Source organism: Arvicanthis niloticus, chromosome 17, assembly GCF_011762505.2.
Source record: "Arvicanthis niloticus isolate mArvNil1 chromosome 17, mArvNil1.pat.X, whole genome shotgun sequence".
Classification (NCBI taxonomy): Eukaryota; Metazoa; Chordata; class Mammalia; order Rodentia; family Muridae; genus Arvicanthis; species Arvicanthis niloticus.
In genome coordinates, this window is record NC_047674.1 from 45252798 (window position 1) to 45829513 (window position 576716).

Below are 576716 nucleotides of genomic sequence, written 5' to 3' on the forward strand. Positions count from 1 at the left end.
CAGTGGAGCACTGGAAAGGACTCATGCTAGCCAGTAGGCCCATGGCAACCTGTGAATTCTTCCCAAAGAATCTCTAAATAGAAAGCGGGGTGTGAAATTATCTGGATGTAATCAAGATCCTGTAGACTTCTGTGGAGAATTGACTGAGCCCAGGAAAAGAATTAAGAGTGAAATCTAATGAAATTTCAACCCCCAACGTGACAATCAGAATGCATTTTGAAAAGGTCACAGTGTTACAGCCTTTAAGTTAGATAAGCGGGGGGGGGGGGGGGGGGGGGGCGGGGGTTCTTTTATGTTGGAGGAAAATATAAGGAGTACCTTAAAAGACAAAGTCCAAGTTGGAAGAAAAGTCTTAGCCAAGTACATGTTACCAAAGTGTAGTAATTATCTACGATAGAGTTATATCGAGTGTTCCTTCAATCTGATAAGTTATTAAATGAAATTACAATATATAAACCCATAAAAGTAACTGTACCAGAGAAGTCCCAACAGGAAACAAAGGTTTCCTCAGGGGATTTCTGTAGTAATGGCATAAATATCATGGGAGAAATCAACTCCTTTATGATTGTATTTAAGTTCTCTGTAAGTTGGAACTCACACCTGGTTCCAATATTAAGACCAAAACCCTGTCTCTCTGAAAAGATCACAGTTACTAGGGAAGGACCTAATACTATTTCTCTGCTAAATGGACATGATATTAAACATATTCTTACTGACTTATCATTACACCATAGATTAATATATCTTTAAATTTTCATCAGAGAAGCTTCTTTTTGCAGTAGATTATGATTAACACAAAAACGCAACCAAGTAAGCCAAGATTGGAGAATAAGAGATTGCAGAATGCTTAGACATCTATACCACACCCCTCCCTCCCTCCCTCCCTCTCTTCCTTCTTTCTGTCCTTCCTTCCATCCTTCCTTCCTTCCTTCCTTCCTTCCTTCCTTCCTTCCTTCCTTCTTTCCTTCCTTCCTTTCAAGGTTCAGAGATCATTGTGGAAGATGGGGGAGAAAGACTGAAAGAGCCTGTGATGGTTTATATATACCCTGGGAGTGGCACTATTAGAAGGTGTGACCCTGTTGAAGTAGGTGTGTCACAGTGGGTGTGCCCTTTAAGACCACATCCTAGCTGATTGGGAGCCAGTGTTCTGCTAGCAGCCTTCAGATGAAGATGTAGAACTCTCAGTTCTTCCTGCACCATGCCTGCCTGGATGCTGCTATGTTCCTGCCTTGATGATACTGGACTGAATACTTGGTACTTGATGATACTGATACCTGTAAGCCAGCCCTAATTCAATGTTGTCCTTATAAGAGTTGCCTTGATCATGGTGTCTATTCACAGCAGTAAAACCCTAACTAAGACAAAGCCAGAGGCAGTGGATGGCTACAGGAAAGTAGTTTTTCTGGGTCAACAGGGCAGTTGCACATATGCATTCACAGTAATAGATATGCCATACACAAAACCTGTGCAAGATCAAGCCAGGCAAAAGAGGGAGGTAGGGACAAAGCTCCACGTCTACCTAAGGAACTGTTGGCAATTAATATCTCCTGGGAGACAAAGAGTCATTTTAAGGGTATGTTTCCATATTTAAGATTATATGGGCAGTAAAACTTGGACTCCATGTGTTAGGAGACAGGGGACACAGAGTTGAGTGAGTTATCAATCGAGGGTGAATATGTTAAAAATACATTGTATGAAATTCTCAAAGAACCAATAAAAATCAACATTTAAAACATCAAAAGTTTCTCAGCCTCATTCATAGTGAAACTTAATTTTTAAAAATTCGATAGTATTGCCTCACCACAAACTGGTAAAGCTGGAAAAAATTTAAATTAGTAGTATATAGAATGAGAAGTCAACATTCCCAGATATTAGCAGTAGTATGAATGAAATATTCCCTAACATTTACCACCAACTCTCTAATTAATAAATGCTTTTGGAAAATCAAGTGTTCAACCCTATATAGGACATCTATATTAACTTCATCACTACCAAGGCCCAGAGAACATCCAAGAAGCAGATGAGGAGGTAGAAAAGATTTCAGAAGAACTGGAAGGTGGATAGCATTGCTCTGAAACAGTGTTTTCTGGACATGGCATGGCCATCTCAATCATGAACTTACAGTACCCACGGCAACAGGAATAAGATCTGAACAAGAGCAGACCAGGCAGAATCCTTGTATAGAAGGGGTAGATGATGCTCAGTCCCCACCCCATTCTGAAGGAGACATTTTCCATGAATAGTTGCTAGGGGGTGGGGGAGAGCACCATTTTAAGGATGTGGCCCCTAGTATGTTTTCCATGCTTAGATGGTGTCACAAATGTGGCTATATGTGTAGCACTAATTGGGTTTAGTGGGTTATTAAACAACAAAAATAACATGAAGTTGGAAGAGGGGGTATACTGGGAGAAATATGGGAGGAAGAAATGGGATAAATATGATGCTATTTCATTGTATTTATATATGAAATTCTCAAAAATAAGGAAAAATTAAAAGCATTTTCACCAAGAGGAGATATAGCTCCCAAGTATAGTGCTTGCCTTTTGTAGACAAACTATCTTTTCAAGCTTTAGAACTGAATTAAAAATATCCTTTGGAGCCTGGTGTGGCAGCACATGACTGTAATTCCTTGGACTTGGGAACCAGAGACAGGCAGATTTCTGTGAGTTCAAGGCTAGCTTGGTCTACATAGCAGGTTCCAGGCTAGTCTAACATGAGACATTTCTTCCCTCTACACACACTCTGGTAGTTTGAATAGAAATGGCCCCCAGAGACTCATGTGTTTGAATGGCTGGCCAATAGTGAGTGGCACAATTAGGTGGTGTGGCCTTGTTGAAGTAGGTGTAGCCTTGTTGGAGAAAGTGTGTTGCTGAGGAGGGGTGGGCTCTGAGATGTGCCCATGGAGACACACAGTCTCCTGTGGACTGCTGATTAATATGTAGAAAGAGCTCTTAGCTCCTTCTCCAGCACCATGCCTGCCTGCACGCCATCATGCTTCTCTCTATGATGGTGATAGACTAAACCTCTGAATCTGTAAACCAGACTCATTTAATGTTTTCTTTTTAAGAGTTGCCATGGTCATGGTGTCTCTTTACAGCAATAGAAACGTTAACCAACTCTCTCTCTCTCTCTCTCTCTCTCTCTCTCTCTCTCTCTCTCTCACACACACACACACACACACACACACACATACACACACACACACACACATACACACGTGCACATATCATACTTTGACCCAGGAATACAGCCTGTAGAAACTTCTTATTTCATTAAGCAGTAATGGAATTAAATGAGTTAATTGATTGTTGTTTTCAGAAGGAAAAAAGCATTCAGCCCATCAACAGGTCATGTTTGTAAGGAAAGACCATCATTGTTGGGAATCTGTGCCTGAAAGGTATAGATCAACAAGTGTTTATGGACTGACTGTTGAATGGTGAGGTCTTCACTGGGTATTAAGCAGTAAAGTGTGGCTCTTCTCTTTGAGGTTTTATAGTCTAAACAGAAAAATGTAATACAAAAAAGTAAAGGGGGAACACCACTCACATTTACAGAATGCTATTGGCTTGGAATACAGATGTCCTTAGAAAAGTGAATATTCAAGTTGGACTTTGAGAGATAATCAAGAATTACTGCAGAAAGCATGGAGGAATGTGTACTTTAAATAAAGGAAGCAACATGAACAAATCCCCAAAGCAGGAAACAAAGGCATATTGGGGAGAAATAAAATGCAACTTATTCACGAATTACTTTTGTTGACTAAACCAACAGAAAAGCACAGAAAACAGGGCAAAATGTGGTTTCTGAGACACTGGACATTAGTAACTGGGTAGTGGTCTGGAAGAGACAAAACACAGGCAGGGTTCTTGGATATTTGTACCTTACTGCTTTAATAAGTCTCCAGGCTCTCTCTCTCTCTCTCTCTCTCTCTCTCTCTCTCTCTCTGATGGTGGTTTGGGCAGGGAGCAAATGGAGTCTACTGGCCACCCTACATTGAGGGGACAGACCTAAGAGTTTTGAGGGATTAAAATATTTTCCTGCAAATTATAGATTACAAGACACTGCTGAGAGAAACTACAGATTCAAGAGTGGAGAACTATACCCTGCTTGTGATTTGAACCAGTTATAAACTATTATATTTTGCCAAATTGATGTCTTCTTATCTTTACATGCTCTCTCACATGTGTCAGTTCATACATATGTACACTCACACACACACATACACACATACACACAAGTAAAATGTAACTTAAATAGAAGGACAAAGTAACAAAATAGAGAGTATAGAAATAAACCCACACAGAGACAAAATTACTCTTTTGTTTTTAATTTAACAAAGGTAAAAAGCAGATTTGGGGGGCAAGGGGTAGTTTTTCAGCAAGAGGTATCAGAATTATTGGACATTCAAACACTTTAAGGGATACCTTTGATCCAAAAACCTAACCATACAAATGTGTAAACTTTTGTATATTTATATACATAAATTGTGTTTTTATATAATTAATGCTACCATGGCAGTAGTTTCATGAATGCACACACATGTAAGAAGTTATCAACTGTATGTCTTAATTTAGTCTGTAATATGTCAGTTGTACATCAATAAAACTCTTTAAAATTTTTCTAGCAAACACTTTTATTAGTTTAAATATTAAGTAGGGCTTTAAAAAGTAACAATTCACTACAAATTTCATTTTAAAATAATACACATTGTCCTTGGTCAAGCACATTGTAACTGGGCTCCCTGCTCATAATCAAGCAAGACGTCACCAGCTCTGTATGTTCATCCACAGATCCGAGAACAATCTGTCTCAAGGTTCGTTCAGAGGTTTGGCAATATTAATTTCATTTTAATTGTATGTTTGAGAGTTTTGGCTTCTTGACTGTCCTCAGGAGTCCTCCATCCCTTCTTAGAGTTTACCCATGGCTCTACATAGCCACCAGAGGCTGCTCCTAGCAGAACAATTCGCTTTTTCCTATCATCAGGAAGTTCCCAGCCTACGTGGATTTTATGCAAGGCAGAGTAATCATGGCAGGGACATGCTATCATCTTGGCTACAAATCTTTGGCCAAACACAAACATGGTTTCCATGTGCACACAAGAAAAAGCGTTGCAAATGCATGTGCTTTGGGATTAGCCTGGATTACCTTTCCATTGGACTGAGATATGAAGAGAATTCCACCCCTTGAGAAGACAAGTCAAGAAATGGAGGTAGTGATTTGGGGAAATGATTCTGGAGTTTCAGCAAGAGTAATGGCCATGGGAAGAAGGGAGGGAGGCAGGCAGGCTGGGAGGGTACTTACTGGGTTTGAGAGATAAGAAGAAGACTCCATTGTCTGAGGAGGCTAGAGGGGGAGAAATGTTTATTTGGCAGGGGCAAGATGAATATAGAATGTGTTTGGTTGGGGCATGTTGTGATGAAATCCAGAGGATAGGTACTTGATTAAGGTGAAGGTTTGAGCATCGGTGATGCCTTTTCTTTTCCGAAGGCTGGTTTTCCCTTCTAGTTTGTACCATGGAATTTGTACTGTGGAATGAACAAACCTGTAAGAAAGACTAGATAATATTCTAAGTGACTTAAGTTCATTTTACTTAGCTTAATTTTGGCCACATTTGCAGAATGTTGGAGTGAATACTATTTTGCTGTTTGGGTAGAATAGTGAGGGTAGTATTGGTGCTGTGAGGTATCTACTCTGACGACTGCCTGGACTTGAGTTCAAACCAATAAGAAGCCTTTCTTAGCCATCTGACAACTACAATGTGTGTTCAGGAGCATTTCTCAGGGTGTGCTTTTAAGCACAAAAACCACAACCTGGGTTGATGCACCTCAGTTAAGCAAAAACAGTTACCCAGAAGCAGAAATACAGAAGCTAAACAGGAAGGTTAGTACATTCAGAGACTTGCCCAGACTTTGATGGATTAGGTCTCTGTTCTAGTGTTCCAAGGTATCATGGCATCAGTTATGCTAAGGTCTGGGGACCTACTAAAGTCTAGGGGCTTGTTATACTGTCAGGGCATCCTCTGTCTCAGAACATCCACTATCCCCATGGTAGAAGTGGCTTGTAGCATGCCTACTAAATGCTGAGAAATTTAAAAGCACCTTGAAAGCAGTCAGCCATAGCCTGGTGCACCTAACCTTGATGATGTCGCCAACACATCCTCTTTGTGGTCTGCATGGATAGTTCTTTCTTACTTGCTCCACTGCATTTGATTTGACCTAGCCACACTTTATTGTCTAGTCCCCTGGTAACATGACAATTTTCTTTCATAGCTGAAACCACAATCTTTGGCTCTAGACTACAGGACAGTCAATGGGAAGGCAGCTCTGGGAATTTGGAATTAATTAGTGAAAAATCTGAACAAGACACTGTGCTGCTACTTGAGATTTAATTTGCCACTCTCTTGGAACTTTTCCATTGCCATACAAACATGGTCTGAGAGTGCTGTTGAGATCATCACCAGCAATCCCACCATCCCCACCACCATCCTCCCATCTCTACCACTACACTGTCATAGCAAAATGTTTAGAAAAGAATTGTCTGTTATTTCTGCAACTGTGTTTCCATCTCTTATTCTCTCTTTGCAATGGAAGTGCTCCTGCAATGTCACTGACGGCTTCCACATAACCATGGTCACTGTAGTTGCACCAGCCCTGTGATAGCATTGCAGAAGCATGCAAGTCCCTTGCTGCATCTTCTTTGTTATACTTCCTTGGCCATTTCTCTCTTGCTTGGCCTGTAGATATTAAAGTGCACCAATACCCTTAGACTGCTGGCTAGTTGTGATTTCTCTCTAGGCGATCCTATATTGTCCCAAGTCTTCAGATGCATATGACCTTACATTAATTCCCACCCATATTTACCCTTGGTTTTAAAATTTATTTGGTGTTTCTGCTTAGAAGACTAAGATGTAACCTCAGATTATCCTGGCCAAACCATAGCTCTAATCTTATTTCCAATCTCTGGTCCTGCCCATCCTCCACATTTCAAAACGGGGGAATTCAGTGGCTCAGGACCAAAACCTAGGCTTGGATTTATCTTGTGGTAGTATTCCAATACAGTCTTTTAGCAATTTGTTCAAATTATTCTGCCTGTATGTTCTTCCAATCCGAGCTACCAGTTTTCCTTGTCTGATTTAACCTTATTGGCTTCTTCTCAATTTGTTCCTAATTAACCATACAGTATTAAAATTATAAATTGTATTATTTTATGGCGTTGAGTTCTTCCTCTAAATCTTCTAATCAAATCATTTTACTTAAAATAAAATCTAAAAGCTCGTCATGACTCACTCTGTAAGTTATGACAAGTTCCTCTTACATCAGCCCTTGTTGCTTCTCACAGTGTTCTTCATCTAAACTGGCTTCTCTTGTATTCCACGGAGGCTGCAGACCCTATCTTCTGTAGCCCCCAGATTTTTCATAAGGCCATCTTCTACCTGATATTTTTGTCTCTGAACATATTACTGTTTTAAAATGGCTGCTTCTGAACATCTGAAGATGGCAAGTGGCTGTATTTATATAGCACGTCACCGAGTTTTACTCTTATTATGTTTTTATAAATGGAGACCAGCTCATTTGCCTGTTACTCTGCATGGACCGTCTTCGCCCAGTAGCATGCACCTTTGCAAGTGTACTGACCTCATGCAATACTTCACTCTCAGTGCTCGCAGCCATTTCTCAGAACACCCTGTGACTCTGACTGTGCCTCGGTTACCCCTCTCCTTATGACTCCTCAGTTTCTTCTATTTCATCTTGAATAACGTTTTGTCTTGTTCTTTTTTAAATAATCTAATATGAGCTCTATAGGAGCTGCAATGTCTACCTGGTGCCTCTTCCTCCCTTCTACCCTCTCTGAGCTCTTTTTCCCTTCTGGTCACACTGATCTCACTAAATGTTGTCCATGTTGAGCAGCATCCTTCTTGGGGCTCTGTGCTTTCTTCTGCCAAGAGCCTTCTTTCACTTGAGGCAGCTATGGGCTTTCTTCTTCATCCTTGCATGCTTCTATCCCAGAGATCTTCTGTTTATTCTGCTGTTTCCTTCCTCCATGTTTTTCTCTTTATGGAAGTCTAAACTGTTACAATTTTACTTCTCTTGTATGTTTTCTGTCTCTACCACTTAGCCTGCAAGTTTCTTGGAGGTTGTGATTTCCATTCATTCTATTCCTTGTTGAAATTTAGAGCTTGAACACCGCTTGGGGCACATGGTAGTCTTTGGTAGATATTTGTTGAATGAATGAGATGTTAGACAGAGCCATTACAAATTCTTTATTAGAAACCCATCTGATCATTTTAAGGAGAAAAGTATCAATTGACTTAGACTATTTGATGGATTTGGGAAACAAACCAATTTAGAGACTTGGACAAATAGATTGGAAAAGGGATGGAGGATACGAGGTGACAAGTTAGGAGGATCTCACAGGAGTTTGGGGACATTAATCCCTTGCCAAGGTGCGTGGCACTGGGGATGCTAAAGGTCAGTGGATCTGAAAGAGTTAAAGAGATTGAATTTGTAAGCCTCGGTGACTGATTAGAAGTAGAAAGCTCAACTGTCAAGGACTGAATCAAAGGTTTCTAGTGTGGGCTCCCATGGGAATGACTGAGCTATTTCTGGAGACAGAGGACACTGAAGGAGTAAGAGATTGCAAGCTGAAGATCAAGGGCTCAGAATCTGTGGGCTTGCTGAGTTTCGAGTGTCTGAGAGCCAGCTGAGTGGAAATACTGTGCTGGCAGTCGGTCATTCAGGTCAGGAGCTCAGAATATCTGAGTCATCTGCACATATATAGCACATGAAGCCATGGAAGTGGATGATGAACAAAAATCCAGATTAGGTTGCACTTGTGAGACCCGGACTCGTTAAATGTGCTTGGAGTTCCAGGGAGGCTGTTTTTCTCTCAGAAGACTTGGCTTGTCTGTTATATTGACTGTCATGTCTCCAGTCTCTGCTTCTTGCTGGCTCCTACCTGTGATCCTCCTCCACGACACTGGGCATGATAACTCTATATGTACCCGATCCACAAGCATAGATTCAGTAGGAGAGAAAATATTTGGAGAAAAGTTGGATCTCTACCAAAACTGTACAAATCTTTATTTTATTGATATTAGTCTCTAAATGATAGATCATATTTAAATGACATTCACACACATGTATCTATGTTTAATCTAATCTATATCTATATATCTATCACTCATATGGAGATGATTTAAAGTATTCTGGGGAATGTTCAAAGGTTAATGAAAACACTATCATTCTATATAAAAGACTTAATAAAGCATGAAGACCTTGGCAATCTCAGAGAGTCCTGAGATATACTCTATAAGGACCCTGGAGAGTGAGTACAACTTCAGTCCTGTCTAAATTCAGTTCTGTTTTCAGGTTTCCTTTCCACATCACCCCAGAGTTTGCTCCATCAGCCAACTAACTGGCTGTGAAGAAGGGATGAAGAGATGGAGACAGAAACCCAGCCCAGCTTAGGATGAGAGCATTTTGTTTGTCTTGGAACCTCGGCACGTATATGTACTCAGATGACTGTTATTCTGTGATACCCAGGATCATGCCTGGATGACTCAAGATATCAGGAGGATGGAATTCTCCAAAGATCTCAAATTGGGAGAGAGCTTGGAATGCATCCATGAACACTCTGATATATCTGCTTTATCTGGAATCAGTTGTAGGAGAGTATGTGCTTATTTTCATTCTTGTATATTTAAAGTGGTACTAAAAACTGTGTACTTATCATAAAATTTCAATATATAAATATATATGGGAAAAATATAACTATTTCTTCCCTCCCCTCCGCTTTTTACTCTGTTAAAACTGGCTCGGTTGCTTATCCGATTAAGTTTTATTTTAAATTTAAATTTCTTGGGTTCAGCAAGTTAGTATGATTCATTCCAGTCCCACTCTGGTTTCCGAGGAGCAGCTGTTTGCCTGAATGAATATGTCGCTTATGCTGGGGTCTTCTGTGTGGCTTCTCCCGGCAGCTTTGACTCAAGGGCACCTGGGAGTATAGTCAGATCTTTTAATGCTTGGACAGGAGATGGCATGCACCGAGGACAGGCAGCTGTCTCCCCTCGGGAGGAGAGAGGGCAGGTGGAGCCACCAAATCCCTTGCAGATTTCCCCTTTCCTCAGCAGATACTGCCAAACAGGCTGAATAACACAGGGACATTTTTTCCACCATGAACAACTGTGCCTGGGACAGCAGGACCTCGATGTGAGGATCACATTTCAGGAATCTTATGTGGCTCTTCAGAAGCTGCACTGATGTCCGTCAAGTGTGTGCAGGGGATTAGAAGGCTCCTGAGAGAGAAGAGGAGCATGAGGCACCCACTGAAGCCAGGGATGTAGTTAGGTTGTAGAGCACTTACCTGGCACATGAATCATAATTTCCTAAGTGCTGTACAAACAGGAAGTTCCAAGCAAATGCATTAGTGTATGATGAAATTAATATTTGGGAAATACTTACTTGAAGTGTTTGAATTTTCATGGGTTATCTTTCTGAATTACTAAGTTTTAGGTTTTTGAAAGCTACAGCAAATGAAAAAGTTAGTGTAATGCTACCATGTAACGTTGACTGATGTCAAGATACTCTGGACAAGGTTGGGTATTGAGATTTTATACTTGTGTGTCTACTATTTCTGCATTTGTATGTGCTTATAGGAGTCTGGTTCTATGTTCTATGTTCAAAATTCAATATGGAAACTTAGCAAATTTTCTATATCATTTAAGTATCAAGTTCTTCATAGAAAGTGCCTTGGCAATTTCCCCCAACATTTCCTCCTTAAAACAATCAAAGATATACTGTTGTTGCACATGATATCACTTCAAACTTTTTGATGCACATAGCATGTGCTTATTTTCATAAGGAGAATAAAGGCAAACACAATGCAGAAAAGGAAATACCCCGTGCTCTCACTGTGCAGTGACTGTCATTACTGTGACACACTCTTGATCTGCACATGCACAGAATTCATATTTCTTTGCCTTCCACACTGAAATTAAATTAGCCTTGACATTTTGGGGGTATGTTTAATTTTATCCCCAAGTTAACCTACTTCTTGAACATTTGTGGCTTTTCATTTTGAAAAGCAGGTAAAGGTATCTCGAGTCATGTTCCCATTATTTGAAGAGCAGGTAAAGGTATCTCGAGTCATGTTCCCATTATCTTATTCCACCAGTGCTTTCTAAGGGGAATATACAAACCTCTTCATTTCCTGAGACCACACCTGGCTATCTATGCTAAGCTGACCTTCAACTTCTGACCTCCAATCTCTGCCTCCTGAACGCTGTAATTACAGGCAAGCACCACCATACATGGCATATGTGTCATGGCAGTAAATGACAGTTGTTCCTGGTTCTGTGATTTTTTTTCCTTGACTACTGCCACCAATTACTGCAAATTCAAGGGATTAAAATAACACAGATTTATTTCCACATATTTCTGCTGATAGAAGTCTGATGCTTTTCTGTCCAGACTGCAATGAAAGTGTTTTAAAGACTGATTTCTTCCGAAGGAGCTGAGAGAGGATCTGTTTATTTGTTCTTGCCCCTGAATTCTGTATATGTGGCCCTCTTTCACTACACATCAAGCTCTGGTTCCACAGTATTTTTTCCCACTGGTCCTGATTCTCCTATATCTCTCTTAGAATGACTCTTGAAATATACTGGGCCCAAATGGACAGTCCAGGACTACATTCCGATCTTAATATCTTTAAGAATCCCCATTACTATGTGAAGTACCACAGTCACAGGTTCTGGGGATGTCAGAGACTTGGTGGGAAGGTAGTTATAATTCAGGTTTCTATATTGCCCTTCATTTGTTTCATATCATTTTATTTTTTTCTTTTATTGAAAATAGTTTTCTTTTATGTAGTATATCCGGATTATGATTTCTTCTCCCTCTGCTTCTCTCAGGTCCTCCCTACTCCACCCCATTCAGATCCACCAGCTTTCTGTCTCTCATTAGAAAACAAATAGGCCTCTAAGAGAAGATAACAATAAGATAAAATAATTTAAAACAAAGGCTGGCACATCGGGGCAGGACAAGACAAACCAACAGAAGAAAAAGATCCCAAGAGAAGGCACAAGAAAAAGAGACCCGCTCATTCACACACTCAGGAATCCTATAAGAACTAACCTGGAAATCACAATACATACACAAAAAACCTTAGAGTAAAGAAAAAATGTAAATAAATAAAAAATAAGATAATATTTTAAAAAGTAAAAGCTCTGACAGGACACCATGAGTTAAGAAACCTCCCAAGATGATGTTGAGTTTATTTTCTGTTGGCCATTTATTGCTAGGCATGTGGCCTACGTTTCAGAGTAATTTGTGTCCCCCAGTGAGATTCCTTTGGAGGAAACTAAAATTTCATTTGAAAGTGGCTATCAATTGGAATAACTTCTGGGTTAAGGATGGGGGCATGTGTCCATTTCTCCTTTCAGCTCCAGGACCCCATCTGGTGCAGACCAAGGCAGGTCCTGTGTGTCCTGCTTCAGTCTGTATGAGCTCATATGTGTGTTGATCATATCGATGGAGAAAGCCTTGTTTTCTTGGTGTCCTCCATCCCTTCTGGCTCTTACACTTTTTCTGTCTTCCCTTTTGTGGGGGTTTCCTGAACCTTGAGGGAAGGGACTTGATGGAGACAGTCCGTTTAAGACTGATTGTTCCAAGACATTTCATTCCCTATAGAATGTCTGGTTATTGTCTTTGACTTTATTCCTGCTGCATGAGAAAGTTCTCTGGTGATGATCAAGCCAGGCACTGAACTTTCAGTATAGCAGATTGCTACCCAGAGTCATTTTACTGCTACTTTTTTCTTTATAACAGTAGTATTTGGTTTTACCATAGGGTCCTGTGCTATCTAGGGTTTTTGATTACCCAAGCAGCATCAGTAATGGGTTCCATCTCCTGGGGTGGACCTTTTGTCAAGTCAGATCCTGGTTGGTTACTCCCACAATCTTTGTGCCATCACTGCACTAGCATACCATCCAAGCAGGACACCATTGTAGATCAAAGGGTTTGCGGCCAGGTTGATGTTTACATTTGTCCTTTAGTAGCATGCCAGAGTACCTTCCTAAATCAAAGGGGTGAAGGCTCTTTGTAGGCTTAAGCTCAACATCTCCATTCAATGAGTTGTGTAGGTGTTATCTTCAGCAATGGGCTTCGCCATCAGTTTTTGGAGAGCAACATATAGTCTTCTCAATAGCTTGGGCTGCCTGGCCATTTCCATGAGACCCTTTTAGACAACATCTTAATTAGATAGCTATATCCCAAGTAGATGGAAGAAGGGAAGAGGGGGGGCTAAAGAATACAGGGAGAGGCAGCTAAAATTAGGGTAAGATTTATTTGGTGACAAGTGATGTCTAGTTAAGCCTTGTCTCCCCTGTTTTTTGGTTATTTCATTTAGATTGCCTTCATATATGTGTATATTTAGGAAACTTCTACTGTATTAGGTTTCCACACTATCCCTGAAATGACCCTAATTTTAGTTGCCTCTCCCTGTACTCTTTAGTCCCCCTCTTCCCTTCCTCTATTTGATCCTCCTGTTCCACCACAGATAACTATTGATTCTATTTCCCTTTCCCAATGAGATCTGTCTGCCCCCACTTGATTCATTGCTCTGTATCTAAGTTCTGATATTCTATGGATTATAGCTTGGTTATCATTGACTCAACAGCTGTATTCTCACAGAAGTGAATGTATATCATATTTGTCTTTCTGGGTTTAGGTTACCTCACTTAAGATGAGTTTTTTTCTAGTTCCATTTACTCACAAATTTTATGATGTCATTTTTTTTTCTAAAGAGCCAAGTAATACTCCATTGTGTAAATGTATCATATTTAAAAAAATCTGTTCATCTGTTGAGGGACACTTAGGTCGTTTCCAACTTCTGGCCATTATGAGTGAGCAAATTTATACGGTTGAGCATGCATCTCTGTGGGAGGATCACACACCTTTGGGTATATGCCCAAGTGTAGTATAGCTGGAACTTGGGGTAGACTGATTTCCATCCAGTTGTTTTATTGATCTTAGCCATTCTGATGGGCATAAGATGAAATCTCAAAGTAGTGTTAATTTGCATTTCCTGCCTGGATGACTAAGGATGTTGAAGATTTCTCAGTCATCCTTGATTCCTCTTTAAAAAATGTTTAGTTCCATATCCCATTTAGTTGTATTATTTAGTTTGTTGATAGTTTTTGAGTTCTTTATATATTTTGAATATTAAACATCTATCAGATATGGAGTTGGTTAAAAAACAACCTTTTCCTATTTTGTAGGCTGCTTCTTTGTCTGAGTGATGGTGTCCTTTGCTGTGCAGAAGCTTTTCAGTTTCATGAGGTCCTATTAATTGTTGATCTTAGTGCCTGTACTAATGGTATTCAGTTAAGAGAGTCCTTTCCTGTGCCATTGAATTAAAAGCTTTTCCCCCACTTTATCTTCTATCAGATTCAATGCATCTGGTTTCACTTTGAGGCCTTTGATCCACTTGGATTTGACTTTTGTGCAGGGTGGTAAGTATGGATCTATTTTTATTCTTTTACATGCAGACATCCAGTTTGACCAGCACCATTGGTTGGAGATTCTACCTTTTGTTTTTCCCAGTGTGTGTTTCTGGATTCTTTATGAAAAACCAAGGGTCTATCTAATTATGTGGGTTTATGTTTGACTCTTCAAATCCACTGGTTAACATGTCTGTCTGTTTTGGTGTCAATACCATGCTGTTTTTATTATTGTAGCTCTGCAGTACAATTTGAAATTAAGGATACCTGGTGATATATCCAGCAGTTCTTTTATTTTTCAGAATTGTTTTTAGTTACCTTGTTTTTTTTTTTTTTTTGTTCTCTCTCTCTCTCTCTCTCTCTCTCTCTCTCTCTCTCTGTGTGTGTGTTTTCATATGAAGAAAATTAAGTATCCCTTTTCTGAAAGACAGTATCTGATGGCCATGCATTTGTTTGGTAAATATGAGAATTTGTCTCAATGTGGCAGAAAGTCAAGTAAAGCCCATGGTGCCACCTGCCTCGGATAACAGCTGCACTTCTAGGAGGGACATAAAGGATTTTGATCATGTACCACACTATGGGGACAAATGGACATTCTTGGCATGGTTTACAGTTGGGTCTCCAGAGCTGTTGTGTACTTTGCTGAATTGAGAATTTAGCACTTCAAAGTGTTCCCTTCACATGTCGACCTTGGGTATGTGCCCCCTTTGAAGTTAGGTACCAGTTGCTGTCTATAAATAAGGCATGCCCAGTGCCATCAAAGTGCTGAGCCATGCCATCAAAGGGAACGGCTCATTTACTTATGGGAATCCTGCAAGTTCAGCACCATGTTAGGGAGTGGTCTTGGTTTCATCCTTCTTACTCAGCCTGGTTTCTGCCCATTGGACCTTCAGCTTGGAGTAAAACATACATGTTGTTTCAGAGAGAAAAAAAATCAAAGCTTTCAGTTGGCAGACTCTTTCTTTCATCTTTTTAACAAGGAAGAAGAAAAAGAAGGAAAAGGAGGAGGAGGAGGAGGAGGAGGAGGAGGAGGAAGAAGAGGAGGATATAGATAATAGATAGATAGATAGATAGATAGATAGATAGATAAACAAACAGATTGATAGAGAGTTTGGCTTAGAGCCCAGTAGCCTACATCAGTTTAGATTTTGCCTGTGCAGAGGAAATGCCAGGAGTCCTACAGGGGGCAGCATTAATGGTGTCACTGATGGGGCTTCTTATCCTAACCTTTACCATGTTACCTTATCTTGTGAACAGAGCTGAAGAATAAGGATTTCTATTTTGCCCATATGGAAACTAGAGTTCCAGAGAGTTTTAACCAGTGTATCCCTGAATGTTTTAGTTCCAGGCACACACAGAATTGATAATGTATGAACTTGATGACAGAATTGCTTAAGGTGAAGGTAACTGGCCTTGGACTCCAGTTGCTTCAGGTGTCATCTAGAAACAGTATTGAAAATGTCAAGACCTAGGCACTTCTGGGACGCATCCATAGTTAAGTATCTTGTCTGAGACTACAAGATGAGGAAGTTGTAGCCATGAAACCTTGCTTATGTGGTACCTAATTCCATATTAAATAAGTACCACATTAATCATTCATTGCCTCAGAGAAACCTTTTCCTAATGGTCTTACTCCTTGTTGTAGTTTGGTTTTCTGAGCCCTGAGACAGAGCTCTGTGACAAATGTTGGGCAAGGTATTTACTGAGGAAGTGGACTCAGGAGATACTTTGTAGAGTCTGAGCAGGAGTGGCAGGCTGACAACGAATTAGCCTGATCTTAAGGAGCTTCAAAGACTGAGGGGTGCTGGACATGCTGTTCTGTGAAGAAAGAGGCCTTGCCTTCCACATTCTGCATCAGCTAGTCAAGGAACCTGAGCACTTGAGGGAAGTATATAATTTTTTTTCAATTGGTTTTTCGAAACAGGGCTTCTCTATGTAGCTCTGGCTGTCCTGGAACTCACTCTGTAAATCAGGCTGGCCTCAAACTCAGAGATTCACCTGCCTTGGCCTCCCAAGTGCTTGGATTAAAGGCATGTCCCATCCCCCCAGCAGAATTATATAATCTTGTAGGAATTCTATGGCAAGATGCCTCCTACAGCTTGAGGCACCCTCTCCAGAGGGTTCAGCTATAAAGGAAGCACAAGCAATGGATTGGTGTACTAGCCTAGCAACGGGGCAGAAACTGTGTGCCAACACTATGTCCCATGACTTCACTCACCACTTCTGTTTTTTTTTTTTTTTTTATAACTGTCCAAACTAGAAACCGCACTCATCATTGCTGTCCCATTAAGTTGTGTTATGATACTAATCAAATTCTCTTTATCCATCTGTGATATTCATATAGATATTGTTCTGTCTTCTCTGAGCTCTGCCTGCTGCTAGACTTGGATCTGCTATTAGTAGTATTAGCGTAGACGTAGCCAACCCCTTTATATTTATTCTTCTTTTCTATAGGATAGCTAATGAAATTTCATTGTTTATTTTAATGTATATCCCTCCCTACCATTCTATAGCCTTCAGTTATCTCTCAGTGAATTTTAATATCATTGGATGACATAAAAATATGGACAGCCTTCCCAACTCTACACGGTAGAACACTGTTTCTGAGATATGGCCGAAATGCTCTTCATGAGATGGATGGCCTATGCCACCAAGCTTCTAGTGCTTCTCCCAGTCACAAAGAGGTACTTACCTGTCTTAGACGCACACTGTGATGATTAACATGGATTGCCAACCTTGCTGGATCTTTGTGTGAGGAGCACAAAGCTCTGAGCATGCCTCTGGTGGAGCTTCTAAATTCAGTCAGTTCATTGAGGTGGGAAGACTTTCTCTAAAAGCTTGGTGATACCATTTTATGGACTAAGATCCTGGGCTGTGTAAAGAGAAGAAGGTGGGTTGAGGATCAGCATTCACCTCTGCTTTCTGATTGTGAATGTAATGCGAGATCTTGTTACTGTGCCTTTCCCCACCATGATAGATGGGTCCCTCAAAGCATGAGTCCAAATAAACATGGTGGGGCCTTTCTGATGTGTAAGTGAAATGATAAGAAAGTTAGCAGAGAACTCCGTAAAACTAATTATTAACTATTGGCAGACACTTGATAAATTTTACATTGTTCATGCGTATGTCTAACAGATGTCTCCTGAGTATCTACTATGTTGAGCTTCTGTGAGCCACATGGATACAGCTTTAAGCTGTTGGAGTCTTTTCAGTTCTACCCAACTAACCCTCAGAGATATATGACCCAATTTGACAGTGGCGGGAGAGCAGACACCTCTTTGAAATGCTGAGTATCTAAAGCCCAGCTTAGCAGTATAGACCTGTAACTCTGGAGGCCAAGGCAGGCGAATTTCAAGACCTGTCCAGACTACAGAAAGGAGTTCAAGGTCAGCTTCAGCAACTTAGTAAGATTTTTGTCCCAAAATAAAAATTCAGAAGAGGGCTTGGGATAAGCTCAGTGAAAGAGTATTTGCCTAATACGTTCGAGGCCCCAAGTTCAGTTCACTGTATTCGAAAAAATGTTGAGTATCTGACACATGCGTGTCTTTGGTTTTTAGTTACAGTGGTCAAATGTGGGATTGCTGCTGCCTTCTGTTGTTAAGTGAGAGAGTTCAAAGACCTATTCAGATTTATAAGGTAAGAAATGTGGTCCCTACATTTAAAAATAAAATTGGCAAAGAATTTGTGACTAGGTTCTAAAACTCTGCCATGCAACTTAGCTTCCGTTTTTTTTTTTTTTTTTTTTTTATTTTGAAAATTATTTAAGATACAAAAAACTTGAGAGTATTATAACATTCTGCCAACATAGCAAGCATTCTACTGGGCTACAGAAATGCATGATTCACCATTTTAAAACCAAGTGTGAGAGACACTTCTGAAAGCTAAGTTGGGCTTCTGGACCTCAGTAGCAAGGTATAAAATGGGAAAAAAAAAATAATTGCTTTAATGTTGTCGCTCCCTGCTGGTGTGGTTTATTTTAAATTCTGCTGAACATGGGGAGAAAGAAATGGCCTTAATTTAGAAACTGACATGCAGTGACATGCTGCTATCCTTAGGTCTCTTAGAGACATGCTCCAAAATCAAAGAGAGGAATGTCTTTTTGATTTAGGAAACACTGATGATTGCAACATCTGTCTAGTGTGACATAGTAGGAACCAAACTGAGAGAGCAGCTAAAGTCTACCCGGTCCAAGTGCCAAGTTATAGAAAGTGTCTTTTTTTTTTTTCCCCCTTGGAATAAAATGAGTCTAAAATTATCACATATCTTACATTCATTTCTTCAAGTCCCTGAACGTTTATTTTTAAATTTTGAGATTTCAGGGTGTCAGTCATCTTGATTAATGTGGGATGTTCTTTGCTTCAAAACCGGAGGAACCCTTATGCACTGAGAAAACTCCAAAGCCCATGCAAATCGCATGATGTTATGGTTTTCTGATGACTCTGTATCAGCAGTGTGAACTGGCTTCCTGGTGTACTGCAGGGCAGTGATGTCCTCAGGATAACCGAGGTAGAAAGTATCCCATGTCCCCAGACACCAGGCTGTAAAACATCTGGACATCTCAGTGTATCGTCTAGGTCCACAGGCTGTACAAGCTAGTTCTACCTTTGACACCCCATGGCCTCAATGGCCCTGTGATTCTCATTTAGGAAGGTGTAGGTCACCCCAGTATATCTTCTGGGCAAGTAGCATTACTATTATTAAAATAAGCCACAGAGCCCAAAGGACTTAGGTAGAAGCAATAAGGACAAGTTATCTCTGAGTAATCTGTTTGATGGGAAAGTGCCATTAACCAGCTTTGGTGTCAATGGGGTGGGTAAACTGAATCAGGAAGCCAATGGGGGTCAAGGCTTATAGCCACTGTGAAGGTTGGTCTGGATACTGTTGGGGACTGCTGCCTCTCTCTAGTATCTAGTGATTAGAGAAATTACTCAGCAGACTTTTCTGAGTGAACGAAGTATAATTTACTGGCACTCCCTGTGGCCGGTGAAAAATTCTGAACTCTTTTAATTCCTTGGGGTCAGTGAGAAAGAGAAGGAAAGAGAGAAAATTTATACACACATACTGAGTTGATGAAACAAAAGTTAGAGTGCAATAACTTTATATATACAAATACGTACATACATGCACATAGGCATGCGTGTATATATATGTGTGTGTGTGTGTGTGTGTGTATTCACATGTAGAATGGATGAAGCAAAACTCCAAGCAGGTTCCAAGCATTTCACACATACACATGTACATATATAGACATGCACACATACACATATGGGTGAATGGAACAAAGTTGTAACACACTCTCACACAAACTATACACACACACACACACACACACACACACACACATGTATATATACACACACACATATATATGTATATATACACACACATATATATGTATTTATATACACACGTATTTATATACACACAATACCTATATACATACATATACATAGTAAATTCTTGGAAGATGGACAGGACAAAGTTTGAACATATTCTCATAAACTTTACATAAATACATACACAAAGCTGATGGGTGGAAGGAACAATGTTCCAACAACTTTATTTTTTCTCCTATGGCTTTTATATGCCATCAAAATCTTTCAAGCCCTATAAAGTTACAACATAATTTTATTCTAGTTTCTTCTAGTGAATGGCTATGAAAAACCAGTATGTTCCCAAACCTTTACATGATATAACATTACATAGTACAGGTAAAGAAAACAAGTTATTCCCAAGAACCCACATAGATTCATAACTAAACAACTTGTTATAGATTAACAAAGTGTGAGCAAGCAAGCTCGTTTTCTTAGCCAGTTTCTCTTACGGGCGGGCAGCAATTTATGGTTATAGAGAAAGGATTAATTATTTTATTATTTATTTTTTAAAAGAAATCTTATAAGACTACTATAAATGAACCACAAATCTAAACTATTATATAAAACAATTAGTCATTTTTACTTTAAATCCTCAGAATGCATACCTACTCGTCAGCAATTCTTAATAAAACATATCCGGAATCTAAGGGCAAAAGTGGGTATAAGAAATCAATCATTACCAGTCCAGTCTCAGTGAGAGACACATCAGCCAGTGCTGCCATTGTTCTTGTTCCCTGACTATAAAAGGTCCCAAGCTTAACTACTAAGAGTGTGCCTTTCTGAACTTCAAATTGTTCCCTAAGATTTTCTACATCAGAGTCAGTAGCAAGAACATCATAACCTAGCTTCACTAACAACTTAATTTTTGCAAATGCTTTCTAAGTGTGGTGTCATAGATGACTATCTATAATGCTAAATTCTTTCCTAGGGTGGTGACTGAATCATTAATCTGCTCCAGAAGCAATGCCTGGAAGAGATTAAGCACTGTTACTGTGAGTGTCAGAGATACTGCCAGTAATGGGCTGGAAGCCCCCTTAGAGTTTTCTTACAATTCTTAGATTAAGAGGGATGTGAAGGCAGCAAGCAGAGCAGAACTCCATAGAGCATGAAGTTCTCAAAACACATGGCCCTCGGGGTCATGTCTCAACCAAGGCTCACCCACCCATCATAGCTGTGCTAAGCGGTGGGCTGCATTCCATGAGTTCTAAAACCATTTGTCATTCCTCCTGCATGGCCTTTGGCAGGAAAGAAAGTTAATGAAAGTCTGATATTAATGTTTTACCCATAGGTTAGGCCCTGGGTAAAGAGTCACACTGCCTCAAAATTTGAGCCTACAATACTGATGTAATAGAAACCCGGAGGTATATGATTTTCTTTATTTTGTATCTTCATGAAGAAAAGAGGGCTGAAGAAAAGCAAGGAAGACAAACTAGGCCAATCCTAGAGAGGAAAAGGGTGACCTTTTTTTTTTCCAGGGAGGTTCTGATAGTGCAATACTTCTGAGGTGAAGTATCTCAAGAGTTGACCGTGGAAGACAGAAGAGCTTGCTCTGAGGCTCTAATGAAACTCTTCAGTGGAAAATCATGCTCGTGTCCCACTCACTTGATAATCTGCTCTCTTTCTATCAGAAATGTGCATGGAAGTTGAAGACAATATAATAATTTTTTTTAAAGTAAAGAAAGGGGAAAAAGCCCAAACCAAAAACGACATCAAGTATTCGTAGTTGTCAATATTTTGCTTTCATTGCCCGTATCTACTTCAGAGTGGTTTTCTTCAAATATATTCCTAATATAATCCACTTTATGCATGAGTCTGCTCTATATTAAGCACAGTGCAATCTATTTTGATTTATAGAAGAATAAACATAGTAATTTTCCCTAAATAATGTACACACATAGTTTTGGGAATAGCTTATGTAAGTCAGATACTATTGAGAAGCTCAAGCCTGCTGGGTGATTTAGCAAGTTGCACCCAAGTTTTGATGACTGTGAACTGTATATTGCCAATATGGGAACTTAGTTATCTCTTAGAGTATATACAACCTTACAGTCCTATTTATTCTAGAAGGGATTATTTCTAGAAGGGTTAGACAACATTTAGAAAAGGCATCAAGGAGTGGTACAAATAAATACTCACATGCTAGCAATAGTATGAGCTGTTGGTAGCCTTAGCCTGAAGATGCCAACAAAGGAAATACATCTGAACCTGCAGAAAAAGCAAGCACAAGACAGCAACAGTACTCCATGAAGGAAATCATCTACTCTGGTGACCTTTGAATCCTAGGCTGTGCCCTATTTGTGAAACCAATAAGACGTCAAGTATAGTGAACCACCACTGAGAGCCCATAGCACAGGGCACAGGATCAGGTAGAGACCACTCATGAACCATGTAATCCTCCTCAGAAGTTCCTGCTGGGCTCTCTCTGCTCACTGGCTGTCTTTCTGGCACTTCCTTTCAATCACTGAGTGCCCGTTGGCCACACTATTTTTTTGTTTTGTTTTTGTTTTTTAAATCCTCGTCTGAAACACATGCAGTAAGTGGAAAAAATGTAAGCAGCCCTTTCTTTGGGTCTCTAAGTGGCTCACGTTAATTATTAAGCTTGCCCTGTGGTCATTTGTGAACTTTCACTCTGGTGCACGTTTAGCCAGGACAGAAACTAGTTAGGTGAGTTACAGTCCAACATGAAGTGAGCTACCTGCATGTAGCTAGCTGCAGGCTGGCCAGTCACCAGACAACGCGACGTCATTTGGAGACGCACGGTTTCTCTTGTTTGAAGCACAAGGCAGACACAGAATCAGGTACTGTTTGATTCGGAAAAGATTTCCTTTTCTAATGCTGCATCTCCCGCTGACATTGCACTAAGCAAAAGGAAGTGGTAGATCCATAGTAAGAACACAAAAACTGTCTTTCAGGCTCCCAGAGGAGGGGGGCGCCAAGAGAAGAGGGGCTGGGGAGGGGGCAGAAGAAAGAGAAGACGGGGCAGGAAGAGGACTTAAATGGATGTACAGCACACTTCTCTGTGGCTGAAACATTCTCCTTAAAAGAAATAGAGACACTGAGTTTATCATCAGGAAGGATGAGCAGACTTGAATGAATCCCCACCCAGCAAAGTGACATTTATGGTTGATGTGACTGTTTTGTTTCGGGGGTGGGGGAAGAAATAGGTATTTCTGAACTTAGAGTTTATTGGAACTCATTGTGGGGGTGTTGATTTCAGTTGTTCTAAGCATGGGACCGGGCATTAAGATGAAATATTATAAAATAATGTGCCCAGATTGGGCAAGCAAGCTGGACCCTGTGCCTTTGGGCTAGGTAGCAAGTCCTCTGTCCTGCCATGCTTCTGTAGGAGATGCATTACTGAAAGCGAGATGTTTGTCAATTCAATTCAATTCAAAATCGACTGAGGAGTGTAGGAAATTTGGCAGTGGTGTGAAAGGACACTTGGAAATGTCAACACTCCTTCCAAACCTCAAAAGACCCCATGTCTCCCCTTAGCTGGGTGACTAAGGACAGACACACAGACTTTTATTTTTCTGACTTCCAGTGCAATGTGCAGCATCTTTTGGATATGTAATAAACCTTCCCAGGCCAGAAATAAATGTAAGTTATTAATCTCTTTTTTGGGCCAGCTTAAACAGGACCCACCTTTGTGATAAATTCATTTGGGAAGGCAGGGGAAGGGTGCCACCAGCCATTCTTGTTGTGAAACTATCGAGGGGTTCTGAAATGGTTGTAACTACTACTGAATTGAGTGTTTTCTTAGAAATTGGTGTTAATATATACTTAATGATATGGGCTTTTTTTTGGTTTCGTTTGTTTTTTGTTTTGTTTTGTTTTTGTTGTTGTTGTTTTCAAGCTTTCAGAGATCCTCAGGAGCCAGTGTTTTAGGAATATTTGTCCAGTCACTTCTGACTGGTGTTAGAGAGGAACTCTCAGCCTTCAGAGGGTCAGGCTGTGTGAATTATGGTTTGTTTGTTTGTTTGTTTTTTGTTTGTTTGTATTTTTCTTGTTTTTTGTTTGTTTGTTTGTTTTGGAGAAAAAGCCATTGATTCCAGATCTGTAAAATCAGATGTGTGGTATTTAAAAATGTATGAATGTATTTAAGTCTTTGAGTAGTAAATCAGGACTGTGACCCTTATGGAAATTGATCCCTGGTCTCCGGACCTTGTCAGTGTGCTCTCTAGAGGCAAGGCCAGCATGGCAGCAAACAGACAGAATCTGGCTCCAGCTCCCAGGATATGAACTGGAAATTTGAGAGAGACTACTGAGGAAAGATTTACTGGAGAATGAAGCCAGTAGCTCATAAAGCCATGGGAGATTAATGGCTGAGGTAGAAGTTGACAGAGGGAAGCCTTGGTTGATTGCTAACAAGAAATATAGTGTATCTATCATGTAGGGTTCAGCTCTGACCGTTGTAGGAGGGGAAGTTGGGGTATGAGAAAGCAACACGGAACCCTGGCTGATTACTAGTGATCAGATAACTAGAAGCTATTTCTGTGATTCCAGGTTTGCACAATAGTGATTTAATGAACGGTTTGAACACTCATTAAATAGCTATTGAGACAAGATGAGCTGTGTGGTGATGTTCTATAATGTTTCTCGTGGAAAGACAGTAGGTCCCTCTAGAGGAGATGGTACTACCTTGTTTACTTATATATGTATTTAATTGTTTTAAATTTAATTACATCTCTCTTTTTCTCCTACTCTCTCCCAGACCATCCCCTCCCCTGTTCTCTAAACTCACAGCTTCTTATTCTTTAATTATTATTGTTACATATGGACGTGGATAAATATGTAACTACAATATAAAGAGCTCAGCAGTTTTTCATTGCCAGTAGCTCTCCATCTAGGAGAGGCCCCCATGTGCTTTCCCCGATCCACATTGGCATGTCAACTGGTTGTCATTGACCAGGACTTGTTGAAGCAGCCGCACTGTCAAGATTTCATAAGTGTAGCTTTCCTGTTGTATCTAGAAGATGCTACCTTGTAGCAGACTTCTCGGTTCTCTTGGTCTTACAATCTTTCTGCCCCTTCTTTCTCCATGTTCTCAGAGGATTATGTGTAGGGGTTTCGTTGTAGATGTATCACCATTTGTGGCTTTCTGTAATGGCCTCCATATGCCGTTACAGAATACGTTGTATGTGTGTGGGGGGAGGAGGGAGTATTTTTCAACGAATGAGAACCACACTTGTTGAGCGAGCACTACATTTAAATCACCTCTTTAATTTTCCACTTCAATATAACTCATCAACAGTATAAAGGCCAAACAAAATTTTTTTCCATGTTATGTTTTATAAGGCACAAAAGCTACATGGCACCAATCAACCCTAAAAAATGCTTCTAGTATATGAGAAGTCCCAAGGGAGCTGAGCTAACTGGACGTGATGCCTGCCTGGCTGATATCTCTGCTGAGTATGGAAGTACTACTGTTAGCAAGTAAGTAGAAAGTAAACAGAGTTCAGAGCAGACCACTAGGTTACCTTGAGAACTCCTATTAGTAAAGGAAATGTTACCTTGCTTTTATACTGTGGACGTACAGAAGTCTTACTTGCTCACTTAAAATGTGAACGAAACCATCATTTTAGAAGGTAGCATTGAACTATCTGCTCTGGGATCTAAAATAATAATTGTTTTTTTCCCCGATGAGTATCTGAGGCAATTTATTAAATTTTTCTGAATAGATATGTCAACTTTTAATGCCCAGTAGGGGTTACTGTTTCAATTCAAATATTTTAATAATAATTTTTTCTATAATCCCTTTTTTGGGCTAGTAGATATAATGTTCATTAGGTTTCATTGTTCTATCTTCCCTAAGGGATTGTGTCTTGGTGACAAATGACTGCTTTTATTACAATCACCCTTTCTCTCTGATCATGCTTCTGGTTTCTTTCTGAGTTTGGTAATCCTCTGTGTTTTCTTATGATATTTTTTGTCTTTCTTGGACAAAAGTATGTAATCATCTCTGGGGGCTGAGGATGGTGTGATCTGCCTGATGTGTTGATGTGAATAGGTTTCCATTATTCTTAGGTGTGCAGTGAGATACCTACATGTTGTTTATACATAATGTCCCGGGCTGGTCCACAGGCCATGCCTGGTTTACCCTTGCAGTTTCTTGACGTGGAAATGAATCTTTTTTTCTTTTTTTTACTATTATTTTTTATTGGATTCTTTTTATTTATATTTCAGATGTTATCCCCTTTCCCTCTCTCTCCCCTGCCCAGAAATCCCATATTCCATTCCCCCTCCCTCTGCTTTTATGAGGGTGCTCCCCCACCCATCCACTCCTGTCTCCCTGCCCTGGCATTCCTCTACACTGGGTCATTGAGCCTTCGCAGGACCAAGGGCCTCTCCTCCTGTTGATGCCCAACAAGGCCATCCTCTGCTACATATGTGGCTGGGGCCATGGGTTACTCCATGTGTATGCTTAGATTGATGGTCCAGTCCTTGGGAGCTCGGGGGGGGGGCGGTCTGGTTGGTTGACATTTTTGTTCTTCTTATGGGGTTCCAAACTCCTTCAGCTCCTTCAGTCCTTCCCCTAATTCCTCCATTGTGTTCCCCGTGATGAAGCAGGTTTCTACAGACAGCACGTAACACTTTATCTGCTTATTATTATATGGAGATGCTGAGCGGTTTTTGCTAGCCTCCTTGAAGTGGCTTTTCCTTGACCAAGACTGGGGATATTTTCAAATATCTGGGGATATTTTCAAAGATGTTACTAAACCCAATGTAGTCTAGTATTTAAAGTTCATACTGCTTTTGTCTCCTAAAGGAAGTTCTACAATGCTCTCGCTTTAGTCTGTTTATGATCATTCAAGGCAAAAATCATGAATGCCTTGGGTGCATTTGGGGAGTTATTCTGATTATGTGATCAAAAGAGCTCAACACAGAAAATTAGAGGGGGAGGAGGAGGGAGAGAAGGAGGAGGACAAGGAGGAGGAGGAGGAGAGGAAGAAGGAGGAGGAGGAGGAGGAAGAAGGAGGAGGAGGAATAGGAAGAAGGAGGAGGAGGAATAGGAAGAAGGAGGAGGAAGAAGGAGGAGGAAGAAGGAGGAGGAGGAGGAGGAGGAGGAGGAAGAAGGAGGAGGAGGAAGGAGGAGGAGGAGGAAGGAGGAGGAGGAGGAGAAAGGAGGAGGAGGAGGAAGGAAGAGGAAGAGGAGGAAGGAAGAGGAGGATGAGGAAGAAGGAGGAAGGAAGAGGAGGAGGAAGGAGGAGGAGGAGGAAGAAGGAGGAAGGAGGAGGAGGAGGAAGGAGGGGGAGGAGGAAGGAGGAGGAGGAAGGAGGAGAGGAAGAAGGAGGAAGGAGGAGGAGGAGGAAGAAGAAGGAGGAAGGAGGAGGAGGAGGAAGGAGGAAGGAGGAGGAGGAAGAAGAAGGAGGAAGGAGGAGGAGGAGGAAGAAGGAGGAAGGAGGAGGAAGAAGAAGGAGGAAGGAGGAGGAGGAGGAAGAAGGAGGAAGGAGGAGGAGGAAGAAGGAGGAAGGAGGAGGAGGAGGAAGAAGGAGGAAGAAGAAGGAGGAAGGAGGAGGAGGAGGAAGAAGGAGGAGGAGGAAGGAGGAGGAAGAAGGAGGAAGGAGGAGGAGGAGGAAGGAGGAAGGAGGAGGAGGAGGAAGAAGGAGGAAGGAGGAGGAGGAGGAAGGAGGAGGAGGAAGGAGGAGGAAGAAGGAGGAAGGAGGAGGAGGAGGAAGGAGGAAGGAGGAGGAGGAGGAAGGAGGAGGAGGAGGAAGGAGGAAGGAGGAGGAGGAGGAGGAAGGAGGAAGGAGGAGGAGGAGGAAGAAGGAGGAAGGAGGAGGAGGAGGAAGGAGGAGGAGGAGGAAGGAGGAGGAAGAAGGAGGAAGGAGGAGGAGGAGGAAGGAGGAAGGAGGAGGAGGAGGAAGGAGGAGGAAGGAGGAGGAGGAGGAAGAAGGAGGAAGGAGGAGGAGGAGGAAGAAGGAAGAAGGAGGAGGAGGAGGAAGAAGGAGGAAGGAGGAGGAGGAGGAAGGAGGAGGAGGAAGGAGGAGGAGGAAGAAGGAGGGAGGAGGAGGAAGAAGGAGGAGGAGGAAGGAGGAGGAGGAAGGAGGAGGAGGAAGGAGGAGAAGGAAGAAGGAGGAAGGAGGAGGAGGAGGAGGAAGAAGAAGGAGGAGGAGGAAGGAGGAGGAGGAAGGAGGAGAAGGAAGAAGGAGGAAGGAGGAGGAGGAGGAGGAAGAAGAAGGAGGAGGAGGAAGGAGGAGGAGGAAGGAGGAGAAGGAAGAAGGAGGAAGGAGGAGGAGGAGGAGGAAGAAGAAGGAGGAAGGAGGAGGAGGAAGGAGGAAGGAGGAGGAGGAGGAAGGAAGAGGAGGAGGAAGGAGGAGGAGGAGGAAGAAGGAGGAAGGAGGAGGAGGAAGAAGGAGGAAGGAGGAGGAGGAGGAAGGAAGAGGAGGAGGAAGGAGGAGGAGGAGGAGGAAGAAGGAGGAAGGAGGAGGAGGAGGAAGGAGGAGGAGGAGGAAGGAGGAGGAGGAGGAGGAGAAGGAGGAGGAAGGAGGAGGAGGAAGGAGGAAGAGGAAGGAGGAAGAAGAAGAGGAAGAGGAGGAGAAGGGAGCCAGGCATATCTTAAGAAGATTTTTATTCTCCCAGGAAGTAGGAATATATGATATAAATAGTAACCTTTACATTTAAATGTGGCCATCTGAATAAAGAGTATAAAAGTAAAGAGAGACATTGTGGATTCCAGAGAACCAAGCTTGTCTTTGAGACTATTTCTAAGGGAAGCAGAAATTCAGGACTGTCCTGATAACTGAATTGCTATTATGAGAGCGATCCATTTTCCTTAAAGTAGAACTCTGAAGGTATGTTCTCTGGACCTGAATAGAAGTGGACACCCTAAACCAGAAACTCTGGTAATAGGGCCGTTTGATCCGTGCTTCATCTGCCCACTGGATGGCATATACATGCTAAAGTCTGTTTTAAAACACTGGAGTTGTTAGTAGATTGTACATAACCTTCACAGACAGCATTTTCTCTTATTGACAGACCCTTACTCAAGTTTCCAGTTTGAACCGGCACAAGGTAGCCTTGCAGGGGGAACCTGGATCACAGTTGTTTTTGACGGTAGGTTTGGGCTTTTCCGAATTTGAGTGTTGAATTTATTCATCTAAAATCCAAAGAATTATGAATCCTCTTGTTTAAGGACCTCTTGTTGAAGCAGGGCCTGAGCAGGGTAAACAGAAGAGAGGGAAAATTTTTATAGGCTCACAAAACTTTTGTAAAACAGTGTAATTGCTTTTGGAAACAAGCGTTAATTTTATCCTCAGGCAAACGCAATGTCTTACATTGCCCTCTTGTGGCCAACGTTTGCATTGCCCTGCATTGTCTTCTCAGGCTGAGGTTTCTCCTTGTGTTTAGGTTTGGAAAGAAGTATTCTGTACTCCAACAATGACTCTCAGCTGGAGATAGATCTGGTGAATGTGGCAAAACCTGCCTTGAGGATCCCCTGCGATGTCTCTCCCATCTTCACGGATTTGCCTGTGGTGACGTGTCAGACAAGGTAATTTGAAATACAAAAACAAAATTTAAAAAAAAGGTAACTTGAAATACAAAACTTGGCAGGATGGACAGGCAGGCTTTGCTTTTCTCAGTAGTTCTGGGTGATATGTTAGACAACTCTTGCAGTCACTACAATTATCAGGTGTGACTGTAAAACCATTCTCTGCAATATGCTCCTATGCTTAAAAAAAAAAAAATTTCTTCCCTCTAATCTCTTTCAGAGGAGAAAACAGATACAAAGATCTGGCAGAAAGGACAAATGAAAGAAAATGAAAAGTCGCAGTGTCACAAGCAAAAGCCCCCACCCACCAATGGCCCTGTCTTCTGTAGAACTCTAAATTTCTGTTTTACTTTTTAATTTTAGTTTTGGGGTCATAATATAATCACATCATTTTTCTGGTCTCTCTCCCGCCTCTGAACCCTCTCACAATACCTTTCTTTGCTCTCTTTCAAATTTATGCCCCTCTTTCCCCATTAATTATCGTTATTTGCACACACACACACACACACACACACACACACCTAAATATAATCTGCTTGGGCTGTAGTTACTCGTATGCAGGTTTTTAGGGCTGACTGTTTGTTACTAGACAAGCAGATGCTGTGCTCTTTCCTGGAAGACTGCCTCTCCCACTCTCAGTGTTCTTCAGGTGCCTGTAGTTCTTTGTGTAGGGTTGAGACCTCCTGGGCTTTTACCCATTCGCTTTGACATGCTTATTGTCTGTCCAGCTCAGTTTGGGTAGTCATGTTGGTGAGACTTTATGGGTGCAGCTTCTGACATTACTAGTAGACACAATCCCATAGCAGACTCTGACAATCGTTCTTTTTTTAAAAAAAAAAATTTAGTGGTTATTTTATTTATTTACATTTCAAAGGTTATCCGTCTTCCCACTTTCTCCTCTACAACCCCCCACCCCTCCCCCTGACTCTATGAAGGTGCTCCCCCACCCACTCACTCCCACCTCAGCGCCCTAGCATCCCCTTATGCTGGGTCTTGGTCTTCCAGGACTAAGAGGCTCCCCTCCCAGGGATGCCCTACAATGCCATCCTCTGTTACACATGCAGCTCCTTCAGTCCTTTAACTCCTCCGTTGGGGTTGCTGCGCTCAGTCCGATAAAGACCTCGGCATGAACAATCAATAAATGAGAAGCGTCATCCTTTACCTTGTCACAGGGGGAACCATGCATACATTTTCACCTTTCCTTTTTGTATTTGTGGTGCTATGAAGTCAGGAACTAATCCCAACCAAAAGGAAGATGGCTGTATATGGGAGAGGGGGTCAGGGAATAGAGTCAAATCAATCAAGAGAAAGGAGGGAAAGGGATCTATTCATACACAAATAATTAATTATTAACTCCTCTGTGACTTAAAAAAAAGGATTCTATTTATTTCTTGCCGTCTACTCTTTTTGGGTGTCGTTTTTTTCCCTTCTGTCCTAGAACTTTCAGATGTGCTAGTAAGTTACTAACATGAGATCTCTCCAATATTTAAATGTAAGCTCTCAGTGCTCTGTGCACTTGCCTCTTAGCATGCCTTTTCATTGTGTCCCATAGGTTTAGGTATGTTGTGTTTTGGCTCCTGGTCAATTCTAAAAAGTTCTGAATTTCCTTCTTGATTTCTAGCTTGGCCCATTTTCAATCAGTAGTGAGTTACTCAGTTTCTGTAGATTCGTATACACTCTTTCGGTTGTTGTTGATATTCAGCTTTAATTCATGGTCGTCATACGGGAATGCAGGATATAATTTGAATTTTCTTATAACTGTTGAGTCATGCTTTGTGTGCAAGTACGTAGTCAGCATTGAAGAAACAATCCATGAGCTGCTGAGAAGAAAGTATATTCTTCTGTGTTTGGGCGAAATGTTCTGTAAATAGGTGCTAGGTCCGTTTGTTTTATGATGTTATTTAACTCTAGCGTTTTCTTTGTTAAGGTTTTGTCTAGATGAACTGTCTATGGGTCAGAGTCTGGTCTCTCTGTTGGATGAGTCAGGATGTCTATTGGCGAGAGTGGGGTATTGAAGTCTCTCACTACCACCGTCATTTTAGCTGTCATATAATTTCTTTTATGAACCTGAGTACCACTGTGTTTGGTGCATAACAATTTAGAGTTACAATATCCTCTTGGTGAATTTTCCCTTTGACAGGTGTGTATTATTCTTTCCTCTCTCTTCTAATCTCTTCTAACTAGCTTTGGTTTGAAACCTACTCTGTCAAATATTACTGTGGCCACACCTGTGCTTCTTGGGTCTATTTGCTTCTTTTATCTTTTTACTCTGAGGTGATGTCTATCTTCAACAATAAGGTACGTTTCTTGGATGCAGCAGAAAGGTGGATTCGGTTTTCTAATCCAGTACATTAGTCTGTGTCTTTTTCTTGGAAACTTGAGACCATAAATACGGAGCGTTATCAATGAGCAGCATTTATTGATTCTTGAAATTGGTTATATTCTAAGTTTCTTCCCATCATTTGAAATACTATTCTGGGATTACTTATTCCATGTGTTTTCTTGGGTGGAGTTGACATCTTCAGACTGAAAGTTTCCTTCTAGTCACATTGTAGGGCTGGACTGAAAATTTCATTTTATTGTTGAGTGTTTTTCTTCCTCTGTCTATTGTGATTGGTAGTTTTGCTCGGTATAGTAGTCTGGACTGTCATCTGTCATGTCTAAGAGTTTTTTGAATATATGTCCAGGCCCTTCTGGCTTTCAGAGTCTCCACTGGGAAGTCAGGTGCTATTCTAATAGTTCTGCTTTTATATGCGACTAGGTTTCCTTTCCAGTTTTCTTTCAGTTTGGGTTTTCCTTAGTAATTCTGTTTCTACTTTCACATCTTGAACTGTTGTCATTACTCCAGTCCACAGGTTCTTTGAATTTTCATAGACTCCATTAAGAGATTTGTTTATCTCCTCTTTAAGGTCCTTGAGTGTATTCATATTTGCTTTTTTAAAGTGCTAGTCTTATGCTCTTCAAGTCCTATGAGTCTATAATTCTGAGAAGTAGGACATTTTAAATTAAGTTTAAAGGACTTACAAGAAGGAGAAGGAGGAGAAGGAGGAGATAAAGATGAAGATGTGAAGATGAAGAAGAAGATGAAGATGATGAAGAAGAGGTGGTACTAGTAGTGGTAGCAGCAGTACAATCTCTCCTGGGGAGGACTCAGCTTTAAAGTGGAGTTATTGTGAGCAGGAGATTTAGGTGGTGAAGGGTGAACTATAGAGATGTTTACTCAGCTCCACGTTACAAACACAGGCAGGAAGTGTGAAGTGGTCAAGTGGGAACTCTATAACTCTCACCTCCTGTGTCGCCCCACGCCCGTGGAAGAGAAACACGAGAGACAGTATTCGGGTAGTTACTGCAAAACGAGGCTTTACTCTGTATCAGCAAACGTGGAAAACGCGGAAGGACTGAGACGTGGAAGGGGCCTAGCTTAAATACAGCCTAGAGTGATGTATTCACTTCTGATTGGCTGTTCGCTCACCACCCAATATTATACCTCGGGATTGGCCAGTGACTTTGGCGCACCTTTTGCCTTTTGCAACTGCGCAGTTAATTGTTTACTTCTGGAGAAGACACGAGGCCAGCGCCATCTTGGGATGGCAGATTATACCACTGTTAACAGAGGCTTCCTACATCTCTCCCTGTTTAAATTATTAATATGAAACAGCCTTTTGCCTATCAAACGCAGTACCAATCAAGATTTGAACTCAAACCCGATCAAGCAAACTCCATCTTGGGGGAATAAGCGATCAAGAGCTTATAGCCCGAAGATTTTCCCTTACCCTTCCAGGTGCGATGGAAACAAGTCCTCTGGGTGCAAGGGCTAAGGGGATGTAAAGAGGAATTGACACCCGTCCCTGTGCAATGGAGTATAGCTCCCAGGAGTGCAAGGGCTGTCAACCTACTATTTAGGTACCACAGCTATTTAGGCAAGGGCTGGCTGGACTTAGACCTCTCATCGACCCAGTGCAATGGGCTGAACCCTTGGGGTGCATCAACTGAGGGTCTCAGTCATCGGCTACTTTCTTAGCCTAGATAGTCAAATTTCAGGGAGAGATGCTTGCTCCAAGGCTGCGAGTGCTTGGGCTTAAAGCGGCCTTGTCACGTTTTTGTTGGGCTCTGAGCTTACAGACCAACCCTCCATGAACACGAATCCACATCATAGGGCTGTATCAAAACAGGCCTACCTTCCCTTTTAGAAAGAAAGAAAGAAAAGGCAGAAGAAATTCAAGAAGTAAAATCTCCAGGGGAAACAGGTTTCACTCGTGTTCCAACAAGGCTCGAAATCTGGATCTGCAATTGGTGTTGCACCTGGTCCAACTTCCCATTCCACTTTCCTTTTAAATAAGCAGAAAGATTATGGCTTTGAGTAAATGTATCATTCACAAATCTCAGAGGTGTAATACCTGGATGTGGGGTTGCTGACACTCAGCTTATTTGAACCACATCCATGAGCTGCTCCACATGGGCTTGGAGCCAATCAACTCTCTGATTGACCAAAGTCTCTTTTAAGTCTCAATAATGATGTACTGGGATGGGCACAAAGGTAGGCACATGCACAACCAATGCTAGGTCTAGTGATCCATTCTAGCCTTGTGCTAAAAAGCATGTAACATTCTTACAATCCAAGACATCAGAATTATTCTGAAAGTTGGATAACATAAAGAAAAATGGAGGGTCTACACACACTGACACTGGTTGTGCAGATGCATTCCTAAACACTTTACTAATTTTAATGTTATTCAAATGGCTAGAGATATTAAATCTTGTAGCGGAAACATTCTGCACTTTATGAAATATATCATTCAATAAGACAAAGGCAGATACACCCTTTTTTAACATTTTAAACAGTGGCTACAACACATAATTTAATTGTGTTGAAGCAGGGTAAATTCAAGAAAATATATATATGATTTAATTTAGGACTTACATCCCTTTGAAAACATTAAACAGAGGTTTAAATCCTCTTATGGTAAGCTTAAAATGAGGTTTTAGCCAAATAATATCTCTTAACAACTTTTAAAAATCACTAAGAGCAAATCAAGATTAAAAGTAAACCATTTTCTTTTGCATGTACACTCACAAGCCAGAAGATGGCGCTAGATCCCCACCACAAATGGTTGTGAGCTACCATGTGGTTGCTGGGAGTTCAGCCTTTATATTTTAAATTAAGTCCAGCCTTTAATGGCTGAGCTCTTTTTCTAGCCCCAGCTTGTCTCCAATATTGAAAGACACTGTCTTTGAATCTTTTTTGAAGTAACAAGTACCCTAAAAAAATTTTAAAGCTCGTTATATTGGAGCAATAGCTTGCAGAAAAAATTTCCTTAGAGAAATCCACTAATAAAGTATCACACAATGAATAATACACACCAAAAGATTTAACCTCTTCCTTTTTTGTATTAAAGCAATAACAATATTTATATATATATAATGTAAAACAATTAACCATTTTCTGAAGCAATTATTTCTAACAAATATCGCTCTTAAAAATTATGAATAAATTTACTAATTGTAAATCTCTCACCTTTATCAGAAATGTAAAGGGATGGTATAAAACATCTTTTATATAAGCATTTATTGAAATGGCAGCTGGAGAAGGCAAGTTAGGCTGTATAAATCTTAAATTTGAACTTTATTTTGGATTAATTTAATAACCAATCTTTTTAGTCCCATGAGAATATCGGATAAAAGCCAATCTTATTCTCTAACAATTGTTATACACATTAAAGGAATCCAAAGCATCTCATCCTCAACAACTCCAAATACAGAGGAAATAAAACAACCTGAACCATACTCTATCAGCAGACACAGCTATATTCATGGAGGGAAGCAGGCATAATTTTAATTTCTGCAGCACAATCATAACCTTTAGCCCACAGACTGTTGTAAAATCTTTGAGTCTTAGATTTATCTCTCTTCTCACAAGAAACACAGAAATCTCCGTAAGCACATTACTAGGATCTGGTCTGAAGACTGAGAACAAAAGGAGCTTAGCACCTGGGCTTCTGTAGTTCAGTCTGCTTTTCTTAATTCAAATGTAAATGCACTTAACCTCCCTCTGCCTGCTCTGAGGCTTGGCTACGCCAAATTGTGTGGTTTTGGTTTTAGCTTAAAACCTTAAATTTAAACTGTAAACCTTAAAAGACACGTGTTGTATCTTTTTTCTATAAACATAGGCAAACCAAAAAACCAATCTTTAGTGATGTAAGCAATCTATTTTTTCTCAAATTAACACCAAGTGGATTACCTTTATGTTATAAAGTTTGCTGCCACAAAACAAAGTGTAAAATCTAATGGAAAGCTTGTAGCATTTATGACCTAGGCTTTCGGCAGATGCGCCTGAGGCCAGGGCAACCAAGTAACTCTCTATAGCTTTGAACTAGGCAGTACTTCAGCATTTGAATACACTGGCAAGAGAACAGTTCAAGATCTGACTATGGCCCACAGCGGTATACTTATCGCCAAATGGAACTTCAGTATCAGGAGACTCAGAGCTGTAATCTTGCAACCTAGCTTCATTCTTCACAATCTGCACCAGCTGCGTAGGGATCCAAATTAAATTGTTTTCACCTGTGGAATAAGCACAAACAGCCCCCCTCCCCGGGCCACAGCAAGCCCCCAGCCAATCCCGCAGCCTCCCGTTCCCAAGAGGGACAACGGCTGCATGGCATTCAGCCGCGGCATCCTCAAAAATCATCTGTTCCATCACTGGCATTGCCTGCTCTAAGCCTCGGGGCACTCCCCGTGTGTCCGCCGCGCTTTCCAGGGCAGACTATCTCTCTCCTCTGTCTGCCTTTCGCACCACGCTCCCTTGTTCTGCCTCTGCCTTGTTGCAAGCTGCCACAGGTAGCAGAGTGCAGACACTTCCCCAAAGATTCTGTCATAAAGGAGGATCTTTTTTTCCTCCGATCTCCCTCCACCCGCCCGTGGAGGTTTCTCAAGCTTAATGGACTCTGCAGCAGTCCTTGCTCCCTTTGAACACCCTATTCTATGACCAGGCCTTTTTGCCTGTTGCCGGCTAACACACCCTGGTTCTGGTATGCTAGAGTGGCCCCTTTTCTCACAACACACATAAGTTAAAAACAAATGCAATGCAAGCAAGAGGCTAGCTAGTGGAGCGGCAGCGGTGAGTTTAAATCCGCTTGCCACAAACGCCACCCCAGGCATATCTTCCAAAGGTATACCTCGAAACCTGCAGTCTTTTAACCCTCTTCAAGTCTCCGGGGCCTTCCGCACGCCTTGAAATTCCCGGGTTCTCGGCGCCAGATATAACACGCGCCTCCTGTGTTGCCCCACGCCCGTGGAAGAGAAACACGAGAGACAGTATTCGGGTAGTTACTGCAAAACGAGGCTTTACTCTGTATCAGCAAATGTGGAAAACGCGGAAGGGCTGAGACGCGGAAGGGGCCTAGCTTAAATACAGCCTAGAGTGACGTATTCACTTCTGATTGGCTGTTTGCTCACCACCCAATATTATGCCTCGGGATTGGCCAGTGACTTTGGCGCGCCTTTTGCCTTTTGCAACTGCGCAGTTAATTGTTTACTTCTGGAGAAGACACGAGGCCAGCGCCATCTTGGGATGGCAGATTATACCACCGTTAACAGCGGCTTCCTACAGAACTCCTGGTTTTTTATTCATAAATATTTCCGCTTTCTGTCCCCAGGTCTCTTCCATCAGAAGCACACGCAGGTCTGTACTCTCTGGAGATCCGCTCTGGGGAACAAATGCTAGGCAGCCCTTGTCTGAAATCACTAGACAGCTGTACTTTCAAGGTGGGTTCTCAGGATAGAGGAATGTGTGTTTAACTGGTCAGAGAGTATGCTGTGTTACAAATAGCAAGTTATGAGTCAACCCATGTTTTCTTTAATAAGGAGAAAGAGTTATGGAGAGAATGCTGGGGCTCCTCTCTCTAAGGGGTTTACCTATGAAAGATAAACACTGAGTCCTTGTATATTAGGCTTAGCCAAGTGTCTTATGTATATTGTGAAGTACAATACTCCCAAAGCCATCTAGTCTGCTTGCCACATCACCCAGGCAATAAGTGACAGAGTCAGGATTTGAACCCTCATGTGACTGTGAAACCTCAGGGAACCTGAAGCTCACAGAGGAGCCACAGACATCACTTTTGTGGACAAGTGTCAGGAAAGTCAGGACTGGAACTCAAGCAGGTCAGGAAGCATGAGATGATGCAGAGGTCATGGAGGGATGTTATTTACTGGCTTGTTTCCCCTGGCTTGCTCAGTTTGCTTTCTTATAGAACCCAGGACTACCAGCCCAGGGATGGCATCACCCAAAGTGGGCCCTCCCACCCTTGATCACTAATTGAGAAAAATGCCTTCCAGCTGGATCTTACCAAGGCATTTCCTTAGCTGGAGCTCCTTTCTCTGTGATAACTCCAGCTTGTGTTTGCTGCCCTTTCTGACACTTGTCTGGAAGCATGTTTGTTGCTGGAATTCTCTTTTGAGGTCAGATAGAACAAGAAGGAGAGATGGCAAGACTGAGAACAGTTTCCTTTAGGGTAATATCTGATCTTATTTAATTTAGACTCTTAACCCTTAGACTGGGCTTATTTTTATGTTGGGTTCAGCCTAAGATTCATTTAGCTTTATGGCAAAATGATCTGTAAAAGAGAAATCCCTTCTGCCAGGCTCTCATGAAATGTGGTGCTCCAGGAGTGATCCTGGTGGAAAAGACCTCAGAGCTATATACAATAGAACTGAGTCATTAACTAAGGCAGTTTTTAGACTTAAGACACCACCACCCTAAACTCAACTTCAATACCATTATATAGGCACTGATTTTTTGAATCTGGTGATTTGTTGTCCAATCACAAATAATATTTTGCTGCTCAGTCTGAGAGAATATTATTGTCTGAAATTTTGTCTCTGTATGTAGGTAGCAAAAAAAAAAAAGCAACAAATTCTTTCTTGTTAAGAGGCGTATCACAGCTCTGCCCTGGCTCAGGGACCATTACAGATGGAAAATATCTGAGTACCCCTGAATCACCAAGCTCCCTTCACCCAGGGAGTAAGTTTCCTACTTATTATAAAGATCAGTGAGGACAGAGGTTGGGGGGGGTTCCACTTTCTGCAATTGCACATTAAAGGAAACAAGTCCATGAATGGCTCCACTAACTTGGTGAGTTGATGAACTATCACCAGGGGATGCAGTTAATGAGAGGCATTCAAGTGAAGGAAAATACAGCATGCTTTTCTGCTCTGCAACTGGGACTAAGGGAACCATGGGTATTAAAAATTAATTCCATCTTGCTGGCCCACTCCAAAGAGCCTGCTGTGGGCACTGACAAGTCTGAAGAACTCACAGAAGGTTTATCAAGCAGCTGGCGGCTATGACTTTATCATTCTAATCCGATGTTTTATGCCACTCTCTCTGGCCCACCTACCTTCCCATCTTGCTATTGCTAACCCCACGGGGGTCAAGGACCAGCATGTAGGAACCCTGCTTTGGAAGCTCATTAATTTCTCACTATTCTGTCTCCAGCCTGGTGGGTGACCAGAGGCCTGTTTCTCTTAGAAAAAGTACCATTTTATGTTATATGAATACAGAAAGATTCACAAGTGAAGACTTTAACCCCGAGTATACCCCAGCGCTCTTTGAGGAGTATGTGTCAGGGAGAAGCAATAAATAAATCTATATATCTCCACTAGCTTCTTAAAGAGTGGCAGATGGCACAATAGAGCTTATATTTCAAGTTGGAAACCTAGAGGTATGCTACACTATATGCTTTGAAGTTGATTGTTCCATCTGCCTCAGTTTTTAATGAGTGCAAGAGAGGGCAATAACCACTTCTCTAAGATTCCAGTGGAAGTCACTTTTGTCAGAAGGGCCTCCCCGTGGGAGATGAAAAGCAGATTACAGTCATTGGGTTGGAGGCCAGAGCTGGGACTGAATTGTTCGGCATTATGTGTGGAACTGCATTAATCTTTATCTTCTGTGGAGATCACAGCCAGCTCTTAATCTATGAAGCACAGTAGTCATATCTGGACCTCCTCCCCAACTGTGCATATTTTCTGTGAACTAGTTTCTAACTTTTTCCTGGAGAGAATGAAGAAAATGGCCTTGATGACAGAAAGTACTGCTGTGTGCATCAATACTTAAACTCCACACCCAACAGGCCACTATCAGCTTGGCTAAAAAGCCTGTTCATTCTCAATGCCTGATTAGGGCTGTTGATTAACCATGGTTATTTTCTGGTAATAGTCTCCTTGGGAATTTGGACTCCCGGGGAGCTGGATGTAGCTCAAACAAAATAGTTTGCTGCAGTTTGTTTTGTAAAAGGGAAGCAGCATAGTAGATTGTTGAGAAATGGAGCCGTCTAGGCACCTAGTAAGACCAGAAGTGACTAAGTCTTCTGGACGAGACATTAACTCATGGGTCAAACCTTGGCCTGGTCAGTCCACCCCAGTTTTTATGTATCTCCATTTTCTCATGTAGCCTGATATGATGTCCTAGTGAAGACATCGACTCTTACCATTACCGAGATGCCTGTAGGTGAGATGGGCTTTCTGAATCATCTCATTCTCCCTTCCCTTCTCATCAGTACACCAGTTGTCTTAGTTAGGGTTTTACTGCTGTGAACAGACACCATGACCATCATCAAGGTGGGAACATGGCGCCATCCAGGCAGGCATGATGCAGGAGGAGCTGAGAGTTCTACATCTTCATCTGAAGGATGCTAGCAGAATACTGACTTACAGGCAGCTAGGATGAGGGTCTTTAAGCCCACACCCACAGTGACAGACCTATTCCAACAAGGCCACACCTCCAAATAGTGCCACTCCCTGGGCCAAGCATGACACCAGTCATGAATGGGCTATTACCCAGGCAGTGGTGTCGCATGCTTTTAATCCCAGCACTTGGGAGGTAGAGACAGGTGGATTTCTACAGAGTGAGTTTCAGGACAGCCAGGCTTACACAGAGAAACCCTGTCTCGAAAAACCAAAAAAAAAAAAAAAAAAAAAAAAAAAAAAGGCTATTAGATGTATAGACAGGAATTCAAATGTCTCTGACATTTCAGGCTAGGCAGAGGAAAGCATGTGCACTGGCAGTAGGCACTGTTTCTTCTTTGTGAAGGCTGAAGCTAATGTGTATTGTGCTTTAAGAAGGGCCATAGTGCTGTCTTCCAAGAGGCCCAACAAGCAGCCGACTGAGACAGCTGCAAATATTTACACCCAATCAATGGACAGAAGTCAGGAACCTCTGTGGTTGAGTTAGAGAAAGGCCAGAAGAAGGTAAGGAGGAAGGCTACCTCATGAGAGGACCAGCAGTTTCAACTAACCTGGACCCCAAGGTCTCTCAGACACTGAGCCACCAGCCAGGCAGCATACATGAGCTGGTCTGAGGCTCCAGACACATACACAGCAGAGTCTGCCTGATCTTGCCTCAGTGAGAGAAGGCATACCTAATCCTTGAGAGACTTGAGACCCCAGAATATGAGAGACTTGGTGGTGTGGTGTTGTGTGAAGGGGGAATGGGGGACATCCTTTTGGAGACAGGGGGAGGAGGAATGGGATGAGGAACTGTCAGAGGGCATACCAGGAGGGGGATAATGATTGGACTGTAAAAAAAAGATTAGAGATAATTAAAAAAAAAAAAAAGAAAGGCCATAGTAGGTTGTTTTCTGGTTCTATGAGTAGGTTCAGCACGTTCCCACTTCTCCATCAATGGTGTTCACTGTGTGTGTGTGTGTGTGTGTGTGTGTGTGTGTGCATGTGCACATGCTCACAAATGGCCTTGGTGAACATGTGGGGGTCAAAGGAGAACCTTGGGTTTCTCTCTTGTTTGAATCAGGGTCTCTTTGTTGTTTGTTCAGGAACTTTCAGAAATTCTCATGTCCACACCTCCCATCTCACTGTAGGAACACTGGGATGACAACAGATGCATTTGACTTTATGTGGGTTGTGGAGATTCAAACTCTGGTCCTCATCCTTGCATGGCAAATGCTTTATTTACTAAGCCATGGTCATAGCCATGACCTCCTTCTTGAAGAACAATACTCCTTCCCATTTTTTTTGGAATGCTTTCCCACAAAGGAGGCACCTTCTGTTTTTCTTTTAGCTGTACTCACGTATATCCAACTTCTTATTTTATATATAGTTGCTACTTGACAATAATTTAAACTACACTCCTTCCAGCTTAAAAATATTAATTCATTCCTAGGTAAATGTGAATCTTTAAGATTCACATTAAATTTTAACAATGGAATCAAAAGACTGAGGTTCTAGATGGTGCCCTGTCTACTTTTGTTTCTGGTAAAATATGTCCCTGGGAGTGGCAGGCAGGTAAGTAGGGAATAGCCTTGCAAGATTTGAACAGTATGTTACAGAGTAGTGAGTTGTGGCCTCTATCAGGTCCCTCATAGAGGAACACAATAATGCCTGTCCCTCCTGTTTTATGGAAACAGTATGAGGATAAGATGTAGGTGTCCAGTCTTTAGGGACACACATTCTGCTTCCCACTAATGCTTTACAGGAAATAGTTATGGCTGTTGTGGTCATTTATAATGAAATGCTAACGTGTGATAATACTTTCTAAACAGTTTTCCAAGGAGCAGACACCTATTTTATATCATGTTAACCCAGCAAGTGGAGTTCCAGGTAAGAAATCTTCTATTAAATATAAATAATCGTGGATCTCTTTACCAAGCCCATTGTAGACACTTCTACCAATGTGTGCTTTCTATAAGCAGTCTGATTTAACTTCCTATCTGATGTTGTTTTGAAAATAAGTTTCAGCTTCTAGTTTCTTTTTAAATTGGTTTGTTTTCCCCTTTAGATACCTTTGTTCTTTGGCTTTACTGATAACAACAACAAAAAAATTAAAACATTGTAGCATGTGGTTTCTACTACCGGCATGCTACCAGCTACTGCCCTGGTTTCCTTGGATCCATGGATAAAAGACACACACACACACACACACACACACACACACACACACACACCCCTCAGTTTTAACTCAGCAGCTGGCCTTGTCTAAGCCTCCCAGGGCTAGCGTGCCTTTTCCTTTACTTGTTGCTCAACACTATAAATCTGCCCTTAGCTTAGTTGTCCAGTTATCTTCTCCTTGCTCAACACCCTGTATCTGCCCTCAGCTTAGTTGTGTTTCTAATCTTCTACCTGGGGAGGTGTCCAATGGCCACTCCACCCAAGATCTCAACATGGCTGGCGACTCTCTCTCCCTTTGAAGCACAGCTGATTCCTTTTCCTCCTTCTGTGTCTCCTTGCCTGCCTGCTGGAACCTGAAAGCCCCGCCTCTTCCTTCCAGCCATTAGCCGCTGGCACCTTTTTGATCGATCAAGAACCAACTGGGGAACAGGACCTTCAGCGTTCATGCCACAGATTGCGGATCAGAGCATCAGACACCCCCCCCCCCCCCCAGAAGATGATTTTTTTAAAAGTCTAACAAAACCCAAAGGAGTTGAGACAGGAGACTGGCGGAGATAGAAATCACCACCACTTGGTTTATTCTTAGCTCAGTCATACCAGGAAGTACTTATTGAGCCCCTAATGTGTGTCTACTTATATTCTTAATTCTTCCTATGTGTTATCTGAGGATCACAAAAAGGTGAAGCAACAGGAACTATTCATATTATTTTCATTCTGAGGAGAAAAAAAAAAAACCCGAAGTATTGGGGATCAAAGTATTTGTTTAAATCAGTGGTTCTCAACTTTGCTAATGCCCCAACCCTTTAATACAAGTTCCTCATGTTGTGGTGGACCCCAACCATGAAATCATGCCATTGCTACTACATAACTATAATTTTGCTACTGTTGTGAATTGTAATGTAATAAGGTATACAGGATATCTGACGTGAATCTCCCAAAGGAGTCACTACCCACAGGTTGAGAAGCACTGCTGTAAAGTCATATCAATAAAAGGCAGTGTGGTTGAGGTCTGAACTTAGATAAACCTGCATATGTAACTATTTTGCAGTGTGTAAACTGGTACTGGATACAATGCGGAATACTATTAGCCCTGATGCTTATTGAGAGGATTTGTTCATGAGTTAAAAAATACGTGGACATGTGTACTTGGTCTTAGTCAAAAGGGTCAGAAAGGATGAAACACTGGCTCATTAGAGCCTGGAGGGTGGAAGAGGAGGTGGCTGGGTAAGGTTAGGGGATTTACATAGAAAAAGAGGATGCTCTGAGGAATAGGTCCAGTAGCTTTGTCAGCCTTCTTTAGGACAAAATAATAAACACAGATTTTAAAAGATGTATTTTGCTATCTTTTTATTAGCAAATCTCTCTCTCTATACACACACACACACACACACACACACACACACATACATATATCAGATATTTCATTTGTTCTATATTTCTTGTATGGTAGACATATATGAACATAGTTGCTAATTTAAAAAATTATTACGTTTACCCCTTTACTTATTATTAGTTTGTGTATGTATGTGTGCTGTGTAGTGTATATACCATGTACATATGTATACGTGCCACATAGCTTGTGTTTAGTGATCAGGGAACAACTTTCAGGAGTTGGTTCAGGGATGAAACTCAGGTCATCATGCTCAACGGAGAGCACTTTTTTGTTTTTTACTCACGGAATCTTTCCCGGACCAAGGTGCTAGGTTTTTAGGTATGATTCTGTCAGAATGCATAACCCGATTTAATTGTCTTGATGTGATCGACTGGTTAATGTAATCAGAATGAATATCTATGTTACAGACAGTGTTGGTATGTTGAAGTATGTGTGTGTGTGTAGACAGAATGTATTTCATGTGTATGTGTGTATTTCAATGATCTTCTAAAGAACAAGAATTTGTCACTGTCTTATTGACATGAGGCTTTCACAAATACAACCCATTTCATTAGTTCGAGTAACTGAGACACTATCATGTTTTATGAAAAAGAATACACACTGTGGAAATTACACACGGACATCTGGGCTCCTGCTGCTGTGTGCAGAAAGCTCCAGTTTAGGTGGCAGAGAACTTATTGTGGTGAGGGATGAATAAGGAGCTGTGGGAGATGTGAATGGGATGTCAGATGCTCTCCAGGTCTGTCAAACTGGTTTGTCTCGATGAGGTGGAGTTCTGCACTATCTCTTCTACCTTGAGGGTCGGGGGGATGAGATTGGTGGCAGGCCCTGTCGGATTGGTCCCTCGAGGCAGGATGCACACGGCTGCATCTCCACAATCACTTTCTGGACAATTACTCTCATTTCATTTGGAAAGCTTGCCCAGAGTAGCAGCTAGGGACATGGGAGGAGGTGGCTACAGAAGAGATGGTGTGTTATTTTATGGGTAGTTGGATTTCTGTATGTGCTTAACAGCCCTTCACTGTGACGCAGAATCCCCTGGCACTGTGTTCTACTTTGCCCATTTGTCAGCCTCTGGTCGGCTTCTTTGTTTAGAAACAAACAACCAAAGAGCCCACAGGACCTTCTCATTTCTGTAATCGAGTGTCACATAACAAAGCTTGAGTCTCTACAGCTGGGAAGCCAGTAGGGTGGCTTTGTCAACACCAGATAGATATTTTTTTTTTAGCGGCAACAGAAAATTTGAGGTTCCAGCCTTCTGAAAAATCTACGATCTTTATCTCAGTCCTTAAGATGGTACAGTGTCTCTCTCCATCCACCAGAAAGGGTCAGTGCTAGGCATGCAGTGACTGCAGATGAAAGTCTCCTCTTACTAATGACACACAGAACAGCATGCAAAAACATATAGATGATGATGATGATGATAAGGAGGAGGAGGAGGAGGAGGAACAGCTTTAACTGCTTATGGAAAAACTCAAAAGTTTTCTGGATGCAGTGACCACAAGTACCCTGGAGGCATCCTTTTTTAAGTTTTGTGGTTTTACTAGATTAACAAATAGCTCTCTCATCTGTAAAGCTAGTTTATAATATTACTGCCTGAACATTGTGAGTAGCTGGGGTTATAGGTATATGACACTGTATGTGGATTGCCCTGTCTTTGCTCAGTGAACAATATATGTCAAATATCCAGAATTTAGCCCCAACTCTCTTGCTTGTTTTTAGTTCCTGTCCATTTGGCTCACAAGGGACTTTTATCTTTTGTACTTAAGAGTTACAGAAACTACTTAGGATCCCAGAAGACGAATCAGAATGTGTGACATGGCCTCTTCATATGGCTTTTATTTTTTCTCATTTTTATTAGTTCTTTGAGACTCTCATACAATATATTTTGGTCACATTTACCCTCTAGTCCCGCTCTTTCCAGATCCACTTCCTCCTTCCCTACCTATGCAATTTTGTGTTCTCTTTTTATTTCTCTCTCTCTCTCTCTCTCTCTCTCTCTCTCTCTCTCTCTCTCTCTCACACACACACACACACACACACACACACACACACACACACACACACACCAAATCCAATTTGTGATGCCCATATACCCTTAGTTGTGTGGCCTTCCTTCCATTGGAGTATGATTGATTTACTGGGAGCCATGCTTTTAAAAAAAATTGACTCGCCCATCCCAGCAGCTGTCAATTGCTAATAGCTCTGTATCTAGGGGTAGAGTTTCATGCTAAAACCTCCCTTACTCCATGCTGGCATTTGTCTGCTTTGAGCTTGCACAGGTTTTGTGCGTGTGGCCACCACAAGCACTGTGAGCTTGTTTGTGCAGCTGCCCTGGTGTGTCTGGAAAATGGTGTTTCCTACTCATCATCCCTGTCTCTCACTCTTACTCGATGACTCTAGAGTCGGGGGGCGCGGGGAGGGGGTGTGACATGGATATCCCCCCCAAAAGAGCTAAGCACTCCATAACTCTTACCCTTTGCAAGTTGTCCAGTTGTGAATCTCTGGGCTAATCCCCATCTACTATCAAAAGAAGTTTCTCTGATGAGTGTTGAGATATGACACATAAAACACACACATATTAGATATAGGATGCCACATGGTGTTTAATGTGTGCATACACTGTATAACATTCATATTGAAAGATGTATATGTCTCCTTGAATATATCCCTTATTTTTTTTTGAAGATACTCAGAATCCTTTCTTCTTGATTTTAAAACATGGTACATTGACATCTGAAGTCAGTTAACTGTGAAATAGAATGCCAGGACTTATTTTCCTGATCTAACTAGAACATAGTTGTCATTGATCAACCTGGTCTTAGCCCTCTCTGTCACTGGTTCTTTCCAGCCTACGGCAAGTACTATTGTATTCTTGAGTTGTGTGCAATCAATGCTTTTAGGTATTATATTATCTTAGCTTTTTTAGTGTACAACCCTGGTCACTGGTTTCTAGCACTTATTTTACATTAATATCATTTATTAAACATGTTAACTTTATGTACCTGTGCCTTGTTGGGTATATGTAACAAGTCAAACACAAACAGAATTTGTTATACATTTGGAGTTTGAGCTGAGCACATTACATTTTGGATTCTTCTTAAAACAGGAGAAGTAGTGCACGTGTATGGCTGGGTCATCACTGACCAGCTGGAAACTTTTGATCCTGATGTGAACTACATGGAGAGGTAAGCATGTTTGTTCCTGTGTTACCTATGTGCTAGATGGCATCCTGGGGCCAGCTTCCTCTTCAGTAGCAAATTGTAAGCTCTTGACACAGAACTGCTATTTTTCTCTATGCAGTTTATGGTCCCTGGTGCACCAGATTTCAGCTTTTACTTTGTGAATGTGATTACAACTGGCAGATTGCTTCCTTCCTTCCTTCCTTCCTTCCTTCCTTCCTTCCTTCCTTCCTTTTTTCCTTCCTTCCTTTCTCCCTCCCTTTCTCATCCTTCCTCTTTCTTTCTTTCTTTCTTTCTTTCTTTCTTTCTTTCTTTCTTTCTTTCCCATCTTTCCTTTCTTTCTTCCTTCTGCTTCTTTCCTCTCTTTCCTTCCTTCCTTCCTTCCTTCCTTCCTTCCTTCCTTCCTTCCTTCCTTTCTTCCTTCCTTCCTTCCTCCCTCCTTTCCTCATCCTTTCTTTCTTTCTTTCTTTCTTTCTTTCTTTCTTTCTTTCCCATCTTTCCTTTCTTTCTTCCTTCTGCTTCTTTCCTCTCTTTCCTTCCTCCCTCCCTTCCTCCCTTCCTTCCTTCCTTCCTTCCTTCCTTCCTTCCTTCCTTCCTTCCTTCCTTCCTTCTTTCCTTCCTTGCTTTCTCTGACAAGTAGAGACTGGGCCCTGTGTGAACTGTACTGTAACTACACCCATGGGCTTTTCCTATTTGGTTCTTACCCTTCCCTCTCTCCACCCTGAGGGTGAATTCTTTCTTAAGTGATGCATAAACACAAAAGTCCACTAACCTCTCTTTAGTTCTTTTTAGTTCCCACCTGCTCATTCCTAAATTCTATTGGTGGGATGAGAGGGAACCATGGGCTCAGTCACCAAACAGGGAACGATACATAAGCTCAGGAATTGAAAGCTGTGCAGCTTGTAATGTTTTCTGGAGTGATTAGATGTGAACATGATACATTGGAAGTATAAAATGTTACTATAAAATCATCCATGCTGACGAGAGGAAGACCAGAGTTCAAGGGAAGCCATAGCAGCTACTATCTCCCAACAAGTCCAGTAACTATAGTGAGGATTTTTAAGGCAGAAGAAGCAGTATCTCACTATCTAACCAATTGCATAGTGTCTATATACAGTGTTTAAATTTTCTTCACCCTTGAGCAAATGTCTTAGGGGCATTTCCTATAGCTTCTCCATTTTTTAAAATTCTTCCCTCTATTTCTACCATTAGAAATTATCTACTTCTTTTTCTTCTTAAATTAAAAATAGACTTCTACTGGAGGTCGAAAGTCCAAGTACGTCATTAGCCAACGTGCCATCATCACTATACAGACCTATCAACCTCAGCCTGGCATCCAACTTTTAAAAGGGGCAGTGAAGGTACAAACTGTACAATAACTGTGCAGACCAAGCATGGCCAATATGGGGACGGGTTTATAAAAGCTCCATGTGCATGGAGAAGCATGAGTCACGAAGGTGACTCTGTTCTCTGGCAGAAAAGTTATAGTCTTCACTGACCTCTGCAGCGGTACCCTGTAGGGCCAGAGGAGAAAGTTCATAACACTCTGACTCTTGGCAGCCATGTTTACTGGGAACCCACACTATTGCTTCTTGTCTTTGTTTCTGGTTTTTTTTCTCTCTCCAATCCAGCCCATTGATCCTGGAAGCTGGAGCAGACAAATGGCTTACTCCTTGTTCTCTTATAAACAGGCATACAGGAAGCTGGTGAGTATTTCTGTTGTGGTTGTTGTTGTTGTTATTGTTTTCTTGTGAATGTTTGTGCTTTCAGTTTCTTCCACATGACAACCACATATACATACATTCATCATTTCAAAAACAGAAATCATGGCTAGCAGTTTTCTCTCTTTAGGCTTATTGGAAAAGATGAAAGGCTTGGTTATCAGTGGAAGATAAAAAGTAAAGGAGGATCTGAAACCTTCTGAGAAAATAAGTAGGCACTACTTAACTAAAGGTGAACACTACACCAAGGCTTGCCCAATAGGCTACATTGAAGTTAGTCAGTAAGAGTGATATGTGTGGTTATTACTCTTTCTTTGTAGATGAGACAAGGTTTCTCAGAGAGCAAACAGGAGACTTGGGCCTGTAATTCTGTATGATCAAAAAATCTTCAGAACCCAAGTAGTAACCACTGCAACTATAATGACCAGGAAAGCAAACAATGCTTGAAACATTTTTTCTTTCTCTTTTTAATGTGTTTCTGGTATTTATGTTTGCATGTGCATGCTTATAGGTGGGCATGCATGTGTGAGGTTTTACATGTACATGCAGGTATGCTCAAATTTGATGTGTTGAAGTCATATTAAATCTCTTTCTAACCCTATTCAAAGAGACAGGCCCTCTTAATCAAGAACTAGCTATGAGTAGTCTTGCCCACACCAAGTCACCCCCTGAAATGTTTTGAAATAAGTGTATACATGCTCTAGGTCATATTGTCAAAATTTGGCTGGATTCTTAATTCACTTTCAACTAGGTGGATTAACTTTGCTTTGAGGCTAAACAAGAATTGTGTGCTATGGCCTGGCTTCTTTAGATGAGTTTTTAGTGGAGCCAAATTCTGTGCTATAGTTTCTTTCTAGTGTCTTCCTGTAGTTCACCTGAGATTGTCTGTTTTTAGGTCATGTCTCTTGATACATTTTATTATACTTGTCATAAAATAGAGTTTTGGGAAGAGAAAACTAAATAGAAACTAGGAGTAAGTTAAATTTTCTTTGCCACACCATATATTTGCCATGGGGCTTGTGTATTGACAACTTCAGTTAGTGTTATTCTGAGGATAACCTTACTATAGATACCGTCAGTATGTATCAGTTTCCTCTGGCTAATTTGACTTTTATGCATTACTTTCTTCAATGAGCTGGGAATTGTAAGTAGTTGTTTGGTTATTCTTACTTTGGTATCTTTTTCCCACAGGTTTCCCATCCAGGAGGAACATGGCCTTGGGACTGTGCAGTGTCGTGTGGAAGGCGATTATATTGGTCTGTTTTAGGACTGTCATTTAAAAGAAAATAATTTCTTTTATGGTATCCAGAAAGGAAGACAAAACCACATTTCTTATAAGGTTTCATGTGAATAATAATAACCGTTACCAAAATAACTTCTAAAAACACAGCACAACCTGAGTATTAGAAAATCTTGATTTGCAGGGCAGTGGTGGTGCACGCCTTTAATCCCAGCACTTGGGAGGCAAAGGCCGGCAGATTTCTGAGTTTGATGCCAGCCTGGTCTACAGAGTGAGTTCCAGGACAGCCAAGGCTACACAGAGAAACCCTATCTCGAAAAACCAGAAAAAAAAAAATCTTGATTCACTGAAAAAAGCTTGAAAGTGCTGGAAGAAGTGAGTTAGGCTTTAAGCAGAAGCAAGAGGGTAGCAAGGTTGATTATTGCTGGTATAACAGCTTTAATTCCATTAATTGTTAGCACCACTGCTTCTGCAATAGCATTGACACAAGGAGTTAAGACAACTATTTTTGTTAACCATCTAGCAAAAAAAAATGTTACTAATATATTGAGTATACAAAAGGATTTATATAGGTATCTAGAACAACGGATGATGCTCTATGACCCATTTGAATCATCTGAAGGAGGTTCAGGGTTCAAGAGTTAGGAGCCATCCCAAGTGTCATGACAAATATCATACTTTTGAAATTCACAATGATTGTCATTATAATTAGAAAAAAGTTTAAAGACACCTGTAGGATATTTGGCATAATTCTAACACCTCTCTGGGTGTGTTAACTTTGCAAAGTGAGATTATAAATTTAAAGAATGCTGCTCTGTTGAGCTTTGATACTGCAAATAATGCTGATAAAATTATCCATGGTCTGAGGTCAGTATTTCCATTTTGGTCAAACCTCAAGAATGGCATATGTAGCTTGATCAAGGTAGCCCTTCTTGTCCTGGGAATACTTTTATTCCTGCCCATCGTGGTAAAGCGTATTTTTAACAACATCAACATGTTGGCAGTACATGGCTTGAACCTGAAAATGGACATACAGAGTTATTAAATTAACAGGCTGGCAAAGCCAAAGACAGGTAAGATTCTGCACAGAGCCTTACCAACCTAAGACATCATAAGTGCATTGCTTTTGATAATGCATATTCCATGACAGGTAAGAAAGGCATTCTTGTCAGAATGACCTAAGACAGCCTCAGTCTTGTTAACAAAATACAAAAGGGAGAAAGGTGGAGAGCCTTTGGGGCTGCTTGGCAAGAAACTGACATGGGCCAAGGACAAGGAAATGGGCTGCTTGGCAGGAATATGGCATTGGCCAAGGACAAGGAAGTAGGCTTCAAGCAGGAATCTAATATTAGACTAGAACAAAGAAGTAATTTCAGGTAGGAATCTAAATCATAGGCTATAACAAAGAAGTAATCTCAGACAGGAATCTAAATATTAGGCTAGAACAAAAAAGTAATTTCAGACAGGAATCTAAATTTTAGGCTAGAACAAGGAAGTAGGCTTCAGACATAAAAATGACTTTGGGCTAAGACAGAGAAGTAGGCTCAGATACTTTGGTCATCCTGATAAGCCTTTAGAAACAGTGATCACGGGAGTGTTCGCGTAATTGGGTTAATGCCTTGCTTTTTCTTTGACTATCTGTGTTTATTGTATTGCTTGTTCCTTGACTATTTGCATCTATTGTATTTCTAGACCCTCAACCTAGAACTCACCTTAATACATGCATGTAATCAAAATGGTATAAAAACATAAAGGAAGAGGGAGTATCAGATAGGGGGTTATACGGAGGGGAAATGGGGAAAGGGGATGACATCTGTAATGTTAATAAATAAAATATCCAATAAAAATGAGAATGGAAAAAGAAAAAAACCACCATACAAACAACTTCCATGAAAACTAACATAATTATTATAATCAGTAATTTTACTTTACAAGTGATTGTACTGATAATATCAACCAGTGTGTTAGGATTGAAATCATGCTTTATCTAAATCTAAGCCCAGCATTTTACTTTCCATACATGTGTCCATGTCCATTTCTTCATAAAAGTCATGGTATTAATTCCCTGAAATATTTACCTGGGTAACATGAAAGAAATTCCAGGATTGAACAGTAATGATGGTACTGGAGTTTTGGGCCTAGGGTAGCAATATCCTGACCCAGGAGAGTTCTGCACAGTCTTAGATTACTGTGTGTTTCTTTGTGTTTCAGGTTCCCAGAATGTTAGTTTCTCAGTATTTAACAAAGGGAGGTGAGTAACTGGGGTAGACAAATCTGCCTTGTATTGTCTATAATATCTGGTGTACGTCCTAAAACCTTTGTAATGTCAACTATACCCCAGTAGGATATAGCAAACTTCTCATACCTCCTGGATTTCTTTCACTTGAGAGAACATTGTCTTCTGACTGACCTATGGGTATCAGATGTTTCAACATTGGAATGATGCAGAATTTTAAGAACTAGTCCTTCCGTTAAAGCGCAGTGACCCTGCAGCTGTCATGAGTGTGTTGTGGGTAACAGTTTCCAGAGACCTGTTGTGTCTTTATAAGAATTGCCCTTTTCAAGAGAGAAAGAATTCATATTTCACCATTTTTTTGAGACACAGATAAATTAAGATTCTGGATTTCTGTATGTGCCTTACTTATTTTTCTGGTAGATGTTTTGGTCCTTCAAAGTACGTTCATTGTTTTATATTAATTTCATTGTGATTATATCAACACATTACATATGACTATATAGCTCAAAGTATATATTTGTTTTCTCTTTCTCTATTCTCAAGAACCAAACTCATCTACTCTATTGTAGTAATGTATTTTATCTATCTATTGTAGGAATACACTGTGTCCATTTATCTATTGTAGGAATCTATCTTATCTGTCTAGTGTACATTAGCTCAGTATTAGGCATATTTCCTTTTCCTGCTGTATTTAACACTTCTGACATCCCACAAAATAGAGATTATTCCAATACAATCATTTTTTTTTTCTATGAGAAAACAAGCTTGTATTTATTGATATTGCTTTTTGGTTATCAAAAGGATCTGGCATCCAAATTATTAAATTTAGAGGTTATTCTATGAACTCCTTTTCGAGAAGGTGATTTATATAAAAAATGCATTTGTAGGGACATTTTATCAGAAGCCTTTGTTTTCCTTTGGAGGTCAATGGTGCATAAGGAAGCCTGGCTGATCAGTGCTAAGCAGGAACTGTTCCTGTACCAGACATTCCCAGGTAATCTTTCCCTTCATCCTGTCTTCTTCATCCCGTCCCTCACAGTGCACTCAAAGTTAGACTTTTCTTCTGGCAGTTTTTCTATGACCATTAACACGGCCTCTTCGTTCTGGTTAAAGGAAAACGGCTTGTATCTGTATTAGCCCTGGTGCTTAAAATCCTGCACTGATTACTGATGTTCTGAGAAATTAGATGCTATAGTTCTTACACCCTCCTCACAGTTTGCATGCACACAAATGTAGATGCTGCAGCTCAATCATGCATTGTGGCCTCTTGATGCAAGTAAGAGATGAGGTAAGCATGGCATACATGGAACTGGCGTCAGTGTAACATAGCACACTTGTTTTACAGTGAACCTTTTATTTTGTAAACAAGAGTAGACATTATAAAATAACAGAAAAAGCATAGGAATAGTGTAATATAATAAGCAGATAAAGTTAATTTAAATGAATTATTATTAAATATAGATGGTACATATTTATGTTATACTTTTTATTGATTTTTTTATGCTTTATTATCATTTGGCTATTTCACAATTATTGTTATTTTGTTTCCCATTCCTTTCTTTCTCCAATGGGAGTATAGTGAATTTATATGCACTGCATCACCATAAATATGTGTGGTGTGTATTGTATATGTCCTTATAGCAGCCTTGCTGATGTTACTACATGATAAGGTTTCAGCACCAGTACCTTCTTATGGCACTATTGATACAGATGTGATCTATTGTCTGTCTATGCACTGTCTAGCAGCTTTTGACTATACTCAATGAGGCTCAATTGTAGATAAAAAGAAATAGCTATAGAGTAAATGAAACAAAGAGGACTTATGCCTTCCTGTGTGTTCTGAAAATTAACAGAAGGAAGGTGGCACTTAAAAATATAATAGGACTTCTTTCTGGTTATTTTCACACCATAAGTCATAGTCTGGTTTATGACTTGCCTATTCTGATGGTAAGCTATGGTCTTTCCCTCTGATGGGTAAACTCTGGTACCAAAAGACAAACACTGAAAATTGCAAAGTCACATGAAATTGTGAGTTTAGTTCACTAGCAGGCGGTTGGCTATTTAAAGAGAGCACCCAGTATCTAGGTTGGGATACAATCACAAAGATACCAAAAACAAGTCTGTGAGGTAGGTTCAGATCTCAGTGAAAATCTCCCTTTCCAAAAGAGAAAGCTATCATCTCCTAGATCATGGGACAAATGCCATTTGTTCTCTAGACAGCCCATCCTGCTGGAGCTGAATTCAGACCCTTGTCTTTCTTATCTTTAAAAAGTTACCTGGTGTTTTTGAGAGTAAGTGGAATGAAGCATCCATACTGATGGATACAACTATAGACAGTACATCCAACAAGACAGTAACATCCTTGTTGGGTCTTTGGCATATAATCCTAATATTCACCTCTTTGAGCTAAAGAATAGGAAATATTGCCCTTGTGTTACTATTGAGAAAAGTGAGTCAAGAGGGGGTGCAACTTATCCAAAGATCCTGGCAAATGGAACACCTCATGCACCTAACTAACAATGTTCAGGAAGCAACCTGCCTCTGGTACCCTGCCTCAGGCTTTTATAATACTGCTATAATTTGGACCTTGGATGGGCTTGATAAGTAGGCTGACTGTATCTATGGACACACATTTCTTGGGATGGAGACTCACAGGCATGAGCATTTTCATAGCAGAGGGATCCTTAGAGATATGGAAAATCTGTAAGAGTCTGGGGCTTAGCCCCTTAAGGCTGTCATGCAGCAAGTAGTCCAGTGTGGTTAAGCCTCTAAGCCTTTCTGAGCACCTACTCTAAAGCAGTGGTTCTCAACTTTCCTGATGCTGTGACCCTTTAATACAGTTCCTCATATGATCCCCATCATAAAATTATGTCCGATGCTACTTTGTAACTGTAAATTTGCTACTGCCACGATTCATGATGCAAACATCTGATATGCAGGACAGTCTTAGGCTACCCCTGTGAAAGAATCATTGGAACCCCAAATAGGTCTCAACTCACAGGTTGAGAACTGTTGCTCTAAAGGAGTCACATCTTCTGTGAGAAATACCTAAGTGTTTATCTCCTTTTTATGTGCTTCTATGCTCCCTTCTTCCTACCTCTCCTCTCTCCCTGTCTCTCTTCCCCATTTCTTTGCATATTCTAGTGAAGACCCCATACTCGGGAGACCATTTCTCAAGCCTCAGGAAATCATGACCACCCGAAGATCACAAGAAACCATACCTGGATGCAATCAGCAGAGGTTTATTAGGGAAAAGAGCTGGCAGCCAGCTGATCACGTACTTGCGCAAGAGTAGGGTCCAACCCCAACATCCAGTCCCTGGAGCGTTTTAAAGAGAAAAACCACAAACCAGGGGAGTCGGGCAGGGGTGAGGGGTTGCCAAGGATACATAACATAAGAATAGCAAAACATTCCAGAGAAACCCACCCTGAATGGTTTGCCATGTCACTGTGTCCCACCCTGTCATTGATCAACTATTTCAGATTAACTATCTTTACTTCTTCCTGCTATAGCCCCACCTAGGTGGCTTGCATCTTTTATCTGTGGTCAGGAATGCCTTCCTGCCTTGGGCCTCTCCCACCTATAGGTGGGCCTATTGTTTGAGGCTTGATTCAGGGGCAGAGTGTCCTTCACCTGGAATGTGTCCTGGGGTGGTGAAAATCTTACATTCAGTTCCTCGTTCTGGAATCTGCACTTCTGCCTAGGTCTAAGGGCAAAGAAAAAGTCTACATATTTCATAAAATGGCCTTTATAATTTTTCACTCTACACTAGCAACACTAATATGCATTTTGTAACCTTTCCCTATTCTCCCTAGTATTTGCTTTCAACATCCCCTTTGCCTTTTATGTGGTCAGTTTTTGTTATTTTTTTCAATTTTCTTCCTGAAACTGTCTTGCTCAAGCTAGCCTTGAACTTGTTATACTGTTGCTGTAACCTTCCCAGTGCTGGGACTCTCGATAGGTGTACACCTTCATGTTCAGCTTTCCTTGGTCAGTTTAAATTCACCCTTTAGGAATCAGTTCAGATATTATAACCAGAAAGTGTTTTTTTTTTTTCCTACTCTGCACCCCCACCTACTCCTAAGCCTTTGTCTACTTCATAGCCTCTTTAATTTTGCTGACCTGTATGTAATTATCTACTATAATTATACTCCTGTATACATATACTTCCTCACCATTGTCATGTGCTTGAAGGGAGGGGCTGCTCTGAATTCCTCCTTATCTTCCTAATGTAATAGAGTAGGTCTGATGTGGATGTTGGAAAAAGATTGTGCTACCTACAGCTGTTCTAAAAAGCTAGGAAGCCTCTCTTCCTAGTGAACAATAGTGAATGCAGAGACCCACGGCTGCTCCAGATGTTGCCGATAAGTGATGACTGAGTGCTTGGCTTTAGATAAGACACACTTAAACTACGTTCTCTAAGGCTCAGGAAACATCTTGGAAGAGTGCAGAAGAAATATAAGACCTAGAGACAGGAAGAAGGGGTCTAAAATGCCAACTTCTGACCATGGTATAGTCACCGCCATCTTACACTCACACTAGACCTGCATGAGACTTGCCTGCAGACATGGAATTTAATTACTGGATACTGAAAGATTCTGGAAGCCTGGGAGCCATTGTGGCCGTGCCTGTGGATAGTACTAAATGCCTGGTCAAACAGATGACCTTGGTTAAGATCAGTGGGTCACTATGTTGGACTGTAAAATCCAAAACCAGGGCATGTGCCCCCCCAGAATCACACACGGACAGAGGATTTGCTGCAACAACATGAGGTTTAATGATACTGGCGCACCGGGGCTCTCTCACATGCCAGCAAGAGAACCCCCGAACAAAAACTGGTAGTGGTTTTTATAGAGTACATGAGGGCAACCACAAAGGACCCCAAGGGTTGACCTTCTCAGGTCTGGTCTATAGATGACTCAGATTCACACATTACTTTCTTCCTGACCACCTCCCATCCTGGAATATGTCTCTGTACTCTGGGCCTTCCCCACCCGCAGGTGGGTTCTCTTCTTTGTAGTCTAAGGAATGTAAATCAGCCTCTCCCTTTCTCTTCTGGATGTTAATCCAGCAAGTGTCCTCTGACTCAGGAGTAGTGTACTTCTCCCGGAATGCAGAATACATCCCAGGGCAGTGAATTCCGAGACCTAAAAATCTCACATTTAGTTCTTATAAGAACACACTTCCAAAGTTGCCCTCTGACTTCTACATGCATCCTGTGGCACACAGTTGCCCACATACACATACATTTGAAGACCCCCATACTCAGGAGACCCTTCCTCAAGCCTCCGAAATCTCAACCACCCCAAAATCACAAGAAACCATACCTGGATGCAATCAGCAGAGGTTTATTAGGGGAGGAGCCGGCGGTCAAAAAACGACAAGCTCTTTAGCTCCAAGAGCAGGGTTTTTGGCCCCGTGTGGTGGGTTAAAGGGTCTTTTATAGCAGGGGTGGGGGGAGGAAGGCATTTTCCCGCACTTACACATGAATGGTTGCATTTTCGCGCGCTTACAAGTGATTGGTTGTTTTACAAATTTTGAACATAGCACTGGGAAGACCAAGGGAGGGGTAACCAAGAACAGTGGAACATTTCAGAGAATGTAGCCCAAATGATAGCATCTTTATCTTTAGTCAGGAATGCCTTCCTGCCTTGGGCGAGGCTTGGGGAATGTAATCCAGCAAGTGTCCTTCACCTGGAATGTGAAGGCCTGAAATTTTATTTTCAGTTCCGAGTTCTGTAAGGCAAAAAAATCTACACATATTTCATAAAATGGCCTTTATAATTTTTCACTCTACACATTCACATACACAATAAAGTGAAATTGCAAAAGGAGCAAATCTATACAACTCTAGATTCACATGTAGTTCTTACAGCTAAACAAAGGGAGATTTGAATATGCAGGAAGGATTTGTAGGGAGGGAAGAGTGTTGAGAGGGTGAGAGTAATTCAAATGCATTTTATTCATGTATGAAGATGTCTAGGAGCAAAGCAAGTTTGAAAACAATGATTCCTACTTTGTTGTAACTATTCATGACCAGCCCCTGTGGAAATACATTTAGTTTATGCCATGTCTGAGTATATGTCTACTATACATTACACTAGGAATACATTTAAGTTTAAGTTTTCACTTAGTTTATCATTCCTTCATTATTATCATTTATTATTCCTTCCTCTGGAAGGAATCAGACTTTAAACTGTCAATATCTGAAAAAAAAAAAAAAAGGATGAGGGGCTGGAGAGATGTCTTGGTGGCTACGAGAACATACTGATCTTGCAGAAGACCTGAGTTCAATTCCTAGCACCCATGGGAGCGAGCTCAGAAAGACCTATAACTTCAGCTCCAAGATAATCTGATGTCATCCTCTAGCCTCTGTAAGCACTGCATCCCCCAACTCCATATACACATAATTAAAAAAAAAATCTTGAGGGTGTGTTTCACATTGCTATAGGAAATTCAACTTGAAGGAAGTGTGGGTAAAATATTGCATGCACCTGGGGAAGAAGCCTGCGGCATGAGGAAGAACAAAGGACTGGGTAACAAAGCCCCAGCTAGTGCATTCATTGTTGAGTCTTCCATGTTAAGTTAAATCCTTACTGTGAAGAGACATACTTCATAAGAAAGCGTAAGAGATGGAGAGACCTTTGCTTATACCGTGAGTGACCTTCCCTGTACTTACTGATCATGTATAATATATATTTATCGTCCTTTTGTTATTATGTGCATTAAGAATGACTGTTAGAAAAACTTCAACTGTTGCTTCACTTGAAGGGTCAGAATTAAGTGGTGGTGGTTTCTCTGGGCCACATCACATTATATATTTAGAAGCTTCCATTTTTATAAACTCTTGCAGAAATCTTATCTGTGTCTCCAAAAGTTGGAAGCCTTGGGGGAAGAACAGACATCATCATTACAGGAGATTTCTTTGACCCTTCTGCCCGGGTTACCATTGCAGGTAATTACGCTAAAATGGCTGAAAATGGTTCAATTTTGAATGCTGCAGGGGTTTTTATATTTTATAGCTCATGGCTGTGAGGGGAAGTTGTCTTACATTTGAAACAGACATGTATGTGTGTTTCTATGTATGTATGTATGTATGTATGTATGTATGTATGTATGTATGTAAGTGTATAGATGTGGATGCAAATGTCTTTATGTTTCTGTGTCTGTGGTATGTGTAGTGTGTATGTGTATGAGTTTGTATGTGTGTGTGTGTATGTGAACGTGTGCCATAGCGTACTTGTGGAGGTCAGAGGGCAGCTCTCCTGAGCCCTGTCATTGGTTCCTTTGTCTTGAAACAGTGGTGCTCCTGACATACTTGCGCTGTACTTACTCGCCCCACAGAGCAAGAGGGTCAGCACCTCCCTGTGGAATGGAATTGCTTTGTGTGACTTGCTTGCTCACTACCACAGGCTACTCCACACTCACCCTCTGCGGCACTACACAGTCCCTTTCCTGACCTCCTTCTGTCAAGAGTGACAACTTTTGCTACTCTCTAGACCCCACCCTTAACATCAATAAGATCCTGTTCAGCCTTTTCCACCTGCGCATGCGTGAGTGCGTGCGTGGCGTGGCGTGTGTTTGTGTGTGTCTGTCTCTCTGTGTGTGTGTGTTTATTTACAGGTGTATTTATGAGTTTTAAAAATTCTCCTTAGGCATCCCATGTGATATTAGACATGTGTCTCCCAGGAAGATTGAGTGCACCACCAGGGCTCCAGGAAACGGAGCAAGGCTCACTACTCCTCAGGCAGGTAAGGAAATCACCAGGGCTGCTCAGTAAACTCTCCACTGCCATGCTTTGTCTCAAGGATCCAGGGAGTAGAAGGAAACATGCTTGAATTCTGGCTCAGCAGTGTGACTAATTGGATCCCTCATGCCGTGGTCAAGCCTATCATATCACGGAATATCTTAGCTTCATTCCATTCCCGACTGGCACTACATTCCTAGCCCCCGCCATATGTCTAAGTAATAGACTTCAGGCAGAGTCTAACTGCCACCAAGACACCGTGGCTACTGAATTGAATCCCCAAACTGCCTCTCTGCATTTGGTAGGGTGGTTGTATGTTTACTGACCGAGGAGACGGGAGCAGTGGAGCATGATCTTCTGTGCTCATAGCTGCAGCAGTAGACAGGTCAGAGAGTAAGATGCGACTGAGTATATTTAAATACTGTTCATTCCCCCTGTGGGCATTTTTCTGTTGATATCGCGAATGGCTATGTGCGGTGACATGGCCACCAGCATCTGCCTCCAGTAGACAGCGACGGAGGAGGTGAGGCAGCAGCTTCCACCTGTCCTCATTTGTTTGACGCTCCCACATTATCTGTTAGGTATTAGCACAAGAGGCTCCAGTGCTGTGAAGGATAAGGAAGGTTGGCATGTTGCTCTGTCAAGAACCGTGGGTTGCTGTTCTGTGCATGCGGCGCTGACCTAATGCTCAAAGATGTAGCTAGTCAAGTCTAAAGGCTCAGCCCCTATAGGCAAAATTGCCCTGCAGGAGGGAAACCTTCCTAAACACAGTCCTTTGCTGTGTAGAGAGAAATGCAAAGGGTCTGTCTTGAGAATTTCGGAGCTCCCAGATCACCAGTCTTTACGTAAGGAGAGCGCCCATCCAAGGAGCCCAAAGTACTGAAATAGATAATGCAGAGAAAGTGTGTTTCCTGCATCAGGAAGCAGAAGGTGGTTCCCTTGTTGAGTGTTTCCTGCTTTAGATGCTCTGTTCATGGTAGAATCATTTCCTGAAAGTAGCTATTTGAGTAAGTGATGCCCTTTTTGAAAGGCTGTTGAAGTTTGTCCTGTGGAAGTAGGGCAAAAAAAACCCCACGCAAAGTGGGGCTTCTCCAATGTGGCTGATTCTTGTCCTCAGGGAACAAGATGAGTTCAAACCAGGGATGCAGTTCATCCTGCAGTGTACAGCACAGCCCAACAACAGAGCTCCTCAGACTAAAACAGCAACAGGGCAGAGGATGGGGATCTCAGAGTTAAAGCGATTTTCTTAGCATGCTTCGAATTCTCTGCTTATCCCATATTTACAGTCCATCTTAGGGGCTAATGAGTAGTGTTACAATAACAGTTGTATATAGTTTATAATAATAGTTGTATTAGATATCCTTTATTGAGTCATTATTTCCAGATCCTATAGTCTTTGAATATTGTTTCCAGTTCTTACCAGCCCTGTTTTGATACATGCATGAATGGAGACTCAGGGAGCTGAGGAATGCCTCCAAACTTCACACCTTGTAAATGATAGACCTCCAATCTGAATACACAGTCAAATACATCTAGAGCTTTAATGCCCATCCAGCATGACTGCCCAATATTAATCAAGATAGGTATCCAATATTGATGCCCAGGGCCTTTTGCCTCAAGGTTTGCTTAACATAAAGTATAAATGTATAAGCACAACATCAATTAAAATACCATATAATGAAAGTATGCTACAACTGGCCTTGTGTGGGGGTCCACACGTTGAGGTCATGATACTTGAAAACTTGAGGGACTGGCAATTTTTTCTGGGAAAAGGGAGTTTTATGAAACCAGACATGTAGGCTGAATCAAGCCTTCACGTTCATGTCCAGCTTCAGAAGGCGCAAAGCCAGACAATGACACTCATTACCACCACACAGGCCACCTTTCTGAACAGCAGCGTTTGTTTCTTCATGCCCTCTTCAGGACGTGGTCTTCTTCTGTGGAATGGCAGCCAAAACGTCTTCCTCCTCTCCTCTTTCCTCCCTCTGAGAAAAAACAAAACAAAACAAAAAAAAAACCTCTCCTTAATGTTTCTCATTAAGTTGGTCTTTCCAAGAGTCTACCTTCTACCCAGGGACTTGTTCTTTCTTTCTAGATAGTTAGTTCCTAGTCTCTACAGAGTCTCTCACAGGACCACGCCATCTTGGTCTCTGGCGACACACCATCCCAGAAATCATCTGCAGTGCCGTTCACCCTGCAATTTGAGTGGGGTCTTGGTTGTGAGGAGGAGCCCTGTCTGGTGGTTACGGGATGTGTGTGTCTTGCAGGCAATCGAGGGCTCCTTTTTGAAGTTGGAGATGCTGCTAAAGGTGTGGAGCTGACTGAAGCCACCCCGGGGTACAGGTGGCAGATAGTTCCTAATGCCAGCTCTCCATCTGGCTTTTGGTCAAAGGAAGGAAGACCTTTCAGGTATGTTGTAGATTGGGAACCCATAGCAAGAGTGTATTGACTAATTCAGGCCAGCTAGGACACAGGGAAGAAAGTGATGGTCTTTCTAGGGGGTCATTTGTCACCTGGGCCAGTTCAACATGAGGAGTATTTGACAACATTCTCAGCCAGTGTTGGCCATTCTGCTGAGCATATGACCTTTTGTAGCTATACAGCCAAATACAGAACAAAGTGTAAAACCCCTATTTCCTGTAAGTCTAAATCTGCTTTGGAGATAAGTGTTCTTCTCAGCCAAAGCCCCACATTGTCCTGTGCTATGGTCATGCTTGTCTGAGAGATGATACAACTACAGAGGGCTGTGTGCAAACTGCAAAGTAGGTGTATGGAGACTGGAGACTGGAGACTGAGAGATGCTGAGACCAGACAGGTGTGCTTGCTTTTTCTAGAAATTTCAGAATAATCCTGTCGTATAAGAGTCAGGTGTTTTTTTCCTTGTCATTTCCTTAATGAAGAGCCAGGTGCGAGAGTTGCTATATGCTGGCTCAGTGACCCAGGCCTTGTTTAGTCTCAGCTGATTCTGTGTTCTTCTATGTTATAGAGCACGGCTCAGTGGGTTCTTCGTGGCTCCAGAAACAAACAATTATACATTCTGGATCCAGGCAGACAGCCAAGCTTCCTTGCTTTTCAGTTCTTCAGAGGAGCCAAGAACTAAGGTATTTACCTTCTCTGGGTTGCCTTCCCTTAGCTCATGATCCTTCACCCTTGAAAGAAGAAAGAATCAAAGATAAAACTTTCCTGTTCTATAATTGTAAAGAACCCATGGTTGACCATGGATATTAATTACTGCAAAGCAATTTGTATGACTGTAATGGTATTGTAAGCCCAGTATCATGCTACTTTTTTTTTAACAGTCTTGCTAGTAACATTTATCTCTGTGAAATATGCATATCTCTACTTTCTAGATGAGAAAATGAGGTTTTGGAGAATTGTATGGACTGTTCAGGACCACATGAATAATAAGGGAAGAGTTCACAATTCAAAATCAAATTGGTTTGACTCTAAAACTTGTGCTTCCCCACTGTTTGGGTTAGCATCCTATAGGAATCTTCTATCAGCCTCATGCCTTTAGAAAGCTGCCAGCATCTCCTTATGCCTTTGACAGAGACCCACAATGTCCTTAGTCTGTTCTCTGAGATTGGCTTACTGGAGAAAGTCATGGCTTTTGATGAGCTAGTACCATTCAAGGTCTTTCAAGAATTTAATACTATCTTTTTACAGCATCACAGACAGAGTATAAGGTCAGGGACTGTTCCTAAACATAACTTATAAGTTCTAACTCAAATACAATGTACTTGAGAGAGAGGGAGAAAGGAAGCATAGTAAAGAAGCAAACACAACCACAGAGCCAAAGTGAGCAGGCTAAGTTGTTGGAAAAGCAATGATTACTTAAAAATGTCATATTGGTAGCTTTTCAAATGTGCATCATTTGACAGTAAAACGCATGGAAGATTCATAATGTTGACCTGATTGGCTTATTTGGGCACAGGTTGAAGTGGCCTCTGTTGGGGTTGGCACTACTGACTGGTTTGACTCCTGGGAGCAGAACGGGAATGAAGGGAGCTGGCAACAGAAGACAACCAAGCTAGAACTGCGGGGCGGAGCCAAATACTACTTGGAAGCAGAGCAGCATGGGATAGCTCCCAGCAGGGGAATGAGAATTGGTGTCCAGATGCACAACACCTGGCTGAATCCAGATGTGGTCAACACTTACCTTTTGGAGAAACACCAGATCCGAGCCCGAGCCCAGAGACTTCCAGAAATACAGGTTTATGTGTCTTTCCAGTCCCATAGGAAAGCAAGCCACTCGAAGAGTGGAGCCTTCTCCAGTAGGTCAGCTGGCAAGAATACGGAAACCTGGGGCATAATTGCAGTTCCTCTGCCACAGATATAGGATATAGGGTTGTAAAGACTAAAATTCCATTTTAAGAAAAAATTTTTAAACATTATTTATGTGTATGCATGTTCTAAGGTTTAATGTGTTGAAGCCAGAGGACAACTTGCAGGGGTTGGTTCCCTCTGTCAACCATGTGGGTCGCTGATATCCAACACGGGTGCCCAGGCTTAGCAGCATGTGCTCGAACACACTGAACCATCTTGCTGGCCGCATGAATACATTTCTTAAATGTATTTTTATTATTGAGATTATCTTTCTTGCTGGCTTATTTTTGAAATATTTGAATTCTAGGAAAGTCCTTAACATTTTTTTAGATTTATTTATTTATTTATGTGTGATTATTTTGTCTGTGCACTGTGTGTGTGTGTGTGTGTGTGTGTGTGTGTGTGTGTGGCTGCTGCCTGTGGAGACCAGAAGAACGTATGGGATTCTCTGGAACTGGAGACAGATTCTCTGACTGAAGTCCCTGCGCATCAGTAAACGTTGTCTCTCTTGACTTCTTAGGTGTTGAACATGTCAGGTAAAGGAAACTTTTTCCTTACTTGGGGGAATGTCTCCAGCCAGCTACTTCCTGCAAATGCCACAGCCCAACAGGTGAGGCTCTTCTTCCATTAATGAAGGTAAATATAACAATTTTAGGGGTGGCCCTTAGGCCTGGCCTTTGAATGACTGCATTTTTATTTATCTTGATAGGTCCAAACCACCATCGAGGAGTTGCTTGTGGTGAAATGCAATCTGGCACCCCGTTCAGCTCGTGTTCTCCTCCGGCTTGGATTTGAGCAAGGTGGCTCCTGCGTTGACCCTTTCTTGTCCTGTCTATCACCATCTTCCCTTTCTTATAGCATAGGAACAATCTCTATTTCTTGACCAAAGTGCTAATAGAGCCAAATGAAAATGTGGTCCCTGGATCTGGATGGAATAGAGTGTCCGAGAGAGAGTACCTTGCATGAGGGAGGGAGAGGCTTGGGATGGTTTTTCCTGGCAGTTCAATGGTGACAAACACCATCTAAAGAGTTTACTCTAAACAGGGAGAAGAAATAGGGTATGTTAAAAAAAAAAAAGAAAGAAATAGGGTATGTATGGCAGTAGCAACTGGTTTTTTTTTTCTTCAAAAATCCTGTTTAGTTCAAAACTGACATGCATGTGATTTTTGTTGGTGTGCCGATGGAGATCAAACTCCAAGGCTTTGCAAATGCTTCACACAAGCTCTTCCATTGAGCCATGCTAACACCCTGTTAATTTTTAAAAAAGTTTTGATACAAGATCTCAAACTTGTTCACATCAGCCTTGAACTTGTGATCCTTTTCCCTCAGCTTCCCGAGTGGCTGGGGCTACAAGCGTGCACCACCATTTCTAGCTGATACAAGAGACTTATTATATAAAAATACAGACAAAAAAAAAATCTTAAAATATGCTAAAAGTCCTTTAGTATCCCCCCCGCCCCCCATCACTGGCCAATGCATTCTAAAAACTATTCTTAAAGTGAACTAAAGTTTTATTGAGGGGCAAGGGAAATGGATCAGTGGTTAAGAACATTTACCCCTCTTGCAGAGGACACAGGTTCTATTCCCAGCATGCACTTCAGTTCCAGGCGATCCCATACCCTCTTTCACTGACATCTATTGATTACTACATGTACAGGGTACATGTATGTATACTCATACAATATAAGTATGTATACTTATACAATACATATAAAATACATTGATAAATAAGTATTTCTCTATTGCTATTTCCCTTTCTCTTGCTTCTCAATAGTTTCTCATAACTTGGCACACAGAGAAAATGGTATTAGTATTCCAAATTCTGTGGAAGCCAGAAAGGATATCTCATAGCTACCACCACCCAGTTGGGGGTTGCAAGGCCTGTGAATTCTTTCCATTTCTCCCTAGGCTTCAGGGACCAACGTTACTGTTCATTTCTTGTGCATATACTGTTGTGTTTCATAGCTTTGCCTGTGTTCCTATACATTTGAATTATATACAGGCTTAGAAGGCTCCAGGTCTGATGGGGTCCTCACCAGTTCAACTGAACCCTTCTGTGGCAGATTCAGCCTTGGTCAACTTCGACATCTTATCCTAAGCCCTAAGTCTGCCAACAAGGGCTATCAGCTGGATCGGTACCCGTATGTAAGTGCCCATCCTCATGGCTTGGCAGGTTGGGATTATTCCTTGGGCTTGAGACCAAAATAACAGAAGCACAAGGGAATGACTTTGCTGATTTATACAGTGTATTTTGAGCTGATATTTTGAATTTCTTAGCTACATCTCTAGGCTCCTACTTTTGCATTGATACCTGAGAAGGTTACTGTTAGCTAGAAGGCCTATGGAGGTTTTTATTTGGTTAGATGTTTTCTTTGCTGTCTAAGTTTGAGAAACAGTGCAGATATTACAGATAGACTCTGATTTGTAAACCTAACTCTATATCCTGTGTGCTCTTAATGTCTTACTAAAGTACAATATGTCTTAACTTACTCATCTCTAAAATGGTTACTGTTGTGGTCCAGCTCTCAGGAATGTGGTGAAGATCAATACAATAATATAGTAAAATATTTTGCAGCAGAGAGGACTCAGTCATAGGTAGTTATTGTCGTTATTGCAATTAACGTAAGTAACTAGTGGATTGATGGATATGCCTGCCCCCTTTTCTATTTATTTAATTAAAAACAATCATATGTTAAGTACTGTATTTACATACATTTCACTCTACCATCTCCACATTCCAACTCTTCTTGTGTTCCCTTATGCCATCTCAAATTCATAACCTGTTCTGTTAATTATTACACACATGCACACGCACACACACACACACTTCCTTCAGAGTCCATTTAGTATTTCCTATGTGTATATGTATTTGGAGCTAAATACCTAGGATTGAATAACCTATCAGTAGGCAGGTCCTTGAAGAAGATGGATTCTCCCCCTCTCAGCAGCCCTTAATTGCCTGTGAGTTCTCGCTCATCCACATTTGGGAACCTGGTTTTGTCGTCATTCAGGCCTTTTTCAGGCGACTGTATTGGGATTGTGTGAGTGTAGCTTCCCTGTCATATATAAAAGATACCATCTTGTAGCTGATGTTCTGGTCCTCTGGCTCTTAACATCTTTCTGTCCCCTGTTCCAAAATGTTTCTTGAGCCTTAGGTGTAGGGGTTATATCGCGTTGTAGATCCCAGGCTGGGAATTCCAAGGTCAGTTTTCTGCATTTTTGACTAGTTGTGGATTTCTGTGGTGGTCTCTGTCTGCAGCAGGAAGATGCTTCTTTGATTTGGGATGGGACCTATCTGTGATATAAGGATAATTATTTAAAATGCATAATTATAAATAAATGATAATTATTTATAATTATTAGATAATAATTATACTGGTTTAGGAAAGGGTGTCAGCTTCCTTGGAACTGGATTTACAAATGATTGTGAGCCACCATGAGAATGCTGGGAATTGGACCCGTGTCCCCTGGGAGAACTGCCATTGCTCTTAACTGCTAAGCCATCTCTCCAGACCCTCTTGAGCGCTTCTTACATTCTTAGTTTGGCACCTCTTTTATCTTCATAAACAGGTGCATCTCATTGGTTCTGAAACCAGAGTCAGTGTTTATAAGATAGCAGAGTTCATGATAATCTGCATTCTTCCTAGTCCAGCTGCAATGGGAGTTGGGCTAACCAGCTCAGGCCAGCGACCATCCATCTCTTCTCTATTGTTGATGGGTACATTTGCTCTTTAGGGGAAGAATTAAAAATGCAGAGAAATATTTTTGCTTGCCATAATGGAAGAATTGTTATTGGCATTTAGTAAGCAGAGTCCAGGGATGCTGTTAAATGTCTCATACTGTAAAAGACAGCTTTCTCGATGGTTACCCTGCTCTCTCAAAGGCAAGAATGTGGAGGTTAAAAATTCTTCCGCCAAAGCCCTCTCACACCAAATACTTTTAGTTTTGTATTGAGTTTAGAAATCAGGTACGCTGGGAATGAAAGTAGAAGAAATTCTAGGACAGGATTAGTGACTTGCTGAAGGCCCACAGGTGCCTGGGTTAAAGCAGGGATTTTAAAATCGATGACTTTAACGTACTGAACTTTGAAAAAGCTCTCTGTTGATTATCATTTTCTTTTGTCCTCTGAGAAAGTAGTTAGTGTATTATTTTCTGGCTTCATTGATGAAGTCAAGAACAATGCTTTATGCTCCCTGCTAGACTGGAAGCGGAAGAAGACAGCACCTAGACACTTGCATAGCATGTAGTAAGCTCTCCTCATGTTGTGTCTGAATTGAAGCTTCTGGCAGTGTATACTGATGGGCATATTTGATATCCACAGCTGTGCCTTGCATACAGAGGCCACGTGAACAGGATCCTGGATATGACTGTTTCTCTCCTATTTGGCTTCCAAACTATCATGAAGAATATCACCTGTGACTGGAGTCTTACAGAACCCCACCCTGAAAGGTAACCATGGGGGGAAGGTGTGGGTGGATTCTGCCTCCTAGGGTCTGGATCAGCTGTCTTGGAGATGATGGTCCGCCTGAGATACTGAGTATTCCATTTGGGCTTTAGATACTAACTCGGGGCTTTGAAATTATTCTACCTGACAAAGAAACTGTCATGAATATAGAAGGAGTCTGAAAGAATTCTAGCATCACATTTGGGACAGAATGTTCAAGACATTCTTTGACATGAGAGATGAGGCAATTGAGGTCCTGAGAATCTGTACTTCGCTGAAATGCATCCTGCTAGCAGGTCTGTAATAAAATTAAGGCACCCTGCTCCATTGACTCTGTTCTCTATCCAGAAGTTCATCACGGGTCTTGAAGTTGTTTTAAACTTCAATGAGCCAGTAATACCCGGATGGTCCTCTGATTACAGTGTGGCATGTAATCTGTTTAAGATGCATAATTACATTGTTACTTGAAAGTGCTGCTGATGCCTAGTGTCAGACTGACTGACTGACTGACTGACTGACTGACTGACTTTGTATCAACTGATTTTGTAGATGAAGGTGGGCTGAGCCCAGGGTATAGGGGGCTGTCGGGCTCAGGTCTTAAGGAGGAGTCCTGAAAGCCTTACCCATTGGCCCCTCCCATTCTGCTTTGTCAGCTGGCAGTTCACTTGCATTAACCTCTGGCACACATGTGTACGTCACTCTGAGGATCTCCAGTCTTCTCTGGCAAATACCCCATTGCTGGTTCATCGGATTGACATCCTCCCCATGGTTCCGGAGGCAGGCCTGCTCTATGTGGATGAAATTATTCTTGCAGATACCAATGTAACAGGTGATCCCCGCATCTACTGTTCTCTTGGGCCTGCCTGTCAAATGCCTATCTCAAACTTTCACTCTAGTGATTGCTTTCCTTCCTCCCCCAAAGGAGAGAATAGGTGATTCTTCAACTCGCCTGCCTTGGTTTGAAGGCAGATGGGGTTGGGAGGGTGTGCCCTTACTTCTATGTCTCTCTCAGTCTCTGTTTCTTTCTGCCTTCGGTTTATCTCACAATTTCATCTTGCTTTTTTTTTGTGCTTGTACTCCTACTCCCCATGTTACTACTTTCTGGCTTGAAAGATTTATGCTCCTCATCTGTAAAATGGGTACAATAAAGATTATACCAATAAAGGCATGGATAATCGCCAATGATTAATATAAAGTTTCCTTTCATGTCTCCTGACTAAGGAAGTACTTTAAAAATATAAAAATCATGATTATTATTTTGTTCGTCCAGCAGGGTCTTTCCCTCTCCTTTGGCCACAGTATCTGTCATACACAGTGCTAGAAGCAATATTCAATATTTGCTTTTATATATGGGCTAAAGGTGTGATTCATGACTTTTTGGATAGATAGTCGGTGCTGCAGGGACCAAACTGTCCTTTCTGTCCTCCCAGACTCCTTCCACAGAGTCTGAGTTCAGTTCTGATTGTTTCTCCACCGAGTCTCCTCCAGCCTCTCTTGGGGATAGTGTTCTTTCCTGGTAGTGCTGGCCACTGCTCCTCAGGATGCAGAGGTCACCCTGATGGGTCTCACTAACGTTGGCCATGCATGAGCACTGATGGCCAAGGCTGATGGTCCAGGTTCTCTTGGAGCCACCAGCCTCCCAACCTGTGTTCCCTTTTCTATTCTGTCAAGTTTGTTTCTTATGACTTTGGCCTCAGTTATTTCATATTTCCTAGCTTTCCAGTCTATGGAAAGAGATGATGAAACTGTCTCTTATAATTTTATTTACAAAGAGTGCAACTTTTGAGCCTTTCTACTAGAAGTTGCAGCCCCAAGGGTAAGAGAGATTGTGGCTGGCTCATAGCAGATGGTCAGCTTTGCAGTCTTATCATCTTTTTAAATTTAAATTTTATTATTTTTATCTATTATTTGTGTGTGTGTGTGTGTGTGTGTGTGTGTGTGTGCATGCCATGGTGTACTTGTGGAGGCCAGAGGACACCTTTGTGAGCTCTTTCTCTCTATCCACCTTTGAATTGTTTCTGTGGTTTGAACTCAGGTCCCCAGGCTTGCATGGCAGGTGACTCTACCTAATGCTAAGTCATCTTGGGATTCCCTCTTGAAACTATTTTATATCATCTTTGATGTGCATGAAAACCCCATCTTTTGCTTATTCTGTTGGTTTAAGTGTTCTTTGAACATTTGGGGTGCACAGAGCCATTGCTAGCTGCTCAAACTTTGCTTTGACACACTGAAAATGATGATGCTATTTAGATGCAGGTTGAGATGATGAAACATATTTGCTGGTGTCTTAACTGGCTGGAGGGCTTTTGTCATCCTAGTACTGCACAGAGTTTTCAGAGGGCCAAGCCAGTCAGTGTTTCACAATTTAAACCTGTTTGGGAAGCTCTAGACTAGATAGCAGGTGCCAGTTTGCTCCCTCCCCTCTCCATTGCATGTCACTCTGTCACATGAAACCAGTAGTTCTCAACCTTTGGATAGTGACTGCATTGAGGCCGCATGTCAGATATCCCGCCTATCAGATATTTATAGTATGAGTCATAACAGAAACAAACTTACGGTTATAAACTAGCAATGAAATAATTTTATGGTTAGGAGTCACCACAGCATGAGGAACTGTATTAAAGGGTCTCAGCATTCAGAAGGTTTAGGACCACTGCTTGATGTCAAGGACCTAGTGCCCTTTCACTGCCCTTGCCTTTTTTACCACGAAAGCTCTTGCGTGAACTCTTTGTAATCTGAACTGTGGCCCGTGAAAGCTATCTTTTACCCAATGCCCAGCAGGAAGGCAAAGGATACTGAAATAGTTTGTGGCCATTCAGTTCTGCAATCTTTCCGAACTACCTGTCATGAAGATTTTCCTCAGTCACACAGGCCATGCTCCTTGATTTAGAAATGTGAGCACTGGGGAGCCTGTGTTGTTTAGCAGAGTGGGGAATGCAGGATTTGAATTTGTGTGTTTGTGCGCACACAACACTTCACACTATGAACAGACACTTGGGTAGCACTTAGTACATCCCTCAGGGGCGTGGCATTCCTAGGGAGGATCATCTGTCTGTGCATCACTAAAGTTTCCAAGGCCTTGGAAGGAAGGGATAGCTATTACGTGCCCGGTAGAACATAGGAATGTTCTACGAGGTGTTTGACTGGCAGGATCTTATTTTTATTTTATTTTATTTTTTACTATGGAGTTGATCTTCATCTTCCTATATGATCTTTGTATTTCCCTCTTGGTAATAAGCCCCAACCCCCACGTGCTTCTCTGATGGTAGTTGGTGGGGAGAGATCTCGGCTTTATGTGTGCCTGGAGATCTGAGTGACTTAACCATTTCCAGCCAGAATTCTCCATGTCCGGAGTCTCTGTCTTGAGTTATATGGTACTAATTGCATCCTTGGTTTCTAGTTTCTCAAGCCGACTCTGGAACAGCCGGCCCAGGTGGGAATGTGGTGGAGTCAGTATCCGTGGCGGGAGCCCCTCCAGTCTACAGCATAGCCTCCTGGTTGGCAGGATGTGGCTCAGAGCTCCCTCTCATCACTGCGTGGTAAGGAGTGGTTTTCCTACATGGGTCCCTCTTCGGTAGCCACAGCGGGCTCTGTGCATGTAGGCACAGCTTTTATCAGGGTGGGAAAACTCCCTAGCTTGCTGTTTAAGGCACTGGTCTCATCTCGAGTATGATACATTGAACACAGATGGGGATTTTGTTTAGACAAATTGCTGAGACCTGGTAGGTTTGGGGTAGGGTCTTCGGAAAATTTGCATTTTCAGTGACCTAGTGGTGCTGATTTATTTAGGCCAGAGCTAAAGATACGAACCTATTTATATTGAATTTATCATAGTTATCAGAGTAAACACCATTTTCCCTTGACGCCCCTAATTGCAGTATTTGAACTTGTTAGAATTCTTTCAAGCAGCCAAGGAGCAAAAGTAGGCATTTCTGAGAGTGCACCAGCAGATGGCACTAGAGCACCACAACCCTGGCTTCCCAGGCTGCTGTAGATTACAAAACAGCAACTAAGGATTGATCTCCTTGATGTTCCAGGATTACATTTGTGTTATTCTTTTAATTTTCACTTAAAACTCAGCAGGATCAGGAGAATCAAAGTTCCCTGCTCTGGATGTGTACTGTACATACATGTGTGTATAAATACACATGCACACACGTGTACATGCATACACACATGCACGTGCATATTTATTAACTATGAAATGACAAGAACCAATCTGTGTTACTGTGTACAGGTTCACACTCAGAGTGTACCTGATGACCTTCCACTCTGAGTTTTCCTTGAGTCCCTGGGCTCCTCTGGAAGCCTGTGGCCATGATGGAAAAAAGGACAGTCTGTCTGGGATCTACCTTACAAAGAACACCAATCCTATTCATGATCTAAAACCCTCCTCAGAAGTCTAATGTTCTAAAGCCATGTCCCTGGGGTGTGGGCTTCAACATGTGACTTTGGTGTTTGAGGGGGATACAACTAGTCAGCTCAAGGCAGTGACTGGGGAGACTCCCTCTTAGGTCATGATGCAGGATGCAGTTATTTGGATACATTTGCTTATCAAAAGCAAAGCTGCCCTGGCAGTGAGTTTGCATATAGAAAGTTAGTGAGGTGAAGTAGATGCTTCAGCAGGGAGTACTGGGGGGCACTAGACTCTGGTATCAAAATGAGGCTCTACATCTTTGGAGTTACTCCAGTTGTGGTGAGTGAGACAGCCACTAGACAAGAATTGCCTCTTTCCTTCTACAGACAAATTACTGTCCAGAAAAGGACACACTTGCAGAATAGTCAACTGATTATATCTGCCTAGACAGAGTAATCAGCCCTTAATAATTCTGCAGCACTAAGGTCTGTCAGAAGATCCTGGGCCAGAAGGCTGAAGAACAGATGCTTCAACGTTTTGTAGTAGAGGGAGTGTCCAGGTGTTCAGAGGTCTCTATAAATTGGCTAAGTTTTAGAAGCTATGCTTTGTGCTTCCCACAATTATAGTTAACTCAGTCATTCTGGATTTCTGACGGGGTTGAAAACTGATAGCCTCATAGCCAATCCTGGCTATTTACATTGAGAGAATTGATTTGAGTGGATGGTCGTCAGCTGACATTCATCCTAAAGCCAGGTTCAGAACTAAATGTTTTAGTTAGGATAGACGACAGAGGTGCTGGTTAGTCAACAAAATGATGGACTGGGTATTAGGACTATCTTGTACCTCACTGGTACAAATTGGCATAATTATGCTCTAATTGTATTTTGAGAGAAAAGTTTCATTTTAACAGGAAGGGTGATGTGTAGGAGGAGCTAAGGTAGGAGGAGTACTGAGAGGAAGAGAAGGAGTAAGAAGAGGAGGAGAAGGAGAGGAGAAGCTAGGTGATGAAAGAGAGAAAAAGGGGGGAGACATGGAGGCAGATGTTGACGTATCTCCACCAGTCAAAGATAGTTGATATATCTAGGTTGGGTAGTGGGTTACACCTCTGATTGAGCATTACCAAACTTATAAAGCCTTTGATTAACATTTAAAAAAATGTATAAGTGCAAAAAGGAAAAGGGGGCATTGGATAGGGGTTTTTTAAGGGGGGGGGAATGGGGAAAGGGGATGGCATCTGAAGTGTAAATAAAATATCCAATAAAAAAATGGGGGAAAAAAAGAAAATGAGGCTCTAGAAAGCCAGGTCCTTTGTGAACCAGAGGTGGGGTGGCAGGGGGTGCAAGAGTTGCTTGTTGCTCTGGATCCCTATGCTCATAGGATCAGTGTTGGTGGTATGTCCTTAAAAAGCCAGGTATCTATCACGGTTCCTGCTATGGGAAAGGAACACCCGATGTCTGGGAGCTGAAACTCATAGCCTAGAATCAAGGGTATGGAATAATCTTCGTAAAGAGCTGGGTTTGGTTTGCATGCCACACCCTGAGGCTGCTGTGGCTAATGTTTAGCTTTTGCTATGCTACAGCAATGTGCCAGATGAGGAAACCGGAGAAGGATCTGAACTGACTGAGGTGACAGTGACAGCGCAAAGACTCCAGAGGACAAGCCCACCTTTGGGAGGACACTTCTCTCTCCACCTCTCTGATACAGTGATACACGGTAAAGGGGTAATCAGGGTACAGTGTTCGTCATGCACATACTGGGGTACATAAGGTAAACAGTAGCCTGTAAGTTTGGCAGTTAGGATGCTGGGTCTGATGGGTCTGAAGTGGCTGTTTTAACGTGAAAGACCTGGGAAAGGACAAACTGTACAGTCCCGACCTTTTTATTCTGTAGAAGGGAAAGTGAGTGAGTTGGCTCTCTGAGGCTGTTATAATAATTTACCACAACCTTGGAGACTTAGAACTACAGAAGTTTATTCTTAGTTCTGGAGTTGGAAGCCCCCACATGAAGGTGTGCGTAGGACCCCACCTGTCCCTGCTCTAGGGGATGATGTGCTGGCCGCCCCTTTCAACCCTGGTGGATGCTGCCACTGCTTGGATGAATCTGCTTTAATTTCTGCCTGCTTCCTTTGTCTCAGAGCTTCCTCTGCCTTGGTCTTGAAGGACAAACAAGATTTTATTTTATTACACAATTCACGATAAGCCCCTCCTCTCAAACCTTATATCTTCCATTACGTGAGATAATATTAATTTTTTTTGGGCTTCCAAACGATTAGGACACTGTCATATTTTGGGGGTGTAAGGGTGGGGTTGGAGGTGAGGGATGGGGTGAGGTGGAGTGGAATTCAGCCAGCCACACTGACGCTTCCCTGAAGGTCTTAAAACTAACGGATGATGGGTAGATGCATACCTGGGTATTTTAAGTTCTGATTCACGTCTCTCCAATTTCCTAGGCCAAAGCCCGTTGTTCCCACCCATGTCCTTTAGAGTTAAATGCAGTGGTTCTGCCTTGTACTATTTAGCGGTCACCCAAGTTTGAAAGAGATTAAAACACAAGGTTAGCGTGGTGTGTTAAGAGCTTTGATAATATACACTCTTCACAAGGCATAGGATATTAGAACTGATTCCATTATCGTTCAATAGTCTTATCGATACATATGGATAGAAATGTGGGTCTTCAGAAGGGAGGCTAAGGGGCATTCAGGAAGGCTCTATGTGGAGCTGGTACATGCCCCCACATCCTAGTTCCTGAGAAAAGGTCTCCCTGGGTGGGAGGTACACAGTGTATCTTTACTATAATGGGACAACATAGGAAAAGCTGAAGGCACCTTGTTTTTTTAGAGTCAGATAAATGGGTCAGTATCCACAGGGCTCTTTGTCTCTATGGTATGAACCACTAGGGTAATTGTACTTCTTACAAATAAAAGATTATCTGCAGACACCTTTCTGGTGTCACATTACTGCCTCGCAGAGCCAAGGAGGAAAGCCAGCCTTAGCCCAACATTCTGGAATGAGGACAGACCCAAAATTATGTGCAAATGTAGAGAAATGCATTTTAATGGAGGGACTGCTGTTGGCCTTGTAGAAACAGAGTGGAATGTTGTTAACCCTTCAGGGTACTGTGCCATTCAAGAGGAAGGCTCTTGAGCAGGTGAAAAGCAGCCTGAATTTTAATTTAAACCTGCCACAGCACTGGCTTGGCAAGCTTTTGAATATCATTAGGTTTTATTTTCTTCATCCCTCAGGTAGGCACGAAGGTGCCCACATGGCCCACCTCACAGGGCTGTTGGGGACTGGCTAATGAAATGGAAACTTTTGGTAAAGTACAGAGCACAGAGATTTGTTATTTCTCTGTGGGGATGCGGAACGGGAAAGCAGGTGGTCGGACTTAGAGGAGCTTCTAATAGAGAAAGCAAAGCAAAGTGCCAGCATTCCTCAGCTGGGGTGGCTAAATTTTATGGGTGTCAGCTGCTGTATGCCACCCCTACTTTCTGTGAAAAGTGGCCAAGTTTTCTCAATTCACAGGACCAGCTAAATTTTTCCAAGGAAAAGCCAACATTTAATTAGACTCTCAGCATTACAAAGGTGTGTGCGGAGCTTTGTTTCAAGTTGATAGTTGAGACAGGTTTTTTTTTTTTTTTTTTTTTTTTTTTTCCTGACACAGCATGTTCACTGTTTGCCATGTGGTATAGCTCTGTTGGAAGTATCTCACTGTAAAAAGTGAGCATCTCCTTCTGGGGACAGACATGATTTTTAACTAGGGTAGAAGGTTCTCTTGTAGGATATTTTTGACTCTGAAGGTCTCCTGCACATTTAGCGTGCACATCCGGGTATTTATTTTCTTTTATCCTTGATGCTGACACCTGCAATGTGCATTCATTAGCATCATGCTTTCTGCACCAAACACTGGCCTCACAGATGTTCCGGTGCGCATGTCTGCCAGACAGCTTCATAAGCTACTGCAGGACAATGCTGATGAGTCCACATCTGGGTATCTCAATGCCAATGACTTCACTGTGACGGAGGATCTAAATTCCTGCTATGAACATGTGTGGACTCTTTCTTGGACCACTCAGATTGGGGATTTACCCAATTTTATCAGGGTAGGTATAACCAACTTTTGTTTGTTTGTTTGTTTGTGGTATAGATTTGGTACCCCGGAGAAATTTTGTAAAACGAAGAAATTCAGGACTGTATGAGTGAAAAAAAAGTCATTGGTTATTATTGTCATTTGTTGGAATATTCTAGGAATGAGCAAGCATCCCTATCCTTCTTCCATGGTTTCAGCATACATTTTACATCTCAGATCTCATTGCATTAAACCCGGGGTTGACTTTTCTAAAAGCACAGGCAGAGGAGCTGTCGGTCAGTGTCCACCATACAGAGTTCCACATCTGTTATTGGATAATTTAGGCAGATGTGATAGAGTTGGAACATCATGAGGCAGATGGCATGGCAGAAGGGAGTTTAGGAAAGGATTTGCTGTCCTTGGGTAATGACAAAGGCAGATGCTCTTGCATATTTAACATTTAAAGAAATAATTTAACAATCATCTAGTACTTGCTTATTTTAAAAATGACGCCCAAGATGAAATTTTACCCGAGCTATATGGCACTGTGAGATATATGGTTTTTCAGTCAGAATCCTGGATCGCGATGGAAGAATGGTAATCTTGGCTCTGATCTCAAAGGACCATTTTCTTATGTTTTATTTAATATATTAAGTTGTAAACTAATAAGACAGGCACATAAGAGCAACATAGCTCAGTACTTAACATACTGGTTTTTGTGCCTCTTTTTAGTTTATAAAATTTATTTTATTATTATTATTATTCTTTAATCATTTTACATCTAGACTTTATCCCCCTCCTGGTCCACCCTCTGACTATTCCACATCTCACACCTCCTCCCCGCTCCCTCAATCTCCAAGAGGATGTCCCCACCTCCCATCCCCATCCCACCATACCTCCCCATTCCCTGGGGTCTCAAGTCTCTTGAGAGTTAGGTGCATCTTCTCTCACCGAGGTCAGACCTGACAGTCCTCTGCTGTGTTGTGTTGGAGGCCTCATCAGCTGGTGTGTGCTGCCTGGTTGGTGGTTCAGTGTCTGAGAGATCTCGGGGATCCACATTAGTTGAGTCTGCTGGTCTTAAAATTTATTTATTGTTTTTTTTCAATTCATTTTATGTCCTGATCACAGGACCCCTCTCTCCTGTCTTCTCAGTCCCACCTGTACAAATACCTTACCCCCATTACCTCCTCCCCTCCTCAGAGAAGGGGATCCTTCTCTTGGGTATCATTCCACCATTTTGATAACTCTTGCAAATCAACTTATTTACTGAAGCTTTCATTAGCCATCTTTTGCTTAATAGTTTACTTATTAAGTTTCTGGACTAAAATTCCTTATCGATGCAAGCTATGGGATTATTTCAAATGTTATGGGCATAAAAACTCATCTTTTGTTTTCATCAAGATGAGATTTCTTTTCCATGGCAGAATTGATAAAAAAAAAATGTAACTATCTCAGGTCTCTGATCAAAGTCTTACTGGGGTGAATCCCTCTGTAACTGCTCGTGTGGTATATGACGGTGGAGTTTTTCTTGGACCCATCTTCGGAGACATGTTGGCTACTGCCAACCAGCAACCTCAGGTGAGCATGGCAGCTGTCTCCAAATGTATTTCAAGTTCTTCACCTGCTTTCAGTGTGAGCCAATTGATTCAACTTCTGTGACTCCTTTTTTTCTAAAAAATAATTTGGTTTGCTTCCACAGTATTTACAAAATACTATGAAAACATAATGTATTTGAAAGCACCATAACTTCTATAAATATGGGTGCTATTATTATGATACAAAAGAGAGGACCTATATAGCTGAATATATATAACCAATTATTAAGCATCCAAACTGAATGGATAATTATAATAATTCTAAATTTATTGTCATCAGCTGTGTCGGTGTGCGTGTGGAGTCCAGAGGAGAACTTTGGGGAGTTGGTTCTTTCCTTTCATCTTTACATGGGTTTCAGGGAATGACTCAGGTCCTCAGGTCCTTGGGTCCTCGGGTCCTCGAGAGCCATCTTACTCATGCTGATTGTCGTTATTTTTTATCTTTTGAAAATAAAGCATCACAAATAAAGTTGAAGGGCTTTTTGTCTCCTATGTCACTCAAGTATGCCTTTCCTTCTTACAGAACTGTTATAAAATGTGAGCGTGCCTTCGGCCCATTTTAAAACACACGCAGAATCAGTCAAGTCATATCTTGTTACCTTTCTCGTCTCTAAACATTCTTTGATTGGGCGGGCGTTGGTTGCGCTGAAAAGGAGAGATGTAGAGGCTTTACTTAAGGACTCACCACGTGCTAGGGCAAAAACAACTTTGAGCCAAATCCGAGAATACGTGTTGCTCTGTGTTGCTCTGCTCGGCTGGTGGAAGGACAGTGCTTATCTGAATAGTCTGTGATTGTCAAAGAGATAAAGGTAGTTCTCATGAAGTGTGAGCCTCGAGATTAAAACATCCTTGTGTATTCTCAGCTTGGGAAATTATTGCCAGATGACAGAGAGGACACTTTTGAAAGACAATTTATCATACACCTATACTGTTCATGACTGGATACAATAGGACAAGGTCAGACTGGGAATCACAAAAAGGACCCTATTTCAGAAGGGCATTATATTTAGCGTATTTATTTGCTTGACTGGATCTGAGCATTTCCTCTACTTTGTGAAGATTTACTACATTTTGAACGGTTCATTTTTACATAAGAACTTTTCACTGAGAAAATAGAAAAAAAAGGAAATGAGAGTATATGAATCATAGAGACATTTTAATTTAGGAAATGCCCGCAAATATTTCATGGCTGCCCTTGCGGACACGTAGTCCAGACATCTGCTTTTCATTCTCTTACCTCTGTCCCCAGGTGGCAGTACGAGTGAATGACATACCAGCCCATTGTTCAGGCTCCTGTTCCTTCCAGTATCAGCAAGAGTCAACTCCCAGAGTGGATTATGTGTGGTATTCTCTTGGTATGATTTAGATATGAAACTTAGACTCACTGATTTTGCGAGAGGCCATGTAGTGAGTACAGTCAGCATCTTCAGTAGAGAGAGATAGGATGGGGTTGCATTTTAGTTGATGTAAAGGAAAGGACTTCCTTCCTTCCTTCCTTCCTTCCTTCCTTCTTTCCTTCCTTCCTTCCTTCTTTCCTTCCTTTCTTCTTTCCTTCTTTCCTTCCTTCTTTCATTCCTTCCCTTCTTCCCTTCTTCCCTCCCTCCCTCCCTCCCTCCCTCCCTCCCTCCCTCCCTCCCTCCTTCCTTCCTTCCTTCCTTTTACTTTTGTGTACATTGGCGTTTTGCCTGAATGTGTGAGGGAATCGGATCCCTTGGAACAGAAGTTATTATAGACAGTTGTGAGCTGCCATGTGGGTTCTGGGAATTGAACCTGGGTCATCTGGAGGAACAGCTAGTGCTCTTACCTGTTGAGCCATCTCTCCAGCCTGGACATTGTTTCTTCCTTGAAATGTGTGTGGTTATTATTATTATTTTTTTCATTTTGATCTTCCCTTATTATTATTATTGACTAATTTATTTTTATTAAGTTATGGCATTTCATTGCCAGTTTGAGAAAATTGAAGGTGGGGACTGTGTATCAGAATAATAAATGCAGTTGTCTGAATCAGCAGGAGATTTCTTCAGTTTTGGGAGAGGAAACCAAAAGCACTTAAGCATCTGATAGTGGAGTGAGATCTCCTAAATGGAATGTTAGCACCGATTTGGGGCTTGACACTTTCTCTCCCTCTCCACTTTTAGGTAGTGATGTCAGCCTGCTGGTCCATTTTACTGGAACTGGTTTCCCTAGAGATGCCCAGTTCTTACAGGTCATGGTGAACAAAGCAAGCTGTGAAGTTATTTTCTCAAACGAAACCAACGTGGCCTGTGAGCTGGCCCTCCTACCAGTTGGAGTGTACCGGATTTTTATGCTGGTGAGACCGTTAGGCCTTGCTGTTAATGCCAGTGGAGAAGGCCTCTTCCTGAGCGTGGAACCCAGGCTGGATGCTGTGGAGCCTTCTACAGCCGCAGAGATTGGTAATGTGGGCGGGGCTACACTGCATACCTGCTCTCCGAAGCTAGAGTTCTTGTTGATAGGCAGAAATCTAGGCCTATAGCAAGGTGAATTCCATTTGTAGTGTGATTTACAGCTTTTTGTTTCCTAAGCATTTCTTCTACGAAAGAACACTTTTAAGCCCTGATACGGACATTTGTGGCACATTAAGACTAGAGTTTGGCTAGTGATGTCATGTATAATGGGAACAGGGAGTCGCTTTGGTGGATATTTACCCTAAAATCTCAAAGATACTAAGTGAGTCAGTGCTAGTTTTAGGAGTAAGGTAACTTGCCTGAGCATCACAGGGAGGGAGGTGGAGCTAAATTACAAAACCGCTGTTAGAGCTTTTAGGTTCGCTCTGCTGTTTTGCCTTAGAATGGCCCCATGATGCATTGCGTGATGTAGCCTTCTGTGAAGTAAATGAGTCAACAGATGGCAACACACCTTTAAAAGTAACAGCACGTGGCAAGTGAGGAGTGCAGACCACGCCCCCCCCCAACCTAGTTTGTTTTTTTTTTCCCACAGTCCTCTTCAGTATTGTTAGGTACTTGGCTAGCATGCAAAGCCAACTACTGTTTTCGTAGTGCAAATCCAGAGGACAACGAGTCTTACCAATATCAGGCCTGAGGATTGGATCTTAGGTCCATGGGAAAGTAAAGATCTTTCCAAATCTTGTTCCTTTCAGAAGAGCGCTGTTAGTTTAGAAAGACTACAGTTGGGCTATAACAGTCTCAGAAACACTCAGGCCCATGCTTGCTACTGTTATTAACTATAGAACACAATGCATATTCCTTTCCTTAGTCATTTGGATTTTTGTCATTGTTGGCTCTGGTGGCCAGAAGCCTGTAGCTCAGAATACATTTTACCATTAATTAATTAATTAATTAATTTTACATCTCAATGGCAGCCCCTTCCCAGTCCCCTCCCACAGTCCCTCCCTCTCCCCTTCACATCTGAGAAGAGTGAAGTCCCCCCTAGGCACCAACCCACTTTGGTACCTTAAGTCACTGCAGGACTATGTACATCCTCTTCCACTGAAACCAGACAAGGCATCCTAGTTAGGGTAACAGGATCTACAGACAGGCAATGGATTTGGGGTAAGTCCCCAGTCCAGTTGTTGAGGGACCCACATGAAGACCAAGCTGCACATCTGCTACATATGTGTAGGGAGCCTAGGTCCAGCCCTTGTATGCTATTTGTTTGGTGGTTCAGTCTCTGGGAGTCCTCAAGGGTGCAGGTTAGTTGACTCTGTTGGTCTTCCTGTGGAGTTTCTGTCTTCTCCAGGGCCCTCAATCCTTCCCTCCCAACTCTTCCATAAGACTCCCTGAGGTCTGTTCAATGTTTGGTTGTTGGCCTCTGCATCTGTTTCAATGAACTGCTGGGTGGAGCCTCAGAGGACAGTTATGCTAGACTTTTGTCTGCAAGCATAAGAGTATCATTAATAGTGTCAGGGTTTGGTGCTCGCCCTTGGGATGGGTTTCAAGTTGGGCCTGTTATTGGTTGCCCGTTTTCTCAGTCTCTGCTCTATCTTTGTCCCTGCATGTCTTGCAGACAAGACAAATTTTGGGTCAAAAGTTTTGTGGGTGGGTTGGTGTCCTTATCCCTCCAGGCAAGGGGGGTCCTGCCTGGCTACAGGAGGTGGCCTCTTTAAGTTCCAAATCTCCCCCTGCTCCAAGTCACTCTCATAGACTCCCTGGATCCTCCCCTATTTCAGTTAGAATACAATGTAAAGTGGTGTGTTCTAGCGAGAGTCAGTGTTCAGAGGAAAAGTTTGATTTTGATTCTGCTTTGCCTTGGGAGAGAGAATCAGCAGGCCCGCCCCTTTTCATCTCCACACAGAATAACAATCTTTTTCAGTGATGTTGGGAAGGAAAAAGGAGACATGCTTTGCTCAGAGTGAAAGACCATATTCTTCATTATCCGGTGAATTATTGGCTTGAGAGATGGACTTATTGCAGACTTCTGACTATATTTGTTAGAGGTTTGATCTCACAGAGTTCCTTGCCCAGCTCAGGCCTCACTGCAAGATGGTAGACATCTTTCAGGCAAGCAGGTGACTCAGTCAGTTGCTTACCCTACATAGAGTGATGGAGCTCACTGGCCCAGTTTGTCTGGGATTGACAGTGCTCTCAGGATGAAAGATTTATGGTTTTAAAAACTGAAGAACTTTCAGTGCAAAGTATCAGTCCCAGGAGGATTGGAATGTTCCAAACAGCCCTGTCAGGAAATGGATCAGCAAGAAACGGGGAAGAGACCAAAAAGCTTGAAGACTCACACATCACCCTCTCACACTGTAGTCAAAGGAGTGAATCTCTGAGAAGGGATGATTTCAGATGCACACGAAGTGACTTTTATTAAGATTCAGGTGGTGGGATCTGGGAGAGGCTCTTGGTGCTGCTTTCCTCTTTATTGCACTGAGATTTTCCCAGTGAACCCATTTCCTGCCCTGCCATCTGGACAGTGGCAGTGGTCATTGATGCTTGCACATGGCACCATATTGGGTGCTGATGACCTTTAGTGTTTCAAGTGTGGCCCTGGGTGAGTACTATCTATATCACCTGGGAGCTTGTTAGAAGTACAGAGTCTTCTAGAGCTACCGAGTCAATCTGTATTTTATCACAATCCTCAAAACGACTCTATGAATAGTCTAGTGTGTGAAACTCTGCTTTGGGGATTTAAAGAGAAGCAGGAGAGGCTTGTCAAAAAGAAATTTAAATAACATCGGAGTACAGAATGAACAAGTATAAAAATGAGGTCTGCAATACTCAAAGTTACCACTTATCTTTGTCCTTGAGCATCTTCAAAAGAGGTTTTTGAGGACACAGGCTGTTAGTCCACTTCTCCTTAGGCAGGAACTCTTGTGAAGCACACAATTTCAAATGTGAATGATAAAGTCTCACCACCTCTGTAGTTTCTCACACCTACCCTTGACAAAATCGGGATCTCCAGAATGTGTTTAGGTCTCATGATGCATCAGAAACTCTCAGTGCTGTGGCATGGTGAGTCAAAGTGGTTATGCTCTTGGATAGGTGGCGGTAACGGTGTTGAACAGAAATAGTAAGGGGAGGATATGACGAGGGGAGGACAGTGTTGGGATAAGATGCTCATCAGGGTATGACATAAAGGACACTGGATGAACAGAGGCCATGAGGAAGTGAAGGAGCAAGCCCGAGGGAGACCTTGTGAAAGAGAACGTGACCCGGAAGAATATCATGGTGTCTTGATTCAGAAGCAGCTTGGCTTGTTCAGAAACATTCAGGACATTGCTGTAGCTGGAGGGAATCTCAGTGTACTTTTGATTTACATCTAACTCATAGTCAAAGATGGTGAACTTACTCTTCACCTGCTTATTGACTATTTTTGTTATTATCTGTTCATGTAACCACTTAACCTTTGCATTATTTCTTTTTCTGTGATCATTTTTTTTTTTAAAAAAAAATTATGTATTTTGGGTATTTCTCTGTTGTCACTTTGTATTCTCTTTTGTAACCTGTCTTTTTATTTATTTTTCCTTTTGCTATGGAACCTTTTAGTTTGATGTGATCCCGTCTCTATTCTCATTATGTTTTTTGAGCTTTTGGAATCCTATAGACAGAGCCATCACTATGCTTATACATATATTTAGATTATAATTGAATTACATCTCTTCCTCTTCCGTTTCCTTCTTCCCAACTTCCTCATACACACCCCTTGAACTCTTTCAAATTCATGGTCTCTTCTTTTTCATTAATTGTTAAATGCTTGTACTTGAAGTGTTTCCCCTATGTTTTCCTTTAGTCGTTTCACAATGTTAGGTCTTACATTAGTGTTTTTATTTATTTTGAATTGGTTTTTATATCAGGTGAAACATAGGGATAGAAATCATTAATGCTGGTGATAGAGTGAAAAAAAAGGAGACTATGTTCTTGAGTGGGTGACGATAAATGTATAGTATATACATTATATAAAGATGGGAAGGACATGAAGAGGAATGAAGGAGTTTCATTCTTATATGTGTGAATATATAATTTTCATAACACCACTTGTTAAAGAAGATTTTCCCCCAATGTGTTATTATTTGTATTTTTATCAAGAATCAGATAACTATAGCTGTGTGAGTTTATTTTGGGATTCTCTAGTCTGTTTTACTGGTCGACCTGTCTAGTTTTCTCTCAGTACCATGTTGTCATCACTATGGCAACTTTAATCTTGTATTTGGACCATTTTACCATCTGTGGGAAAATATTAGCAACATACTTAACTAGAAATGAAATTTCAGGGTCAAGGGCTTATATACACTTGAAAATTTGATAAAGGGTATTAGAAAGATTTCTCAGTGGTTAAAGTACTTGCTATACAGAGTTTGAATCCCAGGAAGCCAATGGAAATACCAGGTGAGCATGTGTCCTGGATATAAACCCAACCCAGAAGACAGAGACTGAATTCCTAGAACAAGCTGGGTAATAAAGCTGTCCACATCAGTGAGCTCTGAGTTTGATTGGGAGAACTTGCTTCGGTGACTAAGGCAAGAGAGTTACAGAGGAGGACTCCTCACATCAACCTGTGCACATACATGTATGTGTATCCATACACATAAACATGTACCAACACATGCAAAACACTCACATAGACACATGCACACCACACACACACATACACACAAACACTGCCAAGTAAGTATGAAAATATTCTTTTTAAAGTTTGTATAATTTTTATTCATATAGGTATGGATATCGTTTACTTACATCTTACTAATACATTTTTGAAACATTTTTGATGTTTAATCTTACAGATGAAAAGTAGAATTTCCATGTTAGGAAGGATCTATCAGTTTCCTTTCTGTGATGTTTGTTCATCTCAGTCTTTCCTTCCAAATTTGATTCTTGTTCTTTCTTATTTATTTGAAGACCTTTTAAATACTTTTAGATTTATTTAACTATTTTCATATTTTATAATTTACAAATAGTTTTACGTAATTAAGTGTGTTTGGCCTTTATAGCTTTAGAGATTGTTAAATACTCAGAGTACCTATTCTATCTCTGAGATCATATGAAAATAAATTTCTACTTTTCTTCTATTTTTTCCACTTAATCTCATTTTGAAATTTATTTCTTTATTCACTTTACAACCCAATATCAGCCCTTCCTCTCCTCATACTACCCAGTCATGCAACTCCTCCCCTCATTCCCCCTTCTCTTTTGAGAAGAAGCCCCCCTTGGGGTGTCACCCTCCCTACTAACCTCTCACCCCCCCCCCCAGACTTGCACATCAATTTGCTGTGGGTCTAGGTAAAACCTCTTCCACTGAGTTCAGACAAATACATCCATTAAGGAGTTCAGGATAGACTTAATCTCTTTTATGTCCAAATATTTTACTTAAAATTTGCTTTGGATGAAAGATGGGAGTCCCAAATTCAGGTTTTATCTTTTATCATACTATTCTCTTCATTCTATTTACTCAATAAATTATTTACTTATTAAGTATGTGTGGTTATAGTGGAGCCACATGCTCGTCACATCCTGTAGACTTGTGTATTGGCGTTGCCTTCTGGATTGCCCATTCTGCCTGCTCTGTCTGAGCAGGTGCTATCATCACATTTGCATTATTATTTGATACCTCTTTACTCTTATTTCTGAATTTTTATTTTTTTGCTGATCACTTTTTAATGAACTTTAGAGTCATCTCACTTAATTTACATACAAGATCCACCATGTTTAATTGGAATCATATGTATGCTTTTTATGTTTAGTTCAGAGAAATTATAATACTTACTCTTTTTCCTATTTATGTTCATTTTTTTATACTTTCAATCTAATCAATTAAGGTCTTCAGCAGCATTTTAAAATTTCCTCCAATGTGTTTTCTATCAAGTTTATAGATGATATACTCTTATTGAAAGGACGATAGAACAATCATGTTCTCTTTTCTGCTTTTCCTCCTTCTGTTTCCCCAGTTGGGAACACTTTTAATTCTTTGTATTCAATAATGAGGAAATGAAGACCGGTGAGCTTGGGGCCAGTGCTAAAACTGAGCTGCTTCAGGTAGCAGCATGTCCGGAGGCCCTGGCTCTGGCCCCATGGCTCCTCTGAAACATCATGCTGTTGCACATTGTTTCTTGGGAAAGAGCATGTTTTCTAGGGCTGGCAAGAATGTAATCTTGAAGCTAAGGCAGAAAATGTTTTTAGAAACTACCTGCTTCTTTGACTCCTGTCTGTATCCTTATATTTTATTCATAAAGGTCTCCAGAAAGGCTCACTCCGCTTTCTCCCCTCTAATGACTACTTCTTCCTTTATGTGAGGTAATTTCTACATTTCAATTCAGGCTTTTCCCACAGTTTGAGCATTGCTCTGCATTTTTGACTTAAGGCTTTTCTATTTTAATTTCATTTTAATTTTTCCTGTAATTAACTTTTACCGGCTTATATGTTCTACATACCCGTGAAGATGCTGTTTTTGTTACAGGAGGACTCTGGGTTACCCTCCGAGGCTCTAGTTTGGAAGGTGTTAGCCTGGTGTTATTTGGAACTCAGCCGTGTGTCATTGATGTCATTAGAAGCAATTCGCAACAAATTCAATGCAAAGTCCCACCTAGGGTAAGAAGACTCTTTGCTATTGTGACCGCCCAATATTAACCTATAAGCCCCACCCACCCAAGGACCAGGTAACTTTCTGGGATGCTGGGAGTTGTAGTTCTGGGAATATAACAGAAGCCCCATAAGAAAGTATGGTGGCCTATAAGTTTGTCTTTATAAACCCCTGTAACAAGTGTCTCAGGGCTGGGAACTATCAGAGAGTGATCCATCTCCTGGTAAATGTTTAATATTTAATTAAGCATGCTTCAAATTTGGACCAAAATGGTGGAATCGGTTTTACTCTGGTGAATTTCAGAATTAACACTAGCTCCTTGTGTCTGGTTGGTGGCCATAATTAATTAGCAAACAGATTTTTAACACATCCTGTCTGAGAACTAAGGTGACTAATCCAAACTTGTCATCATAACGATGTGCTTGTTTTATTTTTCTATTGTTTGTTTTGCTATAAAAAAAAAACTGAGTCCTGTATTATAATTAATTTCAGTTAATTCCTTAAAGAACAAGGCAACTCAGACATCATACTCTGTGCTTTTAATGAATATTGGTACTATAGAATAAGCAAAAGCAGCAACACATATATTATGTTGTCTTTTTTGTTTATTGAGCAAAAAAGTTGCATACTTTAGCGGCTTTATTTTCTGGCATACTTGTGGAACATAGAAAATTCTAGAATGCTTGATTTTTACGAACTATCTCCTTAGTTACTCACTACTATTTTATTTGTACTGTGAAAGCAGATCCCCTGGGCTGAAGAGATAGCTCTGTTGTTAAAGTGCTTGCCTTGCAAGTAGGAGGACTTAATTTTGATCCCCAGCACATAAGAAGATCAGAGTGCTGTCATATGCCCGTAATTCCAGAGCTGGGAAAGCAGAGACAGGCAGATCCTCAGGGCTATCTGACTAACCAGAATCCTAATCAGAAAGTCCCATGTCACAGTGCAACACCCTGTCTCATAAAAGAAGGTGAATAGCTTGTGAGGAGTGACACCCACTCCTGATCTCTGACCTCCATGGGGACACATACATGTTTGCATATGCAACCTCTCTCTTTCTATGAATATATACACAACCTTGCATACAAGCCCCTGCTTACACATACACCTTCACACACAAAACAAGCAACATGAATATGGTCTCAAGTTCCCATTTCCTTCTTATGAGTTCTATCTAGTGTCCATTGTCTAGGGTCTTGCTCTTCCCTTCCCTGAAGTGATTGGCAAGGGTCACATTCACTGCTACACTCAAACTAATTTAGGACAGCCTTGGTGTCATCATTATTCTTAGCAGCTCCATGCCCTAGAGGATGACTAGTTACTGAACAAACATATCTTGTGAGAGAGAGTTCAGAATCCCAGACGATCATAGGCTCTACAACTTTAGGTCATCCAGTTCCTCAAATACCATGAAAAGATAGCGTTTACATGAAAATAATATGTGATTATAGTATATAACTGTACTGTAATTGTTTGACTGCTCCCTCTTAACAGGTGTAAGATAAGATTGATTTTATATTATAGATAAATCTTTTGTAGATTTTAGATGATTTTTAAATCGACCCTATTATAAGCAAAGGCTTTAGACCATCCTAAAAATTATATTTTGTAGATATTTATATTTTTCTGGACACATTAATCTAAGTTTTAAAGTAGATATAAAGGTATGTTTTCTACAGTTCTTTTCTGGTTTATGTGCTCGGTATTACAGTGTGTTTGATTTCTGGCACTTTGGTCAACTGTGGGCCTTATATTTTTGGTGTAATCTCCATTAAATGAGTGAAATTTGAACTCTTTGGGTTTCTTTTACTACGGAGAATAAACATTAGAGAACAAACTTTAAATTTTAAACAAAGTTAAAATATGGAAGTATACAATGGAAAACAGAAGAAAAATCATGTTCTCTTTCTGCTTTCCTTCTTCTGTCTCCCTGTTGGAACCACTTTTAATTCTTTGAACTCAAATTGCAATAATATTTTTGGCAAATCAACAAAATGTGTTTACATTATTAAAGTTTTTAAATAATGTTGGTAGAAACAAAGGGTATAATTTTTTCTTTTAAGAGTTCTTTGATTCTCCCTCTCCAGTTTCTTTTTTCCTTATAATAGAAGCCCACCATGTTTTAAACAAATATCCTCTTGTTCTCACTCTGTTTACTGAAGCTCTTTGTCTTGCTTTGATCTAAGTTGGATGTATCTAGGCTTTTATTTTGTTAGTTCCTTTTTTCTCTTACTAGTGGACTCAGTGTTTTCTAGAATTTATATTTTCTCTTTAGACTTTAAAAACTCTTTGACAGTTCTATCTATATATTTAATGTATTTTGACGACATTTACCCACTACTACTTTCCCTTGGCTCCATTCTATTTCCTTTGGATTTATTCTCTTCTAGTTCCATCCGTTTTTTTTTTTTCAGGATTCACTGAGTTTAATTAGGGTTTCTTAATGAGCATAGGATGGGGAGTTACTTAGTAGAGCATGAGAAACTTACTAGTGACTACACCACAGAAGAAAATGACTACCACATTCCCCAGCAGCCATTAACCACCAGTATGTCCTCTACTGGGATAGAGTCCTTCTGAACCATGTCCCACATCTCTGCTGGAGTGTTGATGTACTCTGTCTTATATATGCCTTGTGCAGGTAACCGAAGCTTCTGTGAGTTTTCAGGAATGTGATGATCATATCATGTCTAGACATATCATTTCATAGCTTACCTCTTCATCCTTTGTTTTTACATTCTTTCCATGACACTTTTCTCCATATTTCTGGGGTAAAGAGTGATGTCTTTTTATTTTTATTATTATTTATCTGTGAGACAAATGCATTACAAAACACAACAGAGAAGGAAATTTTCTGAATATTTCCACTTCTGAAACTAATCTCACATATAATGGATAGTTTAGCTAGGTATAAACACCACTGAAAACACCTTTCTGCCCAGAAACAGTTACTGTGTTAAGTGTACATTACTCTTTCTTACCTTTCAAGGCACAGATAATATTCTTCAATGCTGAATTTGTCTAAGTTCTTGCCTTCCTGCAGGGGCTGAGGAAATATATTAAAACATATATTCTATGATAAACAACATTTTTTTTTTGGCTGATATATGTTTACTCTCAAATCCAACTAAGATTTGAATTTTAAAATTGATTTTCAGGGGAAAGAGGCATACACTGTGAATGTGACTGTAATCAATGGGGACCACACCACAGTTCTTGCCAGAGCATTTACTTACGTCTCCTCTTTAAATCCAGTGATTGTATCTTTGAGCAGAAACAGAAGCAGCATAGCAGGTAAGATACATGTTACTTCAAGCCCATTTTCACTTTAGAGCTTTGATCCCACTAAAAATCAATTAATGGACTATGGATTTTGATTTACTCTTTTCTTTATTTATTTGAGACAGGGTCTCACTGTATAGTCCAGCTATCCTGAAACTCTATTTGATAGTGACCTTGAACTCACAACAGTTGTTTCACTTTTCTATGAGTTAAGGTTATAGGCATGCAAACTGGTATCAGCTTATTGTATTATAGATGAATAAAATTTCAAGTTACCTTATATCTTATTTCTTCTGTGTGAAAATGTGGCTATTTCCTCAGGAAAATGATATGCATATTGAATTAGTATTCAATAAATATTTGTTGAGCAGGTAACTTGTATTGCTACTGCCAATTGTATGGATACATAATAGACTTCAAGTTTTAGCAGTAATTTATGGCTTTAGTTTATAGACAAGGAAACTAAGGAATAGAGTCTACATAACCTATGCATACCTTTAGCAAGTAATGAAGCTGAGATTTAAACACCAATAGTCTAAAGATACTAAGCATTCAGCTACTTACAGTTGAATATAGGTTTTGGCAGTAGGTTCAATTGTGGCAGTTTAGTAGTTATAGAATAGGTACCCTGAGTAGCCAAATATTCTTGTTTTTGGAGACTTACTGTGTATAAAAAGGATTTAAAAAGCACTATGCACATGAAATAGTTTAACCTTTATTTGAGACTCATGATGGAACAGAATTATAATTATTTCTTGTTATGTTTTAAAAATGTAGACGAGGTATTGTAGCTGGTGATGGCTCTTTCTCATTAATTGAATGCCAGATGGCAGAGTTTATGGTTTATTATAAAAACATCATCATGTTTCCTGATGAAAAAGTGTGAACTCAGTTTTCCTGGAACTTCTCTCATTTTCTGAAGCTTGAGGGTACATGGATAGAGTGATCTACCCCTTATCAATATTATTCAACTCAGGTAACACTGAAGAATTATCTTCCTCTAGTGACTAAGTATCTAAAATGGTACAGATTATTTCCAATGAGGTAGAAAAGGGGCTGACAGAGACTGAGCCATCCACTAGAGAACATGGATGGGGGTGGAACTAGACCCTCTATGCATATGTAACTGATGTGCATCTTGGTCCTCATCTGAGTCTCCTAACAGTAGGAGCAGAGGCTGTGTCTGACTACATTGCCTGCCTTTGGATCTCTTACCCTAACTAGGCTCCCTTTTCTAGCTTCAATAGAAAATCTGCCTAATCCTATTGCAATTTGATAAGCCAAGGGGGTTCATATCCATGGGAGGCCTCTCCTTCTTTGAGAAGAAAGGGAGTAGGGTTAAAATGAAGGGAGGTGAGAGGGAAGAACTTCAAGGAGAGGAAGGAGGGGAAGATGAGATTGAGATGTAAAGTAAACAAATGAGTTAATTTTTTAAAAAATTAGTATGTGTGCATGCATGCATTTGTGTGTATGTGTAGGTCAGAGAATAACTTCTGGGAGTCAGTTCTCTCCTACCATGTGGCTCCCAGGGATCATACTCAGGTTGTCTGGTTGGGTGCAAGTACATTTACTCCCCCCACCCCCCGCCAAAGCCACCTCACCTCCTCCTACTGACATGATTTTGACAGCTCCTTTACTACCTTTGACAATTCTTTGAGGGCAAGGGCTGTTTATGTGTCTTTTAACCTCTAGTGTCTTTGTCATGGACTTAATACATATTTCAATCAGAAAGAGTTGAGGGAAAGTATTTAAGATATGCACACCCTTTCAGCAGAGTTACTGGTTCTACCAAAAAGGCCATTGAAATAGAAAGCAGAGGGGGGAGCTTGGCCTTGCTTTTTCCAGTACTTAGTTATGACACCTTGGTGGTTGAGGGTTCCTCAACTTCAAAGTGCCCACTGTACTTCATCAGGGCAGTAGATGACAATCAGCTTCATCTGCATGCTTGACACAAACCTAAGATCACCTGGAAGGTCACTGCAGATGAAGAATTGCCTAGATCAGATTGCCCTGTGGGCAGGTGCGTGAGATATTTTATTTTCTTTAAACTTTTTATTTTCTATTTTGCCTGTATGTATTTATGGGTACCACATGTGTCCGTATTACCCATGGAGGTAAGGAACAGGTATCAGATTTTCTGTAACTGGAGTTATGGATGGTTCTAAATCACCATATAGGTGCTGGTAACCAAACCTAGGTCCTCTGTAAGAGCAGCAAGTGCTCTGAACCACTGAGCCCTCCCTCTAGTTTGCTGGGAGGCTTTTTCTTGATAAATACTTGATACATCAAAGCTCCGCTAGTTGTGGGTGGCAGCATCCTTACGGTGGGCCTGGGGTAAACAGGAAAGAAATAAGCCAGGGAGGGCAAATAAATCAGCAGTGTTCCATGGTCTCTGCTTCAGTTCCTGTCTTAGGAGCTATCACTTCAGCTTCCCTTGATGATGGTCTGTAATCATAAGCCCAAGAAATCCTCTCCTCTCAAAGTTGATTTTGGTTGGTATTTTATTACAGGAACATAGAGCAAACTAGGACCCAGTGGGAAGATCAAATGGGGTGATGGTGCTCTGTAGGTGAGGAACTATTGGAATTGTACAGCACATTCTGGAATGTAGATGTTTGCTTTTATCAGCACAAACGTAGAGGCTGAAGAAAAGAACACAGGACCCTGTTTTCGGGTTAGGAAGACAAACCTCCAAACTACTTAATTTACCTTTACAGGAATAAAAGTTAGCAAAATTGTCTCAGCAATTTTGCATTGTTGATGACCTTGAAGTTTTAGGCTGTATCTCTGTTAAAAGAATTGTTAGAAACTTCATGAAAAAAAAATGGATGGCTGTTAAGATTCTTAGAGAATTATGTACAGGGCTGACTTCATTTAAAGATGTAGTGGCTGAAGCCAAAAGTCGAGAAGTAAATATATTCTTCTTGACGCAGGAGGTGAGATTCTGTTCCTTGGGATGGCACTGCTGGTGAACTACACAGATCTGGATGTGCAAATCCACGTGCAGGACACTTCTGCTCAGGTCCTTGCACAGACAGCATGGGGACTGGAGGTGCTGTTGCCTCCACTACCGCCCGGCATCCATGTGATTTCAGTGTTCATCAATGGAGTCGGCATTAGATCACAGGGGTAAGGTGGCTACTGCAGTTGAATTTGGGTCTGTTTGATGGAATAGCAACTCATCTGGGAAATTCTACTTTGACTTCAGTGTTTTCTCTTTTCCATCTAAAGTGAGGTTATAAAGATATGAGAATTACCAACATAAGAATGAGTCTTGAAGCCTTGTGGACAATTCACTCCTTAGACTATTGGGGGGGGGGGGCGACTGTTGGGTTACTTGTTGGAGAAAAGGGAAATCTCTGGAAGTGGGTTGAGGTGGGAATAGGGTGGACATCTGTGTTTAAAGAAGGAAAGCCTTTGGTGGAACATTTTAATAAGATGGTGTCTGAGGTTTCGGATAAATGGTTTACTATAGCTGTATAAGCCCTGTCTCCTGCCTCACCTTCACCTCTGTACCTTGAAATCCCTCTAGATTTTCCTCAAGAAATTCTCTCTCACTAATCTAGGAAGTATCTAACCTGTATGAGACTGAGACTGATGAAGCCGCATGAGACTGGTCCAGAACAACACCCTGCCCTTCTCTCGGCTGTTTCTTCTCTATGAGCAAGACCACTGATACTTTCTCTCCATCATTGTTCCCCTATTTACAAGCATGTCTCCATCTGTTTTTACTCATCTCCATGATATTTTCTAATACCACCCATCTTCTCTAGGGTTGATCTCTACATCCAGTACCTCACTGAAGTTTTCAGCATGGAACCTTGTTCTGGGTCTCTCTTGGGTGAGTGATTCTGACATCACCCATAATTTATCCAGCTAGTTGTTTTTCCAAATAGTCAGGCTTCATTCCTGGACTAGTGATCATGTGAGGTCAAGGCTGCAGGGGCCAGGGAAAGAAATTTCCTTTGGTTCTCAGATGAACAATTAGTCTTATGTGAAGTGAAGAGAGTTGTGGGACTTCAGCTCTGTGAGTTCCAGAAATTAAAGAGTATAAAAAGGAGAGATACACTCTTTTGTTTTCTACTAGAAATGTTGAAACATCCAATGGGCAGCACACTCAGGTATCCAGTGGACAGTACACTCAACCATCCAGTAGATAGCACACTCAAGCATCTAGCAAACACCATACTTTATCATCCAATGGACATCACATTCTGTCATCCAATGGACACTACACTTAAGCAATCAATGGACACCACACTCAAACAGCCAATGGACACCACACTTAAACATCCAGTGGACACCACACTCAAAAATCCAGTGGACACCATACTCAATCAGGTATATTAGGAAGAGGAGGGCAAGCCTCCTGCAACAATTATTTTTGACATTATATGTGCAAGGAGATGAGGGAGGAGTCTTCAGTGTCTCCACTTTCCTCTAAGGGTTAAAGACAAGGGCAAAAAAATAGAAACTCAAATTCAGAGTGGGAAATGTAAGAACTACGTGGAATGTTACATCCGATAATATAGCAGATAGCAAGAAAATGAAAAAATTTAATTTTTCACTCACATATAAGTTGACGGTAGTATAGCATATAGTATAAATATATTCTAAAATTTGGTCTTAAATATTAAAAAAAATACCAGTTTTAGGGTTTGTAGAGATGGCCAGTGATTATGATCACTTGTCACTCTTACAGAGGATGGAGTCCAGTTCCCAGCACCCACATGGTGGCTCACATTGGTCTGTAACTCCAGTTTCAGAGCATCTGTCATATCCTCTTATGGCTTCCATGGGCACAGTATACAGTGGTACACGGACATTCATGCAGGCAAAATACCCATACACATAAAAAACATCTTAAAAAGCATTCTTATAAGACAATTTGAATCACTGTACTGCTATGTGAATTTTGTCATACCTGAATACTGGCCTAATGATCACAAATTTAGCCATGATAAGGATGAAATTTGTGCACCCTACTTTTGACTCCATTGCAGTAGACCTGTACAAGTGATGCAGTTATTATTTGAAATATTAGCATTTACATTTATAAGTATGCGTGTGTCTAACTGTATATAAGCACACCCCCAGTGGGCATGTAGAGGTCAGAGGTCACCTTCCTTTTTTCACCATGTGGGTCCTCAGGAATTATACCCTGGTTGGCTATGCCAGAGGCCTTTAGCTGCTGAGCCTTTTGGCTAGCCAGAATATTAGCTTTTAATTTGTGTCTTTTATGTTTACACTTTAGGTGGAACTATTCTTAGTCTCTCAGGAATAGGACTGGGCAGAGACCCAGCTCTGATTCAGGTGCTTGTGGACAATCGGCCCTGTGATATTGTGAACTTAATGGAAGTGAACATTTGGTGTGAGACTCCCCCAGCTGTACCACCACCCAGGGCAGATGTTCTCACTGTCCCAGCATCTGTGGAGATCTGGGCTGGCAACATTTCTTTCTTCCATGAACCAATCTTGGTGGGGAAGGCCTTTACCTTCACATATGAAGGAGTAGCAACACCAGTGGTCACTGCTATGTGGGGAGAACTCATGAACAACAGTGTGAGGTTTTTTGTGGAAGGAAATAACCTCTCCGACTCACTTATTCTTTTGGGATCCTTGAAATGTGACCTTGAAGTGCAATTTTTTGGTGATAGCAAGAACCTGTCTGGGTGCTCCTTTCCTCTCCACAGTTTGGAAGCCGGGGTCTATAGTCTTCAAGTTCGTCACAAGAGGATGGGGTTTGCCAATATGTCTGCAGTGCCTCAGAAATTTGAGTTGTCACCTCAGATTATTGATATCGTCCCAACACATGGTTCCATATGTGGTGGGACAGTACTTACTGTGAAGGGCATGGCGTTCAGTTCCAGAAGGAGGTCAGTTCATGTTGACCTTTCAGGTCCTTTTGCTTGCGTGATTTTGAGTTTGGGAGACCACACAGTCCTCTGCCAGACCAACTTTGCGGGTGACCAGTTTTCTGAACCATCGTTGCCTCTAAACATCACAGTTCTGGTCAATGGGATGACCAGCAAGTGTGAGGGGAACTGTACACTCTTCATGGAGGAAGCAACAACTCCTATTGTGGATGCTTTGACTATAAGCATCAGTGGGTCTCTAACCACGGTGCTGATGAGAGGCCAGAGGTTAGGTACCACTGCTGACAAGCCAATAGCATTTGTGGATGATCAACTTCCTTGCCATACAACTTTCTTCAATACCAGCCATGTGTCATGCCAGATGAGAAATTTGGCCCCAGGGTTCCACTACCTGTCAGCCGTTCATACAAGTGCTGGATATGCTTGCCTCAATAGTGTTTCTAGAAACTTCTTCATTGTGCCTCAGGTGTTTGATTATTTTCCTAAGGATTTTAGCATCCATGGTGGAAGTCTCTTGACTATAAAAGGCATAGCCCTGCGAGGATGGAAAGCTACGTTTGTCTATGTTGGCCAGCAGGCTTGTCTAACAGTGAACATCAGTTCTGAGTTCATCCAGTGTATTGTTCCTTCAGGCAATGGCTCTGTTGCTCTGGAAATAGACGTGGATGGAGTTTTATACCACATGGGATTTGTTGATTACAGCAGCATCTTTACCCCAGAATTGCTTTCTGTTTCACGAAGTCATGACATCTTGACCTTTACAGTGGCCCGGATCTCAGGGGCTGCAAATGTTGATATTCTTATAGGGACGTCACCGTGTCTGGGTGTTGCAGGTAACCGTACGGTTCTCCAGTGTGTGGTCCCTTTGCTTCCTGCTGGGGAGTATCTTGTTACAGGTTATGATCATAGCAGAGGATGGGCCTCTTCTGCTCTCATTCTTGTGCTGAAAGCCACTGTGACCTCAGTGACAGAGAACTATGGTAAGTAGACAATATAAGACAGAATATTTTCTCTATAAAGTGAATAAATTGTTACTCTCAGTTTTTGACCTCTTGATCTCATAGTCACAGGGTCTTCCTCAGGCCCATCTTTGTGGGGTTTCATTTATTTGTCTTCATTTTTCATCAAAGAAATTTCACATATTCCCAAAGTATTTGATTTTATTTTAATTTCAGGGGCATCCACTTCATCGGACAAGTGTTTTAAATTTAATATCAGTTGCTAAAGCTCATTATTTAATTGTATAAGAATATCAATGTGTTTACCTACTTTAGACATATGCCGATTTGTATTATTCAAAACACATTCAATAGGAGCATTAATCTTTGCCAGTTTGTAATGGTTCACAGTTGAATTCATATTCCACCAATAATACGCCAGTGTCATAATACAAGTGTACTGGCTCGTTTTTTTTAAATTATTGATTTTCTGTTTTGTGGATATGTATGTGCGTCTTGAGTGTATATATGTGCATCCCATGTACTGAAGGTACCCATGGAGGCTGGAAAATAACATCGGATCTCTAGGCACCAGCATTACAGGTAGTTGTGAGCTGCCCATTGTGGGTGCTGTAACTAAACTCCAGTCTTCTGGAAGGGGACTGAGTGCTCTTAACCTGTGAGTCATCTCTATGGGTTCCAACTTGATTTTCTTTCTTTTAGATACACTGACATTTGTTTAGCTTTTTTCCCCCCAATAGTCTTTGTTCACTTACTTTGCTGAACTAGCTCATTTATGATTGTTGGGGTAATAGCCATACTATTTCTTAGACCCTTGGCTTTTGCTGAGTGGGATTCTTTTGGGACCAGGATTGAAGGCAGTAGTGGTTAATGTAGTTAATATAACCTTGCTTTTTCTAAGATTTGGCTTCCTTATTTAGTAAAGGACTTTGGACTAGACAGTCCATAAATTCTTCTCCCTATTCCTCAAGAAACCATAATTTTTATGGTGAAAGAGTACCATAAAATGGACCTATAGCCAGAAACATTACCCTTGAGTGGTCAAGAGCCTGTGGAAAGAACTCCATTCCTCTAATGCAGTGGTTCTCAACCTTCCCAATGCTGCGACTGACCCTTTAATACACTTCCTCATGTTATGGTGATGCGCCTCCCAACCAAAATCTTATTTTTGTTATTGCATTATAACTGTAGTTTTGCTACTGTTATGAATTGTAATACAAATATCTGATATGCAGGGCCATCTTAGGCATCCCCTGTGAAAGGGTCATTTGACCCCAAAAGGGGTCTCAACTCACGGGTTGAGAATTACTGCTCTAGTGGAAATGGAAGCTCTGCATCTCTGAGTGACCCAGTAGTCTGGACTAACTTTGCTTATCTAAGAACCTTAAAATATGTTTTTAGTGTGGTGCTTATTGACAGTGGTGGAAGTGGAGCAATATTTGGAGGTATTGAATATTAAACTCTTGATTGAGGAAATTTGTATAATGAGATTCTAGTTATCTATCAAAATGAAACAGAATCTATGAAGGTCTGGAAAAATATATATGCAGTCATTTTAAGTAAATGAAAGAGCTTCAGGATAATATGTACATAATGATTCCTTTGTATATAGTGTATATATAATATATACACATATACATACACATATGCACACACATATAAATATGTTATATATATACATGTTATATATACATACTTTGTATATATGATATATATGTGCATTTGGAAGCAGTGGTTAAAATAGCTAATATTGCCTTGCTTGCAATATAATATAACATATATATGTATATGTATATACATATATATACATATATATATACACATATATGTTATATAAAATGTATGATTGTGATTTAAAAACATGGAGGGAATCATCCAACTCATATATATCCATATATATCCACACATATATATCTATACATGTATATAACACACACACACACATACATATATGTATATACACACACACATATATGATGTTTGTTAAAGAGTCATAGATGGTTAGGAGAACTTAAACATTTTTTTCTATTTTATGCTTTTTTGTATGGAAATAAATTTGTGTAGAGAAAAACTCAAAGCTTAAACTAGTAATTTATACAATGTGATTACATTTTTTAATCATTGCCCAACACACACAGAGAAAGCTGCAGGTCAGAGTCAAGCAGAGAGGATCATGGAGATGCTGGGATCAGCTGTACACATTCTGTGGGGGTTGAGAAGGCTGCACAGTGAGGGAGTGATGGTTGAACTTTGTGTGCAATAAGCCAAGATTTGCCTCATGAATGATGAGCCTGGGATTTGTCTCTGAAGGCTGCCTGAGTGGAAGGCTTTTGCATGTGCTCGGAGCAGGATTTTCTCCAGGGAACATCTCAGTTGCTGTATGTGGTGCTCCGTGCCAAGTCTTGGCTAATGCGACAGTGTCTGCCTTCAGCTGCTTGGTTCTGCCCCTGGATGGTAAGAAAAAAAATCACACATAGACATTTATGTAAAGATCATATCCTTTGGCCCTTTCTGTTTCTGTTTTGCTACTGTACTGACTACCACTGGGAGTAGAATTTTCTCTTTTCCATCAAAGATGGTAGACCCTGGGGCCTGAGGAGGTGGCTCAGTGGGTAAATGGCTGGCTTTGTTAGAATGATGACTTGAGTTTAGAAACTCTGCACCAATGTTAAAGCTTATTCTAATGGTATATGACTATAACCTAGGAGTGGATGAAGCTGCAGAGACAGGCGAATTCCCAGAACTTGCTGGGTAGGCACTCTAGCTGAAAGGTGACCTCTGGGTTCAATAAATCTGTCTCAAAATAAGGTGAAGAGAAATAGAGAAGACACTTGAAGCCAAGTTCTGGACTCACATGCACACACCTTGATAAGTGTATCACCCTACACACGTGTAAATCCTTCCTTCCTTAACCATGTACACCTTATATGCATATAACACACACATAGACAAAAAGAATATCATTAGGAATCATTTCATTGATTTATTTTTTGGCCAGTCATGTTTGGTCTACCCTAGGTCTCTGGGCTAGCCAGATTCTGGTTCCTAGCCATACAGGAAGTGTTGGGCTGGGCTGCCTCTTGTTACTTGGGTTTCAAGTTGAACCAGACATTGGTTGGCCACTCCCACATTTTCTACAAACACTATTGTCCCAGCACACGCTGCAGGCAGGACAGAGTGTAGGTTAAGAGTTTTGTTGCTGGATTGGTGTCCAGGTTTCTCCTTCCATAGTCTTCAGCAGTTCTGTGTTCAGGATTATTTTAGCTATTGTGGAACTTTTGTTTTCCATGTGAAGTTGAGAATTGTACTTTTAAGGTTTGTAAAGAATTGTGTTGGGTTTTTGGATGGGTATTGTGTTGAATCGGTAGATAGCTTTTGGTCGGATGGTCATTAAAAATTATTATTATATCAGTTCTATTGATTCATGAGTATAGGAGATCTTTCCATCTTCTAATATCTTCTTCAATTTCTTTCTCCAAAGACTTGAAGATTTTATCATACAAGTCTTCAAACCACTTGGTTAAAGTTATCCCAAGATATTTTATATTATTTGGGCCTACTGTGAAGGGTGTTGTTTCCCAGATTTCTTTCTGAGTCCATTTGTTGTTGGTATATAGAAGTATACTAGTATTGAGTTAATCTTATATCCAACCACTTTGTTGAAATTGTTTATCAACTGTAGGAGTTTCCTAGTAGAATTTTTGGGGTTACTTATGTGATATTATCATATCATCTGCAAACAGCAATATTTTGGCTTCTTCCTTTCTAATTTGTATCACCTTAATCTCCTTTAGTTGCTTTATTGCTCTAGCTAAAATGTCAAATACTATATTGAATAGATATGGAGAGAGCAGACAATCTTACATTGTTTCTGATCATAGTGGAATTATGTCGAGTTTCTTTCCATTTAATTTGTTGTTGGCTATAGGCTTGTTGTAAATTGCTTTTATGTTTAGGTATGTTCCTTGAATCCCTAATCTCTCCAGGACTTTTATGAAGGGGTGTTGGATTTTGTCAAAGTTGAGTTTATGTGTGTGTGTGTGTGTGTGTGTGTGTGTGTGTGAAAGAATCATTATTGAGATAGTCATATGGTTTTATCCTTTCAGTTTATTTATGTGGTAGACTTCAATGACTGATTTTCATATGTTGGACCATCCCTACATCTCTGAGATAAAGCCTACTAGATCATAGTAGATGATTTTTTTATGTGTTCTTAGATTCAGTTTGAAAGCATTTTATTGAGTATTGTTTTCATCTATGTTCATAAGGGAAATTGGTGTGTAATTCTCTTTGAGTCTTTATGTGGTTTGGGTATCAGGGTAACTATGGACTCATCAAATACATTTGGCGATGTTCCTTCTGTTTCCATTTTGTGAAAAAAAAATTGACTAGTATTGGCATTAACTCTTCTTTGAAAGTCCAGTAGAAGACTACTCTAAAATCATCTGGCCCTTGGCTTTTTCAGTGGCTGAGGGGAGACTTTTAATGACTGCTTCTATATCCATAAGGGTTTTTGATATATTTAAGTTGTTTATCTGATCTCGTTTAACTTTGGTAGGTGGTATGTATCAAGAAAATTACCCATTTCTTTATATTTTTCAATTTCATAGAGTACAGGTTTTGAAAATATGTCCTTATGATCCTTTCTATCACCTGAGGGTCTGTTGCTATTGCCCCTCCTTTTATTTCTTATTTTGCTAATTTGGATGTTCTCTTCACACTGTCTTAGTTTGGATAAAAATCTATCTTGTTAATTTTTTTTCAAAGAATCAACTTGTTGATTCATTGATTTTTTTTTTTTGTATTCTCTTTGTTTCTATTTTATTGATTTCATTCCTGAGTTTGATTATTTCCTGCCACTCTTGGGTGTGTTTGCTTCTTTTTGTTCTAAAGCTTTCAGATACTGTTAAGTTGCTAGTGTGATCTCTCTCTCTCTAATTTCTTTATGAAGGCACTTAGTGTTATGAACTTTCTTCTTAGCACAGTTTCATTGTGTTCTATAAGTTTGGTTACATTTTGTATTAATTTTTATTGAATTCTAGGAAGTCCTTAATTTTTTTTATTTCCACCTTGACTCTTTTTTTTCATTCAGCAGAGAGTTGTCCAATTTCCAAGAGTTTGTACATGTTATGTTATTTCTCTTGTTGATAGCCAGCTTTAATCCATGGCAGTTGGACAGAATGTAGAGAATTGTTTCAATTTTCTTGTATCTGTTGAGACATTGTATCTGAATATTGGAGAAATTCTCATGAAGTGAGAGAAATATTCATCAATATTGGAGAAATTCTCATGAAGTGCTGAAAAGAAGGTGTATTCTTTTGTGTTTGGCTGAAATTTTTTGTAAATATCTGTTAGATATATTTGGTTTATAATGTCTGTTAGTTCCAGTGTATCATCTATCTATCTATCTATCTATCTATCTATCTATCTATCTATCTATCTATCTATCTATCTATCTATCTATCTATCTATCTATCCATCCATCTATCTATCTATCTATCTATCTATCTATCTTGTTTAGTTTTTGCCTCAATGACTATTGGTGGGAATGGGGTAATGAATTCTTTCAGTATCAGTGTGTGAGGGTAAGTAGTGTTTGTTTGCTCATTTGTTTGTTTGTTTGCTTGTTTTTTTTTTTTTTTTTTTTTTTTTTTTTACAAACCTGGGTGTCCTTGTGTTTGAGGAATAGATGTTAAGAATTGGAATGTCATTTTGGTGGATGTAATGTTTTCTCCCATCTCATTTGTTTAATTTGGTGTGAAGTTTAATTTGTTAAATATTAAAATTAAAATGGCTATACGCAGCTTGCCTCTTGTGTCCATTTGCTTGAGATGTTATTTTTCAACCGTTGACCCTGAGGTAATATTTATCCTTGGTGTTGAGGCATGTTTCTTGTACGCAGCATAAGGATAGATCTTGTTTTCACATCCATTCTGTTAATCTGTTTTTTTAAATTGGGGAATTAAGACCATTGATATTAAGAGATATCAATAGCAGTGACTGTTACTCCCTCTCATTTTGGTAGTGATGGTAATGATGTATGTGCTTGTGCACATCTGCATGTATGCTTCCCTTCTTTTGGTTTTGCTGGTGTGAAATTATTTATTTATGTTTGTATGGATATAATTAACATCCTTGGGTTGGAATTTTTCTTCTAGTACCTTCAGTTAGACCATATTTGTAGATAGTTTATTTTTGACTTTATCATGGAATTGTCTCATTTCTCCATCTATGGTGATTGAAAGTTTTGCTGGGTATAGTAGTCTGGGCTTGTATCTGTGGTCTCTTAGAGTCTGCAGCACATCTGTCTAAGCTGTTCTGGGTTTTAGTATCTCTATTGAGAAGTCAGGTGTAATTCAGTTAGTTTTGTTTTTATATGGCATGTGGTATTTTCCCCTTGCAGCTTTAAATAGGTTTTCTTTGTTCATAATGTTCTTTGATCATTATGTGGTGAGAGGACTTTCTTTTCTGGTCCAATCTATTTGGTGTTCTATAATATTTTTCTACCTTTATAAGCAGGTTAGGAAAATTTTCTTCTCTGATTTTGTTGAAAATATTTCTGGGCCTTTGAAGTGGGAATCTTCTATTTCTATTCCCATTTTTCTTAAGTTTGCTCTCTTCATAGTGTCCCAGATTTCCTGGATTTTTCATGTTAGAACATTTTAGATTTAACATATTTCTTTATCAATGTATCCATTTCTTCAATTGTGTCTCTAATACCTAAGATTTTCTCTCTCATCTCCTGTATTTTCTTGGTGATGCTTGCATCTGTAGTTCAGCATAGGGTGTCTGCCTGAGTTGGAGGTAGAAGGGAAGCTGGGGCAGTGGGAGGTAGAAGGTCTGTGGGGTCTACAGGAGGCAGAGGGAAGGCCACAGCAGGTGTTCTTTTGCAGTTCTAGGCATGACCCTGAAGATCAGGTCTAGGTGAACAGAGGTTTGTAAAAAGCTTCTCATATTTATCACATGAATTAAGACACTTTAAAACAGTATTATTTTAAAACACTAACCAGAAGTACAAAGGGAAAAATGAAGTGTTTAGTCTCAGGTAAATTTTGTTACTGTAGGTTTAAAAACTCATATGGGAGAAATTAAATTAGCATATTATAAAGGATCTGATTAAGGATTAGAAACAGAATTAGCTATTTGGGTTTTGAAAGGAGTAAGGCTGGAATTAAAGGCTGTAACTCTTGCCGTGGCCACAAGATGTCACCAAAGACTCATCAATAGCACCAGCACACATTTTCATTAAAACTGCCTTTGAAAATATGCTTATGGTCTCGTGAGGTTCCTTATGTAAGGAACTCTAGGTTCCTTATGTAAGATCCAGGTGGAGGTTTGGGGATTCTTTGAACCTTCTGAAACTAAGTGAAATGCTCCATGTCCGACTGTGTTCTCATTCTTCTTGTGAAAGTACGCGGTGTAATAGACAACAAATGGTTAAGAGGCTGCACATGAGAAACTGTTAAAAAATCACTAGTAATTCTCCTGCTGCATAGGACTGCATAGAACCGGCAGCACGGGGAATCTGTTTAGTCCAGAGATGATGTTAGAGGAAAATCAACAGCTGTCCTCACACCTGTATTCCAGTTGCCACTTGCGGGGGATCCATCTGTATTGCTAGTACTGCCCTCCTGAACCGTCTCAAGTGTTGGTTAGCCAGTGGCCTTTGGAAAGCATGCTCTTCAGCTACACCAGCGTAGTGTGCCTGCGCCCCGGAGCTAGCTTTGCAGCACTGTCTGGGAATCTGTTAGAGATGTTGATTCTCAGGACTCACGTTAGCTGAAACTTTCTACACGAACATTTTGATATTTCTTCCCTGATTTCCTACATAGTTGCCTGATTTAAAGCTCAAAACCAGGTAGTTTAATAAGCAAGTTCTAGACATGTCTGGGAGCATCACAGATGTTTGCCTATAGTTTGGTCCTAGATTTGTTATTAACAATAGTGCTGTTTTCTGGTTTATGATTCTCCTGCTAAATACTATCACCTCCTCTTTCTCTCTTTTTCTTTCTCCCTCTCTGTGCAAACATGTTGTATACGCGCATGCTTGTGGTATGTGTGCACGTGTTGTGTGACACTGTTCCTAGGGAGACATGAACAAGTATCTCCTCACCCCAGTTCTGGAGTTGATAACACACCAAAGTTAGGATACTGTCAAAGTTGAGTTTGGTGAACCAAATAGTCTTATTGGGGTTACCCACAGTAGTATGGGCAAGGGGTTACTTATAGGAGCTGGGTCTCTTCAGGCAGCTCAGCTGCTCTCCTCTGCTTCTTCCATGCTGCATAGCTGATATGCCTCTTTCAGGGAGCTCAGTGTATTTGGAAGTGTGTCATACACTACTTAAGTATGTTCAGGGAAAGAGGGACCTAGTAAATCTGGCCAGTTTCAGGAACTTCCTAAGTTTTTGAGTTGTTTACTTCCTGAGTTAATGAACCCATCATCCAGGATGAACTATTTTATCTCAGAGAAAATTTTTACACAACATTAATATGTGCTCATGTATACAAAGTATGTGCCTATGTGTGTATTTGCATAAGGGCATATATGCAGTATGTATGCATGCATTCGTGTGTGTGCATTGCTTCTTTATTTTGTTTTGTTTGTTTTCATGGCAGAGTTTCTCTGTGTAGCCTTGTATGTCTTAGAACTGCTGTGTAGACCACGCTGGCCTCAAACTTGTAGAGATCTGCCTGTCTCTGCCTCCCAAGTGCTGGAATTAAAGGCATGCACTACTACCACCCAGTACATTGTTTTTTTTTTTATATATATACATGCACATGGCATGTGTATGCATTTGGTGTGCATATCTATGCATATGCCAAGTATGTGTCTGTGTTTCTAAAATGACTGCACAGAGTCTGACCCTCTTCCAGTTTATATGGCTTCTTTTCCCTTCCACAGTTCACTGCTCCCCTCTTCTCCTTTGGTCTTTTGTTTGTTTATTTTTTTGTTAACTTCTCAAGTTTAACAAGGTTGCTTTGAATTCTGACCCTTGGTTTGGAATATTTTCAGTTTGATTTTACACGATAGAGGGATGTTTCCTGCCCCAGATTGAAGATAAATGTCTAAAGATGCGAGCTTTCCTAATTACAGTCTGCTTGTTCCGATGCCATGTACTAATGTGTTTCCCTTTTAGGGAAGAATGAGGAATTAAAGATGGAGAAGAGAAAAAGTTCCTTGGCTGCTTTTGGGGTCAACTATCTTCAGCCCCCCCACCTCAGATTACACTTCTAGCAAAGGAATATTTTTTCTATACAGTGGGTGCTAAAACACCCGGTTAGATGAAATTCATATTTCACTTTTGTTTAAAAAATGCTCAAGATCTTTGATCTTCAGGATTTTTGTTTTTTCATTTCCTTGGATTATACCAAATGACTTTTTCATGGAAACTTTAACTTTTCCATGAGGCATGAAGAGCTAAAGCGATTAAGGTCACAGAGCTATTTAGTATCTGAACTTTGAATAAAACCCATGGATTTTGATCCCTGGCCTTGGGTGCTTTTCATAATCCACCCTGTCAATTTGCATCCACTTAATCACCTATAATGAATTCATTATTTTATAGGTGTTGAGCCTGTTTTTATTTGCCTTAGGGCTCAGGAGCTAGAAAGTTCTCATGTTTTTGTCTACCCACAAGGGAGCCCTGCCTTCAGCTGTGGTTTTATTTTTTCCTGCAACTATTCATTCAAAACATTCCTAGAGAATGTCCTAGGTATCAGGTGCTTTGGAAAGCAAAAGCAGCCATGATAGCATTCAGGTGTGACTGCATAAGTACAAACCCTGCTGCTTGTGTTTACCTTGTGAAGTCCTGGATGGCGGTGCTGGGTTGAGGTCGCGCTCATGGATTCATGCCTGAAGATACAGATGATGTTTGTTGCACCCGTGAGGATGGGCTAGCTGCAGATGGAGAAGGCTAGAGCCCCCTTTCCTCTCCTGTTCACTTGAGGATTTTTAGACAGTTCCTGTTAAAATGCCTCAGCAGACATCTGTTCTTATTCCCATACTGACACTTTGTATTAGTTTTGTTCTTTTGTTGGAGCCAGAGTTTGACTATGTAACTCTGGTTGGCTTGCAACCAACTCACTATGTAGACCAGGTTGGCCTCATAATCACAGATCTACTGGATGCCTCTGTCTCTTAGATGCTGGGATCGTGCTTGCCTTATTGTTACTTTTACGTCTCTTCCTTGTCCTAGAGAGAATGGGACAAATAGTTGCTTTCCACTTTATGAAATATTACTGGTCATTATAATACATAGAGAAGTTCTGTTAACCAAGGAGTTTCCTAAAGACTGAGAAGCCTACCCAGCAACTTGGAAGAAGTAATAGTAACTTCCAGAGGACCTCAGCATAACAGATAAATAAGAAAAAGATAAATAAATATTCCATGTAGAAAAATAGCCACAAGGCAAGAGCAGAAACTTCACAGAGTCATGAATTACAATTAAACATAAACTTTCTCAATTTAATATGTAATGATAAAAATGGAAATGTAATCTGAAAAGTCAAGATTAAAAATAATGTCGGTTAAAGCCACAGTGTGACACTGTGTTCTTCACCACAGGGCAACGTCAGGGTCTGATAATTTCAAGTGCCTACAACTCCATGGAGTTGTTGAGTAAGAACACAATATAGACAGTAGGAATACAAACATTTCAGGGAAAACAAGGTATTGGTTTCTCTTAAAGTTGTCCTTACACCTGCAAGTCTTTTTCTTCATAGACATTCATCCTAGAGAAACTCTGCTCATATCTGTGGCAGCAAATATTTGGAAATATCCAAAAGGCCACCGGGGAAGCCAAAGACTCATTACAGTCATGGCAGGCAGCGCACAGAGGGGACATAACACAGCATCTCCCTGCAGTGACATCATGCAGAAACTTAAGGATTGTACATTACGTAGAAAAAACAGGGTCACGAATATTTCATTCTTTCTTATGTTTATTAATGTTCAAACATAAAAGTTGGTAGCCTCTTGTTTAGAAATATAAATCTGTTTAACATATTTAAGCATAGTTTTTATTTTATATGCATGTGAGTCTTCCCTGCATATTTGTCTGTGCACTATATATGTGCCTGTAAAGGCCATGAGAGGGTGTCTGTGGTTATAGGTGGTTGTGAGCTATCCTGCTGATTTTGGGAACCAAACCCAGGTCCTCTGGGAAAAGAGTGCCCTCTCTCCAGCACCTCACATTTCTTCTTTAAACGCCAAGTGGTTATGTCTGAGAATGAGGAAGAAAATGAGTCTAGAGCAGCAGATAAATTCACAAGTATTATAGCTGTTTCAGTCTCTTGCTGTCTGAATAGTCACATGCATTTTATTTATGAGGATTATTTATGCTTAATAACCATTTCTTATATTCATCTTCCTTATAACATGTATATATATAATACTTTAATGATTATGTGTATGTATTTATATGGTTGTGTGTACGAGTGAATGTGTTTCCATATATGTGAAGGACAGATAATTTCAGGTGTCATTCATAAAGAGTACCCCCTACTTTATTTTGAGACAGTGTTCCACATTGGCTGGCCATAATTCTTTTTGGAAAAATGAACAAATAATTTAATTTTCCTTGGTCAAAGAAAACTTCGTTCCTGAAGTGACACAAGACTTTGAGTTCTTTCCACAGGTTTATCTAAACTCATGGTGGCTTTTCCAGTGTCTTTGGCTTTCCTGTGTGACCTGAGGCATGCAGAAGACAGCTGTGAAGTCAGCAGCCCCGCCTACTTGCAATGTGATTTGACTGTCTCCATGGGGACAGAGAGACTGCCTGGATCTTGGCCTTATATCTACCTTTGTGAAGAGAGTTCCCAGTGCCTCTTCGGACCAGATCACTGGGCAGAGCCAGTCTTTCCATCGTTCTCAGGCCTCTTCTTCAGGTAGCTCCATCTTTCCAAGTCCTCTTTGACTTTCCTACCAGTGCAAGGCCAGTGGGCTCCACAGAGCTGTCAGAACGCACAGGCAGGGTGGTTATGGCCTACGGGCCTCCAACTCTTTCAGAGGGGCTGTTCCACCATGGATTCCAGCCAGCCTACATATCAAAGCATCACTGTCTTTTTCAAGTATTCAAGAGAACATCTGAAAAATATGCCCAGTAAACAGCTCACTTTGTTCTTGCTTAGATTTTAATATTTATCTTCCGATCCAAAGCAACATCTGGTGAATGCCAATGGGGAGAAAGATTAGACATTATGAAAAACAGAAGCCTTCCCCCTGCTTCCCTTTTTTCTTTTCTTTCCAAACAGATTCACAAGTATGAAAAAAAATCACAGAGAAATCCAGCAGATTGCACAATGTTTATTCAAACGAAGGGGGGTTATGCCCTAGAATTACTGTAGAACTGGGGTTTAGATGCCATAAACTCATAGGGACTCTGAGTTTTTAAAAAGAAAATAAATCTAACAAGTAATACTGTGACTTTCTAGATCCAACTTGTTTTGTAAGACAATTTTTAAAAGGTGGACCTATTGGTAACTTTGCATGGCTTTAATTCCTGCTGGCCGTTCAGTTCCTAAGCAGGCTGATACCTCAGCAGCGACCACTGCCTTTTGTTTTTATTGCTCATCTGGATAGAACAGCCACAACTGACTTTTTCATGAAGACCGATTTCCTCATTAAGATATAAAACCAAGCAAGACCAGTCGCCTGTGGTAGAGGAAATAACTAGTCTTTTCCATGGCTGTCTGACTTTGTGATGGCCTGAGTGATCGGTCTTGGTAGGAAGTTGCCATCAGAGATTTGTGCTCAGCCAGAGGAAAAGAAGCACTTCCTCAGCTGCTGCTGCCCTGTAGGGTATGATATGCCTTTGGAAAGGTATCATGGGAAATGAGAGACTGGAGGGTGTCCTGGGGTGAAGCAAGGTCTCAGAACTCACCATGTCAACAGATCCTGTTCCATTGATTCGGGGGAGTTTATGTGGACATCCTAAATGGGTTCTTCCATGTTCTTCTTCCTCACTGTCAGAGGTGGTTGAAGCGGCTGTTTCTCAGAACCCATTACAGGGTGTCCCCTTACCCATCAGTATGCTTTCAGCAAACTGAGCATCTTGCCATTCTGGTACTGCAGCATGCCAAAGTGGATGTGAGTTACTGAGCTAGAATTCAGAGCTTCTTGACTTAAACACAGTTTACATTTCATGTTGAGGATGAAAGTGGGAAACACAGGGCTATCAGGAGGCAGGTCCAATCTTTGGAATACAGTTTGATAAACCATTATTCAAGACTACCTACTCTATGTCCCAGAAATTCCGCTTCTAGGACTTTATTTTAAGAAAGCAGACAGCAGTGTGTGATGTGTACAAACAGTGATATTCTTTGAAGCTAATATTTGAAAAAAGTTTAACAATATATCCAAAAGGCACGGCACTAAAAGACTTAAAACCATGCTGTAGAGTGTTTAAGGAAATGCTTCAAAAAAAAATGCTCCAAAATCACAGACCCCAAAGCAGGGCTGTAGTTGACTCCTTCTGTTGTACGCACTGTGTTTGTACTCAGCTGACTGGAAAAGCAAAGCTGGAAGGATGCCTTCAGAAAGGTCCACAGTGTGCCGCTGGGTGGCTAGGCGGTTGATCGTATTTTCTTCTTCATTTTGTTTTTATGTATTTTTTTTCCCCTGTGGAACATGTGCTGATTTCACAATTAGAAGACACACAATCAATTCTGCCAAGAGCATAAAGGAGATCCTGCAGCATACAGCTTGTCCACTTCCTGAAAGGTTCTGTTTGTGACTCTAGAGTACTATTTTCCAGGATAGTTTTACAGAACCCACTTCCATTACAAGATGCTGTTTCTCCTTGGTAGAACTAATATTGGGTTTTATGTCAGTTGGCAAAGGCAGACAGATGTATCTGTGGCAAAACTGTGCCCTGTGCATCCATCCATCTACCCATTCCTTTCCCTCCCTGACCACCACCCGCCATTCATCTTTTAGAGAGTACAGCTATGGTGTAGGCGTTGTCCCAGGTCTAGTGGGTGACTCGGTGGTGATAGAACACGAAAGTCAACAACCTTAAGAAGGTAAAATAAAACAGCAGACATGAAGTCATGAGCTATATGTGCTAAACACCTACAAATTTCCAAACTCTTTAGACATGAGCATGTCTCAAAAGAGAAGGCATCACTATGTAAATCCAGGTAACGAAAGCAGCAAGAACAAAGTCACCATAGATTTTTTATGACCTTCTCAAAGGTCAGCTAAGCAGGAGCAGAGTGAAAAAACAGTGATCCCAGGAAGGAAAGGAAACCTCTCTAGGGGGTATGGGAAGTTCTTGAAGGACTCTTTATTAAGTGAATATGAAGTCCCTTTTCAAAGTCTATAGTGAAATCAGGGCGGTATTGGGAGTGGAACCAGAGTCTCTTGGCTCACCGTGCACTTCATACAATGTTGTCTGTCAGCGTCTATGATAAAAGTCTTGGAGAGAAGGAAAGCCAGAGGCTATGCGAAACAAATTCTGCTGAAGTGGGAAAGGAGAATTCCTGTGAAGCTTTTATGACTCGTGCAAAGAGCACAGAACTTTATCACCTGTTTTCATCAGAATCTGATGACGTCAACTGAAGGAGCAATAGACCGAGAGTCTAGAATCTTAGGTCCTAGAACAATTATTAGCACTGTTTGAATAAAACATTTTCACCACATTCTCTTAAATATGCATGCATTTGCTTCTGTATTTGTAATCATATCACTAGCTATGCCTTTATGGATATCTCAGTTTATTTAGATATTTCAATTTCTTTATGAATCCAGTCAACTCTTATCTCCTCATTCATAACATTCCTGTAAAAGAAAACAGAATAATAGTGTTTTGCAAACTTTGAAATTTTATAAGTGTAAACTTAGGGTTTTTTTTTTTTTTTTTTTTTTTTTTTTTACAGGAGCTTACTTTGTAGCACTGGGTGGCCATCTGATCTGCTTGCCTTGAATGTCTATTTCAGATATTATGGCTTCCCTGCCAGTTTTTCTAATAGCTTTTAAACGATACACTTTTCTACTGAGGCAATCAGAGACAGATTAAAAAAAGTATGAAACACCAGGAAGGGGTTAACCTTCTAGAACAGAAGAACCTAGATAGAGAAGACAATAGGTTGAGAACAGGCAAAACCAAAGCAGGCAGGGCACCCTGTATCACCTACTCCAATTTTTGCTGTAGAGGCCAATGACAGAGAGGGATAATGGGCAAATACTTTCCTACTTAATTGTGGGAAAAATGGAGAATTATGGGAGTTTAGACAACCCAGCTTGACATTATCCCTGACAAAATTGTGGGAGGAATTATTAATCAGATCGTTGTGATCCTTCAGAATTAAAAGTAGCTGTCTGGGGGCCAACTAACATGGAATGTGGTTTGTGCAATACACGAACCTCATTTCTTTCACATAGGCTCATAAGTGATTTATGATGTAAACTCAGAATGAGCCCTTCACAAACTAGTCTAAGAATCTCCTCCAACCCAGCAGCAGAAAAGTAAATCGAAGCAGAGAAGGAGAGAACAACTTTTGGTTGCCAAGCCCCACCCAGAGTGGATCGCCCTGCCTCAAATTGCTTTGAAGTCAGGTATTTGGAGAATTCATCTTGGTTTTGCATTTGTTTTTATTTTCATACTTTCAACCATCACACAGCATTTTAGTTTTCTCTCTTTTATTTTATTTTTTTTTTATAATTGTAAAATTTATTCTTCAGAAACTTCATAAACGTGAACAGTGTGTTCTGGTCAAATCTACCCCAGCTCATTCCTCCAGGTCCCCCAGGAACACACTTAATACATCTCTGTCCCAAACTCATGCACTCTTTTTCCTTTTAAAATAAATAAATCACCTAAGTCCAGTTGGTGAGGCCCATACAAGCAGAGGTGTGGGGCCACCATAGAAATGTAGGCAGTTCACCTATAGCCACGCTTTCTGCAGTGAGCAACTGCCCATAGCTTCTCAGATGGGGGTGGGGGCCTAGGAGCCCTTTCCCTAACCCTGCTGGAATGTGGACTGGCTCTATCTTGTGTGCATAGCCACATTTCCCATAAGTTCTTATGGGCAGTGTCCATGTCAAGTCCAGAAGAAAGCACTCCACAGGTTTCTTCCTTACTCTCTGGTTCTTAAACTCTTTCTCTCCCTGCTCCTCACTTCTGAGATGTTCCCTGAACCATGGGTGGAGCAGTGTTGCTACAAATGACCCACCTGTAGCTGAGTATCGAGACTCATCCATTCTCAGTGCTTTGACCAGTTATGAACCTCTGAATCATCCACTCACTACCCTTTGCAAAAGGAAGCTTCTCTGGCCATTGTTGACAGTAGCACAAACCAGTCTACAAAGAAATATTTAGAAGGTAGTTGGACAACTGAACCATTTTCGAAATAACAGTATATTCGCCACTAAGACCTATGGCCTCCCCAGACATAGGCTTTTGATCAGGTTTAATTTTTGTTATTTTAGAACTGAAGCTATTCTACTTTTCTTCTCTGAATCCTGCAGCATGATTGGCATTTCAGGAGCGAACACAATCTATTTATCCCAGGGCTCCATTTGCCTTCAGGATTACAGTTTAACTAGGTAGACGATTGCACCTGATTTAAATTGTATTCTAACTATGGGCTCAAATGAGGTGAAGTATTTTAGAGTTGAACATGGATTCTGACATCTCTTCAGTGATGTGACTCACACCACTGCTACCCAAACTGGAGCAAGCTTTGGATTTATTGGGCACTTACTGTATGCTAGGTTCTGTTCTAGCCATTTTATATGCATTATTGTATTCAATTCTCTGGCACCTCTACAAAGACAGGTGCTAGATTATTAGTAACTATTTTATAAAAGGGGAGTGAAAACAAAGTTTGGCAAGTGCTATCTTAAGTGTCATATCGATGGTAAGGATTTTTTACTGGCATCCCATTATAACTCACCAGCTTCCACACCTGACCTTTGTATTCTGATGCTGCCCCATGCCTCTATTGAATACATACAGTACAGTGAAACCTCCACACTGAGGAGTGCTGAGCCTTTGAGATTTTTGGCATCTTCAAGTAAACACGAGGCAAACAAAAGAACAGCGTGCTAGGTGCCATGGGCAGTAAGCTTCTAATGAAAAGAGAACAGAGCTTCAATGTCCAGAGCTATGGGTTAGCTCTGGGTTAGCTCTGGGTTAGCTCTGGGTTAGCTCTGGGTAGTGTGAAGTTAAAATGCACTGATGCTCCATAGGTCTAGGACATGATGGTTATGAAGTCATGTCTGGATACAACTGAGGATATTTTAACACGAGGAAACAAAGATTAAGTGCTGAGACGGGATAGTAAATATAGTCATTATTTCTAGCAAATTGTCTGAGAAACCATTTTGACACTGATTTCAAGAAAGATGCTACAGCTTGACATGATTTATAGTCTCTGTGTCGGTGACCTTTGTCCTTCCTGCTGCTCCCGTGGGATCTGCTACCTTCTTTGCTGATACTCAGTTAAACCCTGCACATCCGAGGGCCCAGCTTAGGACGTGTGCCACCCAAGTTCTCATCTTGACAGTGAATAAATTTGTGTTTGGCTTTATGCAAATCTCCCTGATCTCTTTGGGTTACCTACTTCTTACTTCCACCTAATTTACAGGCTGGAACGAGACCTTGCATATAAAATTGTAGGAACGTGGGAAACAGCACATATTATTACTAATAATCTTTGAGTTAGTTGTAACAATGCCTAAAGCCAGGATTATTCCTGAATAAATATCACACCTGTTGGGGACACTACTCTTTAATATCCAGACTGTCGCCTCCTCTGACTGCATAGTTTTAGACTCTCTCTAACGGTGGGTGTGCTGCTGTTTTTCATTTGAAACCCAGTCTGCCTTCTCTCCTTAAAGCAAAAGGACTTTTAAAAGTGAATGTCTGGGATATAACTGGTACATATATCGAATCTCCTTAGTCTGGGCTGTTAAGTAAGTTTAATTAATTTACTAACTTAATGTTCTACTGCTAGCAACAGAGCCTCATTGCCATCAGCTGGGGAGAGGGAATTGAAAGCCTAAATGGGCTCATTTCTTCACAGTTGGAATTAGGGACCAGTTAGCCAGTTGTGAGGGTTTTCCAATTTCTCCATCTGCCCTGGGGGGGATGCAGGCAATTCAGTCCCCCCCCCCCCCCCCCCCCAACACTAAGTGTGAATAAGATCAGGAAGAGGTACAGGGATAAGAAAAAGAAAAAAACAACTCTAAACAAAATAAAGAAAGTAACCTCAGGTTTTACTTCCAGTTTTAGAACCGAAAGTGCTGACTGGGAGCTGCTTCTTGGGTGGGGCTTGAGGAACGTCTGCCCCTGCGCCTAATTTGGAAACAAGAAAAAGGCCTGAGCGAAGGATATTTAACTGTGTGTGTTTCTGTCCTTGGGTGAAGCAGATAAAGGAAAAACAAATAAACAATAAAAGAATGGAAACAAAATTACAGAAATTTGCAAAATTTGACAAATGGTGGCCTGTAGTTGCCACAAGCTAATGGCTCCCAATGATTAATAAGAGTAAAAATAATTGCATTTCATTAAGATTGATGACACCCCATTTAACCTCCCCTCTTGTTTCAGCCCTAAAGTGGAAAGAGATGAAGTTCTCATCTATAATAGCTCCTGTAACATTACCATGGAAACTGAGGCAGAGATGGAGTGTGAGACGCCTAATCAGCCAATTACCGCCAAGATTACTGAAATACAGAAAAGCTGGGGCCAGAACACTCAGGTATAATCAAATCTTTTTTACAGACTGATTCAAACAGCTCAAATTAAATTTGTAATATTGTGTACATTAAAAAAAAAACAATTTAATCCAAATGGCAGCAATACATAATATTAAATGCTCTCAATCTTTGAGGGGGCAGAGCCAGTGCCTAGCATCTGAATTCATTGTTAACTATGGTTAATCATATATTTTCTAAAAAAAAAAAAAAAGAGTACTGTCTGACTTCTGTGAGGGTGAATTCTGACCAGATAACCTCTGAAGCATTTTTGTCCCGATTTCTGCATACATGTTAGAAAGGAAGCCCCCAGTACTTTATTTCTTGATGAAATAAATAGTCTACCATTTAACCAAGCCCTTCTGGAAGCCTTCCAGATCCATCAGCCATCTTCATCTTGCGGGATAACAATGTTGCTGGTCTATCCAGTTCAGTTCTGTTCCGTGGGTGGGGGTGGGGGTGGGGAGTGTAAGCGTCAACCTTAGAGGAGATTCCTGGGAAGTTAGAAATAAGAAGGGCCAGAGGCCATTTTGTCCAGCCTCACATTCTCAATGCATCCCATTTAAACCACTGTCTCCAAGTGACTCTTCTAATAATACTGTGTTCTTTAAGTCCCCAGTGAGAAATTCCACAACCTCCCAAGGGAGTTTGTGAGAATTGAAATCAGAGGCTAAGAGTTCTTTGGAAATCTATCGGATAATCTCTTACAACTCCCCAGGCTTCTCACTGTACACAGAGCAAAAAATAATATTTATTGAGCACCTACTCCCTTCGGTGCCTTTCTTTCTTCATGAAAGCAATCCTGAGGTCATCTTGTCTTTGTCTCTTTTACTTGGTACAAACATTTATTAAGTGCCTATTATATGCCACTCGGCATTCCAGGTTCTTTTGTGTATGCCGTTTGATTCAGTCCACTCTGAACCAAATTCACCCACCTTTGGTTTGTGGTACATATTTTTGTGTGTAAGTTTTATCTTTCTGCTGAAAACTGTGTGTGGTTTTGAAAAGTCTGTCTTTCTGTCCTCCCAAAACTGTTCCCTGTCTGTCCCCACACCCAGGACTCTCTAAGTTCATTTTGTCCTGTCCCCAGGTTTCTCACTTCTAGCTTCACAGTCTCCTCTCAGACACCTCTTCCTTTCAGTCCACGGCTCACACTGGCTTCTCATTTCCAGGTCCACTGTCCTGTAATTGCAGGCCACACCCCACTCTTTGCTTCTTACCCAGCTGTCAGTGGGAACTCTCTGGGACACGGAGCAATCTTAAGACTCTCAATCTTACTTTTAAAATTATTTTTCCAAGGGTCTCATATGTGTACACATGCATGTAAGTCATTTTCATGCCCTTTGCCCTCTCTCATGTCACCTCCTCTCCTGATGAAAGCTTTTCTCTTTCCAACAAAGTTCCCCCTCCTCTTTCATGCCATTTCTTTGGCATGTGACCATTGAGTTCAGTTTGTGTTTTATTCATGACCACAGGTAGGATGTTATTTACTGGAACTGGAACAATTCAGTGGCATCGCCACTGAAGAATAGGACATACTCCACCCCAAACCATTAACTACCCACAGTCTTTTATGGAGGAAAAGGGTCCCATGAGATGTCCCTCAACCATCATGAAATGTTGAGGGGCTCCATCTGATGCAGGTAGCCATAGTTTCAGTGAGTCCGTGAGTGCAAGAGCCATGTCATGTCCATGAGATGTCATTTTGTGATGCCACCCTGTCCTCTGCCTTTTAAATTCCACCCTGCCTCTACAAAGGTCCCTGAGCCTTGATATTGAGGTCTTTAGTGCTGAACACCTCACCAGGTCCTATTGTCAGCTCTAGTTATAAGTCTTTGTTTAAAGCACCTAGGCACCATTCTTTCTGAATGGGTAACAGTCTATCTAGTGTTTTTGAAATGTTAACATAAGCAAATTCCCAGTAAAGCATCCCAGAGGAACATTGCTTAAGTGTCTGAGCTTAGGAGCTCTATTATCAGATTTGAATACACTGCTCACCTCAAGGGAATTATTTAACCTACTTGTGACTCAGTTTTCTCATCTGTGCAGTGGGGATAACAATAATAGTAACTTCCTCCTCAGGTCCTTTTGAGCTTCACTATATATAAGGCACCGAAAACTGCATTACATGTACAGCAAACGTCCAGTGTTAGCCAGTGACCGTGCAAGAAAATGGTGTCAGTTGTTTATCATGGTGCTTGCTGCTTTGACCAGATAACTTCACTTCTTAGATTTCATTAATTTTTTTTTAACAATTCAGAGTGTAATTTTGAGATTTGAAGGATCTTTACACGCTTCCCTTATTTTTAAATTCTTAAACAATGCGTATGTATTAAATTCTAAACATGTTCAAGTTTCTCTGCTGTGTCCTTTTTTTGTTGCTTTTTAAATTAATGATTTTTATTTGTTTACATTTTAAATGCTATTCCCCTCCTTCACAAACCTCCCCATCCCATCCTTCCTCCCCTTTGCCTCTATGAGGGTGCTCCTCCTCCCACTCACCCACTCCCACCTCACCCCTCTGGCCTCTCCTACACTGGGGCATCTAAAACAATATGGAACGATGTCTTCACCGTTAAAGGCTAGCTGCATAGTGAGGTAAGAGAAGAAAGTAAGGTTTACAAGAGGGTTTACAACCTAGAGTCGGTCTGATGGGTGTCACCGAGACTAGTGTTTCAGTGTGACTAAGATTCCTGAGGACAGATGACTTGGTATGGATCATCATTGACATCATTGTCACTGGGGAGAAAGTAAGTCTTCTGCTCTTTAGGAACCGGACTGTGGGAGAATGAGGGCGTGTCTCAAAAACATACTGTGATAAAGCAACGTATAAGAAACTCCATTTCTTACCAATGAGGACAATGTGTACCACAATTGTGGCTGCAGCCTGTGGTAATGGTGACGGTGACGTCACAGTTTTAAGCAGTCTATTACCAAAGCCCTTTCAAGAAGCTAGGAAACACGTGGGAACAGTGGAAAAGAGCAGAATCACCAGAATTTGAGATCTGTGTTAGCCTTAGCAGGTTCCTAACTAATCAAACAAGGGTCGGGGACACAATTTTAACATATCGGCTATATTATTGATTGTATTTACATATAGAGAGAGCTGGGGATATCTGTGTGGCTTAAGTGGGCACACAGTTGTCTAGGGCCCAGTAAAATATAGTTCTAGGCAATGGAAAATTTGTCAATTCTCGATTCTGTTTGCTGGTCTCAGAGAAGTTCGCTTTGTTTTGGGAAATGGACATCATGAAGTCCGTAATTAACTAAGTGGATATAGAGTTGATTTATAACCCAGGCCAGTATGATCTGAGAGTAATGAGTCCCTGGTGATTTTTCTATCCATGTTTGAATGTGTGCTTTCTGTACTGCAGCCTTGGGAATCTTCGCTAGCATGCAGACTAACTTTGTCTCAGTCCAGATAAGGAAAAGTACAGCGCTGACAGGCACTTAACTGAGACAAGTAGAAGGGCCCCAAAGTCAGATGAATTTGTGAATGTCAGTTCTCTTCTTGCTGTGTGTGTGTAGGGTAGATATGAACATACTTACATGTTTATGAATATATCTCTTTGTCAAGGATATTTAGGGGCATTTGATACATGATTCAGCATGTAAATTTGAAGACCCGTGGTAATTAGCAGAACTCGTCTTTGGAACATTTTAATCTAGTATTTTCTCAAGGGACTGATACCTCTCCTCATGGCCTTGCTCTGGAAAAGAGTTGTCTGTGTCACCCAGTGTTGTTTAGTTCTGTGGTTGTCAAGATGAGGTCTTAAGAACATAAAGCAAAGCAGGATTGCTTGTCTGGGGACAGCAGATGGATTTGGTTCATTGTATATAGCAGGGCTTGTGTTCAACTTGAGCACGCCTGAGGCAACTGTGGAACTCTATGACAATCGTGCAGAAGGGAAGGCTGAGGAAAGCAGCTTTCTCTTCGTTTCTGCCTCCGGGATATTCCGCCAAGTTCACCCCACTTGTTTACTTGTTTGTCTCAGCGGTTTTCGGGGGGGAAGCTACTTGAAACAGCCTTTCTAAGGGAAGTTGTTTTTAATATTGAATCTAGAAACTTGTATCTACTACAATATTATGTGGTATGAGAATAAAATAAAGATATGTAATTTGATATAGTAATGAGAAAAGCATGTGAAATTCAGAAAGTTTACTCCACCCTGTGCATACTCTGAATGATGATTTGAGAAACTGTAAAATGTGACATGGGACTCAGAAAACAACAGTGAACTGAAAGCCAGAAACATAGCAAGAGCAACACAAAGGTTGTTTGTGGTATGCCTCTGAACTTAATATAGTTTTGTGCTGTGTGTGTGTGTGTGTGTGTGTGTGCGCGCGCGCGCGTGTGTATGTGTGCTTGTATGTATGCATATGTGCATGTACACTAAGAAGGCTCTGCTGGCTGGCCAGAAAGCCCAGAAGATCACTTGAAGTTGGATTTCAAACCCTTGCTACCGTTTTGTTGTTGTTGTTGTAGCAGGGTTTGTCTGTGTAGCTTTGGCCATCCTAGAACTTACTTTGTAGATAAGGCTGGCTTCCAGCTCAGTGATCTGCCTACCTCTGCCTCTTGAGTGGAGTAAAAGTCTGCGCCACCATTGCCTGGTATCCTACCTTTGTTTATAAACATGGGTTTTGGTGATCAAACTTAGATCCTCCTGCTTGTATGTCAAGAACTTTATTCACTAAGCTATTTCTCCATCCCTTGCCATAGTTTCCAAGAATGTATTTCTAACCCAAAGAAATGGTGACATCTTTCAAGTAGATATAATGACAAAAAAAAAATGAAAAAAGAAAAGAGGAAGAAGAGAGGAAAATGAAGAAGATAAAGAAGAAGAAGAAGAGGAAGCGGAAGAGGAAAAGAAGAAGAAGAAGAGGAAGAAGAAGAGGAAGAAGGAGGAGGAGGAGGAGGAGGAGGAGGAGGAGGAGGAGGAGGAAGAGCACATGTTTCTTTTTTGAAGAAATGAAGAATCGCAGAGACAAACCTCAGTACAAAGCAGTGGAAAGTAACTGGGAGAGTAGCAGATGGTGTAGCAAAGTGGAGGAAATATTCTCAACAGAGAATTGAGATAAAGAGGGAAAAGACCAGTCACTCTTTAGACCCCTAAAACATTGAATTTAGAGACAGTGAGATACCAGAAATTGAGCACAAGATAGCCCACTATTAGTTACTTCACTCAATGCTGTGCCCAAATACCTGAAGCTACTTAAATTGGTAAATTTAATACTTATTCTTGGCTTACAGCCTGAGGGGATACAGTCCGTCATAGTGGGTAGTGGTGGTGGCAGCAGTGTGGCAGCTTATGAACAGTGTGTAAGAAAGCAGAGTGCACAGAACAGCCAGGTTATAAGACCTCCCAGCCTACCCCTAGCCATCAGTCTCCTATAATCTAATCTCGACAGGTTTCCAAATAGCATCTCTACTCCTGGAACACGTGTTTGAACACAGGAGCCTGTGGGGACCTATCACATTCTAACCATAACAGGCATATACAAGGGTTGCCTGATGTCTACAGAGGGAAGTCATAGTCCCGAGAAGTACCATTCCTATTCCTACTTAACTAATCCCTATTCCTACTTATCCCTATTCCCACTGAAATGGCATAACAGCCACTCAAATATCACCTTCCAGGAAGCACACACATGATTTCAGGAGAAACTACACTAGCCAGGCGTTGTGTTTTCAGACATAATTGAAATGTGAGCAGATAGGTTATCTGCTTTCTCTTTAAGGAAAAGTCAATATAGACATTCCCCATTAAATTCAGTCCTCCAGCCAAACCTGGAGATTTAGATCTTTTGCAAATCCAGTTTTACTTCTCCCAGAAAGGCTATTGAGTGATGTGTCCTTGGAGAGATTAAAACAGAGTGAAGATTCCCAGGTACCACATCTGAAAATTTCATGACATCTACTTCACACGAATTGTTCTCAGGTTATTTTTTAAATTTTAGATTTATTTTTATTATTTTATATGTATGAGTATTTTGCCTGCATGTACATCTGCATACGTACGTCATGTATGCCTTCAGCTTGAGGAGTGGTGAGCCTATCTCCATGTGTCCACCTGGAATCAAACCTACCTGGGTCCTTTGCAACACGTGATCTTATCCACTGAGCCAATTAATGTGTCACTGTTAATGTGTCATGATTTGGCAGACTTATGATTTGGACCAAAAACGTACTAAGTTTCAGATTTACCTCCATGCTACGTACAAGTATAAAGCGAGCCAAAATACACTTCAGGAATAGGTTAAAGTAAGACAGCAGAATAATGAGAGAGGCAACATGCAAGGACCACGATTTTCTCATCAGAAACACAGTACAGGGTATGGGTATTCTCAGAGATGCCGTATCACTGGGTGGAATGTTGCAAAATTGGAGTCTGAGGTTGCTGAGGATGGGGTAGATTCTAGGGAGGGTATCAGCATGCAGGGGCAAGTGCCAAAATGGAGCTCTGAAAATCTGTATGGTCTTTTTAATCTTTGTTGCTCAGATCATGAGATCTGGCCAACAACATCTGCTAAGCTGTCTGGAGTGAGCCAAAGGCCCACAAAGACCAAGAGCAACAAAACGCTGGGTGATTTCAAATGGCAACCAGGAAGACTGGAGAGACGCCACTCAGCTTTCTCTTAGTGACTACAAAATGACTCATAGACGTTTGATGCTTGGCTGGTTAAATCACTACCACATCCCTCAACTTTGTGTGTATATATGTGTTTGTGTATATGTGTGTAGTATGTATGTGTGTGTATATGTGTGTGTATGTGTGTATATGTGTGTGTATATGTGTATATGTATGTATATGTGTGTGTATGTTGTGTATGTGTATATATGTGTGTGTATGTGTGTATATGTGTGTGTATGTGTGTGTATGTGTGTATATGTGTGTGTATGTTTGTATATGTGTATAGTATATATGTATGTGTGTATATGTGTGCATACATGTGCATATGTGTATATATGTGTGTGTGTAGTATATGTGTATGTGCGTATATGTGTGTATGCGTGTAGGTGTGTAGTATATATGTATGTGTGTATATGTGTGTATATGTGTATATGTGTATGTATGTGTGTATATGTGTACATTGTGTATATGTGTGTATGTGTGTGTATGTATGTGTCTGTCTATATATATGTTGTCTGTCTCTATATATGTGTGTGTTTATGTGTGAGTTGAGTGTATGTTTGCTTGTATGTCCATATATGGATGTGTGGATATGCTTGCATGTGAAAATGAGTGCTTATGCATGTGGAGACCTGAAGTGGATGTCAAGTGTCTACCTCAGTCACTGCGCTTTACTTTCTTTACTGAGCATCTGTCTCTCATTGACTCTGGAAGTCACCAGTTCCAGCCAGCTTGAGCTAGTCAGCTTGTCTTTAGGGTTCCCTGTCTTTGTCTCCTGAGTGCTGGGACTACAGGTGGCTACCATGCCTACCCAGCTTTTCAGTCTGTTCTTGGGTCTGAGCTCTCATTCACACACAGGGCTCTACCCACCGAGCCATGTCCCAGCCCCAAACTATTGACATTTTTAAGTTCATTTGGGCTTCTCAGTACATTTCTAGCTCAGGATATTTATTTCCTTAAAACTAAAAGTTTTTTTTTTTTCTCTTGTGATAGCCCATAGTACTTTATCATACTTGTCTCGTGGAATTTATCTCTTTTGTGTATTTAAATTATAGGTATTGATTTCAATAGTCTATGTCCCAACTAGACAATGAAACTCATTGAAGGTGAGATCCATTTAAGATTCCTCATTGAGGAATGAATACATGAAGGGGAATACCCAGCTTGGACTACTGGTCAAAAACCAACCACGCTGCTTAAATTGGAACCCTACTTGTTTGAGGAGAATGTCCTAGAAAATTTCCACAAGTCAGTAGTGACAGCATTCAGTGTTTCCTTTACAATATGTTTAGGTATCCAGAAACAGATTTGAAAAGTGTGTAATTAATTTTGTGTCTCCTATTACAGAAATCCAAAAACAGTTTCCCCTTTATTCTGTTTTATGGCCCCATTTTTATTTTATTTTGTTTTATTCTCTTTTATATTTTCCTTTCATCTCTTTTCTCTTTTATTTTCTCCTCTCCCTTCCCCCTCTCCCACTCTCCCATGCCATCCCTCACCAAGTTTTGCCCTCCTCCTCTCCTCTCCTCCCTTCCCTTCCTTCCTTTCTCTCCCACTTCTCTCTGTCTCTTGGATCTACCTCTCTCCCCTGGCGTGATGGCGATGTGCTTGCAGACAGAAAGTATGCCATGCAGGGCTGAACTAGTTCTTAGAACAGGGACATAGAAGGCAGGAGCTTGAAGGTTCCCTAGCTGACCTGCAGGAAAACCGAGTCCCTTATATCTGCATTTCCTCTGTGAAATGAAGGTCCTAATGCTTTAACAACTGTCTACTGCCAGGAGAGAAGGATCTGCAGAGCAGACATTTCATCTCAGAAGGGGCTTATCTCTTTAGGATAATTAGGTAGGCAGCAGAGGCAAGCGAGCTGCACAGCGAACAGGACTCTTGGGGCCTGACTTCTAATTCTAGAACTGTCTGTCTGTGACTTCGAGGCAGCTCACTTAACCTTTCAGTCAATTAGCACTACCTGACACTCAAGTTTGGAGGAAGACAGTACATACAAAATGGAATAGTCAGAGAATCCTAAAAGTTCAATGGTGTCATCATGATACAGTGCCTGTGACCTTGGACTCCAGGAGAAAACTAGATTTACTTATTATATAGATTTGCCTTGTTTCTTTCACTTCACCAAGTATCTTGTTTTCTGTTTCCCAAGGTTGGCAGGATATAGCAAGAGTGAGGAACAGCTGTCCCTCATTCATAGGTAGCCTCTGAATATGCTATTTTTTATTGTCTGTAAAACACATATTGAGACACACACCTGAAAAGGAATAGATCTGGACAAGCTTTTTTTTTTTTCTTTTTTTTTTTTTTTTTTTTTTTTGCAAATTGTTGTGCAAGGTCAAAGTGTTGTTTTATTGTTTAAGGTGGTGACATCGCACTCATAACCTGCAGTACTAAAGACACTTTGTGTTTGTCATTGATTCAAACCTAAGGTCTTGTATGCTTCTTTATTGTTCCTTCTTTTTGAAGGAACAAATTGGGGAATATATAGCCTGATTTCAGTGTTTAACTTACCTTTATAAGCTTATTGCATGTCTCTCCCTCCACAGAGAATTTTACTATTGTTTGAGTTTGTGACATCAGCCTGCTCTGAAAGTTAGGGTTACATTTCATGTTAAGGCTGCATCACACGTTAGGGTTCCATGTAACATACATTATCAGTGAATGGGGTGTCAGTTTCAATGGCTATTTGCTATTCCACAGACACAAATGTCCTCATTATTTCCAGTTATGATATACCACTGAGTAATTATTACATCATAATACGGGAGTTTGAATTATCCCAGGAAAACTGCTCCTCGTCGTTAACCTTAAAATCAAGTTTCTGCCCTCAGTGAAAAACAAAGCTAGACAAGTCTGTGAAAACAGCCCTGTGAATAACAGGCAGGGGCAGTGTCCCTGTTGGAGGAGTAAGTAGAATTAAGAATATTGAACTAGTTTCTATAAAACCTGTTAAACAGAGGTTACCAGTAAGATAGACTCATTCATGATGTTGGCTATGAATTTGTTTCCATATGATTTGGAGACTTTCTAATTCTTTGGTATAATCCAGTCTCATGGGGACTGGACTAATCTAAGTTAAGGTCCTATCTCATTGCATTCTACTGTAAGCTCCTTTAGTCACTGTCTTCCTGATAGTGTCTGAGAGTGTTGACCACACAGGTAGGAGGGCCAGACAGAACCTCTTCAGACCCCCCCGGCTGTACACAGCTACATAGTAAGATCATAGCAGGGAAGCTGGTGGCAAAAGAACTGATTAAACTCTAGTGCAGAACTTCTCTCTGGTTGCCTTTCTCTATAAAGCTAATTGGAAGTATAAATCAGGCAAAGTTTTCACAGAAGGAAAGGTGTCTTTCCCAAGGGAGGAGAGAGAAAAGCAGCCTGTAGAAGCAACCATTTAATAAGGAAATAACATGTACAGTTTATGTATTAAAACATAGAACAAAACCAAGAATAATATGCAATGAGACAAGAAAGGTGTGACTCAATCCTGTTGGTTTTCCCAAGGGAATATCTGGCATTTCTGAAGTGTGATGATCCCTCAGTGGGTATCCTGAGGTTCCTCTCTTGATGAAAGGTTCATAAAACAGTAACCTTCCCTGGGCTCCACTTGATGCTGGAAGCTTCCTCAGATCACAGGATGCTTACCTGACTTTCTTGGCTCCTGTCTTAAGTCACTAGTTCTCACTGGTTCTCAATCAGTAAGACTTGACCCCTTTGAACGTCAAATGACTCAGGGGGTTTCACAGGGGGTTACCTAAGGCCACCAGAAATCATGGATATTTACACTATGATTCATACTGGTGGCAAAATTACAGTTATGAAATAGCAAACAAAATAATTTTATGGTTGGGGGTCACCACAATATGGGGAATTGTATTAAAGGGTTGTAGCATTAGGAAGGTTGAAAGGTACTGACTTAAGAGAATAGCAGAGAGAGAGATAGAGACAGAGGCAGAGACAGAGAGAAAGAGGGAGGGAGTAGGAGGGAGAGAGAGAGAATATGAATGTGTAACAATTTCCAATTATTTCTTCAGTGATAGTGTCTCCAAATCCTATTTCTATTTTAAGAGCTAGGGAGCACTGTACTTGCCTAGCCTTTTGGGCTTTGATGGGTACATCTCATTTGAATAGAATGTGGATAGTAGCGTTGCATGTTAGGACCCTCCTGTCATTTATTTACAATGTTAGCTCATTATAGTAACTATTATTAATGTTATTATTTGTGTGTGTGTGTGTGTTTGTGAATGTATGCTGGTTTTTAGATGTTGGAGCATCCGTGTGTAGGTAAATGGAAAGATCTCAGGGGTTGGTGCTTATTTTCTACTTCAGCTGCTGGGTACATAGGATAGCCTATCCCCAAGCACTGGGGATTTCCACTTTGGTATCTGTCTCCCATCTCCTGTAGGAGTGCCGGGGTTCCAGACACACATTGTTGCGTGCAGCTTCCTGTGGTTTCTGAGGATTAGAAGTCAGTTCCTTATGCTTGCATGACAAATACTTTACCTGCTCAGCCACCTCCTCAGTGCGCACGTTTTAAAATTAAATGATAGAATGGGCTTAATATATATTAACGTATTGATTGTCCTGACCCAGAGAATGGGTATGGACATAGACAGAAAAATAATCTTGTTAACTTTGTATGGACAAGGTTGGGAGTAGGAAGATAGCCTATCAGTAAGGTGTATTTACTGCTCTCATAGAGGACCAGGTGTTTGTTCTTAGCACCCACACAGCAAACTTACAACTGCCTGTTAATTCTCCTTCCATGGGATCCAATGACCTCTTCTGGCTTCCACAGTCTCCTGCACTTTCATGGTACATACACATGAAACTCACTCAAACTCATATACAAATATACATACATACATACATACATACATACATAAAATGCAACAAATACATTAATCTTTAAGAAATAAAAAGATTATGCCATTGAAGTCGTGGGGTCATTTCTTACTATACATGACCTACTGAATGTGCCATATTTCACAAGTGGCTTTTGTAGCCTAATGGCCTCCTAGGTTTTATATGCTACCTCTAATTTCTCTTTCTGAGCCTACCCTGAGTCTCAAAACTTAATGATTTTTGGTGGCAAATATAACAGGTGACACCATAAGAAGGGAGCATTAGGTGGTATGATGGGCTGATGTGCTTTGCTGGAGTAAGCTGGAGTAAGCTGGAGTAAGTTGGAGTAAGTTGGAGTAAGCTGGAGTAAGCTGGAGTAAGCTGGAGTAAGCTGGAGTAAGCTGGAGTAAGCTGGAGTAAACTGAAGTAAGCTGGAGTAAGCTGGAGTAAGCTGGAGTAAGCTGGAGTAAGCTGGAGTAAGCTGGAGTAAGCTGGAGTAAGCTGGAGTAAGCTGGAGTAAGCTGGAGTAAGCTGGAGTAAGCAAGCTTCCCTTCCATGGGCACTGTGTTTCTGTTCTCATCTGCAGTTCCCATCTTCTGAAAATCATCAGCAGAGTTTTCAGTACTGAGACTTATTCACCCTTCACAATACTGTTACAAACTGTAGGAATAAGTGGGGGTTTGTGACTCTCCTGACATCTGTCTTAGGTCTCTTTTTATTTCCTCAGAATATTAAGCTTTAAGAAAATTTATTCAAATGTAGTATATGTCTATATCTACAATTTATACTATATTCATGTCAATACCCACAGCTCATTATAATCCATAGGCATTTTCTGTACATTCTTGCTTTCTATTTTTTTCTCATTTAATTTTACATTAAAAATATTAATGGAAAAAGAAGCTATGAATTTCAAAGAAAGCAGGAAACGGTATATAAGAAATTTGGAGAGAGGAAAGAGAAGGGAGGAATGTTATGATGATATTATCATCTCAAACATTAAAGTATTTATTACTGCACAGAGATGGAGAGATGGCTTAGTAAAGTGCTTGTCCTGCAGACACTAGTGTTAAGTACAATGTGAGAGCCTGCGTAAAAAAATGAGTGTGGTAGTGAGTGCTTGTAATCCCAGTCCTAAGGATAGGGAGACCAGTAGATCCCTGAGGAAATCACTGGCTAGCCAGCCGTGCCTACTTGTTGAGCTGTGTGCAAGTGAAAGTCTCTGTCTCAAACTAACAAGGTGAAAGGTTTCCCAAAAAACGACACTGCAGTTGTCTTCTGCCCCCTCTGACCATGTGCATGCTATGAATGTGTGACTACATGTGTGCTGAATACAAGAACATGTAAACATACAAATATTATTATTAAGACTTTGAAAACAGATGGACAAAAATTTAAATGGACTTAAATGACAGGGAGATTCTATTACCTCACTGAATGGGAGAGTTTGGTGTCCTAGGAATAGGAATGGCATAATTCAGCAGCTTGGGTGTCTGCAGAATTTAGTCTAAACCTAAGTCTGTCTCTTGTGGCTACAGATGGCTTTTATGGTTACTGGACTACTTGCTTTCCTACTCACATGACATGGGAATTGGAGAGTCTGTTTTGCACAGTTAGAGAGGAAGGGACATTCTTTTCCATATATATTATTACATCTATTCAAGATTGCTCTTCACTAAGTTTTTGGATTGCAGTACTCTGTGCTCAGGGTTTGGCTTTCTTGTTTGGTTTTAGCCAGTGTGTGTTCACTGTGAACCTTGACCTAAGCCTAATCTCATCTCGACTATCTGACCAGGAAAATGGAATCACTGTTGTCTGGAAGGGAAATCTTGAGGGTGTTGTTGAATGAGAAGCTTGGAAATGAAGTGTGCTTGTCTGCATCGTGTCCATGTAGCTTTCTTGTAAGTCTTTGTCCTCTGGTCCTTCTTACTGAAAGCTTTTGATAACTAGGGCACTGGGTATATGTGGGCTTTTAACAGATTTCTGGTGCGAACCAGAAATCTGTTCTGTATAATTGGAAGAGTTTGGTAAACATCCCTTAGAATTTAGTAGAGGTGTTTACTTTCAACAAACTGAGAAAGCATAGCATAATGACTTATATAAAGCATGCCTAGTCTAGTAACCTGCAGGACCTCAAAATCAGTTGATGATATACACCTTCCTGATTCAAAATGAGAGGAGGGTTTTTGTTTGTTTGTTTGTTTTTATGATACACCAACTCCCAATGAGATGACTCATTACTTAGTTCTGTGCAAGGCAACTTCTCTTTAACAAAAACAAGACCAATAATCTTTTGGAAAGAAATGCCCCATTCTAAGGTTTTGCTTCCAAATGGTGCCTTTTCAGGCATGTCACAAAAACTAATTAAATTTCTCAGCCCTTCTGTGTAATAAGCAAAGAGGAGTAGATCCAAGACCCTCCATAGTCATTTAACTTCTTTCCCTTCCCACAGGGGACAGTATGCATAGCCAAGCAGGAACAAATGTATTTTGTTTGGTTTTGCCTGGCATTGGCTCTGGGTAGTCTGCAGGACAGTACCTGATAGCTTTGTTAGCATGTGGGACATGCAGGGACTATGACTAACAGGTGGGCGCCTGGCATCCCTGCACTGGGAAATTGAAATTGTTTAATTTTTAACTCTCAAACATCAGAGGACTCAGAGGATTCCAGTCACTGGTTAGCCATGCTATGGGGCCCTTTAGGATTAATTTGAAAGAGAAGCAAAGACTATGAGATGGTGTTAAGTGTTTGGGATGAAATGGCTAGCCCAATCTACCGGATTTTGTAAGGGTTTTGGTCACTCTAAAGATGAAAATAGAAAGTCTTGATCAATAACTAAGACACAAGCACAGTATAATGATGTGATGAAACTATGTATCTTAATTTAAAATATAAACAAAGGCAAAGAAATCTTCTGGCTGAAAAGAGTCAGCTGGAAATTCCCTAGAGGGTATGACATTTAAACTTAAGCTCAGAAGAATGACCTGGATTTGGATGAGGGGATAGAGGTCACAGAACAATGACTAGTCTTATAGAGTCTACATTGTGGGGGGGAAGAAATACATAAATAATTAGAGTGGGAGGTGAGGTTTGAAAGAATATCACTGGGGTGGGAGTTCCAGGGAGGAGCATAGAGAATACTATGTCTTGAGCATCCCTTGAGGTGTATGTCTTTAATCCAGGAGGAAATGTAAGACTCTGAGGGAATTTATCTTACAGTCATGGATCACTCTCTCATAAAAAAGTATCCTTTAGAGCTCATACTGGAGGCAGAGAACTAGAATTATTGAATGAGGCTGGGTTACAAGTTAGTTCTGACTGGCACAGCTGCTGTTTCCCCGAAGCTCAGATACATGTACACGAAGAAAAAACACTGGCCACCATGCCAAATGGTAGGCCTCAGGCATCTTAAAGCTGCAGCCCAGAGAGAAGGGTGTCTTACACAGGTATTCTGGAAAGTAACATTGAGGAGCCTGGAATGGCTTTTTGAATAGCAGCAGAACTGGTCAATTGTCTCTGGCTTTAGACTTCTGGTGAATCAGAGAGACAGTGTGGTTTAGTGCTCTAACAGTAACCTGGGTACTGCCTCCTAGGCTAGCATTATCCCCAGACTGCAGGCAAGTTCTTGAGAAAGTCTACAGGAAGGAAGTGAGCTTTATTCTGTTGAAGGTGGCCTTCTTCAGCATTGCTGGGTGTGTAGACTCATCCATCTCCCCCCATGTGACACTTTTTGGCTTTATGTGAGATAGTTTGAGAAGTTTGGGACCAGATCCCAAACTATGCAGGTCCCACTCTATGTTACGTCCAAAGACATTTAACCACAGATTTTTTTTTAAAAATATTTTTTAATTTAAAAACTATTTATTATTCTTTACTGCCATATATTGTTATTTTTCACCTTCTTTCCTCTCTTCCAACACCTCCCCACTTCCCTACCTACCTAGCTTCATATTCTGTCTCTGTCTCTCTCAAAGATAAAACAAACAAACAACAACAACAACAAAATGAAAATCAAAGAAACAAACTCCATCACCAAACCAAACCAAACCAAACCAAACCAACCCAACCCAACCCAACCCAACCCAACCCAACCCAACCCCAAAACTGTACAAACCCCACAGAGTTGGAAGCAGGTGAAGTGAGCAGGACAGGACAGAGCAGCAAGTAACTCAGATCTGGGATCATGAGCACCATGGTTTTACAGCTCTAGGTACTGAAGAAACATTTCAAGGTGGCCCCCATCCTAACCAGGAGTCTGGGAGGTCTTGGCGGACAGACTCAACCTGAAGGAGGTATAAGTTGAGACTTGGTTGGGTTGGTGCCTGAATAAGCATCATCATCATCATCATCATCATCCGCTGACTAGAGCTTACTACCTCCTTTATCTTGCAGATGCTCTCCTTACACCACAAGCAGAAGGGCAAAGCCTAGGTACAAAGAGCCACAGTGCCCGGCATGGCCTCATCTGACTCTCTAATCTGAAGGTGCTTGGCTGTCACCTTCACTTGTCTTTTCTGAGCTGGCTCATGTGACCCAGCTTGGCCCCCTGAGGCATGACAACCATCCCTCTGCCTCCACCATGCCCATGTTGGGTTGTTGTTGTATTTTGTGATGGTTTTGTTCCCAGCCTGGATTTGGAGCCTCCTAACCTCGTAAGTGACAGACACTGCCTAACTAGTGCTGTGAGACTTCTTTTAACATCATAGTTTCGGGATTTTGCTTTGTCTCCCCCAGTCCTCCATTTTGAGACAGTTTCATTACTAACTTAACCTAAAGTTAGCTGCTTCTGTTAATGCTTTTCAACGTCCTTGTCAAGGACCTGCTGGGTTTTCATTTCTGTCAATGGCAAATTGATGATAAAATTATTCACAGACACTAAAAGTTCAACGCCCCCCCAAAAAAAAAAAAAACACACCAAAAACCACACCTCTGCCCCCAAATCCAAAACCTATGGAATTTGTTTTATTGGCCAACTACTCCTGGCACGGGGCCTGCCCTAGAGTGGCTAATGTACCCAGTGACTGTCCATTGGAGAAAACCGATTTTCTGTTTCCCAATTGCAGATAGCAATTGCAGATGGCTGCTTGACTAGGTTCTTTGAGACCTTTGTGACAACTTCCCTTTTTCCCTCTGGAATGGTTTGAACTTGTGTGAATACAAAGGGAGTTTGCTTCTCCAGAATCTTTGAAGAACTTTCCCATTTATAAAGCGGGACTGCCCCACCCCAATCAGTGCTGTTTCAGAGTTGAGGCAAAGATTTTTTTTTTTTTTTTTTTGAGCTTGGAGATCCTCTGAGGTCGGCTGTCTCTGGTGGCATTGTCATATGACTTCATTAGACACCCTTGTGTGCTCAGGAGCCATCAGCTTCACCTTCGCGTTTGGAATCGTCATTTTTCTAACTTACTCTATTAATCGGGAAAGAGCTGGGGATTTTTTCTCCTCCTTCTTTGCATCTGTATATAATGTAATTTAACCCAGCCAAAAAAGACACTGATTGTCCCACAGGACTTAATTAACTCTCAGCTTCGCTGTGCACCGTGGAAATAATAAGAAAAGTAAAAGTTCCGGTGTTCCGTACCTGTCCACTTCCACCTCTGCTGCATAATGAGATGCGGGCCACGGTGACACTGATGAGCTGTGTAAGAGATACTGATTACAGCAGGCGGAGAGCTGCCTGCTCAGCTCCCTCCAAATCTGGTTGGGCTGCAAGATCTGCAGACCCAGGGAACAGCTTTTGCCTTCACATTCCAATTCAGAACATCTTCCTCACTCACCTTGCTGCCGCTGCTCAGCTGCTCAGCCTGCCGGAGCAGTGCCTTTGTTAACCTTTAGCATTGCCTTCTGCACCCGGGGTGGATGTGATGTCAGCTGTCACAGGGCAGGTGCCATGTTTATCTGCTCTGCCGGTAGCAAATCCGGCCTGAAGGAGCAGGATTCTCCCAGCTAGCCCTCAGGGGAGCCCATTAAGAAATTGCAAGGCTAATAAAAATCATGGCGGATGAAATTGCAATCCTCTGGTGCCACTCCATGATGGGGTTGACTCTGGTTTTACATTTTAATGGGGGCAGGGATTGAAGGTTTGAAAGAGAACTCATGTTCCGGCAGTACTGGGAGTCGCACCTTCCGGACTCAGAGATGGAAGGGGCAGCTAGAAGACAGGCTTCCTTCCTTCTTTGTGGGAGGCTTCAGCGTATTTGAGACAGGGATTTATTAATGCGTCTGATATGCTAACGATCCCCTGCTCCTGGAGAAAAGCCTCACCCTGCCATAGGGCATGAAATGTGGGGCACAGTTAGAGATTTCTAGCCCTTCAGTGAAACCCAGTGCCCATTCTTAGGGGAGTCTAGAGAATTCATGAGGTCTACTTGTGTGTCTCAGTACAATTGTTTAAAACATTTTTATACCAATGGCCCCTCCAAAAAAAAAAAAAAAAAGCTGTGTGGAATAGAATTGTTTTAAACCATGTCCTGTCTTGCATTTCCTGGATTGTCCCTTCTTTTCAAGGAATTTATAACTTTGTTTAAACAGATTGAGAGTTTTAAATGTAAAAATGAGACAGGCAGCTGCTGATGAGATGGCTCAGTGGGTAAAGGTACTTGCCAATAGGACCCAAACCTGACATCAGTCCTCAGGACCCACATGGTGCCTAGAAAAATTAAATTTTCCTTTTCTGACCTCCACATGAGTGTTATGGAATACTTCTCTCTCTCTCTCTCTCTCTCTCTCTCTCTCTCTCTCTCTCTCTCTCTAGCTCTCTGTCTCTCTCTTTCTCTCTCTCTCCTTCCCTCCCTCCCTCCCTCCCTCCCTCCCTCCCTCCCCCCCTCTCTGAATGTGTTTGTGTGTGTGTGTGAGAGAAAGAGAGACAGAGACAGAAACAGAGAGACAAAGACAGAGACAAAGTAAGACAGGTTAGAGACAGAGAGAAAAAGGAGTTGGTGGGTATTTTTTATTTTATATATATATATTATATGCAACCACTATAATAGTACAAATAATTTTTGCCTCAACGAACATGATTAAAATGAATGTTCCTTACATGTGTGTGTAGTTCAATCATTCTGAAGGCAAAGGCAGCACGATCATGTGAAAGAAAGCCTGAGCGACGTGAAGAGATGCTGTCTCAAAACAGTGAAACAGACTCCTATTCCCCAGACCCAGGCAATTTCTGACAACATTTGCAGTGAAAATTTAGAAACCTTTGCAGAGACTTTGGATGGCAAGAAATAAAGAGGAATCCCATGTTGACCAGAGACAGGAGTTACACACCCCATGTGGCTTTCCCCTGAAACACTTGACCTCTTAGAGGAAGATGCCCAGCTTCTGAAGCCCTATGGCTTCTCCTGTCTGCTGCTCTGTAGAGTTCTGCATAGGTCTCAGCCACAGATACCTAATGTATGCTTTTGAACTATTTTAATCTCAAAACTGTAAATAATATTCAGCAGAAAATTTCTTATAAGAATCTCATTTTTTAATACTTTTTGCTGTCTGCTTTTTGTATAAAAACAGGTGATCTCATCTGTAATTCAAGGACGTTTGTTTTGTTAAGTTTGCTTGTTAGTTAGATAGTACATTTCGAAAGGGAGGGATGAGGGGATGCTTGTGTGAAAGATTCAGAAGTTTCATCATTTTTAAAGGTGTGTGCCAATGATCATAATTATGGCATAATAACAAAGAAGATTTTTAACCGTGTTGGCTTCTCCAGAATACCACTTCAATATACAATGAAATAAAACACAGTTTCGTCTTATTTTAAAAGATACATGTTTAGTAAAATCTTGAAAGGTAATCATGGGATTAGAAAAAAAAAATATTTTAGTATAGTTTTTAGCATTCACTTGGTTTGACTCTGGCCTGGAAAATGTCAGCGACTGTGTCCTTAGTCCCCAAAGGCTTGTCCTCTTTGTCCTGCTGGCTACAAGGTTCAGTGTAAAGGGTGAAAGTCTTGACTTCATTTTCTGTAAGCTTCATTGAGAGGTGTTCTCTGTACAGTCGGTGAATCTGGGCCAGTCTCCCGTTGACTGCTGGTGCTGGCATGCTTCTCTGTGTGTGTCTGTGATTGTGTGCCTCTACATGAAGTTCACCAGCAGGACAACTTTTAAGGTTTCTCTGTTTCATCTTTAGAAATCATTCTTTTCTGTGTCATGGGAAATTGACCCTATCCTTTACCAGACTGCTTGTGGTATAATTGTGAGATACAAACGGAAGGCCATCATAACTGGTCTACTTAAGGCAATGTGTATTTTTAACTTTCTAAATTTACAACTTCAAATATGAAAATTAAAAGGATATTATGATCAGCTTTAAACACTTATTACTTACAGTTGCTTATTTATTACTTTTTTGCTTTTTTTTTTAAAATAAATATTTAGCTGTGTACCATTTGCTAGATTGTCCTTTAAAGGGTGGGAGATAGCTCAAACTGTCTTGTAAGTAGGAAGACCTAACTATATCCCTAGCACTCATGTGAAGAAAGCCGGGCATGGAGGAGGTCTGTATCCAGGGAAGTGGAGACAAGTAGCTCCTTGGGGCTCACTGTGAGCCCACCTAGCCTAATCACCACATTCCAGCCCAGTGAAAGATCCTGTTTCAGAAATCCATAGTGGACAGCATCTAAGAAACAGCAGAGGTTGACCTCTGGCCACCACACACATGAACTTACCCCACATACACCTGTGTGTACACAATGCGCGCGCGTGTGTGCGCGCTTGCACACACACACACACACACACACACACACACACACACACACACACACACGGTTATCATTTTAAAAGGGTAATTTACTAATCAAAATTTAAGAATGTACGCCAACACGTTTTCATCTGGAGATCTCTTACTACTTAGTATGGGAGGATAGAATACATTTTATATGTTTTTAAATTTACCAAATCACAAACTACTTCGCCTTTAGATGTAAAAAAAAAATGGGGCAAAAATCACACAGATACAGAATTTCTCAGGAGCTTCTTTGCTTTCTCTTAAATTTTCTTTTTCTTAAGCTTCTTTCCCCTATTCGGGTCCTAGTTAGAGTTTAAACTCAGAAAGCCTAAAATTTGCCTGGTGCATTTGTATTTCTAAACAGATTTCTTGAGGATTCAAATAAGTGACATTAAAGCGAAAGAAAAATTAGCACCAAAGATGCTATTTTCATCAAGTTCTATTGTCCACACAATAAACTCTTCTCTAACTTTGTGGGAACAAACCGAGCTGCTCAGCACTGGCTATGTATCCATAACAGCATGGCACAGAAACATTCTTTCTCTGTTAATTTTACAGCACTATAGAGAAGATATTGTTGCACAGAGCTGAATACTTCGAAACATTGAGACTTGCTCAAGGCCCCAGGGCTTACTGTGCTTGAGTTGAGACTTTGTAGTCTGCTTAACATTAAACCTCCTTTTAAGCATAGTGTTATCTGCCGACTAAATGATAGGGTTAGGATGGAGGGATATTATGGGAAAAGGATGGTATAGGATGCAAAATGAATTTGTGACAATCAAAAGATGACTCTTTGATAGAAATCTCATATCCAGTGAAAAGACCGAGATGCTACAGTACTTCAGTTGAACGTGAGGTATGTCACCATATTTACTAAGCAGGAACAGAATTTCAATGTTATTTTGAAAACTTTGGCCCACAGGACAAGATTATCTTTAGAGCCCATAGCGGTATGCTTGATGTTGGAATATGGAGGTCTCTGAAAGATGGGAGTGGCTTCACATCCTCCTGTCTTCAGCTAGTAAGAAAGTGATGCTCACCCAAATGGAAACAAAGAAATATGCCAAACAAGGAAAGTGAAAGGAAAGAGGCAGCTGACTTCATCTGGGCTGGGACAAGCCACTTCTGCACAAGGTTGTAGGGCTGTCGCAAAGGCAAGCAGGTCTCTCAGTAACCACAGGCTATGCAAAGAGATAAATGGTTGACCCTGGCCCGTGTCAGCCTACGATTGATGCTACTATCAGCCCTAGTGCCTTCCTAGTGATTTTTTTTTTAAATCTTTGATAGAGTGTGTTATCTAGTTACTGGCATGAGGGCAATAGCCTGGAGGGGTGAAGGAAAAAGAAAGAATAAAAGGTCACTCCAGTAGGACATTCTCTGTCCCACTAAATGAGAAAAAAAAAAAAAAAAAAAAAAAAAAAAGGTCTGTTTCAAAAGGGAGGAAATAAATAACTAACCATAAAAGCGACTGCTGGATGCATGGATTGGATAAGCAACTGCCCCTCCTCTCTTTGTGAGCCCCCTCCGTTCTTCCTCTGTCCCCTTTCTCTTCCCTCCCTCTTTCCTTTCCTTTCCGCCTCCTTTTTTCCTTCCCTCTTTCTAAAAAGATAAATGGAGACAGACCTGGAGCTACTGAGCTATTGTGAAGGGCAATACATGAGGAAGTGGGGAGTGGACAGAGGGGGGTGTGGTGGGGGCTGTATTTTATTTTCAATGGAACTTTCATAATGGCATTTTGAGGAACTGAAAGAATATGCTTTGCTTTCGTAGAATTTTTCTTTTTCATATCACCCCCCCAAAAAACGCAGGGTCTCCCCCCATGGAACTTTTTGCATAAGGTAAAATGCTGACCCACAGTACAAATGCTCTCTCTGGTGAAGAACCATAGTGGGTCTGACCCCCAGGTCAGCTATGAAAGCAGCTCTGTAACGAGGAGAGAAATTTTAGTGGCCGAAGCTCATCATTTGAAAAGCCACGGCCTTGGCTGTGTGTATTTTTCACCTTACACCGTTGGTTCTTGGCAGCAGATTCTGTCCAAGGCGACCGTGGCACAAGTCCAGCTGTCTGCCTTACATTCTTCTATCAGAGACCTCCTAACAGTAGATAAAGAAGAGAACTTGCTGCTGGGACACATGTATTCGAGTCCCACAAGCCTTCTAAGATCCTGGGTCCTTGACCTAGAGTCAGACTTCACCTTAATGAAGGAGTAATGTGCTTACCCATGTCCTCCTGTGTAGTTTCTCAGGCTTAAATTGGTCAACAGGTATAAGAAGCCCCAGAAAGCGATAAAACCCTATTCAGTTCAGGATTCCTGTACTAGTAGCATGGGGTTGTGGTGACTGACAGCACTGTGGCCAAAATATCTGCAGAGAAAGCTTCCAAGGCCACATGGAAAAGAACCATGAAACAGTGGTTCTTGGAAGTTTACTTAGGAACATTTAAAGGGAGCACAAAGTAGGAGAGCAATGTCAGGACTGGATGAAGAGTGCATTGCATGTACTCTTGTTCCTTTCATAGTTTCTTAGTTCACAACATAAAATGTATGCTGCATAATTGAATTTACTAATACAGTTAAACTATGTGACACACTAAGTTTGAAATGAGAGTGTATTTTGTAAAGGATTTGTCTCAGGGCTGTGGATATAGCTTAGTCAGAAAAGCATGTACCGGCAAGTATATCCATATCATCCGTGTAATAACCTGGCCATAGTGTCCTAAGTCTAATTGCAGTAGTGGGGAAGGAGAGATAGGTAGGTAGGTAGGTAGGTAGGTAGATAGATGATAGATAGATAATAGGATAGATGATAAATAGTTAGATGATAGATTGATAGATAATAGAAGATAGATAGATAGATAGATAGATAGATAGATAGATAGATAGATAGAAAGAATATCCCTGAGTTTCACTGGCTAGTCATCGTAGCTTAAAAACAGCAAACTCAAGGTCTCAGCAAGAGCTTTTATATTAGAATATACATGAATGGCTCCTGAGAAATACCACTTGAGGTTGATTGCTGGCTTTCATAGAGGTGTATCCATGGGAATAAACACAAACACTCATACACACATACACATACACAAACACATACACACACACACACACACACATACACACACACATACACACACACACACACACACATATATATGCACACACACACACACACACACATATACACACAGTAAAATAAATTTTTTTTATCAAGCATAAATTCGATATAGCAGACTGTCCTGACCTGAAATGCTCAGTTCATTAATGTGTATGTGGTGTGAAGCCCAGTTTATTAATGTGTGTGTGGTGTGAAGCCCAGTTCAACGTGAAGACATAAGGCATTTAACCAAAGTAGCTGATTTTACTTTTCCTTAAATGGTGATGCTAACAACTGAATCTTCAGAAAATATATTTTCCTTGATTTTGGTTGTGTAAAGCACAGGGAAGGTGGGAATGACCACTAATATTAAGCACCTGTTATATGTTAGGTGTTGAGTTAATCATCAGATACATTAATTGACTCAATGAGAGAGCCCTTTGGAAAAACCTTTGCATTTCTTGTATGAAGAGTTGAGACTCCTCTGTGAGTCACATATCAGGAATTTACATTAAGATCCATAATACTAGCAAAATCACAGTTATGATGTAGCAACAAAATAATTTTATGGTTGCAGTCATCACAACATGAAGAATTGTATTAAGGGTCACAACATTGGGAAGGTTGATGTCATGGTTTGACTATGCTTGGCTCAGGGAGTGGCACTATTTGAGGGTGTGGCCTTGTTGGTGTAGGTGTGTCACTGAGGGTGTGGGCTTTCATCCTAGCTGCCTGGATGTCAGTTTTCCACTTGCAGCCTTCAGATGAAGATGCAGAACTCTCAGCTCCTCCTGCACCATGCCTGCCCAGATGCTGCCATGCTCTTGCCTTGACAATAATGGACAGAACCTCTGAACCTGTAAGGCAGCCCCAATTAAATGTTGTCTTTTTAAAAGTTGCCACGGTCATGGTGTCTGTTCACAATAGTAAAACCCTAACTAAGACAGTTGAGAACCACTGTTGCCTAGCGGCTACCAGGCAGTACTGGGAAGGGATTCAAACTTTCATGGCCACCTCTAGAGCCTGATTTCTACAATTCAAATAAAATGTTTGTTGTGATTTGGGGACTTCTATGAAAGCAGTCAGATACCTAGAGTTCACATTTTCAGCTCAAAACACCTCAGGGAAAAGAACTTCTTTTCCACAAGAGGAGAAAACTGGCGGTAGTCAGATCAAGACTCACGCTGATTTGATCAACTTCCCATCTGGGAGGCCAGATTCATTGGTATCATTTCAGATTTATGGAAGCTTTACTGTTTGTTGACACATATCTCCTCACTGCTCAGAGCCGTAGCTTCACAAGCCTGCCTGCACTGCCTGTCAAAGTTTTCCTGTTGAACATGCTGCTTGGCTTCTGTGGGTCTCCGTTTTATCATGTGTAAATAAGGCTGATAGTAGATGACCTCACAGCGTTGTGGGATGCGGTGGCTGAAGTCCACTGAATTCTCAGTGAGTGTGCATCACCATTATTATCTCTCCGTTCACTGGCCTTTACCCTCAGCCTCGGCTAGTTCTATATTGTTGCTCTGATTTTCGTTTTAATAGTTTCTCAGGCCAGATGCGTCCACTTTATGTGCTAACAAAAATGAGATTCTCTGGCTACTCTCAGCCTGAGTCATGTGCATATATACCTGGCCTCAAAGTACAATGCTTACTGAGACTTGCTGGCCATCGGTCGATCTCGCTGGCCTCATTTCTTCTCTGTAGACTGGTATTCTTGTAGCCGACATCACAATAGCTTCCCACTGGCTTACGCATGCATCTCACGAGTAGCTCAAGCTGCTTGTTCAGGGCTGGGTGTTTAGGAGAGTCTGCAGCAGCATGTGTTATATGAATACATCTCCAAATTACATTCCGGGACCAACCTTCTGATGGCACCCTATGTTTTGACAATCTTAAACTTTTGTGAAGTCTTGTATTGTTCTCTTTTTTTTTTCATTTTTATTAGATATTTTATTTACACTTCAGATGCCATCCCCTTTCCCCATTCCCCCCCCCTTAGAAAATCCCTATCCCATGCCCCCTTTTCCTTTTTGCATTTATACATTTTTTTAAAAATGTTAATCATAGGCTTTATAAGTTTGGTATTGTTCAATCAGAGGTGTAACCCGCTACCCAACCTAGATATAAGAACTATCTTTGACTGGTGGAGATACATGAACATCTGCCTCCCTGTTTCCCCCCTCTTTCTCTCTTTCATCACCTAGCTTCTCCTCTTCTTCTTCTCCTCCTCTTCTTACTCCTCCTCTTCTCCTTACTCCTCCCACCTTAGCTCCTCCTACATATCACCCTTCCTGTTAAAATGAAACTTTTCTCTCAAAATACAATTAGAGCATAAATATGCCGATTTGTACCAGTGAGGTATAAGATGGTCCTAATACCCAGTCCATCGTTTTGTTGACTAACCAGCACCTCTGTATTGTTCTTAAGGGATGAGGAATGTGAGAAAAATGAATTTCCTTCAGAGAGATCAATTTTTTAAGTGAAGCTGTTTATTTTGAATATTATTTTCTAAAACATATTGACGATCTTTGTGCCCTGTTTGCCTGATTGAAGGCAAATATTCTTTGATATTTCTGCATCATCATCATCATCAAAACTTTTTTTTTTAAATTCCAAAATAATACCCCAGGATGGGGATTTAACTCAATAGTGGAGCCTTTGCCTGGTGTGCTCAAGGTCCTTGGGCCACACCTAATACTAAAAAAAATAAGGGTAAAGGAATCTGTTTATATTAGTCTAATAGAGACTTTTCCCATGCACTGGCAAAATATCTGACTGCAGCAAGTTAAGGGAGGAATCTATTTTGGCAGTCCATCATGGTGTGGAAGGCCCAGTAGCTAGAGCTGGTTACATGACATCTGCCATCAAGAATGGAGGCCAGTGTTCAGCTCAGGTTCCTCCTTTCAGCCAGCCTAGGACGCCAGCTATGGCATTACGAAGCCCACGTGTTGGGTTGGGCTTCCTACCTTAATTAATCTAATCTAGGAACTCTCTCAGAAATGCTCAAAGGTTTGGCCAATTCAAGTTGGTGACTGCTGTTAACTACCATATCCAGGGGTAGGACTCAAGTTTCATGAGGGTGCCTGCTTGTCACTGAATGGCCTCTGACTATACCAACAGATGTCAGTCTTCCCTTTGCTCCGAAGACTGTAAAGTTCACAGCGGATGCTTTCATCAGTCCCTGCTTCCTCCAGATGATGCCCTGTTTACACAAACTACTGACAAAATCCCCCAGAGACCTGCAAGCAAAATCACAATAAAAAGGACTGAGAGAGTGTGAAGAAGTCTGCAAGGTCAGGTGTGAGATCCTGAGACACGGCTCACTGTTCTCATTTCCCGTCATCATGACTAGGATTGCAAGACTTCAGCTTTGTGCCTTTCTACCCTCATGGAGTAATGTGTCCATCTTATCAATGTCCATTTCTGCAGTGTCTCCTTAATAGTTAGAACTACATAGAGTTTCATTTATTGATTCGATTTATTTATTAAAATTTATTTATCTTTATGTGCATTGATGTTTTGCCTGCATCTATGTATATGTGAGGCTAACAGATCCTCTAGAACTGGAGTGACAGACAGTTGTGAGCTGCCATGTGGGTGCTGGGAATTGAACCTGTGTCCTCTGGAAGAGCAGCCAGTGTTCATAACCCCTGAGCCATCTCTCAAGCTTTCCATTTTTACTAATTACATTACGTTTTTATTTCTGCTTTTTGTTTTTTATATCTCAAGTATGCCGACTAAAAAAAAAAGAATTGTTAGCATGACCCATGATGTTAGCTGCTAAAAAACTTCAAACAAGAAGTTCTGTGAGTTCTGTGAGTTCACGTTGGCTAAAAAATTAAATATCAAAAGCGCACTATGCTTTATTAATGAATACTGTCAATCATTTTAAAAATACTACTTACACCTTTTAGAAATAATATAGCAGTTACATAGCAAGTGGAAATACAGGAACATATAAAGATTTTACTGGATACTTTAAAAGAGATTCTTGATTTTTCTGTGGGATAAATATCTATTAACAACAATATCTTTGGACAGAGTTCAACTTCCTGGCTCTCTTCTCTAGGAAGAGAATTTTTCTAAGTCATTGCCTCTGACTTGCAACAGCCCTGGTGCAAGGACTTTGTCCTTATCATTTGTTAAGTGTAGCCCATCATTGGTCTGGTGAATGCAAACTTGAAATGCTATGTTATTTGGAGTTCACAGATTGTGAATTTCCTTTTCTTTGTAACTGAGATTTCCTCTCCATTCCTCAGAGGCATTCCTGATTAGGTTATAATTTCTGCTTTTCCTTTACTCGGTCCAAAATTGCCTCAGGCAAAGGAAACGCCTACATTCCCCAGCATAACTCTGGCTTCAGGGAAAGGGTAGCAGTTACTGAATTTCATACTGATAGTGGCATGCAGAGAGGTTCAAGGCTGAGAGTCCGTGCAAGGTCAGGATACGTAGGGCACTTCTGGCAAGACCTTCCCATGAGCAAGAACGATGTTCCCAATGTAGAGGACCAACTGGCACTGTGAGATTCTGCACAAGCTGGGCATGCTTTTATTTCAAGCTCATTCCCCACTTTCTCATTTTATTCTGTCCTCAAGTCAGAAAGCCTTAAGCCTTCCTTCTTCAGGAGTGAAGTAGAGAGCTTCCTCCTAGGCTTTCCTCTTGAGAGATCAACTTAATTAATAATGGATTCACTTTCATTGAGAGCTCTTGAACTTTAGTCCAGAAGAATCCACAGCATCTTCACAATATCATCGATCTATTTAGTTTTTACACCCTCTCTGGGAAAGGATCATTTTAATGGCATTACTAATAAAGTGTAAGTATTTTCATGACTTCCTAAGGAGTAATGGCTTGTCTGAGGTCCCCATAGACTTGCTCCTTTTTTAACCTTATGGTTTCTCTTTGTGGTCATATGGTAAGTTTGATAAATTTGCCCTTTATAATCCAGGTTGCTACAAAGTGATAAAGTTCATTAATGTTTTCCAGCCAGACTTGAAGAGAATTAGAGCAGGGATTACAAAGGGTTAAAGCCCCACCTCTCTCCAGCATGCTGACTTAACAGTACAGGGATAGCAGCTAAAGTGGACGCTGTAAACACTTTCTCTTGAAAGCTGTGTCTTTTCAATAAACACACTGTTAGGAGCTAGCAAAAATATTTCCAGTTGCCTTCATGGGTGGCACGGTGCTGGAAGCGGTTAACTCGAGTTCAGTTAAATTTCAAATGTCAAAGCTCATTAATAGTGAGTTTAACCAAAGACGGCTCTTAAGGAGCTATGCAAACCGAACTTCCTCAAATAAAAAAGAGAAGAAAGATGACCATTTAACATTGCCATTCCTCCCCCGGCTTTCTTCACCTCCGCTTCAAGTTGGTTTTAGGTTTTATTGACAGTAGGTTTCAAGTTTATATTCAACATTTCCCTTAATTTGCCTGGTCCCTTTATTCTCTCCTTCCCCCTCCCCTGGGACATGGGGCCTATTACAAAGGTGTTGAGATGTCTCTTTGAGTTTTAGAGGAGTGTTTTGTGTGTTTGAAGCAGGCCTGGAGGAGTCTGTGGAAGTGTTAAAGCAGAAGGTTCAGCTTTTGAGAGAGAAACATACTGTGATAGGATGTTCCTCTCAGATGCTGCTCCTAGCCTGGGCTGAATACAAATGTACAGGAAGATTCTGTTTATATACGAATGAAGTTTCGAGTTAAAAATATCAGTACAGCAGGCACCTCCACTATTTGTAATGTGTCCAGTTCCTATCACTGTAGTAACTGAAGTAAATATAAACAACAACAACAACAACAACAACAACAGCAACAGCAGCAACAGCAGCAACAGATTCAGTTTTTCTTCTGTCTAGTTTAAATTTACTTGAACAGTTACCACTATGGCCACCATGGTTGATTAACTACTGTGCTAAATTCTATGATAAGCTAAGAAAAAAATAATGAATTACTAATTATAAACTCTGTGTTAGCCTGGCCTCCCCTGTAATTCTGACTTTCATTAGCAGTGGCTCTAAATTTGCAAAGACTTCCTATGCACAGAAGAGGCAATGGGCATCTTCTGCATTTGGTGTGGGATGCCCAAGGAGCCAGGACAAAGCAAGGCAGAGTATAATGGAAACAGGTTGAGGGTGAATGTGTGGTCCAGGTATATCATAGGTTCTTCTGGGAATGTACCACACATTTCTTTTGGGAGCAAACAGAAGTCCAAATAGAGGTATAAACTCTGGCTCTCTCAGCCTTTTTATTCAAATAATATAATCTTGCTCTATTCCCAGTGGTTTGTATAGATTTAAGAAGTTGGCTAATCTGGATACATCTATGTATCTATCTATCTATCTATCTATCTATCTATCTATCTATCTATCTATCTATCTATCTATCTATCTATCTATCTATTCACATATCCATCCATCTATCTATCTATCTATCTATCTATCTATCTATCTATCTATCCATTCATTTATCTATCCCCGAAAGTCATTTGTTGTGAACACTTCTGTACCTCAAAACCTAAAGGAATCAAGTTATTGGACTATATTTAGTTATTGTCTATGGATTTCAATGTTGTTTAATTCACCGTAAAGGTTTCGATGTTAAAAGATCATGTTGAGTGGCCTGTAAATGTTCAGGGAATTAAATGTTTGTGTGGTTTCTTTTAAAAGCCTTATATATTATTGAGCTATTTCTGCATATGAGAGTACAGTCTGAGAGGTTTTTAAAAATACTACCTTTCAGTTGTTTTTCTTTTCTCCTTCTTCCACCAGCACCCTGGTTTTGCTCTTCGAGGAAACAAACCTCCCTTATTGTCATGATGTGCTTCCTGATAGTTTTTTTTCTTGACAATGAGCTTCTTGAGAGAAGGGCATTATATTTATCATCTTGTCCTCAGGGTCTCCATGGGAACTGGCTCAGTGTTTATTAGTTAGATTTAGTAAAGCTTCACAAATTGATACCCCAACAACACTGTACTTGAAATATGTAACATAAGAGAAAAAAATGATTTTATGGTCTCTCACACATTAATTATCTGCATGCACATAGGAGCTGCAAATTACAAGTCACTGCCATCAAGTTACTGAGGTGGATCTGGAAGGGTTCTGGTGGAAGACACAGGCCAGCGATTTGAGTTGTACCTGGATGAATATATATATATATATATATTTGCAATCTTAAAAAAATTAATTTTAAGAGAGGACAAATCAATTGTAAAATTTCTGGTCACTGTAATTCACCATGTTATTTTTGGTCACCCATTCTATAAATTCCTAGGCTTATATAGTTACAAATTTAGTTGAACTGCCTGGTAAGTGCATCTGTGCACCGAGTACACGTTATGGATATGGAAAGCACAGGGCCCAAACCTGATGGAACTCAGTGTTTAGCAAGATGAAACTTTGACATGATACAGAGCATAAACACAGTACGAGCAGAGTACAGGCAAGCACAACGGATAGGGGAAACTTTAAAGGACCCCAGATATCTTAACAGGCAGATTGGAACTGGAACCAGGCCTTGCAAGAAACAGTCAGGAGAGATGTGGCCCAGTCATGTATAAGTGCAGTCATGATGTGTTAGGAGGCTGTGTGTCTCCTGGTACAGTCTGAGGAGTAATGGAATTTGGTGGAAGCTGAGAGAGAAGGAATGGGGAGGAGTCAGGGATGAGGCTGGAGTCCTAGTTTGGCGGCTCAGAGTTACATTATTTGAATTTGGAGGGTTTTTTTTTTTTTTTTTTTTTCCCCTTTAGGTACCGAGACTCAGTTCTCATTTAGACTCCATATCAACAAAATCTCAATGTTGAGGCTGGAGAATATAGGCCAGCTATATGACACATATCCTCTGTCTGTCTGTCTCTGTCAGTCTGTATATCTCTCTTTCTTTGTCTCTCTGTCTCTCTCTGTGTACATGAAAAGCATGAATACATGCTTTGGAAACTGGGCTATTTTGTTGAGATGTAGAAAGTCTTCATGTATTTTGGATATTGATCCTGTATCAGATACACCCTTCACAAATATTCCCCCACCCTCTTTCTTGTGGGCTACCTTTTAATAGTATTGGTAGTTTATTCATGTGGACAAAGATTTTTAATTTTGATAAAGTCTAATTTAGCTATGTCTTGTTTGTTGCTCTGTTTTTGGTGTCATATCAAACAAACCATCATTTAATACAATGTCATGAAATTACTCTTATGTATAAACAAGCCCTTAACTTTCTGTATAAATTGCAGTAGCCTAACTTCTATCATTAAAACTCAAATCTGTTTATGTAATGAAACTTAATTTATTTTCCCATGTTTTACCCTATATCTTGTAAACCTTTCTGTGTGCCTTATCATCATTTTTTTGAGGAAAATTATTATTATCATCATAATTTTTATTAGGATTTTTGTGGTTTTCTTTTTTTTCTTCTCTTACATATTACACCCAGTCTGCAGCTTCTCCTTTCCCCGCTTCTGAGTCTGACTCCTCCAGATCCATCCTTCCTTCTTTTCCATTCAGCAAAGAGCACACTTCCCAGGGATATCCACGATAACATGGCCTAACAAGTTACAATAAAACTAGGCACAAACCCTCATATCAAGGCTGGATGAGACAACCCAGTAGGAGGAAAAGTGTCCCAGAATAGGAAGAAGAGTCAGAGACAGCCCCAATTCCTACTATTGGGAGTCCTACAAGAACATCGAGATATACAACCACCAGGCAAAGCTTCCATGGTTCCTTCTTTGTATTGTCTTCAAAGGTTTTCAAGTCTGTCAAGAGTTTGAAAACACTATTCGAAGCTAAGGAAGATTTGATTTTGATTTGATCAGTTACACGGCAATTTGAAAGACTCGACAGTTAGTTGAATGCCACAGGAAGAAGGAGAATAGGGAGAAAGTTTGTTTTGGGTTTACGTGATTAGCGGTGTAACAAAGTAGTCCTCCGCTTCCCACCTGTTCATCCGTTTTCTGAAGCAAACCCAAGGTGTGCTTTGTGGACAGGCCAGTCAAGGGAAATGTTATCTTGAGGGGGAGATATCAGAGAGTGTCAATCATTTAGAATTGGGGAGCAAGGGAACTGGTAGAATGTTTTCCACAGAATCTGTTAAAGTAGGGTTTATCTGCAGGACAAAGCTATGTGCCACCAAGAAAAAATTTCAAAAAACAACATCTATTTTGATTTGGCTCTTTTCCTGGCTCTACCCCTACTCAGTTCATTGGGTAACCCTGTAGTCATGACTTAGCCCCGAATTTATAAAATGAGGTATTGATACAGATAGCTAAACTTTCATTAAGCCCTGCAGTGATACGGGAAGGCATGGAAAGCATTGTTTCTTCTCACTGGGGAAACGAAGAAAGAAGTTTCTGTTTTCTATAGCCAAGATGGAGCCACATGAATAATTAATTCCCAACAAGTTGAGCAATTGATTTTCAGCAAAGGGGCAATTCCCTAAAGTTGGGAGGATTCTGGGCAAAGGCAATTTGTACTTATTTCTGAGAGGTGTTGTGGCTGCTGATAGCACTCTGATACGGTTTATTGAACAAGCTCTGGGATCTCTTTCAATCCCTAGTTAGCTGCTTTAAGGCTTTTTTTGGTGGGAGTTTCTGGCTTTTGAACTTGTTTAGTGTTGGCAGAAGGTTCCTTTGAAAGATGAACAATATGAACAGGTCTTCAAGTGTTTGTGTAAATTTACTGTGGGTATGCTGTACACCCATGTTTATACATTATGTGAATTGCATACAATGAATTCCAGGTGACTGTAAAGCAAATGATTAAAATGCATATCTATGTGGAAATTATTATGGGGTTTGCAAACATTTGGAAGGACTGTAGAAATGATGTTTTTCCGATGCGATTTTTGCTGAAGATGCGTTTATTAAAAGAAAAATACACATATTACATTCATCTCATTTATCTGTAGCCTAAGAAATAAATTAGAAATATGCACATAAAACCAATGTTAAATGCATACATTTTGATATACTACGTATATGACCATTGAATTTTGGCATATTTTAGTCACTGGAACTTTTAACTCGTGTCACCACCTGATTCTTTTGACATTGAACTCTTGTATATGAAAACCTTAAAAATATAAAAAGCAGATTATTTCCCCATCATGTCAAATGGCATGTGGTTTTAATCCCTGAGAGTGGAGTGCTTCCATCAGACCTCTCTATCTGAAATCTCTGGGTCTATTTCCTCCTTTGCCTGGACTTCTGTTACTGGTAGTTGGTGTTATTTAATTATCTCTACATTTTAACTGTGGTGTTTACCTTTAATATCGCTGCAGTCAGTAAATGATTCATTGCATCTGGAATGAAACAACAAGGTTTGGCAGAAAAGGGACAGTGTGTGGCAGATGCATTTGGGCCCAGCAGGACAATGGCTTTGAAAGTGGGTCCTAAGAGCTTAGAAATGCAATTATGCATTTATGACTGTAGAAATAGGTACCACAAGTGCTGGTTCATGGTGGATTTCACAAAAGATGCTGGGGATTTTGAACAACATGACCGACCGTTATATGCTAGAAAGGCATCTACCCTCTGGGGGATAGGTGAGCTTTTCAAAATCCAGGTATTTGAAATTTCGTCCCAGTTTGAAAACTCAGCTAAGTTTACTCATTCCTGAAATAAGGGTAGTAATTTTTGGATTTAGCATTGACAGGAAAAACCATGTGCCTTCTGCCTTATCTGAAACCCAGCACTGTTTACATGATATTTAATAAAGCACAATGATACTTTCAATCGATCTATTAGCTGCTATTTCCTTCATCCTCTCTATAAAGTACATAAATAAATGAATTTAGTCAAGGCCTGTGAAGAAGGAGGTATAAGATGAGGTTTTTGTTTGGTTTCTCCCCCCCCCCCCGCCCCCACCAACGTATTGCTTTTCTTTTTATTGAATTTTTAAATCTTATTTCTTTTGAGACATACATGAACACCTACAGGACTCACCCTTCTCTTCCCTCCCTTCCATCTCTGTGTTTCTCCTTCCTTCCAAATTAATGATCTCTTCTTTAATTATTGTTACACACACACACACACATACATATATGGATACACACACACACACACACACACACACACACACACACACACACACACACACAGACATATATTGATTCCACTTATGGGTGTTCGTATGTCCTGGGCTGACTTCTTGGGGTTGGACAACCTATGTTGTAGCATCCCTGGAGGAAACTAGTTCTCCTTCATTCAGTAGTCATTGCTGGTAGTACTTCATCTATGTGTGGGACCATATGGAATTTCCCATTTTCTTCTGGCATGTCAAGTGATATCACTATGCAGATCTTGTTCAGGCAACCACATTGTTGAGATTTCATGACTACATTTTCTGTGTCATTTTTAAGGGGTAGTATCTAGCATCAGGTGTCTTAGGCTTCTGACTCTTATAAACCTTCCTTCCTTTTAGTCCTTGCTTCGGTGTCTCCTGAGCCTTAGGTGTAAGAGTTGTGTTACAGATTTATCAGTTGCGGTAAGCTGCCCATAGTCATTTGATCTCTACAGTTTATTTTTGAAGTGAGAGAATACACATTCAGTCCTTTGTTCCCTTCAGGAAGCAATGCCCATAAACAGTAGTGCTATTTCTATACTCAAATCGTTCCACAAATAATATCCTATGTGAACTTTGAGAAATTCTGATTTTCTTGAAGGGCACATTTTATGACTGTGCTTAGCATCTGGAGGGTTTTGCCTTTCTCAAGAGCTAGAGAGGAGTTGTGATAACTTTGGATCCTGGTGACATTTACTCTGTAGCTTTAGATGTCAGAACTCTTCCTTAGCAAATGAAAGGTCTGTTGCATTTCTTCATTTATACTTCTTGGCATCATAAATATAGCCATTTTATCCTGTGTGTTTTGTGTATGTGGAGTCATTTATGCCTTAAGAACAAGCTGGCCTGCTGCCTCAAACTGGCTTCCAACATGAGCTTGTTATGGATCCTTTTGAGCAGTAACTTCAGAGAGGAGACAGAAAACCAAAAGTCCTTTTTTTGGAAAATATTGTTTTCCAATGGAGTGTATTGTGGTTACATAGTAAGTTTCAATGGATTCCTAGCGAATGACTGACCACATTCTTAGAAACTTCAATGTTGCCTTATTATGGCCCATTCTAGGCAAAGTTGTTGAGTTTACTATTTGAGGTCTTCTAAGGCTGGAAGCAAGGTGACTGTCCAGCTACCTCCTCATCTGGAGCTCAGGCCATCTTGTCAGTCCATGTAGGTTGTCTGGTGAGGCCAGTTATACTCAAGTCTATATAGATTAGAGCCTCATTTTCTTGCTGACCTTTAGTCAGGGACTATGCACAGGTCCTAGAGGCTGCTCCTGGGTCCCAGCCCCATGGTCCTATCTAGCTAGCCACACGACAGCTGCCCTTTCAGAGTCTGCAGGAAAAGTCACTCTTAAGGACTTACTTGATTAGGTCAAATTCATCTCACTATTTAAAAATAACTTTCTAGTTAGTACATGATATTGGCTTACATTATGACATTTCAATTCATGTAAGCAACTGCATGTTGATATTCATAGATATTAAAAAATTGTCCCTTTATCCCACACATGCTAGTTTCCTTCTGTTCCCCTAAAGAGTCTCCTGTCTCATTATAAGTCATATATATATATATAATATATATATATAATATATCATAATACCTATTAGTCCACTTTTGAGAGAAAACATGCCTGTGTTTCCTTTTTATTATCTTCTCATATTTTCCTTCACTTATCTTGAACCTCCTTCAGGATACACACACACACACACACACACACACACACACACACACACACCTAAGCCTGTTTGTGTGGTCATGAATATTTATAAATAAACACATTAGATAGATTCCACACATGAAAGAAAGATGTGGTATTCATCTTTCTGAGTTTGACTTCTTTTACTTAGCATGCTCATCTTCACTTTCATCCATTTTCCCCAAAATGACAAAAGTTCTTCCACACCCCCCCCTTACTTACACTGTACATACCTGAATTTTCTCTATTTACATGTTAATTGGCATCTAGGCTCAGTCTGTAACTTAACTGTAACGTGGCGATAAACATGGGGGTGCAGGTGTCTCTGATGAATGCTGACTTACCTATCTTGTTTGTACATACTCAGGAGTGGTATCATTGTATCACATGGAAATTCTGTTTCTAGTTTCTAGAGGAACCCTCCACATTGGTTTTCATAATTGTTGAGCTCATTTGCATTCTTGCCTGTAGTATACAAGTATTCCTCTTTCCCAGTATCCTTACCACTGTCTATTGCCATTGTTTGTGTTGTTGATGACAGCTATTCTGATATTCTGATTGGGATGAAGTGGAATGTCAATGTAGTTAGAATTTGTGTGTGTGTGTGTGTTGTTTATGTGCCCTCCTTTATTGCTCTCCACTTTATTTTCTTGGATCAGAGTCTGTCTCTGGACCTGGAGCTTGCCAATACAGTTAAAATGGCTGGCCAATAAACCCCTTGGATGCTTCGGACTCTGCCTTCACAGCAGTGGAATTTTAGCTGCAAGAAATCACGCCTTGATTTGTACGTTCATTCTAGAGCTCAAACTCAGGTCCTCATGCTTACACAGCAAACACTTTACCAATCTGGCTTTCTCCCCAGTGAGGATCTAATTTACATCATCGCTGATGGTTGAAGTATGTATACTTATGGATGTGTGTGTGCATACATGCGTGTGTTCGTGTGCATGTGCACAGGGGTGTTCTAGATCATGTTGAATTTCTGATAATACAGATGGTATGTTTGATTTTAAGGATATCGACAGACTCATACTTTGTGAGATCACATGTCTTCTGCTGATGTTGCTGGCATCTGTTAATGTTTTCTTGTTTCCACACATTTCAGTGTGTTCAAGGAGTGGTCCTAACCCTGGAGACTTTTCTGAGCCTCAGTTGGTTCTATTTCCTGTTAAGAGACTCAGGACTGGGGTGATCCTTAAGGAATCTACCCTATGAAGTCTTCTGAAATCTTGGTTGTATACCTGGTTTTGTGACCAGTATTTTCTAAAGCCGGGACATTCTAAAAGGCTTAGCTATGTCTGCTTCTGATCAAAATGTAAGGAATTGCCCTACAGTATCTTTAGACCCAGAAATGTGCCTTCTCAGATCCTTGTCCACTGTGAGCTATGGACAGAATTTTTCCAAAGAGGTGAGAAGAGAAAAAGAGGAGTCACTGCCAAGGGGTCTCAATTTGGGTCAATCAGAGCCTTGCCCATTCTCCTGAGTGACTGTTCACTGTGGCTGTCCCTGTAGCCCAGGAGGCATATGTAATCAACTTTTGTTTATTTCTGTTTTTTTCTCTCTTTTGCCCTTAAGGAGATCATTATTTCTATTGTATAAAATGGTAGCCCAAACATTGGAAGCAATTAGAGCAGATGATAGTGAATCCTTTTGTGGTAAGAGACACCGATGCTTATGAACTAGATTTCATTCTTTGAGCATCTTACTGCTTCTCTTTGCCATGACACGTTCATTTGCTTCCCTTCAGGTACAAAGGGGACGCAAAAATGAAAAGGAGGGAAAAAAATGCTTCCCCTGGTGTGTGGAACTGAGAAGCTGTCAAAGGCTCATAGCAGGGAAAGTGTGCTCCTGTGTATTCAATCATCGAAATTAAGTGTTTTCGAAGGCAGTGCAGTCACGGGTCTATTGCATGGGGAAATAACATGTTGTAGTCCATCACTTAAAATGTTAACCTTGTCTCTTACTAGTGACTGCAAGCAGGAACACGTGCTGCATGCTCGCTGGTTAAATGGCAGCATGTCAGCTCTGTGAAAACGGCTAGCATGTATCTGTCAATCTTCAGATTTGACTCTGGGTGTGAGAATGCAAACACATGCATACACACATTCACACACATCCCAACCTCTTCATGCTTCCACATATCTTGATGTGACTTCCCAGGATCTGGCTTATTATTTGCTTATTGGGAAATAGTAATTAAATTATAGCTATTATTTAAGGGTATATTCTTTGCTATGTTATTTTTATTTCCAATCCTTAAATTCTGAGTTGCAATTACTTATATTTCTCTATAGAAAGTTCTGTTTTGGTTGTACTTTAATACCATTGGAATATACATATGCTAGAATGAGTTCATTATAAGTAGCATCCCAATAGTATGAATTACAGCATACCAGTAACCCACCAAACCAGAAAGATGTACATGACAAATATTTTATATTTTGCTGGTTATATTGTCCCTATTGTGATCTGGGAAGAGCCACAAATTACACATAAGTGAATTGCTTGCTAATGCTGCAAACCAATATCAAAAGGAATAGGCCACATTTGGACTTCAGATTATAGTTTGTACATCAGTAAGTACTACTGAATATTTCATGTAATTCTTCTATGGCATACAAAATTGGTACCCCCAGGTCTGTCTTCAATGTTTCTTGCTGCATCAGCAGGAACTGCTCAGTAGCAGCAAGTTCCGAATACATACCCCCTTCCTCCCTTGAGGTCCTGACACCCTGCCTGTCCTTGCTCCACTTTAGGCAAGCCCGTTCTTCAGGGTCACTCCCCACTCCATTAGCCTCTGGCTCATACTCAGTGTTTCTACTTCAATCTCTTATCAGAACTATGTAGCCAGTCACTCAATGTCAATAGTTCCTGCCACCTCCCTGACATTTCTGATCCACTTTACCCTGTTCTTTCTTTCGTTTCTTTCAGGGAAAACTCTTTGTTTTATATATTTATCTGTGATCCTGCTAGAAAGTAAGCTCCGTGCCATCAGGGGTTTGGCATTCTTTGTGCAGAGACCCGTGCCCGAGGTGGAGCATGTGCTCAATAAATATTTGTTGGATGTAGGGATATATCACTCTGGAGTGGTAGACAAGGAGTCTAAAGGGAGCCTATGACTATTAAGCAAGGTAACACCTGCTGAGTGAGTTCAGTAAATCTTAGTTCTATTATTGTTATTTTTTTTTTTAAAATGATTAAAGATAATACTGCCCTGTGTTTTGTTGTTTGGAAGATTAATGACCCTGAGAATAAAATGAATAGTGTCATGCCTGAGACATTGGAGGCGTTCAGTTATCGACAAGTGAAATGATCTTCAGATGTTGAATTCAGAAGAGGCATTGTTACAATAGATAAGAAGATCCCATGGAGGAGATGAGACTCTGTGAATTGATTTTGCTGGTAGACTGGGATGGTCCCAGACATGTTAGTGACTCATATATGTGAAGTGGTGAGCTGGTAGCAATCAGTTTTGAGAAATCAGAAAGGCAGGACTCCATTTGTAGAACCAAAATAGGAGGCAAAAATAGCTCGTGTTGCTATTAAAGAGCCAGACTAGATTGGACAGAGGCAGGAGTCTCTGGCAAGAGATTCTGCTGACATTTATTTGAGTGACTGAAGTGCTCACTGTGTGGAAGGACTTTCTTGTGCCATTCTTTTATCTAAGAGGATTGATAAATACTAAATAAATAAAGAGATCAAGGACCAGAAGGACTCCAGGAAGAATAAAGTATGCCAAATAAATTGAATTTGCTTTGTTGTCTCCAAAGAGTTAATAGATTATAGGTTGGGGCTCTACTGGTAATCCTGAAATGCTAAGATGATTGGCTTTTCTATAAGGAGTATTTTTTTCACAGTCATCTGAAATTATCTTAGATTGTGCTAATTCATTTGCTAGTCAAGGTTTAAAAAGAAGATACAATTAATTTACTAAATTTTACCTATAAGATTTCTTCTACCTGTTCTTCTGAGCCACTTGTACCCTTGTTTGTAAGTCTAAGTACTGAACCAGTCACACTGTAGTTTTCTTGACCTTTATTTCTTTCTCCATGATCACATAAGCACCTGAACAACAGGAAGGAAGAAGTTCACAATTTTTGGAGAATTGTCTTCCCATAAACTCACAGAAATGTTTGGAGTTTTAATATTACTTAGTAATATAATGCTATTGTTGGTATAGTCAAATGGTAAGAGAACTGTAACTATTTTTTTAATAAGTGTCATGAAAATAAGAATTTAGTTAGGTAGAAAAAGCAAGAACAAAAAATTGGAAAATATTGTATAATACAAACCCTAACTTAATTAGGAAACACGTAGATGTACAGCCCACTAATGAAGCATCTATGGAACGGTATTTATTTCAACAGCAAAGAGTGATTTCCGTGTAGAATGGTGAATGATATATCAGGTGAAAAGGCAAATGAATTTAGCTTCATAACAATTTAAAATATGTCTTTTCAAAGAAACCCTAGATAGAACTTAAGCTTTACATCTCATCAACTTATTATGGTTATTAAAAGAGTTTAAATTGCTGTGTAGTGATTACAAACCCAAAGAAGAATTGGCCATTCATTTCCTTCAGTCCTTTTTTATGATGCGCCAGGCATTGTGGGTAGTGGGGATATAAAAAAAAATGCTGAAAAGCTTTCATGAACCTCCTTCAGAGTCTGATAGGGCCAGGCTTGGGTACAAATACATGCACAATGTACTGTTTAGTAATAGGGGCTTTGGAGAGACTAAGGGAATCTGCAGGTTAGAGAAAAATACTGGCCACGGGAACTTGTCTTTTCCATTTGCAAGACTTGAATGCTGTGTAAGAAGGCCTTCTGGTGAGGTGTCAAGAACTTTCTTCCTTGCCTTCATGGGTCAGCTGTGACCACAGAGATTCCCATGCCCCACCTTTTCTGCCTCCCTAGCTCAGTTCATGCTCTCAAATCGGTCCTTCCTCTGCCTGATGTTCCATCTTGCTGATCAATGACTTCTTTCAAGATAGCTCTCGTGGAGTGAGTCCATTTAAGGTGACAGGGAAGATTTGCAGACATTGCACATTCTCTCAAGTTCAGAGAAGTGCTGATGTGAACTGAGAAGAGTACAAATTGCATAAGCTTCCTATCTGAGGCAGAAAACTTTTCGATTTTTTTTAACTTTTATTTTATTTATTCATTTGGAGTTTTCTGTTGTTATTTATTCGGGCCTGGCTATATGGGGCTGGATAAAGATTGGAAGGCATATCCTGTTCTGTTCAAGTCTCTCTCTACTTTATGCTTATAAGGAAATGATTTACCTCATCTGTAGAATAGAATGACTGATTTATCTATCTCCAAGAAGAAAACTATAGTTGGAGTCTGAGCATCTTGGATGCTGTGGAGGAATGAGCTTGTGTTAAGTGGACGTGAAGCCTCCGTTGACCTATGAGCTGTATATGTGCCAGTGGGCATCTTCTGAACCAAAGATGTCCTACTGTAACCAACAGAAGAGTTTCATGTGTATTGACAAATGCTTTCAGAATTGTTTTTCTTTTTAATTGTCCTAAGGAGTAGTGGGTTAAAAGGTGAATACATTGAAAGGTGAGCCATCTCCATTTGTCCAATGGCCATTACCCTGAGAGTCTTGTATGAGGAATGATTCGAACAACAATGTCAACTGTCAAACTGTCAATTGTAGAACTACAATTCTATGGCAACAGGCTTGACCGCATAGATTACTCTGAAGTTTTCTAATCATGGGTATATATTGTTCTTCTTCTCCATGCACTTGTTAAAGAATTAAGGCTACATTCATATTTTTTGACCTTTAATTACTTCTTTCTTGTTTTATATGAAAGCACGAATTGTCAATACAAATGTGCATAACTCTCTATGCCTTTACTATGCCAAGGGGAAATTTGTGCCCCAAGCCACGTGAGGCTTTGAAGAATTAACACTGATGTTAATTTATACACCACACTGAATAGGAGAACCTAATGGGAAGAAGGAAAACTGGAGCAGGATATCATAGGGAGAATGGTGGCTCCAAATATTTCTCTCTCAGTCTCCCTCACTCTCTGTATGTGTCTGTTTGCTTCTATCTCTAGCTCTTTCTCTGTCTCTCTTTTTGTCTGTCTCTGTCTCTGTCTCCCCCCTCCTCTTCTCCCTCTTTCTTAGCATAGAGCTAGACAACAGGAATGGAAATGTGAAAGGGCAGAGATCAGACTCAGTGTGTTAAGAGAATGCAGCATTTTTGACCAAATATGTGGGTTGAGAAATGCAGTGTTTTTGATAGTTTAGGACTGAGCACCCATTTGTTCATACATTGTATTAGAAAGATGTGTGTGTGTGTGTGTGTGTGTCTGTAGTATATGTGTGTTTGTGTGCTCTGTATGTGTATACTATGGAGGGTACAGTATATACAGTATGTGTTCATGTGTATTTATGTCTGTGTGAATGTGTATGTAATGTCCATTATTGAAATAGTAGATGGAATAGTAATTTAATGAGTTATGTCAGTGATTTTTATTGAGGCAGTTTCTTTCTTTTTTTTTTTTAACAGAATGAAGCGTAAGTTCAAGAAGTGATAAATAAATGTTGAAGGAGTTCTATGATGTTTTGTCAGAATGATAAGGAGAAGGATAGACTAAAGTTAAATTTTTAACCATATAGTTGTAGGGAAGAAGATCATACTTGAGCAAAGATGTGGATGTCATAATGGGGTGAGCCATGCAATATTTTAGGAAGAGCATCTCAGGAGAGGATACAGGAGTAAAAGACCTCAGGTGGGAATTTGCTTCACATGATTGAATGCCTCTATTTGATTCTCTATTTGTTCAGCCTCACGACGGAGATAACAACACTTGATCTTCTTATGCCCTGGCCTGGGACTGACTGGAACAGTTTCAAAAAGGCTGCCGGGCCAGCCAGGCTCACTCCAAACTGGATAACAGATAGCAGAGCTAATTGTAGCAATTTTAAAATGTTCTCAAATCAATGAAAGGCACCATGGAATTGTTTTCCTTTGATGCCCTTAAGTACCTAATTAATGTCTGGTTGATCCAGATTTTTTTTTTTTTTTTTTTACTGAGTGTCATGAGCCTTCATGCCTTTTGTAGTTCTGTGGCTGGGTAGAGATCTGCCCACCAGACTATTCAATATATAAGATTGTGCCGATGAAGTCTTCATATGCCTTCAAGTTCACTCCACACCACCCTGCCTAACTTGCTTCTGTCCAGTGACCCTGATCCTAGATCCTGAGCTTGAGTGTTGTTTAGGAGGAGATTCCTTGGTTTCCCCTTTTAATCTTTCTGTCTCTCCCTTCTGCTCCTTGCCTTGAGTAGCCCCTCAGACTCTGAAGCTAGACTTTCATATGAGATCTCCACAGTGCTGATTCTCCAGCTCTATGGTGACACTGAGGGGTTGGAGGTGTCTGTATTTTAGTAAGTGCTGATCTGAGAAACACTGAAACATTATCTGTACAGGAAAAGGGAGGGTGTTGGCCATAATTGTTCTGTGTCTGGCCCAGAAACCCAAGTCTTTCCAGTTCTTTTAGTGAGGACTCTGAGGAGTGCAAATAACCTGGTTCACCCTGTTTTGTTGCTACGATATAGTCATGTCAGTCTTTATAGCCTCTCACCATCATATTCACCTCCCTACTCTCCTCCTGCTTGCCTTCCTTTCCTTTTTCTAAATTAGCATGAGTGAAATAAAGGAATACAGGCCCAGTGGTGCAGGCTTGGATGCCTAGCCTCATTTAGGAGACAGGGGTCAGAGTTCCATTAAGTTCCAAGTTAGTCTAGGTAACTTGGTAAGACCATGGTTCAAAATAGAACATAAAGACAGGACTGAAGATACAGGCCAGTGATGGAGCACTTGCCCAGCATATAGAAGGGTCTGGTTTCAGACCCAAGTACCATAAGATTATACTGTATATCTTTATAAGAAGTTGCTTTTATTTTGGTTTTACTTCACTAGAACTAGTTTTGTGGTGAGATCAGCTGGAGAGGCTGACTGAGCTCTCATTCTTCCAGACCATGGACTGTCACCATGGTGATGCAGCTCTTGTGGCTGCCAGTGATGCTCATGCACCCTCCATATATAATCTCCCCTTTTATTGATATGCCTTGTGTATCTACATTTCTTAAATGGTGCAAAACCTGAGACGTTTCTTTCTCCTTCATAGATATAGGTAGCTAAATCCATGCTTTATCCAACCTTAAAGACCCATGGTGATTAGGTTAGGTCTACATCTTGGAACTGCTGACCAAGGAGGTCAGCACCCTCTTTTAGTGAATATACTACCTCTTCTAGGACACCATTTTCTATATTATCTTTCAGAACTACCCTAGGGCACAATTATACATGGATAGAATTACTAGCTTTACAAACATGCATTCTCTTCTTAATGGTTACCTTTCATCTGCCTCTATCTAACCCTTCATGAAAGGATGTATTAGGTGCTTACATGCACAGAGCCCAGGGTTTCCATTTGATTGGAGTCTGGTATGATGGTAACTGTACAGAGGCATGCACCTGCCAATGCTTTACCTTGAAGAAATCATCTTTTTTTGTTCTATGTTTTGGGTATTTATCATCCTGGTAGCTCTAGAACTACAAAAGACACATGCTAAGCCTCTAGCATGTGCTGAATTTTGTTGTTACTTCTATGCCTTTCTTCTTTCTTCCTTCCTTCCTTCCTTCCTTCCTTCCTTCCTTCCTTCCTTCCTTTCTTTTTTCTCTCTTCTTTCTTTTCTTCCTTCCTTCCTTCCTTTGTTCCTCCTCCTTCCTCTCTCCATCCTTTTTTCCTTCTTTCCTTCCTTTCTTTCTTTTGCATGTGACTTTAGAGTGACCCCCGATAAACAAGAAAACTGAATGTTCTGAGAGGATAACTGAAAAAGAGCTGATGAGAGGATGTTTCTCCTCAGCCCTGCCCTCTGACCTTCACTTTAACCACAGGGCTATTTGCATTCACTTGTCTAAATTCAGTCTGCCTCTCAATGGGCAGACGTCTGCTTTGTTCAACACAGAGGACTGAGCAGAGAGGAGAAGACACAGTAATATCAAAAAGGAGCCATGCAGGGTAGATCTGAGGTCCCAGGAAGAGAAATGTTCCTATAAGACAGGGACACTTGGTGGCAAAGTCAGTGAAAAAAAATGATAAAGCAGGATTGCTACCCACCAAGGCAAACATTTTAACCCTCTCTAGTCTAGGATATTTATGATTTGTTTTTGTTTGTGCAAGATTCAACACCTGTGTGTAAAAATAAGACATGGACCAACTCTGCCTGTTAAGTTTGAGAGAGCCTGAGCTGAGGGGAAAAGGAAAAATTCTAGAAGCCAAGCAGAGAGTCATAGCTTACCCTCTTCCACGTTTTTTTCTTCTATTTGGATCAAGGAAAACAGGGTGACTGACTTTTACTGAAGCGTTTAACATTTTCTGTTGTCATCCGTGCTCTCCAGTTTAAGCAACAAGCCAAATCTTTCCTTTTTTTCCAGGGCAACTTTTCCTTCCAGTTCTGTCGAAGGTGGTCCAGGCCTCACAGTTGGCTTCCTCAAAGAGTGCCACACGATGGCGACAATGTCACAGTGGAGACCAGTCACCTGCTACTGCTTGATACCAACACAAGCTTCCTGAACTCCCTGCATATTAAAGGTCTGTGGCATTTGAACAGCAAGTAACAGCGCCCTCTATGATCCTGTCACTCACAAGGCATGGGAAAGAGGGGAGGGGGAGGGTCCTGGAGAAGTTTCAACATTTGATTGACAATTTATTTTGAAACCAAATTGAGACTTTTTTTTTTTAACTAAAAGGAAAAAATTGTCAGAGAGGTTCAAAGTAAAAGGCCATTCTTTTTGGCTTTTTAAAAACTCAGAGCTTAATTATTTTAATTCTTCTCAAAAACAAGTTAACAGTGTTTTCCAGGAGCAGCTGCTACTTTGCCCAAACCCTTTGTAGTCACGCTTATCCAGGGCAGCCCCCACAATATAGCAAACGCCTTGAAATTGGTTAATGCCGCTGCCTTTGAAATCCTCTGCCAAGAAAGCAATGTCTTCCTGCTTTTACCCTGTTGTGGTTTTGACTTCTTGGTCCCATGGAAAGTCATATAAATAGGCTTCCTTACTGCAAAACTGTCCACATAGCTCTAGGGTGGAGGAAGTTGGAGAAGCCTGAGAATTCAAAGTTTGACTCATCTAGCATGTGGCTAAGTCAGTCATTTTACTCTTTGTATGTTTATTTCCGTGTCTGTTAACTGATAATGGAACACACTGCCTACTTCAGGGGATGATAACAAGACACGGTTACGGAAGGGCCTTTTCTCATTGTCAAATGAAAATTGTATGGGAGAAATGATTAATTTTGGATGCCTGTGACACTTGAGGCTAAAATACCAGTATTTACTATAAATACTAGTGTTTAACACTAGTGCACGTATATACTCTTGTTAGAGTAAGAGCATATACACACAGCCAAACATTTGGAAGAAGATTGTCTAAAGTACTTTTGATATCTATTTCTAACAGACTGAATTAAGGTTTTTTGTTGTTGTTCTGATCAGTTATTATGATATTCTATATTCTGGAAGCTGCTTTTACTTTTCCTTTGGTCCCAAGAGTGAAAAGTTCTTTGTCAAGTCAGTTAATTAGTACCCTTTAAGAGGGAAACTGTCACCACACTGGGCTTTTGCCTTGTCTTTGTGCTTTTTCTATGTGTGTGTATGTATGTATGTATGTATGTATGTATGTATGTATATGTATGAATGTAGTATGCATGCATGCATATATGCAGTTCAGAGGCTATGGGGAGTATGTATATATGTATGCATGTATGCATGTGTGTGGCTTAGTGACTATGGGGAGTATGCATGTATATATGAAGCTTAGTGGCTATGAGTGTACATATATATATATATGTACAAATAAATGCATGTGTATATGTGTCTTTGTGGCTAAGGGGAGTGGTATGTATGTATGTTTGTATGTATGTGGCTTAGTGGCTATGGAGAACAGTATATATGTATACATGTATGTATGTGTGTCTCTTCATGGCTACGGGGAGTAGTATGTACATATGTATGTATGTGTTTATATATGTATGTGTCTTAGTGGCTATGAGAAGTATGTATATGTTTGTGGCTTAGTGACTATGGCACTATGTATGTGTGTATGTATGTGTTTTACTGGCTATAGGGACTGTCAATCTATCAGCTGCTATGAACATTCTGAAGACTAGCAATGATAAAGTAAAATTAGAGTATTGGAACTATATCTTAACGCTTGCTTGCTAAGCTTTGCACTGGTACCATCCTCTCAGAACCCAAATTTTGGCAGAGGATGGGATACCCTGCAGGCTACCCAAGGACCTTGGCCTTTTGTTGATACCACCATTTGGGCGAAGCTTTCTGACTCAAAGCCCTTGATTTCTAAGTCTAGTCTTCAGATATATGCTTATTTCCTCATAATGTTTAATAAAAAATAGTGTTGAAAGAACAGGATGTGAAAGAGGAGATATCAGATGAGCATCAAACAGTTAGGAGGAAGGAAGGATCTTGTGCACCAAGTGTACAGCTTCTCTTTACAGACTCACAGATGCAGATAACACTCACTCTTTACCCCTGCTCATGATGTCCCATGTTCTTCTTAGTTTAGACAACACTGCAGTCTTGTATAGAGTCAGTGAGCTGTATTTGGAAGGACAGACTCTCATTCTGGGGCAGAGAAAGGCTGAATGGTATGGACGAGTAAGGGGTGGATATTTGCTTTTGCATACACGGTGTACATGAGTTCTTGGCAGGAGGAGAGTTATCTCCGGGGAAACAGATTTTTATCATAGAGACACGAGTTGTGCATCTAGAAATAATGAGAACAATGAAAAGACACAGATCAAATTTTGTTCAGCAGATAATTTGTGAATGCTTATTAAGTGGCCTGAGAATTCTCTGTGATACAAGAAAAAGTGAAGAAAATTATTAATACTTAATGCCAGTAACAAGCAATATTACCAGAGGGAACATGGCTAGGGGAATAAACATGACAGGCTAAAGTTTCTACTTCTAAGGCCGTTGTTAGATGGGGCAGCGATGTCTAGTGTAGAGTGGGTAATTAGGTCAGGCAGGATGTGTGATTAGAGTTGAATTGTGAAGATTCAGAGCATGCCATTTTTGAGGTGGGATAAATAGCTCAAGTTAGTAAAAAATGCTTCCTAGGCAGACACAAGAATCCAAGTTCCCTCTTCAGAACTCACAGGAAAGTGCCAGGTGTGGTGACATGCACTTGTAACCCCAGTGCCAGGGACACATACACAGACAGATACCCGGAGCTCTCTGGTCAGCCAGTTTACCGGAATTGGTGAGCATGAACACCCTATCTCAGCGAATGTATGGAACATTTCTGAGAATGACAGCCAAGTCACACATGCACGAAAGGGAGCATGCAATTTATTTCAAACTTGTCTTTTGGTCACATGGAAAATCAGAGTTAGAGAAACTTCCCCACCTCACTTGCTAAGATTTCAGGATTCTACTGGCCAGCCCAATGACAGAAGTTATTCTTTGTTTCACATACTATAACCTATCCACCCGTGATTCCTGCTGTTTCAAGCCTCACCCGGTTTCTCACACATCCGCTCTTACATTGGTGCTATGGTAGTCCTGATCACTGTAATTCTTGGCAGGACTTACTATAAATTGCCTCTAAGTTTTTCCTAGTGTGCCTGGTCTGTTGTATTATGTATTAGCAGAATCTCAATTCCACTTGTAATAACAAGACAGCTAAAATGCTCTGTGTCCTGGCTCCTGTAGTGGCAACAATTAGGCTTGTGCTAACATCCGGCCAGGAGGATCTAAGAGGAAAGGTATATGGGATGTTTCTTAAGATAGAGCTGATGAAGTAGGAAGCCAGCTTGTACCTCATGCCTTTCTCACTTCCTGTTATGTAAATGAGACAGCTGAATCAGCCACTGTGTTAGATCATTAGGTGATTTAGTAAGGACGGGAAGAAAGAACATGAGAGGAACTCGGGACTTTGAGGACTCTGGAGTTGCTGTAGTAGTATTCTGCTGGCCATTTATCATTATTATTATTATTATTATTATTATTATTATTATTATTATTATTAATTTATTGGCTTTATATCCTGATCACAGCTTCCCCTCCCTCCTCTCCTCTTAGTCCCTTCCTCTCATCCTCCCTCACCCACGTCTCCTCCCTTTCTGTTCAGAATAGGGAAGGCCAGTCATGTTCAAGGATATCAACCAGCCTTGGCATATCAAGTTTCAGTAAGAGTAGGCACATCTTCTACATAAGGCAGCCCAGTTAGGGGAAAAGCATCCAAATGTAGTCAGAGATAGCCTCTGCTCCTGGTTTAGAAGTCCCACATACAGACCAGGCTGTACAACTGTTACATGTGTGCCGAGGCCTAGATATGTTCCATGTGTACCCTCTGGTTGGCAGTTCAGTCTCTGTGTACCCCTATAGGCCCAGGTTAGTTAATTCTCTAGGTTTTCTTGTAGTGACCTTGACCTCTCTGGGTCGTTTAATTTTTCCTCCCCTTCTGCAGGATTCTGCAAGCTCTGCCTAGTGTTTGGCTGTGGGTCTTTTCATCTGTTTTCATCAGTTGCTGGGTAAAGCCTGTCAGATGACAGTTGTGCTAGGACACTTTAAAAAATCATGATACTTTATTTATTCTTTGAGAATTTTATATATACATACGATTGTGATCACACTCCTCCCCTATTCTTTGCTCTGACTTCTTCCAGATCCACTACCCAAACCATAGCTCCTCCCAACATCCTGTTTTAATAAGCTTCTGAATCTAGGTAGGCTACCACTGTGGACATGGGTGTGGGACCATCCATTGGGGCATGGTTGACCTATCTGGGGCTATAATCCTGAAGAAAACTGACAGTCCCTCTTCCAGCAGCCAGCAGCCAGAAGCTCTCTATATCTCCTGAGCTTGGGGTGGGGGCTCATAAGCCCCTGCCTACTCTATGCAGGAATAAGCCCACTTTTGAAATAAGCTATTTGGATGGAAGGTAAGATTTCTTGTACTGAAATCATCGCAATTTGCCTTTTGTGCTGTATGCTAAGGTTAACTCTATCCGTGTTGGCTCATACCTTCTAATCATGTCATTTCCTTTTGTTGCTTCAGTCTTCAACTCCCTCTAATGACGTCATGTCTCACCAAGAGTAAAACCCAAAGCCCTTACTATTTTTCGACCTCAGATTTCTTCTTTGATCTTGTCATCCATAGTCACTCCAAATAGGCACACTGTGAATACACCTCCCTTTAGCCCTTCGCCCTAATTGTTCCTTGTTCCCTGGATTTATGCGCTAACTCATTGTGTTTTTATGCTCCTCAAGAAACTATTAGTGTATTAGAAGAAACTTGCAGGGCATCTTTTCTGAAATTGCAACATAGAGAATTGATTATTCTCTATGTAGTTCCAGTTTTTATTCTTCATAGATTTCTTATCACATGCCAGGTTTTACATTTACTTGTTGGTACAAAGTATATTCCTTCTCATAGAATAATAAAATTAAAGAAATCTATTATCTATTTGATGTTTTCTAGTCAAGATTTAGGACAGTGTGGGGCAAACGATGGGGCCTCAAAAGCTTCTGGGTGGTTGTTTTATGAATGGGCAAGCTAATGGTATTAGTTCAAGTTCTAGGTGAAGTCTATTGCGTATATTAAAATACTTCCTGCTTTCTTGACTTGCAGTCTTTCCCAGTTAATTTATTTTCACTTTCCTCAATTGTTTCAGCCATACCTATACATGTCCACACATAACATGCATGTATGTAAGTACACACATGTAAAATAGATGTTCATATACACATAGTATATACAAACATATTCACACATGTGTACACATATATAATTATGGGTTCACAGCAGCATAACATCCTTTTATTGTTCTCTTTCTGCTTTCAAAATATGTAGAGGAATGTGTTATCTGTTGAAGATCTCCAGCCCTCAATACATAATTCATATTCTATAACTCAATTTTGATCCATAGTATGTATTGAAGCACTTGAAGGATAATAAAGAGCTACTTAGTAAGAGATCAAACAAAGCATTGTCACACTCACCAGGAGCAACTCAGTCTCTGGATGTCTCTTATGGTCTTTATTGTTCATAACCAGGAATCAAATCTGAAAAGAGCCAGGTAAAATTTTCTTTTAATTTTCTCATTCTAGCTACAGGCTGAGATAAACGAGGAAAAATGTCAAGGCTGGAACAGTTCCTTCAAAAGACTTTAGGGAACCAAATCTGAAATATTATAGTATACATATGTGTAAATTCTTGTGTGGTGTTGGGGTGGGGCAGAGTATTCCTGCCAGTTTTGTTCCTCAGTCATTCTCTGTGTCATTTTTGGGAGAGTCTGTAATAGAACCCGGATCTCATTGATTTGGCTAAACTGGCTGGCCAGTGACTTCCTGGCTTCTTCTATCTCTAGGTTCTCAATGGTGGGATGACAGAGCTACCCTATAATGCTAAGCTTTCTTTGTGGGTGCTGAGAACTGAGTTATCTCCCTATTCCTCTGCTGTTAATTATTCTTAAATTGTATTGAGATAAGTCAGATTTTTATGATCATGATAAATAAATCCAGATCTATGTACTTTTATTTTATTTTGTTTTGGAGTGCAGAACCTCATACCTGCTGACCTATTTTGCTGTCCCTCTTCAGATTATTTTATTCTAATTAGAAAAAGATACAAAATTTGCGCTTATTACCCAACTCCCCCTGTTCCATTTTTGTATTTTGAGGCAGAGTCCTTAGGCAAAACTGGATGCTAAATCCCTATAGCGGAAGAGGGCTTTGAACTTCTGAACCTTCAGCATCTAGTTCCTATTGCTGGGTTTATAGGCCTCCGTCCCAGGGAAGTGCTGGGGCTGGACTGCTGAGCTTTACACATGCCAGGCAAGTCCTCCACTGACTGAGCATATGCCCAACCCCCAACCTTTTCTTTTTTAGTAATTAGGGATACTGTTAAACACAAAAGAGAATTAATCAGTTATTACTAATGAGTTGGGGTGGAAGTGGGCATATTGCCTTCATTTCATTAATTATACTTTTTGTTCTTTTATGTTAAGATGCTCAATAGCTATAGGCATTTCTGAATTAAAACTTATCATTTTTATTCCAAGTAATTATGAGGAGCAATAAAAACAAGGAAGAAAAGTTACCCTTTTTTCAGAGCATTGTGCATCTCAGGCAAAGATTTTCTGCAGTTGAGGAAACATTTATATTTCCTGAATGAGGCAATGAATCTCTTTCTCATCTGGTGGTCAAGCAGCTTGATGCTAAGTGGTTGAGAGATAATAATTAACTAAGAGTTAATTAGGGGAGGTTAGACTATCCTTATGATGTAGAGCCTTTATATTTTAGATATCTCTGTGTCTTTCCCTCATACATGCATACGTACAACTGTGGTAGATATGAGTTGGCAGATACATTGTTTGATTATCCAATAAGTATATGTATATAAATATGTCTATGTATGTGGAAGCACACATGTAAATAGGTAATGAAAGCATCCTAGTTTATACTGTAAATCCATACATTATAAATGATGACATCTTATAGTTTCATATTTCTCACAGTGCCGTTTCTTTAAAATGCTCTGGCCAGATTTCCATTTGCTTCTTATTTCTTTTGCTGCTTAGTAATACACTTCTTGTTCTTAATGTGATTTTTCTATTTCTTGGTCTACTGGTGTATACCAGGACAGTTAAATGCTTGGCAGGCTTTCAAGCCAGAAGGAACTGAGTTAGATCCAGGCCTCACCATCCACCATCTCTGTGACCTTGGTTAAACTAAGAAATGTTATAAGCCTTAGGATTCTCCCTTCTGGGGGAGTACCAGATTATAGTGACTTCAGAAGTCACAGCAATAGCAAGGGCAAGCACTTGTGACCATTGTGAGGTGGTGTTACTATGCACTCCCCAGATCATGAGGGATGTTTTAGGTTAAATTTAGGTTAATATTTAGGAAATATTTTTAAAGCCATTAGTTTTTGACAGGGCCTGGTCCAGAATAAGAACTCAATTAACTTTAGTTGTTTCTTTTGGACTTACAGAGATAACAGAGGAGATGGCTGAGAATTGGACCCAAGTTCAAATGTTATTTACAGATAGCAGCTGCTTCTATATATAAAGCAAACTGGATTACTGAAAGAATTAGTTAGATAATAAAGACCTTGGATTGCTTTTGCCCCTGTTATCTTCAGGATGTACAGTGAAGTGTTTTTCTTTGCTTTGCAAGAGAAGAAAGAAGAGGAGGTGGAGACAGTAGAATTGTCATCTGGCTGCCTCCTTTCTCCTTGTTACTCAGACTCCATGAGTCCTATGGCTTCTCTAGTGTAACTATGGATTGGGTCTCATTCCCTCTAAAGTTTTTTTCAGTTCACAGCTTTAAGGATCTTTCGGAACTATTATATTCTGAATTTGTATATTATCAAAATGATTACTGCTAGCTTCTGAAGATGAAGGTTCATTTATTTTAAAAATATAATATTTATGAATTATTTGAGGATTTTCACACATGCACATAGTGCATTTAATTGTATTCAGTAACCATTATTCCCTACAATTCCTTCCAGATCCAACTTCTACTCCAGCCCCTCTCCCTACTTCTTCCCCTTTCTAAAAATAATGCCCTGAGTGCAATTAGTGTCACCCATATGGTCTGGAGCCAGTGGAGCGTGGTTGAATAAAACAAAACAAACAAAACAAAACAAAAACCAAAACAAAACAAAAAAGAATGACTTTGTTTCCCCTAGCAGCCAACAGAGTTTGATAGCTGCTTTGCTGGGGTGGGGACTTGAGTGCTCTTCCCCCTCCCATGCTGGACTCTTGACTGGTTCTTTTATACAGATCTTGTGCCAACAGCCACAGCAGCTGCAAGTTGATGTATGTTGGGCCATTTCTCGATCCACTGTCTAGTCCACTGTCAAATTTCGTCATCTTTGGGGATTTTAGAGTACGTTGTCAAGTGCTGGATCCAGATGAGTTCTGTCCCAGATAAGTCAGTCAGCTCCTCGTAGTACCTGAAAGCACAACATAAGTGGAGGAATAATTTTGTCTCACAGTTTGAAGTGTTTGTCTGTTGTGCTAAGAGAGGTATGGTGGCGAGCAGCAGCAGAGGAAGGAGAAGAGGAAAAGAAATGTGATAGCCTCCAATATATTCCCCTAGAGACCTAAGGCCTCCTACAAGGTTCTACATTCTATGTCTCATCAGCTCCCAGTAATGTGAGTCCATCAGGGGATGAGTCCATTGCTCAGGCCAGAGTTCTCAGTATCTGATTGTCTCAGTCATGGCCTCACACACTTCCCCTGTAGTCTGCTTTCCTATCCTTGGCCCAATTAAATTTACCGTCTAGACTGGAGCTTCACTCCAGGGAACTGTATTCTTCCTTGCTCCTTATTGACACTGACCTAACCTCAGATTCCGTTGGTGCTTCAGGTCCACGTTACAAGAGAGTGGCCTGGAAATGCTACACACAGGACTTCCCCGATACACCACTCATCTTTCTGGTTCTCAGGTTTATAGGTGCCTGCTGTACTTGTAGACAGCAGCTTGAGTTGAAGGGAAACGGGTTTGATGACAGCATGGGGTTTTGCTCATATTGAAATATTCTGTATTAATGTTTCTTTCTGGAACAGGATGTCTTGGTCAATGTTAGATGTTCAGAAGCTGGCCTAATATGTTCCAAATTGGTAAACTCAAAATGATTTACCTATAAATTGCCTGTGAAAGAAAACTCAATTATTTCCTTTCTTGGTCACAGTATGGCTACCCTTGCTTCAGAGGATGAGGGGATGAATTGACTCATAGAGTTTGGTCAGCAAGCTGGATCCTGGATGAAATTGAGGCAGTCACGGATTGTTCAGTGGGTTTGAATGTCTGAATAATGGCAGCTCTCTTCCACTGGAAGAAAGAAAAGCAGATTATAATATGTATAGTCCTGTGGATGAGAACAGTGAAGGAAAAGGCATTTGTACTGCCTACATTTGCAAGCAGGGTTCTAGAAAGTCCCAAGAAGAAGCTTGATTTAGTCTGCACCAGAAAGTATTAACAAGTAATTTTGAAAATTACCTGTAACTTCCTTTGCCTTAGATGTCTTTGGGTTGTCAGCCTTTTCCTGGAAACAGGTCAATATAACTTTCATCATGTGAAGACACTTTATGTAAGGCTAGGTGGACCACTGACAGAATTTGTCATCTTATTAGAACTTGATTTCTGTTTTGTGTCAGTGCATGTGTGTCAGAGTGTGTGTGTAGTGTGTGTGTGTGTAAAGGGTATAGGACAATTTTGAGTGTTATTCCTTAGGCTTTGCATACTCTTATTTTGTTTTTCTTTGAAACAGGGTCTCTTACTAGGTCAGAGCTCACCAGTTCTTAGAGATTTGCCTGTATCTGCTTCTCCCTGTCTCTGTAGGCTGGGTTTATAAGTTTATCACTGTGTTCAGTTTTATTGTAGTTTTATGTGGTTTCTTGAGAATGAATTCAGATACTCGTACCTGTAAGGCAAGCATTTTACCAACTGTGGGATCTCCAGCCCTTGACTTTCTTTACCTGTGTGCAAGGGTATGCATGGGACAAGTACCTCGTCCACAAGGTTCTAGAATTCTCTTGTCTCTGTTTCTTATCTCACCATAAGGACACTGGGTTGCACATATGTACTGCCATGTCTGGCTTTGTGTGGGTTCTGGGAATTTGACCTCAAGTTCTCATGCTTGTATGGTAATTATTTTACCCACTGAAGCATGCTTCAAGTCTCAATTATTTACAAATAGGACAAAAGATGGTTTTTTTTTTTTTTTTTTTTTTTTTTTTTGTTGTTGTTGTTGTTGTTCTTTGACCATTGTGGAAGATTATAAAGATCTAGGTCATGGATAGTAAGAGCCAGAACTGTGGTTGTACATTCTGACTGAAAGCACCTGTGGACTTCTGGGAAAGAATTAGATGCCCAAATAATTGTTGAATGAATAAACTAAGAATTGAGTTTCTTACTTGAAAAGAGACATTAATGGTAGTCGTGAATTTTCTATACACATCCTTCCTGGTACTCTCACATGTTACTGGATTCATCCAGACAGTGACCAATTTCATTTGCTATTTATGTATCAGGAGATCAGAGACAAAGGCTTTTTAATGTGAGGGACACTTCCCTCTGAAGCCTGTTATTTTTTCCAACCAGGCAATGGCTTATATTATTTACTTCCAGACACACTTGATTAGCCATAAATGAAAGATAATCCGTTGCTGTGAGAAAGGACATGCTTTCAATAGATGGGCAGACAGACAGATAGATAGATGCTTAACAATTTACAGTTTATGTCTTGACAACTTGGATATTATAATATGAAAAATGCTACTGAAAAGGGCCAGTCCATTCCTAGCACAGCGTTTTCAGTAATGAAAGATAAATGTCTCAAACTCCCTTACTTAAAACCCTTCATTGGCTTTCCATTAGCCCTTCAGTTCAAATCCAAACTGAATATGGCTTGCAGGGTCCTTCAGGACGTGGCCTCTCCTTACCTTTCTATCTCATTTGTTGATTAATGATCCCTAGATCCTATTCATCCCAGAGAGGAAGGGAGCTGGAAGTTTGGGCTCCTTATGTAACCAGGATTCTTGGGCAGATGAAACTATGAGAGCAAACATTTTATTCTGGTTTTTTTTTTTTTTTTTTGTAATATTTACAGGGCCATAGCTTATAGCCTAGATCTTTATAATTTTCCACAATGGTCAAAGGATAAAAAAAATCTAATGTCATATTTGTAAATAATTGGGACTGTTGTGATGCCTCAGTCAGTAAAATAGATGAAGTTCTCATAGTTTCAGAATTACTATACAACATAACTGATCCTTGATTTCTAATAGAGAAATCAAGCCAAACCAAGGAATTATATTTGGAAACCATTGAAAGACCATCTGGCTCTGAGAGATGTGGCCACTTGAAATGTGAATTGGGTGGCTTCTTAAGGAATATTGATAAGGAAAAGAAAAAATGCAATACACTGGTAGGTAGAAAGGCTTCTGTCAGCTTGTGGGGGAGGGGATGACAAGGTTTTGTTTCTGTCTTTGTTTCCTTTTGTAGATGTTTCCTTTGTGAGGACTTTGGTGACATTAGGAAACCATGGAGTAGTCAAGAGCTTTGAGCACTCAGATATAAGAAGTAGTGTGAACGAAGCACATGATGGTTTTCTGTAGCTCTAAACATAAAGGATTTAGTTAGGAAGTAATTAATGACAGCATCACAGATGACAAGCTTTTATTCCTGTCTGCATTTCAGTTCCTTTAAAGATTTATGTGTAGTTCCACAAATATGGTGATCCTTATAATTAGTATAGAATTGATTCAGAAAGAAGGTTATCTTGATGTATTTTATATCACATAGAACAAGTAAAACTCTAAGTGAATCGTAACCTCCCTTCTCAGCTGTCTGTAAAACAGGCCAGTTTACTATCCTAGGATGTTTTCATTTGCCCGCAGCAGTTCAACTGCACTGTAGGCCCTGGATGTAGACGCTGTATGTTTCTACATTTGATATAAACACCTTGGAGAAAGACTGAGGAATCACATTGAATAGTTACTGGATGAGAAAGGGAATTAGTCCATAATTCCACATTTGTATTTATTTCTTAGCCCTCTTTAGATGAGAGCAAGCATAAAAGGATTCTGCACACTCGAAGCTACCACATAACTTACCCGTAATCATAAGAGACACCTACAGTTCTCAGTATCTGGTGCCCACAGCATCTAGGTATAGAGTGAACTCCCATCCCCACCCCCCCACCCCCCGTCTATGTTTTAAGATATTCATTCAGGCGACTCTGATGCACGATCAGGTTTTTGAATGAGCCTAGAACAATAAAGTGAACCCCACCAAATTGTCAGCATGAGAAGGTTACTAACACAGTGCCTCTGCTCCTTTCCCAGTGGCCATTTGACTCGTACAAAGATCGGTGGGCACACTGAATGGGCTTCCCCTGAGCTTAGTGTTTTAGCTTGGCTGCAGTTCTTTATCCTACCAGGGGAATCTAAGCTGATAAAGACTATTTTTTTTTCATCTGCTATTGTTTGTGGCTGAGAGCAAATGACTTTATTTCAGATTATGTTTTCCCTCCTCTGTGTAGTCCATGTCACTGCAACACAAGACTAATTAAAGAATTGGTATGTGGTATCCATTCCTAGGACATATATAATTCTCTTCCTGCATCTCAAGAACATTTTTTTTTGCCAACACGTTCAGTTCATATTTTCTTTTTTTAATCAGGCAGAGGCATTACAATTAAAACACCATTAAAGCGATTCTGGCAAGTATTGCAATAAGCATGTTTTTTAATTAAAGGGAGAATGGGGCTGCAGCGGGGGTAGGTGGGTGGGATGTGTAAACAGCATCAGCTAAAGGGGAAATTTTCAGCCGATATCTGTTTTAATTGAAAGGAAAAAGAGATGGGGAAGAGCAGCAGTAGCCCCTGCTTGCTTGCTGCTGTGTAAGTGGCTTCATCCCAGGATGCTAAGTTTAGGTGTTCTGTGCTTGATTAATTAGTAGCCAGCCAGAGAGTCCATTCCCTTTGCCCCTGATCCTTAAAGTCTGATTTATGCCTCACATCCTCCATGAATATGTGAGGACTCAGGCTTCTATTTCCTGAGCTGCTAGTGGATAGGATTATGGAGCGTGGACTGAGCTCTTGGGGGCTCTCGTTTGCCAGCCAAATTGATTTTCCGCCTCTCTGGCCGGGGACAAGCCCACCTCGAAGGCTTCCCAGGCTCTGCTCCAGTGGATCAAGCGCAAGTCTAATCTGGATCTTGCCAACAAAGGAAATAGTGTGGTGTGCATCCCATCACAATGCAGGCTTCAGGCTGTGGCTGCCTTCCCTAAATGCTACTCTCCTCTGCTTTTCTTCACCTCCTCATGGCTCCCATCCTCCAAACAGCACAGTGCAGCAGAGAGGAGCTTCACACCCCACCGATGCCCACATCACAGCTAATACTCCCTTATCAAGGCAGAGTACGATCGATCTGTGCATCCTGAATGTACAGTCCCCTGTCATGCTCCAGAGGCGCTAATCTGCAGGACCCTCTGACTACTTATCTGACTAGTTAACAGTTAGAAAGTTGTGATATATATGCTGCTAAATTAATAGAAAAAAATACGAATGAAGGTTAGTCACTGCGAGCAAATAAATTGGATAACTTGCTTCCTCCAATCCAAGTAGTTCAAGGTTTGAGTAGACAGATCATCTATCTAGTTTGGAGATATGAAATTATCAATTAATTGGGGACCTTGGATCCTTTTTTGAGTCTTACATTGGTCTCAGTTTCATTGTGCCTCTCTTTGCAGACTGAATCTTGAGTTCATTGTTCATTTCCTGTCTCCCTAATACTCACGTCCTCACCAAAGATGCTATCACTCCAAATCTTTACTCTCCTGATCCTCCTAAAAATGGCACAGAGCATTTGACACTTCGTTACCCCTTTCATAGCTCTTAAAACATTCTGTACTGGATTAAAGAGATGGTTCAGAGATTGAGAGCACTGGCTGTTCTTCCAGAGGTCTTGAGTTCAATTCCCAGCAATCACATCATGGCTCACAACCATCTGTAATGAGATCTGGTGCCCTCTTCTGGCCTGCAGGCATACATGCATGTAGAATACTGTATATATAAAATAAAGAACTCTAAAAGAAAGAGAGAGAGAGAGAGAAAAAGAGAGAGAGAGAGAGAGAGAGAGAGAGAGAGAGAGAGAGGAAGAAGAAGAAGAAGAAGAAGAAGAAGAAGAAGAAGAAGAAGAAGAAGAAGAAGAAGAAGAAGAAGAAGAAAAGAAGGAAGGAAGGAGGGAAGGAGGGAAGGAGGGAAGGAGGGAAGGAAGGAAAAAAAAACCAAGGTCATACCAAGGCAGGTGGAGTGAAGGAGTTCCTGGAAAAGGTGAAGGTACATCGAAGATTGAGGCCAATATGAATATAATGTGTGGCCTTGACAGAAACAGTTGTGGTATAGAAGTGGGGCAAAGGCCTAGCTGAGAGTGGAAATTACAAGATACAAGAATGAAAGAATTAAAGACAAGGAAAGCCAGCTCCTTCAGAGATTATGGGTATATAGAAAAGACAAAACAATTTTTCTTTTCTTGCAAGGAAGTTGTCTTTAAAACTGTATCTGTTTTCTTTATAAAACATAACAAATTATTTTGTGGTCGTTATAGATGATGATTAATTTTATAGCTAGCCAAAAGTTTGTTTTCGTGTTTCTTTTTTTCCCCCCTTCAAACCTTAGCTAGCTGCTAAAAGTCTCTTTTACTTCCTTCCCAGAGAAATAAGAGATGTTTGGTGGGAATGAGTAATTGCATGTAAAAGATGTGTTCGTTTATGTATTTTACAGGGGGAAGCAACTGTAATGATGGTTGATTGATTTTTATAAAATTACCCAAGGCCACTTGTGAAGATGCCGTCAGCTTTCATGCAAGTCATAACAAGCAATTTTAGAGTCACAGGCAAAGGCTGATTTCAGCCCTGCTCTTTACTGTAGCTTTAACAAGTGGGGTCAGAGTCTACAGGGATTAAATAACATCCTCCTACTGCTCTCCCATGTTCAAGGCACCATACTAGGGAACAGCTCCCTCTAGACTGATTCCAAGCTGACGTTGTGAGGATGGAAAATAAGGTCTTTACACAGACCCAGAGAGACACCACTTTCAGTTCCTTCCACAGCAAGGCTCTGCATCGGGTACCACAGGATTATTTTATATGCAAAGAACTGAGTTCCTCAGCAAACTTTCCCCATTCTGTACCTTTCTGTACTTCACTACAGACGAAGCAAGGGGATGCTTTTTAGCCAGGTTTCTGATGTTCATAGTCATGATTTCATCCTGTTTTAGCAGCGCTCTCAACTCAAAGTGCTTGTTCTCTTTGGACCAAACTCTTCTCCCTGCATTAGCATCCTTACTAGGTCCTCTAGGTAAATGGTGTTTCAATAATTTCTACCAATTTATTTCAATGTGTTTTCAATTTTGCTTAAGGGTACAAGGGACAGAACCCAGGTTTATACATTTAGCCACTGAACCTTTTGATCTGTTATATATCCTTTTTTTTGGAAGGAAAATGAAGATAAATCCCCTAGAAAGAAGCCATAGGCAAACTTACTTAGGTTAACATGTTTTCCCTTAAATGCAGCTATGAAAACCAGCTCACTTAATGAAGAGGTTGCCAGGAAATGTTTATGGAAATAGGTAAAACATTGGACTTTTTGTCAAATGGCCCTGGGTTCTAATGCTGAGTTTTCAATTTTGTTAGTTAAAATAAATATGATCTTCTCTTAGCCCATTTTTTTTTTTTTACTATGTGAAACACAGAAAGGGGTATTTATTTCACAAGGTAATTTTTGAAGGTTATTTTAAATAAGATGTCTAATGAGTTTGGCCCATGGTAAGTATTCAATAAATATTTGCTCCCCCTTTTAATCCTTTGCTTTTTGAGTATGTATGTTGTGTTACAGTACATAAACAGGAGAAAACAATAACACTTAACCCAAAGTGTGATCAAAGCCTGAAATGATCTCTGCAGTCTTATCTAAAGACTGATTCCAAAAGTACTACAGCACAGTTGATCTCAGAACAACATAGGCTTCATGTCATTTTTAATATCAGATGAACATCCAAATGCATTCTACTTAAAAATTATTTTTAAACATTGTTATATGTTCATCATTACATAAATCAATGGGTTTCCTTGAGACATTTTCATGGGGACTTACGCTGTACTTGTGTCATAGCTATGCCTCATTAACCCTTCTCTGGATATTCTTTCCACTCTCCTACTGGCTCCTTCCTGTCTTCAAATCTGACTACATTCTTATTAGATAGGTTTTAGACAGGAGCAGTGAAGGGAGGAGGATTGGAGGAAAAGCTCTGTTGTTTTATCTTAGTCTGTGGCAAAAAGATATTGAAATCATCACATAGTCACAAGACCGGGTCATGAGATCTCAATTGTAACTGGGTTACAGATTTGGAAGCAATCCCAGTTCAATTTGGTTATAGGGGAGAACATAAACTTAGAAGGGATATACTTTGGAAATAACCCATTTTAAAGTCACTGATCATAAGGGGAAAATATGAATGGCATGGCAAGATGACAAAGAAAGAGACACACACCAGCAAACCGCAACCAAAAAAAAAAAAAAAAAAATCAACAAAAGGAGCCTGATATTCAGACAAGTCTCATGTCTTATATAATCAATCCACTCGTGTCATGTGAGCATATTTTTGTTTTAATAAATTTTGATCTACTCTAATAAGCTTTACTTGCTGAGACTCTTTATTCATCTTATTGAATATTTTTAGTGTGAATACAAAAAACCCAAGGGATGCTGTATCATCTTTATAGGTAGAAATGACAGTTGTTCTACACTTAGAAGGATTTTAGCAGATGCGTGGTTTCCCCCTCTATTTTGTAACTGAGAAAATGGAACTGTCCCTGAGAAATGAAGCTGCAGGTTCTACCGAAGATCAATTAGATGCACATAACAGTTAGGGCTGGAGCATGACCTCAGTATTTGCTCATCAAGGCTAATTCTGAATCACCGAGTGTTTAAAATGGGAAGTCCTGCCATGCAAATTTGTGGTTCATCATTTGCATATAATTAACAAAGAAATGAGTGATGTGAGTGAAAATATTTTTGTTGATATCATTATGTGAACACAGGCTCCATTCCCTCTTTTTTGTTCACAGTGGAGTTCAGTTCAGGCTCATTATTGCATTTCTAGGTGCAATGACAGTTGATGGAAAAATTAATGTCAAGATTGCTAGTGGGTCCTTTAGAAGTCTGGTAAGCAGAGTGCTACTGTTCTCTGTCATCAGGGCTAGAGAGTCCCAAAGGGAAATCTCTTGCTTCATAGACAGGTTTTCTGCCTTGCAGTATGGTTTCCACAGGACATAGTTCAAAATGAAAGTCAAGACTACTAACAGTGAGCTATTGGAAGTCAATGGCCTGATAGTGTTGAGACCATTGTTCAAAGTGAATGGACATTAGCAGTAGTTGGGAAATGAAAGTGGAAAGTATGAAAATAACAGATATATGGATGTTCATGAGGCACTCAAGTAAGAGCCCATGAGCATGAGTCTTAATTATCTTAGTGAATCTTATAATTGATTGGAGAAACTCCCTTGAATACTTTAAAGAAGTGATTTGACTACCTAGATGGAGTGTGTCTAAATTATATCTAAATAAAAAAGTGCAAGAGGTTTTAGCTAAAATTCTATAACTGTTACTGATGGTATGCGGCTTGGGATTTAGGACTGAAGACTGAAAGTATGGTGATGAGAGTCCAAAAAGCTGGAGAGAAGTTTTAGAACAGAAGCTCAGAGAAATGGTCTCTAAATTTGACAATCAGACCAACATTCCTTGAACATTATCTCTGAACATTTGGAGGGGAACAAAAATACCTACAGACATCTAGGGTATTTCCTCCTCTATTTTCATCCATCATTAAATATTTCCAGTTGTTTCTAGGAGAACAACTCCCCAGAGTCCTGAATTAATATACTGAATTCAAGACAAAGTTCAGGTAGTTGAAGAATCTTTGCTCTGTATAGTCCCTCACCAATATTTTCCTTGTAAAAGAAGTATCTGTCCCTTGAGACACTCTGACAGCTTTCTCTGTATGTTTTGCTTTAACTTACTAGAATAATGCCTCACCTTTCATGTAGAAATATATTAATATCTTTTCTGAGAAAATAGAAGTAAGAATATATGTTTCTATTTGGATCAGATTCTCTTAAAAGTTATAACATTATATACTTATTCAGTCAACAATTGTATACTAAGTGCCAGTCACCTGTCAGTGGCTGTTCTAGTCACCAGATATTGAAAATGAACAAAATTGGTAATTGCCTCCGTGAAGAGTACATTCTGACACAGAGAGAACAGAAAATAAGTACACAAATATATAATATGCGTTTCAGATGTTACAAAGAAAAAGCATGTAGTGGGGGTGGGGAAAAAGGTCTGCTATTTCATAAAAGCCAGAAAAAATTGTAAGTAAAGGATCAGTATTTACCACGGTTATAAGGTTTATTTGAGAACTTACAGTCAAGGGCTGGCAATGAGTCCTTTCCTAGATGATATAATATCGTGGAATTGATATCTACAGCACCAAAGGAAATGAACAAACAAACAAAAACATCATCATCAACCACCACAACAAAACTAAACCCCAAACAGGACCATGAAGTATAGCAAGTAGGCCAATGTGTTTGAAACATGTATTAGTCAACTTCTGTTAGTGTGATGAAATACTTGAGGCAGGATACTTTGTAATGAAAATAGATTTATTTCAGCTGACTTGGCCATATAGCATGGCAAAAGCTTTTGCAAGTATTCCTCCTCTGATTGTACATTATTCTACTGTAGGAATATGTGTGTACCTCTCTGAATGCATGCTCTATCTCCCTCCTCCTATAAAGGAACCTGGATTCAATCAAGGCTCTCCAGTCTCTGACTTAATCTTAGTACTTCCAAAAGTCCCCACCTCCAAACACAATGGTTGGCTTAAATCTCTATCTTCTTAATTCCATTAACCAAGGATATTGGGAATGAGCTCATTCTTGAGTTGACATGTCTTTTTCAAGCCATAACAGAAGAAAGGAAGATTAAATTTTGTAAGATGACTTTGGAGAGGCATTGAAGGTAGTCAGCAAGCTATGAGGGGGTCTTTCTTATCCTGATATGAAGACTATGAAATATATTCTGAGTGAGGCAGGGCACTATCACAGAGATTGGAAGAAAGGACATCTAGTGGTTGGGGAAGACTTGCCAAAATAGGACCATGACGCCCACGAAATCACTGCCGCTGTGGATGCTTACATAAGATCTGTACAAGATCAAGACAGTAAGCATGGCTGTGGAAGCTACCTATAAGTGCTCATCCAAAACGGAGGAACTACGGACAGTTGAGGGCTGCTGGAATAGGGAGAGAGAGCTTTTATAAGAGGGATAACCTCAGTAGATCAACCACATTCCAGTGATTGCCCCCACAGTCAGGAATATATATATATATATATATATATATATATATTCAGTACAAGTTTAACTCAGTTATGAAAAAGTAAAGACATAAATTTGGAAGAGAAGGTAGGTATGTGTGTAGTGGATCTTGAGAGGAACTATAAGGAGAAACAGGGGTAAATGGAGTCAAAATAGTTTACATGCATGTATGAAACTTCTCAAAGAATTAATAAAAATATTTTATAAAGCAGAAAAAAGTTATAAGCAAGAATAAGAAAAACAGCAATATAGAGTTATAGCTCTGACCACTTTACTGTAGGGAAGAGCACTGCGTAGTCTAGTATTTTTGCAATAGGCTTACATAAAAGGAAGAGACTTTACAGCTTGTTCTGGTTAGCTGTTTATCTGAGATACTATACTTATCATGAAATTATTAATGATCCTGACATAATTGATACCTTATATCAAAAATATACCAATTAGGTATCAAGAAGAAAACAGATTCCTTCAAAAAGTTCTAATTACTTATTCTCACAATAATTTTACTTTAGACTTATTTTCATCTGTTACCAAGAGTGATATATCTGAACAGACTGATGTTAAACTAGTTACTTTTTCTCTGGAGAGAAAATTGTTTGGGAGATTTTGGATAGCTTCCTAATCAGTGGAAGTCAGAAACAAATCAGAATCAAGGCTTTTGGGGCAGAGGATGGTGTCTGAGGAGCTTGACGTATCTTCAGGATTTTTAAAATGCTACCACTGGAAGGAATGACATCTAAAGATTTTCCCTTCCTCCTCTTCCCCTTTACTCTGCATTCCTTTCAAAACTCCAGTCTGTGACAGGGTTTGAGATGACTAGAATTCTTAGTTAGTAGGCTGGTCATCTCCACCCAGTGAGGAAAAGCTCCTAAATTAAGGTTTGTTGACGAACGAACGCAAGGGTGGAGCTAGCATTCCACAAACCCTGTGATGCTAGTCCACTGCCTCCATGGATGGTAATACTTTGTTTTTAGCACATTTTCTTCTATTCTTATCACTTGTGCATATGCTTCATCGTAGGCTTGGTTTCATGACCAAGTTTAACCTATTGCAACTGGTAAACTTGGTGACTTCCTCATCGTTTACTTAGCTAACTCTAAGTTGCTAGACATTTGGATTACTGCATAAAATGTCTCAATGTCTCATCATCAAAGCTACAAACTTCCTTTTTTTTTTTTTTTTTTCTCTTTTTTTTTTTTTGGCTTTTCGAGACAGGGTTTCTCTGTATAGCCCTGACTGTCCTGGAACTCACTCTGTAGACCAGGCTGGCCTCGAACTCAGAAATCCACCTGCCTCTGCCTCCCAAGTGCTGGGATTAAAGGCGTGCGCCACCACCGACCAGCTAGCTACAAACTTCCTTAAAGACATGTATGTTCCCATCCCCTGATGTCTGAGCTAGTTTCTAGTGCTTCTAGAACAGAGTTCAATATATATTAACTCCAACTTCCAGAGAAGCATATAAACAAAGGCGATTTCATCACATTGGATCTGCCAAAACAGAATGACCCTCATTCTCCTGGAGACTGACAGCTTGCTTTTTTTTTTTTTCAGGTGGCAAGCTGATTTTCATGGAGCCAGGACCCATTGAGCTCAGAGCCCACTCCATCCTTATTTCTGATGGTGGAGAACTCCGTATTGGATCTGCTGACAAGCCTTTCCAAGGCAAAGCTCGGATCAAACTCTATGGAAGTGCCCATTCCACTCCCTTCTTTCCCTATGGAGTCAAGTTCCTGGCTGTGAGGAATGGAACTCTTTCCCTGCATGGTAAGTAGACAACACACACACACACACACACACACACACACACACACACACACACACACTCTGAAATGGGTCTGTTTCTAGCAAATGTGGACCACAACCATTGGTAAATTGTTTAAAATGTTTCTGAGGCAGTGGATCAATCATTCTACAACATATTTTATAAAATATAACACATCCAATTATTATTACCTTTTGTTTTTTTAAAAAACATGATTTATTTATTTCTATTTTATGCACATGTGTTTTGCCTGCATGTATGTCTTTGTGTTGGATTTCCTGCAATTGGAATTACAGACAGTTGTGAACTGCAATGTGGATGCTTGGAATTGAACACAGGTCCTCTAGAGGAGCAGCCAGTATTCTTTTTTTGGGGGGGGGGGCTTTCTTTTTTTAAAATTTTTAAATTTTTTAAATTTTTTATTTTTTTATTGGATATTTTATTTACATTTCAGATGCCATCCCCTTTCCCCATTTCCCCTCCCTAGAAAACCCCTATCCCATACCCCTTTCTCCCTTTTGCTTTTATAGAATTTTTTTTTAATGTCAACCAAAGGCTTTATAAGTTTGGTAATGCTCAATATCAATCAGAAGTGTAACCTAATACCCAATCTAGATATATCAACTATCTTTGACTGGCAGAGACATGTGAGCATCTGCCTTCATGTCTGACCCCCCTCCCTCTTTCTCTCTCATCACCTAGCTCCTCCTCTCCTTCTCCTCCTCCTCTCCTTACTCCTCCTCTCTGTACTCATCCCACTTTAGCTCCTCCTACATATCACCCTTCTGGTTAAAATCAAACTTTTCTCTCAAAATACAGTTAGAGCATAACTATACTAATTTATGTCAGTAAGGTGCAAGATAGACCTAATACCCAGTCCATCATTTTGTTGACTAAGCAGAACCTCTGTCATCTCTCCTAAATAAAAGACTTAGTTCTGAACCTGGCTTTTTTTTTTTTTTTTTTTTTTTTCTTCTACTTGGCTTTAGAATGAATGTCAGCTGAAAACCATCCTCTCAAATCTTTTCTCTGAAAGTAAATAGCAAGGATTGCAGCCAGTATTCTTAACTGATAAGCCATCTCCGAAGCCCATATCTAATTGTTATCATCGGTGGCAGGCTGTGCTATGGCTCCCGTAAGGGGACTGGATATCCTCATTCACCATCTGATTGCTGTCAGTGCTTCCTTGAGTGTGAACCATATTCCTTGTCCTACCATGGGTGAGCTTAGCCACAGACAATCTCTGGTTTGTTGAATGTGAGAAAAAAAAATAATGTACTTCACGGGAAAGTAGTAGAGGTTTTAAAAGTTATTGTGATTCTTTATTCATGTGCCACTTGACTTCCACTTAAGAATACCCTGTCCCATGGAAGGGCAATTCTTTCAGATTGGGAGCCTGTATGCTGACAACATGGGCTTGAGCTGATGTCTACAGCTGCATATGCCAGTGAAGACTAGAACCTTAACTGAAGCAAGCCACTGAGATGGGCAGTTGTTATAATTACTCCACTCAGTGAAAACTGACTGATAATTATTTAGAAGATTTCCCAGAAATTAATATTCTAGCATCACAAACCAAGTAAAGACAACTCCATTTTGGTATTTTCTTCTTTCATTCTTTCGTCTTCTTCTTCTTCTTTTTTTTTTTTTTTAAGCTCTTCCTTTCCCTCATCAGAACCCGTGCAGAGTTCAATTACAGTTGCACTTTAGATCTCCTTACAGATGGGCCTGGTGTTTATGGCATCCTAGGAGAAAACAAAGATTAGGCAACAAAATGTTTCTGCTTGAAGCTTTCTTGCTTTTTAATCACCTAATTCTAATTTGCGAATTGGTTGGGTCTTTTTCCCTTAAAATATAAGCAATTACTAAGTGTGTAGAATATTGTTATAAACTGGAAAATGTAAGAATTAATTGAGTGTTTCAGCAGATGATTATATACATTGGTTGTCTGATTTTAGTCAAATACAGAACAAACGTGTGATTTCCAGGGCTGGGGAGGCTCAGTGGTCTGGTACTTGTATAACATGGGTAAGACCTACAATTCCAGCACCCCCAAAGAAAACCAAAGGAATGAAACCACCCTAGATTGTGGACCCGGGGTAGTGGGCTGATCTTGAGAGGCCCAATGCCATCAACGTCAGTATTTTTATATTGACATGACAAAGTGGAACCTGCTTGTCATGGAAAAATTGTTCTGGATAGGAGTTGGTGGCTGTACTGAAGAGTCTGGTAGTTTCTGTCTGGGTTTTGTTACAAACTGTGTAATAATCACTGTCTACAAAAAATGCTTCCTAGATTCTTTTTTATCTTACTCTAAGAGAGAGCCAAAGCTTCTCTTCAGTATTACTGACCTGGGTCAGCTAGGATTCTAGAAGGTGAGCATCAGAATTTATAATGTTAAATACCAGTAATTTATCTGGATGGGAACTCAGAATTCCAGTCCCACTGATTTTTATTCCTTTTCTCCCATCTTTATGCATCTGTCACCTAGGATCCATGACTGTCCTCTGCCTTTTCCCACATTAGCTGGGGTCTCCAAGTGTTGAGTCGGCTGGCTTCTTAGGTCAGCTACCGAGCTCATGGCTTTACTCTTCTAAAAAACTGGAATTAAATGAGGCCAAGAAAAACTTGTTCCATTTATTTTCCCTCTTTGGTGTGAACATCCATGTTCAGGCATGAATGAATGTGAAAATATTTATAAATATACCCTATGTGCCTGTGTTTTAAATGTTCCATGGATGGACTCCTAAACTTTTATAAGTAAGCAAAGATCAAGTTAAAGAAAATCCACAATGACACTGCCTATCTCAATATCATACAATTAAAGCCAAGTAAATACCACTGTTAATAATACATTTTTCAGATTTGGAAATGAATGGAAAGACTCCTAGTGTGTCTATGTGTCTTTTTCTCTGCTGCTTTTTCATTTCATTTTCTCGCCTTTTCTTCTTTTTGTATTTCCTTGCCTTTATTTCCTTTTTTACTCTTCTCTCATCTCTCTTGTATTTTCAGACCTGCCGTTAACATTTCACACAACCCCAAAGCCCTTCCTACAAAATATGACCAGGTCCTCACCCAAACTGCAGAGTCCGAACATGGGGCATAGGAAAAAAACCCACCCTATGCCCTCATGGATATGAAAATTCTATACCATGTTCATCTGGAATAAATAATCCTTGGGAACAAAGCTGGTACAACTGGGTGAAAAGGAGTCTTTCCTCACCCATTCAGCAGATCGTCACAGTTACGAGTGTCGCTTGTCAGTCCTCTCTCTCTACTTCTCTCTCTCGCCACCTGAGGTCTGGAATAGCTTCTCCTTTAGGCACGGTGGTGTATCCTGGTAAAATTCATTACACAATTTCACTGGCCTTTTCCCCCCTCAGGGCAAAGATGGGTCTGGTGACATTAGATTGGGCATTAGAAAAAACTAATTTTCTTTTGCCATCAAATATTCCAAAGAGTGAGCATCTTGATTCACTGCCTTTTATCCAGAGTGTCCCTAATGAGGTGCTATCCACTTAATATTCCAGGAGAGATGCAGTGAGGAGATCCACAGGCTTTGCTGAATCTCAAAGGATTAATCCAGGAAGTACTTATAAATCTACACTTCTTAATGTCATCCCCAAAGCCTCAATGGTCATGGGGTTAAGGGGAAATATGCATCTAAGAGGGAACTTTCTGTGAATTGATTTTGAATCAGTGACTGAACTGGGAGATTCACAGGTACACTGAATATTGTTGAATCAGAAATTGGCTTCCTTTTGTTGGTTTTTCAATTAGGATTTTGGACAAGTTAATTTCTATAAAACCAGTAAACCGTAATCACTATCCTACACTTTATTTACAAGGTGGTTTAGAGCAGTGGACATACAACCTACACAGTTCATTTTTATTGCTTTGCTTGTGTTCTGTTTATCTTCTTTTCCCACAACCGTAGTGGGTGGAGTGCCAGGTGGCTTTTATTTTCTTTCAGAAGTTAGGATATTTTGAGGGAACTATGATTTCTAATTGAAAATGTGGCCCATGGCCCACTCTGCCTACCACTCCTTCATCATATTACTGAATATATCTTCATCAGTCAGAGGGGATCTAGCTCTTGAGCTCATGAGGCAACCGTGTTCTGAGGCACCTTCTGTCCTGTTCCCACCACCTGGTGGACACCTTTAGATTTCAATCTCTTAAGGTACAGCTGCTTCCTGGCACAAGGCAACCACCACTCTCCTGGGTGTGGTCACCATGTCATCTTCCCAGAAAACAAAACAACTGCATGGGTCCTGAGTAGCCAGGAGGCAGACACTGTCCAGCAACCAGGGTCCTTTGCAGACTTGATTCCTAGCGTCTAAGACTGAGGGGATTGATGGATTCTAATTTTAACTCCAGCATGGATCACATAGAATCATAGAAGTGGGTCAGCATGTCAGTCATATCCCTCTCCCCAGTTCTTCCTTTCCAGCTCATTCTTCATCACTGCCCTTTGCAACCCTTCTGCTCTAGCTGATTTTATTGTAGATTAAAACTGCTAGGCAAACGGGCTTTGCTGCTCAACTGTCACCGGAGAGCTGGCATTGGTAGCACCCTTATTAGCTTTGCCTTAATGCAGGAAAATGACACACTCAGATACCCATACGCACATGAGTCTTTTTTTTTTTTATTGTATTTGGGAATGGATCAAGACAAGTTATGTTTTCCATCGCAGAAGGAGTGCTAATGGTTTAGTAACTGTCATGTGTCCACAGCAACAAGTTAATATGACCCAGGGATCCAGAGCTGGAAGTCTGTGGTTTGAGCCTTTGGAGTCAGTAAAGAAAATTCACACTGGCTTTCTGCCCTGGCCACACTCTTGCCTTTGCATCTGCCAATCTAGTTTCGCCACCCAAGCTGAATGCCAATCACTTGTCACTTTCCAAAGAGGTCGTGTCAGCCCGGGCAACTTGAATTTTTGACAATGTAATTATGGCTCTTGCCTCCACAGTGGGGGGCTGAACAGGCCGGAGAGGGTTTTTATTGATTGTTCAGCAGGGAAATTTATCAATGTCTCTCATTTCATTTCGACTTCCTCCCTGAGAAATTTGGCTGACAGTGTCTCAGAAGAAAACTAGTTTTACGGCCTTCACTGGACTTCCTCCTTTGTCCTTCTCAAGGAATTACAAGGTAGAGGCATTAAATATAAATGGAAATTTATGAGAAAAACTGCTCTATGGGGCATGGTTGAAGAAAGTACGAGTGTAAGTGTTCTGAGCCTAAGTGCGGTAGAAAAAAAAAAATAAAAAGAATGGGAATATTTACATATGCAAGTGGCTTGTATTTCTTGTAGTTTCTAGAAATCCATTTTTTCAGTTGCATGGTTTTGACAAACCCCATACTAAGTTCTGTGGTTGTGGTTGCTGAGAAGTGGTGGTATCTTTAAGCACAGTGCAGGGCTCGTGGAGCTGTGTATACCAGCATGTTCCTGGTCACTGATTTTCATACTGTGCTACACAAACCCCACATCTCCTAAGAGAGCCCCCAGGGTCTCCATAAACAGGAGAACATTTGAGGTCAAGTAACAAAAAGCTTAAGCTGCCCAGTGAATAAATTCAGGGCCTTTATCTCTCCTCCCTGTTTAAAGGAATGTTTCATTTAAAAGAGAAAATGAGTTTCACTGTAAAAACTGTGATTAAAAGCTCTATTAAGGGGCCCGTGAAATGCTTCCACTCAAGCTTGCCAACCTGAGTTCTGACTCTGGAATGCATTGTAGGGTGCAAGGAGAAAATCTATTCCACGAAGTTGTCCTCTGATACCCCAACATGCTGCGAGGATAGCCTCTGTATTACACACACACACACACACACACACACACACACACACACACCACACACACACACACACTAAATGTCACTTTAAGCAGCTCTATTAGGCATTCTTTTAATTGTAGAGTTTTGACCTTTTGAGGAGCCTGGGGCTTTACTCAGCATGACTTCTTATTTCTTCAAGGCTGCTTATGCTCTGACATACTTTCTGTGAAATCTGTTCTCTGGTATCGTATGGGCTTTTATAGAGCCAGTTTCAGTTCTGGCTGAAACTGTAGTGCTCGTTAAAAAAACTACAGCAGCAGCAGCAGCAGCAGCAGCAGCAACAACAACCACAGCAACAATAAAGTATTTTAACATCACTGTCTTCTGTGCTATCTGCTCCATCATTTCTCTGTCCTGTCTCTTCTCCATCCAGTGCTAGCCTGCTCCTTCCCTCTGCTTCTGTTCCACTTCTAGTTTTTCTTCTATTTTTCATTCCCTTGATTTGGAATATCAGCTACTGCAATGGCATGGTACTTTTCTGTACGTGACTTTGTTAATCTCAAAGTGTTTGGTACCTGGTTGCTGGGCACTCTCCAGGACAGTCCCCCAAGTTAAATACCTCACTTAGGTGTGTCATCACTGGTTCCTACCTTAGTGTTGCTCTTAGATTCCAGAGTAAAACTTGGTTCAAGCTAAGCTACCACCTCCAGATCCAGATTCAGTTGATCTAAAACTGGCTCTCAGACTTTCTAATGTTGTGACTCTTTAGTACAGTTCCTCGTGTTATGGTGACCGAAACACATACATTTCCTTTTGTTGTTACTTCATACTGCAATTTTGCTACTGATATGAATCATAATGTAAATATCTGCTGTGTAGGATACCTGATATGTGACCCCTGTAAAAGGGTTGTTTGATGAACAGGCTCATCAAACCCACAGGTTGAGAACTACTGATCTAGAAGTTTACAAATCCTTCCCATACTGAAAGTTTCCACCTACCACCTCTTTCTCAGTCTTTCAGGCAGCTTATGAGGTACATTTCCGAAGACCACTTTATTTATATGGAAATAAGGACCTCACACCTTCTATACAGGGAGGAGAGCTGAAGTTCAGGGCCAGCTCACCAGGGCTGATGATGCATCTTCATGCCTGAGGATTCTCTTCGAATCTGCTTTGTTTCTCAGTCTTATCTGGCATGCAGGCTGCTCCAGGGATCACTAAGAGTTAGATTAGTATTCTTTTAATAGGTCCCAAGGAGATGTCTACACTCTAACATTTTATGGTCTCGGTATAACACATGACACTTGTTATCTTTTTTGTTCTATATTTAGGTCCTTAATAGTAGTTGCTATCGATGTAGAAATTCTGCTCAACTGCTTGTTTGAGAAAGCTCTGTAAGATTGTCCGTGGTTTGAAAGGGAGAACCAATGTCTTTCCTTCAGTTTTTGTGTTGTTTTAGTTAGGGCTAGGAAGCAAGTTTACATAGAGGAAAGAATAGAGGATGGGGGAAACTTAAAACATAACCGTTGCTAGTTGTCATCATTTTTCTTCTGGTACTATGGATTGAATCCAAGGCCTATGTATGCTAGGCAAGAACACTGTTGACTGCCACTGAATTGCATGCATCCTTGGTCCTTTAAATTTTGTGACCGAGATTCACTAGGTTGCTAAGATTGGTCTTAAATGTAGTATCTGACCTAGACTGGCCTCAAGCTTGTGACATTTCTGCCTCAGGCTTCCAAGTAGCTGGATACTACTGAATGCTACAAGGCTTAGGTGCATCCTAACTGACAAACTTGAATGGAGCATTGGAGTTAGCATCATCTGGAACTCTGTGACAGACCATGGACCAGGGTTACACAGTTAACAGCAGTGAATGTGCTTTGAGTCCCTACCTCAGCCTGGGAAACTGGGTAGATGACTTGTCTCCTTTCAGTCGTGGTCGTATGATTTTGAAAACACAGTCAAAAACTGAGATGGAACTTTCTCTCTGCTCTGTCTAACAGTGCTTTTAAAAGCCCCCACCCATACAACTATTTTGTGTACAGTGGCAAAACACACTTTCTGTAGTTTCTTGACTAGACAAGAGTGGCCTTGGCCCAGTGCATATGAAAGGCATCCCTAATTTGATAGGAGAGCTCACAGCAAAGGAACTTGTTTAAGTAAATGTGGTTTTTTAAGGCCTTTTGATTTTAAGCATTTGTGTGTAAATGTATATTGCTAATTGGAAACGAGAGTGAGCTTTTCAATAACCCAAGTACAGCAGGAACCCCACTTAGAAACACATTGTAAGGCATGTCAGGTTTCTATATATACTCGAAAGTGTTGGCATTAGTCAGGTCTTTTCCAGTAGGAAGTGACAGAAAACCCAATTCAAACAAAAAATAAGGGCATTCACTGCCTCATCTAACTGGGAAGACTTGAAACACAGCTGTGTCCAGGTGTTCTAAATGCTGCCATTGAAACTGTTTCTCTACAGTTCTGGCTTGGGCTTTCCCCTAAGCTGGCTTCATTTTCAGTTATACCCTACCCCCACAGAGGTAGAAATGAGGACCAGATAGAAGACAGAAGAAAAAGATAGCTGTATTGGAGAGAATTCATGGGAATGGTTTCTCTGACAAAGCATCTACTAACATAAAATGTTTATTGCATATCAACATACTAATTGGCTGAATTCACTCTTGCTATACAAACATTGTTTACTAACTACTCTGCTTTATCATAATTTATTTACTTCCTAATGGCTCTTTGTCCCTTGAGCAAATTCTCACTCCTCCCAATGCTATCATTGCACATTTCTGTGTTAACCTTGCCTAACAAATATATCACACAGGGCTTATTTTTCATAGTTGTCTTACGTATTCCATTGCCTCTATAAGTAATATATGTCTATCTTGGGGACAGGTGTCTTTCATTGTTTTTGCTATTGTTTCTGTTTATGATGAATCCTATTGCCAAGAATACGACCAACACTCATAATGGACTTTGATATTTGTTTCATGAGTAGTTTAATGGGAAGCTTGAGTAAAGGATTAGAAGTGACGTTGGCTGCACTTGTATCATGCACTGCTTGGATTATCGTTTGTGACAAAGTAAGGGTTACTCTTATTTTTCCAGTTGATCCTTGTTGCAGGAATGTGATGGAGAATTTACCAGAATGACATGGCCCGAGACTGAAGAAGGATTTTCTCAATATAAGAGGTGTCTTTTCCACGATTGAAGACAGTGCTCAGCTGTAAAAAAAAAAAAAAATACCTTGACCACTTTTTAAATATTGAAATTCTTTTCTATTTTTTTAAATATTTTTTTTTTTTTACTGATTTTGAATTGCCAAAAAGATCTAGATAGATTGTCTATACTAATATATTGAAAGCATGTTTAATTTAGCTAGGAAAAAAAAAATCATCATATCCACTAGGAAAAACTAAAATCCTCAACACAAAAGGGAATTTAGAATTAAAATATACACTGTCACGTTTAAAATATTTGATTTTGTTTTTCAAGTGACAATAAAAGGAAGAGATTGGAGTTGCAAGATGGTACAACCACTCTGGAAATCAGTCTGGCAGTTCCTCAGAAAATTGGACCTGAGGACCCAGCTATACCACTCCTGGGCATACACCCAGAAAATGCTCCAACATATGACAAGGAAACATGCTCCACTATGTTTATAGCAACCTTATTTATAATAGCCAGAAGCTGGAAAGAACCCAGATGTCCTTCAACAGAGGAATGGATACAGAAAATGTGGTACATTTACACAATGGAGTATTACTCAGCTATAAAAACAATGACTTCATGAAATTCTTAGGCAAATGGATGGAACTAGAAAATATCCTGAGTGAGGTAACTCAACCACAAAAGAACACACACACAATATGCACTCATTGATAAGTGGATATTAGATCAAAAGCTCACAATACCCAAGATGAACTCACAAACCACATGAAGCTCATAAAGAAGGAAGACCACGTGTGGGTGCTTCAGTCCTTCTTAGAAGGATTAACAAAATACTCAGGGGAGCAAATATGGAGACAAAGTGTGGAACAGAAACTGAAGGAGGGGCTGTCTGGAGGACATTCCACCTGGGTATCCATCCCATGTACAGTCACCAAAGGCAGACACTGATGTGGTTGCCAGGAAGTGCCTGCTGACAGGAGCCTGATATAGCTGTCTTCTCAGAGGCTCTGCCAGAGTCTGACAAGTACAGAGGTAGATACTCACAGCCAACCATTGAGCTGATCATGGGGTTCCCATTGGAGGAGTGAGAGAGAAGACTGAAGGAGCTGAAAGGGTTTGCAGCCCCATGGGGAGAGCAACAATACCAACCATCCAGAGCTCCCAGGGTCTAAACCACCAGCCTGGGAGCACATAGGGAGAGACCCATGTCTCTAGCTGTATACATAGGGGAGGATGGCCTTGTTGGGCATAAGGGGAAGTCCTTTGTACCATGAAACCTGGAATCCCCAGTGTGGGGGAATTTGAGGGTGGGGAGGTGTAGGGTGGGTGTTGGTGGGTGGTGGGGGCACATCCTCATAGAGGCCGGAGGAGGGAGGTGGGGTAGGGGGTTTCTGGGTGTAGGGGGCAAATGGGGAAAGGGGATAACATCTGAAATGTAAATAAAATATCTACTAAAAATTAAAAATAAAAAAATAAAAAAAGGAAGAGGTTGATTTTTAAATAATTTTAGGGAGAAGTTCCAGGGCACAGGAGTCCTGACCTGACTTGCTACTCTTCTGTGTAAATATTTACATAAGAGGTAAATGGTAACAAAGTACCAATCAGCCTTGAGCCCTAAGATTTGATTGTAATTATATATATTTTAAATTAAGATGTAATTAGATAATTTTGTCCTTTCCTTTCTTCTATTGGTATATAGGAGGCTATATACCCCTTCCTTACTCTTTCTAAAATTTTTGGCCTCATTTTTTTTTAAAATTGTTGTAAGTATAGAGATCTAAATACAGAAGTATTTATAGAACCAGCTCGGTTCCTATGTTTTCAGGGCTGACCACTTGGTATTACCCAGATGCTGTGCCCTTCCCTGGAAAAGACTATTTCTCCAGCTCTCAGCATTTCAGTTATCTGCAGTTCTTTGTCTAGATTTGGGGACCCATGAGATTTTCCCCTTCCAGGTTAACAGGTTTGTTTTTGTTGTCTCATACTTAGGTCTTGTTTAGGTAGCTATATTGGTGAGAATTCATGGGAATTTCTTCTCTAACAAAGCATTTCATAACATAAAAAGTTTATTGCACATCAGCACACTAAGTTAGATGAACTTATTCTTGCTATGCAAACATTGTTTAGTAACTACTCTGGTTTATCATAATTCATTCTTGAGTTTTAAATATGACTTGGATATTATGGTAAAAAAAGATTTGCCAATTAAACTATATCAAAACAATTATTAAAAATAATATGAAGTGCAAAATAATTTTAAAAAAAGATTTGGTTCTAATCCAAGAAGAGAATTGTCACGAAGCAATGAGGTGCCATGATCTTATTTCCTTGTGTCTAAGCTGTGGAGGGGACACAAGGAGGTTCTTTTTTTTCCTTACCTTGAAGGTTGTATGCTGAGCTGGAAACTTTATAGCTTACAGGCCAGTCCAGCCAAGAAGGGGATAGAGGAAGCTTAACCCTGAGCTCAAGGTAGTGCTGGTCTGGGTGTCTTTCTGTTTTAGAAAAAAGATTCTAGGAACCTACTTGTGGAACCCCTCCATATCCTTGTAAGAGCAAAAGTGTAGAAAAGAATACTTTATTTAGTTTCACGAATCTTCCTTTACTTTGGACTGTGCCAAGAATTTCAAAGTCTATGGCACTACTACACTCTTATATAATTGAGGGATGGGGAAGGGGAGAATTTCCATAAGTATCACTCAGCTAATGACAAAGAGATCCTTATTTTTACTACAAGCAGAGCTATTGTTATGTTAAAAATATCAGTAACATAGGATGATATTCAGTCTCCAGAGAAGGCAGATTAGGAAGGCAGTTCTGAAGTTATTTCTCTATTTCTATCTGTCTGTCTGTATCTGTCTCTATCTCTGTCTCTGTCTCTGTCTGTCTCTATCTCTCTTTCTATCTCCATCTCATCTCTCTCTAGATCTGTGAGCTACTTCATTCTGACAATTTATTGATGTACTAAAGCAGTAAAACCAGCACTTGTGCTTTCCCTGTATTTTTAAATTTCCTCTTCTTCTTCTTCTTTTTTTTTTTTTTTTTTTTTTTACAATATCAGTCATGGATTAATAATTCACTGTGTTAATCAATTTTCTTGGAAACAAAGTCATTTCATTAAAAGATTGAAAAGTTCCATGGTTAGCCACCAGGAAGCTGGAGACCAAAAAAAACCAATGTGTATAATTCCTTACTTGAAAGGGTGTGAGAATCAGGAGAATGGATGGTATGTGTTACAGTTGAATGTCAGCCTAGAGAGCCAAATGCTGAGATGTCATCCTGAGTCTGAAGTCAAGATAATTCATTATATTGAATTGCCCAGTTTCAATTTTATTCTATCCTTCACAAACACAGGTAGAATAATATTTTGTCAATGTTTCGGTACGGTGGAGTCCAAATAAGCTACAATTTAGAGTTTAACATTATAGTCACAAAAGGACACTCCACTTTTCACAAATGACTTTCTATAATATTATAGGTATGCAATCCAGGAGGGCAGTAGGCTTCTTCCGAGAATATGTGGCAGAATGCTTCCCCTCTCCCCAGTGAACTTGGATTTGAGTAGCCGCTGAGTATTTAGACATCTTCAGTGACCAAGTTTGAACTCTATAAGACTTAATGGGTTCAAATTCCAACTCTATCAGTAACTAGATAATGGATCTCAAAAAAGTCACCTCCTGAGTGCTGCAGCTTCTATGTGTAGAACTGATGCTAAAATATTTCTCATAAGAAGATTATGTGAGAGAAGGCCAATAAGACAATATAAAATACTTTTGAAGTCAGCAGCAATCAAGCAACTAACTATTCAATACATGCTTTTATTTTTATTCATGTCATGTCGCTACAATTTGATTTGATAAAATTGCCTCGTTATTAATCTGAGATGGATACAGGATTGCTAATATTTTCTGTCTGTCGGAATTCTGGCTGACATTATTAATACCTCGTTCTTTACCATTTTGTCAGCACTAAGTCTTGTTTCTTGTTGAACAACTTGTGAATTTGTATTCTGTCCACTTCAATTATTGTCACTGTAGTTTATTTTCATGCTAATGTATCTTTTCGTTGTTATTCTTATAACCTCCGTAGTTCATTCTGTACCCTGGAGACATGGCAATCTTTTTTTTTTTTTTTTTAAGATTATTTATTTAAACTCCATGTTAAAACACAGGTGAGCCTGAGTCTAAATTGGCTTCTTTTCATGGCCGCACAACTTCCCTATTAGTATTTGGCAATTTATATCATTAAAGTCACAAGTTTCCTAAACCACAGTAGTTGCCACGCCTAGCTATTACAAATATTCAATTCAGATTGTGTGGCATGTGTTTTGTAATTTGAAAAAGGAATAGTGATAGGCCACGGCGATCTTTAAAAAAAAATTTCTTGTGGGAACCAGCCCAAGAAAAGGAGTTTGCCGTCAACAAGGTTTAAAATGGAGTTAGAGAGTGGAACACCACTCAGATATCAGACAAGGAGAGTTTTGCTGTTTGCCCATCTGGTTTCCTGTCTTGCTTTGGGGATTACACTTAAGTAATTGGATGAATCTCAGAAGAGACTTTGAACTTTGGACTTTTAACATTGTGGGTAGTGATGTAGAAGGTGGGGAATTTGAAAGCTTCTCTCTCTCTATATTTTTATAATGCTATGGCCAGGTATGGCCCCCACAGACTCATATGTTAGTATAAGCCTATGGGGGCTAGGGAGTGGAATGCGATGGTTTGTATATACTAAGCCCAGAGAGTGTCACTATTTGGAGCTGTGGCCTTGATGGAGTAGGTGTGTCACTGTGGGCTCAGGCTTTAATACCCTAGTCCTACTTACCTGGAAGACAGTATTCTGCTAGGAGCCTTGAGATGAAGATGCAGAACTCTCAGCTCCTCCTACACCATGCCTGAAAGGATGCTGACATGTTGCAGACTTGACAATACTAGACTGAACTTCACTCTGAAGCTATATGCCAGTCCCAATTTTTCTCATTTGTGAGAAAAAAAAATGTTCTCCATCATACAGATGCTTGAAACTTGTCATGGCTTCTTATTGTTCCCACAATAAAGTCCTAAAGGTCTACTCTAGCTTTCATGCACTGTCTGACTTAGAGACTACTCATGCCTACCATCATCATTCTCCAAGACTGTTATTCTTTTAGTTTATTGACTGGTTAATATTGGTATGCTTTTACATTTTTAAATATCAAAAGGGACTCAAGTTAGTTAAGGGAATGGGAGTCTACAAAGGTAGATTCACCCTTTCAAACAGCATTCTTCCACTTGTGTCATCAAAGCCCAACTCTTAATAGTCTGTTCATGGAGAAGGAGGGACTGGGTATTATACTCAGTATCAGTTGATATTGGATTTCCCCTGTACTGTGGCACTTTACAGTTTTCAGAGATGATTCTTACTCCTTCCTTTTATCTTACCTCTCACAGCTCTGTGAAGCAGAAAGGTTTGGATTAGGACGATTACTTTTGTGTTTTAGAAATAGTGAAACTTGAGGTTGGAAGGAGAGGTAACTAAAGTTTACTCTTTCTTTCTTTCTTTCTTTCTTTCCTTCCTTCCTTCCTTCCTTCCTTCCTTCCTTCCTTCCTTCCTTCCTTCCTTTCTTCCTTCTTTCCCTCCATTCCTTCTTTCTATCCATCTCTCCATCACTTTTTTTGGAAAAGTCTTGTGACTTTTTCACTTGGAACAAAGATTTATGTCCTATAAAACAAACAGAGGACAATTAGTGAGTTTTAAGCGTGTAAACCCACGAAAATTATTTCCTTTCTTCCCATGCCCATTTGGTAAAAAGTGGTTCTCTGGGACTGCATAATTACAGATGAATGGCAGTGAATTGCTTGGACAATAATTGGTAGGAAGTACAATTATGAGAGGCCATCAGTGGGAGTAAATGAATAGTTGGTTGCTTAACCAGTCAACATTGAAAGCCCCGTGTGGTTAAATATTGTATTGAATTACAGGCTTTGTCATTTAAGCGTATTTATAAATCACTAGTCTTTTTAAGCTTGATTTTTATATAATCTTTGATTTGTGGTACAGGACAGGAGCTTCCCAATGTGGGTTTTAAGAGTTCTGTGAAGAAAACAGTGCACATTTGAAGTGTAGAGTGCCAGTCATCCAGTTACCTTGAACAAATAACTTTTGTAAAGTAATGTACATGGTGTTTTGAGAACTGAAGCTAATTTCACACAGTTGGTGTATGGTTCTGTTAAGTGGTTGAGAATTGTGTTACCTCTCTAGTTTCTTTGGTCCTGGATTTAAAAGTTCCATGTCCAGAATTCAGAGTTGATTATCTCATTACTATGTAAATCGTGTCCTGGGAGAATTTTGGTTTTCTATCTATATATGTTAACACATATAAAAATGGTAAAATGAAGATCACAAAATTCATGCATTCATGTTATGACATGGGGAGGTCAAGTTTACCTGTTGAATAACTACAGAAAGTATTTAATGCTAACAAACATGATAGTAGCCATAGGTATCCAACTGTATCAGCTTCCTCAGGCCTCTTTGAATCTGCTCAGCTTGTAGATATTTCAGTAGTAATAACTAAATTGGATTTCCTGACCCCTTCAGCTCTTAGAACATACAAGCTGTTCCCCATACTCCCATCTGCTATATGAGCAAACTCATGCTGAACTTCATGTAGCTTGGCAAATCTGCCTACTGTACTCAGCACAAGGCATCTTTAATGCCGGTTCCTACTTGCTTGACTTTCTTTGCTGTTGTTTTCTATTCAGGAAGGTAGGATGTACCTACCATCTCCTCCCTATCCCTGCTGTTGTTAGCTTCCCTGGGAATACTGACTATAAGTACCCAAGGCTTCCATCTTCCCCAGCTAGACAAACCTGAAGGTGTTTAACACATACTCTAATGCATAATAAAGCTTAGATAGTCCCTTTACATGACACCAAGACTAATCTAATTGAATAGACATTCAATGTTTGAGGTACTTTCTTCCCTATATCTTATTATATAACACATAATATGTATGTATATTGAGCACCTATTATGTACCAGGCACAGTGATTGACTTTGGTGTTATTATAGTGAACAAAATAGGTATTCCCTTTGCTGGCATGCTTAGTAGTTGAGGCAGACAGGTAATAGCAGAACTAGAGGCCAATTTGTGGTTGAATCAAGTATGAGACAGAAGACAGGTAGGGTGCTGTGATAAATTACAACACAGATTTTGACTATCCAGGCAATCCTAAACGCTTGCTTTATGGCTAAAAATAATCACTCTAAAGAATGCAGCATGCTGTCTTAGGAGAATCTCAGAAAGGAAAATAAGATATGAAATGCTTCTGAGAGCCTTGTTGTATTCATCCTTAGCTATATGTACTATGGGTAGAAAAGGACCCAGATATGACACATGATATACCATTCCTTGTATTCCTTGCTCTCTTTATTTGCTTCTGCATGCAGTCATATTCTCTCATACAAAACAACTCAAATAAATGGCTTACCCACTGCTCAGTTTTTTTTGTATAGACTTAAACCCCAGATATGCTCACTGATTGCTCCAGTCAAATGCCCTATGTCACTCTTTCAACTAAGTTGGAAGAGGTAAAGAATAGTGGTCAATTGAAGTGTTCTCTGGAGTCTCATGGAAAAGTTAGGCAGTGATCTACTTTAGAAGGAGGAGTGCTAGGAAGCTTTCAGGGCATGGAACTGACAGAGGGCTGGAGGCAGGAATGGTGACAGTAAATAGATCCAGGTTAAGAGGTGAGCTTTGTGGGATAGAAACATGCTTACTAAGTCAGAACCTATAGAGTAGCGTAAGTCAGACCCCCATAGTGTCTACTTGGAGACAATTGGAGAGTTACAAAAAAATAATTTGAGTTTTTGTTACTGTGGTCTGAAGAGTGAAATTACAGGTGAGCCAACAAAGAAGAGACTAGGTTAAAAGGATTCACCAGAATCTCTTTTTAAAAGCATATGAAAGGTGTTAGGGGAAGGATTGAAAGGGCTGAAGGGGTTTGCAACCCCATAGAAAGAATAACAATACCAACCAGCCAGATCTCCCCCGTCCCCAGAGCTGCCATGGAATTAAACCACCAATCAAAGAATACACATGGAGGCACCCATGGCTCTAGCTGCACATATAGCAGAAGATGGCCTTGTCTGGCGTTAAAGGGAGGGGAGGCCTTTGGTCCTGTGAAGGCTCAAAACCTCAGCATAGGAGAATGCTACAGTGGTGGGGCAGAAGTGGGTATGTGGAAGGGAAGCACCCTTAGGGAGGCAGGAGGAAGGGGCGTGGGATGGGGGGTTCTCAGAGAGGAAAGCTAGGAGGGTATCATTTGAAATGTAAGTAAACAAAATAGCCAATAATACAAACAAATTTTAACTGAACTGAAAATAAAAAGCACATGATAAGACATGGTGAGCATAGAGCCATTTGTAGAAGGTCTAGCTTAGTTGATTCTTCTAATTCTTTTAACACCTTGAATCTGAATGATTATGGCTCACAAAAGGTCAATATTTCCTGTAGATAAAAGCAGGAGTGCAGAACTCCAAGTGTGTCTAGGTTTCATATCTTAGTCATACACACAGAGAATGATACTTTTCCAAAGAAAATGAGTAAGTTATGAAATATTTTGCTTCATTGAAAGATGGTCAGTATTTGAAAGGATGTGACCTTATGCTAATAGTTATATCTATTCTTTAAAAGTCTGTGAGTTTCTTTGTTCATTTTGACTTGGCTATTATTTACAAGAATGATTAGTTGACAAATATGCTTCTTGTCTACACTTTTGATTCTTTTTGATACAAGGTAACAGTCGTCTTTAATATCCAAGTGGATTCTATCTTTTATATACAGTCTTCAATACTTCACAGCATAGATGTATTTTTTTTTATGTAGCTAATCAAGAACAGGTTAGAGAAATTCACACATATGTATATACAAATAAATAAACTTTATTTCATTTTATCATTCCCAAGGGTTAAGATGTACAAACAAGGAATAAAATTAAAATTATTTTCTTTGGGGATGATTTATGTCTTAATTTCCACCTGCCCTATAATTAGAAATTTTGAACTCCGTAAATGTTTCTTAAGATAAAATTATTGCCTTGGTAAACTTCAGAAATTACATCATTAACCCAAAGACCTTTCTCAGCCTAGAACAACATGGTTGGTACAAGTGTCTGTGCACACACAGACAAATAAATAAAGAGGAAAGTTTAAAATAATTTGAAAATGATTTATTGTCGGCCACCCCTGCAGTTAGGAATTCAAGTATTATTACTTTACTTCAGTGCGGCAGGGGAGGACAGCAACTTGCTGTGGGCTAAAGGTAAATTATGATCTATTGCAAAGGAGGAAAGAGATGTACTGAGGAGAAAGGGAAGGAGTCGGGAGTAAGCAATGTGTTTTCTGAACTATTGCTTCAGATAATGCCTTTAAAAATTTGCCTTGACCTCTGTTGGAAAATACCAGTGCAAATTGTGAAGCAAGTGACATTCTTAAATCTTTGATAGTTAAAGGCATATGTGCTTGGAGTTGTTGGTGGGGGTGGGGGGTGGGGGTGGGAGAAGGGTTTGCCAGAGTACAGTGCCCACTAAGATATGAAGAGTCACAAGTGTTCCTGCTTCAATGGCTGGATAATCTCATCCCAGGTGTACCCAGCTTTAGTAGGAAGTGATCAATTAACATACAAAGTCCTAGAGTGATGATTCTTATCTTTTACTCTGCTTACAGTATGTGGGGGTTATACTTTTCATGTTGTCAGTGAATGATGGACTTCTTCCTACATTGGGGTAAAATATCTGCTTTTTCATATTGGAAATAAGAGTGAAAAGATCATTTTCAAAACACAAAGTGATAAAGGGAAGGGAAAAAAAACTTGATATAAGCCAATGTAATTTTCTTCTTTTTAGTTTTATTTAATTAATTTAGTGTTTTACTTATTCACTTTATATCCTACTCACTGCCCACCTCCTGGTCACCTCCTCTGACAATCCTTCCTCCATCTCCCCTCCCCTTTTCCTCTGAGCAGGTGGGGTACCACCCTGGGTATTCCCTCACCCTTGCACTTTAAGACTCTGCAAGGCTAAGTACATCCTCTTCCATCGAGGTGAGACAAGGCAGTGCAGCTAAAAGAATATATTTCATGTGCAGGCAATAGCCTTTGGGATAGACCCACTTCAGATATTTGGGACCCATATTAGGCACAGGGGATGGAGCAGAGACGAAGGGAAAGGCCAACTATTAACAGGCTTAACTTGAGACCTAACCCCTGGGCAAGCACCAGTCCCTGACACTGTTAATGATACTCTTGTTATTCTTGCAGACAGGAGCATGTTGTCCTCTGAGAGGCTCTTCATAGTAGCTGACCCAGACAGATACAGACACCCACAGCCAAACAGTGTTTGGAACTTGGAGACTCTAATAGAAAAATAGGAGGAAGGATTGCAGGCCCTGAAGGTGATAGGAACTCTACAGGAAGACCAACAGAGCCAACTAACCTGGACCCTTGGGGCTTTCAGAGACTGAACCACCAACCATAGGACATACATGGGCTGGACCTAGGCCTCCCCTCACATATGAAGTAGATGTTCAGCCAGTGCTTTTTTTGCAGTAAGATCTGAGCTAGATACTTCATTAACCAATATCTCATGAAATTGCCCTAAGCCCTATGCTGGAAGTTCATCTACTTCTACCTCTCCATGTAACAGAAAACTGAAGCCCACCTTTGCACATTTCCTCTATGTCAAGACTGGCTCATATGTTTATTTTGTCTACTGGCAGTGCCTATGCCTTTCACCTCACTACTCTGTCCATGGCTGGTTTTACGAGCACCTTTTATCAAATCATATTCTTACTAACAACTGAAGTATGTGAACAAGTTTTCTCTTGGTGGCTTTAGGTTCAGTTCCAGAAGTTACTGTCACCTATCTTCGAGCAGCTGCACATGCAGGAGACACAGTATTGGCTCTGGAGGAAGCTGTGGACTGGCACTCTGGGGATAAGGTTGTCATTATCAGTGGGATGGCTGTAGAAGGTGCTGAAGCAACAGAAGAGGTCGTTGTTGTAGACACTGTCCACAATGCAGACCTTCATCTCAGGAACCCCCTGAGGTACTCAGATTTCAGCTTGAATAGGTTTACATGGAGGAGAATGAGGTTTTAAGTGAACTGGACTTTGAATATTTATTTCTTTTCTTTTTTTTATTAGATATTTTATTTACACTTCAGATGCCATCCCCTTTCCCCATTCCCCCCCCCCTTAGAAAGCCCCATCCCATGCCCCCTTTTCCTTTCTGCATTTATACATTTTTTTAAAAAATAATGTTAATCATAGGCTTTATAAGTTTGGAATTGTTCAATCAGAGGTGTAACCCACTGACCAACCTAGATATAACAACTATCTTTGACTGGTGGAGATACGTGAACATCTGCCTCCCTGTCTCCCCCCTCTTTCTCTCTTTCATCATCTAGCTTCTCCTCTCCTTCTTCTTCTCCTCTTCTTACTCCTTTTCTTCCTCTCAGTACTCCTCCTACCTTAGCTCCTCCTACACATCACCCTTCCTGTTAAAATGAAACTTTTCTCTCAAAATACTATTAGAGCATAATTATGCCAATTTGTACCAGTGAGGTACAAGATAGTCCCAATACCCAGTCCATCATTTTGTTGACTAACCAGCACCTCTGTCGTAGATGACAGAATATTTATTTCTTAATGAGATACATTAAATAATACTGGATGTTATGCTGGAAAAGAAAATAATAAAAGAAATCTATGAAGATTAGGATCTCTTAAATGTTTTCTCTAGTAGGACCCTAGAATTTCTGTCTTAGCAAGTGGTCAGTGAGTAGTTCCCACTGCTATGCATGGTGTGTCTTACAGATGTATGTATGGATCTTTTTGGGGTATTTGAGTTCCTGAAAACATAGATACTCCCAAAGAAGAATCTATTCACTATTTCTAATAAGATGTATATTGATGTTTTCAAGTGTATCTTACTCTCTTATTTTGTTTTCAGATATTCCTACAACTTCACAGAGAACTGGGTAGTTGGAGAGAATCATATCTTGAAGACAACAGTGGCTCTCCTCAGCAGAAACATTGTCATCCAAGGAAATCTTACTCTCGAGAGGGTAAAGTTCCTCAATTCATGCCAGGAGGCCAGTGCTGCTGAAGGTAGAAATACAGTTTGATGCAAAACCCAGAGAGTGAATACATGTTCTCCCTGCCTATCAATATGTCACAGGGCTGTGGTTGGCCACCTTGGTTGAAATTTTTGAGTGTCCATATTTTTCTATAATTTTCAGATTTCTCTCGGCAGCTTGTCACTTCATCCTTTTCTCTACTTCCAATACATAAAAGAAACAGACAAAAGCCAAGGAAATAATTTGATTCTTTGTTCTGGGAAAACTTGTGTTAATGAATTAAACCTTGAGAGTTGGAATGCTGCAATTTTTTTTTTAATCCTAGCCTTCTCCTAAAATTTCCCCCAAACCCTCATAATTCCAGAATCCTAAGCTTGGGCAGCTCATTCTTATTGATTAGGTTTAGGGGGAGGGTTGTTTTCTGAACGACCTACTGCATACTCTAGGTAAAGGAGTGTAAGAGCCAATTCATCTTCTGGTAGAATAGCAGGCACTGAATCATACTGATGTGCCTATTAAACATCTATTTCAGGGATGGTTAGTTTGGGAGGTTATGTTTTGGTTTCCCAGGCTGTAGATTATGAGGGCTTTCACATGCTGGGAAGATATCATTTGTCAACTTTGGTCCAGGATGGTGTGGGTGTCAAGGATGACTTCCAGGCATGAGCTCTGGATGGATGATGGGGCTTTTACTGTGATGGGAAGAGGGGAAGGTTTTGGGGGTATGAGGATGATGGCAAACAGGAGTTTAATTTTGTACATGTTGAAACTGAGAAGGCAGGCCAGCGATGAAATGGAGATGTCCAGCAGTGTCTGGATCCTGATAGAAATATCAAGGCTAGAGTAAAAGCTTTCAGAGATATATGCATTGAGGTGCACTTATACACAGTGCCATGACATAAGGGGTTGTTAGTACAGAATGATTATGACCTCAATCGTTTTTACTCAAAGTTATCAACTAACAAATATGTAATTTGCTTAAAGAAAAAAAGTTTGTGTAAAATCGGGTTAGAGTTGATTGACATCTACCTTCACATTTCTGCCTAATTGGGATTGTAATTGAACTAAAGCATATAAATATACAACATTTCTTCATTTACTGCCTAGAGATCAATTCTTTGATGGATTACCCTTTGTAATTCAGCAGAGAGTGACATATTGTTTGGATTGATTGCTACCTCGTTTGTTCATTACTGTGCTGTTGGAGTGAACCTGAGTGTTATCAATAAAGATGGGCATGTAGGTGTGCTGGTTACTGTTTTCAATGGGACAGAACCTTCACTATCTTGGGAAGAAGTAGCCTCATTTGAAGAACTGACAATATTAGATCAGTCAAGAAACTTTTTTTTGACTGAAAACTGATGTGGAAAAGCTTATCCCACTGTGGGCAGTGGCATCCCTACGTAGATGAGTCTGGGATGTATAAGAAGGCTATCTGAGTATGAACCAGAGAACAAGCTGATATTCTGCCTTTGTCTGTTGGAGTCCCTACTCTGGCTTTCCTTAATGATCGACTGTATCCAGGATTTGTAAAATGAAATAATCCTTTGCTCCCTTAAATTACTTTATCACAGCAAACAAATGAAAGCAAATTATAACAATAAGTATATCCATCTTTGATTATTCTGAGTGTGGACTCAGAAGAAATATGGCTGGTACTAACTGAATTTTGAAGACAACTTCTCCATTTTGGGATTTTTTCCCATTATTAAGTTTCACATGGCAGTAGAAAATAATTGAAGTGCTCTTCTTGTAACAGTGCAGCAATGGCAATTATGTATTAGGGACAGGTGTTTGGTTTTTTTGTGTTTCTGTTTTTTGTTTTGTCCTTAATAGGAAGATAGCTGAGCAAGCAGATTGGCAAAGATTCTCAGTAACTTCCCTGGAGTTCTCTGATATTTCTCTGGACACACTTTTACTAAATCCCCAAACGTACAACAGTATATAGTTAAGCTGAAATATCATGGGGCACTTGGAGACTAGAAGGTGCTATGATAGCATTCAATGCTCACAACTTTCCACCAAAGTATCTAATATGAAAGAGCCATTTTATTGCACCTTTCCTACAGGTTGTCTTTTGTATTGAAATCTCCACCAGTTTACCTGTGTGTGTGTGTGTGTGTGTGTGTGTGTTGTAATCTGCCCCCTTTTGATAGTAACTAGGTGATTGTTTGGGTTGGGGAGGTATTTCTAGAAATAAGAGAGCAAGGGTAAGTATCATGTCCTAGAATTTTGATCTGTTTAAGCAATCTGAAGAGAGAAATCCATAACAGTGAAACGAGATGATTGAATGGTTTGTCCTTTATATAGATAGAGCTTTGTAAACAAAGATTTGTCTAGAAGTATGCTTTAATTTTTCCCCTGGAAATCATTATGTGTTTTAGGTAACCTGAAGCACTGTTTGTATTCTAAGAGTGAGAAGATGCTGGGATCCAGGGATCTTGGGGCTCGAGTCATCATTCAGTCCTTCCCAGAGGAGCCCAGCTTGGTCAAGCTGAAGGGAGTGCAGTTCCAAAACCTGGGACAGGCCTTCCATAAGCATCTGAGCTCAATCACTCTGGTGGGAACTATGAGAGGTAGGGGAGCAGGCATTAGCCTCGCCAGCTTTCCCCCTCTTCAATGTTGATGATACCATGTGATGGTGATATGTGGGACTGGGAATTGAGAGATGGATGCATGATTACAGGTTAGATGCTTTTCAAACTTTAGTACCCAAGTAAATCTCACATGGAACGTATTAAAGTCCTGTCATCATATTCTATTGTGTGGTCCTCCTATTTTCATGTGTTATCTTGACACAGACTATAAAACAGTTAAACATTTTAAAACAGGTAAAACCATGCATGTTAGTATAAAATTAAAAGAGGAATAACTGTCCATAGCAAAAATATTTTTTTAAAGAAACCTAGGCTAAGAATGATAACTTTAAAATTTTGTTTGTTTAAAAATAAGAAAAACAAAACAAAACCAAGACTGTAAACTCAATTTAGAACTTAGTTCATGGAAATGCCCCATTTCTACACATACAGCAGAAGATACTTTTGTTTTAGTTTCAACATTACATGTAAAAATGCGGTTCTGTTTTATATATATGCATAAATATGTATACACACACAGTCTTCTGAAGAAGTATAAGAATGAGCAATGAATATATCGTCTGCCTCAGTAAATGGTGGTGTTCACTGTAGAACAGTCAGAAGCCTTAAGACAGTGCCCCACAAACAATCCACAGGATCTAATGGACGCAATGATTTATTTGTGGATCCTTTTTTTCTAAGTGTGTCACATTGACCACCAAGATTAGTCATGATCACCAGCCAATGAGAATCTGTGTCCATGCTGGCCTGACATTCCTAATTCAAATTATTTTCAAAGCCCCAAATTGCCCCGAGAACCAGTTTATGACCATACAGGTGAAGCTGCCTCAATGATGCTGAAATGAACTGACATTTAAGAAAGTGATTACTTGGCCTCAACATCTCATCTCTGTATCTACCCCAAATAATGACACATGTCCTAGGCCCATCAACAAATAAATGTTGGCTCTCAGCTACATTTGTGCAGCACAGGATAGCATTTCGGTCAATCATGACCCATTCCACTGTGGGTGGTATTGTGCCTGGGCAGTTGGGCGTGGGCTGTATGAAAAAACTAGCAAACAGCTTGCCTCAGTGCCTTGCTTCAGATTTTTGCCTTGGACTGCTCAGTGCTAGACTGTAAACCATAAGACAGAATAAATCCTTTCACCCCCAATTTCCTTTTGGCCATAGTGTTGACCACAGGAACTGAAACTAAACTAGAACAGCTGGAAGTTATAAACATTGATTTATAGCCCAAGAAATAACAGCCACAATTTTGTATACAGGTATAGTTTTAAAAATCCAGGTTAAATCATATCAGGCCTTTGACCTTTGCTCTACTATATTGTGACAAAGGGCATTGAATAGGTAGAATTCTTGACTTCTTGACAGCCATGTGGCTTTGTTGCTTGGCCATACTTTCTCTTTCTTAGATAAATAAACACTTCCTAGCATCTGTGTCTTAAATTTCAGTAAGTTTAATCTTTATGATCTAGTGACCGCGGTTGCCTAATTTTTTGATTTGTTTGCTTCTTTTTTTTCCCAAATGACTTAAGTTTTATTTTTGTGGGGAAGATATATTTTGGTGACAGTATATCTTGTTTGAACATGGTCAACAGAATCAGAGGAGACTCTAAGGTGTGAATAAAACTTTCACATTACTCTTCCCTATTCAGATTCTTATATTCAAAGCTGTTCAGTGTGGGGCTCCTTCAGCAGAGGACTTAGCATGCACAGGACCTGGGGCCTGAAGGTGGACAGTAATATATTCTATAAGATTTCAGGCCATGCTCTGCTGGTGGGTAAGTAAATTTGCTTGGTTAATGTATATATTCTTGAGTAGGATGGGCAGTCTCTGATAAAGCATTCTCCCAAATTGTTGATTTTTAAATATATAAAATCATTAGTTTTTTTTTTCTTCTGAGTATTATCTAATAGGACCTAGCTTAAAATCCCAAATTTACATTCACTTACCGTCAAGTGACTTACTAAACTATATCAATAGGAAATGAGTCATTTAAAATTTGAAGTCAGGTTACTAAATATTTAATGGGAGGTTTTAAAATTTACCGCCATAATTTCTCATAATTCTTAGTCTACGCACAGTCTCAGATTGGGCTTGGAGAATGTTGGCTAAAGATTTTAAAATGGAATTTGCATGTAAGTGCTTTAGTGGTGAGCTGAGACTGGAGTTTCAGAACTAACCATTGCTCACTAGTTTCTACTTCTTTTGTTCGTTTCGGTTCATGACCAGGCATCAGAATTAGCCTTAGACAACTGAATTAGACGTCTCAGTTGGCATCATGTTATTCCTGGAAAACAATCTAAAAGTTTTAGCTGGGCCATAGATAGATTGTCTGTCAGTGATTTTCACCCTGACTTATTTGTGTAAACTCATCTTGATCTTTTTCATTTCTTCCTCTGAACTGTCATGACACAGAAGCTACTTTAGTCCATTCTTTTCAAAGCTCATACTTCCCCGTGCCACATGGATTTTGCACAAGTCTTCTCTGTCTGTTCATGACAGTTAACTCATCTGGAACATTCCCTCTCCTCTACACCTCCAGGTTAGCATTTCTCAACTTAGAATTAGGTGTCACACTTTTGACCATCAGATTCATCTTGTTTTACCAGCAGATTTTGGGAGACACGGTCTTCTTTGCATTTGTATTGATAGCTCCTTGCAGGCCAATCTGCTGAAAGAAATGAATCAGTAAGCAGTCACTGGTTACATCAGAATATACAAAGCAAAGCAGAGAGTTCTGCTGAAATTAAGAATAGAACTATAATTGTTAGTGTTTTATTTATAAATGACCCTGGTGACACGATGGACGTGAAGAGCTTATGTTATATGTTACATTTAAGAAAACCTTTTGAGATAAATGTCTGAAAAGGTTATAATCCCAAATAATATGGTGTTTACTAAGGGAATATGGATCCTATGAACTTACTTAAAACAAACCTTGGCTTGAAGGCAAAGAGTAGATCCATGAGGTCATCAATACAAAATCTTTTGACTAGAGAGGGTGGCCACAGGGAAGCCATGCCAACAGATAGAGTCTTGACTGTGATCTTACTTTTTTTGTATAAAAATGAGTCTATGACTATAAGCAGATATTTAGGAAGTCATCCTAACAATATGATCTTAGCAGATAATGATACCAAATAAGCAATTAAAAAAAACTGTAGCAAGAATTTAGTCTTCATTATAGTGGATTATTGGCTCGATTGCCTTTGAATTGTAATCAAGGAAATTAAAGTACTTAATTCACTATATTAACTAACTATAAAGTTCTCAATCATGCCTAAAAACAATCATAAGCGTGAATCCATTAAATGATGTGGGAATCTCAGATAAAATAAAATCCTAGCAATGAAGGGTTCTGTGGTACTGTTCATATACTATTGATTCCACTTAATGAATAATACCTTTTTGTGTCACGTGGTTGGGGCATTTCCTGCTCTTCAAGTCCATTCTCATTATTTGTGAGTACCTCATCTTATCTAGCCTGTTTCCATATAATTTGAGAGTCAGGCTGGGTTGGACAGAAACAGTGTATTCATCATTATATTTTGATTAAAGTTATTTTGACAATTCTATGCATGTATTTAATGCAATCTGGTTATTCCTATTTCCTCCCACCTCCCACCTCTCCCCCTTTCCTACACTCCAAGTCTTTCACTCACATTCATGTCTTTTGGGTTTTGTGACTCACTGAGTTTAACCAGGGCCCTTAGTTGTCACTTAGACTCCATCTAAGAATTAAGATAGGTCTATTCCTATGATTATTTTCCTTAAAGGAAACTTCAGATCCATAATATGTTAAGACGTATAGTCCATACAATAGGTATTTTTTTTCTCTGAACACAGAAAAAATAAAATAAAAAATGATTCAAACAAGGAATAATGTTGTATTTTCTCATGCTTTCCTGAGTGACATCAAGTATTCAAAAGCAATGTAATTTTCTGTTCTCAGGGTCCTACATGAATGGAAGGTTTAGCACTAGTGAGACTGTTATTGGAAGAAAAAATGGTAAATATGTATACTTATTTTAAATTTATCATAGTTCATCTATGATTGTTAGAATTTATAGGCAGATGTCATGACATACTGTTAATTATTGTAAATAATTAAACATTAAATTTTCTAAAGATGTATAAATATAAATATTCTATTACTTCTTTGAGAATTTTATGTAATATATTTGAAACCTACTTATGCCCCATTTCCTGCTTTCAATAATCCTAGTCCATCCTACTCAACTTTGAGAAGACTTCTGTGGTTTTCTTCTTTCCTTATCAGACCCAATACTATTATTTAGCTAACTTAACACAATATTAAAGAAGTTCCTGATGACCCATTGCTGTACCCACAGATCAGAACATCTCTCAATCCTTATTAAAAACACATAATTTTTAAAAAAATTATTTTTAATTGTATGAATGTATGTGTATCATGTTGTAGACATTAGGTGCCTGTGGAGGCCAAAAGAGGGAGCTAGAGTATGTCTAAGGCTGGAATTATGGGAGGTTGTGAGCTGCCCAATATGAGTACTGGGAAGTGAACTTTGGTTTTTCTCAAGAATAATATACTTCTTTTAGCCTTTGAGCCATTTCCAGTGCCATCTTTATAGTATATAATAATAGAGAAGATATAATATATGAGATATATATGAAATATAGTCTATGTAAAGAGTCTAAAAAGTATTGAGCTATATACATTTTAATTGTTTGTGAATCACTTTCTTTAATTTATCTCTTATTCAAATCAGGTTGGTGGGAACAGGGAAGTATGATAAGAAACAATGTGATCATCAGTGTTTCTGGGGCTGAGGGACTGTCCAGTTCTGAAATGCTGGCACCAGCTGGCATCTACACTTTCAGTCCCCTTAATGTGATTGAGGTAAGAACTTTGGTTCCATCAGGAGAATCTGAGCTGATAGTACACAAGGATGCCTTCTATCCGTCCACAGTAGCATCAGAGACTTGATTTCAATTGTCCAGTTTGATACTAACTCAAGTATGTCCTTATGATTTTGTGTCAAGTGGAAAATTAAACAGTTGCTCTCAGGATTCCTATAAAGGCTATTTAGTATGATCCCTATAGAGATCTTAATGAGTTGTAAATTGATCCCTTACTGGTAATACAGGCTAAAGTATCTTGTTTTGGATCTCTTAGTTCTGACGCAAATTACTTATTGAATCACTTGTAGCCTATCATATTCATCTGCCCATATTTTTAACAAAAGAGGGTTGTACAATGAATCAGAAGGCACATGAGACATTATGTTTCAGGAGCACAATCTTATTTTTGTTCTATTATTCAGGGCAACTTAATGCTATGAAATTTAACTACCTGGTGAATTTTTCTTTTTATCATTAACTACAAATTTGTGATTGGGGAGTTGTATTACAATAGCAGAAGGCCTTTTAAAATTTTCTTCCTATTAGTTATTTTATCCCTTAGTCTACTTCCACTAGTATCCTTTCTTTCCAAGGATGCTGCTCTGAGCATCTGTGGATTCATGGCCCCACAGATCCCCTCTCTACAGTGTCACAACATTTATGCCCAGTTTCTGAGGAGCACAGAGGACAAGCTGCTCTTAATTACCCTCAGTTGAATAACCCCTAATAAAAGTTGTGGTTCTCTGCTTAAGACTCCTTACACTCTTAATTGTGTCTTTTCGAAGCACAGCACTTACACACCATTTTAGGTGCCTAATAGGGCTGGCTAATAGGCCAGTGACAAAGGAGGCAGAATTTCATGGATCATCAGAAACCAAACACGAGAGAAGTTATGCTTAACTTTTTGGCTACTACTGGGCTCGTTGCACAGCTAGGAAGCCAGTTCTGGGGCTTAGAGAGTTGTAGTTTGTATGATTTCCTTGAGTAATACAATCTCATCTACACTGAAGCATGTAGACACATAGACAATCAAAGTTCATCCTTTGTGAGGCTGGAACAACCTTGCTTCCCTGAGTAAGTAAGTGGTATATTCCATGGCCATAGAGAAGCTGACCCAAATTACATGCAGGGTACCAGGGGACCCATATGGAAAGCAAAGATCACAAAGATTATATTGCCCATGTTGGAAGAAGCGGGGTGAAACATTTCTCCATTAACATGGAGGCTATGCAACAATATTCAGCTGGGTACAATACACTGATGTAATAATATATTGAGCAAAACAAACAAAACTCAACCTTCATTGTAGAAGGTAGTCTAATCTTTGTGGAGGAGCATTCGATCTAGAAAGCATGCCTAGTTAGCAACAGAAAAATGGAACTGAAATCACATACTTGCTTCTCTTTCAGATGCATTTTATTTCTATATATTTGTTTTTTTTCTTTGTAGGATTATTTTTTAAAACAAATTTGTGTGTGTATTTGTAATATATGTATGTATTTTTATATAAAATATATTTATATATTTAAATATATTTACAAGTATATATTTACATATATAATATATTTACAAATATAGACATAAATACATATATATATATATATATATATATATATATATTAAAAAGTATAGAGAATAGGTTGTAATAGCCCCAAATCTTTTTGAGCAGGGATGAATGACCAGACCTTTCATCTCTGGCAGCATGTAGATGTTGTTTGACTTCCATGTAGATGTATAGTTCTTTAAAATTCATCTCAAAGTTTCAGCTGTGCTACAGATTTCATCTTAGGCTGTGTATTTCATATATTTTTAAAATCTAGAATGTTTCCTTTTAATCATATAGACAATAGCTAAGAATAGGTTACAAAATTGAAACATAACAAATTTCTCTTACTCTTAGGGTCAAGCAAGCTCATTTGAGTTGTTGAGCAAATGGCAGATTTGTATTTATTGCAACATTTCCAGTATGAAGGACACACAGAGTACTTTGGAGAATGAATTCTAGAAGTATGCTTTTACTTCAAATGAAAAAAGAGGTGCAATAGTCATATGTGTGTGTGTGTGTGCATGTGATTGTGTGTGTGTGTGTGTGTGCATACATATATGTATTACAGAAAGCTGTGCAATAGAAAGTTCTTCCATAGAGGAGAGAGTGATTCCTTGCCTGTGGAGAAAAGTCCCATGTGTGACTGTCTCAGGAACTGTCCCTCAAAGGAATGTACTCTAGCCTTATTTGCCCCATTACAGTGATTAATTCGGATTGCCCCTCTTATTTTAAACTTTGTTGTTCTATATGCTTGTGGTTTGTTCTTGTTTGCATACATGAGCACATGTGTACACAAACATACACATAAGATCACACATATGTGTGCATATGTGTGCTTATGCACGAGGATTCCAGAGATCCACCGTCTACTTTCTTCTTCTATTCTCCACCTTATTTTATTCATATAGCTTTTGATGTTGAGTCTCTCTCTGAACTCAGAGTTAACTGATTTAGCTTGACAGCTAGCCAGTGAGCTCAGCATCTGACTGTCTGTTTCTGATCTCTGGGATTGGAGTGGCAGGTATGAACTGCTCTGTTCTATGTGGGTGCCAACAATCTGATCACAGGGCCTCATACTTTCAAAACGAATACTTCACTCACTGAGGTATCTCCTGATTCTCAACATTTTAAATTTGGAAATAATTTCAGAACAAGAAGTTCCATGGTCTTCCTTTATTCCTTTCACCCTGCTTTCTCCAATAGCCTACCTGTAGTCATTGAATGACATAAACAGGGACATATCATTGCTGTAATAATAGTGAGACATGGCCTTCACAGAGACTTGAAGAACATACTATTTTTTCTAATGCGGACATTCATTCTAAAAATACACACCCTCATACACTCCTCAACATATGAGCCTGCCTTTGAAATTATGGACTTGGTAGTTGAGGAACATATTTTAAAGTTTGGACAATAGTTTGTGGTTTTATGTCATTGTTCTAGCTTAGAATCTTCAACAAAATGCTTGGCCACAGTGGAGAAAGAGTTCATCTTCATTTCTAGTTGGGTAATGTTCAAACTTGCTCACCTTCAACTCTGCAGTTTCTTTTCTAGTTCAAAGGAATTTCTTTTTCTTTCTTCCTTGATTTTTTTTTTTTTTTTTTAGTTTTCCTATCTGCAATTTGTCTGCTCTCTCCCTACTCAAGGCAGCAGCCAAGTCTAATAATTCAGTTTCTCTGAAAATGAAAATCATTCTGTACCTTCATCAGTGAGCACTATTTTAGCATCTTGTTGGAGTCTACAGGTGCATGGCCATCTTTCTATACTCCCATCTGAAACATTGCCTCCATTTCTAAGAACGCATTGGTGGCCATGCCTTCATGCATTGCTCTAGCTTCTGAGTTCTGTGCTACATCAGTCTTCTCTTAGTGGCTCTGGCATTGGTAATATGTCTTCCATTCCTTTTATCTGACATAATACTCATGAACCCACTTCCCCCATTGAAAAGACTACACTCATGCTACAGGAGACAGCTCACTCCCAGTGGTTCTTACTATCCCATATTTACATAGGTGTTGGAGTCTTCCTATGAGCAAAGAGTTAGCTGGAAGAGTCCATGGGCAAAGGAATCTGATAGTGACATCCATTTGATTTGAGGGAATTTGTTCTAGTTTTAAAATCAATTTTGTAAGGAATTCTGTTTTAAAGGACCCAACCTCAGTTCTTTGGCTTTGCACACTCAATAGGTAATGCATATTTAAGAGCTGCCTGAAGGGTTAAGTCACCCTCCCTCCCCCCTTTTTTTCTAGTCACTACAGATGCACATACCTCAAGGAGCTGGCTTTACTTGGGCAGTTAATTTCTCTCTGAGATTTCTCTTGCTTGAATGTCCATAACACATTGACTTCCGCAAAGAATTGATTTCCACACAAAATTCCCTGCTTGCCTTAAACCCTTCCCTGCAAGCCTCTGGCTGCTTGCATAAGTATGTGGTTTCTTCATGAATTCTTTGTAGAGTAACCAATTGGAAGTGAGAGAAAGGGCTGGGCAGTAATGTGAGCTGGCTGCTGATGTATTTCCTTTATAAGAAAAATGAGTCTTACTGGCTAACATAGGACCAAAGACGTAATATCCCTTCCAACAATAAATGTACTTGGTGAGTGTTTGTATATGATCACTCACATGTTTCATAAATATTAATGGCACTGAGGCAGGTGATTCAACAAACACTCTCATTTGTTCATAATGCATGCTTTCTGAACACTGGTGCTGGCAGTGGTGAGGAAGGGGATACAGTCTCTGGAATATCTTTCTGAACTTTGAGAACATTCCTTCTTCTCATGAAGTCTTGGTGATGAGCTGGAATACATTGGTAATAAAACTGATGTATGTGTTATACTGAGATGGCATTGTCAGCCTTTGGTGCTAAAAACTGAAGCACATTATTTGTGTGCTTGCAGGAAAAAGTAGGTGTTTAAGAGCGATCAGTGTGTGTATGTGTGTGTATGTATGTGTATGTATGTACGTATGTATGTATGTATGTGTCTGTACTATATTGAAAGCAATGGAGAGACTGATACCTTGTTTCATTTCTAATCTTAGGGGAAATGCTCTGTTTAATATAACATTGATGTGAACAAACCTTTGTGTAGGTATGTGCATGTGTATGTGCTTGTGTGTGCATGTATAAGCCAAACCTTGATGTTAGATGTCTTCCTCAGTAGATATCCAACTAATTTGTTTGAAATATTCAATTTTATTTATTGCATGTATGTGTCTGTGCATGCACATGCATACATGTGTGCACACATGCATGTTCTATGACCCACAAGTAAAAGCAAGAAGATAACTTATAGGAATTAGTTTTTTTCTTCTACCACGTGTGTTCTGGGGGTGAAACTCAGGTCAACTTTACATGCTTACCCATCTTTCTGACCCTCTGTGTTATTTATTGATGTAGGGTACCTCACTGATTTTGGAGCACACCCATTCTGTTGATACTTGGCGAACAAACCCAAATGAACCTCATGAATCTATGTTCAGCAATAAGAATACAAACAGCATGAGGTGGTGATGTAAGGGTCTTTATATGGAAGCTAGGGATCTGAACTCCTGTCCTCATGCTTGCATGGAAGAACTCTATGTATCTTCTAACCCTAGAGCTTTCTTCTTTGACTCCTAGTTCTTAGGTACTTGTGGATGATGGTTTGGGTTAGAGGTGTGATCTTACCTGTGGTAAAGGTAGTCACTAGATGATCTGGAAGATGAATATCTGTATGGTATTTGCTGATGAAAGTTTCCTTTTTTTATTCTTAATTGGGAATAAGCACTATGGTGTGCCATTGTTTTGGACAGATATATTGAGTACTTATACTCATCTACTGAGAGATAAGGATTCTTTCTGAGGCTGAGAGTTATTAGTGCTCATCCTTTTTTTTTTTTTTTTTTTTTTTGTAAGCACAGGACTGAAATAGATAGGTAATATTCTCTTTGAGAATGCTTAGTGCCAGAGTTGATTATTTTGAAAAGACAAATACATTCCATGTAAAAACTGTTAAAACATTTCTTATTACATAATTAATTGAATCTTTCATATTTAGGATAAATATATGGAATTCCATCAATATAGGATTGTGGGCGGTGGATGTAAATTACTTTGATAACACCTGGTAGGCTATTGAGTAGGCTTTCTCAACTGTGGTTCTTTGGGATGGATAGTTGCATGTTACTTCTACATACCAGTCTTTTGAATACCAATGGCACTTTCCTCTGCCATGTGAAGTGTGATAAAAAACTGTTTCTAGATATTTCCACATATTTCACAAAATTATCTTTGGTCTGTATTCTCTAGACTGTGATCCCCTAAAATCAATGATGTCTTACAGAAGGCTCAGAGTTTCTGAAGTCTTGTGGCCTCTTTTGAACAGCAATTCAACTTCATACACCACAAAATAAATACTCATAAGTGGCATTTTCTGAATGCTGTGTGGTCAGAGAAATGTGACTAGAATTGTAAATGACCCCAGGAAATAGGAGAACTACTTGGATTCTCAAATAATGAAACTTAGCGAAGAGAGAACAGGCCAATAAGTTCACTTGGGAAGAAAACATTCTGTAACTGTGGAAAACCAGGGAAAGATTATTTACAAGAAGCTAGGGTAAAGAGGCTTTGGGGCCCACAATAAATACCAAATTAAGTTAAGTAAACAGCAGGATGATTGTGTCAGCATGTGTTAGCTCCCTGACCAGGTCCTGTGGTCAACCTTTCAGACTCAGGGAAAGTTTGTCCCTGATTGGCACTTCAATAAACTGAAGCCCTCTGAGGAAGGAAAATTCTTTCACCCCCATGGGCTTTGTGTGTGTGTTTTGTGGAACATGAGGCATATCCAAAGAATAGCATCTTTAAGCTCTACCTTTTGCAGAAAATGCTGATACATGTCAGGTATCAGTGTGTCACTCTGGCTCAAGGTTTAATAAGACCCCAAATTATGCTTTAATTTTATAATTAATGTCAATAAAAATGTTGCTGTAATGACTTGACCACAGGAGCTCTGAAATCTCAGAAGAGTTGATTAAGAAAGAACTTATTCCATTATAATAGATTTAATTAAAGCACACAGCAAAACAGCTTGGTTGTATTCATAGAGCTGAAGAACCATCTTCATAGCAAATCAGAACATTTTCTTCATCTCTATTGTCTTCTTATCTCTAGACAACCACTAATCTACTTACAGATTTTCCTTATAGGATGTTTCATACATATTAAAATGTACAGTAAGTGCCAGGCTGTGATAGATTGGTGGGTCCATCCTACATTCTCACCAACAGTATATTTTGATACACATTTTATCTTCAAAATGGTAGAGAAAGGAGTGCTGCTGATCTGAAATGTGGCAGTGTACCACTGAGAGGAGGCAGGCGCAGCTTAGGAGAGGACAGCTGGAAACGCCCACTGAACAGGCAGTATTCCATTTATTTTTCTTCCTGCAGTGAAAATTTGATTGCAAATTCAGAGTCTAACAGTTACCGTGTATTTATCAGGAATGAGTGAAGCAGAATGTGAGTGTACTATGGCAAGAAAATCCATGGGTCAAGAAGATGGGCTTTCTCCCCATCTCTAGATGCTCCTTGGTTCTGCAACATAGAAGGACTCCTAGGATTATCATAGTTACTGTTCTTTTGCTGTGAAGAGACATTATGACCAAGATCATTAAAATGTCAGAGGTGTATTCCATGATCATGATAGCAGGAAGCATGACAGCAAACTGTCAGACAGGGGACTGGAGCAGTAGCTGAGAGATTACATCCTGATTTGTAGGGATGAGGCAGACAAGGGGGGCAGAAGTAGGTCTGACATGAGATTTTGAAACCTCAAAGTTCTTCCTAAACCGTCTACCCATTGGGAACCAAGCATTCAAATCTATGAAGGTATGTATGAGCCTATGGAGGCCATTTTTACTCAAACCACCACAGTTGAACTTTTAATTTTTATGTTGTCTTCTCATTTTAAGTTGTTGCTAATGAATAAAAGTCTTTGCAAATATTTGGTAGACCAAGTTAAATATATATGAACATACATATATTAACACACACACACATAACATGATACCCCCACACACAAACACATACACATGTGTGCCTGCACACACACAGGATTAGACCTTTCAGGAGATCATTATTTTTAATAATGATTAAAAAATACACACTCTAATGATTAAAAATATACACTCTGTCTTAGTGTGTATTACACAGCAGTGAAAATCTTGCAAATATTTCATAAAGTTTTTTTAAGATAACTTAATTATACTTCTGTTTGATCAGAATTGAATTTCTAATTCAATTCTAATAGCAATACATGGAGAAGCTAGATTTCATATAAACATATAAAATATTAAATTATTTAGTGTACCCTGTAAAGAAATATTGAGGTAATTTAATTATTTGAGAAGAACAAAAATATATTGAAGAGATTTAGCTTGCAGTTGAACTCAGCCAACATGTCTCAGAACTAAGGATAAACAAGGGAGAAGACTGTAGACTTGGCTATCTACCTTGGAAATCTACTGTGTCTCATGGTATGTACCAGTAAGTACTGCCCAAATGACTCTAACCTCTTATGAGGTGTCAGAGGAAACCTTCTGTCTTAGTTAGGGTTTCTCTTGCCATGATAAAGCACCATGACCAAAAGGCACTTGGGAATAAAAAGGGTTTATTTCAGCTTACAATTCTAGGCAGGAGTCCATTAACTGAAGAAATTCAGGGCAGGAATATAAGCCCAGTAGGAACCTGGAGGGAGCAACTGAAGCAGCAGCCATGGAAGAATGGTGCTTACTGATTTGCTTCTCATAGCTTGCTCAGCATGCTTTCCTAAACCATTGAGGACCACCTTCCAGGGGAGGTACCACCCCATGTAAACTGGGCTCACTCACATAAATCCTTAACTAAGAAAACGGATCTACAGACAGATCTTGTGGCAGCATTTTCTCAATTGTGTGTCCCTCTTACAAAATGACTCTAATTTGTTGACATAAAACTAGCAAGGGCACCTTCTCACCATGGAATCTTCAAGAAAGATTTCAAGTGGGTTGCTGGTTATTGACATGCACAATTTATAGTGTAGCCAAGTTGTCTTAAGTTTGGAAAGTGATGGGTGGGGGTGATCCTGTGATGGGATCTGAAACAACTGAGTCTACTATACATGAAAAGAAGAGAATAAGAAAGTAGAAAGTTCTAATAAAATTCCTTTTTATAATAGCAACCTTAGCATATATAATGTAACTATTTTTCAAATCCCTTTTAATTTCTGTAGGGCAACAGAGTATGTGCAGCTGGCTATGGATATGTTTTCCAATTTGTGACCAACCAAACATTACAAGCTCTACCCCTCTTATTCAACTGGAATACTGCTCATTTTTGTACGAGGTAATGGTGGGAAAACTTACCTACATTTTACATGCAATGCTTGTGATTTAGCGATTGTGGCTTTTGTGCACAAAGGGTGCATGATTCTTGAAATTTGTCTGAGATTTGGCAATGCTACAATATATTGTCTATAGCTATGTTATTGGAGTGCTCTTGCCATGGAATTATTTTATATACCTATCATATAAAACTTGATAAGCTTGGAGATATATTATGGATATATATTCATATATCCATGAAGCCAACTCTACAGTTTGCACCAACATTCATCACCTCAAAATTTTTCCTTCTAGTCTGTTTATTAATACACTAATTATTATAAAATGTGAAATAATTACGTATTTAATACAATATTCTTGTTTATAGGTATTATGCTACACAGTGTATTTATAGGTCCTATTCATCTTACACATTTGATGAATAATTTAATGTAAGGTCCTATTCATCTTACACATTTGAAACTTTATTGCTTTTTACTTACTTGGCCCAGTTGCCCTCCAGACAGCCCCTCATACCACCTTATATTCTCTGGTCCTGAAATTTAGATCCACTAGATTTCTGATATAAGTAGTTTTTTTCTGCCTCTGGTTAATATCACTCAGGAGAATATCTTATGAATTTATCAACAGTACCACAAGAAGCAGGGGTTTATCATTTTCAAGGCTAAATTATATATGACATTTTTTCCACTCATCCATCTATTGATGGACACCAAGGATGCTTTTTTTTGTCTACCTATTGTGAATTATGTAAAACATGTTGATTGCACTTTTTAAAAATGAAATATAGAGGAGAAAGGAATCACCTGAGAATCCAGAGAGATGGAGTATACCTTCTATAACTAAAGAAAATTCAATGAAAATATAAATTGAATTTCTAAGGGGTTGGTAGCAATGTTCAGCCTTAGGAAGGCTTGTGGACGCAGACCAGTAGGTGAGTGGAGAGATCAGTCTTGGGGGAGGAACTCTTTGTATCTTGTGCTGAGCAAAGACTTGTCTCAAGTCCCCAAAACAGAGGGTATCTGACAAGGTATAAAAATATAGTCTATAGAAGACATTCAAACAATTTGAGACAATCCCCTTCTGAATATCACAAATTTAAATTGGAAAATAGACTTGAAACTGAAGAGGATGTTACATATTCTTACTATAATTGTTATATTTAAGAATATAATGTAAATATTTGAGAAGATAAACATGCATATCCTAATGCCACACAATGTGGTTATACATTGAAATGTCATAATACATCTGTAAAGAAGTTCCATGCCTATGTGTCAGTTTTAAAAAATGCATAAGCCCCCCTTTAATCCCAATGGGCAAAATGTTGATTACTTTACTTTCACTCTTGGCTTTGGTTTCTAGATATGGTCTCCTTGTATATCCTAAATTTCAACCACCTTGGAGTAATGACACTGGCTTCACTCTGTTTCAAAACTTCATGGTTTGGGGAAGTGCTGGTGGTGCCCAGGTATGTTTTTTTTTTTTTAGCATGCATATAATACATATATTATAACATATGTCTTTGTTTTGCAGAGGTAGATTAATCCATTACTCTAGCCAAAGGGTTTCAGCTTGATGAGGAAGAGAACACTGTAATATTATCACAATTAGTGTCAATGGCATCATAGGTATCATAGGTAGGTCAGTGTGTGTGTGTGTGTGTGTGTGTGTGTGTGTGTGTGTGTGTGTGGTGTTGAATGAAGGAATCCTACCTCAGAGGTCAGTTTCTCCTTGGGTTCCTCTAACAGTCCTTAATAGAGAACATGGGTTTTATGAACATATACTGTCAGGAGGTGTGAATTTTTGAGGCTTATTCATACTTCATTTTCTGTTCTTACTTATGACCAATAAATAAAGAATCAGAAAGTAAAGGATTTGTCAGATACCACATACTTGACTAGGAACACAGTCAACTGCAGTGCACAGAAAAAGTATGTATTTGGAAGTATAATAGCCTGAATAATAAATTCTTTAATCTAAAGAAAAACATGCCTCTCCAGTGAAACACAATTTCAGTTCTAGCTGTCATTTACTTTAATCAATGCATTTGATTTTCTATTTTTTCTCTAACGGAAAAAAAATAGATTCATGTTTGTTAATTTAGTTTTTATCATCACAATGACTTTTTAAAAAGGGAACTTTGCCTGCATGCTGTTTGTTAGGAACAACTAAAATTACCCAGGGTCACCAATACTACAAAGAGAAACTTGCATGCATTCAATCTCTGCTATTTATAAATCCGCAGCCTAGAATACAGCGATGAGGGAATATGTTTGTAGAGCATTTAAAGACCAGAGCAAAATAAAAAAAAAGTCATAGCTAAACATTCATTCAAGGTCCCAGTAAAAGGAAGACAATTTTGAATGAAGAAAGCCTAAAATTAATGATTAAGATAGCTAGAAAAACTAATTGTGTTTAATATTTTGTTTAATTTAGTTTTTTTTTTTTTTAACTTTATGCACTAGGGAATACTTTCTCTTTCTTTCTTTCTTTCTTTCTTTTTTTTTTTTTTTTTTTGTTTTGTTTTTTGAGACAGGGTTTCTCTGTGTAGCCCTGGCTGTCCTGGAACTCACTCTGTAGACCAGGCTGACCTTGAACTCAGAAATCCACCTGCCTCTGCCTCCCAAGTGCTGGGATTAAAGGCGTGCGCCACCACTGCCAGGCGGGAATACTTTCTCAAATCCCATAGATAATAATTATTGATTTGAATAAAACTCTATTCAATTTCTGCATTTAATAATAATTTTAAAATGTTATTTCTATTAAGTTTTATAAATACAATATTTCTTTCTATAGTAAAAATAAATGTTTGGCTTATATCTCAAACAGGTTTACTTTGCAAGTGTTTAACTTAAAACCAGAAATTTGCTAGCTAGGCCTTGGTGCTACTAATTTTGAATATGTTTGCAAATGAGTTGTTTATGGGTCCCTGTAACTAGGTTGTAGTCATTGTCAAGTCAGTTCAGGTCTTACCTGTTTTGCACTAATAGATCTGTCTTTAAAGAAGTGCTATTTTACTAAGTGTTTACATGCAGGCACATTAGGAAATTCATGCATTAGTACCTCATTAGAACACTTTCAATTCAAGTATGAATGCAAATATGATATAATTAATGATCAAGGGATGGCCATTAGGTCAGCTGTTGGTCCTCATTTTAAAGATGATGAACCTCAAGCCTAGAGAAGTTAATGATCACCTTGCTCAAGATCACCTTGTTAATAAAAGAGGAAGGTGAATAGTAAGAACATTCCAGAAGAGTGGGATGCTTTTTTAACTCAGCTAAGCTTTGTTACTCCTTCATTTTTCTGTAGAGGTTCTAGCCCAAGTTTTCATAAATATGTATGCACATGTTGAATCCATACACAAGGAATCTGTAGACATATTGAATTATGGATTTTATATTTGCGATCTGACTAGCTCTGCTAAGGCTGCATTAAAATGTGGAACATTCACACTTTTAATGTTATACATTTCTGAATGAATTGTGCACTTTTGGAAACTGTAAGATTGTTTGAAATACGTGGATAATTCTAATGCATTGCCTGTTAGAAGAGAAATGCAATTTCCAAAGGGATTTGTTAACTACTTTGTTTGTAGTAATATTGATAGGCAAAACCTGTTTAAATATGTCAGTGTGCTTATTTACTAATTTATACTTAATTAATAATTAAAGATGTCTTAACTTAAGAAGCCTATAAGAAAAACCAATCCTTAGACCTTTGGCATAACTTAGGATGTTATTTTGTAGATTTTTAGAAGTAGCAATCTACACCTGAAAAACTTCCAAGTTTATGCATGCAGAGATTTTGGAATTGACATTTTGGAAAGTGATGCGAACACTTTGATTACTGACAGCTTTTTACTTGGTCATTTCACCCACAAGGTAGGTACCTTACTGAGGTACTTTTGGGCTGTCCATTAAGACTTAGTCATGTATACTGGGCTCCTGATGACCTAGTACATAATTATAATAGAAATTTGTAGTAAATAGTAGTAAAAGGAGAGCATTTATTTGTTATAGTGATGATACTGATCATATAATTCAAGTACTTTGAGTTGCAGCATTGAATCCATGTAAATCATAAGTTAGTAATAATCCTAAGAATTCTTATTTGATTTAGACATAAGCTTTTTATTTATGCAAATTTGTTATCACACCGACGAATTTATGTTGACTGCCAAGGCTCACACCCTGCAATAATGCTCCACCTTAATGATTTAGTTTCACTTTCTAGTTTAAATTTCTCAAAGATTGTAAATAATACAAATCCATACTGTGCCTCTTCTTGGGTGTTCTAAGCTTCCTTATCAGATTTCTTCCTCATTACCCCATCTAGCATGTCACTGTGAAAAGGGTGGATCAGGCTATATAGATTTGTAGAGTTTGTTATTTTGTGATGAGATTTTGTTGGATGAGTTTTCTGATTGCCTGTCTGGAACTTAGGAAAGGGTGATGGCTGTGCACTGCCTGGTAGGGAGGGCTTCTGAGTCCCAGCTAGGGGTGGACACTGGGGGTAGGGTGGGGTTCCCAGACAGAATGTGTTCCTATGTATGAGGAGCTTACAGAAAGGATTGAGGATGGGCTAGAAGGGCAGGGGTGGGATTAAGAGGATCCACAGGAAAGGGAAAAGCTGTGTCTCCCTTGAGGATCTGTGGACTCCCCAGGAAATGGAAGAAAGAGGGAAGATGGGCTTTTGCAGATGGTCTGCTTCAGGGCTGGGGATGAGACTAGGAATTAGAAATGGAAGACAGGAAGAAGAGTGATTGCCTACCTCATTCCCTGGCTAGCTTGTACTGTGGGTTTCCAGGGAGAGAGAGCCTCTAGTGTTGGTGGCTGAGACAAAGGAATGTATGTAATAAGATGTCAGATGTCTTCTAGTGACCTACTTCTACCAAGCTAGTCTCCTTCATCTCCTCAAGGTTTCTGTGAAAATGCTGCCACTTACTATAGAACAAGTATCAGAATGTAAACCCATGAAGAACACTTTATATTCAAGACATGACACATCTAAGTATAATTAAAATGTACTTCCCTGGTTAGCAGGACCATTTTCCCTTAAGGAAGTGTCCAAGCATCCCTGGCCTCTGAGGCTTCAGACCTTCAGTAACTTCCCATGTTCTTATTTCTGAATCACATGAGTATTAGCAATTAACATCTGTATCATTCCCCTTTCTTGTGGCTGTGGCTAATGCCTAAATGGACCTATTTTGGCTTACATTTGGAAGGTATGTTTGTCATGAGAAGTCAAAGAAGCAGGAGCAGGAGACACTTGCTCACATGGCGTGTAAAGTCAGGAAGCAAGGTTATGGATAAATGCCTGTGCTCAGCTTGCTTTCTAATTTTTCCCCAAGTCTGGGACTCTATCCCCTATTCATGGTGGAGCTTTCCAGCCCAGGTACTGTAATCTGACTAATCCCTACCAACCATCCTGAGAGCCATGTCTCCTAGGCAATAGTAGATCCTGTCAGCCTGACAACAATGTCAACCATCATGGCACTGTTAACAATATGGAGGTGGGAGATGGCTTGCAGAATTCTTGGGATCCATGGGGCGAATATTTACTTCAGTTTGTTCTTGAATGTATTTAGAAGAGAGTCATATTTTTTATTTGCACTGGAGATTATTTACAGATATATAATAATTTAAGAATTTTAAACAGTATTTAAATTATTTTCTTCCTGAGTTACACTTTCCTTTATGTAGCACTCAATTTTTTAATTAGTTCTCCTTTGAACCATCATTTTTTTCTGCAGTTTTTCTGTTCCCATGAGAGTTCTGTTGATTTAGAATATGACTTGTCTCTCCAGCCTTCAGTGTTTCCAGAGGGGATGTTGCCAGGTCCACAGACCTTAAGTCCAGTAATAACCTTTAAAATATATACTAAAGCAAGATGCCCACTAAGCTGAGTAACTGTCTTGGCAAATTAATGTTCTACTCTCTTAATTGATGTTAACTAGACATCATAATTAGTGGAAGAGTGACATAAGTTAAGATGTAAATTATGACCAAAGGATACTTACCATGAGACAATAAAAAATAATCACGTCCCTGAGGTTATTTACTAGAATTACAATCTAGCTGGCAGCCTTTGAGATTCTTTCACAAATGCAGCTCAAGAGCTTACTGATAAAAGAAAGTCCCTAGCAGGTTTGTTCTAGAGAATTCTAGATAATGACCAGTCACCCAAATAATAAAACAATTCAATTTTATATCTAACTGCTACCTAGATGATGATACTGTTCAGTTTGAATTAACAAGTAAAATCAAAGGGAGAGATCTACAGACTTTAGAAATGCTGGCTCCACATTCATGCTGAGTGTGAGAGATAGCGCAGGCTTGTAATGCTCCACGCTCATGATCAAGTTCTATTGATTACATATGGGAAGAGGCTACAGTGAGAAACGTATTAATCGGTGTGCTGTTTTCTTTGAAGCCTTTTCTATAAAGACCTTGTCCTAGGGGAATGTTTTATAAACGCTCTTTGGTTAATGTCATTTACTCTATGCTGTTGTGGTAAAACCTTTGGGTCTGTGATCTCAAATAAGTCTAAAGTTAAAGTACTATGCACTATGAGGATTACAGTTGATCAAATCGGGACATATTAGCAATTTCTGTTAAATAGGTAAATCTTAGCTGCTCTTTTCCAAATAAATAAATGAATAAATAAATAAATACATCCAAGTATGTGGGGTGACAGATATGTTAATTGTTTTCATTACAATAATTATTTTACTGTCTACCTGGACACTATGACCCTGTAATTTTTAAATATACACAATAAAATAAGTGCAAAAACAGTATTGAAGGTTCTGAGAAATCCTTTGATTGATATAACAAGAAAAGTGAAAATCTTCAATTAATAAAATTTTAAAGATTATTTTGGAACCATAGGTATTTATTATTATTATATGGAAAGAGGATGATGGGCTGGCTGTGTAATATGATTTTAGCCTCTGTCTTTCATTTTTGCCTGGTTTTGTGGAATAAAATTTTTTGTTTTGTTTTGTTTGTTTGTGTTTGTTTTAGAGAATTTGGCCTTCTCAGTTACATTTAATTGATAGTATACAATTATTGTAAGGTAGTCATATCCTTAAACAGAAATTAGCTTATGTTGCTTTGTTAGTAGAGTAGAATTACATGTATTTATGTTTGTACTCTTATTCACTGTAATAGTGACGCGTTCAGCAGGAAAGGTCCGGGTACCAGCATGCCACATCTTAGTTTGGTTAGGCAGTTTCTCATGATTGCTGCTCAGCATCCCACTTACTAACCACTCCCTTTCATGTTTAGAAACTTCCCAATTTGGATTTAAATTATGGTCTCCCTTGACTTCAGAGTATCTCAGAATGACTGTCTTTTGATTTCTATTGGGAAGAATTTGGTATTTGTTTAAAGCAGCCAGCCGTCTTTATAGGTGTGTAAATGACATCATGGCTATATCAGCCATGTGCTTAAATGATACATGCTCATGTGCATAGGTGTAGTACAATGTATGCAAATGTGTTCCATGCGATTTAGCAGAAAAGAAGCCGATGATAAGAATAACATGGCAACATGTGAATTGTTGATTCTGGATCTTTGCTAAGCAGAGAATTCTCTATACTTTCAACTTCTTGGCTCATTCAAAAATGTTTATAATAAAAATGTGAGTTACACTACCCAGCATCTGTTGGTGGGCCTGCTTCATTCTTCGTCCATTGTCCCAAGGGGATATTTCTCATTTTCGTTGGGGATTTGTCTACCTCAGTTTAGACCTTTCATCTTTTTTCGTGTCCTAAATTCAGTTTCAGGGCCCCTCTTCTTTTCAATATGCTTGCTCCCGCTGGGAGAAATCCCATTTTCTCTCGTGGATTCAATTACCATCCATGCTGATATCTCCCACGTATTTGCATTTTCTACTGCCTAATTCTCTGCTTTCTGTTTTAACCATTATTTTTGTTTTCCTCCCCCACACCCTGCTTCTCACTTGATTCCTATTGTCCTTTGCTGCATCTTTTCTAAGATATTTTTCTCATTTCTCACGGACTCATTAAGCTTTGACAGTCCAGCTATTGGGATTAAATTTTTAACATGCCTGCTGGTTGTGATGATGTTGTAATTATATTAACGATGTTAAGCCATACCTCAGCAATTCCAGACTTCAAGTCTGAAACTTCTTTCTTTCTTCCTTTCTTAATACATGCATGCGTATAATATGTTTTGATCTACTCCACTCCTTCTTACACTCCAACTCCCCCTTTATCGCCCACACTATTCCCTCCTAACGTCATATGATCTTTTTTTTCTTTTTCTTTAGTAAAAATCCATTGAGAGTCCGTTTAGTGATACCTTTATGTACCAAGACATAGGATCATCTACTGGAACATGGGTAGCTTCTCAGGGACCACACCCTTGAAGAAAACCATCTCCCCACCTCCCAGCAGCCGCCAAGGGCTAGAAGCTTTTCAACTTAGGATTTCAACTCTGTTTATCTTCTTTCTTTACTTATCCTCTTAGCCTCTGCCACCTTCACTTTCTATTGGCCCTACCTTTGAAAGTAAATGTTATATGGAAATATTTACAGAGAAAAGCATACAGTGTGTTTTGTAAGTACATTTTTAATTAAAATAGAATTACATCACTTTGACCCTTTCCTTTTCTCACTTCAAACTTTACCATACCCCATCCAACTCTCAAATTGATAGTCCTTTTAACTCTGGACAAAGAATGATAGGCAACTGCTTACTGCTAGAAGAGGGAAAATTAGCTTCTCCCAGGAAGAGCCTCTTGTTTTTTATACAATACATAGTGGTCAGCCCTGAAACCAAAATACATACAAAACAAGCAACAACAAAAAGGATCTAATAAGCTGTACTTATATATTTGTGCATAATACACACATATATGTGCATGTATGTGTATGACAATAATGATCATAATATTTTTTATATGAAGCAAATCAACTGTGTGTCACAGGATAAAAAGCACTACCCATTCCCCTTATTCCTTTCTATTCTGAGATTTAAACCCAAGTCTCCTCAGCTAAAGAGTAACCACAATTCAGAATCCCGGTGATATGAATTGATTTTTTTCTTCTCGTTATTTGATATAACCCAGTCACAGAGCACATAACTCTATTGTTCTGGGGCTTCTTTGGTGCAATAATATGTCCAAGATCTTTGTCCGTGTCTTCTTGTGCTGTAGTAATGTATTCTAGTCATTGTGTGTTATTCCATTTTATGACGGTACCAAATATTTTCCCATGATCAAATTCTCTTTATTGAGTTTGCAACAAGAATTGTTGGTATTGGACAGTTTCTAACTATTTTCTCCCTTACTTTTCCCATTAAAAAAAATCTGTATAGTCTCTTGGAACTTTAAAACTTAGACTCAGAGTTCATGTAATACAACTCACTCATTCTGGGGGTAGGGGAATTTAAGTTTAAAGCACATTTCCCTAGAGCCATTCAGCTGAGATAGGGATGCTCTACAGGAGTTGTTCTTCCTTATTCAGGGCTCCAGGAAGTTCCAGTATGTTTGCTTGCCTGTGCTCTGCAGCAGTCTTGAATCTGGTAACAGATTATTTACTTCAACTATCTATTACGATGTTTCCCCCAGAAGACATTTTGCTTTATAAATCAATTGTTTAAGGTACAAAGCAGGGTTTCATCATAACATCTCTGTGGATGTTTGCATTCACATTCTGTTTATTCGTCTGTCTCCCCTCCTGTCTTCCCATCATCCATTCTCATTTGCTACCAAGCCCCATTTTTCTTTCTGCTTTCTTCTCACTTGCATTCCCATCATCCTGTCTTTTTAGTCTCTCATTTCTTTAATGTCCCCAGATCCTGAATGCAACTCTAGAGGTTGTTCAGTTGCCAGCTTGCTATTTCTCTTATCCATGCCAAGGATGGGATGATACCTGCCCTGGGGACAGGCAATGTGATATATCCAGGAACCAGTGGGCAGCTACTCCTGTCTGAATAACCTCTGCTTGCTTCCCCACCTTCATTCAGTTCTTCTACCTCGTTGTGTATTTGTGGTGTTTTTCAATTCTTTCTTTATTAGGACTAGAATCTTATTATTGATAATATTTTCATTTTCCTTTGATTTTCATACCGACCACATACACTGAGTGCTTCTTTCTGTTGTTCGTTTGTCTTTGTTGCTGGTTTTATTATTGTAGATTTTTGAAAGAACTTTAATGGTTTCCAATTGTGTCACCATTTTTATTGACAGAACAATTCAGAGCCAACAGCTTAGTTGAATGGGTTTTCTGAAGAGATTTTTGTGGGAAAATCTTAGAGTTATGTTTCATTTTATTTTAAGATTCTTTTTTTTTTGTATTATCTTTAGAGAAGCTAAACTTTTTGATGTGCTCTTATGCATTTCAATACATGTGTAAATTTGTGTTACCCCAACTACCATAATCAGTATACAGAAGAGTTGTCTCAACCATTGAGATTGTCTCAATCCTCCGGGCTTCATCTTTCTGACCACATCCTCTACTCACCAGTAACTCTGAACCATCACTAACTTACTCTCTGTCTGGATGCCTTCTTACTCACTCAATAATTACATAATTGGGATCATATGGTATGCATCCTTTGGAGGTTGGGCTCTTTCATTGCTAAATGTATTTAGAGATTCATGCAACTTGTTGCATTTATTAGTGTTTTATTCCTTATTATTAATGAATTATGTGCTACTTTGCAAGATGTAACATAGTTCTTTTGTTCATTCCTTTTGGTAAAACCAATTGAGCTGTTTTCTAGATCTGGTGATAATAAGCAGTTTGGCATAACTGTTTACATAGTATTTTATATGAATGTCACTTCTCATTTCTATACGATAATTACCCAGCAATTAAATGTCTGCATCCTCTGAGAAATGATGAGAAGCTGTCACAATGGCTCTCATCGTAGCTATTCCATTGAGTAATCCATGTTCAGCATGTGAATTTTAGCAGAAGGACCTCATCTCCATAGGTATTTGAAACTGTCATTCTTTTCTTAAAAAGATCTAAAATTCTAATACGGATGTATATTATATCTTACTTACATTTTCCTACTTTATATTACGTTAAACATTTTTAAATGTGACACATTGTCGTGGACACATTTCACTTTAGAGACATGTCTTAACTTTTCCCTTGATTGTAAGTTGTCTGTATTTTTACTTTTGAGATTTACAGATTCTTTCTGTTTTCTAGGCATAAGTTCTTTTTCATAAATATGAATAGCAAGTGTTCTCTTGTTTTAATAATTTCAGTGTGTAGCTGGTGATTTTCTTGTTTTAATAATTTTTACTTGTGCAATCTGATTATATTTCATATTATAGGTAGTCTTACTTTGTTTTATTTATTATTTATTTGTTCCTTTTCTTTCTGTTTTTAAAAATTCAAAGGGAAGTCGATGTATGTCAGCTGGGATCAGAACTCCCAAAAGATGGGAACTGATGATTTATAACACAACTTTTGTGAATTTTGATCTCAACTGTGTGGCCATCAGAACCTGTTCTGGCTGTTCCCAAGGACAGGGTAAGTTTGAACAGACAGGACTGATGGTAAACAAGATTAGAACTCAGGTGAGTATGACAAATAGTGACAGAGACTTTATGGGTCAATATTTCCTTCAATTGTAAGATTATATCAATAGAAACTGTTCAAGTTTTGAAAAGGAATTCAGGAGGATGAGGCATATCATTTTGTGTTCCCATCCTCTGTATGCTTCAAAGACCATCACATTTTATTACCTTTCTGTGGCTCATCTGGACCCTCAGCTTCATAAAGTGGAGGCATTTCTCTTGAGTAGTGTCTATTTTTAAACTTGTACATGGAAGAAAGGCTGCTGCCTAGTGGGAATTTCATCCATATGATGAATAAATGAAATTATATGGGTTATTGATGCATGGACATAAACTGACTTGTGCACACCTCTGCTGATAGATTCAGAGCCATGGTACTTAATGCTTTCAGCAACTTTAGGCTGTGATATGTACGGAGAGAAAACAAGGGCGGTTCGTGATGACTTGTTAACTGCAATACAAGGTGGTGAGAAATAACCCCTTGGAGAACTCATGGGCCAAGGTGAAAAGAGGCACAGAACTATTTAGTTGATCTGATCGTTGTAAACAGCCAAACCGAGTAATCCAAGTAAATATGCTCTTGTGGTTTGAATCACCAATTTAGATAATTGTTTGTTTTTTTAATTAAATGAATAATCAGCAAGTTCCCACTTTATTCTTTTACCCCTATGTAGGCAGAACCAAAGATTGGGGGATTTGAGTTTAAGATTCTGAAACAGTTGTACACCCTATGGCAAATACTTCAGTTCATAGTTCTATGATGATTTCATATCATTCATCAGATACTAGATTAAAAACCCCTCATCATTGGATAATGTTGGATAAATAAGCTTTTTATTTGTTTAAGATTTCTCTATTTTGGCTCCACATAAGGAACTAGAGCGTGCAAACAGGAAAAAACACACAGTTCTTCAAAAAGAAATACCTGAGAATATAATTTCAGAAGAGTGATGAGGACAGTTTTGGTGAAGTGACCACAGTCACTGAAGGAGCAGGGATGGGTGTGATTTGGAGGAACCAGGAATGGCTTTGGAGTGACTAGGGATGGGTATGATTTGGAGGGACCAGGGACTGCTTTGGAGGGACCACAGATGGATGTATATTGGAAGGGAGACTCTCCTACAGGGCTTCAAAGGGTAAAGGAAAACTACAACAGAAAAGAAGAAAGAACACCTTTTGGTGTTACAAATAACATCAGCAAAATCTTAGAGATTTCATACATAAGGTTTTACTTGAGAAATGAACATATGTCCAGCACAACGAAATTATAGAGGCAAGGATACTGTGGTATTGGCAAGTTATATACATTTCAAAATATACCTTTCACATTTTTTACACATGGCTTGCTTCACTGCCTGTAACCTACTGGTAAGCAGAGTGAAAATGCTGTATCTTTGTGTATCTCATTCTTATTTTTTTTCTTTATTTTCTGTATTTTACAATGTACTTAACAATGGTATGGCAAGGTATGTATCAGATGCTGTGGAATTTCTCCTTCAGTTCTAGGAAGTATGTGAATAAAATCATTTTTCTAGATACAACTATCTAGGCTGGCAGTGGTGGTGACATTAGAGGATGGGCCAGGTGTGGCCTGGAGCTAACTAATATTTATAAAGTGTGCTCTAAATACTATTTATTCTGATGTTTAATAGAATAATGGTTTCAAAAGTAAGGAATTGAAGTATCAGCCTTACAGTCTGAGGTCTTACTGGTGAGGTGAGGCTTACGATAAAAGAATGGAAATTGAAAAATTAAGACTGAAGTGTCACACCTTCTGTGCTTAGGGAACTAATGCTTGCCGTCTCTGATTGATAGAAGAGGCCCCTCTCACACGCTATACTTGTATTTGGGGTGATTGTTTTGTTATTTAGAAAAATTCATTGTAGAAAAATTAATAGCCTCCCTTGGCCATACTCTGCAGTTGTCAGTAGCATCAGCAAGATGACAGTTGTGACAGGCCATAATGACTCAAAAGAATGTCAAATTCCTCTTGTAGAATAACCAAAAGAATCCCTAATACAGTATCACTGCTCTACAGAATGAACTGAACTGGGTCTGGCCATGTTGTTCTTGGCCCGTAATATCTCTACCACATGTATCCTGACATAAGGGAATACTTGTGTTCCTTTTTCTTGAGCGGATAGCTGAATGATCTATAAAATCATATAACATTCTAGAGAAAGTGCTGAACAGAATGTTGTGATTTTTTTTAGTTGCCTTTTGTAATAACAGACTCATGCCATGTGTTACAGTCTGTCTTCTACCTTGCAGGCGGATTTACTGTGAAGACCAGGCAACTGAAGTTTGTAAACTCTTCCAATTTAGTAGCATTTCCATTTCCTCATGCAGCAGTTTTGGAAGACTTAGACGGGTCCCTGACTGGGAAAAATGGATCTCATGTTCTTGCTTCTATGGAAACCCTCTCAGACACATGCTTGGCCAATGCAAGCTTCAGCCAGATTGTCTCTGGCAGCGTCTGTGGGGAAGCTGTTCTCTTTCATCGTGTGTCTATTGGTTTGTAAGTAGACTCAACTCTTATTTTTTAGATTATCTATGGACATATGAATGTCATTCAGACAGGCCCAAGCTTATAAGAGGAAAGATTGTTATTACATAAGTTGAAATATCTATTTATTTAAAAGGGAAGTGGGACTAATGTGGACCACTGTAACATCATGAACTTATGGTGGTCTTAGGCTGGCACAAATGCTATTAATGCTGTCAATATCTTTGGCTCAGATGGCATAGCCCATGACCCCTTAGTGACATTTTTGAGTTAACAGCTTCTTCTTTAAGAGACTCATGACCAGCAAAATATTTGAAATTTATTCAAATGAAAAGTATTATTTAAAAAATTCCAATAATACCATCCTCATTTATGTACATGTGCTTTCCCAGAGCTCTTTCTAAGTGCTCAGTGTGCTTCAGGGGAGCAATTGCTGATGCCTCTTCTTACGTGCCAGGTTGCCTGACTCTAGTTCATTTTCCTTGTTAATTTCATGAACTATTGGATCCGTACAATACCTTTCCTATTAATATTGGAGCAAGCACTCCTTGGCTGTGCTACTCAAACTACCATTAAGTCAGCAGCTGGGCTGTTTATAATGCATAATACGATTGCTTCTGCCCTCTTTAATTTCCAGGTAATGATTGCTGAGTGTCTGGGGTTCTCTCCTTTACCTATTTCAAATGCATCGTATATATTTAGCCACTCTTATTTCCTCCCTTTAAGTGTCCCGACTCCATGAATATTAAGCCAAGTAATTCCGTCAGACCACATTGGCAACTTGTTTGAGCCAGTAAACTCTGGGGGGGGGGGGGGGGGGGGGCGGGGGAGCCTCTCAGAGGCCAGGGTTGCCCTAGCTGCATAACAAGTGCACAGAGAACTGAATCTTCTCAACTTAGAAATTGAGTTATCTTTGAATAGTTCAAATATTTTCTCTCTCTGCTTTCCAAAGTACTCATTATTTTCTCTACTGGTAAAGGGCCTGAAACCCACTGAGTAGTGTGAGAGTTGCAGCGGGGGAGATTTTCATTTCTCATTTTGCTTTGTGTGGAGGGTAACTTTTGTCTTCATTCTCAGGAATGAAGCCTGACTTTCATTGTCATCATTGTGCTTTTAACAAAAACCTGCTTTAAGGCAGGTTTGCAGAATCTACAAAAGTTAGTGCTTTCTTTCTAATATGATTTTTTTCCCTCAACATAATGACAATAAGGGATTCACACAGTTAAGGGGAACACCATGTGCCTTTATGAATGATATTTATCTGCAGGCTTGTCAAACTCCTCTTAAATGGTTTGCTTTAAGGCTTGCTAAGGTGGTCTCTTATGTGTGCAGGTGCGTGCATGTGCTCGTATGTGTGTATATGTGTGTGTGTGTGTGTGTTATTGCACTGTGGTATTGAAAGCCCCGGTGATCTTCATTCTTGGTCCCATTATCTGTTCTTGGAGATCTCCCAAGCCATGCAGCTACTGGCTGAAGAAACAGGCCATGATATCCCTAGTCTGGTTCTGACAAGGTAGATGACAGTCCTAATGTTATTTTCTAAGTCGAACCTAAAGACTCCTAGGAGGGTGAAATAGTCACCCTGCTATATTTTAATGCACCCCCATATTTTTAAATACAAAACCCCATGTCCTGGAAACCTCTTTAGTACCAGAAAACCCAAGATTTCTTGCCTTTTATTTCAAAATTTCAAGTCAACCCACAGGTCTGTGCACAAACACCCAGCTGTCACAAAAGTCACATTAGTCCTCAGAAGGCCTCCTGCATGCTCCTGGAGGTGGGTTAGCCCTTGTGCCCTAACTAGAAGAGGGCTGTTGAACTATGTGAGCTAAGAGACCCAGCAGTTCAGGGTAGTGTATGGGCTAGCACACAGCAATCACAGCAGGAAACTTGAAATGCAGACTTTCTGCATGGACCTCAGACATCCTGAATGAGAGAGCCCAGGTGATACAAAGGAACCTTTGGGCAGCCCTTCTCCCAGGTCCTTCTAATTATACTCTCAGTGTTTCTACCCCTCCCTCTTTGTGCTCAGTGGCTTGATCTTTGTCCCAGAGCATTATAACCTCATTAGGATCATGTCAGTGCTAATGAGCAATTTGAATTCAGCTTAGATACAAACTTTGTTGTGTTTCATGGAGAAAGGATTAATTTGTTGTTCTATATACCCTGGGGCAAGCGCTGCTGTCTCTACTTTCAACTGTTACCCCCTTCTCTCAGCAAGCAGTCCCCAGAGGGCACAGAGTGAGGCTCTATATATCCGCACAAACAAAGCCCCCCTCTCTCCTCCTCCTATTTGCTAAAATCCAATACTTGTTGTGTGATATTTTTTTTTTATGTTAGGCCTCATCTCTGACTCCCTTTCACTATACATAAGTTCTTTGTTTGGCATTAGTGACCTGAGGATCTAACAGCGTTCTTCCAGGAAGCCTGGGATGATGACCTTAAGTCAGGACCTTCTCTTAGACTCTTGCATCAATAACATTTCTTTCCCATGGTCCTATAGTAATAAAAGGACTTGCTGATTTGTGGGAGTTTTCTTTTAAAAATTTTTAGTCACATTTTAATTTACTCATTGTGTGTGGAGGGGCACATGTGTACAAAGCAGCGTACCTGTATAGAGGTCAGAGGAGAATGTCCTACCATGTAAGATCCTAGATGTTTTTTAGGGGGCTTGGTGGGAGGACCCATTACCTGCTGAGGCACCTTGACTCCTGTACCCTGGTTTTTTTCCTTGTGTTTAGATTTATATAAATAATTTTATGTCTCTCTCTATAGTTACACAGAATACATATAATACTGTCTGTAGTACGTGTTTGTGTGTGAATGTGTGGGGCTAGGTCTATTTTTTAAAATTTTTTATTAATTCTTTGAGAATTTCATACTGTGTGTTTTGATCATCTTTATGCCCTCTCCCAACATGCCCATCTCTGTCCCCCATTGAGTTCAGTTTGTACTGGCCTTCTACTCCTGGGGATGGGGACCTGTCTTAGAGAGTGATTGACATATCAGGTGTCACTCCATTGAATATACCTGCTTTCCCTAGCCCAATATTAATCAACTGCTAATAGTTCCTCAGCTAGGAATGGGATTAATGCCCACCACCCCTATTTCATGACTTGTCTGCCTTGAACTGACACAAATTTTATGCAGTCTCTGTGATTTCATATTCACCTGCCTTGTTGTGTCTGGAAAACACTGTTTTCTTGGCATCATCTCTCACTCTATTTTCTCTGTTGTGAAGTTCTGGTGTCTTTGAAGGATCTGTGAACATCCCTTTCTGTCAAACACAGGTATACTTCCCAAGCCACCCACAGCATTTTCACATTCAGTTTTTCTTGTAGCTCAACTGCTCTACCATACTTCGGTCTGCATCGGTTGATATGTTAGTCACTTGGCAAACATGCCTACTGAGCATGTGGAGTGTGGCTAGTATAAATTGAGATGTGCTGTAAGGATAAATTATATGCCATATTTCTATAGATGCTATGAAATGATAATATGACATGGCTTAACAATTTGCTATTACTGGTGAAGTCGAAATGGGGATCCATAGCATTGAGTAATTCCATGGTTAAAATTAATTCCTGTGATCCTTTTCTTTTTTTTAAGTGTAGCTACTGCAAAATTTTAAATGAGAGATAGATCTGTGTCTGGTATTTTTGGGTTGCTTATATTTTTACTAAGCAGCTTTCCTTTTTAAATTTTTTATTGGCTATTTTATTTATTTACATTTCAGATGTCATTCCCTTTCCCTATTTCCCCTCCCCAGAACCCCCTATCCCATCCCCCTCCTCCTTTTTGCTTTTGTATCATTTTAATTATACACCTGTATTAAGGTCATTTCTAGGTTGAGAGTCTAGCAATACAATAGATACAAATAGTCAAGAAACAAGTAAGACAAATAAACACAAATAGTCAAAGAATAAGAAAGGCGTTAAACCCAATTACATGAACATTCCCATGATCACTGTTTCTAAGGGCTTATCAGGATGACCAAAATATCTGAGCCTACTTCCCTGTCCTAGCCCAAAGTTAGTTTCATGTCTGAAGCCTACTTTCTTGTTCTAGTCTAAACTTAGATTACTATCTGAAATTACTTCTTTGTTCTAGCCTAATATTTAGATTTTTGTCTGAAATTACTTCTTTGTTCTAGCCTAATGTCAGATTCCTGCCTGAAGCCTACTTCCTTGTCCTTGGTCAATGTCATATTTCTGCCAAGCAGCCCATTTCCTTGTCCTTGGCCCATGTCAGATTCTTGCCAAGGAACCCCCAAGGCTCTCTGCCTCTCTCCCTTTTTTATTTTATTAACCAGACTGAGCTTTAGGTCATTCTGAAAAGAAAGCCTTCCTTACCCATCATGGAATATGTATTATCAAAAGCAATGCATTTCTGTCTTAGGTTGGTAAGGCTCTGTGTAGAATCTTACTCATCCTTGGCTTGCCAGCCTATTAATTTAATAACTCTGTCTGGGGTTAATTTTCAGGTTCAAGCCGTGTACTTTGGCTGCCAACATGTTGATACTGTAAAAGACAAGCTTTAACATGATGGGCAGGAATAAAAGTATTTCCAGGACAAAAAGGGCTGGCATGATCAAGCTGTATATGCCATTCTTGAAGCTTGACCAAAATAGAAATAATGATGTTAGGCTATGGGTAATTTTATCTGCAGTATCTACTGAATCAATGCTAAGCAGAGAATCATTCTTAAAATTCAATCCATTCTTATCTCCCTGTACACAAGTCAAGTCCAAGTGGATCAAGGACCTCCATATAAAGCTGGACACACTGAAACTAATAAAAGAGAAAGTTGGGAAGAGACTTGAACATATGGGCACATGGGAAAATTAGTATCCTGAACAGAACACCAAGATCTTATGCTCTAAGATCAAGAATTGACAAATGGGACCTCATAAAATTGCAAAGTTCTGTAAGGCAAGGGACACTGTCAATAGGACAAAATGGCCACCAACAGATTGGGAAAAAGATCTTTACCAATCCTACATCTGATAGAGGGCTAATATCCAAAATTTACAAAGAACTGAAGAAATTAGACTCCAGTCAATCAAATAACTTATTTAAAATGGGTTACAGAGCTCAACAAAGAATTTTCAACTGAGGAATATGGAATGGCTGTGAAGCACCTAAAGAAATGTTCAACATCTTTAGTCATCAGGGATATACAAGTCAAAACAACCCTGAGATTCTACCTCACACTAGTCAGAATGGCTAAGATTAAAAACTCAGATGGTAGCAGATGCTGGTGAGGATGTGGAGAAAGAGGAACACTCCTCCATTGTTGGTGAGATTGTAAGCTTGTACAACCACTCATGGTACATTTACACACTTAGCTATTAAAAACAAGGAATTCATGAAATTTTTAGGCAAATGAATGGAGCTAGAAAATATCATCCTGAGTGAGGTAACCCAATCACAAAAGAACACACATGGTATGGAGTCAGTGATAAGTGGATATTAGCCCGAAATCTCACAATACCCAAGACATAACTCACAGACCACATGAAGCCCAAGAAAAAGAAAGACCAAAGTGTGGGTGCTTTGGTCCTTCTTGGAAGAAGTAACAAAATACAGGAGCAAATATGAGACAATGTGTGGGGCAGAAACTGGAGAAGAGACCATCCAGAGATTGCCCTATCTAGAGATTCCTCCAAGATGCAGTCACCAAAGGTAGATGCTGATGTGGATGTCAGGAAGTGCATGCTGACCGCAGCCTGATATACCTGTCTACCGAGAGGCACTGCCAGAGCCTGACATATATAGAGGTGGATGCTCACAGTTAACCATAAAAATGATCACAGGGTCCCCAGTGAAGGAGTTAGAGAGAAGACTAAAGGAGTTGAAGGGGCTTGCAGCCCCATGGGGAGAGCAACAATGCAAACCAACCAGAGCTCCCAAGGTCTAAACAGCTAGCCTGGGAACACACATGGAGGGACCCATATCTCTAGCTGTACATGTAGAAGAGGATGGACTTGTTGGGCATCAGTGGGAGAGGAGGGCCTTGGTCCCTTGAAGGCTGGATACCCCAGAGAGGGGAATTTGAGGGTGGGGAGGTAGGAGTGGGTGGATGGGTGGGGGCATACCCTCATAGAAATAGGAGGAGGGAGGTTGGGTTAAAGGGTTTCAGGGGAGAATGGGGAAAGGGATAACATTTGAAATCTAAGCAGCTTTCAGTATTTCCAGTTGTGTCTTTCACATCCATTTCAAACTCAGTGTGACTGTGGATTAATGGCTTTGCTCTATAGACCTGTTCCTCCCTGGGTTTTTAGAGCCCCACCAAAACAAATGCTGGTCTTAACCAAACATACAAGTTATCTTTTTATTTATTTTATCCTATAAATTGATTACCAGGTTCCTTTCCTTTCCATTTACTTTCTTCATATTTTCCTTCCTTCCTTTTTCCTTCCTTCCCTCTATCACTCCATCCACTCTATTTATTTATTTCTCTCTCTTTCTTTTTTGTTTTTTCTTTCTTTCTCTCTCCTCCTCCCTCTTTTCCCTGCCTCATTTCCTGTTTCTTTATTTATCCTCCTTCTATTTAAAATTAAGTATCATATAAAATAATGGTTTATTATGACTTTTCCATACATGTATGTACTTAATACTTGACATTTATTCATTCTTCATGCCCACCCTCAACTCCCATACCCTCCCACCCTGGTACTTTTCCTCTTCTTCACTCCAGATAGCCAGTCTGTCTTCGTTACTTTCCTTTGATTTGCTTAGATACCATGACCAAATCAAACTTATAAAGGAAGGAATTTATTTGTGGCCTATGGTTTCACAGGGCTAGAGTCTGAGACCATCATGGTAGGAAGCATGGCAGCAGGCAAACAGGCATGGCACTGAAGTGGTAGCAGGGAAATATACCCAGGAATCTATTAGAACTTTTGAAACTCCAAAGCCCAGACTCGGTGACACAGTTTCTTCAGCAAGTCCACACTTCCTAATCCTTCCCAAATATGATCTCAATGGGTGCCATTCTCATTCAAACCACCATTTACCCTTTGGTTTCATGTCACAAGCATATAATTACCGTCTCCTTTTTTCCTCTCACCCTCCTCCCCATTAAGATTTCTATCTTTGATTTCACCCTATACTAGTTTCATAAAAGACAGATGCACTAACTTCCCACACATGCATATATATGCAAACATACACACATTTAAATTTAGATTCTGCATGTGAAATAAATCCTTGGAGCTTATCCTAAGTCAATCTTATTTCATTTAAATGATCCGTAGTTTCATTCATTTCCTGAAAATATTATGATTTTATTTTTTCTCACTGCTGAGTAAAATCCCACTGTATGTACTACATTTTATTTACTCATTCATCATTAGATAGGCATCTAGGTTGACTCAGTTTTGTGTCCTTGACCCCTCTGGTTCCTACAATCCTTCCTTCACTCTTATGTGGAGTTTCCCTGGTTCCACTTAGTATTTGGCTGTAAGTCTCAGCATCTGCTCCCATCGACTGTTGGAATTAGGATGAGACTTTTCTGATGATGATTTGGCTGGGCAACAATCCATGAGTATATCAGAATATCATTAGGAATCATTCTGTTGACTTTTTGTTTTAATTGCCAGTTGTGTTGGGTTTTATCCTGGATCTCTGGGCTGCCCTACCTGTGCTTCTTGACCATCTGGACAGTGTTGATCATGGGCTCCTTATCCTGGCATGGGTCTCAAGTTGAACCAGTCATTGGTTGGCCATTCTCAAGAGTTCTGTGCCATCACTATTCCAGCAAACCTTGCCTGTAGGACAGAATGTAGGTAGAAGGTTTTGTGGCTAAGTTGATGTCCCAGACTCACTGCCAGGAGCCTTGCCTGGTTATAGAAGATGGCCAGTTCAGTCTCTCTATCCCTCATTACTAGGAGACTTCACTAGGGTCACTCTTTTAGATTCCAGGGACTTTCTACTGCACTGTTTCTATATTGCCCCCAAATGCCTCCTTCCAATTCCAGTACTGTGTCCCTCCATCCTTCCCACCACACTATCTGATCCCACCAGGTTAGCACTCAATTATATTCTTATGGAACTAGAAAAAGATACTAAAATTCATATAGAAACACACATATAGAAACACATGAGAGAGAGAGAGAGAGAGAGAGAGAGAGAGAGAGAGAGAGAGAGAAGAAACTCAGGAAATCAAAACAATCCTAAGCAGAAAAAGGAAAATGAAGTAATCAATATATAATCTCAAATTATACAGGCAACACAAACTGTATTGTATTAGCTTGGACACATTTAGGATAACGGAATAGATACCTAATTTTTAAAACATATATTGGTATAAACACTGACTCCTCTCCTCTCCTCTCCTCTCCTCTCCTCTCCTCTCCTCTCCTCTCCTCTCCTCTCCTCTCCTCTCCTCTCCTCTCCTCTCCTCTCCCCTCCCCTCCCCTCCCCTCCCCCCCCTCCCCTCCCCTCCCCCCTCCCCTCCCCTCCCCTCCCCTCCCCCCCCCTCCCCTCCCCTCCCCTCCCCTCCTCTTCTCCTCTCCTCTCTTCTCTTCCTTTCTCTATACTCTATTCCACTCAGCTCACTGCCTCCAACCCCCCATTGTTTCTTGTGCTTGTTGGGTCATTTTGGAGCCTCCTCTGGCCTGGAACTCGCTTGCACACCCTGGGTTGCCCTCAAGCTGTCAGCAATTGCCCTGCCTTCTGAACACATGGATTTCAAATCTGATTGGTTTGAAGAGGTTAGTTTCTAAAAGGAATCTATCTTTCCCTTGGCTAACTCATCCTCCAGTCCAGCTTTAGTTATCTTTTACCAGTGTGATAACACATGTATCTTAGCTTGCCATTTGCTGATGCTCTAACCTGTGTAGACCCAGCCTTTTCCTTCTTGCCCTTGCTTAAAATGTGCTTCATGAGGCAAACCCACTCCAGCCCTTTATGGTCTGCTACCTGCATAAAGTCCTGGCATCACTCTATTCCCCCAGCCCTCTATCCCATATTTACTGCTTTGCCTGTTTCTGTTCATAAGGTTCAGCTTCCATGAGCTCAGCATGGAGGTGATTTTCTTTGATGAGCTTCCCTGAGCATCTTGTGCACTTTGTTATCCCTGCTGTGTGCTGGCTCTTTAGACTTGCTCTGATCAATACTCATAACTCCTGCACAGTTTTATAAGCTGCTTTCTTTTGCAGATGTTAAGGAGGGTAACAGGGTGGTTTTGTTTGTTGTTTTGTCTTATGGTGCTAATATAACATTGAGTACACGTTGACTTGAATTGGTTTCATATAAATTAAAAAAAAATCTTGTCACCTCCAAATGTTCTTCTCATGCTATTATTTTCCATGCTTTATGTCCATGATGTCTCAGTGACATTTACTTTTTCTTCAGAAGATCTAGGGATTAAAATGTTGTCATTGGTTCTTATTTCCAAAATTTCTAAAATCATATAATACTTAATATTCTTTCATAGTTTCTTGTAGTATTTTGCTATCCTGGAGCTATGAGTTAATTAGAGTATATATTTTAACATCTAATTTTGTTCTTCATTGCACCTCCACCCCAATCTGTTGCTTGCATTTGCCAATGTTTCCTTTCTCTGATTGTATACAGACTTTATTGTGGTGGGAAAAAATGTGATGAGGGAGGCTGCGAATTTAACCCTTACAGTTATCATCTAGGAATTACATCTCTTTTTAGTTTTTGGTCTAATGCAGCATATAGACTTTTCAATTGTCTTAGGCTTATTTACATATTCAACAAATCAGACCTTGAGTCTGCCTTCTGGTTAGTGAATGGATGGGGTGGGGTGACATAAAAGCTTGAACAATGAAGGCTGGCCAACCAATCTGCCTGGGTTTTGTAGGTTGCACACAAAGTGTGGTCAGGATAGAGGGCTGTGTTCCACATTAGTCTTCAGACACAGGAGTATGCAGAGGTGGTTGGGAATCAGTGGGTAAAGTCATCACTTCTCAGCTTCCTATGTGTATTCTTTTCAACAAGCCTCACTTTGTTTCCACATCAATACAATGAACACAATGGTATTTATGTCACAAGGTCATTGCCAGTCATACGCAAGTGCTCAGTAAGCCCCACTTTAAACATGTCTGTGCAGTGTCTGTTATTTAAAAAACAACACATAGGCATTCTATAATCAAAGAGACGGCTTTAGGTTTCTACATTCCTGAAAAAATATGCCTAGGAAGATGATCACATGTGATCAGATGTAATGATCTAATTTCTGAAGAAAGTGGAATAATTTCCAATGATCATATCACGTTTTGCTAATCCAGTAGAATCCCCTGGAGGGCACAGAATCTGGAGCCATTTGTAACCTCAGCTTTGATTCAGCATGTCCCCATGTCCTCTGATTTCCCCTTCTGGGAAAGGAAAGGTTAATGTTCTTGTTGATCACCTTGATTCTTAGATCTTGCTTAATACCCTCTCCTGTCGTGCTTGCGTTCAGTTTTTACCTATGCAACTGCTCTTAATGTGTTAGTGTTCAAAGTATGAGGCACCCCCTGCCTCTGTGAATGCAAAAGTAAAGAAGAGTTCAAATGGAAATTTTGGCCTAGCTTTTCGTCTAATAATCACCTAACTCTCCTTCCCAGGGATAAATAGGCATAGCATCACTAATAGTATCATTCAGTCCTTTAACAAAACACCCCACGAGACAGGAGGATTTCAAGATGTATTATCCTCTTCTGACTATGGAGGCTACAGAAGCAAAACAGAAAATCATCTAAAAATCACAGTGAACCCCCAAGCTGCAGAACACCAATAGCAACACTATTTGATCATTTAGATTAATGAATAATAAAAGGGTACATTGATACATGTTTGTGCATCAGTAAATGGTCAACGAACAATCCAGAATAAAGAGCCTTGATTGGTAGCATTTGCACAATTCATGATGAACAGAGTGTCATTCGATGCTATAAAGTGTGCTGAACTTAGAGTTGTGAGTGAGGCCAATAGGTTCTTATGAGCTGCTGTCAGTGAGCCCTATCCAGTACCAGGTGTCTAGACATAAGAGAAAAGACAGACCTCAACCTGCCTTCCTATCTAATAAATGCACAATTATTTTTCAATAACCTTGTTAAGTAGTTGTATCATTCTAATAATGCATTCTTTCTAAAGGAGGCTTTCTAGCTAGATTCATGAGGTTTGCAGAAGGGATAACATGGTGTAAAAAGTACAACTCAAGTAGCAGGATGGGTAAAAGAGAATCCTTCTTCACAGAGGAAAACAAAATAGAAACAAGTAGCATTTTAACACAATAGTTAAGTGTGTTGCACAGCAGTAGCTGGTCCCTTTGGGGGAACTGTGATGTTGTTACTGAGGTTCTTCTACAGTGAATTTGTACCTTAACTAAGTCTACACATAGATGCAAACAGGCATTTGGAAAGTCATGGAGGACAGTTAGCGAGCTGTGCTCTCCAGAAACACAAGAGTGATTATATCAAGTATTCTGATGTTCTACAGCCCATTACTATGATAATGTAAGAAATGTTCAAAGTTTATAAAAGACCGAAAGTTTTCTTCCTTCCTTTTTCAGATTTCTTGTTGCTTTACTCAGAAGGCAGAATATTTAACTGCTTTTGAGGCACTTTTTGGTTCTTTCCCGCTCCCTTTCCTTCTCCCTCCCTCACGTGCACACATGCATGCACGCACACTCACATTGGAAAGCATAGTAACTGCATAAAATATCATTATATAGTGGGTGGTAACAGGTTCTCAGAAAGTCTAATAATGAGGAGTGTTTTGAGTTCAGGACAACTTTTGAAGAATGCATGCCACCAAAGTTTGTTGTCTCTGCGCAAAAATTTTGATTTTGTCTTGTTTTGTTCAGTATTTAAAAAAAAGATGTGCAAGTATAAATATCCAGGAGTTGCTTGGAGCAACTTTTATGGCTGGCTATTATACATCTGGCTTAGGAAATGGGTAATTATAGAGGTTTCATTTCTCAGTTGTTCAGATTTGGTAATATTTGGAGTTTAATGCAGGGTTTTTGTTAATATGTCAAGATATGAACCCTCAGGAAATTCAAGCTACTGATAAACAGGAGTCAGGGAATCAGTGCTTATTCTCACTGGTTGTTTGATGGTTGAACAAATCCTTTGTGGGTACTATACATCTAACTGTTCTATACAGCATTTGGCCACTATTAAGCAACTAGGGCAGTAAATTATTATGCCTATTTGGAAGTTTTAGCAATAAATACATTATTATTCTAATGAATCATATCATTTAATTAACAAGAATCATTCCCGTGGCTATAAAATTGTCTCAGTGATTAAGAGCACTGACTGTTCTTCCAGAAGAACTGGATTCCTATCCTCCACACATATATGGTAGCTCACAACTTTGGGTTAGTTTAGTCCTAGGGGACCCAATGCCTTTTTCTTTCCTCCAAGGGCAGGGCACTTGTGGTGTGTACATGTATACATGGAGGGAAACATATATACACATAAATACCACACAATAGATAGATAGATAGATAGATAGATAGATAGATAGATAGATAGATAGATGGATAGATAGATAGATAGATAGATGATAGATAAAATTATTTTTAAAAGAGTCATTCTTTTTGGAGGATGGAGCTCTTGTTATAATTCTTATGCACGGCTCTACACCTATGAACACATGCACAGAACCAACTGAGTCCAATGAGTCAGTGTCCACTACCGCAACAAAAAAATACATGCAGTTGGGAGCGGAAAGTGTTGAGAGAGATATGGGAGAAATTGGACAGGAAATGGGAGGAAATCTAACTACGTTTCATTGTATATCATTCAGCCCTTTAACAAAACACCCTATGAGACAAGACAATTTCATGATGAAAGAAAATGCCACATGTGAGGCTCAGAGCCCTCTTGTGTTTCTGATAGTATATAGGAACTGTTGCCCATGGGACTTTAAGGGTTAACATTTAAAATTGACTGGTTGCCTCCTGATTTCTTGCACATAAAGCCACGCGAAGTTCAGGGAGAGACTTCTTCCCCTAGTAATGAAGCTCTCTGCTGCTAATGGCCCATGCAGACTCCCTTGGCTCCTCCAAATTAGAAATACTTTTGTGCTCCTTTGCTTCATTAACAGTAAAGAGAGGGAGATTGGTGGCTATTTAGGGCACAGGGAAATTGGTGGCTATTTAGGGCAAGCAAAGATTGTAGTAATTATGGTTGGTAAATTCCCTTCATGGTGTTCTTTGACTCTTGATGCTCTCTTGGTGCCTTTCAGAGAAGCCCACCACTGTCAGTGCTGGTGTTTGGCCTAGAAGAATAGGACTTATTCTGACTTCAAAGTTTTGGCCGCTTGCAACGGTCAATCTTACCTGCAGGGAGATGAGCATTTTGCATTTTGATTTGCTTTTTTTAGAATGTGCACTGTGACTCTGCCACCAGCTGTGATGAAGCCATGCTTAATATCTACTTCTTTATTTACACTACAAAAAGTTGGCTTTCATGGCTGCCTAGGAAACTATATCCTGAATGGTTGAGATGGATGAGAGAGGTCTGATAGACTCAAGGGCTCTCCAGAAAGAGCTGGCTTGGCTAAAAGAGGTAAGAAGAAAGGCAGTTTAGAGTCACACCATGTGCTATGGAGGGTCTCTGGTTGACTGAGTGGCCACTATAATGTTATTGTGCGCTGATGGAAGAGAAGAATGTCTAGTGAGTGGCACAAAGGACCCTAAGACAAGTAGAACTTCACTAATGCTATCAGAGTTTTGGCAACATTTAGAGGGGAAAATATTTATAAAAGTCTTAGAAACCGGGGACATATCCTGAGGGTTTTTTTTTTTTTTCTGAAACTGAAATTACAATCTATAGGAACCTAATCTAGAAATTAGCATCCCAGTTGGTTAATAGAAAAGATAATGAAAGAAATTGGCTAAATAACTAGCTCTAGTCAAAATGACTAGGGAGTTCTTGAGACATACTCCTGATCCTGAGAATGAAGAATAATTGCCGGGAAATCTCCCAAACTGATTACATTGAGACATAATAAAATAAGATTTAAATAACTCTTAAGGTAGCATAAATGATAACTAGAAAGCTAATGAGACATGCACTTCTACATTTTTCATTTAGTATTTGGTTTATATTAATTTTGGTGGCCAAACCTGAGTCCGAAATTTCTGACCATTATCTCTGGACAACCTGAGATCCATCCATGTTCCACCTCTCTCTCCATCAACCATTACCTTTGATGACACAATTCTGAGTCTGGCTGGCCAACAATATGGTTTGTGGTTTGTGTATATGTAGGATCTGAAGGGTCTAAGATGGTCAGATGTTCATTTCTTATTCGGCCAGCTCTTTAGGGTACCTGGTGCTCCAGGGACCTGGTTGTGGTAACACTAGGGGAGTACATAGAAATGGGCAACATCTAGAGACTGGAAACCATGAGAAACTCAGTGAAAACTTTGCCTCCTCTAGGAAACTGGAGACTGACTGATCATTGAAAGTAGAAGAACAAAACTCAGGAATGGTTAGAGAAAAGGGAGCTTCAGGTCAAAGGGAGGGTGTTACATTCAAGACTGCCAAAGAACTGAGTGCTCAGATCTTTGCAATTCCTGTGAGTAGTGCAATATCCTTCTGAAGACCAGCTATGCTTGTATTGTTCCTGATGATCATAGAGTCAAGTATAAAAATGAGCTGGTGATATGTTATCATAGTTTGAATGAGAAATGCCCTTTAGAGGGCATCAAGTGGTATTTGAAGCTTACATTTGAAGATGAAAGCATTTAGCTTCCTGTTCATCCTAGCATGCCTGATACTTGCTGTCATGCCTCCCTATCCTTATGGACTCTCATCACTCTAGAGCCAAAAGTAAACATAACTCCTTTTCCTTCTTATATAAATTGCTTTGATCATGGTATTTTATCATAGTAAGAGAAAAGTAACTAATGTGTATTCTGATCTCTGGAGAGAAGCTATTGGCTCTGCAAGGTCACTGATGATACTAGTATTACTTAGCTGCTATAGAGAAGGAAGTTGAGGCTCCCAAAGACATGTTGCTGTTCATAAGAAAGAAGCATGAGGAGGAAGTTAAAGACTTATTATAAAAGATTGAGAACTTTGGGTTGATTATGAAGATATGTGTCCCCAAACATCAATACCTCAGATCGTGGTGGACCTCTAGGGCAATATAATGAGTTGGCTCAGGACAAGGAACAAGAGATAGAAATGTACTTGTTGCAGCATATTGAGGACAGCATAATGGTGTCCCCTTTATAGTCCTTAGAGAATTACATCTGCTCAGTGACTTATGGAGCTTAGGTGATAATTGTGAAGCCAAGAGGCAGAGTCTACTGCTTGGAGATTAGTGATGAATTTGACTTCAGTGAGATTTAAAAACACAGCCTGTTTACTGTGCTTTGCATGTGGAGCTACTCAAAAGGTTTTGCTACATATTGGTGGAAGTCACAAAAACCTAGGTGAGCGGTGTCATGAGGCTGAGAACACCAAGGCCCTATGGAACATCACAGGCTATCTGGATTCCAAGCACCACTCACTATTGCCTTTTGGAAGATAAGGAAGGTTTAAATCCTCATGATAACCTAGGCGGGGCAACAATTATCTAACTCTCACAAGAGATCACTGTCTATAGGATCTGGCAGGATGGTGTCTGTAGTGAATACCTACAAAGTTCTGAAGTACTAAGTTAGCAAACGTAGGAAACCCTTTCAGAACCAAAGACCATAATAATTAAGAGGTCATTGAACATCTACAAAAGAAAATTAAGCTGTTTCTGCAAATGGTTCAATTGCCAGAACCTGGGTAGAATAGAAGAGATATGAGTTCATGTGGAAACCCCAGAGGTTTTGTAAATCATGACCAACTTCAAGCACATTGTTCATGCTATGAAGAGGGTTTCCAACCACCACATATAAGTGTATGGGCCACTTAGGTAAATGTTATGTAGCTTTGAGTGGACTTAGCAAATTCTAGTAATTTATAATCAACTGCTAATCTTTTATTAACAAGTTTAGACATCTCCCCCTACTTGTATGGTTTTTCTGTATAGACACCTTCATTGCAGAGAAATATCACAAAGTAGACAGCATATTTTGACACACTTAGTAATTGATCATCCACTCAACAAATATCTTTTGAATTGTTATTGTGTGAAAGAAAGTTTCATTTAATGCATCAAATCATTAATTAGAGGTTCAAACAATTTGGAATCCTATTCCAAATTGGACTATGGTGTTTTACTACAGCCAACAGGTTAATCTCCTTGGTGTTTCTTGCTTAAAATGTATCTCTCCTCTTATCACGTTCATTTTACATTCATTTCTTAGATATATGTTTTTATTTTTTAATGTATTAGCTGGACAAATTATGTGTACACTTTTTTTTAGGACTCATAGCTCTATTCTAAAGGTTTTTCTAAATACTATCATTTTATTTGCATGTGGTCACTTACACCTGTGGTCCTAGCTGTAAAAAGGCTGAGACTGAGAAATCAAAGCTGGCCCAAATAGTGCATTCGGTGTCATCCGGGGCTGTGTGATGAAACCCTGTCTCAAGCACTAATAATATTAAAGGTTGTACCTTTAAAGTTCTACAGATGGAGCAGGAATGCAGCATTAAGGGGGAACAGGGACAGGATGTAATACTATGGTGGAGTCTAGGTATTGGATTTGAAGTTGTAACAAGCTTCCTTCAGGTTCATTCTAGCTCTAAGAATTTAAACTAAGACCTGTCTAGCAGTTCAAACCCAAATCTCAGTAGAAGTAGATGAGGTAAACCCTAAGTATCTAAAACCAAAAGACAGAAAATTTCTGCCTTCAAGTTTATAATGATCCAGGTAACACTACATAGACAAATCCTGGGACAGAATAGGTTGTTGCAGCCCGAGCCACCCCACGTTGGGGGCCAAAAATGTTGAGAACCGCTCTACCCCACGCTTGGGGGCCAAAATGTCGCTGATCACTCTATCAATATTGGAACCTGCACTGCCAAAAGCCTTGGGGGCTAAACTGTTAGAGCCCACACTGCCCCAAGCTGCTCCGGTCTGCGGATCGGGGTTCAGCAAGAGAGTGAGGACAGTTGCAAGGAATGGAGACCAGACAGAGTGTGATTCAATCCCGTTTATTCTTCAGTCTCTCTTCCTAGTCCAAGTCCCAAGTCTTGAGTTCCTAGTCCTTAGTGCCTCCAAGTTCCAAGTTCTAGCCTCGAGTCTCATCCAAGATCAAGTGTCTAATCCTAGTTGCCTGTCTCAAGTCTCAAGTGCCTACTCCAAGTGCCTAATACTTAATAATAATTTCTGTCTGCCTCTCGCCTTTTATATGTCTCACTTCTAAGCCACGCCTCTAAGTCACACCCTTAAGTCACGCCCTTAGGTCTTGTCTCTAAATCATACCTTTAAGTCTCACACACCCAAGGGAAGATCCTGGGTATCTAAAACAAGATGTTATCAGAGTGTGCTCAGCTGTTGTAGGCTGTTGTAATCAGGTCTCTTGTCAGGGTATATGGCTCAAGATTGCTGCAAGGATGATAGCTGCCTTCTGTTGGCTCCCCACAAATAGTTCGTTTATTCCAAATGCCCAAAGATTTTTTGATCCTTCTTATTTCACTAATGGGAGAAGCAAATAGGTTTAATAACACACACACACACACACACACAAAATTCTAAGTCGATGCTCTGTAACACAAAAGCTTATACTCATATTTTCAAAGGACAAAATATCACAGATAACCTTCCCAGACATACTGAACCATTGGCTTGTAACCACACACACACCATAGCAACCCAAGAGAGACCATGGGAAAATCCCAAATGCACTGAAACCTTATGAAACATCTTTGTGATTTTATTTTGTAACAGATTGTGTGATTTTCAAATGTGTACTTTATACATAACAATTCTGTCTCAATGAGAAAAGGCTGATTCATTTGTCAGTTTACACATTCAATCACGTGGTAAGGGATCAAGGATATATTGTCTCCACGCTGAAAGAAAGCAAGCCAAGATTTAACTGGTTAGTTAGTAAGCTCCAAGTTCACACACACACACACACACACACACACACACACACACACACTGATGTATATAGTTCACATTTGTAATTTATGTCTAATATTTTACATTTTATTCTAACTTGCAAAAGCACCTTTTTCTATTTGTTTATTTGAAAAACATTAGTTCACTTCCTGTTGCTGTGCCAAGAAAGCATGATTAAAAATAACTTGTGGAGTTGAGGGTTTATTTGGTTTATGTGCCCCTATCACAGTCTGTCATAAAGGAAACTCAAGGCAGGCATCTGGAAGCAGGACCTGAAGCAGAAGCCATGGAGAAGTGCTGGTTTGCTCTCATGTCTAGCTAAGTTTGCTTTCTCAAACAGCTCATGAGCACTTGCTCAGAGGTGACACTGTAAGGCCCCACGAAGGGAGGACCTTACCCAAGTCTCGGTAATTCATGGCTGCCCATTAACTGTAAGATACCAAACTTGATGTAATCAGCAAGAGGTATATTTTAATCAGTATACTGAGGTCAAGACCTGTAGCCCACGCAGGGGCAATGGGGTCTGACCCTGGGGCTTTGGGGACAGAGAGAATTTAAAGCCCCAAACCACAACTCAGGGGGGGGACCACAACCCAGGGGGAGTAAGGGAGGGCTATTGGAGAGCACCTGTGCAAAGTCCCAGACTATTATTTAGTTTGTAACAGGGTACAAAAAACAGGTTATCCTCTAAGAGCCTATACATAATCAGCCATCTATCTTGTGGTCAGCCAAGTTCCTGGTATCCAGGGTGCACAGGCACGCTAACTTGAACTCGCAGCTCAAACCCTATTCAATCTATCTTATGGTCAGTTTTTAGTTCCTGGTACCCATGGTGCACGGTCACGCTGACCTGAACTCTCAGCTCTGAACTCCTATCTTATCTATTTTGTCTTGTGGATAGCTAGTTTCCTAGGACCCAGAGCACAGAACAAGCTGATCTGCACTCTTGACTCCATCTGTGGAAGGTTTAAAAATTTTGAACTCTTTCAACACTACCCATGGTGAGCTGGGCCCTGCACATCATTGATTAAGAAAATGCCCCACAGACTTTTTAACAAAGCAGTCTTAAGGAGGTATCTTCACAAGCATGACATGAGAGCTAGGGTCATTTGGAAATACAGAACTGTTTATATTGGATAGTTTTGAAAACTATCCAATATAAACAGAATCTTTTTTTTTTTTGTGGCTCAGGGAGACCTGCAACTTGAGATCCTCTGCCTCAGTTTTCTGGTTGCCCAGGTATTGAATATTCCCCTTTGCCTATAGGTGTGAGGACACTTCCCTATAATTTCAAGCACTTAGGAGGCAAAGGTTGGGATTCACTTAAAGTCAGGAGATCATGGCAAGTTTGTTGGTGTAGTGAGAACAATCTCTCCCACGTGGAGTCTTCCTTCTTATCATATACCACAGGGCTATAAAGTGGGTCTAGATACATATGTCATGGTGAAAATTTCTCATGTAGTTTAAACAAATGGAGAAAAATATCCATCTATTTATTGACCATTAAAAATCTTTTCCTTATTTTTTAGTTTTTTTCACTTATTTTTTGAGTCTCAATTTTGACTAAATATATTTATGTTCTTTTTAATTAATTAACTTATTTTATGTATATAAGTACACTGTAGCTGTCTTCAGACAAACCAGAGAAGGTCGTCATATCTTGTTACAGATGGTTGCAAACCACCATGTGGTTGCTGGGAATTGAATCTCTGGAAGGACCTCTGGAAGAATAGTTAGTGCTCTTAACAGCTGAGCCGTCTCTCCAGATGATATATTTATGTTCTAATAAAATCTCACTTTCTGGGATGAGCTATACAGAATGAATAAGAAGATATAGGTGTTACCATGATCTGTTTCAGTTTCTTCATTTGGTGAAATGCGTTCTCTGCCTATAACCCTTTATAAAAGTTAGCAAGATGGCACAGACTGCTTTTCTGAAGTCATATTCCACCAGTCTGCATCTGTAACACGTATAAACAGGACCAATGTGTGTACAGCCCTGGTCTGACATGGAAGCCACCAAGGGAAAGAAAGAAGTATGTCTGACCCAAGGTTAGTACAATCTGTGGTTTTAAAGAAGCAAACCCAAGAACATCAAGGTGCAGCAACAGCAGTATGTTCTGTGCAGTAGGCCAGACTCTGGGAGAGACGCCAAGATCTTCATTCCAGGAAACACCACAGAAGCTGTTTTTCCTAGGCAGTTAGAGAAGGGTACTGAAGAGTTGTGTCACATCAGGTTCTGTTCTCCTGAAAGCTCTGATGGGAATATCAAAGTACTCATAATAATTGTTTTGTTGTTAACAAGCTTGCTACATGACCAAGTTTTTACTGTAGACATTTGTTAGATTACATTTTATTCTGGCCCACATGGATTCCTTAAGGTGACATTTATTAGTGGTTTCAGGTACGAATGTTACTTACCTAGTTCCACCATGACCATGTAATATGTACGAGCCTTCTGGTGACAGTCTTCTAGTGGGCTGTTTTGACCTCCATAGCTTGTGTACACTTCTGTAGAAACATAGGTAGAAGCCATGCAGCACCACCATCTGTTCTCACACAGAGAACAGAAGAGGAGGGCTTTAGATGTAGAATGGGAAAATTACCATAGAATTAATTGTTTTTAGATTTTTATTCATTCATTTATTTTAAATATATATGTGTGTTTTGCCTGCATGTATATCTGTGCAGTATTCATGGACTCTGTAAGATGGAGTTGAATCCCCTGAAGTTGGAGTTACATGTAGTCGTTAGCAGCCCTCTAGGTACTGAGATTCAAACCCAGGTCCTACGGAAGAGCAGCAAGTACTCTTAACTGCTGAGCTATTTCCTGGCCTCTCCTTGGGATTCTTATTTACTTTACTTTTTTTTCTGGTTATTTCACTGTAGAGCTAACAGCCTTGATATTCCTAAGAATTTAACCATGACTGACATCAGAAATAAGACCATCACTGTCACTTATGTGGATGACACACTGTCTAACTATTATGGTTGGATGGCTCTACTCTTGGATCAGGAGACCTACTCGCTGCAGTTCGAGGGCCCTTGGATGGACAGATCGTTGCAGGTAACCCCTTCTATTGGTATTTTTTTACACACTAAGGGGTTCTCTATACTTTTGTAAAGGATTGGGCTGCAAATATTATCCCATGTTTCTGCAGGAAGCTGCAGCAGTTTTTTGCTGTGTGGTTTGTTTGTTCACTTGAAAATTTTGGTATTTAAATCCCATCCTGAATGCAAAACTAGTTCTTCTAGAAATGTTGAATTGAGTAATTTGATGAGAAGTAGCCCTTAAGCCTTTCCTATAACGTCTTTAAAAAATTATAGGCAAAAACCTAACTTACCCCTGTTTTAAGGGTTAGTAGGCAGAGAGAATTTCTTAACTGGGCATTTGCATGTTTCATACTGCCACCTTGTGGCTCAAGATGAATTTGCAAATCTCTGCTTCTCCAAGCTGGACTGGGTGGAAAGAATTGAACTGCTAGGGGTAATAGCTAGGTAGGAAGTGGGTACATTTTAAAAAATGATAACAACAAAACAACAACAACAACAACAACAATGAATAAGTCATGAAATAAATTTTAAGAGGAAAAAGTAATTCAGTGTGTTTCTTTAAGTTTATTTCCCTATGACATGTGGGTGGGGTTATTTTTGTTGTTGTTGTTGTTTTTCTGTGTCCCGTGTAACAAGGTCCACATAGTTGTAATTGTGTATCTTGGGTAAACAGGAGGGACACATCTTGTCCCATTGCTCCATGGCCCTCAGAAAGGATATCCTGCCCGCTGGTTCTTTTTGTGGTCCTTGGGTTTACCATGAGAACACTCAAGAGGATTTCCCCAAAGCTAAGGGGGATGAGGATGTGGCACAGGAGGGTGTGTGTCCTGGCTCAGCTCTCTTCTGTCATGTGGTGCATGGGAAGGTGCAGCATGCTTTAGACTGGTATGGTGAGATCAACAATTACTGGGCTCTTGGGGTTGAATGGATCAAAGGCACCTCATGCTACGGATCGTGGCTCAGGAGCGTCAACGATTGCTGTGACTGGCACACAGTTCCTACCACTGCTCTCCTCTGTGTGTCCTGAGGGTAGGTGGGAAGGAATGTAGAGTTCCCCCTTTCCCTACAGCTGCCTGACCTGAGAGAAATCAATTCACTTGTCTGGGCCGTGGTCTGCTCCTCTGTTAACTGTGGTTGTTATAAACAAGAGGAACCCCATGGCTTTTTTTTTCAGTTTTTACAGTTAATGAGTTTGTAGCCCCACTGTGAACTTCATATGAAATAGATTCAAGTCGGCCTGTTTCTCACACAGAATGTGTGGCTTGGAGTTGATCTGTCCTGTTGATAAAATTACTCCTTTTGAGGGGAGGGCGTCTCCTCCATCACTGATGTTGGTTTTCTTCCCCCTTTCTCTCTCACTTCAGTACTCAGCAACATTTGACAGCTTTGCCCCTGGAAATTACCTTCTGCTAATGCACAGGGACTTGCCACCATATCCCGACATCCTCCTCAGATGTGGGAGTCGGGTGGGTCAGTCACTTCCATCTCATCCTTTGCCCAGTCAAGACGGAGCCTGTGATTGGTTCTTCAACAGGAAGTTGAGGCAGCTCACCTACCTGGGTAAGTATCTGCCTGCAGAGGTATCTTTCAGGGCATATGGGCAGAAGTTTTCTTTATTCTTGAATTTTAGCATTTGTGCTGTGAAATAAATACAAGGGTGACAGCTGTGCTATGTGCTTTAATGAAATGGATAGGCTTTAAATTCAGATCGTGTGGGTTTAAATCTCAGTCCTAAGACTCAGTATTTATCACCCACTATATCCTAACATCTTCCTGTGATTGTCATAATTGAATACTTCTACAGAGATAAATAAAATTGTGTATATTTCATTAGAAGGTGGTGGGTGATGAGTAGATATTCTACAATGTAGTACCCTTATTTGTAAAATAATAATAGGATCTCCATTAAAGGGTATGGGATTAAATAAAAGGTGGAATGTAAAATTCTTTATCCAAGTCTTAACCTAGATCATGCTTAATATGTGTTTATTTTTTAATTTTATTTATTTATTTTTATTGGGTATTTTATTTACATTTCAGATGCAATCCCCTTTGCCCATTTCCCCTCCCCAGAGAACCTCTATTCCATCCCCTCTTCTCATTTTTGCTTTTATACAATTTTTAAAAATGTTAATCAAAGGCTTTATAAATTTGGTAATGCTCAATAACAAGATGTCCATATAATCAGAAGTGTAACCCAATACCCAACCTAGTTATATCAACTATCTTTGACTGGCTAAGACACACAAACATCTGCCTCCATGTTCTCCACCTCCCCTCTCTCCCTCTCTCTCTCTCTCTCTTGTCACCTAGCTCCTCTTCTCCTTCTCCTCCTCCTCTCCTTACTCCTCCTCTTCCTCTCCTTACTCCTCCCACCTTAGCTCCTCCTACATATCACCCTTCCTGTTAAAATAAAACTTTTCTCTCTAAATGCAATTAGAGCATAACTATACCAATTTGTGACAGTAAGGTACAAGATAGACCTAATACCCAGTTCATCATTTTGTTGACTAACCAGAGCCTCTGCCATCTCTCCTAACTAAAAGACTTAGTTCTGAACCTGGCTTTTTTTCTTGGCTTTAGAATGAGTGTCAGCTAAAAACCATCCTCTCAAATCTTTTCTCTCAAAGTAAATAGCTGGGATTGGCTATGAGACTATAAATCTTCAACCCCGTCAGAAATCCAGAATGACTGAGGTAACTGAAATTATGGGAAGCACAAAGCATAGCTTCTAAAACTTAGTCATTAATATGTGTTTATAATATGAATTTTTAATTTATTTTAAGATAGCATTCTATTTGTAGCAAAAACAATTACAAATTAAGACTGCCTTGAGATGGGGCTGAAAGGATGGTTCAGCAGTTAAATGTTCTTGCTACGCTTACAGAGGATGTGAGCTTGTTACCCAGCTCTACTTCCTGTAACTATGGTTCCAGGGGGTCCAGGAGAACATGACGTCTATGTTCACATTGCTATAATTAGACATATATATATATAATTTTTAAAAAGACTGCTTGGATAGTCTATTCACTCCAGCCAGAATGGCTATCATCGAGAACACCACAACAAATGCTGGCTAGGATGTAATGGCGAAAAAACCCCTTATTCATTCTGTCACAAATGCTAAGTAGTGAGGGCATTATGGAATCAGTATGAAAGTCTGTCTGAAAACTAAATGCAAACTTACTACGTGACCAAGGTATATATCCATGAAAAGACTCTACATCAGCATACCAGAGATGATTGCTTACCTGGGTTTATTGATACACCCTTCACAAATAGCTAGGAAATGGAATCACCCTAGCTTTCCATTAACTGAGGAGTTTAAGGAGAAAATGTGATACACATACACAATTTTATTTATCTCTAAAGAAGAATTCAATTATGACATTCAGAGGAAGATGATTGGAACCAGAGGTCATTATGGTAAGCCTAATAAGCCAGATTCAGAAAAACAAATATTGTGTGTTTTCTCTCATATGTGAAGTCAAGATGTGTGTGTGTGTTTGTATGAGATAGATAGATAGATGGATAGATAGATAGATAGATAGATAGATGTAGAAAAGAGGACTTAAAAAGAGGAAGACATGTTCTACATGGAGGGGAGGTAGGAGTAAGAGAGTATGATGGATTATGTATATCATGAAAGTAGAATAGGGGGTAATTGTAGAGGGGAAGGTACAAAGAGAGAAGAGAGAAGAGAGAGAGAGACAGAGAGAGAGAGAGAGAGAGAGAGAGAGAGAGAGAGAGAGAGAGAGAAGTGAAGAGTTAATAACATGGAGTCTAATGATGTATTCTTTGGAATAGAAAGTCATACTTTCCATAAATCCCACTTCTTTGTATGCTGAACCCAACCAACCACCAACTATCTGGGACTATGAAGATGACAGTCTGGGCAGTTGTGGCTACAGACACAGGGGACAGTACAGAATAGCTGCTGATGCCAAGGAATGATAGCCTCTATGTGACATTTGAGAAGAGAAACTCTGGAAAGCTGCTGAGGTTAGAGAATCAGGATGGTGTGAGATCCATGGACGTGAGGACTGGAGGGTAGGCTGTGTCTGTCCTCAGTTAGGATTAGTTGCAGGCAAAGGAACCTGACACCCTCTGTCATTGCAGTCTGTGGGCTGAAAGATTTCTTTATCTTCTCATGTGTGTGCTTCATGGCATCCCAGTGTTAGGGTCAGGACTGTCCATTTTTGACCTCCTGGAGTTTATCTGGTTTTATGTTTTCCATTCCAATGTCCTTATTTGTCATGAGAACCATGGTGTCCACTTGCATCAGCATCAGCAGTTCATTATTATGATCTAATCAAATGATAGTCATCATCTAGATGGCTATTTCAATATAAGACATTTCATTAGATAGATCCCTACTTTTATTTAAGTGTTTAGCTTTTGTGACCTTTTAGGGTTTAGTGACTGCACCACTTTATGTGTTGGTGTGCAAGAAAGAGGGTCTGATAAAAATCGGTTTCTGCAATGATGGTTTTGTTATAAATTGTTCCTAATAGATTCTGACAAATTCGGGGAGCCTGATCAACATAGCAAGTCTTAGCCACCACCGCAAGCCAGATCTGGCCCCTAAGGATACAGAATAGTAAGCAACTGCTCTGGGTCACTTGTCTCTCCCACTTGTGCATAATCATATGAAAACTAAGTCTGACCTACACAAAAGCCTTGCCACTACTGATTCTTAGTAGCAGCAAAGGGAGAATTGGTGCTTCCCTCTTATAAAAAGAAAACTTCTTGACAAAATGCATTGAAATATACATTCCTTAGACTGAATTTAGCTATGGATATTTTATTTCTAATATGCACTAATCAAATGATAGTCACCATTAGATGACTATTTTGATAGAAGACTTTTTACTAGGTAGGTAAATTTTTACTAATAAATAAGTTTTTGCATCAGAATATCCTCATAGCCTTTCCTTTGCTTATGATTTGGAAAGGAAAAGGAGAGGCCACTGAGGGTTTTGTGAATGTCTAATGAACTTAGAGACCATTGATCCTTGAAGAGGATGCCCAGTAGAAATTTGGGCAGTATCACCTTTTTTATCGTCTTTAATCAATGTGGCAAATGAGTGACTACAGCCACTTACATTCCCATCTCTGATCTGGAATCGAGATGCATACTTCTCTGTATATTAGCTCCCATGCAGCTACATTGGCTATGTGCATTTGACCATTTTTTATTAGTTATTTTATTTATTTATATTTCAAATGTTATTATCCTTCATGGTTTCTCCCCTGCAAATCTTCTATCCCATCCCCCTCCCCCTGCTTTTATGAGGGTGCTTCCCCACCCACCCACCTATTCCTGTCTCATGTTCTAGCATTCCCCTATGCAGGGGCATCAAACCTTCACAGGACCAAGGACATTTGACCATAATTACATATATCCTTTTTGTAAAGTTTACAACTTCTGCAGGAATGCAATGGATATTACTACCATGCACCCTATAGATCTGTGCACATTTCCCAATATCTTAATTGTTGGCATCAGAAGCAAGCCTCAGAATCCAGTGATGACAAAACCCATAGGTTACAGGGAACTGTGTACCTGTTGCTATGGCAACCGCCATATATTCACCTGTCCATCCTCACTCAAAACTATATTTATTGTAGCTGGCACCCCAACATAACCCATAGGAAGTATAGTGCTGAATTTGTATTATACATTTGATAAATTAGTTAGGTCCTTACGTTCATTTATTTGCTTAGTTTTTCTGTTACTGGTAGGATTAATATTAGGATAATTTACGTAAAAGATGCAGATCAAGATTTTGCAGGCATATTCTAGCATGCAAAACATTAGAAGAGTTTCATTTGTAGAAGTTTGGCTCTGTTGAATGGAGACTGCTCAATTTCCTAAAGCATACACAGTCTCAGGTCAGGTTTTTCCGTGTTGTTGTTTTGCACCTAGCTTCTGTTTCCTTCTGAGGCAATGTCTCTGACAACTGGATGGATTTCATTCATTAAATACGTCTCTTTTATTACTATTATTTTCATACAATATACATTGACCATATTCTTTTTCCTCCTCCAACTCCTCCCAGATTCCCACATCTCCTTACCTACTCAACTTCACTGTCTTTCTCAAGCTCTTCCCTGACACAAATAACAAAAAGAAAACCAAACGGAATCTAATAAATAATAATAAAAACAAAAACAAAAAAGTACACAAAATCATGGTTTCTCTATTATTCCTGGGCATGGAGCCTGCCCAGGAGTGTGGCTGATATACCAAGTGATATCCATTGGAGAAAATTGATTTTCCTTTAGTTAGTAAGTACCAGGTGCAAATAGGTTCTTCGTTAAAGGTGAGACTTTGTGTCAAGGTCTTTTTCTCTGTGCTGGAATTTTGTCTGTATTGAACATTAACAGCTTCTAAATGGAGTCTCTTCTGCACTGTTTGCAAACTTACCACATCCCCCAGTAGAAGTTTTTTTTTTTTTTTAAATTTTCTTGCAATTAATTACATCTCTCCAGTTTGACTTCATCACAGAGACTTAAAGTATCTGTCTAACCTGAGGCTCAAGCAAGAATGAGAAAGACCAGGACCCAGGCAGTCTAGCTCCTGGCTCTGGATCCCTCCACTAGAGTGTGCTACCCACTAAATAATCTTTGATCGCCAAACCGAAATGATGGAGAAGGGGCTTCTAGGCAGGCTGCGGAGGAAGAAAACTTCTCACTGGTCCCCAACAACAGTGAATAATATGCCATACACACATCGTGACCCTTCTGTTTCTCTTTTCCAGTGAGGCCAGTTTTGTCTTTGTTCAGCAAACACCTTGATGGAGTGCTGGGTTTCTGAAAGCTCATGGTTTAGGATTTTAATCAGTGTCTGGACAGCTCTTTTACCTAGGACATGGTGTAATCACACCATCCATGCCTCAATACCTTGCCTTCTACAAAGAGGTTCAGAATAGTTGCTTGTCTCTCGGAAATGTGGTAAAAAGCATTTAAATACCTCCCAGCTTGCATAGCATAATCTGATACTCTGGGAAAAACCTTTTTCAATGAGCTATTTCTCTTTTCTCTCCATTAATTTTCTGAGTCTTAGTACTCACTGTAACTTTTATTTTGCATACCCTGTGTGTGTGTGTGTGTGTGTGTGCAGGCGAACATGTCTGTGGATGCACATGTGTGCATGTATGTGGATGCTAGAGGCCAACATCAGGTGCCATTCCTTAGGTGCCATCCACCTTGTTTTCTGAGGCTAGGGCTTTCAGTGGCCAGGTACTTCACAATTAGAGTAGATTGGCTGTCCAGAGAGCCTCAGGGATGCAGGTCATCTGACTCTGTCTCTCCAGATCTGAGATGACGAGTACATGTTCGTGTTCTTGCCATTTTTCACATGGGTTCTGGAGACCAAATTTAGGTCCCCATGTTTGCAAGGCAAACACTTTGCCAATTGAGGCATCTCCCCAGCCCCTTTTCCTCTCCTTTTATTTTTAAACTGGATTTTTTGTTACTTGAAGTTCATCATCATATGCTATACATTGCATGTTGCTGTGATCGGGAACTTAAAAAAAATGTTACATATAGATTTATCTTTTGAGGAGAGCTGTCCAGGTTGCCGTTCCAAAGCTACTGAAAATATCGCACAGGGAGCTGCTTAGAAAACAGGGCACAGGGGAGACATGTTGCTGACATGTGGGTTAGGACCCAGCTGAAACAGTATTTGATGTGGTGAGCTATGAAGAATGGCATCCCCAGCTGTAACGTCTAGGCCATGCTTGGGAACACACACAACTGTAAAAACAAGCACTCTTTCCTATTTGCAAGCCAGGAGTCAAATTCAGCAAGCAAGAGTTTGACTTGACAGCTTATGTCTCTGCCTTACCAACCTACGTTCTTAACAGTTTTGTTGCTGCCATCTTCCCCCAACCCCCAGGAATGTTTCCGTTCATGGGGAACTATTTTTATTTTTTAGTTACATTAACGCTATGAAATAATTAGTCAGCTAATTAATCTGGTTTACAAGCTTTGTAGGATTCTTCAGCTGTCAGTCAGGCCCAGGCCTGAGGCCGCCATCTAGTCTCATCTCTCTCGCCCATGTGATTTTTCGTTGCCATGGCTACTGGCTACATCTGCTGACACCCCACTCTCTATTTATTGCTTAATTAAGAATTTCACGCTCAGCCCTTATCTGCCTCCAAGAACAAGTGCACACTGTTAAGAAATTCCAAATTTAGGCCCAGACACAAGGAGAGCCTTTCTTATGGACTTGGCTGTGTGGAGCCTCTCTAACGATCCTCTCAGCATCCCAGCCGCCACCCTTCAATCAAAAATCATTAAATGGGGCAGAGATAATGAGCATGTAGCATATCAAAAGAAGGATGTTTGCTTGGTCCAAAGGAGGGAAAGCTGCTAGGCCCCATGCTCAGCTCCACTTCAAAGGGAGATGAGACCCCTCATCACTGGGGCCCGATAAAGCCTCATTTGTTCTGGGCTTGACTTATGCAGAAGGTCTCGTATGTCAGACCATCTCACAGACTGGGTTTCCCCCACTTCTTGCCTCCACCTCTATTGGTCCCCTCCCTGGCTTTCCATACTGACTCGTGTGTCAGCACTTAGGCAGCTGGGTCCCCCAAAGCATCAGGCCAAGCGTATAATCACTGACTCCAAACTCACAATGGCCACTTGTAGGGGGGTGGCCAGGAGGAGGTCTTCATCACAATAGGAACACAATTATTGCAGCTGCTAGGGAGGGCTATGCTTCTTCCTGTAGAAATATAATAGGACTTGCCTAAACCAGGAGGTGAAGGCTGGCAGGAGGTGGTGAGGGGGTAAGGGAAGTGGAGAAAACAATCTTGACTTGATTATTCATATTCTGACTCTTGGAAGCCCAATGTGGAGCCAGTGGGGTTCCAGCAGCTGCTCCTACACAGACTCTTCTAATAATTGTACATTCTGTCAAGGGTCAACTTACTTTTGACCCTGTCCTTTCATATTGGTAAAAGGCTCTTTAGGGCAAACTGTTGGGTTGTGGCAGGGTGCATTAAATACGCAGAGCTTCCACCCCTTGCTGTACCCCCCCCCACACACCCAACCAGCAGCCTGTGGTAAATTCATATCAGATGCTTTGCCATTCACAGTTGCCCTCCTGGATTCACATAGCCCCTGCTCCCCCAGCAGAGCAGACACTGCTCCCACACTGGGCTCTGGGACATTGTGTGAGGCAGCAGCTGAAGATACACCTGCAAGACTCAGAGGCTCCTACCACCACCTTCTGATCGGAGAGAAAACAAAACCAAAACATATCTTGGCAGACCAACCAGTGTATGTGTCCAAATGGTCCCTTCATGAAGAGAAAGGCAATGTATGTGTTGAGGATCCGGGGCTTGCGGTCTGTGAAAGCAAGCGTGACATGTGTAGAAGAAGGACAGATGGATTTTGTTGTGTGTGTCGGGTTTCTTTGGGAGACTCAAGTCACACTGCAGAGAAGCCCCAGAAATCTGGCTACTGGCATGAAAGACTACAGAAATAATGATGGTTTCTTGAGTTTGAGACTAGGCTCCTGACCATGCTTGCTCTCCGGCTTTCCTGTTTTCAAAGCAGCAGGGACTGGCTGCTGTCTGGACTCCTCTATGCTTCTGTGGGTCTGAAGATGCCATGTACCTCCTGGAGAAGGAATCCTGTGAGATATAAAGAGGCAGGATTGAACTTCTCTCCTGAGCTCTTGGGAGTACCTCTAGCAGGAGCAGAATCATAATCTTTCACAATGCTGTCACACAGCCCATGCAGAAGACCTCTAAGGCAATCTATAGCATTCTAGTTAATAAATTCATTTACATTCTTATAGAAAACTCATTCCACAAAGATCCCAGAGGACTTTACCACTAATGTAGTCGATTGACTTGGAAATGTACTAACTTTCATGGTTTAAGAAAAAGAATTCTAGATAGTGGAACAGGAACTTGGGAAAAGAGATTGTTTGCTTCTTGGTTAGAAGCCTCTGTTCCAAAAGAAAAAAAAATTCAGAAAGAGAGAGAGAGAGAGAGAGAGAGAGAGAGAGAGAGAGAGGAGAGAGAGAGGAGAGAGAGAGAGGAGAGGAGAGAGAGAGAGAGGAGAGGAGAGAGAGAGAGGAGAGAAAGAGGAGAGAGGAGAGGAGAGAAGAGAGAGAGAGAGAGAGAGAGAGAGAGAGAGAGAGAGAGAGAGAGAGAAAGAGAGAGAGAAGAGGAGAGGATGAGAGGAGAGAGGAGAGAGAAGAGAGAGAATGAAGGCAGGAAGAGAGGGAGAAATGGGGAGGGAAGTGGTGAGAAAGAAAGGGAGAGAGACAAACTTAGATGAATTATCACAGACATTTTAAAAGGGACTGGGTTAGAAAGATAATTCTTTCCAATGCTAAGTGGTGGGTTGTAAGTGACGTAGGTCATAGGTGGGGCGATCCCTATTCCAGTACAGCTGTTCTGACTTGGGGTCTGTGCTATTTTCTAGCCCGCTGTTATTTATTTAAAATCTAAAAATCTAAGGTTGCATACTTGTACCTTAGTAAACTAATTCGTCTCTATCTGTAAAGACACTCTGTATAGTTTAACCAACACCACGCTTCTTAAATTTTAGATATGTGGCCACTTCCCCTTGGACTCTTATCATATTTTCTTCTTTTGCTGACGGCTCAGCTGCCCAAGCCCCCTGAGACCCAGGCTCATTGGTGTGAGCTTTTTCAGTACACTTTCTCATGCCTTCTGCATTATTTGCTTAATATTTAAAATCAACTCTTAAGTTGTTGTATTTTAAAAACAGAACTTTCTCACATGAAGTACTATCCTTAAAACCGTGAAAATCAATGGGATACTTTTTTCTTTGTAGAATACCTTGAAAGTCATTAGCCATTGAAAGAAGACATATTATGTTAATAATATTTGTTATTACATGTGCATTTGGGAATGATACTGTGCCTTGCAAAGTTTTGTCTGGTTTCTTCTTCTAGTGACTGTTCTGAACTCATGTTTTTTTTTTCTTTTCTTTTCCGCCAGAGTTACTCTCCTTAGTTGACAAGAAAACCTGTTCCTAAAAACAGACTGCTGCTGGTAGAGTTCAAGAAAATTTATATAATTTTATAAATAGTATTTTTAAAAAAATTTACCTCAGACTAAGCAGAATACTCATTCCCAGGTCTCTCTGGATTTTTTTTGTTTGTTTGTCTACAAGAGGTCCCTAGATATTTCAAATGTCTCCATGCAAGTGTGGTACACATTTTTCTAAGTCAGACTCATAATTGTTATTGTTTTCTATGTTAATTAAGAAGGTTTAATGAGCTACCACTCAGGACTATGATTAATGCAAACATATCTGTCAGTCTTGATTAAGTTATTAAAAAAAATAATAGCAGCTGCCATGAGTGAGTGTTACTACGGTTAGGAGAAGGCTCTAACCTAGGATTTTCCTCTATTTTCTTAAAGACCCTTAAAGGTACATGTGTTATGAGAGCAAATGTGACTTCCATAGCTTCTTAGTGATGCTAAGATCAGGCAAAAGAATCATACACTTTGATAAGTAAGCGTTTCCTGCAGCTAAACCAGAAGACATCAACTTCTTGGGCATGAGGTCAAGTTCAGGGCTCAGGGAAGGAATGTGAAGCAGATCCTAAGAGAAGAGATGGATACAGCAGGCATGACAGCTAAAATGGGAACATGGAGAGAACCATACCGGAGGGCAATGCCACATGTACTCTTTTAGAATATATAGATGTTTACTTTCCCCTACCAAAACATCAAATGTGCCTTAAGCTTGCTTAAGGGCAGAGTGAAGTGTAGTTATTTTTTTCCTCTTTCCTAGGACCCCAGACAGGACAACAGACACCAGGCATAGCACATTAACTTACTGGGTACTTGTCTATAGTTGTATAATTGTCTTTTCTTACAGGAGGCATTTTCGTATAAAACAAATCCCTCCTTCTCTTAGATGCTTCTGCTTATAGCAGGCTTATATCATATAGCGTTTACCAGGATAATGTGGTATCCAGTGACTCTAAGACTGTCTTTGAGGGCCAGTTCCTACAATCTGGGAAGGATCAACAATGGGACTTCACTTATAAACAAGTATGATTAGCCACCCGCATATTACACATGCAAGTTGAAAGGTACAAACATGGAGAAAGCATATGCACAATATCACAGCTTGAATAAAGCCTTTAAATGCTTACCAAGTCAATATCTGTACCACTGAATGCTTTTCATTCCTTCTTCTCTTTATTCAAATTGGAAATGACACTTCATATTCACAGTCTGTTGGAGTTAAGACACTTAGTAAAATTAAGCAGACCTCTTTAAGTTGTGTAATACTATTGCTCCTCTTGAGGAGGTGCAGCTGTGGAAAGAGCAACTCAAGTGAGAGCAAAATCTGGAGCCTCTTAAGGTGGAGCCAGGAACAATGGGGATGCTATGGTAGTGGAGCCAGGAACAATGGGGTTGCTATGGTAGTGGAGCCAGGAACAATGGGGTTGCTATGGTAGTGGAGCCAGGAACAATGGGGTTGCTATGGTAGTGGAGCCAGGAACAATGGGGATGCTATGGTAGTGGTACCAGTAGCAGCTAACATTTGCTTCCTATGTACCATGTACTCTGTTAGCTCCCATTTTTTACCCAATGACCTTAAATGACCCTATAAAACAGATAAGTTCCCTGCTCCACCTCCCATTTCCTGGTGATGTGAATGAAGGTCAGAAATGGTGACTAACTTGTTAGTTGTCCCTATGTAGGAATGGGATGAGTCAGGATTCAGATCTCTGCTGTTGGGAGTCTAGCACCCACTCCTTCAGCATCATCCTGGTTTCAGTCTTCTCACTTAGAAATGTTTGAGAAGCTTTCATCATCTGACCTATGTGCACACTCAGAGCCAGCTCCTGATGGTGATGCACGACAGAAGTATGGGAAACTAGACTCTTGTGTTTTTTTTTTTTTTTTTTTACCTACTGCTTAAAGATTTTCGTTGTCTTCTCTGATCCTCTGAATCTTACCCTCCTATCTGAGGGATGGTCTCACACTTAATAAAGTGGGCAAGAGGTTTTCAGTGTACCTTCAGCTCTGCGGAGTTTTTTCGGGTATGGAATTACACTGGAAGTGAATGTGTGAATGTGTAGATGTGGAGGTGGATTTGTAGAGCGGTCACACTGGAGGTGGATGTGTAAGGCTGTGCGGCATCAGCAGTTGTTCAGTTCAGGCACTGTCCCTTAAGTATAGTGTAATGAGAGGCTGATAGGATAGAACATTGAGGCAGAAAACTTGGTCTTCTGAGAATGGTCCCTGGATGAGAGCTGAAGGAAAACAGGGGACAAGCCTGGGGTTAGGGGTTGATGTGTCAAGGGTAGATACATTCTTCTGCCCCAGCTCATTCCATGGTAGTCATTCTGTGGTAGCCAGAGTGCATAGATGTGTGTGGTGGCTGTTTTCATTCAAGGTCTTTGGGATGCATGGGTTGCTTTTCCTCTAATTGATTTGGTTTATCTAATGTGGGGAATTATAATTATTTTATTTCTCTATTTCTCTTAAGATATTTTTTGAGGTGTTGATATTGTAAAGTATCTGTAAAGCTTTATAAGTCTTCTAACAAGTACCTACTTTCCTTACCCCTGGCTGTCTCGTAAGAAATATATCATCTATGCACTGAACATACATATACAAGGCTCATGATGTCTGTGCTGTTTGGGAAACATGAATTAACAATGACTTCCATAACACATTTAAATGAACTTCATTTCTTATTTCAGATGTTTCCTGGGATTCTTTTTTCAGTTTGTCTTTCTTAGAAATCGATTGGGTGACCCTATTTAATGGCCAGCTCTCACAGAAAGGCATTGTATCTTTGCCCTTATTTGCATGTTTCATAATGATAGTTTGTCCATATTTTTCCTTTTATTCCAGTGAAAACTCACACTGTTATCGTTAATACCATTACTATTATGGCTTACTATTCTTTTGCATCTATGGGGGTAAGCAGAAAACCTTTCTATGGTCTAGTTTGTGTAACCATTTTGCAAGTCAGCCCATGAGAAAAAAACAAGTACACTTCCAGAAGTATCAAATTTCAGGAGTACATGAGAAAAATCTCTCTTTTAAAAGAAAGTATCTCCTGTGAGTATGAGTGGCAGTGTCCCTGTCCTGCATCCAGGAGACTTCGTTGGTCCCCCAACACTGTAAAACAAGACAAGACAAGACAAAACAAAACAAAACAAAACAAAATGTAGAGAGACAAGGTCAGTAACTGTTACTATCCTAAATTACCAATTGATATGCAATTATTAGTTATTGAATTGAAAGCAAACAAGATTAGTATCATGATATGGAGCTATCGGTGACTTTTCATATCAGGGAGACATAGAAAATATGAACAGAAGTGAATGGTGTGTTAGACTTTATAGAAAAAGAAAAGGTGGGATGCTGACTTTTTTAAAAATTATTTTTTATTTTACTTGTACTTATGTGTATATGTGTGTGCTTGTGTGTAGGTTTATGCATTCAAGTGAAATGCTTACAGAGACCAAAAGAGGGCATTAGATCCTTTGGAGCTAGGGTTACAGGGAACTGCTCAACATGGGTGCCAGGATTGGAACTAGGGTCCTCTGAAAGAGAAGTTAGTGCTTTTAATCCATGAGGTACCTCTCCAGCCACATTAACTACTGAGGGAGAGGGGAGAGGAGAGAGGAGAGGAGAGAGGAGAGGGGAGAGGGGAGAGAGAGGGGAGACAGGAGAGGGGAGAGGGGAGAGAGGGGAAAAACGGAGGGGGAGGGGGAGAGGGGGAAGAGGGGGGAGTTGGGGAGAGGGGGGAGAAGGGGGAAAGGAGAGAGAGAGAGAGAGAGAGAGAGAGAGAGAGAGAGAGAGAGAGAGAGAGAGAGAGAGAGTAGGAGGGAGATAGATAGATAGATAGATAGATAGATAGATAGATAGATAGATACAGGTGAATATACAAGAAGTAGAAGTAAATTATAATTTGAAGAAGGTCTTAGAAATGATCATTCAAAGGAACATTTTAGCCTAGTGGATAAAACTCTGGCTATACAAGCTTAAAGACCAAGGTTAAATCTGCAGAAGCAGTGTAAAAACCAGACTGATAGCACATGTGTGTAATACCGCTCAGGTTTCCCGTGGTGGGATGGCAGGTAGAGGCAGAATTTCCCAGAAGCTCATGGGTTAGTTAACATGACCTGTGCAGCTTGGTTCAAGAGTCTTTGTATCAAGCAATACACTGAGAACCAATACTTGTATCAAGCAATGCACAAAGAACTAGTACTTGAGGCTATTTTCTGTCTTCTACACATGCATTGATATACTCATGAATGTATCACCCCCCCCATACACACGCATGTATGCACACATGTATACACACACAGAAGGAACATATCATGAATGTGTTTACACGCATACATGCACATATGTATGCACACACAGAAGGAACATATCATGAGTATGTTGGCCAATGTACCTGGTCTTAGATGTGACGCTATAAAGGGAAATCCAATGCATTTTATAATTGAATATCACGAGAAAAGGAAGAAAACATGAGTCGAAGAACCAGAGAGATCTCATCTTAGGTCTTTTTGGTAAATTTCTTTTTAATGTTCTGAAGCGTATGCTTTGTAATGAAAAAGAATGACATTTGTTCTGTCCCATCTGTGATGAAAGAAAGAGTTTAGGGTCCTAGTGAAACAAAAACGGAGAGCATGAGTTTGACCAAGACCCCCGAGGGCTGCAGTCTGCATCTGCATTAGGTCCTCCAGTGATGGGAGGGGCTGGTTGGAATGACATTGTATAAGGCAGAAAGGTAATTAACCAATAAGAGACAAGGTGTTACCAGAAAGATAGAGTTCGTGCACCTGATTACTAATTAATCAGGCATGAGAGCACCTTGTAGATGCATTCACTATTTAATTATAGCAACCTCTCTTGGCAAAGGAGCATATGTTCCCAGCTTAATCTACTGGTTTATACTGACATCAAATTGTCATTATCAGAAAGAATCAGGCCTTTTGATTATTTCCACTAATTTATTGAACACTTAAAATTAATGAACCCCAGGCCTTTTAAATGTGCTTAGTTGGTTTAGAAGAAGAGAGGAGAAAGGGGGAGTAGGGTGGGGGAAAAAACCTTCATTAAAAGGACAATTTGTTTGGAAAAAAGGTAAAGGAAGTACATTTCATGGGTGATCTAAATTCTGCTGGTGAGAAAGACATGTGTGGGACAACCGAACCCTCAAAATTATGGACATAGGAAATGAGGTATTGCTTGCTGGACACCAGTGGCCTCCACAGAGCATAGTGATTTCCTCCCACACTGCTTATGTGGACCTGTCTGCAATTATGTATAATTAAATCAAACTAAATAAAATGGTAGACATCAAGTGTTCATTTAATTATCAAGAAGTCCCTTTTTTCCATTTCTGTTCTTTGGGGGGGGGGTGTATCTGAAGAATAAAACACAATGCCATCATTCTCATCTGTATGTGATGTCTTATGTCACATTCTTTTTTCTTTCTTTTTTTTTTTTAAATGTTAAGTTTCAGGTGAAGGTCAAGTTCAGGTATTTCTCCAAGTGAAGCATGGTACGCCTCCCACTGTTTCAGGTGAGTATAAACACTAAAGAGAATGTCCGCTAGAGCAGAATGTGCTCCATCAGTTCCATGTAGCCCTCCGCTTCTTTGTTTGTAACCAGGCAAGCATCAGTTTGCCTGCTTTTGCACCTGACAGTTCTCTGCTGTGTTGTCCTCCAATTAAATATATGTCTGCGTGTCAAGGGAAGATATAAGGATGCATTTGTTTTCCAAAACAATAGAAAGTAAGAATTGTAACGTGTAAATAAGCACATCTCATAAATTATGAGCCATATGTGCACACAGGACTCCAGATCTGCAGATGGGCCATTAGGCCCCCTCCAAATGGAGAGAAAAATCCAGGGTATCTCTAAACTTTAATTGTTCCTGGTAATTTCAGGAAATCGGGATAAACAAACCCTCCCCAAAAGTCAGATGGTTCTGTGAGATCCTGCTAACTCAAAAGGAGCCGAATTCTTCAAGACTAAACATCTCATAACCACCTTTTAATGTATGTCTTAGTTTGTTTTTGTTTACTGTGAGTCAGTTTAACTGTACATTTGCAGGGGGGAGAAAGCCTTTCAAAGGCCGGGTTTTTCTTTGATTTTCAGGGGAGTATTTGTGTTATGTCAGACAAGAGTCACACTCATCAAAACCCTTCAAATTCTTCCATTTCAATTAAAAAGTCGATGAGGTAAAGTTACTGCACTAAACTAAGAGAAGGACTTTGAGTTTCTGCTCCATGCTTTTTGTACTAGGACTGGTGCAGCTAAGACTGATTTCACAGTGGCTTCCATGCTATGAAAGCATTTAGTTCTTTACAGTTTCCACTAGGTGCTTCAGAATTCCTGGTTGATTGATTGCCCGTCTATAAGGTGTGTGTGTGTGTGTGTGTGTGTGTGTGTTTAACAACGGTGAGCAAGAAAGAATGGTTCTTACGTTTATGATGCCTTATTGTCTCTGGAGGATGTTAAATAAGTGAAAAATAATTTAAGTTTTCCTTTTAAATAACTATTACCAAGAAAAAAAATAGTGTCATCAAATTCTTTTCTCTCTGAACACCCTGTCCCCAACTTCCTTAAAAGTGCATGAGTCCTTATTTGATAGGTTCATAGCAGTTGGAAAGGCTGTCTTGTGCCAGGGTCCTCTAGGGTATCTGGGACTACATGGGATGCCAAGAGATTAAACAGTTCACATAGTCACATCAGTAGACAATGGTTGAGCCTAGGTAAGACCTCACATATCTCAATTCAGTCCTGTATTCTTTTTGCTATACCATGTTGCTCCTAATATGCTTACATTATTTATGTGGATATAAATTAATTTACACATGAAATTTAGGACAGAAAAGCATTACAATGCATAAGAGAGCACAGAATCAGTATGTCATAAAATATTTTAGATAAGACGATTGCTGGGAATGCCTTGACTTTCATGGTATAGACTATGAAGTCTCAAAGTAAATCTAAAATATGAAAGTGCATTTTATTTAATAAACCACTCTATGGAAAACAGTACAATTATTGTACTATCAACACTAGTTTTCCATAAACAAAGGTATATGATTCTGTATGTGTTGACTCATTACAAGGTTCAATATAAGTATATAACGCAGTTGAAACTTTTATTAATATGCTGTGAAGAGTCTCTCCATTGACACACCAATACAGAGTCTGCTGAGTGTACAGAATTGTGGTGATTATTGTGAGGATATTATGGACAAGAAATTTCTAGGCTTGTGCCAAGAAACCAATTTAAATCAACAACCAACCAACTTCCCCTCTATAGCCATGCATGATGAATCTCCTTTCAGTTGTTATCGATCATGGAAGCTTCTCAAAAGACCAGCTTCCTCAATGCAGAGTTACAGAACCCATGGCTCCAGCTGAATATGTAGCAGAGCATGGCCTTGTCGGACATCAGTGGGAGGAGAGGCCCTTGTTCCTAGGAAGGCTTGGTACCCTAGTGTAGGGGAATGCCAGGGTGGGGATGTGGAAGTGGGTGGGTGGGTGGGGGAGCATGCACATAGAAGTGGGGAGACGGAGGATGGGATAAAGGGTTTCCAGAGGAAAAACTAAGAAAGGGTTTATTTGAAATTTACAATTATTTGAAGATTACATTTGAAGTATAAATAAATAAAAATATCTAATAAAAAAGAACCTCCATCATATACAAGAAGAAAAAGAAGAAGGAGAAGGAGGAAGAGGAAAAGGAGAAGGAGGAGGAAGAGGAAAAGGAGAAGGAGGAGGAGGAGGAGGAGAAGAAAAATAAATAAATAAATAAATAAATAAATAAATAAATAAATAAATTCGGAGGAAGTTAAGTAGATGCAACATTTGCCTGATGTATTATGTGAGACCACATCAAATTTGAGCTGCTTCTCTCAAACACATTTTTATAGGGAAGTAAGATGAGGGTTTTTTACAAATGATGGTCCTCATCAAATGTGATCTAAAGGTTTGGGAGAAGACCAAAGACTCAGTCTCCAGTGCTAAATGCAATGAGCTTTGGGATGCAGCATCCTGACCTCTACCTTTGTTACCTCCAATGTGTCCCCAGTCCCCTGTAATACGGGTTCTACTTCAACCACTACACTGGGACCACTCTCTTTTTGTATTTAATTTTTTTTCATGGAATATATTTTGATCATATTCTTTCCCCTCCACAATTCCTCCCACATCCTCCCCACACATCCAACTTCATTTTTCCACCCTCCTCTTTGTATCCTCCCTCCCTCCCTCCCTCCCTCCCTCCCTCCCTTTCTCCCTCCCTCCCTCCCTTTCAGAAGGCTAAAATGTACCAAAACAAAACCAACCCAAAACTATACAATGAGAGAGAGCAGGGAGGGAGAGAGGGAGAGGGGAGAGAAAGAAGGAAGGAAGGATGGAGAGGGAGGGAGGGAGAAAGGGAGTGAAGGGAAGGGAAAGAGGGAGAGGGAGAGATAAAGTTTGTGTTGTGTTTATTAATTACTTCTGATCATGGGATTTACATTGGCGTGTGGTTGATACACCCAGTGACACTCCATTGGAGAAAATGAATTTTCCTTTTTTTTCCCATTGGGTATCAATCACAAATAGCTTCCTGCTTAGGGGTGGGACTTTCTGTCCATTTCCTTTTTCACTGCTGAGACTTTAATTGCTCTGAGCTTATCTAGTTCTTGTGTATGCTGTCACAGTCTCTGTGATTTCTTCTGTAGATCAGTCTTATTGTACCTGGAAGATACTCTTTCCTTGGAATTGTCTACCCACTCTGGCTCTTATAGTCTTTCTTCCTTCTCTTCCATGTAGATCCCTGATCCTTGAGGGAAGGGCTTTGGTAAAAGCATCCCATTTAGGGTGAGTGCTTCAAAGTCTCTTACTCTCTGCACACTGTGCATTTGTGGGTTTCTGTGTCTGCCATCTACCTGTTGAAAACCACACTACCCCACGTTTGGGGGGCAAAATGTCACGGATCACTCTGTCAGTGTTGGAACCCGCATTACCAAAAGCCTTGGGGGCTAAATTGTTAGAGCCCCAAGCTGCCCCAAGCTGCTCCAGTCTGCGGGTCGGGTTCAGCAAGAGAGAGAGTGAGGATTGACACGAGGAATGGAGACCAGACAGAGTGTGATTCAGTCCTGTTTATTCTTCAGTCTCTCTTCTTAGTCCAAGTCCCAAGTCTTGAGTTCCTAGTCCCTAGTGCCTCCAAGTTCCAAATTTCCCAGTTCTAAGTTCTAGTCTCATCCAAGTGTCTAATCCCTTGTTGCTTGTCTCGAGTCCCAAGTGCCTACTACTACTTCCAAGTTCTTCCTCCAAGTGCCTAATACCTAATAATAATCTTCTAGAGTTCTCTAGTCCAAGTGTCTTCTTCCTCAATGCCTAATTCCTACTCCAAGTTGTACTGAACTCCTCTGTCTGCCTCTTCTTTTATATGTCTCACCTCTAAGTCTAGCCTTTAAGTCATGCCCTTAGGCCTTGTCTCTAAATCTGATCTCTAAGTCACACCCTTAAGTCACATACCTTTAAGTCTCACACACCCAAGGGAAAATCCTGGATATCTAAAATAAGATGTTACCAGAGTGTGCTCAGCTGTTGTAGGCTATTGTAATCAAGTCTTTTATCAGGGTATATGGTTCAAGATGGCTGCAAGGATGATAGCTGCCTTCTGTCGGCTCCCCACATCTACTTCTCTGATCACACATTCCCTGATAGCCAAACCCAATAGTTAGCTTTGAATACTCTCTCTTACAGATTTGTACTGTTAACAAGTTCTCATCTTGAACTCATTCTATTGCACAAGATTCCAAGAAAAGAGAAACAGTATGTTGCTGATTGCTTTAAAAAAAAAAAAAAAAAAAAAAACCTCAGGATTTTGGTGCAACATTAGCCACATAGAGATATAGTAAGTAATAGGAAACTGAAACATGTTCTTAAGGCAGGATGGAATAGGATGATGGAATATATGAATGATATTCTTTATTAAAGTAGTCATTGGAAGGTCTGGGTTGCTAGATTAAAAAAAAACAATCTAGGCCTTCTCTAAACTAGAGGATAGTGGCAGCAGGGAGGGGTGATTGTTTCTACCATCTGTTATAGAATTTTGAAGCAACAGTTTTTCTGTTCTCTTTTGTTTGTCGTGAGACTTTGGGACATTTTAAATAGCCTCATGATTGTCCATCAGATATATTCCTGTATGTAGAGCATCAAAAAAAGCATGTCTGGCTTCTGTGTACTAGTTAGTGGTTATACCAACAAATGCCCTTTGGCCTATTCTTTTGGACTATTTAGGCCATAAAGAGAAGGAGATAACAAAGAGAAAGCGCTATCCTGAAGGCATTACAGTGTTAGTATTTATAAACTATTTTACAGCCTCTTTTGGAGCTAGGCATGTTCTAAGAAGCACCTTATTCCAGTGCTGTATGTTTTATTATGTACTTATGTGCTTATGTATTTATGTGCCTATGTATTATTGTGCCTATGATTTCTTCATGACCACACTCTGTTTCCTTTGGAGTTATTCTGGAGCTCAAATTAGACTATCACTGCTATAGATTAGGGCACTATCTATATTGTACTGTTAACAAGTTCTCATCTTGAACTCATTCTATTGCACAAGATTCCAAGAAAAGAGAAACAGTATGTTGTTGATTGCTTAAAAAAAAAAAAACCTCAGGATTTTGGTGCAACATTAGCCACATAGAGATATAGTAAGTAATAGGAAACTGAAACATGTTCTTAAGGCAGGATGGAATAGGATGATGGAATATATGAATGATATTCTTTATTAAAGTAGTCATTGGAAACCAGGGGGCTATTCCCATGCTTGTGACATCAGGCATTTTGTCTATTCTTGGTGATTGTTTGCTGATATCATATTCATCTTCAAAGGCTCAACTATGACCTTATGGCAGATGATTACCATCCATCCACTGCTTGGTGTGCATATCCATCTGGATATCTTAACTTTACCCAAAATGCCATCTTCTCAATTCATTAGAAGTTGATAGAACTCATCAACTGCTAGCCCAATGGTCTTGAAATCTTTGGCCTCTCTGTGCCCATAGTATTTTATTGTCTGACTACCTAAAAAAGTCTTTCCTGAATCATCATTTGCCTCCTGGCTCTGTTTCATCAAACTTCATTTGATTCCCTCACTTGACATTTTATTTCTCAACTTTGCATATGCTTGTGCACATGTCAACATCTGGAGCGAGGGCCTTCACTTCCCCTACATTTGCTGCAGAACCTTTAAGTCTTTGAAATGCTGGTCAGTCACTCCTTTCAGGAAGCTTCTCCTGGCCAAACTCTGCTTCCTTCCTTGGCTGGGAATTCTTTAAGACAGCTATTATCAATCTGTATGCACGTTTTTTATTTCTCCAGTATTTACTATCCATCTTAACACCCTGGAAGGTTTTCTTTTTGTTTGTTTTTTGTTTGTTTGTTGCTGTTATTTTTTGGGATTCCGACCCCTATCTGGAACTTCTTTTTAAAAAAAACGGATGATCATTATTTATGGTCGTGAAACTAACCACTAATGCAAGAGGTTCTCTTTACCCTGTCAAGAGGTAGCCTTTTTGAGGCTATTTTTCTGGCCCCAAGTCATATCATAGAGAAAAACAAGAACAAGAACAACAGGAACAACTACAAACCAATAATCCACCACCACCAACACCACCACCACCACCAACAACACCAACACCAACACCACCACAACCACCGCCACCACCACCACCACCAACAACAACACCAACACCACCACCAACACCTACACCACCACCACCAACAACAAAAAAAAAAAAGCAGAAAAGGGTAAGCAGATGTAGCTCAGCATGGCAGGGTCCACAGTGTGGTTCTAGAAGTATTTTTAAGAAGTGGTTAGCGTTTATCAATTCCATGGTTGTGGTACCAGTAGAATGCTATTGATCAGGAACAGAGTTATTAAGGGAACTTGATCTGTGCATACATTACCATCATAAGAAATGTCCAGCTCATGATCCTGCCATTCATGTACACCAGGAGCTGTGAGAACAACATAGTCTGACTCAGCCATTCCAAGAGAGAGCCCACCTTAAGAAAACATCATCAGGACTGTTGTTAGATTTGCATAGAGATTGCTCAAATCAGATTGTTTACTGTTAGAAAGTCTCTACATGTTAAATGTTATGAAGTAAGAGAATAATGGATTTCTAGTATGATAGAATATTGTGTAATCACTAAAATTGAGTTTATAGAGTTTTAGTGTCATTAGAAAATACATAAGAAAAATAACTAAGCTAACTAAATAGAACTTAATCTGATATAATTTCAATTATATAATAATACTGAGATATTATGGGAAGAAATACAAATAAAAGGTTGATTGTTGTAATCATTATATGGTGAGGTTCTGGGCAATTATTGTCTTTTCTTTATTAGAATATTCAAAATAATACATAATAAGCATATATAATATTATAATGAAGCAGAATGCAAATGTTTAATAAGCTTGGAATATATTTTCTCACAAGTGTAAGGGTTGGGTAGTAACTTTTTTTCTTGCTGTAAAATATTTTCTAGAAACTTCTAACATTCAAGCCAGCTAGTCTGAGATGTGAAGATACCACAGTCTTAAAATAACAATAGAATCTTGAACTTGTCACAATGTCTTGGGTTTTCATTGTTTTAACTCTGTGCCTTTCCTGTGTATTCCAGCTTCTACATCTATACCCGAATCGGCTTTAAAATGGTCCCTTCCTGAAACCTGGCAAGATGTTGAAAAAGGCTGGGGAGGATACAACCACAGCATCCCAGGACCCGGTGATGATGTCTTGATTTTACCCAGTGAGTGAAGCCAGCAGGGAAGGGAAACAGATGGACTAAACTGACCCAGTCTGATGGGATAAGGTTGCGTGATGTAATGCAAGACAGAGAAATAAGTAGCTCCTTATGTTTATGACCCACGAGGGGAGGGTCATCTGGGAGAGGAAGCATTCTGAGCTTTTTGAGGAACCTCTATATCATTTTATATCATGGCTGGATCAGTTTGCGTTCCCACTAATAGTAAGTGAGCTTTCTCTCCCTCTAATATACTTGCCAGCATTTATTGTCATTTGTTTTCTTGTTGGTAGCCATTCTGCTGGGATGAGATGGAGTTTTCAGTGTAGCTTTGATTTTTTAATTCCTTTATGGCTGATGATATTAAGTACTTTTTGCGTATGCATTAGAATTATACTCTCTTCTTTGAGAATTGTCAATCAAATCTATTTATTTGTTGATTAGATTATTTGTTCTTCTGGCATTGAATTAAATTCTTTATTTTGGTTCTAGGGATTGGATTGAGGACTTTCCATATACTAGGCAAGTCCTCAACCATGAAGCTATATCTCCAACTCTTGATCTCCCTGTATATTCTAGATATTAGTCCCTAGTCATGTGAACAATGCTTGGCACATATTTTTTCCTATTCTGTTGATTGTCTTCACTTTTGAAATTATTTTCTTTGTATACCACCTACACCTACTATTATTAGTTTTAAAAGACTTGAATCAATGAAAGAGAACAGATGCAGGAAAAAAAAAAGATAATTCTAGAAACAGAGCAAAGCATACCCGTACTTAAAAACATTCATTTGCCTTAAAAGAGAGTCCAGCAAAGTCCCAGGTAATCTCCTTAGACTTAGATAAAAACACTCTTCATAGAACAATTTTGTTGAGCACCACCAAAATAAATTCCATTTGTGGTCAATATGACTATCGCATGGTTACAGTAAACAAAAGATCTCTGCAATGGAGAAAGAACATTTGCCTGCCTGTGAATCAATAATAATGTCAGACATTTATTGAGAACTAACAATATACCAAGAACTGTTCTTTATGTACTTGGTTAAGCCTCTCAAGGACCTTGTAAATAGAGTAATGCTATTGTCTGTCATTTTTACAGACAGAGAGACAGAGGTGCATGGCAGATTAGTAGGCAGATGTTCACGTGTCTCCACCAGTCAAAGATAGTTGATATGTCTAGGTTGGGTATTCTTCTGATTGAGCATTACCAAACTTATAAAGCCTTTGATTAACATTTTTTAAAAAAAATTGTATAAAAGCAAAAAGGAAAAGGGGGCATGGGATAGGGGTTTTCTAGGGAGGGGAAATGGGGAAAGGGGATGGCATCTGAAATGTAAATAAAATATCCAATACAAAATAAATTAAAAAAAACGAATCACACAACTTGCAATTGAAATGAGTTGGGATTTGAACCCAAGCAATTTGATTTTAAGTCCTTATTTTAAGCAGTAGAGTACATTTCCTTTCCAAAAGAACTAAGGGTAAAGTAAAACAGAGTGGATAACTTGTTCGCTCTATTCAAGATAGCAGAGCCAACCCGGCCCAAAACAAAACAAAAACAAAAACAAAAAAACAAAGCAAAACGACAACAAACAACACCCCTCCCCCCCATGGTTCACTTTGCAGCCCTTGGTGATTTCTTTGTAACTGCATAGAAGGATGAATGACGGGAGGTTTTGAGATGTCTCATGCAAATTTGAAATGTTATCATTCAGTTTCCCCATTATCCAGCTCTGTCTTCAATGGAGAATGTAACTTTTGGAATAAATAGGCTTGTGAGTCATTTCTATACTGCAAAGACAAAAAAAAATCTGTTCCCCCTCAGTCATGTTTGATGACTCATTCATTTGATGAATCCTACCAGCGGATTTGCCCCAGGCTCTGGGTTTTTCCCATGAAGCTAGAGATTTCCCCTTCTCCGTGCAGGAAGCTAGGGAAGCTTTTGAAAGTCGCCAAGCTTTTAGAGTCTTTTGGAGCTTTGATGCTGAACAAGCAGCCGTCTCAACCGTCTTGCTTAACATTGCAAGCTGTGTCTAGGGTGTACTCTGGTGCCTGGGAGTCCAGTGTTCTCTCTTACCCTTCAGCCCTGTGATCACCATTAGTTCAGGATGGTGGGCCTGGATTGTCCATGAAGCTGCTCCGAAATGCGAGATCGATGCTGTGGGGTAGGGAGGGCTGGGACCACACAGCTGCAGGTAGAGGATACAAGTAAGGCATCTTTTAATCCACCCAACTTACTATGCGAACAGATGGAGGGGGATTGTGATACATACTTGGTGTTTGTTAAATTTAGCATTCAAGTAAAAGCGAGGTGAGAAAGGGAGCTATGATCAGGTGACGAAGCCCTTGTTCTTTACCGGTTCTGTTTTTCCGCTCTTGTGCAAACCTCTTTTGATGGCAGTGAATGATAGTGATGATAGTGACCAGGATTTAAATCCGTTTGCTCCATTCAATGTTGGACATGAGATAGAAGCTTCTTTGTTGCTTTTTTGAAAAGCATTTCTTGATATGCTGACCTCAGATGAGTCTTCATGTCAGATCTACCTCCCGTGTCTCTCTGTAGATTTGCCTCATCACACTTTTGTGACTGGTTTTGTTCGCTTAGTTCCCAACCTTCTTTGATTCAAGTGCGCTCACTGAGTCTGGCACAAGTCTGAGACTAAGTGGTCCTTGAATGAGGAACTTGGGTAAGCTTAATGTTGCCTTGGAAATTTGACAGCAAAAGCAAATCTTTGAAGTTGAAAGGTTTGACTCAGTACAAGGCAGTGAGAACCACTTTCTTATCCTTTGTACAGATTCCTAAGAAATGTTAATTATTATTATTATTTTTTTCTGATGAGAGTGCTTGGTGTGTGTTACTGTGCTGCGATATGGGGACTTTTTCACATGTACTCACAACTGCTTTGTAAGTATATCCTGTTATTATCCATCACTTCACAAATGAGGAATCTGGGACACGGATATAGGAAGTAACTTCCTCAGATTCTACCAAGTTAGTGAGGAAAGAAGGTAGGGAAGGAAGCCAGCATTGGATACTCTCATTCATATTCTCTCTCTCTCTCTCTCTCTCTCTCTCTCTCTCTCTCTCTCTCTCTCCCTCCCCTCCCTCCCTCTCTTATACACACATTTGTATATTCATAATTATACATATAAATATACATACAGCACACACACAAACACACACACACACACATACACACACACACACACACACACGCATATATAATCACCCACTGGGACTCAAACTCAGAGGCTTGTACACTCAAAGCAACTGCTTTGCCAGGCCCCTACCTAGCTTTCTTTATTGGATTTCCCTCACTTTTAAAAATTATCCTACCTACCCACTTTGATTCATGAAAATCAGCTTACTTCATAAAAATTATATTTCATTGTTTACAATTCACATTGTCCCTTTAACTAGAAATGAAAACAGATAAAAAGCAATCGGATGCTTTTAACCTTATGCCTATTCACTCTTAGGAAAAACCAGAGAAGCTGCTTAGATAGGAACCTAACACACTATACCATAGGCAAGATCATTTGCCTTGTGTGTGAGGTTATGGCGCATCATGTATTTAGGACCTAGCTGCCAAAAATAAGTGAGCCAGGCTCATGCTCTCAGACTGCCAGTCGTTTAGCTGTGTTAATAAAACATATAATGAATAATAATAATCCCAAACAACAACAAGCATAATGTGTACAGAAGCAAATCGTCTTCAGTGAATAGTGGAGAAGATCTTGGAGGAAAACGTACATGAAATGGTCTGTGAAAGATGGGGCATGAATTCAAAGCATGATTATGAGACACTAAGAAGAGGGAAAAATTCCTCAGTGGATATAGAGTGAGCCATCAAGTCAGACAAACCTGGGTTCACTGTTGCATTCATGTATGTATGTATGTATGTATGTATGTATGTAACTATGTAAATGACCCTCATTTATAGAACACAACGGCTAGGATGAATATATCATAATACTAAGAAATGAAATAGCACATGGCCACTGCTGTAGGAATGGACTTGGAGGTGGAGGCTGTGATTTGTGGTATATTTGGGGTGCTCTTTCCCTTTCTTCTTGCCATCTGGCTGCCACTCTTGGCCCCTGATATTAGCGACATTTTGTATTTGCTTTCCAATGGCTTATTATTTAATTTTCACAACATCCTTGGGAGCTAAATAGGTAATAACTATTATTACAGTAAAAACCCATTTTTACATAATACGATTTTAATGGAACTGCTGATTTTACAAAATGAAAGTGACTGGTAAGGAAGATTTAAGTGATACTTTTGAACCTCTAATATAATTTTATGGTGTTTTGTGTATTTTAATTCATTAATAAAGGAAATGTGTAGAACATTCCCATCATTATTCAAATAGAATAGCATAATTTTTCAATAAAATTCTTAGAGTAAATTGCCTATTTCCATTTTCTGGGAAATCAATTTTATGGAATGACCTCAGACCCATCCCTTTCCATAAAAACAGGGCTTTACTACCCAAGTGCAAGGCATCACTGTGTTCAAGCCTAAGGAATCATTATCTTCCAGTCTAAGCATAAGTATCTACCAATTCAAAGCAACACTACTACCAGTCTAAGCTATCACTGTCTAGCAGTTTAAGGCTTCACTTACCTAGCAGTTCAAGGCATCACGGTCTTCCAATCTAAGGTATCACTATCTTCCAGACTAAGGTATCACTATATTCTAGTCTACAGCTATCTATTTTAAATGATGCCATTTTTCTTCAAGGTGGTCTGTCTTCAGAGACATTGGATTTTGAGAAAGCTATAAATTCCTCTCTGTGGTATTAAAAGCAGTCAGTGGAGGAAATTGTTAAGAATTTGACCTTGTGGTTCAATGTACTTTTGTTTTATGCAAACAAACATACCTGCATTGCCTTGTCCATACTGGTAAAGCTGGTCCAATGCGTTCTAGACATCCTAAGACGTGAGAACAAGTTCTATCTTAACTAAGCTCGCAATCTTAAGCCTCCCTAAAGAATAGCTGGCTACTTGGTAAAATAATCTAACATTTCCCTTCATATCTTCACCTGAACGTGCTTGAGAGGATTTATATAAGATGCTTTGAGAACATCTTCCAGAAGAGCTTTTAGTCTTGGTAAAGTCAGACAGACAGACAGACCCCCCCCCCCCCCCACTACACAGAGTACAGTGAAGATTTACTAGGAGGAAAATATGTTATAATCTCAATAGATAGGATTCTGCTTTGAAGGACATGGACACAGTGTCCTGTCATCTCTGGAGTCTTTCTTGGTGTGTATGTGATGGTAGAATTCCCAATTTCATTTCCTCTCTTGCTTTGAACAAGTCTTATTTGAAGACATGAATAGGGATACTGTTTTTTTTTTCTTTTAATAATAGTCCTTTTGTTTGTTCTAATTTTCAAAACTTGAGTACTTTGACTAGTATAGAGCCTCATCAAAGCCATGTGGTATTCAAACATGGCAGCATTTAAGGCATTTTCTGGTTACATTAGAAAGCATTCCAAGATGTTGGTAACATGAGACAAGATGAGTATAACCAGAAAGTGATTTCTGAAAGAAGAAATTTCTATAAAATGATGTGATTATAGAATTGGTTTTATTTGGGAGTGGAACAATGACATAATAGTTAAGAGCAAGTATTGCTCAAACAGAGGAGACCTCAGTTTTGGTTTTCAGCACTTATAATGGGTCGCTCACAATTACCTGCAGCTCCAGATCTAGGGAGATCCAATGCCTCTGGCCCACATGGACATCTTTGCTCACATGCACATATCCTTGACCCCCAACACAATTAAAAAGAAAACAACAATGAATGAATGAATAAAAGTGCTTGATTTATTTTTATTTATTAGCTAAGACTATATACAATTTAGAATGGCTTACATATACATAAATATTTAGGTCTGTTGCACTAGTTATAAACTAAATATTTTATATATTACATATAATATTAATATATATTATATATAAATATATTATATATAATATATAATATTTAGTATATATATATACTGTATATATATATATATATATATATATATATATATACTGTCTCTCTAGCTGAAATAGATTTGATCATTTGGTCTTGTAATACATAGGAGGTCCAAAATGGCCATTGAGACCACCACCAACTTATTCTGGATTATTAAATAAGAAGAGACAAAGACATTTAGGCTTGAATTACCAGAGTCCTTAGTGTGATGCATAGCATTAGAATGTTTTTAGTTGTGGATATTCTGTAATTCTGTCATTATCTTCTAAGCTCTCCAGAAACCTAAAAATTTAAAATACGGATTTTATTTTGCTCACAATTTGGTAGAAGAATACTTGACTTAGTGTTTCCATTTAGGTTTGTTTAAATATCATTGACTATCATCAGATGATGTCTGGGCTCATGTGACTGGCAGTCTACAGCTTCACTATCTAGCAGTGCAAGGCATTACTATCTTGCAATCTAAGGCATCACTGTCTTCCAGTCTAAATCGCCACTATACACCAATCCAAGGCAACACTATCTACCAGTCTAAGGCAACACTCTCTACCTTAACACAGTCTAAAGCTGGCTAAGAGGACTCTGATGCTTACCTGTTAGGGTTTATATGTGGAGCTGCTTGCCTTTCCTTGTAGCACCATGGTTCATCCAAGAAAGAGTACATAGACAGTGCCATAAGAGTAAGTGAGCCAAGAAGATAGGTGGTACCCATGTTCATTCTGAGCCAGTTCTCACAGACTCAGGGCATCTTAGCTCTCATATTCTGCTAGGGAAGGTACAAAGTTCAGCTCAGATTCACACTGAGAAGACTAGCTAAACATCCCCAGCTGCCTTTAATCTACCACTGTATGTGTGCTTACATGTGTGTATGTGTACGCACGTAATTAAGAACAGATGCATCTGACTAATTCAAAAGGTGTTTAGAGCTAGCTAACTGTGTGTTGTCTTTCTTCTGTAGGCAGGCTGTGTTTACACTGTTAGCTTATACAAATCAGACATTCAGGACACTGGGAGACAGGCTGGTCTTAGGATTCTTCAGTTTTTGAATTACCTATGATGCTTAGCCTTGCCTCCTTTTCTTATAAAAACCTTCAACAGTACAAGTTGCAACATCGGTTACTCTGACACTGGGATGGACAGCAGTGTTTGGCTTCAGTCTGTGCCCACTATTTCTCATCCACAGCCAGGGGAACCTCTCCTTGGGTGAGAGGACCATGGTGGCATAAGCGGATAAATGAAAAAATGTAGAATCATTCATTTCAATGCAGAAAATAAAGATGAGACTAGAGCAACACTTCTCTTTGGTCTTATTTTGAACATGAAGATAAAAGGCATCCTTAAGGTCTCCTAAGGAAGAATAGACAAACATGCTTTTCAACGTAGCACTTTTGACACACAATCTTTTTTGCAGCATTTTTTATCAAATAGAAATAACCAAATAGAAATTCTGAAGCAAAGATGAAACAGTGTTTGGAAACTAAGACTTAGAATACCTTCTGTGACCTTTGCATAGGTCACAGAAAACAGAAACTCATTATTTAATTTGCATAGTAGCTATTTCTACAATTCTTTCCATGCAGTTTGTTTTTAAAAATACTGAATATTAGTGGAATTTTCATATATCATATCCTAAAAATGTGCTGTCTAAATTTGCTACCTTAAGTAACGTTAGTGTAAAAATCCATTAGACAAGGAGAATGGTTAGTACCTCATTTGTTTTTGGTTGTTTCTATTTGTATTAACAGTAAATATTTTTATGTGTAAAGTCATTTGAAGTATTCATATTTATAAAATATATGAGACTTTTGAACTGGCAGAAAATGAGTGGCTATTAAGATGGTGCAAGCTTGTGCCAAATTGCAAAATGCTATTGAACACACTAACATTATCATCCCAAATTTTTATACCAAGGTGAAGAATAGAATTTCAGTCTCAAGGCTGGAGAGATGGCTTAGTGGTTAAGAGAACTGGCTGTTCTTTTGGAGGTCCTTAGTTCAATTCCCAGCAACCATATGGTGGCTCACAACCATCTGTAATGGGATCTGATGTGTCTTCTGGCATGCAGAAGATTTAGGATAGAACACTCATACATGAAAGATAAAATAAAATAAATCTTAAAAAAAAAGAAATTTAGGTCTCCTTGTTTTCAACTCTATTGTTGATTACCTTCTGAAATCTGTGAAGTGAATCTTCGAGCTCTATCTGTTGTATTTTAGATCCATGTCCTTAACATAGAATTGAGTTTATGAGATGAAACACTTGAAGACAAGGCATTCCCATGGCTTTCCCAAGGGAGGACTACCGGTGGCTCAATTTCACTACCATGCCCTAAAACTCAGTGCCCTTGTTAGCATGGTCAACCCAGGTATAGATTGCCCTTTTTATTTAAGCTATATTTTCTTTCCTCCATAAAAATGGAACTTCAGTTACTGGGAGGGTACTTTTGTTCCTTATGAGTTACAAAATGAGTGTAAAAACATAAACACTGACAGAATAAAGTTGAGTTAGATTTTCTCCCTCTCTCTAATTTCGATTTGTCAATCTGTGTTGGACTCAATCACTGGGCTAATTAGAGCTCACTTAGACTCTTCTCTTGGGATCCAAACTCCTGTAGGCCCTGACACTCTTTATGGCTTGCTAACTTGCTGGAACTAATGAGGGTTTTCTCTAATCGAGTAGTTTTTTAAAACACTTTATAGTCTCCCTCACCTGAGAAACATCCTTACTGTGAAAGCCCAGTAATATCAGTATCACAAACTGAAGAGTTTTAGGGGCATTATACCTCCCCAGGGTATATGGGTCTTAATTTGGGCAGACTGAGGTTAGATTTGATTCGGTGAGGTAAGAAACCCACGTTTATTTGATATTTAACCTCATCTAGAAAATCACAGGCATTCCAACTTTTCTTTATTCTGTTTCAGTCTCCTAGAGGTCTGGAACTACTGAACACCTTGTGGATCAGAGTGAGGGGAACAGGAGAAGTATATCTTTTTTTCCTCTTTTTTATTGGATATTTTATTTACATTTCAGATACCATCCCCTTTCCCCATTTCCCCTTCCTAGAGAACCCCTATTCCATTCCCCCTTTTCTTTTTTGCTTTTATACAAAATTTTTAAATGTTAATCAAAGGCTTTATAAGTTTGGTAATGCTCAATAACAAGATTTTTATAGAATCAGAAGTGTAACCCAATATCCAACCTAGATATATCAACTATCTTTGGAGGAGACATGCAGACAACCGCCTCCATGTTACACCCCCCTCTTGTCACCTAGCTCCTCTTCTCCTTCTCCTCCTCCTCTCTCTCTCCTTACTCTTCCCAGCTTAGCTCCTCCTACATATAACCCTTCCTGTTAAAATAAAACTTTTCTCTCAAAATACAATTAGAGCATAACTATACCAATTTGTGTCAGTAAGATACAAGATAGACCTAATACTCAGTCCATCATTTTGTTGACTAACCAGAACCTCTGTCATCTCTCCTAACTAAGATACTTAGTGGTTTTTTGGGGGTGTATTATATTTACATTTCAGATTTTATCTCCTTACCCCACTTCCCCCCACCACCCAGAAACCTCCTATCCCATCCCTCTTCCTCAAGCTTCTATGAGGCTGTGCCCCCACCTATCCCCTCTCCACTCCTACCTCCCCACCCTCACATTCCCCCCACTCGGTGTTCATCCTTCATGGGACCAAGAATCTCCTTTTCCACTGATGCCCAACAAGGACATCCTCCCCTACATATACATTTGGAGTCATAGGTCTCTCCCTATGTGCTCCCAGGCTGGTGGTTTAGACCCCGGGGAGCTCTGGTTGGTTGGTATTGTTGCTCTCCTCATGGGGTCACAAACCCTTTCTGCTCCTTCAGTCTTCTCTCTAACTTCTCCATTGGGAACCCCTTGATCATATCAGTGGTTAGCTGTGAGCATCGTCCTCTGAATGTGTCAGTCTCTGGCAGACCTCTAAAGAGACAGCTATAACAGGTTCTTGTCAGCATGCACTTCCAGCCATTCACATCAGTGTCTAGCTTAGGTGACTGTACATGGGATGAATACCCAGGTGGAATGGTCTCCAGATGGCCCCTCCTTTAGTTTCTGTCCCACGTTTTGTTTCCATATTTGCTCCATTGAATATTTTTGTTACTCCTTCTAAGTAGGAATTTCTTCCTTCTTTATGAGCTTCATGTGGTCTGTGAGTTGAGTCTTCGCTATTCCAAGCTTTTGGGCTAACATCCACTTATCACTGAGTAAATACCATGTGTGTTCTTTTGTGATTGAATTAACTCACTCAGGATGATAATTTCTAGTTCCATCCATTTACCTAAGAATTTCTCAAATTCATTGTTTTTAATAGCTGAGTAATACTCCATTGTGTAAATGTACCACACTTTTTGTATCCATCCCTCTGTTGAGGGACATCTGGGTTCTTTCCAGCTTCTGGCTATTATAAATAAGGCTGCTATGAACATAGTGGAGCATATATCCTTGTTATATGTTGGAACATCTTCTGGGTATATGCCCAGGAGTGGTATAGCTGGATCCTCAGGTAATGCTATGTCCAATTTTCTGAGGAATCACCAGACTGATTTCCAGAGTGGTTGTACCAGCTGGCAATCCCACCAACAATGGAGGAGTGTTCCTCTTTCTCTGCATCCTTGTCAGCATGTATTATCACCTGAGTTTTTGATCTTAGCCATTCTGACTGGTGTGAGTTGGAATCTCAGGGTTGTTTTGATTTGCATTTCCCTGATGACTAAGGATGTTGAGCATTTCTTAAGGTGCTTCTCGGCCATTCAAGTTTCCTCAGTTGAGAATTCCTTTTTAGCTCTGTACCCCATTTTTAATAGGGTTATTTGGTTGTCTGGAGTATAATTTCTTGAGTTCTTTGTATATCTTGGATATTAGCCCTCTATCAGATGTAGGATTGGTAAAGATCTTTTCCCAATCTGTTGGTTGCCATTTTATCTTATTGACAATGTCCTTTGCCTTACAGAAGCTTTGCAATTTTATGAGGTCCCCTTTGTCGATTCTTGATCTTAGAGCATAAGCCATTGGTGTTCTGTTCAGGAACTTTTCCCCTGTGTCTAGGTATTCGAGTGTCTTCCCCACCTTCTCTTCTATTAGTTTCAGTGTATCTGGTTTTATGTGAAGGTCTTTTATCCACTTGTACTTGAGCTTTGTACAAGGAGATAAGAGTGGATTGATTTGCATCCATCTACAAGTTGACCTCCAGTTGAACCAGCACCATTTGCTGAAAAGGCTGTCCTTTTTCCACTGGATGGTTTTAGCTCCTTTGTCAAAGATCAAGTGATCATAGGTGTGTGGGCTCATTTCTGGAGTTTCAATTCTATTCCATTGATCTTCCTGCCTGTCTCTGTACCAATATCATGCAAGTCTTATTACTATTGCCCTGTAGTAAAGTTTGAGGTCAGGGACAGTGATTCCCCCAGATGTTCTTTTATTGTTGAGAATAGTTCTTGCTACCCTGGGTTTTTTGTTATTCCAAATGAATTTGCAAATTGCTCTTTCTATCTCTATAAAGAACTGATTTGGAATGTTGATGGGGATTGCATTGAATCTATAGATTGCTTTTGGCAAGATGGCCATTTTTACTAAATTAATCCTGCCAATCCAGGAGCATGGCAGATCTTTCCATCTTCTAAGATCTTCTTTGATTTCTTTCTTCAGAGACTTGAAGTTCTAGTAGATATGTACGATGAGACTTAGTTCTGAACCTGGCTTTTTTCTTGGCTTTAGGATGAGTGTCAGCTGAAAACCATCCTCTCAAATCTTTTCTCTCAAAGTAAATAGCTGAGATTGGCTATGAGACTATAAGTCTTCAACCCTGTCAGAAATCCAGAATGACTGAGTTAACTGAAATTATGGGAAGCACAAAGCATAGCTTCTAAAACTTAGTCAATTTATAGAGACCTCTGAACACCTGGACCCTCCCTATATTACAAAATGTTGGAGCATCTGATCTTCAGCCTTCTGGCCCAGGATCATCTGACAGATCTAGTGATGCAGAATTATTAAGGGCTGAATATTCTGTGTTGACAGATATAATCAGTTGACTATTCCAAAAGTGTGTCCTTTTCTGGACAATGATTTGTCTGTAGATGAAAAGAGGCAATTCTTGCCTAGGTGCTGTCTCACCACAACTGGAATAACTCCAAAGATGCTCAATTTCTTCTTAGAATTTAAGACAGGAAGCTGTCAGGAGCAGACAGGTCTCTAATCAAAATGAATACAGAAATGTTTGTAACATCAATTCTGTGGACTTCTGACGTTTTGAAAACCAACTATCCATGTAAGGTAATCTGGACTGTTGTCCGTTAACTCGTCTCAGCTAGTTCTAAATACAATATAGAAAATGCCCTAACAAACTCAGAGGCATGTATTTGCTATAGGCTCTCAACTCACAGGCTAACCATCTCAAATCAGTTAGAAAAGTTAATGAAGGACTGGGTCTAAGCCTTGTATTATTAAATGTGTTATATAGGCACAATGCCTATGAGAGTAACAATATTATTTTCACTTTTATATCAGTAAGAAACGCATATGAATAAAACCTTAAATTTGAAATCAAAGTAAGTTTTGTACCATTTAAGAAATTACAACTTCATCTTAATAAGAACTATACATATTTCTACCAATAGGTTTATGGCTATGCAATAAATCCTAGCTAATCCTCCCTGATCCAACAAAAACACTACTTTTCCCTGGAAAGACAGCCCAATATTAACCTCCTCAGTCCCCAAGCCCAGGGAATAGGGGTGCCAACTCTTCATTAACTTCTTCAAGCCAATTATAGGTGTTGAGATATTAGAAGAAGGGCAGAAGGAAGAGTAAATTGATAAGCCTCTGCTGTTGTGTCTTCACTGCATCCAGCTGAAATTCCAGGACATCAGAGTTTCGAGCAGGTCTGCTCAGCTTGCTTGATGAGTAGATACACCCAGGCTGTATATTCTTCAATATACAATTCTCAAAACAAATTTTAGTATCAAGATAATTTTTTGTTTGAATTCTGGAATCTAGTCTTCTGGCAGCCTGCCTCTGTCATGTCTAATCCATATAATTCAGGGAGTTTCTATGAGGGTGTGCTCCCACCATCCACCCATTCCCACCTCCCTACTCTCCAAATTCCCCAACATTAGTGAATCCAAACTTTCAAGCACCAAGGCCCCCCACTTCAACTGATGCCTGGCAAGGCCACCCTCAACTACCTATACAGGTGGAGCCATGAGTCCCTCCCATTGTGTTCTCGGGGGAGATTTTAGAATGGCTACTCCAGCTTGCTTCTTAGGATCATTTGCTTGAAAAATTGTTTTTCAGCCTTTTACTCTAAGGTAGAGTCTGTCTTTGTCACTGAGGTGGGTTTCCTGTATGCAGCAAAATGCTGGGTCCTGTTTACATATCCAGTCCATTAGCCTATGTCTTTTAATTGGGGGAATTGAGTTCACTGATGATAAGAGATATTAAGGAACAGTGATTGTTGCTTTCTGTTATTTTTGCTATTAAAGGTGGAATTTGTCTGGCTGTCTTCTTTTGGATTTGTTGGAAGAGGATTACTTTCTTGCTCTTTCTGGGGTATAATTTCCCTCCTTGTATTGGGGCTTTCCCGCTATTATCCTTTGTAATGCTGGGTTTGTGGAAAGATATTGTGTAAATTTGGTTTTGTCATTGAATATCTTGGTTTCTCCATCTATAGTAATTGAGAGTCTTGCAGAGTATAGTAGCCTGGGCTGGCATTTGTGATCTCTTAGGTTCTGTATGACAGCTGTCCAGCATCTTCTAGCTTTTATAGTATCTGGTGAGAAGTCTGGTGTAATTCTGATAGGTCTACCTTTATATGTTACTTGGCCTTTTTCCCTTACTGCATTTAATATTTTCTCCTTTGTTTTGTGCACTCAGTGTTTTGATTATTATGTGATGGGTAGTATTTTTTTCTGGTATTTGGCATTCTATAGGCTTCTTGTATGTTTATGGGCATCTCAGTCTTTAGATTAAAGAAGTTTTCTTCTACAGATATAGAAGTTTTCTTCTATAGTTTTGTTGAAGATATTTATTGGACTTTTAAGTTGGGAATCTTCACTCTCATCTATACCTATTATCCTTAGGTTTGGTCTTCTCATTGTGTCCTGGATTTCCTGGATATTTTGTGTTAAGAACTTTTTGCATTTTGCGTTTTCTTTGACAGTTGTGTCAATATTTTCTATGGTGTCTTCTGCACCTGAGATTCTCTCTTCTATCTCTTGTATTCTGTTGGTGATGCTTGCATCTATGACTCCTTATTTCTTTCCTAGGTTTTTTATCTTGAGGGTAGTCTCCCTTTATGATTTCTTTATTGTTTCTACTTCCATTTTTATGTCCTGGATTGTTTTGTTCAATTCCTTCATCTGTTTGGTTGTGTTCTCTTGTAATTCTTTAAGGGATTTTTGTGTTTCCTCTTTAAGGGATTCTACCTGTTCACCTGTGTTCTTCTCAAATTCTTTGAGAGTGCTATGTCCTTCTTAAAGTCCTCTATTATTATCGTTAGAAGGGATTTTTAATCTGAATCTTGCTTTCCTAGTGATAGGGGAAATTCAGGACTTTCTTGTCTGGGAGAACTAGGTTCTAAGGATGCCAAGTTCTAAGGGTTGGTTACGCTTACGTTCTTGTGTTTTTCTTTTGCCATCTGAATCTCCTTAGTGCTGCCTGCCCTGCCTTTGACTGGAGCCCGTCTTTCCTATTATCTTGGTTGTATCAGAACTGTGCAGAGTGGGTGTTACTACTGGGGTTAGAGCTGGGGCCCAAGATCTGCTCAGTGCTCAAGTACAGACAGGAAGGAACCAGTGTTCCAGCCTGGAGTGACTTCCTGGGTCTTAGTGGGTCCCAGTTACTCCCTGTTTGGGGCGGGTATTGCTGTCTGCTTACCTAAGATACTGCCCAGGCTAAAGCTCCTGGGAGGCCAGCTTCCTCTTGGTTCTGTGGGATTGGGGGCAGAGCTGCCGCCTCGGATCTGCTCAGTGCTCTGGCCCAGACCAGAAGGAACCAGTGCCAGGAGAAGTATATCTTAATGTGTACTCATGATGAGTTTCTTTCTCAGAGGAGTGTGATTTTATTGTTGCCAAGACAACGACTTCCTCCTGTACAACCTCCATATTCTTCCATGTGATGTTACACTTACTTCTTTTATCTTTGATACTTGATATATGTGTTTGATGTTTGTAGTACATGGGTGTGTACAAGCTCTATGGTACATGTGTGGAAGTGAGAGGTCACCCTTAGGTGTTGAGCCTTCTGCATTATGGGAGACAGGTTTTCTTGTAATATGCCTGGCTAGATGACCTGAGAGTTTCTGGTGATTCTCTTGTCTGCTTCCCATCTTGTTGTAGGAGTGCAAACATACATTTCCACATCCTTCGTTGTAGGGATCCAAACTCTGGACCCAACTTGGGTTAAATAAGCAATTTATTCATGTCCCCTGACTCTACAGCTACTTTTGAAAGGAACTATGCATTGAAAATTTAAAGTAAACACTCTTCCTAGGATTTCAAATTATAAACTTTGATGGTAGCAGTAAATGCAGCAATTACTATGGGAAATACATTTATTATAAGGGAAATCAGAAATTTATTTATTATAATACATTTATTTATTGTAATACAGAAATTTATTTATTATAATACAGAAATACATTTATTATAAGGGAAATCAGGACTTGGCAGTTTATCAGTTATGCAGGGGAAAGGAAGCTGAGGCGGGGATGACCAGAATATTTTCACATAGGCTGGCACAGAATAGGGGTGTTCTTCATAGAAATAGAGGATACAGGTTAGGTGGCTTAAAATCAACTATCATCTTGATAAGAAACAGAATCAGCTAGATTTTCAAGCTTCCAGGCATCTATGAAGATTTATCTGAATTCCAATAGCCTTTGGGCAAATTTATGACAGATTATCTAGATTAGATTTGCTTATGGGTGATTTTTTACATTAGATTAATTGAGGCAGGGTGATTCACTTTAAGTGTGGGTGGTGCTGAACCGTGGATTGGGGTCCTGGACTGAATACAAGGAGAATGCAAGGGAACCCTTACCTTCATTGAGATCTCTCTTCTGACTGTAGGTACAGAGTAATCAAATGGCCTCCTCCCTCAGTGACCACACATGCCTTCTTTGCCTGTTGCTATATCATTCCTGTCAAGAGAAAATGATTCCTTCAAGCCATAAGCCAGAATAAACTTGGTCCCTGTTCTCCTTTAAGTGGCTTTTCACTGGTATTTTGTCACAAAGATGAGAAAAAGTAACTAGCACATAGAGGCAAGAATAGATTTATCAAGGAACTTGATCACTTTCGTTGAATAGCTATGCTAAATTTTATGTGTAGATGCCCAGATGGTAACAGGTACCATGGAGCTGTAGACTGGGAGGAAAGTTTACTAGGAATATAGATTTAGATTTGGCAGTCCTCAAAGAATTGACTAAGAAAGCCTTGAAAATACAATATGTGTTGGTATCAATGCATATGATGAGGAAAAAGAAGGCATCTTGGAGGAAGTTATTATTTATCTGGCAAGAAAAGATATCAGAAAGAGTAGTTGTGGAATGAGAGGGTCTAAGACAGTAAGGAGCAAGTAAAGGGCATCCAATGTTGTTAGCAATAAATCAAGACATTCTGAGAATGAGCCGTGTTACTCTTGGGTAGTACCTATAAAGCATCCAGTGTTGTTAGCAATAAACCAAGGTACTCTATGATCATGAGAAATAATCCAAGTTACTCTTGATTAGCTCCTACAAATCAAACACAGTCGATGGGAGATTTCTTGTTTGTCTCACAGTCTTGGATATCTGGGTTGGGTCATCATCTTTGAGGAGCCATACAATTTAGTTAATATAGAAGGCAACTGCTCCCTTTGAAACTGTGGACTTTCACTGTGGCGAGTTGCTATGGCTTTGCTTTCTGGCTATAATGCCAGTGTGGACCCCACATTAAGAGGCTCCACTGAGAGATACAGACTGATTGAATGACCAGTGTGAGCAGTTAGTCAGTTTACTGGGAAAATAGGGTTAGCCATGTCCTGTAAGACACCATGGTCGTATCCTAAAGGTCTACAGTCTTCCAAAAATATAAAACCACATGTTAAATATCTTTAAAGGATTTAAAAATCATATTTACTTCGTAAAATGAGTACGCTCCCAGAAGTAAGACTTGAAGTTCATATTATTTAAAATGGGCAGCCTTGGTCATTCGGAACATTGAGGAATTCTTTTCAGCCTTGAACATTGAGAACATCATCCAGTGAAATTAAAATTAATTTGGAGACATTATATTATGAATCAATCCCTTTAAAGTCATTAATAAATTGAATGACTGCCTACCCCAGCTTTTCCAAAACCAAGGGGTTTCTTAGGGCTTAGGACTTTAGTGATAAAACTTAGAAAACAGGAAGCCAAGGAGTATGTACCTGTTTATCCTTATAAATGAGAAACCACCCTTAGCTTGGCCCATCCTGTATATTTTTTATTACAAGGAGTAATGAGAGGATTTTCCTTGACATAAACCTATACTTATTTCACCTAGTATTATTCCTCTAAGACCTCCATTTCATGGAATTAATATTCTTTAAGGAGATGCTGGCATTTCTTGCAGGAGAAGGGGGCCTGAGTGATTACATATGTACTTCCCTGCTGGCTAGCACAGGAAGTGTGAGCCAAGCAGGGACCACTGCCATGGAGGTTTGTAATGTGGATCGGGGCTTTATTTGCTTGCTCTAATTGAATTACTCTTTTGCTCTTTTCTTTATGGTCTGCTTTCCATGCAGATATTTTTGGAATGCAGAATTAAATAATTCATGATTTCCTTATTATTGGCTTAGGTATAGTTGCCATTTCTTGAGTTGATTATACTCCCTTGAGAGGATTTCTGGACTCTCTTCATATGCAGCATTTAACGATAAGAATTTGGCCAAGTAACTAGGCATCTCAGGTAGAAAGGCCAGCGGGGGCAGAAATCTAGGTGGGTCTGTGGTGAATCTTGGATTGCTACTCTACTGCTCCTCTGTCCAGGGTTTCTTAATGTCTTTTGTGGCTTTGACTCCTTCAATGGTCTAGTGAAATACGATCTTTCTCAGGATAATCATTATGATACATTAAGTAATGTTAGGATTACAGAAGAAACCAGTTTTATTGGTACAATTATCAAAATATTAAAACAAACTGTGATGTAATCATCCCCCCTTTTTATGAGTAATAGCAGTGTTTCAATGTATGGTCTAATAACTGTCACCACTTCAATGTTGTTATTGCTAATATTTTCCATAAAAAGCTGTCATCACTTCTGTCTCTTCCTTTAGGGACATATTGTTCCTCCCTCAGTGGAAGCTTATTCCTCTACTCTTCTCTGTTCAGTGATGTGCTAGACAGGATGTACAGTTAAGTTCGTGGAGTTAACTGGCTAGGTAGTAAAAGTTCTTGCTTTAGAAAACACTTGCCTCACTTGCTATTGGAATTTTTCCCTTATAAAACTCAATCCACAGTCCCAAACTATGGGAATCCAAGTCCACATAGCCTGTAACCTGTGCTCGTCACACTGGCTTAAAGTCCCATACACACTCTAGTCAGTAGCCAATGTCAATACCCAGAACAAAATGTTAGACAGAAGTCGGAGGCTTCTGCGGTCCTAGCACTCGGAGGAAAGGGTTTCCTTTATTCCAGTTCAGCAGAGATCCTGCCTCAAATAAATAAAAGTGGAGAAGGATTGATTGAGGAAGAAACTCAGTGTCAGTTTCAGGCCTCCACAAACATGCACACATATGTTCCCAAGTCCCTGCAAATACCCTTGCACTCAGACACATGTAAACACACTAGCACATACCAACACACACACACACACACACACACACACACACACAAAAGGGTAATATGCAGGGTAAATTACATACATGAATAAAATGACATAATGAAACATATTTGTAAAAATAATCCTAATAAAATAAAAAGTAGGAATAAATGTTTCTTGAAGTTATATCTTTGGATTTAGACATAGATATTACTGAACTAAAAAAATACTGGGAGGGGCTAGAGAAATTGCTCAGTGGTTAAGAGTACTTGTTCTTGAAAAAGATCTGGGTTTGATTCTCAGCACCCATGTAGCAGCTCACAGCCATCTGAGGCTCCAGTTCTAGGGATTTAAAGCCCTTTTCTGACCTCAAGAGGCAATAGACATGGAAACTCTAAGGAGAAAGGCTACTTATTGGCCTTCTCTCTGGCTTGTACTGGTAGCTTCTTTGTATACCTGCCCATCTGTCCAGGGATCACACTGCCATAGTGGGCTGGGCTCACACAACCAGTCATCTTTCAAGGCAGTCTCTCATACCCATGGCTACAGCCCAACCTGGTGGAGCCAATTAAGGCTATCTCTTCCCATGACTCTAGGTTGTTTTAAATTGTCAATAAAGAGTAACCACCAGGTGTGTGTGTGTGTGTGTGTGTGTGTGTGTATATATATATATTCATTCTTTGGTTTTGGTTTATTGAGCAGTCTGTGGAGCTCTGAGTGGCATGGAAATCACTTTACAGCCCACACTTGCCACAAACTTGAGACTCTCTTTGTGCTTGGTCCCAGTATTGGGATTGTAGGCATGCACCACTTTCTTAATCCTGTCTCCCTCTCCTTCTCCATCTTTCTTTTCTTTCATCTCTTTTCCTGGTGTGCTTACTTTTGTTCTTTAACACTGAACTATTTAAAAACACTTTTGAATTTTCATTTGATTGTGTGTTCCTACAATATCTTTCTATCATAAACCATTAATCCATAATTATTTTTTGCTTTTATATTACCCTGAGGTCAGAGGGATATTTCTCTTGTTTGTTTGTTTGTTTGTTTGTTTATGGCTACCAGGTACAATATAGGATTTGGCATGCTGAAGATGGCCAGGAAATATTAGAATAAAAAAAGGAGAATGAGAAGATGAGGAATGGGGAGCATCTCACTAGTCATTCCTAAACAGCGATTTGGGAAGCCTTGAAAAGGAATTATGTCACACAGACAACCTTGGTGAACAAGAATGGGTGGTGACTCTCCTGAGACTTGAGCAACCACTTAGGAGGTGCTGATGTTGGGAAACTCTTCCTGCCAGACCTGATCTGGAACTCATTCAGCACAGTGTTTCTTTAGAATTCCTGGGCCAGAAACTCACTGTTTGTAAGATGCACTTTCCCATGGGGGGAAAAGACACACTGTGGGAGAGAGCAGAGCTTCCTTTCTTTCTTAATCCAGTTCTCCTTCAGGTATTCCCAGTAATGCCTCTCATTTTTCTTCACCCTTGGCAAATCTGTGGCCTCTCATTCAAGCTCCCTCACACAGTTTGTCTGCTTCCTCCTTCTTCCCCTTATCTTCCACCTGAGCACTTGATGGGCCTCCTGTGGCTCAGCACCCAAGGGCCTCTTGGGCCTGGTGTACTTTGCCAATCAGGAGTTTAGAGCTCACTGGGGATTCACTGTCTCTTCAGCCTGCAGGCCTCCTGTGGCTTAGCATTCAGTATTTGACACCCCTCCTGTGGTTTTAGTTAGGGAGCAGCTTGTGCATCTTCTGTTTCCTGTGAAATAGTTTCAGAGGTTACCTTCTCTCATTTGCATACCGCAGATGCACCTGTTTCTGTTTGGTTTCTTTTTCTTAGTGAAAGTCTTAAGGGAAGCTTGTAACACAGACAACCTCCATGCCAGCCGAACCCAATGGCATTAGTTCCCAAGAAGGGGCCCAAGTTGTCTTGTTTGAAATGCAATGAGAGGGTAAAAACCAGTATTGTTGAAGAAATTAGTTGTGACTTCAGGGCCGGAGAGGGCCCTGCCATTCTGTCAGTCTCCTAGTATATGTACCTAGGGTGGACTTAAGATCTTGCCAGCCTTAATGATTCAAATACCTCCCTCTTTTTAAAATCATCTTATTCATCAGAAAGTGTCACTCAAGGGCAGGCTGTAGGCAGAGAGAGTTAAAGGGTGTTTCCAGAAGATCAGAAGGCAAGGAAATAGTTAAGACTTTACATTGCAAAGAGGGCTTTTACTTCCTTTTTTTTTAATCTGAGGAAAGCAGCCGTTTGCATGGAAATCACAGGTTTTATACATTAAGTATGGTTATGAGTCTTTTCCCTAAAGCTGTATAAGAAATGTGGGCAGCTCCTCCAGTGGCCCCCACCCTCCAGGAAAAAGACCGGGACTAAAGACCCATGTGGCTCTCTGCCAAGGATTTTCAGGTAACAAAGAGAAGCCAGAGACTAATTGTTTCCCCCCAAAAATAGGATTTGATTGATAACATATTTCTTGTTATATCATGTTTAGTTCAAGCCTCATCAAGAAAATAAAATCAACATTTTTTATAGACTGTATAATACCAGCAGTCCTCTCCACCACCACACACACCCCTTTAACACCTCCCATAATAGTCAAACTTAAATCACAGTTTTCATTAATGGAGACTGTGGTGATTCATTTTCCATTGGGGCAGGGGAAGCCTCAAGAAAAGGAAGGAACATTTATTTTGGCTCATGATTCCAGAGGCTGTATGTAGTCCATGGCTTGACTGGCTCAGTCAACCTTTGAACCTGAGCCACAGAAACTGAGGCAGGGCACTAACATGCTAGGAGGAGGGAGTGATGGCGAAAGCCCAGAAGCAGAGACATTGAAAGGGGTAGAGACAAGGTGTCCCTTTTAAGGACTTCCTCCAGCTAGGTCCCATCTCTTTATAATTGTTTCAGCTGTAAGCTTATCACAGAAGGGATTATCTTTAACGTGCATCTGAATCAAACTTGGTGTTCTTAAATCATGTGTGGTCTGAATGCTGACACAGTTTGGAAAGTGGTGCTGGAACAGCGAATACTTTGTTGAAATACTTCAATGCAGAGTGCTCAGACACTCCAGAACTTTGCTTGGTTCCCACAGGAGAACGGCTGGTTAGGATTTAAGTCCAGGTCTATACTCATTGTTACATTCCATCGCCATGGCCGGCCTGCTCTTCATGTATTGGTGTGGCATGACGGAAGACCAGTATGCTCCTTGTACATGTCATTCATCAAAATCCCAATTCTTATCAAAGCTTGTGTGAACTTATTTAAAAATAATCCATGGAGAATTTCCTGTGAAAGTACAGATCAACATGAAGATATAAAAACATCCAATAATCGTTTAATCTCTTCTTAAAAATTCTTTCATGTGGTTTTTTAGTTTGTGTGTGTGTGTGTGTGCGCACATGTGCGAGTGCCACTGTGTAGGTCAGAAGACAACAAACAGTAATTGGTTCTTTTCTCCTACCATATGGGTTTGGGAATGTAACTCATATTGCCAGGCTTGGGAACAAACACTTACCTACTGAGTTATCCCATCACTTCTTTGAATTATTTTTCATGATATGCTCAAGCATGAACACATAAGCTTCCACGAAGGAGTACAAAGGTAGTTTCTTATACACACTTTATGTTAACTTTTGTTTATCAATAAGTATACACAGCAACAGAGTAAATGACAATGAGTGCAGAAAAGACATGTCATAAAGCATGATCCTTTTTGTGAGAAAAACTCTCTGAATAAATTGATTTAAAGAATAGCATACTTCAATATACTAGTGGAAATTTATGATGTATAGCAGCTAACATTATTATGCATAGGGGAAAGCTAAAGCTTATTGAGACTTGGAACTAACAGGTGACCACTTCTACTTTAATTTGTCAAGCTGTTGCATATCCTAGGCAGAACAACCACGTAAGACAAAATGATGTTGGGTACCCAAACTGAAGAAGGGAAGTTAAATTATCACCATTCATAAATGACATGATCTTACAAGTATAAACTGCACATGGCCCCTTCCCCAAGAAAGCTAGTTAAAGCTAATAACAATGTAGCAAAATTCTAGGATTTAAAATGATTACACATGAATGTACACATGTAATAATTATAGAAAAAAAGATGCCAAGAATTCGAATGACAGAAAGAGGGGTGTTTATGAGAAGATTTTGAGGGAGGAAAGGGAAGGGGCCAATTATGTAATTATATTATGCAATGGAAATGAAAATATCTATGGAAGAGGACATAAAGGAAGACATGACCTACATTCATGGACTAATGCAAGTAATAAGAAAATGTCCATGACAGCCAAAGTGTCCAACAGACTCAATGTACTTCAAATGAAATAATACAACCATTGCTAAAAACATTAAGAAGAGAATCCTACATTTTGTATAGGACTGCAAAACCAAGCAATCAAACAAGTTAGAAAAATCTTACATGTAATCATCCAAGAGAAATAATGCTACTGCTTGACCTTATTCTCTGTAGCTGTAATAATCTAAACAGCATAGCATTGCTACATGTGCAGATATGTTAGACTAGTGGAATAGACAGCAGTGTGACATGAACTTTTATAAGACCAAAGTATAATTACATTACTTCCCTCTATTCCTTTTCTGTTTTCCAATTTTTCCTATGCCATTGTACACCTTTTCTCTCTCAATTCCTGGCCTTTTAAAAAATGTGTGAATGTGTGTATATGCATATATGTATATGCATGTATGCATATATATGTACATCTATCTATCTATCTATCTATCTATCTATCTATCTATCTATCTATGTGTCCATCATCTATCTGTCTATCCATAAAAATGTGTTATCTTGCTATTACTGTTCATTGTTATAATCCATTACAATGAATCCATATACATGTATATGTGTATATACTTATATAGCTACATATATCTGTACCCAGCTATATATGTATTTTATATATACATGTATATATGTATATGTGTATGCATATATATTTATATATGTATGCATAGATATGTATATATGTATACATATATACACATGTATATATACACACATATAGCTGTATAGGCCTATTAATTTCTTTTCTTTCTTGGAAAATTGTATAGAACCTTCTTGTATATGAACATCAGCCTTCAGAGCAAAGATTTTCAGGTCAGGTCCAGTTCAGGTCCTCTAGATCCTGTGTTCAAAGCACATGGTATGTTCAGTTATAGGGACTTACCTCTAACTTCTGGAAAGCAACCATAGGCAGCAGTAATAGCTCATAATGTTTTGAGTGTCATTAGCTTTTACCTGGCCAATGACTGCAAAGCATATTTTTCTTGCCTGGCTACTGGAGTTTTGTTAGATGGTTTATAACTCATGGGGGTAGTATTGTCAGCCTAAGCAACTCATCTTCATTTAAACTCCAATTAATGCCACCCCATATTTTCCCATTTTCCTCTATATTACTTCTACCCTGCTATTCCCCTGTCCAGTGCTCCTCTTATGTGTGACCTTCTTATTGTCAAGACTTCTCTAGTTACTCTAGACAATATATTCAAATCTAAATGAATGGAGCCAGGAACCACAAATAAGAGAGAACATGTGGTGTTTATCCCTCTTGATCTGGCTTACCTCACTTAATATAATATTTTCTAATCCTATCAGTTTCCCTGCGGATGTCATAGTTTTCTTTACATCTCAATAGTATTCCATAGTATGTATGTGTATATATATATATATATATATATATATATATATATATATATATCACATTTGCATTTTCCATTAGTCAGTAGAAGGACATTTATGTTGTTTCTAAAGGCTCAGGATTCCTCTGGCTCTCTGGGATATTTTAGGATAGTATTTTCTATCTCTGTGAAGAAAGATATGGAGATTTTTAATTGGGGTTACCTTGAATCTTTTAAAGAGCTTTTTTGCAGAATGGTAATTTTTCACAAGAATAATTCTTCCATTCTATGAATGTGGGAAAGATAAGTGTTTAGGATGCATTTGTGAATTATACAGGATTAGAAGACTGCCTTCTCTCACTTCATTCTTTCTCTCCCTCTTTTCCTCCCTCTCTTCCTTCTTTTTCACTCCTCTTTCTTTTTTATTATTTATGTGTATATGTGTATATATGTATGTATATATGTATATCTATTTATATCTATTTATGTATATGTGCATTCATTCACATGCATGCAGATTCCATGTTATGCATGTGGAACTCAGAAGACAACTTTCAGGAGTGTTTTCTTTCCTTCCACCATATGAGCCTGAGAAACAACTCAGTTCCTCAGGTTTGGTTGCAAGTGCTTCGGCGTGCTGAGCCATTTCACTAGAATCTCTTTTCTGGTCCAGTAATCCGAGTTGAAATTGTATGCACATTAAAACTTTAAATGTGACAAGTTGGTTATAATATTGAATAAAGGCAAATGGATAGCATCTGTAAGAGTTTGTAGGGAGTTCAATGTGGGAGCCTAGCAACGCTCGGAGACTGTTAGTGTCCTAAGGGCTATGGTGCCATCATATGAAGAGACAGAAGTGTGCACAATGAAATACAACACAAAAACATAAGAATGATGACTTCAGAAAGAAGATGCATTTAAAAGCAGCAGGGCAATGCCAACTTACTGTAAATCACATCAGAAGAATTGCTTATGCATATGTTAAGTACTCCTGTTAATTTTATCTAATCATACTGAGAGAGGAATGGAAATTCCCAATTAGAAATAAAGGAAGTAAAAAATAAGATAGAAGTCCATTTTAAAAATTTCTTCTTCATGTGTTTCTAAAATGTGTTCAGATCATGTGTAAGCTCTCCTCCCCTGCCTTTTATACTCTGCATGCATTTGGTGTGTTTCCTTTATTCACCTTTGAGATATTAATTGATTGTTGATGATTCAGTATCGTTCTTACTTTTTCCTGGCTTTGCCTTCACAATTCTGTTTTTGCTTAACTGTGAATTTTGACTTTGAGGAATTGTCACCCATAGTTATTGATGAGCAAAACAACAGTGAAGATAGTTTATCAGAGCCCAGTGTAATTGGCGCAAGGTGGTCAAGTTTGTTCCTGCCACCTTTCTAATTTAGCAAGCAGAAGTCAAAGCCAGAACAAAAGAAACAGTGAGCTAAAATCAAATGGCCACCTTATTCCTGAATTTCTAGATGTATAACTGTGTGAAACATTGTTCACAAATGCAAATCTACAAATAGCAAATATGAAAGGAAAAAAGAAGAAAACAAGAGACATTAAACGCAACATTCAAAAGGAAGTCAAGTGATAGGAAGATTGATGGAATGTTGTCTTTCTCAAGGAGTGCTGGCTGTGGAAGAGTACCGCAGGTGTAGCCAGGACACAGAGAAAACTAAAGAAATGAACTAGTTTTATGTTCATCTTCACGTGTGGTGTATGCACAGGTTCACGTGTACCTTCCCATGCAGTGTACACACTGACAGGTTAATGTGTAATGTATACACAGACAAGTTCATGTGTACTTCCACACTTAGTGCATACACAGGCAGGGCTCATGTTTGCCTTCACACATAGTACATACATAGGCAGATACATGTGTATTTTCATACCTAGTACATACTCAGACATATTCATGTACACTTTTACACACAGTGTACAGAGAGGACTGAAATCCTTGCTTTGAACAAATGGAAACCTAACTGGTCTAACTCTTAGTTTTTCTTCAGAAAATGTTTAAGATTTGACAGTATTGCAAAATTAATGAATAGGTATGTGAGTCAATTTATTCATTAGGGGTAATGCCATCTTTTATATTTCTGTCTTGGAGAGTGACATATTCCTTCCATTGAAAAGAGGGATTTTACTAAGGAAAATTTCAGAATCTGTGTCAGTTATGTAGAGATACTTTAGAGTGTTGGGATTTTGGCTAAAGTTGTAGAATCTGAATATTATTGGAATTATGAATATACTTGGAATTATGAATATACTTAGAGTTGTGAATATACTTGGAGTTATGAGTAAAGATTCTATTTCACTGACAAAACATTTAAATTTAAAAACAAGAATTTGTTTGGAAAACCCAAGTAAAATCTTTATATCAGATTCACATAATTTATTGAACTACACAGACAGTCAGATGGACATAGGCCTTATAGACTCTGGAATATTCTAAATATATAGAAAAGTTTAGAACAATGGTAATCACCATGGAAATTATTTGCAGACTTTATACAGTAAAATATTGTTATATATTTAGGATTATTACATATAAATTGGTTTGTTTAGCCAATTGACATCACATGTTGAAATATCTGAGTCAATATTTGTTAGGATGATATTTTAAACCTTCTCAAGCAATAAATCTATATTCATAAACAGCATATATAAAATTTAAGAGCAAAATAGAATACAAATGTCAACATCTTTAAGGAATATAGTATTGTTCTGGGATTTTCTTTTAGTTAGAAAAATATATTAAAATCTTGAGAACAAATAACAGTAGTGAAGAAAAATGAAGAATCTTACAAATTTTGGAATATATTGTGCTCTCTGTTTGAAGTGGAAACTAAATGAGGAACTCATGGGGAAATAACTCTCTGAATAGAACGTCTGCTGCACAGATCTTTGCCTAAAGAACTTCATTCAGGAGCATATAATTTTGTAGAGCTCCACACTTTTTTTTTTCTTCAGTATTAAACTGTGAACATACATGAATTCACTAGAAGTAGGTCTCATTGTTTTTCTTGGGGAAACACATCAAAACAAACACATCAGAATATGTTTTAAGCTTAGTCTAGTTTTAAAAAAATTGTACCATGTAAAAATATCTTATTTGGATCTCCTGAGAGTCATCAGCTTTTTTCTTCCCACATAATATGTTGCTTATCCACATATGCAGTATTAGGATTAGAGACTGATTTATCCTCAATCTTCATGTCAACCTATATTCATTTATAATGAACGGAAGTAGAAGAATTATGTGGCCATAGCTCAACTCCTAACTTCAAATTTATCAAAATTTGATATTTTGGATTATTATTTGGATTTCAAGGTTTGATTTTTTCCCCCCTTTATTGTACCTGACATATTGGTGCAAGCAGAGGACCGTGCTCTACGTTTGAAATTGCAACTTCAAGTCAGCCTGTCTAAAGTTTTTGAGGTTTTATGGAAAACAGCAGTTGTGTCAGTTAGGGTCTCTATTGCTGTGATAACACAACAAGACCAAAGGCAATTTGCTTGCTTAGAGCCTCCATGACCACAAGCCCAGGTGTGATGTCACCTACCACTGTGAGCTGGGTCCTCCCATATCAATCATTAATCAAGAAAACGCATCACAGCCCAATCTCGTGGGAACATTTACTCAATTGATGTTCCCCTTTCCAAACTGATTCCAGTTTATGTAAGACCGACATAAAAGTAGCCAACATTATCTCTGGATGAAAAACAGTCAAACCAGAAAGATGAGAAAAGGCTTTAACTTCCTGTTATCATTATGAAGGAGTAGCACTTTCTGGCATTTTCCTTTCAGAATTTGGAGTTCAGAGGATTGATCTGATACTCCTTGGTAATTTTACTTAAAAAAAACAAAACAAAAAAACAAAAAAAAAAAACAAAAAAAAAACTTCCTATTACCCAGATTCGACATTTTTTTTTTTTTTGCTTGTTTATGTAGAACAGATGGTATAGACTAGAGGGAGAGGCAAACATTGTATGTTAAACATTTTATTGATCAATTAAAATATCATAATTTAAAGTGTTGATTCTGCTGTGGGAATTATGCATGTCTGCACAGGACTGGAAAAAAAGGCATTCAGAGTGTATATAGGGGTGGGATGGGAATGGTAGCATATAGTTTAAAAGAGGGGAGTTGTTATCTCCTGTTTACCAATCTTCTTTCTCCCTGTCTGAATCTCTGTTGAAGCCTCTCTCTGTCTCTCTGTCTCTCTGTGTCTGTCTCTCTGTCTCTCTCTGCCTCTCTCTCTCTCTGCCTCTGTCTCTTGCTGTCTCTCTTTGCCTGTCTCTGTCTCTGTCTCTCTCTCTCTCTCTTTCTCTCTCTCTCTGTCTGTCTGTCTCTCTCACTCACACACATACACACCCCAGGGAGGCAGATGGTTTTTCATCAAGGTGTGAGGAACCTGCCTTTCTTTCTTGAATCGTGCCTCCAGGCCCTGTGCAAACTGTTTCTTTTGCCTATTTTTAAGACCAGTTTGAAAAAAAATGATAGTCAGGATAGAATAAAGAAACCACCTGTGTGGATTTGATTTTTTTTGTATGTTTTAAAAAGCATGCACTAAAGCTTGCAGCTCATTGAGCAGAGTGCTGTTACAGAGGGAATGTATCCTTATTGTCAAGCAGAATCCTGTTCACTTTTTCTGTGGGACGGATCTCTTGAGAAGCCAGTGTCATTGTTTCAATAATGTGTCTCCTGAACACTAATTTTCAGTCATGTTAATCTTCCATTCCTGTGAATTATTTATGTGTGAAATCTTCTATTATTTTCAGACTATTATTCCTGGCCATATTTATAAATTATGATAGTCTATTTCCTTAAAGTTAAACAAGGCTACAAAAGATGGGAGGTGTCACCAAAACCTTTGCACTAAATAAATTAGGGGAGTTGTTATTTCCTCTTTATCAATCTCCCTTTTCACTGTCAGAATCTCTGTTGAAGTCTGTCTCTCTGTGTCTCTGTGTCTCTGTCTCTCTCTCTCTGTCACACACACACACACACACACACCAGGGAGGCAGATAGTTTTTCATCAAGGTGTGAGGAACACCTTTCTTTCTTGAATCTGGGCTAAAAATTCCCCCTCTTTTATTTAAGGAAGGGTTAGCTCATTTACTAGAGATCCAATGACATTAGCATTTACTGTTCATTTGGTTCATGGATTCATAGGAAAATATTGCAGCTGAGTTTGGATACAGAAACAAATCCATTACTTATGAAAGGTGCAGGAAAATGACACCCTGCAAATAAATGATCCTTGTGTGTCCTGCTGCGCCCTGCATGCTCTTGCTCTTCTTCAGAAGCCTCATTTATGTCCACTGTTGGGGCAGGCTGCTTACTCAACAATGTAGTGGAAACTGTCCTCTCCACCTAAGTTATGGGGCCTGATACAGTGCCTACCATACAAACAGTGGTTCTGTCTCCACTAATTCATGCCTATGCATGTGACCCCATTATTGTTCTCAAGATCTGTGCCCTTTGCCCTTGATCTTATGTCTGCAGAGTTTAGATAAGTGTCAGAGCCTTGGAATGCTACTCAATAGTGACCTTGATTCTTGGACTTTTCTGGGGGGAAAACTGAGTTTAAATCTAGAGTTGAGGTTATATGAAATATTTCATATGTTACTTAAGTATCTCCTAGTATAAGAAGAAGTCCTAGTCCTTCTCAGTGACATCTGTCTTTATACTTGGGTCAGGTCTTTGCTTTTTTTGTTCTTGAGGATAGTGATATATTTGTACAAGATTAGGTCTCCTTTGTTTTTATTATTCTTATGATCAGTGCACAGGGAGATCCTAAAGATAATCTTTAGAGTTAAGTTTCTAGATAATTCTTTTAAAGCCTTTTTTATATGTATGGCCATCAATATAGAACATGTTCAGAAATCAAACCAAAAAAAAAAAACAAGTTGCGTGTCAAGAGATACTAGGATAACTATGGTGGTCTTTAGCACTTGATGGATTAGCAAGTGGTAAAAGAGTGATTCGGTACCCAGAGACACTACCCCATGGTTGATCCTAAGGCCCTTTGGGGGGAAAGGCAGTCTTTAATTACATCTGGAACTCATTATTTCTTTTTGGAGGCTCTTTCCAGATCAGCTCCCCCATCAGCCTCCCATTGAGCAACAGAAATTCCAGATGGTTCCCTCCATATGCCAGAGCTCACTCTCTCAAGTAGGATAGATTGGTCACTGACAAAATAGGATGGAGGAGCTGCACCCAACTAGGAATAGGTGGAAAGTCCTTGGGGACAGTGACGATAGAGGTGGCCCATCATTTGTATTCATTAAGTGGATTATATAACCTTTTATGTGTGACCTCCAGAAATGCGTTGAGGAATTTCACAGAGATGATGCCACTTGTAAAGAGTGTGGCATATTGGTTCAAATTCACACCAGGACAAAAATATGCAAGCTGACCATATATCTGAGGATAGTTTGACCTGGCAGCTTGTATGCTCTGGGGCCAGTTTCAGCACGAATTGCACATTTCCTGGTTTATGTCAGTGTCATCTCTGCAATTGGGATACAAGGAGACCCACTTTAACAGAAAAAGATTAAATGAGATACGTTTATTTCATTATAGCAGAATAGGTACCTAAGTATATTTCCCAACCAGAAGTATTTGGAAATAAAAAAAATTCAGACCACATCTATTTAATTAAAGTATAGCATCACTTCAAGTCTATATAGCATTATTTTATTAGTATATCTGTATCATGTAATGGTAAAACACTCCTGTCACTCATCTTTCATTTCCAAATACTTGAAAGGGTTGACATATTGTAAGAAAGGCAAGGAACAACAAAGTTGGAGAGTTGAATCTAGGAAACTTCAAAGTGCAAAATATAACACCTAAAGAAACAATGTTAATCCTTCTCTTCCCTGCATCTCATCCTTTCTCTCTGGATGCTGCTGGATTGTATGTATGTGTACTCCTTGGGATGGTTCTGAAGACCCAATATACACTAGATTTTGTTTCACTTCTTAAAACAAACACGAGGGAAGAAGTCATATACTGGTCCCATGTAGTGAATCTGTGTGTGGTTCCTAGGAAATTGGTTGGGACATTTGGAAGTAAGAAGGACAATACAAAGGGAGAGTTTCTTCAAGATGGGCATGTTATAAAAGGAAAACCCAGAATCCTATGTATTTGTCATATTTTTACACAGGACTTACCTTCAAAGAGTCTAGTATCCTGTGTGTGTGTGTCTGTGCACATTACTGTGTATCTGCGTGTGTGTGTGTTTCTGTGCACATTCTGTGAATGGACGAATGATTTATTTAACTGGGCTCTGCTTACTGTTTTGTGTAATCAAGTTCTATATGCAAACATGGACTATAGTTTGGGATACATGACTGTTTGAACAAAACTCTAATCTTTAAAGGTCTTTGCTTGAAATAACATTTTACTTCAAAATTATGAAGCAGCTAAATATATTAAACTATAGTACTGTCTTAATATTTCAGTCTTTTGTTAGACTATTTTGAAAAGGGCCTGAGATGAGTCAGATCTATGTGTTTATCTGTCTAGTGAGTTATGGTATCCCTGTTAGTAAAGTGATGGACTCTTGAATTGACAGTGTGTATGGACTAAACTCTCCTGAGCTGGAAACACTTGATTAATAGTCTTTATTTTCAGCATTATAATAAGCACAATTCCTTTCTTTTATAAATTATTAGTGTCCTCCTCTGAAAAGAGGACAGGATGGACAGACGCAGGGATAATGACTATCTAATACACGATCATGTGTAGATGTAACTCAAATAATCCATGGTAGTGTTCTGACTTAAATATGTAGATGGTATCTTGGGAGTATGAAAGAGACGGGCTGTTTCTCCAGAGACAGTAGTGTTGGAGATTGTTAAGGAGGAGAAGTGCTAAAACCCAGCACTGTTCTCATGGAGTGGACGGTGCTGATGAAGCTGGGCCATGCAGATACTTTGAGATCAACTACTTGTGCTTAGATGAGAGAACTGAGGTAGCAGAGGGTATGGGTGAGGCTGAAGGTGTTATACTGGGTGTATGCCTGCATGTTATTGGCTACAACTCAGTCACATGTCTTCATTTAACTGTAAAGACAGATGAGTTCTAAAACTGTAAACCCAGGAGAAAGAAGGAACCAGTTATCTTGCAGCCTCCTAGTCTTTGCCACAGGAGGGCATATCTGGTCTTCTAACTATGGAGCCATGGAAGCACTCGCAAGGTATTGCTCATGACAAGTTAATTTGCCTGTTCAGGTCCCTAAGAATGGCAAAGTACATTGTTTCCTGGCATGTGAAATGAGATTATACTAGCAAAAGAACTTTTTTTTTTTTTTTAAATCTGTACACCCATCAGTGATTGTGGTACTTGAAATTTAAGCAGAAACATTTATTGGACATCTTTAATTCATGATGAAGAGAGCAACACTTAATACTTCAGCCTACATGAAATATTTACTGTTTTAAGTGAAAATGTTTTATTCATACATTACTTTATTGTTAAGTTCAGGCAAAATCTGTGATTATTTTTCTGGAAGTTATACAGAAAAGGCTTTTCTGAGAACGATGAAGGGAAGAGGGGTAACGAGAGAAGAGGGGAGGGGAAGGGGTAGAGGGAGGAGGAATAAATGTGGAATAATTGTTTGAAGCCACCCATAAGACTGATAAGCATGCCAAGCAAATGGATATTTGTATACAGTGGTTCTCTTCAGTACTTTCTGAGGGTACACTGTGGACTTTGTATTATACTGTGGAAAGTATGGAGTTCCCATGTGTAAGCACCCTAATCTAATTAAATATTTTAATAATCACAAAAGACCTGTGGGAAAGTAGATACTATTTTCATTCTCATTTCACAGATAAGATAATCGAGACATAGAAGGATAAAATTATTCTCCCATCTAACAGGTAACAGCTGAGAGTTAGAACCAAATTGTCTGTTTTTTCAAGGCCAAGGCCTTAGGTGTTGTTCTGTATGCTTTGAATCTAGAGTCAAAATTGAGGATACGGGTGTGAAGCATAGGGAGTTGATATCTTTATGTACTAAACTTGTACTAAATTGGGGTTGTATTTGGGGTATTTGAGGATATAAGCAAGATTTTTTTTTTTGGTTATAGCATTGGTTGTGTTAAGAAGTGACAAGAGTTGCTACACACAACCGACATTCTTTCGTATTTATTAATAAGACTGCCTCATATACAATATTAGTTCTAGTAGCTGTACCTAGTCTGACTCATGTAACAACACAAGCAGCTCTGGAATTGCCAGAAGCATGAAACATCCCTGGAGAAGAGAAAGGGGCTCTTCTCTTAGGCGAATCTTTGAGTGACCTTATTTGTCTCCCATAGACAAGACTGTTCTTGTGGACACCGATCTCCCAGTGCTTAGATGCCTCTATGTGATGGGCACCTTAGAATTCCCCGTGGACAGAAGCAATGTTCTGAGTGTGGCGTGCTTACTCATTGCAGGAGGGGAGCTGAAAGTAGGTGAGTAAATGCTCGGGGTTGGATTGGGAGTGGAATGAAGGTCAAGTTCTGGGAGAAAGCATTCTTGGAAATGGGGAGGTAGGAGGAATCTGCTGCCTCGGGAGGCCTAAGGTTAGGGATGGATTTCCCAGGGCATATTTAGATGTGGAGAATGAGGACTTGTGGTTCTTCTTTTTCATTCTCTGTTGTACCTTCCCTTTTGTTGCCCTAGAGGGACTCTTAAATCAGAGAACACAGGCCAAGCCCACTGCAGCCTTACACTGACTGTTTAACCTTAAGCAAAATCACCAGGGGACCTCTATCTCCTCATCTGTAACATGCACAATGATGGAATCTACCACAGGGACATAAGATATCTAAATAATCAGAGGCAGTTACTCACATGGTCTTCTGTTAAGTATTTGATATCAGACACCTTAGGTTCCTTTATCAGTCAAGGTACTCATATACAGACCAATAACACGAATTGAACTTCTTTTTAAATATTTAAGCAAGCAAACTATTTACACAATTACATGGTTGGAATGGTGCACACATGAGGGCTAGTAAAGCCAGATACTTTTCCCATACTCTGCTGAAAAAGGTGGGGAGAAGTGGCTGTTCCTGGAATCCAGACTTGTAAGTATGGAGATGGTTATCAGACAGATGCATGTTTGCATGGTAAGGACTCAACTGGCCCATGATAGTGTCTTACAGGAATAAGTACTGTAACCTGTCTCTTCTCCACCAGGGTTGGAAGTCAAAGAGAGCTCACCGGCTCTGTGTTGATAGGCCAGTACCACCTGGGGCATGACACAGATCAGAGATGGCAGCTTAGGAATGTGGGCAGCTTAGGAATGAAGTTGTTCAGCACAGTTGGCTTCCAGTTATCAGAACAGACATGGTGCTTCTACCAATAGAGCCAATAAGTCAACTGACTTTGCCAGCCACCTCATGCTGTCAGTCTTGGCAACTAACTTGTCAGCTGTACTTCCTGCTCTTTCTCCATGTGCTGCCTCAAATACCTATTTTCCCACTGTACACTTGTATAAGGCTTTTTTAATTTTACCCTGGGTACTGGGACACCTTAAGTCTTCTGCCTTTACACCCGTTCCTTCATTACATTATTTTCCGCTCATCTCTCTACCCTGGAAAACATTTGCATTCTGATATTTGCATTTCTTATTAAGACTATTCTCCCATTTGTTTAGCAGTCTCTAAAACATTCATCTAATCATTGATAGGTGGGGGAGTACCCTCATAGAAGCAGGGGGAATGGTAATGGGATAGGTGGTTGCAGAGGGGAGACCTTGGAAGAGGATAACATTTGAAATGTAAATAAAAAAAGTATCCAATAAAAGAAAAAATAAGAAAATAGAAATATTTAATGAAATGAACTGTGCTTATGTCAGTATAAAAGTGTGTGAACCTAGAGTTCCTCTTTCTAGGCTTCTGGGGTCACTTATAACCCATAACTTGTAGACTGAAATTTGCACCTTTGAAAGAAAGCAGCAACGTGCCAGCCTCCAGTTTTGCTTTCAATATTTTGGATTTTTAAAATGATGTCTATTCCTAACTTGATTTTACCCATCACTAGATAATGGTGTGTCTTTTCTCTCTGCTTTTCATCCATGTGTTCCATGCCTAAAGGTTGCTTATTGGAACCCATCTGCCCAATCCTATGTGTGTTATGCCTGAAGGAAGACTTTCAACCCATCTGTCCACACCTACAGAAATCCCAACATGATAGAGATAATACATCTAGTTAGCAAACAAACTTAATAGATGTGGACATTGACACAGCATAATGCCAGAGCATGTCTGCTCAGTGATGCCATTTGATCCAAGTTCTAACAGTGTATAATTCTAGTTCTTGGTGGTTACGATTCTGAGGCAGTGGAGGCTGGCCAAAGATGTCACGTGACTTTCAGAATCATAGAATGCTACACTTGAAAGTAAATTGGAGATCAAAGTTGTATTATGAATGTTGGAGTCAGTTACGTTGTTTGCTCAGTGCTTACTAGAACACATGCATTAGCAGAAAGTATAGCAGGCAGAGAAAACAGGAAAGAAAACTGACCATTTTGCTCTATCTATTATTATTATACTGACTGATAAATGTATCATGAGCAAAAAATTTTACTCTTCCCATGTAACAATAACAGCAAAACCCCCACAAAATATATATTTCTTTTAAAAACATTTAGTTTTAATTATGTATGTAAGTGTATGTCTTTGTGTAGGTATCCAGAAGATCTCAGACACCCCCTGCCTCTGCGCTAGAGCTGGAGTTACAGGCAGCTGTGGACCTTCTGATTAGGCATGTTGGGAAACTAACTCAGGTCCTCCATAGGAGTCATTTGCATTTTTAACTGCAGAGCTATCTGTCCAGCCAGCATGTATATCTTAAGAGATGGTAACATTTTATAACCTCAACATCCTCTATTTATTCTTTAGCAACTTAACTTTTGGCTTTAACTTTTCTTTTATAAAATTTTTATTACATTTTATTCATTGCATGTGTGTATGTGTATGTGCTTATATGTGTGCTTGTGTGTGTGTGTGAGAGAGAGAGAGAGACAGAGAGAGACAGAGACAGAGACAGAGAGAAAGACAGAGAAAGACAGAGAGAGAGAGAACGAGAGACACACACACACACAGAGTGCATTTAGTTTTGTGCATGCCACACTGCACCCATGGAGGTTTGTTTACAACCTGTAGAAGTTGGTTCTTTCCATCCAACATGTGGGTTGTGGGTACTGGAAATTGAACTGAACTCAGAAGGTTATCAATCTTAGTGGCATTGTTGGCAGGCCCCATCAACTTCAACATGTTCCCAAGCTTCATTAAATATACCACATACTACAAGTTTATAGCCTTGAGTACCATATAGAATAACATTCCTGGATAAAGAAATAAAATTAAGTTAAAAAAAAAACAAGAAAGAAACATATTCTCTGTTGTGATGATTTTCTAGTTCCATTTTTTTTTTTTTTACAATTATTGTTTTCCTCCCTTTCCCCATTTTTCTCTTTTACATGGTTTTCTTTTATTGAGTGATCACCTCAGTGCTGGTCATTGCTTTTCCACTGAGCGTTTCTCAGGGTTAAGGAGAGAGAACATCCTTGTGTTTTTTGGATTGTTTGTTTATTTGGGAAAACAGACAATGAGTCTAAAAGAAACAATGCATTTGGATGACAGAGTATGTTCTAAAGGAAACTAAGGAAATACGGTTGAGAGGGCCAGGTTGGCTGTTGGCCATTAGAAGTTAGGTGGTTAATAGTCTTCTAAAGAATCATGCAGCCTCTGACCAGAGAACAGCAGGCTCTAGACCTCTAGCAACTGGGAAATCATTCTCAGCCTTGATGAACAGCTCCTGCAAAAGGCTTGAGGCAGGAACTTGCATTGCATTATGGGAGGTGGAGGGGCAGCTGCCAGACTAGAGAGTGTAAAATAACTTTTTAATTCTACTCTGGAAATTCACCATACAACTTGGATAAAATTCTCCAAAAGCAACTGTTAGTTGGGAGTCTCTGAGGCTATATGGATCATCCCTTCACAGTTTTCACAAGGAAATCGAGATTGGCAGGTTTTCTCTTATATGTTTCAAAATCTTGTATTTGGTTAAGCACAAAGCCATGAGCAGCCTCTGTCAGAATTTTCTTTCATTCTCCCTTCCCAGTTTCCAGCAACTCAGCCTGTATTAGGAACCCTTTCCTGCGTCTATTAATAGAGGGAATTCAGTGCCTTATTTCTGGTTCTTATTTCTGGTTCTGCCTGTTTTTCTTCTCCTTATTACATTTGCTTTACTAATATAACACATTAGTGTTTTCAAGAATCCTCTTCATTAAACTGCAGTGTTTAATGTATGTTGGAAAATTTGTTATTGGCAGCTTCTGATAATGTGTGTAATTAGTGTATGAATAAATATAAATGAATATACCGAGGTCCATTATCCTCACATATCTATATCTTTGAGGCAGAAATTAAAGTGTTAATGTCAAAGTGGCCACGACGCATTTATCTCCTGGAAGAAAGGAACTGAGCAAGTATGAACACACAGTAAAAAGCTGGTGATCCAGTTTCTGTTTTCACAATCTGTCTTGGACCAGTTAAAAATGCCAACACCATCTCAAAACAAACTTTGGTTTGTTGGGTGCATTAACTAATTTGTGTGTGTTTGCACAGGAACACCTGTCGGGACGCGTCTCTTTCATTTATGCATTCACTTAAATGAGTAATTGCACCAATTCATTTACATGTGTTCTGTGTATCATAGTTATCCTTGATGGTAGCATTTTATTGACACAAATGTTCAATTCACTAGGGACTTTATGCTTTTAAAACTTCATGTGAATAGTTTGTTTTTAATAATTTGTAGGACCTGGAATAGCATATCTACTCAAACTACTGTTAAAATGCTTAAAAAAGTATATAAATATTTTATTATTGTATAAGTAATATGGAATATTGGTTTTTATTTAAATTGAAAGTATATATATATATATATATATATATATATATATATATATATATCATACACTTAGTTTAAGCCAACTAAATTGAGTAATGCCTATCCTAATAACTTTTGAATATTAACAGAATCCCAAAATGAGCAAGGTACACATTTGTGAACTGGGGGACACAGTATTTTATCGTTTCCCTGGCTTGTCACAGCCAAGTAATGTGACGAACTGCCTAGTTGCTCAGTAAATTAAGATAAGAACTTAGACTTTTATTCTGAAAGTGTTCACATTTGGTTTCTAGGGCCACCGATGGCATTCATCAGTGCTACCTCACTGTTGCAGCCAGAAGCCTGAGGTCATCGTTAGCACCTGGCTTTCATTGTCAGAAAATAAAGAATTATTAGATGTATGGAAGCTTCTTCCATTGCTTCCAGGATTGGAGCTTTCTAAATCCCAAGGAGGCAAATCTATATAGTTTATTGCCTTCCAAACTGGCAGTTCTGCAAGACTCACTGGATGATTAAGTAATAAGAAATAAACAAACCCAAGAAAACTATAGATTGCATTCTTCAGCCTAAAGCCATGATGCCATTGAACAGAGAATTCAGTATTTTATGGTTAAAAATAATATACCAGAGATTAGAGAGAGATCTCAGTGGTTAAGAGGAGGTGTTGCTCTTGCAGAGGACCTGGGTTCAATTCCCAGCACCCACATGGTGGCTCATAACCATCTGTAATTCTAGATCCAGGAAATCTGACCAGGAATAGCATATCTACTCAAGCTACTAAAAAAGTATATAAATATTTTATTATTGCATAAGTAATATGGAATCTTGGTATTTGTATGAATAGAAAATTTATATAAATGTATATACTTTGTTTTATCCAAATAAATTGAGTAATATATATTCTAATATGCATTGTTGGGCACCAGACATGCAACTCATGAACATGAAGGCAAAACACTCATTTACATAAAATAATATATAAAATAGATTATTTAATATATAATACATATATATAATTTAATATATTAATTATTAAATAAATACTTATGTCTTCTTTCAAGCACATACATGCTGAATGAATAAATGTGCCACATATATTTCCACAAAGACATAGTTTATTTGAGCTAAAGTGGACCAGACATCAGCCAATCAGATTTCACACTAACAGATTTCTAATCCAGGTAATTGTTGGCTAAAAAATTTTAAAGTAACATTGAAGACATGTGCTTTCCAAATACTATACTTAAAGCCTCATGTTTTCTAAGTATAGGAAGCATGAAATTCCATTTTTGTCCTAATAGGGCCAAATATCTGACATTAAATAATACAGCTTTTGGGGCTGGAGATATGACTCAGCAGTTAAGAGCACTGACTGCTCTTTCAGAGGTCTTGAGTTCAATGCCCGGCAATCACATGGTGGCTCACAACCATCTGTAATGGGATCTGATGCCCTCTTCTGGTGTGTCTGAAGACAGCTATAATATACTCACATACATAAAATATAAATAATTTAAAAAAATAATACAGGTTTTGAGAGGCCAGATCTTTTGTGATCAGATTCCATCTTAGAGAACCTGACCTAAGGTTGAACTCCAATTAACTAATAGGCTGGTACCTAGCACCAGTATCTAGGTTACTCCTAACAACACCTGCATCTAGCACCAGTTTCAGATTACTCCCCAACAAATCTGCACCTCCAGGTTACAAGCTTGCTCCTGACAGTTCACTTCCTAGGGGAAGATGGCCTTGTCGGGCATAGGTGGGAGAGGAGATCCTTGGTCCCATGAAGGCTGAACACCGAGTGTGGGGGGAATTCGAGGGTGGGGAGGTGGGAGTGGAGGGGTAGGTGGGGGCACATCCTCATAGAAGCAGGAGAAGGGGGAATGGGATAGAGGGTTCCTGGGTGGTGGGGGGAATGGGGTAAGGGGATAAAATCTGAAATGTAAATATAATATAAAAAAAATCAACCACCAATCAGGAGGAAAACAGAAGTTAAGTTTATGGTTTGGCCCCTAATGGCAGCCAATGATGTTAAAGGCCATAATGGCCCCCCAATCTGATGTATACCAGGCTAGATAACTCCTCTTGCCTCTATAAATGCTTACCTGAAACTAGGCTGGGGGCTGCACCCTCCCGTTCTGCTGTGTCAAAGACAGCAGTGTAGCCCAAGCTTCAGCTTGTAAATAAAGACCCTAGTGTGAGTGCACTGGAGTCACCTTGGTGGTCTTTTGGGGCTTTCTAACAGGCACAACAATTTCAAGATAAGATTTGCCATAGAAAGATATTATTTCTGAATGGAAACCACTTCATATTATCCTTAAATTTTATTTATGCATTACTAATCAAAACTCTAATAAACCTGAAACATTTTTTTCTAATCTATTAAATATCTTTAATATTGAAAGACTTCAAAATCAGTGTTTTAGAATTTATGCTTTTCTGGTGGTACACTGTTTCTTAGCTCACAAGGAAAACACAAGAGGCAAACGGTGCTCACGCTACAGTCTTAAAATTTTTTCAGCTAAAATACACTAAGTTGTTATAGCCAAGAAGGGCCACTTCACCCTGACTTAACTGACAGAGAAAGATCTGAATAAAAGCACATGGACTCTGAGGAGTTCATCCTGTAAGGGGTAGGAGTGGTATGCCAGGCAGAGGCGGGGAAGCATGTGTTTTGGGACTTAACTGGCTCAGCCAAGGAGCATGTTAGAAAGGAGAGAAGCTGACCATTGTTTAACATGAACACAAAACATAGACAATGTTTCTCCTGGTTTGCCATTGCAAAGCATTTAAAAAATATTTGCCATTATTTATAAACAACAAGCTGAAGAACTTTGAGGATTTATTCCTCTTTTTTCATACCGAATACTAAATCTTTAGTTCGGGTTTCTGAAAATACCAGAGGTACGGCCATTTTTACAGACTGGAATTCAGGAGCACAGGAAGATTCTTAGAAATCAATTAGGGTGATACCAGGTGTGGGCAGAAAATGAAGGATGGGGAAGAATGAAAAGACTGGGAACAGAAAGATCTGAAAGCTTAGTGAATAACTCTGAATGTGTTTATTGATTCCAAGGTGTGGGCAATCACGTTGATAGGGTATGCTTAAGTGTAAACTAGGCTTATGTGTGATTCTATCAAAGACAGTTAATAAAATAATAAAAGGGCCCTTTCCGTTTTTATTGTACATTTTGAAATTCATGGAATCCATTTGTACCATATTCCCCAAATCAATAATAGTTTTCTTTGGTATACCAGAACTTATATTCTTCCATCTCCCCAGGTGATTTTTAACATGTGGAACCAATTCTCTTTTTCTTCCATTGCCCACCATCATGCTAAGGCAACTATGTCTCCTTTAGTCCTACACACACACACACATACACACACACACCCACCCTAAAATGGCATTTATTTTATCTAAGCCCAATGCCACTACATAATAGCTATGTAATTTCTGGCTAGTTATTTTAGCTCTTCTTGCCTCCATTTTCTCATGGGAATCTACAGTTTTCACCAAAAACCTGTGATGATGTAATGAAATCATGTATTTGAAAATATCAGCAACATCTCCTAATACGTAAGCTTCAGGTTTCAAAACAGCTTTACAAACGTAAACCGAGACCCATATGCCTCATCTGGGGTACTGTGTCTCAGAGCTAGCTACTCGTATTTACTGGTAATATCTATCCCGAGGAGAACATCACATCTCTGTTGGAGAGACTGAGAATCAAGGACAGCCGTCCCCAAATTCTTCATTCTTCAGCTTTTACAAACTCAGGAGGCACCTTATGGTAATGTTAGAATATCATGCCTTTCCTTCTCTTGTCCCCGCCTGGTTGCTAAACAGTCCTAGGCGCCATCTTTTCCCTCTCTCATCTTAACAAAAAGAACCCAAACCCTGGTTGCTTCAGATTCTCAAAGATCACGGCAGGCTAACTAATTTTGCCCAGATTTTCTGCGAAGGCTCCACATGTGCTGCAGTTTGGGGTTGCATAATTGATTTAATCTCCGATTTTAGAGAAACGCGCACAACTCTTTGTGGGGCTCCGCATACATTTCTCTAGGGCAAAAAGTGTCCTACTTTTCCTCTGTGGTATCCGTTTACTGCTAGGCCTTCCCCTCCTCCCCATAAGACTTTATCCTCTATGAAATAAATGAAATCGCAGTTGGAGACCGCTTACTGGACAGACTTATAGCAGCAAGAGACGAGCTGCACTGGGCGCATTTGCTTAAAAATTCCCTGTCCTTTGATGAGCTAAGAGGATACTTTTGTTTCTAAGCTAAGGCACCGTGGCATCTGTACGGAACAGGAGCTTGCCTTAGTCTTGTAGCAGAAACATCTACGCCATGGTTTCCAATGATTGTTCTGGGTCCTGTGCTGTCCAGATTGGTTTGTCTCTCAGCATCTTGCTGTTGACACAATAATGGCGGGAGAGGATGATCCGAGGGGATACAAATATAGCAAACCCCAAACTTACACCAGGTGCAGAGAAAGTGTCAGCAGAGGTGTGGGAGGAATGATTTCATGCTGCCTGAGAGCACAGGCTAACCAAAATGATAAGTAGGTAATTTTAAGTTTACCAATTATTTCATGCCATATCTGTCAGTCCCCTCATCTCCTTTTTTATTATTTTCAGGAAACTAGTAAACTGTGAAGTCTAATTTGATAGTAGATAATTCTGGTGTAGCTGTTTTTATAGAATGTATAGTTTGAGGACTTTTTTTTTTTTACTGGTTATTTCTTCAACAATTGTCTCTGTGAGAATAGCATAACGTTTCTAAGTTATATTCATTATCAAATAAAGACAACCTTTATTAAACTGTAAAGAACACGGCAGAAGGGAATGTCAGACCCAAGTCCCAACTGCTGAGTGTCATAGCCTTATGCCTTTTGTATCCCAATCATGCTAACAGAACTTATGCAAAACAGTCTATTACTGGTTTACTAAACCACCAACTGTTGGAAGTCTGTTATGCATTGCTAGTTGGATGCATTTAGGTAAGTACCAGTCCTCATTATATGTGGATATTTACACTGGCATCTTACTTCTCAGCTGTGTAGGGAGCATTACATGCTAAAACCATGTGAAGGAGATGATAATTCACACAACCTTGGTCACTGCATTAGTCAAGATTTCCTGTAATAATGGTCTTTAATCAATAACCCGCTAAGTTTCAGTGGTTTGTAAAATGAGTATTCGTATTAGACTGGATTTGAACCTGCTTCAGCCTGCATGCTATTCCCAGGGGTTTTCTAAATGTATCTTCACTTAGGTACCTAAAGATGTGAGGAATTCTATGGTAGGGATGAGATGTGTGGAGTACTTGGCAAGTATTGACACAGCCAGTTGACACCTGCTAATTTCTACCCTGTTTTATTCAAAGTTCGCTAATCCAAAGCACTTTACCAAATCCTCCTGGATAATAGGAAACCAGGAAGTGCGCTCTGAGTCAGTCTATGATGAGAAGCAGCAGACAGCTAATGAAGAGTGACCCATCCTTCTTCAGAGAGACATGTGCAATCCCGTGCTTTCTGCTGTCACTTTGTTTATGTGACCAGTGCCCTTCCCCATACAGTTGGAATCACAGCATTTACTCCGGAGTCTCTCTCTGCATTGAAAATTTTCATGGATGACACACTTTGCTTTCTCAACAGGTACTTTGGAAAACCCTCTAGAAAAAGACCAAAGACTTCTAATACTTCTTAGAGCCTCAGAAGAAATCTTCTGTGATCATTTTGAAGGAATTCGTATTGACCCTGGATCAATTGGTAAGAGTTAAGTATGATGTGTGTTACTAATATAACCAGCGTACTAATATGAACGGTGTGTTTGTGTTTTTGTGTGAGAGACTGATAAAAAGAGATAGAGAAGCAGAGGAGTTCCATTTATCACATACCTGGTGAATTCTAGACAGTTTGTATTTATTCTTTGATGTATCAGATATTCAAAGTCCGGCTACAGATACCATAACTGTGACTCAAAACTAATAGACTATATGTATATATATATACATATATATATACATATATATATATATATGTATATATATATATGTGTGTGTGTGTGTGTGTGTGTGTGTGTGTGTGATGGTCATAAAAATGTTCACCATTGACAGTATTTTCATCTGATACTGTCATAGTATCATAGTATTAAACCCTAAACTGTTCTACATGTGAATACTAAGACTGGGATATTTTGCATAGATACATACAATTGTTTCCAAACCAAAAAGTGGTGCTATGTAGGAATTATTTACTTTGTAAAAGGGGAAATATTTTGTATGAGCTAGTTTCACTTTCATTAAAAAAATTCATCCTTTTCAAAACTAGGTCCTTTTTACCTTATTTATTTCTCATCCTTATAGGAGGAGAGTTGAAATGAGTCAGATCAGAGTTATTTACTAAGTTTTGTAGTACTATGTTGTTATACAGCCTAGATGTGTGTGTGTTACTGTCAAGAGCCAGGATAATAATTTTATTGGATTTTCCTTTATATGAACAGCCATGTTGGGTATTTTAAAGGCATATGTAACATCTATCTATCTGTCTGTCTGTCTATCTGTCTCTATCTATCTATCTATCTATCTATCTATCTATCTATTATCTATCTATCTACATGTATGCATACATATGAGAATTATGAATATTATGGGATACATACTCAGATACTATGGGGTTTGTTGACTTAGTTGCAAAATACCTAATAATTGCTGTATAATATGTTGAAATGCTTAATAACTTTAATGTTTTCTCTATGAATTCTGTTTATTTTATCATTATCATGACATGGGTAGACAAATTTTAATGTTTCACAGTAGACAAGGGAGAAGGACTATACTAGGAACACTTGATTTGATCCCTTTGTTCAGTATATGCAGTAGTCACATTGGCTGAGATTTTCAGATGGTAGTCCACACTACTAGGTGTGCTGATCCTGGCCCTAACCACATGCTTCAGTGAATGTCTTTACAATTTTTATTGATAGCAGTTCAAATAAAGAATTCCCAATTCACAGCATACTTAGCTTCTATAACATACTAAGCAAATGGCAGGTTTTACTCATTGTAAGTAGTTTATTACCTTCTTGAAACAACTAAGAAACAGAATCATTTTACAGTTAGCCTTTGAGAATGGAAATAACCAATAAATCTGCTTTTCTAGTTAATTGAATTTTCTGGATAATTTAGATATTAAAGATATGTTTTTGTAGTAACAAACATTGTTGTTGGAAATTTTTCTAAATCAGCCCAGAATCCTTTCTGCCTAGGTACTTAGCCCATGATGAATAAAAGGTGATTATAGTTTTGTTGTGTGCTATTTTGTGACATGTGTTTATGGAAGTGTATTATGAAAATTTGATTTGAGGGTGTATTCTGAAAATAAAGTTCACCTGCATGTGTTAATTCTTATGTTATCGTCTAACAACTCTGTCTGAATTAGAGTTTAGAAGGAATTACATACTTGGCACAAACACTTGATTGAGGTTTCATTAATTATGATTTTATTGTTTTGGGCCATACTAGATGAAAATCCAAGGCACATTGTTGATATTGCAATGATATTGTTATACTTTTTCCTTCATGTATTTTTATACGATATTATCAATATTTAGCTTGTTAAATTAATTGCTTGCAACAAAATGTTTCCATATATGCAGGGCTATTCACACAATCCATTTGAGTGTAGAATAAAATTAAAATCTGTAGTCAGATGTACATGTTTATAGCCACATAGTTCATCTAGGCATTATCTAAGTGAAATAAATATACACATGGAAATGAATGATTACTTTGTTTCTACTGCTGGAATGCATGGCCACATTTTTAGAAAACTATAGACTATGAGAAATTATACTTCATATGGTGAAATGGCCATGAAATATTTTTGAGGAAATCCCAAAATCCCTGAAGGGATACATGCATTTTTACTGTTCATGCTCATATTATAATTTTTGATTTCAAAATAAAACAGATTATCTGTTCATGTTTCCTCTGATTATTTACAGTAAGACACAATATTTAGTTTTAGCACTGAAAACAAAGCTAATAGCACAGAGATCTCATCCCTCAGAAAATAGAACAATTCTTGCCACTTGGAAAATCTAGTATAAATCATAAAATACCAAAACTGATTGACTTCCAGGAGATCACAAAGTTCTGAAGTCACCTTAATGGCAGAAGGACATGTCTCTTTAAAATGTCCTGGTTAGAAATTAGTGTTTCTCAGTTTTTAAATTGCTGTTATCTGATATAGCTTTAATTTCTCCATAGGTCTTTGAGTTATATTTTATCTGTTATAATAGAAATATTCTTTTCTCAAAGATAAGATAAACGCCTTAGATATGGATTATATGTTGCATAGTTTGTGAAAACTGCTTTGAAACTTAAGATGGAAGTGATTTCTGAGTGATTTGTTGACTCTTAATTCTTCAGGAGTTTATGGGAAACTTCGCCTTCACAGTTCTTATCCTAAGAAATCCTGGGTATACCTTGGAGCTGACATTGCACCAGGAAATGAGAGGTAAAAAAAAGAGCCAGGGACCTTTACTTGTTATTGTTGCATTTGGCTCTCTGTGGTATTTGATTTTGAAATGAAATGCTAAATATCATTCAACTAAACATCATTCAAACTTAAGCTCAAAAGCAGGGGCAATAGAGAAAAATATGTAACACAAAATGAAATGGCGAAATGTACAAAATCTAGGGAGAGAAAACTTTGTACCAAGAGTAGTTTTAGGCAATGCATGCTTTTTTCTCAATAACTTGTAGAACTGTGGGTTCTGGGAGTTAGGACAAGGAGTAAGAATTGAAAATATAACAGTGAGACTTGATAAGGCACCATATAGAGACACTGGCAGAAATAAGCATGAGATGGAGCATATAAAGATGAAGGATGGATCCACTATTACCTTGAACCAAACCGATCATATGGAGAAGAAACTGACAGTAATCCAGTAGGATTTGGAAGACAAGATCAACACCAGAAAACAACAGATGTGATACTAAAAGCAAAGATCAGAGAGTAGAAAGCTCTTATAGGTAACTGCACTTACTAATAAGAAGCCAGTGCATCTCCAACAGAAAGGATAACAAAAATTCTAGCTTCAACTCTGTACTCCCTGGTAGGATATCGTTGGCAGTTCTCTTTTTAATTTTTAAGGCTCCTTTATAATTTTCATATATATAATCATATGTAACATCATTATATATTTTTTATATGTGTGTATGTGAATGTATGTATATATGTGTATGCAAGTCCACATACCTATTTAGTTTGAGCATAATGCTTAGAGGAGGTTGTTAGAGGTTTTTGTTATAGATAAATGAATATTGAGAAGATTGATTGCAGGGGTGTGAATAGGGGCTGGGGTGGGGAGCACTCTCTTTGAGGCAAAGGGGAGGGAGATGATGTGAAAAACTGTTGGATGGGGGACTTGGAAAGAGGACAATATCTGGAATGTAAATAAATAAAACAATTAAGAAAAAATATTAATGTGAGTGCACTGTCAGTCTCTTCAGACACACCAGAGAGGGCATCAGATCCCATTACAGTTGGTTGTGAGCCACCATGTGGTTGCTGGGAATTGAACTCAGGACCTCTAGAAGAGCAGTCAATGCTCTTAACCACTGAGCCATCACCTCACACCAGTCAGAATGGCTAAGATCAAAAACTTAGGTGATAGCAGATGCTGGCGAGGATATGGAGAAAGAGGAACACTCCACCATTGTTGGTGGGATTGCAAGCTGGTGCAACCACTCTGGAAATCAGTCTGGTGGTTACTCAGAAAATTGGACATACATTATCTGAGGACCCAGCTATACCACTCCTGGGCACATACCCAGAAGTTGTTCCAACATACAACAAGGACATATGCTCTACTATGTTCATAACAGCCTTATTTATAATAACCAGAAGCTGGAGAGAATCCAGATATCCTTCAACAGAGGAATGGATACAGAAAATGTGGTACATTTACACAATGGAGTATTACTCAGCTATTAAAAACAATGAATTCAAGAAATTCTTAGGTAAATGGATGAAGCTAGAATATATCATCCTGAGTGAGGTAACCCAACCATACACACACACACACACATACACACAGAGTATTTACTCACTGATAAGTGACTATTAGCCCAAAAGCTTGAAATACCCAAGATACAACTCACAGACCACATAAAGTTCATGAAGAAGGAAGACCAAGTGTGGATGCCTCTGTCCTATTTAGAAGGAGTAACAAAATACTCATGGGAGCAAATATGGAGACAAAGTTTAGGACAGAAACTGAAGGAAGGGCTGTCTGAAGACTGTTCCACTGGGGTATCCATACCATATGCAGTCGCCAAAGGTAGACATTGATGTGGATGTCAGGAAGTGCATGCTGACAGGAGCCTGATGTAGCTGTCTCCTTAGAGGTCTGCCAGAGTCTGACATATTCAGAGGTGCATGCTCACAGCTAACCATTGAACTGATCATGGGATTTCCAATGGAAGAGAGAGAGAAGACTGAAGGAGCTGAAAGGGTTTGCGTTCCCATGGGCAGAACAATAATACCAACCAATCAGAGCTTCCAGAGTCTAAACCACCAGCCTGGGAACACATAGGCAGGGGCCCATGACTCCAGCTGTATATGTAGGGGAGGATAGCCTTGTCGGGCATAGGTCAGAGAGGAGATCCTTGGTCCCATGAAGACAGGATGCCCAGTGTGGAAGAATTTAAGTGTGGGGAGATGGGAGTGGAAGGCAAGGTGGGGGCATATCCTCATAGAAGCAGAAGAAGGAGATGGCATAGGGGTTCCTGGGCAGGGGGGAATGGGGTAAGGGGATAACATCTGAAATGTAAATAAAAAAAGAAAAAAGATTAATTGTAACATTATATGATCTTGATGGTACAGAAAGAAAATTGAGTTAATAAAGAAAAAATTGTTAATAAAGAAGCTTGTTAGAATCTAAAATCCAACGAACATGCAGTTCTGATGACTAAGGGCAGAAGGATTCTTCAACTCCAGGAAAAAGAAAATGGCATATAAATTTTATATGATTATTTACAGCATATATATATATATATATATATATATATATATACCCATTTAAATCAGAAATACATGAGTGGGGTTATTATCAACATTTTATTTAACTGAAGTCACAAAAGTTAAAGTATTTGTATTTCATTTTATCTATCCATAGATTTTTAAGCAGGCAAGCACTAGATCTGGCCTGTGCTTTGATTTGATGGAAAATGACTGTTGTATCCCAGTTGAAGGCCAAAGAAGATGACAAAGATCCATAAAGATGACGAAGATCTGAGAGAGAGAGAGAGAGAGAGAGAGAGAGAGAGAGAGAGAGAGAGAGAGAGAGAGAGAGAGAGAGAAGAGTCCTGTTGGTGAGAGGGGAATGAGATAAGGAACATGCTAATATTTGTCCCTAAGCAACCAAGTGGGAAAGGTACCAGAAAGCAGAGAGAATATTATAGAGAATCTTTTGCAAATCTTTTATTTGTTTTGGTTAATCACACCTCTCTCTCTCTCTCTCTCTCTCTCTCTCTCTCTCTCTCTCTCTCTCTCTCTCTCAAGAAAAGAAACTACATAAGGCTTTATTCAGTCTCTTTGTCTTACTATCCTGTTTTTCAAATGTTTGTTTTTAGCTCAGAAGTAAAACCATTGAATGTTTGATGTGTTCCAAACCGTGTTTTGAAGCCTGTATGTCACGCAATGACTAAACAGCATAAATTAGCACATGCAGTATCTCACATGCTTTTGTTGTTGTTACTGGTGGTAGTGAGAAACAAGTGAAGCCTGTGTCCTCAGCAGTTCTTGGATAAGATGTTCGCCCAAATTAGCATGACCTAACGTGTTCCCTGAACTTTTTACTCCTCACTGCAATCCACACTTTAGGTTTCATACATAAATGAGATCAGATGGCACGTTTCTGGCTGTTTCACTCTCACATAGCATAACGTTAATCTACACCATTCAGACGGTAGCACTTTCTTCTGTTTGAGAGCTTCATCCTCTTCTACTGTGCATATGTGCTTTGTTTCTTTTCCTTTTTAAAAATTAATTATTTTATTTATTTACATCCCAAATACTGAACCCCTCCAGCACTCCCTCACAAAGTTCTTCCCCATTCCCCCTCTTTTTCACCTCCGAGAGGGTGCCTCACCCTGTATACCCCACATCAGGGGGCATCAAGTCTCTGCAGGATTATGTACATTCTTTTCCACTATGGCAAGACAAGGCAGCCCTCAGCTATGTATTTTAGTGAACAGGTGCCTATAGCAGATAGGAGACTTACTTAATGTACATAAAGGTGCAAGGGTCCTTTAAATCACTAATTTTGCTTTCTATATCTTCCTGGTGGGATTTCTATGATAGTTCTTTTTAATTTTTAAGGTTATGTGTGTGTGTGTGTGTGTGTGTGTTTATGACTGCAGGTCCACAGCATATCTATTAATTGGAACACGGTGCCCAGAGGAGAGTGGTAGAGATCCTACATTGTCACTCTTCACCTCTTCTTTTAAGTCAGTGTCTCTCTATGAATCTGAAGGTCTGGAAGCCATGAACTTCCATCTGTACCACTATCTCAACCTCTCTTAGAATTGGAAGTAACAGACATGTGCAAGACACCTGGCTTACCACCTGGGGTCTGAACTCTGTTCTTAATGGCAGAGTTGTACCTCTAACCCCTCTATCGTATTTTCTACAACAGCTACACCAATTTGAATTTCCACCAGCAGTGCACACTGCCTTCTTCGTCCTTCTTATCCTTGCATGAACGATTATCTTGCACCTTTTTCTAACAGCTGCTTTAGCAGGCTTGGATTGTTTGGAGTAGTTTATGATTACAGTCTGTTATCTACAACAAACTCACTTACTAAAGAGAAAATAACTATTTATTACTTCACACTGTTCCCAGGACCTAGACCTCTAATTTGAATACCACCATTGATAATATCTGTCATGTTGGCTCCTGTGCTTTTGAGATATCATATGCTTGGAATATCTCTTTTTCTTTCTTCTAAGTACTATGCACAAGGCCTTCTGTGGCAATTTTAGTACTTTCAAACTCAGACAAAAAAAAAGGTACCAGATGTATATCATTACGCACCATTCTACTTATCTTTGGAGATTCAACCATTATCTCTTAATTCAGTACTTAATTCCTTCATTATAACATTATCTTATATTTTAAAATTCTAATCTTACACTATAAAATATATCTAGAAAATAGTTTAGGACAAAATGTATAAATGCTAATGTTTCTGTATACCTTTGGCTTGGCATTTGCTGATGGTCACATCTTGTATAGCTACAAACTGTTGGTGTGGTTCTCAATGCACATTATTAAGATACTTAATCTGGGTATGTTCTGTTTGTGTAAAAGAGAGGAAATATTGTTATTGGTTTGGTATAATCTGTAGCATCTAATAAAAGCACAGCAAAGGAATCTAATTTATATCTGCTTTTTGAATTCATATGTCTTTTCTAGAAATTAGAACATGTTAGCCCAATTGTATATTTTCTAATACTTCAGAATTTTTCCTCAAGTTAAACTTCAGTTACTTTACATATTATTCAAATGTATTACTACCATAACTGTTTCGGTATTAGAGTATAGAGTTGGTGGCTCTTTGCACACTTTCTAACAATTATTGATCTTATGTGCAACCTCTTAAAAGCATAGTGAAGCACAATATCCTAACCTCATATGGACAACTCTTCTATGGATATCAAGGACTTGACTTTCAGAATAAGGGAGAAAAGTACTGTGCAAAGAGACAGGCATGAGATAAGCTTATGATTTACTAAATGTATAACTTTGGTAAATTACCCTCTTGAATCACAGTTTCTTCTTCTGTAATTATGAGAGTAATAGTGCCTAGCTAATATAATAATTATACAAATTAAATGAATTAATGAATGTGAATTTTTTAAGTTCAATTTCTGGCACAAAGTCAGCCCTGAGACAGGGAAGCTGATAGGCAATCAGGCTCCTGTTAGAGATGTAAAATGATTATTTCTTGATGCATTTTGGACTGGTGCCAACTCAGACCTTCTCTTCTGTCCCCACATTTTTACACTTCTCTATTTTCACCTCATTGTTTTATAATGAAGAATAATTTCTCCTACTGATATAGGCTGCCCATAATCTCAGAACAGTTGTGCTTTCTCCAGGTTCACAATCTGGAGAGGGTATTATGCAATTCTTGGGATCATTTCATCTGGGGAGAGATTTATACAAACATATGTAGCCCGTGCTGAGGTTCTCACTAGAACTGTTAAAGGGACACAGTATAGGGAAGACTAGAGTTTTATAAGGTGAACACTTTCCCTCGATGAGTGAGAAAGGAGACCTAATAGGCAAATAATCTACTATAGTTGCTCTCATTTTTTACACCTAATTATCGAATGTGGTTTCTTCAGGACCCAGCAGCCTATTACCTCTGAACGTTCCTCTTACATTCCATTGGTGTTGATGAAAAATGTTAATACAGGAATTAGGAATGGAATAGTTTGCATTTGTAGAGTCTGGCTATGCCTGATTCTTGAGGAAACTTGTATATTTTGAGACTGGACAAACACAGTTACTTTCATTATGATTCTCCATTAGTGTCTAGCTTTATTCATTGAAATTATTGGTGTATACATAAGAATGTTTTGTGCATAGTTGAAAACTGTTAAATAAAATTTATAAAACACTTACTCTTTATCACCTGATTGGTGTTCTCTGGACAGGCAAGCATTATATTTTCCCTGAACAAGCTCAAATATTAATGCAGAAATAAAAAGAATGGTGTGAATAATTTTTCAGATATTAAAAAATATTTTTTCAGGAGCCTTCTACTGTAATAATTTAAATTTTATCATTTTTTTTCATTTGAAGCTAGTTGATTGGTATATTTTTAGATATATTTTTCTCAGGAAACAGCAAAGTTTACACTCTTTTCTATGAATTGCATTAGTGTTATACAGAAGACTAGAATGCAGTTAATACTTCTCATCCTTAAGTCATTAAATTATGATTTTTTGAGATGGTTGTAAGTTAGTGACAGTGGTAGCAAACTGGAGCTGGAATAGTGAAACGACCAACTGAGCCACAAGGCCAGCCATTTATTTCCCTTCAAAAATAGCATTTGTTCTATTCTGTTAATGAATCTCCTATGATATCATTGCAAATGAAGGCACAGCTAAAACTCCATGAGGATCTTTAATACCTGTCATTTGTTAGTGGCTCTGTCAATGTCTACTGCATATCTGATGCCTTGTCCAGCCCCCATTGCCCAGAAGAACATTCACAGGTAGTAGAGAATGTGTTGTCAGTGAGTTTGGGGAGTTGACTGAAGTGACATAGCTAAATTGGTGTTAGGTAAAAGGCCACAGAGTGAACTTGCAGTGTAGAATTAAGCAAGAATTGTGAATGGAGAAAAAAAAAAACAGTCATATTCATTAAGAAAAAGTTACAGAGCAATGATGGATTGAAGAGAAAATTAATTTACTGAGTCTAAGGAAATGTTCAAAGCTCCCATTGATTCATTGAGAGATGAAAGCTCAATGATTGGAAGAGTACACTAGAGTAATACATAACTATTACGTCACATGATGCAGTTTGGGTGTTGGAGGGTTATGCAAACATTTGACTTCTTCATTGAGGATGCAAAGGGAAAAACTGAGTAGCTTTTTCAGGTAGCACAGATGAAACTAGAATTCCAAAGACTGAAAATTGTATCTGTCTGACCAAGATATTAGCCTTTGTGCATATATTGTCCACAAAAGGCAAATGCATCGTCAGAAAACATGAAAAAAAGATCCCTTTGGAAATATCTTTATTATTCAAGTTGTTTCTCAGTGAAGAAAATACATGAAGATATGATTATTAAACTCTGCCAAATTACTGGGATTACAAGCATCTACCTGCCTCTGCCTCCCTCGGGCTGGGATTCAAAAAGTACGTACCACCACACTTACGTATTGCTTATTTTCAAAATAAAAATGTGCTTTCCGTTGATCAAATTAGTGTTTTCATGCTTGCAAAGCAAAACTTTGTGAACTCAGTATTTCCTCAGTATACAAGGGTCAGTGTTTAACAAAAGCTTTTTTTCTCGTGTTTGCTGCGTTCTTTTTAAGTTTCCATGGTGAAATATGCTGATGCTAATGTAGGCTGTACTTTCTTTTGTGTTACTTGATGATCTCTCTTGTTTTATGAGTGTATATGCCATATGCTTTCTGAAATTACAGGATTATAGTACATGATGCAGTGGATTGGCAGCCTCATGACAAAATCGTCCTCAGCTCTTCTTCTTATGAGCCTCATGAGGCAGAGGTCCTCACTGTGCAGGAAGCCAAGGGCCATCACATCAGGATCTATGAACGTCTAAAACACAGGCACATTGGTATGGCTTTGATTTAGTGCATGCTTCATGGATGCACCATGAACAGCCTGCTTGGAAACCTTTCTCGAATTATTTTTCTCTTCACCTCCGCTCTGCTCACTTTGTTTTTCCCCACTTCACTCTCTCTCTCCCTTTCCCCCTTTCTTCCTCCTTCCCTTTTCCTTCCTTCCTTCTTTCCTTCCTCTCCTTTTTTCTTCCTTCTGCCTTTTATTGTTTGCCTGAAACAGGGTCTGACTAAACACTCCAAGCTTACAATTCAAATTAATTCTCCTTCCTTAGCTCTCCAATGCTGAGATTATAGGCATTAGATGCCCCATGCTTTAGGCCTGGCTTACTTTTAATTTTTATTTTATTTATTTTTTGGGATAGGATCTCATTATATAGTTTCAGCTGTCATAGAACTTGGTATGTTTACCAAGCTGACTCAAGCTGAAGAGATCTACCTGCCTCTGCCACCCTGGTGCTAGGATAAAGGTGTGTGGTATCATACTTAACCTATTGTTAACTTTCAAAATAGTATTTAGATATTTTATGAGACAGCCTATCATTCATGTGGCTAGTCTAAGAAGAGAGTTAAAAATCTTTAAAAACAAGTAGATTGTTTGTGGCTAAGAACAAAATTCTTTGACAGTAAGCATTTAGTTTATTTCATGGCACATTGAATCCTACAGTACCTTGGAATACAAAGGATAGTGTAAATAATAACTTCTTAATGTAGAAATGTATTTTTCACACAGAATATAGTTTATATGTATGTTGTCTATTAAGATGATCCAGAAAAACACAAAAGAAACAAGAACTCAGATATGTTTTTGTAAAGACAGTGCTATGTAAAGATGGCTCAGAGGTTAAGAGCACTGGTCGCTTTTCCAGAAGTCCTGAGTTCAACTCCCCGCAACCACATGTTGGCTCACAAACTTCTATAATATGACCTGATGCCTTCTTTTTGGCATGCAGGTATAGTGCACTCATATACATAAAATAAATTTACTAATTAAAAAAGCCAGGTAGCTAGTAGTGTATAGAAATGAGCCATTAAGGAAAACCACCCTCCTGCATCATATAAGACATAAGTTTAACTCAGGAGCTATAACTAATGAAATATGCAAAATAGATGGACTAGAGAATTGTTTTTATTTGGCATGTGAGAGGGAGCATAAATCTTCATCAAGACTGTCTAAAGTTATTTCTGAGCTGTAGCTTCAGGGCTAATGCCCCCTCTTTTCCTCTCTATTCCTGGTGAGATGGGTTTTCTTCTGTTGAATTTCTAGGATTCATTCATTCTCTTGCCTCTGCCTTTAATTGTTGTCGATCACCATGTCCAGCTTGATTTTTCAGTTTAAAAAGCATAGGATAGAAAAGAGACACCTTTAGTAACCCTGTCCAGTTAAAGTCGTCCTGAAATATCAGTGAAAATAAGAATACAAGGCTCCTTCTCAGCAGTCTAGGTAGATGGAAGACGTCTCATCGAGACAGGGGCTTTCCTGTGCTAAGCATCACCTTTTCTTTCACACTCTAACATTGCTGTTTAGGCTCTACTGCTGCCTCTTCTAAACTGGGATTCTGTACTCCTACGTTGGAGGTAGATGGACAATGTACAGCCAAATGTCGCAACCAGACACCAATGCATGGAAGAAAGGAGATTGGGACCCTACTAACTGGACAAGTCTCTGAATCATTGGCCTGTCCTGGTATCCAAAGTTATTGAAAAGCAATGAATTATTTCTCACACATTCTCTTTGATCCCAAAGAGGAACAAGTGAACAGGTTTTTCATTTCTCCGCTGACATCTGTGGAGTGTGCCTGGAGGAAAAGCTGGCTTTCATCTTGGGGAAACTTCTAACAGGAAGAAAAAAATGTCACTTGTTAGGTACACTGGCTCCCTAGCTGACGATTTCCAAGACACTCAGTTAAAGTTTGTTTCCCGTGACTCCTGTTTCTCTAGGAAGTACCCATATCATGGAGGATGGTCGAAAGATTCGTTTGGCTGCTGAGGTTGGGCTGTTGAGCAGAAACATTAGAATTCAGCCTGATTCATCCTGTAGAGGGAAACTCCTTGTGGGGTCCTTCAGGAAGTCTAGTGGAGAAGACATTTCTGGTAAGTGAAAATGAAATTTACAATTATTTACCATTTAACTACTAAGTGATACTGGACCACTCATCTGGGACACTCAGAAATTTCAGCTGTGACAGTTTTCTTATATGAAAAATGAACAAATTAGGTGTCTCCTTTGTGCTCCAGGAAACTATGAATTTTCATACCTAATCTTCGCTAAATTATTGCATGAAGTTAAATAATATACTAGATATCAGTGCATATTCATATTTTACCTCAAAGGAAATACCTTCAGCAGATACAAGTTCTCCTCTGCTTTGAAATGATAGATGATTTAATAGCCATTTAAATTTTATCATCTTCCTGATTTTCTCTTACTTTTTACCCAGTAATACGCAGTATCTAACCATAGACATGAACTCATGCTACAAATTAGTGGCTGAAGTTTAAATACAAGTTATTTCCATATTTTAGAGTGCTTTAAACATCAATTCAATCTTTCAAAAAGATCAATGCAATCTTTTTCTTTGAAATTTATACTTCAGCTCTTTTGGAATCTTGTGAAATTGTCTTATGACCTTATCTACTAAACTTATGCTCTGAAGATAGTCTTACAAAGCTCTTCCTGATCAAATAGTTTAGGAAATCTTGTGAGGATAGCTCCATCTTTGAAAGTTGCTGTATATCCATCCTTAAGGAACTGAGTTTATTTATACAATTATCTCCCTTGATTCTTAGAAATTACCCTTAATACTTTTTGAAGCACACATCAACTGCTGATTGATTCTCTTTTTGTTTACCAAAAATGTCATGTTCTCTTCTACTATTTCTTGAAGGAATTTTTTAAAATAAATATTGGTCATTAGAAAACATTTGGATAAATATAGTTGAGTAAGTGTCCTTGTGGTATAGTAGGTCATTGGGTATATGCCCAGAAGTGGTATAGTTGGTTATTGGGGTAAAATTATTCTCAACTTTCTGAGAACCCATCAAATTAATTTCCAAAGTGGCTGTACAAGTTTGAACTCCCACCAGCAATGGAGAAATGCTTCCCTTGGTGCACAGCATGGGCTGTCACTTGAGTTTTTGATCTTTGCTTGACCAGTGTAAAATGGAATCTCAGAGTGCATTTCCCTGATGACTAAGGGCATTGAACATTTCTCTAAGTGCTTCTTGGCTATAAGGGAATCCTCTGTTGAGAATTCTCTATTGAGCCCTGTACCCCATTTTTAATTGGATGATTTGGTTTGTTGATGTGTTTCTTGAGTTCTTTATATATTTTAGATATTAGTCCTCTGTTGGATATAGGGTTGATCAAGATCTTTCCCATTCTGTACATAGCTGTTTTGTCCTACTGATGGTATTCTTAGCATTGCAAAAGCTTTTCAGTTTCATGAGGTCACACTTATTAATTATTTATCTTAGTGGCTGAGCTATTGGTATTCTGTTCAGGAATTTGTCTTCTGTGCCAATGAGTTCAAGGCAATTTGCTACTTTCTCTTCTATTAAATCTACATGAAGACCAAACTGCACAATTGTTACATATGTGCAGAGGGCCTAGATCTATCTCCTGTATACTGATAAGACCACCACATTCATGAACTTACAGCAGATGTGGTTGCCTGTATAAGACCTACACATGTTCAAGACAGCCAAAAGACCAGTGTGAGCCTCTTCTCTCTAGCTGAGCAACCATAAACAAATGATGGCTTCTTGGGAAGAAAGAGTCCCTTTTCTTTGATGGTGTGTCTGGTAGGTTGACGGTATTTCATTGTACAGTCCCACCCCCCTGGACCCTAGATTATGTGAGTGTCCCTTATTAGACTGATTGGGGTAAACATACATTGTATGTATTTATGAAATTCTCAAGGAATTAATAAAATAATACCTATATTTTTCTTAAAAAAGAAAATCACTCTGCACTTGAATATAGTGAAGATGCAGAGACAATCTGGCAAAGGTGCCCTAATCACTACTTCAGATGATCAGCTTGGGGTGTTTTCTTGTCCTCATTTGTTCACTATTTTGGAATAATCAGATCTTATATCAGAAGTTCAAGATTTCTAGTGAACATATATATATATAATCTCCCCTCTTTTTCATAAGTTCTATCTTTATATGTACTTGCCACAGGTGAAATTTCCCCTACCCCTGGGAGAACAATTGTTAATATCTGGTGACATTTTTACTTCTAATAAGTTGAAAACGTTTTTGGTATTCAAGGAATAGTTGCCAAATGTACAGTACAACATCATCTATGATAGGAATGTCTAACTTAAAATACCATGATGATGAGGTCAGCCTTCTAGATGACAGAGACAAAAGCAGGGCTCTGGTCTTGTAGTAATGATTGTAAAGTTGGGACGTAGAGACCTAGTTAATGAAAACTAGGTCAATCATGACAATGATCATGGACTAGGACAAAAGACCAAATCTTAGAGTTGAGTACAAAGCATGAACCAGCATCAAGCCTGACCGATTCATAAGACTTTCTTGTTGCTAACCTATGTCTTTAATATAACTTCCTGGAAAAGGAAAGAGAAACCACATTAAATGCCTCTGTGGACTGGAGCTGTTCTGGTTTTTCACAGTGGAAAAAATTTCCTTTAATGACTTCTTTCTGCCCAGGATACAATTCAGGTTCTCATGCTACATTAAGAACCCATGCCATTACAGAAGAGAACATAGAAATATTGTGATAACCAGTCAACCAGGAAGTTTTCTGTAAGACTGTTTCTGAACATGAGCTGAGCAAGAATGACAATAAAACAACATGCCAAAGTGAACCAGGCAAGAACCACAAGGCCTCAACCTTACACAAAGAACTACAGGCAACTAGGAAATGTTGAAAGCTGGAGAAAGAGTCTTTCCCAGGGAAGAGCATACCAATTGGTTGTCCAATACGAAATGCTCAGCCCTGAAAATATACATGCATGAAACAATATCCAGACTGAGCAAATTATATTTAGAAAAAAGAAGATGGCATGGGAATTTGAAAGAGAAAAGAAGGGTATCTGGAAGGGTTTAGAGGGAGGAAAGGGAAAGGGAAATTATGTAACTAAGAATATAAAAATAAATTAAATATGGATGCGCACAATGGTTATAAGGATGAAAACCAGGACAGTCTCCTTGTAATTAGGAATTGCAAGTTTTTTTGTTGTTCTTGTTTTGTTTTCCTGACAATATCTAGCTAGAAAGTTCTAAGATTATAATTTCATAAGGAAAAGGTGGCTTTTCTACATTTTGGTACTTAACTATCAAAACTGAATCTGAATTCTTCATTTAAATACTCAAGATACTTTAAGTATTTGCTTACTATTTATTGATTTTTCATTTGTAGTTTCAATGTGCATGCGAGTGAAATGAAACTGTGAATCACAACCATGTAGATATGAGATCTTGAAATATTAGTCAAGGATATGACAAAAAGGCTAAACTCACCACCTATAACAGGAAACAGACTTTTATATGTGAATTTACATTTCCATTTGGAGATGTTCATGTCAAAGTTCTATGCATAGGGAAGGTGTAATAAACCTTTCAGTAGTGTGCTATTGGCAAAGAATATCAAGAGACCAATACTGTTTTAAGGTTGGTGGCTAAAGTCCCTTCCTTGGGGTAGATGTAAAGAATATCTACCTGTCTTCTCTTATGGTTCCTTTACCTCCTGCGTAGGTAATTACAGCTCATTGGAACAGGATCCTTGAGACAGACAAGGAGACATGTCTTTGAGGCAACTGGGCAACAATCTACACATCCTTTATTCTTAACCAGGCCCTTTGTTTCAGTCTCCTAAGAAATACAAAGAATCTGTGAATAAGTTGTGTTTTTATTTTTTCCTAGCTTTTTATATCAGATATATCAGAACCCAGATAGCACATTAGTGTTTGTAGACAAGAATGTCATATTTCCAGTGATTTATTTTTTGTCAGTGACATTTTATGGTATGAAATACAGTTCCAGTCCTAAGAATAATGATTACATTTCATTTCAAAAATTTGCATATTCTGATGCCCCAGAGCAGAGGCCTTCAGTATTTTGTGGGAAATATGAGAAAACCTGACCTGAATATATACATTTTCCTTTGCAGGTGTTCTTCAACTTCTCAATGTAGAAATTCAGAACATGGGGTCTCCATTGTATTCATCTATTGAATTCACTGGTGTGCCAGCTGGATCCTGGGTAATATCTTCTACTGTACATCAAAGCTGCAGTGTGGGCATCCGTGCATCTTCTAGTCATGGGGTGATTTTAAGCAACAACATAGTGTTTGGCACAAATGGCCATGGCATCGATGTGGAAGGTCAGAACTGTTCTCTCACCAATAATCTTGTCATCCTGGCAATGCAGTCAGCAAACCAATTTCCCTGGGTGGCAGGAATCAAAGTGAACTATGCAGAAGACATCATTCTCCATGGCAATGTGGTGGCAGGATCCGAGAGACTTGGCTTTCATGTCCGTGGCCATGGGTGCTCCTCTGAAGTGCTTTGGTCTGACAATGTGGTCCACTCATGCCTCCATGGCCTTCACCTCTACAAGAAATGTGAACCCAACAACTGTACTGGTGTCTCTGGATTTCTGGCTTTTAAGAACTTTGATTATGGTGCCATGGTTCAAACAGAGAATAGTGTGGACATACAGAATATCACTCTGGTAGATAATACTGTTGGTCTTTTGGCAGTCTCGTATGTATCTTCTGCTCCACTGAGCTCGGTCAGCACTGTCCAGATTATGCTTAGGAATTCAGTCATCGTGGCCACTAGCTCCTCTTTTGACTGCATCCAAGACAGAAAGGTTCCTCAGTCTGCCAACTGGACATCAACAGATAGAGCACCTTCCAATCCCAGAGGAGGCAGAATTGGTATTCTGTGGCCTGTTTCTGCCTCAGAACCAAATGGATGGCCTAAGGAGCCATGGCACAAAGTAAGGAGTGGCCATTCAGTTCCAGGAATTATGAAGCTTCAAGGTAGGATTCTTGACTCTGCCCTAAAAATGTGACTCCACCCACCCAAGCACACAATGTTCAGTAATGTTCTGAAACCATACAGCAAGAAAGTCCAGCCTCCTCAAGTGCTTGCTTGTCTAGCTGGCATTCTACTATTGATGAATCACAACTGTCTATTAAAAACAGCTATTACTGTTTTCTGCTTGTTGGACTGTCTTCATTGTAACTATTTAACTCAATAATTACTTGTGGATAACAATTGCTTTTCCTGCTATCCACTACAGCAACTGAGACGGAGAAATTGTATCACAGCTACAAGCTGCTTTGTAGTCCAGTGGTATAAAGATAGATAGGTTTAAAGTCAGCATTTGACCATAAGGGGAAGTTTATCTTCTACCAGATAGTTTGGCAATTTTGTACTTTATTCCCTCTCTATTTAGTCTGTCTCACAGTTGATTTGAGAGTTATATAAAATGGATAAATTTTCATCAACATTTTAATTATTTTTTTTCTAAAGACTGTAGTGTATTTGTAGTGTATCTTTAAGGTTTTTTTTTTAATTATTGTACATGTGTGGGTGTTTGCCTGTATATATGTCTGTGAACCATATACACAAAGTACCCACCAAGGCTAGACGAGGGAATTAGATCCTCAGAACTGGTGTTGTAGAGTGTTATAAGCTTCCATGTAGCTTCTAGGAATTGAGTTTGAGTTCCCCAGAATAACAGTCAGTGTTCTAACAACTAAGCCAGCTTTCCAGCTTGGAATTGCTGTTTTTTTTTTAATCCTATAAAATGTCCATATTTGGTAGAGACATTTTATAACTAAGAGTCATGTAAACTCACCAGGGTTATCCTGCATAGTCCAAATTAGCTCCTAGAATATATATTATGAAAATAATATTTAGTTCTATAATCTCTGTGGTAGGTGGTTCACATGATATAATCTTGTGATACGTTGCTTAAAATTTCAGATGTCACCTTCTCTAGTTTCGTGAAGAGTTGCTATAGTGACGACCTGGATGTCTGCATTCTGCCTAATGAGCATAGCACTGGAATCACGTACCCAATAACAGCAGAGAGGACCAGGATGCTGAAGATAAAGGATAAAAACAAGTTCTACTTTCCTCCATTACAGTCCAGGTACCATTTTCAGTATTGCTGATACAATATATTTATGAAGCAATTTTCAACTGTTTAAATTCCCAAACACATGAAAAAATATAACACCATTACACAAATTGAAATAAATCCCTGTAGAAAAGGCTGGTGCTTTGATTTAGTGGTCCCAAAATTTTAACAATCCCATATTCTTGCCTTTTTATATATGACTTTAAGAATTTGCAAACAGGTTCTATTTACTGGTTTCTCCCCTTTTGAGTCATTTTTAAAAGAAGGGTCTGACGTGATTTGAAGACAGTTTTATTGTTATTTTCTATTATTTCTTCTCCTTAGGAATAGTTTCAAAATAGATGGAATCAAATCAACATTTGACTTGCATTCTTTCTCCTATCATGGAGCATAACATACAGAGTTTGAGATAGGAGTTCAGAGAAACTTTGAGCAGGATGAGGAGATAGGAGATTATACCTATTGCTAGGAATTCCTAAGCTAAACAATGATGCATAGGCCAGGTGCAAATACTGCTTTTGGATACATGATCTGAAAATATTAGTCAAGTATCTGAAAAATAAGTATAGAATTTCTTCATCTTAAAAAGACGTGGCAAAATGAAAAAAAAAATGTGTCATTGTTTTCTCATACTACACAAATTGCTTTAGAGGGGTAAGGAATAATCTAAATAAACCATCCTATATGGAAAAATCTATGTGTTTGACCTAACAATGTTTTTTTCTATAACACCCATCCCTGAGCCTCTGTAGGTACTTCAATATACTTAGATATACACTTTGTGCTGTATTATTATTAATCTGTTTCCTGTCCAAACTTCCTTTTCTTTGTGTCTTACCGGTATGCTAGAAGATGCACCTCTTGATCCATTTGTGCCAGTAGCAAAACTTCATAAACCAGATGATTTACAATGACTGAAGATTTATTTCTTATAGTTTTGGAGTCTGGGGAGTAAAAAAAAATCAAAGCAGGTCATGCCTGGTGTCTTCTGAGGGGTACTATACAGTTCTTTCCTATGAGGTGAAGTGCATTACCCTCACGTGGCAGAAGACTCAGGAAGAAAAGAGGAACCCCTGACAAGATCAGCACCGCCAATGTACTTTCTTTTTGCTGCTCGTCATGAGAAGATGTTGTTGCCTTTTCCCTTTCTCCACAGGAAAGACTTGGTGGGGACCATCTGCCCCACATGGGACTGTGAATATCCAAGAAAATACCTCTTCACAGATCTGGATGGGAGAACCTTGGGTCTGCCCCCACCAGTTTCTGTGTTTCCATGGACAGAGGCAGAATGGACTGGATCCTTCTTCAACACAGGTTGGTTATGTCTGACTAAGATGTGTGTGTGAAAGGCAGTGGGCACATGAAAGAGCTGGTGGCCTGTTGTTCCATGAGAACAAAATATATTCGGCAGGAACCAACATCTAGGTCCTGTGCTGGTAGCCTGTGCTGATATGCTACAACATCATGTATATAGTAGGGATACTGATCACTGAGATTCTATGACATCACTACTGTGACCTCTGTGGATACCTGTGTCTATATCAAATAGACACATTATCACTGAGTGCTGAGAATTATCCCTCATATACTCCTTAGCCTTGTGCAACATTCATGTCATCTTGCAATAACCCATAGAACTATGAATCCATCTTTCTTTTTTGGTTAGGATTTGAAAGCTCACTATGGAGAGGGTAGTGTAGGAGGTACTGTGAGATTCATTTCCTGGTCTCCAAATGTCTCTAAAACTGTGCTGTGCTCAGAACTTCTGCCTCTTTTTTTTTGTGACTATTGTTGTTTTTGCTTTGTTTTGTTGGTGTTGCTCATAAAACCATAGCATCTTTTTGCTTTGCTTAATTCTTTGTAGACTCTCTCTGTCTCCTGTGCCTTTTTTGCCAATTAAATTTGTTCTTTTATAATTTCTTACATTTATATGATGCAATCCTATTACTCTCACCCCCCACACTCTTTTATTTTCTTCCTATACTTAGTAAGCCCCTTCTTCCTTGCCATTTTAAGGTCTGAAGGTATGACTTTCCAAGGGCTATGAACTCAGACCATTTTCCGATTTCCAGGAGTGCCAACTCAAATTACCACATAATGCTACCTATGAGTTATGATTTCTATCTCTAACTCATACGTGACCTTGGAATTTGGTCAAAAATACCAACTGATTCTGTTAAGTAGTACAAGCATCTGTCTACTATTGGACTCCAATCCCTGCCTCAGTACGTGGCCTCTTACTTGCCTTTTGCCTCCATCAGTAAGAACATAGAACATACTCCTTGTTCTTTTCCTAACTCCCATGCTTCTTATCTTCCCTGTCTGCAGCCTTTGTAATGTAGGCATCTCCATGTCCAAATAACCTCCTTGTTGATGTTTTCTCCCATCCTTGCATTCTCCACTCTACCCAGTAGTCAGGACAATCATTTAAGCTTTCCAATGGCTTTTTCCCCCAATTCAGAAGGACATCCTTCTGAATCATAAGCTTATCATACTTGTATTCTTTTGTCATGGTTGCTTTCTTTTACCTCCTGTGACCCCCCCCCCACTCACCTTAAATATCATAGCCTTATTTTTTCCTGTAACACAGAGCTCTTGCACAGAGTATTTCCTCTGCCTGGATATTTTATTAGTATCTCTGTTAGGGATAAAGTTATTATCCCCAAGTGTCCTTGGAGAAGCCATCTCTGGTCCCTCATCTAACAAACATATGAGCTAATGCTGGCATTGGTAGGGTACTTGCTTCCCATGTAAGAATCCCTGAGTTCAATCCCTAAGGCTGTGTGGACCACATAAACTGTATGTGATGTCGCATATCAGAAATCCAAATCTTCAATGTTATCCTCACAATGTGCTCAAGGCAAGCTTGAGATAAATAGGACCCTGTCTAAAAAACAAATGAACAAACAAAACAGAACAGTATATTTTATAAATTCAATATATTTTATAAAGTCATTGCACCTGTATAAATGTTTCTTTTATTCTTCTGTTGTAATTGTCATCTCGAGGCTAACTGCCTGTTTGCTAACCTAGGTCTAGTCCCTACAATCTAATCTAGGCCTAGAATGTTTTCAGTCTCAGAGACTTACTACTGAATAATCGAAACCCCTTCCTAGTTCTTTCTCATCTCTGGCTAGCTGATTCACCTCAGCCATTCCAGCTCAAACTCCTTTCCAAAAGACGGATTCAATCTGGCTTCTCTCAGCTTTTCTCAGCTTTTCTTGCATTGCTCTGCTTGGGCTCAAATAACTTTGGCAATTTGCTCTAATTTTCTGGTTCCTTCTGATGCTCTGGTTCTGTCTGTCTTCATTTGTCTCTAGCTTGTTCTCTCTCAGCAACTAGCGTCAACTGTTTTAGTAAAACTGTCCCCCTTTCTATGAACCACTCCCTCTGGTAGGTTCTGTTTCCTCTTTCTTCTCAATTAGACATCACTTTAAAATGTGGGTGCCTCCCTCTACAAACTACCTTTACCTTCATTGTTTTAGATTAAAGGTGTGTTCTAAGGGTATGTCTGTATTCCAGCTAGAGGGATTAAAGGTTTGTGCTAAGGCTGAGCCACATCACAACCTTCAGTCAACAACACAATCTTGGGGCTCAAATATCCTGCAACTCAGCTGCTTTATTATTTTTAGAGGTTCACCACAGGATATTATGTTATGAGTGTAATTACTTAGTTGTTCATTTACCATTTAACTCTTTAGAGCACAAACTCAGTGAGGGCTTGTGGGTGCATTGTGGATACCTACAAAGAATACTAATGAGTTTGTCCCAAACTATTCAAGAACATCCTGCTATTGATTTAATAGTATGTATGCCATGTGGAAACCTTCTATACAGTTCATAGCTTTTGCTTATTTGTTCTTGTTTGTACTTTTTGTAGAGATGGGATTTTGTTTAGTACCTTGGCAGCTAGACTGGAACTTGCTGGTAGTCCAAGATGGGCTTATTCTCATGTGTTGTTCATACTTGCCTTAAGTTTCCAGTCCCCCTGACTCAGTCTCCTCTGTCCTGGTATAGGCAAACATCATCATGAAAACCTAAGTATATTTTTATTTGTTCATAATTTTTCCCATTGGAGCTATTGCTGAAGTATAACATTTGACATTTGGAGTTATTACTCCAGACAATTCTTTAAATTATCATAATATTTCATATTTGAAAATATATTTTATGCTCATCTTATACTTTTCCATATGTTGAAGTCTTAGTGTTGTAATTGAACGACAAGATACTGTGTCTACAGGATAGGTTTTAAAGTCGTATATATGCTGAGTACATAAAATTACATAGGCAATACTCACTTTGTTATATCATTTACATTTGTTGAGTATAACCAGTGAATACATATTTTTCCACAGTGGAATGAAATCTATAATGTGTATATGTGTGGGTGTTTGGAACGGAAAGATGAATATTGATATATGATTAGTAAAGATAAAAAAAATAAAAAGGATAGTTTTATCCTTAGTGTCATTTTCCACCTTGATAACATCTACAATCATCTGAAGACAGTCCTTTAGGAATGCCTTTGAAGGATTTTCTTGATTACATGAATTGATTCGAGAGATACTTCTTACCTGGGGGTGGGACCCTTCCCTTGACGTGACAGAATGGAAAAACCACACTGATCAGCTGAATAGGAGTGCATTCATCTCGCTCTGCTTCTTGACTGATGATTTTAGTAACCAGCTGCTTCAAGTTCCTCCTTTCTTGATTTCCATGCCAAGAAGGACTGTACCTCAAACTGTTCTCTGAAGTCAACATCTGTCCCTCAGTTTGCTTCTGTCGGGATGTGGTAACACAGCAACTGGAAAAACAACTAAAGCAGATATGCAGATCTATTTCCATCTATCTCTAGATTTACTCAAAGTTTCCTGCCGTAAGATTTTTCTATTGGTTAAAAAATAGCATATACCATTACCACAGACATTTATATTATAGTGACATCCTCATACTTTAAAACTAACCTATGAGTAGTTGTGGAGCTCTTATGGATGGGTACCTTGGCCATGCTTATATTTCTTTTTAATTAATAAGATGGGTGGTGGTCCACAGTGCTTGATACAAATTAAAATGTATTCTAACAGAAAAGGGAAAAGCTTGAACATGATGTCTTTGTTTGGGTTGACTTAGAAATATACCTGATACGAAGCTTACCCTCAAGTAGTTTATACAGCAGCAGACTGCCAAAAACCACCAGTAGGGAAGTAGATTAGAAAGAAATAATGACAGTAAAGATGGGCTGTCAAACTGTCACCACTGTGGAATTTGGAGCCCAACTCTAATGGGACTCTTGGAGACTATAAACCCAAACGACTGCAACCATGCCCGAGGAGCTAATGTAAATGTTATATTCCTGCCTACCCTTGGACTGAGATGATTCAGGGCAGGATTATCTCTCCAGCCTGTTGGTTTTCCCTGAACACAGGTTGTATGGGCTCTTGCATATGGTCAGGAAGTATTTCTCAGATGGACGTCATAGGTCTTGTTAATAGTTCGCTGCTGTTGGAGAAGATGATTGCCAGCATCAAACATCATTATGAGCACTCTTACCAGTAGTCACTCCAATGTCAATCAAATGCTTCATGTTTAAATGATAAGAACATCCTTTTGATGAGCTTTTACGAGGTTGCTTACCATGTGGTGTAATACATTATTCAGGTGTAAATATGTTCTTGCTACTGGTTGCTCTTCTGTTCTGTTTGCTTTTGCTCAGCTCATTGCCCTGTGTGAAATGCGATTCAACGGCATATAACAAACAATGTGCACCATTTGCTTTCCGTGCCTGAAAGCAAGTCTTTCTCAATGACTGAGTATATCCACAGAGGTCTGACTGAATCCTCATGTTCTAAAGCTGGCTAAAATGTTCAGTGAAGTTGATATAGGTGAGAAAATTCTCACAGTGAACTCTGCTGTTTACTGCACTAAAAAAATACATTCTGTGTCCTGTTGAAAAGAAGGTAACATATAGTAAATGATATCTTGGGGGTGCTAATAGGATTGACATTCAGATTTCTTCTTCCATGATGGAAGACTTGTATTTTAAAAATCATTGTTTTAAACCACTTTCTAATCCCTGTCTCTAAGCCAGTTGACGAGAAAAATACTGATTTATTCCTAAGAGGGTAGTTCTTTTCCATATGGGCCCATAGAAGCCCATAAAGATGACACACATAAGCTGAAAATAGAGAACACTAGAACCAAGTCTCATTTATTGCTAATGTCACTGTGTTTAAAACACGCTCACATCTTTTCTCATTTTTATTAGCCAATCTCTCCAAACCACTTCGAATCCATTGCCTCTGAGGTTTATTTTTAATTTGCAAAATAACCCATCTCGTTTGCACCTATTAGTTCACACACAGAAACCACCCCCAACACACACACACACACACTCAATCGTATATCCTCACTTAGTTCCCTGCTTATCTTCAAGCACTTTGGCATTGGGTGCAAAATCCATCCATGTGGATCATTGGGGGAGACCATGGTGCCAGTAGGCTTTGCTATCTGTGCAGTGCAGAGTGTGCACCCAGGGAAAAAGTGAGCTGATAATTTTGTTTTATACATATCTATAACTTTTCATATGCTGCCAACTTTGAAAACTACATGGCAATATGAGAAGGCAGCTAATCCCAAGTCACTTTATTTTAGGAAGGATTTCAGGGGCTATGGAGCCATCTAATGATCCAAAAACCCAAAATCATTCAATAAAACAAAATCTTGAATTTAATATCCCACTTAGGTAGGAGAGCAACACAAGGCATTTCCATTTTGGGCCATTATTTAATTTTGGCTATCTCTAGCTAACAATGAACATCTTACAGACTAGTTCATATATATGCAGGTCTGGTGTTGCTATAAGAGGACTGAAGAACTCAGAGCCTTATGTTGGTGGCAGTTTAGCTAAATAAACTAGGCTAAATAAACTAGCTAAATAAACTAGGAAAGAAGTAAAGGAGAAATTAGCATTATGTGACTACCCTTGGCATGGGAGATACAGTATCTGACATTTTTCTTTAATCAGTAAATATGCTTTTACAACACACTGTCTACTAGAATCTTATTATAATGGATATTATAGTGTATAGTGGAGAAGATAATAACCATGATTGCAATGAAGTTATATTGCAACTGAAACATAATGCTCAACTAATAAGGAAAAGAGATGCGAAAAAGTTTCCTTAATACATGGAAAGAGTGGGTGGAACAGAGACTTTGAATGACATGCAGTCCACTAGAGGACTGTGCAGAGACTCAATAGCCCACCCTTTAAAGGCCAAGGTAAAACCAAATAACCCTATTAAAAATGGGGTACAGAGCTAAACGAGGAATTCTCAACTGAGGAAACTTGAATGGCCGAGAAGCTCCTTAAGAAATGCTCAACATCCTTAGCCATCAGGGAAATGCAAATCAAAACAGCCCTGAGATTCACGCCACTCAGAATGGCTAAGATCAAAAACTCAGGTGATAGTTGATGCTGGTGAGGATGTGGAGAAAGAGGAACACTCCTCCATTGTTAGTGGGACTGCAAGCTGGTACAACCACTCTGGGAATCAGTCTGGTGGTTCCTCAGGAAATTGGACATAGCATTATCTGAGGACCCAGCTATACCACTCCTGGGTATGAACCCAGAAGATGTTCCAACATACAACAAGGAAATATGCTCCACTACGTTCATAGTAGCTTTATTTATAATAGCCAGAAGCTGGAAAGAACCCAGATGTCCTTCAACAGAGGAGTGAATACAAAAAATGTGGTACATTTACACAATGGAGTATTACTCAGCTATTAAAAACAATGAATTTGAGACATTCTTAGGTAACTGGATGGAACTAGAAAATATCATCCTGAGTGAGGTAACCCAATCACAAAAGAACACACATGGTATTTACTCACTGATAAGTGGATATTAGTCCAAAAGCTTGAAATAGCCAAGATTCAACTCACAGACCACATGAAGCTCATGAAAAAGGAAGACCAAGTGTGGATGCCTTGGTCCTACTTAGAAGGAGTAACAAAATACTCAAGGGAGCAAATATGGAGACAAAGTGTAGGACAGAAACTGAAGGAAGGGCCGTCTGGAGACCATTCCACCTGGCTATCCGTCCCATGTGCAGTCACCAAAGGTAGACTAATGTGGATGTCAGGAAGTGCATGCTGACAAGAGCCTGATATAGCTGTCTCCTTAGAGGTCTGTCAGAGTCTGACATATTCAGAGGCAGATGCTCACAGCTAACCACTGATCTGATCAAGGGGTTCCCAATGGAGCAGTTAGAGAAAAGACTGAAGGATCTGAAAGGGTTTGCAGCCCCATGAGGAGAGCAACAATACCAACCAACCAGAGCTCCCCAGGCTCTAAACCACCAGCCTGGGAGCACATAGTGAGGGACCCATGACTACAGCTGTATATGTAGGGAAAGATGGCCTTGTCGGCCATAGGTGGGAGAGGAGATCCTGGGTCCCATGAAGGCTGGACACTGAGTGGGGGAGGGGATTCGAGGGTGGAGAGGTGGGAGTGGGGGGGTAGGTAGGGGCACATTCTTATAGAAGCAGGATAAGGGGGGACAGGAGGTTCCTGGGTGGGGGGGAGAAATGGGGTAAGGGAGTAAAATCTGAAATGTAAATATAATATCCAATAAAAATAAGAAAAAAAAAGAGAAAAAAGAAAAAAGAAAAAAAAATAAAGGCCAAGGTAAGAGGTTAAGATTTACTTGAGTTTTATTTGTTTGTGTTAGGTGCATTTAAGGTATACAGCATGATGTTCTGAAGTACATGGTTAAAGGACTGCTTTAGTCGAACAGATCAACACACCCATTGCCTCAAACAGTAGCTTCTCTTCTGTTGTGGTAATAGCACCTACAATCTTACCAAAGAGCATGACTATACTTGGTAACTTGGGACCATTCATTCATTGAGTCTTCAGGGTTATTTAGTCTGGATGAGTGAAAATTTGGGTCTTTCAAACTACATCCCATTTCCACTCTGCTTCCTGCTTCTGGTACCTACCATTCTATTGTCTGATTGAGTTGCAGGATCTAAGAAGGTCAGTGAAGGGACTTTATATCAGTTCTTTGAGAAAGCTGCAAGCTATGATGATTCATTGCACAGGAGTGGGAACAGGTAGTGTAGCCTAGAAGCTGCTCATGATGAGGAAACAGGGCCTTCCAAAAGGACTGATATTCAGTGGACACAAACTCTTCCTGTCCACGATGTAAATGCATAGTCACAGAATTTTCAAATTGGTGAACGTATCAATTTGACCAAATTATTTGTATCTGTGGTGTCTAATAATGCTTTGTGGGTTCTTATTTTGTGTCTCATTACATGATAATTTACACACTATTTTCTAAAAGTGGGAGCTTTCAGTAGACAGAACATTTAAAACAAATCATCCATCTCAGGCAAAACCTTTTTCCCTGGATTGTAATTTTTTTTTTAAATTGGATATTTTATTTATTTACATTTCAGATGTTATCCCCTTTCCCTATTCCTCCCCACACTGAAACTCCCTATCCCATCCCTCCTCCTCCTGCTTCTATGAGGATGTGCCCCCACACACCCACTCACTCCTACCGCCCCCCCCCCAGGTTCCCCCACACTGGCATCCAGCCTTTATGGGACCAAGGACCTCCTCTTCCATCTATGCCTGACAGGGCCATCCTCCCCTACATATACAGCTGGAGCCATGGATCCCTCACTATGTGCTCCCAGGCTGGTGGTTTAGAACCTGGAAGCTCTGGTTGGTGGGTATTGTTGCTCTCCCCATGGGGCAGCAAACACTGTCAGCTCCTTCAGTCTTCTCTTTAACTCCTCCATTGGGAACCCCATCATCAGTTCAATGATTATTTTCTGCAGTCTACCCTTCTTGGGTGTATTTTCTTCTTTTTGTTCTAGAGCTCTAGGGTGTCCTACCAGATTGCTAGTGTATGCTTTCTCCGGTTTCTTTTTGTAGGCACTTAGAACTATGAGTTTTCCTCTTAGCACTGCTTTCACTGTGTTCTACATGTTTTGGTATCATGTGCCTTCATTTTAATTAAATTCTAAAAATCTTTTATTTCTTTCTTGACCAAGTTATCATTGACTAGAGCATCTTTCAGTTTCCATGTGTATGTGGGCTTTCCATTGTTTTTATTGTTATTGAAGACCAGCCTTAGTCTGTGGTGATCTGATAGGATGCATGGGATTATTTCAGTTTTCTTGTATCTGTTGAGGCCTGTTTTGTGAGCAAATATATGGTTAATTTTGGAGAAGGTACCATGAGGTGCTGAGAAGAAGGTATATTCTCTTGTTTTAGGATGTTCTATAGATATCTGTTAAATCCATTCAGCTCATAACTTCTGTTAGTTTCACTGTGTCTCTGTTTAGTTTCTGTTTCCATGATCTGTCCATTGCCGAGACTGGGGTGTTGAAGTCTTCCACTATTATTGTGTGAGGTGCAATGTGTGCCTTGAGCTATAGTAAAGTTTCTTTTATGTGGGCACCCTTGCATTTGGAACATAGATGTTCAGAATTGAGAGTTCATCTTGATAGATTTTTCCTTTGATGAGTATGAAGTGTCTTTCCTTATCTTTTTTGATAACTTTTTTTTTCCCCACGACACTCAGGAGGAGACGCTTGGGAGTGAGCGGGATTCGAACACACGGGGTAGAGAGAGAACACAGAGGGACCCACGCCCTCTGCAGGCGGACGCCTTATGGGCTGTGCTACCGCCGGTTCACTGTTTTGATAACTTTTTTGTTGAAAGTTGATTTTTATTTGATATTAGAATGGCTTATCCAACTTGTTTCTTGGGACCATTTGCTTGAAAAATTGTTTTCCAGCCCTTTACTCTGAGGTAGTGTCTTTCTTTGTCACTGAGGTGCATTTCCTATATGTTTCAAAATGCTGGGTCCTGTTTATATATCCAGTCTGTTAGTCTACTTTTTTTTTTTAATTGGGGAATTGAGTCCACTGACGTTAAGAGATATTAAGGAAAAGTGATTGCTGCTTCCTGTTATTTTTGTTATTAGATTTGGAATCATGTTTATGTGGCTAACTTCCTTTGGGTTTGTTTAAAGATTACTTTCTTGTCTTTTCTAGTATATATTTTCCCTTCTTGTGTTGGAGTTTTCCATCTATTATTTTTTGCAGGCCTGAATTTGTGTAAAGATAGTGTGTGAATTTGGTTTTGTCATGGAATGTCTTTGTTTCTCCAACTATGGTAATTGAGAGTTTTGCTGGGTATAGTAGCCTGGGCTGGCATTTGTGTTCTCTTAGGGTCTGTATGACATCTGTCCAAGATCTTCTAGCTTTTATAGTATCTGGTGAGAAGTCTGCTGTAATTCTGATAGGTCTGCCTTTATATGTTACTTGGCCTTTCTCCCTTACTGCTTTTAATATTCTTTCTTTGTTTTGTGCACTTGGTGTTTTGATTACTATGTGGCAGGGGAAATTTCTTTTCTGATCTACTCTACTTGAAGTTATGTAAGCTTCTTGTATGTTCTTTGTATGCAGGAGTTTCTTTAGGTTAGGAAAGTTTTCTTCTATAATTTTGTTGACGATATTTACTGGCCCTTTAATTTGGGAATCTTTGCTTTCTTCTATATCTATTATCCTTAGGTTTGGTCTTCTCATTGTGTCCTGGATTTCCTGAATGTTTTGGGTTAGGAGTTTTTTTTGCATTTTGTATTTCCTTTGACAGTTGTGTCAATGTTTTCTATGGTATCTTCTGCACCTGAGATTCTCTCTTCTATCTCTTGTATTCTGTTGGTGATGCTTGCATTCATTACCCCTGATCTCTTCCCTAGGTTTTCTATCTCCAGGATAGTCTCCCTTTGAGATTTCTTTACTTCCATTTTTATGTCCTGAATTGTTTTGTTCATTCCTTCACCTGTTTGGTTGTATTTTCTTGTAATTCTTTAAGGGATATTTGTGTTTCCTCTTTGAGGTCTTCAACCTTTTTGCCTGTGTTTTCCTGTATTTCTTTAAGGGAGTTATTTATGTCCTTTTTAAAGTCTTCTATCATCATCATGAGAAGTGATTTTAAATCTGAATCTTTCTTTTCTGGTGTGATGGGGTATCCAGGACTTGCTATGGTGGGAGAACTGGGTTCTGATGATGTCAAGTAACCTTCGTTTCTGTTGCTTATGTTCTTGCACTTGCCTTTTGCCATCTGTTGTCTCTAGCGCTACCCGACTTCCCTGTCTCTGAATGGGGCCTGTCTCTCCAGTTATCTTGATTGTGTCAGAATTGTTCATCTGTCTCTGTGATCCTTAGATCCTGGATCTCTGGGATCCAGAAATCCTATCATTCTGGGCATGTTAGAGCTCCTGGGAATCCAGCTTCCTCTGGGTGTTTTGGGATTGGTTGCAGAGCTAGTACCCAAGGTCTGCTCAGGTCACCTGCTTAGACCAGAATGAACCTGTGCTAATGGGTCAGGATATGGAGTCTTCTTGTGAGCAGACCAGCTAGGAGTCAACTGCTTTGGGTGGAGTTGATTTTCAACTACTCTGAGTGCAGCTGATCCTCTGGGGTGGGTCAGAATATGATGTCTTCCCCGGGATCAGACCAGTTCGGAGTCGTTCCCAGATGAAAAGCTCCAAAAATTCTTGATGATCAAATCAGACACTAGTCCCCAAGTTGCTTAGTGGAAGAATCAGCCAAGGCATTCAGCATTCATAGACAAGTAGGAAGATTTTGATGTGGTGTGTGTGTGTGTGTGTGTGTGTGTGTGTGTGTGTGTGTGTGTGTATGTGTATTTTGCTAGAATTGAACTTGAGGCTTTTCACGTGGTAGATAAGCACTCATTCACTGAATATATCCCCAACTCCTTTTCTTAATTTCTTTTTTTTTTTTTGCATGTACGAAGAGTTTAACTAGATATGTATGTGTGAACTGAGCCTTTGGGATTAACACAGACACACAAAGACATACAGAGACACAAATACACATACACATAAGCACACATACATATGCACATGCACACACAAACACACAGAGACATAGTCACATACACAAACACATTTAGAGAGAGGGAGAGACAGAGACACAGAGACACAGAGAGAGACAGAGAGATAGAGAAACATAGAGACAGAAAAATGTAGAGGCAGAAAAAGAAGGAGAGTCAGACAGTGACAGAGAAACATAGACAGAAGGGGTGATATTTAAATGTTACTGATTATATATATATATATATATATATATATATATATATATATATATACTTTTTTGAGTTAACAATCTGTTAGGAAGACAATTTTTATTAATAATCAAGAACAGTCTTTGAGTCTAGGTATGGTAGCCTAAGCCTGAAATCTCAGCACCTGAGAGGTTTCTGTATTAGAATTATCCTAAACTCAAGGCTAGCTAGGTTATGGAGTAAGACCTTGTCTCAAAGGGGAAAAACTAAGTATATGCCAAATACGAAAGACATAAGCATATTTGCCTGGACACATACCAAAGGAGAAAAGAACATTAAAAAGACATAGACATGTTTATAACTAAAGTCTTTGAGTGAAATAAGCTGTTAGGCCTGTACTTGATTCTGCATCATCTTGTATTAAAATGAATTGAATAATCTCATAAATGCCATTTTCATAATTCATTATTGAGTGAATATGGGTTTGTTATTATTTTGTACATTCTACATTGAATCATTATATTCAAAGCTCATTTCATGATAAACTTTTCCCACACTTAATTTGACATTACTCCCAGCAAGTAACTGTGGTCTGAGCAGGACTTCTGATCAAATCTACCTTCAGGGGAAAAAGGTTGGATCCCTATTCTTTACTGTGAGTAGCTAAGAAACATTTTTCAAATTTGTTGCTTCTGGGACACTTCCCAAGAATGAAAGTTATAAACCATTCTGGAGACCTTAAAAGTGACTTGCCTCGAATCAAAAATAAAATACGAGGTTGATAAAGAAAGAAAATAAAGTTGGCAGTTGACTGTCAGTTCACAGAATGATGGAGTGTTTTTGCAGTGAATGATGGGAAAAGTACTGAAGCCGCATGTGTTCCCTGCTTTAAAGGCAGAGGGTGGCTAGCCGTTCCCCGTCCTTTGTTGCTGGATCTTGAAATGTGTCTTTCTTTAAGCTTTCTAGGCTCCTTGTTCTTCCCATTTGTCCCGAGAGTGACAGCAAGACGGTATTATAAAATGAGAGCGTGGAGAGGGCGGGAGGGGATGAGAGGAGAGAATGGAGAGGGAAAACGGTTGTTAGAAGATTTGTCTGCCAATATCCGTGCTTGCCGAGGTCTTTTTCTTCTAGCTAGAGGGGAAATGCCATTCTCTTTTCCCAAGCAATTATAGGCCCCAAAGATTGAAACTTGGTATATAGCTCTTTAATCTCAGCAGATATTTATGGTTAAACATTAGACTTTTAGGATTCCAGATGTCAGGGTATTAAAATATAAAGGCACAGTGGAGTCTCAGAAAATATTAGGCTGTGGGATATGTGGCTGCAAGGGACTTTTATCCCAAGCAGAGGAAGATAGGCTTCCAGTGGCACTTTGTGACACCCAAAGAGCAACTTTGATCCACCTCATTTTCTCGCTCTCCCTGGTCTCCAGGCTGTACAGCGTAACACCATTTGATTGCTTTCTGGAGTAGTCCATGCTGTCAATTGCAGCGATTTTCATGTGTGATTTCTACAGGATGATATGAAAAGGAAGGAATACCCTGGGGGATTATTTTGTTACCTTTCAACCTTCCAGACATTGATTGTTTCCTCTTTCTTTAAATCTTCCATTCATAACTACACCGACCACTGTCTCTGGCTCCTTACTGAGACCATTAGATTAATTATCTCATTTACTGGCATGAACGTGATGTGCCCTACGAGAGATATATTCTTACTGACTCCATTTTATGGAAGCATCAGCTGATATGGAGATACTGGCTCATTTTCTGTACGGGACCGGTATTCTCTTGGGGGCCAAAATGTTGAGAACCTTACTCTGCCTCAACGCTTTGGGGCTAAGTGTTCTGGTCAAGAGACAGAGAGTGGGGCTCTTGGGGCAGGAGACGCAAAGAATGGAGACAAGACAGAGGTTCTGATCAAGTCTCAAGTCTCATACCAAGTCTCTTTTATTGAAGGGAATTCTGAGGTATTTATACGCTTTTGCCATGTGCCTTGTAGGCGCGTGGATACCACGTGCCTTGCAGGTATTGATATGACATAAGCCTTACAGGCGTCTATAGCGTGGATAGCACGTGTACTGTGTGTCTTGCAGGCTTAGATACCACGTGCGCCTTACAGGCATATATGGCCTAGATAGCACGTGGACAGCACATGAACTGCATGCCTTGCAGGCGTGGCTACCACGTGCGCCTTGCAGCTGGGGGCAGTAAACAGCAACACAAAATATGTGGGGTATCAGAGTGTGCTTCAGCTGTTGTAGGCTGTTGAAAACCAAATCTCTTATCAGGGTATATGGTTCCAGATGGCTACAAAGATAATCTAGCCGCTTTCTGCTAAAAGTCGGCTCCCAACAATTGTCCAAGTCATGTAGCTAATTAACAAAAGATTCAGGACTAAACCATTCTTAAGTCAAAGCTATGTAATCTCTAGTAGTTCTGTGAGGGTTTCCCACATGCTACCTTGTTCTTCTGTGCAGTCTATTTTAGATATACAAGTCTTTCCCATAGACATAGCTTAAGATAAGGCAAACATATAATATGATTATTCTAGCAACTATTTACTCAGACCAATAAGAATCACAGGTACTATTTGTTCAGTGTATTTCTTTGTAGTACTCTGTATTTGTAACAAGTTATAAACATTACCCATTTACCCTTACAATACACTTAACTTGTTATTAACTGTAAGCATTTGCAAATATAGGGTTTTAGAGACATTAACTACTTTTTTCATGATTTCACACTTAGAATGTTCAGATCCCAAGTTTAACCCAATACTTGTCAGACTCAAAAGCTTAGGCTCACAGCTACTTCTAGGTAATTAGGATGTGGTCTTTATCATTTGGTGAAGCTCTGCACAGAGCTATATTTAAGTGAACCTTATGTAGGAGTAAATGAAGTTTTAGATTTTTAAAATGTAACCATCAGTTATAGCTGCAATATAATAACAACCATGCAAGTCTCATTTCGTTTCTCTTCTTAGTCTTTATATAATATAAATATATTTACATATGGCTTTTAACTCATGTACAAAATGGCTCATATCAAAGCCAAGAAACCAAATATTTGCATTGCTAACCAGGGAAGCTAGATGCCAACAGTGGAGTAGTTACTAAATTGTGGCTTTGGCCTGGATTAGAATTTCATCTTGGAAACTTTCAGTAGCTTTCCCCTTTCTTTTAGTGGGTTGATGTAGGTATAATTCTCAGTTTCATGTTTATTTTATTGAGTTTCCAGTGACATGGAGGTGTGTGTACTGATAGAATGTGCAAGGAGAGGTGTTAAGGTAGAATGTGATAGTTCCTGCCCTCACACAGTAGAATCAATGGGCCAGATGCTGACATGACTATCAGGAATGGACATAGATAAAATCAGGATCCAGAGGTTTCATGGGGCTGGTCTTTCTTTCTCTGAGCATTTCTGAGGGAAAAGGAGAGGGCTTTTCTTTTATTCCGTTGTTGTAGCTACCAGTAAGACTTTCATGCTTTTCTAAAGAGGCACTCACCAGTGAACCTGAAACTTCCCTAAAGAGATCACTGGGTCACCATGGAAAAACAGATATGGAAGTAGAAGTGGGGGTTGAGAAGAGGAAGAGAGGCAGCAGGAGAGAGACAATAGAGAACAGTGGGTATCATTGAAATACTTCATGTAAGTGCATGAAATGCCACAATGGAGCGTATTATGTATAATTAATATATACCAATACAAATAACAGATAAAAGTGAATAAATGAATAAGTGCTGTGCAGAAGGAGGTAGACATATGCATTGTACTTAAACTGCAACTGTGGTCCTGTCTTCTGTGATGGAGATTTGTGTCTTCCCTATGGATCAGTTGCTGGCTTTCCCATGCAGGGTGAGTCATTGTAGCTATCTGATCTTCCTTTGTCACTCACTCCCTTGGCTCCTCCTGTCATGCTTGTCTCCCATTCTTGTGCAAGTCTTGTGCTATCTCATCAGGCTATAAAGCTGTGAAAAAGTTATGATTTTTTTTGTAGTGTATTTCCTATGCCTTAGTTCCTTTTTCTGTTTCTATGATCAAATACCCTGACAAAAGCAACTTAAGAAGAAAAAGTTTGTTTGAGTCTATATGATTTCATCACTGAAGGGAAATCAGGGTACCCAGAACCCAAAATAGCTAGTCAAGTAATTTCCAAAGTCAAAAGCAGAGAGCAGTGAATTATCCCAGCTCTGTTCCACTCCTTTTGTACAGACCAGGATTCTCTACATAGGGAATGGTACTACCCACAGTGGGTGACTCTTCCCACCTTAATACAATCAACGTAATTCCCTCACAGACCTGCATGGCTCTTTTCCTAAGTCATTCTAGCATTGTCAAGTTGACAGTTAACACTATCACATTATAGAATATATATCCAGTACACACCAACAAGTGACTAATAAGTAAGTGAATGAAAGGTTAGTGAAAAATTTAAGACAACTATTTTACAAAGTTTGTTGCATTGGTATGATTGATGTATAATATCTTGTATTTTTTTGAGCTGTTCCCACAGTTGCTGACCTAAGAGACTGAAAATGATATTTCATCATCAAAACAATTCTGAAAACTCTATTCACACTGTAGAGATTTAATATATATACAAACATTAAAGATTATAAGTTATGTAATTAAATTAAAAACTACTGTTTAATTTTGTATTTTGATTAGTAAATAGAAAAACATTATCTTGCCGGGCAGTGGTGGTTCACGCCTTTAATCCCAGCACTTGGGAGGCAGAGGCAGACAGATTTCTGAGTTCAAGGCCAGCCTACAGTAGAACTACTCTACAGAGTGAGTTCCAGGACAGCCAGGGTTACACAGAGGAACCCTGTCTCGAAAAACCAAAATAAAAAATAAAAAATAAAAACAAAATCAAAAACATTATCTCATAGCAAGCTGTACATCTTCACAAATTTGGTTGGGAAGAAATGATTAGATTGTCTTGCATTTGTATCTAATGGTTCCTTGGAGTTTAATCTTTTTCATTCTTTCTTCACTACACAGAGGCTTTTTCCTTTTGTTTTCTACTATTTCAATCTTAATGGCTAGGATCTTCCTTCTGTAATTTCAACCTAACGATCTAATTTTTTTTCCTAGCATATTAGAATACATGTTGAATTCTTTTCCATATAATAACCCTTTAGATATTCAAAATAGAGTGACATGGAACTTACAGGTTAACTAATAATCTTTTAAGAATAGTCAGTTAGGAACTGGAGAAATAACACTACAGTTAAGAGAGCTTGTGTCCCTAGCAGAGGACTTGAGTTTGGCTCCCAGAACCCACATAAGAGATATCTGTAACTCCAGTTCCAAGGGAATTCACAGGCAGCTGCATATAAAGTCATGCAGGCACACACACATCACACACACACATGTAAATACAAATTATATATAAATATTGAAAAGTACAAAATCCAAATCCTTTATATTGGGACAAACAGTGGGTTAGGCTTAGTGCTTCTCTTTTTAGACTATTATATTCTTATTTTGATAAAATATACATTGCACAAAATTTACAAGTTAACCACGTTAAGCATTCAGTTCAGTGGTATTAAATGCATTCCTCATGTCATGCAAGCATCACTACAATCCATATTTATAAGTCTTTTCATCTCATAAAATACAAATTCTATATCCATTAAACAGTAACCCTGTATCCCACTTCCCCCTTCATCCCCAGCAGACATTGTTTTATTTAATGTTTGTTATGATTTTGTCTACTCTAAGTGACTTAGATAAATAGAACTACACATGACTCCTTATGACTGATGCATTCACTTAGAATAACATACACAAGGCTCATAAAAATTGTTGAAAATTGTAAAATTTCATTCTCCCTGAAAGCCAAACATTCCATTCATCTGCCAATGGACATAGGATTCTTCTTATATTGCAGCTTCTGTGAATTATGCTGTTAAGCATGTGGCCTACAAATGCCTCTTACAAACTTTGTAGTGAGTTTATTTGGACATCTATGTAAAGGGTCACACGATAACTCTATTTTTAGGGATTTTTGTGGAAATGGTGTATACAGTCTTTCCCATAGTGGCTGTACTATTTTATGTTCCCATTTCCAATGCACATGAATTTCTTTTTGTCTACATTTTCACACTATTTCTCTCCTGTATTAGGGGAATAAGGTACTACTACATTGTGGTGTGGATTTGTGTGTCCTTATTGACTGATAATGGTCAGCATATTTTTATATAATTATCAGTCATTTATATCTCTTCTTTGGGATGTTCTTGGTTATTGTAAGATATAATTAGTTATTCGCTTACAGTGTTTTTGTTTTAGATTTTGCAATCTGTACGTCCTGGGTGTTCTCTACACATCCTGGATGACTTCCAATATGGGGGTGGCTTATAAGCTGTTGATAAGGTCTTTTGATGAACATTTAATTTTTCATACAGAGTTGGTTTATTTTGATCCATTAATTCACGTCAGTTTGTGATTCTTGAGAATCCTTGAAAACAGTCTTGTAATACATTAATATATAAGCCCATTTCTAATGTTGGGATCAGTTCATCAGGGTTTCTGATAACATGTAGCAATTAATGCTGAAAATGACCCATGCAGCACTATGTTTAAAATTTCTCACATGTAAGTTTTAAACTATTTAAAACGTGAAAAAAATGTGCAACTAAATTTAACATCTCTTAGTTCAACATGACCAAAATAATTGTAAAATCAATATAAATCTAGGACAGATTGATTTCTGCTTTTTATAGCATGCAAACCGTTTATCTCTTTGTAATTGTGGGTGATCTCAACTCACAAAATATAATTTCTTTTAAAAATTTTATTATGACTTATAAGTAAAAAAAAAAGTCACACACCCAAATTAACAAGAACCAAAGCATTATGTCTTACTGAATTTTTGTACAATTAACTCAATACCTTTGGAAGCTGTGGAGAGTCACATTGACTTTTGTACTTTCACTATTAAATGTAATTTTATGAACTTAGTAGCAAAATGAAAAATATGTGTCAGAGTTAAAGCTCAAAAAAACAATTAGCTTTAGTCTTCTTTCATACCTCATGTCCATTTCCGACATTAGTCTGCTCTTATCCCTTATATTTAACCTTTCTTGTTCTCTTTTTTCATATATTAAACTATATCCATACTATACATTTTATTTGTATACATAGAATATTAGCTAAATTCCACATATGAAGGAAAATATGTGATTTTTTTTTCTTTCTGAGATTAGGGGACCTCGCCTAAAATTATATGTTCCAAGTTTGTCCATTTTATATAAATTTTATGAAATCTAAACAGTATTCTATAATATATGTACATATAATTTTCATTATTCCTCTCGATGGAAAACTGGCTTGGTTTCAGTTCTTTGCTATACTGAATATGTCAACAATAAACATGGACATGCATGTATCCCTATAGTAGGGTATGGAGTTTCTTGAGTTTATGTCCAGGGTTGAAGTTCATTTTCATAAGAAATACTTGACCTACATTTAGAGTTTATAAACTTTATCATAAAATTCTCTGGTATAGTATATACAATTATAAATGGGTTGTTTCAAATGTACTTAAATATTTTATAATAGCTAAATTGTGTTTTATATTTTAAATAGTTAAATTTATGTGCAATTAAAATTTAGTTGTCATGTTCCGTCAGTCATAGGATGCCACATAACTGTTGCTATGATATATATATATAGTCTTCTTACTTGTATGGAGAGATATGTTAGACAGTTTATTTCTTTTCCAAACTGTGAGCTAGTTTTTTAAATCTCTACTCATCTCTGTTAAGCTATGTTTTTATAAATAAATTATCATTAGATACAGTTTGTATTGCTATCATTAGAAATGACTTGAATTAGATGGCTCAAGACAGCAACTGATTGATGTAGGCATCCAAATTAGTTAATGAAAGGGAGCTGCTAACCTACAAGCCTTGGGTTGTTTGCCATTCTTGTGAACTACCATGGAAACACAGAGACCTCTAATGAAACATTGAGGTTTTCTGAACTTGGAAATTTCCCTGGCCAAATAAGTTCACAATCATTTATGAGAAAAATCTACTCATTTTCTGAAACCATGCTATTAATATTTCATAGAAGTGGCATGTGTGCACATATGTGTAGGCATATACTATACATACATACATATATGTATGTATACACATATATAGAACTAGATGATAATACATATAGATATAAATATAGATGTAGGTATAGATGCAGATATATATCCTATAGGCATGCTTATACACATTTTAATGGAAGGGAACACTTGGACAGTCATATCGTAAATAAAACACTTGTTTCTTACTAATATAATAACAAGAAACAAGTTAATGAATGTCATAATGATATGTGGCAATATTATGACCCTGAAAGAAGCTTTGATCTGGTTCCCAGTGTTGTCTACTTTTGTTTTTACCTTTCCAGCAGATGTATGTGGCAATAGTCTGTGACAAATTGAATGCAATCAGTAACAACATCCCACAGATTGGGGGCAGGGGAGATGGTTCAGCAGTGAAGACCACTTACTTCTCTTCCAGAAGACTAAACTTCATTTCTCAGCACCCAAATCTCAAGGTTCACAAGCACTTGCAATTGCAGCTGTAGGGGATCCAGTTCTCTCCTGGCCTCTGAAGGCACCTGAGCCCACTTGAACATACAAATATATATATTTAATCTGTGGAAACATATATTGATAAAAATTATTTTATTTTATGTTTGTGAGCACACTGTATCTGTTTTCAGACACATCAGAAGAGCTCATCAGATCCCATTACACATGGTTTTGAGCCACCATGGTTGCTGGGAATTGAACTCTGGACCTCTGGATGAGCAGCTATACTCTTAATCACTGAGCCATCTCTTTAGCCCAATAAAATTTTTTAAAATCAGAAATATATGTAAGTGAATTTGAAAATCTATTCTGTACCAAAGATGGCATTTTAAATCATGAAAAAGTAGAAATTATGCAAAAAATGTTGTAATGGCATTTTACCAGACATATAAAGGGAAAGAAAAACCTTAGTTATTCAGACCTTTCTCTGTGAAAAATATTTCTATGATGATTAAAGACAAAACATATAAAAAATAAATAAATTAAGTTAATATAACCATTAAGTCATGACAACTCTTTTCATGAACGAAATTTAGGAAATAGGAAATTTTTTGATGATACAAGAAGTAAAAATTTCTGTAATTTTTTTAGATGTAACTAGAATAAGAAAACAATGACAAAGGAGTAATTCATTGAACATATATTCATATATGCTTTCTTGCAACATCAAGAGCAAATATAATAAGCAAATTAATATTCTTATGCAGTAGAGAGCACAGTAGAGAGCATAGCATTCAGCTATCCAATACCAAAAGAGCAGTCCTGAAAATATACATCTAAGTACCATATATGCAAAGAAGGCTATATTTAGGAATAGCTAGTATACACATGTACATATGTGCATGTAAAAATAATGAAAGAAGACCCAGTGAGTTTGAAAGTGAACAAGGAGGGGTTATAGTAGGGGTAAGAGGGGGATAGGGGAAGGGAGAAATGATGCAATTATAATGTCAAAAGTAAAAGAAACAATACAAAATTAAGATGGAAATGATTCTAAAAAGCAGCTCTAGAGAAGTGAACAGCTGCACAGGGTGGTGGAGGCCTTTAATCCCAACACTCAGGAGTCAGAGGCAGGTGGATTGAGCTTGGGGCAGAGTTTGAGACCAGAGTTTGGCCTACAGAGAGAGTTCCAGGACAGCCAGGGCTACACAGAGAGGCTCTGTCTCGAGAGAGATGTAAAAGAGAGAGACAGAGAAAGAGGTAAATATAAATGCTAATAAAATATAAAACAAGGTTTTTTTTTTCTTTATAATCAGAGCCAGGGCTAAAAGCTGCAACACAGAGCCCAGGTACCTATTAATTTCTGAAGATTCTCAGTGGTCATATAAATCTGTTTTATTGTCATTATATGAAATAACATGATTTTTAATATGGCAACTTTTTCTGCTACACAGAACCCAAGCCGTGCTTTCAATAGATGTGGGCCTCTCAAGCAAGTGGCTTACCTTCTGGTAGACTCTGTTTCGACACTTACGAAATAGAGATGTTAATGCTGTATATACATATATTTCTTGTTAAGGTTTAAGTGTGAGAACTTAATAAGGTGTCAAGTCATAACATGACCTCTGTATCTTCAGTTACTGATATTATAGGTTGGTGACAGTTATACAGATGTGTGGTTCTCAGTGGGAGTGGGGAATGTGAGCAAACATTTTTTTTCATTAACATATTTATTCACTTTACATCCTGATCGCTGTGCCCACTCCCTCCTCTCCTCTCAGTCTTGCCCTTAGAAATCCCTCCCTTCATTATCCTCTTCACTTCTCAGAGAAGGGGATGTCCCATTGGGTACCACGGTGCCCTGGGACATCTAGTTCCAGCAGGACAGTTAAGGGAAGGGAATATAATAGCAAGCAACAGAGTCAGAGATAGCTCTGCTCCAATTGTTAGGAGACGCACATGAAGACCAAGCTGCACATCTGCTCCATATGTGTAGGGGGCCTGAGTCCAGCCCATGTATGCTCTTTGGTTGGTGGTTATTCTCTGTGAGCCCCCATGGGCCCAGGTTACTTGACTCTGTAGGTCTTCTTGTCTGCTTGTAGGTATCCTTGACCCCTCCAGCTGAGCAAACAATTCTTAAATCTTGTTCTTGATGCTTTGTGTGACAATTTGACATCTTATAACTATCTAAAGACCTACCTTTCTCTCCCAGAAACCCTGCTTTTAAGAAATTATCCTAATGATTTTATTGAATGAAAAATGAGCAATAAAACATTTACAAAGAGATAGAAATCACTCCATCCACTCTACCCCTGGCTTGAGGAAGATGGAGAAGTTGCCATATTAAAAACCATGTGTTTATGCTACTTAATATTTTAATAAAGATAATGTCAGTAAAGCACACTTATATGACCACTAAGAACCCTCATAAATGAACTGGCTTTTGTAAAAAGCACTGTGAAAGAATGAAACAATGAAGAAAAAAAAAATCTCTTGGTCTGTCAGCCAATCTCTGTGCTCTAGAATTAAGGAGTAAAGTTTGTTTTACCTCCCTCATGGGAGACATATTGATAAAAAATGGAATCGAAGTTTCTGAGAGTAATTCCAATGGACAAAGGGAGCAGAAACTAATTTTTATGTTGCTATGGATAGTAATATTTTCATTTGGTGTAATTTTAAGGACACAGCTTTGGAATCCTGATGGTTTAGAAGCTAGCATATGCACACATCAATCCATATTCTCTTTCTATTAGAACCCTGTTGTTAGGGGGAAAGGGGGAGACCACAAGGGTAGACAGAATACATACAAAAGCCTTAGCTCAATGCTGTAACCACTCTGAGTACTATAGGAATCATAGTGACTACTCAGCTGCTGCCACCACTGGTATCTTGTCATGGTTCTGCTTGGGGTGAGAACTAGAATATTTGAGCAATGTGCTTTAGCTAGCTCTTGTGTTTCTTTCCTATTGATGCTATAGAATACTGATATACCAGTGCCCTGAACTAGCACCAGGATTCAAGAGGTAAGATGTATGATGGACTCAGGTTCTACATAGGTAAAGTAAATATTACATTCTGCTGCCTGGCACTATGAATCTACATTCAGTCCATTCAGTCTCTGGAACTGATTCAGTTGCATGTGGTTGCAGGACTGACAGGGGCCTAGATAGATACACATATCTATTTCCTAGATACACATAAGCAGAGGTTCATGGTCACCTTTTAGGGAATTTCTATCTTGGAGCTTCTGCTAGCTCTAATGCTTCCTGCACACTTTTCCTTTTCTTTACTTTCTTGTCTACCACTCTGATTTCAGCCAGGAAGTTTTCTCCTTCTAAATGGGTTTCTTTGCCTTGCAAAATCTCCTCGCTGCGAGATGTCTAGCCTTAAATTGTGCACAAAGTAACACATTTATAAACCCCAGAGGTCAGGAAGTTGAGGCAGGAGGATTGTGAGTTTTAGGCTAAGAAGGTTATACGGTGAGATCCTATTTCAAACAACAACAAAAAAAAGCAAACATACAAACAAAATTATACCCATGGGCACGTGCATAGTGTCCCCTTGCCACGGTCACATTCAATCTATGAATTTAAACACTTTAAGGCAGGGAAATGTATCCCATAGTTCTTTTCAAGGGCTCTAATTCTAGTTACACAAGCAAGTACTAAAAAATAGAGATGTTGAAGTTGTCTGTTCAAGACATTTCTACATTAAGAAAGAAGTTGAGGTCTATTCACCTTGTTTCAAACATACCATGGAAACATGAAGCATCTATAATCCTTTTGCAAGATAGACATCTTTGTAATGGAAAAATACAGTACAACTTGATTTGCTTTGACGTGATGATGAAATATCATGAATCTTAACTCAACTTTTGCCCCATTTTTTTTTTAACCACAGATGAAGGAAGAGTCGTAATTTGACATGCTTTCTAGATGTACACTTAGCTCTTTGTACTTTAAGTGCATTTGTTTACTTTCCACTGTCTTTGGGATATTTACTGTGCTATTGATGTAAAATCCAGTCAGCATTTGCCTACCCACCACCAATTGCCCCTGAGTTAATGGAAGTAGAATTCAGTTGTTAGAAACTTCTCGATGTCCAGTGCCTGATGATGCTCGGTGACACAAATGTGAACTGCTGTAATAAAGGAGAGAAGCTCATTTTCCCTGGATCTCTCGAAAGTGTCTACAACCCACACGAATAGCTGAGTGTGAGCTTGCAGAAGCTTAGATGAGGGGGCACTGCATTTTGCAGCAATTAATTTTGCAGAGGAAGCAGTCCGTTTAAAGATGCCTGCAGCATTCACTAAAATGGAGGTTGTTTTTCAAGGCCACTACAGCTGCATTTGGCTAAGGCTGGCTCATCAACAAAACAATGCTAAAATATGGCCTTCTGGGTTTTATTTTTCCTTTTTTTTTTTTTTTTTTTCCCAAAAGGAGGGACCAGCGGGTCATTGAATTATGCTCACCTGCTAGAACTGGGCAAAGTCATAATTGTTAGCCCCGTAGCACAACCCTGCAAGGGTTAAAATGACAGAGATATTAGTTTGTGAGGGCTAAAATTGTTGGCTTGAAGCTCTCGGCGATACACAGACTGTTATTTACCGGACTTGGTCGATTTACTTCTTAATGCAATAATGACCTGTGAAATGAAACGTGAGCTAGACAATTGTTCCTCATTGTGTCCTCTGCAGCCTCTGTTCATACCCCATTAAACCACCATTAATTCCATATGAAAGAGAGTCACGCATAAGCACCGATGGCCCCTTCCTATTCCTTCTTGGTCTTCCTTGCCCCCATAATTATGATTTTATCCCTTCTTTGTATTTTCTCTTTCCTTCCTTCTTCCCTTCGAATATGGAAATAATGGGGCACAGAGTGAAAAATTCCTCTAAATCAATGCTTCTGAAAGAGAGCAACGTGTATCAGTTGCAGGGTATGCATGAGGCTTTGCCATTTTCGTGGGCACAAAAACGGTGACAGAAAAGTTTTTTAAAACAAGAAGCATTCAGTTAGACCTGCCAAAAATGGTCTACAGATGTGCAGAATATTCAGTGCAAAGGCAAGCCCATGCACTGGTTAAGCTGGGGTGGGGTTTCCTAGAGGAGGATTACATGGGCATCCCGAGACATCCCTCCCCCATTTATTTCAGCAGCCTGACTTGTTTTGAACTATCCTTTTGTATTCCTTGATCTACTTTAACTTTTCTATGATAATCCAAAGAAAGAAAAGGATGGCTAGTGCATGAGAGATGGATCCGTAGAATTCTTTCTCTGACCCTACTCTGTGTACAGTGCTATAGCGAGGGATTATCATAGTTTTCACTTCAATCTTCATGGTTGCTGCTATTGTTGTCATGGCAGCTGCCTCATCCTCATTTCTGTCCCTGTGACTGCATTGCTTTGCAATAGACAAATATCCCATAGCCTCTTTTGTAAGGATGCTTGTGACTGTACTCTCAGCTTAACCAGATAGTGGAAGCTATTCCCCTCAATTCAGAATCCTTAACTTGATCGTAGTCATATTTTCCCCTCTGGCAACACAGAGGTAATGTTCATAGCCGGTGGGGAAAACAAGATAATTGTGTGTATATTTGTGCGTGGATGTATGTCTGTATGCTTGTGGGTGTATGTGGTATATATGTATATGTATTTGTAGTATGTATGTGGTATATATGTGTATGTGTGCATATGTGTGTTTGTGTGTCTGTGTGTATGCATGTGTATGTGTGTGTATATGTGCATGCTTCTAAAAGTTTAACTTAGAATCTCATGTATAATAGGTCTAACTCTTAGTTATACCCCAAGTAATTTTAAGAGTTAAATATTTTTAGTGCATTTTGCAATACCATAACTTTCTACACTGAGCAGGTTGTCTCATGTCTCAGCTTCTTTAGCAGATGATATTAAACCTGTCACATCATGTCAAGCCATGTCTAAGACTTGCATGATTTATTGTCCATGATTCTTTCTTTGTAGTTTTTAAAACACTTGTTTCCTTTTTTGGGTTTACATTCTCTAAAGAATTTACATGTATCAGGACTCTGACTTGAACCTCGAAACGTTTTAGAAAGAGGGATAATTAAAATAGTCAACTCTACTGTGACATGAAGTATGTGTCTCTATCTCTAAACACAATGCTCTAAGAGTGGTTGTTGGCATCGATTGGCAATTCTTTTGGAAAAAGGAGAAATAACTTTCTAATTTGAATAGAAACAAGAATAACGAGATCAGATATTATAAAATTTGGGGAATTTTCATTTGGATGTAGTATGGAAAAGATTTGAGAACAGCCAGGGTGTGGCTCCCTGGAGAGCCTTCAATGTCAGATTAAAATTCTGTTAGTACTTCTCTTGACTTCAATAACCTTTTAGAAGGCTTTGAAAAAGTCAGAATAGAGGGGAAGTCTGTGGGAAGCTGGGTCTCAGAAAGATTAATCAGGCTGCAGGAAACAGGGTGAAGAATGGGTTGGAGAAGGGACCAAATTCTAAAACTTGTAAAGACAGTGTTCCAATTGTTGAGATTTGAAAGAAAAGCATTGACCTGGAAGAGATTAATGACAACCAGGATGGACAGGATGGCACTGGCCAAAGAAACAAATGGATGGAAATAGAGTGGTTTCCTTACTCTGACTTTTTGGGTCCTCTGGAAATTGAGGACAACAATGATTTTGTTGTGTAGAAACAGAATGTCTCGGGGAATTGAGGTTCTAGTAGCAGATGTAGAAAAATAAGAAAGAAGAGGGTAGCTGCCTATCCTTTTTCCTTAGTGGGTTGGAGGTGTCGGGGAGAAGAGATACCCAAATATTCAGCTGTATATGAAACCTCTGAGATTGGAGCTTGAGTAAGAAAGTAAAACTAGATGCAGACAGAAGTTGTCTGGAATAAATTATCAGGTAAAATACAACCTATGTAATTGATGAAGAAAAGGAAAAGGAGACAAACTGTAGTGAGTACAATGGGGGAAGAACAGTACTCAAAGGCAGGGGAGCCTTTGTTTGAAATATTCATAAGTAATTGAGCAATGCATGGAGTTCTTTTCTATTTGTCAGAGATGCAAAAGAACAGTAAGATGACTGGCTGTGGCAGCAGAAGCTCTCCATTTCTATGTGGATGCCTGCTTGGTTTTGAGATGCTCCGAAAAGAAAAACCCAAATACAGTAAGCTCTGGCAGACAGATGGGTTACATGAGAAGATGCTGTTTAGTCATATACTAATGGAAAAACTAGTTTTGAACCATCGTGACTTGAGAGCTTGGCCACTTCCTGATCTTGTTGGCTGTCATATACTTCCTTGTTCCATGCTAAAATATATATGTTTATCCATTTGTGGAGTCATTTATTCAACAGGGATTTAAAATGGGCATTTATTGTATGCCAGAGAAGTATTATACAAAATGACATCATCAATATCCTTACAATGTATTAAAGTTAACAAAAAGATTAGCTCTGATTCATCAATACCTAAGTCGTCTCTTCATCTATATATCTCTACCTATCTCTATCATCTATGTCTGTTTGTCTATCTATCTATCTATCTATCTATCTATCTATCTATCTATCTCTCTCTCTATCATCATCTGTCTGTCTATCATCTATCACCTATAATCTATCTATTCAATCTTCTTGTTAAGTAAATCAAAATTAAAAATGTTCATATTGGTGGGGAATGGAAGATTGTCAGTGAAAGACGTTTTTGGAATATTAAACTGGGCTTAAAACTAAGTAGGAATTGAGTAGGTAATCATATGGAATCAAGCTTCCTAGATACAGAGAGGGGTTTTGATGAAGTTCTAAGGTGGGAGGAGTCTGTACATCTTTGAAAAGAGATGGAAGGATTGAGTGAGGTTGACAAGCACATGTGGGATGAATGGGCTGGTGGATAAGCTCCAAGTCCTAATGTGCCTTTGAGAAAATATTCACAAATGAGGTTTCATTATTTTTGTTGTGGAGGCTGATATAATTTGTGTTGTATTTTTCAAACTCTGAGAATGGATAGAGGTTAGACAAGGTGTACATGAGAGAGATGAACTAGCTACGATACCCCAGTGACCCCTCTTGGTAATTGAAGTTACCCAGGTAGACAGCAGTTGAGAATTGTTAACTTCCTAAAAATTATGAAGATATTTAACATAAGGTATAGTCAATAAAATTGATAAAAAGTGTTTTCTTTATCCACATCCCATAAATATAAAAGTTTTCTTCATATTGGGAATGCCAAGTGTATGTTACTCCCAAGGACTCTTACTGGTAAGCCATTTTTAAAATATACATTGTAAAATCTATTTCATCTGTTTTTAGGTACATGGGTGTTTTGTATGTTTGTATATCTGTGTACCATGTGCATGCCTGGTGTCTGCATGATCAGAAGAGGGCATTGGGTCCCTGGAACTGAAGTCAGAGGATGTAAGCCACGATATGTGTGCTGGGATTCAAACCTGGGTCCTTGGTTAAGCAGTCAGGTCTCTGAACTATTGAGTCCGCTGGCTTGCTCCTTAGACTACTTCTGTTTTATTCACAAAAGATTTATGGAGACAGTTCAAAGATGTCACCTGCAGAACTGAGCCTTTGAGGTTTAAAATTGGCCATATCCTTCAAGTCTTTGCTTTGTTGTTGGATTTGGCCAAAAGTAGAACATGGATTAATTTTTTCCTCAAAGAATACAATACCATTTACTCAATTTATTCTCTCCAATTAAAAGTCTAGAAAATTAGCTCTGTAGCTGTACAGAGATGTGGTAACTGCTTTGTAATAACCAGCGTCTCTGAAGAGACCTGAACTAATCCATAGGTATAAGAATGAAAAATTAAACTGTAGTTTTATGCTAAGTCTGTTAGCAAAATAATAATAGTGAGTTCTCCTATAGGGTAATAACCTCCCTAGCTTTGGGTTCTTGGTCAGGTTTACAGCACCAGGCCTGAGTTCCCTCCTGTGAAGCAGGCTTCTTTCTAACTTTCACCTAACTTCTATCATTCTGTTTTAACTTTTATTATCTATTTTATTTCTCAAGAGTCTTCTAAATCAGTGATGCTCGAAGGGTTCTCATTTGGCCCCCCCCTCCCAGACAACCTTCAGTGGTATTTGAAGACCTGTGTGACTCTGAAGACAATGGCACTAGCAATTGGGACAATTACATAGCATCCTGTAGTGCAACATATGCTGCCCCCCCCACAGAAAAATTATGCAGCTCCAAAGGTCAATATTTCTGAGGATTAATGACCCTAATGGTTCTAAGTGATTTAATTTTAGACCCATAGGTAAAAACTGTACAGAATATCACCTCAGCCCTTCTTTTGTCATACCCATCCTATGATGCCACATTGCATGTTTCAGAGGCTTCATTTTCTGACTGACATTCAAAACAATCTCTGTGTTGTGTAAGTACCTGGAAATGGCTGTTCCTTATAGATTGTTATCATGTTGTCAGGAAAATTGATTAGTACATAGTCAGTGCACTGCTAGAGTTTTTAGAAGCCTTTGTGAGCCTCATGATGAATTACCTGAAGCACTGGGGTATCAGAGCATTTTAGCTCCAAAAGTACAACTCCTTGCCATATTGTATGTAGTTGAATAATAATTTCTCTGAGCAGCAGTATGAAATGAAGTGGAGACACACGACCATTGAATTTGTATTTCCTCTCATCTTGGTACAGCACTTGCGTGTAGCATCACGTAAATCTGCATGATCAACTTGAAAATTCCATTTTCATGTTTTTATTTGATTATATCTCCATTTATAGTTGTTCCCATTTTATGCGACAGAAGCTGGAAATATCATAAATCACTTTCACTGAGAACACCTCTATTTATCTGCAGATCAGATAGCAGATAGTAAATGTTATTTAATGACTGTGACACAGTATCACAGTGTAATCTTCTCTCTGTACTCAATGTCAAATCCTACCATAAACAGTCAGATTGCCTAAGCTTCAGGTAGAAAATTTGTAAAAGGAATTTTTACTGTTTCTATATATTCACTAGAAAATTTAACTTCTGAGATACAGTGACTAGACCCATATTATAGTCTGTAAACACTGGTGACAACGTGTTATTGTTTGCTTGTAGACCCTTCCCCAGCTTCTGTTTTTAGAGAAAGCAATCATGATAGAATCTGTGTGCTGACTGTTCCTAGGACACAGTAATTGTCCGCAGTGGAAAAGCAATCATACACAGAGGGACAATGTCTATAAGACTTGCTTGAGGCTAGCAGTACAGTAGTTCATATGGCTTTGAAAGCAGCCGGGAAGGCAAAGCGTTGAACTTCTACTACAACGCCTACCAGGTCCTTGTGCCCTCAGTTTCCAAAACAGTCTGTAGTAATTGTGATAATGTCGTGCTTTAAATTGGAAGAGCCCCCATCAGTTTATATATCTCAATACTTCGTCACTGGGGAGTAGCTCTACTTGCTATGGATGTGGTAGTGTGGCCTTGTTGGAGGAAGTGTGTCATGAGGTTTGGACTTCAGGGTTTCAAACACTCAAACCAGAATCAGTCTCTGTCTCTCTTTTCCTGCTGCCTATCAATGCGGATATGGAACTCTCAGTTACTTTACCAGCATTATGCTCTCAATCATGATGCTAACAAAGTAAACTTCTGAAGGTAAGTGAGCCCCAGTCAAGTGTTGTCATTGTCGTCCTGGCATTTATTCACAGCAATAGAATATCGACTAAGATAGATAATTGTTTTTGTCATGCACAGACCACTCCTACAGCTGTTAATACATTCAGATGCAGCACATATTTTTAACCACTTGAAAAATAACCACTTTGTCAGTCCTTAGTTCTCTAGAGGTTTCTATTCTGGAGTAGCTTAATGCGAGAAGCTCTTAGTAGTGAGACACATATGTTAGGTACTTATAGTGGGGCTAAGTAAAGGACAGTGGGGATAAATAAAGAACATTGGAGCCAGGAGACTCCCATCCTGCTTGCCCTTTTTCTTCAGAGTCCGATTTCGTTGAGACCGAGTCACTCTTTTCTATGATGGTTTCTCCTGTGCTCAGACCCTTCAACTTTTTTTCAGAATGTCTTCCTTGTTCTGCCTGGTATGTGGTTACTTATACAGAACATTCTCAACCAGGGTAAAGAAGTGAGCTATATGTGTAAGAATTTTATGCAACACATCAGTACCTGTATCATGCCTCTAGAAGGTCCTCCAATCCTTACCAGACCATATGAAGATTTATAAATGAAGAATCTTGAGCTTGAACAAGAATTCAGTGCTTCCCTCCTCTTATCCCTGCTTATCTACACTCCTTGTGACTGAGGCTTCTTTTTCTGCCAGAGGACTTTTTGAGTTTGTAATAATGGACAAGGGAGTATTTGCTTTTAGTCATTCCTTGTGATTTTCTTTTGCACAAGTGCATTATACCTGTAGGAACAATAATAAATCTTGAGGCTTTAAAATGTTATTATTAAGTCTACTGATTTTTTTCTCCTCTTTTATTCATTCTTTACCCACCCCACCATTTTCTCTCTCATAACCTTTGGTCCTTTTTAAAAGTCCACTGAGTCTTCTTGGTGTTACCAGTATGTAACTTGGTATAGGAGCCCTATTGGAGAATGAGACTGCATCCATGAAGAAAACAGATTGCTCTCAGGAGGCTGACACAGAGGATGAGTGTGAGTTCTAGGTCAGCTTGAGAGACATAGTAAGATTTTGTATCTATAAAATAAAATGAAGAAGAACAAATAAGGAAAATGAAAAAGTACTAAAGAGATGGTGATTTTTTTTTGCCCACTTTTGATGATAAATTCTAAATTTTGGTGGGAAGAGACTCAAGCTTGGTCAACACATAGGACTACAGATGTAGTAAAAACAAAACCAAGGGAGTTCTTCCTTTCTAACACCCATGAGTATCCCCTGGGCCTCAAAAATCTTCTTCCTCTCCATGTTTTTTCTTTGTTGTTCTTGAAATGGATTTTGAAACCCAAGAGAGACCTGAGACTCTTAGAGACAAGTAAAGGAAGAAGCTGTGGCTGTTACGGTTCAGTGTATTTTGAACTCTTAAAATTGGGGGCCTATTTATACTTCAAGACAAACAGATATCACATTAACAATAGCAGATGTTGCAAGGAGGGATAGAGTTTATTCTTGGTGAGTCTATGTGGGATCAGAAGCAATAGGGGCTTCCTGTGGTGGAAGTCAACTGGGCAGCTGCAGCTTGACAAGACAGAGCTCATTGTATTATGGTGGAGGCTTGGAACAAACTGTAGTGCGATGTCTGTTGGCTAGAGGCATACTCATGTTCAATATTTCCAGCATGGTTTTTCTTATGGTCTTAGTCATACCTCCCAAATCAGAGAAAGTTGATTAGATGCAAGGAATACATTTATCTATTTTGAAGAGCACTGAAGATGCCTCATATTCACAAGTATGATCGGAATATTTATCTTTCCTTCCTCCTCCCACATCTTCTAAATATTAGCATTTAATAAAATACACATTTCTTTCATTTATTTTGAACTCTTTCCAAAGCTAGCAAATACCAGAACCTCAAATGTTATGATAGGATAAGTTCTTTATTGGTTTGTTTTCTTTTCATTCTTTCTGTTTTTACTGTGTGATTCTTTTTCATTATAAATCCTTATGTTTCTAAGTCAAGGAGCTTGACTAATCAGAAGGGCTTCCAGCAGAGGTAGACAAATATTCTCCTCAGCCCCCTCCAGATGCAGATAGCTCTGCTATTCAAAGGAAATGAAGAAGTCAGGTCCATCCGAGACAGGGGATTTCCTATTCTGATAAAATGCGATAGTGGTTTCATGTTAGTTCTTGAAAGCTGAGGGATAGAGATGAGATGATGGCAGATGGTAGAGGAAATGGGTTCCTCTTATCCTGAATGGCGCTAAAAGGAGAGTCTGACACAAAGGTTATACACTTGAGGGTGCTTCCCAGACAGAAAAATGTAGGATAGCAATAGTTACAGAAAGGAAGTAATGACATTTAGACAACTTAAAGAGGAGCTTGGTTCAGAAGTTTGTTGTTGTTTTTATAATTTTGTTTGTGAATATAATATTTTGCTTATTTATTTATTTATGTTCTAAATGCTGCTCAGTCCAGTCCCCCCCATTACCGAGTCCCTCCCTCTACCTACTCTCTCCTCCTCTGAGATGGTCAGGCCCCTCTGGATATCCCCTCCATCCTGGTACATCAAGTCTCTGCAGAGTTAGTCACATCCTCTCCCACTGAGAACAGAAAAGACAGCCCTGTTGAGGAACGGATTCCAGACAGTCCCTGCTCTAGTCATAGGGTCAGGGGGAAGTCCACATGGAGACTGGACAGGGAGTGGTGCTATGTCCAACCCATGTATGCTCTTTGGTTGGTGGTTAAGTCTTTGAGAGCTCCCAAGGGGTCCGAGTTAGTTGACTCCATTGGTCTTCCTGTGGAGTTCCTATCCCCTTTAGGGCCTTCAATCCTTTCCCCAAGTCTTCCATAAGTGTTCCCTTCATCTGCCCAATGTTTGCCCTATGGATATCTGTTTCAGTCAGCTGTTGGGTAGAGCCTCTCAGAGGACAGTTATGCTATGCTTCTGTCTGCAAGCAAAACAGAGTATCATTAATAGTGTCAGGGACTGGGGAATCTCAAAATTGCTCATGGACAGAAAATGAACATATGGATTTATTTCTCTGAGTAGCCAAAAGTAACTTAGCTACAAGTACATGAATACTAAGTCTACATGGTAGCCATTAGAGGGCTTTAAAAGTGAAGGCTAGTGATGATTAGTCTTCCCTGTCTGCCACTGGGAGGAATATTAGTGATTGGCTTCTGAGATGAGCCAGAGATATTTGGAAGCAGCACATGGGAGATATCAAACACAACCTCCTAAGAAAAATTGATAACTATTGATAAATAGATTTTTCACTGTGGGGAGCCAGTGCTGTTGGCTGACTAACCCAGGTGAGCCCAGCAGTCTCCAGTGGAGAATTCTAAACTCACAATCACACCTATGACCCTGTTTAAGCTCATGGAGTCTCAAAATCAAATGGAAACACGTGGATGTAGATAAAGGACTTGCATAAAACAGAGACATTGATGGGAATGGGGGGGGGGGAGACAGAGAAGAGTGATGAATAAGAAACGAGAAAAATGGAGATGTGCTATAATAAGTATGAAAGCATCCAGTTCATTTAACCTAAGAACATATTAGTACTTAGAACATTATTATCAATGCTCAAAGCTCCCATGACTACTAGGAAAAGTGGCAGCTGTATGTATTATGAGTTTGATAATCAGAACAATGGTGGTAAGATACATAAGAACTTTAGGTTATACTTACAGGTTATATTTAAATAAACATAAAATGTAATGTAGATTCCTGTCAAGTACCTCTGAAACATGAAGATTCTGAAGTGACAACAAATCACCAAGAGGATAAAAGAAAATAGCATATTTATTAAGTACATTTAAGATTTTTAACTTACAAAAATAATTGAATGGGTCTGCTTCTGATTCCAACAAGTCTTGTACAAGCAAGGCTTGTTTATTTTGACCTTCCATAGCCATACAAATAAAATTAAGACACAGAGCTATAGAATTTTGAATATAATTTCAATTCTTTAATTCTATGACAGCAAATCCCTCTAATTTCACCATCTCTAAATCCTGATTATCTGGAATGTCTGAAGCATCGCAAATGAGACAAAAGAGGGAATGATGGATAAAGATATCAGTCAATATATTTTCAGAGGCTGTGTTAAATTTTTATTCTTAATTAGGGTGATCCCTAACATTAACTGGGAAACTACTGTCCCTTTTATTATAAAAATATATTAGGCTATTATAGCTATGATCATTTTTAATTGCTGGTATTGAAAAATATATGCTAACATAAATCTCCTGTGTATTCTGTAGTTCTTCTAAAAAATGTGTGTGTGTGTGTGTGTGTTTGTGTATGCATGCATGCATGTATTGGATAGGCATGTTACAATATGCTTGTAGATATCAGAGAGCCACTTGCAGGAGTCAGTTATGTCCTTATACCATGTAAGTCTCAAGGTTTAAACTCAGGTTACTGACTTGCTGCCTAGTGCCTATCCACAATGGGCCATCTCACCAACTCTTGAACATATTTTAATAATCACCATGCGGTTTGATAAACACATAAGAAACTATGTTTCAAAAACTGTATTTTTCTAGTCTACATAATGTTTGGTTAGCATATGAATATTCAGAGCATTTGCAATAATATTGATCTATTGTGACTATGCCATAGTCTAAGCACAACTGTTACAGATATATGAAGCTGACTGGTTTTGCAAATAGTTAAAGTAAATTTCTTTCATATTTTGGAGACAGATATATTCATATCCTCCTACAAATCACTTGGTGAGAGCTTGGTCTGGAGGTGTATTACAGAAAAACAAACAAACAATCAAACAAAAACACCAAAGGCTGGTAATAAATTGAGACAGTTAGGTGACTACATAAAATGACTATTATTGGGTGGGTAGAAAGCTCCTTGTGTGTAAGGGCCTGTCTTCCATCTCTATACTCTCCTCCTTCTTACTTTTCTCACCCATTTCTCACTAGCCATGGTATGCATCTTTTTCTTTTTTTGCTAGTCTTGTGATGCCTTGTTGTTACATTTTACTAGGGAATGATACATAAGTGACATTAGAATTAGAGGCAGTGTCTATGATGTCTAAATTTGTATTTGGATGTTAGAAAAGAACAGAACATCCAAGAAAGGAAAGACCTACTTGGGAGTTGAATATGTATCAAGTGTTTTGATAGACATCACCAATATAAACCAATAAAACTACCTTCAGTATATGGGAGAGCAATACTCTTATTGTTCACTGGCAGTTAGAAGCATGAGATGTGAGGGTAAGAGATAGAGCACAGATTTTTCCAAATTTTTCCTTGGTTATAAACCGTAGGGAAAATTACAATTGATTTTCCAGAAGTGTGAAATATTGAAGGATTTTTAGAAGTATGACCTTTAATATGTGCATGCCTTGTGCATCAGCTTAACGGATTTAATTATAATTCAAATTATTCTGAAGTTTAAGTTGGTTGTTTTGCTACTAGAAAATGATATTTTATGGAAGATGCCTTACTGCAGAAAGATAGGCTGTCACGTGGGCCTGGGATGATGGCTCAAGGCGTAAATGCTTGCGGTTTGAGCTTGTGCCCCTAAGTTTGGATTCCCATCACCATGTAAAACGCCAAGTGTGGTTGCATGTGTCTACATCCTCAATGCTAGGATGTGGCAACAGAAGGGATCCAGCCTGTCCAGTGGCCAGCCAGACTAGTCTATCACTAAGTTCCAGGACTAGTGAGAGACTCTGTGTCAACAAGTGATGTGGAGGTCTTTAAAGGATTGATAGGGATTAACATGTGAAGTCGTTCTCTAGCCTCCAAAGCTCCATGCATAGGCGCATGTACCCACGCATGCACACACACACAAGTAAAAAGCTAAAATAATAGCTAAAACATGAGCTAACATATGCTTTCTCTTGCTTGTCCCGTATCCCAGAATTTTCTGTTCTTCCCAGGATACAGCTCAGGCAAAATTAAAAACCAGGCCAAGTTTTTTTTTTCTTCTTTTTTTTCTTCTTTTGGTGTTTTTTTTCTCCCTTTCCTTTTTCACTTCAAGCACAGATCCTGGCCTCATTTCCACTGGTTTCCTGAATATTTGCACTTTAATACAAAATTGCTGCCAGTAGAACGCCTTTAAGGTCCAATTAAACAAACCTCTCCTAGTTGACTTTTAGATCGAAATGTGCCCCTATGGCAGGGACATTTTCTAGAGAAGGGAAGCTATCAATTTGTGCTCCATTTCAGGTGAATTGCACCAGGGTTGTAAGGACCTAGATCTAGATAGAGTTGCTACTTTGTCTTGTCAAACTATTTTTGAGATCCTTTGACTCAGCATCCCCTAGAGCTCCTGTCATGTCTTCCTTAATTTTTTAATCTGTAAATATTTTTAAAGAAGTATGTGCTTCCTGACTTTTCTTTCAATCTTTGCCCACTGCAATGTGGCTTCTTATTACAATTTTACTGAAATACTACTGAAACACATTAGCATTACAAAGTTAGATTACTCTGCCCAAGTTTTATCAAGGATAAACCTTGACATCTATATGTCCTTTTTGGTCTGTGACACTGAATCTGATTCATTTATTAAAATGCTATCTTCATGTAATTTCCAAAACCTTACTCATATTCTCCCATTTCTCCTACCTGCCATTAACAGATTAACAGAGAGGTGGACTCAACCTCCAGTTTTTGATATGTGCAATTGAATTTTTTTTCATCTCAGATCAAATATTATGCAAATTAGTCTTCAAACCCCTCTTCCACCAGGTCCTTGGTTTGAAATCTTTGGGTTGAGAATATAGCTACATTCTAGTATGCTTGCCTAGTTAATATAAGCTTAAGATTTGATCTCTAGTGCGTGTGCATGTACATGCGTGTGTGTGTGTGTGTGTGTGTGTGTGTGTGTGTGTGTGTGTGTAGGGGAGGTACCATCATACCCATCATTTTCTATTTTTTCATATTTACGATTTGGTCTACTCTTACTTTTAATATTCCTTAAATTCTTCTTGTTAACCATCTTCTTCTTTATTACTCCTTTCTCATCTGGAACTCATCAGTATCTTAAACTTTCATTATTGGGTCTGTGCTAATAACACTTAGACTTCTGCTTTTATGGTAGACTTACTACTCCCCTACTTCCACAAAACTTCTAGCCACCTATCTATCTATCATTGCCATTTTCTTGCCTTAGAGCTTTGTAAACTCACACTCCACCCTCCACACAATCTCCCAGGTAAGCAGTTAGTCACCCTTAGCTGCTGCTTCCTCAAGCTCCCTCCTTCATATGGTCAGGAAGCCTTACTATGTTCACTTTCTTCGTGTCTGTTAATACCGTCTTCTCTTTTTCATATCTTGCCTCTCTCATGGAGTGAACTTTTTCCCTCAGCAATTACTTTAACTGTTATTCTCCATTTTACCAACCCAAACCTCAAAAAATCCTGCAATCTGTACAAAGGAGTCTCCCTTTTCACATTCAAATGTAATCCTGTGGTTGTCCATATAAAATTCCTCTTGTCTCCATTTTTTTTTTTTTTTTTTTTTTTTTTTTGGTTTTTTTTTTTGTTTGTTTGTTTTTGTTTGTTTTTGTTTTTTTTTTTTGTTTTTTTCGAGACAGGGTTTCTCTGTATAGCCTTGGCTGTCCTGGAACTCACTCGGTAGACCAGGCTGGCCTCGAACTCAGAAATCCGCCTGCCTCTGCCTCCCAAGTGCTGGGATTAAAGGCGTGCGCCACCACCGCCCGGCCCTCTTGTCTCTTTATGTCTTTTTATTTGCTAACATGACATGTGATATACTTCAAGGTCTAAATTCCTTCTCAAAACTGATACTACAGCCCTTCCCATGTAACTAAAGCATTAGTCTTAGACTGTCTGTTCTTTTATGTACTGTTACTTTGGGTTATTATCTATATTTCCTGAGTATCTGTGCCCCATCTACCTACTAAGAAAGATAAAACCAACATTATAAACGATTATGGAATAATAGATTCTTTCATGGTAACTCCTTATGTTGATCATCTGAAGTGACTGTTGCAGGAAAGATAAAGGAAAGGGTGTGACATCTCATTTAGTTACTGTCTCCTTGTACTCTTGGCATGACTGGCATGACACTAAGGTTGAAACAATTCTTTGAAAATCTACCAGATACCCTTTTGATAGTGAGTATTACATCTGAGATGCAATTAAAGAATTTACATCCCTTCCCCAGAAATAGTGGGCCATTCTGACTTAAGCATTTTTGACTTGAGTATCTCCTTAAATTTATTTGATTATTTTATTGTGTATGAGTGTTTTGCTTGCATGCATGTATGTGTCTATGGAGGTCAGAAGAAGGTGCCATGTTCCCTGGTACCCTGAAGTTATGAAGAGGTGTAAGCTGCCAGGTGGGTGTTGGGATTCCAACATGAGTCTTCTTTAAGAACAGCAAGTGTTTAATAGCAAGTGTTAGAACAAAGTCTACAACCATAAACCAAGAATCTTGATTTGAGCATCATGACTTGGTCATCTTGAATTGAGGTCTTTACCTGGCCATCTTGAATAGAACATCACATGCCCATCTTTCTTGAACATTGTGTGAGAACCATGACTTGTAGGTGTGTTTATTGCTAATTGAGATTTCTTGGAATTAAAACACAAAACATGAATCACAGCATACATTTGGTCTAGAACAGGGGGATGCTCAGATAATAACCTGATTAATAATAGAAGAAAATTTTTATCAGTTAGGCTTTGGCTAGCTAGCATACAATCTTGCCATTCAAGCTTCTTTCTTTATTTACAGTGTAAATATGAAGCTTTGGTAGTTAACTCACTACCATATGGTATGTTAGTTTGAAAAACAACAAAATAATATTTTTATTTCATCTGGTTTAGGATTATATTGACTAATCAGAATTTTTATTTATCTGTTTATTCTCATTTTAATTCTCAGTATTGCTTGGAGAAATGTATCCATTAACTAGTGCTATCAAGTACTAAAGACCTTAATTGTCAGAAGAAAAGGTTTATTATGACATAATAAAACAAATAAAAAGATAAGGTATGAATAAGATGTAACAAAACAAGAAAATAGTGCTTTTTGCACTGTGTCCTTTCCAATCCAGGTATACCTAGTTGGAACAACCAATGCTAAAATCTATAAAATGGAAATAGTAATTTAGAAATATGACAAGTGTTTTAATCATTTAATTATCCCCCAAATCTTGTGTCCTTATTAAGGTTGCAAAGGAAGAATACCGATAACTAGAAAAAGCTTCTTTGATATTTACCTAAATTTTTCATATATATTTTCTTTCACTTTTTTAAAAAAAAAATTAGTTTTACTGTTTAAAGAATGCCTCTATATGTATATGTCTCTGTTTGTGTATGGATACGTGAATGCAGTTGTGAGTGTGGATGGGCATAGAGTCTAGAATGGGGTTGGATTCCCTGGAGCTGGAGTTATATATAGGTGTTTGTAAACTGATATGGATGTTAGGAACCAAACCTGGGTCCTATGTAAGAGCATTTTCTATTAAAACTGTTATGCCATCTCACCCCTCTTACATGTCTTTTTAAAGTACTTCCTATGAATGTGTATGAGTGTTGTATACACAGTAATCTAAGCAATGTTATATTTCATTTTTGTGGTTTGTCTTTCTCAAAGTTCTATGCTATGAGAGTAGAGGGCTATTTGTTTCCAATTTAAATTACTAGTACAAATTACAAACTAGTAGAAAAACCCAATAGTACTTTTAGAAGGCAATACAAAGGTACTCCCCTACACACAGACACAAGATTTTTTAAAATTTTATGTCCCAGAGAAAATGTGATCATTTACGTTCTACATACTATTGACTACATACAAATTGCACATGCATACCATAATATGTTCAATAATATTTGGTTGTCAGAGGACAATTTGCAGGAACTGGTTCTCTCCTTCACCATTTGTGTTCTGGGGAATCAAACTCAGTTCACTGGTGTTGACAGCAAGTGCCTATACCTGCCAAGCTATCTTGACTATCCTGAATTCTCTATTCTTTATTGAGATTCTAAAAGATAAATTGATATACAAATTATCTCTGAAAATTATATTGAGGTGTAATAGACTGTAAGTATTTATATAGAACTGATGGTTTCAATATAACTATAAAGCTGGAAATATTGTCTGTTTCCCCACAAGAAAGATTGTTGACTCCTAATCTATAAAATCCCCATACATATAGAATTGATTAAATAATTAATCTCCAAAGGATTCACTAGCACTAGAGTTTAGCAATAACTCCTCTGTTAAAACTAGAGTTTCTGTTTCCTTTTCTATGTCTCTATTGTTTTGATATTTTATCTCACTGGACGTGGGCCTGAATGTATGAGAAGGAGGTAAAAGCTGCGCAAATGATTTCTCTAGCTGATTGATCATAGGATAAGACCATCTTAGCCTACCAGAATTGTGATTTAAATCCTGAAAACCCACTGTAAACATGGCATTTTTAATGCTTTAAAATTACATGTTAGACTAGAGAAATAAACTCAAGAATAAGTAGCAGACTCCTATGAGTTACTCTCAGCTGACTTGTAGGAGTTGCTTGAAGGTGTGCATGGCTGAAGTTTACCGAGTTTTGGGGAGTCTAGTATAGATGATAAGCTTGCTGACTTTTCTCTGGTTCTAGTATAATAGCTTCAGACATAATATCACCAGTGACACTAGACAAAAATTTTCCAAGTCTTCACAAGTAGATAATTGAACAGCAAAGGATAGTTCACTGGATAAAATGTAATCCAGGGTTACTGTCATGGTTATAAAAACTAGCATCTTCATACAATTTTCTTTCTTCTTTGGTTATGTGGAACTCTGTGCTAATTTCTCTTCTAAAGAGATTACATGTTCAGTGGCTGGGATAAAGTGTTGTAAATCCTGCCTAAATTTAGCTTGAATAAACCAGTCAAGAATTTAACCTCTGTTTGACAAACTAATTAGTTTGAGTTTTAAAGCCATCAGTTATGTAATAAAACTGTATGAAGTCAATTAGGGTGAACTGATTATGTCCAGGCAGTTTTATTTCTGTGAAAGGTTGTTAGCTGTTGAATTCTGAGTTACTTGCTGGACCCCTAAGGATGACTCAGCCTTTTGCGTAGTGTGAGCTTTTCAGTTCCTTACAGATTTTATAGGACTTCCAGGTAATGGACTGTATTTTGCCAAAAGAGACAATATTACAGGTTTGTATGGGACCGAAGGATAATTTATTAATGCCAGTTCTTCCTTCTGAATGATCTATGGTGGTTTGAATAAGAATGGCCCCCATAGGCTCACATGTTTAAATGCTTAGTAATCATGGGGCAGTACTACCTGGTAGCGATTAGGAGGTGTGGACTTGTGGAAGTAGGCATTGACTTGCTCGAAGAAGTGTGTCCCTAGAGATGCGCTTTGAGGTTTCAAAGGTCCAAGTCAGGACCAGTGGCTTTCTGTCTCTTCTTGCTGCCTGCTGATACCTATGTAGCACTCTTAGGTACTTCTGTCTGTATACCACCATGCTCCTGCCAGGATAATAATAAAAGAAGCCTTTGAAATTGTAAACAAGCCCCAATAAATGTTTTCCTTTATAAAAGTAGACATAGTCTTGATGTCTCTTTATAGCAATAGAACACTGAGTAAGACATGGTCAAGCTGAGAGAAGGAACTAGGATTCTGAGATGAAGATACAACTAACTTTCCGTGTGTTCTTGTTTTCTGTTTGAAGGTGGTGAGAAAAGTCAAGGGCCTGTCTATTCACCAGAGAATGAGAACTCTTATGAGGGCACTCATGTGGAGAAAATCTGGGCAAGAGAGCTCTTTTAGGGAAAGGATTCAGAGGAGATGAAATATAATGCCATTCATCATACCTATAGTTGCCCAGTCCAGCAAGTGTGGAGAGGTTAGCAAAGTGCCTGCCATTCAAGCACAGAAACTGGACCTCCAACATCTATGCAGATCTAACAGCTAGGTGTGGTTCTTTGTATGTATAACTCTAGGTCTAGGGAGATGCCCTTCAAGTACTAGGACCCGAGTTTGGACCTCCAACATCCATGACGATCTAAGAGCTAGGCCTGGTTGTTTGTATCCATAACTAGCTCTAAGGAGATGGGAACAGGAGGATTGTTATGATTTCTTCTCTACCCTGAGTATTTAGTCAATGAGTTCCTTGTTCAGCGGGAATCTTCAAAATATAAAGGTGCAAGTGATGGTGAGGAAAGATAAGGGATGTTGATTCCCAACCTCTACATGAACACATACATGCAGAAATATTTCCAGTCTCTCTCTCTCTCTCTCTCTCTCTCTCTCTCTATATATATATATATATATATATATATATATATATATATACAGATATCTATCATCTCTCTATCTATCTATAGTTTTTTCAGAAGGTAGTTTATAAAGGTTCCAACTGCATGCCATTTTGAAAAATGGTATATATATATATGGAGAGAGAGAGAGAGAGAGAGAGAGAGAGAGAGAGAGAGAGAGAGAATAGTCTCATAAGTAGCATAGATATGCAAAGTCATCAAGCACACAGTTCATGTTTTTAATGTTATATAGTAACTCACAGAACCTAATATGAAAACATCTTACAGTACTGAACAAAATACATTATATGGTTTTAAACATTTAACTTTCAAGACATGGTTCTCAAAATACCTCATTGGAAAATAAAATGGTGCTGTATCTCCAATAGGTGGACAGCTTCTCCATAATGAGCACATGCTGATTATAGCAGTGGACAGTGATTAATTTGAATGGAGTCATAATCATTGTAGCCCTTTTAGATATTTTTGGCAGACTAAGCTAAGTAAGGTATCAAATGCCTGCAATTCCAGCACACAAGGGCTGTGCAAGAAGGGCCATGAGACTGAGAGCAGCCTGGGTAATATACCACGTTCCATGCTAGTCTGATCTTTCTCATAAACAATTTTAAAACATTATTTTAAAAGGGACACAGCAGACTTAAAGCAAAGCCCTAACTATTAACTGTCAGATTCTACCACTAAGAGTTGATGTGGAAGGTCAGAGAGTAACTCCATTTAACATACAAGCATGGTATGAATGAAAAATTGTACCAAGGCAGAGTCTGACATTTGGTTATTGAGAAATAATGGTTACAGAGATACTTAACCTATGTTTTAACAATCCCAGCCTATTATATTGCAGAAATAGAAATTTTGATTTTTGTTTCTTAACAAAAACCTGAAAATGAATGTTAGTAGAGGTTTCATTTGTCATAGCTGAGAGCTAGAAATAAACTGAATGTCCTTCATTAAGAGTATGGATAAACGAAAGTTGTTTCCATGTATGTAGCTAGTGTTCCCAAATGTAAAAGAATATATGATTGATATATGTTGTTTAATTAGATTATTATAAAAGTTTTCAGAAGCTAGTTTATATAGGGCACATGCTGTATGTTTCCAACTGCATGCCGTTTTGAAAAAAATAGAAAACTATATAGTCAGTGAAAAGATTCCTGAATTCAGAGATATGGCCCTGGTGAAGATATTTGTATATAGGGAGGCTAGGGGGTATTAAGAGTGATGAATTTTATATCCTGACTGTAATAACAGTTTTACAAATTTATATATGTTTTTTGAACTTAATAGACCTGAATGATAAATGTAAAAATGTACCAAATAATATTTATCAAAAATAAACAGAAAAATCCCTCAACATACAATAATTGAAAACGTATATAAATTTCTGAGACCTAAAATTTGTGGCATACTTTTAGGTCCATAAAAAAAAATCATGGGTGTTGGATTCTATGGTACAGTTCTCTTGTATGGTGAGGTAGAAGACTCAATTATCACTTTCAAAACCATAAAATAATTATTGACATGAAAACTTACCTATTTTTACTTAAAAATCCAGGTGATGTGATCTTGTCTGAACCCATTATTCTATTGTCCAGCTATGCATTCCCTCCTCCAGCATTTGTTCTGATACAACAGCATTTGAAAGAAAGAAAAGATTAGGGACCAGCATATTGATAGAATAAGGGAGCACTGGTGATTTTCTTACAGCTGAGCCATTTTCCCTTCTCATCTGGAGTCCAATGGAAGCTATACATTTATAAAATGATTGAAGCTTGTGTTGCTTGGGAACCATGGAAATTTTCTTCCTAGATCACATCATTAGTTGGCCGTGTCTAAACATCTCACTTTTGGCTTAGGTAATTACCAGGGCTCTAGCTCTTCCCCACAGAATATCTGATCGGTGTTTCTCCAGTGATGATTGTGGTTATAAGCTGTTCACAGGAATCCCTGAGAGAAGCTGCTCAATGGAGAGCAACTAAGTAACTGTCTACTCTTCAAATACACTTCTGCCTTACTGTTTTGACAGAATAAAGGACAGGGAATATACTGATACACTGATCCTAATTACCAATGGTTTTACTTTCCTGTAGCAATCTTAGAAGATCACAGTCTCATTAAATGTCACAGACTTTATACATTTAGAAGTTCTATATTTCATTTTTTCCCTTGAAAATTTCATTATCTATTGAATTTTAGCCATATTCACACACCCATCCCTCTTTCTGCCTCTTATTCTCTGGCTGATAGCCTTTGACCTAATAAGCCTTCTTCAACTTTTACATTTGTGTGTGTGTGTGTGTGTGTGTGTGTGTGTGTCTGTGTGTGGCTAACTGTGCTTAGTATCTGTGTGAGCATGGTTAGGATATTATTTATGGGTAGGATGTTATTTACTGGGACAAGAACAACTTGCCACTAATTATGCCAATGAACAAAATTATACTCTCCGTACAGCAAGTCAACTGCCAGTAATCTCCCAAGGATGTGTGGGGTGTCATAGCCCCCTCCTACTTCCAAAATGAAAAGTTGGCAGGCCCAATCTTGTACAGATAACCATAGCTGAAGCATGTTTATTAGTACCATAGGCACATGCTTTATAAAAATCAATCAGCTTCTCGATGCTTGCAATATAGATGTGGAGTCCTGAATAATGGGCTCATGACCATGCATTCCTAAATAGTCAATACCTAAATAAATACATATGCAGTATTCTGTGTAAATGTTACATGTCTATAATAGTGCAGTGGTGTACAACATCACGTTGATTTCAAAGAATTGGGTAGAGTAACGGACTAATATACAGTCTTCCCATCTCCCATGTAGAGGTTGAAAGTGCAATCACTGATTTGAGTTAGTCTCAGCAGAAAGTGTTCATTATTTCTAGCTTCTAATGAGAATCTTGAAATTCACAGAATTTAAATGTCCAGGACTTAACATTTAGATAGCTTAGTAAATGCAAATATTTGTTATTATTGCTAATTGTGATCAGAGTTGTAATTCTATGTCTTAATATCTTTATTTTAAATTTAATATTTTAAAAGTCAATTATCAAATCTACTTCCCATCCCTCATTCTCTTCCCTCTCATTCTTTCCCTATCCCCACCACTATTCCCTCCTAACTGCATAGGTTTTTGTTTGTTTGTTTGTTTTTCATTAAACCCACTGACTTTACTTAGTGCTGCCTGTCTATGAATGGTATAACACCATCTAGTAGAGCATGTGCGACTTCTCAGAAGCCAACTGTGGTGAAAACTAACTCTTGCTCCCCTAGCAGCCACAGTCATTTGTCAATAACTCCTCCCATGAGGGTCAATGATCCCACCCATATCCATGTTTGAATCTTGTCTGGCTTGCTTGCCTAGGTGCCAGTCCCGTGCATGTAGTCACAGCCTCGATGAGTTCATCATGTACACAACAGGCCCTTAATGGTCAGAAAATATAGGCTTTGCTTCAGTTATCCATGGCCTCTGATTATTAGAGTTCTTTTGTTCCCTCTCCGTCGTGACCCTTAAGCTTCTGAAGGAAGAGATATGAAATGAATATTTAAGGACAACCATACCATAGGAACAGTAAATAATCTTAGGTGAATATCTTTCTATTGCAGCAATGGTTTCTCAACAACTTTTCCTTCACTGGGGCATTTGGCAATAGCTGTCTATATTCTAGGTTGCCACACTTGGCCTTGGGTATATTTACTGGCAGTTAGTGGGCTGAAGCTAGAGTTGTTTTTCCTAAATGTCCTTTATGTGCTTTTTACATAAAGAAGGTACTCAGGCCACTAGGTCAGTAGGGCTAAGGTCAGTGCAGAAAGGCCTATTCTTTAGTGAACAAGATGTGTTTTCAACACTGTGCAAAAGTCTAAACAGGTCAGTGCTGAACATAAATCCACTGTATTTTCTCCAGAGACTTCACAGTTCAGATTCAGGGCATGAAGGGAATGTATTTATTATTGTAATCAAGCAAATTGCAAAGGCACGTTAATGTAACACAAATTCCAAGGCATTCATTGGCAATGATTTCACAGCATGTTAGATTAGGCCCACATGCAAAGTGGTTCATTAGCAGAATATTACTAGTATCATTTTTAATCGGTGAGACTGCTGCCTTCTCGTCTCTATTTTTTAGAGTATATTGAAAGAGCAGTCATCGGGTTTCCCTCTTCTGCCACCCCTCAAAGTATGTGAAGTTTCTGAAACTCATGTTCCATCAGCTGGGTTCTCTTTCTCTCACTCTAATGTCTATGAGTACATTTATAATGTTTGGCTTCCAGGCTGCCTGCCTTTAGCTGGTTGACCATTACACGTGAGGAGTATTGGAGTCCCCTCTCCCTAAATTCTCAATCTTTAAAATTAACTTGTAACACCAAGGGAAGAAATGGTATCAAAGAGTTCTCACTGGGAGAAGATGAGGAGGTAGCCAGTGAAGGCAGTTAGCAACATGGAGAAATAAAGGAAGTGCCTTAGTCCTTGGTGGTAGACCTCCTCTTCACATGTGACCCCTTCTGGATCTTTAGTCAGCTTTTGCATATTGTCTGGCCCACACAAATCTCTGAGAACTAAACTTCTAGAAGCATAAATTCTATTTCTATCTGTCCAGAGGTTATACAAGGCATCTAAAGACTGGAGAAGAGCTACTATTTTCTGGACTTATAGTCTGTCTATCTCTACGGACAGACCAAATCCTGTAAGGTGCAGTGCCTTCAAAGTAACCTTCTTAGCACTATAGGCTCACAGAGCAGGGGAGACTCCATTCTTGAAATCACAGCATGACCTGGAAGCTAATGCTTGTTGTTCCTTTTAAATCCATAAGGATTATTTTCTTTAAAGGATCAAGTATCTATCGTTGAAGCTGGGAGTGCATATTATGACATGTTTTTATGCAAATTCAAATCAAGGCAACATATTCTAGTTTCTTGAAGGGACAATAGTTTATATCCAGCTCTGAAGTGGGAAAAGTACAAAAGGAGCATCAGAAAAAATCCTTCTTCATTTTGAGCTTGTGCGGTTTGTTGTCTGCTTTTTACATGTGGAGGTACGTAGGTGAAAAACAGTAAAGCAAGAAAGACAAAAGACTACAATCTTCATGCTAGAATTTACTGTAATGAAGGATTTAGCTCATCTATAATCTCTCATGATGGTGTATTGTGCTTCCCAGAAGTATTCATTAGGCTCATACTAGTATTAATTTAAAGCAGCAATTTGAAGCTGCTGCTATCCATCAGTCTTTACTTTCTGAACCTGTAAAGGAAGTATGTTCAAAATGTCAGGAGTGCCATTTGCAAACCAGAGGTGCATCCCATCTTGCTGCAAGCTGGGTCATTGTTAAGATGCATACCAAGAACACATGCATGAATGAAAGCCATCTCTGCACAACTTATTGGATTTCTGGACTTGAAGATTTCTCCTTCTCCTCACTTTTCCATTTTCCCCTCCTATTCTACTGTCCCTTTCTCCTAGTCCTCTTCCTATGGAAAAATTAACTGTACATTCCAGAAATCACAGTCTTTAATTCTGCAGAGAAAGGTTATAGGGTTGAGTTTGAGGTTACATTATAAAGACAAGTTAAAAGCTTTAATTTATATTTGAGAATAACAAGATACGAAAGGATTTTTGTGAAAATCCTTTGTTCATTAGATAATGTTTACTTAGCATGATCAGAGTTTTTAATAAGATTAAACTGTTGGTTTTATTGGAAAGATCTAAGAAGTGAGGTCTCTGTTCCTTAAATCCTGTCGATTTAAAGAAATATCACTAAATCCTTTAAGTCCAGTTTTATTCACCGTTGTCAGCTTTCCATTGGTTGTAATAGAATTAGAACCTTAAACCTTATTCTTTCATTCTTCGGTTTCTTATTTGAAAATGTTGGCAAGATTTCTTGCTTGGGCATGCTGTTATTTGAAGGACCCAGTGGAATTTCAATCCTGTAGACAGTGCCTCTGTAAGAAGCCACAGTCTTTCTGCTTCTGGGGAACCTGAAACCATTTCAGTGAAACTATGGCCATTCAGCTGAGCCACATCCCTTAGGGCAGAAGTCGTAGGAAGGTATCACCTATGCTTTCCAGGGAAGTTCAGAGATTTGCCTGGATCTAGCATCATTATAACTGTCCTCCCTAAAGTGTGTTGACTTACATAAATTGGTCTCTCTGGATTTAGAAGGCTGAGAGAAAAGAGTGGGAATGATCACCAAGTCTTTCATTTGCTTTGGCTAGCGTGCTATAGTGGTGTGGCTTATTGAAATCATCAGTGAGTCAGAATGTGGTAGGACTTATGTTTGGAAACAAGAAAGAAAAGAGCTATAGAGACTGATATAAAGCAAAAAATGAAAAGAAAGCAGAAAGACAAAAAAGCAACCATGGGCCTAATAATTATTGTGATAAAGCTAGGTGGAAAGGTAGCAGGAAGGTATTGAGTGTACACATTCCACAGGATTCTATTCCTTTCAAAACACCGTAGTCTTTACAAGCAAAAGAATATAACATGGTGGATAAAGACGTTTTAAAAATCAAAATCCTTGCTTTTAAGGCACTTGAAAATGAAGTAGAAGCTTGAGCACTATAGACCTGGTCACTCACTTCAATGAAGTGGGTGTGACTGAGGATATTAAGCTATGGTGTCATTGCTAGGATTAAATGAATCAATGCCTGTGAAGCACTTAGGACAAGCATTGTCACTCAACCCTTGTTGTATGGGACTGTCATTTCTACCAGGATTTCAGTGGCTATCTTGCTGCCACTTGTTACTTGAATGAAGCTAAACATACTATCTCCTAGACATAATGTTGTGGACTGAGCAATTCTTTAACCAGATGGGCTGGATGGATTCCTATTTTGTTTGTTCATGTAATTCTTCAGCTTCTCTTTAGTCTATTTCTGTATCTTTAGGTAGGGAGGAAACCAGCAGGAACATTTTCAGTTCATTGTGACAACTAGATTTGATATAAGCTTTGTAAACCGTATCCAACAGACCCAGACACACACACTGCTAAAGGAATGTTGGGAGCTGTTCTGAAGGAATTTCTATATAAACTCACATTTTTTTTAAAAACAGAGATCAAGAAGATGGTTGCTTTTGGGGCCTCATAAATCTAATCCTCCAAAAATAGAAGTTAATGAATATGTGGTTCTTCTTGAATCACTGAGTGATTATAGGGAAATGATATTGGAGGGGTGTGTGTGTGTGTTGCTACTATTGAGAATGGTAGATGACAATTCAGCTAGTGCAGATCTGTCATTTCGTATACATGGGGTCTGTTACTCTCTCCTTGGTCTCTGTCTCTCTCTTTCTCCCTCTCTCTCTTTTTGTATGTATGTATGTGTGTGTGTGTGTGTGTGTGTGTGTAAGAGAGAGAGAGAGAGAGAGAGAGAGAGAGAGAGAAAGAGAGAGAAAGAGAGGGGGGGGGATGAGGTCCAACAACAGCAGAAACCACAATGGGCAAGAGAGGGTAAAGTAGGATAACCGTCAATGAATGGTGTGGGAGAGTAGACTTCCCATCACATTAGTGAGAGCAGTGTTGGAAAAGTGTGATGAAGACAGAATCTACATTTCTGTGCATTGTGACATATAAAAGATAAGACAAACTCAACGATAAAAATTATGGTGTGAAACAAAAGCACCAGAAAGCTGGTCTTTCTGAAGGTTAGGCGATTCAAAGGATTACACTGGCACAGGAGTCTGAGGAGTGATGAGGAGAAATGCAAAAGAGAGTAACCACTGGGTAAGGGACAGGGAAGATTGAATACTAGGCTGAAGCCACTGAGGCAAAGAAATGAAAAGCCAATTGAAGGTTTGGTTAAAGAGGCAAAAGTCTTCGCTTAGGATGCTGTAAACAGGAGGTTGTGAGAAGTGAAATGGCCTATGATTTGCTGTTAAACTAAATTTAACTAGCTGAGGAGTTTCTAAGTCACAAATCCTACTGATGGTAAAAGTTAAAAGAATTTATTATTTTATAGGGGCAGGTCTGAATCTCTGAAAACTAATCCAACCTTTTAAAATCCTAAGGCATATTGTTTAAGAGCTCTTGAGTTTTGGCAAAAGTGTGAGTTATTTGAATGGGTTCTGTTGATTTGGGGATGGATTTGTGCTGACAAAAAACATATCATCATATACTTGAAGAAGTCAAGTCTTCAGGGAAGTAAGAGACACTATGGTATAATTTTGACACAATTCATCAAATATATTTATAGTGTCAAGTACGTGCAGCCTACTGTGACCAACTATATTTACATCAGAGACAACATATAATCCAGGTGACATATGACCTTAAAAGGTCACATTGCCTAACACCAGCCCTTGCTTAAGTCTAGTAAATTAATGGTAATTTTCGGCTAATTCAAGTAGATGGACCCAAAGGCAATGCTATTTGTGGAACACAGTTTGAAAATTCAGTTTCTCTCTATGTTCTATTTTAGAATGCTTTCTGAATTTATAGTTTGAATATGAAAACAATTTTAAAAACACTTTATAGATGATCACATCAAATTTTAACTAACAAACTCATCCAGCCAGTCTTTGAGAAACACTTTCCTAGCTAACACACAGAGAATCATGTCATGACAAGAACATTGGCTAAAGATGTTAGGAGGCAAACATTTTAAATTGATGTGATCTATTCTTGTATGAGACCTAAATAAACTATACAAAACTGGGTTTGTTACTTTAGACCAATGGAAATGGCACTTCTTGTACTTGCCTTTCACAGGTGTTGTAAAAGGCAACTGATGACAAGAGAAATGGTTCCAAAAGTTCCAGGAGTGATGGCTTCCATAAAGTTTCAGATCCCAACATGTCATGGAAGTTGAGTGCCTGTAGTTATTTAACTACTATGAGCTTTAGTCTTAATCACCTAAAAAAGTAGGAATAGAAGATAATAATCTTTCCCCATTTTGCTAGCATGTAAATAACACAGTATATCAGTCAGAGAAAAAGATTTGTATTAGCACATTATAACAAGGTGTGTGTGTGTGTGTGTGTGTGTGCACGCGCACACACACGCGTGTGCAAGTATGTTCCAGGGTGTAGATTTCTTTTTCTTGATTCATCTTCCAATCTTGTGTGCATGAGTATATAAATGCCCTTGGATGGTAGAAGAGAGCCCCTGGAATGGGAGTTACAGGTGGTTGTGAGATGCCTTATGTAGGTGCTTAGAACTGAATACAGTTCCTCTGTAAGAGCTGACAACGCTGACTGCCTAGCTATCTCTGCAGCCTCTAACTTCTAATTATTGTTGAAAACTTTGATATTGATCTTTATATTATCTTGCTTCAGAAAATACAATTAAATTCATGCACCCAATTCAGTGATGTTCTTGTCTCATATTTAATTCATCACTCTCTGTTGGTGAGAGTAAGGCTAAGTCCTGGATAATGTATTCATTTCCACACATGAGGAAAGTTTATCTACAGAGGGCTACAACACAAGTTTATCTTCAACTCTTTATTGTTAACTGTGAGTAAGACAGAACTTTAGAGTTAGTAATACAAAAAAAAAAAAAAAAAAAATGTAGGACCGTGAAAGGACAGCATGGTTTCTGGTCAAGCACCAGCTAGAAATCATCAGAGATCCCAGGCGATCCTAACGGATGGCATGCATTTTGCTACACTCCCAGACTCCAGGCTTCTGACAGGAGGCCATAGACCTCCATTGATCTGTGCCTTTCAGTCACATAAGACAACACCCCCTAGCCCCTCCACCGGCAGAGGGCTACAGGCCACAGAGCCTCAAGACAGATCTCCATATTAATGAGCTACCTAAAGACCAGGGAGTCATAGCCAATTAAACAGTCCTTCCCAGACCTCCTCCTTGCAAAAGGTATTTAACCCCAGGCCCATCCTGAAAATGCGTGAAAAGGGTGTTTATCTTTCTATCATGACAATAAACATCTTAAGACCATGGACTATTTTTCTTCTTTGAGGTTCTCTGTGGGGAACAGTAGAGCAGGCCTTCATCTATAGAGGCACTGCTTGGCTCCCAAGCCATCTCTGCTTGAATCAACAGTGCCATGCTGTATTCAGGCTTGTTAAGATTCATATGCTATTGGTCAATGATATGCCCTGATTAGAAGCCACAAACTGCTGTCATTGCATGTGCATCGCCTCCCTCTCATGCGCTGTACTTCACTTTCACTCTTTTCTTTCCATGACTGAATGTGGCCTGGTAATGGCTCCTAAGCTATGACTTTCTCAACCAGTAGCATGGAAAACCATAAGCACTTGATAACACGATCAGCAAAGTTGCTTTGGGAAAAAGAAAAGTGAAGTCCAGGGAGCAAGTCGTTGGTTTCCTGATATCCAGGTCACCAAGAACTTCTGGCAGGGAAGGTAAGAAAAACAGATGAAGTGAGAGACATTAGTGGCTATAAAAACTTATTTTCTTTACTCTATTCCATGGTATGAGAATGAATACACTCTCAATGAAATTAACAGTGCGAAAATTAAAATAAATAGAAGGAGATACTTCTACACGTAGTGTATAATCAGCCTGTAGACTTTTCTGTTGAAGGAGGTCAGGGAGGCAGATACTGAGGAGGACGAGGAGAGGAAAATCTGGTTAGTTGTGTGACAATCATAACATTGTAATTATGCTCAGTTAAGAATGATGAATCTGAAGCTTTGGGGTATAAAATGATCTCGCCCCAGAGGACAAAAAGGAATTCTCCTCCTCATACCCCTAACAAATTGAATGGCACTGAGGACTTGGGCAGATGCATTACAGGCTCTGCCGTCCTCCCAGTGGGTGACTCTTATTAACATAGCAAACATGCTGAAAAGACCACTGTCTAAGCTTATATGGAGAACACTGCATCTGTGCTGGGGGGTGGGGGGAGTCAGCCTTGAATCTCAGCAAAGAGAATTCTTTAGTTGGAATAAACTCCTCACTGAATGATGTGGCCCAATTTCATTTTTGACCCAGTGTGTGAATGTCTCTTAATATTCACATAACTGCCTTAGTCTTATACAAAGAGGAGAAATGGACGCAGGGAAGGTTCTGTAGAAACATATGAGCTTGTCCTTAAGACTGATGATGAGGTACAAATCGGCATGATTATGCTCTAATTGTATTTTGAGAGAAAAGTTTCATTTTAACAGGAAGGCTGATATGTAGGAGGAGCTAAGGTGGGAGGAGTACTGAGAGGAAGAGAAGGAGTAAGGAGAGGAGGAGAAGGAGTAAGGAGAGGAGGAGAAGAAGGAGAGGAGAAGCTAGGTGATGAGAGAGAGAAAGAGAGAGAAAAGGGGGGGGGGATTTGGAGGCAGATGTTCACGTGTCTCCACCAGTCAATGATAGTTGATATATCTAGGTTGGGTAGTGGGTTACACTTCTGATTGAACATTACCAAACTTATAAAGCCTTTGATTAACATTTTTAAAAAGTGTATAAAAGCAAAAAGGAGAAGGGGGCATGGGATAGGGGTTTTCTAGGGAGGGGAAATGGGGAAAGGGGATGGCATCTGAAATGTAAATAAAATATCCAAAAAAAAAAAAAAAAAAAAAAAAAGACTGATGATGAACATGCTTTTGCCTTTTTGACAAACTACTTTTAACCTTCAAACCAGCTGCCTGCGGCTTCTAACTTTATTTTGGTGTGAAGGATTCTGCTTTAGTACTTACATCCCAGATCTGAGTGCAGCTCTGGGTCCTTAATAGTCCCTAGGGCTCCCAAATTAGTTTTGAGCTGGCCGCCAAGTGGGGGATGCCTAGGAGGGCAGAGCTCATCAGTAGTCACTTTAAATAAACTCATAAGAGCACAGGGCAAGGAGAAAGTGCCCCTATTATTCCTCTGCCCAAGAATCCTTAAATGTATACATAGCCTTACTCATAAAGTCAGGATATGTGGTTTTTCATCCTAATGTGACTTCTAAGTACAGGGGTCCTGGCATTATTTATTCATTGCCTCTCTGTATGTATCCATTTTAAACATTTTAGCTCATTTACCTACATCGTCAGTGCTATTGATCTACCATGTTTCAGGAGTTTAACAAGCAAAAGACTGCTATACCCATTTCTCAGCCTGAAGAAGAGTTGTGAGGTGCTGCCCTCTAGGTGTGACACTGGGAGATCTTGGATGCTGTATGCATCTGGCTCATATACCTTTGAGTCCTTCAAGTCTAGTTTTTTCATTTGAAAAAGAAACACAGTGGAAGGTATATTTGGATGATTTGCACGGAAATCACATTGTAGATGCTCAGGAAATCTTGAGGTTGCTTTTCTCTTTGTGTGCATAAAAAAAAAAAAAAGGCCATGGGACATGCACACTGGAGGCATCAGAAGGAGTTTGCCAAGGTGAGTTAGGATTATGCCTACACTCTAGTGTCTCATGAACTGAATGTTTCCTAAAGAGAAGGTAACTTCTTTATTTCTAGAGACATGACTATAAGCCTCTAAAGGGTAAGTATTCTTTCCTTTATTGATTATGATCATTGTATTCTCAACATTTGGTATTCTATCAGAATAATGACAAATCCCCAATCAGTCATGTTCAGCCTTCCTTAAATGTTAGAACTAGAAAATGGAGAGGAGATCAGTTAACATCACTCCCTTTCTTTCTTCTCAGTCGCCTACCCTACTGTCCAGAGTTTATAATACACTGAAGTGATAATACACTCCATCCCAGGTGACATTTGATTTCCTACTTGTAAACCAGGTTTCATTCCAAGTTGAAGATATTACCTTCAATTTTCCCTGTAAGCAAACCTTGCTATGTACCCATATCCTGAGCACCCACATAAAACTAGCTGAGCATGGCAGCCATGTTTTATTTGTAGTTAGACTAGTTTCTGTAGACGCTGTGGCAGTTTGAATATGCTTGGCCCATGGGAAGTAGCACTATTAGGAGGTCTGGCCTTGTTGAAATAGTTGTGGCCTTGTTGGAGGAAGTGTGTCACTGTGTATGTGGGCTTTGAGTGTTCCTAGTGTTGAAGCTCACCCACTGTGGAGGAGAGACCCTGCTACTAGCTGCCTGCAAAAGCCAGTTCCCTTCTGCTGCCTTTGGGTCAAGATGTAGAATGGTCGTTCTGCTAGCACCATGTCTGCCTACATGCTACTATGCTTATAACCATGATGATAATGGACTGAACCTCTCAAACTATAAGCTAACTCCAATTAATTGTTTTCTTTTATAAGAGTTACCTTGGTCATGTTGTCTCTTCACAGCTATGGAAACCCTAGGACAGGAAAATTTTGAGTACTTGTTCTTATAGCATCAGCCCCTACTTTGTTTCATAGTTTATTGAAAATTTATGTCAGAAATAAGATTTTTGTCTCTCTTTTTTCCACATGGATATGGTGAATGTATATGCATGTATGTGTGCATGTTCAGATATAAGTGAGGGTACATACATGTACACACATACACTTGTATACACTTGTACATAGGGGCCCAAAGCTGACACACATAGGCTTCCTCAGTTGTTCTGGATCTTACTCATTGAGGCTGGTTCTCTCCATTGATCTCCAAACTCAATGACATAGTGACTTTAGCTAGCCAGTTTGCCTGAGGGATCCCCTCTCTCTGCCTTCTGAAATAACTGTTGGCATCCCAGCTCCACTGGCTTTATGTGGGTGCTAGGAAGACAGGATATACCAATAATGTGTCTCAGAATCTCAGACATTGTTGCCCCAAATTGAATTTCCCATGGTTTTCAGCATCTGTATATCTTGTTCTGTGATGAGGCCACAGCCTCCAGGAGTTACTGAAATAGAGGATGAAGTCGGCACAACGTCCCTGGAACCTTGCATCCTGAAATTCCATTTCCAAGGATCAGGACAGTTGACTTGGTTCACCATCTAAGCTGTATCTGGTTGGTGTCATCATTCTTCAAATCCACTTTCCATCTGGACTTCCATTTCTCATCCTAAGATACTCTGTTTCCTTTCAGTTCAACCCACCTTTGCATCTATAATAAAGAAACTGGAGTGCATTGTAGCCTGTAAACCCTCAAGTATCAAAAACAGTGAGGAGAAATTAGATTGTAATTCATATTTGAAATATGCTTCTGTTTATCAAACCAAAGCACTTTACTTGGCAAGATTCTTTCTGGATCTGACCTCTGGAGCTGAGTCCAGGCAGAGTTTGAAACCCTTGGCTCTCTACCACTCTAGGTTTCCAAGGAGCAGCAGAGGCAGCCTCTTAGCTCAATTTGTCCATTTGTGAAGTTGAAAGGCCATTGTGGTTTCTTCCAAGAAACAAACCTATTTCTTTCACTTCCAAAGGTGAAAGATCTGTATATTTAAAAAATGAGCAAGTACGGCTGCTATATGTGTGGATTACCCACTTTAAAACTCTCAGTGCCCAAACATAAGAAGTCATTATCAAAGATTTTAACATTCCTAGGCTTATGGACATATCTTCCTTTAATCATGTCAGTAACTATTTGTGTTACCACACTAAGGAAATTCCTTCTGTATAACTTCACACACAAAAAAAGAGCTATTTGCAGAGGTGCATAGAAGGCATTCTTTCATTGCACTTTACCAGAGAAACTTGTCTCCAGATAATAGATGAAGCTGATGTTCTATAAAGGAAATTAGGGCTTATTTAAGGGAAAGTTCTAGAACACGTATTTGAGAACCCACTTTTATTCTGAGGTCAAGTTAGATATTTAGAAGATCAGGATACAGTAAGCACATTCAGAGAAAACAACAGAGCTAAGCTTAGTGAATCTGTATGCTCTTTCCATCCAGGGAGGCTAGGTTAGGATGCTTATCAACACATATATCTCAGTACCTCCAAACAGCAAAGATTTATTTTTGGCTTGTATTTCTGATCAACATGTTCTTGGCAGGGACTCAGGCAGGGTTTAGCTTCTATCTTATACTTAAACTACTCACTGTCTCAGAGACAAAGGTAGAATGAGCACCGGTAAACACTTAACACCAAGCGTCGTGTACTAAACGTTTCAGTGCTTTCGACCACATGTCTCCTTTTGAAATCATTCACTTGTGCTGTTAAGGTGCAAAGCAGCCACAGATGAGACACCAGCAAATGAGTGTGGCTATGTTTAGAGAAATGTCCTTTATAACATTAGCCAACGAGCCAGATCTGTTCCTTAGCCTCTGGTTTGCCAACTCCTTCAATTAAATTATATGGCCCCAAAGGAACATTCATTCCTTCTGCACTATGGTTAAGGACTAATTAATGACTCTGCCCACCCTTAAGAGATGTCCAAGTTTCTTACTTCCTGAGGTACGAGCAGACACATTTGTGTTCTCACAGATGCCCAGATAATACTGCAATAGCTTGAGTAGTTTTTTTTTTTTTTTCTTTACAAATCCAGGATGCTTGGTTGAGGATACTGATCTTTTAAAGTTTCTTTGTCACTTTATGTTTTCCCTTTAACTGAGAAAAACCAGACTTTACAAGGTGATAGTGTGCATTTTCTGATTAAAAGGCAGAAGCCATGGCTTCCCAATCAAAGGGGCTGCTGCTCAACCCTGTGTTTATTCAGTGTTGGTGGCCCTGTGGCTGGAGTCTCTGGAGTCATTCATAAATCTTCACATATAGGAACCCTAAGGTGGGCCAGCAAAGGAGTTCAGAAACAGATCTTGGAAAAGGATCTGGACATAGCCAATGTGGTATTTATCAGATGCCATTCTGCAGTAGATGGAAAAAAGTCGTTTTCTCACAGACCAGCTCCTGAGATGTTTCCTAGCTGTAGCGTTTCTGTCTGTACAAGAAGAGCAGTGATAAGCTCAAGCTTTCAGATGATTAGGTCATAAATGGGGTCGGGTCGTACTTAAGCCTGCTTTACCTAGAAGGATGCCATTTACATCCCAATTCACAGCCAGCCCATTTCACACTGCGTGTTTGTTTTGTCTCCTTCATGTTTGTAATTTTATGAAGCCACGGGGTTCATTACTTTCAGTTAGCTCTCTCCCATTTTATTGCCATAGCCTTACAAAGAGAACTTTTAATAGTCCATTTACTTTTATGCAGTCCAAGGCATTACTGCCTCTGACTTTTCTCTATAGTTTGACTAGACATGAAGAAATCATAAACAAGTAGATCTATCCGGCAGTTAAAATGAAGACACTAAAATCTATTGTGCAGGTAGTAGGAAATCTGTATGTAAAAATACCTACTTGCATTGATCCTTATCTATACCTAATAACTTCAATTATATATGTATTCCACTTATTGATGGTGTACATGTAGGGACAATGCCTATGTACAATATAAGCTTGAAGTTCAGAGGACAATGTGATGTGAGTTCCTGGGATCAAACTCTGGTCATTGGGCTTAGCAGCAAATATAACAGACTTCAAATCCTCACCTTTCCATTCTTCTCTACTACTGGGTGTCATTTCCAGCTTCTTCTTCCTCTTTCTTCTTCTTCTTCTTCTTCTTCTTCTTCTTCTTCTTCTTCTTCTTCTTCTTCTTCTTCTTCTTCTTCTTCTTCTTCTTCCTCATGGTTCTAATTTTATTTCATTCACTTTACATCCCACTCACTGCCCACAACCCTTCCCACAATCCTTGCCCCACCAATCATTCATCCCCTTCTCCTCTGAGCAGTTGGGGAGCCCCTAGGTATACCCCAACCCTGGCACATCAAGTTTCTTCAAGGCTAGGTGCTTCTACTCCCACTAAGGCCAGACAAAACATCCCAGCTAGACAAACATATCCCACATACAGGCAACAGCTTTTGGGATAGCACCCCCCCCCCCCGCGCTCCAGTTGTTTGGGACTCACATGAAGACCAAGCTGCACATCTGCTACATATGTGGGAGGAGATCTAGGTCCAGCTCATGTACGCCTTTTGATTAATGATTTAGTCCCTGAAAACCCTAAAGGTCCAGGTTAGTTGACTCTGTTGGTCTTCCTGTTCTTATCCCCTTTGGGGCCCACATTCCTTCCCTCTATTCTTACATAGGAATCCCCAACCTCCATTCACTATTTGACTATAGGTGTCTGTATCTGAGTCAGCTGCTGGGTGGTGCCTCTCAGAAGACAGCCATGTTGGACTCCTGCCAACAAGCACAACAGAGTATCATTAATAGTATCAGAGATTGGTGCTTGCCCATGGGATGGGTCAGTTTGGGGTGGAAAGTTTTGTGGGTGGGCTGGTATCCTTGTTGCTCCTGCCTGGCTGCAGAAAATGGCCTCTTCAGTTTTTATATCCCCAATGCTATGAGTCACAGCTAAGCTCACGCTCATTGATTCTTACCCCAGGTCTCTGTCACATCCTGGAGATGCCTCTACTTCCCCAACCCCATCAGTTTCAGTTTTCTATTCATTCTCATGGCCATATCTCCTGTCCATCCCCACACCTGATCCTGAAACCCCCATTCCCCTTCCTATCCCCCCTCTCTCAGTTCTTTCCCTGCATCTGCCTCTTATGACTATTTCATTTCCCCCTTCTAAATGAGATTCAAGCATCCTCGCTTGTGCCTTCCTTGTTTAGCTTCTTTGCAACCTTTGGGTTTTTGAGATAGAACTTGCCTCAGGCCAGGTTGATCTTGAACCTACCATGTAGCCCTTGATGGTTTCAAACTTCCAATCTCTCTCTTCTGTTTCCTCAGTGCTTAGGTTACAGGTGCACACCACGACAATAGGCTTAATCAGTGACTGTTATGTTCGCTATTAGGGCAATTCTGTAGACAATGATTAATTGTCACCACCACAAAGTATATCACCATAACAGAGTAAAAATAAGTTTTACATGAAAATTATATTGGGGCTTATGTGACGTTTGTATTGGAAGAAATTTTTCATTGAATTTCACAGCCATGAACTTGAATAAATGTACTCTTACAATATTCTCCCAGAACTTACTACTTTATTTCGAAAATGTTCTCACCAGTATTACGCTGTCACAGAAAAGGGCTATATTGTTGCTCAGGAGATTCTCTTTCACGTTTCTCTGTTTGGCCTAACAATAACAGATATTAGATTGGATTACACTTCTGTGCTTTAAAAATGCATTCATTACTACAGTCACCGTATGAATGCTTTATAAATCTGCTTTGCTTTAGTATGGTCTGTGCAGTTTCAATATACATTTTGATACTTAACTTCTGATATGATGCTATAGAGGATTAACAGGCGCTTGCATCATGGGGATTCTACCCACAAGAGGAGGAGATTCCTGTCCCTGTAACAGTGGGTCAGCTATCCTGAACATGTGCTCCCTGCCTCTCTACTCTTTGTATGAGTCTGACCGCTCTTCCATTTTTCCACTCTACACCCAAGCAGCAGCAGATCCTAAGAGCAAGCACATGTGGCTGCCCAGTCTTGCATGTCTTGCCTGGAGCACTGTGAGCTAAATAAAACTCTCCTTTATAAAGCACCCAGTCTGTGATGTTGTTATACATAACCCACAGCAAAGAAAACCAGACCTGGACTGCACGGTACCAGTAAACTTCCTGGTTTAAAAACCAGGAAAAAGGGAGGAAAACAAGGTACACTGAGGACCATTTACTTAAGTGTAGTCACAGAGAATGTGAGTAACTGAGTCCAGACCTGAACACAGCTGCTTACTCTATGAGATAGAGTGTTATCACTATGCTGTGCCATCCCTCCCAGCATGGAGATACCATAAGGGATTGTGCAGATCTGGAAACCCTTTCAGACCAGTCCTTTGAACTGAAAAGCAAGGCTTTTATTATCTTTATTGTAATTGACTCAAATGTATGAAAACTCATCTTACTAGGTCTATAGAGATACAGGGAAAAATCTAGCTTTTTAAAAAGCAACTATTGGGTTTGGATGTTTTGTGGTTGTTCATGAATAAAGACACAATTGGAAAAAAAAGAGGAAAGGAGAACTACTCAGAGGCTTCAGGTTATTACCCAAGGTCACATATTAGCTGCGTCATGATAGCCACCTCTCAATATTTTCATGCCAGTGATCATGCATGGCTTTTCTGCCGTGGCTGGCTTAGAAACCTTTTGCTATACCTAAGACCCCATACCGGACAGGCTGGATTTGCACCTAAGATGAACAGGTACTAGTCAAAGATTTTGTATCCCTAGCCTGTTTTTATGTCAGAGTAAGAGGAGGGGATGTCTCTCTTATGAGTCACGGGCACTGAGTTGCTGGGAAAGTTTCTCTAACAGGGTGAGTTGGCAAAAATAGTCCCACTGGGTTTCAAGTTAATTTGACTAATTCTTTCACCACTTGTCAAATGAAACTACTTTTGTTTAGGTAACAAAACAAGCTGTTTCCTCTGCCATTTCTCCAGTGGGTAGTATAGGCACTTCTGGCGAACACACATTACTGCTAACTGTTATGATGTTTGCTGTCAAATTCATTTATTTATACAACTGCTGTAAAGAGCCCGGGGCCCATAAGCAGCCATGAAAGATTTCAGAGTCATGGTGTGGGGTCAGGAGAGGGGGGGAAAAAGTCTCCGCTGGTTATGAGAAAGGAATTGACACAGGAAATGGTCACATATGGTGCAGATTTATTGTGTCCGGGGCTTCCCATTCAAATCTCATTATAGCCACAGCTCTGAGCAGGCCACGGCAGCGTCCCATTCATTTCAGCTTTGGCACCCGGCAGAATTACTGTGGCTGCTTCAAAACAGGGTCTGGCGAGGTGATGACTTTATCATTTTGAGGAAATACTGTGCCAGGAATTGCACTTGTAAAGAATGATGGTGGCTGTCCCTCTCTTTAAGCCACGCAACGAACACTGCTTTGTTTAAAGCCGGAAGACAAGGCTTGCTATCGGAAGAGGAGATGAGAGGAGGGATGGGATGAGGTGGAGGATGGGACAAAAGGAATGAATGGAGATTGGACGAAAGTAAAAATTATCCTGGATTTTCAGGGTGGACTTGTTTTCTTCAGTAGTGAATAAGAGATGTTCTACCGAACCTCACATGTATACACGCACGTGTATGGGTGCCTGCATGCACACATACATTTCTATGGATGTTCCCTCATCTACATTTTCTAAAAACTTACATTACGGGGTGAATATTTAAGTGATTCTTTTCTCCTGTAACTTGTCTCACTCAACTCTATATCTGGGAATGAAGAATTTCAACACTTACCACGAGGTATTCAAGGTGATAAAAAAAAAAAAAAAAAAAACATGAGAATGCTGTGAAGTTTTAAAAGATGATTCTTTTGCAGTGATGGAGAATGTAACAGCACATATTTCTTGACCAGTTCTCAATGTGGGCTCTGAGCATACAGTATCTTATATTCAAGAGTGCATCAGCCCATGAGTTGTGTGCTGCTGTTAATCCCTTTACGTGTGAGAAAACAGAGTCCGAGGGAGGATGAGAAGCCTAGCCACAGCTTCAAAGAGGAGGAGGCAGGATGCAATCAGTGCTAAACCTGATCTCTCAGTGAGCGTACTTCCTGAGCCTGCAGTTGCCTGGGATGTTTTCAATGTAGTATTCAAATAATAAGTTTCGTAATTGGGACCATATCCATTGATGTTTGTAGGTGAAATTTTATTCCCCAAATCCTTCAACAAAAGTACTTGTTGTTTCAAGAAGTGAATCATAATGAAACCTCAACATCATTAGAAAATATAACATGAGGTAGTTCCTGGGTTTGGTTCGAATGCTCTCCTATCAATAGAGGTACAGAAAAATTTTAAATGGCTTGTTCAGAAGAAAGAGCTGTTGGGTCCATATGTCACCCCACCAGCCACATCCCCTCACCTCTTCTACCCCCTATCCTTATCTTTCTCAAAATAATACTCTTATAAAGTAAAATACTCTTATAAAGTATCGAGCAGCTCTTGATAGCTGCCACCCCATTTCACACCCCAGAGTGTGGCATTATCCTCACTGAGCAGCTTCTGGAGCCCTTGGTCATCTTCATCTTCGGGTTGTCTTCACACGTGTATGCCTCATGTACCACAGCCATCCAAAGCCACAGCACTGCACCTGTCACTATGCTCTAGAGTGGCCTCCTTTGTTGAAAATGATGTCAAAGGTAACTATGCTCCCAAGTGGCACTCTCTAGCTAATTGTGAAAGCCAATCTAGAAATCGATTACACACACACACACACACACACACACACACACACACACACACACACACACACACATTCATTGTATCGGAAATAAGCAAAACACATTCCAGGAATAAATACTAAATATACAATGCTCCTTTTCAATCCAATCAAGTTTCTCAAACTTTACAGTGATAAATATTTTGCATATTAAAGTAGCACTGTTACTCTTAGATTACTTATAAAATTGTAGTATGCATAAATATATGAACAAATATATGTGTTTCCTTTATAATAACAATGACTGACATATTTTGGTCATACAGTAGACCTTACAAACTCCAGGTTCTAGACTTTATATCAGCATAGTCATATTTTATTTAGATATTGAATATACTACATGTAAGAACACTCTCAACTTGTCTTAACAAATAATTTCAACATGTATGCTTATTACTTTTGAAGTTTAAGAAAGTAACTATATTTAGCATTTCTCCAGTTTGAAGTCAAAAAGCCCTTCTGTTCATTTTATCTGAAATAAGCAAAACACATTTTCTCTAACAACCCCTACAAATATCTCTCTAACTTTCTTTGAGTGTTAAGAAACAGAGCTTTGCGGTTTTGGGGTGTCACTCCTAATTGCCTGAGAATTTGCAACGACATATATAAATGGGAAGACATGCAACGTGCCTTCGCTGATTTCATATGTGCCCATTCACATTTGTTAAACTGTAAATAATGAAGTATGGATATTATTTGGCAGATGTAAATTCTAAATTACTTATTTTTATTTCTTGAAAACAAGTGAGTGATTATATATTTTGGTGATGTCCAAATCTCTTATAGTTTATGATACTTGGTGTAATATATCAAATGTAATATATGGCTAGAAAATATTGTTGAGGGAAATGGTAGCATTAACCTCGAGGAGAAAAATCATTAATGTTGATGTATTTCAGTCTATTTTAAACATATAAATTTTTCTCTTTTGTTGAAATGGGAAGATGAAAGGATTCTATGTGCCTCTGAGTCAAAGCATTTATTTTAGAAATACTTTTTTGCCCTTTCATTCTGATCCATTTTTCTAAATAAAAGATAGAAGTTATTTCTCTTTTTGTTGTTTTTTGTTGTTGTTTTCTGTTAATTTTTTTTCTGTAGCAAAGATGACCCCTTTGGCATATTTTTTTTTTTCAAACGTGAAATGAGGTGGAAAATCCTCATTTCACGACAGGAAGGACAAATATTGACACAAAGTTAATATTTGTTAGAACCCTGGAAGCAACCGGAGTGCAAAGACATACATGCGTGCACACACACACACAAACATGCACACACACAAAGGGAGGGAGGGAGGGGGGGGGAGAGAGGGAGGGAGAGAGAGAGAGAGAGAGAGAGAGAGAGAGAGAGAGAGAGAGAGAGAGAGAGAGAGATGCTCTTTCTCCTCCTAAACCAGACATCATTAGCTCTCCCCCTTTCCTGGGCTTAGGTCTATGGCTTCTAGTCTAGAGAAAGGATGAGAGTGCATGCTTTCTGTCCAGGATATTTTAGGAAGGTGAAAGACCACAGAGCAAGTGCTCATGTGCTCTTGTGCATACACAAATACAACGTGCTTAATCAAATTTCCCGTACTTAAAGTGGAGCTTCTGGACCTTGTCACTGTGCATGTGTACCCTGAATGCGATAGCATACGCCAAGCCAATGCTCACTGGTCACTCAGCAATCATTATGACCTGTCCACTCTTGCCTTTTTGAGACGAATGCCCTGGGGTGACTGGGTGGTTGCCCTGACAGGCTGTATCAGTTATCTGTTCACATTGATTATCAAAGTCAGCTGTGGCCAGGCCTTGCCTTCTCTCCGTCTTCTCTCAAGCCCCTCTTACAAGCACCCCTGCCTGGATTTTCATGAGGAAATAATCAGATTAGGCCTTTCACGGTGAGTTCATATGGAGTTCTCTTTCTCCCGTGTGCTACTAACTGAATAAACGTGTTTAGTGGTAAATTGTAAATGACATTATGATTACCAAAGCCAGCGTGGGTTTCATTTAAAAGTGATCAGAATTGTGGACCACAAAGATTGTGACTGGCAGATGAGGCCATTTGGCAAAGTGGGGAAGGAAAAGACAAAAACAAGTGCGAAAGAAAATCATTACTCACAACTAAACCTTCTCCAACTGAGCAAAGCAGGAGAGAAAAACAACTATAGGACAGAACAATGGAAGTCTATTCAGACATGATTCTACACTGGAATTATGGGGTTTACCTTCAGCCACTGGGGGTTGAACTAGGAGGTCTGGTCAGCTGTGTGTAGACTTTTCTTAAACAGTGACCATATATCCTTTGCTATAATTAAGAACCATGTCTGTTTAGCAGCTCTTCTGCCCTATAATTTTGCATATTTGTGCTTTAAAAAATATCACCATTATTATTTTGCCTTTTGGCTAACTGAAAACACTAGCATTGATTAACTGTACAGATTTCATAGGAAACCAGTGGGTGGGACACTAGCAAACCAACCCATCTCTTAGCCATTGTGGCTGAATTCTGAAGACATTAAGGTAGAGTTTTCAACTTAGGAAAAACTAGAATTCACATTTGGCTACAAAGGTGGATTCTTGATATGACTTACTGGTAGGATTTGGGCAATTGCCTTTGTTAAGATTGTGGCAGTAATTTTCTCCTACTGCTATACCATGATAAAATGTTGGCTTGAATGGGGCAAATAATAATACACAGAATCAAAAAGCATTTTGCCAATATGAGATTTGTCAACTATCAGGAATCTTCCCATATGTGCCTGTTAAGAAAACTGGGCAGAAATCCTGGCTATTTACTTTGAGAGAAAAGATTTGAGTGGATGGTTTTCAGCTGACATTCATTCTAAAGCCAAGGAAAAAGCCAGGTTCAAAACTAAGTGTTTTAGTTAGGATAGATGACAGAGGTTCTGGTTAGTCAACAAAATGATGGACTGGGTATGAGGACTATCTTGTACCTCACTGGTACAAATAGGCATAATTATGCTCTAATTTTTTTTGAGAGAAAAGTTTTATTTTAACAGGAAGGGTGATATGTAGGAGGAGCTAAGGTGGGAGGAGTACCGAGAGGAAGAGAAGGAGTAAGAAGAGGAAGAGAAGAAGGAGAGGAGAAGCTAGGTGATGAGAGAGAGAAAGAGGGGGAAGACAGGGAGGCAGATGTTCACGTATCTCCACCAGTCAAAGATAGTTGATATATCTTGGTTGGGTATTGGGTTATACCTCTGATTGAGCAATACCAAATTTATAAAGCCTTTGATTAACATTTTTTAAAAAAGTGTAAAATGCAAAAAGGAAAAGGGGGCATGGGATAGGGGCTTTCTAAGGGGGGGGGAATGGGGAAAGGGGATGGCATCTGAAGTGTAAATAAAGTATCCAATAGAAAATGAAAAAAAAAGACACAAAAAAGAATAAAGAACAATCTCTTACTTGCAGCAGCAACAACAACAACAAAAGAAAAAAAAAGAAAGAAAAAGAAAACTGGGCAGAGAGAGCTCCCAAATTTTGACTCTTCTTCTCACAGTGGTGCATATCATCACATCAGAACCTTATGTCCAAAAACTGTTCCCTGAAGAGTCCTTTATGTGTCATTTTATTTTACCAGATGCAAAATATAAAAATAAAAGTTTAAAAGTATGTAGTTGCTACTGCTCCTTCCATCCTTCCCTCCTCCTCCTCCTCCTCCTCCTCCTCCTCCTCCTCTTTTTTCTTCTTCCTCCTCTTTCCTCCTCTTTCCTCCTCTTTCCTCCTCCTCCTCCTCTTTTTTCTTCTTCTTCCTCTTGTTTCTTCTTCTTCCTACTCTTCCTCCTCCTCCTTTCTCTTCCTCTTCTCTTTTCCTCCTCCTCACTTCTAAATAATGTTGTTGAGTTCATGTAACTGTGATTTAATTTTCTGTCTATGTTGCGGAAGTAATTAAACTTAAACTTCAATCATCAGGCTGGAGAAAAGGCTGTATTTTCTTTCTAAGTCCTTCATGGGAAATATCCAAATCTATATCATACAAGGAAGTAATACAAAAGTATGTAATTAAATATAGGAAAATTAATCAGGATTAAATAAGTTAATAAATTATTACTTTTCAGATTTTTTGATTATTTTATTTATGACATCTCCATTTATATAAGTTTTAATTTGCTTACAAGGAAATGTGTTACTTTGAGACATTTGCATATATATGCATTGATACAGTTTGTCCTTATTTTCACTCTCCTGCTGCCACCTGTCCCTCTTCTACTCTTGTCCTACTCTGGTTCTTTTCCTCCTGCCAACTACTTTTGACTTCTATTGGCATGACATTTGTATTCCATTACTTTTTATTGGTGATCTCTTTAGACCATTATGCAGATTGTTAAGAACTTATAATTTAGCTGTCATTTTTCTCATGTCCATGGTAAGGATCAAATGTGAACAGTGAACCATTGTATATATGTATGAAGATCATAAAAAAAATACATTTTAACGTTGTATGGTGCTTAAAGGTAGTCTGTATCTTCTAGAGGAAAAAAAAATAATCATTAGTATTAATCAGTTACAAACCCTGTGACCTACAACAGTGACATTCCTGTAAGACACACTGGTGCAGTAGTGGAACAAATGTTATAAAAGTAACATCACCTTTGTTTATTTTTTATACTGTATTTTAAGGCCAGTTCTGGGAAATGGAGTCCATGTCTGATACTGTTGACATGGCTGAGCACCCAGGGCTAGATAGGCATTGGCCTCAGATGACACCTTACTAAGGGACATGGCTACAAAGTAGTAACCCCTGCTGACATACTGTTATATGTATGGATCAGTGCCTTGCTCAACACTGGTTAAAAAAGTTTCTTTTTTCAGTTTATGGGAATTAACACAGAGACCCATAGTTGAACAATGTGCAGAGTGAAAGGCTTTCGAATACTCACTCATAAATGGAATGCTCTTACCAAACCCCTTCCCTCGAAGCTCGGGAGTCTAGGAAGAAGAGGAGTCAGAAAGGTTCTAAGAGTGACTCCAAAGAAACTACATCTTTCTGAAACAACAGGACTGGTACACAGATGACCTCACAGAGATTATGACAGTACACACAGAAACTGTACAGTTCCAAGTTTGACAGAGTTTGAGCACCAAGAAAGCTAAGTAGACACAAAGGTCCACCAAGAAGCAATTTGCAATAACATACTCTGGGAAAAGGAAAATCCGTTTTCTCCAATGGAATATCACTGGATATATATAAACCACATTTCAAGACAGACCCTACCAAATGAATTCCTTATTTCTTTTAAGGCTTACCAACTTCATTTTGCTGTTATTTTGTTTTGATATTTTTTGTTTGTTTGATTTTTTTTTTAAAGAGAAAGAAAAAGATCATGAAGTTGGTTGGGTAGAAAAGTGAAGAGGACCAGGCAAGACTTTGGAAACTAGGAAGAATATAAGCAAAACATATTATATGAAAAATTATTTTAAATAAAACTAATCTTTAAAAGACTTAATAATTAAAATAATTGTAGTTTTTATCATATAGGCACAATCTGTCTCTATAATTTACGTGTTTTTTATTAGAATGTCTCTTAAATTTTACTATACAAATTTCATTAAACATACTTATTTTTTCAGTATTAAAAAAAGAAAATAAATGAAAAAGGAATCAATTGCATTAAAATAAATAATATCCCTAATTTAGAATGAACAACTTCGAGCCAAGTTCTTGTAGAATGGCTCACTCATGTAAGCACTGAAACCAAATAGGCTGCTTATTTCTCTGCTTGATGATCTTAGCATTTGCTCCTAATCTCTGCCCCTAAGCCCATCCTCCAACTCCATCCTCAAAGGTGACTGACTCTAAGACAACTCTGCCTCACAGCTCCTGGAAAATGAGAATGCCTTCGCTCCTCTGCGACCTCTGCCATGCACCTCATTTTTTCTCCAGTTTTAGAGATCAACTCTTTAAATTTTCTACTCCCATCTGATTGATGATGATTCTGCACTGTTTCTTAAACACTCAGGAAATTTATTCTAAGTAATTGACTTCATCCAACTCCATTTTAATATATGGTTTCTATTTTGTGTGACAGACTTTAACTTCGGTCTCAACAGAGTCATGTTTCTCTTTCATTTGGTCCTTTCCCAGAAGCTTTAGATAATCCTAAGTATGAATTGGCTTTCTTCTTTCTATAGTTTTATCTTGACTTAAGGACCATACACACACACATGCACACGCACACGTGCACACACATACACACACGCCTCAAAGCTCTGGCTGCATTGGAAAGTAGAGGTTATCTTTCATCCCACAGAATCATTTGTGTGTATGTGTAGAATATTGTCAATATTCAGAATTTTTATTATTTATAAATGTTTTATATTATTAGAAATGACCATAAAGGCATGGTGAGATTATTTCTTTTCTGTTTGTGTTAGCTCCTCTTAGAAGAGGAAATTTTTCTAATTACCCATAACAATATCTCTGTCCATTATATAATGACACTGCCCATTGGTTAAAGGCTAGTCCTATGCAACTTTATGTCTTTTGTGGAAGGATTAAAAAAAGTAAAATCCCAGTCATTACCACACTAACAAGAAAATTTTAACTTTGACTACTGAGAGTCTCATATTTACAGAAATGCTATATTTTTATTAGCTTTGGAAGCCTTGAAGCAATGTGGTTAGTATTATGGTAAATCTTGAAAATGCAAAAGCATCTTTAAACAAAAGGATATAACTGTGGTAATAGTATGTGTGCGGATATATGCATGCATATGTGTGTATACACATTTATGTGTGTATAAAGCTGCATATATGTGTATGTAACTACATTTATGTGTACCTGTGTGTATGTGTATAAGAGGACTTTATTGAGATACATTTGTATATCCTTATAGGGGTACATTATGGTAATTCAGTACATGTTTACAATGTGTACTCATTTAGTTCAAAGATTACATATTTTCATGTGTTCAAAGATTGATCATTTTTTTGTGTGGGAAATTTTGTATCCTTATAGTTATTTTGAAACATACCATGGGTTGTTTTAATGAGTAGTTACTCTACTGTGTCAAAGGGAACTAAAAGTATTTATTATAGATTATTTTAAAACTATCTTTTCATTCCACAGATAAAGTTATGAAATATAAAATTTGGATTAAAAGAATTTGTAATTCAGACTAGAGTGGAGTCTGACAGATCCAGACACCTATAGCCAAACAGTAGATGAAATTTGGGGATTTTTATGGAATAACAGGAAGAAGGATTGTGAAGTAGATAGAAACTTCATAGGAAGAGCAACAGAGTCAACTAACCTTTGGGGCTCTCAGAGTCTGAACCACAAACTAAAGAACATACATGGGCTAGACCTAGGATTACCTACTCATATGTAACAGATGTGCAGCTTGGTCTTCATGTGGGTCCTGAACAACTGGAGTAGGGGCTGTCCCAAAATCTTTTATCTGCAATATTACCCAAATATTATCTTTGAGAATGCTGTGAAAGATAGAAGGCCCTGATTTTATTGTTAAGACTCATCTCATTCAGCCAGAGTGCAGAAACTGCACTGTCAGTATGTGCCCAAAAGTCCTCTGTCCTGACCTTTCCACCCTTCATGAAGGTGCAGTGTGGTATTTTGAGAAGGTCTGGTTTTTGAAGTGAAGCTCCAAGAACCATTTCTTTTTCTAATTTAGGAAATCTGCTAATGTAGAACAGTGCTGTTCCCTAAAATGTCCATAGATAATATGATAGGAAAATCTTTGGTATTAGTATTTGGGGATACTAACATAGAACCTCTAAGACCTTTGTAACATCCTAAGTGATATGAGTGTCTGCCACTGAGTTTTCTAGGAGTTCCTGAACAGGAGGAAGTGCTGTGTGCCAGTGATGGAGCTTGCCTTTTCTCTCTCCTTCCTTTCTTCCTTCCTTCCTTCCTTCCTTCCTTCCTTCCTTCCTTCCTTCCTCCCTCCCTCCCTCTCTCCCTCCCTCCCTTCCTCTCTCCCTTCTTTCCTTTCTTTTTTCCTCTTTCTCTTCCTCTCTCCTACCTTTCTTTTTCCTCCTTCTCCCCTTCATTCTCCCTTCCTTTGTCACTCTCTCTTTACCTTTCTTCCTTATTTCCCTCTATTAATTTTTCAGATTAGTATATACACAATAACAGAGTTCACTATGGAATCCCATGAATATTTGTTTTTAATTGATATTTTACTCCCATTCCCCTCCTCTGTGTCCCCCGTGATGGTCCATCATACTCTCCCCTCTCACTTCATGTCACTTGCATTGCACTATGCTCTTTTACCTCAACAGAACTCTCCCATAAGATATAGCTTTTTTTCTAAACTCTCCCTTTCAGTTCCCTAACCACCACACCTCACACATATATAAAATTAAAAGGTAGGGGTGCACATATGACAGGAAACATTTGGTGTTTGTCTCTCAGGGTTGGGAATAATTTGTTTACAAGAGTAATTTCTTCTAGTTCCATCAATTTTACCAATGCAGGCTTAGATTTTTCACAACCTACTTTACTTGGGGTTCTCAAATGCTTCAACCTTCCTTCTAACCCATCGACCAAAGGAAGGGGAGAAAAAAAATGTTAATAAGAAAACAAGGTTGTGCCGGGCAGTGGTGGCACATGCCTTTAATACCAGCACTTGGGAGGCAGAAGCAGGTGGATTTTTGAGTTCGAGGACAGCATGGTCTACAGATTGAGTTCCGGGACAGCCAGGGCTATACAGAGAAACTCTGTCTTGAAAAACCAAACAAACAAACAAAGAAAAGGAGGTTGTGGACCTATTTAGAAGTAGTTCCTTGGAGACGATTATACTCTGTTTAGTAAATATACCAGCAGTGCAGTCCGGTCCAATCACAAACACTGAATCAGTAGCTGTGGCACAATCCAATAGAAACAACATGCTCTGTCAAACTGGCACCAGTCAGCAGTAGTGGCCATAATCAGCACAAATACCATGAGAAGTTCTCTTGTGAATTTCTCTCTCTGAAGTGAAAACTAGAGAGAACTAGCAAAGTGTTGCATTGTTTAATGATGCAGGAGCATCCTCAGTGAAGACCAGGGAAGTGTTATAAGGCATAGCAACGCAAAAGTGCCCTCTTACTGTCTGTGTGGCTCTTATATTCTTTCTAAACATCACACTTCCTCTCAAGTGTCTGCTTCCAGGAAAACATCACACGCCCTCCCCAAGACAGCTTCCAGAAGAACATTACATGACACAACTGAGTTTTCAAAGGAAAAAGCAACTTCTATATCATTCCACAAATACATCCACAAATTTCATTTTTCTATACAGCTGAATGAAACTCCACTATAGATTCTTATTCTCCATTTATGAGTTGATAGGCATCTAGGCTGGTTTCTTTACCTAGGTATTTTAAACAGAACACCAATAAACATAGAGATGTAGCTACGGTAAGAATTAAAGTTCTCAGTGTATTTAGAATGGTACAGTTGGGCCATTGGATAGTTCTACTTTTAGATTTGTTTTTTTTTTAAAGAAACATTTATAATGATTTTCATATGGCTTCACAAATTTTCAATCCCATCAGCAGTACATAGTGTTCCTGTCTACCCACATTCTACTGACTGTTCTCTCTCTCTTTTATTAAAATTTAATTTTATTTTTCTACTTATTCACTTTACATCTCACTCACTGCCCCCTCCCAGTTACCTCCTCCTACAATCCTTCCCTCATCTCCTCTTTCTCCTCTGAGCAGGTGGGGGACCCCTGGGTAAGCTGTTACCCCTGCACTTCAAGTCTCAGCAAGGATAGGCACTTCCTCTCTCACCGAGGCCAGACAAGGCAGCCCAGCTAGAAGAACATATTCCACATACAGGCAACAGCCTTTGAGATAGCCCTCATTCCAGTTGTTTTGGACCCACATGGAGACCAAGCTGTATGTCTGCCACATATGAGCAAGGAGGCCTAGGTCCAGCCCATACATGTTCTGTGGTTGGTGGTTTAGACACGGAGAGCCTCAAGAGTCCAGGTTAGTTGACTATGTTGCTCTTCCTATGGAGTTTCTATCCCCGTCATCTCCTTTGGGATCCACAATCCTTCCCTCTATTCTTCCATAACAGTCCCCAAGCTCCAACCACTGTATGGCGTTGGGTATCTGTATCTGTCTGAATCAGCTTTTGGTTGGAGCCTCTCAGAAAACAACATGCTCCTGTCTGCAATCATAACAGAATATCATTAATAGTACTAGGGATTGGTGCTTGCCAATGAGATGCAATCGTAACAGAATATCATTAATAGTACTAGGGATTGGTGCTTGCCAATGAGATGGGTCTCAAATTGGGCCTGTTATTGGCTGGCCATTTTCTCATCTCTGCTTCATCCCCCATGCCTGCATTTCTTGCAGACAGAATAAATTTGTGGTTGAAAGTTTTTTAGGTGGGTTAGTATTCCTATTGCTCCACTAGGGATCCTTCCTGCTACAGGAGGTGGTCTTTTCAGGTTCCATATCCCAATATTGTGAGTCACAAGTAAGGTCATCCTATTGACTTTTGGATTCCTCTTTTATCTCAGGTCTCTGTTTTGTCCTGGAGATGCTCCCCACGTCCTCACCCCTGTAGGTTGAAGATTTCCATTCATTTTTTTTTTTGAATAACTGTTTGTTCTCTCTTTTTTTTTATTGGATATTTTATTTACATTTCAGATGCCATCCCCTTTCCCCATTTCATCCCCCTAGAAAACCCCTATCCCATTCCCCCTTTTCCCTTTTGCTTTTATACACTTTTTTAAAATGTTAATCAAATGCCTTATAAGTTTGGTAATGCTCAATCAGAAGTGTAACCCAATACCCAACCTAGATATATCAACTATCTTTGACTAGTGGAGACACATGAACATTTGCCTCAATATCCCCCCCTCTTTCTCTCTCTTTCTCTCTCTTATCACCTAGCTTCTTCTCTCCTTCTTCTCCTCCTCTTCTTACTCCTTCTCTTCCTCTTGGTACTCCTGCCACCTTAGCTCCTTCTACATATCACCCTTCCTGTCAAAATAAAACTTTTCTCTCAAAATACAATTAGAGCATAATTATGCCAATTTGTACCAGTGAGGTACAAGATAGTCCTCATACCCAGTCCATCATTTTGTTGACTAACCAGAACCTCTGTCATCTATCCTAACTAAAACACTTGGTTCTGAACCTGGCTTTTTCCTTGGCTTTAGAATGAATGTCAGCTGAAAACCATCCACTCAAATCTTTTCTCTCAAGGCTATGAGACTATACATTTTCAACCCCATCAGAAATCCAGAATGGCTGAGTTAACTAAAATTATGGGAAGCACAAAGCATAGCTTCTAAAATTTAGCCAATTTATAGAGACCGCTGAACACCTGGACACTCCCTATACTACAAAACGTTGGAGCATCTGATCTTCAGCCTTCTGGCCCAGGATCATCTGACAGACCTTAGTGCTGCAGAATTATTAAGGGCTGATTATTTTGTCTAGGCAGATATAATCAGTTGACTATTCTGCAAGTGTGTCCTTTTCTGGACAGTAATTTGTCTGTAGATGGAATGAGGCAATTCTTGTCTAGTGGCTGTCTCCCCACAACTGGAGTAACTCCAAAGATGCTCAATTTCTTCTTAGAATCCAATACAGGAAGCTGTCAGGAGCAGACAGGTCTTTAATCAAAATAAACATTACTACAGAAATGTTTGTAATTCTGTAATACAGAAGTCAATTCTGTGGACTTCTGACGTTTTGAAAACCAACTATCCATGTTAGGTAATCTGGACTGTTGTCTGTTAACTACACTCAGCTATTTCTAAATAAAACATAGAAAACACCCTAACAATAAACTGCAAGCCATGAATTTGCTATAGTCCCTTAACTCACAGGCTAATTATCCCAAATCTGTTAAAAATTTAAAGAAGGACTGGGTCTAAGCCTTGTATTCCTAGATGTGTTATACAGGTACAATGCCTATGAGAGTATCTATATTCATCTCACTTTTATATCAATAAGAAGCTTGTAGCAATGAAAACCTTAAATTTGAAATCAAAATAAATTTATGCCATTTAAGAAATTATAACTTCATCTTGATAATAATTGTACAGATTTCTACCAATAGGTTATGGCTATGCAATAAATCCTAGCTAATCCCCCCTATTCCCACAAAACCACTACTTTTCCCTAGAAAGATAGCCCAGTATTTACCACCTTAGTCCTCAAGCCCAGGGAATAGGGGCGCTGACTCTTCATTAACTTCTTCAAGCTGATTATGGGCGTTGAGATATTAGAAGAGGGGTGGGGGGGGAAGAGTAAATTGATAAGCCTCTGACGCTGTGTCCTGTTTGTTCTCTTAATGGTAGCCACTCTAGGATGGGATGGAATGTTTAATCAGTTTTAGTTGTCATTTTTCCAATATTATTGGGTTTCTACTAGTTATAGGATATACACATATACGTATGTATATTCTGTTTCTATGTTAATTGGTAAAAGTACATGCCATGCTGGATGAAGCTAAAGAGAAGGGCAATCTTATAGGAAGACCAGCAGTCTCAACAAACCTGGACCCCCGAGATCTCTCAGACACTGAGCCACCAACCAGGCAGCTTACACTAGCTGGTCCAAGACCCCTGACACATACACAGCAGAGGACTGCCTGGTCTGGCCTCAGTGAGAGAAGTTACATCTAACCCTTGAGGGACTTGAGGTTCCAGGGAATGGGGAGGCCTGACAGGGTGTGGGAGGGTGGGGATATCCTCCTGGAGACAGAGGAGGCGGAATTGGATGAGGGGCTGTCAGAGGGCAGAACAGGATAGCCAATGGACTGTAACACAAGAATAAAGATTTTAAAAAGTACATGCCATGTACATGTATCATTAGAAAATGTCAAATGAATATTTTAATGCATATATCTTTTCATACTTTGCTCAAGATTGCTTTGTTATCCCAATATCTCATATACTTAATTGGTCAATAAATATTTCCTAGCATAACACATGAGAATAGTGGATGAAAAGTCCTCATGAGTTGTGACTCAAATGTTCCTCATTTGTTTCCTTTGTTTCACAGGTATATTCAGAGAAGAACAGAAATGCACATTCCGAGCAGTGATCCAGGGCTTCTTCTGTAAGCAGACGGAGCATGTGGTCCTGATTCTCGATAACGTTGATATAACTTGGACAATCTCCAAATCATACCCACTTGTATCTACTACTAATGGCTTTGTGGACACGTTTAGCATTGTGAAGGACAGTAGTTCATGCTCTCCCACAACCTCTCTGTCTACTTTATATTCCATCTTACCAACCAGACAAATGACCAAAGTATGCTTTCCAGAGCGAACTCCTCCATTCCTGCGCTTTCTTCTACTGGGAAACCAAAGAGCCTCCAAGCTCACCTTGGCTGTTTTCTACAATGAGATTCAGAGCCCTCATGTTTTCTTAGACAGGAGCTTTATTCCACCTACTCCAGTAGAGTCACCATTTTCATTGTTGGATGAGGCCGCTGGTGCCAACTATTTTGACATCATGAATAACCTCTTGTATGTTGTCCTGCAAGGAGAGGAGCCTGTTGAAATACATTCAAGTGTTTCTATTCACTTGGCTTTGACAGTGACATTTTCAGTCCTAGCAAAGGGCTGGGAGAGAACAATGCTTGAAAGCCTAACAGGCTTCTTCCAGATTGACCCAAACCAAATCAGACTCACTCTTGAGATGCCTGGCAACAAAGAGACTTTAGAGGCCATTGCAAACAGTGAAGGAAAACGAAGGCGCAATTGCCCAACTGTAACTTGTGGCGGCGCTTCTAGCAGATACAGTCAACGCAGACCTCTCATGGAAGAAATGGATGCATTTAGGATCACACCAGCAACCACTCTGGAAACTTTGTCAAAGGTGATTGTCTTTGAAATCGGTGATCTGCCAAATGTAAGGGACAGTGAGCCCATTCAGTCCTTACCAAGTAACAGATTACAGAAATTGGCTCACCAGGTTATCACTGCTCAACAGACCGGAGTTCTGGAAAATGTCCTTAATATGACTGTTGGGGCCCTACTAGTGACTCAGTCTGAGGGAGTCACAGGATATAGGTAAGCACTAATTATCAAAAACATCTGAATGAAGGGTGATTTCTTGAGTCCATGTTGACATATATTAAAATTTGCTTATTCTTTACAATCAATTGCAAAGAATTCACTAGAATTGAAAATTTAAAAAAGCCAAAGTCATACACCTATTTGGAGGCATATTTAACAAATTCATTTATGGATACTTAAAACAATAGCATAATATCATTTTCCATCCTTTTCTGTTCCTCCCAGGTACTTTTCCTCCAGCCCCTCTCATTCTGCCCTCTCAAATGGATACTTTCGTTTTCTTTGATTTTTATTGTTTTACACACACACACACACACTCACATGCACACTCATATTTGTGTTCATAAATGTATAAATAATATATGCTGAGTCTATTTTTGTTCATGGCATGTATATGGTTTCAGGGGTTGACCACATATATTGGATAGCCAATAAGAAGGCTCATTTCTTGGAGAGGACAGTTAACTTTTTATATAGAGTAACCATCCATAGAGAAGCTTAGTTAATATTTTGGTATTATATGTTCCATTTTAACACCGAGAACACATAAGTATCCCTTTTGTTGATAGATGTGAAAATGATTATCCTAGTTATCCTGGGCTGCTCCTAATATGTAATTGAATATTTTTTGCTAAGCAGAAAATTTTAATCAATCAGTACTATTATTTTTAAAACTTCTTATATTATTTTATGCATATGAGTGTGTTCCTTCATGTATGTGTTTCCCATGTGCATATTTGGTTCTTGTAGAAGTCAGAGGAGGGTAACAGATCCTCTAGAACTAGAGTTTCACATGATTGTGAGTCAGCAGACAGGTGCTGGAAACCAAATCTGGGTCCTCTGCAAGAGAAACAAATGTTCTTAACCCCTGAGCTATCTTTCATGCTTTCTAGTGCTTACTATTATGTTTTGTATGGTAACATTAGCAGTGCTAATGCATTTTGATTTTGCATTTTTCCCCTAGTGTAATTTCATTTAAGCTTCACTGAGTTCTTATAAATTTATATGTCAATTTAGGGATCAAAGCTTTAGCTTATTGTATTATTTTGTTCACCATTCCAAAATATTGAACATTGTAGAGAGAATATCTTGTGTATTGTATGGATACATCACCTGTCAATTAAAAAGTTTATGGCCTATGGCTTAGGCAGGAAATAGAAGGTAGAACATCTGGGAGATAGAAAGGATTCTGGGATAGAGCCAGGCATAGGAAGAGTTGCCTGGGAAGATGTGACAAGACAGATGGTTGTAACCTGAACACAGGAAACCAGCCATGTAGCAGAATGTAGGTTAAAATAAATGGGTTATTTTAGTTATGATTATAGTCAGAAAAGAGCCTAGCTATGTGGCCAAGACATTTGTAAATATATTTTGAGTCTGAGTCTCATTTCTGGAAGCATGGAGCTGGGGGGGAAGAACCAGCCCAAACTTCTACTGAACATTGCAGTGTGTATTCATCTTTGAGCAAGAGAGAGAAGATAATAAGCAGAAGTAATCAGGAGTAGTTTGGGAAGATGTAGGGAATGGAACAGGTATTTGTGGGACAAATCATCCAATCATGAAGACGGGAGATGGGCTCAGCACAAGGATCTCCATCACCCAGTCATTACACACCCTCTTCACTTCTGACTCAGATATGTCTAATCTAATAATAATAAAAAGACTAGAAGCATAAATAATATGGCATTGATTTTGTGTTTGAATTTGTTACATCCTCCATCGCTTTGTATCTCTGGTACCTTAAGAGATATTTTTCCGGATGTAAAGCAAACAAATCATGTGAAGATAAAGAAAAGCTGCCTATAAAGCATGCCTGACAAAAATCTCTGCAGACTGAGAAACAGCATGCCCTCCTATAGAATTGACAAACATTTAGGAAGATTTCTTATGCCTCTGAACATTGTATTATATCCTTAACAGCCTTAAAGGCATACACAGGCCCCAAGGCCAGCTCCGTGTCTTTCAGCTCTTACCAGTATCAGGTAGAACCTCCACTGAACTCCTTGGAGAGCCATCAGCGCACTAATGAATTGACCTTGATGTAGCAGAGATGAGTCTAAGGGTGAAGTCTTTTGGGGGTCGAAATAATGAAGTCCTCCAGAAGGTTGCTTTTGTTATATAGGGGTTACAGAATGAGGCCATCTTGGAAACATATATTTCCAGAAAGCCACTAGTTATTTTCCTTTTGGAAGGTAGGGAGAAATGAAGTTGCTACCCACTTTTTAGATGTGTAGTCAATTTGTCTGTTTATTCTTTATCTTCCCTCCAAGGAGTTGAGAATTCAGGTTTCCTCTGCCTGCTTAGGTTAGTGGTATGAACTTGTTCTCCAGTTTTTTCAACTTCTGTTGACACATGCAATCAGTTTGCTATTCTCCCATCTTATTCATTCTTGTATTTATTCACTATTTTTACCCAGTTTTTTGCTTCAGGTGGTTTCAGTGGATCTTTTAGTGGGAAGAGATGAACACACATTCTACACATCTCTCTTCAAGCTCGAGGGTCCCCACCAGGATCATATTTACTTTGTATTCAGGAATCTTGAAAGAACAGTTTATAATGCCTGTCTGTCATTCACTAGAAGCTTGACCTTCATTCGCCCTTGTATGTCTGTCATTTCTTCCTCATTTCTCTCCTGTTTCTTGCCTCTCTCATTTTCTTACTAGAATATGAATTTACAGACTCCTATGGACCTGTTTCCCCGGAGGTCAGAAACTTGAGTTTGATATCTTCTTAAATTGCTCACTCCTTTATATATTGATCTATGGTGTGTGTATTTCTGATACACACACACACACACACACACACGTAAAAATATTAAAATATTTCCCATACAGAAGCTTGGCTCTTAAAACCAAAGCCATCTGTGGTTGGCAGCATTTCTGTGTCCTCCCATGATGCACCTCTGCAAGCTGCTGCCCCCTATGAATGATGAACTTTAATGGTTTTGCTGTGTTCTCTGGTGCATTTTGATCTTAAGACGAGAAGAATATGCAGAGTTATAGTTGGCTCAGTTAAACACATAAGACTCAGAAAGAGCAGATTTTTTCCTGTCAGCGGAGCAATTCAAGGTGTGAGAAGGACTTGATTCCTCATGGATAAGGGCAATAAGGAGTCCATACAAATAACGTAAGAGAACTGTGGAAATGGCTCAGTGATTAAAGCAATTGCCCTGTAAGCATGAAGACCATAGTTCAGTACCGTAGCACCTATGGAAATGCTGGGCTGCCATGGTGCCTGATTATAATCTCAGTGCTCATGAGACAGAAATATTAGATCCTCAAAGCAAGCTGGCTATCGAGACTAGTCAACACAGCCAAGTGAGTTCAAGTGAGATACCCTGCCTCAATATATGAAATAGTGTGCCATTTAGGAAGACATTAAATCCAGTCTCTGAGTTCCGTTTGCACAGGTCCATAGGTATTGGTAAGTGCACATGCATTCATACAGGTGGAAACACACATGCACAAATACACATAAGAAAAAAATACAGGAAGGAAGAAGGAAGGAAGGAAGAGACAAAGGGAGGGAGGAAAGGAGAGAGAGGGAGGGAGGGAGGGAGGGAGGGAAGAAGGGAAGGAGGGAAGAAGGGAAGGAGGGAAGGAGGGAAGAAGGGAAGGAGGGAAGGAGGGAAGAAGGGAAGGAGGGAAGGAGGGAAGGAGGGAAGAAGGGAATTGTAGATAGATAGTATCTACAACTGCATGGCAGCCCAGGAGGAGAAAGCCCTTCAACCTGAATGGATTCTGAGCTAGAACTCATTCAGAATGCATCCCCATGAACAACACCGAAACAGCCCATACATGTCTGCCTAGACTCCTGACCTTCCTGGAGAAAATACATTTGTATAAATCTAAGTCAGCAACTCTTTGGTAGTGTTATATAGCAACAGAAATAAACATGTCACAAAACTGTGTTACATAAATTCTTTACTTATGAAGTTGCATGAGCCTTGGGCTCTGCAAATGATTTGGGTAAAAAGTGGCATAAGAATGGCAGTAGTGTGTGTGTGTGTGTGTGTGTATGTGTGTGTATCTGCATGTATGCATGTATGTACATTTGTATATATGCTTTCATGCATGCTGCATGTGTATATATCTCCATGTGTATGTGTGCATGTGTGTATAGATGTATGTGTGCTTGCATGTATGTATGTGTATCTACACGTGTGCTTGCATGCATGCATGTGTATCTCTGTGTGTGCATGCATGCATGTATGTATCTTCATGTGTACATGTATGCATATGTGTATCTTTATGTGTGTGTGCGTGCATGCATGTGTGTCTGCATGTGTGCTTACATGCATGCATGCGTGTGTATCTGTGTATAGCTGTGTATACCTAGCATAATACTAGCTTTTGAAAACATTTTATTTTTAAATGTGTGTCGGTGTTTCTTTGTGTGGTATGTGTTGGGAGCCGACTTTTAGCAGAAAGCGGCTATCAGCTTTGCAGCCATCTCAAGCCATATACCCTGACATGAGACTTGTTATTCAACAGCCTACAACAGCTGAAGCACACGCTGATATCCCACATATTTTGTTTTGCTCTTTACTGCCCCCAGCTGCAAGGCACACGTGGTATCCATGCCTGCAAGGCGTGCGGTGCACATGCTATCCACGTGCTTAACCAGGCCATACATGCCTGTAAGGCGCACGTGGTATCCAAGCCTGCAAGGCGCACGGTGCTCGTGCTATCCACGCTATAGACGCCTGTAAGGCTTACGTCATATCCACACCTGTAAGGCACGTGGTATTCACGTGCCTACAAAGCACATGGCAAAAGCCTATAAATACCCCAGATTTCCCTTCATGAGAGAGAATACAGGAGAGAATACGGGAGACAATGAGAGAGACAATACAGGAGAGAGAGACACAATAAACGAGACTTGAGACTTGATCAGAACCTCTGTCTTGTCTCCATTCTTCGCATCTCTTCCCCTTTATCCCCTCTCTCTCTCTCTCTCTCTCTCTCTCTCTCTCTCTCTCTCTCTCTCTCTCGCTAGACCCTGACCCACAGACCGGAGCGACAGCTTGGGCCAGGAAACAGTGGCCACCAAACGTAGAGTAGAGAGGGCCACAACAGGTATGTACATGTGAGTGCAGATTCTTACAGAGTCCAAAAATAAGGCATCAGATCCTAGAGCAGAAGTCATAGGCAGTTCTGAGTGGCTCTATGAGGGTGTGGGGAACTAGGTTGCCTCTCCAAGAGTGGTACACATTCTTTAAGCACTGAGCCATCTCTTCAGCCCCCACATTGAAGGCTTATAAATTCATGTATGTATTTCAACTTAATGTAAGCTAGAATCATTAAAGAACATTTAAGTATAGTACAGATTTTCTTATCATGTATTAATCCTTGGATGTGATGTCCATTGCCACATAACTGTGTGACTGCACACACTTATAGCACCAGCACTTGTGTAGAGAAAGCTGAAAATCAGAAGTTTATGGTTGTGCTTGCATACATAAAGAATTTGAGGTTATTTGGGGCTAAAAAGAAAAAGAAATATAGATTTTCAGTGAAAGTTGAATACCTAGCCTTTTTAAATGGGAAATACCAGGGCATTCACAATTAACAGTGCCTTTTATTGATGATTCTTCATGGTCATTAGTAAGATTGTCATTTATTTCAGAGCCCTATGTCTCTAATATTGGCGTTAGGCTTTATTGTTCTTGTACCCAAGTGCTCTGAGACCAATGCATCTTTGATTGTTGTTCTGAAGAGTATATGTTTTTTCTTTGCTTTTTCTTGTGAACAAGTTGTTATCTATAATCAGTTACTATTGCTGACATCAGTACACCTAGCAGATCTCTGTCCTCAGGCACATTAGTTTCCAGTTCCAAAAATTATTCCAAATTGCTTTAAAAATACATTAAAATGTATATGAACACATAGTAAGAATTTTGATAAATAAGGAACCTCATAAAAACACATATTTCAACAAGTTTTATTGCCACATGTTATTGGAACAGCTATCATGTCCAACATATTATACAAATTTAAACATTACTGCATATATGCATGCATATTAAAATATTTTATTATATCACCACTCTGAAAATACAGATTTTCAAATATGGATAATTAAAACTATTTTTAAATTACTTAATGAAATTTGTTATACTTCACACACATGTACATATAAACAATACTACATGGATTTAGCATTTAATAGGGTATGTGTGTGTGCGCATATGCATGTGCATTTGCATTTGCGTGTATGGTGTTTTTGTGTGTACATGTGTGTGTAATCCTAAAGGGAGTTGGGTAGAATGGGAAGAGTTGGAGGGGAGAAAGAAGAAGTGGAAATGATATAAAACCAGTGTATGTAAGAAATTTCCAAACTTTAAACAAAAAGTAGATATAGCAAAAAAGGAATTAACCAATTCAACTTGAACCAGACCATTAGTGTTATTTTTCTAATAAAACAAGTATCCTTTCATCTTTATAATGTTTACTATGTAGTCACAGTTTCAGTTTACTTTTATATTCTCAAGAGACCCTAATCAGATTTTATTCAGAACAAGGGATCATTGAGCATCTTTTCATAGACATATTATCAGAAGACAGTGGCATGTTATCAGAAGGTTCCTGGCTCTATGAACACAGTGCCTAACAATAACTCAAGGGTGTAAAGGCTTGTTTTGTCTCAAGGTCTAAGGACAGTTAGTATACAAATGGGGAGGGCAAGGTGGAACGTGGAAACAGGTCACATGACATGAGCCAGAACACAGAGAAACAAATGCTAGTGCTCTAAATTCTGTCTACTCTTCTCATTTTATTATGTCCAGGCCCCCAACCCATAGGCACCCCCAACCCACAACCACCATATTCAGGCTGGGTAGTTCTTTCTGAGTTAACCCTCTCTGGAAGATCCTCACAGGAACACTGAGAGGTGTAATTCTAAGTCCAGTCAAATTGACAGTGCAAATCAACCATCACAATAACTATTTAGCTTCTCAAGGCTGACAGTCCCATGTAACTTCCTGAAGGAGGCCTGCAGAGAGACGATCTGCTGAAGGCAAGAAGGCGGTTCTGTTCAATAAGACCAAGAAGCCACTATTGGTTCAAACTTCTGGAGTCTGACCCTGAGTAGTTTATTTTAGGCACATTTAAACGTAGCACAATTTGGTGAAAACTTATTGTGGTGATTAACTCATTCCCACATGCACAATGAAACATACATAAATCTCTTTGAGGGACAAAGTAAGATAAATACAGATAGGATGCAGCTACATCAAACACTTTGTTAAGTCCAGAAAGATAGGATAGTTCTTTGACTGAAAAAAAAAAAACAAAAAACAAATTACAGTAAGTGTCTGTGGAAAAATCCAGTACTGGAAAAGTCTCTCGCCACACTGATAGAGAATAGGTGACCAAACTAGAAAACACATCTGTTCCCAGCCTTCTGGGTGGATGACAGGTACAATCTCCCTTCCTTTGAGGGAACAACTGTGTGTGCTAAACACACCAGGTTGCCCATGTGCTTATCTGTGAGCAGAAAGACCTACACACCACAATCCTTATTACTTTGTATTAAGGTCCTGAGTAGTTTCTACCAAATCGTTTACTACTACAGTACCTCCCCATAAATAGAAAACTTTGAATATTTCTATAAATCTTAATAATTTTCATTTTTCTGGGCAACTTTAATCCGTAATTTTATTCAGGCTAGATTTCTCATACTATGGTATTCTAGATAACTTACCAATTATAATGTTTTAGGTTTGTTTCCTGAATGTTTGCATATCATCAAAATTGTTGAAAGATGTACTGTGTTTACTTTTAGCATACTATTTTTTGAAATGAATACTTTTAGGCCACTCCAAGAGTTTAGCCATAAATGGATTAGCCCAGAAGTAAACTTGTTGTGTGGACAGTGTACCCAATGTTGAAATTAATCAGGCCAAAATGGGTAATACTATCCCTGAGATAGTTGATGACCTATGTGCAAAGAAAGGACATGATGGGTACTGAGATGGTGAAGTGTTATGGGGAGATGCAGTAGGGACTTGCAGTGTGTCAGGCTTGATATGACAGGACCATAGCGCCAGTAGAAAACTGTCAGATTGTAAGACATTTCTTCCCCACTAGGGAGGGCAGCTGCTAAGGGAGCCTGCCTGAGTTTAATAGAGATTATGAGGATCATTAAATGTGAATAAAATGGTTTGTATCAATTTAGAAAGATAGCTAGGAAAGTCATTCTTGTCTTCCAGAGGTATAGAAGTCTTCCCCCAGGGCAGAGTCATAGTGTTTTATTTTTCTTTGCATATTTTACATTGCCTCAAGCAATTTTTTGCACATACTAGGAGGTCTAACAATGATTGACACATGGAATTGACTGCAGAACTTTTTCTTCCAGGGTACAGAAATCGTCCATTCCCTTATTCAAGACTACTCTATGGCACACATAGACTATGTCATTTGTCTAGTAAATTGAAAAGAAGAGAGACCATAGGTGCTAAGGATACCTTGAACATTTAATGAAAACACAAAGATTTCTTTTGTTGTTTTTGTTTGTCTACTTGCTTGCTTTTTATTTTGTTTTGCTTAGTGGAAAACTAGTTAACAATCCTAGGGAGAGGGCACAATGAGAAGGAAGCACCAGAAATCCCGCACACCACCCGCAGTCATTCCAAAATGTCTTGTTGTAAAACAGGATTCATCGCTAGGATTTATTTATTTCCATTTGCTATATTTGCCAAGTCTTATCTTGTCCTTTCTTTGCACTTTGGCGAAGTCTAGGAGGTAACCATGTTGTGGCTACTAGACTTAGAAGCCCACGCTGGAAAGAGTACTGGTGTTCTCTGAGCTGGGAAGTTTCTGCGTTGTCATGATCTTCCTTCTTCAGCTTGCACTTAAGCATTGCATGGAGAAATATATTTCACATAATTGACTGGGTATTGCAAGCTGTTAAATAGTGTTTGAAACTGGAGGAGATGGAGGGAACTTTCCTCCCCCATTTTTTAAAGTTTGGCTGTAGGTCCTTCTGCCTGCAGGCTACAGTCACATTAGCAGTTGGAAATTGGATAACGACAGCACAATGACAAATCCAGGTTGCTTGCAATAAGTTGCTAATCCCTTTGCTTTAATATTGGAGCAGCGTGTAATGATGTTTGGACATCACTCCAGTTTACTGACGACCCCACTGGGGCCAGCAATAGAACCTTACAACTGTCTAACAAGGCGTCAGGTGACTCCCGTCGTCACAGCAACGGACACTGGAATCTAATCTTCCCTCCATCCCTTCTAGCACCCAATAACGCCTAGATTATATAAGTGGCCCATCATTGCTTGGTAACTTGAATCAATTAACGTTAATTCGCACAATGCTATGATGTATTGTGATCACTTTCATTTCAGGGAAGGGGGAGAAATTGCTATAAGTCACCTAAAATGAGGTTGTCTGTGGTACTGAGGTATTAATTGGGTGTCCATATTAAATGCAAAAGGAGCCCCATCGTGAAAGGAAAGTGGATGAGTGACTCTCTTGGCTGCTATTGACCTATCAGAAGAAGACAGTGCCCTTTTCCTTTGCTTTTATCTATTACAGTTTTCCCTATTGCGTGTCAAGTTGATGTATTATAAAAAATTCATTTGGTGACCTTTCACCCCCTTAGCAGATTAAACAATTTCACTTCAATGGCATCATTAACAGGACCCAGCATTTAATGATGATTTCTCTAAAAGGCCACGGAGATTCGATTTTAAGCTAACAGATTTATTGCACTATTATAACATATCGTAAAAAACTGTACCACCTACGGTCAGGTTTTAGGATAGAAACTGCTTAGGAGTTTATGTGGAGCTTAAAGTGGTATTACCTTGGGATATGCTGCAGTCACAAGTCCCTGACCTCCGGTGAGATGCTGTTTACATTCAATAAGAGATGTTTGCTCACAATAAACTTTAAAGTGTGTCAGGGACAGGCTTTCAGTAAGTGTTCAGACCATTGCTTCCAAACCTAGTGTCTCCAGATACCAATGAACTTATGTCAGAATCTTTAATGGGTTTTTCAGTTTCCTTAACACAAGCTGCTTGCCCCTACCCATTTCTCATCAGAAAACATTTGAGCATGAGTGTAGAAGAGGAATGCAGTCTAGTAACAGTGTTAAAATTTTCCAATAATCTACAGCACCCCAACCTGGGGAGTGGGGGGAAATACTGACATAGATTTTAAAAACAACTCTAGTGTGTGTTGTTCCTTCTTTAACAAAGAAAGGAACCTTAGCTACTCAGGCTAGGCAAACTAATATATGAAAATTGGGTACAGAACTTCCAGGGAGAGGTTTCAGCAGCCAGTGCCTTAGCTTGGTGGATAAACCAAGTTCCTAGACCATATGCTTCTACTCTGCCTATACCTTTCTGTGCTTCATAGGGCACTAGGAAATTGTTCCCTATATAGAATATTCATATTTGTAGCACATAGTAATCCCACTTCACTCTTACCTCTTTCAGGACTAATGTCTACCTTTACCTGTCATAAGCTGCCTTTGATAAATAATACTTTATCCTTTCTTACTCCTACAAGTGGACAGTGGAGACAGAAAATAGAATATGTGACTTACAAATGTAGTTGATGCTATAGTTTAAAATATAATGAAAACCTTATTAGACCAGGCAGGGCTAACTACTCTGAAAGCGGCTTATCAAATAACACTATGTTAGTGTCGAATGTATAGTGTATGTTATATATAGATCTCCATTTACTGGTGAATCATTGTACATAGCATACCTATGATATGTACAGTGTAAGATAAAGGGAATAGTGAATTTTTAACGTTACGTTTTTCAGCATGCCAAAGCACCTGAGTCAAAGTTGCTCCAAGGTATCAGAAGTTATGTAGTCATCTTCTGGTAGGTCTAACCAGCAATTAGCATGCATGTTTGAACAAAGAAAGAGCAGTATAGCTCACTGGATCAGTGGCAAAAATAGTTACAGTTTAGAAGTCATCTGCTACATCCTTCTTTTTGAACCTGGAACTCCTCAAGCATAGATAAAAGCATCTAGCAAGGTGTCATTTTTTAAAGATATAACAACTTTATACAGGAAAGGCTAACAGCACAGTACACAGTGTCAGTGAATATCCACTACCGCCTTTATTTGCACCATATGATTCTAGAAACTACAATTAATGTGAAATTATGGAACCTATTTAATGCAAGAATGTTGGGAGAATATGAATACAAAATGGCAGCATGCTGGAGTTGGGGTCATATCCTCTCAGGTTTGGTTAGTGACATCTAGGTATTTCGGACTCAGCCATGCTGGGAAAGTGTTTGTGCCATAGACATTGGGAGACTGTACAAATCAGGGAATTTCCCAGAAGAGTTGATTCAACAGCTTATGGCTGAGCATACCTTGTAAACATCTTAGTTCATCATATTGTTCACTAGAAGTTTGTTGAGGCCTCATTTAATACATACTGATGGAAATTATAATTTCACTTTTCCATTGCTTTACCCACATTTTTAAGCATGGCTACCCATAATATATGAGACACATAATTCATGTGCAAATATAAAATTGTCCACTACAGTATATGTATGGAGTTTGTAGAAATATAGGCTACTCAAATATTCTCACCAGTCCAACTGTTCTATGGGAAACAGCTACTGCAATGATCTCTATAATCCTATGGATGTTTTGATCCCATTCATTTTTTTTTATTTTCTAGAAATGCAAGTAGTTTAATAACTGGGAACCTGATATATACTCGGCCCTCTGTGCTCTCCATTCTGGTGCAGCCTTCGGATGGGGAAGTGGGGATAGAATTGCCGGTTCAGCCACGGCTCATCTTCCTGGATGAGAAGGTAGCCCCTCAAATCTGACAAGTTCTTCACGGAGTATGCTTTATTTCTAAACGACATCATCTATATTCACAGAGCAACTGCCACATGAAATTGACAACATGTAGGAATTCTCACTACGCGTTGGTCATTCTTGCATATCATGCCATGTCTTCTTGCATTTCCTGTGAAGGTTTGGGATTTATCCAAGGCAAGCAGAGACCTCTGATACTTTTCCTTCCCATGCTGGTTCTGTTCTTGAATCAAAGATTCATGTCTTTGATGAAATCTTGTCTTCAGACTCCATGGCTTTGGTTGTGCTTCTTGCTTTTCCTTTTGAGGGCATGGAAGACTGAACCCAGAGTGGTGCCTCTGCAAGGCAAGTGCTCTATGATAGAGCTTTGTCCCATTCCCTTTGCTTCTTACCAGCCTCCCTAGGATAGCTGTCATACCCTTCTCCTTTGTAACTCCATTTCACTTTCTCCTCTTGCATACCCTGCTTTAAATTTCCATAAAATAACTTCCATTTTCTCTTTTCAATAAATCAATATTGAAGTTAACATGAGAAGAAATGCATTTCTCAATTTTCTTCCTTCCATGGAGTACATGTGTGATTTATTATATATATGTATATATACACATATATTTATATATATATATATATACGTATGTATATATATGTATACATATATATACATCTGTTTTTTTCAGAAACTTCAATGACGTTTTTAATCCAGTCTTTTCTCATTTCCAGAACGAGAGAGTAGATTCTTTGGGTCTCCCCTCAGAACCTTGGATCATTTCCGTTTCCCTGGATGGGGCATCTGGATCAATGCTAAAGGGTAGGTGCCAGTAACTTTCAAGTATCTATTACTACCTTGCACAACAAAGGTTCATATTGTCATAGCTGTTTCATTATAACAAGACATCTGAAGTTGGCAATTTTATAAAGTAAAAGGAATTTGTTTCATAGTTTTAGAGTTTCAAAGGCTGGGGTTTTCTTTTTGCTGACAGAATGCCACAACTACCACAGGGTGTTACATGCAAAGGAGATGAAATATACGTGCATGTGGGTGTTTGTGTGTGTGCATGTATGTGCAGTGTATGTGCAGTATATGTGCATGTGTGTGTATGTGGTATATCGTATGTGTGTATATGGTATATGTGATGTATGTGTGTGTTCATGTACTATGTGTGTGTATTAATGTGTCCCTTTTGAAAAAAAATCCATCAGTATTCAATCATGGAGGCTCCACCTGATGGCTTTATAAATTCAAATCACATTTTCTTCTTCAACTTCTATTGAATATATGACTCACGTAATTTTCTATGTGAATACTCTTACTTTTTAGAAGACTTAAGAGAATATGCACAGGAAGTCTAAAGTTTCCTCTCACAAGCACATATTTAAGGAATACTAAATTTCAACACATGAATACATAGGTGGAATCCTCCAGCCTTATTCAAACAATTGGGACCCCGTTAGGAATTTATAGCAAACATGAACATCCTCAGCAAGTTCTCAGAGTTTGTTTCATTCCGTCTGCTGTCCTGATGTGCATCAAAAGGAAGATTAAGCTAGCAATAAATACTCACAGCCTTAATTTTTGGCTAAGTCTCAAGTCGTAGTTCCTCTGTACTCTACTCAGTGATCCTCAGATGCATAGTTTTTGATAGAGGGTCATAGATTTGCCCAGGAATTCATTTGCCTGGCACTTGTGTCTTCTATTATGGAAACAGAAATATGTACTCTCGGTGCTAAGAAGAAAAATTGGATTAACTGTGCAAATATGTGACCCAGAGTAAACCTTTACAGTTAAGTTTTGCTTACTTTCATGAGTTTTGTTATTTTCATGCCCCCCCCCTCCTTAGTGTCTTCTTCAATTGTGGCATCAAATGCAGCACCATCTAATTTCCTTGGGGCTTGTATATATAACACGGCATATATCAGTAATTTAATTTGAAGAGGTTTTAGTGCTTGAAAAAAAGAGAATTGGGATTATGTATTTTGCAGCAAATTGCCCCAATTTACATTTGTTTATGAACCAATGAGAAATAAATATGTATGGCATGATTTTATGTAAAAAGTAGTTATTATACTTTAAATTCAGATCATTTGATATGTCAAACAAATACTTTTTTTGAAATGTAACCAACTTACTGAGATAAAAAGTTGCCTACAGGTATGTTCCAGTGGTTAGTGAAGCCCAGAATCCCTAAGTATTAGCTTGGGTATCAATACTTACCTTTGCTTGGAGGCTTACAAAATGTCTATTCTGTTATTTTGAAATAGTACTATTATTGCAATTTTATATTGGAAATCTAAAGTATGTTCTACAGCCATTATTTTAAAGAGGATAAGTCATACATACAGATAAGAAAAAAGAAGCCTATTAACTAAGAGAAATAAGGAGAGAAGGTGAAATCAGGCACTGGGGCTTGCCAGCGGACATCAGCGGATTTAAAATTGGAGGAAGGGAGCCTGGACTGCTTCTTCTGGGAGATGCACATCCACTGGGAGATCGTTAAGCAGGCCAGTGTTCCAAGGACTGACATCTGTGTTAGATTAACCTTTCTGGAGTATAGTTAGTGAGACACAAGAATGGACACTGCATCAGCTGGACAGTAGGAGAGAGGTAAGAATGTTGACTCAGATTGGCTTTTAAAAGTAGAATCAAGTGATACATGTGAAATAAAAGAAATGGAAAGTGAAGAATGCCTTTGAGGTCTGACCCTAATACAGTGACAGAAGTTTGGTGTTGCTTACTGAGATGAGGAACATCAGGGTGGAAACACAAAATGTAAGTGCCTGAATGCTGGACAACATTAAGCGAGAGGATGCTGAGGCAGGGGAAAAGAGAGACTTTTGTATGCGTGGTTTACATTTTAAAGCAAAAGGGAAAGAGATTTTTGGGTCACAATTGTTATTCTTTTTGTGACAAAGAGAGTCGTTGATGAATTCAAGCTGACAGCTCTGTGTTCTGCTCCAGATAGCTCTCCACTTAAGATAACTTTCTGCTCATAGTAGCTCTGTCTCAAGATAGTGCTCTCTTGCAGAACAAAGCTCAGTCTTTTATTTTGCATAACCTACTTCTTTAAGAATTACACATCAATTCAGTCATTTACCCCTGGTTTCCTTTTGATAATCCCACAAATCATCATTTTATGACTTAGCCCCTTTACTCTAAAGATAGAGAGGCACATGGCCAAAGCTGTGGAATTTTGCTGCTTGCTGGAGCTGGAACATGGCCCATTTTTCTATTAATATTATCACCACCTTTCTGTTTTCCAACTCCTTCACTGCCTAAGCTTGGCTGTCCTGGAACTTGCTCTGTACACAACCAGACCTTGACCTCAGAGATCTGCATGGCTCTGTCTCTGAAATGCTGAGCTTAAAGGTGTGTACCACCACACCTAGACCTAAGCTTTTCATGGCCACTATTTGAGTGGCCACATATTCACTCAAGATCTGGATCAAAAGCCTGTGTCTTCCGTCCTCAAGATCTGAATCACAAGTGTTCCCTCCATTTCTGGATTGTAGTTCATTTCAGATTAAAAGTCCAAACTATTCCTGTTCAACTGCAAACACAAAGAATAAGGCTAGCTGTGTGGATCTTGCCCTGAGATCTCTATTCCCTAAATCCATTTATTTCCTTCCTTAGTATCTTTCTGACAAAGATAGCTCATTTGTGCAGCTACCTCTGTTCTTCCAGGTCTATAAAGTCCCTCATACAGTTCATATTGCATCTTCATATTTTGAATAGTTGAGAAATCCTGTAAAGGACACTTCTCACACTAAGTTTTGTGTTCATGAGAACATGTTTTTGGAGTTCTTTCCCACAGCCTTAAGGGCTGTCCATAGCCACCACTTTTTTTTCTGAAGGAATACCAGACACATTCTCACTTCCTAGAATCATGCTATTTCTGATTATCATGGAATCATAAACCTTGGCAGGGAGAACATTCCCCAAAGGGAGAACTTAAGGAAAACACATACGTTATTATATAAACAAGCCTTGGGTCTACAGCAAACATCATCACTCTGGAGGACCCATACCCTGGCTCTATTCTGTCGGGCCATGGGAGGGTATCCTGGTTCTTGGCTTGTGGGTGTTCAGCCATGCCCCCAGAACCCAGGCTCCTGACACTGAGGTTTAATCTCCATTCAACCTACACCCTTCAGTCACATAGGACACAGGTGGAGGGTGTGATTAACAGGCCTCAGGCCCTAGATAGATTTACATACTAATGACGTACCTGAAGGCCAGAGGGTGGAGCCAATTAAGCATTCCTCTCCAGCTTCTCCCTCCTCTCTCCCTCCCTATTTAACTCAGGTCTGCCCTGGCCTTTACACAAGGTGTATCCAGATCCATCCACCACCCGCAGTTTCTTCCACCTCTCACTCCATGCGACAAGATGCTGCACTGGTTGCTCTGCACTGAGCCAGGCCTGGCTAGCCAGTGAGGAGTGCAGGAGCTTCTGAAGACCACCAGATCTCTTCCAAAAGCAGCAGTGTTACAGCTCTTATAAGAGAAGCTCTCAGACAACGACACAATTCTCACACACCTTATTCCTTCTGGATAGGATTCTTATATATAGTTTTGGCATGGGTCAGGGTCTAACAGCAGGTACTTCCTGGTGGCTTGGTTTGACAACTTGAGGATGCTTTATGTACACGTGGGAGGACTTGGGGGTGCTGTTCCTACATAACTGATTGCCACTGACCTCTTTATGGGGGGCTATGGGGGACTGTAGCTATGTGACAGGAGCCAGTTGCCCAGGAGCTGGAATGGAAGGGAGGTGGGGCAAAAATGCCTTCCCTTCCATCCCTTCAAGCCACTGGGGTTTCTAGGCTTTGCTTGACCAGGAACCAGGCTGCTTTACACAGCCCACTACCCCACATACATTCAGTCCTATTGACTTCTCTGACCAAAGATGAGAACAGTCCAAACTATGAGTATAATTATAAACATTTAGGAGGCTGTTGATAGCAAGAACATTTAACAAAATAATAAAAGTTTTCTCTCATAGTGCATATGACCTCGACAACCATGTACTTTTGACCAGTATTTTGCCATGCATAAATTATTTTATGTGCAATCGGCCTCAAAAGTGGTTGGTTGTCTTCTTTACAGTTAAGCCACTATTGCACCAGTCACTACATCTTGCCTGGTGATTACTGTAGCAAGGGTCTAAGATCATGGATGTCTATTTCTGAGAAGCAGAGGTCTCCAAAACAACACAGGCTATTGCTCTTAGATACTGATTATAACTGAATGATAAGACCATATGACTAGATTGGTTGGTTAGATGACATAGAGAAACCAATCTTAAATCAACCAAAAAACTTCTTCCTTGATGGCTAATTTTCATTAGTGCCAGAGGCTGTATATTGTACATTGTCATAACTGGTCATATAACCTATTCTTAAGACAATATGCAGATAATTCTTTTAACAAACTGATACCTCAAGTTTTTTGTCTAAGGTGTTTTCTGTTGGCTTTGTATTGTCTGAACCTTTTCTTCTACAAACATAGAAATGTCTTCTCCACCAAGACAAATGTCAACTTATCTATATTTGCCCATTTCTCTGATGTGAACATTTCTTGCCCAATCCTACCTACATGTCTACAATGCATCACATGCTTCTCATAAGAATGTAAAATGCTTTAAATGCATAGAAGAAGTTTTTTTTTTGTAGTTGTGGTCAATACCCAGAGAAAACACCCATCATTCCTGTGGAAATTGAGGGTTTTGTTTTTGTTTCTTTTTTCACTTTTTGCCATTCGTCCTTAAATAAAGAAAATATAATGTTGTTAGAATTTAGTGATGAAGTCTCATTTACACAGATTTCATGGGGTTTGTTTGTTTGTTTTTTATGATTTAATGTCAGAGCCCAAGGTATTCTAACATCCCTATGGGATTTCATTTATACCTCTCATTTTCTGGGTGCACATCATCAACCATGGAGAGCAGAACTAAAAACTCTTGAGGATGCAGTCAGCAATGTGTGATTACACCTTCCATAGCTTCAAAGCCTTAGTGTTAATTCTTATTTTCTTATTAGAGTCATGCATTTTCTCACTATCTCCTTTTAAGTCGCCCTTCAGTGAGTTTTGCCTGTAAACAACATTATATTCACAAGCCTTATCTTTTCAGGCTATCCTGAAAATACAGTTTTTAAACTTAATTTTTAAAAAACAATTATATGGATGTTTTGAATGCATGTATATTTGTGTAACACTTGTGTGGCTGGTGATTGTAGGCCAGAAGAAAGTGTGGAATCCCCTGGAATAGGAGTTACAGACAGTTAGGAGATGACATGTGGGTACTCAGTATTGAACCTAGAGCCTATGGAAAAACAGCCAATGCTCCTAACCGCTGTGTAACTCTTGAATCCCAACAGAATTGATTTTTTTTTTTTTTTTTGTCAAAACACTTAAAGTCTCTGTGTTCCCATCAGCACCTACACTGTTGTATTTTGATGGGCCCAAGAATCTGCATGAATTTTGTGAGACTCTCCTTATAGAATACTAATGAGAAATAATTATATCCAGTTGTTTGTTTGTTTTTATGTTCAATGTTATCTACAAACGATAAGTCACATAGCACATGACTAGTGGAAACTTACCTACCTCTATCTTCTCCGGTACTTACTCATTTCTAGCTTTTCCTTATATCTCATTCTATGTTCATTCTCCAGTCTCTTATGAATGCTTTATATCTTTCTCATACTGCCACAACCTATCAGCCATACCCCATTCATACTCCTATCTTGCCTCTACTCTGTACCTATACTCTATACTCAATATTTTCTCTAGGACTGTGCACCCTTTAGACTTCACAAATTACACACTCTTAGAAATTCTTTCAAATCATCCTTCTTTTTTATATTCCTTCACTTATCCTAAGGATGACCCCAGTAACACAAGCTTAAAATAATATCATGATCGTAAAATGTGAATGAAGAAGGGAAGACTTTGTAAAGTAAATATTAAGTCAAGTAAATATTAAGCCATGCCTAATTCAACTAGCCTACTTTGATTGACATGACCACTATCGACAGTTTCAGTAATAGAAAGGTAGGTGAAAATATTCACATTTGTGTGTATATGTGTGTGGATGTGTGTGGATGTGATTAAGCAGGATACAAATTATATATTTTATGTTTTTATAATACATCTCTCTTACACACACACACTGACATGCACATATAACATACCTTTATTTCATATCATTGAAATATTTCCCCTTAACTTCACAAAGAATGGATACTAAACCATTTGGAATGGATTAATTAACTTACTCCAGGTAATTATCACAGGCAAGGGAAATAGCAACTGCAAAAAATATTATCTCTGTATAGTCTAAGCCTTTTATTCTGCATTTAATGGTCTTTGTTTTCTAATCTTAGGCCATACTCAATGAAAAAGATATCGCCATAAAGTGGATTCATAGACAAAAGCAATTTCAGGGGCTCTCCCTGGGTCTTATGAAACTCAATTATAGGTCATAATTGCAGAAAATATTCTCTATATGTGTTTAAAAATAATTTCCTAGCATTGTTGACATAACAGCTTGCTAGTATATATACTAGTACCTAGTTTATTATAGAAGATGTTTGGGGTGTGAGGGGATTTTAGAGGCCATATACTCTGCATACCCAGGTATGATTCCTTTGTGGCTATATAACCCAATTTCAATGCTGGTTTAATCCTGCCTCCCCACTCCATCCCACGTTCTCTCAGTCAGTATCTTGTCTATAGCAGCTTGATCGGGGAGCCTGTCAACCACATTTGTATATTTTATAATAGCCATTCCAAAGAAATGATGGGCCCTGGAGTAATGTACTGTACTTGGCAGCAAGTGCTTCAGCTTTTGGGCACATATGCTTCAAATCTGAAAATATCATAGATATATATGGGAATCTTTGTGGAGATCTGTAAGGCAAGCTGGTATTTAACGCAAAAGCAAACCCATTTGGAGCTAAAGCACTCTCCATTAGGCAGTTTGGCGGCTGTTCTATGAGGCAAACTCACAGTGCTCGACGGACACATTTCGATTAAATGCTGCTTTGCATTCTTCCAAAGATGGGAACAATAAGGACGTTTGTCAAAGGAAAAACTGCAGCAAATGATTTCATGTTGAACATCTGTACTCTGCAGTTCGTTGTTTGCAAGAGTTTATTGACCATAATTTTGATGCATATAGGTTTTTAAAGAATATAAAGGACATTTATCTTGGGTGCCTATCATTTACTTGAGTCTTGGCTTATTTATTTCCATTTTTTTTCTGGGCATTTTATTTATTTTGGGACTCTGTAGAGATGGAAGGAAATATGGCTTGTGTAAAGAAACTTTTAGTTAGCTCTGCAAAATTGATGGGGAAAGGCGTTCTTTTCACAGAAAGGACTGGGCAATTGAATTGAAAAAGGGTATCACTAAATGTCCTAGATCTTTATGATTCTTTTCTGCCTTCGACATCACAAACAAATTCGTAAACTTTAAGATCACTCCTTTAACTCTTTGTCCACCATGGTGACATGCTCAGAGTGAAGTGTAACATCCCTTAATTCACAAAGTAATTTAAGTGTAGTGGAGTCAAAGGCAATTTATTGTGTAGAGATGGGAACTTGAGTTAAGTGGCCCCCTTTAACTTTATGAATGGATTGTTCATTAGAAAATGTAAGCTTTGTGTATTTTCTTTGAAGCATTTCCTTTTAATTTAAAGAAACCAGGGCCCAAGCAATCCATTTTACGAAAGCCTTGTGCTTTTCCAGTTATGATTTGATGATAGACAGTTGTCATGCCGATGTCATAGCTTAACCATACTATTGCCTTAATACAGATTCCCTAAATAAAGAGATGGACCTCCTAGACCAATTACAGGATTTGTTTCTTGATATACATTCCTTTGATATACTCTTTGAACTCAGGATGTTTTATAGGCTAAAAGAGCACTCGATCTATAACACCCCCCCCCATAGACATGTATCAAAAACATAGTCTAATGCATAGTTGTAGTTAGGAATATAAACTTATACTAAGGTATATTTGTGGCTACGGTCTTAGCATAAATTTTATAATTTAACTCTTGAATATTGATTATAACATAGTTTATAGCACTGTTATATAGTTTGAACACAAAGGTACCTATGCAGAACAATGTTAGGCAAATTATGCTTTCAGGAAATGCTGTTTTATATTTTGTTTTGAGTTTTTTTGGTTCCAGGGTTTGTCTAAGAAGAAGTGGATTGATTCAGTGATCTTTATTAATTCCTTTAAGATATTTGATTCCTTGTCTCCAGAGAAGACTTAAAAGACATTATTCTAGCTGAGGTAACTAACACCCACTGTTGGTTTTCTCCTGGTTTACAGGATGTACCCTGGCAGAAACACGGGACGGCTATGTGATCTTCTCCAGATTAGCTGTCTTAAGCTCTGGGTCAAACTGGCGATTGGTTTTTACAGTTACTTCCCCTCCAGGTATTTTCAGCACAATATTCTCTTATATCTGTATTTTCTCAAAAAGTAACCCTTTTCCTTTGTGCCTTGAATAACTCCTTTCATGAATAAGAAGCCATGATGGTAGTTTATGGAAGATGTTGACTTGCTATACTATAGAGTATAAAATTAAAGAACTCCTGTGGATATTCAGGTTCAGAGTCTATTTAATGAACAAGACTCCAAATACACATTTTCCCGTAGGTGTTACCATTTATTTTATACACTCTCCTCTACTTTCTCTTGTTCCTTCCCTTCCTTTCTCTCTTTCTTTTACCTATATGACTTACCCTTATTAAAAATCCACGAGACAGTTGAGCTGTTGAAAAATTTGGACACAAATCTTTGCATTCTTTTTCCCTTGTGCTTTCTGCATGGAAAACCTGTTAGCATTCCAGTACTTGAAAGCATTGGTAAAAGCCATGGGTAAATTGTGAATCAATTCAGTTTTCCTTTATAAGCCATTTGAAGGTATCTGTTTTCTGATCCATCGAATGTGTCTCAGATGAAAACATATAATAAACACTTGTCTAAAAGTAGTTTAAATTGTTTCTGAGAGAGCCTGGACAACACCAATGGTATTTTAGGAAATCTTTGAGGTAAAATGTCATGTAGAGGTATTCTAAAAGGTACTTGTCAAAGAATATATTAAAAAAAAAAAAAAAAGAAAGCCACAGTATTTGTTAGATGTCCACAGATATCAGTTATATTTTTCCGTGACAAAAATCAGTTGTAAATTATTAGGCTTCTCCAAATTAACAAATCAGGATGCTAAAATTGTAAATATTAGCCTATGTTTTGTAAACATAGAAACTGTGGGGAAAGATGCTTCAGTCTAGGAGCTTGAGAAATAAACTTTGGACTTTGTAAAATAAAATATACAATAAAGAATTTGATAAATCTTGCTTGAAAATTTTTCAGCATAGTATGAGGAAGAACTTCAATGAATATGCCTTAAGTCCAAGTGTAAAAACATTTTTTCTTTCTTTCTTTCTTTCTTTCTTTCTTTCTTTCTTTCTTTCTTTTTTTTTTTTTGCTTTTATACCATTTTATACCATTTTTATACCATTTTAATTACATGCAAGTATTAAGGTCAGTTCTAGGTTGAGGAACTAGCAATAAAATAGATGCAAATAGTCAAGGAACAAGCAAGACAATAAACACAAATAGTCAAAGAACAAGCAAGGCAATAAACAAAGTCCTGTGATCACTCCCATGATCACTGTTTCTAAGGGCTTATCAGGATAACCAAAGTATCTGAGCCTACTTCCCTGTCCTAGCCCAAAGTCATTTTCATGTCTGAAGCCTACTTCTTTGTTCTAACCAAGATTCAGATTCCTGCCCATAATTACTTCTTTGTTCTAGCCTACGATTCAGATTCCTGCCTAAAGCCCATTTCCTTAACAAAAATTCTATCTTCTGAAATAGAAAATTGTCAAGTAGCAGTTCTGGGAGTCAGATATTCTTTTCATACCTATGAATTTGTGTAAAGATCAACACTGACTGATTCCTGGAGAAACATGCTCATTCTCCAGCTGCAGGAATTTTTGCCTTAAGCTTAACTTTTTGAATATATGTTTTTAAAGGATCTGACTTGTTGCTTGCTACCCTGACCAAGACAAGACCCTTGGGGAGGGAGTGAGGGGCGGTAGGTAAGAAGGAGCAGAGTCCAGGAGTCAGGTGAATGGCAAAAGCAAACTCCTTTACTGCAGGAACTGGGCAAACCTTTACACATCCCTCCCAGTATCTCATTGTCTCTCAAGTAGCCAGATGTGGCTGTCTCTTTCTCATTGGCTTGCTCCATCACTTGATCCAGCTTCAGCAGTCTTTAGCCTTGCCAGGCAGATGCTATGTTGGCTTGGGGGAGGAAATATCAGCAGCGCATGCGTGAACTTTGTGGTTCGGTCGGCTTGGCTAACTAAATTCCTCCTGCACAGACTCACAGGGACCTAGTAGTTTGTCCCACCCAGATTGTCTGACATTTTCGACATTTTTGCCCTTTAGTTTGCTCAGGGGTTAACTAAGACTCTCCACATGCTTCATCAAAGGTATCCTAAGGAATTGACTATAAAAACAAATGTACGAAGAATCGCTGCCAAAAAGTTTCCAGAACCACATACGGTCTTGGCATTTCATTAGTAGGTTACTATTTGGTTTTCTTCCTTCTGAAACCTTGCAGATTTGAAATGTCCTTGAATGTTTTCCCTAAACTATTCTAAATTTTCTTGCAAAATAGCTGTCGAAGCTAGGTCTGTGAGGCAAGGATCTGCATAAGGAGATTTTTTTTTTTTTTTTTAAGGTTTAAACTAGAATAGATAGAAGCTTAAACATGGCAAATCACCAAATACTCTGTTTCTTTAATCACGACTGACATCATGTTGATAATGGTACTGATCCTAAGACAGACACGTTTCAAATATTCAGTGTACCAGTGTCCAGAGCTACAATGCTACAAAGCAGCCTTCATGTGTAATCCAAATTGGTTTTTGCTACACTGCTTTGGCTCCCGGTGGGTTGCATGCGTGCACCCTCTCCAACCCCCCACTCCCGCCTAGGAGCTATTTTTAGATCCATGAATATAATGCATTAGCTTATTTTTAACATGCGTCACTAGCTCAGTGACTGGGCACTTCTTTCTTTTATTAATTGTTTTATTGGATATTTATTTACATTTCAGATGTTATCCCCTTTCTCCATCCCCTCGCCCCCAAATCAGCACTTCTAAGCCTCCTGTGGCTAGCCTATCCTTCCCTCTGGTGCTCCTATCTCAACACCTTCTATATCTACATTTTTTTTTTTTAAAAAAAATTATTGGATATTTTATTTACAATACAGATGTCATCCCCTTTCCCCATTTTCCCTCCATAGAACCCCCTGTCCTATCCCCCTCCTCCTTTATGCTTTTATACCATTTTAATTACATGCATGTATTAAGGTTAGTTCTAGGTTGAGGGTTTAGCAATACAATAGATGCAAATAGTCAAGGAACAAGCAAAACAATAAACACAAATAGTCTAAGAAAAAGCAAGGCATTAAGCCCAATTATGTGACAACTGTTTCTAAGGGCTTATATTAGAATGACCAAAGTATCTGAGCCTACTTTCCTGTCCTAGACAGGCAAGGCCTGGACACCAACGTTAAATCTGTATCTACTTTTAATTTTGCAACCCTGTTACCTTTGGTGAAGCCCACTGGTCCCTGCTGCCTAAGACACTTCTGAGCAACCCTTCCAGGGCCACTTTCCCTTCATTCCTACATTTTGCATGATCTCCCCTCTGCAACTCTAAAACATACTTAGGAAACTACTATTTGGACAACCCAGTCTACTACACCTTTTTCTGTTAACCCACTGCTAGTAATTTGGTCTTCTACCTTTGTTTTAGGGGTTTTGTTTGTTTGTGTTTGTTTTTTCACAACATTGACTATTTATAGCTTGTATGGTAGATCCCTTACTAGAACCTGCGTTTCTTAGGGACAGGAATTCTGCTTAGGTGACTATATTTGAGCAATATATCCCCAAGTTATAGAAATGTCTAGCAGAAACAAATATTCGCTTATGGAAGAGTGAATACCTGGAGATTACTTTTGAGATGATATTGTTAAAAATGGTTTCATTTTTAAAAATTTTTGAAAGCCATTTTTTTTTTCTTCCCATCAACTTCTGTTACCTGTCAGTTTCTGCTTAGACCTTTCTCTCTTTAACTTCTCAGCCATTGTTGTTGTTGTGGTGGTGGTGGTGGTGGTAGTGGTGACGGCGATGGGGGTGGTAGTGGTGTGTGTTTTATATACCTTATAAAGTCGTCTGTGTTCCTGTGACTCACATCACTTCTCAGCTTAGAATCTCCTCTTTATTACAATCCATGACAGTCGTCAGAACATTGTCTAGAGTATTTTGCCTAATGTTTAATGCCTATCAAAGTTCCCTGTGTTCTAATATTTCACACCCAGTGTCGCCTTCTGTTTTTGTTTATGACTGTGCTGGGCCTTTAAACTCTTCTCCAGACCATTTCTTCTTCAGAGATCTTTCCCTGATTATATTTATTTATGTTATTTTCTAGAATGTATTGCATTCTGATTTTTACCAATATTTGTCGTATGCATGTATTGGTTAATTTGCTAGCTCTTAATATCTTAAGTAAGAATGGGAGAGTTAGCATCCTTGTTATTAATAAAAATGGAAGCAATGGATAAAAAAGTTAAGAATTTTTCATGACACTTTGAGTACCTGGTAAAATCCATTCCTCTCTCTCTGGGATAAGTGACCTTATGCAGATGCTCGTAATATGTAAGTGTTTGAGTATAATCTAGCTGAACTCAGCTCAGGCCTAAGCTACATGCTTGCAAATTAGAGCCACAGTATCAGATGCTATTACAGCAGCTCTGGGAGCCCTGAGGTGAGTTCAGCCCAGAGTCAAGAAGATATCTAATTGTGGCTTCCAAACAAATTGTCAGGTTCACCCAAGGAAACCATAGCACAAAAATACATGATGTGTCTTTGAGTAGAGAAAAAATAGAAACCAACTTTACTTCTTATGAGAGATTTGTTTTGAATTGGCTACTTGATAAAAGACCAGCTATGAGTCATGATCACACACAAATAATCATTCTGATTTTTATTTTTAATATTTAAAGTAATTGAATATGGTAAATTATAAATATAAAGCATATTATGTGATAAATTCTGGTATACATCCTCTCATATAATTATCTCCATAATTAGCATATTCTTCAAAGACTATGGTCATGTTTTTTGTACATGTTATTTTTCAAATCTTCTTGTAGCTAAAAAGACCATTTCTGGGTATAGATCTATGTATAGATTTTTATAAATATAAATCAATCAAGATGCAGATGATTATTATTACTTCAGAAAGTTCCATTGTGCTAGTGCAAAAATCTCATCCTGATACCTACTGGCAAACACCAATGTGTTTTCTGTCTCCATTGTTTGGTCCTTTCTAGAATATCATGTAAGTGGACTCTACAGTCTACCCTGTAGCTGTCAGCTTTTGTCAGCACATTGCATTGACTTTAATTTGAATTATTAGAGGTTACTGACCAGCCACCCCTTACCCATCTTCTCATCATTTTTTCTTTGTGTTTGAGTAGGCAGGCTGTTGATTTTCTAGATCAACCATTTTATTTGCTCATTCTCTTTTGAAAAATATTTGGTTGTATTCTGAGTTTGGACAGTTAGGAATAGAACTACCATAAACACGTGTATCGAGTTCTTTTAAATGTTTCTAAACAAATTCTTTTGTGCCCCTTTTTTTTCATCCACAGTAATGGGATAAGAAGAAAAAATTTTAATTTACCAAAAAAAATGTGGTTTCAGATGATTCTCAGAGATGCTCTCTCTCTCTCTCAGTAAGAAGTTATCATCTTTCCTAACCCGGTCCTTCCCACCTGAGCCCAAGCAGCAGTGTCTGCAGCTACTCCACAGTATTCCTGATAGTAATTCACTAACTCTGGGAAATCAGTTAGCACCATATTGGCAGACCATGCGATCCTGTTGTGATGAACACTTTAAATCCAACAAACTTCAATTTTTAAATTTGTTCATTTGTTTGGTTATATATAGAATTCTTCGATCTGGGCTGCATAGATGGCTCAGCCATTAAGACTACTTGCTGTTCATTTAGTTGTGTTCCCAACAGGTGTCAGGCAACTTCAAGTAATTCCTGGTACAGGGGATCTGATGCACTATTCTTGGCTTCTGCTTGCTTGCACCCCCACACAAGTGCTCATACACACAAGTACATGTACATATGCACACCACATGTGCATACACACACACACACACACACACACACACACACACACACACTAAATCTTTTAAAGTATTATCTCTACTCTGTGAGCTTTGGAGGAGAAGTTGTTACCTAATGACTATGTCTCTGGGTGAGTAGTTCCACACAGTCTGAAATGAAGATTATGTTTTCTGATAAGTAGATCATGAGAGAAGATGAAGTTATATTTTTGAAGTGATGGAGAAAGTTAGTCTGAGCATCAAATGGCAGATTTAGAAGGATTTCTCATCATGATGGACAAAGCTAAAATGAAAGGTTTGACTTCTTATTGTCATCCTACACTGTTTTTCAGAATATGAAAATTGAATTTATTATTGATTTATTTACTTAGTAACTTCAGAGAAATACTTTTCACATGTCTGCTCTGGGCTAGATATTGATATCTTAATGTACTATTGAAACTTGTTTCTCCTTCCCAAATAGGTACTAATTTAACAGCGCGATCCAAGACCTTTGCTGTTTTGCCTGTGGCCGGCAAGGAGAGATCAACTATCATCCTGGCCTTGTCCTTGTGCTCAGTGGCATCATGGGTGGCTCTGAGCTGTCTCATTTGCTGCTGGTTTAAGAAAAGCAAAACCAGAAGTAGGTGTTTAGGGGAGGATGTTGATGAAAATGTCTGAAGTAATGATGTATAATACATATATTCATGTTTTTCATGTCTTCAAAGAGAAATGTTATGACTGTTTGTGATTTATACAACTCACACTATTTCAATAAATACAATAAAGGCGGGAGTTACCTTGTCCTTAGTATTAATAAAAATAATAAGTGATCACATTGATTACATACTCAGTATTGACCGGGTTCTAAGTACATTAGATGAATAAGTTTATTAATTCCTTAAACAACTCAACAATGGTGAGGTTGTGATTATTATTCTACAGTATAGGCATTGCATGGTGAGGTACAGTAAGGGTAAGTAACTTGAATACTGTCACCCACCATTAGAAATCCATACAGTATGTCTCCACAGCCTATTCTTTGATATGGTGGGTCCCATCTATAATCCTGCTTCTCACACACATGAGGTGGAGAAAGGATGATCAGATGGTCAAGATGATACTTGGTAATATCCTTGAGAGGATGCTTTGGGTACTTAACTGTGAGGCACAAAGGAAGGAAAACACAGATGCAAACTCCCTAAAGGGAGAAAAGCAAGTGCGGGTAGTTTTCCTTAGCAGTGGAAAGTTCTGAAGAGGAGTCTCTAATGGAACTTCATACCCTTCTCTTTTGGTTTTAGGAGATAAAATGAGAAAAAAGCTGCAGATGTGTCATTTAAAATCTCTTCTATATTCAAACTTCACACCACGGACTTTAAGTGTATTAAAGAACAACCTGTGATAGGAGGAGCCAGCTTTAAGCGATAACTACCTAAAACTAGTCACAATGAGCGAATAGATAAGATTCAAATACAGTAACTACATACACTGGGTGGAGCCTTGCCTAACCACTAGGATGCTCACTGTGTTTGGACTTTAAGGGCTATTTGAGAAAAAGACAGCCCTAATTGATGAATACTGCATCTGAACAGCATCCAGCCTGGGGAACTTGTCTCTCTCCCCGTCATTGTGACCAGTGCTGAAGTTACTAGTAAAACCTTTATCTTTCTTTAAGAAAATGTCTATAGTCTTGAAGGGGTTCTGAACGGTATTGTCTATAATGTGTTGAACTTCAGTTTCTAGATTGTTTACATGTTTAAATATGAAGTTCTGTCCACATTCTGTTCGTATGTATTTACAGTCTGTGTACATGTGTATATGTGAGTGTGTTTGTGTATACATGAGTGTATCTGGTTATATGTATGTGTGTGTGTAGGTTTGCACCTGTGTTTCGTGATGTATGTGTGTGTGTGTGTGTGTGTGTATTGAAATGTGCATGTCTTTTTTATGTGTTTGGGTATCTGTGTTTGTACATGTAGGTCTATTTATGTATGTCTGTGTATATGTTGTGTGTATATATTTGTTTATGGTACTTTCTGATTCCTTAGTAGATTATCAAAACCTTTTATCTCATATGATCCTCTGGATTAAATTATATAATTCTCACTCTTAATTTAATACCTAATTCCAATAGCAATTCACGGGCCACACACTAAACCTTATAAATCTCATCTCTTCTAGATGTACCCTCAGTTATAGAAGTAGATTCTTTCTACAGTTATCAACATACAAGTTGTCCATCATGGTTTCTTTCTGTTCTCTGAAGCTGTGGATTCATTTCTTTGATTCTTTAAAATTCTGATATATCAGAATTTTCACCCATTGTTAATCTGTTTGGACATTGGTTAGGACACTCCTTAAAGGCCTGTGATTGAAGCACTGCTGCACAAGACAGCACTGTTAATAGGGTAGATCCTTATAGTTTACCCAACTCTATAGTAGTAAAATTCAGCATTGACATTTGCAATACTCAGTTTTGAGGGTCACATAATCAACGTTTTTAAGTATTGGAAAATTAGCTTATAATGTCTTAAGTGGATTTATGACTTTGTATTGGATTGTATCCATAACTGTCCTTAGCTATATGTGGTCACATTCTCATGTTCCTTATACATTTCCTGGAAGTTTTCTTTGAATCTATTGTTTACTTCAAATTAAAAGCTTTAATAGCTTTTTTTGTACTAACTGCTCCTGTACAATTGAAATATAAACAATACTGTAAGACATACAATAAGTATAGGAATTTTCTAATTGGTCTCTATCCTAAATATCCAACATATTATTTTGATGTGTAGTGAATATAAGTGGATATTTTGCTTTTCCCCAAATCAGGTGTGTATTTTCTATTTACCGTATATTTTAACTAAAACTAGTTATATCTCAAGCACTCCAAATCAACATGTGGCTGCTAATATATCAGACAATACAAATGTATGTCAAAAAGTTAGTGATCAGTGTATGAGTATTTTTATACTATTTCTTAATCTTTAGACATACTATACACATTCTGTTAAATATCATAATCATGATTGAAGGAGATATAAATGACAGAAATGTCTTCACATTTATGTCCTCCTTGTCATTAAAACAAAATGTCTTTTAATCTGACAAAACAAGAGGGAAAAAGGCACTTGTTTTTTCATCAATACAGAAATAAAACCAGAAGACACATCTGAATCCCAGGCTAAGGAACAAAAGAAGAATACCCATATCTCCTCCAAACCCAGAAGACTACAAGTAAAGACAGCAAAAGAAGGCACTTTGATGGGAGAAGGTAAGGATTAAGCAGAGAAGACCTTTGTGGGTTAATGATGGTTCCCTTTTCCCTGCTGTCAGGTTAGAAAGTGGTTTAGTTCCAGCTCCTTTGGTTTTGTTTGTTTGTTTGATTGTTGGTTTCTTTTTCATTATTTTTTCTTAATTAAATAAAACCCCAGAGCAGGAAGATGCAGGACGATCTGATTCACTCAGCTAGTAGCCAGTTATTTGAACTGACATTTATCTATCTTTTCTTAGAAAAAGATTATTGGTTTCACATTTGAGTTTGTTTAACAGAGAAAAGGAAAAAAAGCCAGCGGATAGAGGCTAGGCATATAATCTTTCCCTTAGCTGTTGCAAAGCTGCCAATTTGGCAACATTATTGAGTTTGGAAAAGCAGAGGGTGTAGTTGCCAAATGCCCGCTGTGCAAATTAGATTTTAGTGTAGAACCCTCAAGATTTGAGTCAGTGTTGCTCAACCTTGCCTTGTTGTTTCCTGGGACTGTTAGCAGCATGTATCATTTGCTGTGCTGTGGTATGCGCTCCTGCTTCTTTCACAGTTACGTTATCATGAGAACTGATGTAAAGCAAGAAAGCTGAGGCTTAGCTTCAAATGAGTGTCTGGCTTTTCTCCTACTTCAGGGTGCACAATAGGACTGCAATGACCAGAGCACATGGGCTGGCCAAGCATGGATAGTGTGTATAAAAAATATTCACATAGTTTCCATGACTCTGGACCATTTTAAAATATATGTTCTAAATAGAAAAACAATTCTAGCTTTCCTGAGCATCAAATTGCATACTTTCTAATAGAAAATGAGTAATAGTTTTAGTGGTTCTGAGTTCAGGTTTAATTGAAATCTGTCAGTCAGGAATTACAGTTGAATGAGTTTCAGTTGTGTGCATACAATTGAATACATTTGTGCATCCGTGTGTGTGTGTGTGTGTGTGTGTGTGTGGCCATGTGTGTGCGGCCGTGTGTGTGCTTACACATATACATAATAGCTTGTTTACCTGTGCCCATAGAAGAAATACAATTTTTAATTTTTTCAAAATTACCCAGCCGTATAGCACAGTCTCTCAAACTATACTAAATAATAATAAAAATGATGATGATGATGATGATAAGGATAATAATGATGAGGATTAATAATAATAATAATAATAATAATAATAATAATAATAAATAAGAGTGACATGAGGGTATGCTAATATAAAAAATGGAGTGAGAAACAGGACCCATGAGTTCTTTGGAGATTCCACATCAAGCCGTTTGGAACTTAGGCATTTATCCATCCCCTAAAGAAGAAAGCTTCCTGTCCTGTGTTGCATGCGGATTCAGGGCGTATTTGAAATTGCCTTCTGATTCTAGCAGTTCAGCTTCAGCCTCACTCTGCAGCCAGTGGCTGGGGGGAAGCCGTGCTTGCACCTAACCTAATATGGTTGTCTCCAGGGCTCACAGTCTCCTTGCTTAAATTAATGTTATTAAATACTCCACAATGGCTGGGGTTTATGGGGGTAGTTTATTAATAAATTATCAGGAATGAAACAAGAAGTAGGGCTTCTGGGGATCTCAGTTTAGTCTGGAGAGATGGGAACATCAAAGAGGCCATTTTATTAGGACATCCATGTTAAAAATAGATCTGCTATCTGAGCCCTCCCTGAAGATCAAGCTAGACTTGTTTCCTTATCTTCCAAGCTTTGTCGGGATCTTAAAAACATCATTTCCAAAACTGCCTAATTATTAAAATGCTTTAAATAAGTTTGGTTTTGTTCCACTATTTACATGACATTTTCGTTTTCCGTTTCTGTCTGTGTTTTCAAACTTTTGGCATTTACTACTAACAGAGTTGGCTTTCCTGCTTGCCAGTGTCTTCCTTCCCTATGGATCCCCTCAGAGATGGAGATGATTTAGAAAGATGGGCTGAGTCTTACTCCTAAATTTAGATACTAAGATCATTAGGTCATGGATGCAAGAGAGGAAGAAAGGAGGAAAGTGTGGAGAAAGGGGCCCTTAGAACCCACCACCGCCAAGGGTTTCGACACGCTGACGCCATCTTTCCAGTTCCTATATAATGCTTCTCTTCTATGCCTCAGATTTAACAAATCCTCCTTGTCAGATGGGGCAGCAGGAGGATGTGACAATTGCAGCCATGGAACCATGGAGTCGAACAGACTGGGTTGACTTCTGAATGCCTCCTTTGACAGACTTTCTCTCCTCCAGCTTCACAGCTAACCTCCCCCATTCTTTTCAGTTTCCAAATTGGTAACATTGACATAATAACACTGCTCACAGCTAGGGTTGTTGCACAAATTGTATATCAATTAAGAAAATTAATATTAGCAAAGGTCACAGGGAAAATCATAGCATATAATGAATTAACCATGTGCTAGGTATTGTTGGATTTTCTTACGACTATGTGACAGCCACTCAAGTTGAGATAGCCTAACTCCTTGTTAATTTGCTAGCATACTCTTTCAATTGAGGCACTAGGTACTAACATTTTATTTTTCATAGTTTTTCCTAGTCTTTCTGTAAGGAGATACCCTCCTTTCCATTTGGTATAGGACATACCCAGACACCAAATTCCCATATTTATTACCCTGGTGGGGGAAATAGGAGCAAGATGGGTTGGGTGGAGTGAGGATGGGCTGCCTCTGAATCAGGCAAAGGCACACAGCAAGCAGTAGCTATTTTTTGTTTGTGTGTTTGGTTTTTTGTTTGCTTGTTTGTTTTTGCAGATGTAGGTTTTTAAGGAAACAAGGGGAAGTCTTTGTCTCTGCTCGGGTGAGTTCGTCAGCCCTGATTGGACAGGTTAGCCAGTGTAGCCAAATAATGAATTTTGATTACTGGATCTTGGTGTTTTGTCTCAGGAATGAGCCAGAGGTCAAATAAAGGAATAGAACATGAAGGCTCGATGGCCTACCATAGGGGAATCCTAGAGCACTGAGGCAGGAGTGGGTGGGTGGAGGAGGACCCTCATAGAGTCAGGGGGAGGGGGGAATGGGATGGGGGTTTGCCGCAGGGAAACTGGGAAAGGGGGGTAACATTTGAAATGTAAATAAATAAAATAACCAATAAAAAATTTAAAAAGAAAAGATTAAAGATAATAATAGTAAAAGAAGAAAAAAAGATGTGGGGCTAGCTTTTGGAATTTAGTCTTACAGTTTAACAAGGGCAAGGAAAGGGGAAGGGGAAAGGAGAAAAGGGAAAAAGGGAAAAGGGGAAAAGGGGAAAAGGGGAAAAAACCAGTCTGCAAAGCTTGGACCTGCTAGAAAGCCCTTCACTTCCATATTTAAATAAAAAGGGAATGCTTTTCTTATTGGATTAAGAAACACTGACTGTGGAGTGTGTGCCTGCATAGTAGCAGCTGTGGCCTTGAGAACTCCTTTTCTTCCCCCTCCATTAATTTGTTTATTCACTTTACAACCTGATTGCAGCTCCTCTTCCTCCTCTCCCCCCAGTCTCACCCTTACACCCCGTTTTCCCCTCTACTCCCTCCCATTCTCCTTAGAGAAAGAGGGCCCCTCACATTGGTACCCAGACACCCTGGCACATAAAGTCCTAGCAATACTAAGTGCATCCTCTCCCACTGAGAGGAGAGGCAGCCAGACAAGGTGGCCCAGCTATGGGAAAGGAATCCAAATTTCCACAACAGAGTCAGAGATGGCCCTGTGGCAGTTGTTAGAAGATCCACATGAAGCCAGGGCTGCATGTCTGCTATGTATGTGCGGGGCCCTAGGTCCAGCCATACGTACTTTTCAGTTAATGGTTCAGTCTCTGTGACTTCCCACCCCCATGGGCCCAGGTTAGTTGACTCTGTAGGTCTTCTTGAACTCTTTATGCATGTGATAGTTTCTTTCTCAGGGATAGTAGCTCTCTGTCACAGCAATTTTATTCCCTCTATAGGGCAACTGACATACCAATGGTCTTGCAGTGAAGAGTCTCAGTTGTAAGACTAAAATGCAGATGACTGCCAGGATTCTGGGGACAATTAGTTAGATTTGCTTTGAAGGATATTTGCAATGCTTGAAGACAATAATTTCTGACTAGGACTTGGTAAGGGCAGGTCACTGTTGACAGTGGTGGAGACCAAGGATACTGAAATATTACCTGATGCCTGGTGTCAAGCCCACAACAGAAATTATTTGGTCCAAATGTCAAGAATATCAAGAATTAGAAACCCCACCAGAAGCTCCTCCCTATGATTGGTACTCTTGGATGAGAACCTAGGAGAATGACTGACTAGTGAAGGTTAGTGTTCCTCTCTATATAACATTGGATATTAATTTACTGTATCATAGTAGCCTGTTGTGTACTTTTCAGGAGATGTTAACTGCTTCCCTGTCTTACATCACATCAAATTCTAACATTTGGACACTTAGAGAATTGTGTCGGCCAATGAAGAATAAAGAAATCACAACAGACAATCCAATTAAATTATACAGATATATAACCAGCTGCTAAAGGGGAAAAGAACATGATTTGAATGACATGATTAGCCCTTCTAGGTCCTCCTGAGTCATTTTATACTGTTTTGAATCTCATTTGTTCAGGACTTGGTTCTCCATTTTGCAGAAACTCTGGGTCATAGCAATGTCAGAGAAGGAGTCTAGCATTTCAATCACAACTCAGAAATATATTGTTGTTTTCTCTGTTTTCTTGTTCTTTTAAGCTGGTCATAGCACCTTCGTCTCCCAGGCTAGACACCTCCAAGTTCTGTTTCTTTCCTAGCTCAGTCATTCTCATATTTCCCTCTTTCTTGTTTCCTGAGTTTTATAAATTCAGCCTCCCTTTTTTTTGTTTGTGATGTACTTATCTTTTTTGCATCATTTTACAATATCAGCCACATTTACTGTCCGAGGGCCTGTGTCTTCCCATCTTCTCCATTCCTTTGACCCTCAGTGTCAGTATTTCCTGTGTATAACATAGCACTCCCCTTTCAAAATGTTCTCAACTGTGTCCACATATGTAGCTTCTCTAATTTCTCCCAACTCAAGATATGCCATTTTTCAGGTTCCTTTATCTAAGAGTTTATAATATTCCCCTCTTGTCAACTTAACACAAGGCTTAATTATATCTAACTTATTATTTGATATAAATTTATATCTTCTCTAAGCATAACCTCTTTTACCACAGTGATTATTACATTAAAAACCACAGGGAAAGGCAGGAGAGATGTTTCTCCAAGCACCTAAGAAAGGGCAAGTATGATTGGAAACTGCCAATTAACAGCATCCCTATATCTCATTAAAAGGAGGAGAAAATATTTCCTATTTTAAAAGCATGAATAAAATCCAGCACTTATTTTCTTAAAATAACTTCAAAATAAGCACAGAAAATTCTGTTGCTACACAATATTTTATTAACAATATAATTTTAGATTTTCTACTCGAATATGTACAAAACAAATAATTTAGTCACATCACTTATGACACAGTTTTGACACTATGGCAGATATAAATCAAAATTTAAAAGACAACGTTAGAAACCATTTGTAGATAATAGTAGCATTTAGAGCTGACCCCTTTCTTTGTAAAGTTATCCTGGCTTAGCAACATCATTATAGCAACAGAAAGTGAATTAACACAATAAGTGCATTGGATGTGGTTAGGTAGTATCCTGGAAGTGGCTTAAATATGTGGTTAGCTTGGAAGAATATTACTGAAAAATATGGTGAACCAATTAAAAACTATATTTTGCCAAACAGTCCAAAGAAACACTGAATATGGTAGGAGATGATCATATGTTTATGATACATGTTTCATAATTACAAAGACCTATTAACTTGTATTAATGTAATTTCAATCACTTTATGCAATGTCAAATGCTGTAAGATGATTCTGAATTTCATCATAAAGTATTAACCAGTGAGATGGAGCCAATCTTCTAAAATAAATTAAGTAAATTGATGTCATGGCTATAGGAATGTTAGGATCTAGCAAAGAGGTAAAATTTGTTGCCACTCTTAAGATATATATATATATGTGTGTGTGTGTGTGTGTGTGTGTGTAGCAAATGCCAATGGTAAAGAGGAATAGAAAAAGAAAAGTATAGTAACACATATGTATAAAATGACATAGCAACACACATTATTCTGTATGTTAACATAAAAACATTCATAAGGAAAACAGTTTTCACATGGAACTAGTCACTTTGGCTACTTAGAGTATTTGCTTAGATCTGTATTTTAAAAAAATAAAACAAGAAAGTAAATTTCACAGATATAACTTAGCTGAATTAATTGACCAAACACAACCAGAGGTAGAGTATCTCCAAACCAATAAAGTACAAGGTGCTAAGGAACAGTATGTAAGAGACTAAATAAATTTCTTCTCTGTTTTATTTTCTCTGAATTTGTCTACTTTCTAAAGAACAATGTATTACCTATTAAGACAAAAACTACAATCCACACAAAGGAATAGAGAATCTAATTAGAATACAAGCAACAGTGTTTACTAAGTGTACACATTCTCTAACACGTGGGCAAAATTCCCAGTCATTATGACAAGCAATGGAGTATATTCCTTCTTCTAACTGACCTCCGCTTCAGATTTCATGAGTCTCATAGAAAGTAACTGTATTGAGGACTTATGTGGCTCAGCACTGAGCAACATACATAGAGCCAGGTTAAAAAAAAAAGTGAACATTTCAGACGAGGGTTGGGAGCCAGAGGACACTCAATTCTTGTGCTGTTAAAAGAAAAAAGAAAAGAAAGAAAGAAAGAAAGAAAGAAAGAAAGAAAGAAGGAAGGAAAGAAAGAAAGAAAGGAGAAGAAAAGAAGGAAGAAAGGAAAAAGATAAAAGGAAAGATAAGAACTAGTGAAAGACAGAGCAAACTGTACAATAGAGATGCATATCATGTGCTTACTCTTTGAGACCATTCTCAAAGTCAAAGAGACTAAGGAGCTGGAGAAGTTACAGATTACTGTTCATGTGCTCATAAGGTCCTCAACACAATGAGTACTTATTTAAGAAGAGCAGGGATATGTCTTGCCCACGTTTTGGAATGTTCTCCCTGAAGCTTCATCACACCTCATAATGAACAGGAAGAAGCGTGGTTGGGTTGTTTGAAGACATGCCTCCATTTTAGTGGAGACCCATCAACAAGGATGATACAGGAAGGAAGCATGTTAATTCATATGTTTTGATACTTACTACCCTTCCTTCTCTAAAACCCAAACATTCAGCTGAATGCCTTAGGATACATATCTGCTATAAATTCATTTTTTATCTAATTTGTCTGAGATCTAAGCTTCCTGTGGAGGTCTAAGATCAAAGGAGCTGATTCTTTCTGATGTTGGCAGTGACACATAATGTGTGCTGACTTAGTTCTGTCTATAAGCTCACAGTGGGAGGTGGCCAGCCTCCCTGGGCACCTTTACACTGGGAACTTTCATTTCAGCTGGGGAGTCTGTCAGGTATGTTGCTGATTGGAGCTGCCATGTAAATAATTCATGGGAGATTTAAAAAAAATTAGGGGCCCACAAAAAGAAGCTAGGCTTGCACTAGTCTTTCATGAATAGATGCAGACTTGAAAAACAAAAGGACAGATTTCCAATGAAGGTCTCTCAAAACGAGGTTGAGAACATCTTCAATGGGTTCAGAAAAAGTGACTTGTAGTGTTTGATTCCTCAGGTCTGTAGTTGTATTGGTTTTATCTGAGGATTAAAATTTAAAACCCGTTTTTCTTTTAAAGTCGGCTTCTATATGACCATTGATTATTCTTGTTCCTGGTTATTTGCTGTTGCTGAATAAAACTTCCTTTCCCCCTGGTGAGAACAGTAGTTATGGAGGTGATACCAAGTCCAGTGCAGGCTATATAAGGGAACATGGTGATTGTGCAACACTGATGACAGGAAATAGTTCCTCTCTTGAAGGCATTCAAAACCCTGTGAGGAAGAAAGGCCAACACCCAAATGAAGGTGATCAATAGAGGCAGCTGCATAGGCCAAGTGAGACACCCCGTCATGAGCACTGAGATTTAAATCCATGTAGCTGAGCTTAAAAGAAACATTTGTGGAAGGAGTTGCAGACCCTGTAGGAAAATTAGCATAATGAGGAAATTCCTATAGCTCTCAGCAAGAGAATCAGTCCAGTTAGGTGACCATGGCAGATAAGTAGCAGGCAACGAGGGTCTGGGAAAGGATAGTGGAGATATGAAGAGCACTTGCTTCTCAGATATTAATCCATGCACTGCATTGTGGAAATGATATGGGCAATATGATTTCTTCTCACTTTTCCACTGTGAATAAAAAGCACCATTTGTTTAATCACAGTTGTGATCGCCTTCACATGTCTTCACATCGTTTTCCAATCCGTTGTTAGAATGAACTGAAGTTGAAACTGGTCTTTTGTGCCCTGTTTCTTATGATAAAATAAAGATGTGCTATCTGTCTTCTAACAAAGAAAAGAAGGCATCTCGTAGTGAAGTGGAAATGTATAATGTACCAATTAATAAATTGCCATCTCCAATGTGTACCCAAGAGTAAAGGATTGGAGGGGAAATGCAAGATAAATGGGTATGGAAGATATAGAGGATGGTATTACTGTCTTCTTCCCAAGAATTTGGACAGATCTCTCATTTTTGTAAACAGTAAGGTACCCTTTTGCATTTGTGACATTGTTGCATGCATTGGAGATTAGTGTACAGAGTGCTAAGATGACCATCACACAGCCAGCTTCCAGAAGAGGATAGAATACACCATGACTTTTTTCACCATTACACTTTTTTTTTTGTCTGTGCACTTGTTCTAATCTTTACACAGTATTGGTGTGGTCTTGGCTTCACCAACTCTGTAGAGCCAAATACTTGAATTCTTCCCGAAGAGATCTGGTCCTGCTTTATTTGTGGTCTTAGAAAGTTACTTAACTTGTGTCTTAACTCCTTTCCATCTAAAGCAATGATAATAACATACATACATTAGAAACTTGTTTTGAGAGCAAAATTACATGTGGAAGTAGTATGACTTTTGTAATTGTGATATGTGCTAATTAAATTTATTAAATTTAATAAATTAAATTTATTAAAGCAAATTTTAGGAAAAAATTACTAGTTTTTTTAAATTCAGCTTTCTAAATAAATACATTGGTGGGCTTGATGAATGGCCTTGGCTATGATATGGATTTCAAATTTGACCCATATTTACAATTAAAAATATTTGTTAACTTAATAACATCATATGAGTGTTTTTTCCTTCTTCTGGGAATGATATAACCACATTTAGGTTACATGGCTAATATTAATTACAAATTGAGTAGGAAAAATAGTACTTTTTAGGAAAAATATTTCTAAATTTATTTGGAAATTTGGTGAATAGATGTCATTCAATATTTTATTCTTTGACTATGCGGTCATGATGGCCAAATATAGAACTCGGATATAGAATAGAGTAATCAACAGATTGAAAACAAAGTCCATTCTTCCCTTATGTTCTTTTTATAGACATGAGAATGAAGGTCATACAGGGACTGCAGAGCCAGTTTCCCCAACACTCAATGGATGGAGTGTCCAAAAGAAAAGTTAGCCGCTGTGCTGTCCCAGACGAAAGAACAGCTACACCTGCCCAGAAGATTCCCAGAATCACCTGTGTTCCGGGAGCTCTTGCTCAGCAGCTGACCCTGCAGGAGCCTGGGAACTGGCAGGAGGCTCAACAGCAGTTGCTCAGATACCAGCTGCCAGGCCGCGATCAGCTGCTCCTGTTATGTCCAGACCTCAGGCAAGAGAGGCAGCAGGGTCAGGAGCCTAGCCAACTGAACAAAGGGAGTGGCCGCATGGGGCTGTCTCAAGAGAAGCCCACTTGCGTTCCCACTGAGACCTTCTGCCTCCACACGACTCCACCAGAAACTATCCAGTGACCGCTGTGGGCATGGAGCACTGTGGGTATTTGTATGAAAAGGAGAAAATGTTCCAAATTATTTCTCCATGGTAAATGTGGGAGGAGAAGTCTGATCTGTTGGGACAACTAAAGGAGAGTGTGGACTCTAAATCTTCTGACTTAAATATGGAAGATAGGGGAACGTTTGTAGACTGAGATTGTGACTGATCATGTCTCTTGTACCTCTCATTGATCCTACCTAATTCCAGCAATAGTAGGCCCTCAAAGACTTGCTGATATTTTCTGTGGTTCCAACTGGTTACGATGCAGCCATTTTAATACCTGTGCTATATATACTGAATTTCACCAGTAGGAACTGGGAATAAGATTCTCCTACAACATTCAGCATGCTTCAGGCTTGTCTTATGAAAGACCTAAGATAGTTTTAGTTAGCTGACATTATGTCTGCAGTGCTATTGAAATACTCTGGAGAAATATTATACCAAAGTTTACCCTCCAAACAGACTTAATAAAAGTTACTTGTAGATTTTATTTCATGGTTTAAATTCAGTCATTATTGGAGCTTTCTGCATTACAAACATTATTGTTTGTACCTCATGAGTATGTGTACAGGAAAGATGGTGATCACATGGGCTTTGTTGGGATTTCAGTAAGAAAAAAGTGTGAAAATACTAAATTTAGGCAGAGATTTTTTTTTGTATTATAGTTACATTTTAGACTATGGGTGTTTGTATGAAAAGGAGAAATATTAAAAATTATTTCTTCATGGTAAATTGGGGAGGAAAGTTCTGATGTGGACTCTCAATAATTTGACTTATTAGTTCTAATAATTTTTTTAAGTTGGGTCAAATTTACAACTACAAGGAATTTTTTTCTGGAAGACTAAACATAACCTGATGGTAAAGTGGACTAATAGTTCTCTTATTTATCAGAGAACTGATTTTTGTTTTCCAGAGAAAGCCAGTATAAGGACTGCTCAAGAGACTAGAAAAGAAATAATATTAGGTGTGGCCTTTTGAAGCTGTGCTAAGCACAAGGGGAGCAAAAGGGGAGCTGATGCTTTAAGAAAAGAAGTGCAGGCCATTTTAACACACTCGTATATTTTTACAGCATCCATATCTAGACTAAAGAATATTTTAAGTGCACTGACTTATCACATTTGTCTGCTTACTAGAAAGCCTTACATGAGAATACGAAGCAAGATATGGAAGACAGGCAGTAAAGAGAATTTCCACAATTTTCAGTGGAAATGTCAGATTTTCCCAGAGGATAAACCAGGGTTTTCCTATCTTCTCATGGCTAAGGAGCTATTCTATGGTTGAGACAGAACACAGGCAAGCAATACTGTCTTCTATTGCTGACTTTTAAATAATGGCAACTTAGATATTGAATCCATAGGAAGTATTGGTATAAAGTAGTCATCAACTGGAAAGCATATCTCTTCCCACTATGAGTTGACCATCTCAGCCTCTTTCCTCTTTAAACATTCTTGAAGTATCTCATAAAACTGCCAGTTTCTAAGAATAGTTTGGTCTGAGGTGGTGATCCTTCCCTTTGGCTCAGTTCTAAGTACTGAGGAGAACAAAGGAAGACTTAAAACCAGTCTATATGCATATTGAGACACCATAAGACATTTGAGACTATAAAAACTTATGATTAAGGTATAAGCTAGCTTTCCTCAGGATAAATCTTTATAGATGTAATTTTTCCAGACAACAAAGGTATTATAGAAATAGCTACCAAACGCAACTACTTCTGCATAGTATTTTTTCCATTTAATTAGTCCTTGCGATGACTAGTTTACTATATTTCATTTAATAACTTTTTGATCATTAAAACCATTGGCCTTTACAAACTCGAGTGCATATTCTGCATTCTCAAGAACTGTGATCTTTATGGACCAAACCCTCTCAGAAATTAAGGAGATTGAGGACTGTAGGAGAGTAGCCCTCAGCCATTGCATTGCCTGCTGTTTGTCTTCACATTACATCTGCACTCAGGTAACTGCCTTTGACACTTCCAATTTCTGCCCAGACTTTTGGTGAACTCTATTTCATGTACCTACTGAGAAGTTTCAGTAGGCTGTTTCACAGCCACTGTGATGTCAGTGCAAAACTCAACCCTGCTCCAGCTCATTTTCCTCTCCTCATTCAATGAATGGCATCACATCATAACACATCATGACCCTGTACTGTATGTCACCCCTCTCATTCAACTCCCAAAACTCCTTTATACACATTTCTCCAACCTTAGTCTAATCTCCTTATCCATACCTCATGCAGTACAGGATACTCTTTGTGTGAGACAGGTTTTGAACTGGTTCTCTTTTTTACTGCATAATAAGAAAAGGATGGGTAAGTGGGATAAATACTGGGAGCAGGAAAAGAATCTAAGTTCATTTGTGGCTTAGAACAAGCCTGTTAAAGACAGCTCACTGTAAACCAGTCCTGAACTACACCATTGATGAAGGTAAATATTTCTCAGTTACTCGTATTAACCAAATAGGCAGTGGGATAAACATCTTTTTTGTGTGTGTCATTTCAAAGAACCTATTTTTGTTGTTCATTTGCAATGCTCTCTGTATGTTGTGCCCTTCCTCCCAAGAGATTATGGTACTAAAGCTCTGAGGATTTAAAAATATTTGAGAACAGATTTTAAGAGATGCTCAGCACCAAAAGCTGATAAACAGGAGAGGTGATACAAATGTCATTTACTGAGCTGTTTCACAGTAGATGTGTATTTGAAAACTTTATTTTGTATTCAGTAAATACATGCGTTTGTTAATCTGTCAAATGTATGAAAATATTCATAAATATTTTGCATAGTAAAATACAAAGGGAAGCCAGTGCAGTTTGTTCCATTTTTGTATTTCTTGTTGCTTCATGCTCAGGAAGGTCCAGCCTTCAACAGATATCATTCCTAGAGAAGAGACTGAGCCAATTGAACCAGATAGTTACAATAGAATTCTTGCCCATGTTTACTACCAGTGAAGCTGCTGAAACAAAGATGCTTTGAGGTCTCTCAGGTTTTGTCTCTTCCAAAAGCCACTCAGTTGAATGACTCCTACCCATCAAATGGCAGAATTCCAAATGTACAGAGTTGCTGTACATTAAAACACACACAAAGTACATTCAAAAACAGAAAAAGGAGAAACATTATAAAAAACACATGCACTTGATACTCAACTAAATGTCTTTAAAGCTATGTATGTCTGTGATAGCAAAGTGAGTCTACCACTTAAAAATTGTACATTTATCCCATCAATCTCTTCTCAAATTTATGATGGTCTCAGTCTCAATTTTAGATAAGAAGGAATTAGAATTGGATGGTGAACAATTTATTACAATCTTCATCACAGTGCTGTGACCCATTACCAACATATGTAAGAGGAAGTTTCTAGGGTGCAAATTTTAAAAATGTTTTTTATAAAATCAAGTGAGGCGTAAGGAGTAGAAAACACAGATTTGGATGTTTCACATTACTTTGACCTGGTGAGTTTTAAATACATTACTAAAATCAATTGGGAACCGCTTTACTCAACAATTAAAATAAAGAATAGATTCTCTCTAGTCTGATGGTTTCTTGTGTGTAAGAAAATTTTTTTAATATATTAGGACCTTGTAAAATTGATTGCAATCCAAAGGGTTGATTGTGTCTGTATCATCTTTTTTTTTTTTTTTTGAGTCTCAAAACTTTATATCATATCACTGTTTTATTTCAAAGTAGCAGCAATAGCAAGAGAACAGAGTCGATTTGATCTTAGAAAATGTGTGAGAATGCATTCTTCTATCCACCCTGCAGAAGAAAAAATAGGCAGTTGTCTAACCTCTGTTAGGGTCAAAGGCAAATACCAAAGTTCAAATGCAGTGATTCATTCTTCTTGTATAATGGAATGTCCAACAGAAAAAAAAAAAAACCTATTCAATTTATGCAATATCAGTATGCTAAAAGATTAAATTAAACAACATGCAATAGGCTTCTCCCAGTAAAATTAAATACAAAAATATTTTATTCATCCACATGAAGAAGACAAAGGAAGGTAAGAGCATTTTTAAGTTAAATGTGGATCCAAGAAATTCTCAAACTATTTTAGATATGCCTGACAGATAGCTTGACCATTTTCTTTGGTTAGTAGCACAATGTGATTTTTTTTCCCTATCTAAAGCAATGGGGACTTAATTCTAAATGAATAAGTACCATATGCTATAACATTGAAATGAGTGACTCACTGTGTTATCAGCTCCCCAGATTTAAACTCTCAAGTTAGAGATATAACATGCTACATAGGCTAGTTTGTAAATAAACAGGCTGACTCGAGAAATTAAATTTGTAGAATTTTTTAAATATCAGGTAAATATATCTTGAGTTTTCCCCTTGAATACTCTAGAGGTATTATATGTTTGGAATTATAGATTGAGTAATAGCATCAATTCCCATTCCCAACAAAAATTTTATCCTATTTTCACTGATGTGGCACCTTCAATTATCACCTCTCTCTAAAGTCTTCAATCTCTTCCCATATACTAGTTTGCTTCAATTATAATCCAACATGGTTAATAAATTCATACCTTAAAACACGAAGAGAAAAAACAAGGAAATATATTTGTTAATACCTCGTTTTTTATACTGTGGTTTCTATTATGTTACAAGTTCATGAATACATTACTTGACACTACTACAAAACACAGATTACTCTAGTGGTGACCACAGATGACCTCTGCGTTGTAAGTCTGTTCAGTGCTTCTCAGATTTTTTCTTTGCATTACCTCAGTTGAATATCTAATTGAATCTTTCTCAGATACCATCAATTTGTATTGACTATATTTTAAGTTCTTGGTTTACTTGCATGCCCCATGTACTTGTGTGGTGGCTTTAAAAGTGCTCTTATAAGCTCATGTGTATGAATATTTGGTTTCCAGTTAGTGAACCTGCTTGGGAAGGATTAAGAGGTATGCTCTTGTTGGATGAGATGTGTCACTGGTGATGGGCTTTGATGTTTCAGAAGATTTGTGACATTCCTAAGCATTTTCTTTTTTCCCCTCTTACTTATGGATCAAATTGTGACTTCTCATCTGTTCTTGCCACTGTATCTTTACTCTGCCATCATGGCCTCTAACCCTTGGACATAGTAATTCCAAATAAATGCTTTTTTTTTTTTTTTTTTTTTTTTTTTTTTTTTGTAATTTACAGCTTTGTCATTGTGGGTTTTTTTTTTTTTTCACAAAATTAAAAATGTAACCAAAACATTTTTAAGTGAAAGTGAAAGTTGGCACCAGGAATAGAGTATTGCTATGAAAAAGCTGACCATGTTATTTATTTTTTGGAGGACTATGGAAGACCTTGGGACTTTGGACTAAAAAAGTCAACATTCTAAGAAGAGTTTGGCCATCTTAGTAGAGATGAGAAGACAGTTATGATGAGAGTTATGTGTAGCTCAAGAAGTTTCAGAGTGAAGAAGCTAGGCCTTAACCAGCAACTGGGCTAGAGGCCATTATTGTCATACTTTGGTTGCAAACGTGGCTGCCTTTGGCCCTTGCCCTAAGAATTTACATGAGGCAAATTTAAAAGTCAATTTAAAATGAATTTCTTTGGTAGAGGAGATTTCAAAGCTGCCGAGTATTGACTGTGTCTTATGGTTATCAGTGTTTCCTCTTATGCAGTTATACAACGAAAAAAGAACAAATTGAGCAAAAAGTTAATACAAATTATACAGTCTGAAGAGAGAGCACTGGGAAATTTGATCTCAGAACCAAGGAGAGGCTGAATCCTCAGTGAAACAAACAGAGGGACTTGTTCAGAATAAGGCTCACCCAGGTCAACTACAAAGCCAGGTGTTGCAATGTATGCCATTAATCCCAGTACTCAGAAGGTAGAGGCAGGCAGATCTCTGAGTTCAAGGCCAGTCTGGCCTACAAAGTGAGTTCCAGGATAGCAATGGGTATAAAGACAAACCTTGTCTTGGGAAAAAACAAAAAACAAAAGAAGCAACAAACTAAGGCTACTGAAAATGTAATCTAAGGTGCTCTGGCTCTATTCAAAGATGAAGATATAAATTCTTAAATGGCACCAATTTACTTTGTTTACAAATTTTAAGGTTTTCATTGGCATGAGCTTCTTAGTGATATAAGAGTGAGATGAATATTGTTACTCTCATTGGCATTGTACCAGTATAACACACTTAGGAATACAAAGCTTAGACCCAGTCCTTCTTTAACTTTTTTAACTGATTTGAGATGGTCAGCCTGTGAGTTAAGGGACTATAGCAAATTCATGACTTGGAGTTTATTATAAGGGTGTTCTCTATGTTTTATTTAGAAATAGCTGAGTGGAGTTAACAGGCAACAGTCCAGATTACCTTACATGGATAGCTGGTTTTCAAAACATCAGAAATCCTTAGAATTGACATGACAAACATTTCAGTATTAATGTTCATTTTCATTAGAGACCTGTCTGCTCCGGACAGCTTCCTATGTTAAATTCTAAGGAGAAATTGAGCATCCTTGGAGTTACTCCAGTTGTGGTGAGACAGCCACTAGGCAAGAATTGCCACTTTCCTTCTACAGACAAATTACTGTCCAGAAAAGGACACACTTGCAGAATAGTCGACTGATTATATCTGCCTAGACAGAGTAATCAGCCCTTAATAATTCTGCAGCACTAAGGTCTGTCAGATGATCCTGGGCCAGAAGGCAGAAGAACAGATGCTCCAACGTTTTGAAGTAGAGGGAGTGTCCAGGTGTTCAGAGGTCTCTATAAATTGGCTAAGTTTTAGAAGCCATGCTTTGTGCTTCCCACAATTATAGTCAACTCAGTCATTCTGGATTTCTGATGGGGTTGAAAACTTATAGCTATTTACTTTGAGAGAAAAGATCTGAGTGTATGGTCATCAGCTGACATTCATCCTAAAGCCAAGGAAAAAGCCAGGTTCAGAACTAAGTGTTTTAGTTAGGATAGATGACAGAGGTGCTGGTTAGTCAACAAAAGGATGGACTGGGTATTAGGACTATCTTGTACCTCACTGGTACAAATAGGCATAATTATGCTCCAATTGTATTTTGAGAGAAAAGTTTCCTTTTAACAGGAAGGGTGATGTGTAGGAGGAGCTAAGGTGGGAGGAGTACTGAGAGGAAGAAAAGGAGTAAGAAGAGGAGAAGAAGGAGAGGAGAAGCTAGGTGATGAAAGAGAGATAGAGGGGGGAGACAGGGAAGCAGATGTTCATGTATCTCTACCAGTCAAAGATAGTTGATATATCTAGGTTGGGTAGTGGGTTACACCTCTGATTGAACAATACCAAACTTATAAAGCCTATGATTAACATTTCTTAAAAAAATGTATAAATGCAAAAAGGAAAAGGGGGCATGGGATAGGGGTTTTCTAAGGGGGGGGAATGGGGAAACGGGATGGTATCTTAAGTGTAAATGAAAGATCTAATAAAAAAAAAGAAAAACAAAAAAAAAAAAACAAAACAAACAAACAAACAAAAACAAAGTGGGCAACCAAACTTGTCATTGTGATGCGAAAGGTTCTGGCTTTAGATTTATAAAGATACACAATTAAAGGAATTATAGAGTCATTCTAAGGTTAATAAGTTCAGCTGAGTCATGTGTATAGCAGTGGAGTCCCTGAGAGGCCACTGTATAAAGTGAAAATGAAAACTTGATAGCTTATGCCAGAGCTATGGGTTTTCTGCCGAGGACAGCTTCAAACAAGGAGTAGGATCAGCTCAAGAGAGAGAGAAGAGTGTTGTAGGCAGCAAAGCTGGAACAAAACATCCATCTAACCCCTTTGACATGAGACCTGAGATATCAAACACCAGACAGTTTCAGGACATGGATTTTGACCTACTGAGTTTCTCTGTTGCTTGGGACTAGTATTTTCTCACCATGTTCCTACTCCTATCTTTTGGAATATATTGATAATGCATATTCTCTGCCACTTCTATGTTGGAAATATGTAATTTTACTTTATTTTTATCCTACCTGAGTTTATAGGTATAAAAAGATTGCCTTGATTCTCAGAAGAAACGTCATAATTTCAAACAGTTGTTGAGATGGAAAGATTATGGGGACTTTTGAAGTTGGATTCTCTGATGCTTAGACTATGATATGCCAATGAGTTTATAGGGTCTGGGGAGTGCAATGTCATCATTTGAATGAGAATAGCCCCCATATACTCAAGTGTTTGAATACTCTGTCCTCAGTTGGTAGAACTTCTTGGGAAGAATTAAGAAGTGTCACCTTGTTGGAGGAGATGCAGCAATAGTTATGAATTTTGAGTTGTTAAAAGACTCCCATCATTCCCAGTGTGCCTTCTTTGCTTCCTGTTAATGGATTAAGGTGTGAGTTCTCAGCTGTTTCTGCCATTATGCCTTTACACCTACCATCATGTACCCTAACTTTCTGAAGCCATATGACCAATTAAATGGTCATTTTTATATAAATTGATGTGGTCATACTGTTTTTCCACAGGAACGGAAAGGTAACTAAGATGACGTGCAGTCTCAATAAGGAGTAAGGTTAGAATCATTTTTGAACTGATTCAAAACCCTTGTTTTTGCTCAGTCTGCTGTAGCACAGTGCTGAGAGAAAGATACACAAAACACCAAGGCTGTTAATACAGCCTGCCGGACCGTCAACCTATTGTGAACCAAATGTTTATATTTTCTTCAGATTTGTACATTGAAGTCCTAATTTCTGCTGTAAAACTATTTAAAAGATCAGACACTAGGAGGACCTGAGAGGTAATCATGAAAAGTTGTGAAAGGGGAGAATGGATTGCTTATAGGTGATGGGACTAGGCATTTCATGATGGAACTAAGACCCTTATGAATAGAAGCAGAGATGTGGAAGCTCTCCCTCCATACCCTTCCTCCCTTGATCCCCACACCATGCCAATTTTTCTGCTAAATGAGATCATATGAAAAAGTTGGCAATCTTCAACCTAGAAAGAGGGCTCTCACCAGTGACTAGATTCTAATTTTTCACATCTTGGTCTTATAACTCTTTGTTTCCAAAACTATGAGAAACAAATGATTATTGTTTGGTCCACTCAGGGTGTGGTATTTTCTTATGTCAATGGGAACTGAATAAGACAACTGATTAAATAGAAAATGCATATGTTTTAAGGATTCAAAAACTTGAAATAAGGCCATATTTTTTTGAATGCATCACATTTAATAACGTTTCACTCTTGTGCCACAACATAGTCTCACACATATAATTTCTTACTGGACAGAGTGATCAAAAAATCGAAATTAATTTTTATTTCTTTTAAAAATAAATTTAATTATCTATCAAATATGAATAGTGAGAAATTCCTGACTCACTTTTTTTTTTACAAAATTTAGCTGTGTTATTTTATGATTATCAGATAAGACATTTACACCATGGCTTACCCTGTTCTGATCTATTACCTTTATTGCACATGAGTACATTGAATGAGTACATTATATCTAATGTGCTTTTTGAAGGAAGGTAAAGGCATTTGTATTTTCTGAGTCTTTTTGTCATAAATACATGCTTTCTTTCACTCATGTGGAGAAGCAAAAAATATTTTGCAAACTTTACCTCCTTTAAGCATTTTGATGATTATATAAATCGAATTATCCTTTATCTATAGTCATTTGCATACTCTACAATTATAATTACAAAGAGAGGCTAGTCATACTGTAATAAGAGAGGAAGACTCATAGAAGGAAAACTCAAGCAAGATCCACAAGAATGAGCAGAATTTAAATAGCTATAGGATAGATCATATGGGAGAAAATACATACATGAATATAATAGTTCTTTATTTGTACATTATAGATACTTCCACAATAAATTATTGCTTTTAAAGGAAATAAAAGGCTGAATGAACAATTTGTAATTACTTTGTGCTGATAAAATTATAATCTATTGTGGTAGAAGTGATATCAATCTGTACCAGGAAAAATGAAGGAAAATTTATTTTGACAAAATTAGGAATTAAGGAAAAAATGCTTGGAAGAATTGTCAGTGAAAATTATGAATATTTCAGCATCTGGTTCAATGGTGGTTTTAAATTTTTTTAGCCTTTATTTATGTGTGTGTACCTATATCAGGGTATATATGCAGGCATGCCATGGAACAAACATGGAGGTCTGAGGACATATGTTTCAGGACTTGGCTTTCTACTTTCACATGTGGGTCCTGGAATTGAACTCAGGTTGGCAAGATTGGCAACAAGCCCCAAAGGTAACTGAGTCATCTTACTGGTCCTCTGTGGATATTTTTTGTTGTTGTTGTTTAAGATTTTTATTATTTTCAATGTGCTGGTATGTGTGTCTTCATATGGATGTGTGTGTGTGTGTGTGTGTGTGTGTGTGTGTGTGTGTGTGTGTGTGTGTAGGTGCCCTTTGAGGCCACAGGTTTAAGGTCTCCTGGAGCTGGGGTTACATATTATCCACTTGGCATTAGAGCTGAAAACTGAACTCAGGTCCTCTGGAAGAACAATTGCTCTTAATCATAGAACTATCTGTCCAGTCCCTGAACTTAAATGCTGGAGTAAGCTAATATTTCTTTTTTTTCTTACATAAAATGGATCAGAAATTAATAAACTTTCCTGTCAATAATGCCTTCAGCTCTACACAGTGGGCGTTTCTCCACAGACACCATGCCTCTGAGTGACATCATACCATTCCTAGCCAGATTTTTACAAGGCAAGTGGTCCATGAAACAGGAAATATGCCTGGTCACTTGCTATGTGCATGTCTAATCTAAGTAAACCATCAAGTGACCATGATCTGAGAGTTCTTGGGCACATAATATAGACGCAAGAACAACTAGAATCCTCCATCAAAGTTTACAGAGGCAGGTTCTTCCTTTCATTCATCAAAGTAAGTGAAGGATGAATTTCTTATAAACAGGTAGGGGTAGTTTGGTGATCCACTGGCTCTTCAAAGATGAAGGAGACAGTTGAGAAGAGGAAGCTCTGGGGTTCTGGGAATCAAGAATGGCCTCAGGAAGACAACTAGGATGCAACCCGAGATGGCAGTGCTTGCTGTTCAAAGACAATTAGTTCTGCCAACTACAGGGCTGAATGAGTCTGGAAATGGATTCTTCCCGTAGAAATTTCAGGTAGATGTTCAACATTAAGACTTTGACTTTAATCCATGAGGCGCTAAACATGAAATCCATTTAAGCCATTTGACTTTCAGGACTGTAGAACCAAACTCTGATAAACAGGTACTGTTTGGGGTCAATGATTGTGAAAATAGAAAATTATTAGAGACTAATTTTCTTGAGCAAAGGGAGTCTGAGGTACTTTTGTTTTTTCATCTGTCTCTTGGTCTCTTATTCAGCTGGCAGGAATCACTTCTAGACTGTAGAACCTTAAACTCCCAATTCAATTCACAGATGGTCTCCCTAAACACACCTAGTTCATATCTACTCCCAGGGGTTTCTCCAAGCTTCTCCCTTCGATGGGGAAGTGACCTACCATCAGATCTCAAGACTCAGAGGGTTTGTTTCTATGAGTGAAATCACAAGATAAAAAAAAAAAAAAAAAAAAAAAAAAAAAAAAAAAAAAAAACCCTGCAATTTTTCTCTCTCCCATTCCGACTTCTCATTTCATTCTCTTTCCCCAACTAGATTCTGACAAAAGTTATTTGCAGCAATCCCATCTGCTGCCTGAGTGACAGGAGACTGGTGTCAAGTGAGAAAATGAAATGTAAATTTTATTAAACACCTCCTCTCATCTCTGTGTATCAATCCAGATTCCAGCCGAACATAGCAAATCAAATCCTGTCTATGCCAGGCCTCGGGGCAGAAGGAAAAATCATTTCTCCTTAATACTGTTCCCTTCTAGTAAAATATTTTGCTGTTTAGTAAATGAAAATTTTAAATGCAAACCCTTCATTAATCCCAGGGAAAAGCATATCTCCAAAATGAGCATTTAAAGGAAGGAGTTGAAAAAGAGAAAGGGGGAGATTTGGGGTCAAAGGAGAGAAGGAAGGACTGGGGATATGAAGCTGTCTCTAGTTGTTAGGTGCAGTCTTCCTTGGTAGCCGTAGAGGGTTACATATCTGAAGAATAAATGGCAGAATGCTTTGAAGCCAGTGCCGTTAGAACATTTATCTACAAGCTGCTTTCTTTTAGAGATAATGAAGGTCTTCACTCTGATGCATTACCTTCCACTGGCATTAGAAACAGATGCTTCCTTTTGAATGTAAATGTACATGCAATGGCTGACAATGGCTAGGTGGTTTTGACAGGTGATGTCTGGATACAGAGATTCTTAACTTGGGACTGTAAAGTATGTGATTTGCTTAAAAAATAAAGATCATGCAAATTTTTGTTCCATAATTAAACGAGCAATTAAAATACCACTGTAGTTTTAAATAAAATATTTTTATTCATATTCTATTTAATGTGAATAAAAACTATAAATACATTATTAAGAAAAATGCAGTATAGTTTTAGAAAATCATTTAAAATATGTGGCTGCATTATTTTTAAAAAAGGAATAAATAGATTTATTTATTTTATTTTACATCCCAGTCATGGCCCTCTCCCACTTCCCCCTTCACAGAGTCCTTCCACATCCTTCTTACTCTTCTAGGAATGGGTGGGTCCCTCCTTGGTTTCCCTCTATCCTTTCATATCAAGTCTCTGTAGGGTTGGGAACATTCTCTCCCACTGAGGCTGGATGAAGCCACCCTGTTGGGGAACGGCTTCCACAGGCAAGCATCCTTTGCAATTTGCTGGAATATTAAATAGTGTAAACTTTTACATAACAAAAATATCAAGCTATAAATAGGTTACTAGTAGGAACCTTGACCATCAAATCGTGCAACATCCACATGGGAAAAGTCCACTACATTTCCTTTCAATATGTTGTACCACTTAGAAGACCTTACCTTACTTCCTAAATGATTCCTCTTTCATTGTCTTAAATTATCATTCAATAATTGCATATAATTCTTCAATACACTATGATGCATATATACATATATATCATATACATATGCACGTACACATATGCTATATATATATATATATATATATATATATATATATATAGTGTCTAAATTGGTGTAATGAGCATTTTATTCTGACATAATATTTTTGTGTTAAAAAATAGAGATATTATCTTATAGATCTTATTAGTTTGTGTTTCTGTTGGGACAAGGTCTCACTCAGACCAGAGTGATCTTGAGATAACTCTTCCACCTCTTCCCAGTTGCTAGGATTATGGGTGTGTGTAATCCTGGGATTACAGGTTGTGTGTCATCCTGGGATTACAGCTGTGTACCATCCTGTTTACCTTTCTTCTAGTTTTTTTTTTTTATAAAGTACGTAAACATTCATTGAGTGCTATAGTCTACATAATAACCTGAAGAGATTTAATACATTCCTTGCATGTCACCTAGTTTTGGCATTCACTGTCAGAGCTTCTTGTATCCCCCTTCTCCCCTCTCCTCTCTGGCTTGTCATGCCTCCTTCTGTTCCCCTTCTGTTCAATGGTTATACTTCCCATCTATGGGTGGTAACATCTAACATTATTCATTCTATGCTTGGGATGTGCACTTAACCCCTAAATCCAGCTATATTGCTAAAAATGTCATGGTTTTATTTACATTGCTGAAAAATATCCCACTGTGCATCTCAACTACATTTTCCTTATGTACTACTATGTTAATGGACACTTTGAATTGATGTTCTGTCTTGGCTTTTGTGAATACTGCTGCAAAAAGACTCAGAGAACTCGTTTCTCTCTACTGTGCTGGCTTCATTTCCTTTGGACCCTGAACCACATGGTCAGTCTAGGTTTTGCTGTGAATGGTAGTTCTTTGTTTTCATTTGTTTAGAATTCACTCACCACTTCCTATGCTAGTGTAGGAGCCACCATCTACACCAACAGCGTAGGAAAGTTCCCCTTGCTCTGTATGTCTCCCAGCATTTGATATTATTTGTCACCTCGGTTTTATAATTTCAGTGAAATACCTTCTCATAGTTTTGGTTTTCAACTTTTTGATGTTTTGTTATATCAAGTAATTTTTTTTATAGACTTGATATCCATTTTTATAATTACTTTTTGTAATTTTATATTGAGGCCTTCATATATGATCACTGATGATCAATGCATCTACACCACTTGTGTTCTTACCACCCTCCTCACTCCTTTCATCTTGCCTTCTTCCCAAATTCATAACATAACCTTTAATTATTATTACAGGGTATGTGTGTATGTGTGATTATATATGTCAACATGTATGCCAACCTGCTGAATCCATTTAGCATTGCTAGTATATTCATGTGTCCTGAGCTAGCCACTTGAGACTAAAAGCCAATGAGGCAGCTTTCCCTAGAGAAAACTAATTCGCTCTCTCTAACAGCCATTGATCTCTCGGAGCTCTCTATCTGGAGGCGGGGCCATGTAGAATTTCCTCTGTTCATATCAAGTGGTGTCGTCACTGATGCCCATTTTGTTCAGGCAACCATATTGCTGAGGTTTCTTGGGCTCATTTTCTCTGTCATGTTTAGGGAAAACTATCTAACAGCAGGCATCCTGGTTGCCTGCCTCTTACAATCCTTTTGTAATCTCCTCTGTTATTTTCTCCTCAATGTCAAGGGTTGCAATATATCTGTAATACATCCCATTTTTATATATGTTTTTGAAAAAAAATGCAGATTTTTTCAATTGAATTAGCATTTGATTTTGAAGTCGAATTTTCTAGTTCATTGTATTAGTCCACGCGGAAGTAAATAATTTTGAATTCCTTTTCAATTTCTCAGGTGGTCTCTTCACTATACTAACCATGTTCTGTGCTGTAGAGAAACTTAGTCTACATTTGTGTGGAGTTGGTGAAGGACCGCCAAAAAAGAAAAAAAATAAATCATCGCCTGTGGTGGCTTGAATGAGAATGGCCCCCACAGGCTCATATATTTGAAGGTTTCACTCCCAGCTTGTAGACTATTCAGGAAGGATTAAGGGGTGTGGTCTTGTTGGAAGGGGTGTGTCACTGGGACTGTGCTTTCTTGTTTCAAAAGCTCACCCTAGGCCCAGTCCTCTGTCTTCTGCTTATGGATCAGATATAAGCTTCCAGCTAATGTCCAAGTGCCAAGCCTGTCTACCTGCTGAGGTGCCACCATGATGATCATGGAATAACCTCTGAAAGCAAGTCCTCAATTCAACACTTCTTGCATAAATCTCTTTGGTCATGGAGTCTATTCACAGCAGTAGAAGAGTGATTACAATACCGCTTTAATTTCTATACGATTATAATAATATGCTTATTTTACACTGGTGGAAACATTCTTGAACTGACTTTTTGCCAGGGGTACATTTATATTTATGGCACCTTCTCTGATTTGTCTAAGAGAGGTGGGTTGCTCAGCATATGGAAATTTCATAGCTAAAACTAGGAAATGCCAGACAGTTTCAGAAGAACTAGTCTGAACTGGTCACTTTACTAAAATCGTAATTCCTCATCCTTTCATAAACTGAAAATTCTGGAATATTTTTTATGTATTTGCCAGTCCTCTGACTCAAGTGTATGTTTTTTTATCCTCACAGTGGCAGAGCCCTTGTTTTAGGAGGAAGAAAGGACGGAGAGATGAAGAGATCAGTAGTAAGGATGTGCTCTGGTTGCAATCCTGTTGCTGTGACAAATAGCCTGGCAAAAAAGAAAGGGACTTAGGAAAACAAGGGTTTATTTGTTTACATTTCTACATTAGAGTGCACTATTATAGGAAATAATAAAGCAGGTAGTTAATATCACATTCAGAGCCAAGACAAGAGAGAAAATAAGTGTGTGGATCCTCGTTTGCTTGTTTGCTCTCAGCTAGCTTTCTTCTCTTTTGCACTTTCCTGGACCAACTACCTAGAGAATGGTGCCACCACAATGTGCTGGCCATCCCCAACAATTAACAGTCAAGATTGTCCCCAAAGACATGCCCATAGGCCAACCTGATCTAGGTAATTAGCATTAAGTGTCCTGTTCTAGGTGACTCTAACTGTAGTGGTTTCAATGGGAAATAAGACCAATCCCCATAAGCTTAGGTATCTGAACACTTGGTCCCTATAGGAGGAACTGCATGGCCACCTCTACATAAATGCCAGGGGCCTCATAGCCACAAAGGCATCTCCTACATAGGACCTAATTGAAGACTGCCTGAGATTGCTGGGGCAGACAATTCGAGCCAGTCAGGAACTGCTGTTTAGAAGAGATGTTTTCTTGGAACCAACTGGGCACAGGTGGAGGGAATTAAAGGAGCTTGCATCTGAGTTCAGATGAGTTTACTGCTGGCTTTCTCCCCTGCTCCTGGAGTCTACATCTTTGGGGGTGGAACAGTGAGTAGTCCAGGGGACAGACAGCAGGTCCCAGCTGGTGGCAATGTTTGAGGGAGTCCTGCAGCTTGCTGGAGGAAAATAAATCACTAGCAATGGTTTATGAGGTCTGGTCCTGGTCGCCACACCTTCCTTACTATGATAGGCTCTTTCCCTGGAACAGTAAACTCAAATAAACTCTTTCTCCCATTTCTTTCCTTTGTCATGATATTTTATCACAATGACAGAAAAGAGACTAATGCAATAGCTTTGTGCTCAGATGTGGATAAAGGAAAGAGAGTGGAGGTTACTTTTGGTTTCTGCTCTATAGCAGTTTATTATGAAAGTAGACATGGACATTGAGTGAGTGAGTATACAATGAATGTTTTCCAAATACAGACTTAAGGGAAGAGTATTTCCCTTACCCATGGTTTTGCTTCTCCAGGCTTCAGTTATCTAGGGTCAACAGCAGTCTGTAAATAGCAAATAGATGTTTCAGAAATACATAATCCACACTCAACATTTTAATGCAAGACAATATGAGGAAATTTCCCACTAGTCTGATCTACCTCTGTGATGAGAATTGTCCCTATGTCTACTCTGTCCCACTACAGCTGCAGTGTTCTCAGTTACTATCCACTATTGACATGTCATGGAGCTGATGTTCAAGTCACTCTTGTTTAACATAACAGCATTGAAATGTTGACTATTAGGATATGTCAATGAAAAGCCACAAAATTGTTCCTGTAAGTGAAGGTATAAAAGTTATCAATTTAGTAAGAGAAAATCACAGATAGTGACAATGATAAGATTTATAATAAGATAAAATATTTTGAGAGAAAACTGGATCTGTGTAACTTTTATAATGTGTTCTTATATTCATCCCATTGTATTATTGTTGTTATTAATTTCTTCCCATGCCTAATTTACAAATTAACTTTGGTGTGTGTGTGTGTGTATGAGTGTGTGTGTATGTTTGTGTGTGTGTGTGTGTTTAGGCAATACAGTATTTACACAACTTGACAACGTTTTCAGGCATCTGATAGAGGTCTAGAAATATATCACAAGTTAAGAGAAGGTTATCTTATTTCTGCATGAATGCTTTAAAATATTTATATTTTCAATAGACAACAAGGGGCAGAAAAGTACTCTGGAAATGTTTTCTGAGTGATTGTTTAACTTCTATGGGGTAAAAAATTTCCATATTTGACTGTTTAGTTAGCACTGACTAGCTTTGTCTTTATTTTTCCTGAATATTCTACACCAAAATGGCTGGAATTTTAAGTGCCAACCAAGTTTGGGCATGAATAAACAAAAAAGTTAATTAAAACAAGAAATGTTCATATAATTAAATCTTCATTCATTAAAATTATGCATTTTAATAATAACCACATTATATTTTAATATTAAGTGCAGAATGCCACATAGGAGTATATTTCTGTCTATGTGCAGCAAACAGGAGTCATCCCAAGGAGATGGTGCTATTTATATTTAGTTTAAAATGTATTATCTGGGGCTGGAAAGATGACCTCGTGGAAATGATCACTTGGTGGTTTTATTGTAGGGAATTCAAGTTTGAGTTCAGTTCCCAGCAACCACATCAGATGGTTCAGAAAGACCTGTGACTCAGGCTCCAGAGGATCCATGTCCTTCTCTGGCCTCCATAATCATCCATATTCACTTGTACAAATCCACATACAGACAGACATGGACATAATTACATTATTTAAAACATTTAAACAAAACAACTCTTTCAATATGGATATTGAAATTATATAATAATAATAATATATTAATTGGATTTCTGGTAGCTTAATTTCCTCTCATGAACACCCAGTAAGAAGAGGACTGGAGTGCCTGCCTCTGTCTTGATAAACTAATGTCCTTGAATTTATCTCTGGAAACTCTTAATTGTGCTGACTTAACTTCAAACCTGCCCACTGCTCTCCATTGTCCATGCCCTGTGGATAGACCATCTACAAAGCTTTGAGCAGCCTGCAGATGGTTGAGAATAGCAATATGCTAGCTCTGGAGAGGTCCTCGAACCCACAGTCCTTTGGCAAGTCTTCAATTTCCAGTCTATTGTCACCTTTATCCAGAGTTAGGACTCGGTCCTCTTAGAGAAACCCTGTTCTTAGTATTGCTCTCCTCGCGGTTGCCTGCCTGGGAAATGACCCCAGGGGACCATGATAGCGTATAGCTGGCAGAGGAGGGAAGAGTAATAGACATAGCATTGACTAGACCCAGTATCAGTGCTGGCACTGGGAAGCGGTCCTGGCTTTGGGGTGCCCGAAGGCAGTGGTGATCCCCTGCTTGTCCTATCTGTCAGTCTATTTGATCTCCAAATGAATTGCTTTTGATAACAGCTATATAAATGCAGAACGGATCCGCTGGGCCTTCTTAAATGAGACTCCTTGCTTTCATCTCCCAGTCGTTTCAAAAAGCAGATAGACTTGTTAGAGGTTTTAATGCAATGATTTATGTTTTATCTTGCCTGGTTTGAGGCTTCGTTTATTTAGCCCTAAATTCTTACCAAGCTTCTTTGTAAGGAGAAATGTTTGAACACAAAATATTTGGGGCTTGTTTTTTTTGTTGTTGTTGTTGTTTTAAATAAATAATATATGTTTTCTTTTTAAATTTTACTTACAAAGAGCAATGAAACTTTTCTTAATAAAGAAGAGAAGGAAAGGGGGAAACCAGTATTAAAAAAGACTTCCATTAATACACTCTTAGCAAAGTCACAAGGAAATCAATTATCAACCTGTAACACAAATAATTAAGAACCTTTATATTAATGACCACTAGAAAAGGAATTTAATTAATTTAATTGAAACAAAAGAAAATAGCATTTCTTACATTTTCCCATACATTTGTAGTATTTGTAAGGAACAAATGTTGGGAGTTTTAATTATGTTATGTACAATTTTCTCTTATACTCATTTCTATGCTTTACTTGTCCCTCTCTTTCGCTCCTCTCTGCCCCTCCCCTCTCTACTTCCTTCTCTCCCTCCTCATATCTCTTTAATCTAGGGACTAAATTTACACTAGAGCATCAAGGAGAAGATTTAAATGTTCTATCACTGGACATCATCCACAGCCCAGAAAACTTTCTCATTAAGGAGATGAGAAAATCATTCTTGGCACAGGAGACCTTTTGTAATTTTGTACAATATGTAAATTATTGAACTTTCATATGCTATAAATAAGCTTACTTAAGAAGAGGATGTGAACAGCAAGTTGCTGAAAATGCATATTTTAATTGAACTAGATTTTAAATTCATTGCAGAATTATCTTTGTGATGTTATTGCTACAAGACACACACTATAAAACAGATGTGTGTACATAACTTATGGGTCAACTATTATAAAATTGTCTTTTCGATACAATAATCGGTCTAGACAAAATTATCAATATAATTTTTCTCAGTGATTGTGTTTTATTCAATTGTGAAAGCATGATAATTCTTTCATGGAATGCTATGCTGCCTGTCAAGATGACACCATACAATAATGTCTCCTTAAATGCCCTGTACAAGATATCAGGGAGTGGAGACCATTTACTCTTAAATATGTGCCATGTATCTATGTAGGAGATAATATATATGTTTAAGAACTGATATTTAATCTGTTCTCCTTTGGTAGTGTGCAGAGCACCTTCCTGTACTATGAACAGTAATCCACAGGAGTGAAGGCTCTAGGTAGTCACCAGATGGACTTCCCCACATTAAATGAGTAGTATAGAAACCCAGCTACAAAATCTTTGACCTACAATGGTGACCTGCCTGCCACATATGCTGGTGCAATCGTGGCACAAAGATTATGGGAGTAACCAACCAATATCTGATTTGATTTAAGATCCACACCATGAAATGGGTTCATACCCAACACTTGAGTGGCCAAGTACCTGAGACTTCTCAGGGCAGGTATCAAGAGGAATATCAAACACTAAAGAGCATAGTAATAAAATGATTCCTAATGATAATCTGCAATACGCATGAACCTATACCTTGCTCAGCCATCATCAAAGAAGCTTCCTCCTGCAGCAGATGGGAACAGATACAGAGACCCACAGCCAGGCAATGTGCAGAGAGTGAGATATTAGTTCTAAAAGGGATGTCTCCATCAATCTCTCCCCTCAGAGCTCAGGATGTTCTGTAGAAGAAAAGGAAGAAAGAAGGTATGAGGCAGAGTAAATAGATGACACCACGAATCAAGGCCTTCTAAACATAACATGGCGGCACACATATGAATTCACAGAGACTGTGGCAGCATGCACAGTGTCTGCACAGATGAGGTCCTAGAAACAAAAGACATGGACACACACACCCATCCCTAACCCAGAGGGGTTTCTGATTGACAGCACTCTCAAATAAAAATTAGTATTCTCTAAGGGAGTCTCTCACTGGAGAAACTACTCAGTAGATGGTCAACACAAAACTCAGTGGCATCTTTGGAAGTTTTTTGTTTCAAGTACATCATGGTACTTGAAAATAACTCATAGCTCCTTTGTGTATATATTATGATTTCCGGTTTTGGGATTTGGTGGGATTACTGTGTGTGTGAACATGTGTGTCACTATGTCTCTGTGAGTTTCCTGTGGCTTTCTTTGCCCCTTTTTCTTGCTCAGTTGTTTTGTCCTCTTACAATTTGTTAGTTGTTTTATTTTCTTTGTTTATTATTCCTTAAATATCTGTTTATTTTCTAGTGTGAGAAAGAAAGGGGATAGACCTATATGGGAAGTGGGGGGAGGGTGGGGACAGAAAAGAAAAAAATTGTTGAGCCTTATTGTTTTTTATTTTAAATGTTTGAGGTTATAATTACATTATTTCTCCATTCTGTTTCCCCCTCCAAATGCCTCATCATTCTTAATTGCCAAAGGTAGCTAGCAATGAGTTACCATTTTCTTCTATTAGATTCATATCCAACTGGCTTTTACTCTGTTTTCTCTTTAAGTAAGTAGAAAAGAGAAAAGAAGCATTTAAACAGCCTGAACATTTGGTTAAAGCAGCCTAGATTGTGTTCTCAGGTTCTAGTGCAACAGGTGACAGCTGTTGGTGATAATGAGATTGTCACCGCGATTTTTTTTTCTTGTTACTCTTTCTAAATGTAAGTATAAATACTGGAAAACTTTAATTTTTTAAAATCGATTTGCAAATTCTGGTAGAATTTACAAGTAAGTATTTCTATTACAAACAAAGCAAAAAAAAAAAAAAAAAAAAAAAAACCACTCCCCCCCCCCCAAAAAAAATCCAAACAAACAAACAACTTTGTAATCAGCCTTGGTGGAACCTTTAATCCTATAAGTGGTTTGAATGAAAATGGCCCCCATACGCTCATAGAGAGCAGGACTATTAGTAGATACTGTGTGGACTTGTTGGAGGAAGTATGTCATGAGGGGTGGGCTCTGAGGTTTCAGAAACTGAAGCCAGGCCCAGTGTGACTTTCTTTCTGCTGCCTGCAGATCCAGATGTAGAACTCTAAGCTCCTTCTCCAGCACCATGTCTACCTCCATATGACCAAGCTTTCCATGATGACAGTAACAGACTAAAAGTCTGAACCCAGTTCCAATTAAATGCTTTCTTTCTAAGAATAGCCATGGTCATGGTGTTTCTTCACAGCAAACAGAACTCAACACAGTGGCTGTAGAATCAGGAGGATCGGGAGTTCATACCTGAATACCTAATAGATGCAGGATCCTGTCTTGGACCCTATAACCTGGAAGCCAGCTAAAGGCAACACATATTTCACTTACAGTTTGCTCTCTTTCCAATAGGACATCAAATGACTTATAATGTCTTTTTAGAATTATTTTTACTTTATTAAGTTAATTATAAATAAATATAAATATATTATAATATAAAATTATATTATATCCTGGTTCCCTTTCCTCTCACCAACACTTCCCATGACCCTCTTCATGCTCCCTCTAAAATTCATAGCATTAGTCTTTTTTCTTTGTTTTTACACACACACACACACACACACACACACACACACACACACACACACATACACACATACACACACAGAGGAATATAAGTAGTACACATGTTAAGTTGGTTAGTGTTGCTCATGCTTACATTATTTCAGTGTGGAGCACTTGGTATTGGTTAACCTTTTAGTAGACTCACCCCTGAGGAAGACTTTGAGCACATGCATTTAATAAAATAGAGTACCATATAAGTGATTTATGAAGTATGTTTTTAAAGGCAAATACAAAAAGCAGATGAATTGAGTTGAAGTGAGCCACACAATCTACAGTCAAGATGGAAGCAACTCCTGATTCCTTGTCTTGCTGAATCCCTGATCATCCACACCAAGGGTTCACCTGGGAGCAACACCAGGCATTAAAGAAACACTTGAAGATGGACCTCAGTCCTAAATGGAAAGCTTTAGGGTCCTGGTCAACAGACTCAACCTGATGGAAGGGGAAGTTAAGACTTGATTTCTTCAGCACAAGGAGAACCAGAAGCCACAGCCATGCACCCGAAAACATGTGCCCTATGCTGTCCTTCAGAGCATCTCTCCCTACCAATGCACCAATTCACCACTGGGCTCAGATTCCTGCTGGACCAACACAAGAAGCCTTACTACCATTGCTTCCTCAAGGATAAAGAACTTTGTTTGATATTTTTTTCGGGGGGTAGGATAGAGAGAGAGAGAGAGAGAGAGAGAGAGAGAGAGAGAGAGAGAGAGAGAGAGAGAAGCTTTTTCTGACCTTTTGAGGATCCATGTTTATTCACAACAAGGGGTATCTTCGTCATCCACAGGTGACCCGAATACCCACAAAGGAAGATGTGATGTAGTCCTTTATCAGGGCAGAAATGGCTTCTGTAGTCTGCACAGGAATCCAGGAGTTATAGTCTTGAGTAGAAAACTATCAGTAATGTTACCTGTGTGTAATGGTCTCAGAGCTGCCTATGTGTAATTTAAACTATGTACTTGTACTTTTATCATTTATTGTGCATTCAGGTCAGAAAATGTCATCAGAACCCGTTTAACTGGAATTATAGTCTGTTGAGAGCCACCACATCTACTTTGTAGGACTGAACTCCAGTGCTCCAGCCAGAACTGGTAACCTCTGAGCTACTTTTGTCTGCTATACCACACTTGTCATTTGAAAGCATTGCTATTATCTTTTATTCTTGAAAATATCATGTCTCAGAAATGTAATCTACTTAGTTTGTAGTTTTAAATATATGTAGACATTTTGGCTTCAAGACCAACGTTTCAAGACAAAATACTTTAACTGAATTTAACTGAAATCATTACCAAGATGTGTTCTCTGATGAGGTTGGTGTGATGATGTTTATTTTGTTTGAATTCTGTTAGCTTCCATAAACCCACAGAACCTTAGGCCATTTATGCTCTCTTGAAGGATTTTTATTTGTTGTACTCAAATACCTCAGGATACTGAAAATTATTTCTCGAAGACAATGTCATCGTTAAGTTTATTATCTATTTATGATACCTTCCATTTATCTACTCACATGGTCCTTGTAGAAACTTTGATAAATCTGTAGAATGTTCCATTTGTAAGTGTGATTATAAGGCATGTGTGTACCTGGCATAGTTCAAATAAAATATTGGTCTCTAAGTTCATCCACTCATCCAAGGCAATGGTTCTCAACCTTCCTAATGCTGTGTTCAACAGTTCCTCATGTTGTGGTGACCTCAACCATGAAGTTATCATCATTGCTACTTCATAACGTTAATTTTAGTACTGTTATAAATCATAGTGTAAATATATTTGGAGATAGAAGTTTGCCAAAGGTGTCCAAAGGTGTCATCACTGATATGTTGAGAACCGTTGATCTGTATTGTGGTTAATAACATGATTTCTTACTCTTCTAAGACCAAACAATAGGCTACTGTGTATGATTATATTATATATATCCATGTGATATATGTTCATCATTCAAATTCTTCTCAACTATTCCTAAATTTATAGACACTTCTACAGATTCCTTATGTATCTTGTTGATAATGCTATGGTGAACTGAAAATGCAGATATTCCTTTTACATACTGAACTATCTCCTGTAGATGTGTGTGTGTATGTGTGAGATGGGATTGCTGGATCACATCTTCTCTGTGCCTTACTATGCTGTTGTCTTAAAAGTCCATAACAGTTATAACTGTTAAATTCAATTGCTATGGCATAGTATTGTTTAATTTACGTAAAAGGATAAGAATATGCCTGGAGCATGGTAACTCTCAATAGATGGCAATCATCATTATTGTAACTGGAAAATGAACGAATACCACCCATGTTTGTCTTCCTCCCACCAACTTTAGAAATGTTATGAGCTGGAGATACTTTTCAGCTGTACTACAAGAAAACTTGGTTGACTCTAAAATTTTCTATCTCTACATAGAAATCTGAGGGTTTTATTGTAGCTTTCTGATATGAAAAACCACAGCCTTACTTCATACTACAGAAATACTAATGAATACCTGAGATTCATTGAAATGTCAGCTTCTTTTCATGACATGCCCGGTAGCTTGCACCAATGGATGGTTTATCTTGGGGAGAAAGCATGTGATTAAGAACCGGTCACATGCATGTTTATTTTTGAGGAGACTATATTATGTGTTATGACATAATGTGTGGTTTGTGCTTTTATACTTGCTCATCTCCCACATCTTACAGTAAGCCACTGGGGCTAAATTACCATTTTAAGAAAGGACAGTCATCCAATACTATTGCAAATTAAGTTTACTTTCCCTGGAGACCCTCTTTTGGTCTGGTCACATACTTAAATGTTGTTTTGTGTGGTATTTAGAGAGAATTCTTTGCATCTCTCTCTGAATAATTTTTGAGCAGAGGCATGGTCTGCTTATCTTTCTTTCAGAATCACTTTGTACGATTGAATAGCATTGAAAGATAAGGAGAGTATTTTCCTTTAAAGAAAATTACAGGCTCTATAGAGTTGCGACAGTGGAAATGACAGTCATCTTTTGTGTTTTTTCTCTCTGTGTGTTTTCCTGAAGATTAATTCTAGGCTTGGTGTAGTGACAGAAATGAACAGTGTGACCAGAAGAACAAAATTAAAAAAGAGTGTCCACAGAATTGAAAAATATGAGGTGGTAAAAAGCAAGGAAGACTATAGAAAATCAAAGTTGTAATGTAAATAAAATCCAGAGCTCACTGCCATGGCTGTGAAGAGAAAATGCCCTGGGGAAAAACCTACAACTGTTATGACAAGAATTTAGATCCCAACAGTCACTCTAGAAGATGGGTGTTCCACACACACTTTTTAAATCCAGGCTCAGAAGTAGGTGAATATAGTTGGATTTTCTTTGAATTTCGCCAAGAAAACTTGAACCTCGGATTCAAGGAGAGATCCTACTTCAAAGCAAGAGGAGTTGTGTGGTAACGGACACCTAATGCATTCACCTGGATTCCCTTTACAAGCATAGGGTCGGTCATGCACTGCGCAAACATGTCTACATATTTTCATAGACATACATATATACACATATACAAATAAATCTAAAAATAAAGAAAAAAACCTCTCAAAACATTGGAAAAAATCTAGTTTTAGGGTGCTCAAAGGACACCAAATACATTGATTTCTTTTTTAAAAAATATCATTACTAGATTTATTACTCTTGCACTCTTCATGGACAGAAAAAAAAATAATGCCAACAATCACCTGAAACCACCAAAGACCTTCAGATAGCCAATGCAATCCTAAGCAAATGTTCCATGCTGGAGAAATCTTCATACCAATTTCCAACTATAATTCCAAGCTAGGCTAATTTAAAAATACATGACATCGATAGAAAAACAGGAATGTAGACTGATGGACAAAAACTAGACCCAAACATGAATGCCTCAGTTATAGGTATATGATATTCAACAAGGGAGCCAAAAATCTACATTGAAGAAAACAAAACAAAACAGCATTTTCAACAAATAGGTCTGGGAAAGCTGGATGTCCGAATAAAGAAGAATAAAATTAGACCCATATCTACCATCCTGCAGAAAAATTAACTTCAAAAAGATCAAATCCTTCATTGTAATACATGAAACATTGAGAATTCTAGAAGAAACCATAGGCAGTTCCCTACATAGTATACATGTAAGAAATGACTTTCTGAATAGGACTTCATTTGCTCAGGCACTAAGGGCAGCAATTGGCAAATGGGAGCTTGAGAAACTAAAATGTTTCTATACACCAAAGGGAAGAAACATGTAAATCAAATTCTCAAAAGTTTAAAGCAAAGAAATTTGAAAGCAGTGAGAGAAAACTCACTTATAACTTATAAGAAAACTTTCATGGGTTTACAAGTAGATTTTTTTTTTTTCAACAAAAAGATGGAAAACATAGACTGCTGGGACAAATTTCTGCTAGTTAAATTGCCAACTATTAATACTGAACCTGATAGCCATGTCCACTACATATGACGGAAAGGTAAAGATATTCTTAGGCTAAAATTAATACATAGATAAAACAAATGTAAACTGAGTTTATTACCTATAAATTTGGGCTGCTCTAGTTTCAGGCAATACAAAACGGAATCTTCACAGTGAAATCTAAATGTGAACCTGCCATGTAGAGCATAAGGAGGCAGGATATCATTGGTTAAAGGAGTATTACTGTGAAAATGGTAAAGAAAAAATTTAGTCATACTGTAAAAAGCAAAATTCAGAAGTACTAGAAAATAACTGCATCTAAATTTGTCACTCAATATAGTGATAGGAAAGGAGCAAGAGTGTAGAGTAATTGGATGTATGTCAAGTGAAGTCATTCTTAGATTTAAAAAGTGTGTATGAATACATCTCATGTAGGCATTTATATAACTACAAAGAAAAAGCATAATCAACATTGCATAAAAGTCAGAAATTGTGGGACATGCTTTTAATCCCAGCAATCAAGAGGCAATGGCAGGTGGATTGCTCTGAGTCCTGGCCCTGCCTGGTCTACATAAGTACTTCCAAGCCTGCCAGAGCTCTATAGTGAGACAATCACAAAGAAACCTTGCATAAAATGAACACAAAAATAATACAAAATCTATCAAAAATGAAAAGAAATGAAAAAGAGGAAAGCAATGAAGAAGAGAGAAAATTATAAGAAAGAAAAAGACAAAACAGCCAAAAAAAAAAAAAAAAAGTAGCAAAAGTACATCTCTCCTTATCGCACTAACTCAAATAAACTCCCTAACGAAAAGTTGGAGAACAATTGAGGAATAATGACCCAACCCAACTCTGCACTGCCAAAAGGAGATCCACTTCATTCAGTTTTCATGTGTTTATATTTGTGTAACAGAATAATAAATACTTCAAAATGCCAATTCTACCCAAAGTGAAATACAAATTCAACATTATCTCTATTAAATACCCATAACACATTTCCCCCAGAAATATATAAAATAATACTGAAATTGATGTGGAACCATATAATCCCAAATAAAGCATTTCCAAGGAAGATGAGTAAAGTTTGAGACATCAAAATTTGTGGTATTACGTTGTATTACATATCCAAATAATATAATAATCAAAAAATAATCAAAGTAGCATTGCACTGGCCTAAGCCCAGGTTCAGTCCACTGTGGAGTACATTACAGAAGCAAAAAGTAAACGCAAGGATATGTGCTTGACTTACTTGTAAACACAGACACCAGGAACACACAGTGAAAATAGGGCTATCTCTTTAGTTGATTTTGTCAGGGAGGCTGGAGAAGTGGCTCAGCACTTAAGAATGCTTGCTCCACTTGCAAAGTGCAGTTCTGAGTACCCACATTGTGTCTCATAATTACCTATAATGTTAGATGCAAGGGATTCAGTGGCATCTTCTGTTCCCACCTAGGATAAGGCATGCATGTGCAGTTCAGAGGCAGAGATAAGCATATCTTTGTGAGTTCTAGGCCAGCTTGGTCTGCATAACAGGCTCCAGCCCAGTGAGGACCACTTAGTAAAGCATAGTATCAAAAAGCGGGGGTGGGGGGAGGACCAAAAAAAAAAAAAAAAAAGAGAGGAAAAATAAGAAGAAAAGAAGGAAGAAAAAACTAAACAAATATAACCCAAACACTGAAAAGCTTTTTCTATACAGTAAAAGTAACAACCAAAGTATCTGTCTATCTATCTATCTATCTATCTATCTATCTATCTATCTATCTATCTATCTATCTACACACACACACGTGCAGGAATATGTATATTCATTGGGACAAAATTTTATCTATGTTTTTGAGAAGGAATAATCATCAGCACATGCAAGGAATGCAAACAGCTCAATACAAATAAAAAATAAGTGAATATAATAAGTAAACATTGAAAGTTACCCAAATTATCTTAACAGATATAGTTCTAACACAGAATGAACCATCCTGGAGAGTTCATGAAACTGTACTGACAGATATCTGAGAAAGTATTTGGCATCACTAATCACCAGCAAAATATAACCCTAAACACCATTAGAAACCCCTCCTTTAAAGAATATCTATTTTTGAAGATGTAACAGGAAACAAATATTAGTAAGAGTGTGACAAACTTGGAGCACAAATCAGTGGAAGAGAGCTTGTCCCTCATGGCCAGAGCCTGGGGTCAAGACCCAGCAAATGGCATTAAAAAACGGTGAGGCTTGGAATGCAGATGTCACTTCATAAGGTTGGATTGTTGGACGTGCAAACTGTTGTAGTGAAATGGAAAATAACTGTCTCACAAAAATGTAAAATTAGATACAGCAATGCCTCTTAGAGAACAAGACAGAGAGGCTATGTAAATGATGTCCTCTGGCTACCACATATAACCTGCATGTATACATTCACATATACCACACACACACATGCCTTAAAATGAAAGAAATCATCTTGTCTCTCCCTTCGATCCTCCTCTTCCTTCTCCTTCTCTTCCTCTCCTCTACTCCTCCTCTTCTTCTCCTTACTCCTACCACCTTAGCTTCTCCTACAAGTACTCACCCGTGATTTATATCTAGCAGAGACATTGCCCAGTTAGTTCTCTTGTTGCTTCAATGCTTCTGTACCAATGCCCCTCCCATGTTTCTATAGGGCAAATGTCAGGAAAGAGCACTAGTAACCCTTTGTACAATGTAGTTATTACTGATGGATGAGAAGAGACAATCCCATTTGTCTTTGTCATGCTTTTGTCTACACCATATCTCTGTCACTTTCCAGGAGCATACATGTCTTTAGTCCCTTTGCTGGACATTTAGCAGGAGAATGTCCACCTTTAATTCACTGCTTCTTTTGCTTGACGTCAGCTTTGATGTCCCTCCATCGCTCCAGAAGAGTTAAAACATTTTTCATTAAGACTGAGGAAGTTTAAGGGCCAGTTTAAAATAACAGCAGTGTGGGAGCGGTCCATAGTGCTTCGTATTTCCCCCTATGTATCACTTATTAAACTCCTGTTGCCCTGACCATTGTTGCTTCCCACTGAAGTCTGGTTTATTTACTTGAAAATCTGATTTGTTTCATTTTATTACTGTGTTTGCGAAGTAACTGATATCAGATTCGGAGGGAAAGAGCTGCCATTTACCAGCAGGCTGTGATGGCTTTGCCTCGGTCTGCAGGCCTGATTTTGAGGCCTCGTCTGCCCTGGGGCTCCCACAGAAATAAGATTACTGGCAATAACTGCTTCAACTGCTTTGAATAACAGACACAACTCAGAGAGCATAAAATTAGCATAAACACAGCACTGGTGTGTTCCCTCAGCGGATATGAGACAGGCAGGCTATGGAAAATTGACTGCGATGGGGTCAGACAATGTAGAAATCTGAAATATAGGAAATACCGCCTAAGAGATCAAAGGTATTACCACCTCTCTCCTCTTCTTTATCTTCCTCTCTATATATTCATGAAGTTTTAATGATAAAATGTTAGCCATGGTGTAAATTAAAGATGCAAAAATCACACAGCCCCCTAAAATGTCTGCATTATCTTTGCAGACAAATTATTATTAATCATTTCTCAGCTTTTTAATCCTGAGGGTAGAAAAATAAACACATTTCCGCAGTCATTTGAAATTGATTTTTCTTTTTAGGGGGAATATTAGTTTGAGGATAGAGAGTTTTGCTTCAGAAAGGAGGTGAACAGCTGAAGCAGCACAGGGCTGTAGCTCGAAACAATTCCTCCCATATCTATTTATCAAATATTAAAATGGAATATGCTGCCGACAAATGCAATAAAGTCTAACATTACAGGGAAGAGAGTGACGCCATGCATCCCAACAGGCAGATGGGAGCTATGATTTTGCTGTTTTAATAATATGTTGTCACATATGGAATACAATTTTCAATACAGCTGCATATAGATGGATCCAATTGCATATATATATATATATATATATATATATATATATATATATATATGGTGTGAGGTTGGCAACAGTCCAAGTTAGCCTTCCAGAAAATGGAAATTCTTAGGGAATTCAGCATTTTCTGGTTTTTATCGTGGTCAGAAAAAAAAATGTTCAAAAGTTGTCAACATAACACTTCAAATTTAGATGATGGGAAAGGGTGCAAATGGTTAGAAACATCTATCTCCCACAGGTTCAGGGTCGGTCTTTTCAGAATGCTCTGAATGCATGTGTTTCATTTATTTTCATATTTAGAATTTTTTAGCTAATGCCCATCTAGGGACCCTTATTTAAGTGGTATTCACTGTTAAGCTTTTGTACTTGCTGTTGTGCCTCATATTTAGTGAGCACTCAATAGATATTTACAGAATACATAAATGAAGAATGATTTAATAACACAGGGAAAAAATTAAAACTATGACAGACTGTGTGTGGTGATTTGAACAAGAATGGACCTCATAGGCTCCTTTACTTCCATGTTTGGTTCCCAGTTGGCAGAACTGCTTAGAAAGGATTAAGAAGTGTGATTTTATAGGAGACGGTGTGTCACTGGGGGTACCTTAGAAGTTTCAAAAGCCCAAGGCAAGCCTAGTCTTTTTCCTTCTGTCTCCTGCCTAAGGATAATGATGTAAACTCTCAGCTATTGCTCCAAAACCAAGCCTATTGGTAGTCATGTTTGAAAATCATGGACTAACCTTTCTAAAACTGTAAGCAAGACCCTACTTAGATATTTTCTTCTTATACATTGTCTAGGTCAGTGTGATGGTTTATATATTCTGAGCCCAGGGGGTGGCACTATTAGGAGGTGTGGCCCTGTTGGGATAGGTGTGACCGTGTTGGAGTAAGTGTGTCACTGTGGGTGTGGGCTTTAAGACTCTCTTCCTAGCTGCCTGGATGCCAGTATTCTGTTAGCAGCCTTCAGATGAAGATGTAGAACTCTCAACTCCTCCTGCACCATGCCTGCCTGGACGCTGCCATGTTCCTGCCTTGATGATAATGGACTGAACCTCTGAACCTGTGAGCCAGCTCCAATCAAACGTTGTTCTTATAATACTTGCCTTGGTCATGGTGTCTGTTCACAGCAGTAAAAACCTAACTAAGACAGTCATAGTATCTCTTCACAGGTATAGAACTGTGACTAAGACCGATCTATAATTTTTAAGTAAGACTTCTTATGATAGCATTGTCAGACTTGACTATAAAATTTTGGTAAATGGGGAATATAGATCCGTAGTAGATTGCATGCCTAACATGCATGAAGCTTCAGCTTCTATCCCTCAAATTGAAAATGAAAAGAAGATAAAATACACACAAAAATGAAGGTCATAGACACATATTCCTTTGGAATCTCAAAAACATAGATCAGTCTTTGAAATGAATAAAGTTGGGTACAGAATGAAAACGTTATGTTTATCCAAACATTTGTAAAATATATGCTGCAGAATAATCCCAAAGGATCCTAATGTTACAACATGTCATTGACATGTGACAATCTTTCACTTAACATTTTAAAGACAGTTAAAAATTTTAATATCAGATAAATACATACATATGATACTGGGACTAAGGACTTATATAAAACAGATGTTGTCTTATTTAATGTAGCAAAGATTCAGTGAGTTATTCAATTTTCCATTTATCATACTTAGATGTATCAGGTGTTTGCTCCACAGATGAATGGACAAATTGAAAGTTACATTTCTTTTATCCATTTATTCTTAACCTTGGAGAAAAACTCAATTCACCAATATACTAAGCAAATTTTAATGTCGAGGGAGTATTGCCTTCTCTGATATCATAATGATTTTCATCTAAATAACATAATAGAAGCAAAATAATTGCTATTTTGCACACAGCTTGCCTCCCCAGATTAGTCATATCAAGCTGTGGTCATCATATTTTATGCTGTCTTTATTTTTAAATCCTTGACTATGAGCCATGCATAGTGAGCCTGTACTTTTCTATTACCTAAAGTGTTCTGAGTTCAGCTCAAAATTATAAATGAATTCATAAAAATTAGCATATTGAAACATACACACAGAGACAAGAAGACATAATACAGACAGAGGTCCCCTGTTACCCAAAGACATTGAAAGTCCAAAGGTTCCTTCTCCTCAAAAGTATGCCCCTGAAGTGGAACATAGCACAGACACAGCCAGATCTGTACATATATAAAGTAGATCTGTTCAGAAGGGTCACTTTATGTGGAAGAATACACTGAGTTTAGAAAACTGACACAGTTATTCACATTATTAGGCTTTATGGTCTTTCCCCCCTTATGTTTTACATTCCAATTTATTGATTTTGGGAAAGCTCTTCTCTGAACTTCTTCAGTGGATGGTACCCTGCCAATCATACATACGCAAGTTATCATTGAAATTTTACATTTTTGATTTCACCAGCTAGGATAATCAGATTCTGCCATAATGTTCTTGAGTCTGAAAATTCTAATTCTAATTCAACTTCTGTTATTAACATTAGCTAAATATAAACTATAAATATAGAGGCTGCTGTTTTCTTCCAGTGAATAGAACGTCAAAAGTTTCTTCATTGTTAAAATGGATGTATCAGGTGGGGATTGTATTGGCTGCAAAACAAACCCAAAAAGCCAATGACAAGAGATTCATTTCTAACATTTTTACACTAGAGAGATTTGGATATAAACAATCCCGGCCTGACAAAGCACCATATCTCTTTATAGTTCCTGCTCTTTAGAATGCAGCTCTCTGTTCCTTGCTCATAAGATAGATATTTCAGCTCCAATCTTGAAGAAGGGAGAAATACCAGGCCATGAGCTTTCCCCCATTCCTGGCTCTCTAAGGTCACCACCCTATAGCATCTGCTCCTATCACACTTGACTGAACAGTGTCTCTATGCCAACATCAAGCTGCAAACGTACCTGAGAAACTAAAACATGAAATTTGGCGTAGTGTATGTGTGAACAGAATAACAGAGGGGAGATTATACTGATAGTTGGCTGAAAGATGCTTCAGGTATTCGCCTACAGAATATACTATAGATGATAAGCAAACAAATCAATATAGATAGGTTAGATATTGGATACTTCAAGAGGACACTTGGTACACTTGTACCCACCTTGACTTCTGATCGTTTTTGGATTTTTGGCTTCAGTTTCTTATCAGGTAATTCTGATTTCATGGTTAGATAGTATTCTATAGCTTGCATACTATTAACTCACCAGGATCTAGTAGCATACAAAGAACTGATTTTTTTTCACCATGTATTATTCATGAGTGTATATGATTTTTACCTTTTTTCAGCACTGTATTCTTCAAGAGTCATCCTTGACCTGTGCTCCCCTCAACTTGGGCCATCGGGGCTGTATTCAAATGGTGCACCAGTATTAGCAACGAAGAAGCATTTTCCACATAGAGAAGGCTGCCTCTAAGAAGCCTTAGGGCCATCCTTTTTCACTTTCTATAGTGAGATGTATGAAACATAACCCTATCTAATTTCTTTAAATGAGATATCCTGCATGATTCATGGTATCCTTGAATATTTTGTTGGTGTGATGATGGAATTAGGCATACCGAGACTTTCTCCCCCATTCCAGAGAATGCTGGGGCCTGCCAGTCAGTCAAGAGAATAAGCATCTTAATGTTTGTTCTATATCCTATGCTGATAGTGCAATTAGAATGATCAATAGTGTGCTCTGGACTAGGCATAAGAATAGCAAAATGCCAGAGGATTTGAAGGATTATTCTATGCAAACATCAGGGACATGGTTAGGAAAGAGTAGGGCCCTGAGATAGATTATAGGGACACTTACTATGGTTACAAACAATGAATCTCTAAATTCCCCTCAATCATTACTTTTTGCCTGTATACTTTACCACTTGTGGCTGGATATTTTTGTAATACGTCAAATAATCTAAATATGAGCGGGCTTGATGCAGGCCCACATGTCATCAATTATTTCTGGTACAAATCATTCCATGAATATCAGTATGCTTAGTTCTAAAATGTCATAGTCCATTCGCACTCTAAACTCAAAACATGTTGCTCCTCTCATCCATGAACTTCCTACTAGTTTAGAAAACACAGGGTTCTAACATTATTTCTTGGCTCTGCAATATAATACCTGGCAAAAGCAATTTAGGGTAGGAAGGATTTGTGTCAGATCAGAAAATTCCAAGGTACAGTCTATTACTTCCATAAAAAGAAGGTCAAGGCAAGAAGATCTCAGAGTAGCTAATCACATACAAAGTCAAGAGCAGACAAAAATCTGCATTTCAGTTTACAGAGTCAATCCGTTATCAGATGAGACAATTATGCTTTCTTCTCCCAAGCAGCCAGCTTAGCAGCTTTTGACACTATATTAGCTCCCTAGCAAGGAGGAAATTTCCCTATTTTTTTTAAGATTTTCTTAGCCAAAGGTATTGTCAATAATAGCAGCTTACTATATATTTATGTTATGTAACCAAGAGCAATGTCAAAATGTGCTAACTGGTACAACAGTGCCATGATTGTCATGGAGTAGCTAATTGCTTTCTGATTGGATTTGAGGCTTGATCTACACAAAGGCATTTCATGCCTGGTACTGTAATCCTGCCCAGAAGTCCACAAATGAGGAGGACAAACAGAGATATAGATTAATGAAATATAGAAGAAGCAAAGTGGGTCTATATTATACTTTTTAAATAATGTTTATGATTATTGATTATTAATATTATGAATGAGTTAGGTAACATTCTTAATGTAAGGTGAAGCCTTTTCTCTCCCAAATGATGGAGAGAACCAGGTCTCCATGATAGGGGATATTTCCTTTACAAATACTTATAGTTTGGGACGGGTCAAAATAACAATGTAAATAATATTATAATAGAGTCAAAGTCTTTATTGATGCACTCTACCATGGTTTCTGATGCTGCAACTTCAAGGTCATTTAACCACAGAAAGGTATTCTGAACATCAGGGGGAAACAACCATCAAGATACAGATGCAGGTTTTTCATGACTTTCTGTCTAGATATGTTTTGTCATACTCAAGGTCCCAAGGTTGATTTCATGACTGTACATCAACTTTCTACTGAACCACGATTTAATTATTTTTTTGCTTTTAAAACTGAAGCTCATTATTAAGAATGAAATTAAGTATGAAAGCTCAGGTCAGGGTTTTGTAAGAGTCTGCCAGGCTGAACAAACAGGAGCAGTGCTTGGGGATATAATAACAGCTGAAAGATAATGAACCTACACATGCAGTTTTTATGTATTTATATATTAATTTTCATATAATATATATCATATATGTCATATATTATATGTAACTCATATATAATATATAACATATACAATATAGTTGTGTGTATATGTGTGTGTATGTACCAAATTTAAAAATGACAGAATGAAAAAGATCTCCCACAAATTTATCTAAATAGCAACAAGATCAAGAGGCTTTCTTTGGATCAAGTAAACAATCAAAATTCACTATCAAGAAAGTATTCTTCAGACTTCCCCATAGGCTCAAAATCATCCCTTGGGTTAGTCAGTTTTTTCACAATTTACCCAAGCAAGTAATTCCTAACATAGAGGTTGGCCAGTGGGGTTAGCGCTGGAGCTTTTAGACCACAAGTTTAAATCTAGCATTGTCCCTAGAAGACATGTCATTGTGTATGCTGATTTTTTCATTATTACAAATGAAACAACATGGCTATAAACTACAGAAATCAGGTGTGGAGACGTTTGATACTGCTGAACATCTCACAATGCACAGAAAAGGCAGCAGCTACAAGGAACAACCCAGCCAGAAGTGGATGAGAATACTGGGTTAGGTGAATTTAGGTAACTGCAGTCTGTGATCATGGTAAATGTTCTTAGCATTTATTGTTCCATTGCTTTCTAATCTGCTACTTAAACCTATAATAGCATATTTGTTTGCATAGGTTATTTTTGTTCTTTTATTTTGCTATTCATATGAATAACCTCTGCAAAGATTCAGTTTGTTCTGGCTTTCAATTGTAGGAGATAAGCGCCTGCTTTTATGTTGTCAGGCAGGTGTTCTACATTCCATTCATATGTTCTAATTTCTGACTTGTTAGCCTCAGCTTTCGATTGTTTTCAGAAGGGCTAAATGCTCCTAGCAATATGTTCTCACTTCTATTGAATCTCTATTATTTTCTCAGCATTTCCTAAGCACCTAATACATTATACCACTTGTGTTTCTTTACTAGCATGCCAACCTGATTCCCTAAGGTGAAACCTTTAACAGGTACACTGTTGCCCCATTCTGGGTTGTCTTAGTTTGTGTTCGATTGCTCTGAGGAGACACCATGATCATGGCAATCCTTATAAAAGAAAGCATACAGTTGGAGCTTGCCTACAGTGTCAGAGATTTAGTCCATCTACCTCATGGTAGGAAGCATGATGGTATGAAGGCAGACATGGTAGCTTAGAGTTCTATATACTTACCTTAAGGTAGCAGGTAGAGCAAGACAACTGGGTATGGCTTGGGCTTCAGAAACTTCAAAGCCCAATCCTGGTGACACATTTCCTCCAACCATGCCACAGCTCCTAATTATTCTAAGTAGTGCCACTCCATAATGACTAGGTGTACTGGCTGGTTTTGTGTCAACTTGACACAAGCTAGACTTATCACAGGGAAAGGAGCCTCCCTTGAGGAAATACCTCCATGAGATCCAGCTGTAAGGTATTTTCTTAATTAGTGATCAAGGGTGGGAGGGCCCATTGTGGGTGGTGCCATCCCTGGACTGGTAGTCCTGGGTTCTATATGAAAGCAAGCTGAGCAAGCCAGGGGAAGCATGCCAGTAAGTAACATCCCTCCATGGCCTCTGCATCAGCTCCTGCTTCCTGACCTGCTTGAGTTCCAGTCCTACCTTCCTTTGGTGATGAACAGCAATGTGGAAGTGTAAGCAGAATAAACCCTTTCGTCCCCAACTTGCTTCTTGGTCATGATGTTTGTGCAGGAATAGAAACCCTGACTAAGGCCCTAGGCATTCAAATATATGAGCCCATGGGGCCATTCTTAGCTCAACCACCACAACTGTTCTTCCACAAATGATTGGCAACTTGGTGTCTACTGGCTGCTGGTGGTGGTGAGTTAGCTTCAGAATGCTATAAACACATCTGTTTCTCAGACTTCTGGACTAACTGTTGACAGTCATCTTCCCAGAGAAGGGAAATCAGATGACTCAAATGAAAGATTCTATATAAGATGAATATCTACAGAAAGCAGGAAAAAGGCAGGAATAGTCATGGAAAATTTCTGCTTTAGCACAGGCATATTTTTAGCATTGATTTCAAGTAATTTACAGAGAGTTCTAAAACTTTCATGTGCTATGGAGTTGATGAAATTGGGACAAAAGTGTAATCCTTTGTTTTGTTAAATCAGTTTGACATTGGAATCAGAATGCTGCTCTAGTTAATGAAATGCAGTTCCTGGAGACACAGCAAGGACAGCACTGAATGTAAGCAGTATGTCTTTGGGAGTTGGGTGGGGGGAAGGGATGCTCCTGTAGGCTGTACCACACAGCATTCTTTACAGCAGATAGTCACTGTATCTGTGCGTGATGCTAGATATGCATGTTTTCTGCAGCTGTGGATGATGAAGGCAGCAAAAGGGGAAACTGAGGTACCAATAGGAAGTTTTTTTTTTTTTTTTATGACTAGGGAGACCAAGTGAAGGGGCTCTTGTCTCTGGGAGTAGAAACCTATGGCAAGCTGTAAAGTGATGGCTATTTCACCTGATATGGAAACTATAAACTCTCTCAGTCCTGTGACATAGGTGACCAACAAAAGGAAGAAAAGAATAGGTTATCGATATATAATGAATATATATAATATACATACATATGTACCTACCTACATACATACATAGTAATTTCCAGATTTTTTTCTCAGACTGGAACTATCATTGTTTATGAAACTGAACTTTGGCTAGAGTAAGCTTATACCAAAACTTACTTCATGCTTACACCAAACAAGTGTTGGTAATTGAAGAATCTATAGGAGTTAAAAAAGACACAGTAAAGGAAGAAAGGGAGAAGGAAAGATTTGATTTCTAAGAAAAAAGCAAATTGAAAATAAAACTATAATGAATTAGGATACTATTCTTGGTGGTAAGAAAAATGATTTCCATGAGATTAAATAGTGACATCTTCTATTCTGGTAGTTCAGAGGTGGTATTGCTGCAGGGGATAATTAAGGCAGTGGCTTTAACATGACATGATGCACACAGGCCATGTGTCTTTTGCTTAGTTACTAAACCTAAAATGTCTTCAAAGTGCCAAGGCAGCTGCCAGCGAACACGAAACCTTGTGTCTACACACAATGAGTATAGCATTTCCCCTTCAAGCATTTTTTATTCAACTTGATTGGCTCAACTTAGGCCACATGACTCATCCTGTACCCACTGCTATGCTCACAACCTCCTCTGTTTAAGGTCTGACCTCTTTCTTCAAAGTCTGAGTTTGCTGACAAGGGAAGATAAATCTAAGCAAAATCATTTCTGTTTGTAGGAAATGAAGGAAAATGGATGTTGAGTAGATAGGCAGAGAAAAGAAGAAAAGAGAATTTGCAAATAGAAAAACTTAAAAATCCCACTCCTCACCAGGATAAAAGACAAATGACATCCCCAAAGAGAGGAGGGGCCAAACCACAAGAACATGCTGGCTATTGTTCTATATATAGTAACAACATGATCTTAAACTTATACCTTTGGAACATCAATATTGCTAGCCAAAGCTAATCATAGTCATAAATATATGACATAAATTATTCTTTATTTAATTTTACTTTTTAAATTTTATTATTTGATAACACTATATAAACATGTATATGTATATATGTATATGTGTGCGTGTGTGTGTGAGTGTGTGTGTATGTGCTTATACAATATAAGGTGATCTTTTGGTATATGTAAATATCTTACAAACTATAAACCATACTAATTAATATTAATCTACCCTTCAGAACATTTAAAATATAATCAGACAATTTTAGAGTATATAATAATCATCAAATGGTTATCTATATATATAACATATAACATAACACATAACATAATATATAATGTATAATGTATAATGTATAATATGTATAATGTATAATATATAATATATAATATAATATATAATGTATAACGTATAACATATAACATATAACATATAATATATAATGTATAATTTTAATATAATATATAATATTTAATGTATAATATATAATGTATAATATATAGTGTATTTGTAATATATAATAAATATATAATATATAATAAAATATTATATATAATATGTGATATATAATATATAATATTTGATATTTGATATATAATAGATAATATGTAGTATGTAGTGTGTAGCATGTAGTATACAATATATAGTAATGTGTAATGTGCAATATATTATATATAATATGTAATGTGTAATGTGTAATGTATAATGTGTAATGTGCAATATATTATATATAATATATAATATGTAGTGTAATGTGTAATGTATAATGTATAACGTATAACGTATAACGTATAACGTATAACGTATAACGTATAACGTATAACGTATAATATATAATATATAATATATAATATAATATAATATATAATATAATATAATATATAATATATAATATATAATAAATATATAATATATAATATATAATTAATATATAATATATAACATATAACATATAATATATAATAAATATATAACATATAACATATAACATATAACATATGATATATGATATATGATATATAATATATAATATGTAATATGTAACATGTAACATGTAACACGTAACATGTAACACGTAGCACGTAGCACGTAGCACGTAGCACGTAGCACGTAGCACGTAGCACGTAACATGTAACATGTAACATGTAATATATAATTAATATATAATATATAATATATAATTAATATATAATATATAATATATAATATATAATATATAATATATAATATATAATATATAATATATAATATATAATATATAATATATAATATATAATATATAATATATAATATATAATATATAATATATAATATATAATATATAATATATAATATATAATATATAATATATAATATATAATATATAATATATAATATATAATATATAATATATAATATATAATATATAATATATAATATATAATATATAATATATAATATATAATATATAATATATAATATATAATATATAATATATAATATATAATATATAATATATAATATATAATATATAATATATAATATATAATATATAATATATAATATATAATAAATATATAATATATGACATATCATATATTATATATTAAAATTATCAACTATAATCAATAAGCAATAGTGCAATAAATTTCCCTAAGTGAGATGCTGAAAATTTTGACCAGCATTTCTCAAATTTTTCTGCTCCCATATTTTATAAACCACCAAAATTTCATGAGTTTGATCTTTTTACATTAAGATTCTACATATAACTAGGATAAAGGGTAAGAAGCACCAGTTGGAATGTAGAGAAATGAAACAGGTAGGCTTATGCACTGAAGTGTGAGTGTAAGTTAGTAGAGTCAGTTTTGAAAGCATTATTGAGGTTCCTCAAAAAGTTAAAATAAAATAACCATCTAATCCAGAAATCACTTTATTACACAGGGAAATAAAGGCAGTAGTTCAAAAAGATATCTACACTCCCATGTTCATGTCAACATTACTCAACTTAAGGATCCATTAATGTATTAATGAAAAAGAAAATATAGTGGACAGGTAATGGAGCATTAGTCAAGCTTGAAAAGGAAACCCTGTAACTATTGTGTTATAGATGAATTTAAAGGACATTTGACGTGTATTATAAGCCAGATACTTCTATAAAAACAAATACTGAATTATTTTTAAATATAGTAATCGTCTACAATGAGGATTGGTATCTATATACCTAAGCAAAGGTCTTTCAGAAAAAAAACTAACAAAACCTAAATAAATAACATCACTAAAATGGACAGAAATTCAATGAAGCTTACTGTAAAAGTTTCAAAACTTTTTCTGAATTGTTTTGGCTCTTTGAAAGAAAAAAAAAGATTTTGAGTCAAGTTCACCTATACTTCAAAGGGTGAGAGGTTTTGTTTCTTTGGGCTACAGATAGCATGTGACAGGCAGAGACTCTCAATAACCATATGTGTGGATGTAAAATGTCCTGTTGAGAACTTTGATCTGACTTCAGGAGGAGAGTCACATAGTGGCTTAAAAAAAATAATATTTTGAAGAGATTTCTGTCACAGTACCAAATGAATGTCATAAGCTAAAATAATTCAGAGGAATAAAATAAATATCTCTTCTTTTCAGCTATAAAGCTGTTGTTCTATACTTATTATACCATAATTATTTAATGGCTTACCAAACTGCTTTAGAGGTGGGCTTTCCCCCTGTTGCTCAGGCTAGTTAAACTCCTGGGCTCGGAAGATCTTCTTCTTGTTTCTTCTTCTTCTTCTTCTTCTTCTTCTTCTTCTTCTTCTTCTTCTTCTTCTTCTTCTTCTTCTTCTTCTTCTTCTTCTTCTTCTTCTTCTTCTTCTTCTTCTTCTTCTTCTTCTTCTTCTTCTTCTTTTCTTCTTCTTCTTCTTCTTCTTCTTCTTCTTCTTCTTCTTCTTCTTCTTCTTCTTCTTCTTTTCTTCTTCTTCTTTTCTTCTTCTTCTTCTTCTTCTTCTTCTTCTTCTTCTTCTTCTTCTTCTTCTTCTTCTTCTTCTTCTTCTTTTCTTCTTCTTCTTCTTCTTCTTCTTCTTCTTCTTCTTCTTCTTCTTCTTCTTCTTCTTCTTCTTCTTCTTCTTCTTCTTCTTCTTTTCTTCTTCTTCTTCTTCTTCTTCTTCTTCTTCTTCTTCTTCTTCTTCTTCTTCTTCTTCTTCTTCTTCTTTTTAAAGAATTATTCATTTATTAAATATATGTAAGTACACTGTCACTCCCTTCATGCACACCAGAACAGAGCATCAGATCCCATTACAGATGGTTGTGAGCCACCATGTGGTTGCTGGGAATTGAACTCAGGACCTCTGGAAGAGCAGTCAGTGCTCTTAACTGCTGGGCCATTTCTGCACCCCCTTCTTTTGGTTTCTTAAGAAGTTGGAATGGTCAGCATGCACCATGACACTTAGGTTCTGAAGACAGTTGTTGTCTCTAGCTACACAAGGTAACTGATGCCTGAACACCTTCAAGGACCTTGCTGCTTTTGTTTTGGTTTGGCTTTGGCTTTCCCAAGAGTTTTTGGATACAATTCCTTTCACAACTTTTATATGATTCTGTGAAAATTTGTGAGCAAATTAACTTATTTTATATGTAGTCACAACCTTTAAAATGCTGATGCTATAAAACTAAAATATAAATCTATTTGCATCATCTCTTCATTTATAGAACGGTACTTTTTAAGATTACATTTTCCCAATAAATAATATATATTTGCATATATACTTAAATACAATTATGTTAATCTATTGTTTGATATTAAAACCAGATCTCAGTCTTTAGATGATAGGGAAAGATAGGAATGCATAAAGTTTATGAGTATTATAATTTTCAAGGGGAATGAAGAGTATACAGGGTGTTAACAATAAATTCATACAAAATTTGCAGATTTTAATTGCAAACACACACTTGTGTTGAAGACACTTCTACATGGTCACACATCTACAAAGAACATGGCTACACTCTTAACACATATCTCTAGCCCATTGCTTCTGTTTTTCTAATCATTGTATATATATTATAACATATGCATTTTGTGAGTTGCTCTTTTCTTTTTGGGAAATACATTTTTATGATTACTATGTGGTGATATATACAGCTAGCATTATTCATTCTTATGAGTACTTACCTTATGAAAAAGCATTCATGCTTATGAATATTCTATTTTTCCATTAAATATGAAACAATTAATTTGCTTATTGAGAAATAATAAATAATGTGTTCATTTAGAGTATTTTTAAATTTCTGTCTTCAGAAATAACAGTCTGTGAAGATTCTTCCTATATATTTCTTGTAATATATTTGGGTATCAGAATGTATTAATTTAATGCCACCCACAGAAATTGAGAATTTTTATTGTATTACTCCATACTAAGGTGTAAGATTAGAGTTTTATTTGTTAATTTAAGATATATGTAGTATGGCTTCCACTGTAGTGTTTTTATGGTACTCCCAAATGTGCAAACAAATACGTTTTCATTTTTATACCTGTTTCTTGTGCCTTTTCTTAGACTGTTTTCCTTCTGTGTATTGTCTCCTATTCTGGTGTGTTAGCTTTTGTTTTATCATATTATATTTTATTATTATCTTTTAGAAGACTGTTTCCTAATGAAAGACAGAAAGAGGGTGTGAAACAAGGAAGAAGATGAAATGGGGCAGAAATGGGAGGAGTAAAGGGAGGAGAAACTATAACCAGGATATATTATCTGAGAAAAAAATCTGTTTCAAACAAAGGGAATATATATTAAATGTTAGTTTATATAGTTTCTGCTAAAGTGGTTCACTATCTTTGTATGTGTTTATTGTTCAGTTTTTTTTCAGAAGGATTCCTGATATTGGCCATTATGCACTGTTCTGCTATAGATTAGGAGTATTTGCTATAGATTGTATAGATTTTACCTAGCCTTGACACACTAGTTTGTTTGTTAGATAAATGTCAAGCATTTTACCTTTGTAAATACTGTATCTTAAGTTTGATGAAATAGAATATTAATTTCTTTAATGTACTCTAAAAATCTCTTTCCTTATTTTGAGAATGTTTTTAGAATTTTATTTTTTCTCAGTTTGGTATGGCATGTCTCCCTCCTACAATAACTTCCTTCTTTTTCTTCTTAAGAAATATTTGGCCATTTCACATTTCTTTGTCTCTGAAATGTATCCCATTATTTATTTGTTCATTTAATTTTATTATTTTGAGAAATGTGTATATTATCACTGTCTATATCACTACCACCCTTCCCACCAAATTCTTGCCATGTCCACCTCTCTCAATATCATGCTCTGTTCTTAAATTACTATTGTTACATGTATTTGTGTATGCATACATGTACATGACATTTTTCAAAACCAATACTATTCTAAGTACTTAATGCTATACCCACTGTTGAGTGCTGTTCTCACCTCTCGTTTAAAAAGCTTTTATTTTTTAAAAAAAGACTCTCAGAAATTGACAACTCAGCCAAAATGCAGAGAATGAGTGAAGTGGGGTGCTCTCCCTTAACTGCAACACAACTCCTATGCCTACAGATCAGGAAAAAACACAGAGGGGAACAGGAATATTTGCAGAGCCAGAGGCCCAGGATAACTGTTCTTAGAAAGTATCCCATTACCATGAGAGGGGAGTTACACCATGAAATTGGGACAATGTGGTTGCCTGAACAAAACAAGCATATTTGGTTATTATTAATATTTTTAAATACTTTAAGATTTCAGAAACATATTATGAAAATTGTGGCATTTTCAATAGAAATTTCATTGAATATGTATATGAATTTGAGCCTGTAACTTTATATACAACTTTTATATTTATTAGCATATATATTGTGTTATATGTATATATATATATTGTATTTATTAGCATATATACATACAAATATATATTTTTTTACTTGGTTTTTGAGACAGGGTTACTCTGTGTAGGGTAGCCCTAGCTGTCTTGAAACTCCCCAGGTAGAACAGGCTGTCCCAAAGTCAGAGATTCACCTGCCTTTGCCTCTCTGCCTCTCCTCTATCTCTCCTCTGCCCCTCCTCTGCCTCTACTCTGCCTCTCTGCCCCTCTGCCCCTCTGCCCCTCTGCCCCTCTGCCCCTCTGCCCCTCTGCCCCTCTGCCCCTCTGCCCCTCTGCCCCTCTGCCCCTCTGCCCCTCTGCCCCTCTGCCCCTCTGCCTCTGCTGCCTCTTCCTTGAGTGCTGGGATTAAAGGTATGAACTACCACCACCCAGCTTTTAAGGTATTTTTTATTAAAGTCTATTCTAACACCCACAAAATTCTTACACACCATTTTGATAAATTTATTTCTAAACATGCTGTTTTTAGAATACCACTATGAATAACTCTGCATGGCCATGATAATTTAATAAATTTAAGTAAATATAAGAATACTTTAAGAATAGTGTTTTATTAAATCTTTAAGAATTTTATATAATGTACTCATCCTGGCTCTCAACTTGTTTCATAATTACCCTCATCATCCACACCTTCCTAGCCACCCAACTTTGAGGTTTTTGTTAGAAGCCTCTAATTTCAGAAATTGGGAGGCAGAAGAAAAGGTATCTTTGTATGATTTAGGCCAGCTTTCTCTACATAGTAAGGCCAGGCAAGGCCACACAGTGTCATTCTATCAAACGGAAGAAAGATTCTATTATTAATGATTTCATTTTGAAATTTCCAACTGTTAGTACACTAGAGAAATGTAATTACTATATAATGGTGTGTGTGTGTGTGTGTGTGTGTGTGTGTGTGTGTGTGTGTGTGTGACTGACATCAGTGGCACTCAATGATCTCTTGATTATACAAAAAGAATTATTATGTTTTTAAAGTATTTGTTATATTCCTTAGAATGGTGTTGAACATTAGACTGTCTTCCATCACAGGGGAAGCTTTTTTTTAGGTTTTTCATTCCTGCTGCTGCTAAGCCATAACTGAATTTTATCTACAATATATTCTATAATATAATTTTTCACAGAATATATTAATTTAGAGAGGACAATACTCCTGTTCTGACCCAAGTTCTTCTAAGAATATCTTATGGAACTATTGCTGATAAATTTAAACAGCTATGGTATCTTAGCTCACTGGGGCTGATGGTTGTACTTTTACTGTAATCAGTGTAACAATTGTTTATACTCTGTCTTATCTAATCATTATTATAGCTAAGGAATGCACCTGAGTGTAAATGTAACTTTTATTCACCAGATACAATTGTCATCTCAGAGGCTTACTGCAAATTAAGTTCACCTGTTTTAGTTCTTTCTAAACTCTGACTGGGTGTTCAACTCAGCTATTCTGGCTCAAAATTCTTCTCCAAGCAGACTGATTAAAACTGGCTTCTCTTGGCTTCTGACTGAATTGCTCTGGTTGGCTTCAAACTAACTCTAGCAATCCATTTTAATTATCTGGCTAGTTCTCATTCTCTGGTTCATCCTGTCTTTGTTGGCAACCTATCTTGGTAAAACTGTCCCAGTAAAACAGCCTCTTTCTCTCTCTCTCTCTCTCTCTCTCTCTCTCTCTCTCTCTCTCTCTCTCCCTCCCTCCCTCCCTCCCTCCCTCCCTCCCTCTCTCTCTATCTCTCTCTCCCTCTCTCTCTCTCTTAAATCACCTCTCTTTCCTCTCTGTTCTGCTGAGAGTTGGGCATATCCTATCTCTAACTCATTCTCTCGAATCTTTCTCTGATGTATCACTTTGCCCCTCAATTAGATGTCACTTTCAAACATGGCTGCTTCCTTGTACAAACCTTACTTTCACTGTTAGGAATTAAAGGTGTGTCCTAAGGGTGTGTCTGTATTCCAGCCAGAAGGATTAAAGGTGTGTCATTCCAGCCAGATCACTCAGACCTAGGTCTTTCGATGTGATCCCTTGCCTGAGCACCATGTTGCTAGATTAAAATTCTCCTATACCCGAGTGTCCCAGCAAATTGTGGCTTCTCTGCTTGACAATTATTTAATGTACGGGATAGAAAACATTGTGATGTCTTTAAAATATAAAGCCTAATCTTAACCTAAAAGCCTAGTGACTCTTACGAAAAGTTTTAAAAATATAAAAGTAATAAATTATTTAGAAAAATGATAGTATTGTGCTCTAAATTTCCACTTTCTTTTTCCCCTTACCATCTGCCCAGTTGTACAGTCATAAAGGAAACAGCTGAAGGGTTTATGTTCTCTTGTCACAGTGGTTATTCATCTATTTTCTGTGATTTATGAGATGATAACAAAAACGATAACAACAGTCAATTAGTAATCTATTCCCCTCCTTGTGCTTCAGGGATTTAACTTGAATTTTTGTCTAGAAGCCTTTCTTTACCTAATTCTGTTTTATTGGCTAGTTCTTCTTTCGTTAATTTAAAAAGAGCCCAATGAAGGAAAGCCCTAGTCTAGACAGTACCACCAGCAACAGTCTCTCCTATGCATCTATGACATCATCAGTCACCAGGAGTTTCTGAAAGACATGTGTTTAAAAACTTGCTATTAAATTTACTAGAAATGGGAATTTAGATGAATGAAAAATGTGCGGTTCTTTTATCCTTTCCAAAGCACTATATTTACATCTTTAGTTAATATTTTTATATATTTTGGCTCAGATTCATTCATGCAACTTCTGTAACATAATTGTAAACAAGTGGCTGATGGTAGCTACATAATAACATATTAGCCCATACTCTGTAACCTGTGAATCACATTTCTTTTCTCTACCACCTAATAGAGTTCTGTTAACACTTCCTTTGATCTCAGAAGACATAATCCAGCAAAAGCAAGGGACTCCAGTGTGTTCCTTCTTTGCCACCATCTGAGTTTTATATCTCATCTCAACAGGCAGAACAAGAGAGAGGAGAGTGTTACTTATGTTGTTTCTCCCAGGCCAAAGGAAATAAACCTGGCAGGAGCAGATGTTAAACTGAAGCTTATGAAAACTCAGCAGTATAGTCTGTAATTGAAACCTTAGGGAGGAAGACTTGAGACAATTGCCAATGGACATAGAATACCAATGCCAAAGTTTGTTCACATGATTGTTTCTTGTATCTTCTCTCCATTGTGAGAGCAAAGAAAGCAATAGTCAGACAAGGAGGAAGTCACGTGACCTGAAAGACAGATACAGGATCAGCTAGATCTCTGGGGAGCCCGTAGCCTGCATTTTACAATGGACCTTTGCCAGGTGTCCTAAGAAGGAGAAGCCCTCTCAACTCACATCCAGAAATCAAGTGAGCTCCCTTCCCCCAAGTGCATGGAGTTTTGAAGAGGATTCTCCTTTCTTGTGATTATCTGCATGGCAAACAATCAGAGCATGTGCCAAAAACAAACCTTTTGAAAGTAGTAATATTGTCAGCCCTCTCAGTGAAAATAATCACTCCTATTATTATTCCCTTTAGCACTCACTCCTTTTAGACTAGTATTATTCAGTCCCGTACAACTGCTTCTGTTGGTTTTGTTTTTCACAACTCTTTCATTTTGTTGTATGAAACCAAGCCTGTTATACATAAATTAAAAATTTACATATTAGTTACTATGAGTGGTTTATGAGTTTGTGGTTTACATATTGTATACACAAACCCACTTAAAATGGTTGTTTTAAAAATGAGAAGGTATTAGGTATAAGGCTGAAACCTTAAGAGGTAGAATTATCACTCTGCCTCTTTCTCATTTTATAATTTGGGGGAAAACCATATTGCTTCTTGATGATTTAGTGTCTACATTTCTAAAATGAAGACAATTACTATAGCTTTATTTTGATGATCAAACCTGTTAATAAGTGAAAACTATGTAGGCTAGTACCTATCTATCTCACAGTAAGACTTCTAAACAAATCACTATTATTCTATAATCATTTGACTTGCTTAATAATATATTGCAATTATGACTCAGTATTCAGGAAGACAAAATTAATTACCCTTACTCTAGAATCTATCATGTAAACCATAATACATAGAGAAATTGCAAGGAGACTGAAGTCATTGAAGGTCATAGACTTCTTTGAAAGGGAAGGAAGAACAAAGAACAGAGGAAAGTTTAGGAGACAAATCGAACAACAGAACTCTTTCCAACATGTGCCATATTTGTAGTTAACTTGTTCAGGAAATAGCTTGATGGTGAACATTCTTCCAAGCAGATATTCCTGGAGAGCAGCAATATGAAACTTTTCCTGAGGAGTAACTGTCTTCAACATTCCAGGCACCAAGAATGAGGCTGTCTGCTGATACATGACAGACAGGTGGAGCTGTGTCGGCTGGGAGAGGTGCCGGAGCACGTTTGTCTGTGAGAGTGCCGCTCACTTTCATGAAGGAAAAAATGCTGCAAAAGTCAGAAGGGGGAGAAGCAGAAGAAAAAGGGTAGGGTAAGTAATTACAAGGCATGAGGATACCTGGGATTAGGGGATGGAGGGATGTAAGGACGTCACCTAAAACAAATACCGCTTGCAAACACCATTCCTTAATACCTTATATACTAATAGAGAAAATAATACTAATAGAGAAAATAAATTTATTTTTAAGAGGTTTTGTTTTATTTGTTTTGTTTTCTGCCCTCAGTTTTGCTTCAAATTACTGACTTATTTTGTGTTCACATGCATCGAATTGTTATGGAAAGAAATGAACAGCAGTGCTCTGAATCATGGCTAAGCATCGCTCACCTATGCTAATGTTTCCTGCAGCATTGTAAGGCTTACTAGAACATTATTATACAAGGTCCACTTTTGTTTCCCTACTAAGAATGGAGCATCTGCTGGACTTAAATGAAGATGTACTCTGCTCTTTCGTTGTCGGCCATTCTTGTTGCTTCTCTGGTCCTCTTTCATTTGCTTGGATCTCGCTTCTCCTCTTGAGGAGAATAGCTTCACAGGACCTGGGAGGCATCACCATTCAGGTCCTAGATTTGTCACCTGGCTTTCACAATGCCCTTCCTCTGCCTAGCAAGAAAATGAACAAGGACTTGTGCTGTAACTCTCCTCCTGCCACCTAGCAGGCACTGGGAAGAATGGAACCACAGCTGGGGCAGGCTTCCCATTCTATGATCAAAGCACAAGTAGAAACTTAGTAACTGGTATGTATATACATATATATACATATGCATACGTAAGGCATATACATATATTTAGGTAGGTAGGTAGGTAGATAGATAGATAGATAGGTAGATAGATAGATAGAGGAAGTCCCAGCCTTGTAGATTGTCAGCATCCCTCCACCCCTGCTATTATCAATTAGTGAAATGGCAGCTGGAGATTCAGGACTGCATTGCAATAGACGTCATCTCTTGTTCTTAAAAATGAGGGAATGACACATTTGAGTAAGAACTTAGAACATAATATTATCTTTGAATTTTATAAAGAAAGCAAAGAATCTCTTGCCCTGGTGGCAGTTGCAGAAGTAGAGAAATCTATTTGTAACAACAAATTCCAATGACTAAGAGAGATAAAAAAATAAATAAATAAACAAGAAAAAAAGACAAAAAGAAAAAAAGCTGATTCCGACAGGCTGGTACAGGATGAAGGAAAAGGGATTCTGAGTGTGCTCAATCTCAGATGTGTGTGCATGCACAATTTAAAGTCAGTGGATACTCTGTTATGGTCACTTCAATTTCACTTGCTCAAAAGTTTATTGTCTTAAAATTAGCAATGCTTTATTAGTACAATTCCATTATTTATAGCTGAATACACTTAGAAATGAGGGAGTCTGGGGATATTAGCTTCTTCAGGAGAGCCCTTTCAAGCTTTTCCTGAGAAAGATTTTTCCATGACATAATGAACCTATTGGCAACTGGATTTCCTTTTCTGTTGAGCATATTTTAATGGTAAGTCCTTATCATCTCAGTATTTGCAAAAATACTGTTTGTCATACAAAGACAAGTAAAAAATCTAATACAGTCACCTTCCCAACCCACTTTAGTGGTTCTACACTTGCTCTCCTACTACTTAGTTTGAAATTTTCTTTAGAGGCTGCAGACATGACTGAGTGTTCAAGGGATCATAGTGCTCCACCTTTTAGAGGACCAACATTCAGTTCTCAGCATCCATATTGACATGTGCCTTACAACCATCTGTCACTCTTGTTCCAGAGCATCTGATGCCTTTGGCCTCCAAACAGCACCTGTACTCACATGTACACAAACATGTACATCTACACCTAAGTAAAGAAGAATTTTAAATCTTTATAAAGGAGAACATTTCTTTAATGTTAGTCCTTAATACTTCCTGGTACTTTCCTATAATTCAAAAATTTTGCAGTGCTTGTGAATTTCATGTCCTTATGTTTTACAATGCTTAATTTGTTATTCACTACCCATACATAAATTTGATGCCTTGATAAGTGTGATCACTTCAGTTTCTCTATTCAATTAATGTCACTAAAGGACGGAAATAAATTCTACTCTGTCTACTTCACATAATGCCTTAAACTTAACCTAAACTAGTGGCATTAATGCACGCAAACCTCCCCATGTATGTGAAAATGAAATTACATGATACTATATATTTTGTTAGAAGTGGGTTGATCTATAATGTTGTTTCAGAAAAGAAAACTAACCCACGCACATGTACACACTATATTTAAGAGGGGAAGAAGAAGCTTCTAATTAATACTAACTATTAAGTATTAGTTAATTTGGGTCAGTGAGTCTCTCAACATGTTGATATAAGTCCTTCTTTTGGGACCCCTACTTTCTTTCATTTCTGACTGCTATCTATTGCAGTTTAAAAAAAAAAAAGAATACTGAAGAAGCAAAATCTAAAAATTATAAGGGTGCCGAAGGCCATCTTGTTGAACGGAAACCAATTTTCCTGGTGAGAAACTTGGCTTCATTTTTTATTTTATAAACGTTGGCTTAATACTGATTGTGTGTCATGGAGAAGCCCCACAACATTCGCTATATCAAATGCTGTGAAAATTAGCCTACTCATATTACGTACCTCTAAGCACTTCACCAAAATGTAATAATTTCCTGAAACATAAAAGAAACTTTTCCCTGTCTTTACATTTATTTTTATTTATTTTTTTTTTTATTTTTGCCAAGTAAGAGGACTAGGCTTGTACTCTAACTCTGCATTTAAAATGAGAAGCAGCAAAGCCACTTTATTTTCTCTTAAAGGAAGTGAATTTGGGTGGCTGGTTGGGTGAACCGAGAACTCTGGTTTTTCTGCCCCTAGGATCACTGGTTCCAGCTTCCTGGATATCAATGGATACAAACTATCCTTGGGATGCCCAGACAAGATGAGAATCCAAACCACTGATTTAGAGAACTAGAAATCCAATTTCCAGAAGATCCAATGCATATATTTTCTTGGTCTGCAAAAATTTTTTTTTGCAGATACTCTATAAAAATAAAACTATCATCTGAACTATCTTCCAGGACATGGCTGTGCAGACACTCCAAAGCCAACAGAGAAGATGTCTTCTTTCCAGCCTTATGCTGTTTCTTCTATCAACTGTTTCACAAGAATTGCTTTCTTACCTAAGCTTAATTAATGCAATAAGTTATGGGTTAGTGGAAAGTTGGAAAATGGGTTCCATTTTCTTGCAAATAAACTACCAACTGGACATTCCTTAAAAAAACAGCAACTACCCAGGCCTCTGCTTTGCAGTCTCCAGAAGTTAACTGCTTTGAATTCCTTAAGTAGTCAAATTCTTTTTTTATTTTTTCTTTTGTTTGATCGTTTGTTTGTTTGTTTGTTTGTTTGTTTGAGGCGGGGATTCTCTGCACAGTCCTGGCTGTTCTAAAACCCACTTTGTAGACCAGGCAGGCTTGGAACTCAGAGATCAGCCTGCCTCAGCCTACGGAGTGTTGGGATTAAAGGTGTGGGTCCCCCTCTCCCTCCACCTCCCACAATCGTCCTGTTCCCCCCTCAATGCAGGACTGAAGCATCCACACTCTGGTCTTCCTTCTATGTTCCATATGGTTTATGGGTTGTGTCATGGGCATTGTGAGCTTTTGGGGTAATACTCTCTTATTAGTGAGTACATACCATGTGTGTTCTTTTGTGTCTGGGTTACCTCAGTCAGGTTGATATTTTTTAGTTCCATTCATTTGCCTAAGAATTTCATGAAGTCATTGTTTTTAATAGCTGCATAGTATTCCATTGTGTACATATACCACATTTTCTGTATCCATTCTTCTGTTGAGGGACATCTGGGTTGTTTCCAGCTTCTGGCTATTACAAATAAGGTTATGAACATAGTGAAGCATGTATCCTTGTTACGTGTTGGAACATCTTTTGGGTATATGTCCAGGAGTGATATAGCTGGGTTATTAGGTAGAACAATTTCCAATTTTGTTAGGAACCTCCAGACTGATTTTCAGAGTGGTTGTACCAGCTTGCAATCCCACCAGCAATAGAGGAGTGTTCCTCTTTCTTCACATTCTCCCCAACATCTACTGTCACCTGCGTTTTTGATCTTAGACATTCTGATTGGCATGAGGTGGAATCTCAGGGTTATTTTGATTTTCATTTCTCTGATGGCTAGAATGTTGAACATTTCTTTAAGTGCTTTGCAGCCATCGGAGATTCCTTGGTTGAGAATTCTCTATTTACCTCTGTATACCACTTTTTAATAGGGTTATTTGGTTCTCTGGAGTCTACCTTCTTGAGCTCTTTATATATTTTGGATATTGGCCCTGTACTGGATGTAGGGTTGGTAAATATCTTTTCCCAATCTGTGGGTTGCCGTTTTGTCCTATTGATAGTGTCCCTTGCGTTACAGAAGCTTTGCAATTTTATGAGGTCCCATTTGTCGAGTATTGCTCGTAAAGTATGCCACTGGTCTGTTCAGGAAGTTTTCCCCTGTGCCCAAGTATTTGAGGTTCTTCCTCACTTTCTCTTAGATTCAGTGTATCTGGTTTTATGTGGAGGCCCTTGATCCACTTGGACTTGAGTTTTATACAAGGAGATAAGGGAGGAGGGGAGGAAATATGGAGGGAAGTATCAGGAACTGGAGATGTCAGAGAGGTACAAAGGGTCAGGAAATCAAACAAAAATATGTAGCAGTGAGGGATGAGGAACTGGGGATAGCCACTAGAGGGATGGTCTCAGATACCAAGGTAACGTGTGAGGCTCTAGGACTCAATGGGGATGACTTTAGCTGAAATGTGCAGAAAAGGGGGAGATAGAACCTATTGAGATCATCTCTAGTATCTAGGCATGGCCGCTGGTCAAGGAATGGAGCCACCCACCCATCTCAAAGGTTTTAACCCAGAAATGTTCCTGTCCAAAGGAAGAACAGGAACAAAAAATGAAACAGAGGCTGAAAGTGGGGCCAACCGGGGACTACCCCACTTAGGGATCCATCATGTCTGCAGACACCAAATCCAGCATTGTTGCCATGTTCAAGAGGCGTTTGCTGACAGGAACCTGGTATGGAAGTTCCTTGGGTGGCCCAGCCAGCAAGTAACCAATGAAGATGTGGATGCTTGGAGTCAACCATCAGACTGAGCTCAGGGAACCTTGTGTAGGAGCTGGCAGGACTGGAGGAGTGGAGGAGGATTGCAACCCCATTGGTAGAACAACATAGGCTGGCCTGACCATCCAGTTCTCACAGAGTGTAGACCACCAACCAAGAAGTGTAGCTATCGGGATCCATAGCTCCAGATACGTAACAGAGGATGGTCTTGCCTAACAGCAATGGGAGGGGAGGACCTTGATCCCAGGGAGGTTTGAAGCTCTAGTGTAGGGAGATGCTGGAGTGGTGGGGCAGAAGAGTGTGGGTGGGTGGGGGAGCACTCTCATACAGACAAAGGGGAGGGAGAGGGCAGATGTGGGATTGGGGTGTTGGTGGAGGGGGTAACTGGGAAGTGGGATATCATTTGAGATGTAAACAAATGGAATGATTAATTTAAAAAAAAAAAAGAATAAAGAGGTGGGCCACCACAGCACAACCCTAATTCTATTCTTAAGCAGAAATCCTTTGGAGGAAGATTGCCACAGCTTCCCTTCTCCCGTTACATGTATGTACTGACTGCACTGTGGTCATATTCACCACCACCCTGATTGTCCTCTTATAACACTTTTCTACTCCTATTGTCTGACTTCCTCATCCCAACTCTTCCCTTTACTATCCCTACATGCCCCTCCATATGCTGAGTTTTGTGTCCAAGGTTAGATACGGTCAGGGTTAGGGTTAGGGCTGAGTTAGGGTTAGAGTTAAGGCTGAGTTAAGGTTAGGGTTAGAGTTGGGTTAGGGTTAGGGTTGGGTTAGGTTTAGGGTTGAGTTAGGGTTGGGGTTGGGGTTGGGGTTGGGGTTGGGGTTGGGGTTGAGGTTGGGGTTGGCATTAGGGTTGGTTAGGGTTAGGGTTAGGGTTAGGGTTAGGGTTAGGGTTAGGGTTAGGGTTAGGGTTAGGGTTAGGGTTGGGTTAGGGTTGAGTTGGAGTTAGGTTTTCTGCTGTTGTCAATTTGTCAAGCTAGGGTTAGGTTTAGGGTTAGGGTTTGGGTTAAGGTTATAGTTGTTTTAGGGTGATTTAGGGTTAGGATTTCTGCTCTTGTCATTGTTGTCACGCTAGTAATTTGGGAAGTGAAAGCCTCATCATCAAGCAAATGTCTCAGTCTCATTAGCTTATACACAACTGTGTGGAATATTTTCATGATTGATGTCTCAATTGATAGCTCATTGTCAATGACAACTCCCTTGGCCAAGTGTTGTTTGCTGGTTTAAGAAAGAAAATTGAACAAACCATATGTATCAAGCCAGTAAGCTTCACTCCTCTATGGTGTCTCTTCTGATTCTTTCCCTGTGTTCTGTCTGTGTTTTAACTATAACATTTAAAGCAGAATAACCGTTTTTTTCTCCAAGTTTTTTTTTTATCACAGCAATAGAAAACACACTAAGACATTCCACTTAAACTCTCCTGTTTTTCCTTGCCTAGTCCACTCACTTTTTTGTAAATCTGAATGTCTACCTGTTTACACTTTGGCTCAGATGGATTTAGTACTACCTCCCTCAAAGGGTTGTCTTGCTTTCCTTTTTCTTTGTCCTGCACAAAAATATCAATGCTTCTAGATGTTTCAACAAAACTTTCTAGCAGGCCAAAAGGACCTTAAATTTTTGATAGCATTTGTAGAATGAAATTGTAATAATAGATATCTTTCATTTGTACAGAAAGAATTATTCTAAGAGTCATACAGATTTTTTCCAAGAAAGGGCTGGGGGTCATAATGTTGATTTTTAATCTGTTATTTTAACTTTCATTTCTTCTGTGCTTCATTATTTCTCACCTCCATTATCCTTCCTTTCCTTTTTCCTTCCTCCTTTCTTTCTTCCTTCCTTTCTTCCTTTCTTTCTTTCTTTCTTTCTTTCTTTCTTTCTTTCTTTCTTTCTTTCTTTCTTTCTTTCTAGAGTAGGTTCAAAGATTGGTTTTTGTATGTCAAAGGACACTAGTTTCCCCTTTTGTTCCAGTACTTCAGTTTTCTATAACCATGTCATTTCTCTTTACCCTCATGCTGTGTTCCTCTTCCTGTGTTTCCATGGATCTAATAATTAATCTATTTCCATAAGTATCATTGAGAGCTGGTGTCTTAACTCCCTTTAGTATTGGCCAGTATCTTTTCCCTCTAAATGGCTCCTTTGAGTCAATTATGCTTTTTCTCTTAGCACTGATTAGAAACAGTATGTGACATATTATTGGCCTCTGAAGCTTTCAGAGTATAATGAAAAATTCCAGGATGCCAACATGCATTGTCTACCCAATGCTTCCTGTAATGTTAAAGCCTTTATGATTTAGATTTACAGAATAATTTTTGTGCATTATAGGTTCATATTTTTCACTTAATTGTTTAAACAGTGAGAAATACCTGTATAGTTTAATTATGTCTGGAATTTAACTAACATTTTATATTTTCAGAGGTAATTGTTCAGTGATTTTTTTAGATTTTTAAAAATTTTATTCATGGAAATACAATTATTAAGCTAAAACTATACAACGTCTATTAGCTTCCAAAAAGTTGACACTGACGAAAGTGTTCCTTGACTAGGATGTCTCTGCCTGTCCACACCACTGAGAGCAGTAGGTATTGCATACTTTTGTAGATTTATTTAAATTTGCTTTGACTCTTGGTCAGTTTGAACAGCTGTTTCTCACATATCATTAGCTAGTGTTTTAGTGATACTTCTCATGTATTTAGTCATCCATGGGGCTTTATTATTGATTAAGTAAATGCTCATGAGCTTTTCATACATTTCAATTGTCTTATTTACTAAAGTTATGTTTGTTTCATCTTCATTTTGACTGAAAATGTTTGAAGTATTAATATTTAGTTTGCTTATTTTTCCCTTAAGATTCTTCAGTGTACAGAATCCTCTCCCAAATTCCCCCAAATCCAGTGAATATTAAATTCTTAATCTGTTTTTTCCCCAATATTTTACTGTTATATTTAATTATTTGATCCATCTGGAGTTCTTCTTGACCAATATTTGGCATTACAGGTCTTGATTTATTTTTCGTTACAAAATGCTAACCAGCCATTCAGCTGCCATTTAGTGACTAATCCTCTGCTTCCCTGCTGCTTTGATAAAATAAATCTTACATATAATAAAGTCTGTTCCCAGGCTTCTTCTTCTGCTCCATTTAGCTTTGCTTTGTAGTTTGCAAGACACTTTAACATACATTATCTCATTTCATTCTTCCTACCCCACACTGATTGCCTGGCTCACCCCCTGCTGCTACAAACATCAAACATCTGACTTGTCCCATCCCTGCCTTATGGATGGAAAAAAACCAAAAGCCTGAAAGGTAAAGAAACAGGTTAGCTAGCCTCGCCAGACTTTTTAATACTGGCAAGAAATGGCAAGCTTCCGTGTTTGTTCCTGCAATACCCTGGGATGCTGTATCTAGCACTAAAGAAAACTGGTTGCCTTCAGGGTCACCTGGGAGCCTTTGTTATTGATTCTCAGAACAAACTATTTTGTGCATTCAGGCCCACCTTCTAGAATATTTCTGAAGCTTGTGCTCCCACACCCAAGGTGAAACAGCAGCCTGGGCTTGGGCCCAGGCTTCCTATCCTGTATGTATGCCTGGCACTGACTGAGAACTCTGCTTTCTGTCAGTATATTTGTGCTCTGACACATATTCTCAAGTGATTAGATTAAGGCTGGCAAAGCCAATATGAAAAACCCACACAGATTACCACTGTCACCCACAGTAATTACATTTATTCATTTCCATTTAGCCAAGTTTTTACAAGCTGAGCAAGGGGCCAAATAAGCAATAAACACAGAGGCAAGAAATTAAAAAGCTGATCTGTTTGCTGTGAAAACAATCAAACTATCATCTTTCTTTAGGCACCTCATTCATCATTGGAGAGGGCCACACTGGTGAGGTGGAGGTTGGGAGCCTAATGTTATTACATGTAAATTCACTAACATGAAATTACTGCCCCTGATGCGATTTTACTAATAAATTAGTTCATTTCTACCTTCTCACTAGAGACTTTAGGGACCATGGAGAATTGTACATGTGTCTCCTAATCTTGCCTGCTTTATTTCAGCCTGGCTGGCTCTTAAATTTCTATCTCTTTTCACTCCCTCCCATCTCATTCTTTAGTGTCCTTGCTATGCCTTATTGGATAAACACGCCATACAGTTTGCTGTCTTCACATGTAGTTTGGAAATAAGCAGCTTAAGGACAAATTCTCGTTCGCAGGCAATGAGGATGACATCAGGAGGCATTATGAGGATATACCAGTTCTCGGAGCCTGTTGGCAGCTATTATTAATTCATTGTTGGGTATGGTGGGTTTTCTCATTGCTGTATACATTTTCAATCTGAAAATGGAATGAAGCCAAACTTTGCCATGTCAAGTAGCTAGTGAAGCAAGGAAATCAATCTGCAAGTAGCTCCCTTTACTTGCTAGTCCCTCCGCTGTGTCTTCAAAGCAGCAGAGACTACACAGTAGAAGAACAGCCAATGGTTCACAGAAGAGAGATGTGTCCTTTCCCTGCACCGCTCCCTCCCTGGGAAATTCTCAGCCCTTCTCTTGCTTACTGCTAATGGGCCATGCCTCCACATAGAGTATTTTATATTATATTATATTATATTATATTATATTATATTATATTATATTATATTATTTTAAATTTCACTGTCATGGCTGCTTATTCTTGCCACAACTTCCCAATCGGTTTCCACAAGCCCTCAAATGGCTTCTATGAACATGACTTTGATGCCATCATTCAAGGAGTGGTGATGAGCCGATGAAGAGCAGAGAGCACAGACACGTTTTTTTCAGAGGAGTCCCTTCCCCCACTCAACCCTACTCTAAATGCTCGCTATGGTGACTGTGTCATAAGTGGTTCAATGTTACCCCTCCAGGGAAAATATTCACAGTAGTATGTTCATGCATTGCCTGGCCAAATATGTATTTTAAAAGTTTCTGTGGTACTGTAGCACAGTGAAAGTCAGTCATCAAAGAGGTAAGCATTGCATATTCCACCTTCCATCACATCACCCATGATCATTGGGTAACATCAGCTCATCCTTGTGAGTAGAAACATCAAGAAATAAAATTCGCATGAAAGATTTCCAATTTCCATATGCCTGGATCTTAATTTAGCTTTACGGCATGTACATACAATGAGAGGGCAAGGCACATGAAATGTACGCCTTTATTCACAAAGAGGAAATAGAAGTAAATGAAAGCAGGGACCTTCTTCTTGGAATCGTTGGGTAATAGAATATCCTGATATACTAATGTTTGGTTAATAAATGAAAATATATCGGATACTAGTTTTCAAACAACTCCATTTAATTGATATGTATTGATCAACAGCATCATAGGGAGCCCTAAGAGAAACATTGCCAAAGGGCAAACCAGCCTTTCCTATCAGGGCCTGAAATGCAGAATTTTGTAACTCCTGATTCACCACTAGTGTGACTCATATTTCACGGTCCTCCTATAGAACACTGAATTTTCTTTAATAATTTTACCACACAGTTTGCTGAGTTTTACGTATTTGGGTATTTTCTAAATATCTGTCTTTTCACTTAGATGTTCTTTATTCAAGTATGGACTCTGCAATAGTTTGGAAATAGAACATTTCTCAATGGCCCTTGTAATAAAGGATTGATCCTCAGTTTGATGCTACTAGGGAGTGGTGGAGAATTTAAGAGGTAGAGGATGGTAATTGGGGATAGATATGGCCTAAGACAGAATATGAGACTCTGGCTCCTTCTCTTCATCCTTCCCTCCTTCCCTCCCTCCTTCCCTCCTTCTTGTTCCTACTCTTCCTCCTTCCCTATTCCTTCCATTCTATCTCTTCTTCTTCCTTCATTGTTTGCTTCCTTTTTTCTTCCTTCATCCTTCACTCTTTGCTTGCCTGCCTGCCTTCTCTTTCCTTCTTTCTTTTTTTCCTTCCTTCCTTCCTTCCTTCCTTCCTTCCTTCCTTCCTTCCTTCCTTCCTTCCTTCATCTGTCATGGTTGCTTGCCTGCTTGCTTGCCTTCCTTCCTTTGTTCCTTCCTTCCTTCATCCTTCATTACCTTTCTTCCTCCCTTTCCTTTGTGCTTTAAATACAAAATGTCTCTCACAGGCGCATGTGCCTGAACACGGTTGGTGGGACTGTTTGGGGACAGCTTCTCACCATGCTGTGCTCATTTAGTATTTGCCTGTGTATGGCAAATACTGAATATGAGAATGAAGAATAATGAGTTGTATAGTCCTATAGAAAAAGAGGCGTCATATTGATTAAGTATCACATGAAGAACATTTATTCAGTACCTATGCTTGAGAACTATTCATTGAGCATCATTTATGTCTTAAGTAGTCTTGTAAGTGATGACGATCCAGAAGTGGATAAGTAGCCAAAAACACTTGCCTTCATACGTTTACATTTCTAGAGAAAGTGAATAATTAAGAAATATATCAGACATGAGTGATAGTCATTGTATTTTTTAAATAAACCTATATACCTAATGTTGGTATTTTCCACACATAATGGCTTTGAATTTTCCTGTCTTTCTATCGTGCTGACAACGTTTACTCATTATCTGAGATGTATATGTCACTATATTCTGGCCCCATATCTCACTTGATACATGATGGCTGTTCCACTGGGGTGCTTGCTGCCCTCCCTGTCTAGTGAACTTATTGCATTCTCTCCATCTGCTAACTCGTCTCTGCCCCAATTCCTTTTCCCTCCAAATTTATACACATTGTTTGTACACCAGCTTCTTCATCGATGTCTCTCTGACTTGACTAGCAACTAACTTCCTGTTGCTATGGGTAAATAATCTGTCCGTTAAATCATCATAGTTTGCCTGGGTAAAACAATGTTGCAATTCATTTTATTCATTAACTCAGTCATCCCCACACAACACACAACACATACACACATGCCTTTTTTGTACATTGTATACAATATACAATAAGAATCTGCTCTCTTCAGAGAAATTGTTTTTGTATTATCTATAAAACCTGCCATACTGGGATAGCTATGTTGTACTTCTTTAAATAAACAACACCTTGAATGAGTCAAGCCACACACTTTGGAGCCACTGTCTGAAGAGTTCTAGTGGCAACTTGACCTGACATTGTTTATATCCTACATCAAGAACATCTTAGTAATTTGTATAGTAGCGTCTCTCTTCAGAACAAGAAATGAAATGGCCCTGCTACTCTAGTTCCCGAGTTATCTAAAGTACCCAAAATAGATAATAGATTAATTCTGTAATATGATTTTAATTAAATATTTTATTCTGATTGATATGCTATTGATTTATATCTCAGTACATAGCAAACAACCATCATAAATGCTATAGGTCATTCAATAATGTAAAGCCATGTTTTCTGGGAAAGATGAGTAGCTTAGGTGAATGGGCATAGAGAGTGTTACATGTCCTAATTCCCAAGCTCAGGAGATTAAGACAGGAGGATTACAAATTCAAGGCCAGACTAAGCCATGGAACAGCAATAATCCAAAAAGCCAAAAAGTATTATTAAACTTTTTGTATCCAATTTCTCATTACTAAAATATAATGTATCAAAGCCATTATGTTAGTGTAAAAAGTCAGCATTAATTTGGAAAGTATTGTTTGCTCTTTTTTTTAACTATGGTGAGAAATTCATTTTAGCCACTCGTACCTACTGTGGTGTTTATTAAACACTTCCACTATCCGTCCCTTCCTCAGAAAACATGGCTTTACATTATTGAACAACCAGTAGCATTTATGGTGGTAGTTTGCTGTGTACTAACATATAAATCAATAGCATATCAATCCAAAAGAAAATATTTGATTGAAATCATATTATGGAATTAATGCATGTTCAAAAACAGTAATAATGACTTTTATATAAAATCAACTGCTACAAGAAAAGGAGGCACTGTTGTCTCTGTTTCACTCATATCTCTTATCAATTCACTCTGAGCTCAATCAGCTATGTGGAGAACCATTAGGGAGAAGCCAGTTGCACCAGTGAACTTATACACATATTTTTCCAGACTTCATAGAACCTTGGGAAACAACGACATGCAGTATATGTCATGCCTGCATGCTTTTGCATGTTTGTGGATATTTTTCTTTGATGGCATATTTTTCCTTCCATCAGTGGGAATGGATTGAAGATCTAAGGTGACAGTTTTGTACATGTCTCAGATTGTGTGATTTTTTTTCTCCAGACTCCCCCTGTTGTCAGAGAGTGCAAGTGTAGCCCCTTGATGGTTTTGAAATGTTTCTCTAAGTACTAGCTGCTTTATCCCTTCAATGTTCCTTCTGATTCAGGGCTGTCTCTGTCAGTCATGAATATCCTTAAGTGGATTTAGAAACTTTTCACACATAAATAAAGGTGCAGTTTACTGTCGGCTTAATAATATGGTGTTATCCTGCTCAACACTGTAATTTCCATGTTCTTATTGATTGTAATTTATAACATCATTAGCTTTCTAAGCTGCCATTAACTAATGATGGACTCTGTGGGTTAACAGTGCTTTGAAATCAGTTACTGACAAGTTGACCCCAGAAGCATTTATCAAAAGGATAATGGATCCCTATTGGAGTGACAATAAATTAGGTTATGCTCTTATCGAATTAAACAATGGATGAAGGAAAATTAGCTATCAATAAACATCTATAAAGCCTTCCCGACTATTCCCAGTCAATTATATCAATTAGAGATCAAACAGGGAACCCCTGCAGTAAGTTAAATAGGACTAACCAGAACCCAAAGAGGCCAAATTGTGTTACAAAATGCAACACCAGGGGCAGCTGCAAAAGAGGTAATCATTCTGGCCATTGACAAAAGGGCTCCTTTATTAGAACATGGGGCTACCACCCTGAGGCATGCTTCTGGCTTAGGGACAAAGACTTTGTAATAAAGGCAAAAAGAGAGGGAGGGTAAGAAGATGTTGGAGGTGAGAAAGACCAGGAAAAAAGGAGCCATAGCATATATTGGAACAAAAGAGAAGATTGCAAAATGTATTGGTACGTGTAGTGTTCCTCTTTTGCTATAAAAATTAAACCTCTTGGCTCATAAGAATGTTTTATTGGCTATTTGCAAGGTGGTGGTTTTGAAGAGGTTATTACCCCTTCAATATAGATACTGTATATGCACAAACATTTACACATATGAACAATCACATACACATACACACACACACACACACACACACACACACCTTATTACTCAGTACTTCTGTGCCTTCTTGGTTCTGTCCTAGTGATATGTTTTGCAAGGAATGCTGTGCTTTTTTACTCTATGCATTTGTAGTTAATGGGCATTTGACTCCTGTTTCAGACAAATTCCCTTTTCATCATTTTCCATTAAGAATTCACTTAGTTCTTACTGAGGGCTGACAAGATGGCTCCACAATTAAGAGCATGGGATGCTCATTTAGAAAACCAAGGTCCAATCTTCAACATTTACATGACAGTTCACAACCACTCCCATGGGATCTGATAACTTCATCTGGCTTCCAAAGGCACCAGGTACACAGGTGATGCACAGACACACATGTGGACAGAACATCCATACATAAAATAAAATAAAAACCAATAATTTTAAAAAGAATTTGTTAACCAAGAGGAGCTGCTTATTCTGTTTGTGGTGTGTGTGTGTGTGTGTGTGTGTGTGTGTGTGTGTATGTGTGTGTGTGTGTGTGTGTGTGTGTGTGTGTGTAACACTCTTGGAGAGTCAAGTTGAAATCCAGCTAACTTTCTGGCGTACATACTTATTTTATAAAATTCTGGTGGGATGGGTTTAACTACAGAAGCTAAATATGACATACAGAAGTGGGGGAAAGGCCCAGGGAAGGCACCATTTTGAAACATCATGGCTGTGAAGCCAGTCAAAGCTCTCCCCACCTTCATTCCTGCTCATTCATTCAACTTCTCATCTCCTTACACCATAGAAATATAACAACAGTTATAGATAACCTGCATTTTATTCTACCAGGACACATGCCAGTCCCATGTAATGTTTTGGAAACAAGCCGTTGTATAGGTATCTGAGCAGGAATCTTCACTTTTCTTAGCCCCATCCTTACCACTGTCACAACTACCCACCATTGAATCTTGCCCTTGCATTCTTCCTTCGGCACACACACGTATGTTAATCTTGACTTGGCTCTGAGCTCTGAAGCATTGGGCTACATCTGAGGAATTATAGGGTTTCTAATCAATGTCAAAATGATGTTAATCTGATTGTCAGTGTCACAGTCCTGAGCAGGGTAAGACTTTGCATCACTGTGATTTGGAGGGCAAGAGTATCAGTATTGTTATAGAGTGTCAGTCTAGAAGCTTATCCAGACAGCCTTATACACTGAATGATACTTTCCCGAGACAATACAAAGGTCTTACAGTTAGTTGATCTTAGACAATGCAGAAAGGTGCCTTGATGGGTTACTTCTATATGAATAAATATTTATATTCTAGTTAATGAAAGATAATATATATACAAGAAATTTTGATATCAATCTCAAAAGTACTACCAGATTGCTAAGGTACCCCAGCTTGAATTCATTTGTCAAGGTCTGTTTTTATTTTTATCTGCAACAGTAGTTTTAATTGTCTCAGCTCATTACTCTGAAGTAACTAAATTGTCCTCTGTAAGTAGTTTCAGGACATTTCCCTGAAACATGCTCTTTACTATTTCAGAAAGGAGACATAACTGAGAGACAGTTTGCTGAATTCTTATCAGTCTTCAAGTCCAAAGTGCTTTCCAACTTTCTCCATGGTGGCTTTGAGCATGTGAAACTTGTTCTGGTGGGTACATGAGCCTTTAGGTCAGAGTCCAAAGAAATGCAAAACAAAAATCATCCAGTCAACTAACAACCCATGGTTGTGAAAAGGTAACAGTAGTGCTTCCAAATTAAAAAGAAATATTTATGTATTTTATGTATGTATATTATGTATACATAGTAGATAAAATGAGATGTAGGCTTTAATTTAGAGCAATGTCTAAGCTTAGTGAGGGAAATTAACTATAGTAGTTAAAGTTTATAAATTAACTTCACTGGAGCAGCACAAAATCTCTGAGTGAAACATTATCCGTTGATTATGCATCTATCACTCTGAAAAAGACATACCCTGTATGTTTGAAACCATGCAGGCAGCCCTGAATACACTTGTGGCATTTTCATTAAAGGCTTGATGATATAATTTGGTCTGTGATTTCAATTTGTTCAACTGGTCATGTTAAAGGAAGTTAATGTCTTCCTATGCTTAAACTCACTGCCTGCTGTTCCCACAACACATGGAATCTGTGGACATTATCTGTCTTTGATGGCCAGGACATCCCTGTAGTCTCACTAAACACATTTATGGAGCACCTACTAAGTGTCAGGTACTATTCTAGATCTTGAGCACGCAAAGGGAAATAAAAGCAGTGATTCTTGAGTTTATTAGTTTTTGTTTTACTTGATGGGTACCAATGACAAACAAAACAAAGAAGAAAAATGTAGAGACTAATAGGATTTTTTAAGAATGCCAAGGAGAAAGGTAAATTGGGGTTTAGCTATAGGCAGTATGCACGTGTTGACGAAGAAAAAGAGTGCTGAAAAATTCTCTTGGGAATCAGGAAAGAGCTCACTATAGTGACACCTATGTCCAGACCTGAAGGAGGTGCGGGTGGGAGTCATTAGTGATCCAAAGACACAGAAGAGAGAAGGAATAGCAAGAGCCTGAGGCAGGAGTGTTTTTCAAAAGTTGCAGTACAGAAGCCTGACTGAAAGGGAGGGATGGATGGATAGGAGATTAGAGTAAGTAAGATTAAAGCACGAGAAGTGCAAAATATCTAGGACCATGGTAGTCATGGTTGAAACCTCAGCTTTTAGTCTAAGTGAGATTTAAATACTTAAAAGGTTTAGATAAAAGAGATACACTTGAACTGTCTCTGAGTCATTTGAACTTGAGTTCAGCTGAATGAACTAGCTAGCTTTAGTCTTTTTTGTTAAAAATGATCCAATTTTCTTTTTAATGTATTTTATTATTTTTGTAATTTTTAAAAATGAAAGTATACTACAGAATTTCCCTCCTTCCTGTTTTCCTTTCAACCCCCCAGCTATCTCCTTTTATCATTCCTCATATTCATGCTCAAGTAACATCTTAGAAGATGGGGTAGAAAGACTATAAGAACCTGTGGACCAGGAATTCTGCTGTGGGACTATGTCTTTTAGAAATAACGGAGAAGCCATGCCTATGACCCCTCAACAAAATGGATGTCTACACAAGACCTAAACAATGAAAATACCAATAGACAAGCTAACGTGGAAAAAGAAACCTCGTGGGCCCCATTCCTAGACAAATGACTATGGCGAGAGGGAGGTCCTTTACTTGTTTAGCCAATGCCAAGTGGCCAGCCTTAAATTTATCTACCTACATGCTACATTGATTTTATTTTTTTATTTGTGATGTGTGTGTGTGTGTGTGTGTGTGTGTGAGAGAGAGAGAGAGAGAGAGAGAGAGAGAGAGAGAGAGAGAGAGAGAGATTAGCCATATGTGTCTAGAAGGACAGTGAAGAGCATAAGATAACTGGCAACTGAAGGTACAGGGTGTTGTGAGCTTCCCAGTATAAGTTCTGAGAACTCAGGCCCTCTAAAAGGCCCTCAAAAAGCATGCTTAACTCCTGAGCTATTTCCCCAGTCCCCATTTATTTCTTTATTTAGATTTTTGTTTATATGTACATGTCCGCATATGTCATATGGAGGTGTCCATATGAGGTCAGCCCCATATACAAATTGAATGTTCTGAGTGTAAGAAGAGGCAACAGTTACAAGGAAGAAATCTCTCAATATCTACGTCTTTCTCTCCTTCTCCCTCTCCCTAGCTCCTTCTCTCTTCTATGTTAACACACGTTTCACTGATAACACCTTTCACTATTCCTTACATAGTCTCACATTTGTAAACAAAGCCAAATGACAGGAAGCTCTTTTAAGTCCCCACTCAGATTCTACAAAATCTATTTGTAATCAAAATAAACCTTTCAGTAAAAGAACACAGAACTGAAAATCACAGCCCCCTGTACCCCTCAACCCATCCTAAATATGGAAGTGCTTTTACAAATCTCTTGAGTTTCTGGATCCACATGTGTTCTATATTATCACCAGTTCCTTGGCAAATAGGAGCATATTACTTGTGTATGAGAGAATTTTAACTTTCCAGCCTCCTCTTCACCCAGGGGGCACATGACCACAAAAGCAGAATGGAAGATATAATTGTTAATGTTCACCTGCTCTAAATGGTTACTATCTCCAGCAAGTAGCTGCATAGCTGTTGCAGTAATATAGTATCCAAAGAACTTGAACATAGATTCTCTTTCTGAGATAACATGAATTGTATAGGTATAGGTTGCAGTCCCAGGGTACTAAGCCAACTTCTAAAGCAAAACAAATCCTGGAGTCATGATTGATATATGATTCCTTGACTCTCTCACCACTACTCATTTGAAGATGAAGTGGTTTCCAGCTTAGGAAGTGGCTAGTTTTCTAATTTGCCCCTTTAGTCCATGATTTTGAAATGCTTTCCTTGAGAAACAAGGTGACTGGAGGAGTTTGAATACCTGGAGAACTCTCAAAGAGCCTAGCCTGGAGTATAACTGAATGGCATCCAATGTGTAGTATCTCAAAGCAGCTGGTCAAAAGAAGAATGGAAAGGAGAGGGGGAAGGACGAGGAAGTAAATTTCTTCTCATCATCATTCAGAAAAATCCAGTCATCCTCTTGAAATCAATGGTTGCATCTGATACCATCCCCTCCTCTTCAATTTTGAGTTCTTTCCATTTAACCAGCAGTCCTGGTTCCAAGTCCACAGAGATTCAAGGCTCAGAATCATGCCATGCTCCAACTTCTCTCACAACAAAATGAACCATGTTCAACATGACTACTTCCCCCACCCCCAGCCCCCAACTTTTACTTTAAGCAAAATGCCTTCTGGCTTCAGAACACCTAGTTCTGATGTGATTTGGGAAATAATGTGATCAAATTTTTTCATCCTGATGAATGGATGGTTTAAACAACAGCTCTAGAGAAAGTGCAAAGAAAAACAAACAAACAAACAAACAAACAAACAAAAACAGGAGAGAATTTTATAGCTTTTCCTTATGGGTGAAGTAAAGCAAATAAAAATAAATGATAGCAGAAACTAGGAAAGGAGACTCCATCACATCAGAAAGAGTTTCTGCCAAGGACCAATCTCAGCTAGAAGAGAGGTTCTGACAAAGAGGTGTTTGCGAACATTGAAGTAATGGACCCAAAGTCCAATTGTAGGTACAAGCTGGCAGCCTATGTTTTTATCAAGAGAGCTTTCTCTTGTTACTCTAGTTCATAGAATTCTGGGAATTGATAGTATTTTATCCTGTGAATTAAATTGTCAACAAAGATTCAAGACAAATAGCAATGTCTAGTAACAGTAATTGGTATGGGGATTTGGAGGAGAATAATAGGAATAATAATAGGAGAATAGTTCATCTTTTGCAGATCAAAAGCTCAGTTTTTTATTTGCATATTAATCCAGTCATCACCCCTTTTGATTATTCCCTGTATCTGCATTGCATAGATCAATCCTAGCCACTTGATTCTTTGAAAGATACAACAAACACAAAAAGCAGACAATAAGATAGCTAGATAATACTCCACCCTGAAATTACCCATCCCTACTATGCCTGGGCCTGGACCTAAACTGCCTCAGTTCCAGGCTGACCTTAAACTCAGGAATCTGCCTCTCTGTGTAAGCATAAACAAAATAAACTTAGCTGGGTGGGATCTTGCCCTGCAATCACCACTCCCTAAATCTCTTTATCTCCTTCCATAGTATCTTTCTGACAAGCTGGCTTATAGTGCAGCTGCCTCTGCTTCTTTATATCTGTAAAGCACCTTATAAAATTTATATTCCTTATATTTATATATAAAGCACCTTATATTTTGCATAGTTGAGAAATTATATATTTTGAACTCATGTTTTCAGTGTTCTTTCCCACAGCATTAAGGGTTGTCCTGTAGGTCACAGTATTCTTCCATTTTGCTGAGACACCCTCACCTCCCAGACTCCTGTGGTCTCTGATTATCATGGAGTCACTAACCTTGGAAGAGAGGACATTCCTCGAAGAAGGAATGTGAAAATATATACATTATTGTAAAAACAAGCCTTATGCCCACAGCAACCATGGACACTCATGGAGGCCCACACCCTACTGGCTCTGTTTCAGGGGCAGAAATCATGTCATTCTGTTCCTTACATGGCTGAGCAGGATACTGCAAGTTTTCACGGGAATTAGTTCTAATAAATCCCACCTCTTTCTCTGCTCTCTATGTCTGTCTGGATATCTGTCTGTCTGTGTCTGTGTCTGTGTTTATGTCTGTGTCTGTTTCTCTCTCTCTCTCTCTCTCTCTCTCTCTCTCTCTCTCTCTCTGTCTCTCTCTCTTTCTCTCTCTCTGTCTCTCTCAGTGTGTATTTGTGTGTGTGTGTGTGCACATGTTATATGTGCATGTATATGTGCTGGTGCACATGGCAGAGGTGAGTGTTCTTCTAGATTACTTGATTCCTATTCCCTCGAGGCATGATCTCCATGTGAACCTTGATTATTCACATTCTTTTCATCTAGGTTGGCAGCTAGTGAGCTCCAGCACTCAATGTTGGGGGCCACAGAAGGGGGTAATCAAGCTTGTTATGTGTGTTCATGCTCCTGCAGCAAGCATTCTTAGCAACTGAACCCATTTTTTCCTCTCTAAGTTTTAGCCCATCCTGGGAATTAAATTGTCAACAAAGATTCAAGGGAAATAGCAATGTCTAGTAACAGGTTTCATTTGGTATGGGGATTTGGAGGTGAATAATAGGTATCAATAGAAGTTTTATTTTTCAAAATCAATGCTGGAGATCTAAGACCCATTTATGATCATCTACATTCAATTTACTTTGTTGCTGCCTTTCCTCGGATTTGGTTAAAATAAGTTGTTTTAAAGGCAACTTATTGTGAGTCATAAAATAAAACATTACAATAACTTGTAGAAAGAGGATAACACTTTTCCAAGTCTTTTATCATGTCTTGGTGACTTCCAGCTAGTGATTTTACAACATTTTTCTTTCTAAGGAGAATATTATCTTTCAGTTTAGAAATGAATAGTAAGCCCCCAAACAAGGTTTAGTTCTATGAAGATAAATAAGAACGATGCCTGCCATGAAAAGCCAGAGTAGTTACTGCTTCAAAAAAGAAAAAATTACAAAAACAGTTATCTGAGCCATTGCCATAAAACAAGCCTAGAAGAATTTCAAAGGACAGTTGATTTATAGAACTTTGTGGCATAGTTTAAATTCCACAGCCTCCAAGCATACTTTTGCATTGAAACCTGCCTGTAACTTCTCCCTCTCTTCTTCTCTGTATTCCCATGCCTGGTCCCAATTCTTGTCTTAAACTCACAACATACCTCGATTGCAAGGCCAAAGGCCTTAATCCTACCACAGCCCCTCAGTGACTTCCAAGAAAAATCAAGGATGCTGGGACACCTGTGGTGGAAGCCTTGTGGACATGTTTCAAACCAAAACATTGGAATTCTATCGAAGAAATGTTGCCTTCAGTTTCCTAGGTATCTTTGCAGAAGTCCCAAACAATCGTATGGTAATGTTCACGCCTTTAAAACTCCCAAGTAATAGTCTCTTTCTAAGGACTGTGGTGGGGTTATACTGATTTGTATTTATTTCTTTTGCATTCAGCCTGTGCCTTTATTTTCCCCCCCTAATCCCTGTTCCTATGAGCTTTCCCTCTGTGCCTCAGCTATATATTGTCTCTGAAAATCAATAAATCCTTTGCACATAATAATGCCCGCCCACTCCACCTCACAGGGGTGCTGTGCTGTGTAATTAATTAATGTGTGTAAAGAGCTGAGGGAGCATGCAATGCAAGGCACCCTACAAATGAGAAGAATCATTATTAATAAGTGTTATTACCCAAATGCCTCTAGATGTCAGCAAAACATCTTTTAAAAAATATAATTGGGCAGCCCATCTGGAAAAGCCTCAGACTGTGCGATCTATTACCATGGATGGATGCTGAGAAAAATACCATCAACAGTAAGGCTGCAGTAGCCTGTCCCTGCAGAATTTTTAGTTTCAAACTGCTAACTTTGAATAAAAGTGAGCATTACAACAGAGCTGCATTGTATTCCTCCAGAAATGAATGTGCAACCTTGTGGGAAAATTTTTTTTTGACAATCCATAAGGAAGGTCAGTCTTTTTCTCAAAAGGGCATTTCATTTCCTCACTTATAAAGCAGTGGGTGTTGGTAGTGAATGGATGGGATGAGGATACACACACACACACACACACACACACACACACACACACAATGTCTCCAGGTTTCAAACTGTGAATCCATAACACAGAGATCTGGGTGACGGTAGATGTGCTGAACCCCGCTAGCTTCCTTCCTTGATGGAAACGTGAAAATAAAAATTTCTGGCAATTTCCTCTCACATTGTTTGATGACATTCCAGACTTATTTTCCAAAACAAACACTTGGGATTGTAAGTGATCAGTTTTGATGCTTGTCTCAACACCAGATGTTTCCTCTTTCTGTTTTCTGCTTATCCATTATTTGCTCTGGAGAGAAATATGAGATATAGAGACAGAAGAAGAAAGATGAACCAGGGAAGCATGGCGAGAGTCAACTCAGATCCTGGATGCTGCCCAGTAGTTAAGTCTAAAGGAAGTAAATCAAAGAAAGAATGTCTCATTAAAATTATTTTAATTAATTTCAATACACCTTGGTTTCATGGCTGAATACTAAAAAACGGTTTTCCACATACTTCTCAGGGAGATAAAAGTTTAATTCCAAACTTTCCCATAATGAATAAAAATTTAGTTTTCTCATATCATATTTAAAAAAACATAATAAGTTGCATGAAGAGATTTTCTTTAGCCTCCAACAGACTTTGTTTCATGAAGAGGTTGGATTTTTCTCCTATTTCAAGCCAAAACTAAATCAAGCTTTTCTCTACAGGATGTCTTTGGACCCTAAACTACTGTGTGTGACTTCGTAAAGATGTTCCACAATTGATGCTTTAATAGGAAGGTGTGATGTCCATTTCAGTTTCTACTGAAAACAATCATTAAGTGATTTTCTTTGAGAAAGGAGAAGCTTAAATAATTGCAAATGAGGCAGAAATTGCATGCTGTCTGATAGACGCTACTGTGAGGTACATGATTTTGTCACAGAGGTTTGCAATTCAACAAAGGAAAAAAAATCATGGCAACTTTAACTACCACATGTTTTAAAATCATTTTCCCTCTTAGCAGAATATAATTTATGTGAGCAGTAAGCATACATTGATATTTGTACGTTAAAGAAGACAATGTGTAGATATGTCTTCCTATGTCTCTATATAATATGATGTGCATTATTGAATTGATGTTTTAATTGCTTTAAAATATGAATTTGTTTAATATTCCTAATGTTTTCATGCAATGGACACTATTACCATTCTGTCTTTGCAGATGAAGAAATGGGGTCAGAGGGTATAGGGGGAGTCCATTACTCAGGATCATAGACTCAGAAAATTGCATGCTGAGAGACACGAGGGGAACAGGGATAGTAGATTTAAATTAGGAAGCATTGTCCGGTGTCCCCAGTACCTTCCTAATATCATATGCTTGCTGTCTGAAAGGGCTTCTCAGACTCCCATGGAGAAGTCTTTCAGTCAGTTCTTAGAAATCTTCTTTTCTGCCCCCCCCCCCCCCAATCAGAACTGCTATGGAAAGCAATAATGATATTGTCAGTTTGTCTGTTTGTTGGGAATAAACATTCCTTCACTCAGGAGCTTCAGAGACTCAGGGTGGGCAAGAGTTCCAGATAACTTCTCCTGCCTTGTCCCCATAGAAACAAAATAGAGAAAGGGACTTACACATACTACATTTATGTAAAGTGCAGGAGTTATCAAATAAGATAGTTTCTTTCTAGATGCTGATGCTGGGGGCTGAGGAGACAGTTCAGTTGATAAGACAACCAAGCCTGATGATTTGCGGCTAGCTCCAGAGGAAGTCCAACCCACACAGTGAAAGGAGAAAATGGACTTCCACAAGGTGTCCTCTGACCTCCAAATATGTACTTTGGCATGTGGACACACACACACACACACACACACACACAGGCACACTCTGAATAAATAGATGTTCTTTTAAAAAAGAAGTTGAATGCTGGGGAAATGGCTCAGTTATAATCTATAATAACCTGAGTTGGATCCCCTAAACACATGTTAAAAAAAAAAAAAAAAAACTAGGTGTGCTAGTGTGTGCTTGTAACTCTAACTGGGGAGTTAGAGGCAGGTCCATCCCTGGATCTCATTAGAAAACTAGCCCCTAGCCTCCTTTCTGAGTTCCAAGTCACGGGGAAACCCTGGCTTAAAAATTATTACAAAAAAAAAAAAAAAAAAAAAAAAAAAGGAAAGAAAAGAGAAAAAGAAGAAAAAAAAAAAAAAGATGATAGAGCTTGAAGAACAATGTTTCAGTTTGTCCTAAGTATACACAGGCACACACACACACACACACACACACACACACACACACACACACACACACGTTTGATAGTGTAAAATCGAGTTACTTATTTATATTTTAAATATAAATTCAACATACCTTTAGTGATTGTTTTAGATGATTTTTTCTTATGTGTTTATGCCTACTTGTCTAGATGCACACTTCATGGGTACTTGGGTACTCATGCCTATGAAGGCCAGAAGAGGGCACCAGATTTCTGGGAACAGGAGTTACAGATGGTTAAGTTAGCCAATGTGAGTGCTAGACCCAAACCTGTGTCCTCTGTGATAGCAAGTGCTCCTAACCATTGACCCATCTCCCCTGTCCCCAATGTCAACATATTTTCCAACATTGTTGTACATAGATCAAATTCTTTCTAAATAGCAAGTGAAAGTGCATATACTTGGTAAGTGAGACAGAGTAAATACTTCATTTATTGAAATGCCATACATCTTATTAAATGTTAGTTTAGGGTGTACTTCAGGGGAATTTCTGTTATGTGATGTTATAAGACTATATTTCAAAATGTGTCTCATCCCCCTACAACTCTAAAACTGTGCAGTAAGTCATAAATTAGTCACAGTTATAGGACTGTCCAGATCACATTTTTCACAGTTTAACCTACCATACATGTAATTCCATAGTTACGAAGAAGAAACCAAGAATCCGAAGTAAAAGAATCTTGAAGACCTCTCTGCTGCTGGCATTGCAGTGACGTCATTGGTATGACGTCACTGTGTTTTCAGTCTCTGCCCACAGGGTGAGTTCAGACTATTTATTGCAGGTCATCAGCTTTATTCTAGTGAAAAACAGCTAAGACTTTCAGCATCTCTATAACTTTACCTCACATGTCTGTGGTGATGGAGGGAGGGAGACATTTTAAATACCTTCTTTGATCTACAGTCCTTGCTCATTCTCCCATTCCCAACTACACCTCCACACCCAGGCCATCTCTGAGGACAACATCTGCCTCGATCTAGTCAGGACCTGGTGTGCCTTTATTCCCCTGATTCTTCACATTGCTCTGAAGCTTTGTGGCAGATCTCCTTCAGGGATTCTCATAGCTGTGGCTTTAAGGCCAAGGACCTTACCTCCTGGTACACCGGACATAACTAAAATCTGTTTTTATTCCTTATTTTTCTGTTAGGGTCTGGCACTCAGTACCTGAGGTGGTTTTAGCCTCTTCTGCACTGCCTTCCTTGACATCCCTTGACTCACCTTGCTTTTTTTGAACTTCAAACAAACAACGAAAACCATCACAGAACAGCAGCAGCATAGAGGCCCTTTCCACTGTCTCTCCCTCTCTGCTTTGTGAACTGACAGGAAACAAAAGGGCAGCTGAGAAGTCTGCGATGAGCCATGACTGGAGGACAGAGACTCTCTCCTTATGGCCAGGGCTCTTTGGGGTCTCTTCTCAACTGGCTGTACCTTAAGCATTGCTAGAGCCACAGATTTTCTAATTTCTTGGCGCGTTACTTCCCTTTCTTCTGTAAATCTTCTCATTCCCGATTTTATGCCAAGGATTACGCTCCGTGGCTGCATCAACTAAAAGAGTAATAGAAACTTAGAAACTTCCTAATGACGCAACGTTTCCTGGGAGAACTTTAAACCAGCCCAGGGGACTGATTTACCAACCTTCTTCCTCTAAGTCATTAGGACGCCCTCCTTCCCTCTACCCCCTCCCCCCGTACAACTTTCTGCAATTTGACTAAAAATCTTGTGGCTATCGAAAACAACATAATAAAAAGAAAGCCAAAAGATACCCTTAAAGGAGATACGGGGTAGTAGCTGGCTGTGGGAAAGCATGAACGAAGCAAAAGAATGCGGTTGAACATCTGCAAAAGGGCAAGGTGTAACCTGTTCAGTGACCTCTCTCACAGTTACCATCTCCCTCTCTCCCTCCCTCCGGTTAAAAATGGAGACACTCCGCGGCACTTAATACCATCTCTGTAGATCTTTCTCCAGTGGGTGTAAGTATTGAGAGCAACAGCACCTCTTGTCACCAGCTGGGGATAGGGAGTGGCTGCCTCCGGGGAATCTGAAGCTAAAAAATCCACCACTGAGAAAAGGCAATAACAGAAGTGTGTCGCTGTCTAACCTGCCATATAAATGAAACAATCAAACAAGACAACAAAGGAAACTCCAGCAAGCACCAGAGGCAAGAGCAGTTGCTATAATATATCTTGGCTTCCGTGACTATTTTTAGTTTCTTCCCTCTGCCTCCCCACACCCTTAGAAACAACAATAACAACAACACAAGGCCCTCTAATTTAGATTAACTAGAGAAAACAGTAAATAATTCAAGAGAAGCAGAGGCAGAAAGACAGAAAGTGGAACACATCTGAATGGAATAAAATAAGCTGATCCCTTGCGACCTGCAGAAGTGTATTCATAATCAACGAACATAGGATGTTATTTTAGAATAGAAAGCAGAGCTATTCCATTTGAACCAAGTGTTATTTCAGATTTCACCAAGGATAATCTCCATGCCCCTTCTTCCCGCTCCTTTATCTGGACCCAAATACATGATATCGACTTAGAGAAAGGATGTTCATGAATGAAAAGAAGAGAAATAATAATTTAACCCACGCATTATTATTGGATAACAATTGTCTTCCTCTGAGCAAGGTCCTTTGAGTACTATACACAAGGAATCAGTAGATTCAAAAATGCTTCCTGGAATTGTGCTAAGTCTGTAATCATTACTAAATTACTTTATTAACAACATCCTTGATGTTAATAAATCCTTAATAGTCCTTGATTTAAGTTCCTATAATCAAGTGGGGAAGATTAATAACTAAATTCTCAAATGAACTGTGATTCTTTGGACTCAAGAATGATATTTATTTATTATTTATTTATTTAAACCCCAAATGTTGCCCCCTACTGGTTCCCCCTCAAAGAGTTCCTGCCCCATCCACTACCCACTTTGCTTCTGAGAGGGCAGCCTCTATATCCCCCCACCACGAGGCATTAAGTCTCTGCAGGATTAGGTGCATCTCCTCCCACTGAGGCCAGACACAGTAGTCCTCTGCTACATATGTGTAGGGAGCCTGTGTATGTTCTTTGGTTGGTGGTTCAGGTCTAGGAGCTCCCAGGGGTTTAGGTTAGCTGACAATGTTTGTCTTCCTGTGGAGTTGCCCTGTCATTGAGGGACTTCAGTCCCTCAACAGTTCCACAGAGGTCCCTGATGTCCATCCAATGTCTGTCTATGGGGATCTGCATCTGTCTCAGTCAGCTGCTGGGTAGAGCCCCTCAGAGGGTTGCTATGCTAGGTTCCTGAGTTCAAGAACAGCATAGCATCATTAATAGTGTGAGGGTTCCTGCCCATGAGACGGGCCTCAAAATAGGCAGCTCACTGATTGGCTATTCCTTCAGTCTCTGCTCCGTCTTTGTCCCTGCAGGTTTTTTAGACAGGATCAATTTTTCGTCAAATGTCCTTGTGGGGTTGCCATGTCCTTGAGAGCCTTCAATTCTTCCCCCAACTGCTTCAATCACAAATTCATACCATTTCACATTCGTCTTGTAGAGAAATGCTGGACTTGGTCTTGCTAATCTAATTCGCACCTGACAATAAGTTATGCAAGATGAAGCTTCCCAGTGCAAAATGCACTAAAGAAGCAAAGAATGATGGGTAGACATTTGTGCATTGTCACAACTGCCACTGTAGAGTGTTGTCACATCCATTCAAGCATTGAACACTTTAAAGTATTAGATCCTCATTCATGTAGCCATGCCAATATGTACCCTAATAATTATTAAGACTCTTCTAAGAACTATTATTACCATTGCACTTGACCATAATCAATAGGTCTAAAAGTGGTGTGTGTATGTGTGTATATGTACGTGTATATGCATGTGTATAATTGTGTGTGTATGAGTGTGTGTTGTGTGTGTGTGCGTCTGCATGTGTTTGTGTGTATATGAGTATGAATGAACGGTTTTTCATATGAATGTGTAAGTGTATGTGTGTACAAGCATGCATGCATGTGTATATACATGCCTCTGTGTGTGTGTGTGTGTGTGTGTGTGTGTGTGTGTGTGTGTGTGATACCCAGTCACAAATGCTGGTGATTGCTAACTACAGAATCATGCTGTGCTATGCTTAGTGTTGTAAGTAATGAGGGCACTGAGACAAGCACAAAGGCAGCTAGAATGTGAAGAGAAGAGACTTACACTCATAGGAGTAAGTACCAAGTTTCAACATCACTTGAATGAAAATTCTTTCTAGTCTTGATAGCATGCTTATCAGTTCCTCTGTTAAACTAGGGGTGTTTAGAGCTCAATGGGATTCTAGTCTATGGTGCAGTAGGATAGTGTATCAGAGAGAATAAGAGACTGGTGTGCTATTTGCCTCAAACAGGACATCTACATTGTCACTGGGAGGCCTCAGTAAAACCACAGAAGAGAGGGTGGAAGGTTCAGGAGATGGGGAGGAGTGGACACACTGCAATTGTGAACATAGAGAAGCTGTGGACTGTCTTTGTGGGACCTGAAAAGTGGGCTGGACAGGGAGGAGCATGAAGGTAGGAGAGTGACGAGTTGAGGAGCTGTCTGTGGAAGTGATAGGGCAATGAGAGAGGATTGTGGAGGATGAGTGTGGACACACACACACACACAATCTCAGCTTGGGTAGACATCAAACACTTCTTCATAGGAGATAGGAGACTTCGTGGAGGATAATCTAGCATCTAGGATGTGCCCAAAGGGAGACGTGGGAAGTTGTGAGCAGTAACTGCTTTCAACATCTGAACTGGGGAATCCCAAGAGAGCAGAAGTGGAGAGAGAAAGAGAGAGAGAGAGGCTCGGTATTCAGGGGACCAGCCATGCCCTTCCAGTCAACTGCTCTGCAGCTCAGGTAGATTCAGCTTTGGAATCAGAGCTGGGAATGAAGTTCTCCATTTGTAAAACCCTCTTCCAGAAAGCCCTGTTGATGCTTGGTGGATGAATCAGGAATGACTTTACAAGCCCAGATAGCTTGTAAACCAAGTCTCCTGCTTTATTCTCCAACTTCCACAGATATCTCAACCACCCACACAACCACGATGATCTCATTCAGCTTTTAGACGCATCCTGCCTACCTTTCTCTGATAGAAGCCCGCTGTCTTGAGATGCCTAATTGTCATACCGATAGAACCGCTGCCACAGAAATACTGACCTTTACTCAAAAAGGTCTGGGTCAATCATGTGACCACCAGCTTCAGATCCAACAGAAGAACTCATGTTTCTTTCTCTTTTAACAAGGCCAGGATATTTTAAGACTACATGCCCTTCAGACCAAATAAAAAGTTGCTAGGCACGTTTTTTAGCTGTGCTAGGACAGAGCCTAGTCTGTGACCTACATTTGGGAATAAGTTGCACCAGCGGCGGACACCCAACACTCCACAGCCCTTCGTCTCCATTGTATCTATCCACAGCCAAGTTTTCATTCTGGGATCTCACAGGGCTTAGCTACGTGCTCCAGGGTGCCCTTCATGTTTTGACAGAAGCCCTTTGAAACGATGTTAGTGCTGGTTAATGATCTGTAAATGTGTCAGAATGATGCCACCTAGTGCCATGAACGCCATCCCCCCTTGTGAAGTCACACTGGCTGCACCACAGCAAGCCAGAATATAATTAGTGTTAATTTGGTTCTTCACTGAATGACGATTGCACAGCATTTTAAGGTCTCTCCTATGCTCATCTGGGATATCTGAGGAGAGGTACACATTACGGTGGTGAAGCAGACACATGAAGAAAGGGACCCCACTTTTCGTTCTGTTTGGAGCTCATTTCCTTAAAGAAGATAAATAAATGTTAATAGAGTAAGTGCCAGATACCTATTTTTTTTCTGGTATTTTGAATTTTACAATTTTACAGAAGCCAGGAAACAATCTCAGGGCAGATACATTCCTCACACGACCTGTGCTAGCCAATGACTCATCTCTAACTCTTCAACTAACCACCCATCGTGTTTGCTTCTGATCAAAGAGAAGAGTAGCTGAGGCTGGCCCAGTGTGTGTCCACCATATTTTCCCAGTGATTTATGAGAAATTCAAGCTAAGTTTTGCAGTATACACTATTTAATATGCTTAACACTATATGTACATGAGCACACACACATAACCCCAGTGAGTGGAACTTGCTAGCTACCCAGGTTTCATGAGAGAGCCTGTTTAAACAATGAGGCAGAGAACAAGAGAGGAAGATACCCAACACTGACTTTGGCTTCCATACACGTCTGTGTCTATCAGACATAGATAAGCCATGTGTCCATATGTGGCTTTCCCCTTATCCTGACACCTTTGATTCTTCCTGGACCCGCCTTTCTTCTTCACCAAGAATATTCTTATTTCATAGTAATTATCTCAGTTTAGGAAAACATTATTGGTTTCCCCTCATGAACATGCTCAATCCTGGTCTGTGTTTTTGGTGATACTCCAAGGCATTTCCATCTGATATTTATGACATGAAATCACAAAATAAGTATAAGTATAAAATAAGTATATTTGTCCTTTTCCCCAATAGATGAAGAGTTTTTGAAGATGTTGAAATGTACTGATTATCATATTTTCAGTTGTACACTAGCAAAATAACACTCGATCAGTATTTGCGCAGGTCAAATGTTTTTCCTTGCTCTTACCTAGACTTTTCTCTCTTGACGCATAAAGTAGTTCCTTTGAGCCTGTATTATTATCATATTTTTCACTAGGTCCAAGTGCATTCTCTTAGGGCTCCAGCTTCATATCCTGGAATTCCCAGGAAAGAATATGTATAGGGCCAAGCAATAGAAAATCTTGACCCACTATATAACAACATTTTAGTTTTAAGTTTTAGGCTTTCTGTGTGATATGTGCCCTTGAAGCTTGTTAAATTAATATAATAGTCCAGTGTCAATATGAACTAGGTGAGTTGAGAAGAAAGCTGCAACAAACACTTATTTAAAAGCCACTCACCCCAGAATCCTTACAAGCTGGATATTCTACTCTTGTCTTCCAAGTGGACTCATGAGACATACAGATTCTTCTTTTTAAAAAACATTCTGTAATAAATTTAAAAACCATTCTACTTTTAAAAACTGTGTCTGTGACTTGAGCACAAATCTGTCTACAAAATCTACCTGGGATCTTCTTGGAAACACACTCACAGATGGAGGGGTGCACAGACTAACACCTATCACATATTACCCCCATCTATTTTATACAATACAGAGCTCAGTCAAAATCTTCACTCTGTAATATTGAGGAGTCCTGACTGACTGTGCTATGAAAGAACCTGGAAGTCAGGAAACAATAGCAAGCACCACCTAGAATCATTCTAGATACAACTGGTAGCCCTTGACAGCCACCCTGGATCACCTATGGACTGAGAAGAATGTGAAAAGCAAAGCCCATTTTCAGATATCCAGACTTGCTGTTTTACATTGTAATCAATTATCTAAAAAGAAGGAAGGGATGAAAGGTCACTCTCTGGTAGATGTAACCTATCCACGGTGTAAACTATACAAGTCAAAAATCTATCTCCACAGCTCTGGCATTTGGTTTTCTCCTTAGATGGTCTTAGATGCTACTACAGTCACTATTATATTGTATATATCTCGTCTTTAAGATCTCTTTAGTTCTCACACCATGTGGCTGTTTTGGAATATGAGATCGATGGAGATAACCATATGCAGTATATTATCATGAGGTATGGAACAGTAGACTAACACATGTGCATACAGTGATGCGTATTTCTGTTCCTCCATTGCTGTTAGCTTTTAATGGTGTAATAGTTAAATATATTCAGAACATACCCTGAGTTTTTAACAGTATGGGGGGGTACTAATCAGAGATCATGAAAAACCACTTGTCAGATGATTGAAACACTCATCACTATGAAAATCAACAGAGACATATTTCTGGAGGCATAATCTATTGAGGACTAGCAAGAAATAGATGCTTCAGAGAAAACGTTGTAAGGGATGCTCTTGTACTTCAATTTTGTGCAGTATTGATTGACAATAATGTTAGTTATAAACCTTGTTCTGGGTCCTGAATTATCAAAAATAGATAGGTAATGGGACCTCTGCTCAAGGAGGAAATATTGACTGTTTATTGGCAAATACTGCATGGCTACCAAACATAGAATTTTAGAGGTATGGAGTCTGCGTTAATGTTCATAGCTTTCCTTGATAACATAGAGTTATTTATCAAATACAAACCTAGTTGCTTATGGCAAAATCTTAAGTGAAACAAAACACTTCTTTGGAAATCTTTCAACTTCTAGAAATTATGTTCAGGAATTAGGGAACATAGACTTCTTAGGTAGACTCATTTATACTCCTGCCGTGGAATTTTCTAGAGTTTCTCCATCATACTAGATAGGTTCAGAGGATGAGTCTCTGCATTTCTCATAAATATTAATAGTCAATTATTTTTCCTAATTTCAGAGACCGTCACTTACATGATCATCCACATATCTTTCAGAAAAATTCTATCCTTTTGGTTTTTAATTTGGGCTAGGAAGAAACTTCACACATAATGAACTCTTTTGTTGTTGTTTTTGTTTGTTTGTTTGTTTGTTTGTTTCTGTTTTTGAGACAGAGTCTCACATAACCCAGGCAGGCTGAAATGAAAATACCCTGTATCAGAAACTGACCCCACACCTCAGTTCATCTGTCATTCTTCCATTTCTTCCTAAGTATTGGGATACACATGCTATCATGCCCAACTCACAAGTCACTTCCCCCTTTTCCCCAGTGAATTAACTTAGTTAATTAAGTAATTCCGTTCAGTGAATTACACCTGACTATTACCAAAACTAGAGGTTGTAGCTCAGTAGGAAAGAACTTGATTATTGTTTGTGATGTTGTGGGTTCAATTCCCAACACTGAAAACCAAAGCATTTTACAAGAAGGATGTTGTGATGGTGGTTTGAATATGCTTGGCCCATAGGGAGGGGTACTGTTAGGAGTTTTGTCCTTGTTGGAGGAATTGTGTCACTGTGGTGGTGGGCTTTGAGGTCTCATATATATGTTCAGGTCTTCACTCCTTCTCCAGCACTGTTTCCGCCTCCATGCTGACATGCTTCCTGGTATGATGTTAGTAGATTGAACCTCTGAAGCTCTAAATGGGCCCTACTTAAATGTTGTCTCATATAAGAGTTGCATTGGTCATGGTTTCTCTTCACAACCATGGAAACCCTACCTAAGACAGACATGCATTTAATTCCTTTCTAGTGTTCTGTGATAGTGGTATGAATAGTGGACTATAATCAGTACTTCTTTTAAAGCCCTTTCCAACAATTCCCATGTGCAGTCTAGCCTCAGAAATACCAAAGTAATAATGAGATTGCAGGTTAGAGAAAGGGAATTGGGCTAAGGGGAAAGAAGCTACTCGCCCTTCTTTAGCTTTGAGAACTTGAACCTGCTGTGAATTTCCCAAGCTTCTCATTTCCATATATGTAAATTGTAAAAAGTAATAACAGACAATAATGTCAGTGTCATAATATTGAAGTGGTAATCAATATGAGTGAAGCATCTCTTTCAATGTCTTTTTTTTAAAATCATTAAGTCATTTTCAAATAACAGAATTTTACCACTCCTGCCCTGAGAGTAAGTTAAAATGTGTACTGAATAGCTAATAACTTTCAAAGAGAACTGATTGTTAGTTTGAGCTCTTTGATAATTTCAAGAAATAAATTTTCTTAGTAGCTCATATTAACTAGTATAGCTTCATGTATACTATGCGTTCTACATGCTTTGTGAAGGGGTGCATGAATATGAAATTTATTTCAATATTAAGCCCTGTAAGGTAGACACAGAGCAAAACTAGATTATAACATGAGTGGTTAAGTTCTATCAGACTGTAGTAATCTCTCGGAAGTTACCATCCCCATCAAATAACAACAACAATAAATAAAATAAATAAACAAACAACAAATACATGGTGTGTCTTTCTGAGATGTTGCTATTTTACCGCATACACTATACGGGGTTAAAAGGGCAGAAGGATTCTTAGCATTACCAGGGATAGGCTGTCGTTGGGCTGGCCTTTTAGGCTGGCTAGCTGATCAGCTGGGGCACAGAAACAATAATGTTCCAAATTGCTTTAATCCACTGATAGAACCATCCAGTTTCTGCAAGCACCTGGCTTATTCCCAGGATGATGCTTATGAAGCCAGTCACCCTGAAACACTTTATCATTCTCATCCACATGAAGGACTACTGCTTTTTACAATCATTGATGGAGCAGGATACTGAGACACTGGGGAAGCACATGATAGTTTTAAATGCCATTGTAAGATATCAGCAACCTTGACGTTGAGCTTTGCAAAGACTCTGCCCTGTGTAATTTCTAAGTCTGTAGGGTGATTTATATTCAAGCATTTATGCATAGTAACCTATCTTCATGGTGGATATCTAGTACATAAGCACTAACCCAGAAATACTAAGCAGAGGCACTGTGTACAATTATTGAGGAATTACCATCATAACTTTAGAGTCTGACTTCCCAGTCTCCAGTAAGCATTGGTATAAACTAGATGAGTGGTCTTCAGCAATGATATTCCCACTGCCTCAGTTTCTTCAGATGTTAATGTCAATGTCATGGAGCTGCTACGTTCCCGGCAATGCTGAGAATAATCAAGACAAAGCATCTGATGTGGACTGCTCAGAGACCACCTGTTACCATGTTCACTCATGGGTCTTTCACACTCTATATTTTTTTATAGAACCTGAAAACAAATTGGATGAAAAGTTCACAAAATAAATCAAAGTATATGTACAATAACTGTTAGTATCTCTGAAACTGTTCCTTTTGTGTACAGTGTCAACAGTTCTTGTTTTACTGTGACAGTTGTCAGACTAGTCTCATCTATGTGCTCAAGACATATTATCATACAACCATAAGAAGCAACCATTAGAAGGAAGTTCCCTCTACCAGGAAGTACACTCGTAAAGAAGGACCCTCAACTGACTTGTGACAAATCAAAACCACTTTCATAAACTAGAGGAATAGAAAACAGGAGAAAAATGGAAGTCCATCAAACTACTTGGAATCTTCATCTGTTGCTGGAAACGGTGAGTCAAGTGAGCTCTTGTATTGCATCCTGATACCACTGATTTCTGTGAACATCCTGGGATTTCCCCTGTAAGTTCATCATAAGTCATTCCTTATGTCAAGAAAACCTATAGCCTGCTATATCTTAGATTTTATCTCTGGTTTGTTACACCCAATGGGTTTAATAGAACTAGACTTTTTCCAGAAAGATGGAAAAGTTAGTGAAAATTTTGCTTGGGATGTGTAAAGGGAATATCCCATTTGTTCTTATAGATTATTAAATTATTATGCTTTAAAAAATTCTAGAAAATATATTAAGTAGAAAACAAGCCCTAAATATTCATTCAGCAGGAACCCAATAACCAAAATATCACTGTTTCCACAATCCACCTCCACACTTCACTTTATGTAAATAGGGAGTAGGCCTATAAATTAATTTAATAAAATTTAAATCAACCTTGTCTCTGATTATACAGTGTCTATACACTTTTGCAACTTTCATGCTTAACCATTTAAATACCCTTTTCCCATTTCAAAATAGTGTATGATGTTGCTATAAGAATTAAATAAAATAAAAAACAGAAAGTTTCTTGCCATGACAGAAAGTTTCTTGTCTGTTACCTGTAGTGATTTTAAACACATAATGGAGGACTTCCATAGACTTATTTCTATTCAAAATAATCTCCATAATCCAAAAACTTAATTGAGCCTGTATCCCTCTAGGTTTTGCTACTTACATTGTGCAGAATGAGCAGATGCCTTTGCCTGCATTGGTTGGCAGCAAACTTAAAAGAAGTCTCAGGATATTTGGAAACAGAGACAGTGTTGGGAATGAATTGAGACAGTGATATGTGTAGTGATGTTTGCGAGGAAGGTTGGAGCAGAACCTGAAGAAAGAATTGAAGGGTGTGAAGACCACTGAAATAGAGGGGTACTACTGAAACATAAAGTTAATAAACTAAGCTACCTCTCCTTTAACAACAATTAAAAGGATTTTATAGAGAGTTCTGTGGATGCCCGAACCAGAACCAGAGCTGTGTCATTCTCTAGCCGATGAATTGGCTTTGTTTCCAGGCAGTTTCTCTGTACAATTAATAAGGATGGCTCTGAAAATACCGGGCCTCCTGACCTATGAAAAAGATGTAATTACTTTCATCAATACTAATTGTGAAAAGGGGGGGGGGGCAAGGACTCCCATTTGCTAAGCCTAATGCCTGCCCTTCAATCCAGTGTGCATAAAAATAGCACATGGGGTTCTATAATTGGCCCAACACTGGCCAGTTGCTGTGATGAGCAAAGAGACAATGACTAGTGATTTATAAATTCAGCAGAGCTGCACTGTCAGAAGAGTCTAGAGGATGGAGCTTCTAACTCTAGGTTTAAACCTATATGTGAGTTCTCAGGTTCAGCTGTAGATAGTTGTAATGTTTCTATGAGTCAGACCACTGTGGGGCAGCCACTTTCCTTATCCTATTTTTGGCCCACAGTGGTCAAGACAAAAAGCCCATGTCTTTGTGAGGGTTTGTATTCCTGAACAAACATCATGACCAAGAAGCAAGTTGGGGACGAAAGGGTTTATTTAGCTTACACTTCCACATTGCTGTTCATCACCAAAGGAAGTCAGGACAGGAACTCACACAGGGCAGGAACCTGAAGGCAGAAACTGATGCAGAGGCCATGGAGGGGTGCTGCTTACTAGCTTGCTTCTCCTGGCTTGCTCAGCCTGCTTTCTTATAGAACCTAGGACCACTAGCCCAGAAAAGGTACCACCCATGATGGGCTGTGCTCTCCTACCCTTGATCACTAATTGAGAAAAATGCCTTATAACTGGATCTCATGGAGGCGTTTCTTCAACTGAGGCTCCCTTCTCTGGTGATAACTCCAGCTTGTGTCAAATTGACATACAAAACCAGTCAGTACAGCCCTCCTGATCAGCATGACTGCACCCCAGCTGAGCACCCTGCAGGGAATCTTTAAGGGAATTTTGACAAGGCACCTCAAGTATCTTTAAGATACTTTCGTGGGGGTGGCACAAACCACAGATATGTCCCTTCTTAGTCCCTTCTCATGGGTCCTCCCTGATTTCCATCCTCACCTTGGCTGAGGTCCATACAACTGCATTGTCTTTTATCTTTGGGCTCCCATGACAAAGAAATTACTTCTCCAGCTGTGCTGATCCACCTGATATTTCACTGGGGCAAATTCCATGGGAGGGCAATAGAACTGAAGGCATTTTTCTCTTGGACTTAGCCTCCAGCTTATACAGTAGCAGCAGGAGATTAAAGGTTTCCGGTACTTTCATTTTGGCTTTCTGTTTTAATGAAGATACTCCGAACACCTGACAGCTCTTCAGCCATCCGAGCTCCTGAAAGACTGGGAATGTGAGATGGGTGGTCCTTAAGCACAGTTGCATTCTAGAAGACTCAAAAGATTGAAAGTCCAAGAAGAAACTTTGGGGAGGATGCTGAAGTGTCCTTTAGAACATTTTAGAGGAGTGTACTTTTTAGTTGGTAGAGTCTGTGAGGGTATCTCAGGGCCATTCATGAATTGGTCTTCAGAAATGTTAATGTGATTTCTAGGGCACTACTTTAGCCCTGGGAATGGATCTCAGGAAGCCAGGGTCTTCTTATAAGTTTCTAGTTGGTTGTGCATAAAAACATGCTAGTTCTTAGGAAAACCTCCTGCATTTCCTTTGAGAATCTGCCCCTTATCTGACTTCAACTGCAGGGTCAGATGGAGATCCCACAGAGGGACCTGGAGAAAGATAAGACAGCAGTTTCTTGGTGACAGCTTTAGGCATTCTGGCAGTGGAGAAAACACAGTCAGAGTTGTTCCAATGAGTTGAACATCTCTGAGAGTGGCCAAGGCACCAATTAACACCCTACAGTTCAGCAAGTTGTGGAAACTTCAGAGCGGGCCTGTGGAGAGTTTAAAAAAAAAATGTAGAAAAAGAAAAAAAAAAGGAGAAAGGGAAAACTTTACCCTTTGGGGTTACTTTTCCCAAGAATTCCAAAGAGACAGGAGAGAGCATTTTATTCGATGATGTCCACTGGAGGCAATTTTGCTACAGTCTGTGGAGTTCCAAGAAGAACCAGAACATTTGGATTAAATCTTCCTGGGTAGATTTCCTTGGCTCCAAACTCAACAGTAATATTTAAGGACTAACTATTCTAATAACTAATATGTCTTCAAACATATTGAAGACAGCTTATTTCGCTGCTGGAATGTGGAGTGAGAGATAAGAGAATGTTAACTTAGAACAAATACTCAAAAGATTGTGCAGAGGAGGGCAAGCCCACCTCCTCTGTAAGGTTTCCCCTCCACATATTCTCTTGTGGTATCTGTAAGTGCTGATTTGTGTCAAGTTTACGGAAGCTGTTCAGAGATAAGAGGAGGATCCAAGAACTAGATGGGAGTACTTTTCAAGCAAGCCCTACTGTATATGTTTACAGCTCACAGGAACATTTATTAGGAGAAATAAATACTTAAATTCCAAAGAATTAAGCGTGGTGGGTTTATGACCTCTATACTAGTGTTTTCAACATTTATACTGTTTTAACAACACTTTCTCAACATATATCATCTATAAAATATATATTTTGAAAAATATTACTTTTTCTACTTCATATATATGCAGACAGCTAATTTTTACTGAACAGATTGTACACACGTAGCTGTCAAAGCTATTGAGTACATGATTTGCCTTTGTACTTCCTGATTTGTGTTAGATATTTGAAGGGGACAACGGAACTATAAAATGCAATTTCTCACCTCAAGGAGCTTAGTTCACTTGAGGGTGACATGAAGTAATGCGTATAGAGACAGAGACAGAGGAACCTATAATTACCAGCTAATGTGGGTGGTTAAGATTGTAAAGGTTGCGGGAATCCAAACGGGGAGAAACCAAGAAGCAAGAAGCAGAGGGATGTGATAGAAAGTCTTCCGATGCCTTGGGTCTTGGTTCCTCCTGCTGGCTCTGACACCTGGCTCTCTTCTATCCCTCCTACTGTTTTTCCTTTTGGGAAGCCATCTCTCAGCATACAAAATTTGGCATTATTTCTTCTCTTCTCTACCTCCTTTGACCACTCTCCCATGTACAAGAATTATTGACAGTCTTCATATTTTTACCCCCTATTATACAACTTCAACTTACCTGCCTCAAACTGGCTCCATTAGTATTTTGTAATGATACTTAGTGACAAATTCCATTACTTTCTTTGATCACCCATTTTTTTTTTTATATAGTAAGAAAGAATGGGTAGTGTTAAGCATGTGCCTGCAAGAGCCAGTCTGCTTCACTTTAAACTTTGGTTCCCCTAATTCCTAACTGTGAAAAAAACGTGACTTCTCGCCTTTAATCCCAGCACTTGGGAGGCAGAGGCAGGTGGATTTCTGAGTTCGAGGCCAGCCTGGTCTACAGAGTGAGTTCCAGGACAGCCAGGGCTACACAGAGAAACCCTGTCTTGAAAAACCAAAAAAAAAAAAAAAGTGACTTCTCTTTTTCATAAGTGTATTTTTCTCGATTATAAAATGAAACATTAACAACAGCAGCTATCTTGCTGTTTGCTATAGGGATTTATCTCAAAACGCCAAATGCTGAGATTGTGCCCAGCAGAGAGTAAATACTTAGCTGTTCTTCATACCACCCATTCCATCCAATTGGATTCGCATTTCTTCCTCCTCATGCACTTGATCTAATGGTGGATTCGGTGAGCTTTGGGTAAACTCTCCTGGTTGTATGTGTTGTTTTAGACGTTTCAATGTGTCCTCCGGCTTAAATGAAAATGTCAGTGCTTGTATGTTATTGTTTGTTCAGTATTTCCTTACAGGACTTAGTAGGTATTATTCCATTGGCTTTAGCATTTGTCGTTGCTTTTAGAAAATTTGCAATCTCATTTATATTCACTTTAAAATTACCTATATTTTTTTCTCCTGATAATTTTTGGGTATTTTCCCTTGTATTTGATGAGGTAAATTCTTATTATAATGTTTCTAGTCATCAGTTCATTGATATTTATCTTATTTGGGATTTGGAGATACTTGAGTTTACTCTTATTTTGAAAAGTCTGTTTGATTAATCAATTCTCTACCTCTCCCATAATTTTCGATTGAGGGAAGTCCTATTGGACATGTGAGACATTTTGTCCTTTCTTGCTTCTGTTTCAGTTTGTTGTTTTCTCTATCATTTCTTGGCTGGATTCTGGGCTAATAATGAGATGTGTTTATGTTCACTTAAATGATTCTAATAAAGGTCTAGTTTTCTATATTGGACTTTATTTCATCAAATGCACACACACACACACACACACACACACACACACAGGTATACATTTACATACACTGGCCTATATCCATACACACACACACATGTATAATTTTTGTTATTTTTCATATTTTTAATTTAGTTCCTATTTCTGTTTTATTTGCTATTATTCTTTTAAACTGGATATTGTATTCTCACATGTCTTTAAAATGGTAGAGCTACATATTTTAAATCATCAATTTCTCTTTTTTATGCATACACACATGATGCATTAAACTCATGCAAAAATGTATGAAGTATGAAGCAAACATGTGTGTATGTTTGCTTGAATTTACTACAACATGTGTGTGTAGGTGACCACAGAAGCAGAAGGTATCAGATCTTCACGAGCTGGTGTTACAGTAGGTTATTAATGTATAGATGTTGGGAATAAAACCCAGACACTCTGCAACAGCTCTGTGAATTCTTAACCACCAATCTCCTAACTTCTCATTCAATACTTGCTTTGGAGGTTTAGTTTGCAGGTTATTTTAAGTGAATTTCCTACTTATCACCACCTCTCTTTCCCTCTCAAATTATTTCCTGTGCTAGCAGCTTTTCCAGTTCCTCTTTCTACTTACCTGTATAAAATCAATCTTTGTTACTATGTTGTAGAATACCCATGCTCTTTGACTTCCTTATTAACTACAACTTGAAACCAGAGTGGTATCTACAATGTTGTCCTTTCTCATCGGCATTTCTTCTTTCAACTTTGAGCTTTTGTGGGATTCTCCACAGTTCTATTCAAAACAAGACTTTCTAATATATAGATATATGTGTATGTATCTATATAGTATTATAATATATACTAATATATTAAAAAATAAGAAGCAAATTATAATAAAAACCTCTGTAAATACCTTAAGTCCCAGTGGATCCCCATTACTGTCATAGTATAATATTCTGGAATGACTTACAGATTACTTTATGCTCTAGCCACTTGCACCAGCTCTAACCCTTACCATCTTCCCACTTAGTGTCTTACCGGCCAAAGTGAATTTGCAATACCCTAAATATGCTGTGATGTCTAAGAAGCCTCTCACCTTTACATTCTCTCCTGACAATGTACTGTTCCTATCTGCTTCCACCCTCACGTTCTATCTAGTTGGTACTCATCCATGAGTCCAAATGTCCAGATGCCAGTTTCTCCTAGGAACTTTATCCTTCCACCTGTTCCTTTACACAGAAGATATTGCATGGCCATAAGAGTGTAACATCATCCTTATCATGGATATTCACAAGTTTTCCCATCATTCTTTGAGCTTGTTGAAGTCCAAGGTATTTCTTTCTTTAATTTTGATTTCTATTAACCTGGAGTTAGTTTTATGCCAACCACAGACCAAGAGCTCAGTACTAGTTACACCAATAAGTGCAAGAGCAGATAAGAATCAGAGGCATGTTGAGTAAGTATTGCCTGCTACAGAAAGGGTAAGAAAAAAACAGAGGATGGAGGGGCCTGAGAAATACCCTTGCAGAATAATCATGAGACTCCTTTTGAGTTGCCAGATGTAGGTGACCTAAGCAACCATGTGGAGCCACACATACACAGAAGAATCTTCCAGCATTCCCCAAGAGCTGACATCATTGTTAGGTCCATAACAATGTTGGGACTTGAACATAAATGATTCAAGACATCACCCCTGTGCAGCTTGGAGCCTAGCAGGAGCTACAGGTGAACAGACCAGTGAGATTAATACAACTTGGTGAAATGCATCCTGGGTGAGTGAGCTTGAGGCCAGAGAAAACACACAGGGGAAAAAAGTGACTGTTTCACGCAGTGAAAGACGTTATGGAGGAAGGGTCTGCTCAGTTGAGTTTCCAAGAAGAAGAAATTTAAGCAGAGATACTAGACATGAGAGCAGCGTGAGGAAGAATAGATGGGATTAATATGCTAAAGAGTGGAGTTCAGGCTATTCCAGTACTATCTTGAAAACAATATGACTCAAGAGGTTGTACATTTCTATGCCTAGTGACTGAAACGCTGGCTCACAGGCAGATTTCTTTCTTGACTAGCCGTGTTGCCCTGTGGTGGATCCCCAGAGCTCACTGTACACTCAGGACGGGCCCTTCACGCATTTCTGAGCTTCGGTGTCCTCATCTGCAGAGAGGATGCCAGTAGCAGTAGTTTTAAGAGTTTACAAATAGTTTCAATAGTAGTTGGTAAACTCTGAGGTTTTTACTCATTTTGATGTGTGCAAAGAGATCTTTACCTTTAACTAGGATGCCTGAAGATTAAATCAGACATATACATTAAAAAAAAAAAAAACGTAAAAGGGAAATTAGTGCAAACACAAAATTCCTGTAGAGAGGAAAGTTTCTGACTCTTCCAGCATGGTCTGGCATCCACCAGGACTGGCATTGCTTCAAGGGTGAATTCAGTAGCCTCTGAGTCCAGAATTCTCAGAGGCTCCTAGGGTGAACTTTCTATTCCCAAATTCCATTGTGCCGCAAGGGGGTGGGGATGCTCTCTGGCTAATGCTTTCACCATGTCCTTTTCCTAACCAAGGCTCTTTGGCAATAATGATTTTATAAAGAAACCACTTTGAATTTTAATAGATATTGAATTTAATAGAGGTAGCATCTACTTTTCTGCTATCTTTTTTTTTTTTTTTTCTGATAATTAACACCTGTTCTGAGCCTTCAGGAACTATACTAAAGGCCAATGTATTGAAGGGCTGTCTTTCTAATGATCAGCGGGATAGTTCTAGAGGGCCAGAGACAGTGACCCTGGGGCTGAAAGATTCAGTTACAAAGGCTACCTTTCATGAATCCGAATAGACAGCCACGGGGCACAGGGCAGTTGTGAATTGTTCACAACTGGATTTTATCACAGTAAGTCCCTTTCGATGTACACCCATTGAGAAGAAATTATTTTTTTAGGGGGGGGTGGGATTTAAAATCTTCCCGTTGTGCACTTCTCCAAGATAAAACCAAAATGACTAGATGAAAAAAAAAAACCCCAGCTAATCCTTTAAAGCATGCATTAAGAAGCTATTCACTGTGTACGTGCCTCTGAAGCAACACGTGTTTAAAATATATAACCGGTCGAAGCACGCAGTAAAAGGTGATGACATCATTTCTGGATAAGCTCTCCTTCCTCAGCACTGAGGTTGTCCAGGGTACAGATCTATGGAGGTACTCAGAGGGGTATAGAAAAACACAGCTGTGGCACTGGGGGATGCCTTCCAAGACCCACAGACCAAGTCTGGTTATTTACCTTCTGTGTATAGAACTAATAGACTCCACCTGCTGTGTGCGAGCCACGACACACCATTTTCTTCTATTCTCCTGACAGTATTAATGTCCAGCACCCCCTGTTTATTTCTCTTCAGCTTTGGGTACTAACCTGTCTGTCTGCAGGAAGCAGACGGCTTCGTGTTTCTGGCGGTCTTTAACAGGGGACCACTTATCTTTAGTCTTACCACTTTTAGGTGTCTAAAGAATCAAAACAAAGCTCTATATGCATGATGACTTGGGGACTGAGTCAAGTTGTCACAGAGATTTCCTCTCTCCCTTGGTGAGGCTCAGGCGCTCTGGGTGATCTGTCTGTAATAAGTGACAGATTCTGCTCCCTGGAATGGAAAGGGCTGGGGGAGAGGAACCCAGAGCCAATACTATAGCAGGGCAGGTGCTCTGGTCAGACTCCGGCTCCACCAGGAAACGCCTCTGGAATGCGTGACCAATTTGGTTTCAGGACAGAATACTCCCTTTAATGGACAGAAAACACTAACCTTTTCTTTTTTCTTTTTCCTTCCCTCATCCCCCACCCTATTGACCCCCAGTTTCAACAAGCCCCCTTTTCATTTTAACCCTTTCAAAAGATAAAGGGCCAGCTCCAATCTGCACACCCTCTTCCATGTATATATTACTCTTGTAACCATCTGGGATGTGGAATGAAAATCCATTGGCCAGGAAAACAAGTGGTACTCTCGGAGGGAATCATTGTGTGCTCATGGGCCATTTTCTTCTAAAGTCTCATTTTAAAATGCCTCTAAAAAGCATATTCTCGGTGAAGGGATTAGTGTGAAATTCCTAAAAATTCGAGGGATTCTAGAAAGAAAAATATGCTATTAAAGATGAAATACCAATACCTCATTTAAAATGCACATAGCCCTTTGGAGATCGTGTAGCATTAAAATCAAAAATTTAAAATCCCACCTTGAGCATCCAGTCTGGAGAGAGCTGGAAGTCAGGAAACACAATGAAAAGCATTTTGAGTTTTTAAAAACTCACTTCAAAGGGCCTCTTGGTTTGGTAACATTTCGCAATAAAGAAATGAAAAAACAAAATAGCAAAAAAATAATGTCTAGACAACAAGGATAAACAGCACCAGGGCATTCCCCTGCATGCAAATAGGATAGCTAGAACTTGGTATAGTTTTTCAGTATTCTAAGTAGTGCACAACTGACACTCTTGGCTGGCCATAGCAGTGTTTAAGCCTACTTCGTGGCTTGTTTTCCATGTACCAGTGTTTGGAAGTAGTGAAGGGGAGTAACACATATTAGCAGGAATAGGGGTTTCCCTTTCAAGCATTGTTGTAACTTATCTTTGAAGTTAAGCTCATTTATTATGGGGAAAATAGAACCCCTCCCCCCCCCCCCCCCCCCGCAAAAAAGTACAGCCATGAGCCTAAGGCAGACTTAGAAACTTCTAGTTGCTGCCATAAAAAAAAAAAAAAAAAAAAAAGAGCATTCACTATCGCTCTGATAAATCTGAAATGAGTTTTAATTACAGAGAATGGCAAATATATACACATATATATTTAATGAATCCAAATATATATGTATATATGTATATATATATATACATATAAATACACATACATACATATATATGTGTGTATATATACATATATATATTTAATGAATCCAAAAGTACGACTCCAGAGAGTGTCTCCCACTACCATGCTATGCTACCTTTGTTCAGTTTGCAAATGTCCTTTCTGGGAGAACAGTGGTCTGAGTTTTAAAGAGCGACTCCTGAAGGATAATTTCATTTGCAATGTGGTGTATCTTGAGAAATAATGAAAGTGAAATACAGTAAGTCAGCCATAATATATGTGTGGATGAGAAGCAAAGACTAAGACATTCATCGAGGCGTCTTTGTTTGGGGGAATATTGAAGATTGTATATCCAGGAGAACGTGTTGCCCATGTGTGTGCAGTGTCCTCGTGTTTATGCGTGGACATTTGTTTCTCTGTGGCTTCAGCTTTGAGTCTGCTCCTTCAAAGAAAGAGAAGATGCTTGTATATCAGTGTCCTAGTACAAAAAAACAAAAAAACAAACAAACAAAAAAAAAAACTCTTTAGTTTTTAAGAAATAAAAAAACTAATGAAATTAAAAGTTGCTTAAATCAGAGGCAATTAAAATGCACACATTTCTTTTTCTAGAATATGCAATTGTATTCAAAGTTAGCAATATAATGCCTGCCTGTAGGATAAATAATTTAATAGGTTTTGTGATTTGGTACTAAAAACAAAACAAAATTCTACAGCTGTAGCCTCGTTTTTCTCCACACTTAAACTGTTCCGTTTTGAAATTGCATATTTTATACAATTTTTTAAAGAACACAGAGTAGGTTCTGCATCTTTGAAAAAACAATTTCGTACATAATAGGTAATTGCACATAATTACAGGAGTTTCAAAAACTGAAACAAGAAACAAAACAAATAAGACTTTTTCCCACCCAGGTCTTTTTTTTTCCCCTTAAAGATTGGAAATAAATCACCATTGTATACTCTGTGGTTTTGCCCTCGGTGATAAGAAATGACATATGCTGAGAATAGCGAGGCAAAGCACCCTAGTGCTTCTGGTATCTAACCATTTAGCATCACTTTTATATTTGGTGGAGCAAATACAAGAATAGGTTTTTATAAATTAGTTTCACTTTCACATATTTTTGACAAGTGTCAGAATGGAAGGAAACGTGGTCCAGTGGTTTTAATTTCTTCACTGGTTTCTGCTTTCACTGAGTCTTCGCAATCGTTTTTTCTCGGAATGAAGCAAGGGCCACAAGAATATCCAGCCACTGTGACCAGAGAAAACTTTCCAAGAGGGAACAAGAGATTGGTGTGAGCACAGAGAACGGAGGGAATTGCTAACTCTCCATTTCTTTGGGCATGAGCCCTACAAAATGTAAGGATTTGCTCTGGGAACTGTTTGAGAGTTTTATGGCTGGAAAGCAGGGCTGCTATGGGTGTTTCTCCTGGGTAAAGAGCGTTGATGGCTTGCATCTATCTATCTATCTATCTATCTATCTATCTATCTATCTATCTATCTATCTATCTATCTATCGCAGTTGTGATGGGAAAAGACTATAATTACAAATTAGGAGGTTGAGGGAGGAGGGTCAGGAGTTCAAGGCCAGCATGGAATACAAAGTTGGCTGGTGTCTAAAATGATCACAGAAGGCCCATGAATCCCAGGTCTCTCAACTTCAGTAGGCAGCTAGCTACTAGAAAGTGACATTCTGCTATACGAAAACTATTATACTGCTCTATGAAGTCTATGGGAAGCCTTGTTCTAATATTCTATGTGATAGTAGGGACACATGACATGAGAATTTTCCCACCAAAGTATCCACCTTCTACTATGCTGTGATGTTTTGGTTCAGTTCTCAGTGTTCTCAGTTTCAATGAATACAAAATTGAAGTGTTAACCAATTCTAAAACAGCTTCCAAACGCTAGACATCATGCAATATAACTATCCAGTCGAAGTTTAACTATTTTACAGATTTTTTAAAACATATATATTTGTCTGTGTCTTTTTTCATGTGTATGTCAATGTCTGTTGGTAGGAGGGACTATGAGTGTCTGTGGGTGTCAGTGGTGGTAGATGACCCTGGGTTTGTAGTTACAAGTAGTTGTGAAAATATAAATAAGTTACATTCTTTGATTTTGTATGTGTTCTTGCAACTATTTCTGCATCCTCATCCTCCTAATTGCATATGTGTGAGTATTTTGCCTGCCAGCGTGTCTGTGTACATGTTTGTGCCTGGTGCCCCACAGGGTCTAGAAGAGAGGGTTCCCTGGAACTGCTTGTGAACAAATGCTTGGGAACCTTCACGTGGATGCCAGGAGTCAGACCTAGGTCCTCTAGAAGAGTATACAATGCTCTTGAGCATTGAGCCATCTCTACAATTGTTTCTAGGTTAATACTTCCACACAGCGTTACAGCTCATCCTAAACACACACACACACACACACACACACACACACACACACACACACACACACGACTACCATCACTACCACTACCACCATCATAAAACGGTAGCCATTGATCATGGCGAAGTTATTCATATATTTCTTTATATGCCAATATTTTACATAACTTGAGAACTTACCAATGTATGTTGAAATGTTAAGTATCTGAAGGAAAGTTCGGCAAATTAGCCAAGGCTGTCCTAGGGGTTTGCTTTGTAAATGAAGTTTATGCAGGCACGACAGGCAATCAATGCATTGTCCGTGGTTGGTTTTGCACTACAGTGGCAGATGATGGTTGAGACAGAGATCCTAAGGCATGCATTTATTATCTGGCTCATTACATAAAATGACTCCTGACTTAGAGGGTGACTTCCATTCTCCAGTCATGAACTTTAACTCACACCCTGTGAGTTCTGAACCCTCACCACTTCGCCACTCACAGAATTAATGTAACTATATTGATAGTGCCCTGATCAGCAGTAGGGTCTTATAGGATCCCCGAGGAGACTCCCTTTGGTTTGGTTGGTTTTGTTTGCTTGTCTTGAGAATATATCTCATTAAGTACTTCAGGTTGGTCTCAAATGAACTATAAAGTCTATGCTAGCCTTCAACTTAAGAACCTCCTGCCTGAATAAATACAGAATTATAGGCATATACCACTGTATCAGCTGTTCCATAGGCTCTCAAGTGAAAGGGAGGGTATGGTTATTACGTGCTTCTCAGCCTGCTTGAGAATTATACACCCTGATATCTCACTCTTTTCAGACAGGAAAAATCTGATTTTTTTGAATTTAATTCCGTGTCTTGATGTTTGTGTTGTCAGATGTCAATATATAAATTATTGTAGGAGTGCATAACAGATATTTGTTTTTGACCTCTTAGTTCAAATATAAAAAATTCTGGGAAATACAATAAAGGTCAGGTTGGAGAACAGAAATGAAGAAATTAAGCCTTCATAAATGTTATATGTCAAAGAGTTAAAGTCTATGTCATGTTACTGAAATCCTCTTCCTCCTCCAAAAGATACTTATTGTTCTCAAGTTTCTTTAAAGTGATACAACAAAATCCCCAAACAAAGTTAAAACACATGCTGTGTTTGTTATTCTAGACAATAAATTGTGGTTGATGTATCACAGGTAAAGTGTCCTTGGTGGAAACAGATATACATGTTTAGAGTAAATGGATTAAGGTCAAGCATTAAGATGAATATCATTGCTCTCCCAAAATATTGAACTATAATACATTACTGTGAACTCATCAAAGAAAGGCATAGGTCCAGAAATAGTTGGAGGCTGCTACTAACATTCAACATATGTTGTCTATATTTGCAGAAGGGATTACAATTAAAACACATTCACTGTGATGTGTGAATGAAACCACTTGAATATAGGATTCAGATTCTCACATTCAGGTCTTCATCTTCAGTACTAACTATAACCCTTAGATCATATGGCCACTGCTCATGGTATATGACTCTCCTATTCCTCAGTTGGGAGTGTTAAGAGTAGGAAACGTGTTTTTTAAAAAGAAGGAAGAAAAAACATAAAAGAGTGGTTGGATAAGTCAAGCCCAGATATTACAAAGATATGGTCATAAATTTGGGTGGGCTCCTGAGTGCTCATAACCCAGACACACATACAGACCTTGGCAATACATTCCATGTTCAGCATCAACATTTATTATCAACTGAGGAGACTTTGATGTTATGATATCGAACCTTGTAAAGCTGCTATTCATACTAAACCAACATGTGTCTTGTTCTCTGATATTAATTTAAAAGGAATATTATTTAAATATTAAAAGGAACAATATTTTGTGTTGAGATTTGGAGGATTTGTCTAATATATATATATATACATATATATACACACACACATATACATATATGTATATATGTATACATATATTCATATATGTATATATATGTATATATATACATATTAGACATATATATATGTCTAATATGTATATTATTAGGAAACATTTTTCAATGTGCTATATTTATTGCCAATTAGATTCATTCATGATAGCAACATAATTTTCTTCACCTTTTGAAGTAAAATTTTGAAGTAAAATTTTACCATGCCCTCAATTTTTAAAGAATTGATGTTTAGTAGCCCAAAATGGGTTAATGGAGACCAGAAACATTGGGGGAACATGAAAGCTTGTCTTAAGATGAACTACTTCAATCATGTTCAACCACTGGGGTCATAATTGACCATACAATATTATCATTACAATATCATCATCATCATCAACAAACAAATAAACAACAAAATAGGCAAAGAATCTGTTACTTATGTACACTTTACAGCCATGATACCCAGTCCTTGTTGATGATGTGTTCTAAGTCATAAATTATAGATGGCACACATTTTATCAGTGTGCTGATAGTCAAATTATCCATGAATATTGGTTGTTACCCCTTGCAATGTGATGAATTATATCCCTCAAAGCAGTGACTTAACAACATTATTCATTGTATCATTTTCCTAGGTCAGAAATATGGGAATATCTAGGCTATGTTCCCACTCAGAACTTCTCATGATGCTGTGACTGAGGTATTAGTGAACAATGGGCGACTGAAGCTTCAATGGGAGAAAGACTTACTTTGAAATGTATGCATGAGGCTGTTGGGCAATTATTAGAAAGATGGCTCAGTTACTTAATATCTATCTATCAAAAAGGCATCCTTAGATTTTAGCATTCAAGCCTCTCTATAATATTCATTACCGCAATGCATGTCAGTGCATCTGAGTGACTAAAAAGGAAGAATATATATATATATATGCTTCTCTGTCATATATACATGTATATATATATGAGAGAGAGAGAGAGAGAGAGAGAGAGAGAGAGAGCACAAGAGAGAGATAGAGAGAGGTATCATAGATACCAAGGTCTTTTCTAACCTACCTTGATAAAAATTGTTTCATTCCTTTTATCATATTGTATTTGTTGAAAGTAGGTCACTAGGTCAAAGTTCCTCTTTAGGATTAGGAATTAAACATGGGCATTTGTAGCAGGAGATGGAGAACTCTGCAAGCCATCGTTTCATACTCCGTGTCAAGTAGTTAACAGAATAGATAGCTCAGAGTAAATATTCAATATCTTTCGCCAAGCTAGCATATATTTCGATTTCTACATAATGATACATGAGATATGAGAAGCGAGGTATGAGGTCAGGCTTAAAGTAGTTGTGAGGTTGCTATAAAGGCGTGTAGCCTCTCTATTCCTCAAGCTATTTGAATCGGATTCGGTCCACATATTCCATGCAAATATAAAATGATCCTAATGGAATACACGATTCTTAATTTAATGGTAAAGAATAGTGTAAATAAAGATGCTGTTTTCTTTCATTATTTCCTCAATTCTGTTGTATCTGCATGGACTAAAAGCAGAAAAAAATTCTGTATATTCTATGTGCTTCTAAAGTCCATCCTTATGCCTGTTTCAAGCAAAAATGGGATATTTACAAAATAGCTGCTTTAAGAGTAATGGTTACCCTACACCCCTAAATGCCTTGTCTGGATCCACTTCCTCAGCTGTATTGCCCTTATGCCAGACCCTCAAACTTAGCGATGTCATAACTCTTCTTCCAGCATATGGCTGCCAAAATGTTTAGGACTCTGATTTTTTTTCTTTTTTTCCCTCTACTTACATCCCAAATGCTACTCCCTACTCCCTCTTCCACCCTCCCAGAGTCCATCCCTTATCCCTTCTCATCTGAGAGGGTGGGGACTCCCTGGTTATCCTCCTATCCTGTCATATGAAGTTTCTGCCAGATTAGGCTCATCTTCTTCCACTTAGGTCAGATAAGGCAGCCATAGAGACTGAACTGCATTTGTTACATGTGTGTCAGGGACCTCTTTCCAGACCATGTATGTTCTTTCGTTGGTGGTTCAGTCTCTGAGAGCTCCCAGGGATCCAGGTTAGTTGACTCTGTTGATCTTCCTGTAGGGTCCCATCTCCTCCAGGGCCTTCTATCTTCCCCCCAACTTGTCCATAAGGGTCCCTGACCTCTGTCCAATGTTTGGCTGTGGGTATCTGCATATATTTCAGTCAGTTACTGGGTAAAGCCTCTCAGAGGACAGTTTTGCTTAGCTTCTGTCTGTTAGCATAACAGAGTATCAATAATAATGTCAGGGATTGGTGCTCGCCCATGGGTTGTGTTTCAAGTTGGGCTGGTTATTGGTTGGTCCTTTCTCCAGTCTCTGCTCCTTCCCTCCATTTCTTTTAGTAAAGACAAATTTTGGATCTAAAGTTTTGTGGGTAAGTTGGTGTCCTTATCCCTCCACTGGGGGTCCTGCATAACTACAGGAGGTATGTCCCCACTGTTAGACATCTTGGCTAAGGTCACCTGCATTGACTCCTGGGAGCTTCTCTCATCCCAGATCTCTGGGACTTCCTAGAGATTACCCTCCCACTCCCCCAGACTCCACCCACAGTAGCTGCAGATTTCCATTTATTCTCCTGGTCCTCTGGGCCTCTCTCCAGTCACTCCTCATACTTGATCCTGCTTTCCCTTTCCCCTGCCTCCTCCCCTCTCCCCACCAGTTCCCTCCCTCCCTCTGCCTCCTGTGACTATTTGTCCTATGACTATTTGTTTCCCCTCCTAAGTGTTATTCAAGCAGCCTTGTTTGGGCTTTCCTTCTTGTTTAACTTCTTTGCCCCTGTGGGAGGATCATGAGTTAGGGCCTGTTATTTAGCAATGGCCATTGGCTTCATTCAGCATTGCATCTGGGCTTTCTGTCTCTATTTCTCTCATCTCTCCTTTTTCTCTCCTCTTTCATTATCCCTCTCCCTTTTCTCCATCCTAAACTCTGGTTGTCTGATTACACTCCCAAGGGGAAGCTCCCATCACAAGAGATGCTTTCACTCAATTCTGTCATCTCATCTATCTTACTCCACCGTTTTGCCACAAAAATGTCAGCCATTCAAACCAATTCCAGGTCTGAGTTTCTCACTCTCTCAGTTTATTTACTATGCTGGCTAAATGTCTTCATTCACTACTACACAACAAAACCAAAATCCTAATGTGACCTTGGTAGTTTCTCCCTAGTTAACTTAAGGAATAGTATTGATGTTATTTATGAGTACAGACTTTCTAGTCAAAGGATCGTGTTTAGCTTCCAGACTTCATGTATTTTGTAGTGTGATAAATGTAGGCAAGTTTAAAATAATTATTTAAGCTCCAGTGTCTTCACTGATTGAAAGGAAACAGAGGATAACTCAACACTAATTCATAGAAACAACTGTTTCTATGGGTCTTCCTTCACTTGAAGATTCTAAACCATTTGATATGCTTTGCCTGGTCTCCACTGATGTGGAATGTCCCCAGAGTATAAATATGTCAATCCTGCTTTTTCTGTACTAAAATCAGCATGGCGTCTTGTTTATGTTAGGTAATCAGTAAAGATGTTGGACAGGAAAGGATTTGGTGTTTTAAATACTTGGTTACATGTGCATTTGAATGGACAAATGTAAACTTTAACAGGAGTCCCTTCCTGATATTTGTCCACTCTCTGTTCCAGCCTTAAAAAGTATCTGAGGACATTCCTTATTTGGAACTACTTCCTTGTTTGGTAGCTGATGATCTATGAAAGAAGAAGGTATCAAAACCCAGTGTGGCACCATAGAATAGATTTATTAGGACAGTGCATCATTTCTTTCCATCGCCATAATACTCTATAATTTCAGGATGCTAAGTCATAAAACAAAATAAAAATTGGGAAAAACCTTAATGATAGCACTTTGGCTCCATAAAGTGAGATGGGAGTAGTCTTCCCTTATTATTGAGAAATGATACAAAAGTAAAACTAGGGAAGATGTGACCGAAAAAAAAAATGACATTATCTCATATCAAAACACCATCTCGATTGTAGATAGACAGAAAATACTCCAGCAAACAAACAAGATAACACATTTTGATAACTTACATTGCTGGATTCCTTGCAGCCATAGTTTTTAAGAAGCTAATATTTGATCATTTTAAATTTCAAATGTCCGGACACGGCTCTGCACCTTTGGAGTCAGCTGCAAGCTAATGAATCTGGAAATGATCAATTTATACTTCTTTCCTTAGTCAACTCTTATCAGAGCTTGCCTGAAGCAATGTATTTACCCTCCTGCTTGTCCAGAAAGTCTGAAGCATTTTCTCCTATGTGACCTAGATTCTCTGATCTGTGTGTCTGTATCCAGCTTCCAATTATGTAGAACATCTCCTTGTACGTGCTGGGTAGCTCTTATTAGTAACTTAGAAAACACACACACACACGACTGAAGGATGATAGGTTGTATTCTCCAAAGGACACTTGAAGGAAAGATATGATTTATGGTGTGTTTTAAATTTAATACTGCTAAGGTCTGATGTTTGTGTGCCCTCAAAATTCATATGCTGCAATTCTAACCTTCAAGTTGACAACCTCGGGAAGAGGGAAGTATGTGTTGCTTTGATAATAATATCTAACAGAGTCAAAAGAGGAAAGATTGATTTTGCTCATGGTTTCAGAAGTTCATAAATTCTGGGCCCCATGTGCCTTAGCAAAAAAAATGCGCAGCAAGGGCAAGCGGTACAACTATCTGCATCACAGTGGATTAAGCAGCACACAGAAGGTGCAATAGAAATCCAGGAGCAGTTAGTATCTTCAAAGGTCAACTCCCAGTGACTTTCTTCTGCCACTTGGGCCATACATTCCAAAGGCACCTCACATTCTCCCAAAATAGGATCAGTAGCCAGGGCATAGTCACCAGGCCTTAGGAGGACAGTTGAGATTCAACTTAGCAAGGAAATTACAGAGACCATTAGAGAACAGAAAAGGAATCTTCATAAATAGGATTTAATATTCTTACCAAAGAGGCACAAAAGAAATCTTTTCCCTTTTCAACTTTCTGGGTATACAGCAAGAAAGTAAACCCAGGAACTAGGACATGAGCCCTTGGCAGATTTAAAACTTGTCCAGCCCCTAGATCTGTGGAAAAAAAAAAAAAAGAATAGAAAGTTGTAATTTAGAAGCCACTCATTTTATAGTATTTTGTTACTGAAGTTCAAGCTAATGCAAGTACTTTTACATAGGGCAAACCATCATTATTTTGGATATTTTTTTCATGATTTCTTGCGGAACTGCAAACTGTTTCAAACTCTCAGACTTAATGGAAGAGTGGGATACTCAGAGGGTGTTCACATTAACTCTCGTATGCTCTACCCAGATGGACTGTTACTTCTGTAAGGGACCACACCATTTACATGACAGTGCTTTCCTCTAAGAACATCACATAGATATGTCATGAAGCACAGACTCTCTCATAGTGTCAAAGATACTGGAACACATCCCAGAAAGCAGAGGTAATCTCCTGTGTTACCTGTGGCATGCCTTGCTAAAAGGAAACAAGACACTCTTTTGTGCAGGCTTGATTACACAAATTCTTTTTAGTTTTTTAGTTGTTATTATTTTTTTCTCTTTTCTCCTTCATAACTTCATAAGATTTAAATATGTCCTCACTGTTACTTTTAACAAACAAACAAACAGAATTGAAAGACAATTTTATATTCAAATGCTAAAAGTACTGTTCCTAGGTCAAGGTGTCTTGATCAAATATTTTTTCTTTTGGTAGACTCTCAGCCACCCCTGCAAATAAATATTTTGTTGGCTAGCCCTTTGGTATGCGTCTTTTCTTAGGAAAACATGAAAATGCATCCACCTACCTCCAGTAACCTAAGGTAGATTAAGGTAATGATTTTATCAAAGTCTAACTTGGAGAGCCATTGACTTTATTGTGGTTACTTACAGAATATGGCAGACGGCTTACTTCCAGGAATAAACACAGCTGCATTGTTGAAACCCTCACCCCAGCCTGGGTGATGAATCACTGGACCTGTATCCCTGGTCTTCCTGCAAGTCATGAAAGGAGTTTGACCACCCTGAGAGTCTCTCATCCCCAGCTATCCTTACTGTTCACATAACTGTTGTCAGAAGAACTGTTTGAATCTTGTAAGTTTCTGGAATTTCTTGATACATGTGAGTTATTTTTTTCCTTAAGCTTTATTAAGTTATTTTTCCCGAGTATTAAAAAAAAAATCCTCCTTCAAAGATGAAATGTTTCATTTCTTAAGAAATCATTACACTATACCATACTAAGGGATATAACGATTTTTAAAAGTAGTATTATCAAATGTGGATTGTTTTATGGCTGTTTCCATAATCTGAATAGAAGTGTTCAACCTTGACATAGGTTAGTGTGAATAAAATACCTGCAATTGAGTAATTCAACCATTAAGCTTCCAGAGTATTTGGGTATCATTTCTTGAATAAACTTGGGAGGGCATGGTTGGACCCTGAAACCTAATAGAATTAAGTCACTATCCTGTATCCATTGGTACATTTTATCTATTCCAGAGCATTCATTAAGAATTTAAGGATTCTATTTTACTGAGTGATCCAACAGTGTACACACAGACTTACAACCTCCCATGCATTTCCTTTCGTGATTGTATATACATGGAACTAAAACTAATTTTATAAAGCAACACCCACCTGCCTTATAAGTAATATAAGATAAATATTTCTGTTTTGCACTTCTTTTTTTGTCTTTCTTCTTTTAACGCTCCCTAATCAGCACCCTTTGATGACTTGTAACTGCTGATTTAATAGCACTACCTAGGAAGGAAGGATCAAGAGATTTTTAATTACCTAACAGCAAATTAATTCTATCTGAGAATTCTGGAAAACTAATAGTGTCCTTCAGAAAACAGATAAGGTCACCCAGGGAAGAGGCTATAGGCACATTTTCAAAAACTTAAACACTGCAGCCTGGGGGAACAGTGGATTTTTTTTTCAAGGAGTAAAACATTTAGCAAAATCTTATTGAAGGAGAGAGAGTACAGGGAAGAGAAGATCCAGTGGACACTGAGATCACAGGAAGGCAAAGCCCAAGGCCAACCACTTACAAGTGGTCCTCTGCACCTTTAAGCATTTAAAGCACAAAAGAAGAGGCCTAAGGCTGGGAAAATTGGTGAGTTACTTGCTGCAAAAGCATGAGGACCCAAGACTGACCTTCAGTGCCCATGCTTAAAAAACAGAAGCAGGGCGTAGCAATGAGAACCTCTACTTTCAGCATTGGGATCACAGAGGCAGGAGCATGCCTGGAGACTGTTGGTGGTCTAGTCTAAGTGAATTGGTTCAGTGAGAGACTCTGCCTCAGAGAAGGAAAGGGAGAGGAAGAGGGAGAGGGAAGGTGAGGGAGGGGGAGGGAAAAAGAAGGGGGAGGAACGGAGAGGAAGGGAGAGGGAGGGAGAGGGAGAGAGAACAATCAAGCAGGATGCCTGATATTGACCTTTCCCTCTGGGCGTATTACATATGTGTACACACACAAACAGACACGGGCAAGGAGGCCTTCATTACACCTGACAAAGCAGCAAAACACTTTTAGTTTATTACTATTTTTATCTCTCTTGTGGATTGCTGGGGAAAGAGTTGAGAGAAGAGAGTGAGTTAAATCCATTTCCTAGATGACTGACTATACAATCCACAGGTTTGTGGGACCTGTTTGCCTGCGTGTTTATTTCAAATGTAAGAAGCAAATCAAGATGAGAGTCTCATCATTTTGAAGTTTTCATTATATAATTTTCTTCTTTCCTGGAGCCTAAATCAAGATTTACTAAAACAAGCGTATCAGGCTGCAGGTTCCTGTCCGTCGCCTCCTGAATATTAGCAAGCAATGGGCATTCAGGAAGTGCTGTGCATGTGTGTCTCTGCGTGCATGCAAAGTGAGTGCTTGTGTGCCTGTGCGTGTGCGTGTGCGTGTCTGTGTGTGTGTGTGTGTAGATCCCCGTCTATCCTAATACCGTCCTTTGGAATGTTCTTTTGCAGTTCTCTACAGAAACTGCCTTCGTCCTTTCAGTTGTCCTTCTGGAGAATGAAAACTTAAGACTCCTCAGACCTAGATTATCAAAAAGGAAGTTGTTACTCTGTATACACGCACAAGTATAAAACACAGGAAACTTGTTTAACCAGTACACATATGTCCATCAAATGAAAAAGACAATATACAGCTCTACAAAAACTCCACTTGTGTTTCCATTAAGCCTATTAAAACTGTTGATGGTTCTTGGCACAGGATAAGATGTTACTGTTGAGGAAATGACCTTGTAAATTGCATTTTATGATGTGTTACTTTTTTAAAAGATAAAGGCAAACGAATGTGATTGTTCTCTCTCTCTCTCTCTCTCTCTCTCTCTCTCTCTCTCTCTCTCTCTCTTTCTTTCCTTCCTTCTAAGGTTCTGATGCTTGGTAAGACTCAACTACATATCCAACAGCACAGAAGAGCAGAGATTAAATGTATACAGTTATCTCACCTCCTTTTTATTACTGCTGAGGCTGCTTTGGTATGATATGCCATGGGAGCCCAAACTGAGGTCCACTTTAGCAGTTGCCATGGTGACTATGTGCTGCATTGTCTATGAATCCTGACATTTCCTTCTGTCAGGGAGAACACTTGTCCTGAGATCTCCAGATACCTAGAAATGGATCTCTATGCACACTCTTACCACCATCAAGTGAACAAGTGTTACCTTTCATGCCTTGTTCAGCAATTTTCATGATGTACTTTCTTGATGATAATTGTTGGAGGAGATCTTCAATGGGCACCTTAGAAAGAACTACAGAATGAGACCCTGTCAGGGCAGTGGGAGACCATTCCAAAAGTTGCTGCTTCAGTGTGCTAAATTGTAGCCTCGGGGCCAGCACTGATTTCATGCTGGTTCCTAAACTGCCTGGTGACTACCCAGGGAGCTTTTAAGGTACAAGAAGTTGCTCCATTAAACAGTGAAGGTTAGGTTTGAAATCACAAAGCAGTATCTTTCCTGTTTTGATAGGGCCACCTGTTACCAAGAAGTTTCAAATTGCTTCTCAATCACCCATAGAACCTCACAATCAGGGTTTAGATTTATCCCTAACATATCTTGTTTTTTATTTTTTTAAATGCAAACCATGGTTTCATAAGCTATATTCTGATCAAGGTTCCCCTCCCCCAATGCCTCCCAAGTCAGTGCAACCTTCCCACTCACCCAAATCCATGCCCTTTACTTTTATTTTTCTCTTTTTAGAAAGACAGGCAAGAAAGAGAGAGAGAGAGAGAGAGAGAGAGAGAGAGAGAGAGAGAGAGAGAGAGAGAGAAAGAGAGAACAAACAAACAGAAAAACAAGAAATACATACATAAAACACCACAAAACCAGAAAATTGGACACTATATACAGACAGAAGGTCAGTAAGACAAAAAATTAAAACTGAAAAAAAAAATCCAAACAATGCAACAGGAGACAAAAAGTCTACAAAAAAATACCTTTGAGTTTATCTTATGTTGGCTGTCTACTGCTGGGCATGGGGCCTGCCCTAAAGTATGGGACCTAACGCATGGTTAATGTCCTAATGCAACTCCATTGAAGAAAAATTATGTCTTTTCCTTTGCAAGTGGGTACCTATTACTGTTAGGTTCTTGGTTGGGGGTGGGTGCTCACATCCACATCTCCCTCTCATCACTGCCCATTTTGCTTGAATGGGTGAAGGCCCTGTGCGCTCTGCTTTGGTGACTTCCCAATGAAGCACATATACCCTCATCCCAAAGTTAATATTTTATGTCAATACGTCAATCCGCATCCTCCAGACCTAGATAAAGCTGATTTTTAGGGGGCTTGGCTCTATCCAATGTGTAGAATTTATTAGATGGTCCTGCCTTCCCGAGTTGTACTTACAGCTTGTAAGAAGTGATTGCTCTCTGGGTATTATTGTCCTCCGGGGTTGGCCAGACCAGCCAAAAGGCAGAGGAATGTCTGAACAAGCAGATTAATGAGCAGTCACCAAGGAGGCTGTAGATCCCCATTCAAGTTCCTGGAAAGTGTCTGCCTACAATTTGATGAAAAGAACTGGATTTGGGGCCAGAGGGTGAGAATGGCTCCACGTGTCCTCTGCCTCCTGCTGCTGGGGGCTCAGAGAACAATGATGAGGCAGAGAGGCTGAGACAAGTGGGAGGCAGCTGAGTCCAGCTGATTGAAAATAGGCCATTTGTCCCGCTCGATGCTAATGTGCTCAGGGGGGGTTGCACAGTTGGGGCTGTGGAGTGGGGCAGAAGCGGTTTTGTATGCACGTGTCTGTGAGATCAAGCCTTCTTTCTTTGCCTTTAATCAGCTTTCTCTACTCGATAAATTACCAATAAAAATGGCTGATGGTCTCACCAGCTTTCCAAGCAGGCAAAGACTTTGCCAGCTTAGGAAAACGGGAGGATAGGATTCAAATTCTAGAACTCGGTGAAGACTCGCAAAATATATCTCAGCTCAAAGAAAAAAAAATGTGATATTCAGACGTAACAGTTCAGATGTCATTACAATAAGTTATAAGAGTATAAATGAATATTTTAGTTGTTTGAATTCCCTCCTCCCCCAAATCTTACCATTCATTCACAGGGCATAGAAACATATGGGCATTACCTATATTTCTACAGGATTATGTTCATAGCCACAATGTCTGGACCTATAATTGTATCAGCCTTCAAGGGTCACTAAATCCAGGTCAACTAATATTGCCTGCTACCAAGCAGAACACCTGGGGTTATGCAGTATACAGTGCAGTCACTAGAGGAACATAAGGTAAACGGTTTTCAGTTTCCTTGTGTTAAGGATGCCAGCACCAACACATATCTTTGCAAGGGTGTGTATTTGAATGAACAAACACATACAGGCATACATTTACTGCATAGTGATTTTACCATGAGTCTTTTAGAGGACTTTACCTTTTCATTCTGACATGCTCAACAAGGGTGTAACCCTAGCACCTTCTTCCTCCATTATCTCCAATCTATGGTAGGCTTTCTAGGATGGCAAAGGCAAAGCTGGCTTCCACATCATACCAAGTCTGATAGAATACATCTGAGCTAGGCAGAAAAGAACCTTCGGGCAAGAGCCATCACTTTCTAGTCCAGAGTTCTCCACCCCTGCTCAATCTTGGTGACTTCTCCCCTACTAGTCTGTTATCCAAGACTGTGTTTATCCAAAGCATTGATCCTGTCATGAGTCTAGGAGTTGAGCAGTACCTTATGTGTTCCAGCTCTACAGTGTGGCCATGTGTGCAGTTACACAGTAATGACTGGAAGCTACTTCCCAAGGCTTAGCAGAAACCACTTCTGCTTACAAAGTCCCCACGGTTGTGACTCTTCAGTTTCTTTTCTTAAAGTTTTGGGTTTCTTTGTTTTTGTAGCAAGATTCAGAAGGTTTTGAAAAGACTTCCACATTCTATTACTTAAGACCACCTTCAGGAATTTCTTCTGAATAAAGATAGGATTTTTTTTTTTATAATTGTCCCTTTTATAAATAATATAGGTGCCACTCTTCTCAGATGGAATTCTTCTGTTTTTCTGTTTCTCACTCTCCTTCAAGTTTTGAGGTCAAGGTTGCCAGTGGAGCAAAAGAAATCATTATATTATAGAAGTGAGTGAAATTTCATGGGCTCAGAATTTAAGAAGCATATATTTCATATGTAAGACACCTAGTTAATACACACACACACACACACACTTATATAATCCAAGGTCAAAGATTATAAGCAATGTAGAAATCACATAGACAGAATTTATAGTTTTTTAATGAGGGCTCAGCTAAGACTTTGGGAAGGGGACTCATCTGAACATAGCCTTAAAGAATTAATATAGGATCATCCCCTCATTTGAATGCAATCAATTTACACAAAAGCATGATTTCAGATTCTTTGTGCTAGCCTTCACCATTCTAAAAGTTATTTTGAGATGTATGGAACACCATCTTTTTCATGATTTTTCCACCAAACACTCTTGCATCAAGAATTTCATATACTCCACTTAAATTATTTTCAATAAAACACATTCATAGAATTCCAAGTTACCTTCATAAATATGTTTGGGATATAGAACAAAAGTGTGCTGCTAGTCTTTGGTGAAATAATGACCCCAGAACACCATCCGACACATGGAAATAATATGGGATTGATAGTCAACAGCTTACATCTTAAATCCTACATGAAGGGGTTGAAATTTGTGACTTTAACTCACCCAACCATAGAAAGGGCATTTGCAAGGCAAGTTTCTATTTTTAATCCCTGATTTCACATGATAGAACTAAGACATAGGGAGGCTAAGTAACTTGGTATAAATCAATGAAGTATTATAGCCATCATTTGAATACAGGATGTCTTGTGGAAAGTTAATACACATAAACAATATTTTATATGGGCTCTGGCCAGTCTCAAAACAAGTGTTTGGAGCTGGAGAAGTGGATCAGTGGGTCACAGAGGTTTGTGTTCAAGCATGAGAAAGCCAAGTTTGAATCCCCAGGCCTCTGTAAAGCCAGGCATGATTGTAGATGACTATAACTCCAGAAACAGGTGGCTCCTGGGAACTCACTTGTCAGTCAACACAGCCAAAATGGTGAGCATCAGGTTTAAAGGGAATAAAGAGGGAAAAATAGAACACCCCTGATATCCTCCTCTGGCATCCATGTATAGACACCTTTTCAAGGCACACACACACAACACATACCCATACACCCACCAACACCCCATAATTGCTCATTCAGTGGGATGATTCTATTGATCATATTTTTGTTGCTCAGCTCTGATTTTCTGGGAGCTATGTTCTGAGTTGAGTATATAATGAAAACTAAGAAGTGCTATCTCCCCTTAAACAGTACATCTAAAGTTTTGGAAAGGGAAATCAATTCATTAAAAATGAGGCCATCTGTGTGACCTTTGCGTGCCTCACAAGTCATAATTTGCAAAGGAGTAATGGTAGCTTCTGTGAAAAGTGGCTCTTTACGGATGTCAGTAACATTGGGGGGGGTACTAAAAATTTATTTTTCACCCAGTAATCCAATAAGATATTCCTGTGAGGCAGCTTCCCATGAAGGCCTTGAGATTTCCTCCCACCGAAAAAAAATTCAAGGAATTTGCTAACCATTTGGGAATGAATTAGGATTCTGTCACCAAGAAAATATGCATACCCAATAATAAACATAATATATGATTGTGTAGCTCTTCATCATTGATATTGCCTGCAGTATTACTGTGTCAAACACTTGCATATATTATATTTTTTATGTGAGGAGTAGGCACAAATTAAAGCCTATCAGTATTGATAGGTGAGAGGAGTGAGTCCTGGGGCTGAAGCTTCAGCCTTAAGGAATCTAGGCGTTCCTTAGAATTCTGGGAGGGAGAATGAGCTTTTTATTACAGCAGTCTTCTGAGACTTTATCTGCAAGATCAAATTCAGGTCGAATGCAGGTGAGAAACACCCATGCACTCAGTGTCAGATAACTATGACTTGGTGTGTTTTTAAGCAGGAAGGCAAACTTTGGCAAGTTCTTTAGCTTCTCTCAGCCCCAGATTCCTCATCTGAATGATGATAACTGTAAATGCGAATATTAGAGTTGGTAGCACAAGAAACCCCCTTCTAGCCTTAAGGCTATGAAGTTTATGGAAAGCTCTCATTGTATCTTTATTTCACTTGTCTCCTTGTTATATTCTCTAGGATGATGGAATAGTAAATGGGAACAACTCTTAGAGTTCAGGTATCCATCATTAGAGCCCAGAAACTGGAACCTAAAAGGAACACAGGCCCAAGGATTGATAGGAAAGAGTCTTCATAACTATCACTGGAATAATGAAAGGGAGAAAATCTTCAGTGTTCAGCAAATACAGGTCCCGAGGATGATGCTTTCAGTATGCCTTATTTTAACACGAGACGGACCCAGGCACAAGGTCCACAGAGATGGGTAAAGAGGTAGAGTGCATGTCTGTGGATAAATGCTCTTGGACAGTACAGTGACTTACACACAACCCATTGCCTTAAGCAATATTAATTTATTAATGTGAAGTTTTGGAAGGCAGAAGTTAAAACATAAAGGACTTCATTGAGTCAAAAAATCAAGATGTTCATGAGATGCAAACCTTCTCCAGATGGCTAGGGAAAATATTTCCTTGTGGTTTCAGCCTCTAAGACTGTACGCACTGCTCAGCGCAATGCTCTTGTCATAAATCTTCCAAGCCAATCCATGTTGCATCTCTTTGAGAATTCTTCTGTGGTTCCAATCCCATCTTCTACCTTTACAGATATATATGATTCAGAGCCTAATTAGATAATCCAGAAAAACATATTAAATGCAGTCACCTGATTAGTAACATTGACTTCATGTATAACTTTAATACACAAAGTCCTGTAACCACATATTCATACATTCTAGGAAGTAGGGAATGAACTACCTGGGCACCCTACAGTAGAAGCTTGGAAGGCTAGAGGGGAACATGGGTATTTTACTGATGCTTGCAGCCCTACTGTGTTCTGGGACTACCCTTACATTTCAAATAGTGCAGTTATTTGGAATTAGCTAATTCTTTAGCACTTAATCACTGAAAATAAGTTTATCAGTCATCCTGCAGAGTTATAACAAGGATTAAAATAATTCAAATGCATTCTTGCAATTTATCTCTCTTTACCAGTTAATTTAATATAAATCGTGATACTTTTTCTGATTTTGTTGTTATTTATTTTGTTAATTCGTTTTAGTTATTTAAGACTAATGCTGGCAAAATATGCTTCAGGTACTGATCATTTATAATTTCTTTGGAACTCATGTGTAGGCTTATTTTTCTATGTATAGGGGAAAATAGCAAGCTTTTAATTATGGTTCTGAGGAACAGCATACAAATCAAGCATATGATCCATCACAGCTTTTCAAAGAATAAAAGAGAATTGCTTATTGGTTCAAGTAATCCCAAAGTGAAAATTTATATATTAAGTTTTGCTAAGAT

At 39.0% G+C, this 576716-nt stretch overlaps 1 protein-coding gene and 1 long non-coding RNA gene across 8 annotated transcripts; one reads left to right on the forward strand and one right to left on the reverse strand.

Moving 5' to 3' along the window:
- Positions 1-8245: 8245 nt before the first annotated feature.
- Positions 8246-22375, reverse strand: LOC143434860 (uncharacterized). The gene is made up of 3 exons (XR_013104681.1): positions 22009-22375; positions 17190-17369; positions 8246-10294 (listed from the first exon to the last, which is right to left on the reverse strand). It is a non-coding gene; the product is annotated as an uncharacterized LOC143434860 (long non-coding RNA).
- Positions 22376-22523: 148 nt separating this feature from the next.
- On the forward strand, positions 22524-462864 carry Pkhd1 (PKHD1 ciliary IPT domain containing fibrocystin/polyductin). Of its 7 annotated transcripts, XM_076915222.1 has the most exons (68): positions 22525-22670; positions 25171-25308; positions 28852-28929; positions 29224-29365; positions 37021-37129; positions 41917-41974; positions 46765-46843; positions 48469-48543; positions 49750-49814; positions 52010-52049; positions 52958-53028; positions 58888-58989; positions 59690-59785; positions 62049-62190; positions 62768-62882; positions 63716-63994; positions 64628-64717; positions 64817-64907; positions 66110-66252; positions 68429-68556; positions 69205-69380; positions 71952-72090; positions 74488-74621; positions 76823-77007; positions 78429-78551; positions 79818-79923; positions 80707-80982; positions 87443-87573; positions 90724-90859; positions 93781-93976; positions 94621-94688; positions 96102-97703; positions 99993-100136; positions 109319-109568; positions 116237-116387; positions 161879-162035; positions 182984-183196; positions 203021-203231; positions 204137-204294; positions 206648-206839; positions 208519-208644; positions 210820-210876; positions 211616-211746; positions 220547-220659; positions 222024-222129; positions 224411-224545; positions 232049-232181; positions 234500-234746; positions 255608-255785; positions 257137-257332; positions 272279-272344; positions 279478-279606; positions 313417-313554; positions 323667-323780; positions 326444-326531; positions 334245-334399; positions 336345-336497; positions 340546-341421; positions 342374-342542; positions 343687-343844; positions 420986-421809; positions 421906-422003; positions 433684-433819; positions 434550-434637; positions 443173-443280; positions 449532-449690; positions 452199-452321; positions 461748-462864. In XM_076915222.1, exons 2-68 carry the CDS (start codon positions 25257-25259, stop codon positions 462158-462160), a joined length of 12120 nt encoding a protein of 4039 aa, XP_076771337.1. In that variant the 5' UTR covers positions 22525-22670; positions 25171-25256; the 3' UTR covers positions 462161-462864. The 7 variants fall into 7 exon arrangements, 6 of the variants coding, with proteins under 6 accessions (XP_076771338.1, XP_076771337.1, XP_076771334.1 ...); XM_076915219.1 differs by having other exon boundaries at positions 420986-422003; XM_034521655.2 differs by having other exon boundaries at positions 22526-22670; positions 109349-109568; positions 420986-422003.
- Positions 462865-576716: the final 113852 nt, after the last annotated feature.

Coding starts and splice junctions, on each gene's coding strand:
- Pkhd1 (XM_076915219.1), top strand. CDS start 25,257: ATGCCTGCCTGGCTGATATCTCTGCTGAGTATGGAAGTACTACTGTTA. Junction 66,253..68,428: donor AGCTGGATCGGTACCCGTAT/GTAAGTGCCCAT, acceptor TGATATCCACAG/CTGTGCCTTGCATACAGAGG. Junction 222,130..224,410: donor GAAGTGCTGGTGGTGCCCAG/GTATGTTTTTTT, acceptor GTTATTTTGTAG/ATTTTTAGAAGTAGCAATCT.